The 529,921-nt window shown below is 44.7% G+C and overlaps 10 protein-coding genes and 1 pseudogene across 25 annotated transcripts; 5 read left to right on the plus strand and 6 right to left on the minus strand.

The window, feature by feature from the left end:
• Nucleotides 1-55,329: 55,329 nt before the first annotated feature.
• Nucleotides 55,330-56,834, plus strand: TMEM121 (transmembrane protein 121). Its single transcript, XM_035123751.2, has one exon. The coding sequence runs from the start codon at nt 55,896-55,898 to the stop codon at nt 56,832-56,834; it is 939 nt and encodes a 312-aa protein (XP_034979642.1). The 5' UTR covers nt 55,330-55,895.
• Nucleotides 56,835-92,850: 36,016 nt separating this feature from the next.
• On the plus strand, nt 92,851-142,469 carry NOS1AP (nitric oxide synthase 1 adaptor protein). The gene is made up of 10 exons (XM_035123416.2): nt 92,851-93,115; nt 111,644-111,715; nt 119,455-119,553; nt 120,489-120,547; nt 121,582-121,690; nt 122,866-123,007; nt 123,995-124,149; nt 125,986-126,162; nt 128,026-128,191; nt 130,123-142,469. Exons 1-10 carry the CDS (start codon nt 92,993-92,995, stop codon nt 130,512-130,514), a joined length of 1,494 nt encoding a protein of 497 aa, XP_034979307.2. The 5' UTR covers nt 92,851-92,992; the 3' UTR covers nt 130,515-142,469.
• SPATA46 (spermatogenesis associated 46) lies at nt 138,479-140,032 on the minus strand. Its single transcript, XM_035123563.1, has 2 exons — nt 139,927-140,032; nt 138,479-139,005 (listed from the first exon to the last, which is right to left on the minus strand). Exons 1-2 carry the CDS (start codon nt 140,030-140,032, stop codon nt 138,479-138,481), a joined length of 633 nt encoding a protein of 210 aa, XP_034979454.1.
• Nucleotides 141,398-147,501, plus strand: C7H1orf226 (chromosome 7 C1orf226 homolog). Its single transcript, XM_060277448.1, has 3 exons — nt 141,398-141,563; nt 144,075-144,357; nt 147,027-147,501. The coding sequence occupies exons 1-3, from the start codon at nt 141,398-141,400 to the stop codon at nt 147,499-147,501; spliced, it is 924 nt and encodes a 307-aa protein (XP_060133431.1).
• Nucleotides 147,502-158,697: 11,196 nt separating this feature from the next.
• Nucleotides 158,698-195,116, minus strand: EDEM3 (ER degradation enhancing alpha-mannosidase like protein 3). Of its 2 annotated transcripts, XM_035123414.2 has the most exons (21): nt 194,680-195,116; nt 191,571-191,616; nt 187,882-187,982; nt 185,636-185,675; nt 184,657-184,769; nt 181,814-181,967; nt 180,304-180,438; nt 178,635-178,740; nt 177,631-177,728; nt 175,811-175,936; nt 174,389-174,472; nt 173,273-173,356; nt 172,157-172,281; nt 170,787-170,952; nt 170,244-170,398; nt 169,422-169,575; nt 167,603-167,797; nt 165,625-165,790; nt 164,065-164,250; nt 162,982-163,029; nt 158,698-162,275 (listed from the first exon to the last, which is right to left on the minus strand). In XM_035123414.2, the coding sequence occupies exons 1-21, from the start codon at nt 195,099-195,101 to the stop codon at nt 161,881-161,883; spliced, it is 3,099 nt and encodes a 1,032-aa protein (XP_034979305.2). In that variant the 5' UTR covers nt 195,102-195,116; the 3' UTR covers nt 158,698-161,880. The 2 variants fall into 2 exon arrangements, with proteins under 2 accessions (XP_034979305.2, XP_034979306.2); XM_035123415.2 differs by lacking the exon at nt 162,982-163,029.
• Nucleotides 195,117-195,418: 302 nt separating this feature from the next.
• Nucleotides 195,419-195,558, minus strand: LOC118089602 (U2 spliceosomal RNA; annotated as a pseudogene).
• A 1,067-nt stretch (nt 195,559-196,625) lies between these two features.
• Nucleotides 196,626-285,659, minus strand: NIBAN1 (niban apoptosis regulator 1). The gene is made up of 14 exons (XM_035123412.2): nt 285,326-285,659; nt 242,161-242,291; nt 241,002-241,133; nt 237,768-237,882; nt 235,053-235,220; nt 218,588-218,703; nt 214,668-214,772; nt 214,082-214,244; nt 210,374-210,561; nt 208,966-209,127; nt 208,200-208,310; nt 203,513-203,620; nt 201,836-201,947; nt 196,626-201,045 (listed from the first exon to the last, which is right to left on the minus strand). The coding sequence occupies exons 1-14, from the start codon at nt 285,378-285,380 to the stop codon at nt 199,508-199,510; spliced, it is 3,204 nt and encodes a 1,067-aa protein (XP_034979303.2). The 5' UTR covers nt 285,381-285,659; the 3' UTR covers nt 196,626-199,507.
• Nucleotides 285,660-295,217: 9,558 nt separating this feature from the next.
• Nucleotides 295,218-313,058, plus strand: RNF2 (ring finger protein 2). 3 transcript variants are annotated; one of them, XM_035121343.2, is made up of 7 exons: nt 295,218-295,346; nt 305,717-305,805; nt 306,069-306,229; nt 308,039-308,254; nt 308,888-309,160; nt 309,379-309,550; nt 310,772-313,058. In XM_035121343.2, the coding sequence occupies exons 2-7, from the start codon at nt 305,719-305,721 to the stop codon at nt 310,871-310,873; spliced, it is 1,011 nt and encodes a 336-aa protein (XP_034977234.1). In that variant the 5' UTR covers nt 295,218-295,346; nt 305,717-305,718; the 3' UTR covers nt 310,874-313,058. The 3 variants fall into 3 exon arrangements, with proteins under 3 accessions (XP_034977234.1, XP_060132637.1, XP_034977235.1); XM_060276654.1 differs by lacking the exon at nt 295,218-295,346 and adding an exon at nt 299,263-299,549; XM_035121344.2 differs by lacking the exon at nt 295,218-295,346 and adding an exon at nt 299,589-302,153.
• Nucleotides 311,279-333,981, minus strand: TRMT1L (tRNA methyltransferase 1 like). Of its 5 annotated transcripts, none has more exons than XM_035121339.2 (16): nt 333,429-333,981; nt 331,272-331,415; nt 329,876-329,986; nt 329,345-329,461; nt 328,966-329,030; nt 327,599-327,722; nt 326,165-326,288; nt 324,527-324,606; nt 323,699-323,948; nt 321,647-321,859; nt 320,073-320,263; nt 319,148-319,226; nt 317,542-317,708; nt 317,124-317,183; nt 316,778-316,904; nt 311,279-316,694 (listed from the first exon to the last, which is right to left on the minus strand). In XM_035121339.2, exons 1-16 carry the CDS (start codon nt 333,490-333,492, stop codon nt 316,469-316,471), a joined length of 2,142 nt encoding a protein of 713 aa, XP_034977230.1. In that variant the 5' UTR covers nt 333,493-333,981; the 3' UTR covers nt 311,279-316,468. The 5 variants fall into 5 exon arrangements, with proteins under 5 accessions (XP_034977230.1, XP_034977232.1, XP_060132634.1 ...); XM_035121341.2 differs by having other exon boundaries at nt 331,272-331,411; nt 333,429-333,485; XM_060276651.1 differs by lacking the exon at nt 333,429-333,981 and adding an exon at nt 332,554-332,718 and having other exon boundaries at nt 331,272-331,411.
• A 122-nt stretch (nt 333,982-334,103) lies between these two features.
• On the plus strand, nt 334,104-364,784 carry SWT1 (SWT1 RNA endoribonuclease homolog). Of its 8 annotated transcripts, none has more exons than XR_009557862.1 (19): nt 334,105-334,502; nt 336,221-336,308; nt 338,498-338,557; nt 339,391-339,449; nt 340,091-340,778; nt 342,663-342,728; nt 343,293-343,422; nt 343,537-343,635; nt 345,135-345,323; nt 345,858-345,951; nt 346,594-346,742; nt 348,722-348,864; nt 350,693-350,830; nt 351,569-351,715; nt 354,490-354,692; nt 355,454-355,580; nt 358,667-358,733; nt 362,548-362,612; nt 364,115-364,183. XR_009557862.1 is itself a non-coding variant. In XM_035121337.2 (19 exons), exons 2-19 carry the CDS (start codon nt 336,252-336,254, stop codon nt 364,218-364,220), a joined length of 2,568 nt encoding a protein of 855 aa, XP_034977228.2. In that variant the 5' UTR covers nt 334,105-334,502; nt 336,221-336,251; the 3' UTR covers nt 364,221-364,784. The 8 variants fall into 8 exon arrangements, 7 of the variants coding, with proteins under 7 accessions (XP_060132632.1, XP_060132633.1, XP_034977228.2 ...); XM_035121337.2 differs by having other exon boundaries at nt 350,693-350,831; nt 351,594-351,715; nt 355,449-355,580; nt 364,115-364,784; XM_060276644.1 differs by having other exon boundaries at nt 355,449-355,580; nt 364,115-364,784.
• Nucleotides 364,785-369,962: 5,178 nt separating this feature from the next.
• Nucleotides 369,963-398,258, minus strand: IVNS1ABP (influenza virus NS1A binding protein). 2 transcript variants are annotated; one of them, XM_035122293.2, is made up of 15 exons: nt 397,873-398,258; nt 390,097-390,301; nt 388,853-388,980; nt 387,719-387,888; nt 387,535-387,610; nt 386,498-386,671; nt 383,392-383,517; nt 381,740-381,847; nt 378,802-378,928; nt 378,174-378,398; nt 377,883-378,004; nt 376,913-377,039; nt 376,683-376,814; nt 375,592-375,765; nt 369,963-371,199 (listed from the first exon to the last, which is right to left on the minus strand). In XM_035122293.2, the coding sequence occupies exons 3-15, from the start codon at nt 388,961-388,963 to the stop codon at nt 370,946-370,948; spliced, it is 1,926 nt and encodes a 641-aa protein (XP_034978184.1). In that variant the 5' UTR covers nt 388,964-388,980; nt 390,097-390,301; nt 397,873-398,258; the 3' UTR covers nt 369,963-370,945. The 2 variants fall into 2 exon arrangements, with proteins under 2 accessions (XP_034978184.1, XP_034978185.1); XM_035122294.2 differs by having other exon boundaries at nt 390,078-390,301.
• Nucleotides 398,259-529,921: the final 131,663 nt, after the last annotated feature.

The raw sequence follows: 529,921 nt of genomic DNA on the forward strand, positions 1-529,921 counted from the left end.
TTCATTCCCTTATTCACTTCAGGCATTTATGAATCATCCCTCCCCAACACAGAGTAGCAAACAAAATTCATAGAATGTGGATGTGTAAATTCGACCCTTTAAAAAAACCCAAAAAACTGAAGAGCCAGCTGGAGTTACAATGGTTACAAAATATGCCAGTCAAAAGGAAACAAGTTTTGAAGAGCTTGCTGACACAACAAAGATGGAGCCAAGTGACTCGTGCTTTGCCTAAAGTGAGCCCTACGACTGAAACACGCCCCTCTTGCATGTTTATCAGGAGGGCATGTTTTGCTAACCTAAGAAAACAGGGAGGAAGAAATGACTCTCCAAATCCTACAGGGAGTGTGGAGGTCGGATGGAGAACAGACTATTGCAAAAGAGGCAGGGTCTGAAGTTCTTCTGAATTTAATTTGCACAAAATAAATATTTCACAGAGCTGGCACAGTGGGAAATGTATCTCCATATTGTGCTGGTTTTGATAAGCTCTGGTTAACCAGCCTGCTCTGGTCCTTCTTGCTGCCCAGTTCTGCTGCTTCCGAGGCCTGTTGGGGTAGCCTACATAGTCCAGGGAGGTCATGGGCTTCAAGCATAATCTTTTGCTGGCTGGTACCAGTTCATATTTAGATTTAAACCTATTGGCTTGCATACTAAAAAGGTAAGGTAAAGGGACCCCTGACCATTAGGTCCAGTCGTGACCGACTCTGGGGTTGCGCGCTCATCTCACATTATTGGCTGAGGGAGCCGGCGTATAGCTTCCAGGTCATGTGGCCAGCATGACAAAGCCGCTTCTGGCAAACCAGAGCAGCACACGGAAACACCGTTTACCTTCCCGCTGTAGCGGTTCCTATTTATCTACTTGCATTTTTGACGTGCTTTCGAACTGCTAGGTTGGCAGGAGCTGGGACCGAGCAACGGGAGCTCACCCCGTCGCAGGGATTCGAACCGCTGACCTTCTGATCAGCAATCCCTAGGCTCAGTGGTTTAACCCACAAAGGTACCTTTTAAAGCTAAATTGGCAAGAAGGTATCTCAGTGGTCAGAGAGAGTTGTGGGGGGGGGGGGAGAGAAAGAAGGAAAGAAATTAAGCAGATTGATTTTCAGTGAGGAGCCTTTCATAGACACAAATCAAGAAGCCCATACTGGGATGGAGGTTGTCCCCCATGAGGTTCAGATCTGAGGCTCCACATGTACCTCTGGGGCAAGAATCAGCAGCCAGGGTTGTTCCAAGTCTTGCCTTGTTGTTACCTGTTCCGCCTGGTAACAAATTGCTTTCTTCTCAGGAATCTTCCCTAACAAGGCATCCTGCTTAGGACTAAGAGTTAAAGGATCCCTGGACGGTTAAGTCCAGTCAAAGGTGACTATGGGGTTGCGGCACTCATCTCGCTTTCATTCTGAGGGAGCCGGTGTTTTTCCGCAGACAGCTTTCCAAGTCATGTGGCCAGCAGGACTAAACCGCTTCTGGTGCAACAGGATACCGTGATGGAGACCAGAGTGCATGGGAAAGCCGTTTACCTTCTCGCCATAAGGTAAAGGTAAAGGGACCCCTGACCATTAGGTCCAGTCGTGACCAACTCTGGGGGTGCAGCGTTCATCTCGCATTATTGGCTGAGGGAGCCGGCGTATAGCTTCCAGGTCATGTGGCCAGCATGACAAAGCCCCTTCTGGCAAACCAGAGCAGCACATGGAAACACCGTTTACCTTCCCGCTGTAGTGGTTCCTATTTATCTACTTGCATTTTGACGTGCTTTCGAACTGCTAGTTTGGCAGGAGCTGGGACCAAGCAACGGGAGCTCACCCCATCACAGGGATTCGAACCACCGACCTTCTGATCAGCAAGCCCTAGACTCTGTGGTTTAACCCACAGCGCCACCTGGGTCCCTACCTTCTCGCCATAGCGGTACCTATTTATCTACTTGCACTGGCGTGCTTTCGAACTGCTAGGTTGGCAGGAGCTGGGACAGAGCAACGGGAGCTCACTCCGTCGCAGGGATTTGAACCGCCAACCTGATTGGCAAGCCCAAGAGGCTCAGTGGCTTAGACCACAGCGCCACCCACGTCCCTTGCATACTAAAGTAAGTGAACTGAAAGAAGTTAATGGGAGGAAAGTCTCTCTCCCTAGTGCAGCTGCCTGAGCCCTGCCTGAAAATCCTCTACAGGGAGTTGAGGGCCCTCTGGAAGAGTGTGGGATGGGAGGAGCTGCTGGATGGAAGGAATTCACCCCTGATCAAGTGGGCCCAATTTTGGCTAATCTGCCACACTGTTCAGGATGGCTCCTTACTCTTTGGGGTGGGGGATGGGAAACTTGCCTCCTGCGAACACCCTCCCATTAATTTCGCTTAGGATTTGAGCATGGAAAATGGAAATATTAATAATAAGGTTATTATAGATGTTATTGAAACAAAAAATATAAAATAAACAAAAATAACAAACAGCAATAAATACGAAAAAATAATAATTACAAAATCCAACCAGCATAAAATCAAGCTAGCCGCACAAAATATGAAGCATGGAAACAGAGTACCCCCAAGGAAAAGGAAAACTTCACGACTGAGTACATGACAGGGCAACGCAGTTCAAAATGCCTGTAAAGTGGGGGCTAATGGGTCTCTGGAGAGAGCAAGGGTCAGAATGACTGAAAAGGGCTTGTTCTGTGTCCCAGCCAGCTTCACTTCTGGTGATTAGTGGGACCCAAAGCAGAGCCTCCCAGGGGTGGCCTCTGTGGGAGGGCAGCAGTTTAGGTGGGGAAAGAGAGTCTTAATCTACATTTTACAAGAATTTGCCTTGTGGAGAATGCAGATGAAGCTGTCGGGGTGACCTGTGACTCTCTGATAGATGATGACAAGCCTAGCCATGAGCGCCGGACTCGGAAGACGTTGCTGGGCTCGGAAGATGTGAAGCTCCCTGTGTCCAAAGTACCAGTAGCTGCACCAATCAATCTTGAACCTGACCTCTGCATGCCTCTCCTTGCTTCTAGCATGCATAACACTGGCCGACCTGACTTTGGGGTGTGCTTTGTGCTGCATTGCAGAATGACTGTGCCTGTGAACTCCTCATGTTCAATTCTGCTACCCAACAGGGGTTACATAACATGGTTTGAGTGGTGCTTGGTGTCAGCCAGGAGGTGGAACTAGTGGTCAACAGAAGAGGTTTAAAGACTGTCTCAAGGCAAATCTTTAAAAATGCTGTATAAACACCAACAATTGGGAAACACTTGCCTGCGAGTGCTCCAATTGGAGAACAGCCTTGAGCAAAGGTGTCATGGACTTTGAAGACGCTCGAACTCAATATGAAATGGAGAAACTCACTAAGAGGAAGGCACGCTTGGCAAACCCTCACCATGATCAACTCCTGCCCGGAAACCAATGTCCCCACTGTGGAAGGACGTGTGGATCCAGAATTGGCCTCCACAGTCACTTACGGACTCCTTGTTAAAACCATGTTTATGGAAGACAATCTTTCTCGGCTACGAGTGATCGCCAAAGAAAGAAGAAGGAGGAGGAGGAGGAGGAGGAGGAGGAGGAGGAGGAGGAGGAGGAGGAGGAGGAGGAGGAGGAACTAGTGAAGCAGAGGATCTATTACAAAACCTCACATTTCTTGTTATTCTAGTATTTATTTACTGCACCAGTTCCTAAATTGGGAGCAGATTTACACCAAGACCAAGCGAAACATTGAAGGTGGTGAGGAGAGTACTAAATCAATATAAATAATGGGAAAGGTAAGGAATGGGATAGGAGACTGTATTTAGATTAATGTGCAGCCTTGTAGGTAATTACACCTTCTAGCTGCTGTGCATCTTTAGGAAATGTGTGCCAGGAAACAAAGTTTTTCCATTAAAGTTCAGGTGACTGCACTTACTCAGATTCAATCAGCAAAAAATATAGGGGCCCATCAAAATGAACACAAAAGCAGCACCCCAACAGTGAGACGAAGACCTGATTCATTGAGGTCATCTCGCAGAATTTTTTGTTTCTGGCTTGACCCCTGTACCTACTTAACTAGGACTTACTTCTGAGTATGGGATTGCACTTAGAGTCCATGCTCACTTTTTTTAAAAATGGCAACATTATCAAAATGCATTTAAATTATCAAAATCTAACAAAACAGTAAAACACACACAGTATACTGTATAAAGGACTGATCCATTTGGATAACTGGATAAGCACATCTAAAGATAGCAACCTATTTCCATTATTATTTCAACCTTTATTGATTATTGATGCAGTTGAACGTATGTTTCTAAGGAAATTAACAGCACAGCGCTATATGTGTAAGTCTTATTGAGTTCAAAAGAGCTTGCTCCCAGGGAAGTGAGTAAAAGACTGCCACCTTCTTTGAAAGGCTGTACGTGAACATAAATAGCACAAATGTGTTTTTATTATTGTTTGTGCATATTCGAGTATTCGTGTTTTGCTCAACTCTGCCTGCCTCCTCACTTGCCCAGTTGTTGTTTCCACCAAGTCAGAATAGAAAAACCCAGGGCTCATTTGGGGTTACTCTATTCTGAACACTTAGGACGCATCCTGAGAAATCAGGTCCTCCCTAACAGAAGGGCGCGTGTTGCGGTGCATCCTGGCAACCAGACCCTGTGTTGTGGGTGGGAACGTTTGGATGGCCACAACAGCCTATTGGAGGTCCCTCGAACCTGGTTGCAATCTGACCAATGGGATCACAGCTAAACCGATCAAGGGACTTCTATTTAAGCCTGTGCATGTGTCTCTGAGCTTCCTCTTTTGGGCTCAGTGCATTGGAACACCTGCCCACGTCTCCCTATATTCAGGACTTGCGCTTGACCTTGCTATGCCATTGTGTGTCGTTTGTCGTTGGGACAGGGGCACGGCAGGAATTTTCCCCACTTGGTTCATTGGCTGGTGCAATTTGGGCTTTGCCTGCTGCGTAGCAAATCGTCACAGCTTGTAAGGTTGCGGATAGGCTCTGGTTCAGATGATAGGGAGTGGCAGAACGCTCTAGCCTTCCCTATGCGATGGGTATTCCTCTAAAGGAATCCACGGACTCATTGGTTGGTCTTCCCTGTGAGGGGTTGTGCCCGGAGCCTGAGTCCAGGGGACATCTGGGTAGAGGACTAGAAGACCCCCCTGCTTGCCACTGTCCCAGGTGTTCACCCGAGGCTGACCTATGATTGGTGCCCAGAGTCAGCGCTACCTGCAAGGCTGCAGGGAGCTAGTCGAACCAGAGCCTATGCAACCACTCACTTGATTGAAATCAATAAAGTTGTGGCCTAAATTCTTTCAAAAACCAAACCAAAAATTTGAGTCTCGTCTGAATTTATTTCGAGGGGTGGTTAAAAGGTCTACACACGCAACTGGTATTTACTAACATTGGGTTGCATGGTAATTTTCAAGAGGTTCTCAACTCGGCTGCAGGCATCCATCACTAAAACCATCAATGCAACCAGGGAAAAGAGGTTGCCTGCCAGGGATGACGCAGTGCACATGATAAGGAGAGGATGTCTTTAGAAAACTAGTCCAAGAAAGGTCTGTAATGGTGTCCATGCCCCCAAGCCATCCCAGACAAGAGACCTACTTTAAGACAATGGTCCTACCTGGAGAAGACTTCTCTGTAGGGAAACGGTTCTCTCCCTGCAGCCTTAAGAGCAACTTCCAGGAATGGATCAGACTTTTTCTGATGGCTTCATTATTTTTGTAAGCGAAGAAGCCTTCAGACCATCAAGGTTTGGAAGAATCCGTTAAGTCCTATTGTTGGTTATACTCAACATATATGCCTGGGAATTCCATCACCTCCTGACTCCAGTTCCTTCTTTTTTAAAAAATAATTTTTATATTTGCTTTTCAATTATACCTCGCCGTCAACACATACTACGTTATAATCATACATAAAGTAATAAAGAAATAATATAGATATATGGCATGAACAAAGGATAATACTGTAATAACTACAACAGAACTATATTCCTCCAAATTATTTAAATCCTATATATCTTAACTTTTACTTCCTTTCCACAGTTTCCTTTCTACTGTCCTTTAAACTGTGTTTTCTTAATCCACTAAATTGTTTTCGTTACCGTACATATTCTCATGTATTAACATCTACTGCTGAGTATGTTTTTAGCCTGTTATGCTTATTTTCTTGTTATAATATTTCCCTCATATAATCTGTATGCAATGTCTAATCCTCTTTCAGCCTCTTGTCATCTTTATTTATTAATCTGTTTGTCATACTGACCAGTTCTATATATTCAAATTATATTTTCAGATGCCATCCTTCTCTTGATGGGACTGTATCTGTTCTCCATTTTTGTGCAATTAGGACATATACATCCATATGGGGAAATTGTTTTTTTTTTTTTTGGAGGGGGATTTCTGTCACTATTATTCCCAGAAGAGAAGCTTCTGGATTTTGGGGGCTGCAGTTCCTACCTCAACCCATGCTTTCCCCTTTTCTGGAAAACGCTCCTGGTTTCTAGAATATGGCTTCAAGCTATGAGTTCCATGTTGAAGGTCCACAGAACAGCCTCACATCATACAGAGGGAAAACCACAAGGGTGTTTCTACTGTGGTTAATAGCATCTTTTTCTGCAATGTTTGAAAAGGATTCACATCGCTCAGGAAGGATATCGCGAGGGAGCCAGGTGGCGCTGTGGTTAAACTACTGAGCCTAGGGCTTGCTGATCAGAAGGTCGGCGGTTTGAATCCCTGTGACGGGGTGAGCTCCCGTTGCTTGGTCCCAGCTCCTGCCAACCTAGCAGTTCGAAAGCACGTCAAAATGCAAGTAGATAAATAGGTACCGCTACAGCGGGAAGGTAAACGGCGTTTCCATGTGCTGCTCTGGTTTGCCAGAAGCAGCTTTGTCATGCTGGCCACATGACCTGGAAGCTATACGCCGGCTTCCTCGGCCAATAATGCCGAGATGAGCGCCACAACCCCAGAGTCGGTCACGACTGGACCTAATGGTCAGGGGTCCCTTTACCTTTAATAGCATCTTTTTCTGCAATGTTTGAAAAGGATCCACATCGCTCAGAAAGGATATGGCGAGTGCTTCTTACCACGTGTTTTCAGACACTTTAAACCCTCCAGAAAAGACAGCCAGCCCACAGCGGCAACCTGGCAATTGAGCTTTTACTGTGACAGGCAAAGCGGTGCTTTGATGGTCACGGGAAAACCCAGTCCAGGAGGTGATTTATTTTCCACATACCCTGTGGAAAGGAGAATTAAACAATGAAAAATTGATTTTCCAATTACTATCAATTATCTTTCTCACTAGAATATTAAATTACTCCGAGGCCTTGGGGACCGCTGTGGAATTCAGAAGGAGCCTCACTTTATATGGGCAGACAATTAATTCAGAAATTCATTAAGGCCCTTGTAGTAAATGAGAGTGCATGAAACCAGTAAACATCTTTAATTAGGGGACCTGTGCTTGCTCTCATGAGCTTCGGGTACTCAAGGCACTGTTGACACTGGGTGGGCTTTCATGCCGAGTAGCCTGACAAATTTAATTACTTATTTATTACTTGGGGAAATTGACAGGAAGCTAGAATTATGCAGGATGCTCCACAATGAAGAGCTGGTTTGCTCTCCCATCCTCAGTTAGCTGGGGACACTGTAACTTTTCATTTTTTTAACCTTTTTACAGCCACTTGCACAAAGTACAAGGCGTATTCAGAATGGTCATCATTACAGTGGTACATCGGTTTATGAACACAATTGGTTCCGGAAGTCTGTTCATAAACTGTTCATAAACTGAAGCGTTCATAAACTGAAGCGAACTTTCCCATTGAAAGTAATGGAAAGTGGATTAATCCATTCCAGACGGGTCCGCGGAGTACTCAACCTGAAGCGTACTTAACCCGAAGCATGGTGTGACGACCCTGGTCCCACTCTGCCTTACTATCACTGCGACACAGGAATCCAGAGGGGAAAACACCCACCCTCTGGTCCTGCCGCCTCAAAAATAAACCCCTTTTACTAATGGGTTTCTAAGTAAGGAGAGCCTTCCAGCCTGCGTGACCTGGTACCTTAAGAAACTCTAGGCTGTCCCCCAGGAATAACCTCTTGCCTCCAGTAAAGGGTCTCCCTCAGTTGGATTCCCCCACTGTAGAAGTTTGCCCTATGCACTCTGGCAACTTCTTGGCACCTCAGGTTACCCTTCTAAGCCTCCTCCGTGTAACTTCAGGACACAAACTGCCTGAGGTGAGTTTTGCCCTCTCTTGAGCCACCACGGTCGTGAGTCCTGGTACCTCGCTGGAAAAAATACAGACGGACCTCTTGTTGGCAAAAACAGAGATGAAGTTTTATTGTGTTAAAAACATAAGTGATTCTTTAACGTGTCATTTATTAATTAGCTTTGTTCCAGTTGTACAAAATAAACTCAGTCAAACATTTTACTTTGTTTTCCTAGCCTCTTAACTGTCTTCATACAAGCCACCTCATAACACCACACCACACCTTCCTCCCTCTCCCTCCTAACTGACCAAAACCGACACTCCCTCCTTTCAAACCGGGCACAGTCCCGCCCCCATCAGAGTTCTATGCCAGTCAGGCTGGAGGTGGGTTAACTCTTTGCCAGCCGGGCAGAAATAAACATTTTAAAAGTGCTTCAATTTGTCACATATCTCCCCCCCCCACAAAGACATTGCGTCGGCTTGCTCTTAATTAACTAGAGCAATGCCAAAGCAATGGGCTTGGGGTCCAAAATACTTCAATGCATTCTATAACATTCATATTACAAAGTCAACTAAATTAACATCTCATAAACTTGTACACAGATAAACCATGTTTGGCATGTGTCAGATTATAACGCCTAAGCACAAATGTTCTGCTAGGGTTATCACCGTTTCATATAATAATTTGCACCATCCTATACCTCTCAAAAAATACCTGGATAAGGCGTCCGCTATGATGTTTTCCTTCCCACTTATGTGCTTACCCTGTGTCTATTACATGAGTTGCTAGGCTGGTCCTCCCTGGGATGTTTGAGAAGATCTGGGCAAACTGAGCAAGGACTAATTTTAACTGCTCCTTTTGCTCTGGGGTCAGACTTTCATCGAATGACACCTCTGCTAGAGTTGTGCCATTCCTCAGCTCTCCCCACCCAGTTAAATGAATTCCTTGGGTCATCTTCCCCTTTACTTGTAACACCAACTTATTTCTGTCAAAATAAGGCTTAAGTAAATTTACATGAAAGTTTTTACATCGGTTCCCTTCCCCATCTAACTCTACCAAATAGTTCACCGCTGATATCCTCTCGACCACTTTGAAGGGACCGTCCCACGACATCTCCAACTTCTTTCGACGTCTTGTTCTTAACACGAGCACACTGTCACCGGGCTGGAAAGATCTGTCTCTTGCGTGTGCATCATACCACTGCTTCTGTCGACGCTGTGCCTGCTGCAAGTTGTGAGCAGCTTGCTCCCGTAGCTCTTGAAGGTCGCTCTGCAGCTCCTGTAGATACGTCACAACATCAGGGCTGTCGATCTGCTCTTCCCCCGACCACGCTGCTTTCATCAAGTCTAGGGGTCCTCGTGGCTGTCGTCCAAATAGGAGTTCAAAAGGACTGAACCCTGTGCTCTCCTGCGGCACTTCGCGATAACCGAATAGGAAGTGTTGCAGCCTCTCATCCCAGTCGTTAGGATGATTGATGGAATAGGTTTTCAGCATCCGGCTCAGGGTCGAATTAAATTTCTCCGTCAAGCCATTCGACTGTGGATGATAAGCCATAGTTTTAACATGCTTAATTCCACAAAGAGTTAAAAGCTCTTCCATGGTCTTGGACGTGAAGGATGTCCCTAAATCTGTTATAATTTCTTTGGGGAATCCCAGCCTTAAGAACACCGACATGAGGGCTTTTGCTACAGTCTTTGAGTCAATGTCCTTTAGAGGTATTGCTTCTGGATAGCGCGTAGCATAATCCACGAGGCATAAAATAAATTTATTCCCCCTTTTTGTAACTCTGGAGATAGGCCCGAGGATGTCCACTCCTACTCTGGAAAAGGGCTCAGTAATTACGGGAATAGACTGTAACAAGCCTCGCGTTTTGTCCGCTCTTTTGCCTGCTTTTTGGCAGATCACACAGGACTTGCAATACTCTTTGATGTCTTTGCCCATCCCAGGCCAGTAAAATCTTGCTTGGATTCTATCACTAGTCTTCCTAATGCCTAGATGCGCTGCTGAGGGTGCGTCGTGTGCCATTTGTAGCACTTGCAACCGGTAAGCTCTTGGCAACACTAACTGTTTCTTCCTTTCCCAAACAGCAGCAGTTTTCCTCCTCCTAGAAATTCTATACAGTCTTCCCTCAATGGTGGTAAATAAGCAGGGGTTCTCCACAGTTACTTCTGCAGTAGGACTTTGTGCTTTACCCCACAGCTCTTTTATAGTTTCATCCTCTTTTTGATCACTCAAGAATTGGGCACCGTGCTCCTGGACCACTGGCACGCTAATCAGCCCTTCACCCTCACTAGGATCTATGGGTGACTCTATAACTGCAGGAGGATTACTCTCAGTGACTTGAGACTGTGACCTAGTTATCACTTGAATACGGTGCTTCTGACTAGCTAGGTCATTCCCTATTAAAAAGGGCACCTCCAATTCATTTAGGATTCCTACTCTCCATTTGCCACAAAATCCTTTGTAGGTAATATCCACTTCAGCTAATGGTACTTCAAAATGTGGGCCCCATATGCCTTTTAAACTATAGGACTGACCCTTGAGGTACTGCTCCTTTGGAACAAATTGTGATTTGACAAGTGAGACTTCTGCTCCTGTGTCCCTCAAACCTAAAAAAGACTGACCATTTAATTCAATTGGCTCCATGTAATCTTGATTGCACTCCTGCTCAGCCCTCCAGACCTGTAAGACCTTAGAAGTAGTCTCAGCTGGACTGTCTGCTTTCTCTGAGCCTTCTGTCTGAGGCGAGCTATTTTCCTGTGACTGCATTACCAGTTTTACTTGTTTAGCTGCAGTAGGTGTAGTTTGCGACTTAACCAGCAGGGGGCACCTGGCACGTACATGGCCCTCACGATTACAGAAAAAACAAGTGATTTTCTTAGACCCTGTCTTGTCAGAAACTGATTCCCTGACAGGAAAATTTTCTTGCCTGTCTTTATTTTCTCTGTTTCTCCATGGATTACCCTTCTGTGAGTGTTTTGGGAATGCTATTTCATTGAAATCTCCTTGTAGTTCGTCTAAGACCTCGGCAACCCGTGCCACAGTTTTCAGTTTTTTATCCCTCAAGAACCAACGTAAATTGCTAGGGATTTGCTTAAAAAATTGTTCTAAACAAATTAATTGTTTTAACTCATCAAAGTCCTTCACTCCACTCCCTTGAATCCATCTGTCAAGTAATTTATCTAAGCGGCTAGCTAGTTGGGCATAAGGCTCTTTATGTTCCTTTTTTGCCTCACGAAAAGCCTTTCTGCTTTGTTCAGCCGTGAGTCCACATCGAACCCTGACCCTTTGCTTAAATACTTGGTAACTTGACAGCTCTTCTTCCCTCAGGTCAGCATAAATTTCACTTAGTATCCCACAAATTTGAGGTCTTAAATAAAGCATCCAGTTCTCCTCAGGTATTTGAAATTCCACACAAACGCGTTCGAAGGTAAATAGAAACGATTCGACATTATCGTCTTTTCCAAATTTGGGGAACCTTTTTAAATTAATTGCGATACTATCATTATTAACTGGGCTGCTAGTTAATTCCGATCTCAAACGTATCTCTTCAAGCTTCATTCTGTCCTGTTCTAATTGTGCCCTTATCCTCTCTGACTGCATTCTCTCCTCAGCTTCAATTCTAGCTTTTTCCCTCTCACTTTCAGATGCTAACTTTTCCCTCTCAGCTTCAATTCTGGCTTTTTCCCTCTCATTTTCAGCTTCAATCCTAGCTTTTTCTCTCTCACTCTCAATTCTAGCTTTTTCCCTCTCCCTTTCACTTTCAATTCTGGCCATCTCAATTCGTAGTTTCATAAGTTCTACCTGAGAATCTGGGCTTCCCTCAGCCCCTTCCGTTCTTTCATCTCCTTTTGCCTCTCTGGGTTTTCTTACGTGAGTCATTTTCCTCACAGGAAAATCCTGACAGACTCAAACCAAACTAGGCGCGTGAGCTTTTAATTTCGATCACGACGCTGCCACCAAAAATGTGACGACCCTGGTCCCACTCTGCCTTACTATCACTGCGACACAGGAATCCAGAGGGGAAAACACCCACCCTCTGGTCCTGCCGCCTCAAAAATAAACCCCTTTTACTAATGGGTTTCTAAGTAAGGAGAGCCTTCCAGCCTGCGTGACCTGGTACCTTAAGAAACTCTAGGCTGTCCCCCAGGAATAACCTCTTGCCTCCAGTAAAGGGTCTCCCTCAGTTGGATTCCCCCACTGTAGAAGTTTGCCCTATGCACTCTGGCAACTTCTTGGCACCTCAGGTTACCCTTCTAAGCCTCCTCCGTGTAACTTCAGGACACAAACTGCCACCTCCCTGCCTGAGGTGAGTTTTGCCCTCTCTTGAGCCACCACGGTCGTGAGTCCTGGTACCTCGCTGGAAAAAATACAGACGGACCTCTTGTTGGCAAAAACAGAGATGAAGTTTTATTGTGTTAAAAACATAAGTGATTCTTTAACGTGTCATTTATTAATTAGCTTTGTTCCAGTTGTACAAAATAAACTCAGTCAAACATTTTACTTTGTTTTCCTAGCCTCTTAACTGTCTTCATACAAGCCACCTCATAACACCACACCACACCTTCCTCCCTCTCCCTCCTAACTGACCAAAACCGACACTCCCTCCTTTCAAACCGGGCACAGTCCCGCCCCCATCAGAGTTCTATGCCAGTCAGGCTGGAGGTGGGTTAACTCTTTGCCAGCCGGGCAGAAATAAACATTTTAAAAGTGCTTCAATTTGTCACACATGGGTGTAATTGGTTCCGGAAGTCTGTTCATAAAGTGAAGCGTTCATAAACTGAAGCGAACTTTCCCATTGAAAGTAATGGAAAGTGAATTAATCCATTCCAGATGGGTCCGCGGTGTTCATAAACCGAAAATTCGTAAACCGGGGTGTTCATAAACCGAGGTTCCACTGTATATAGTTAAAGAATAAAAGCAGAATTTCCTGAATGCCTAGATTCAGGTCTGAAGCAAGTACACTACTGTGTTGGTGAGGGAGCCCCAGCAGAGATTTTAAATCACAAAAGATGCGGCAAAAGAAAGCATGGAAACATGGGCTGTCAGACCTTTAATATATCACCACCTAAGTTTTTTCGTTTTTGTTATTGTTTTTTTACAAAGCTTCCTTTAGCATAGAAAGATACCACAGGTTTGGTAAGATGATTTACTTACAAACCCATGCATCTCTGGGTTATTTGTGGGGCATAGGAATTTGTTCATATTTTTTTTCAAAATATAGTCCGGCCCCCCACAAGGTCTGAGGGACAGTGGACTGGTCCCCTGCTGAAAAAGTTTGCTGACCCCTGAGTGTAGACCATTTGCAGTCCTTAACGGTCATCAACAGCTATCAGTCTGTCAATCACCCACTCCCTCCACCCTTCTGAGTAATACCCCCCCCCCACCGTCTGACTATATATAAGCGTCTGGGGACTTCTGCTTCAGTGTATCTGAAGAAGTGTGCATGCACACGAAAGCTCATACCCATGACAAACTTAGTTGGTCTCTAAGGTGCTGCTGGAAGGAATTTTTTCATTTTGTTTCTTTGCTATTGGGCGTGTTATTGGTGGCAAGGGCTGGGCTTGATTGGCTGTTGGTGCAGCAATAGGGCAGGCGATTGGCAGCATCTGCCACTGAGGGGACAGTGGATTGGTGGCATTTGTGATGCGTGCGAGTGGCAGCATAGGTCAGGCGGGCGAGCAATTTTTGGCATATACCCCCCTTAAAAAGGCTCAACAACTCTGGGCAATCTTCTCCCAAAAAAACAACAACAACTGTCGGCATTTCCCCCCATTATCTTAATTTGGAGTCCCCCCAAATAGGGGGCATGTTCTACATGGGAAAATACGGTATATACCGATTACTTGACTTTCTCAAGGGGAAGTATGTGAGATTTTAGAGTTACAGCTAGTGACTTGAATGAGAAATTTGATCTGCCAGCATTTCTGTATGAAATATAATGCTATAAGGTCAATTTCCCCCTTGAATTGGTGACATTTGTGTTAAAAACACTGCCTTGCTTTTTATTCATGAATTTTAATGTGCCAGGAAGTCCTTTGGAAAGTGCCAACCTGTGAGAAGCAGGCCCTCGTGCCAGATCCAGGGCCCATTTGGGTGACCATGAAGAGGTGGGTGCCACCTTCAGGAGGGTCATTTTCAAGGTCACACTTTATTGCATCTACTGGCTGAACAACTGTCACAGGACTACATGGAATTCCTCCTTATTTATTTATTGTATTCCAGTTATAAAACAATTTACTACACCAGAATTCAACTTGTACCACATCCACACCATAAAGCACTTTAAACAGTCATGGCTCCCAAGAATCCTGGGAGCTGTAGTTTGCTAAGGATCCTGGGAGTTGTTAGGAGGTCCTAATTCCTCTGGCAGAACTACAATTCCCAGAGTTCCCCATGGAGAGGAATTAGATGCTAGTCACACCGGGAACTGTAGCTCAGTGAGGGGAACAGGGAATCTCCTAAAAGCTCCCAACCCCCTTGGAATTCTTTGGAGAAAGCGGTGATTGTTAAATTGGTTCAACTTTAAATGTGCTGCATGTGGAGCTATGTTTTGAAAAAATTATTAGCACAATTACAAAACACTCAAAGGATGCTATTTAGGGCTCGATGGAGTAAGGAAGAAAAATGAAAGTTCACTTCTTGAACACGAAATGATGATGAGACAGAGATTAATGAAAGCCTGTACAGTACAGAACAATATTTGGGAATGAATTTTTCCGTTTAACAGCATTGATCAGAAATCATTTTAACTGGTATTTGAGTCCTTTAAAAATAAGTAAAACAAATAATTCTGGGAGGCATTTGGGTTGAAGACATGTTGTATTATAAGCAGATGCTGTTCGCATGTGGTAGGATTCTATGGTTTTCGAAGGAGGTAGCTAAAGCTATTAAGAGCCTGAGTTACCATAAACACCATTAAAGCTAAATAAAAAAATTCCTTCAGTAGCACTTTAAAGACCAACTAAGTTTTTATTTTGGTATGAGCTTTCGTGTGCATGCACACTTCTTCAGATACAGTGAAATAGGAGTCCCCAGGCACTTATGTAGAGAAGGGGTGGGGAGGGGGTGGGGATGGGGAGGGGAGGGGAGGGGGGATCACTCAGAAGGGTGGTGGAAATGGGTGATTGACCACCATTTGTATTCCAGTTATAAAACAATTTACTACACCAGAATTCAACTTGTCCATCCACCACCCTTCTGAGTGATCCCCCCTCCCCTCCCCATCCCCACCCCCTCCCCACCCCTTCTCTACATAAGTGCCTGGGGGCTCCTATTTCACTGTATCTGAAGAAGTGTGCATGCACACGAAAGCTCATACCAAAATAAAAACTTAGTTGGTCTTTAAGGTGCTACTGAAGGAATTTTTTTATTTTACTTCGATCCAGACCAACACGGCTACCTACCTGCAACCATTAAAGCTACTACTTGCATATTTGCATGACCGTGTGTGTGTAATTTTCAGGTTTATACACTTCAATAATTTTACAGTCATTTTAACATTTCAAAACTTGACTTCCTCCCCACTCTTTCTGCAGTTCCTTAAATTTATTTTAAATATTTCTTGCATATCCAAATGAACTTAATTTGTTCATTTATTCATCTACTTAATATTTGCATGACTCAATACCCCAACAGAAAGAAGTACTAGTATTAGATTTAATCATGATTGCAGAAGTGATTCCATAAACAGAAGAAATATAGGATTCACAAATTAAAGAAATTTACGGTAATTATAATTTTTGCAGCAGCAAAAAAAAAGCTAATGCTATTCTAGGCTGCATCAACAGAAGTAGAGTGTCCAAATCAAGGGAAGTAATAGTACAGATCTATTCTGCCTTGGTCAGAGCACACCTGGAGTCCTGTGTCCAGTTCTGGGAACCACCATTTAAGAAGGATGTTGACAAGCTGGAATGTGTGCAGAGGAGGGCGACCAAGATGATCAAGGGTCTGGAAACTAAGCCTTATGAGGAACGGTTGAAGGAGCTGGGTATGTTTAGCCTGGAAAAGAGGAGACTGAGAGGAGATCTGATAGCCCTCCTCACATATTGAAAGGGTTGTCACATGGAAGATGGAAAAATGTTTATTTTCTCCTTCTCTGGAGGGTAGGATCCAAACCAATGAATTCAAGTTGTGAGAAAGGAGTTTCTGAATAAAGATTGGGGGGAACTTTCTGATAGTAAAAACTGTTTGGCAATGGAACGGAGTCCTCTGGGAGGTGGTAGACCAGGCTTCCTCAACCTCGACCCTCCAGATCAGGCATCCCCAAACTGCAGCCCTCCAGATGTTTTGGCCTACAACTCCCATGATCCCTAGCTAACAGGACCAGTGGTTGGGGAAGATGGGAATTGTAGTCCAAAACATCTGGAGGGCCGAAGTTTGGGGATGCCTGCTCCAGATGTTTTTGGCCTACAACTCCCATGATCCCTAGCTAGCAGCACTAGTGGTCAGAGATGATGGGAATTGTAGTCTCAATACATCTGGAGGGCCGAGGTTGAGGAAGCCTGTGATAGCCTCTCTTTCCTTGGAGGTTTTCAAGCAGCAGTTGGATGGTCATATGTCATGGTTGCAGGAGGTTGGACTAGATGACCCTGGGGTACCTTCCAGCTGCACAATTCTATAATTCTATGAATGCAATGGAGGACTGGAGATAGAAAGTGAGCTGAAGCAGATGTGACCCAGTGAGCATGTCAATAAAGGACTAATAAATCTCCATGTAGTTGCCATGGAGATGCTCTATAAAGGGAAGGAAGGTGTTACAATAATCTCTGTAGCATGTAGTGTGGAAACATTTGCAACCCTCTTAGCCTTGACTCCCAGGAGACAGTCGGAAGCCTGTGGGCACATGCCCTTCCCCTGGGATAATAATACTTCAACTCACAGAAGCTTGCTATTTTTAAAAAAGCTACTGTAAGTATCTTTATGCCCCCCTTCAATCATATCCATAGACAGGTTACAGGAAAAAACTTAAATGGAAGTACGAAAGAAAGCCCATAATAATTTCTAGATCATAAATTCACACAAGCGGTGCAAACACAGTAAGATTGGGGAAATTAAAAAGTGTTCGCCTGAAACCCCAAAGACAATAAAATAGGCGCTAGGTGAATCTCTCTGAAGAGACTAATTCCACAACCGGGATATTAACAAGAGCTCTTTCTTTGGTAGCCTCAACAGGGAACAACAGGGAACCCACAGTAGGCTCTCTACTTAAACAATATGAAGACAGGTATCGTGAAAAGTGTTAGGAAAGCTTGTCGCTTGGGTGAATTAGATTGAAATGATCTCTTACAGTTTCTGGAGTTCAAAGGCTTTATTCATGAAGGAACTACAGTATGTACAGGATGAGTGGGAATAAGAGAGAGTAAGCAGCAGACATCTTGTCTCAACATGTTGGGAGAGAGAGAGAAACAAAAATGGCTCAACTTTTAGAGGTGGAATTAACTTAGACAGATAGGCTACAAGAAAGTGCTCTCATGTGGTTTAAAGTTACATATGCATTGAAGAGAAGGAAATGGATTTTCTTTTTTACAACAGCAAGGATCCCACTCCTAAGCTGTGGAGAGCCCTAAAAGTAAAAAAACAGCACTTGGTTGGGTCTGGAAATGGACTGGAAGCCAGCATGTTTTGTTTACTTTATTTCATAGAATTTATAAAACACTGAAATATACTCGGAGTCGAGAGTGAATTTCATGCTCTTTATTCAGCTCATAGTCATCAAGGAGAAGAAGAGAAGAATGGCTCTTTTCCCAAAACCATCTCATAGCTGCCAAGTTTTCCCTTTTCTCGTGAGGAAGCCTATTCAGCATAAGGGAAAATCCCTTTAAAAAAAGGGATAACTTGGCAGCTATGAACCATCTGCTTATATACATTATTTGCACAATGGGCTTTGCCTGATTGGCTACTTCAGGGCTACACCTGTGGGCCAATCAGGTTGTGGATTGACTTCTGCCTGCAGCCTGATTGGCTGCTCCTACAGGCCAATCAGGTTGCAGATTCACTTCTGCCAGGCCAATCAGGTTGCGGATTCACTTCCACCTGGAGTTGGATTGGGTAGCTCCTGCGGACCAATCAGACTGCTGATTCTGAATCCTATTGTTCTAGGATTCAGCTCAGTACATAACAAACACCAAAGGTGCACAATGATTGTAAAATAATATCATCTATAAGCTACAATCAATTGAAATCAGATTCATACATTACAATGTAAATATAACAGCATCAAAACAACAAAATACAGACAGCATGGACCTAAGCCAGAATTAATCAGTAAAGCTCAACAACTTCCGGGGTGTCCTGGTTTTTACTTTTTGAAATATGGCAACCCCCCCCCCCCAAAAAAAAGCCAATATTTGCTGGCAATCCCCAGTGCAGGTACTCTCAGAGTCCAAACAGCCATGTATATAGAGAGGCAGTAAACACTGAATTGGGCCTGGTCACAAACAGGCAGCCACTGCAAGATGGAAAGACGATGACTCCTCTGTGGCCACTAAAAGTCTTGTGGATGCACCAGCTGACAAAAGACCAACATTTAACGGATGCCATTTTTCAGTGGCACAGAAATGGGGTGTGACAGAATGGTTTCCTCTTTGTCTGTGGTTGCCCCATTGTGAGATGTCCTTAATGCATCCAGTATTGTTACTTATCTTGGAATTTAACTCTTGGAAGGAGACTCGAGATTAAAATTCCAGCAGAAATGTCTGTTATTTGGCTAGGCTCAAATGCTTGTTTGCTTGTTTATTCACTGCATTGACAGCACACGTTTTCTTCAAGGGGCTCCAGATTGTGTACGCCGTTCTCCCTCCCTCCATTAGATCCCGACAACAGCCCTGTAGGGTAGGGTAGGCTGAGAGGCCGTGATTGGTCCGAGGACAGCTCCTTGGCTGAGTGGGGATTTGAACCCTGGTCTTCCAGGGCTAGTCCAGCATTCTAACCACTGCACCAGAAAACAGCAGAAGATACAGATGTAGACAATAAACAGGTTACATACACACATTTGCTATGATATGCATAATCTCTCTGATTTATTCTGGGAGGAGGAGAACGGAACGATAGCTAACTGCGGCACCTAGTTTTGCTCAAGAGAAAGAGGCCAGTGGCAATTTGACCCCAGAAGTTGGCACATCATTCTTCAGCACCAAAAGAGTTTTAGGGGAACTAAATAATCTCAGGAAGGAAGGAAGGAAGGAAGGAAGGAAGGAAGGAAGGAAGGAAGGAAGGAAGGAAGGAAGGAAGGAAGGAAGGAAGGAAGGAAGGAAAAGAAAGAGAGAGAGAGAGAGAATTGCTGCTCAGTCATCTCTTCTTTCCCTCAAGGTTTTCCAAAAGCTGCCTTTGAAGACCTAGGAACATATCCGTAGAATTTCAATGCACGAAAATGGCACAGAGATAAAATGGAAAACAGGCAAACCTGCACTGGCTGGGTTAAAAGCAAACTTGTCAAACAGCTTTCCCTGCTCATGTGGGGGCACCTCTGAGATCTGTGATCTCTCCTCTGGTATGAAGTATCTCTGCTGAAAAAGGAACTTCATGGGATTTATCTGCACAATTCTATTTTATTTTTAAATCTGAAAGCACTGTGGCAAGCTCGATCCACCGAGGTGAGCCCATACCCACGGACGTTTTATGGGCGCAAGGATACCTTGGTGGGGGCAAATGCAGAGTTCTGGCCATGGCCTGGCAGACGAAAACAGGTCCAATAAAATGTGTGTGCGCGCAATACAGATAGCCTCCTAAAGGCTCACCCCCTCCAAAATAAACTCTGTCCTCCCAAAATGTGCCACCTGCGAAGGGCAGCAAATTTAAAGGAAACGTAACAAGTCCAGCGTGTCTCGGCAGAGAGGTAGACTTGTGATCTTTGCAAATATGCAAAAAGTCATCCATGCAGTTTTGGGGGATGCAGTTGCAAGCATAGGCGTACCCGGGGGGCAGGGGGGCAGCTGCCCCCCAAGAAGCAAAAAATTAACGTATTTTACAGACCATAACCAGCACTTTCCCCCTCCAAAAACTGAAGTGGAAAAGGGCAAACGGGAGACGTGCTTTGCTTTAGCGAGAGCCGCTCGGTCTCTGCTTGCTGGGGGGGGGGAACACAGCTGTCATCTAGTACAACCCCCTGCAATGCAGGAATTTTTTCCCAAGGTGGGGCTTGAACCCACGACATGGTTGATATATTATGCTGAAATGCAGCAACGGCTCGGAGCCGTCGTGACTGCGGCCGTGCCGTGCCGTGCCTCGCCCTCGCCCGCCCTGCCACCCCCTCTCGCCTGCCTGACCCTTCTGTCCTCTCCAGCCAAGCAGGGTAGCCGCCAACACTGCCAGCCCCAGAAGCACAAGGTGGCCGCCGCCACCGCAATGTCATCAGGCCCGCTGGCCCTGTAGCCCTGCCCATGTTCCCACTTCGTGGCCCCTCCCCTCCCATGCCTTGGCGCCGCCCCTGAACGACCATGGCTTGCCCCCCCCCCAGTTTTGATCCTGGGTACGCCCCTGGTTGCAAGTGTGAGGCTTGGAGCAGCCGTAAGGTAATGGAACTCTATTGCAGGCCCCGCAGCCTCCTCTGGCAACTGGAACAGCATTCCCAGAAAAGGGTCCTGGTGTTGACAATTAGATTTTGAACATCCAGGAAAATAAAGAAGTTAAGGCATTAGGGAGATAATATAAGATTGAAAGTGAGAGACTATGGTAGATGATATATAAGATGAAATTTTGAAGTGTTAAAGGGATTGTATGATGGGTAAGAAAGATGATTTAGAAACTGCTACAGAAGTCTATAAGAATGGAAATCAGATAGTGGGGAGCTGGGGAAGCCAGAAAACAATGAATATAAAAATGGATTGTGGATGATATATTTTTCTGTTGTATGTTGTTTGAAAATGTTTTGGTATTTTTGTATTTTGATGTTTTTTCTTTTTCTTTTTGTTCGTGTATTTTTGTATTTTGTATTTTTTCCTTGATGTGTGTTGATAAAATGTTTAATAAAAAATATATTCAAAAAAAAAAGGGTCCTGGTGTTCTGGGACTGACAGCTGCTCTCTTGTGAGCACCTGGTATAGCAGAGTAAAAGCAGCACAGATGGAGGTGAGGAGGTATCTGGGCATACCTACTTCATTTCTACTAATTACAGATTAAAGAACATAACAAACACTTGTGAGAGGAGCAGCCCTCATACAGACATCCTGTCTTGTCGCAAGACACAGCAGAAAGAAAAAGTACAATACTGTAGTACCAGAGACGGAAGTCACACAGACTGGTTTCCTTTCTCATAGAAAGAAAGTAAACAAGAATCAGATGATCCTTGCAATGGGAGGAGTGAAATGCTAACATTTTGGGGATGCAGTTGCAAGTGTGAGGCTTTGAGCACCTGTAAGGCAGGACTTGCATCCAGTGCCGGATTTACGTATAAGCTAAACAAGCTATAGCTTAGGGCGCCATTCTCTTGAGGGGCCCCAAAAAATTAAAGGGGGAAAAAACTGGATGTACATTTCCAAAATATAAGATAAAATACAAATAAAATAAAACCTACATACAGCAACAGTGCTTTGTGTTGTGTAGGCTCCTATTTGTTATGTGCAAATGGCTTTAGATACCTATTAGGTCCATAAATTACCATATAGCATATATTCAACACAAAAAAACAGCGACAATTTGTTGTTGACAAAGGGCAGCTGGACATATAAAGGGTCCCATTACCTTCAGCAGCTTAGGGCGTCATCAAACCTTAATCCGGCCCTCCTTACATCTCACCCCCAACCTATGGATGGATTATCCCTGTAGTTTCACATAGAATTTAAATAGCATTGGGGACAAAACAGAGACCCATGGACCACCACCCTCTTTTTATTTATTTACCTAAATGCTTTGACATAAAGCTGAAGTCTCTCAACCCTATCTACTAGAACTGACTCGCCAGATCAGAGCTGAACCACGAAAGATCTTGTCTCCTGACATATAAGCAGGGACCCTTTTGTGCAAACCCTATACCAGTGATGGGCAACCTTTTGAGCTTGGTGTGTCAAAATTCCCTAAATAAACTGAGAATAACTCGGGTGGTGTGTCACTTTGAGAAAAAAACCCATAATTTCGCGATATTTATAGTTTAAATAACAAAAATGTATAATTGTAATACAGTATATAACTGTATTTAATAAACCAAAAACTAATTATTTAACCAAACCAAACCAAAAAACCCTTATTTATCACAAAGTGCCCAGAGTTGTTGAGCTTTTGGGGGGGAGCTGCTGACCCAAGTTTGGAGGTTTTTTGGGGGTGCAAAAGTTGCTTTGCTTTTTTGGGGGGGTGCCCCAAAGCTGCTGCACTTTTTTGTGGGGAAAGAGAACAGAAATAAATGATGAATAATACCTTTGCTGGAACTAACTCGCAGCAATTATGCTCGTGCTGCTTTGAGCACAGAAATTGCCCTATTCCCGTTAGCAAATGCAAGAGCAATGTGTTGCTCCAAAGCAAACAGGCAGGCAGGCAAGTGGTGGAGAGAGAGAGAGAGAGGTTTGAGATAAATTTGAGAAGAGATGAGGGAGCAACAGCCCCAATACACTGGGCTAAAGATTTTGGATGTAATATTCAATTAGAATCATGGGAAAGATTACGGGAGGAAGGTATTTATTTTACTGCATGCAGGGTACTTAAATAAAATGTTATGAAAATGTTGTATACTGTAGATCAGGGTTAGGCAACCTAAGGCCTGTGGGCCGGATGCGGCCCAATCGCCTTCTCAATCTGACCCACGGGTGGTCTGGGAATCAGCGTGTTTTTACATGAGTAGAATGTGTCCTTTTATTTCAAATGCATCTCTGGGTTATTTGTGGGGCCTGCCTGGTTTTTTTTTACATGGGTAGAATGTGTGCTTTTTATTTCAAATGCATCTCTGGGTTATTTGTGGGGCTTAATAATTTGTTCATTCCCCCTCCCCCCCCAAAAAATATAGTCTGGCCCACCACATGGTCTGAGGGACGGTGGACCGGCCCATGGCTGAAAAAGGTTGCTGACCCCTGCTGTAGATGGTATTTAACACCAGCTAAATTTGCCAAAATGTGTAAGACAAGAACTAATGAGTGCTGGAAATGTAAAGAAAAGGAAGGTATCTTTTACCACATGTGGTGGACTTTTAAAGCGGTAAAGGCTTTCTGGGAAATGATATATAATGAGTTAAAGAATATGTTTAAAAATACTTTTGTTAAAAAAACCAGAAGCCTTTTTACTGGGTATAGTGGGTGAAGAGATACCAAGGGGAGATAAAATACTGCTTATGTATGCAACAACTGCGGCAAGAATTCTTTTAGCCCCAAAATGGAACAAGAAGAAGTACCAATGAAAGAAGAGTGGCAGATCAAGATGATGACTTTGCAGAACTGGCGAATCTGAAACCAGCATTGATGAACTGGACTGGAGTAAATTATAATCGATATCTGAAAGACTATTGTAAGCAATTAACATCACTAGCAGGGTTGGTTGAAGACTTGTAATGAGAAACTTTCTACCTTTCTATATTTATTTAAATTTTGAGTTACTTTGTAATGTGTTTAACTAGAATTGGAAAATGTGCAAAATGCAATTATATAAAGGTTAATTTTGAAAGCCACTAGGCAGGAGGGAAGGAAGTTGACAGGCTCTAAAGAGCCAGAGACTGTAAAGTGGAGTGTTATGATGTGATATTATACAGTATATATATATATACCGGTACACACACACACACACACACACACACACACACGTGTGTGTGTGTGTGTGTGTGTGTGTGTGTGTGTGTGTGTAGGAGGAGCAGCCCTGTGGAATTTGCTGAAAGTATAGAATGCAAGACAGTAATTTACTTACACACACACAAAAATATATATATTTGCTCCCCATAACCTTTAAAAGCAACAACAAAACCCCACTCGCTTCCCACCCTCTGCTTTGGAAACTAAAGACACTAAATGAAAACCTAGTGATTACAACTGCTGCAAACCTTTACTTACAGCTGATAATGAGGCTCAGAATAAAGCAGGCACAAGTCAGCAGTGAGCAGGCATCTAATTTCCTTTGTAATAATGCGGTCTGGGTGTGTCTGAGGCCTGCCAGATGACAGGCACAAAGGAGAGCAGCCCAGCTGCAGAGCCATGGAAGAGGTAGACAAATTACAGAGCCCATGGAGGTTCCTACCAACCTCCTGGCATGCTGCAGCCTCCAAATGTCACTCCGCAGAACATATCTTGGAAAAGCATTTGATGCATCCCAGGGGCAGACTAGATGTCACCGGGAGATCAATGGTCCAGATCACCCACATTTCAAGCAGCTGTGGGAGCGGGGTGTTCTTTCCCTTACACATTAAATATTTGTTCTCTGCTTGGCAAAACACTCAGCAGCTATTTGGTACCTAACACCTTGGTTTTCAAACAGCTTAGTTCTCCCAAACGTTGCAAACCCAGAAGTGACTGTTCCAGTTTGCGAACTATTTTCGGAAGCCAAACATCCAATGGGGCTTCCACATATTCCTGCAGGTAATCAGAAGCCCGATTTGGTTTTCTAACGTTTTGGAAGTTGAACGGACTTCCGGAACAGATTCCGTTCGACTTCCAAGGTACGACTGTTTACGGAAGTGATATATCAATGGTACCTTACATCGAGTAAACTGGCAAAAATGTTCAGGTAGGTAGCCATATTGGTCTGACGCAGTCTCTCTCTCTCTCTCTCTCTCTCTCTCTCTCTCTCTCTCTCTCTATATATATATATATATATATATATATATATATATATATATAATGTCCAGTAGCACCTTAGAGACCAACTAAGTTTGTTCTTGGTATAAGCTTTCGTGTGCATGCACACTTCTTCAGATACGTATAAATGTATAAATCTAAATCAAATAAGTGTTGGAAATGTAAAGAGAAAGAAGGTTCTTTTTATCATATGTAGTAAGGTAGTAAGGTTAAAGCTTACTGTGAAATTATATATAATGTTTAAAAGGATTTAAAAGGATGTTTAAAATAACCTTTGTAAAGAAGAAGAAGAAGAAGAAGAAGAAGAAGAAGAAGAAGAAGAAGAAGAAGAAGAAGAAGAAGAAGAAGAAGAAGAAGAAGAAGAAGAAGAAGAAGAAGAAGAAGAAGAAGAAGCAGCAGCAGCAGCAGCAGCAGCTTTGGGGACTTATAGGGACAGAACTACAAAAACTGTATAGAAATGTATTCATGTATGCTTATATAGTGGCAAGAATGTTACTCGCCCCAAAATGGAAAGAAGCAGAAGTCCCAGCAAAGGAAGAATGGATACAAAAACTTATGGAATATGTAGCAATGGCGAAACTTACCAGAAGAATAGCCATCCACAGGTTTACCACTCCCATCAGCCCATCACCCATTCCCACCCACCCCCACCACCCTCTGTATATATATAAGGGTCTGACACTTCTGTTTCCAGTGTATCTGAAGAAGTGTGCATGCACATGAAAGCTCATACCAAAATAAAAACTTAGTTGGTCTTTAAGGTGCTACTGAAGGAATTTTTTTATTTTGCTTCGACTCAGACCAACACGGCGACCTACCTGTAACTAAAACTTTTTTATATAAAAGAATGGAAATGGTTTATTGAAGATTTGCAGAAAAATTGTAAACAGATAAGAACATTGGCAGGATTATTATTGTAATTACGTGCAGTTTTATAAGCGTATATATTTAAAGTAGATGAATAAATGAGCAAATTAAGTTAAATAGGATATGCAGAAGATATTAAAAATAAGTTTGAAGAACCGCAGAAAGAGGGGGAAGAAAGTCAAGTTTTGAAATGTTAAAAGGACTGCAAAATTAGTGAAATGTATAAGCCTGAAAAGCATAAATAAAATTTAAAGAAATGAAATAAAATGGGGCACTTGGAATAAGACTTCTCCCTCCTGGCCACAACTTCACATCTAGCACAGGCAAACAAAAGGAGCAATTAGGGAGTGGAAAAAAGCCCTCAAATGGTCATCTCGGCCAATGCTAAACTGAAGTGTGGCTGCAGCTGCTCTGGGGAAACTGTCTGGCTTGCAGTCCTTAATTAACTGCAGAAAGGAGTTTTTTGCTCAGGAAAAGGCCAGTGGAGCCGAGCTCTTAGCCACCACATCTCTGCATGGCCAGGTTCACTTATGCACAGCTTGAAATGGCACAGCCCTGGTCCAGCGACAAACTTGACTGCTTCTCAGATGGACGAGATGAAGTCTCCAGAGAGCTGGCTAATTAAGGAAAGCGATACTTGCAATCCAGACACTGATTGGCCAAGTGCAAAACACTCAGCGGTGCCAATCTGTTGAGCTTTTTTCTCCCCTTGCAGCTAAGCATCGTGAAAGGCAACTAGGCAATTTTAATTAACATGCAAATAAGCAGTGACATGAGCATAGCAGAGGCATAGAGCACGTGACTCGGGGAACCAAAAGAGGCTGCGAGGCGATACAGTAAAACATTTTCAGCTATAAGCGTAAGAAAGAGAGAGGGAAAAGGACGCCCTTTGTAATTGAAAGGTCACATCGCCAACTGCGCTCTTTATGGCTATTGTCAGTGCTGCCTTGCTTTTCGGGGCGTGAGGGTGCACAAAGATTGGGCCCGAGTTCAACTGAACACTTGCACTAGTGCAGTGACGGCGAACCTTTCAGAGACCGAGTGCCCGAACCGCAACCCAAAACCCACTTATTTATCGCAAAGTGCCAACATGGCAATTTAAACCTGTATATCTCATTGTTTTCTGTGTGTCTCACGTTTCTTCTTTATGATTGCTGTTGTAATAAATCATGCTTCATAAAAGTTATTGCATTACATTCTTCATTAAATTATCTTTCCATTGATATATAAGGTAATTTTATGGTATAACTCAGTGCTTCCCCCCCCCCAAAAAAAATGTTTAGGGGTACTCTCATTTTGACACAAGAAAATCAGCACCGGGGAAAAATAAATACAGTTCAAATCAGGAAAAATAAATTTCTTCTTCCGTTAAATTCAGAAAATGTTTAGGGGTATGCTTCCCCCCGCGTCCCCGCAGGAAAAAAGCACTGGTATTATTACTCCAAAACAAAGTGGTGTTATGAGCCATCAAACCTCGGAAATACATTTTCCCCAGAAGGTTCCAAAATTTTGGCCACTAGTGTACACTGGAGGGCTGTAGTAAGAGCCACCCTCTCCCAATTTTTAATATGAGATAATAATGATTGTCTGCGTGCATACATACAGGGAGGGTGGGGTATAAATAAAAATTATTATTATTATTATTATTATTATTATTATTATTATTATTATGTAAAAACACGCTGATTCCCAGACCATCTGCGGGCCAGATTTAGAAGGTGATTGGGCCGGATCCGGCCCCCGGGCCTTAGTTTGCCTACCCATGATCTTAATGCTGCCAGCGTTTTCAGCTGTACACAGTTATTTCCCATATATTCAATAAAGGTCTTCCAATTGTCTTTAAACGTATGTTCTTCTTGTTCTCTTATTCTATATGTTAAGTCTGCAAGCTGCACATATTCTGTCAACTTAAGTTGCCATTCTTCTTTGGTTGGGACCAGGCCCGGCTCTAGGTGCAGTCCCGGTGGTGCGGGGCGCCAGGGCGCCGGGCCGGCAGGGGGAGCGCTCGCGACAAAGCCGCGCTGTGCACTGCAAGGACGGGGGCGCCGGAGCGATCTCGTGCCTCAGCGCCAGGGCGCCCGACCTGCTTGAGACGGCCCTGGTTGGGACCTCACTCGTTTTCCATTTTGGGGCTAACAAAATACGGGCCGCAGTAGTGGCATACATAAATAACCTTTTTTTGATACCTGGGGATTTCAGTCTGAATTATCCCCAACCTGATCCTAGTCATGGACTCATCGGAAGCTGCTTTCCCAAAACCACTTGCCTGCCAGGCCCCTAGCAATACCAATGCTGGGAAGGCCCAACCCTGGCAGGGCAGAAACTGTGGGTCGCCAGGCAGAGGCAGGCCAGGATGAAGGCTGCAATCAAGGAAGGAAGCCAGAAATGGGCCTGTTTTTTTTTTTAGAGATTATCCATTTCTCTGCCAGCAGACACATGTTCCATTTAAGGAGAGCAGAGATCACAAAACGGTAACCAGAATTCTGGTTCAGTGCTGGAAGCTACAACCAGATGGTCCAATTGGTGTGCCATGCTAGGATGAGCAGATTCTTCCTTCTGCAAGTAAGGAGGTTTTGCCCTAATCTCAAGAAATTCTATTAACTATCTTCCTGGGACTGGAAGGCACTTGGTCTTCGTGCATTATTGCAATGTGGCCAAAGTCATCTCGGGGGCTCCGCGCTGGCTATTCTGAACAACTGTAGAAAAAGGAACTCTACAAGCGATTGGCAGTGGAATTAATCGGACACGAGCATAATCTGCCTAAATGATGATCGAGGGCAAGAGAAATACAAAAAATGCAAAGAGAAGGATGGTGAATTTTATCATATGTGGTGGACATGCGAAAAAATTAAAAGATTTTGGGAAATGATATATAATGAATTGAAAAAGATTTTAAAATATACTTTCCAAAAAAAAACCGGAGGCTTTTTTATTGGGTCATATAGGACAAGAGATTGTAAAAGGAGATCAAGAATTATTTATGTATGCGACAACCGCGACAAGGACTTTGTTAGCCCAAAAATGGAAAACAGAGTGGCAGACGAAAATGATAGACTATGCGGAACTAGCAAGACTGACTAGCAGGATCCGAAAACCAGGGAGAGGCAAAGTTCCAAAAAGACTGGAGTAAATTTTGTGGACTATATGGAGAGGAATTTTAGAAGTTTGAAGACACTTGCAGGATTGAAATAAATCCTACGAAATGACTTTAAGTAGAAGGAGTAAAGGAACTGCGAGATAAGAGTTGATAAGAAAACCAAATGAGGGGAGGGAGGGGAGTCAAAGCTCGGCAGAGCATTGGGAATTTGAGATAGGGGTATAGATGTTAAAAAGAGAAAATTTGTGTGTGTTGTGTTTGTTGTTGGATGTTTTGTTATTGTTTATTGTGTTTAATGTGTTTATTTGAAAAATTTAATAAATTGCTTTTTTTAAAAAAAAGAGAAATACTAACAATGCTTCCAAGAGAAACAAGAGATGGAACTCCTCACTGCCACAATCTGGTGCCTTTTCACTCTTAAAAAGCTGCATTTTGATGTTGAAAGCTGACTTAAGATTTCGAAACTTGAAGTTCATAATTTGACAACATGATACTGTTCTACTGCTGAGGTTGAGGAGTTTTGGGGAACTGCCCAGGGAAGCCCATGGTAAGCTGTTCCGAGTTCTTTGTGTGTGCGGAGGCAGAGGGGCATCTCTGTGTGCAATCAATGAAATAAATTACAAATAAGCAGTGCTTTTTCTGGTGGCACTCAACTGTATGTGTAATAACGAGTTTTCCCCAGAGTTTAAAATCTATATTGTGTCCTATTTTGTGGGAATGTTCAGGGAGGCAGGAGAGGATATATAGTTTATTAATATCCTTCCTAACTTGCGCTAGGAAGTTCCTTTACTTACCAGAGTTTCACATTCCCCCTTTAAATGCACAGTGGATAACTGCTTGCAGGCTTGTGTAAGCCTCTCACTATTAGGTTCTTGGTAAGTTCCCTTATAATCCTCAAAAGAATAAACACGCCACAATCTTGAGTAAAGTATATAAAAGTAGTTTACTCACATTCAGTTCACAGATGGATCCCTGAAGGCAGACTTAATTACAAAGTATATACATGTGGAGCTATCCCATATGGGGATAATCCCAGTGCCAACAGAGCATTTCTAGCTAAAAAGCTGCTCCAACGACAGAGGAAGTAAACGTGAGAGAGAGTGCTGTGTGCCTTGTCCTTATTGTTACCTGGACAGGTAAGGTCACGTCCACCTCTTAGTCACATGCAAAGGAAGTATGTCCCAGCCAGGAGGAAACAGGAAGTTTTCAACTGGCTGGACCAAACATTCCCCTGCATGTCCACTCTAGGAAAACAAGGAATTTTGTACTTGACTGCTACTTATGTATCACATCCCACATATATCTATTGCCCAGTGTGTCAAAGAGGCTTTAACAAGCTCGTCTTTTGTTTCCCTAAACATGCAGCTCTTAGGAGATGGCACTGGGTCCTCATTCTGGCAGTGCTCAGGACCAAACCTGCTGATCCAAGGCTGTCCATTCCAAGTGCCACAGTCCATATGTCTACAACTAACTAAGCTGTACTTTATTGATTCATCTCTGTTCTGGTTGTCTGTGGCTTTACTCTTCCTACTGCAAGACCACGTCAGCTGAAGAAGTTCATCAAGTGTCCAAGCGTACCTCTCTTTCCAACATACTTAAATGGCACCCACCCACATCCCATTATTCGAACCATTTTCCTATATTGTTCCTCTCCTTTCCCCCGGCCACACTTTCCTTTTTTTATTAAGTTTTTATTTCTTTTTCTTTTTCAATTATTACAAATGTCACATATCCGTAACATTCATATTACCTTTCCTCTTCCCACCCCTCCTGGGCTTCCCCCAACTTCCACTTCTGATTTATTTTCCCCTATTACACACTGCTATCTCTAAAAAATACATTGTATTATTTCCTTGTTTTCTACATACTGTATTTCTTTACTGAAGATGTGAGTGTTTATTTAAATCCTGCCATCAAGTCAATAGTTTTTCTTTGTTTCTGCAATGAATGATTCTCATTCTCTTTCAAAGTCACGGTTGTCTTTTTCCCGTAGTCTGTCCTTCAGTTTCACCATTTCTGAATGTTGTTGTTTAGTTGTTTAGTCGTGTCCAACTCTTTGTGACCCCATGGACCAGAGCACGCCAGGCACTCCTGTCCTCCACTGCCTCCCGCAGTTTGATCAAACTCATGTTTGTAGCTTCAAGAACACTGTCCAGCCATCTCGTCGTCTGTCGTCCCCTTCTCCTTGTGCCCTCCATCTTTCCCAACATCAGGGTCTGTTCCAGGGAGTCTTCTCTTCTCATGAGGTGGCTAGAGTATTGTAGCATCAGCTTCAGGATCTGTCCTTCCGGTGAGCACTCGGGGCTGATTTCCTTCAGAATGGAGAGGTTTGATCTTCTTGCAGTCCATGGGACTCTCAAGAGCCTCCTCCAGCACCAAAAGCATCAATTCTTCGGCGATCAGCCTTCTTTATGGTCCAGCTCTCACTTCCATACATCACTACTGGGGAAACCATAGATTTAACTATACGGACCTTTGTTGGCAAGGTGATGTCTCTGCTTTTTAAGATGTTGTCTAGGTTTGTATATTTCTGCATAGCTCATCAGTTTTTCTTGCCATTGCTCTTTAGTTGGTACTTCCCCAGCCTTCCAATTTTGTGCTATCAACATGCTCGCCGCTGTAGTGGCGTACATAAAGCACGGCCACACTTTCCAATGTTTCTGTAAAGGCGTTTCCTTCAACGATGAGCAGCATAATTTAGTGATAGCATCCTGTGGCAGGCTCCCTACATGGTGAGGCTGAGCATATGGTGGTTAATTAGAGCCTCTTTAAAATGATTAATTAACAGGGGAGCATCTCGTTTTTCCACAGGAGAACCTTAAGGATGGGCCAAATCCTCACATTTGTGCTCTCTCTCAGGAGTTCTCTCCTAGGGCACAGTCACTAGGTGACCTGCTAATTTTTCCTCTGTTCCAGTGCTGCTGCTGCTACCACTGTCGAGATACTTTCATCTCTCATGATCTTGACTGATTTTATTTTTATTTTTTAATGCTCAGCCACATAGTTCTGCAGAAATACTTCACCTTTCCTCTCCATGCTTGACAAGCAGCGCAGAACAGAGAGCTCTCCGTTCAGTTTATCAGAAGAGGAGGATTACACAATCCAAACCTAGGTCTGTTTATTCTGAATTAAAGGTAAAGGTAAAGCGACCCCTGACCATTAGGTCCAGTCGTGACCGACTCTGGGGTTGCAGCGCTCATCTCACATTATTGGCCGAGGGAGCCGGCGTACAGCTTCCAGGTCATGTGGCCAGCATGACAAAGCCGCTTCTGGCAAACCAGAGCAGCACATGTAAACACTGTTTACCTTCCCGCAGTAGGCAAATGTGTTCCTTTTTAAAAAGGCCTTTGGTTGACCTAATTGATATCCTAAAGGTAAAGGTAAAGGGGCCCCTGACCATCAGGTCCAGTCGTGTCCGACTCTGGGGTTGCGGCGCTCATCTCACTCTATAGGCCGAGGGAGCTGGCGTTTGTCCTCAGACAGCTTCCAGGTCATGTGGCCAGCATGACAAAGCCACTTCTGGCGAACCAGAGCAGCGCACGGAAATGCCGTTTACCTTCCCGCCGGAGCAGTACCTATTTATCTACTTGCATTTTGACATGCTTTCAAACTGCTAGGTTGGCAGGAGCTGGGACCAAGCAACGGGAGCTCACCCCATCACAGGGATTCGAACTGCCGACCTTCTGATCAGCAAGCCCTAGGCTCAGTGGTTTAACCCACAGCGCAAGCCTCACCAAATTTAGAGTGTCAGGCAGGAAGCAAAAGCAAGCAGAGTTTTGAACGGGAAACGTCTATTAGGGGGGGGTCAGAAAGAAAATGAATCGATATTGATCTATATAAATTAGTAACTTTGCACTATTTTTATACGTAGCTGTGTATGGAACTGGGTTTTTGTTACTGCATTTGAAACTGTGGGATGCCGTGCCACTATTTTGGGCCTTTGCATCTGATTTGGCTTAGTCAGGGAGTACATGTTTTCTTTGGGGGGGAGGGGAGAGATTTAATCCTGCCAGCAAACCAGTCTTGCTAGCCATTAGGACTCAACCTTAAATGAGTCCCTTTTGTTTACACATCAGGAGTGTGTGGCTGGGAAGCTTCATACTTTCAGAACCAACTGACTGTGGCCTCATGGTCAGGAGGAGGCTGGGCTAGAACCCTGCAGGGAACTCAGAAGGGAGTTCCGTCCCTGAAGGATCGCTGGCGAAAAGAACTCCTTTGGGATGCCTCTGAGCCCATGCATAAGACCCAGGGCAGGTGTTCCAGAGAATTATGTATTCCATACAGCTGAAAACGCTGGCAGCATTAAGATAAATTCAGCAGTGAAAGTAAGTTATGATGGATGTAATAATGGAATACTGAATGGTTTAGTTTCTGTAAAATATGCAGGGATTTATGTTATGTAAAATGAACCATGGAAAGAGAAGAAGGGAAGTCGTTGATATTTTAAGGATGTAAAAAAATGAGTACTTTAAATTGTAAAATAGAAAAATTAATAAAAATTATATTTAAAAAAGAGAATTATGTATTCCAGGCTGCCCGTTGTATTCGGAGGTATACGGGCCCCCCAGTGCGAAGGCTCCACATAGTGACTGTGGGGCTGGGATGGGCTCCCATGGGGAGAGCTGGATGGGACTGTCCTGGGTGAACTTGCAAAACAGAAAGGCTGTATGCAAATTGAAAGTGAAATGAACTAGTCGGTGGGAGGAGCTCTGAGTTAGGGACATTGTTTGGGGATCTAAGACCCGGATTTTTCGAACCAAGGCTTGAATCCCCTTCCCCCCCCCCCGCCCCGCCTTTGCAAAGCACGGGGAGTTGCCAGGCAGCCACCATCTCAATTTGCACAGCCCTCTCAATGCACACATGCCTGTTTGCGTGGCGTGCCTGGCTCCTCCCGAGCCCTGAAGGTAAAAGAGGCGGGGGCGGCACGTTGGGGAAGCAACCTGTCAGCATTCGCTTGTGGATAACAGACACACCAAGCTTACTGGGAGATGATATATAATGAATTGAAAAGGATGTTTAAAATGAAATATTAAAATTAAAAATAAAAATAAAAAGAACTAGAAGCTTTTCTTTTGGGATCTATAGGGACAGAATTTACCTAAATTGTATAGAAACTTATTCATGCATGCAGCTACAGCAAGAATTTTTTGTTGTTGTTTAGTCGTTTAGTTGTGTCCGACTCTTTGTGACCCCCTGGACCATAGCACGCCAGGCATGTTACTTGCCCCCAAATGGATAGAAGCAGAAGTCCCAGCAAAGGAAGAATGGATACAAAAACTTGCAGAAAATGAAGAAGTGGCAAAACTTACCGGAAGAATAAGAAATAAAGATAAAAAACTTTTTATAAAAGAATGGAAATGGTTCCTTGAATACTTACAAATAAACTGTAAGCAGATAAGAACAGGGGCAGGGTTATTGTAATAGCCTGCAGTTTTACAACAGTATATATTTAAAGTAGAGGAATAAATGAGCAAATTAAGTTAATTTGGATACACAGAAGATATTAAAAATAAATTTAAGGAACCGCAGAAAGGGGGAAGTCAAGCTTTGAAATGTTAAAATGATTGTAAAATTAGTGAAATGTATAGACCTGAAAAGCATAAATAATTATTTTTTTTAAGAGAAACACCAAGGGGGGTGGGACGCAAGTGGCTCCGCCACGTCAGGCATCCTATGGTGCGTCCATCCCCTGGGAAATGAGGGCACCGTGCAGCCGCAGGCAGGCGCTCGGTGTCCTTTGGGCGCCCCCATATCTGTGCCTGTCAGATGGGCACCTGCGCCTGGCTGCATCACCTTGGGCATCCTATGGCGCGTCCATCCCCGGGGAAATGAGGGCGTCACCAAATCTGCTTCCTCCTGCCAGATGGGCGCCTGGCGCAGAGGCGGCGGCTGTCGGCCAAGGCGCCCCTCGGAGGATTCCGGCGAGGCTCCTCTGGGGCGCTTCAGCGCCGGGCATCCCTGCGCCCGCCCGCCCCATCGGAGGCAGCTGGTTGGCTGGCTGGCGACGGGGACAGGGGTCCTCCTGCGACGGGGGGGGGGGGGGGGCAGGCCGATCCGCGGAGCCGCGCCCCCGGCCGCGTCATCGCAAGCGGCGCGCCCGCGCCCGCGCCCGCGCTCCCGCCGCTGCTCCGCTCGTCCCGTCGCGCAGCAGCCCCGCCGGCAAAGCTCGCCTCGGCCAGCCCGGCGCCCGCGCCGAGAGGCGGGTCGGCGGCCGGGGACGCGCCCGGCCACGACGGGCTCGAAGCGGCCGTCGGAGCCCGCTCGGCCGATGCCAGGTAAGGAGAGCGCAGAGCCTGCCGGGCGCCCCCCTCCCCGCCATCCCGGTGCCAGGGGGGCTCCAGCCACAGGCCCTTCGTGCCTCGTTCGCCGGGATCGTGGCCAGGTGCCTCGGGGAGGAGGGCATCTCGGCGCGCCCCCCCCCCCCAACCGCCCAGGAAGCCGAGGATGCCGGGGCGCCTGCACGTCAGGGGGGTGTTGGTGGCGGGTAGGGGTCGCCCCTCGCCCTCTCCCTCGGCGATGCCCTCTTCCTCCGGGCATCTCCGCGGGGGTTCCGGGCCTGCCGGGCCCCATCCGCAGTCCCGCAGCCCGTCGGGGAGCGCGCAAGGTGGGCCAGGCGGCCGCAGCTGGATGCTCTTCCGACCGAGCGTCCCGCTTTCATCCCTCCCCCGGGCCCTACGGGTGGGGCGGCTTTCGGGTGGGGTGGGGCCCTCTCCTCTCTCTGCTGGGTCGCCCCCAGTTAGAGGGAAGGGGAGCAGCCGGCCCTGGAGGTGGGGGGGGGGCTTGAGCACACACGCCAGGCCCTACGCTAGCCCCACGGCTCGGAGGGCAAGCGCAGGTGAGCCTGGGGAGTGGGGGGCGGCTATGGTCCCGGGGGTTGCAAAGCTTCTCCAGGCGACTCTTGGCTCTCAGCTGCTCCGAGGAGGTGGCGACAGAGAGGAGCAGCATGCATGCAAAGGGAGCAGATTCCCCGTGCTTCTACTCACAGATGCAGAGACAAGGCTCGCATCCTCTCGCCGCCGTGAATTGCATCTTCGCAACGCAACTCTTGGACAAAGTCCCACTTCATCTTGACGAAGTAGGGCTCGCCAGGCTGGTGTTCCTGGGCGGATGTGGATTTGGGGCAGGGGGTGGGGAGAGATGGTGGCTATTCTGAGAATCGGGAGCTGTTCTCAAAATGCTCTGACTCCACTACTTGTAGCATGCCCCCATCCGGATGCAAGTGAGAATCCCACCCCCAGCAGCAAAAGGCCGTACAGAGGCTCTCCTGTCGCTCTCCATGGTGCCTGGGTCGGGGAAGCCCTGGAGCAGAATAACCCTCTGCTTCCCAGGGCCAGCCTGCTTCCAAGATCCGTTGGCTATAAGATGGCTGAGAGGCTGGTCGAGAGAGGAAAGGAAGCTTCTTTTCCATACGTTTCATCCTGCAGACTGTGTCGGCGGGATATTTTGCTGCTGCCATTCCGAGTGTGCAGAATGTTGCTTTTCTGAATGTTTCTAGATTGAGACGTCGTAGGAGCTTGTTAGCCACAAATGGATTTTCGTTCTGCTTAGAACAGGCTGGGATTTCCCTGGAAAGCTGTTCGATACGTTCACTGAATAACCAGCTCCCCCCCCCCAAAAAAAAGAAACACCCTGTGAATGAGAGGGTAAGGGATGAACCTTTGGGGAAAGGGCTGGCCTCCAGACAGGCTGCAGCAGTACTCATTTGAGAAATGAACTGGGTGGGGTGTGGGGGTTTGTCCGTGTAAACCAGCCCTAGAAACTCCTATCTATCTATCTATCTATCATCTATCTATCTATCTATCTATCTATCTATCTATCTATCTATCTATCTATCATCTATCTATCCATCCATCTCTGTCTATCATCTATCTATCTATCTATCTATCTATCTATCTATCTATCTATCTATCTATCTATCCATCTATCTATCCATCTCTCTCTCTCTCTCTCTCTCTCTCTCTCTCTCTCTCTCTCTCTGTGTGTGTGTGTGTGTGTGTGTGTGTGTGTGTGTGTGTGTGTGTGTGTGCTGGGCCTTTTTCTATGTGCTTATGAGCACACTCTGTGTGTTGCCTCTCTTTGGGTCAAACATTGCTAGGGCATTGACTGTCTTGGAGGTTTCTAATGCTGCTAATCTGAAACAGATGTGCTATAGAATCACAGAACTGGAAGGGATCCAAAGGTCATCTTGTCCAACTCATGGCCAATGCAGGAAATCCATCACGACAGCATCCCTGACAGTTGGTTCAAAGGAGAGTCCCCGGGTCTGTTTTGCTGTCAAACAGCTCATGCAGTCAACAAGTTTTCTGTAATGTTAGTTCTACAATCTACATCCTTTTACTTGCGATTTGAACCCATGGCTTCAGGTCCTTCCCTCTAAAATAGCAAGATGAATCTGTTCCATCATCTCTATGATAGCCCTTCAGATATCTGAAGATGGCTCTCATCTTGCCTCCAGGCTATGCCTCTCCTTCAGCCTTTCCTCCCAGGACTTGGTCAATGGACCTCACTGCTTTTGTTAACCTTCTGTGGGCATTTTCTAGTTCGGCAGTTTCCTTCTCAAACTGCAATGCCCAGGACTGAACGTAATACTCTGGGTGAACTGACAAAGTAGAGTAGAGCAGCACCGTTACACCTTACTGAAATGTCAATTTCCTTTTCATACTATAGCATTTCGATAGCCTGTGGAAACATTAAGCTTGTTTGCTTATCCAGTATTTAAGTGCTGGCATCTGTGAGTGCATTAAATGAGGCAGTGGTGAAATGAATATTACATTCATCTGCCAAGCTAGGTATCTTAAATGGCCTGGACATTTTTAGAGACCGTAGGGCTGCTCTGGCGGACTCCGAGTGAACATAGCAAGCTGCCTCAAACCAAGTGAGTCCCTCTAGACCAGTATTGTCCAGGCAGCCCCTCTTTGGGGATTCAGGCAGGGGTCTTTCCCCAGTCATTCCAGAGACTGAAACTGGGAGCTTTTGCATGCAAAGCAGATCTGCCATGGAGGTATAGGCTGCTGCTTAATACACAATTCAAGATGATTCTTGCCTGCGCTACAGCATGCTATGTTAACACATTTCTAGGAGAAGATGCTTGGTTACTACAAATTAACGCTGATGTGAAATCTGTGTATCTTTTCCTTACATCTTTTCCTTTCCACTCTTGCAACATAGAAAGAAGCAGCTGTGTAGTTTCATTTGTCCATAGGGCTATCCAGTTGTTGGCCAATGGTCAGGGGCAGAGGCATTGCGTCCTTTGCTGGTGCCCGGGGCGTGCACACCCGCGCACCAGCAGGACCGGGGGCTCGGTGTGGAGGGTAAACAAAACCCACACCAGCCCAACCCTCACCACCACCACCACCAGGTGGGCATGGGGCACGGAGGCTGGCTGACGTGGCCCTTGGCAGGCTCATCCACACCAACTCTGGCAGGCCGACATTCAGTGAGGACTGGAGGCAAAGCCAGGCCAGGCTATGTGGCCCAGAGAACCCCAGCGGCAGGCAGGGCAGGGATCCCTGTATGGGGGCGCCTGGCTCGCACCCCCTCAGAATCATGTGCCCAGGGCTACGGCCCTCCCGGCCCTCCCCATGCTACACCCCAGTTCACAGGTTCCCCACCTTTAGGTTTGGGTAGGAACAGCACGAGGTGCATATTTTATTTACTCAGAAGTAAGTGCCACTCAAGGTTGCAGTCCCCAAATAGGGGCTGCTTCCCACTCCACAAAAGGAACACATGGAACAGTTGTATTGTGCTAAATAAAGACTTGTGGTGGTATCTTAAAGATTTAAGAAATTTATCGTGGCAGAAGTCCTTGGGAACTGCAAAAAATCCACTGAACGTGTGGTGTTTCACAGCAGCAAAAACATTTCGGGAACCTTGATAAAGAAAATACTCTGAGCATTTTAAGTTCACTTAACTCGCCCTTGCTTTTGCTGACTTCCTGTCTTGGGCCTGTCACCTATTCTCAGCCGCAACTCTAATGAATATAGAGAATGGCTGCAAAAGGGGGATGAGTGCTTTTTTCAGTGGTATCAAGTTTGGATCACTTTGACTAGGTGATGTGTTTTTGTATGTAAAGATTCCTTTTTCTCCAGGTATGTTACCCCTGCAAATTAGAACAGCTCCAAGGCTGCAAGCCAATCTTAACCTGGCCTGATTATTACTGGGTACATGTTTTAGATGGAGAGTCCACTACTCTCAGGTTTGTGTGCTGATGTAAGAATTGGGGTTTGGCTTTTGCTGCCCAGCTCCCCATGGGACACTGAGCCCCCCGAGTCTATGAAGAAAAGATGGAGGCAGGATCCAGTGGAAAGCAAGGCAGATATTTATTTGTTCTGTTGCAACAGAGTCCCCCCCCCTCCTTCCAAAGAGGGAGAGACCCTGAACAAAAGTGTGCAGGAACCTTTAAAGACTTTGGACATTTCCCTAAAGTCATCAGACATACAGCATAGGAGGCGGGTCTACAGCAGAAATCCTGCCTGCCAAGATACCTAATAATGGTCACTGGCCATTCTTTGGTGATGGTTAATACTTTAGTTCCTGAATCCAGGTCACAAGCTCACCCTATTCATACACAAATTGGGCACAAGGAGGAAGAGGAGGGGAGGGGTTTGGACTTGATATCCCACCTTTCACTCCCCCTAAGGAGTCTCAAAGTGGCTAACAACCTCCTTTCCCTTCCTCCCCCACAACAAACACTCTGTGAGGTGAGTGGGGCTGAGAGACTTCAGAGAAGTGTGACTAGCCCAAGGTCACCCAGCAGCTGCATGTGGAGGAGCAGGGAAGCGAACCCGGTTCACCAGATTCACAAGTCCACCGCTCTTAACCACTATACCATGCTGGCTGCAAGAGTTTCCGGAAGGAGGTGTGTAAGGTGCCCTCCAACCATCTTAGGAACTCCTAAGGTATAGGTACAGTATATTTCAGGAATGGCCAACTCCCAAGAGACTGTGATCTGCTCCCAGTATTAAAAAAAAACTGGCAGTGATCTACCCCTTGTCATTGGAGGCAGGAGGAGCATGCGTGGGGTGGGTGGATTGCCCAGACTTGTCGAGTTTTTTTTTAGGAGGGAAGTGCCCAAAGTTGTTGAGCTTTTTGGGGAGAGGATTACACAGATTTTTTTTAGTTTTTCCCCCTTGGCATTTTGGACACGCTAAGGATCTACCAGGATCAGCTGGGGATCTACGGGTAGATCGCGATCTACTGGTTGGACATCCCTGGTATATTGGTTCATTTAAAATATGAATTTTAAAATAAATAAAACTATTTCAAGGTGAGGACATAATGTATTGCCATCTAATGTACTGGATGCTAGTAGACTTGTGACATGACTCGGAGCTTTCTGTAGTGGCCCCCCCTTGTCTCTGGAACTTGCCCCTTTCAGACGTCTATTAAGCTCTTAAGACGTCCAGTTAGCAAGCATTTTAGCACAGAATGAGTATTATTTATAAAGAAACACATGCTATTATTACAAAAATCCACCAGGCATGAAATGAAGCATACAAGTAAATACACACAAGAGTTTTGAACCCTGTTGAGATTCAGAAGGGGGGGGGAGAGACAGAGAGGAGCCTTTTCAGCACTGAAAAGCCCCCAGCAACACCTCTTTCGAGGACCACTTCCCTGGTACCCGCTTGAGATAATATTTTCCGTAGCAGACAAATACCTTTCTTTTCTTCCCGGACTTTCATTGGCTTGCAGCCATTTTTAACAATCTTAGCATCTTTTATCAACCCTCCTTTTAATATTGTTTATTGGGGCTGTTTAATCTGATGTAGATTTGTGTATCTATGCTTGCAGAGGAGATATTGTTGCAGTTGGCTTCTGTAGCCATGCTGCTTTAAGCTTTGCGCATGAGAGCATGAGGCTCTTAATCGCAGGGCCATGGGTTCAAGCCCGCGGTTGGGCAAAAGATTCCTGCATTGCAGGGGGTTGGACTAGATAATTCCCATGGATCCTTCCAGCTCTACACTTCTATGATATATTGTATGCTGCTTTAAATTGTCTACAGTAGGGTTGCCATGTTTCAAACCATTTCAAGCTATTTTAAGGGGGAAACAGCACTGACAACATGGCCTGCCTTAGTTAGTTCAAGTTACGTAGATTTTGGACCAATATCAAAGCAGTTGAATTACATTTCGGGATGGACAAAAAAACAACACCCACCTGTAGATCTGAGAGCCAGGAGAAAAAAATATATGGATGCAATCCACCAGATTTTCATAGCACAACAGCTGCGTACATTTTACCAGCTTAAAATGCAGCCGGTTTGTTTTGGGGTCGGTTTGGTTTGAGGGGGAATGCATCAAAAAGCAGGATTTTATACGAAAAGGCAGAATATGTACAGGATGGATATTTGATTGTGGCAAATGTTGCATGCCAAACCAGCAGTGCGAGCGTGTTGGAGGCAGAGTAACGGGGACTGTGATCACAAACACTTCCCTCACATGTGGGCGGGTGTGGAGGACTCCCTGGTCCTGAATGGGGTAACTGAAGAACCACATGCGCAGCCTGGGAGTCATTCTGGACTCACAGCTGTCCATGGAGGTGCAGGTCAATTCTGTGTCCAGGACTCCATCTGGCTCCAATTCTGTCTTACCATCTCCTTTGAAGGTGACTCGGAAGCTACAAGTAATCCAGCTAGCCTGGTGACCGGGAATGGCCACAGAGACCATATAACACTGGTCCTGAAAGACCTACATTGGCTCCCAGTACAATTCCGAGCACAATTCAAAGTGTTGTTGCTGACCTTTAAAGCCCTAAATGGCCTCAGCCCAGTATACCTGAAGGAGCGTCTCCACCCCTATTGTTCTGCCCGGACACTGAGGTCCAGCTCTGAGGGCCTTCTGGCAGTTCCCTCATTGCGAGAAGTGAGGTTACAAGGGAACCAGGCAGAGGGCCTTCTTGGCAGTGGTGCACGCCCTGTGGAACAGCTTCCCATCCGATGTCAAGGAAATAAACAACTATCTGACTTTTAGAAGACATCTGAAGGAAAACCTGTTTGGGGAAGTTTTCAATGCTTGATGTTTTATCCTGTTTTAACATTCTGTTGGGAGCCGCCCAGAGTGGCTGGGGAAACCCAGCCAGATGGGCAGGGTATAAATAAAAAAAATACAGTATTATTATTACTTTAGCTCAAATAGGCTCAGTGTTGCAAAAAGAGCTGCGCTTTGCAGGGGGTCAGCAAACTTTTTCAGCAGGGGGCCGGTCCACTGTCCCTCAGACCTTGTGGGGGGCCAGACAATATTTTTTGGGGGGGAAATAGGAATGAATTCCTATGCCCCACAAATAACCCAGAGATGCATTTTAAATAAAAGGACACATTCTACTCATGTAAAAGCATGCTGATTCCCAGACCGTCCGTGGGCCGGATTTAGAAGGCAATTGGGCTGCATCCGGCCCCCGGGCCTTAGTTTGGGAACCCCTGCTCTATAGAATCAACATATTGTATCTGCTAAGAATCCTCATACAGCCCTCTTCCAGAACCATTTCAATATTGGTCTGCCATGGCAGAAACAACAGAGAATCCCGTGTTTCTTAAATGCATAGTGCAATGTTCTCTCAGATGCTCCAGTAAAGGTCAGGGTAACATCTCTTACGTCTTGTATCGTTTCATTTGTCGGACAATTGGAGGGTTTGATATTTGCTTTGGTAAATGGTCCTGTCGTGTGCTAGCTGCCTTGCACACAACTTCCACTGGCCGAAGGCACCACCCTCCTTCATAACACCAAGTCCCAAATGTGACATCGCTACATTTATTGTGGATGAGCAGCTTCATGAGGCTGGAGCCGAACTTCCTCGTAGGCTGTGTGAGCCATGAAGATAGCAGGGGAGCTTGTTGTGCATACAAAGTGAGATTACAAGATAACACCGACTATTCTGAAAGCTAAACAACATATGTATATCAAATTGTATGTATATCAGATGATTTTGGCTCTCCGACAGTTGCAAGGCAAGCAGAACTATAACGCATGTTTAGTGTGAAATGGTTGGATAGATGTTATAAGAAGCTGTTAGACAAGTAGGTTGTCTTCAGCATCCTGCACAAATTGAACTTGATCACAGTTTCTAGAACCCGCAATAGAAACATACACAGGGGCTTTCCCACAGTTCCGATTGTGCAGCACATTGACATTCTCAATATAGTAACTTCAGTCTGAAAAGTCTGATGTGATCAAGATGGTGAGGGGATCTGCTTGCCTCCCTTTTATAGTGCTTTGCCAGGGACATTACACTCAAGGTGATTTGCAGCAAAGCATGAAAAACCGAATCAATATAAATACACCAAAAGAACATTCTTATGCCTAGCATGTTAACGAGAGAACTCAGAATAGTTTCATAGTAAATCTGGTTGATGAAAACCAATGCATACTGTGAAGAGCTCCCCAAAGATCTCTCCAAACTAGGAGATGGGGAGCAAAACGGGCAAAAGAGGTTCTTGTGCACAGAGTGACCACAAAGATGGAGTTGGGCTAGGTCACCTGGCCCAACTCCCAGCCAACCCAATACTGCAGCATCCTTGGTACATGGGGGATGTGAGTGGCGCTGTCATCTAAACCACTGAGCCTCTTGGGCCTGCCGATCAGAAGGTTGGCGGTTCGAATCCTCGTGACGGGGTGAGCTCCCATTGCTCTGTCCCAGCTCCTGCCAACCTAGCAGTTCGAAAGCATGCCAGTGCAAGTAGATAAATAGGTATCACTGTGGCGGGAACACAAACAGCATTTTTGTGTGCTCTGGTTTCTGTCACGGTGTGCCGTTGCGCCAGAAGCTATTTAGTCATGCTGGCCACATGACCTGGAAAGCTGTCTGTGGACAAACGCCGGCTCCCTCGGCCTGAAAGCGAGATGAGTGCCGCAACCCCATAGTTGCTTTTGACTGGACTTAATCACCCAAGGGTCTTTTACCTTTTTGTTTTACCTTTACATGGTCAACATTTCCAATTTGTTAGCTAAAGAGAGTCTACCACCTTCTGAGGCAACCTGTTTCATGGCCAAACAACAGCTCTTATAGTCAGGAAGAGCTTCCTAATGTTTAGTCTAAACCTGCTTTTTTGTAATGTGAATCTATTGCATCCATAGGGGGAATGGAAAACAAATCTGGTTGTGCGGCAGCCTTTCATATCTTTGACAATGGCTCTCCTCTCACCTATCAATGGTCCTGTCTCCAGACCAAACACACCCTAACTCTTTCAACCTTCTTAGGAGTTGGGTTTCCAAGTCCTTCATCATCTTTGTCACCTTCCTCTGGGCTTGTTCCACCTTCTTCTGCTGAGGTGCCCAGAACTAGGCACAGTAATCCTCACGAGGTCCAATCAAAGCAGACTAGAACAGTTCCATTATTTCTAATGATCTGAACTCTCTACTTCTCTTGATCCAGCTTAGAATTGTGTTAACCTTTCTTAGCTTGTCACCTAGGTATTTATCACACGTTATCCACCCTCTCTTTGTGGATCCAATTTGTCCTACCTGTAGAAAGAGCTTTATATTTATCTGTTAACATGCATGTTGTTTGTTTGGGCCCATCCTATCCTCTTGGATCCTGTTTCTGTCTCCTAAGGCATTGGCTTTCCCTCTCGTCTTGGTGTCACCTGAGAATTTGATTAGCGTCCCGGCTATTCCTTTCGCCAAGCCATTTATAAATGTGTGGAACAACTCTGCACCCGGGACAGAGCCCTCTGGCACTTTGCTTGTCACTTCTTCTCAGAACAAGGAGATATTGATGAGCACGGTTTGGTCCAGCAAGCATCCCTCTGTCAGCATTGTCTAGCCCACATTCTGACAATAACATCACGGCACACCTTGTTGAAAGCCTTGCTGAAATGAAGGTATACTAAATCCACACAAAAAAAATCCCCTGATCTATCAGGCTAGTAGAGCTATCAAAAAGGAGATAAGTTTAGTCTGGCATGACTTCTTTGTTTATGGGTTGCAGGTGTTTGCCCTGGTAGCAGCGGTGGCAGCTCCCCGCCCTCCTCAAGTCACCTTCACCATAGGCAGTTTGTAAATAAAAAAACGGGGGGGGGGGATTCTGTTACAGCATATAGGAAACAAAGGGGGAGTGGACTATGAGAAAACTAAATAATAATAATAATAATAATAATAATAATATTTATACCCCGCCCATCTGGCCGGGTTCCCCCAGCCACTCTGGGCGGCTTCCAACAGAATATTACCGGTAAATTACAGAAATCCATCAAACATTAAACGCTTCCCTAAACAGGGCTGCCTTGAGATGCCTTCTAAAGGTCTGGTAGTTGTTGTTCTCTTTGACCTCTGGTGGGAGGGCATTCCACAGGGTGGGTGCCACTACCGAGAACATAGCTGCCAAGTTTTCCCTTTTCTCACGAGGAAGCCTATTCAGCATAAGGGAATTGCCCTTAAAAAAAGGGATAACTTGGCAGCTATGACCGAGAAGGCCCTCTGCCTGGTTCCCCGTAGCTTTGCTTCTCGTAGTGAAGGAACCACCAGAAGGCCCTCGGCGCTGGACCTCAGTGTCTGGGCAGAACGATGGGGGAGGAGACGCTCCTTCAGGTATACTGGACCGAGGCCGTTTAGGGCTTTAAAGGTCGGCACCAACACTTTGAATTGTGCTCGGAAACGTACTGAATCAATAGGATTTTTTAAAAAAACAAAACAAAACACTGCCCCCTAGTTTAACTATATGCAGAATATCACCTGAACTAAGACATATTTAATTTTAAAGGGCAGTTGAATACATTAAACAATTGGTTGTTAATTTACTTAGACTGCAATCCTACACCCAGTCTAAGGCCACTGGAGGAGACAAACTGCTGGAAAGATCCAGAAAACATGCTAGGGGTATCCACCAACGCTGGTGGGAGGAGAAATGAAGGGAAACTCCTCGAAACGAAATGGGGGGGGGCGGACGGACCTAGAAAAGCCCCTCTTCCTACTCGGTCAAAAGGGCTCTGCCACAGACCCTCCTCACTGCCTTGAAGATTGCTCAATAATAATTCTGAACCAGAAATCACAGGCACAGGATTTTAAGAGCTCTTCTGTAATAACTGTGAGAACCAAAAATCTGATGAGGACAAGAAACTGGAAACCTCGTGGAAGCAGCTTAACAAAATAAATGACCTTGGGCTCAGGTGGAGGTAATTGTGAATCCATGTCCCTTCTTTTGAAAGCATCGCCGCACTGTTTGTCCTGTATTAATGAATCCAAACAAAAACGAATCTGAAAGTGTGCCCTTTTTGTGAATTAGGGGAAATGAAGATGAAAGTGTGCCCTTTTTGTGAATTGCCATGAATTAATCTATACATAATGCACATCTTGCATTAGGACAAGTGGGTACATTCCAGTCCTGTGATTCCATCATTCATCTAAATCATTCATGAAATGAAATTACCATGGTTCGTTTGATATGATTTGTTCTTAATAAATCCATGTTGATTGCAAATATATCATTCCTGTTCCTTCTAGATGTTAAAGTCTCTGTTTCAATCACTTTCGGGAGTGCAATTTGTCAGGTCTTTCTGACTTGTAGTTAAAGACGCTGTTTGTGGAAGTCTTCTGCCGTCCTGCCTTTCTGCCATATTTTTCTCTGTTGCTACTTTCCCTTCATTGAAATGAAGCAGAGGGTGATAAATAGGGCAGTGCTGTGCTGGGGAAGGTGGGGGGGGGGAGCTAAATATGGACAGGAAGGGTGTGCAGAATGGAAGGCATTGCAGCTTTTAATGCTCTCCAACCGGTAGCATCACTGGGAGAGCGTTTAGATGTTTGGAGATACAGAAAGAAGCTCCTTGCTGCAGCTTGGTTTGGAATTGGGCTCGGTAAAACTGAGAGCCTTCTCTTTCAATAGATCATAGCTTGATTTATTAGGAATCAGCTCCATTCTGAAATTCAGTCCCCATCACACCTTGAAAACATGATTAGAAGCATGAATGAATCTTTATTTGCGTCAGACATCAGCAATAAAACAACAATACAATATACAAAGAATAGAAATAAAAAGTCAATTATATACACGGGTACCTCCGGTTACGAACTTAATTCGTTCCAGAGGTCCGTTCTTATCCTGAAACTGTTCTTAACATGAGGCACCATTAGCAAAAGCACGCCTCCCGCTTCGCACACACCTCCAGCGCACGATTTCCGCTCGCATCCCGGGGCAAAGTTCACATCCGGGAGCAACTGCTTCCGGGTTAGTGCAGCTCGGAACCCGACGCGTGCGCAACCAGAAGCGTTCATATCCAGAGGTACCACTATAAAATACATTTTAGGGTTTTGAATCAATAGTCAAATACTGTGGATCTTATTCTGATTGCCCCAGCTAAAAACAGGGCCGTCTTTAGCAGATGGGGTGCCGGGATGCAAATATCCACCCAGCGCCCCCAAATTACCATGGATAGTGTTGGGGTGGCCGTAGCTGCACACTGCCAGCCATCCAGGGAGGCGCAACTCTCCATGCCGCTGCCGGACAGCGATCCCCGCAGAGGCTTGGGAGTGAAGTTGCGCCCTCCCAAGCCTCATCGGGAGGAGAGTGATCCTCACAGAGGCTTGGGAGAGAAGCTGCACGCCCGCCAGCCTTATGGTCAGCATGGCGCAGTTGTCGGGCGTGCAGGGAGAGGGGAGGCCGCTGGCAAAACCGCACAGCTCCCCCACTTGCTGGGGCGTCCCTGAGAGGCTGGCGCCTTGGCGCAATGCACCGCTAAGCCCTATGAGAAAGATGGCTCTGGCTAAAAACCTTGCAACCTTAATGATTAGAAGCATGAAAATGACCTTACTGCCTTCCCGATCTTCCTACAAAATCTTGCACCCTGCTCCCTAGAGCAATTTAAGATGTTGTTGATACTGACATACACAACCCTAGCTATCTGAATAAATGTCTCGTTCGTCTTCAACCTGCCTAGATCAAAAAGGTAGGCTTTTTTAGTGATAGGGTTGCCTTGCATGGGTTGTAGAATGTTTGCTTTTTCTGTGAGGGCCGTCAGGTTATGGAACCCTTCAGAGGTGCCTCTTGTGCCATCAGGTCAAGAAACTTGGGGACAAGGAGCTGCTTCGCCTCCTGTTGCATTGTTGCATGCCTAGTGTGCTGCTCCTGTGATTTTGTGTTGTTTTGTGGTTTTAATTTAACATTTTCAATGAATTTTATGTAACCGTATGGTGAAGGGAGGGCGGCAAGCAGTGCTTTTTTTCCTGGGGGTACGTAGGGGTACGCATACCCCTAAACATTTTGTGAATCTTTGTACTTTTGTATTTATTTTTCCTGATTTGAACTATAAAATGGTGATTTTCTTGAGTCGAAATGAGAGTACCCCTAAACATTTTTTTTCATAGAAAAAAAGCACTGGCTACAAGTACAAAGAAACCATTCCTCTACCCATGGATACCAAATTGCAGTCCTCTTTCAAATCCCACCTACTCCATCTTGGCTTGTCACTCAAATTTTCTGCAATGCAGACTCTTTTATTTCCCCTTCTATTGCTGTCCAGGCTGCTAATATTCTAAAGTATCTTTCAGATGGGAATGTGGCAGCCACTGCCTGTTTAGAGAGATTGCTCTCCCAGTCTGAGCTGAAGGGGAATCTGGCAGGGGGAATGAGAGGAGATGCTCAGAGCTCTCACAGTAGGAAACTCCTGGTGACCAAATTGCAGAAGGAATCTGGCTCTGTGTGTGCACAGGGAGGGAGGGGGGGGGGCAGAAGGATTTCCTGCCTTTGATATTTAAAAGCTAATTGATCAGCAACTTGTACACATGGTGTAAAAGGAGGTGCTGAGTAGAGTTGCTTAGATTCTCACAGATATATGTATAAATATTTAAATTTTCTGTTTTACAATTGAGAATATTCATTTAAACAACCTTAAAATATCAAAAAAAATCCCTTCTTCTCTTTCCATGGTTCATTTTGCATATCGTAAATCCCTGCATATTTTACATAAACCAAACCATTTAGCATTCCATAATTACACCCACCATAGCTTTTTTACAGTGTTGAATTTATCTTAATGCTGCCCACGTTTTCAATTGCATACAATTCCCCTCCCCCATATATTCAATAAACATTTTCCAATCTTCTCTGAGCGTATGTTCTTCTTGGTCTCTTATTCTATATGTTATGGTAAGTCCGCAAGCTGCGGATATTCCATCAGTTTAAGTTGCCATTCTTCTTTGGTTGGGACCTCGCTCGTTTTCCATTTTGGGGGTAACAAAACACGGGCCGCAGTAGTGGCATACATAAATAACCCTTTTTGACATCTGGGAATTTCAATCTCAATTATCCCCAACAAAAAAGGACTCTGGTTTTTTTTGGGGGAAAGCACTTTTAAACTTTTTTTTTCAAAATAAAAAAATTCCTTCAGTAGCACCTTAAAGACCAACTAAGTTTCTATTTTGGTATGAGCTTTCGTGTGCATGCACACTTCTTCAGATACACACTTTTTCAATTCATTATAAATCATTTCCCAGTACTCAAGTCCACCACATATGAAATAACCGTCCCTCAACTTCATTGCATCTCCAGCACTTATCTGATTCAGTCTTACACATCTTAGCAAGCCTACTTGGAGTTAGGTACCATCTGTAAATCATTTTCAAGTAGTTCTCCTTCCAGGAATAACATGCAGAGTTGCTTAGATTCTCAGGAACCCATCTTCCACCTCCCTAAATTGTCAGTGAAGTCCACAGAAGTTCCAGCCATCACTCCATGTCTCTTGCAGCACTTGAGATGGAGCTAGGAGAGCAGCGACTCTCCTCCATTCTCCTCCTTGCTCTCTCACACCACTGTTGTTATTCTCACAATTAATGTTACTCGTTTAATACAATTCTAGCTGCTTGGGAGGTGTCACTCTCAGTGCCCTGATCTCACCAGGTGTTGTTGTTTTCCCCCCCCTCGCCTCACTGGCAATACTGTCTGATCCACCCTGGAATTAGCTGCTGAGCTTTTAAATTAAAATAAATGCCAGTCTTTGCTCATGGATAATGCCTAGAAATTGGATTTGATTAACATTATTGACCATATATATTGTTTAATTAAGCGCATGCCCGCACAGTGCAGGATGCTGGCATTTGCAGGCGAGCAGAGAAGGCAAATTCAGGATTGGGATGGAGAGGGAGTCCTCTCTGGAGTGTGATCCAGGTGCTCATATATGAGTTATGGAAAAGAGACCGCAGGTGGGCTTGCAGCCTGGCAGGCAGCAAAGAATAGATTGACGAACCTCCTCAGCAGCAAATAGTGGAAAGTTCGTGCAGCAGGCAGTGAGACAGGATTGGGTCCCTGGCACCAGGTCATTCCTATGAGCAGAAGGATTGTGCTTTGTGCTGTGAGAGCCCCAGCTTGAGCTGTCTGTGGGTCTTTCTCCTGACCAGTGGCCAGAGGCTAGAGAATCGGGGCCTTCCTTGCAGCCCACTTCCCCCCTCTGTTGGTGTTACTTGTTCCAAAATGAACCGAGGGCTAAACAAGAGGTGTTAATAAATGTAGATCTGCCCCCAAAACTTGGGGTGGGGGTCTGGGATCAAGAGCAAACGTGGATGAAGTACCCTCTGCCCATTGCTTTCCACCATGTATCTTGTGTTCCCTCTTACATTATGTTTGAAAAATAGTATTTCATATTTATAAGCTGCACAACTATGCCTAAAGTTCCTCGAAATTGTGATGATGGGAGACAAGAGTTGTCCTCTGGAACTGTTACCAGAATGTCTATATGAGCATTTTTATTTTTTAAAGTTGTAAAGTCACCAGTTTCGAGCAGAGTAATGCTAGATTTATGGCAGATTTTACTTCCTACTCCCCACCCCACCCCACCCCCCACCCCAGGCTGTTCTACCTTCATTTTCTGTTGCTAACTCAAGTAGAGATTTTTCAGCTGGGATCAGATTGGGACATAAGAACATCAAACATTGCTGATTCTGGCTGAACTCAGACTGGAGCTCATTTTATAGCTTACCTGAGCAAGGAAGGAATACTTTTATGCCATGATTCTGTTAGCACAACTGTCAACCAGTGAAAGTGCTAAGGAGTAATTAACAGCAACTGACTTCCAGGTTCCTTAGAGGAGAGCCCAGGGCTGTCTATTGTTTGCAAATATTTCATCTTGGCCTCCTGTACGCCCACTCCAGCATATCTCCTCCTTAGCTTAGAATATCTACAATAATACAGCCGTACCTTGAATCTCAAATGCCTTGGCTCCCAAACAAATCGGCTCCCAAATGATTGAAACCTGGAAGTGACTGTTCCGGTTTTTGAATGTTCTTTTGGAAGCCAAACGTCCAACGGGGCTTCCGCGGCTTTTGATTGGCTGCAGGAGCTTAAAGGAAAAAACAACAACCTGGATGTACATTTCCAAAATATAAGATAAAAAACAAACTACATACAGCCACAGTGTTTTGTGTTGTCTAGGCTCTATGATGTAAGTAATGGGCCCCGCCTGCTAGCCTGCTCCCTAAAATATCACTGTTTGCTCATTTCTATATATAGGGTGCCTACATTCTGCATGTGCAAATGGCTCTAGATTCCTATTAGGTCCATAAATTACCATATAGCATGCATTCAACACAAAAAAACAGCGACAATTTGTTGTTGACAAAGGACAGCTGGACTTATAAAGGACCCTATGACCTTCAGTAGCTGAGGGCCTCATCAAACCGAAATCCGGCCCTGACCACCACCAAAACCACTCTGAAGGGCTTGGGTCTGCCTGCATACTAGGGCTTGAGTTCAATGCTCCCCAATGTTTAGTTTTCCTAAAAAGGACCCAAAACGTGGGTCACAAAAGCTGCAGCCCTAACTGCACTTACCTGAGAATAAGCTCTGCTGAACCTAATAGGACCTTAAAACCCGCCCCCATCTTTAAAAGACTTTTTGTTGGCGTTTGTTTGTTTTTAACCACTAACTGCATGGAGAGCATGCTCTCAAGTCCATCCTTACCTCCAAACTGAGTCCTAATGGTAGTGCACTCTCCCCCAGCTTTCCCCTCCCATCACCCCAAATCTGAATGAATCCCTCCTCCACCTTTTTCCTCGATGGAAGGGGCGGGGGGGGGACGTTCTCAGTGCTCCTCCCCCTCTCCGTCCTCCCTGCCCCCTGCGCTGGGCAGCTCGAGGCTCGCTTGCCGCGTGGGCTTCCTCAGCAGTCCCGCTACTGCCGCGGGGCGGGCAGGAGGGAGAAGGGTGCTGCCGCTGCCTCCTCTCCCAGGCAGGAAGCAAAAGAGCATGCCCTTGCAGCTGTTCCCTGTCGGTCCTGGACTCCCGCTGCTGGGCGCCTCTGATGGGCGGGCGCCTTGGCACAGGGCGCCACTAACCCTAATGGGTAAGACGGCCCTGAAACTTGCCTTTGGTACCTTGCCACAGGCTGTTCTGCTGTGTTCATTCTGGGAGTTTCACTTTTTGCCGGCCCATGTCTTGCTCTTGCCAGGCAGATTCATGAGGAAAGCAAATATGCAAATTGGGTGTCTTTGCGGACTCATCTGGGATTCGAAACAACAAACAAACACTTTCTTTTTTTTTTTTAAATATATTTTATTGATTTTACACACAAGGACAACATATATAACAAATTAATTCCCTCCCTCCACCACCCCCCACGGGCCCTCTTCTGCCACTAGAGCCACCCATGCGCGGCGAATCGACGGAGACAATCCATTTTATAGTTGGGTTTATCCCCACCCCCCTCTCCACCCCTCAGACCCCTCCCCTGCCACCAGAGAGCCCCAAGAGCCTGGGGAGGGTAAGGGAGGGTACCCTCCCAACTATTTTCCGTGCCTGTCCTGTAGGAAAAAAAAAATGAAAAATAGAAAAAAGAGAAAAAGAAAGAAGAAAAAAGGAAAAAGAAAAAATACCTTATTAAATCTTTATCCATAATCATTGTTTTTCTGGCTTCCCCTACCTCCCCCCTACCCCGGTCTTCATATTAATTCTCCTTTACCAGTTTTCTAATATTTTACTATATTAATCTTTTTTTTTTAATTCCTCTCAAAACTTCCTTCCTTACTAATCATTTCATGCCGTCTTGCTTTTACCTATTCCAAATCTAATTTCCTCCCTAGCCTAATTTTTCCCTCCAAAAACCTCCATAAATTTTAGACCAATTTTCCTACTAATTTTCAATTCCATAATTAACTATCCTCAATACGCCTTCCCCTCCTCTTTTCCCAGCTACCCCCTCCATCACAGCAAGCTTCGTAGTCTTCAGACCAATTTTCAATCCTGTTAATCAATCCTATTAATCAAATGTCCAATTTTCCTTCAACCCACCCCCTTTTTCCAGTGTTTTACAGTCCAATCATCCTTGTACCCCCCCTGGGTTTTTCCTCTTCTTTGACTGATCTTTTCCTTGTGTTTATTCTGTAAATCCACCATATCCTGTCTTTCCCCCCACAAAGGAGGGGTGTTCCTCCAACCGTCTTCCAATACCAAATTGTCTTTTCCTTCGCGTTGTACTTCCTTTTCATTTGTGCTGTTCCTGTCACAGTCGCTATCATTGTCCTTCAGTTCAATTTCCGTGTTGTCTCCGACAGAAAAGTCGCTATTTCTATCCACCATCTGCGGTTGTTGCATTGTCTCCTGCGATTGTGCTTCTTCATAGTGCCTTCCAGTAGTCATTTCCCACAAGATTCTCAAAACATTTTGTTGGAACCCAGCTGAGTACTCTTTTGTTGACATTTTTTCAATCCTTCCAAGGTCAGTGTCCGTTTTGGGGGAGCGGGAAATGGTCGCTGTTTATTTTTCCAACCCCATTTTAACAAACTGGCTGCAATATAAGTTCTCAAAATCAAACAGATGTTTTAAATATAAGTTCCAAAAAGTTTATAATAAGTTCTTTTCTTTCTTTCTTTCTTTTCCTCTAAATACTTGATATACTTGCTGATCTGTCAGGCTGCTGGCTCCGAGGAAGGGATAGGTTTTCCCAGCTTTATTTCCACATTTTGCAGGGAATTTTAATCCACACACTGTTTCTCCCCCTTTGCCCTGCTTTCGGGGGGGAACTCTCCTTTCTCTTAAAGTCTTTGAAGGAATCTTTATAAATAAATCTTCAAATCAAGGCTTGGGACCCTTTTTAACTGGGTCATGTAGATACCGGTGGGAGGAGGTGGCTTCCGTTTCTTTTTTTTCCTTCCTCCCAATGCCGAAATAAAATCAAATAATATATTTTCGAATTCTTACTTACAGTCTTTATTTTAAATTTCTTCTTTGGAAGAATCCAGCGCTCTCCGCCTCCGGCTCGGAGCTTCCCTCCGCCAGGGTGACGCTGACACTCAAAATGGCCCCCGCGACTTCCACCCTCCTCGCTCCGGGGCTCTTACTAGAGCTTACCGGAGAGTTGGGGAGTCCGAATTTGGGGCACTGCTGAGTAAATTCGCCCCAGGGACGCTCGACCCTGGGTTCAAAGGGGCGCAGAGTCGCTCTCTCTGCCCTCCCCCCCCTAGCGAAAGCGGGCCGTCTCGGACGCGAGACAAAACCCCGCCGATCGGCGCTGGCGCTGGACCGGAAGCCTCAACAAACAAACACTTTCATGCAAAACCAGAATGGAACCCCTGTAGTAATGAGCCCGACTGCCTTTGAATCTCCATTCCTTTGATCACAACAATTGCCAATTGCCACAGCTCTGATTTCCATAGAGATCTTTGCTTGCTGCTGGGAAACGAATAAGAGCACAGGGGACTGCACACAGAGAAAGGAATGGCTCAGCATTCTGACAGTGGTCGGCCAGATGCCACAGGGAAAGTCTCAGGCGTGGAAAGGTGGCAAACCTTCCCGTTTGCTGGTTCCCGCATCTGAATGCTCATCTTCTCTGCCCTGGGAGTGCCAAGCAGCCTTCCCCAATATGATATCCTCCATATATTTTAAACCAGCTGCCCTCCGGAGCTGTGCTTGCTGGGAAAGATGGAGGTTATAGTCCAAAACATCTGGAGGGCACCAAGTTGGAGAAGGCCGGTTTGGAGCCTCTGATGCATCTGTTATCCAACACTCATTAGATCTAGATTCAGGTAGGTAGCCGTGTTGGTCTGACACAGTAGAAATAAATTTAAAAAATTATAAAATGTCCAGTAGCACCTTAGGGACCAACTAAGTTTGTTCTGGGTATAAGCTTTTGTGTGCATGGTATCTGAAGAAGTGTGCATGCACACGAAAGCTTATACCCAGAACAAACTTAGCTGGTCTCTAAGGTGCTACTGGACTTTTAAAAAAAAATTCATTGGATCTAGTAAACCCCACCAAGTGACTCTGTGAGCACATTGGCAGTGCTAGCTGGCAGCCAGCATCCCAGAAGTTTTCAGGATGCTAACAGGATTGGCAAAAGCTTCTGTGATCTACCAGCTTTGCCTAAATGAATGAAAAATGTGATGTTTACTGGTGAGGGATTAGATACAATATACCCTCTCATGTCTTTTCTTTGGTTTATTTCAGATCTGAATGGATGTCTCCCGGAAAGCGATGGCTGAGCAGAACCCTTGCTTGGAAATGCAAGTCTTGTCCACCATGGATCCTGCTCAAAATAGGTTTGGGTCAGGAGGAGCAGAACGAGTCACAGGAGAAAGGAGGATACCCTGGGAAATGTCTGTGCTGGTCCTGTCTGCGGCTCTGGAAGAGCCTGAGCCTCTTGAGGAGTAACATTTCCCCCTTTTACGCTGATACGGCTGTCCGATAGTTTCTCTAATTGTTGAGGATCTGAACAAGTTGCTGTCAGGAGGCCCATAAGAAAGATTGCCCACCGGCCTGTGCGGGACTGCTCTTACTCCCAAGAAGGAAATTAGTAGTGAAAAGCGGGAGAGAATCAGGAGTGGGAAGGAACGGAAGGGGGAGAAAGGAAACGGTTGGTGTTTTCAGGGGTACTGAGAACAGAAGGCAATTCCAGTGAGCGGGCAGCGAAAGATTTGCTTGAGGTCATTCCATGCAGGAACCTCCATCCATACGTTGCAAAGCCTTTAGGAGCAATGATTGTGTCGAGGGTGCTGTGATTCTGGGCTACTGGAGCTTGAGGACATCACATGAAGTCCCTGGTCATTGCTTTGCTGGAGCTTCTTTTGCGACAGAGGACTTCTGCTGCCCGCCTGGTGACACTCCATCAGAGATGAACGCAGGCCTGCCTTTGTAGCAAGGAGGCCCGAGGAAAGAGTGAGCGCTTCCACCGCCTCACCATGGTGCTTCCACCCCCGGACAAGCGGCATGTGTGTCTCACCACTATTGTTATAATGACCAGCATGGCATTCATGGATGCTTATCTGGTGGAGCAGAACCAGGGGCCCCGTAAGATTGGCGTCTGCATCATCGTCCTGGTAGGAGACATCTGCTTTCTGATTGTGCTGCGCTATGTGGCTGTCTGGGTGGGGGCTGAGGTCAAAACGGCCAAGCGTGGCTATGCTATGATTCTGTGGTTCCTCTACATCTTTGTACTGGAAATCAAACTCTACTTTATATTCCAGAACTACAAGGCTGATAAGAGAAACCTGGAGACAGTGGCCAGGAAGGCCCTGACCTTGCTGCTCTCCATCTGCGTGCCAGGACTATACTTGGTGCTCGTGGCTTTGGACAGCATGGAATACATCCGCACTTTCCGGAAGAAGGAGGACTTGCGAGGAAGGCTCTTCTGGGTAGCCTTGGACCTCCTGGATATCTTGGACATTCAAGCCAACCTGTGGGAGCCGCACAAGACGGGGCTGCCCATCTGGGCAGAAGGACTCATGTTCTTCTACTGCTACATCCTTCTCTTGATCCTCCCTTGCGTTTCGCTCAGCGAAATCAGCATGCAAGGGGAGCACATTGCTCCGCAGAAAATGATGCTCTACCCTGTCCTGAGCCTGGTGACCATCAACGTCGTCACCATCTTCATCCGCGCCATCAACATGGTCTTGTTCCAAGACAGCAGAGTCTCCACCATCTTCATCGGCAAGAACATCATCGCCATCGCCACCAAAGCCTGCACTTTCCTCGAGTACAAGAAGCAGGTGAAGGAGTTCCCGCAGAACGCCATTGCGCTTGAGCTGCAGCAGAACTCGGTGCCCCACAACCAGACGGTCCACAGTTCACAGGGCATTACTCATGAGCAGTCGCCCGCCAGGGAGATCTTGGACACATGACGGGGCCCCTCGGGCATCGGCGCTTGCTCACCTTCACTTGGTGGGGGGGGGGAGAGGGGATTGTGCTCTCACCCCAGCACCTAGAGCTGCCCCCCAACCCCCCCGGCACAAGGTTCTGATCAAAGTGGTGGGACACCCCTTGCATCTCAGGTATTTCCTTGGGGCCCTCTAGAAAGAAAACAAAACCAAATGGACCTCCGGAGAAGAACTTTGCCCCAGTCAGCATCTGATCTTTTCTAGCTGTTTGTTACCTGTGCATCACAACACGATGGGAATGAGGATCTTTTTGTTATCACAGTCTTTTCTAAGGAAGGGGATGGGAGGGCAGGGAGAATCGGGCCTTGCACTTTTACCAGTGTCCCTGTAAACATGGGTGTCTTATTTAAAATGGCTGTGTTTACAGTTTCTTATTTTTAAAGACGAAAAAAGCCACCCGTTTGATCCTTGCTGGGAACTCCAGCAGAGTTCTGGACGGTTTTATAATCTCTGGCAGCAGCTCCTGGTTCTGTACAGCTGCCATGCCGTTCTCTTCAAGCGTAGGTGCAAAAGCTGAGGCGTGGAGAAGAGGACCTCCAACATGGCCAAAATGCTACTGGTAAGGCAGTGGCGCCAGGAACAGCGGTTTGACAGCCAACGGAATGCTTTGTAAGAGCCATTCTGATGCTTTGTCAAATAATTCAGCACAAGGTTCCTGGGTTTATTTGGGGGAGGGGGTATAGGATGATTTTCTCATTTTCCAACTCTCAGTCCTGATGGCTTGATTTTTCCGGTGGGGGGGGGGTTGCCAGAGGGGGTCAGGGTGAGGAGAGCGGCCAGATGGGGCTACAAGTGGAAGCTGCAACCCTAAGGATGATGCAGGTCCATTTTTATTCCAGCAGCAGCACCAGCAGCTGAATTTAAAACAGGGCTGCTTTTGTATAAACCACACAGTCTTTCTCTAGGCGAGAGCAGGAGCCAATCCTCTGTGCAGGTCAGAGGGGCAGCAGTCGGATCCAGCAGAGGATGGGCAGCAGTTGGATCCAAGCACCATGAAAACGCTACCGAGAATGGAGGCCGAAAGAGGTCTTGCAGTGTCTAGCAGCAAAGAAGGCTGACACCCAAGCAGGGGCTTCTCCCGGTGGCCCCTTCCTTATCAGTGATCTTTTCTCCCCTTTCCACACCAAGCTCTGGCTTCTCCTGGGCAGCCTCACAGTGTCTGGGGGCCGCTGCTCCCATTGCATGTGCCATGCGCCATGTGCCGTGCACCTCCCTATCCCCTTCAGCCACGAGGCCCCTTGCTCACTTGCCCCATTCAGCTGCACGGGAGAAGGGGTCCCATTTGGCGGCCTGCTGCCATAGCCCAAGCAGTCAAGTTCCAAATTGCGGTGAGGTTTCCGCCGGCCCGTGTTTTCATTGTATGTTTTTAAAAGCTCGGCCTCAGTGTCGGGCATCTGGAACAGAATACATCAATTCCCTTATGCAAACTAACAATGGGATGCCACTCTGAGGAGTGCAAAAGGAAGAGGGCTGGCAAATCCCAGGGGCTGCCATTTCTTCCTCTACACCTCCCCCCCCCCCCGAGCTGAGCAAGCAATACCCAGCCATTGTGTTCCATGCCTCCATGCGGATGGCAGAGGAGGAGAGGGACGCCAAAGCTCAGTGGCAGAGGCATAGCTGCCAAGTCTCCCGTTTCCCCCGGGAAATCCCCATTTTTCCAGCTGTTCCTAGCTGAAAAAACAGATTTTTTGTTTTTTCCCGGTTTATTCTGGAGCAGCAGCCATTTTGGAACTGGGAGGAGCATGCTCAGAAGCGACTTTTGATGCTGCTCTGCCCAGTTCCAAAATGGCTGCAATGCGACTTTTGGCGCGGTGGCCATTTTAGAACTGGGCAAAGCAGCATCAAAAGTCACTTCTGAGCATGCTCCGCCCAGTTCCAAAATGGCGGCAGCGCTACTTCTGGTCTGCTATTTCCGCCCGGTCCCTTATTTCTCTGACAGCAACTTGGCAGGTATGGGCAGAGGAAAGGTTTGAGCTTTCTGACCCATAGAATTGTCACTCCACCAAGTAATGGTGGGAAGAAATACGAGGAGATGGAAACAGCGGGTGAGCAGAGGAGGGGTGTGTCTGGAAAAATGTGGGTGACTCAAGGGGGCCTGTGCTGTGGAGTCTTGCTTTGCGAGGTGCTGTGCCTGGGAGCAGCAGCCTCTTGGGCCCTGAAACCCTCCAGGGGGGCCTTCACTGCATCTCCACCACTCCTACGAATCCGCTACTCTCAGGCCATAACAGCAGGGTGTGTGTTTTGGAGTCATCCAGCTGCAGCCGTCCTCCGAAAAGGAAGTATAGAAAGGTGCTGGGCTCGCTCAACAAGAGGGCACTATCAGATCATGTCACTTGCCTGGGGAGCGACACAACTCCGAAGAAGAGTTTGGTCCCTGCACAGGACTCTGTTTTTATTTTGTTTGAAGACAGTTCTGTTTTTATGTAATAAAGGGTTCTGGACACCCAGCGGGCAGCTGCTTTCACTATCTGTGTGTCTTATTTGCCAACCCTTCGATTTCATCCCTGCTCTTCTCCAGAAGTCCACATGGTATCTGCAAACTGTACAGGAAGTCCATCTCTGTAGGATCCTCCTCCCGGTCTATCTCAGGAGGCCAGCTACCCAGTTTCATGCAGTCAAGTTATGGCAGAGAACCCCTCCAGCTGATATTCTTTCCCAAACCCATCCTACTACCTTGCAGCCCCCGTTGCAGAACTAGGACCAGCTGGTTTTGTGCCTCCACATGTATGCAGGAAGGTAAGGTTAAGGGGGAAAGGAGCCCACTTCCTAGGAGCGGACCGGCACATCCCCAAGCAGTCCGCCAGGAAGACTGACAGCCGCTCTTGCCGTCACCTGATGGGTTTTCGCTTCTGTGACTGGACATGGATCCTTATTACGTTGTGGTTGCTTGTTATAGGGATGCGGGTGGCGCTGTGGTCCAAACCACTGAGCCTCTGGGGCTTGCCGATTGGAAGGTCGGCGGTTCGAATCCCCGCGACGGGGTGAGCGCCCGTTGCTCTGTCCCAGCTCCTGCTAACCTAGCAGTTCGAAAGCACACCAGTGCAAGTAGATAAATAGGTACCGCTCCAGCGGGAAGGTACATGGCATTTCCATGCACTCTGGTTTCCGTCCTGGTGTCCCGTTGCGCCAGAAGCGGTTCAGTCATGCTGGCCACATGACCTGCAAAACTGTCTGTGGACAAACACCAGCTCCCTGGGCCTGAAAGCGAGATGAGCACCGCAATCCCATAGTCGCCTTTGTCTGGACTTAACCATCCAGGGGTCCTTTACCTTTACTTTTAGTGGTTGTTTGTAAAAGAATATTCTGGCGTACTGGTTCACTTCCCCTTTTCTTGAATGGTGGGGAGATCAGAGCAGCATTTATGAAGCCAATAACATCCTCTGGAGAAGAAAGCAACATGAACCAAAGTCATGGACAGGTCCATTGTTGCCCCACCCCAAATCATGCTGGGAATGTGTGGAGTCTCTGCTGAGCTGTTGGCCAGGAGAAGTTCAGTTCATTTGAGTGGAGGCTCTTTGGACAGTTCTCAGTCGTGGCAAGGACAGGTGTTTGGTGTTGCTTTTTTCTTAGCACCCCACACAGGGCTGTCTAGAGTATATCTGGCGCCGTGGTGCGAAGATCCCTCCGGTGCGCCCCCCCCCCCCGGTTTCCAGCACAGCGGGCGCAGCGCGCAACACGGCACCCCCCTGGTGGCCCGGCACCCTGGCGCATTGCACCACCCAGCCTTGCCTTAGGGCCGGCCCTGTCCCCACAATACACTTAATCAGAAAGGTAAAGAACCCCTGGACAGTTACGTCCAGCCAAAGGTGACTATAGGGTTCTGGCGCTCAACTCGCTTTCAGGCCAAGGGAGCCGACGTTTGTACACAGTTTTCCAAGTCATGTGGCCAGCATGACTAAACTGCTTCTGGCACAATGGGACACTGTGACAGAGTGCACGGAAACGCCGTTTACCTTCCCGTCGCAGCAGTACCTATTTATCTACTTGCACTAGCGTGTTTTCGAACTGCTAGGTGGGCAGGAGCTGGGACCAAGCAACGGGAGCTCACCCTGTCGCGGGGATTCGAACCGCTGACCTTCTGATTGGCAAGCCCAAGAGGCTCAGTGGTTTGGACCACAGCGCCACCCTTGTCCCTTTTAGGAGGCATGTGCAGGGCGTCTCCTGGCCGGGAAATTTAGGGCTGTGCCAGAACATTGCCCTTAATTTGGCAGCCCCTTTTAAGTTGCAACATCAGGGCCCTTTGGGGCAGTTTTCCCAGATGGGGCTTCATTGCAGGGCTACAGTGGTAGAAACATTGCCTGCCTTCCCCTGGCTTGCCCAGCATGCAGAGGTGTGAAGGAACCAAGATGAAGGCCACTCCAGGGGGCCGCCCCGAATTCAAAGGATGCTGTGGCCTACCTCTTAGCTAGGTGCTGTTGCTGCAGCTCTTTCCCTCCCCTGCCCCAGGTAGAGAGTGTCAGCTTTTAACGGCTGTATGACACTCAATGATTCAGTCCCAGACTCGGAGCGTCATGCTAAGCTTCCTGCACGCTCGGCATGCTCTACGCCGTTAGAAAAGATGCTACTGCCGAAGGGAGCAGTGGGGCAGGCATGGAGAGGGAGGCTTCCATTGGATGAAAGCCAGAAGGAAATGGGAGATGACCTATTTTCTTCCAAAGAATAAGCAATCCATTCGGAAGTGATGCTATGTAGTTCCTTGGCAGCAAATCCTTATACTCAACTAGGGAAGAGACCACAGAATCACAGTGGGAGGATAAGAATTGGGGGGGGGGGGAGCAGAGCGAGGAGTAACCAAAAGAGGCAGCTGAAAAAAGCCACCAGCATGACTTGATGGAGGCTCCCTCCCCCATCATTTTAGGGAGCATTTTGTGTCACCCCCATCTGATTTAGATTCTAATACAGTACTCAAGTTCCTGGTTGAACTAATCCTGCAACTCATGGCGGGCAGGCTTAATGCAACCACTGGCTCAGCCTGTGGCAGCTGTGAAAAGGGCAAATGTCATGTTAAGAGATCGTGGCACTGGCAGTTCTTAGCGTCGTGGGAATGTTCAGGGAGCCAGGAGACTAGGATATATTGTTTAATGATATCCTTCCTAACTTGCATTAGCAAGCTCTATATATTGGATGTGGGCCAATCGCTTTCTCAATCCGGCCCACGGACGGTCTGGGAATCAGCGTGTTTTTACATGAGTAGAATGTGTGCTTTTATTTAAAATGCATCTCTGGGATATTAGGGGGCATAGGAATTCGTTCATTCCCCCCCCCCAAAAAAATATAGTCCGGTGCACTATACGGTCTGAGGGACAGTGGACCGGCCCACGGCTGAAAAAGGTTCCTGACCCCTACTCTATATTGTAGCAGAGTTTAGACATTCCCCTTAAACGCACAGTGGTTTGCTTGTTGCAGGCTCGTCTGAGCCTCTTTATATAAGATTCCTGGTAAGATCCTGTCTTGTCCCTCTTAAAAAGAATAGACACGGCAATCTTATTAAAGTCTATATAAAAGTAATTTAATCACATTCATTGAGTTCACAGTTGGATCCCTGAAGGCAGACTTAGGTTACAAAAGTACAAAAGTGCATGTATATATATGTGGCACTATCCCATAAGAGAGTTGGTCCCAGGTGACTGCCGACAGTCACTTCTGCTAATACGTGGAAAAACAAAATGGAGAAGAAGCACATGTGCTCCCCTACCCAGATTAGGCCACGCCCACATCTAGTCACATGCAGAGGAAGTTTGTCCCAGCTCAGGAGGAAACAGGAAGTTTTCTCCGCCCTGGTACAAAGCATCCCCTAGCATGACCACTCTAGGAATGTTGTACTTGACTGCTTTGTGTTTCACATCCCACAAGCTTGGGATTCACCTTGATCACAGCTGCCCTTTCTACAAATCTGTGGTCCAGCCACACCTGGATCTCTTGTTCAGCTCTGGGCAGGCTTGTCTTCAAAGGGAAAAAGTCAAAAAGGAGACCACTAAATGACCGGGCTGCTGAAGCAGTGACCACTTAGGGGAGAGGGTCACTGGCAGAAGAAGAAGAGTGCGGGGGGAGCGCACTGCCCCCGGGAGCATGATGCTGGCGGGGCGCCAACACGGCTGCAGGCACCACATCCATGCAGGCAGCGTGCCACGCCCCCAGGATGCATGCCACGCCCCTGTGGGTGCCGCGCCATGCCCCTTGATGTACACCAGCCCTGCCCCGCCTGCTCTCCTCCCCCGCCCCCGGTGCCGGAGCATGAAGCTCCGCCACTGGAGAGGCTGGCTTAGCAATGACAGAGGTTTATACAATTATGCACGGCATGGAGGGAGCAGGTTCTTTTCTCTCCCTCTCATAGTACTAGAACTGAACTGGGAAGAGGGAAACTTCTTATGCCACCTTCAGCTCCTTGCATGGGACGCGGGTGGCACTGTGGTCCAAACCACTGAGCCTCTTGGGCTTGCCGATCGAAAGGTCAGCGGTTCAAATACCTGTGATGGGGTGAGCTCCCGTTGCTCTGCCCCAGCTCCTGCCAACTTAGCAGTTCGAAAGCAAGTAGATAAATAGGTACCGCTGTGGCGGGAAGGTAAACGGCATTTCTGTGCGCTCTGGTTTCCATCACGGTGTCCTGTTGTGCCAGAAGCGGTTCAGTCCTGCTGGCACATGACCTGGAAATCTGTCTGTGGACAAACACCGGCTCCCTCGGCCTGAAAGTGAGATGAGCACTGCAATCCCATAGTCACCTTTGTCTGGGCTTAACCATCCAGGGGTCCTTTGCCTTTTACCTTTACCTTGGAGGAAAAGGGAGATCGGGGGTTGAAGTGAAATAGTCACCAGGGAGGGCCGGCTCACTCATGAGACAGACTGAAGCAGCCACTTTGGGCAGCTGAATCCTGCGGGACAGTCCCCCAAAGGAGCCTTCCTTGTCTGCACGGCTGCAGCAGCTAGTTGCTGGATCTTGTGACAACTCGGGCGGGGGGCGGGGGAGCTTCAGTTGCATCACTGAAACTGTTTTGGATGCTTATCGTGGCAACAGCTGCTGCTTTCCTTCCCTTCTTAGGAGCCCCACTGGACCTGACAAAAGGCTTGTTTAAGGCAGCTTCTCCCTCTTCCCCCAGGGACCAAGCAGATGCCTCTGGAAAGGCTGCCTGCAGGAACCGAGGGCAAAAGCTCCCTACCTCCCCACGATTCCCCAAATCTGCCTCCGAGAGGCTGCCTCTGTGCCGGGAGGCAGTAACAAGCGCTCTCGCGATTAATCGCCATTGGCATAGCTGCCAAGTCTCCCGTATTCCCCGGGAAACCCCCGTTTTTCCAGCGACCGTTTTTCCAGCACGGCGGCCATTTTTGGAACTGGGCAGAGCAGCATCAAAAGTAGCTTCTGAGCATGCTCCACCCAGTTCCAAAATGGCGACAGCGCTAATTTCGGTCTTCTACTTCCGGTCCGGTCCCTTATTTCTCCGGCAGGAACTTGGCAGGTATGGCCATTGGTGGTCTTTTGCTCCACAATTCTGTCTGTGGAAAGAATATTATTAATTAATTACCTGTTATTGAATTTATATACCACCATATACCCGGATGTCTCAGGGCTGTTCACAGAACCAGATCAACATAAAACACCACAACAAATAATCAAAATAGAAACAACAACCCAATAACACTGCCCCCCCAGCCACTTTTTAAAAGGGTATAGGGTGTCAATCAGATCAACCAAAGGCCTGGTTAAAAAGGAACGTTTTTGCCTCGCGCCTAAAGGTGTATAATGAAGGCATCAGGCGAACGTCCCTGGGGAGAGCGTTCCACAGGCGGGGAGCCACTGCCGAGAAGGCCCCGTTTTCATGTTGCTACCCTCTGGACCTCTCCAGGAGACACATGAAGGAGGGCCTCAGAAGATGATCTCAGGGTCCGGGTAGGTTCATATGGAAAGAGGTGGTCCTTGAGGTGTTGCGGTCCTCAGCCATTTAAGTCTTGATAGCTCAAAACCAGCACTTTGAATTGGGTCTGGAAACAAAACTAGGAGAAGGTGTTGGAAGCTGGAGAAGCCACAGGGTTTAGTGAGCAGGAAGTGGATGGGGCAGAGGGCAGTCCAGACTCAGAGGCAGGAGAGGAAGGGGACCAGGAGACAGATATCAGGCAGGCTGCTGAAGAATCCAGGGAGTCTTCCCCTCCTGCTGCGACCAGCTCCCCTGCCCCTGGTCTCCCAGAACATGCAGATAAATGTAGAAGACAAAACAAAGGAGCCTTAGGCTGCTGGGGAAGGAGCCTTAGAGAGTGGTGGGGAGGTGCGGACCTTCAGTCCTTGCAACACCTTCAATGGGGCAAGACTGGGAAGAGTGGCTGTGATCACCAGGCATGAGCTATTTTGGTGTTGGGGGGGGGGGGTTGAAGAAAGAGTTCACTGTCAGCGGGTGTTTTATTGCTGATATGCACCAGCCTCCAGCCGCTGACACTCTCTCAAGGCATGAGAAGGCTAGGAATGTCCCACCAACAAAAATGTTAAGTGCGGCTTAAATTTGCGGCCTTACAAAAATTGGCTTTCACGATATCGTTGCTGAAACAGACATACGGCAAAACGGAGCGGCTTATATTCGGGTATTGTCTTTTTTTTCCTCCCCCCCCCTTGAATTTTAAAGGTGTGGCTTATATTCTGGTGCGGCTTATATTTGGTCCAATACGGTATGTTGTGATCTTTTCTTCCCCTGGGGGTTCCCCAGCTTGTGCCTCCCAACACTCCTTTGCATCCAGCCAGTTCAAGGAAAGTAAATCTGGAAGCCTTAGGGCTTGGTGTCAAGACAGGTGGCTGTAGCAAAATACATGCAAATTGCACAGGATCCAGCTTTTCGGGTGTACATTTAAAGCAGTGGTGCTTCGCAGTAAGTCAGGTGGTACACCTGAAAAGCAGGGCCTTGAGACATTGCGCTGGGGGGGGGGGGGGAGGACCCTGCAAAACTTGTTCAGCCAGAGACCATGGAAACCCTGACAAACCCAGATGTGTCTTGCCAGCTCCTCAGTCCTGCCGCTCCCGGTCTATGAAAAGCCTATGGATCCGTGCTATAAATAGCTTTGCTTGTTAGAGATCTGCGCTGCTCCCACACCTGCATTTTCATGTAAATTAATTCTTGAGGAGGAAACTGAAGCTCTCGGAGGAGTTTCCATGGCTACTTTGTGCGCGGAGGTCCAGTTGCACGCACTTAATGACTGCCCCTTCTCGCTGTTTATGGAAATAAAACAAATACCTCTGGGCAGCATATTCCCCAAATGGCAGGAAAAAAGGCAGAGTTTGGGGCAGAAGCATAACAGACAGGTGAACTGTGAGAATTGCAGCCTGTGATCAGCTGCTCGGCTAGATTAGCACATTAGTTAAATGCTCGCTTGGGAGCAGCCAAGTTGGAGAGCATCCCTTGTTCCCCACTGCCTTTGCAGCCACCGTCTCATCGCTTTTGGATAACGCAGAGGACGAGATGGTTGGACAGTGTTCCCGAAGCGACCAACATGAGTTTGACCAAACTGCGGGAGGCAGGGGAAGACAGGAGTGCCTGGTGTGCTCTGGTCCATGGGGTCATGAAGAGTCGGACACGACTAAACGACTAAACAAACAAAAACAAACGATGAATCACTGAGCAATCTGCCTGCACGCAATGAACCTGGCAAGCTTTACCATTCCTAACCTGGAAAAATGTGAGTAGGGGATTCAAGTGTAGAGAAAAGAGGGGCTCAGAACATCTGGCCCAGCTCCCAATGTTCTTTGATATGTGGTGGACATGTAAAAGGGTAAAAGAGTATTGGGAAATGATCCATGATGAATTGAAAAGCATGTTTAAAAGTACTCCCTCCCCCCAATAAAAACAGAGTCCTTTCTGTTGGGGATAATTCAGACTGAAATTCCCAGGTATATATAAAAAAAAGGTTATTTATGTATGCTACAACTGCGGTCCGCGTTTTGTTACCACCAAAATGGGAAACGAGTGAGGTCCCAACCAAAGAAGAATGGCAACTTAAGTTGACAGAATATGCACAACCTAACATATAGAATAAGAGACTTAACATATAGAATAAGAGAACAAGAAGAACATACGTTTAAAGAGGATTGGAAAAGGTTTATTGAATATATTGAATTGCATACAGCTGAAAACACTGGCAGCATTAAGATAAATTCAAGAATGAAAATAAGTTTTGATGGATGCAATAATGGAAAACTGATTGGTATAGTTTTTGTAAAATATGCAGGGATTTATGATACGTAAAATGAACCATGGAAAGAGAAGAAGGGAAGTCATTGATATCTTGAGGATGTAAAATTATTTTAAATTGTTACGCATACTTTTTTTTGGTCATAGTTGTCACATAATATGGCTAAAAAAAGACAATGATTGTCCAGAGGATCTGAGCTTAAAATATGAGCTTAAAATAAGCAGAAGAACTACAGAACCAGATGCTGACAAAACTGAAAATAGATGTCTATAAAAGTCAGTGCTTTATATGATTCAGCCACAAGGTGGAGCAATACGCAAAGATTAAAGAAGCCACAATAGCCAGTTCTGAAAATCTGGGCTTGTTTGAGTTTTCAGAGCATGGCCATGAGGCTTGGAGTTAATGACTTGCAACAGCTCACAGTCATGTTGACCCCATGAACTGAAAAGTCCCTGTGTTACTCTGAGCCCCGGTCACAAGAAATGTGCAGCAGCAGAAAATGGCAATGCTTTTTCTAGGCTGCATCAACAGGGTCCTGATCAAGGGAAGTCATAGTCCTGCTCTCTCCTGCCTTGGTCAGACCACACCTGGAATACTATGTCCAGTTCTGGGCACCACCATTTAAGGAGGATGTTGACAAGCTGGAATGTGTGCAGAGGAGGGCGACCAAGATGATCAAGGGTCTTGGAAACTAAGCCTTACGAGGAACGCTTGAAGGAGCTGGGTATGTTTAGCCTGCAAAGGAGGAGACCGAGAGGAGATCTGATAGCCATCTTCAAATATCTTAAGGGCTGTCACATGGAAGAGGGAACAAGCTTGTTTTCTCCTGCTCTGGATGGCAGGACTCAAACCCATGGCCTCAAGTTACAAGAAAGGAGATTCCGACGAAACATTCATAAAAACTTTCTGACAGTAAGGGCTGTTTGGCAGTGGAACAGACTCCTATGAGAGATGCTGGACTATCCTTCCATGCAGCTTTTCAAACAGAGCTTGGATGGCCATCTGCCATGGATGCTTTCTCTGAGATTCCTGCATTGCAGGGGGTTGAACTAGATGACCCTTGAGGTCCCTTCCAACTCTATGATTCTATGAAATTGATCTGGATTAATGACAGCCATCCACCAGTTTCATATTCAAAACTGCTTCCCACCCCACCTCCTTTTTGATTACTATAAGAATACCCTAAAGTAGACAAATAACAACTTACAAAAAGGATCAATAAATGTGTCACCTTTATTATATAAACCTTTATCATAATCACGTCAGATTTTCTTTTGTGAATGAAATAAAATGCTTTCATTCAGTTTTTATAACTAACAATCAAATGAAAAGCTTAGGGAACATTCAGTGCTTCCCCCCCCCTAAAAAAATGTTTAGTGGTACTCTCATTTTGACTGGAGGAAATCACAATTTTACAGTTCAAATCGAGGAAAATAAAAACAGTAAATGGACAAAAGTACAAAGAACATGCATTACCTCATATTAGACAACACCATTGTCCCATCTTTTGTTTTTACAGAGTCTTCATTAACTTTACACTTCTTTTCTGGCTGTGTTGATGAAAAATAGTTCGTAATTTTCCTGCTAATATTGAAATACTGCCCCTCAATGAGGCCAAACTTTCATCAGTAAAACATCCACATTCCACACTGCTTCACACATTAAACGCTCACTTCCGTTTGAGACTCTGGAAACACCGGTAATGGAAATGAGGCTACCATCGGGGGTAGTATCAGAACTGACGATTCACCGTGATAGAGAAGAAACTAAGAAATTTAAAAATCTTTGTTTCTTCTCCTGTCAGATTCACAAAATGTTTAGGGATATGCATACCCCTGAAACCCCCCCCCCCCAAAAAAAGCACTGGGTAAATTTAAACAAGGCTTAGATCAACTCCCCAGATGTTCAGTGTCCAGGGGTTCAGTGCCTGGCACCCAGAAACTCATAACACAGGGGAGTCAGGCACCCACAAGCTCATAACATTTCACTTCCTTGCAACCTAAGGAAAGCTTCCTGTTCCGTCCGCCGACCGGGAAGGAGCGTGGGGAAGACTCTCCGGAGAAACCCCAAGCATTGTGGAGGCAAAAAGAGGTATTGCTAGGGCTAAGCAAACCTCGTAACTCAGGGATAAAATCCCTGGGGTCTAAGGATCTGTCAGCGCTCAAGCGACTCTCCGGCTCGGAGACCAGGCTTGGGGAAAAAAAGCCTGGAGGGAGCGGGATTGAAGACGCGAATGCTAAGATCCACTCTGCCTCCCAAAGCGCAGCCTCGGTGCTCCACAGAACAGCGGACAGGCATCCCGTAACTTCAAGCCCTCCGGAAGAAGTAGGAATAAAGTAGGAAAAACATATTGCCAGAAGGATTGAAGATAAGATCCTAAGGGAACTTACCTGAAACCGCCAGTCAAAATGGCGCAGAACGCGGAGTTATGCGAGTAAACGAGAAGGAGAGAGACCAATTCTGCTGAGTAATTGCACCAGTGGCGAAACCAGCTGGGGCACAAAATACGCTTCGTTTCTTTTTTGGGGAGAGAGAGGTGGAAAAGAAGAAGTCCAGCGCACCCAAGTGAGAAATAGACATCAGGTACGAACTTTTAAACTTTCGGAAATATACAAATCCAACGGGAGCATACTTAACTGGACTTTACAAACGTGAGACTTTTATTGTTACTGTTACTGGAATGGGGAGAGAGTCTACTGCAACAAAGTAACGACATTAATCATAAGGAACCATTTAACTATGCCAAGTGAGGGAAGTATTGTTAAAAGTTGGATAAAAAAGACTATGATTTGGGACGGTTACAAAGAAGACAAGTCTTAATAACAATTCAACTACATAAGAACATTACTGGGAGAGGGACAAGGGCGGATCCGCTTCCTCAAACATTGGATTTAAGACTGTAACAAGGGGACAAGAAAGAGAAGCAATATAACATCGCGATTAGGAGTATATAAAATAAAACTGCTGCTCTAAACTGTCGACTGGAGTCCCTTGCGGGGTGAACTGCTGTGAGATTCGCCGGCCGGAGAAGTGGAACCGCTACTGTGTATTATCGAGGGCGACTACCCCAAGAGGAGAAGATAAAACAATTGTACTGATGACTGTTGGGGGAAGTTGCACGAAAGACGTGGGGGTCTCCCAGTAATCCTGGGTGTTAAGAATAAGGGGAAGTGATAATTGCAGAGAGAATCTAGAACGTGCATGAATTTAGAAAGGATACTCGGTTAGAGTGTTAAGTGTTTTGGAAGGAAGCTTCATAAGAGCTACGCGCGTGGGGCCACCTAGTGGCAGAGGAAGGGAATTGCACATATATAATTAATTAATAGCTTATTAGACTGGAGACAAACAGAAACAGAGTCCCAAATAGAGGAAAAATATAAAAACATAAAAATGGCTCACAAAGGTCCAAAAACAACAGGATTAAGTGAAAGAAGAGCTTCAAGATCGGAGGTGGAAGGGGAAGGTGATTTAGCCAAGATTCTGGCAGAGCTAAGGGAAATACGAAAGGACATGAAAGAGACGGAAAAAAACTTGGAAGGGAAATTAGAAGGGATAGTATCAGAAATATCAGAAATATCGGGCCAAATGAAAGAAATGAATAACAAGATTAATACGGTGGAAGAACAAACAAAACGGGTTCAAAAGGAGGTGAGGGAAAATAAAAAGGAGGGGGAGAAAATGAAAGACAAGTTCGAGCAGATGGAGAAAAAACAGGAAGCTTTGCTAGACCATCTGGCAATGTTAGAACTAGCGCAGAAATCACATAATCTGAAAATAAGGGGTATGGTGGAGGTTAAAGGAGAAAACTTAAGAGAAAAATTGACTAAGGAAATAGCTATGCTGCTAGATTCTAAAGAAGAAGAGGAAATAGACTATTTAATAACAAATGCCTTCAGGATTAAAGTTAAACGAATTCCAGGAAAGCCAAAAAAAAATACCCGGGCGATTGTTTAATCACCTTAAATTCAATAGAGGCCAGAGATGAAATAATGAGGAAAAGCAGAGAGAAAAATTGGAATATAGAAGGAAAACCAGTAATAGTCTTTAGAGACATTCCGAACCGTTTGTTGCGAAAACAAAATGCTCTGAAAGAATTGACAAGGAACCTGACAGAAAATAACATCAGATTTAGGTGGGAGTACCCAGTGGGAGTGACGTTTTACTATAAGGAAAAGAAATTTACAATTGAAACTTCACAACAAATGTTGATATTTGGAAGGAAGTACAAGGAGCTAGGAAAGATTACAGGTGTGGAGGAAGACTCGGAGGATGAAACCCAGATACAAGAACAGGAACAGGAGGTAGCTCAAGAAGAGGATTAAATTGAAGTTATTTAATAAAGATATTTAATAAAAATAAACAAAATGACTCTAAAATTAATTTCTTGGAACATAAATGGTATGAATGAGAAATCAAAACGAAATAAGACTGCCCATATACTGGAGAAACAGAATGCAGACATAATCTGTCTGCAAGAAACTCACGTAATTAAAAGACATAATAGGGTTCTAAAAAATAATAAGTTAGGGAAAGAATTCATATCCTCTAATACCCAGAAAAAGAGGGGAGTGGTTATAAATGTGAAGAATAAATATCAAGCTAAACAAGTATTCAAAGACAAGGAGGGTAGAATTTTAGGAGTGCAGATAGAAATCGAAGGGGACCCTAACTATGATAGTTGTGGGTGTATATGCCCCAAATGATGCCAAAGTGGAGTTTTACAAGAAATTAGGGGAAATCCTGTCGGAATATATGGAATACAAAATTATAATGGTAGGAGACTTTAATGGGGTGCCATCCATTGAGATGGACAAGTCGGCCAGGAAGAACTCAAAAGTTAAACAGGGGAAATTACCGACATCTTTTGAGACATTGATAACAAATAATGAATTGGTAGATATATGGAGATGGAAGAATCCAACAACAAAAGATTTCACTTATTTTTCACAGCAATTTCAGAGTTGGGGTAGGATAGATCATATCTGGCTTTCAAAGGAAATGACAACTAAAGTAACTAAATCTGTAATACTACCCAAAATGATATCAGACCATAGAGCAACAGTAATAGAATGGAAAATCAAAGAAAGTAAAATAATTAGATGGAGAATGAACGACAGTTTACTAAATGATGGTAAAATTTTAGAAAAAATAAATGAAGAATTGAAAATATATTTTGAGTTGAACTCCAATAAAGGCACAGAAACTAAGATCGTATGGGACGCAAGTAAGGTGGTCATACGAGGACATTTAATACAACAAAATTCTATTCGTAAGAGAAACAAAGCAAGATATAAGGAAAATATTTTAACAAAAATTAAGGAGATAGAAAAACAACTAACAAAAAAACCGGATGACCAAGATCTAAAGCAAGGATATAAAATGTTACAAATACAATTGGATGGATTAATCTCCCAGGAAATAGAGTGGAAGATTAACCTTTTAAAACAGAAGAGCTTTGAATTTGGCAATAAGACCGGAAAGTGGCTTGCTTGGCAATTAAAAAATAGAAGGGCACAAAATATGATAAATAAAATTATTGAAAAAGATAAAATAATAGACAATCAGAAAGAGATTTAAAAGCATTTCTAAATTACTACAAAGAATTGTACAAGGCGTCAAAATTTAATAAGGAAAAGATTATGCTATATCTAGAGGAAAATAAGCTAAATAAATTTCCACCGGACCTAACAGATCAACTAGAAAAACCAATAACAGAAGAGGAAATTTTAGAAATCATCAAGAAAGGTAAGGATGGGAAGGCCCCAGGGCCGGACGGCCTCACTATAAAATACTATAAAAAATTTAATCAAACACTATTACTCCCTATGAAGGAAGTGATGAATAACATAATGAAAGAAGGGCAACTTCCCAAATCATGGGAAGAAGCTTATATTACCTTGATTCATAAAGAGGGATCTGATCCAACAAATGTAAAAAATTATAGACCAATATCTCTGTTAAACACAGATTATAAAATATTTACAGACATTTTGGCGCAAAGGCTTAAGAGAATACTGGTCCAGCAGATCCACTTAGACCAACAAGGTTTTCTTCAAGGACAGCAACTCAGACACAATATAAGAAACATCCTAAATATAATTGAGTACTTAGATGTCAAGATCAACAAACAGGCAGCCTTAGTTTTTATCGACGCCGAGAAGGCATTCGATAACGTGTCTTGGTACTTCATGAAAAGGAATTTAGAGATAATGGGAGTGGGAAAGATCTTTATGAACGGGGTAAACGCCATATATAGAGAACAACAGGCAAAAATCATTATAAATAATGATTTAACTGAATCTTTCAGAATATCAAAAGGTACGAGGCAGGGCTGTCCACTTTCGTCCCTGTTGTTCATCCTAACACTTGAAGTTCTTTTACAGAAGATAAGGAAGACAAAGACAATAACAGGAATAAGTCTTGGCACAAGGGAATATAAATTAAAGGCTTATGCCGATGACATAGTCATAACATTGCAAGACCCGCAAACATCATTAAAAGAGGCCTTGAAAACTATTGAGGAATATGGGGAGTTGGCGGGGCTAAAACTTAATAAGGACAAGACAAAAATGATGGTGAAAAACTTAAATCCAGCACAAATAGATCAACTACAACTGGAAACAGGAATAGCAGTAGCCAAAAAAATAAAATACCTAGGGGTGTGGTTATCACAAAAAAACTCAAATCTGTATAAAGATAATTACTTACCAACATGGAAGGAGGTGAAATACAACTTGGAGACATGGAGTAAGTTAAATTTATCTTGGTGGGGGAAAATGGCAGCTGTAAAGATGTCTGTATTACCGAAACTACTCTTCTTATTTCAAGCAATACCAATTATTATAGGCACAACACAGTTCAAGGAGTGGCAAAGGGAAATCTCTCGGTTTATATGGCAGGGGAAGAAGCCGAGGATAAAATTTAAAATATTGACGGACAAAAAAGAAAGAGGCGGCTTCTCCCTGCCTGACCTTGGATTGTACTATGAATCAGCTTGTATATTATGGATATTGGACTGGTTGAAATTGGAAAAGACAGAATTATTAGACCTAGAAGGTTTCCAGAACCGATTTGGTTGGCACTCGTACCTATGCTACGACAAGGTACGAGTGCACAAGGAATTTTTACAACATGCTATTAGGAAACCTCTATTGGAAGTGTGGTTGAGGTATAGGGAGTGGTTTGAAAGAAAGACTCCGGGATGGATTTCACCCCAAGAAGCCCTGTCGATTAAGAAACTTAACACAAAAGGAAATTGGTTGTCTTATAGAGATATAATAATCGTGGAAAATAATGTGGTCAAAATACGAACTTATGATGAGTTAAAACACAAACTGCAAGGTTGGTGGGAATACCAGCAAATCCACAGTATATTTGAAAAAGACAAGAGAGCAAAAGGATTTGACCAGGCTAAGACAGTACTGGAGGAATTGGTTACAGATAATAAGACTAAAAAACTATTCAAAATTTATGACTATCTTTTGGAGTGGAAATTAATGGATGAGCAAACCAAATCCGTGATGATTAAATGGGCCATAGACCTGGGCCATAATATTGACTACGCGGAATGGCTTAAGTTGTGGAATATAAGAACTAAATTTACAGCCTGTACATCATTAAAGGAAAACATCTATAAGATGATGTACAGGTGGTATATCACACCGGTGAGATTATTTAAAATGTTTAGGATGGGGGACAAAAAGTGTTGGAAATGTGGAAAGAAAGAGGGAGACTTCATTCACATGTGGTGGTACTGTGAAAAGGTGAAAGGCTACTGGGAGTGTTATATAATGAAATCAAAAAGATCCTAAGATACACAATAAAGAAAAAACCAGAAGCTTTTCTGTTAGGAATGGTGGGGGAGGATGTGGAAAAAAACGATGTAAAATTATTCTTATACGCAACAACAGGAGCAAGAATAACTTTAGCCCAGGTTTGGAAACAGGATCAAATACCAACTTTAACGGACTGGCGGAAGAGGATGGTGGAATACATGGGGATAGCTAGACTTACATCCAAAATTAGACAACAAGATAACGAAACGTATGAGAAAGAATGGGGGAAATTTGCAAAGTATTTGGAGAAGGTTATCAAAACATAAATAATCCAGCAGAACAAAAACAACCGCATAATTAAACATAAATTTCTTTATTGGTTGTTCAGGAAGAATAATAAATACAATGTATGACATAATAAGAAAAGTGGAAAAATTTATAGAATTCATGAGAAATGGCAGAATTCTGAACATAGTAATTTGAAATAAGGTTGAAGCTATCGCTAATAGTAGTACTATGGCTTTAAACGTAAAGAAAGATAAACTGCATAAGCATAAACCAGAACTAAATAAGACGGTTAAAGGTAGAGTGGAAGTCAATTTTTAAAAAAAACAAAGAGTGTAATGATGAATGATACGAATTTTCTATTTTTTCTTCTTCTTTTCTTTTCTTTTTTATTTATTGGACCCTTATGTAGCGGTCCTTGATCTGTTCTCTCTCTCTCTCTCTCTTTTTTCTATATGTATAATGTGAATGAAAATGCAATGTATATAAAATGTAAAGGAAACACTGTTTATTAGATACTAATATTGGAAACTGAATAAAAAATATTGGAAAAAGAAAAAAGAAAGCTGTTTATTGGCAGAACACACTGGGCAGAAACTGAAAGAAACAGGGGGGTGAGGAGGTCTAAGGGTGAAGTCTTGCTCCTGTCCATCATAATACTGGACAGATCACTACAGGCTGTTGAGAGAGGTTGTTTTTAACTATTAAGTGAGAAACAGCAGCCGTTGTCTAGGCCAAAAGTGTTTTCCCTTGGTGACCGTGCCTTGTTGAAAAGTGTGTTGCAAGGTGTTTCTTGTCCTGTCCAGAAATGCACAGTGCTGGATGAAGCCAGCTCTAGATCTTTTCTAAATAAATTGAATAAAACCACTTAGCCCACTGGAAGATATATTTGAAAAATGAATATTAAGGGGAACAATGCCCATTGTTAAACAAGGTAGCTGTGTCATGTCCTCCATTGTGACACGTCCCCTGCTGAGTGACTTGGCTGAGTGACTTTGGGAAGAGCAACTATCTGAAGATAGCGACTGATCAAAGAGGTGGTTTTTGTGAATTGCTGATTCTGAAAAATGAAAATACATTCATCTCGCCTGTAAGTAGGATCTCATATTCTTTCTGCAGTCTGCTTTCTTCTGCTATCCCTTAAGATTTTGAAACATAGGGAACCAGGTCATGGTCCATTCATTCAAACCTTTATTGCGTTAGCATACAGCCATAGCAAAATAAAAAACAATACAAAATGCCAGAGACAAGCAACAAAGCATAATTCAAGGCGATATTGCTGGTGTAATAACATTTAAATTACCCTAAGACAATAACGCAAAGATTTAGGTGCCAGCACCAAAAATCTAATATGCAGATATATGTAAAGCATAAAATAGCCCAAAATAGGCTCGACACATTCAGTTAAAAATGAAATAGAGAGAATTAAAACAGGTCCAAGTCTAGGACACACTACCCTGTTAGGGTAGCCCTGAGTTTCAGAGCCTGCCCGAAAAAACACCAAAAACAGCAGAAGCACAGGAGGCAGCAGAGAGAGTCTACCGCCTGGGTGTCTGCAGATGGTCAAGAAAATGAAGAGCTGTGGGTTCTGGACAGTGGAGCTTCTCAAACTTTTTGTAAAAGAAAAGCATTGCTGACTGATGCTAGGGCTTCAAACAAAAAACATGTAAGTCTTGCTACAGGCCAGAAAGCTAATGTGGTTTGTGAGGGGGAGGTTGTGTTCCCACAACTGGGACACACATTCAGGAATGTGTTGTGTGTGCCTAGTTTGCAAAACAATCTCCTAAGCATTCCTGACTTGGCAAAAGCAGGCTTTGAAGTAAACTTTGTGGGAGACCAGTGCCAGATAAAGCAAAATGGGGCAGTGTTGGCAAATGCTGACCTTAGAACTAATATGTATGTATTACGGAGTGAGTCTAAGGTTGCAAATGTGCAAAATGTCCCAACCCACAATATGTGTATTCATCTCCTGCATAGACGCATGGCTCATGCTAGCTTTAAGGTGCTGAACAAAACGTTGGAGTTGTGTGGGGGGATGAAAAACATTAAGAGTTGTAGTAAGTACTTGGACTGCAATATTTGCAAGGAGGTCAAGAGTAGGGCTTGCCCAGTAGCAAGAGCAAGCCAGAGAGAAACCAAAAGACCACTGGAGTTGATTCATGCCGATGTAACAGGTCCTTTTCCACCAAGTGTCTCCCGTAATAAGTATTGTTTAATTCTGGTGGATGACTACTCTAGGTTTGGCTGGGTCTACCCATTAAAGCAAAAGTCTGAAGTGCCCCAAACTTTGAAGTTCTGGGTAAGAAGGGTAGAAAGGCAATTTGGCCAAAAGGTGTTTTCTATTCAGACAGACAGGGGAGGTGAATTTATGGCAAACTCTCTAAGAGACTGGTTGCGAACCCAAGGGATTAAACATAGGCTTGCCAATGTGGCAACTCCTCAAGAGAATGGTGTAGCAGAGCGTAGGGGAGGAGTTTTGCAGACACAAATGAAAGCATTGTTAGCAGATGCAGATCTTCCAATTAAATATTGGGCTGAGAGTATTAAAACAGCTAATTATATTGGGAATCGCCTATGGTCAAGTGTATTAGATGATATACCCTACAAGGTTCTCTATAACAAAAGTCCCAGTTTGCAACATTTGAGAATCTTTGGAACAAAGGCATGGGTGGATATACCTGTGAAAAATCGAAGAAAAGGTGGGAAAAGAGCACAGCAGTTGTTATTTCTTGGGTATGAAAGTGGAACAAAAGCTTACCGGTTTGAAAACGATAAAAACCTTTTGAGTTTTAGTCGGTCAGCCAGTTTTAATGAGCAAAGAAATTGGCCCAAGATACATGCAAACCAATTGCCAGAAAGTGTTTTACTGCCGAGTGTATCTGATAAGGCAGTTGAAACAAAGCTAAGAATTGGCAGCTCTCCCAGTAAAGTTGAAAGGGAGGAGGTAAAGACTGAGCAACTTTCTCCAACTACTCGAGTGGAGCAAGGGGAAAAAGAAAGTGTAACCAGGACAGGAGGAGGTAAATCTCCAGTGTCAATCCACCCCCAAAGCAGTCCTGAAAGTAGCCCAGGGGGTGAGATTAATGAACCTAGGAGGTCTGAGAGAAGTAATAAAGGTCAACCTCCAGTCCGTTATGGGTTCACAGACAGCATAAATCAGGTGTGTGTAATTGAGCCAGAAAACTTTGAAGAACTGCAAGAGTTACCTACTCTAGAGAAAGAGGCGTGGTTAAAGGCAATGCAGGCAGAGTATCACTCTTTGCTAAACAACAGTGTGTTTGTACCTGCAGAATTGCCTAAAGGTAAAAAGCCCATAAGCTGTAGATGGGTTTTTAAAGTGAAAACGCTGGCTGATGGTAGTTGCCAAAGGAAAGCCAGGCTAGTTGCCAGAGGCTTTACGCAAAAGAAACTGATTCACTATGATGAAGTCTTTGCCCCAACAACAAAATCTGAAACAGTAAAATCAGTTTTAGCAATGGCAAGCCTGAGGGGGTTAAAAGTTAATCATTTTGATGTTGCCTCAGCATATTTAAATGCTCCCATTGATGCAGAGGTGTATTTGCAGCAAATACCAGGTTATGAGCTGGAAAGAGACAGCATGGTCTTAAAGCTGCAGAGGGCACTATATGGTTTACACCAAAGTGCACGTCTATGGCATGAATGCATAGACACAACTTTGAAAAAGATAGGATTCAAACAAAGCCTGGCTGATTCCTGTTTATATTCAGCAACAGTACAAGGAAGCGTTTGTTATTTACTTTTGTATGTTGATGATATTTGTCTAATAACAACTGCACAAAAGCAAGTGTCTTGGTTCATGAACAACCTAGGTAACAAGTACAAACTGAAGCATTTGGGAGAAATCCAAAATTACTTAGGAGTAGAGGTTCAGAGGAATGAAGAGGGTGTCTACTCCCTAAGTCAGAAGGAAAAGATTGAAAAATTACTGAAGACATATGGAATGGAAAGGGCAAATGAGGCTGACACTCCCATAACTACACAGTATAAAAATGAACCAGAGGGGCAGAAATGTGAGAATGCAACAGCATTTCATTCTTTGTTGGGTTCTCTGTTATATTTAAGTTGCTGGACGAGACCTGACATAACATTGGCAGTGCACATGTTAAGCCAAAGAAGTGCAGACCCAGCTCAGAGAGATTGGGTAGCACTTAAAAGAATCCTGAGGTATCTGAAAGGCACAAAAGATTACAAACTGGTGCTAGATACAGGGTGTGATCAACAAGTATATGCATATGCTGATGCCAGCTGGGGAGACAGAGAAAATGGAAAGTCTACCACTGGCTATGCCATATATATTGGAAATGCCCTGGTTCAATGGAAAAGCCTCAAGCAAACGTTTGTTGCCACAAGTACTTGTGAAGCAGAGTACTCAGCCATAAGCGAATGTGTGTCACAAATAGAGTGGTTTGCTTGCCTAACAAAAGAACTAGGAATACCTTCAGAAATGCCAATCACTGTGCTCAGTGATAACATGGCAGCACAGCAGCTTGCCAACCAACAGAACTTTAAGAGCAAAAGTAAACATATTGCAATAAGATATGGCAATGTTAAAAATGCTTTGGAAAGAAATGTGTTAAAAGTACAACATTGTAACACAAAATGTAATGTGGCAGACTTATATACAAAATGTTTGGATGCTTCTAAATTTCGAGACTTAAGAGAATTGTTAGGTCTCAAGCCTTTGACTTAAGGAGGAGTGTTGGGATCCACAGAATGCTGTGTGAAATAGTAAGTCTGCAGGCCTGAGTGCACTAGTAAAGTGAAACTGGCTGATGCAATACTTTCTGTAGAAGTGCTGGGTCAGAATGACTCAGCAGTAATGTGCTGTCAGTTGATTGGCTGTCAGTGGTTTAAAAGGGAAACCTATCCAGCAGTGGTGTGGTGGTGTTGTAGAAGAGTGTGGTCAGTGAGAGGTTTAGAGAGTGTATGAACTGCTTGTGTATGAACTGCCTGTGGATATTTGTATATAGCTCACAATAAATATACTGCACTAAAGAAACTGGAACTCTTAACATCCTGCTCAAAGCGCCGTGAAGAAATTCGCGACAGATTGCCACCCCACGTGAAGTTTGGCGATTTGCGTCCACAAGAAGCAATTTCAAACAGTCTTCCTTAGATGTAATGGTGGACGGGATCAAGAGGAGGAGCTTAGATCTTATTGGCTCATAAATGGGGCAGTAGAAAAAGAAATGTAGAAAATCCTCTATTTCATTCATTGTGCATGGGCATAGGCGCTGAGTAATAGGGGTCTTAGAGTAAATCCCCTGCAGGAAGGCTGTGGGTATAGAATGGAAACGGGCCATAGTGAACGCTCTTCTCAAATTGGGCTCCGTCAGGTCTTTCAAGTAGTTGGCAAGTGATCTTACCACTTTCACTTTAGGAAACCACATAGAGAGGCGGGCTGTGGTGGACCGTGCCCGGTCCATGGCCTTGTCCCTTAAGAATCCAGGCCCGGATTTTATGTTGGTCCCAGGATGACAGCGTGTCGAATTCTGGGAGGGAGTAGCGTGTAATAATAGTCTCCATGCCCTTAGACCATTTGTTGCTTTGGGAACAAGTTAAAAAGGCTTGCCTGGCTAATAGGGAACCTGAGGCAGTTATTAATTTACAGTAAAAACAGATAATTCTAATGTGGGCTCTCGCAACAATGGAGGGGAAGCCCAGTTCTGTTCTTAACTGTGCAGCAACCGAGCCCTTGGGGAGACCCAGTATCTTTTGTGCAAATAAGTTTTGTAGAATCTCCAGCCCTTGTAGTATTTTTAAATTCCACCCCCAAATTGCAACCCCATACAGTAACATCGGGAGGACTTTGCTGATAAATGCTTTTCTAATTGGTGGAACCAACTGGCCGCCTTTTGCATAGAAGAATTTCTCCAAGGCTTTGATGGTTCTACGGGCGGCCAGGATGGTCATATTTAGGTGAGCTCAGGTCATGGTTAAATTAACTTTTAAAGATTGTCCTCAGGGCCCCCTTAGCTGCTTTGAGGGAAATGGCTTGCCTTCCCCCTTGTGGCCATCACCACAAGAAGGGGCATCTCCCAGTTTTGGAGGGTCTTTTAACAAGATGCCCTCCTCCGTGGGTTCAACCGCTTGCTGTACTCTCCACTAGAGGTTTCTGGAAGCAAGTTCAGCTGTCAGCTGCCCCAAATTTAGCACAGAGATAGAGAGTATCAAGAAAGATAGCAACCCATTTCCTGACTATTTCCCCTCTTCTTCCCTAGATTCTGCAGTCTGAGAAGGCTGGGTGAGCTGCTGGTCTCCTGCTGTCATGCCACTAAGGTCCATCCCCTGGTCTGTGAGAAGGAGGAGACTGTGATGGGGGATGGAGAAGGGAAAGGAAAAATAGAGAGATAGTCTCAAGGAAGTATCTAGAACCCGTTTCCCGATTATTTCTCCTCCACTTCCCTAGGTTTCAAAGTCTCTGAAGGTTCCACGGACTGCTGGCCTCCTGCTGTCGCATGCCGAAGATCCATCCCCTGGTCTGTGAGGAGGATGAATGGGAGGAGGTGAACGTAAGAAAGAACGAGAAGGTGGAGAAAGTGAAAATCAGAAGAATGTTTTCTAGTGCAAGGAAGAGACTTTCTTCATCTAAAGTGCAAGTAGGACCCCTAATTCTTTCTGCATTCTGCTTCTTATGCTATCCCTCAAGATTTAGAAACACAGGGAACCAAATTTAGCACAAGTATCAAGACAGTATCTAGAACCCATTTCCTGACTATTTTCCCTCTTCTTCCCTAGGTTTTAACGGCTCCGTGGACTGCTGGTCTCCTGCTGTCGCATGCCGAAGATCCACCGCCTGGTCTGCGAGGAGGATCGATGGGGTGAGGAGGTGAATGTAATTAAAAATGAGAAGGTGGAGTTGATGGAAATCAGAAGAATCTTTGGAAGACCGTGCGACCAGGGGTTGGATGCCACCGATACCAACATGGATGGTGAGTGTTGATCTTTGTTCATCAGGAACAGGGAGGCCAGAGAGAATCTGGGTCACTGGGGGGGGGGGTAGAGGCAGCTCCCTGATTCAAGAAGAGTTCAGGGATGGGGTGAGGACTTTGGGAAGAGCAACTATTTGCTCTCCAATAGAGGTTTCTGAAAGCAAGTTTAGCTGTTAGATAGAGAGTATCGAGAAAGTGTCTACAACCCATTTCCCGACTATTTCCCCTCTTCTTCCCCAGATTCCGCAGTCGGCGCAGGCTGGCTAAGCTGCTGGTTTCATGCTGTCGTGCCATTAAGATCCATCCTCTGGCCTGCGAGGAGGAAGAGACTGTTATGGTGAATGGAAGGATGGTGAACATTAGAACAATATATGTACGGCTGAGAGACCAGGGGATGGATGCCACCATTGCTGCTACCGATGGTGAGTGTTGATCTTAATAAATGAAAATATTAAGAATCTTTTTTCTTCTGTTCTTTTCTAGGGAGCTACAGAAGGAAGGCCTTTTTTCCCATTACCCTTAATTTATACCTTCTTTATCCCTCTTCACAGGTCTAACAGCCCCCCGAGATCCATCCCACCCCAGGATCCAGCCCGCCCAGGGAGACAGTCCGCATCCACTGTCCAGGTAAAATACGACATATTGGACACCGAAACCCCATCAACGGCAACTCCATCTTTACTACCATGCCTACAAAAGACAAAAATAAATACCAGACTTCAAAACGTTAACTAACTTCTTCCTTTCGTCAAAACTTCACAATCAAGGGACCCAGGTGGCGCTGTGGGTTAAACCACTGTGCCTAGGGCTTGCTGATCAGAAGGTCGGCGGTTCGAATCCCTGTGACGGGGTGAGCTCCCGTTGCTTGGTCCCAGCTCCTGCCAACCTAGCAGTTCGAAAGCACGTCAAAATGCAAGTAGATAAATAGGAAGGTTTATCCCTCTTCACAGGTCTAACAGCGGGAAGGTAAATGGCGTTTCCATGTGCTGCTCTGGTTTGCCAGAAGCGGCTTTGTCATGCTGGCCACATGACCTGGAAGCTATACGCCGGCTCCCTCGGCCAATAATGTGAGATGAGCGCGCAACCCCAGAGTTTGTCACAACTGGACCTAATGGTCAGGGGTCCCTTTACCTTTACTTTATGAACATGCTAGTCTGTGATCATCCTTTTATCCTAGGGGGGGGGCTTTTTCCTGCATTTGTGAGTATGAGTGGTAACCCCGAGTCTCGCTGCAGGAGTCGACAGTTTGGCTCCTCCCTTTCTTGTTGCTCCTAGATGGAACTGCGCATGTGCGAAGACAAGGCAGAGGCTTCCAAACTGGATCAAGAAATGTGTTACCCGTTGTCTGAAAATCTTTATCCTAATCACATGCCAGATTTTCTTTTGCGAATGAAATAAAATGGTTCCAGATAGCCTTGAATGTTGGCATTTGTCTGTCTCGTGAAGCAGTGGAATGCACCTCTGGGGGTGAGGTCAAAAGTCAAGCAATGGTGTTAGCAGTCCCAATGTGACCTCTCCAGGGAGCAGTGTGTCTGGAGGTCACGGGCTGCCCAGATGACAAGACTCCCTCTCTTGGCCTTGCAGATGTGGCTCCAAGGAAAGCAGAGTTAGGCATCAGTTGGGCTGCAGGAGTTGTCAGAAGGGGTTGTAAATGGTGCCATCCAACCGCCTGAGGGACTCCACTCCAGATTTGTGTAGTGTTTACTCCTTAGCCTTTTATGCTCCTGAAGATATCGGACAAGGCAAATTAGGATCAGATATTTCCTTCTCCTCGGTGGGCTACCTTTCTAGGTTGATGAGCCCCATCTGCCCCTCACTTCCCTCCACAGCATGTGCAGAAACCAACTTCTTGACCACCGGGCCCACTCTTGGTCTTGTCCGCTCAATCTGCTGGAGCCGGTCTTTGCACAGGGGAGGTTCCAAACTCACTGACCATTTGAGACTCCTTGGCCGCCCTCACCTGGTTTAGGTGGCTAGTCAAAGCCATTCCCAGGATGTGGCCGCTGTCGTATGTGGACCATTTCTAGGAGCAAGAGAACAAACTTTTTATAAAAGAATGGAAATGGTTTATTGAGTAATTGCAGACAAATTGTAAACAGATAATAACGTTGGCAGGATTATTGTAATGACATGAAGTTTCATAAAAGTATATATGTAAAGTAGATGGACAAATGAACAAATGAATTTAATTTGAAATGTATAACCCTGAAAATCATAAATAAAATTCAGGAGGGGGGGGGAGAGATTCCGCCAAAAATCCGATGTCATCTGATTCACTCCAAACCGGAGCCAAAGCACGCAGGCCTGGACGGCTTTCCTGTTATAGCTTCTGGAGTTGACAAGGCAGTGAGCCACACCTGCCCTGAGTCTACTGCAGCTGAGGATTCAGACAACTCAACCCCAAGCTAGCGAGTCCCACCTGGGCTCTGGGTCCTTGCCTTCCTTCCCTCCCAAGTTCCAACTGACAACTGTTAGTTCTGGAATCCTGAGCTCAGAGGTTCTGTGTCCCATTTCGCCCCTTGAGGCCAAACAGGAAGTGCCCCCCTGCTCTGCCACCCCACCCCACCACACATGGGACACTCACCACCCCTTAGCCACCTGCCCGTGGCGCTGCAGGAGTGCTGGTATTGGTCCCTGAATGAGCATGCAAGATCTCTCCCAAATCTCAATAGATATTTTGCTCTCCTAGACATCTTGCAAGACTTCGATGAGCTCTCGCAAGATTTTGCAGATCACCTGCCTGTTTACCTTTATTTTATTTTTTTCTTATTTAATACAAGTTTCTCAACCTACCAGATTTGCACATAGGATTCTGTATCGTACGAAATAACACATCATGTTTTGTTCTATTGTTAAATTACTTGTGGCCTTCTAACACTTTGGGAGAAGCCTTCTCTCCCTTTTGCCTTTAAAAATGAGGATCTGTGCTTTACACTCAGGAAACGTGTAGTTCAGGCAGCCTCAAACTTCAGCCCTCCAGATATTTTGGACTACAATTCCCATCTTCCCCGACCACTGGTCCTGTTAGCTAGGGATCATGGGAGTTGTAGGCCAAAACATCTGGAGGACCACAGTTTGGGGGTGCCTGGTGTAGTTGTTTTGCTGCTGCTTTTTGTGTTCTCAGGTGCCCAAGATAGCCTCCTGGCCCTGCTCCTGTAGTATACCACAGCAACATTCCCCACTAGGAATCCCTGCTTGGCCTTTCCTTGACCACAAGCAATATAATAAATTATTATTATTATTATTATTATTATTATTATTATTATTATTATTATTATTATTATTCCCCCATGGAGCCAGGTGGGGGCACTCCCTGGAGAAATGCCCCATCTTGCCCTTTACTCTGGCTTTGGTCTTGAGTTCAAGGGGTATAGCTTCTGTGCATGTACAGAGTTCATGATCCAGCAAATCTATTAGACCAGGCATCCCCAAACTGCGGCCCTCCAGATGTTTTGGCCTCCCATGATCCCTAGCTAAGAGGACCAGTGGTCAGGGATGATGGGAATTGTAGTCCAAAACATCTGGAGGGCCGAGGTTTGGGATGCCTGTATTAGACCATTGAAAGAGTTGTGCATCCCCTGATTAAATTACCAAAGGAAGAAAGCCAGGATTGGCTTTTCTCACCAGGGACACAAGGAAGGGGAAGGTGTACGTTTAAGACATTAAATTCCCCAAGGGCTGAAACTCTAATTGTTCAGCCAATTAAAAAAACCCCATAATTTCCCAGTAGAGTGCTTGGTATCTGGTGGGCAGGGCTTGTGTGCTTTGCTCTGGATGAGTCAGGATCCCTTGGTTGTCCCAAGGCTGTTGTGCAGCAGCCGTAAGTATTCAGACATTGTCCTCAGAAGGCAAAGAGTAACTGAGGTTCCTTTTTCTCTCCCTTGGAGGCCCTGAACAAGGAACTGCCCAGCTTGTGATTTTCCATTCAGAGTCTAGTGCCAGCCAAGGTATGTTCTCTTGCCAGCCAAGAGTGGGGAGAGAGGTAGGGAAAGGGGGCCAGCGCTTGTGCTAAAATGAGCTTTCATACGCAGTCAACCTGCCCCAAAATATCTGCATGCTCACCTATCCAAGAGATAGTTGGTGTTGGGCTGGGGGGTCCCAGAAGGCAGAATAAGTTGAGAAGCAAAGCCCAAGAAGTTTGAGGCATCCTTCTTGCATCCACCCAAACCCAGTCCAAACAGCTTTGCTCCAGAACCAGCCCCTCCCTTCAGTTCCGTTCAGTTAAGAATGTCAGTTAAGAGGGACCAACTGTATTTTCTTGTTTCTTGCCTGAGGTCATAAGGGGCATGCACACTGGTATCTGTTTACCTGTAAGCACACATCTTTACTTTATTTTTTTTTAAATAAAAACAAAACACAACTTTCTCAATCTACCAGCTTTACACAAAACAGCAGCCATGTGTGTGTGTGTGTGTGTGTGTGTTGCTCCAAGCCAGGAAACCTGAGATCCATGGGCATTTGTTCACATGTGCATACACCTCTTGGGATCTACCATGCTTGCACAAAATTGCAGTCCAAAAATAAAAATAAGTGATGCCTCACTCCACATTTCATAATAATTTGGAGTTGCTACCAGCGCAAAACAAGTGCAAAAGGCTCCCTGCATCATTTGGCAGTGAAAACTCCATCTTTCATGGTAGTAAAACCCCCATGTATTCTGCAAACTACTCCACCTTCCTGCCAGTGAGTCTAAAATTATATCCAGGCATTATACCCAGGCGAAATTTATCTTTGAGGGGTTGCAAGCATTTTGTGGCCTTTTTTACACGTTCTTCAGGCAGGAACGAAACAAATTACATGAGGGCTAGAGACAACCTGGGGATTTTACTGAAGAGAGCGACATTCATTATTTAAACGAAGGAAATGTAATTAATATTTATGAGGGACAGATATATTCCTAAAATTAATTACTCATTCTGTAGCCACACCTGATTTCATCCAAACTCCTCCTCTTCTCCTCTTCATCAAGGCTTCCCCATGCTAGCTGATGCTGCTTCAACAAATTTCCACTTGTGACACGTGGAAATTCAAATCTGCATAACAGACAACATTTTAATGTGCATTGGTGATTTCAATGTTGTTTTCTTTTCCCATGATGGTCGTTAGTCTCCCTGGGCTCTTAGGAGAAGAAGGGCAGGATACGAGAAAAACAACTTCAATTAATTAATTCAAAGAAATCTCATCCAAAGCAATAGACTATATAAGGCTGCGCTGACATTTCTGAGTCAAATCCTGCAATAATTATCGTATAGTGATATACATAACATCCAACACACCCAAACCTCTTCTGCAATCCCTCGACAAGATTTCGCCTAAGAGCAACCCCTCTGGGCTCCAGTGCTTTCATATTGCTTGGCATTTTGTAGTAGGGGAGGAATTATAGGACAGTAAGTCACATTTTCCTAACTTTCTAGCTACAGAGATAGCAATAAATGTGGCCAAGGCTGAGGTGGAAGGAAAGCTAGGTAGGTAAAAGGTAAAGGTAAAGGACTGCTGCTTAGGTCCAGTCTGAGGCGACTATGGGGTGTGGCGCTCATCTCGCTTTCAGGCTGAGAGAGCCGGTGTTTGTCCACAGACAGCTTTCTGGGTCATGTGGCCAGCAGGACTAAACTGCTTCTGGTGCAACAGAACACCATGATGGAAGCCAGAGCGTATGGAAACGCCATTTACCTTCCTGCTGCAGTGGTACCTATTTATCTACTTGCACTGGCATGCTTTCAAACTGCTAGGTTGGCAGGAGCTGGGCAGAGCAACAGGAGCTCACCACGTCACGGGGATTCGAACCGCCGGCAGCACTGTGTCCCTTCCACTTGCTGCACGGAGGCACGGGCTGACTGTTGCCTCTGGCGAGGCCTGCAGAGAAACGTTCTTTGCTCAGCGGGTTCGATTTCAACCTTTGCTTCCTTTGCCCGTGCAGCTGGATTTCAAACTGTGCCAGCGAAGGAAGCCCAAACCGCTCGGGCAAAGGAAAATGCCATACCAGACACCATGGAGACATTGGGCAGCCTGTCCAGTGGGTCCAGTTTCCAGCACATGGAGGCCCAAGCTGCTGCCTGGCCGTGAATCTCCTCTCCCCATTTTTATTCCAATTTCCACAGCGGTTGTGTGGCTCAAGGGCTTTTGCTCACTTTTGGTTGCCTTGTTCCCTCACTGCTCGAGCGCACATGATTTTCACAGTGTGCAGTCAGGCTTCTCTTGTGTCTCTTCCAAGGGAGATTCTCCTTATGTATTAAGTTAACTGCAGTATTCCTTCTGGCCACCGTGACTGCAGTTCTTACCCTGCCCACTGTGGCTGCAGTTCTCACTCAGGTCCACAACATGCAAATGAAGGATTGAGAGTGCTGTTCACGGATTGGGTAGCTAGGGGAAGTTTGTTACTGTTGCAAGTTTGTTGTTGTTGTTGTTTAGTCGTTTAGTCGTGTCCGACTCTTCGTGACCCCATGGACCATAGCACGCCAGGCACTCCTGTCTCGCACTGCCTCCCGCAGTTTGGTCAAACTCATGTTCGTAGCTTCGAGAACACTGTCCAACCATCTTGTCCTCTGTCGTCCCCTTCTCCTAGTGCCCTCAATCTTTCCCAACATCAGGGTCTTTTCCAGGGATTCTTCTCTTCTCATGAGGTGGCCAAAGTATTGGAGCCTCAGCTTCACGATCTGTCCTTCCAGGGAGCACTCAGGGCTGATTTCCTTCAGAATGGATAGGTTTGATCTTCTTGCAGTCCATGGGACTCTCAAGAGTCTCCTCCAGCACCATAATTCAAAAGCATCAATTCTTCGGCGATCAGCCTTCTTTATGGTCCAGCTCTCACTTCCATACATCACTACTGATGTAAGTTACTGAGTACTATATAAGCCAGTTGGCTAAGCTGCTGTTCAGTCTGGACTCAGAGCTAGGAGCTGGTTGTTTTGAGAGCTGTGTCTTCATCCTTCTTACCCACTATTTTACACTCCTATTCTTATACCCAAGGTGAGGGTTCCCTAGGAATCCAGGGGACCAAACAGACTGGGATTGTGGTCAGCTATTGGGCTGAATGACCAGCTACCTCAAATGGTGCCCTTTTGACAGGTGAGAGACTATTTGAACCTCTCCGAAACATCTCATCCTGCCACAGAGCACAGGCAAGATACTAAAGGAGGCCTCCTAGAACAATGGCTATTGCACACTTCTTCCCCACCTCCAGCATTCATGGCAGATACAGTGCGCATTTCTGGTCCTGTCTCTTTTTACATCGCAGAGTCCTGCAATCTTTCCCATTCCCCGCTCTCATGAGGTTGGTTTTCCTATCGCTTGACATATGAGCTTCTCCAGGAAAGATCCCAGGTTAAGATGCTCATATGCAAAGCGAAAGGACAACAGCCACCATAAAAGGAATATTAATTTTAGTCTGAGAGCTCCTACTACTGGATAATACAAAGTTAGGCCTCAGCCACCACCGAAAGGTACAAAAACGCAGCTCTGGTATATTTCCATTTCTGCAAAAGGCATTTCCTTTTCAGGAAAACGAGAAAAAGCTCTCTCAATGGCAAAACGTTGTTCTTAGTGGATCTGAAAACAGCCAGAAATCTTTCTCAGTTCCTCAGCAGTTCCTTTGGTGTGAGAAGCAGGAGATACTTTAGCAAAGCCATCTTTGGGGAGCCGCTGGAAATCTCTCTTACCAATTTCCCCCAAATGCTCGACAGGGGGCACCAGAGCTTGCCTTTCATGGGAGGCCAGTACTGTATAGCTGATTCGGCCTTTAGAAAGGAATTTGGAAGCAGGAGAACTCTAGGTCCCTGTCAACAGTCCCCCACATTTACCTGGTTTCAGGGAGGCAGCACAAGGGCTGTGGGTGCAGGGGGGGCTGTCAAATGTTGCCGAGAGTTGCCAAAAAAGGTGCCGTGCGTTGAACTGCCCTGGACTAGGAAATTTTTTACACGACATACACTCATGGATTTACATCTGATGAAGTGTGTTGCATTCAAAGCTTATGCCATAATCATCTGGTATTCTTTAAGGTGCCATAAAATTCTTTGCCCTGTCTCTACTGATTAGAGGATGCTGAGGTGAATTATAATTATTACTTGGGTGTCTTGGGTGTATTATTGGGTTGTTGTGTTTATTCTGATTATATATGTTGTGATCTTTTCTGTGAACCGCCCTGAGACCTCCGGGGACTGTAAGGAAAACAATGCAAATCTCATTCAGGAGAAGACGGCTGTCTATGCCTGTTGATCACTCAGCATCAGTCTGCAAAGCAGGCAGGGCATTATTAAGACTCGTATAAGCAATGAAAAACCTAGACAGCATCTTTAAAAGCAGAGACAAAGGTCCGTATAGTTAAAGCTATGGTTTTCCCAGTAGTGATCTATGGAAGTGAGAGCTGGACCATAAAGAAGGCTGATCGCTGAAGAATGGATGCTTTTGAATTATGGTGCTGGAGGAGACTCTTGAGAGTCCCATGGACTGCAAGAAGATCAAACCTATCCATTCTGAAGGAAATCAGCCCTGAGTGCTCCCTGGAAGGACAGATCGTGAAGCTGAGGCTCCAATACTTTGGCCACCTCATGAGAAGAGAAGAATCCTTGGAAAAGACCCTGATGCTGGGAAAGATTGAGGGCACAAGGAGAAGGGGACCGCAGAGGATGAGATGGTTGGACAGTGTTCTCGAAGCTACGAACATGAGTCTGACCAAACTGCGGGAGGCAATGGAAGACAGGAGTGCCTGGCGTGCTCTGGTCCATGGGGTCACCAAGAGTTGGACATGACTAAACAACAATAAATGTTCTTCCTGCCCTTCCTTATTAGTGATGCTGTATACCTCTATATTCTAGGAGCCTCATTGTTGGGTAGAGCATCTTGCTAATGGGGCATAATAATATTTCAAGTCCCATAATAAAGTGTTGGGATTCTTGTGTGGCATGCATTGCCACCCAAAAGTCAAGAATGGCAGCTTTGAAGTGCAATGGAGCAGTTGCATACATCGATTAATGAATCAGGGCAGAACTGGGAGTGCAGAAAAAGAAATCCTGCTGGCAGAAATTAAACTTGTAACGGACAACCAGCTTTGCTTGCAGAAGGCACCGAGAGCAAGGTCACATTTCAGCACAACCACCCACTGCAATGAAATAATAAATGTATTATTTTTTTCCAGCTAAAAATTTTACAGTCACATATCCAACTGAAATGGGATTTAAAATTCACAGCATGTTATACGTTGAAAGAAAATTTTATGAAAATGATGTACTGTTGGCGGTGCTTTTCTTCTGGGAATACGCAGGGGTACGCATACCACTAAACATTTTGTGAGTCTAAGTCTGGCCTCATTGAGGGGCAGTATTTCAATAGGGGTGGGAAAAGAGAGTACCTTTAAACATTTTTTTAGGGGGGGAAAGCACTGACCATGGGTATTTAACTCCTAGTCAATTAGCGAAAATGTATAAAACAGGGTCAAATGTACGCTGGAAATGTAAGGGGAAAAAAAGGCACCTTTTTATCATATGTGGTGGAAGTGTAAGGTAGTAAAAGAATTTTGGGAAATAATATATAATGAGTTGAAAAAATGTTTAACATAATCTTTGCTTTTTTAAAAAAGCCTTCCTTTTAGGAATTCTAGGTGCCAAAATCACAAGAGAGAAGAAAAGACTATTTATGTATGCAACCAACCACAGCTATGTGGGTGTTATTGACCAGAGATTTTTTTTTGGGGGGGGGACTTCTCTTGTTTTTTCTCTCTCAGACATTTTATACTGTATAGTTTGGGGCCATCCACTCCACCTGCCAAAAATGAGGACATCGCATTGCATTTGATGCGAAGCATATGTAGATATGTGCAAATTGTGTCCTCTTCTGCAAGGGGACCAGAGGGCCCAATCCACGCAGCGTGCCGGGCTCAGAAAACCCTGCCAGCACCCCTTGAGAGGGGCACCCGCCTGTCCTGTGCCCTTGATCACCTGCCCCAGGAAGGGGCTCCGCTGCTCCAGGAATGAAGGCTCCCCCCCTTCTTCTTCCTTAAAAAGTTCCTTAAAAAAGTTTTTATTTATACTTTTCAAATTTATACATCCCATTAGCTTTACAATCAATTTAGCATTTCAAAGTTTGACTTCCTTGCCTCTCTTTCTGCGGTTCCTTCACTTATTTTTTTTAATAACTCCTCTCCTGCATATCCAAATTTACTCATTTAATTATCTACTTTAAATATATACTCTGCTGGCTGTTACAATAATCCTGCCAATGTTTTTATCTGCTTGCAATTGATTCAACAAACCATTTCCATCCTTTCATAAAAAGTTAAACACTGATTTCTTATTCTTCCGGTAAGTTTCGCCATTTCTGTATATCCCAGAAGTTTTTCTATCCATTCTTCCTTCGCTGGGACTTCTTCCCATTTGGGGGGCAAGCAGTATTCCTGCCGGTGCAGTCGCATACATGAATAAATTTCTATACAATTTAGGCTATAATTCCCAGCCCAGTTTCAAGCGGGCGCCCCCCCCCCCCGTACCGCCCGGCTGCTCCCTTCGCAGCGGAGCCGCCGACTCGACGGCTTTTCCTGCTACACGGAAGCCGCCGGGAGGGGGGGGGGTGATCGCTTTTCCGACCCCCGGGACGGAGAGAGAGGATCGTCCGGACAGATAGGAAGCGCGTCCGACGGGGCTCCTTGGCCAGGACGGCGCGGGCGGGTGTCGCGGGCGGCGCCGTCTCTGCTCCCGCCCCGGCGGCTGCTTCGGCCGGCCGCGCGGCTCCTCCTTCCCGGGCGGCGCATGCCCGGCAGCTGCGCGGCGGCGGCGGCGGCGGCGGCGGCGTGCGCTTTCCCGGCGGAGCTTCCTCGGGGCGGTGCCGGCACGGGGCCCGCCTCCCCGGGTTCAGGCCGAGGGGCCGCCGCCGGACCAAGGGAGCGCCAAGGGAAGGGGAGCGCGATCGCCCGCCTGCGTGCCGGCGCCTTGCCGCCGCCGCCGCCGCCTTCCCCGCGATGCCCGTCGGGGCCTCCCCGTCGGCCAAGACCCGCTACAGCCTGGTGGACGACCGGCACGACCTGCGCGTCCCGCTGCACAACGACGACGCCTTCCAGCACGGCATCGCCTTCGAGGCCAAGGTAGGCTCCCAGCGGACGGACTAGAGGTCGAGAGGGCTCCCGAGCGCGTGCAGAAGAAAGCCTCTCCCTTCCGAGGCGCGCGGAGGCGTTTCTCCCAGCGGTGCTTGGTGGGGCAATTGGCTCTGTTCCCTGGGATGAGGCTGTGCACTCTGCACGTGCTCGAAAGCACCCTTGCTGGCTGCCTCCGCACGCTTCGCATCTGGATCCCAGCTTCAACGGGGGGAGGGAGTGTAGGGGCGAGCCCGGGTTCGAGTCGAAGGAAAGTGGGAGGGGGGCCCCGGCTCTGGCGGTCCTGGAGCAGTTTTGGACGGGGGTCCTGTTGTCTCGCAAGGGTCGCCCGTGCCAAGGTGAGGAGGTGGTTCCGAGTCTGCTTGGAGGGCTCCTGCTTGTGCCCCCAGCCCAGGGAGGCAGCCTCCGAGTGGGCATTGAGCGAACTGGCTTTCCTGGGCGCCCCTTCCTGGTAGCCTTTGCTGGGATCTCCAATAATAGCCTCAATAGAACAATACTGTACCATTTTATAATACGGTTATTAATAGCAATAACCTGCTGGGATCTCCGAGTCCCGGAGTGGCACCTTGCTCCTTTGGCTCGGCTTGGGAGCAGGTGCCCTTTGTCTCTTGTTTGCCAAGCAGACACAGGTGTGCCCTCTTCTTTCCCTCCCTGCCTGGAAAGAAACAGGGCAGCGCTTACCCACTTGCCCTCTCCGCTCTTGGCTTGCTCTGAATCAGGAGGGGAGGCCCTGGGCAAAGGCTGCTGGGAATCTCAGGTAGCTGGTGCCACCTGCCCTGCCATGGCTAGGGTTGCCAGGCTCAATAGAGGACAGGGCTTCTGCGCCTTTAATTGCCCTGCTCTCTTTTGAGTCTGGAAACCTTAAAGAGAAACCAGCAGACCCTTTGTTTGATTTCCAAGCAAAGGGTCTGCTGGTTTCTCTTTAAGGTTTCCAGACTCAAAAGAGAGCAGGGCAATTAAAGGCACAGAAGTCCTGTCCTCTATTGAGCCTGGCAACCCTAGCCATGGCACCTCCAGGCGCTGCCCCCTTCATCGCGAGGGGCAACATCGCGAGGGGCTTTTGCTTCCCCCCTCCCCTTAAAAGGGCAAAGAGTTGAAGGACAAAGTTGAAATTTGCTTTGCCTTCCAGTCCTCGGTGGGTTGTCTTCCAGGCTCAGCTTGTCACCCGAGCAGCTTAAACAGAAAGCAGTGCAATAGAGAGAAAGGGTGTGTGTGTGTGGTTTTTTGGGGGCAGGGAGATGGTGCGGGGGGAATGTGAGGTGCCACCGGAGCCGAGAGAGGGAGGGGTGACATAGTGCTAGAGAAAGGAGGCTGGATCCAATAAAATGAGTAGCTATTGAAATTGCATTTTAAAAATGTGTTTGCGTCCCTCCCCCCCCCCAGCAACCCCCTTTCTGCTCCATCCTTCACCTCAGCCAGAAGGCTTTCTCTCTGCCACATTCTTTGGCACAACCTCATAATGTACCCAGACTGTGTTATACTGTACCGATCAGCCATTGCTTAAAACAATGACAACAACCTAAATGACAACAAAAACAATGACAACAACCAATTGCTCATTCCGCCTCTAAAGCATGCAGCAACTGACCTTATTATTATTATTATTTATTAATTTTATATACCGCCCTATACTCAGGGCTCTCTGGGCGGTTCACAGAATAAAATCCAGATATAAAACCACAAAATACGTAATAAAAAACAACCACCCAAAAGCCCCCCCCCCCATTTTTTAAAAGGGCATTTTAAAAGGTCATAAGGGACCCAGGTGGCGCTGTGGGTTAAACCACAGAGTCTAGGGCTTGCTGATCAGAAGATCAGCGGTTCGAATCCCTGCAACGGGGTGAGCTCCCGTTGTTCAGTCCCAGCTCCTGCCCACCTAGCAGTTCGAAAGCACATCAAAGTGCAAGTAGATAAATAGGGACCGCTCCGGCGGGAAGGTAAACGGCGTTTCCGTGCGCTGCTCTGGTTTGCCAGAAGCGGCTTTGTCATGCTGGCCACATGACCTGGAAGCTGTCTGCGGACAAACACCGGCTCCCTCGGCCTATAGAGCGAGATGAGCGCCACAACCCTAGAGTCGGACACGACTGGACCTGATGGTCAGCGGCCCCTTTACATTTAGGATGTCAATTAGGTCAACCAAAGGCCTGTTTAAAAAGGAACACATTTGCCTACTGCCTAAAGGTGTCTAATGAAGGCGCCAGGCGAACTTCCCTGGGGAGAGCATTTCAGACGGGGAGCCACTGCAGAGAAGGCCCCGTTCTCGTGTTGCCACCCTCTGGACCTCTCAAGGAGGAGGCGCACAAAGGAGGGCCTCAGAAGATGATCTCAGGGTCCGGGTAGGTTCATATGGAAAGAGGCAGTCCTTGGAGTATTGCAGTCCTGAGCCATTTCAGGCTTTATAGGTCAAAACCAGCACTTGGAATTGGGCCCGGAAACTAATTGGTAGCCAGTGCTGTCGGACCAGGATCGGTGTAATATGCTCAAACCGTCCAAGCTCCACTGGCCGCTGAATTCTGCCTTATCATAAGGCAAGCAAGGGCAGGAAGGAACGGAAGACAGAAGCAGGCATTGCATCTTAGCTGTGCCAAGGAGGGGAGTGGGGGAATAGGTTGGAGTCATGGATGAGTATCGTATAGCAGCAGGCCATCTGGTGTGGGGCTCAGTATGGAGACAACTTACCCATGTGAGTAAGTGTAGGAGCGGAACAAAATGGGCAAGTAAGAGGAAATTCAAGCGTCCCGGGAGGGAATATTGGGGATCTGCTTTGGAAAGTCTTTTGGGTTTTGCAAAGCAGCATGCAAGTTCCATTAAATAAATGAAATAAAATAAATTAGGCGGACTTATTGCGGCAAACAAACTCTGGCAGTTTGGTAACCTGCACAAACACCAAAAAAAAGTCCACGCCAGTTGTATCTTGTCCATTTGGTATCCAGATGTCCGTTCATGTTTATGTATGTTCCATCCTATGTGTTATCCAACTTAGTGCTACATTTCCATGTTGGATAGAAGTAAGTAATATTCATGAACGATGCCTTATTATGCATTTGGACAGGTATTCTATTGCCCACTAATCACTAGACTGCTGTTTGTCTCCCATAATCATTTCCCCCCCTCTTAAATTGCATGCAGTGGTTATTTTCTTCTTTTTTTTTAAAAAAAAAGCATCAGGTTTGGCACATTTCCACCTGTTCACAAATCCCTGTTCATTCTTTTTGTAGTTGTGAGGCAGGGTTCTGACATCGCCCAGCCCTGACTAGTTCTGAATGTCGTCGCTGTTTTATTAATTTATTCATTTTACATGTGCATCAAAGCAATTCACGAACATGCCACTTAAACCTTACAGAATGTCATTATTGCTCTCTGCTATCATCATGAATTTGCACATGTGACCCAGTCACTTCTGGCTACGCGGAGCCTTGTCTTCCTTTTTTTTTTTTTTACCGTAAGCTGGCAACATGGGTTATGATGAACTTTAAAGCACTAGCAGGCTTGCAAATAGTTACTTTCCTGGTTGCTTAGGACAAATAAGAATTGCCTAGGTAACCAGGGAAGAACTTAGCTCTTTCTTGAGCACAAATGAATCACATAGATATATATGTAGGAGTGGGCAGACTAGGGTTTTTATTTTTGTTTATGATGGATTTGTAGTTAGAGTTAAATACTGTAGGGGTGCGGTATTATTTTTGTTTGCTACTATGTTACGCAAATTTGTGTTTTTATATTGTAAACTGCCCTGTGAGCCTTGGATAAAAGGTGAAATAAAATGAATGAATCAATCAATAAAATACCGGTAAGAGTTGGGCAGATTTTCAAATGTTGATTATTGTTAAAGAATTAACTTCACTGGAACAACAAAATGGTTTTGACTTTTCCCAGCTCTCCATAATGTAATGTCTCAATTGCAGCAGTATTTCATGTTTACTTCGGTCGGCGCCTCTCACCTTCCTTGGGGCAAGCAGAATTTGGTTCCACGCATCTCGTTGCATCGTTTCCTGAGCTTGGAATTGTAATGGGGCCCACTTCTGACTAGACTGCATTCAGACAACACTTTTCTGATGTTTCCTTACCTGGTTTTTTAAAATACGTTTTATGCGATCTTACACATGACATGAAAGCCACTTCTAGAAATCTAGTGGGAGTTTAGCACTCATTTCCATGTTAAATTGCTTCCGGGGAGGAAAAATCAGTTAGCAGTGTGGTTAACCTGGAAAATCACAGGAGTTTTGCACTGCAATTTGGCAAGGTTTTTGTGGCTCAAGCCATGTGATGAATTTTGGGGCGATATTCCAGCATGCAGTTATTTCCTGCCAATTTAATGAGTGAAATATTGGGGGGGGGGAGGAACGGACGGACCGGGGACAGAAGCCCTGCTATAGAATCAAGATCACCGAAATGCTGAATCTTCTTGTCAGCTTGGGAGATGGTTGTCCCAGCAGCTGGCCTTATTTGAGGACTAGCGCTGTCCTCAAATTTTTGGGACGCAGGTGGTGCTGTGGGTTAAACCACAGAGCCTAGAGCTTGCCGATCAGAAGGTCGGCGGTTCGAATCCCTGCAACGGGGTGAGCTCCCGTTGCTCGGTCCCAGCTCCTGCCAACCTAGCAGTTCGAAAGCACGTCAAAGTGCAAGTAGATAAATAGAAACCGCTACAGCGGGAAGGTAAACGGCGTTTCCGTGTGCTGCTCTGGTTCGCCAGAAGCGGCTTTGTCATGCTGGCCACATAGCCTGGAAGCTGTACGCCGGCTCCCTCGGCCAATAATGCGAGATGAGCGCCACAACCCCAGAGTCGGTCACGACTGGACCTAATGGTCAGGGGTCCCTTTACCTTTACCTAGCCATCAATTAAGAAATTGCTTCCCATTGATAGAATAAAGCGGGCAGGCCAGTGGTGGGTGCAAAACATGACCAGGTCCATGCGCTTTCTGGGTGATATGAGTGTCTGGTTGATGGACACCATAAAAGAAACATCAGAGATGTTGCTCTGCTCTGTGTGTGTGTGTGTGCGCGCGTTCATGCTCAGGCCGCATGACGTCAAGTGTGTGGCCTGGAGATGCTGAGCTGTACTGAAAAATGTAAAGTGTAAATGGTCTTTTAAGGGTTTTTGCAACTCTTAAGATGGGCAGTGCCAATGTGCTTTAGGGATCTGCTATCCCTCGGTGGGGTTGCCTCAGGGCTGTTGTTTTTTAAAATCTAGTGGGAAATGCTGGCATTTTAGGCCATCTTCTGAATTTGCAGGGCTTGTCTTTGAATTTCTTTGGAAGGCTCAGAAATGGCAGGTCCAGCTCTTCCGCCTCTCCACGGTAACACACATTACCCTCACTGACATATTTAGCATTCAGTATTTCCATAGCTTCATATACAAGGTTCCTCTGACATCAATATAATATATATAATATAATTCATTATTTATACCCCGCCCATCTGGCTGGGTTTCTCCAGCCACTCTGGGCGGCTTCCAACAGAATATTAAAATACAATATTCTATTAAACATTAAAAGCTTCCCTAAACAGGGCTGCCTTCAGATGTCTTCTAAAAGTCTGGTAGTTGTTTTTCTCTTTGACATCTGGTGGGAGGGCGTTCCACAGGGCGGGTGCCACTACCGAGAAGGCCCTCTGCCTGGTTCCCTGTAACTTGGCTTCTCGCAGCAAGGGAACCGCCAGAAAGCCCTTGGCACTGGACCTCAGTGTCCGGGCAGAATGATGGGGGTGGAGATGCTCCTTCAGCTATATGGGACCAAGGCCGATGTTTCCAAATGGTGGATTTTCCCAGAAATGTTTGAGTACTCTTTCTGCATCCTTCTGATAACCTTCGTTGGTGCTTTAGCAATGCGCTGTGGTCTAAACCACTGAGCGTCTTGGGCTTGCCGATCAGAAGGTCGGCGGTTCAAATCCTCGCAACGGGGTGAGCTCCCGTTGCACTGTCCCAGCTCCTGCCAACCTACCAGTTTGAAAGCACGCCAGCGCAAGTAGTTAAATAGGTACCACTGCGGCGGGAAGGTGAATGGCGTTTCCGTGTGCTCTGGTTTCCGTCACGGTGTTCCACTGCGCCAGAAGCGGTTTAGTCCTGCCGGCCACATGACCCGGAAAGCTGTCTGTGGACAAACGCTGGCTCCCTCCGCCTGAAAGCGAGATGAGCGCCGCAATCCCACAGTCGCCTTTGACTGGACATAACCGTCCAGGGGTCCTTTACCTTTTTTAAAAAAAACCTATGAAAGGAGCCATGGTGGGAATATGAAACAACAGTGCAAATTTACTGTCAGATATCAACTACTGAAGTAAAATATTACTGAGCATGAACTATGCACATCAGATATTTAAAGACTATTCTCTAATAAGATTTGTAAATAATAATTATGAGAATTTTTTGGAAGCAACACTCTTAGGACAGGCAGAAATTCAGCAGATGATGTTTTTCCCATCATTGCTACTGCAGGGCTGAATTCTTACCTAGCTCTTAAGACATAGTGCCTCTTTTAAGAAACAAAAAACCCAAAACCTATTCACGTGAAGAGTTGGACACAACTAAACCCAGTGGAAGGGACCCAGGTGGCGCTGTGGGTTAAACCGCAGAGCCTAGGGCTTGCTGATCAGAAGGTTGGCGGTTCGAATCCCTGCGGCGGCGTGAGCTCCCGTTGCTCGGTCCCAGCTCCTGCCAACCTAGCAGTTCGAAAGCACGTCAAAATGCAAGTAGATAAATAGGAACCGCTACAGCGGGAAGGTAAACGGCATTTCCATGTGCTGCTCTGGTTTGCCAGAAGCAGCTTTGTCATGCTGGCCACATGACCTGGAAGATGTACGCCGGCTCCCTCGGCCAATAATGCGAGGTGATCGCGCAACCCCAGAGTCAGTCACGACTGGACCTAATGGCCAGGGTTACCTTTAAACCCAGTGGAATCATTGCGCTGAAGCACACTAACTCTTTATAGGACTGGACTGTGAGCCATCCAGCTCCTCTGAGCGAATTGTAATTCTGGGTAACAGGTCTACTCAGATTGAAGTTTGCGTGTGAGACGATGAACTGTTTGGACATGTATGTGTTTAGGTACAGTTAAAGAAAGATGGTTAAACATTGTGTGGTGTTGCCTTGTTATTTTCTCAGCCATTCCATCCCATAACTGTCCCCCCCCCCCTATGCATGTGCCTTTTCTCCATGCAGGAGCCCTGATCAAGATATTCCAAAAGTTAAAGAGTAGGCAATTTAGGGTGTTGGCACAGCAGTTAGTGGCTGGCAAGGAGAGAGTTCAAGGAGCCTGCTTTGGTTGAGATGGAGATAAGATAAGATTAGGGTGACGACAATTCCCTTGTGCGCCTCCTTGCCTCTTTCAGGGTGTTTAGCACTGGACCCAAATACCTCCCAGTCTGTCCCTTCGGGTACTCAGTGCAATACTGGTGCTAATTTGCATCTGGGACTATAATTGAAAAGCATTCCTGTTTTTCAAATTGCAGGGAGTACGATTTTGAATTAAGTACTAGGAACCTGAAAGGTGAGTTCATTCAGCACCGGAACTGGCTCCCCAGGAGGTTGTGAAATCGTCTGCCTTGAGAAAGTTTTACAGAAAGGAGAAGTTACTGGGGTGGTTTAGACATAGGTGGTCACAGGGGCTTGGAAACGCTGTGAAAGGATGGGGGAAAGATTCCCCCCAACCATGAAACCCTTTTCTCCCCAAGCAAGTGCGGGAGAGGGTGAAAGTGGACTACAAGGGCCCAGTACAGACACTCCAAGTGTCTCTATTTTCCAGGGACAGTCCCAGATTTACAGAAGCCATCCCGGTTTCTGGTTTGATCCTGGAATGTCCTGCTTTTCCTTAGGACGTCTCAATTTTCATTGGTGAAATGTTGGAGGGTCTGGAGATATGTGACCCGTGAGTCAAGGAGATAAGATACAGCCTTTAGGAGACATCTGAAGGCAGCCCTGTATAGCGTAGGTTTTTTTTAATGCTTAATGTTTCATTACGTTTATATATTCGGTTTTTCAGATTACAATTTTACAACCACATATCCAACATACAACATAAAAAACAAGATTCCGAAGAATCTCCTGGACTGCTCCCCTTTGTGGGTCCTATTGTTAATCATTTCCTCCTGCATCTTTTATAATAATCCAAATCTTTTATCTCTCCCTTGTATCCAAAATTCACCATTAAACTACAAGTCATATTCCAACCCTACTAATGATTTTAACTCTTTACAATGGTCTTTAAGATAAATTATGAATTTCCCCCATTTCGGCACAATCCATTAACTTGATCTGCCTCTCTTCTCTGATCGGGACTTTTATCTTCTTTCCATCTCTGGGCCAATAACATCCGTGCAGCTGTGGTCGCATACATAAATAGTCTTTTCTGCTCCCTCAGGGTTTTTTTGTCGGTCAGGATTCTCTTCCCATATTAAAGGGGTTTAACAGGTGGGCAATGTCTCTGAAACACTCTTTGCCGGGGCTACATTACCTGCTTAGGTAAAGGTAAAGGGACCCCTGACCATTAGGTCCAGTCGTGACCGACTCTGGGGTTGTGCGCTCATCTCGCATTATTGGCCGAGGGAGGCGGCGTATAGCTTCCAGGTCATGTGGCCAGCATGACAAAGCCGCTTCTGGCAAACCAGAGCAGCACATGGAAACACCGTTTACCTTCCCGCTGTAGCGGTTCCTATTTATCTACTTGCATTTTGACGTGCTTTCAAACTGCTAGGTTGGCAGGAGCTGGGACCAAGCAACGGGAGCTCACCCCATCACAGGGATTCGAACCGCCGACCTTCTGATCAGCAAGCCCTAGGCTCAGTGGTTTAACCACAGCGCCACCTTGCTTACGTGTTGCTTATATGGGAAAGAAAAGGAGTGAAGAGAAGGGATAGCTTTGTTGCTTAGCCTAACACACAGCATGCGTTCCTTGATTTCTTAATGGTTCATTTTACATATCAAAAATCCCTGCATTTTTTTTTACAAAAACTATACCATTCAGTATTCCATTATTGCATCCATCGAAACTTGTTTACACTGTTGAATTTATCTCAATACTGCCAGCGTTTTCAGCTGTACACAGTTACTTCCCATATATTCAACAAACCTTTTCCAATATTCTCTAAACGCATGTTCTTCTTCTCTTATTCTATAAATTTAAGTCTGCAAGCTATGCATATTCAGTCAACTTAAGTTGCCATTCTTCTTTGGTTAGGGGCCATGCTCGTTTTCCATTTTGGGGCTAACAAAACATAGGCCCCAGTAGTGGCATACATAAGTAACCTTCTTTGACACCTGGGAATTTCTGTCTGAATTATCCCCAACAGAAAGGACTCTAGATTTTTTTGGGGGGAGTACTTTAAACATTTTTTTCAATTCATTACAGATCATTTCCTAATACTCTTTTACCCTTTTACGTGTCCACCACATATGAAAGAACATTCCCTCCACCTCTTTGCATCTCCAGCACTTATCTGATTCAGTCTTATACATCTTAGCAAGCCTACTCGGAGTAGGCAGAAGGTGCACTTCCTGAAAAGCTAGGCGGAGTCATCGCATGAATCAGACGGTCCCTTGAGGCTTCCTCTTAGCTGGCTGGCTTCTGTTCCCGCATCTTTCCGATTGTACACCCTACTGTTCCTTTTTTTGATGTCCCCTTCGGTCATGTGCATCTGCTCCACATCTTGACCACATCACCTCGGCTTGTGTGATTCAGAAACCATGGAAAGAGAGCTGGCTTGCTCAGTGCCACAGGGTAAATGGGCTCCCATTCATGAATGAGTCCTTCCTTCCTATATGGAGGAGCAGGCAGACGGACACCCAACCTGGAGAGTTTGGGATAAGGAGAGAGAGAGAGAGACAAAGAAATTAGAATTCATTAATTCTGAGTCTTTCTCATCCAGCAATGGTATCACCAATGTAGGGGAGCTTTTGCCAGTTCTTTATTTTACTGATAGATATATAGATGGACAGGGACACGGGTGGCGCTGTGGTCTAAACCACTGAGCCTCTTGGGCTTGCCAGTCAGAAGGCCGGGGGTTTGAATCCCTGCGATGGGGTGAGCTCCCGTTGCTCGGCCCCAGCTTTTGCCAACCTAGCAGTTCGAAAGCACGCCAGTGCAAGTAGATAAATAGGTACCGCTCCGGCGGGAAGGTAAATGGCGTTTCCATGAGCTGCTCTGGTTTCGGTGTTCCGTTGCGCCAGAAGCGGCTTAGTCCTGCTGGCCACATGACCCGGAAAAATTGCGGACAAATGCCGGCTCCCTCGGCCTGTAAAGTGAGATGAGCGCCGCAACCCCAGAGTCATCTGCAACTGGACTTAACTGTCAGGGGTCCTTTACCTTTTTTTATATAGATGGACAGAAAAACATGTAACTAGATAGATGATAGATGCAGCACATAACTATTAAATTGAATTAATACATATTAAATTAATAAATTAAATGCATGCACACACATTTTGACAGCAGAGCAAAAGCCCCGTAGGGATATCTTCTTCTTGAAAGTTATCATTCCGTGTCCAGGAAATAACATCTTATCATTCTAAGCATCCTGCTTACTTGATCTTTTGTAATACATTAAATGCATAACTAGTATGCCCCAGGTTATTTCAAACCATTCTGAGATCAATGGAGTTTGTGCTTTTCTCCCAAGACAAGCACAGAGTCCCACCCCACCCCCAGGAATAATAAATTGAACACAACTTTCAGATCTACCTCTCATGTTATATGTTTCAAATTGCCTAATGGTATCCCTGCGGTAATAAGTATTTAGTCATTTCGTTGGTAAAAGTTATTGACTGTAGTCCGAAAAATCTTGATTACTGGACAGTGCCAGAATATAGGTATTGGATTTGCTTGAGAAGTATTACATTTCCAGCAGTTACTTTGGACACTACATTAAGAACCCCGTTTTAATTCTGTTTCCAGTAGGAAAGTAATGCCTCAATGGTGCAAGAGAGTCTTAAGAGAAAGCAGTCTTATCTAGCTATTTTCTATACAGTGGTACCTCTACTTACGAGCACCTCTAGTTACGTATCTTTCGGGATAAGCACCCGGCAAACTTGGAAGTACTTTTCCGGGTTTCAACCCCGCGCACATGTGCAGAAGTGCTCTACCGTGCCGCGCACATGCGCGGGACAGGCACCTCCGGTTGTGAAAACCTCGGGATCCAACCAGAGCTCCAGAACGGATCCTGTCCGGAACCAGAGGTACCAGTGTACTGTCCTTCATCTGAGGACCACAGGTGGTATACAACGTAAAAACAGAAACACACAGACCACCTCTTTTGCATGAAGTGGACACCCTGACATCTCCAGCTGCCTGGTGAACAGAAGAGTTGCTGCCAGTCAGAGCAGGAAATACTGAGTCAGGTGAAGCCATGGCCTGATTCATAATAAGGCAGCTTTCTGCGCTGTGGGAGGCAGGGTTTATTCCTTTATTCATTCATTCATTCATTCATTCATTCGGTTGGTTGGTTTTCAGATTGAAGTTTTACATTCACATACCCAACATACAACATAAAGACAAGATTCCAAGGAATCTCCTGGACTTCCCTCCTTCCCTTTGTGGGTCCTATTGTTAATCATTTCCTCCTGCATCTTTTATGATAATCCAAATCTCCATTATGTCCATAATTCACCATTAAACAACAAGTGTCATTCCAATCTTACTAACGGTTTCAGCTGTTTGCAATGGTTTTTAAGATAAATTTTAAAAAATTCCCCATTCCTTATTACAATTTTGGGCTTCCCGGTTTCTGATTCTTCCCGTCATTTTTGCCATTTCGGCATAGTCCGTCAACTTGATCTGCCATTCTTCTCTGGTAGGGACTTTTATCTTCTTTCCATCTCTGGGCCAATAACATTTGCGCAGCCGTGGTCACATACATAAATAGTCTTTTCTGCTCCCTTGGGATTTTGAGACCTAGGATTCTGAAATGAAAGGCTTTGGGGGGGGGGGGTTAGAAAAAGTTATTTTAAACCTTTTTTCAACTCATTATATATCATTTCCCAAAATTCTTTTACTTCCTTACATTTCCACCATATACGATAAAAGGTGCCTTCTTTTTCCTTACTTTTCCAGCATACATTTGACCCTGTTTTATACATTTTTGCTAATTTACTGGGAGTTAAATACCAGCGGTACATAATTTTCATATAATTCTCTTTCCGCATGTAACATGCTGTGAATCCCAATTTCATAACTTCTCCCATGCTGTAAGTTGTATATTATACCCAAAATCTCTCGTCCCACGTTTTAGAATGGTGCTTGCCATCTGCACTTTTTGGCTGCATTTGCATTAAAAACAACACATTCAATATATGTGCATTAGAATTCTGCTGCCTGATTTAATCAGGGACCTTTTTAGCTGATTAAAAGCTTTTCATCCAAGGGGATCAGCTCTAGTGCTAATGATGTCTTGAGCTTACTGAGGCCGGGCATCTCTTCCATTTTGGTCCTCTCTGCCCAATTTGCTTAGGCACTTAGAGTTGTAGTAACGTAACCCAACTCATTTCAGTGAGTTTACTCTGAATGGGGATGGAAAGAGGCAGCTGTTTCCCTTCTGAGCACAGGCGAACCATAGCAGTTCCCAATCCCTTTTCCCTGGAATCTCCTGACATCCCTGACTGAAATTGTGTCTCAGTTTCAATCTCTCACCCAAAGACAAGATCCATGGCATCTGGTGAAGAGATATGAGGATTTTAAAGGTAATGGGTAACTTAGATAGTAGAAATTCCTGCAACTGCAACATATCTTGAACTACTCCAAACTAATCCCCAAAACTTAACCTCCATGAGAGGGGACGCTACGATTTTGCTGAGCAAATAGTTTTTCCTGGTATATAGCCCCAATCTGATGTCTTACAATGTGACTTCTCTTGCTGTTTATCCTTTCCTGGGACTTGGTAAATGGTTCATTTTAAAGGTAAAGGGACCCCTGACCATTAGGTCCAGTCGTGGCCGACTCTGGGGTTGCGCGCTCATCTCGCATTATTGGCCGAGGGAGCCGGCGTATAGCTTCCAGGTCATGTGGCCAGCATGACAAAGCCGCTTCTGGCAAACCAGAGCAGCACATGGAAACGCCGTTTACCTTCCCGCTGTAGCGGTTCCTATTTATCTACTTGCATTTTGACGTGCTTTCGAACTGCTAGGTTGGCAGGAGCTGGGACCAAGCAATGGGAGCTCACCCCGTCACAGGGATTCGAACCGCCGACCTTCTGATCAGCAAGCCCTAGGCTCAGTGGTTTAACCACAGTGTGGGTAACTTAGATAGTAGAAATTCCTGCAACTGCAACATATCTTGAACTCCAAACTAATCCCCAAAACTTAACCTCCATGAGAGGGGATGCTACGATTTTGCTGAGCAAATAGTTTTTCCTGGTATATAGCCCCAATCTGATGTCTTACAATGTGACTTCTCTTGCTGTTTATCCTTTCCTGGGACTTGGTAAATGGTTCATTTTACGTATCATAAATCCCTGCATACAGTCGTACCTCTACTTAAATATCCCTCTGGATACGAAATCTTTGGGTTATGGCCACGGCAAACCCAGAAGTGTATACTTCCAGGTTTCGCCGTGCGTGCATGCGCAGGAGCACTCAATTGCGCCATGTGCGCGCGCCTATATTTTCGGGGTGTGAACGGACACTTGGAACGAATTAAGTGTGTATCCGGAGGGTCCACTGTATTTTATAAAACTATACCATTTAGTCTTCCGTTATTGCATCCATGAAAGCTTGTTTACACTGTTGAATTTATCTTAATGCTGTCAGTGACACTTTCCCCCATTCACCTGTTGGGGGTACGGTTAGTGAGCAGAAAACAAGCTCTGTGGTCCAGGTGAGAACCAGGTGCTGTAGGGGATTTCTGATCCTTCCGGCCATTTTTGCCATTTCGGCATAATCCATCAATTTAATCTGCCATTCTTCTCTGGTAGGGACTTTTATCTTCCCTACCAGAGCCACACTTCACCTCACATGGAATATCTGTTCGAGGATCAGGATCACTGGTGTTTTGGGTTTTGCTTTTGTTTTCAAAGCACCACCTGAAGCTCAGCTGTTTAACATCACTTGGGGAAACAAAGTTGGCACAAGTGGTGGGACATAAACCCTTTCCTACCCCTAATCTAAACCACTCCAATAAACACTTGAAACTGCTATTAGATCTCTGGGAGAGAAAAAGACAGGTATACAACAGCCATAAGGGAGGTAGAGAGAGAGATAACTGTTTTTAAACTAAGGCAAATGGAAATGTGCACAGAAAGTTTGCAATTAAAGGCAAATGGTTTGACTAACAGGGTTATATTTTTGTGAGGTGTGGGGCCAGAAAGTCGGAAGCCTTTGTGTGTGTGAGAAGCAGACCTTCCTGTATTCTGAATAGAACTATGCTGGCTTTCCCAGAAGATATCTAGAAAATTAATAGGGGGTACTTGATTAGTAAAAAAAAGAGAGCCTTTGCAGTAAAACGAAGCCATCTGGATATAAACTAGCTGGGTTTACACATCCCTTTCCCCCCTTTGAAAGCTCAGCTAAGGATGTCCTGCAAGTGGAATGGTGCTTCAATATTTTATTACGGGCCTTTGCACATTGTTCACAATATTTACATGCCATTCATTCCAGCCCCTTCCCCAAAAAGAAGACCTCCCTGTTTGTTTGAGATAAATATAAATAATAATTCATGTGTACTAAAACTCAGTCTAAGTTGTTTGTTGTTGTTGTTGTTTTTAAAAAAACTTTAACCACATCAGTTAACAAACATGGATACATATGCTATAACGCTATTGCTTTAGTTAAATAAATTGTTTAAATTGTTATTAAGGAAATGATTATTTTTCTCCTTCCAATAAAGTACAGCAGAAAAGTTGTCCATATGTAAACAGTTAACTTATTAAACCTCACAATAATTTCATAATTATCTGTTTATTTCTAATAGTATAACCAAATCAGTAATTTTTGATATAGCTGTAAAAACTACTCTGAAAATTTATTATTCCAAAAATGAAACCTTCATCTGGTTGTAAATATTAAGAGTATACCAGCAAGAATGAGTCTTTCTGTAAAAGGATGATTTAAATCATGTCTTACTGATTTAAATTGTGGTTTAAATCGATTTGATTTAAATCAAATCCATCCTGATTAGCAGGATTTTAATCTCACTTGTAATGCAAGAAATCCTATGGATAATATGGATAGATACAAAATATAGATTCTGAAATAATATGCCATTGAAAACACTGACAACAGGAGGGAGTCTTGGGAGTCAGAGAAATCTCTCTATATGGATATGTATTTGGTTTTGTTATAAATTGATATTTTGTAAAAAAATCAAATAAAAATGATTTCAAAAATACCCAAAACATTCAAATCAATCAGATCCTAAAAACAGAACACCCCCTCCTCCCAGTGGGATAGCTTTGATGAAATACCGCCCCGTAGTAGAAAGTCTCACGCCTGCTCAGAGGAATTAAATGTTGTGCATTTTGCTGGCATTGTAGCGTTGAAAGAATGAGAATGCCCATCCCATCTGAAGACTAAGCCTCGTTTGCCCTCTGTGAACTGCCAAAATCATCAAAACCATAGAGTTTCTGAAGTTTGCGAAGACGTCAGATAGGCAAACCAAATTACAGCCCTCTTTGTCACCTGGTTCTGTATGCTAAAACCAAGTTCAGATAATATCTTTCATAGTTCTTGGCATCCTCCTCTCCTAGCCCCCAACCAACATAGCTCTGAAGTTGGCCAGTGGTTGCATCTTGGGGAAGCATTCAGCTAAAGAATGGTGCAAGCAGAACAATTTCTGTTTGTGCAACAAGACTTCCCCCCCCTCTCCATGTGCCCCCTTTGCCATCCCCACATGTACTGGGGGGGAGGGGTTGGGGTGATATGATAGCCATGTTCAAATATATAAAAGGATGCCATATAGAAGAGGGTGAAAGGTTGCTTTCTGCTGCTCCAGAGAAGCAGACCCGGAGCAATGGATTCAAGCTACAAGAAAGAAGATTCCACCTAAACATTAGGAAGAGCTGTTCGACAGTGGAATTTGCTGCCAAGGAGTGTGGTGGAGTCTCCTTCTTTGGAGGTCTTTAAGCGGAGGCTTGACAGCCATCTGTCAGGAGTGCTTTGATGGTGTTTCCTGCTTGGCAGGGGGTTGGACTGGATGGCCCTTGTGGTCTCTTCCAACTCTAGGATTCTAGGATTCTACCTCAGAACAATGGCAAGTCCCATTATGCAAGTAAAAGTAATTCCACTTGTACAATAACATACTGTATTTGAATGCCACCCTTTGCTTAGTATTATAAAAAAGGAAAATCAACAAAAGCTACACGCTTAAAACTTCAAATTCAAAACATGGTTAATACCTATTTTCAAACCCAGGCTTTCCTCCTCTAGTTTGAACGTTAGTCCTGTCAAAGGCGGTCAACCATTTACTGCCGGGGGGGGGGGGTGTTTGCTTATTGAGATAATCCCACTTGCAAGATTTTGACTTGCAGAGAGCAATTTGGCAAAGTGGTTCTGTCTCTGGAAGAGTTTTCCAGAAAATTCTGGCATGGGATTCGCTGTGCTTTATCTGTCTCCCAAATCCTTACAGGCAGATGGTGGAGGGGGGACTGTTTTTATCACAGTGAGTGGTCTGAGTGGTCTTTCAGCCAAAGGACCTGAGTGAGGAAGAATGTGTCCGAAAGCTGCAGGCCTTGTGACCTCTGCTCAAGATATAATGCTTAGGGAAATGGCCTCCCTGTGAACCTAGAGCCCTTTTTTCACCACACTTACATTCTCCCTATGAAGGGACGCGGGTGGCACTGTGGTCTAAACCACGGAGCCTCTTGGGCTTGCTGATCGGAAGGTCGGCGGTTCGAATCCCCGCGACGGGGTGATTTCCCATTGCTGTGTCCCAGCTCCTGCCAACCTAGCGCAGTGTTTCTCAACCAGTGTGCCTCCAGATGTTTTGGGACTACAACTCCCATCATTCCTGACCACTGGTCTTGCTAGCTAGGGATGATGGGAGTTGTAGTCCCAAAACATCTGGAGGCACACTGGTTGAGAAACACTGACCTAGCAGTTCGAAAGCACACAAGTTCAAGTAGATAAATAGGTACCGCTGCAGCAGGAAGGTAAACGGTGTTTCCGTGCGCTCTGGTTTCCGTCACAGTGTCCCGTTGCGCCGGAAGCGGTTTAGTTCTGCTGGCCACATGACCTGGAAAACTTGTCTGCGGACAAACGCCGGCTTCCTCGGCCTGAAAGCGAGATGAGCGCTGCCACCCCACAGGGCTTGTGCTGGTCCCTGCAGCTTTCTTTCTGTTCCCCCTCCCACCCACCTCCAAAAATCTTAGAGCCAAGAGACAGCCAGAGAGGCATAATAAAATGCTTGTTTTATTGTGTGTGTGTTTTTTTTAAAAAAAAGTTTTAAAGATAATATCCCTTTCGGCAGCAGTGTGCTTAATCCCAAGCAAGCGTGTTTGGCATCAGGGCAGGCAGAAGCAAGCTCCATTTGTTTCCCTGTAATCGTAAAGATGCTGTGATTTCAGTGAGATTAAATGCAAAGCTGCACTTACTCAAAAGTGTTTGTTCTTATCAGGGTTGGCAAATTTATTTATTATTATTTTTGTTCCGAAATGCCAGACAAGTAGAAGCAGTTGTAAAGCATCAAATCAAATCAAATCAAATTTTATTAAACGGTCACAGACCAAATCGAGTTGTAAAGCATGGAACGGCAGTGGAGCAGAAAAGAGATACATTAATTGTGTGCTACTGAAGCCTTACTCACAGAGCCATCAAAAGGGACACACACCCCACACACAGAAGACCATTAAGCCCAAAGTCTAAAATCAGCTGCACCATTGAGATCGTGCATAACTTTCCTTGGACTGTGCTCACACTCCTGTTTATAGGACGCTCATCCTGTTTCCAGAGCTGGATTTTCAATACAAAACATATATGTATGCCATGCCTCATTATACGATACTCCTGTTTGATATGTTCTTTCTCAAACCACATTAAGACTGATTGGAATTCTTAAGCTGCTCCTACTTGGTCTCTAGCCAAGGCATGAACCCCCTAAAAAAAGGTAAAGGACCCCTGGACAGTTAAGTCCAGTCAAAGGCGACTATGGGGTTGCGGCGCTCATCTCGCTTTCAGTCGAGGGAGCCGGCGTTTGTCCACAGACAGCTTTCTGGACCATATGGCCAGCAGGACTAAACCACTTCTGGCACAATGGAACACGTGATGGAAACCAGAGTGCCCAGAAACGCTGTTTACCTTCCCGCCGCAGCGGTACCTATTTATCTACTTGCACTGGTGTGCTTTCGAACTGCTAGGTTGGCAGGAGCTGGGACAGAGCAACGGGCGCTCACCCCGTCGTGGGGAATCAAACCGCCAACCTTCCAATCGGCAAGCTGAAGAGACTCAGTGGTTTAGACCACAGCACCACCCGTGTCCCTAACGCAGGGTAAAGACACCCCCAGCCCAACAAGGCCCCCTTGATGCATACAGAACAGAAGCAAAGTGAAGCCATGAAGGAAAGTTTGACTCTTGCCTTTTTGTTGCCTAACTCTTCTCTCTTTTCCTTCTAGTATATTGGCAGCCTAGATGTACCCCGGCCAAACAGCAGGGTGGAGATTGTCACAGCCATGAGACGCATTAGGGTAAGTGATTCCAGCACGCTTATAGATGTCTGCTGTATCCGAACAAGATTCATGTGAACGAGAGAGAGATATCCTAATTCTAGATGGTCGGGAGAGGTAACGCGCGAATGTCGCGATCCTTATTAAGCCCCTTGTAAGCTGGTGCTGGTAAACATGGTCCCTTCCGCAACGGCAGTGGCTCATGCTCTGTTTCTGCTCATAATAATTTTAGCAATATGAATTTTCATAGCACTACCAGTGCGCCTAGTTCTTTAGGAAGTAATAACAACAGCAGGAGGAAGTGTCCCTGCCCCAGAGAGCTTGCGATGTAAAATTCAACCCAGGAAGGCAGCTGCAGAAGAAAAATTGCGGGTTCAGTTCAGTTGCACCCTCACCTGTGTGCTAATCATTTCTGGCCTGAGGGCTCTAGTTACTCTTGGCCCATGGCAACAATTAGTTTGCCTGCCCTACCTCCCTCTGCCTCCTCACTGAATGTTTTTGGATTCTATATTAGCTGATAACATGGAGTACAGTGGATTTCATCGATAAGCTCATTCTAGAAACTTTGAATACAGTGGTACCTTGGTCGTCAAACTTAATCCGTTCGAAAACTAAGGCGTGGCTTCCGATTGGCTGCAGGATTGGCCAATCAGAAGCTGTGGAAGCCACGGCCGACATTTGGCTTCCAAAAAACATTCGCAAACTGGAACACTCAATTCTCCTTTGCCCAGCAAGTAACTGTGGTGCTGGAAGTGAAGCTAAGTCCTCAACTTGCAAATATAATTGCATAATGATAAAGTGGGGAATCATACATTTGCCACTGGTTTTTTTTTTAAAAAAAACATTCATTCATTTGCACAGAAGCAGCCATGTTATGCTACCCGCAACACACACACAAACACCCCCAGAGGTTTTTAATCCCCTCTCCTGATCTGCTGGGCCCAGGACTGGATTGCATGACCGAAGCCAATCTAGTGGTTACTGAAAGCCAAGGGGGATCCCCAAATGACCCTTTGTACAGGCAAGGAGTGGGGCGCGGGTGGCACTGTGGGTTAAACAACAGAACCTAGGGCTTGCGGATCAGAAGGTCGGCGGTTCAAATCCCCGCGACGGGGTGAGCTCCCGTTGCTCGGTCCCAGCTCCTGCCAACCTAGCAGTTCGAAAGCACACCAGTGCAAGTAGATAAATAGGTACCGCTACAGCGGGAAGGTAAAAGGCGTTTCCGTGCGCTGCTTTGGTTTGCCAGAAGCGACTTAGTCATGCTGGCCACAAGACCCGGAAGCTGTACGCTGGCTCCCTCGGCCAATAAAGCGAGATGAGCACCGCAACCCCAGAGTCATCCGCGACTGCACCTAATGGTCAGGGGTCCCTTTACCTTCTACAGGCAAGGAAGGGCTCTGGTTATCCCTGGGGTGTCTGCAGGGAGATGGAAACAGAATACCTTCCCAAGGGTTCTGGCAGGAGAGCAGACAAGAGGGATCCGTTCTGAGCCTGTGGGTGGGCAGCTAGAGAGGGAGAGGCGAGTGTGGGCTGCCCTGCTTCTGGCCCTCTTGCCAAGCAGGAGAGCCCATTCGCCTGCTGGGTCTGGTGGGGAAGGGGAGGAGGATCCAGCAGAAGGTGTGTGGCTTTGGTCTCTCTCTTCAGGGTGTCTTTAAGAGAGAAGCTAATGGGAGAAGATGCTTTCCTTTCTTTGGTGCTTCTTCACCCTGTCGGGAGCCTCCTGTCACAGTGGGAGAGCCTAGATGGCTCCCAGTGTTCAAGAAGCTGTTGAATTTGCCCCAGGAGGACCAGCGCTTCTTCGCTGCTCTCCGTTTCTGCGCAGCGATGAGCACAAGACTGTTATTGGAACAGGAAATTCTTGGCCAGTAGGCACGTCCCCGAGGTCTTCAACCTCTGTTCCCCTATCCCTGCTCAGCCGTGTGCTAATGAAGGGGGGGAGCAGAGTAATGGGAATTCCTCAGATTCCAGCCTTAATCTGTCGCTCTGGATTCCATCTCAAGCTCAGCAGACAGGGAGGGAGGGAGCTGCCTGCCAGACGTCTTGGAAGAGGGGGGGGCAGTCTAGCTTTTCCGGGAACTTAGAACTGCAAGGCCAACATAACCCAGGCAAAGGTGTGATGGGGCAGCAGCTGCCTTGTATTGAAGCCGAAGAACGAGAGAAACCCTGGCAAGGAGTACAACTTCCAAGCACTTAGCTAAGAAGTGTTTAAAATCCAGAATAGGACCTCGTTGCGGGGGGGGGGGGGAGTGTGTCAAAGCCCTAGGTCAGGCATAGGCAACCTTGGCTCCTCAGATGTTTTGGAACTACAACTCCCATGATCCATAGCTAACAGGGCCAGTGATCAGGGATCATGGGAGTTGTAGTTCCAAAACATCTGGAGAGCCAAGGTTGCCTATGCCTGCCCTAGGTCAATATAGATGCTTGGGATTTTAATGGACAGGTGTGCTTATGTTAGGACCAGTTGATGTTGTCGTGATTGGTGGGATTTTTATTAGTGTTTTATCAACTGACCCTTATTATGGTCAGCGGGGTGTGTGTGTGTAAGCGACGCTAGCATTTTCATGAATTTTTGAGACTTACTCTTTAAAGAGAGGGTTGAATTCCCCAATGTATATCCTATAGAGAAGAGCAGGGCAGACTTCAGCACATTAGCTCCTGCAGCATCCCTTGCCGCACCCCCATCCCATGGCTGCCAGGAATTTCTGCAGCACCCTGTTCCCTCCGTCGGGCTCTCTTGGAGAAACCACCTAGGCAGGACAGAGACACAGCGGTTGGACGGTGACCTTCGTAAACGCAGAAGGAAGGCCGGCCGGCCAATTGCTGCTGCTCATTTTGGAAGCCGCAGCCGCCTACCTTTTCCCTGCTCTTGCCAGGCACAACTCCATGCTTAAAAGCTCCCTGTCTGAGCAATGCTGCTGTCTCTCTGCCACAGCTGCTGCTGTTACCCCGAGCTTTCCCCATGCAAACCCGCTCTTTAGCGCTCCATCGGAGCAAACATCAAGTTGTGTTTCGAGCGGATTGTTGTTGGCTCCGATGGAGCTTTAAAGAGCGGGTTTCCATGGGGAAAGCCCCAGAGCAAAAATGACAAGCGGAAGAAATTGTGGGGCGGAGGGAACCAAGAGGAGCCCTCCGTGGCCCAGAGATGGAAGGAAAATAAAGTCCCTACCAGAGAAGAATGGCAGATCAAGATGATGGATTATGCCGAAATGCCAAAAATGACCAGAAGAATCACAAACCAGGAAGACCAAAATGTTCATAAGGAATTGGGTGTGTGTGTGTGTTATAATTTACAGTATCTTAAGAACCATTGTAAACAGCTAAAATTGTTGGTAGGATTGGAATGACACTTGTAGTTAAATGGTGAATTTTGGATAGAATGGAGATGTAAAAGATTTGGATTATCATAAAAGATGCAGGAGGAAATGATTAACAATAGGACCCACAAAAGGGGAGGAGGGAGGTCCTGGAGATTCTCTGGAATCTTGTCTTAATGTTGTATGTTGGGTATGTGATTGTAAAACTTTAATCTGAAATACCAAAAAATGAAGAAGAGGAAGAGGAAGAGGGAAGAAGAAGAAGGAGGAGGAGGAGGAGCCCTTCGTGGCTGCAGCACAAGAGTTTGCTCTGCCAGGGCCATTCAGGACAGCCTTTGCGGAAAGATCTAAGGAAGAAAGCCTGGGTTCTGGTGGCGCTTCTTTCCCGGGGGGGGGGGGGGGTCAGGTGATGGTTGGAGCCCTTCCCAATGTCTCCTTCCATGGATTTGCTGTCTGATATGCCACCCCCCCTTCCCGGCCGCTTCTTGTTTCTCTCTCCTCCCATGGACGGTGAGGAAGTGCAGCCCCCTTGCAGAGGAGTGTGGTAGCCTCTGGCATTTGTCAGGAATGCCTGGAATTGCTGTTGCATGTGGTCATTCTTCACCTTGGGCCTTTCCTAATCTGGAGGCAAGAGACTGGATAGAATGTGCTGAGTTTTAATATATTTTCCAGACCAACTAGAGTTTAATTAGCAGAACGCCCCCATATTCTATCAAAACAGAGTTCATTGCAAATGTTTATTTTTGCGTTCATTTGTTTGTTTGTGTTTGTCAAATTGTAATTTTAAATAAGAAAGAATCATGGGGGGGGGGGACAGTGTTGGGAAATCAAGTTCGCTTATGCCAATGTGACTTTTAGTCTAGCTTCTCTCCCTCTCTCTCTTTTTTAATTTAAAGTTTAACGTATAATTTCCACGTATAATTCTTGGTCATTATTGCAAACCATACAATTCAGTTCGTATAATCCTACACAACTACAAATTTCAGATTACAATGCTTTTAAAAAAAGAAGAAGAATCGGACCCATCTCAAAGAGCTAAATGTGACAGCAACATGCGAGTTTGTGTGATTGAGAATAACTGTATAAATGTCTGTCTTCCCATAAGGAGAAGCCCAGGGTTCCTGATCACATGGAGGAGCCCTTCATGTGTTTTCACTTGCACTGAACAGTGATTTCAAAGGCGCACTTGGTGCGTGGCCAGATGGCACGTCAAATGAATTATTGCTGGCAGCACATTCCTGCGCTCTCCTCATGCTTCCAATGAACTTTTTCCTTTTCTTTCTTTGGGGGCGCATGTGTCTAGAACTGATGAGGGACCTTCTCCTTGGGAAATATGGGAAGATGGTGAGCAGTTTGTCCCCCTGCCCCCCCCCAAAAAAAAATTCCTGGCAAGAACAAATGGTTCTGCCAGCCCTAGAGTTACTTTGCCAGCCTCTCTGCTCTGCAATCCCAGGTGGGTAAGTAAGACTGGCAAAGATCCGACCATGTGCCTAAAGCGATGGAGTAATCGGCTACCCAGGACGCGGGTGGCGCTGTGGTCTAAACGCCTGAGCCTCTTGGGCTTGCCAATCAGAAGGTCGGCGGTTTGAATCCCCGCAACAGGGTGAGCTCCCGTTGCTCTGTCCCAGCTTCGGCCAACCTAGCAGTTTGAAAGCATGTCAAAAGTGGAAGTAGATAAATAGGTACCTCTCCAGCGGGAAGGTAAACGGCGTTGCCGTGCGCTACTCTGGTTCCGCCAGAAGCGGCTTAGTCATGATACTGGCCACATGACCTGGAAAAACTGTCTGCGGACAAACGCCGGCTCCCTCGGCCTGTAAAGCGAGATGAGCGCCGCAACCCCAGAGTCGTCTGCGACTGGACCTAACTGTCAGGGGTCTTCTACCTTTTAAAAAAATGGCTACCCACGTTTCTCACGAGGAAAAAAGAAATCAGAAACGGGCCAGGGAAATCTGTATTGCCTTGCTTTTGTGGTGGCCTTTTTAAGCTGCAGAAACCTAGGTTAGATATGAGACCCCATGGGCACTTCGGCTGTTCTCCACAAGCCACCGTCCTAATAGATGCATTCTCTGTGGAGAGATTCTCATGGTTTCGCATCCCAAAAGTGTTCAGTAAAGAGGATGGAAGATTACCCACCCACTCAGTGAAAACTGATCTTGGGGAAAGGTCTCTAGGAATGGCATAGTTTATTCCTGAGCGGCCCGTTTTTTCTTTTGTCTGTTGCACCTCATACCTTGGTAAATTTTCCCCCTTTTGAACTCCCAAGGGCTTTGAAGCCTGGAGGATGTTAGATGGGAAGATCTTGTTGTTCCGTGCATTTGGACCGCTGGATTCAAGGATTTAAATATTTAGCAGGATCCTGAATAGCTGAATAGGATCCCAAGCATACTTTTCTACCTTTTTCCTGTTTATTTTTCTTTACTCCCCTTCCAACTCTTGCCTCTTCTGGAGGACAAAAAGGTTCCCACCGTTTTGTGACATGTTTGGTTGGTCCTAATAAAACTCTCCCTGGCCCGAATTTTATATGAATATTATGTAACCGCCCTGAATGTGTGTACGAGTTGGTTTTGCTTATGTAAACTCTTGAGAGGTGGAAGCAGTGTGCATTAATCTGACGAATTCTGTCACATGTGACCTTTTGAAAACAGGATCTTCCTGATTCTATGATATGATATTGGCACCAGGCCTATGCCCTTCTGTGACATTGTTGACGAGGAAATCCAGCTTTCTATCATGTTGCCATTCCCTGTTCCTGCCCCTGAATGATCGATATATGCCCCTCTTTTGGTGGTTTGCAAATGCAGAATTCCATGCTGGTCACCTGCCTGGAGCGAGTCTGACCCATGGAGCGATTCTGTGGACAAATAAGGGTTGTAGAGATGACATGAAGCAGCTTCCCATAGGAGAAGCTTCCTTTAGGAGATAGTTACACTCGGACAAGTCTTTGTAAATGTGCTTCTCAGCAGCCCAATGGTCAGTTAAGGCCGGTATCTGGCTTGAGGACATGCCGGTGGCTAACCAAGCCAGAAAACAGATCTGTCGACTCAGGATTTTACCGGGAGGCATTGATGTTTTTATTAAAGATAAGATACAACATTTAAGAGTTTGCATGTGGTTACAGAAGTGGATTTTTTAATATATTTTTTACAAATGGTACAGATCTGTAACTAGTATATTCCGGCGTATTATAAGACGACCCCCAACTTTTCCAGTTAAAATATAGAGTTTGGGATGTACTCGCCGTATAAATAAGACAACCCGGCGTATAAGACGACCCCCAACTTTTGAGAAGATTTTCTTGGGTTAAAAAGTAGTCTTATACGCAGGAATATACAGTAATAAAGAAAGTGGAGGGCTACTTGAGCCCATGGGAATGAAATGAAATACATATGTGGTGGACCTGTAAAAGGGTAAAAAAGTGATGGGAAATAATTCATAATGAACTGAATTTTTTTTATTAAAAAAACACACTCCCCCCCCCACCAAAAAAAAGCCAGAGTCCTTTCTGTTGGGGATAATTCAGACTGAAATTCCCAGATGTCAAAAAAAAGGTTATGCCACTACTGCGGCCCATGTTTTGTTACCCCCAAAATGGAAAACGAGTGAGGTTCCAACTAAAGAAGATTGGCAAATTAAACTGATGGAATATGCGCAGCTTGCGGACCTAACATATAGAATAAGAATAACATATAGACCAGGCATCCCCAAACTTTGGCCCTCCAGATGTTTTGGACTACAATTCCCATCTTCCCTGACCTCTGGTCCTGTTAGCTAGGGATCATGGGAGTTGTAGGCCAAAACATCTGGAGGGCCGCAGTTTGGGGGTGCCTGATATAGAATAAGAAGATTGGGGGAAAATTTATTGAATATATGGAGGGAAATTGTGTATATTTGAAAACGTGGGCAGCATTAAGAGAAATCCAGCAGTGTAAATAAGTTTTGGTGGATGCAATAATAGAATACTGAATGGTTTAGTTTATGTAAAATATTCAGCGGTTTATGTTGTGCAAAATGAACCATGGAAAGAGAGGAAAGGAAGTCATTGATATTTTAAGGTTGTTTAAGTGGATATTCTAAAATGTAAAACAGGAATTTAATAAAAATTATTTTTTAAAAAGAAAAGGTTTCTTCCTCAACAGGCAGGCAGCTGGCCAGGCCTGCGGAAGCCGCTCTGAGGGGGCATCTCCTCCAAGCACATCGCATCTTCTGCTGTTGCTGCCCTTGTCTTCTGCCCACCTGTCTGGCCCCCTTATGAGGCTGCTTGCGCATACCAGGGTGCACACAAAGTGCCCTTAGGAAACTTGGGGGCTATGACGTGGGGGCTGTCTTGCGCATGAAATGGGCCTCTGGGGGTGGCAGACCGAAGGGTACACTCATTTGCGGCACAAATAGCTTGGAGACGCTGCTGAGGGGGGGCCTTCCTTCCCGTTCTGCTTTTGCTCCCCACAGTACGAGTTCAAAGCCAAAAGTATAAAGAAGAAGAAGGTCACTCTCATGGTGTCTGTGGACGGCGTGAAGGTGCTGCTGAAGAAAAAGAAGAAGAAGAAGGTGAGCTCCCAATTTCTCGGGCTGCAATAAGCTCTGGGCCCCTTTTGTGTAATTCCTCCCTTAGATTGGATGGGAGAAGATTTCCGTGCAGGAAACCATTGACTTTCATGAGGTGTCCACTGTCCTATCGGGCTCTGTGAGGTAAAAGAGAGTCGACTCTTTTCCCCCATATTTGCTCGGGACACTTTTCTGCTCAGCAGGACACAACCTGGGTGGCAAACTTCCTTTTGTCTCTGCCGGTCAGACCCTTACCATAATTGGTCAAATCAGATGTTCCAGATGGGCAAGGCCCAGTATTACAGGCAGCAGTGGCAATGGTGGGGGGGGGCGAGGGCGGACGGACAGAAAGACAAATAGGCAGACACTTCTTTCTCCCCTTAGCGGTCCCTGTCGCTGCTGCTGTTGCCGTGTGAAGAATGAGCAGTGAGTCTGCCTTTTCAAATGTACAGCAGCATTTCTTATTGCATTGAGGGGGCATGAAGGGGAGAACGAATCTTGTGGGTGCTTTGAAACACAGTCTTCTTGTGCTTCCTGCAGGGCGGTGGGGGAGACCCAGGGGAGAAAGAAGCTTCCTTCTTCTCTTTGCTCCCCTTCCACCCCCCTGCCACTGCTTCAGGGTGCACAAAAAAGGGGGCCCCTCCAGCCCCCTTGTTTGACTGTGCGCTCCTGTTTCCCGAGTAGAACCCAAGCCTTGCCCATCAGCTGGCTAGCGCGGGCCATATCCTGCTGCATTGTCTGCAGGTGCCTCTTCCTTCCGGGCAAAAGGCACCTGCAGCCAGTGCAGAGTCAAACCTCAGCCAGTTGCAGGTGACATCAGCCTGATGCCAGGTCACCTGAAGGATGGTCGATGCACAAAACCTTCCTTGTGAGCTTTGTAATATCTCTTGCCACTCAGTGAGGCATCTGTCTTGCTTATGCGCAGCTCTCTTTTGCAGAAGAAAGAGTGGGACTGGGACGAGAGCAAACTGCTGGTGATGCACGACCCGATCTACAGGTGAGATTTCGGGAGCAGGGAAGGAGTGTCGGCTCATAGCGCACTTAACGTGGGTCGGTCTGCCTCTGGCCAAAGGAAATCTACAGTTGGGCCTCTGGCCGCTGCTGGCAGGTTAATGAAAGGGGAAGCAGAGGGAACCTCGCACTGCAGACGAGGCACAAGGGGAGGGTGGGCTCGGTCGCTTTAAAAGCATAAGAAAAAACCCACATAAAATGGAAAGGGACATGGCCTTGCTTGTCACTATTCACAAGAGCCAGTTGATGCCTCCTGCAAGTTAACAGCAGGTGGACTTTTCTGGGTCAGGGATTCCCCCCCCCCCCGCCACTCTGAGCGTTGCCACATGGAGCCTGGTATCCTTCATTAGTACCGGATACCCTGTATGCAAAGGGTGGCACTGGGGTCTACACCACTGAGCCTCTTGGGCTTGCCGTTCAGAAGGTTGGCAGTTCGAATCCCTGCGACGGAGTGAGTTCCCGTTGCTCTGTCCCAGCTCCTGCCAACCTAGCAGTTCGAAAACACGCCAGTGCAAGTAGATAAATAGGTACCACTGGGGTGGGGAGGTAAACGGCGTTTCCGTGCGCTGCTCTGGTTTCCGTCACAGTGTCCCGTTGCGCCAGAAGCGGTTTAGTCCTGCTGGCCACATGACCCAGAAAGCTGTCTGTGGACAAACGCCGGCTCCCTCGGCCTGAAAGCGAGATGAGCGCTGCAACCCCATAGTTGCCCTGGACTGGACTTAACTGTCTAGGAGTCCTTTACCTTTACCTTTTAATGTTTTTGCAGAGTCCACCCCAAATAGCCATTCCAACACAGGAGTTCCCTACTTGCCCTTGTCTTGATTTCCTCTTGTGCCCAGGTGGGAAGCTGTTATTGGACTCCCACCCATGGCAACCAGCATGGCCAATGACCAAGGGGTGATGGGAATCATGAGTCCGACCACACCTGGCGGGTCCACAGGCTCCCATCCCTGCCAAAGAGCATGGGAGCCTCTTTTGCACACCTTGGGCATCTGTACAATTATTGTGCCGTTCCTGCAGGATATTCTACGTGTCCCACGATTCCCAGGACCTGAAGATCTTCAGCTACATTGCCAGGGATGGCTCCAGCAACGTCTTCCGTTGCAATGTCTTCAAGTCGAAGAAGAAGGTGAGCTCCAAGCTGGTCTGGTCTGGCCAGCAGCAGGCAAACCTTGGGGAGGGGGGGCCTCTGAGTATCTCTCTTTGCAGGGCAGGATCATGGTGTAAATGTGGAGTTAGCGCCTCTGGCCGAGCTTGCAGCTGGAGACACAGTGTGGAACCTGAGACCTACTTAGATGGGGATTGTGAGCAGGTTACAAGGAATGCAATTTTCTCCCCCAGATTGAAGGAGGGAAGCTAGCATGAGAAATGACCACTTCGGGTGCCAAAGGTTTTTTCCCTTCTTCAACTCCTTTCTGTTTTTACATGCTATGGAAGACTGAAACATCTGGTGGGGCCCCCTCTGGACTTAAGAATTGGCTTCCCATGGAGATCCAAAGAGGTGGAGGGAATTTTCTTGCATATGTGGTGGACTTGTAAAAGGATAGAAGAGTATTGGGAAATGATCCATAACGAATTGGGGGGGGGATTATAAGTACTCCCCCCCCAAAAAAAAACCCAGAGTCCTTTCTGTTTGGGATAATTCAGACTGAAATTCCCAGGTCTCAAAAAAGGTTATTTCTGTATGCCACTACTGCCACTACTGCGGCCAAAAATGGAAAACAAGCGAGGTTCCAACCAAAGAAGAATAGCAACTTAACTTGACAGAATATGCGCAGCTTGCAGACTTAACAAAGAATAAGAGAACAAGAAGAACAAACGTTTAGAGAAAATTGGAAAACGTTTATTGAATATATGGGAAATAATTGTGTACAGCTGAAAACCCTGGCAGCATTAAGATAAATTCAACAAGTTTTGACGGATGTCATAAAGGAATACCGAATGGTTTAGTTTATGTAAAATATGCAGGGATATATGATATGCAAAATGAACCATGGAAAGAGAAGTGGGAAAGTCATTGATATCTTAAGGATGTTTAATGAGTATTTTAAATTATAAAACGGAATTTTTTATTAAAATTATATAAAAGAGAGAGGGGATGGGGGAGCTGGGGGCAGTTACATGCCTTGCCTGGACTGCTTGAATGGTCAGGATCCTGTGTGGCGCTACCCGCTGTTGGAGTTGAATCCTTGGGGTTTCTCTCCAGTTCGCATCAGGGCAGAGGTGGCAGGAGGCTCTTGATTTGGCAAAGGGTCCGTGGTTCTTTGTGTCCCGGGAGAAACCTCTTTCCTTCCCTCTCTGCAGAGTCAGGCCATGCGCATTGTCCGAACTGTGGGGCAAGCGTTTGAGGTCTGCCACAAGCTGAGCCTGCAGCATACTCACCAGAACGCGGACGGCCAAGAGGACAGCCAGAGCGAGAAGGGCAGAGAAGACCCGGAGGCGCCAGGTACGTGGGCAAGGGCAAGGGCAAAGATCTTCTCCTGGATGTGCCCCCTCCTCGGACTAAGTCCTGAAGAGAATCACTCTCTTCCCAGAGCAACAGGGCTGGCAGAAACCACCGGGGGGGGGATCTTTCATAGATGCTTCAGTTGAGATTCCTGCAAGGGTCCCTTCCAACACCACAGTTCTATGGCTCTATGATTCCATAACCGCCCCAGGGTGGGGAAGAAGCCCCAACGGCGCTGTGGCAGCCTGCAGCAACGTGACGAGGAACATTGCACTTGGCAAAGTTTGAGAAACTCCCTCTCCCTCTTGACGCAGAGTTGAAAGGGTGTGCAAAGCAAACATCCGGGTCCATTCTGTCAAGGACTGGGCAGAGGATGAATGGTGGAGACCACCTCCCCGGCCTGACCCTTCCAGAGAAGGAGGAGACAGTTCAGGTTTGAGGGAGGTCACAGGTCAGGGGAAGATGAAGGGAAAAGCTGGGAAATAATGGGAGAGGAGGAGGAGGAGGAAGCAGCAGGAGGGCAATAGCTGACAGACACAGTGTCTTTAGAAAGCATTCCAGATCACCCTCTCCCAGAACCTGGCAAGCCTTGAAAGTAGGAGAGCAAAGAGCTCAAAGGCAAAGGGCACTTGCCAACACCCGTAGCTGTGACGTATGAGAGAGGACAGGGGTGGAGACTCACATGGGGCAACGCCATTATTCCAAGCGGCTGCATTTCCAAGCCTCTCTCTGTGAATATTGAATAAAAAGCAGTTGGTAAGAACTTTGTCTTATCTGTTCCTGGCGTCCTGCCATTGGGGTTGGATCCTCTGCTGCCACACACACCACTGCCTGCCTCTTGGCACGCAGGCCACACAGAGCCTCTACCAGCCCCCTTGACCCTTAGAGGAGAAGCTTGCGGAATTCCTGCCATTTTCTACCAAGAGTTTTTGGGGATAATTCCCTCTACCACCACCCGCCCTCACGGTACCCTTTGTTTTCTCCTAGCCTTGCCTGAAGCCGAGCCGGTTGTTGTCGCTGAGGAAACGGACATTGATGCTGTGGACTCTAGTTTGCCGGGGAGGCACCACTTGGAGTTCAACAGAGGAGTGACAGACCTTGATGCTGTCGGGGGAGAGCTGCCTGGCTTGCTTTGCACCAAGGTACATTCATCGGGGGGGGGGGGGGGAGGCGGACTGCACCCTACGGAAATCTATTGGCTCCCATCCCGTAGAACCAGGAGTCTGCAAAAGAGCAGGCTGCAGCCACAGCACAGAAGCAGAAGAGAGGCCTGCAGAGCAAATTTACCAAGCCTTAGAGTCATCTTGGGGGGTGGGAGATGACCCACATTTCTGTGGATCTAATCTGGGTGTGTGTGTGATCTTTCTTGCCTTAGATATGGCAAATCAAAGCAACTCTGTGGTGTCTTCCCCCAGTGGGATTTGATTGGGATGCTTGTTGATCTGTTGTCTTCCCACCAGCAAACAGCCTCTAGCACCGATGGCCACTGGCAGGGGAAAGCCGTGTTCTTTATAAGCCCCACCTCCCTGAGGCGAAGGGCTCCATCGCCTCCCTTCTAGATCCCAGGCCTGCTTTTCTTCCAGGTTCGATACTAGCCAGAAGTAGTTTATGCAGTTAAGGAAAAAAATTCTAAATGAAATAATGGTGATAAATCTCATGTAACGTTCACAAAACTTTATGAAACCATTATCAAGAATACAAAGGAAGCTGGGAAATTTTAAAAGCAAATAGGAAATTATATGTCTCAATAGGTAAAGGGTAAAGGGACCCCTGACCATTAGGTCCAGTCGTGACTGACTCTGGGGTTGCGCGCTCATCTCGCATTATTGGCCGAGGGAGCCGGCGTATAGCTTCCAGGTCATGTGTCCAGCATGACAAAGCTGCTTCTGGTGAACCAGAGCAGCACACGGAAACGCCGTTTACTTTCCCGCTGGAGCGGTCCCTATTTATCTACTTGCACTTTGATGTGCTTTCGAACTGCTAGGTTGGCAGGAGCTGGGACCGAGCAATGAGAGCTCATTCCGTCGCAGGGATTCGAACCACCGACCTTCTGATCAGCAAGCCCTAGACTCTGTGGTTTAACCCACAGCGCCACCTGGGTCCTTATATGTCTCAACAGGTTGTGTTACATAAAAGCGTTTCTAGAAGGAGTCTGAAAGTGCACAGTGAAGGTACCTGCTTTAACATTAATAGGCTTATTTGGAGACTGTGCCTGGCAGATTCCTTTAGGGAATTCGCATCCTAGCTAGAAAAAGCGGCACCCTCCCTGCCCAGCCATGGCTGGCCTTGTTGGGTGCTGCTCCAGGTCCGATGAGGCAAGAGAGGGCAGGAGCAAGAAGGGACAGGACCAGCTTCCCAGGTGCCACAGGGTGGGGGCAGCCTTGTTCCCCTCTGCCCCCCTCGTTCCAATTTTGACACTGTGAAAACAGCCGCGTCACTTTTTGCCATGTGGCCGTGGGGCATGAATGGGGCCGTAGGAAGCCGTGGGCTCTCCTTGCCTGTGCTGGGCTGTGCCTGCACAGGGCTCTTCCTCCAGATCCCTGCCGCGGGTGGCGCTGTGGTCTAAACGACCGGGCCTCTTGGGCTTGCCGATCAGAAGGTCGGCGGTTCGAATCCCCGCAGCGGAGTGAGCTCCCGTTGCTCTGTCCCAGTTTCTGCCAACCTAGCAGTTTGAAAGCACACCAGTGCGAGTAGATAAATAGGTACCGGTGCGGCGGGAAGGTGAATGGCGTTTCCATGCACTCTAGTTTCTGTCACAGTGTCTCATTGCGCCAGAAGCGGTTTAGTCCTGCTGTGTTATCAGAAGATCCATCGGCTGTCATGACTTCACCTCTGTGATTTCTACCCTGGCCATCTTGTTGTTTTGTGAAGCCCATAGTCTGTGCAGACTGTGTTTGCTTCCACCAGTGGGGAGCCTGGAGGGGTGAGGTGTTGGGGTGGACCCTTCTGATCCCCTGCAGCTTCTTTGTCTTTTTCAGGGCTTGCTCCACAATGAGGACATCCTGGCGGCTTCCCCCGAGATGCTGCTCCCTTCTTCTTCTTCTTCTGCCCAGCTGCCTGAGCCAGGGACCCCTCTCTCTGCTCACCACCAAAGGGAGCTTCTGCATCGGCTCTTGCAGCAGCAGACACAGCAGACGCAAGTGGCCGTGTCCCAGGTTTGTTATCTCTGTTCTGCGGGAGGGAAGAACACAAAGGGATCTCCTGTCTGAGAAATGCTCCAGAGCAAAGGAGGCCCGGCCTCTGCCTTTTCGCTGAGACCAGATGCCTTAAAGGGGCAGAGGCTGGTGTCATGGGAGAGGTGCCCTATTGGGTCCCCGTGACTCTGTTGTAGTCATTTTTTTATTTTATTTTATTTCTCGTTCAGTGTTTCCACGGAATGTTGCTCAGGAGTCTGTTCCTCATTCCTAGATCTTTTTAAATCTGCCTGCTACCCCAGCCCGGCTGCCGACAGTTACCTTGGCTTTCAATATCGCCAGAATGCTGCTGTCACCTGGTTCTCCCTCTTTGCTGGGCGCATTTTCTAGCTACTCTTTAGGAACCTGTAACTGCATTCTCACACAGTTTGTCCCCAGTTACCTTCACGCTTCCTTCCCTCTGTTGGTTTCCCCCTCTTTCAAAATATGTTTAAGGACCTGCCGTTCTTTGCTTCTGTTGCTCTACAACAGGCATCCCCAAACTGCGGCCCTCCAGATGTTTTGGCCTACAACTCCCACAATCCCTAGCTAACAGGACCAGTGGTCAGGGAAGATGGGAATTGGAGTCCAAAACGTCTGGAGGGCCGAAGTTTGGGGATGCCTGCTCTACAAAGTGTTAGATATGTTTAGAAGGAAGCTGACGATGCTTCAGCCCATATCTAGTTTCCTGGCTTTTTACAATTTTGTGATACTTTCTGACTATCAGTCAAATAAAGTGTATTGTATTGTATTGTAATTTTGTGATACATGGTAGGTTTGTATTTGATCATTGATTTTTTTAAAAAAATCTGTTGCTGTTTATCATTAGAGCCCTGTCACATTATCTTCTGTGAGTAGGGCTATTTTTTTTATAGCCATGACAGTGGTTACCTGATGTTTAGTCCTGATTCGTGAATTCTGAATACTTTGAGGCGATGCATTTTTGACAGGTCCTTTAGGGAATCACCAACTACAGCAAGAGTGATTTGAAACAGAGCCATGCCTCCATTTTGTTTGTTTTTGTTTAATTTATATCACTTTTAAGCAATACTTTATATACAGTGGGGGAAACATGACTAGGCCAAATGCAATGTTGAAAACAGCATTTTTCATAACAAAAAACTCAAACACTACGTTAATACCATGTACATGAATTCAAGAAGGACCACCCTTTTGTCTGTTGCAGTTTAACAATATGCTATAGAAGTAAGAAATGAGTTTTGTTTCCCCCTCCCATTCTATACCGTGATTGAATCTTCTTGCAATTTTCCATACTTATAGTAATTCTAGAACTTGCATGATTTACACTATAATTGCGCTTCCTCATTTCAAGTTTCACTTCGATGAATTAAAGAAAAGAATATGCTTCTTCCGTTTTAAAATTAGCATGGCCTAAGAAGTGATCGTCCCTATTTTATTTTTATTTCTTTGTAAATCCGAAACCAGTTTTTATCCATTTGGTTTCTGTCTCTGAGATAGTGGCAAAGATGCTTGGCCAGAAGGCATGTTGCCAGGGGGCAAAAAAATGTGGGTGTGCCCACAGTTCGTATGTGTGCATAATGTACACCCCCAAAATGTCCTCATGGGGGAGGGAGGAGTACTGTAAAAAGAAGAGAGGAAGCCACACCACTGGGTGCCTTCTCCATGAAACAATTTGCAATGTTTCAGGACCCCCACCCCTTATAATGCCCCCTCCCCAATTTGGGGAATCTAGTAGTTTTGTGACAGCCCCAGCAGGCACATGGCTGCATAGGTGCAGAGTATCTTCCGAGAAGATTTTCCTTTGCTTCCTTCCCTGCTTCCTCTCTGCCACTCATCTCACCTGAGTCTTCCTTTATCCTGCAGGTGCACCTGCTGAAGGACCAGCTGGCAACAGAGGCCGCTGCCCGCCTTGAGGCCCAAGCCCGAGTGCACCAGCTCCTGCTGCAGAATAAGGACCTCCTGCAACATATTTCGCTTCTGGTGAAGCAGGTGCAAGAACTAGAGGCAAAGCTGTTGGGATCCAACCCCAGTAAGAGCTCTTCCTCCACTCTCCTCCCCCCTTTCTTTTAATTCTGCTGCTTCTCCTAAACGCCTTAGAGCAAGCTTTTTAATTGACAGTTGCTCTTCCAGCTTTGTGCTTACCGTCACAGTGACACTGCGAGGCAGGGAATTCCCCCCGATCTACTCATTGAAATGTTCATATTTTTGTTTTCCCGATTGCTAAAAGCAGTTTGCAAGGCAAGCAGAGTGAAGCCAAACGGAATGCGTTCGCAAAATCCCATAAACGGCCACAGACAGATGTCACCCGGAACCCAACCTAAAGAAACATGTATTTTCAGCCCATATAAAATGAAAATTGGGGGAGGGGGTTTAACCTGTCTGAAAGTGGAGAGAGTCTGAAAAGCACCAAGGAGGCTGGTGTTCTCAAATATTCTTAAACCTAAAAAAAGGTATTGAGAATTGTTGTCCTCCCACTTGCTCTTCAATTTTTGCAAGAAGCCGATTCCAATGGTGGTGTTTAAACTCATGCACAAACTGTTTTGAGACCACCCACCTCCTCATTTGATTTGTAATATTTCTCTGCTGCTTTTCATTCAAATAAATCCCAAAGCGGCTTACAAACAATCAATAATAATAACGTGATAGAACATCACAAATACAAGATATATCATGTAGGATAATTAACAAATAATCAGTGAAACAATTAGAATGTATCTTCTTCTCTGGCAAATCCCCGTAGCTGAGTAAGACTGTCTTCTATAAACACGGTTTTAACAGTGAGTTCTGGATCCACACGTCCAGCCACAGCGGGGACGTAGGTTTCCGGGTGGGAGTTGATCATGGTGTGGATTTGCCAAGCGTGCCTTCCTCTTAGCACGTTTCTCCCTTTTGTCCTGAGTTCAAGCGTCTTCAAAGCCCATGACACCTTTGGTAAAGGCTGTTCTCCAATTGGGGCGCTCGCAGGCCAGTGTTTCCCAATTGTCAGTGTTTATACTCCTTTTTTTTAGAGTTGCCTTGAGAGAGTCTTTCAATCTCTTCTGTTGCCTTATGCTTTCCATTTTTAAGTTTGGAACAGAGTGGTTGCTTTGGAAGACGATAATCAGGCATCTGTACAACATGACCAGTCCATTAGAATGTATAAAACACTGCTAACAAAACAACAAATACAAATAAGCTAAACATCACAAATAAAGCAAAACTCCTATTATATGTGATTAAGAAATCAATTGTTGTTGGCATCAGACTGTCTCAAAAGAAACTGGGTTGTGCCTCCAGGGGAAAAGGCAAACCACAGTGGTACCTCTACTTATGAATTTAATGCGTTCCGAACACACATTTGTAAGTCGAAAAAAATTGTAAGTCGAATCCCATAGGAATGCATTGGGAGAAAAAAATTCGTAAGTAGAAGCAACCCTATCTAAAAATTCGTAAGTAGAAAAAATCCTATCTAAACCGCATCCAAGATGGCGGACGGAGCTCTGTTCGTAAGTAGAAAAATTCGTAAGTAGAGTTATTCATAAGCAGAGGTACCACCGCACTGGAGAATCACAGCGCCTGCTGTGGCTGCAGAGACCGGTAATGTATCACTGCTGCCTCCTGCGTTGCTTTTGTTTGGTTAGCAGCACCAGAATGACCTCCCTGGGGCACAAGCCTGGGCAGTGTGTCTGGAGGTCTTGGGCTGCCCAGGCCGCAAGATCCCCCTCGGCCTTGTTTAGTCTGGCCACGTGACCCGGAAAGCTGTCTGTGGACAAACGCGGGCTCCCTCGGCCTGAAAGCGAGACGAACGCCGCAACCCCAGAGTCGCCTTTGACTGGACTTAACCGCCATGGGGCCCTTTACCTTTTTTTACACGGCATTTGCTGCCAACCTAGAGGATCTGAGGCCTGAGCCTCCCTCTCTCACATCAGGCAGACTGGATAAAGGACATGACACTCCTCCTTCTCTCTTTTTGTCTTTCAGGAGGCTCTCAGGACAGCTTGCTGGAAATCACCTTCCGCCCCGGCGGGCTGCCCGTTCTGTGCGACCCCAGCACCCCTATGCCCGAGGACACTCGCCCGCTCCAGCTCCACCCCAGCTTCTCCAACGCTGCCGATCCCCTGGCCAGTCCTTTAGGTAGGAGCAACTGCCTGGCGAAGCTGGAATGTTTCTGCTTCCTCCCCAGCGACGGCCCTCCCTTGGGCAGCTTGGAGCTCCTCAAGTTCCGTGAGTCGGGGATCGCCTCAGAGTACGAGTCCAACACGGACGACAGCGAGGAGTGGGACTCGTGGGGCCAGGAGGAAGCGCTTCGCCTGCTCAGTGTCCTCAACAAGCAGGGCCTGGGAGATAGCTTGGATGAAGAGGTTGCCATTTAAGAGGAGGCAGAGATCTCAGGCCCGTGGCAAGCGACAGGGGAGGAGAGGGGGGGGGCTCAGGCCTCCTTGCAAACAGGCCGGGGAAAGCCTGCTTCTCTGTTTTTCTGTGTCTTGGTACCTGAAAGTCGGGAGGAGGGTGACGGTTTTCCTCCTGAAGGCAATAGCCGCTTTCCGGGATGCCCAAAGGTCTCAGGAATTGTTTTCATTTGTTTAAGTGCCGCATTGCACCACCCAAAAGCGGTACTGGGTGCAAATGACAGCATCTTGAGGATCCTTATCTTCCTTTTAGAAAAGCTGAAAAGGTGGTTGTGAAAGAGTGTCGGCAGTTCCTGGGGAAACCTTAAAAAGCCAGCAGTGAGTGTGTGCAGTGTCCAGGTGTTGCTTCATAACACTTCCCCCCCTCTCCCCAAAAGACGTATTAGAAGCTGGATAAATTATGCAAATCTAGCAAGGACCTGCAAGTTTGCCTCTTTTGCATCATGCATACAGATGGCAGAATTCAGAAGGGCCTTTTTTTGTACCTAGTGGGTTAGCTTCGGCTACTAAGTCGCATCTGCAATAGCCCTGCAGGGGGATTTCCTCTCCTCCTCCCTTGCTGCCTTCCTTCCATATTTAGGATTATCCCTAGTCAGCTTCCAGACAGGACCAATAGCCTTATGTTTCTGCGAACCTCTGAAAGAAACAGTTCAATTAATTCATGGGTTGTCTGTGGATAAATGATCGAACCTTGGTTGGAATTTGTGTTAGAACTGGCGGACCTGAGAACTTCCACAGTTTTTGAATCCCGTAGAAATTATTGACGCGGCAGCCTCAGTTCCAGAAGCATAAGTCGTACTCTTTGGTCGTAACTCTGGCACCTTAGTCCTCTGAGCGTATAACTGCAGGAACACAGGGGCTGGTTCCTTATGGAAGCAACTCCACAAAGGAGGCCTATATGTCTGAAAGCTCAGGCTGCCTCTGCGTTCGTCCCAAAAATCTCTTTGGCGAGTCAGAGCTACAGTTGTGCTTGGAACTGGGCACCGGAAAAGTTAGAGTTTCTTTGTCTAAACTCAGAAAGTGGCTCAGTTCTTTCTAAGTAAATTCCAAGGGTGCGGAATGGGTGGGTGAGAGGCAGAGGAAAGACTACATATGTTCCTCTCTAGCTTGGATTTGAACCTGAGCCAGAGAAGAACTTTTGGGGGGTTGCAATGCATGTTTTGTATGGAGGCAAGCGTTATTATTTGTTCTCTGAGATGCACTCGGGCAACGTTTGGAGTCATCAGTAGTTAAGCATTCCATTGGCTCCGTGTTCTGACCGTCCTTTGGGAAGCAGCATCTCAGCCCTGGCCTTCCGTTACCCAGGTTGTCTTCCCCACGTGGGACATGGCCTTTCCTGTCCCGCTTTCTCTTTTGTGGCTTTTTGAGGGATAGGGTGAGCGGCATACCGCAAGCGAGAGAGGTCCAGGTTTTTTAGTTTTAACTTAAGACACAAAAGAATCCTAAAGGAGCTTCTGTGTTCAGAATACGTTTTGCAAAACGGACTTCTCACTTTCAGGGAGCTGTTGAGTAAAATAACAGGGCGGCTTCTTAAGGGTCCCTGCGCAGCATAAACTGAACTAGAACTCGGTTGTGCGAGACAGCAGATGCATTCAAAGTGTTGGTGCTGACCTTTAAAGCCCTAAATGGCCTCGGTCCAGTATACCAGAAAGAGCGTCTCCACCTCCATCATTCTGCCGGGACACTGAGGTCCAGCACCGAGGGCCTTCTGGCGGTTCCCTCGTTGCGAGAAGCCAAGTTGCAGGGGACCAGGCAGAGGGCCTTCTCGGTGGTGGCGCCTGCCCTGTGGAACGCCCTCCCAACAGATGTCAAAAAGGAAAACAACTACCAGACTTTTAGAAGACATCTGAAGGCAGCCCTGTTCAGGGAGGCTTTTAATGTTTAATAGATTGTTGTGTTTTATTCTTCTGTTGGAAGCCGCCCAGAGTGGCTGGGGAGACCCGGCCAGATGGGCAGGGTATAAATATATTATTATTATTATTATTATTATTATTATTATTATTATTATTATTATTATTTCAATCTCTGAGGACTGGCCCATATTATGACTGGCAGCTAGAAGAAGCATCAGTGCCCCCTCTTCCTTCTAGCTCTTACCCAGACCAGAAGCTACAGCAAGGGTCTGCTGCCCTCTTAATACTGCCTTGAAGAAGCATCATGTGCTCAGAAACATTCTGGGATTGTTGGGCTTTTGCTCAGTTTTGACCATTTCCATAGCTCGAATTTTGTGCTATTCTCCTGCTGCCGCTGCAGACTTTTGCCGTTATTTAATTTGCAGGCCATTCCCTAGGCTTGTGAGGAACGATCGCTTCTGGCCTTCCCTGTTGGGGAGCATAAGGCAGGCACCAAAGGAAGATTTCCTATTAATATTTGCCAGGGCGTTCTGCAAATCCTCCCAAGGATCTGCTTGCAAACAAGGGTCATGGGATGTAGTTGGAGGAATGAACAGGGAGAGAGGGGAGAGGGACGGCTGCACAGGGAGGCATGTTGCGTTTAACTGATGTGCAGTTCTTTCTCATTAAGCAAATTGGATTATTTGTTTTTGTTTTTATTCCGTGGGTGATTGTTATGCAAAACTACTGAAAATAGAATTGGGGAAGGCAGTTTTCACATAACGTCCACAGGATTCCACCTGCGTCTGCAAGGCGAGACCTTTCTTTTGTGGCTGCTCTCCACCCTTTCTTTCCACCCCTGGTTCAGATGAAGCAATGCAAATGCGACAAAAGCCATTGAACAAGCTGCGTCCCTTCCCCTCTCTTGCGCAACTTCAGCAAAGCTTTCTTGGTTTCCTGTGGCATATCCAGGTTTGGAGGGAGGGGGGCCCTTAAGCTACTGTTTCCTGCAAGAGGGAAACGGCACATGGCTCGGTCTTAGGTTGAGAAGCCACGGTTTATCTGACCAGGATTGTTACATCTGGAGCTAGTTTATGTCTGCCACTTAAGAGCCAGTGTGTTGTAGGGGTTAAAAGCGGTAATCTGGTGAACCGGGTTTGCTTCCCCACTCCTCCACATGCAGCTGCTGGGTGACCTTGGGCTAGTCACACTTCTCTGAAGTCTCTCAGCCTCACTCACCTCACAGAGTGTTTGTTGTGGGGGAGGAAGGGAAAGGAGATTGTTAGCCGCTTTGAAACTCCTTAGGGTAAAGCGGGATATCAAATCCAAACTCTTCTTCTCTTCTTAACCCAGCGAGTTTGAAGTCAAATTATCTCCCCTGAAGAAGTCAGGCCCATTGGTTGCCCAGCAGCTTGGGCTTTCAGGGACGCAGCTCAGGGAGAAAGTGCCTTTGGGGTGAACTGGGAGGGAGGCCGTAATCCTGCTAGTATTGTTCAGGAAGAGGAAGGGAGCATCCGAGATACTTCTGTGTTTTGGCAAGAGCAGTGAAGGGGCTGGGCTGCTGCTCTCCTGACCTAGGTCAGGCCCTGATATCCCAAGGCCTTGCTGAAGACGGGAGGGAGGCATGAAAGTGGGGGTGGGGTGAGCTGGACTGTGCCAAATGAATGCTTTAGAGGCGGAATGGGTGTGTGTCGGTTGTAAGGGCAGGAAAGCGCCTGCTATGGAGCAGCCACAGCCAGAAGTGCCAGCATGCCCAGCAACATTGGCAGGTGCCTCAGGCAAGAAAATGCCATTGGAAAAGGAAGGCACCTGCTCGCCTTGGCAGTGCCCCTTTGGCTAGGTCATGGGGTAGATCTCTCTCCCAGCAGCCCAGACTGCTTCGAGGGCACTCTCCGGAGGAAGGCCTTTCTGAATCTCCTGGCGTTCCACAGATGGTTCCTTCATAAAGCCTGTTTTCCTCTGCATTTTTCCTTCTCTCCTTTTGCAAAAGCAGTGGTGGATGTTATGGAATTTCTTTCTCTGTAAGTGCACTTAAACCCCGGGCAGTGGTGTTAGAGCTTCTTGGCTTTTGCTAAATAAATCATCTTTATTTCTAAAGCTGAACTGTCGTTTCTGCTTCCTTTGCTTTCCTCGTATCTTTTCGCACTTCCCTCCTTTCTTCTCCATCACCTCTCCAGTGTTATACAAAAAGATGGCTGGTTTGTTCAGGGTTTCCTTACGAGGAGTAGCACAGCAACCTTCAGCTGGAGAACAGCGACCCAAATTTAACAGCCCGAGTTTGGAAAAGAGAAAAGGTCATGTGAAAATCTGTGGCTAACACTGGCAGGTCCCAAGGCAGGTTGTGTACAACCAAAGGCTGAAGAGACCAAATCCTGTATCTTCCCCCCCCCCCAAAAAAAGAGCAGCGGTTTGCAGAGAACAGCTGTGCCAGGCAGGCATTGCACCGGTGCTGCCAGACGGTCAGACCTAATGGGGCAGAAGGTTAGGGTGGAAAGAATTGCCCCGGTGGCATCTTAGCAGTCTAAACCTACTGGCACTTCCAAGTCTCTTGCTGCTTCGTCAGCCAAGGAAAAAGAGCCATAAACCTTTCGACTAGTGAGTCAGGGCTTTCCGCCCCACACTTTCTAGGAGCAGGTCTGTGCTTTCCAGGTCCAAGTCTGAGCACTCCCCCTCCCCAACACCACCGCAAAAACCCACTTTTTAGTGCTGAATTGGAACAAACAGAAAATTGAGGTTTCCCTGGATTGCTGTTTGCTCCAATTTAGCAGTAAAGAGCAGATTTTTGCAAGGCAAGTGCTGAGGCTAAAAAGTGGGTGAGGGCTCTCGGACACAGTGCAGGCCTGTACCTAGAAATGCGGCATAAAAGGAAGTCTAGATGAGCCCTCGGGCAGCTGTGCCTTGAGGCGTGCAGTAATGTCCGGAATTATGGTGCTTGGGCTGTTCCCAACATCCTCACCAAATGCGGCTGGGGAGCTGTACTGATTGTTCTTCTTTTATTAGCAAAATGCACACCCGCCTCTACGACTATACACTCCTAGGTGGGGGAACCCTGTGAAAAGGCCAGACTTGTAAGTAGCCGGAATGCTGTGCCTTGGAGACGCTGACTGACCAGTGAAAATTCAGCACAATGATCCAAGAGTTTTAGTAAAAGCTGCTGTCGAAGGACGTCACTTGACCCATTTGCCTTCCCGCAGTAGGTATTAGGCGCTTTGCATGTGTCCGAGGAGTAGCTGCGGGAGAGCGGTTGCGACTGGCACTCCTCCAGAGGCTCTGAGGAATAGCAAAGGGAGAGAGACACTGGGAGGAAAAAGCAGGAACCAAAGCAGCCTTTTAAATGATGGCACGAGGGGGTCAGGCCACCCTACTTAGCCCAGCTGCCGGAACAACATGGTCTTCGCCAGCTGACAGAAGGACAACAAGGGGGGCTCCTCTAGACAGGGAGTTCCGAAGTTGACACCACCGAGAAGGCCCTTCTCTCCCGCAGCCCCAGCAAGCAGGCCTGCAAAGGTCTAGGGGCAGAAAGAACGGCCTTCCCCAAAGATCTCAGAGCTCAGGAAGGTCCATGTGGAAGATGCAAGTCCTTCACACAACCTGGGCCCAAGCCAGTCTCTACGCAGACATTGCTCCTTCACACTGGGAGCAGGGGCGGGGGGGACAGACCTGGCTGGGCCGTGTTCCCCCTCGTGTGGAAGAACTCTGCCCCATCCCTCGGGATAGGCACAGAATCCATTCCCCCACACCTGCTAAATGTGAGGGTGGTAAGGTAAAGGTAAAGGGACCCCTGGCCGTTAGGTCCAGTCGCAGATGACACTGGGGTTGCGGCGCTCATCTCGCTTTACTGGCCGAGGGAGCCAGTACTGGCTGAGGGGGCATCTTTGATACATTGGCTTATAATTATTATTTTAATAAACTTTTCTGGCAGAACTGGATGGAATTTCCAGGCCTAGTATAGTCCCTTCCGAGAAGATAAGAAGGTAAAGGGACCCCTAACCATTAGGTCCAGTCGTGACCGACTCTGGGGTTGTGTGCTCATCTCGCGTTATTGGCCGAGGGAGCCGGCGTACAGCTTCCAGGTTATGTAGCCAGCATGACAAAGCCGCTTCTGGAAAACCAGAGCAGCACACGGAAACGGCATTTACCTTCCCACTTGGAGTGGTACCTATTTATCTACTTGCGCTTTGACGTGCTTTCTAACTGCTAGGTTGGCAGGAGCTGGGACCAAGCAACGGGAGCTCACCCCGTCACAGGGATTCGAACCGCCGACCTTCTGATCGGCAAGCCCAAAACCCTCAGTGGTTTAGATCACAGCACCACCCGCGCCCCTGTGTGAGGGTGGTAGCAAGGTGTTTTCCCCCTGCACTAAATGGTCCCTGTCCCCCTTTAGTCCTTCTCCATAGGTAAACTGCTCCTGTCCCCCGATCATTGTAATTGCCCCCTTGCTACACATTTTTTCCAAAACACCAAAATCCTTTGCAGATGCTGCAACCACGACAGGACCAGGACTGAACTGGAAGGGACCCCATACCTTCCCTCTCTTGGAGAACCCCGGACCAGGCTGGCTGGGGCAGATGGGAGTTGGGGGCCCAAGAATGTGGGTGGAAGCACCAGATTGGCTACCCCTGATTTATAGATCTCCCACCTCCACCCCCCCCATTTTACCACCTCAGTATACAGTCAACAGACTCATTGAGCATTCCTCTAGGACTTTTTTCCCTAGCCGCTTGCAAAGCTTCCATTTGAAGCTAGGGGGTGAAGCCCCAATGTATGGGTCCTGCCACTGGATCTCAATTTTCATTTTGTTTTCCGTCGTACACAATGTTTGTAGCAGCTCTGAAAGGACCTCTCTAATCTGTTTGAATTTTCACCATTTTAGTAAATAATCCAGTGTCCTCTTCAAACATGGCCATCTTGCTGCTCACCCCATTTCTAGGTCCTTTAAGAATAAATCAAATAGCATCACTCTCAGGACAGATCCTTCTTCTATTGTGGAAACTTACCCATTTATAACTGCTGTCTCTGTCTTCTTTCTTAACCATTTAAGGATCATTAATGGCGGCCCAATACAGGGAACATTTCCAAAACGATACCTTGGAGGTTCCATCCTATAGCCAGCAACCCAGAATTTTCTTCCAAACCCTCCACAGCCACTGACTTCTGGGCGCTGCCTGCCCAGCATATGATTTCTGCACTTTCTGTGCCCCTGCATTGTTCCTCGCTAAGTGCCCGTCCTCCTTCCTATTGCCATTCCTATTCCTGTTTAGACTAGACACGTTCTAAATAAAGTGCTCTGTGCACTTTACCCTAAGGGAACCAGCCAGGTGCACAAGAAATTATGCAGCTGGCCCAGTTTATTTTTCTGCTACCTTCCCACTTCTCTTGCCTGAAATTTCCTTTCTAAAACGTGTTTCAGAAGCCGGAGATGAGGGCACTTCTCCGATTGCCAGCCTTAAACACTTGGCGTCTGCTCCGAGCCTCTTCCAGAGCTATTGATGGTACGGGGCTGGGGTTGAAGCATGCATGTGCCGCATGTAACTGGCAGGACTGCAGCCTCTACTGCCATGCAGGGCCAGGCCTACTCTAGTCCCACAATGAGGGCAGGCAAAGGGCCAGTTGAAGGCCAAAGCCCTTGCTGTGTCTCCAGCTGGAGCGACTGCCTGCCCTTCCATAGCAGCCAGGCACCCTGAAGGTGCCAGGAAGAGGCTCCTGGCATGATTCTAGCCAGCCTTGCCATCCTCGCTTGTCTTGGTGACCGTGCAAGAGAAACACAGGAGCCTTAGTAAACAGTTACCATCCGGGCAGCGGTGGGGATGTTTCAGGGCAGGGAGAGACGAGTTGCAGACAGGCCTCTGCTAGCACCAAAGTTTGAGCAGCATCAGCTGTGGAAATAACCGTGAGGGGCAAGCTCCGGGAGGAGGAGGAGGTCTTGAAAGAGCCTTCTCCCTTTTGGGAACAGACACCCCAGGCGAGGAAGGGAGTGGAGCTGTGGCGGAACAGCGAGCTTGCTCTTAAGTCGCATCAATAACTTGCTTTATTATTTGGCTTTGGGGGAGAGGACGGGCGGCCGGTGGCCGCGGCGCCTCTCGCAGACGGACATTGCTATTTGAGCATTTTGCGGATGCCCGGCGGGCGGCGACAGGGGCGCCACTTGCGCTCCTTCCCCCACAGGGCTTTGAGTTTGTGGTAATAGACCCGGCAGCTGAAGCCCTCCTGGGCTCCGCGTTTGATGTGGGCTTTGAGCGAGCGCAAAGTGGGGAACATTCGGCAGCAGGCCACGCATTGGCACCCATGCTGCTGCGGGGGCCGCCACTCGGAAGCCAAGAGGATGTCCTGGGAAGTGATGCAGTCCGTGGTCTTGCTGCTGCTGCTGCCGCTGCTCTCTTGGGGATATGTTTCCTCCAGGGAGCCGGAGGAAGAGGAGCCACTGTCCACGTTGTCTCCGGCAGGCCCAGTGTCCGCTGGGACTTCTTGGCTACTGCATCTCAGTGTCCCTGGGAAACCACAAGCTTCAGTTTGGCTGTCTTGGTCCATACACACAAAGTAGCTGTACGGGGAATACCAGGGGCGGTAGATGGTGCAGCTCTGCTGTGGAGGCTCCCCGCTCTGCAGTTCCGCGAGGAGGCAGTCTGGCAAAAGGAAAGGGGGAGTGAGCAGCCAAGGGGCTCCTTGTGCCTTTCTCAGACCTGGCCAGCACTGTGTGCTGGTTGTCGTGGTAAGCTAAAAGGTTAAAGGCAGCGGCGGAGCAAGCCAATCAGGTGCCTGGGGCGGCGTGCTTGCCCTGCGCCCAGGGGCGGGGCCAGCCACCCGTGGGGCAGGGCCAGCTGGGGCAGGATGCTCCGCAAGGCCTCCGAGGAGTCTGCCTGCCTCCTCCCTCCCACTCAGCCGCCCTACAGCGGGACCGTTTGGGGCAGCATGGAGCCTGTGGGCGCACTGCAGGCCCCGTGGTGAGTGTCGCCTGGCATTTTGTCACACCCCCCCTCAGTGGTGACACCTGGGTTGGACCGCCCCCTCTTCTTCCGCCCCTGGTGAAAGGACCCCTGGACGGTTAAGTCCAGCAAAAGGCAACTATGAGGTTGCGGTGCTCATCTTGCTTTCAGGCCAAGGTAGCTGGGGTTTGTCCGCAGACAGCTTTCCGGGTCGTGTGGCCAGCAGGCCTAAACCACTTCCAGTGCAACAGCACGTTGTGACAGAAGCCAGAGTGCACAGAAACGCCGTTTACTTTCCCACCACAGCAATACCTATTTATCTACTTGTACTGGTGTGCTTTCAAACTGCTAGTTGGGCAGGAGCTGGGACAGAGCAATGGGAGCTCACCCTGTTGTGCGGATTCAAACCGCCCACCTTCCGTTCGGCAAGCCCAAGAGGCTTGGTGGTTTAGACCACAGCGCCACCCACGTCCCAAGCATTCCTATACTACCCCAGGGTACGTTACTCCTCATCCTTCTACCCCTACAGTATTTCACATTTCATTCAGAAAACATTTGCTTCTATTCACACTGTTCTGGGGGTACCTTTTCCCAGCACTCCCCCCTCCCCCTCCAGCTCACCTGGCAAGCTGCTTTTGTGCACGGGGCATGTTAAGTCAGGTACACTCTTCAGGGCAAAGCTGGGGAGACGTGGCCCAGAGATTGTCAAGAGGGAAAAATTTTCCATGTCCCCTCAGACACTCCTTAACTAAAAGGACCCATTCATGGTGCAAAGCTTTCTCCGGGCAAAGGACCAGGTAGCCAGCTGGCCTTGTGACATCATCTCCTGACCTAACAAACAGCGGCTTCTGGCACCTTGGCTTGACTTTGTAGAGGCTGTTGGCTGGCAAGCGCAAGTTGTGGGGGGAGCCTTTCTATGTGGGTCTGGTGCTGAATCCTCCTCGAGGGGAGAGATGCGTAGGACACACAGATGCAAACATCGTCCTAATTTATCGCCTCTCATGAGAAAGGCCGCAGTTGGTGGATTAAAATGAGACACAGGCTCTGAGCTCAGGCTCAGGAAACACAAGCAGAAGAGGATAAGGCAGGATGATTTGCCAGGAAAATCTCAGCTAAAGAGATGCCTTGCAATAATTTTTTTAATGAAGTTATTGAAGTGGCTTAATTGCGGATGAGAAGAGTATTACAAAAACAATACGGTATAACCAGGGAGAAGGGGGAGGAGGCAAAAACTGAGGTGAAAATATTTGGCTTGACAAGTAGATTTAAGTCAGAATGTGGGAGAAGAGAGGAAAAAATGGAGAAGAGACATTTAAAAGATAATGAGAGCTTGAAGCGAATCTGAAAGGAAAATGGGGAGTCGAAGGAAAGAGGGGAAATGTGGTCACAATGACATGCGCTCTCAAGGAGATCGTTGGCCAAATTTTGAATAGGAGTAAGCAAAAGAGGGAAATGGCCAAGACGAGGTGTGAAAAAGTTCAAGAGAGGTTGAGAATACTCATGAAGAGGGGAAAGAAACGATGGAAGAAGGGTAATGGGAAATATAACATCCGGAGAAATTGAAACCAACATGCAGAAATGGAATGAGAGGTAAAATAAGCGCCAAAAAGCAACCAGCCAAGTGAGCTGAAAAGGGAAGGGGAAATGAACCAGGCGGAAAGAGAAAAAGGGCGAGTAAACGAATCGCTAGCGAAGTGTCGAAATGGAGTAAATTGTCGTTGGCATCCATTTGTCTTGAGAGACAATGGAGTGCGCCTCGGGGGGGGGGGGTGAAGTGGCCTCTCCAGGGCGCAAGCCTGGGCAGAGGTATGTGAAGAGGTATGGGCTGCCCAGAGGACAAGACCCACCTCTCGGCCTCACCAATGGGGTCCAAAGGAAAGCAGATATTTATTAGCCTGCTTCCTAAGGAAGCAGGAAAGCCTATGTACCAGAAGTGTCCTAGGACATAAAACTGAGAAAGTTTGAGTTTTTTAATTGGCTGAACAGAGTCTCTGCCCTTTGGGGAACTTGATTTATTAAATGTACACCTTTCCTTGTGTCCCTGGTGAGGAAAGCCAATCCTGGCTTTCTTCCTTTGGCAATTGAGTCAGCGATGGCCATTTCTAGACTGGGAGAGCCTCGCCATGGACATCCACGCAGTGATAATCTCCATGTTGAATCGCTGCAGTCTGCTCTACCTGGGGCCCAGAAGCTGCAGTTGCTGCAAAATTCAATGATGTGGCTGCTCACTGGGGCAGAATATTATGACGACGTTATATGTCTTGCTGAAAAAATTGCAGCGGCTTTCAATTAGCTTCCGGCTAGGTTCGGAGGGCTGGTGTTAGTGTTACAGGCTCTGTGTGGCTTGAGACCAGTATAGCTTAAAGTTGTCTCACCCCTGATACCCATGTTCCTCAAGAAAAGGCCTCCTGCAGATACCAATTTACTAGGAGCTCCATGCCGAAGTAGAAATGGGCTTCTATCTTATGCCACATTTCAGGCAACCACCATCTCGGTTATCATTTCGGTGTCTGTTGAAGAACTCGCTTTCCCTTTCTTACATATTATTTTTGTTCGTTTTCAATTACAATCCAATAATAGCCTCATTATAACAATGCCAAATTGTAATACAATTACTAATACCAATCATTCAGATACCAAATTATATCATTTAGGTCTTTTTCTTCTTTGGCAATCACTCGTAGCCGAGTAAGATTGTCTTCCATAAACATGATTTTAACAATGGGTCCGTAAGTGACTGTGGAGGCCAATTCTGGATCCACACGTCCTTCCACAGTGGGGACATTGGTTTCCAGGCGGGAGTTGATCACAGTGTGGATTTGCCAAGCGTGCCTTCCTCTTAGCACATTTCTTCCTTTCATCCTGAGTTCGAGTTTCTTCAAAGCCCATGACACCTTTGGTAAAGGCTGTTCTCCAACTGGAGCGCTTGCAGGCCAGTGTTTCCCATTTATCAGTGTTTATACTACATTTTTTAAGATTTGCCTTGAGAGAGTCTTTGAACCTCTTTTGTTGACCACCAGCATTACACTTTCCATTTTTAAGTTCGGTATAGAGTAGTTGCTTTGGAAGATGATAATCAGGCATCCGAACAACATGATCAGTCCAACGAAGTTGATGTTGAAGAATCATTGCTTCAACACTGGTGATCTTTGCTTCTTCCAGTACACTAATATTAGTTCGCCTGTCTTCCCAAGTGATGTGTAAAAATTTTCGGAGACACCGTTGATGGAATCTTTCGAGGAGTTGGAGATGGCGTTTATAAGTTTCACAAGCATATAGTAAGGTTGGTAGTACAATAGCTTTGTAAACAAGCATTTTGTTTTCCCTGCGAATGTTGCGGTCCTCAAACACTCTGCACTTTAATCGGGAGAAAGCCGCACTCGCAGAGCTCAGGCGATGCTGGATTTCAGCATCAATGTCGGCCCTCGTGGAAAGAGAACTGTCGAGGTAGAAGTGATGGACATTTTCAAATGCTACACCATTGAGTTGGATTTGTGGTGCTGCAGAAGCCCATTGAGCTGAAGTGGGCTTCAGCACACTGCTCTCCTTGTTAGGTGGTGGCTGCATCAATGTTGGCCCTTGTGGAAAGGTAACTGCCTAGGTAGGCAATCATTTAGGTAACCCCCGCATGCTAGATTTGATGATTTGATGATTTATTTCTGCATTCCAAAATCTTATTAATTTCAATTACACTCCGGTCAAAATAATCCCTTATACAACAACTATGATACTGTATTAACATCATCCATTCATATTGACACATTAAATGGTTTATAAAAACTACAAGTGAGGCACTCAAAGTATATCCTTGTTCTTCCTGTGTGTGGCAATTATTCTGTCTGTGGTGTTTCTTCCTGTCCTTGTAAAATATGTCTATCTTTTCCCGGTTGTTGCTGCTCCCCATCATGCCTTGGGCGGAGCTAATATCCCATTGTTGTTTCAGAAATTCTCCATTTCTCCACCCCGTGCAACTTTTAACACTGTCTCAATAAATAACCTGTTTTTGCCTCTCAGCCTGGGAAGGAGAGTGATCTGAAGAACTCGCTTTTCCAAGAAGCATCTTAATGGAAGATTTTCACCCCATCTTGTGTTTATATTGGACTTGAAGTTGTTTTAAAATATGCTTTGGTTATTGATGCACATGGATTGTTAATTCGCTTTGTGTTTTATGGGAAGAAATTCATTCATTTAATAGATAACAAATGCACATGGAAATAATAATAATAATAATAATAATAATAATAATAATAATAATAATAATAATAATAATTTATTTATACCCCGCCCATCTGGCCGGGTTCCCCCAGTCACTCTGGGCGGCTTCCAACAAAACACTAAAATACAGAAATCCATCAAACATTAAAAGCTTCCCTAAACAGGGCTGCCTTGAGATGCCTTCTAAAGGTCTGGTAATTGTTGTTCTCTTTGACCTCTAGTGGGAGGACATTCCACAGGGTGGGTGCCACTACCGAGAAGGCCCTCTGCCTGGTTCCCTGTAACTTGGCTTCTCGTAGCGAGGGAACCGCCAGAAGACCCTCGGCGCTGGACCTCAGTGTCCGGGCAGACCGATGGGGATGGAGACGCTCCTTCAGGTATACTGGACCGAGGCCATTTAGGGCTTTAAAGGTCAACACCAACACTTTGAATTGTGCTTGGAAACGTACTGGGAGCCAATGTAGGAAAAACAATTGGTCAGGCTAGGTTGGGTGAAGAGGGCTTTTCCTGGCGCCTGTCCCACTCACACGAGTGCCATTTTCTTTCTTTTCTAGTTAACCAAAATACGTTTGAGAATTCCAACACTACCGCTGCAACAAAGCTGCCGGCAGCCAAATCGGTCTCCCTTCACCCCAGATCCTCCCCCCGAGGCCCCCCCGAGTGGGTCGGGGGCAGCCAGCACCTCAAGAACCTGAGCAAGACGGTGGGTGCAAAAGTCAACGACTTGCTACGCAGGAAAGAGACCAGCAACCACAGTAGCTTTGGGGTAACCGAAGTGAATGAGCGTGCCGGGGCGGCCCTCTCCTGTGGGCAAGGCACACTGGACCAGGAGGAATGGTAAGTGGGCTCCATAGGCATTCGTGGTCACCACTGTTTGCAGCTTCCGCAGGTCACGGATATAGGAATGGGACTTTACCTGAGCCCTCTGCCGGTGGACGTGGGTGGCGCTGTGGTCTAAACCAGGGGGCCCCAAACTTACCCGGCTTCGGGCTGGTGCCCGCAGCTCCGATTGCGGGGGAGCGCCGGTGCGCATGCGCACACGCTATTTCTGGCGCACGTCCGGGCTGGAAAAGCAACGGAAATAGCTTGTGCGCATGCGCACGGGCCTCTTCCGACCCGGAAGTGCGCCGGAAATGACGTTTGTGCAAGCTATTTCCGGCGCTTTTCCGACCCGGAAGTGGGCAGCCGTGCTGCGCCGGTAAGAGCGGGCGGCTGCAGCAGGCGGCGGGGGTTGTCACTGGCTGCATAAATGAGCCCCGCAGGCCGCATCCGGCCCCCGGGCTGTAGTTTGGGGAAGCCTGGTCTAAACCACCTGAACTCAGAGCCTGTGTCTCATTTTAATCTACCGATTGCTGCCTTTCTCACGAGAGGCGATAAATTAGGACAATGGGGCTGAGATACCTTATGAAGGACACAGAACCACTTTCGTTTGCATCTGTGTAGCCTGTCCTACGCATCTCCCCTCGAGGAGGATTCAGCACCAGACCCACATAGAAAGGCTCCCCCCACAACTTGCGCTTGCCAGCCAACAGCCTCTACAAAGTCAGGCCAAGGTGCCAGAAGCCGCTGTTTGTTAGGTCAGGAGATGATGTCACAAGGCCAGCTGGCTACCTGGTCCTTTGCCCGGAGAAAGCTTTGCACCATGAATGGGTCCTTTTAGTTAAGGAGTGTCTGAGAGGACATGGAAAATTTTTCCCTCTTGACAATCTCTGGGCCACGTCTCCCCAGCTTTGCCCTGAAGAGTGTACCTGACTTAACATGCCCTGTGCACAAAAGCGGCTTGCTAGGTGAGCTGGGGGGAGGGGGGAGTGCTGGGAAAAGGTACCCCCAGAACAGTTTGAACAGAAGCAAATGTTTTCTGAATGAAATGTGAAATAGGGGTAGAAGGATGAGGAGTAATGTAGCCTGGGGTAGTATAGGAGTGCATGGGATGTGGGTGGCGCTGTGGTCTAAACCACCAAGCCTCTTGGGCTTGCCGAATGGAAGGTGGGTGGTTTGAATCTGCACAATGGGTTGAGCTCTCGTTGCTCTGCCCCAGCTCCTGCCAACCTAGCAGTTTGAAAGCACGCCAGTGCAAGTAGATAAATGGGTACCATTCCGGCGGGAAGGTAAACGGCATTTCCGGGCGTTCTGGTTTCCATCACGGTGTTCCATTGCGCCAGAAGTGATTTAGTCACGCTGGCTGCATGACCCAGAAAGCTGTCTGCAGAAAAACGTTGGCTCCCTCGGCCTGAAAGCAAGATGAGTGCTGCAACCCCATAGTCGCCTTTGACTAGACTTAACCGTCCAAGGCAGGCTTAGGCAAACTCGGCCCTCCAGATGCTTTGGGACTACAACTCCCATGATCCCTAGCTAACAGGACCAGTGGTCAGGGATGATGGGAATTGTAGTCTCAAATCATCTGGAGGGCCAAGTTTGCCTATGCCTGGTCCAGGGGTACCTTTACCTTTTTGCTGCCAGAGGACTCTTGGCTGTGCTGCGCTGGGATCGTGACAACATCTGAACTCCCAAAGCTCACAACCCCCAGGGGCTCACACCTTTCAGAGGTGTGAGCTAACACAGGATTCAACCATCTTTTTCAACCGCGGGCTTTTTCAGACCTTGTGAGGGGCCAGACTATATTTTTTTATATATAAAAAATGAATGAATTCCTATGCCCCACAAATAGCCCAGAGATGCATTTTAAATAAAAGACGCATTCTACTCATGTAAAAACACACTGATTCCCAGACCGTCTGCTGGCCGGATTGAGAAGGTGATTGGGCCCCATCCGGCCTCCAGGCCTTACGTTGCCTACCTCTGAGCTAACAGAAGGTCGAGAAAGTGGTACTAGGCCATTTTGCCCATCGCTGGTCAGGGGGTCCTTTACCTTTACCGTGGTGTGTCGCTTAACGAATGCCCTGCTTAACGAAATTTCCACTTAACGAAAGGTTTTTTCTAGTGGAGGTTGCCTCGCTAGACGAATTCGTTTTACGAAAAATTCGTCTAGAGAATCGCGGTTTCCCATAGGAATGCATTGAAATTCAATTAATGCGTTCCTATGGGCAAAAAAAAAATCAAAAAAATTTCAATGCATTCCTATGGGATTCGTCTAGCGAGGCACCACTGTACCTTTACACTTGATTTACTTGTGCACCAGAAGGCAGTGCCCCACAACAGGTAGGCAGAAGATGGGATTGGACTCCCCACCATCAGCCCTGGGGTGAAAGAAGAACCAAGGGCCTTGCGCTCTTAGGAGGTGTATTCCTTCGAAGAGCTGGGAGAAGTTGTGCCACTTTTCAAGCTGTGCTGCCCTGGTAGGTGAAGTGCTGGCTTCACTTTGCTACGCGTTCTAGCTTTGGTCGAAACGGAAGCCATTAGCGGTTGCCATCTTGTTTCTCAGAAAGAAGCTGGCGACACGAAGAGCTGTGAGCCGCGATTGGTTTCAAGCCACGCTTTTCAAAGGATTCGGTAATGCACGGTTCTCACTGAGTGCCCCTCTTAACCGTTTCTTCTTGTGCTTGTAGGCAGGCTCCCGTCGGTGCCATTCCCCGGCTCAACCCACCCCCGGAGATTGCCAAGAAGCGCACCCCAAGAGCTCTGAAGACCACCCAAGATATGCTGATTGCCTCCCAGCCGTCGGTAGGTAGCATCGAGGCTTCTTTTCCAGAGGGAAGAAGTCAGGATCATGCATTCCAGAGGGAAGCCAGGAAAGAGGCAGCTCGGAGCGAAATTGGTTTGTTGACGCTGGAGGAGGTTGGGACCAGCCACAGCAGGGCCCGTGGGGTGCCTGATCTCATCTATAAGGAGAATTTGGAGCCTAAGCTAAACACTGCTTACAGAATACCCCCCTCCCCAGAAAATGTGGCACTCCAACTCAGCTTGAGTGCAGGCAAGAGCCCTCCCGAATGCCAGTTCGAGAGCAGCGTGGCCCCCTCAACAGCAGAGACATCCACACTGGAAGCTGAAGGTCACAGTCCGGATTTGCTGTCCTTTGAGTAGAATCATCTCAGCTGCTCCTGTTTCATAGCAAGACCGCCCCTGCTTCTGTTCTTCCTTTCTAAACATTCCTTGAGCCTGACGACGGAACGGACCCCACATCCCCAGAGGGCAGCTCCAGTTGGGTGAAGTTGTGGGCAGGAGAACACTGTGAGGTTCAAGAAAGGCAGGATTCCTTTCCAGCACCCGGAAATGCTTGCATGCGGCATGGGAAGCCAGCCATTGGGGGCTCTGGGCTGCCTGTTAACCAATGGAGCTGCTGTGGACCCTCCTGAGCAAACATCACCTGCCCAACCTCCCTGTGGGGAGTTGGGAATGCTGAAACTGCACAGCCAGAATGAGAATCGCTTCCCTCCAGAGCAGAGCTGGAAAGTGTGCTGCTGTTTAGCTGTTGTCTGGCTGCTTTACCATAGCGCTGTGCCTTCTTCATGCCAATTCTGCCATCCGGGACTCTGCTTCATTTTCGTCAGAGCTTCACAGTGGCTGGTGAGCAATTCAGAGTCAAAGCACGAGAGGCGAGAGATCACCGCTGTGCCAGTAACCTCGCCAATCGCTAGCCTTGCCACTTAGGAGTTCGCTGTATTTCTCCTGGCCTGCGGGGCTGAAGGTCGTGAAGCTGGAGCGCCTGCCTCTCGTGCTGAACTTCTGCATAAGGAAGCACTTTAAACCAGCTTCATAGACGAATCCCTTAATACCTCGCGGTGAGAAGCAAAAGGATCTTCTGCTTACAGCCACTCTCACAGTCTTTTCCCTGTTACTCCTCTGCTCGGACCAAGACCTACCTACCTTCTTCCATTTGAGCTGCGTTTGGCTCCAACAGGCCTTCTAATAAAACTCTCCTTTTTTAAAAAATTCCTGGCAGAGTCCTATTTATTCAGGTGACCAGGGACCTTAATCTCTCTTGCCAAGTTGATGTTCTCATTAAGCACACAAGATTCCTAGACCTTGATCAAGTGTGGGTGAAATCTTGAGGATTCTGCTCAAGAGCCCCCCGTCCCGTCAGTGTCTTCCAGAGATACAGTCTTTGCTGCTTCTGTCTCCCTTATGTGTATACCTCATCGTCTTTCTAGAAGTCTTCAGTCCTGGTCTTAACTTTTTTTTCCTCCCATTTGTTGTCCAGACTCAGCACTGGGTGTTTTCAAGCCAAAGAGGGAGCAATGAGCAGGTTGTCCTGAAATGTGCTCTCTGTCATCTGCTGACGTTGCCTTTACTCTTCCACTCACTCGACCTCAGGATATGAAGATGGCAAAAGCCCCCTTCCATCTGACCTGCACTACAGATGCCTGGCAAGCATAGTCAGCAATACTATTTGCAATACTATTGGCATTAACTTTGTTGTGCATGAAGAGCTGGCGAAACTCTACAGCTGCATGGTCACCACAGATGCTCATATGATTTACAAATAGTCTCAGGCCACCAGACACTCTGGACAAGGGAGTTCCACCTCACTGGTGAATTTTCACATACCTGGTTACATAATTTGTCTTTCAGACAAGCATTTGAAATTCAGCGAATCTTCTCCTATTTATCGCCAAAGTGTTTATGTTACTTAGCAAGTTTTAGATGCCACTTAATCGGAAAAAGCAATCTCTCGACAGTTTACATAAAAGGGTACAAAATGCTAAATGAAATACTTGGATTTCAACGTGCAATTTTTTAATTAACATTGGTAAGGCTGCTTTTTTTTCCATCTCTCAATTTTGCTGGGTTTGAAGTGAGAAATTCCACAAATTGTCAGTTACTGAAAAGTACGATTGCATGATACCTATCAAATGCTGTAAGAAGAATTATACACACAGAGACACACACACACAGAGAGAGAGAGTAGACAAATTCCTGATCTGAATCAAGCTGATTGGGAGAAATTCGGGAGATGTCTGAGCCAAACTGGGCTCCCTCCAAATTGTTGCAAACCAAATTAGATCCCCCTCAAAGCCTTGTGCATATTAATTCAGAGATTTGGAGGCAGAGAGAGAGAGAGAGCGGCAGGCAGTGTATCTGCAAAAACTGCAACATTTATTCCCAAGTTTGCTTTTATCAGGAAAACACAAGGGTGGGGAATGTGGAGCCGTAGTTTTGTGATGGACAGCTTTCGCTTTTAACTGGGGAATCTTTCCCAGGGTTCTTACTTCCTTCCCATCGCAGTGCTTTTGGGAGGGATGCTGAAGCGACTTGACAGAGGCTGATCCTGTGCTTTCAGTGCATTTTGCGGCTACGTGTCTCCCAAGGATGCTCAAGGCCCCTCACAAATGGGGAGCTGCCTGTCTCCACTGCTGCGCTTCCACGGGGTCCCCACAAATTGAATCAAGCTGTGCCAGCTCTTTCTCCCCGGTTGCCTGGCAGCGAAGGGCACAGCGCCCCTTCCTGCTAAAGGCAGCTTAATAATAGCCTGGCTTGCCACTCTACTGCCTCCTCTCCTTTATGCTCAGTATAAAGGCCAGGAAAGAGCTCAGCATCTTGCTCTAAAACGGAGCGTGGGTTGGATACCTGCTCTCTGGCTGAAAGGATATAGTGTGTGGGGGGGGTGCTCTGGGGGCAAGCAGGGTTTTATGATTGCACTAAGCACTAATATAACACTGTGCGGGTGTATATGTGTGTGTAGCACAGCCACAAAACACAGCAAAGTGCCTACAAAACAGGGAGGGGGGATCCCTTTTATAAACACCCCAACTTTAAAGCGCAGTCTACGCTTTAATATATTTTATTCTACCAGGGATGAAACACTTTCAAGTTTCTTTCTGCGGTGTTTTCAGCTGAGCAGGAACACTAAAAGCACCCTACCAGTGTTTTTCATTCATCTTTACAGCCATTCGCCTTAAATTTTGCTGCCTTCTTTACTGTATATGGATATAAATTGCCCACAAAACCACAGAAGGGAGAAGGAAATAAATCCCTTTGTAGTGCTCACCCCACTAAACATACCTAGCGCGAAAAAATCCCTGCACCTGTCCATCTGAAATTTTCCAAGTTTCTTACCAAGAAGCACCTCTATGTTTTCATAAAACTGACCCCCAGAATAGGGGAGGTTAGTAAAAGGTAAAGGGACCCCTGACCATTAGGTCCAGTTGTGACCGACTCTGGGGTTGCGCACTCATCTCGCATTATAGGGGAGGTTAAGGTACACCTTTAAAAAACTACCCTCAAACTTGCAGAAAAAGCCATCTTTCTCAAATTTGGTGGCAATTATGTGGGACGCAGGTGGCGCTGTCGGTTAAACCACAGAGCCTAGGACTTGCTGATCAGAAGGTCGGAGGTTCGAATCCCCACTGTGGGAGGAGCTCCTGTTGTTCGGTCCCAGCTTCTGCCAACCTAGCAGTTTGAAAGTACATCAAAGTGCAAGTAGATAAATAGGGAAGGTAAACAGCGGGAAGGTAAACGGCGTTTCCATGTGCTGCTCTGGTTTGCCAGAAGCGGCTTAGTCATGCTGGCCACATGACCCGGAAGCTATACGCCGGCTCCCTCGGCCAGTAACGCGAGATGAGCGCCGCAACCCCAGAGTCGGTCACAACTGGACCTAATGGTCAGGGGTCCCTTTACCTTTTTATCTTCTCGGAACGCTTTTTATCTTCCAGTTCTGCCAGAAAAGTTTATTAAAATAATAATTATAAGCCAATGTATCAAAGATGCCCAACACACACAAAAAAATTCAAGTTATTTATCTGGAATTTGACAGGCTTCATCCTCTCAGAAAGAAAGGATATCATTCAATTCTGCCAAAAAAAAAGAGGGGGGAGGAAGGTCGACTAACACAGGGAAATCAATCAATGTCTATAACCTTTCCCCCTCTTTTTGGAGGGTAGTAAAAAATGGATTTACTTAGTCTTCCCTATTCTGTAGTCCATTTGTATGAAAAGAGGGGTTCTTCTAGGTACGAAAGCAGTCTGAAGCAATATGAGCTGAATTCCTCTACTTTCCAAAGCACCCAATCTGCGGACCAGCCAAATCTTGCAGACTATGCAGGCTCCAAATTAGATGGAACTGTCAGATAGTTCTATCGATCATCAGTTCTATCAATCAAATACAATTAAATAACCTGCGAACTATCAAATATTATTAAATGGCAAGCCATGCCAGCTTTCTCGACATACCATGTGGTTTTCAAACTTTTTTCCCAAGTTGTTTGGAATCTTATGTCCTGTTCTGCACTGAGAACAGATCCACAATGGCCTTCCTTGAAAGGCTGCCGCTGATCTTCCTTTGCACTGTGCAGCCACAAGGGAACATTGGGTGAGCACAACTCCCAGTCCTTGGTGTGCAAGAGAGAATCCCAAGAGTGCCCTTGCATCACCGACTCTGCCCTCACTCTAAGGCATGCCCCAGAATCCTTTGTTTGGAGTCCTTGGCCCAACAGCTGATGCCGCAATGTTCCCTGAAGGTTATGAAAGGTTATGGGACGCGGGTGGCGCTGTGGTCTAAACCACTGAGCCTCTTGGGCTTGCTGATCAAAAGGTCGGCGAATCCCCACAACGGGGCGAGCTCCCCATCCCAGCTCCTGCCAACCTAGCAGTTTGAAAGCACACCAGTGCGAGTAGATAAATAGGTACCACTGCGGCAGGAAGGTAAACGGCGTGTCTGTACGCTCTGGTTTCCGTCACGGTTCTGTTGCGCCAGAAGCAGTTTAGTCATGCTGGCCATATGACCTGGAAATCTGTCTGTGGAAAAAGGGCGGCTCCCTCGCCCTGCAAGTGAGATGAATGCCACAACCCCACAGTCACCTTGGACATTGGACTGGACTTAACCGTCCACGGGTCCTTTACCTTTTTTTTTAACCTATGAAAGGAGCAATGGTGGGCATAGGAAGCAACAATGCAAATTTACTGTCAGATATCAACTACTGAAGTAAAATATTACTGAGCATGAACTATGCACATCAGATATTTAGATAATATTTTCTATTAACATTTGCAAATAATTATTATGAGAATTTTTGGAAGCAACACTCCTAGGACAGGCAGAAATTCAGCCGAGGATGTTTTCCCCATCGTTGCTACTGCAGGGCTGAATTCTTATTACCTAGCTCTTAAGACATAGTGCCTCTTTTAAGAAACAAAAAAACCCAAAACCTATTCACGTGAAGAGTTAGACACAACTAAACCCAGTGGAATCATTGCGCTGAAGCACACTAACTCTTTATAGGACTGGACTGTGATCCATCGAGCTCCTCTGAGCGAATTGTAATTCTGGGTAACAGGTCTACTCAGATTGCAGCTTGCATATGAGATGATGAACTGTTTGGACATGTATGTGTTTGTTGTAGTTGTTGTTTAGTCGTGTCCGACTCTTCATGACCCCAGGGACCAGACCAACTGCAGCCTCATTTTCCTGAGAAAAGAATTACCTGGGGAAAGTATGAAAGTCGAATCAACTCCTTTTGAAGTGTATTCATTCTTCAGATGTCTAACGTTGTCACTCAGATACCTGTTTTGGATATGTATGTGTTTATACGTATGTCCTATATAAAATTATAATGTATTTTGTACTGATATGTAGAAATTGAAGGGGAAAAAATCTTCATCACTTTTTAATGAAGGAGAATCTGCAAGAGCACTAGTATTTGAAAATCACAGGTTTTGAAAGAAAAATGATAGAGCTTTTAAACTCTGTAATCTAAAGGTGTTCTGGTGTGGGCAGTTCACATTGCACAATAAACTCTTTTCACCTTATGAGATGCGGCGGTTTCCCCCACCTCTCTGTAAACTGAAACACCACAAAAACAGGTTGCCTAAAGCTGAGTTTCTCTTGCTGTAAAAGTCGGCCTGACCTTGTTGCACACACCTTATGCCAGGCAACCCCCAAACTTCGGCCCTCCAGATGTTTTGGACTACAATTCCCATCTCCCCCGACCACTGGTCTTGTTAGCTAGAGATCATGGGAGTTGTAGGCCAAAACATCTGGAGGGCCGCAGTTTGGGGATGCCTGTGCTTATACCTTAAGATCTTAAGCATGGTGCAAAAAATGTTCCTTTTCTGTTGCATTTCTTATGTGGAGAAAGGATCCCAAGAGAAGGCACGGCTGGCTGCAACACTTGAACACCAAAAGAAATCCTTGCAGGTACTCTGTTTTATGTGTACTGTATAAAAAGAAACACAACCATTAGCATCCCCTCAAACTGCACCCCTGAAAATATTTTCTCTCCACCCGAAGTCTTTTCAGTGCAACTCTGGCTTCATCCAAATGTTGGACTCTCCATAGAGAATTTTCAAGCCTTGTCTACAGAGGCACCTATGTAGATGGTCACAATTTGAAAAACAAGCACAGAATAGGGGTGGTTTTGCTGCTTCAAGGTAGTTCTTGCACTTTAAAGCAGACTTCCCCAAACTTCGGCCCTCCAGATGTTTTGGACTACAATTCCCATCTTCCCCGACCACTGGTCCTGTTAGCTAGGGATCATGGGAGTTGTAGGCCAAAACATCTGGAGGGCCGCAGTTTGGGGATGCCTGCTTTAAAGTCTTGACTGCCATCTTCTGGCAGTTTTCTGTAACTCTTCACACAATAAAGGCAAGTGCCAGAAAACACTGTCTGGGGAATCCCTCTACTGTATATCAGGCATCCCCAAACTGCGGCCCTCCAGATGTTTTGGCCTACAACTCCCATGATCGCTAGCTAACAGGACCAGTGGTCAGGGATGATGGGAATTGTAGTCCAAAACATCTGGAGGGCCAAAGTTTGGGGATGCCTGCTCTATATCTTAAGAGGCAAAATACTTGTGATTTAAAACACAGTGATAGATAGTACCACTATCATGCTGTCCTTTGAAAGGAAGCAGGTGCTGATTTTTGTATGATTTATAGTGCAGCTTTTTTTAATCATTAATTTTTGCCATCACCTACACCAGCTCAAAGGAATTTGCCACAGAACATTAAGCATTAATCTTGAATATTGTGCTGTCTTATAAATATTATGGGAAATGCAATGTACAGTCATGTGCTATTCCCTGAGCATTCACACATCTCTTCCGGAGGAAACATCTCATTAACAGAGTCTCCATGTTGGAGAATGTTAGCCGTATCAGATTTTGATGCAGATGCTAAAAGCTCCAGCATGCTTGCTGCAACTTCAATAATATCCTTTTCTTAAATTGACTTAATTCCCTGCAGTGTGCCTATTACTCCTTAGCCTATAGTGCACATTCAAGTGAGCTTATTTCAGAATTGAGGCCCAAATGCTGTTGTTTGTTTGTTTGTTTGTTTGTTTGTTTGTAGGAGCAAAAGTGATTTCTTGATCCTGGCTCCTTTTCTTCTTCTTCTTCTTCTTGCAGAACCCAACACAGTATATTGCTGCCATCTGTTGGACAGGTTAGAGTTCTTTATTCAACCTAGAGTTATTAACTGAAAACGACAAATCCCTAGTCCCCCCCCCCCCACACACACACATCCACAAACAGCCCAGGAGGACATCTAACAACGTTAGCTCACAATACTGCCAGGGTTGTGGATGAAACCCCTTAGGGAAACCCAAGAGGGGCCTCTCAAGTTCCCTTGCCACATCTCAGAATCGTAGAGCTGGGAGGGACCCCCAAGGGTCTTCTAGCCCAACCCCTTGCGACGCAGGAGTCGCAACGAAGGAATTCCAGATTCTGGTTCCATCCAGATGATTCTGACTACCATCCCCATCGCCCTCTGCTGTTGGCTGTGCTGGCTGGGGGCTGATGGGATCTGCGGAGTCGAGGAGCATCCTGAGGGCACCACATTGGGGAAGTCTGGACTGCGCTGGCCATACACATCTTGAGCAATTGAAAGGTACTTAAATTGTTGGATAAAAGCTTGAAATTAGGGCTACAGGAGGATTCCGTTGTAGGATTAAGGTAAAACTGCATTGCACCCTTTCCCCATCACAGTCTGCTCTAAACTTTTCTTAAGGCCAGGAGATTTAAAAGAGAAAACATATTGCTGAGCGAAACCAGATATTCAGGTACTTGATAAGGCATACCTTCCCCAAAACATCATGCTAGCCCATCTATTAATAGCATCTTTGAATCAGTCCCAGGGAGATGCAGCTATTCAATGTGTCACGGAGAGTAGCTTCCTAAAATAGCAGCTCAGTAATCTTTTATGATTCTCTAATAGGAGGGTACATCACACACATGCTTATGTTCAGGTAGCAATGTCCAATAAAGCAGGACCAATGCCAAAATTAAATTAGGGGGTAAATAGTATTACCCGTGATGAGACCATCCTCGCTTCGCTTCTAATTGTTCCTTTTCTGACTATATTTCCCACTTAACCATATATATATATATAGAAAGCGGCTTCACACTTTTACTGTAGCAGCTAGTTACATAACCAGAAAAGCCAGGAGAGAAATGATTCATTTCCTTTCAAAGCAATTTAAACATTTAAACCTTTAAACATTTCTGAACCCAGCTTTCGATGTGTCATTTGAACGGGAACAACAGGGGAGGAAGCCTACAAGTCTTTGATTTCCAACACATTTGCAAGAGAGTTGATTGCATCTGGGTGTTTGTGCCAATCAGATACTTAAGAGACCATCTTACTATATCTCTATTCTATATCTTTGGCGATCACTCATAGCCGAGTTTTTATTATTATTATTTTATTTTTATTTTTATTATTTGTACCCCGCTCATCTGGCTGGGTCTCCCCAGTTACTCTGGGCAGCTTCCAACAAAGATTAAAATACATTAAAATGTTACACATTAAAAACTTCCCTAAACAGTAAGATTGTCTTCCACGAACACAGTCTTAACAGTGAGTCCATAAGTGACTGTGGAGGACAATTCCTGATCCACACGTCCTCCCACAGTGGGGACATAGGTTTCCAGGCGGGAGTTGATCATGGTGAGGGTTTGCCAAGCGTGCCTTCCTCTTAGCATGTTTCTCCCCTTTGTCCTGAGTTCGAGCGTCTTCAAAGTCCATGACGCCTTTGGTAAAGGCTGTTCTCCAACTGGAGTGCTCACAGGCCAGTGTTTCCCAGTTGTCCCTACTTTTCTTTAGATTTGCCATGAGAGAGTCTTTAAACCTCTTTTGTTGACCACCAGCATTACACTTTCCATTTTTTAAGTTCAGAAAGAGTAGTTGCTTTGGAAGACTATCGTCAGGCATCAGAACAACGTAACCAGTCCAACAAAGTTGATGTTTGTTTTTTTAAAAAAACTTTTTAATTGTTTTACAATTTTATAGTCATTACAATGACGTTATCTCAAAGAAAATAAAAAACACAATTCCCATATTCTCCCACCCCACCCTCCACAACTCCCCCTTCTGGTTGTTTACATATTAACTTCTCCTGCTTGTTTTATTATACCTTAACATTACATTCTTTAGATTAAATATTGTTCGATTCTTATCCTTTTTATACCATAATTGTTTTCAAATTGCCTCTTACACTTCATTATTTCCCAATTTTTACACCTTAATCTCTGTTCATTTTGTTAATTGTTTTTACTCAAACCCTGCTAGTGAGTTCACTTCCTTACAATGTTTTTGTAAGTTCAACATAAATGGTTCCCAGTCTTTTTTAAATTCTCTATTGTCTTTGACTCTAAGTTTCCCAGTTGGCTTCACCATTTCCGCGTAGTTCATCAGTTTGTTTGTTTGTTTTTTGCCATTCTTCTTTAGTTGGTAACTTGTCTTTCCATTTTTGGGCTAGTAGTATTCTAGCCGCTGTTGTGGCGTACATAAATAGTTTCTTCTGTTCCTTTCTTGACTTATAATGCCTAACAAAAAGGCTTCTGGTCTTTTAACATTCATTTAATTCAACAAAGTTCATGTTGAAGAATCATGGCTTTGACACTGCAGATCTTTGCTTCTTCCAGTACACTGGCATTAGTTCGCCTGTCTTCCCAAGTGAATTTTTGGAGACACCTTGATGGAATCTTTCGAAGAATCATCCAAGTGTTTGGTGCTAATCAGATATTTAAGAGACCACCTTATTCTATATGCTCAGTAGCTTATTGCGGTCTGCAGGAGAGTTTTTCCTGTAACTTTCAAAGATCTCAGAAGCCCACTCCACAGTACAGTAGCTCAGAGCCAGGCTTTTGGTGTAGCTTTCCATTCTGTGCAATAGCATTTCTGTTGCGGTGCAACAAGTTCCTACTAATACGCACGCTCTGGAAACAACGGAATACATTTTTGTTCTGATTTCCCAGCTGGACTAACAGGTTTCTGTCATGAGTGACTCCTAGGTATTGTTTCTGAATTCATTTGTTGCTTTTCAGCTGCTTTTAATTGTGGTTTGAGCGTTGGGTGGAAAGATGGGTGGGGTTTTTTTTTTAACAAAAAAAATAAAGTTATGAACTTTGGTAGATACTTCTAGGGCAGTTCACATAAATACAAAAAAAGACATAGACTCTACCAAGCCACTCCATCATCAGTGTAACCGCACATCTTTTGTTATCATCCTCTGGACACGCCCCAGAATTGTCCTTAAATAAATGTGGGGCCCAGACCAGACCGCTTGTTTTGCTGTTCTGGCACATTTGCTGTAAACTGAAACCCATCTAATATTCTTCTATTAAACAAATGCATACCAATAAGGGACACGGGTGGCGCTGTGGGTTAAACCACTGAGCCTAGGGCTTGCTGATCAGAAGGTCGGCGGTTCGAATCCCCGCGACGGAGTGAGCTCCCGTTGCTCGGTCCCAGCTCCTGCCAACCTAGCAGTTCGAAAGCACGTCAAAGTGCAAGTAGATAAATAGGGACCGCTACAGCGGGAAGGTAAACGGCGTTTCCATGTGCTGCTCTGGTTCGCCAGAAGAGGCTTTGTCATGCTGGCCACATGACCTGGAAGTTGTACGCCGGCTCCCTCGGCCAATAATGCAATATGAGTGCCGTAACCCCAGAGTCGGTCACAACTGGACCTAATGGTCAGGGGCACCTTTACCTTTACGGTCTTGGCAGCTTACGGAGCTTTGAGAGGTCTTTTAGTGTGTGTTTTTTTCTGGGAGAGGGGGAGCATCTCCTCTCTTTACATGGCATATGAGAATTTTATAGAGCTGTAAAAAAAACCTCTATATTTCTTCCACACCTTTTGGATAATGTCATGTATGACCCCGAAAGGGCACCAATTCCTTCCCCATGCCTGAGATTACATCTATGCTAAATTTTGAAGGGAGCATATGTTAGATTTGGCATTGGTGTTTATATTTGAAGATGGGGGAGGGAAACAAGGAATATTTGTGCAACTGGGAGACACTTGTTTGCTTGTCACCCGATATACAAAGCAAAACACTTTGACCAGAATATTTACATATTTTATTAAATCTTTACAATCAGCAATTATAATTAGGTACACAATTTTATATACAAGGATTATATATACACACTTTGAGCTCAGACTTCTACATCACAGTACACAGTTGCCCTTAGGAATATTGTACACACTTAAAATTACCAGACAGTAAAACCCAACAACCGTCGTGTTGCAGCACCCCTTATTACCCTTTTCATAAATTACATCATAAGAAAATATATGGCTGTAAATTGGGCTGGTAAAAAGTCTTATAAAATCTGGATGTACGGTTATGCATTCATAGAATGTTTCCCCTGTTGTCCTAACTATACGGCTTCTCTGGGATCTCTATGAACCTGCTATAAATAACTACGCTGAAAGAAGCGTAAGACAGCAGGTTTAGGAAGATCCTGATTAGAAATTAACCCTGTTATTGTGCCAGCTCATTTGATACCTTCTCCTCAAGGAACGCCTCAACCACATACAAGAATGCTTGTCCAAAAAAAGGGCTTCTGTTGTGATGGGAAGATATTAACTCATAATTGGTAAGCTCTCTCCAAAAGACAGTCTCCAAATTTAGCTACTAACATGTAAACCATTTTTGCTATTGTCCAACAGGCTTATGGCTATGATGAAGAACAAAATTTTAAAAATAAAGGGCAACCTATATCTGAGGTAGACTCTACCACCATTCAGATGCTCCTCTCTAATGGCAAGGGAATCTTTCAATAATCCCTGAATTAATGAGGAAAACTCAAAACGTTTGCAGATACTTCGATGTCAATACATCAACTTAAAATCCACATTATGGACTATGTACAAATAAGTAGCAGGTAGCTCACACTCTTAATAAATTATCTGTAGGAAGAAATGAAATTTAGCAGCTGCTGTTTTGTCTAACACACTTGGTGAAGATATAATGACTAAGGAATCAGTTCACCAGAAACACCAGTTCACCAGAAAACACCAAATGAGCCGTTACTATTGAAGACCTAATGAAAATAGCAGTTTGATGGGGTAAGTTATAGCCTAGGACAGAGTTAATATTGAGAGGTTTTTACGAGTGGCACTATTACTCAGACATGCAGAACACCCCACTTGCTTTTTACAGTTCTAACTTAAAATTAAGTGCATTTGGCCCCAAACGCACACGCTCTCCTCTAAGTTACTAAAGGACACTTTAGAGAAGCCTCTATTCAAATTCCCTGAAGGAACAGTCCATGTACAAAAAAATAATAATAATTAAAAAAATAAAGCCTCCAGTTTAAACATAATTCCACAAAAATGCTGAAGGCCCCACATCTAACACTTACATGTGCAAATGGGAAAAAGAATTGAAAAAAGTTGAAGGACACTTTATTCATTTGTCCACTAAGGTTTTGCCCCACTGTTTCATCCATATTCTGCAGAATAAGGTATTTCCACCTGGCTGATATGTTTTTTTTAGAAAGATGCCTTTGCACCTTTTTGTGCTAGGAACTATCCTCGGGTTCAGAATGGAAACGAACCTAACTTATATAGCCAGTCTCTAAGGATTTGTGTTGCACACGACATGACACAATCTGGGACAGGACGGAGAAAGGTATACCAGCAGGATCCCAACAAATACAGCTTTACTTTCTCCCTATATGTATGTTTAAGTCAACGGTTGATATTCATTCCTATGGGGAATATAAAGTGCTGCCTTACGAAACAGTTTGTGCACTCCAAAAACGCCCAGCACCGAATGAATTTCGCCTCCAGTGAGAGCACTGGGGTACAAGCCCTCCTCTCCCCGCATACAGCCCAGCACTCTTAACAGGGATTCTGCTAGTTCTCAATTAAAAACAAAACAAAACACATTTATACATAAAGTGGCAGAACAGGGCACAGCACATACTGTGCCGTGTCCAATCGGTTTTCTACAGCCCCCAAAACCCGAGAATAAAAACAAAAGTAATCAAGACTGGATATAAATAAGCAACGTCTGGCAGTCTTGCGTAGATGCAACTGTATTATTTTTCTTTGTCTTTTAGCTACATGTGGGTTTGTAAAAAAAAGAAGAATCTCACTTTAAGACATTTGTGAAACATGATTGCTGTCAAACACACTGGGATTTCTACGTTGTTGTTTTTTTAAAAAAAATCTACACATGATACCAGTCTTTCATTGACGTCATACTATCCTATGGACATACTGGCCTTTTTGTGTACAGAAATTTAAGCTGTATACAGGAATAGAGAGATGTTACTGATGTAAGGCTGATTTAAAGTTGCAAAAAAAAAAAGAAAGAAAGAAAGAAAGAAAGAAAGAAAGAAAGAAAGAAAGAAAGAAATTCTATCCCAGCACTATCTGATTTGGTACCTTTCCCAGAAAATCGGCAAGGAAGCAAATTTGGCTTATTTTAGCTTACGATTTACTGTGCAAGGTTCAAAATCAAAGTAATGGGAGTGCAGAGAAGAGGCTATGCCCCATTACTCAGATTCAAGTTTCAGAATTAACTGGTTTTATTTTATTTTTTTGCTAATCGAGCACATAGTCTATAAATCAAAGGCAATCTTGACTTGAACTAGGAACTTAAAAAAATAAAATCCAAGTTATCTTGGTCATTCTTCAAAATAATAAATGGAAGAAGTGATAAAGGAAGTACAGCACACTCGCTATATATTAAGTGGCACAGGACAAGTCAGAGCTGCCTGTTGGTCTGCCCTCACTATAAAGGCCACCACAGCCTGAAGTACCTTCTGCCATGTCTCCATAAAAGGCTTCTGAGATACGGTATAGACCCTTGAAAAAGCATCATTGCCAACAGCCAGCCTATAGCCTTCATGTGCCAAGATGCCGTGCCCCAACTAGCCATCCAGACTCGGTGGTGCATTTAAATCTCGGTTTCATTCATTCTCTGCTTCCTAAGGCTTAGACAAAGCTAACTTAACAGCAATGTGGAACGCAGGAGGAAACCAAATCATTCCCTGAACGAACCTCCTGTGCTACAGCACCATGCAAAGGAACCCTGCAAATGGGTCAATTGCACATTCCCATTTTCCATAAAACAGGGAAAACAAAAACAATACAAATTTTAACACATGCTGGCTTTTGCCAATGGAACCTGGCTGCTCATCACAATACTGAACAATTCTTTTTTTATTATTTTCAGATGCTAGGGTCTTTACTATCCTCCTCTTTGTAGTCCCACAAGCACTTTATTAGAAGTTATAGTTCGTCCTTTTCCATCATTTCAAAAGCTTCTATGTCTTCATTCCAATCAGCTAATATTGATTCCATAGACTGTCCTTTATTATTATTATCCCAGCTATCAGTGGGATTGGAGTCAGTTTCAATCTCTGATTGTTCCTCAGGGTGACTTTGCAAGTCTGATGCTTGACTACTAGTTTCCTGGAGTTTATTAGTTTCCTGGAGTTTAGGGATACAAGATTCCTGGTCCTTAAGAGAAACACTATTGCTGCCCAACTCTGCAGGCGACTCCAACCCACCTTCTCCTTCTGGGTCTTGACTGACCAAGTTCAAATCTGCTGAAATCTCTTCTGGCCTCTGGTTATGAGACTCATTATCAGATGACTTCTGATCCATGCTTTCCATTTCCAAATCTTAGGGGAGAAAGGAACACAATGATTCTTTTTAAAAAACTGTAGTTTATGACTCTTGAGTACAATCGTACCTTAGAAGTCGAACGGAATCTGTTCCGAAGTCCGTTCGACTTCCAAAACATTCGAAAACCAAAGTGTGGCTTCTGATTGGCTGCAGGAAGCTCCTGCAGCCAATCGGAAGCCGTGGAAGCCCCATCGAACATTCGGCTTCCAAAAATAGTTTGCAAACCGGAACAGTCACTTCCAGGTTTGCAACGTTCAGGAGCCAAAACGTTTGGGAACTAAGCTGTTTGACTTCCAAGGCACGACTGTATCTGTTTTCAAGCTTTTATCAAATAAACACAGCTATTAATAATATCATAAATAACCTTCTTTAAGAAAATATATGCATGATTTCCAAGGTCTCTAAAAATCAATTACTATAATCTGCCCAAAGGATCCTTTCGGTCTGAAATAACCCAACGGCTGGTCTTTCAAGTGGTTTATCTGCCCCAAAGTTCCTAGGGATTATTAGTGTCCATATGTCACCTATGGGACCAACATGCAAACAGCACCTCGATGACTTGAAACATACACTACTCATTAATCAAGGATTAGTCAATTCTGGTTCGTCTTGCAACACAATTCAGCAGTGTTAAAGCAAACATACCAAAGGAGAAATGCTTTCAGAATTTTGGGCAAAAACATACAGATGTTTGATACTTACTGCTATCAATAATGTAGTTTGGAATCATTTTATCTTTAAATATAGTTGCTGACAATCCAAGGGTAGCACAGGAAGAAGGGGAAAAGCACATATACATTTTAAATTCAGAATTTTCCTAACTTACAATGGCAATTCATTGATTGACATAGCAGCTGCTTTAAAAAAATGGTTTGAGGGGACCACACACCAACACAAGAACACAGTTGACATGCCCTCCCTGCGTATAAAGGCATCCTCGCTTTTGACTTTCAGACATCTCTGGAAGATTATTTTTATGCTATGGGGTCTACGGCAGCCAATCATTTTAATTATTGCTTTGTATTGCTTTTAAATGTCTTTATGTTGTTGTACACCAACAGGCTGTTTTGTGATAGGGCAGTTCCTAAATGCTTTTATAAGTAAAATGTGATACAGCGGTCAGAAAGTTGCCACCTGAAGAGAAATATTCTAGGAACATAAAAGGCAGGAGAAATCCATAGAGTTTTAAGGAGAATGCTAACTTGGCCCTAATCGAGAAGAACCAACTTGAAAGCCATCTTAAGTCAGCCTTTTAAATTAAGTTCATGCTAAAACACACCAATGGGAATCAACAGGAACTTCAAGGTGGGATTCATCATGCCCAAGGCATATTCACTTACAGTATTTATATGTTTAACTACTGTAGCCTTAAAACTTTCTACCAATTACCTGAAAGCCTGAAAAGTTAGACTGAAGTGTATAATTTCTTGGATTTTTACTTAAGTTGGTGTTCTATTGGCTACCTTCCTTTGGGAAGACTGACTTTAGTGCTGTTATGCCAGGCATAGGCAAACTCGGCCCTCCAGATGTTTTGGGACTACAACTCCCATCATCCCTAGCTAACAGGACCAGTGGTCAGGGATGATGGGAATTGTAGTCCCAAAACATCTGGAGGGCCGAGTTTGCCTATGCCTGTGTTATGCATTTGCTGATCTTCCTGAGACTCGCATTCATTCTGTTATTTTGGCCTCTCTCCTCTTTCTATATTCTCCCGTGCTGGAATTTGGACTGAATTAACTGACTCAGGGGCCACCTTTAACACGCTAACATGGTTTTCGCTCTTACCTCTGTCTTTTGCTTTGTCAGAAAGCAGCACTTCTACAGCTTCATACTCCTGGATGGCATCAAGGATAATACTGCCTTCCTTGTTGAACAGAAACAGCATTGGCACAGTGATGTCATCTGTATTCTTGCCATCACCTGCCATCTGGAAGAGAGGGGCTGTGTCGCTGCTGCTTCCTTCATTGTCATCTAGGTGGAACGAGCAGGGTTTCCATTAATATTAACTTTCACCCACTGAATTCTCAGTGGAACTTGAAACATTACTTGGGACCTTCAATCAGTATAAAACCTGGTTAGCAGAATTCAGACCAATACAACCAGATTCACTTATAAAGGTAAAGGGACCCCTGACCGTTAAGTCCAGTCGCGGACAACTCTGGGGTTGAGGCGCTCATCTCACTTTACTGGCCGAGAGAGCCAGCATTTGTCGGGTCATGTGGGGCCAGCATGACTAAGCCGCTTCTGGCGAACCAGAACAGCGCATGGAAACACTGTTTACCTTCCCGTCGGAGTGGTACCTATTTATCTACTTGCACTTTGACATGCTTTCGAACTGCTAGGTTGGCAGGAGCTGGGACTAAGCAACGGGAGCTCACCCCGTCGCAGGGATTCAAACCGCCGACCTTCCGATCGGCAAGCCCTAGGCTCAGTGGTTTAGACCACAGTGCCTTCCGATCGGCAAGCCGTAGGCTCAGTGGTTTAGACCACAGTGCCACCTGCGTCACTTATAATACTTCAACAGCTGCCTCTTTGTCTACAGGCAAGGTGCTGGTACTTATCTTTAAAAATCCTAAATGGCTTGGAACCCAAATACTTGAAGGCATGCCTCTTCTCATACAACCCACTGTGAGCTCCTCAGGAAAGGTGGGATATGAATGCAATACAGGCAACCAGACCATCTTGAGGTCTTCAGCGGCCCTTAATCAACCACCTACTCTATCAGAAATGCATTATTCTACCACAAGGGCTTTTTCACCAGTGAGGCACCCTAATTTTTGGAATAAACTCAGTAAGCGGCACCCACACTGTGATCCTTTAAATCAGGGGTCGGCAAACTTTTTCAGCAGGGGGCCGGTCCACTGTCCCTCAGACCTTGTGGGGGGCCGAACTATATTTTTTTTGGGGGGGGATGAATGAATTCCTATGCCCCACAAATAACCCAGAGATGCATTTTAAGTAAAAGGACACATTCTACTCATGCAATAACATGCTGATTCCTGGACCATCCGCGGGCCGGATATAGAAGGCGATTGGGCCGCATCCGGCCCCCGGGCCTTAGTTTGGGGACCCCTGCTTTAAATGCTAAGGTATTTTTTTATTTATTTAATGAGACAATTTGCATTGCCCAAGCCCTTAACCTGGGTAATAGTTTGAATTATTTCACACCATACACTGAATTAGAAGAAGGGTAGTATATAAAGGTTTTAAATAAATAAATACTATAGATAGGCTGGGGTACACATCGAAATTGTTCACATTAAAATTATTAAAGTACACGAGTCACACTTCAAGTGTCTCACTGTTAACCAAAAACACTTGGTATAAGTTTTCTGTTTCACTTACCAATAACAATGCCACCTATAGCCCCAGCTTTTTGGATATTCCGTGCCTTTTCAGCAAACATGCACTGCCCTCTTTGCATCAAAGCAATTTTATCCTTCAGCGCTTCAGGGTTGGTGATCTCAGAGCATCCATTATATGGTTTACTGACTGCAACAAATCCTCTTGCCTGTTGAAGAGATGAGAGGCTTTAGTATACGGTATTCAAGTATATAAACATTTGCATTTTTCACATTAAAATATATGAAGAGCATACTAGGAAATATAGCCATCATCATCAGGGCCCGATTTAGGTTTGATGAGGCCCTAAGCTACTGAAGGTAATGGGGGCCCTTTATATGTCCAGCTGTCCTTTGTTAACAACGAATTGTCGCTGTTTTTTTCTGTTGAATACTGTATATGCTATATGGTAATTTATGGACCTCATTGGTATCTAAAGTCATTTGCACATGCAGAATGTAGGCCCCCAATGTATAGAAATAAGCAAACCAGTAATATTTTAGGGAGCAGGCTAGCAGGCGGGGCCCATGACTTACATCATAGGAGCCTACACAACACAAAACACTGTTGCTGTACGTAGGTTTTATTTTAGTTGTTTTTTATCTTATATTTTGGAAATGTACTTCCAGGGTTTTTTTCTTTAATTTTTTGGGGGGCCCCCAAGAGAATGGGGCCCTAAGCTATAGCTTCTTTAGCTTATACAGTGGTGCCTTGCAAAACAAAATTAATTTGTGCCGCGAGTCGTTTCATCTAGCGATAATTCCGTCTTGCGAAGCGCGGGTTACCGCAGCAACAACAAAAAACGCCGAAAAATTTCATTTTGCAAGTCACCAAAAACATCGCAAGACGCTTTCATCTAGCGAGTTTTTTGTTGCGCGAGGCATTCGTCTTGCGAGGTACCACTGTATGTAAACCCGGCACTGATCATCATCCAAGCCAGGGTTAGCGCTCTTAAACCCAGTGAAATCTAACAGCTTCAGCACACTGCACTGGATTGTGCCCAATAACTGCAGTGAAGGCAGATTATTACAGAATAGGGACCCGGAGGGTCATCTAGTCCAACCCCCCACCCCCCGTGATGCAGGAATCTACTGCCCAACATGGGGCTCGAATCCACAACCCTGAGATTAAGAGTCTCATGCTCTACTGACTGAGCTATCCGAGTAGGATAATTCATTGCATGCTAAATCAGAATAGTGGCATTTGAAGCCAATGCACTTTATAAAGATTTGCTGCCTGCAACAAATCACGCATTAGTTCAATTACGCTTTCCAGCCAGATCCAGCTGCATTTCTATCTGCCCCACACCTGACATCACATACACTGTCAGGTATGAGGTGGGTGGGTGGGTGTGGTTTGGGCAAATGGCCTGGTGGGCAAAATGGGGAGCCTCAAGTGGCTCACCCCTGCTTCATACATAAAACAACCTTGCCCAGCACCTATTCCGACCATTCCCCTCCACTCCATTTCCTGACGAATGAGTTAGCCATCTGCTTTTGGCCTTTGAATAACTAAGTTCCTTTGTTTTCTTGACTTAGGGGGCTTCTGGAACTGCTCTTCCTGTTTTGTTTTGTTTTAAAGACTTAACATATAGAATAAGAGAACAATGAGAACAGACATTTAAAGAAGATTGGAAAACGTTTATGGAATATATGGGAAATAATTGTGTACAGCTGAAAACGCTGGCAGCATTAAGATAAATTCAACAGGGTAAACAAGTTTTGATGGATGTCATAATGGAATACTGAATGGTATAGTTTCTGTAAAATATGCAGGGATTTATATATGTAAAATGAAGAATGGAAAGAGAAGAAGGGAAATCATTGATATCTTAAGGATGTAAAATGAGTATTTTAAATTGTAAAACAGAAAACTTAATAAAATTATATAGAACTCTTTGTTTTAGATACATTAAATTTCTGTATGTTAACAATTTCCCACGTTCTGTTTCTAATCACAAGGCTGTAAAGACAGAACGCACCCCTGATTTGTGTTTGGAGAGATCCATTCCAAACTGCGCAGGCCCAGCTGTCAAAACCACTCTGCCAAAGAATGGGTGGGAAACAATTTGAATGGCACGAGGAGGTAGCTGCTGCTCTTTTTGTTGTTGACTGGATAGCTCAATCATTTCTTGCATGAACCGTAGACCATCCTCCGCATCGAGTGAACTCGCTGCCTAATGAAAAAGTAAGCAATATCTAACATTTTTTCATTCTAGCCCTGCAGACAAATCATGCAACTGTATTTCCTCGAGGAAACTTGTTAATTAGCTGTTCTGAACTTCTAGACATCCAGTGTTAGCCAAAATATTTTAGAATTAGTTTTTGGTTTTTTTTAAGAAAGTAAATAAACAGTTATTTGTATCTGACAACACTTCCAAGAGTATTTTCAGTATAAAATTCCACATGCATACTAAAAATATAAAAACACAGGCAAAAGAACCACTACACTGCCAGGAGCAGGACACAAAACTCCTCAATAAAACAAACAGTTCAGAGAACTCAAGATGCCCTCTGGAATAATGCAGTTCTACTAAGTACCAGAAAGTCCTCAGCACAGGTGAGGTGAAAGGCTAACCTGGAAAAGTTCTAGAACCTCGGTGTCACCACTGAAGAGGCCCTATCATGGTAATGACCTCAACATTTGAAACATATTCAATTCAACTTCACAGCTTACCACTAACAAATATTTTGAAAAACCTGTCTCCCACTAAACATTCAAACATGATTGAATGGACTACTAGACAGGACAACTGTGTTACTTACAGTCTGTATAACACCAGGAAAAAGGACTTGTTGTGCAACAGATTCACAGAACTTAGGGAGAGTATTTCAAGAATACTTTCTTGTGCGCCTAAATTTAAAAGTGCCAAATTCTACAAATATCTGTAGTATTTGTAGAATTTGTACTGTTAAAACAGAAAGGGATCAAACCATCGCAAGAGGTGTTGAAATTTTGGGAGGCTGGATAGTTAAAATGGTATCGGGGTGGGGTGCACATTATTATTTAAATAAATGATGTGAGTGTATAGGGAATAGTAAACAAACTCAATGACTTCATTAAGGGTAATACCCTTATAGGTCAGTTCGACTGAAATATAAACTTATTAAGTTTTTTCCTGCCATGAGTTCAGATGAGCTATTGGCAAGGTCTGGAGCAAAATGATTATAAATTATAAATAATTGTAATTATAATAATAATTATAAATCAGTATTTTATATGCAGGTAGTTTGTTCAAGGGACGCGGGTGGCACTACGGTCCAAAACACTGAGGCTCTTGGGCTTGCCGATCAAAAGGTCAGCGGTTCGAATCCCCGCGACAGGGTGAGCTCCCGTTGCTCTGTCCGAGCTCCTGCCAAACTAGCAGTTCGAAAGCACGCCAAAAAGTGCGAACAGATAAATAGGTACCACTGCAGTGGGAAGGTAAATGCAGTTTCCGTGCGCTGCTCTGGTTCGCTAGAAGCGGCTTAGTCATGCTGGCCACATGACCCGGAAGCTGTCTGAGAACAAACGCCAGCTCCCTTGACCTATAGAGCGAGATGAGTGTCGAAACCCCATAGCCGCATTTGACTGTACTTAACCATCCAGGGGTCCTTTACCTTTACTTTCGTTTGTTCACAAAGGAAAGCCTTAATTTATTCCAATGTATTATATCCATATTTATACTTCTCCAACCTGTACTATAATTAAACTGAAACTTGTTCCAAATAAAATAAAATAAAATGCCTGGATGTCAACTTCCTACTACTGCATAAATGAAGACAACTACACTGAGGGACCTTGACAGGGCAAGATCTTACTTGAATAGCATGTTGCACCAGCTGGACTCTTCCATCTTTGAGGTGAATCAAGCTGACTCCCATCTTCTTTAGGATCTCTAAATGCTCAGGATTACTGGCCATGAAATCCCTGGCTCTTAGCGGGGGCTTTGGTCCGGTGCCCAAACTCTCTTCCCTGCAAGAGAAAGCATGCCAACTACATTTTGAGAACTGAATTGATGGTACCTGAATAATATACATGAGGTGCGTTAAGACTAAAACATGCTATGCATAGTGATCAGAGGCCACTGAACGGATAATAAAATGCATGAAAAGGCTTCTGGAAGCTGGCAAGATGCCACCATCTTGGTCCGCCACCGCCGCCTCCTGACAACCCTACCTGGCCCGTGGGAGGAGTGGCGGGGCCGCGGCCTTCCCTCCCTCTCTGCGCTCGGCCGCGGGACACGGTGGGAGAGCACTTTGTTTAATTGCGTTCCTGGCGCGCCCCGCGGCCGAGCGCAGAAATCTTTGGAATATTTACTGTTTTTAATTAGGTTTTGAAATTTTGGATTATGCGGAATGCTTTATCTGAGTGGATGTAGCAACCGAGTAATTTCGTTGTTCCCGCAAGGGGACAATGACAATAAAGATATCTTATCTATCTTATCGAAAGGGAGGGAAGGCTGCGGCCCCGTCGCACCTCTAGCGCCCGTTTTCTTAACGGGCTGAATGAGACTAGTTCTGATATAAGAACCTTAGGCATATTCCATTGCAAGAAGCCATCCAAACCAAGATGTATCACATATCAGCTGGATATAAACAGCTGTATCACCTAGTTATGAAAGGTATAAACAATGATCTTACGCTCTGGAAACACCCCTAGGACAACTCTTGTCCACCACATTTTTCAGAGGTTCCCTGATGCTCTGAGCATACATTGGGTCGTTTGGAAAGAGGATCTGAGTATTGGGGCATGTCCAGTCAAAGTTGCTATCATCCAACTCTGTGTATTCTGTAGTCTGTAAAGGAGAAAAGAGGTAGAATTTAAGCGCTGTTTTCTCTCTTTTTCTTTAACCATGCGCAGTCACAATATCCAAATGTGTTTGCAACGAAAGCACAATTACAAACCTTCCAACCACAGAAAGGAATATGCAGAGTTAAAATGTCAATCAATATATTGTTACAACTGTACCATTCTATGATGCTATGTAAGGAATCTGTAAAAAAAGACCAAATTTTCATTTAGAAACTCATAACCTGATTTACGTTTGCATAAACAGCAAAGCATGGCACAGTTTGTGCAACAATGGAAGAATAATCTAAAAATACTCTAAGAGTTACTTCTACTGAGGAAGATAAAAGCTAGCCGACAATTAAATCAATTCAAAAATATGAAGCAACACTCACAATGTTTTTCCTAGGGGCCGTTTGATTTGCAGTAGATAGCCAGAGAGGTAGCAAATGAGCTTCTGTGGTAAAGATATAGTCTTCTATGTCGAAAGTCAGGTCTTCCTTATCAGCAAAGAGCAGGTACAAATATTTAAACATTTCAGCTAGGAAGAAAGAATCCATCCTAGAAAGAGGAAATAAATAGACTAAATATCATTTTTCCTTCTTGATACACAGTCGTACCTTGGAAGTCGAACGGAATCCGTTCCGGAAGTCTGCTCGACTTCCAAAGTGTTTGGAAACCAAAGTGCGGCTTCCGATTGGCTGCAGGAAGCTCCTGCAGCCAACTGGAAGCCCCAGCGGACGTTCGGCTTCCAAAAACAGTTGCAAACCGGAACACTCACTTCCGGGTTTGTGGCAATCGGAAGCCAAAACGTTTGAGAACTAAGGTGTTTGAAAACCAAGGTACGACTGTATCACTAACAACAAAATGAAAAACAAGATGTACTTTTGAGTAAAGTCAAAATGACAACTATTGGGAAGAACTTCGCTAAGCTTTTCCAAAGAACGCATACATGGCTAAAGACTAAATAGTAAGAATTTCACGTAAAGGATCCCTTAGTCTCACTTGATCCTGCCCACCCACTTAGGTCACTGAGATGCTCTGTGTCAGCATCTTAAGGGCCTTCTCAGATGCTGCACCTAGTGGCAGAACTTCTTCCTCCAAGGGCCTAGTCTGGCCATTTTGCAGCCACTCAGTCCAGTCAGTCCAGTTTGGATGTGCCTTCAATTATTTGTATGCTGTTTTGATGTTGTCACCTTATTTTCTGCTTCTGACGAGGGCTTGGACCCCCCCAAAAAAGTACCTTTTCACTAGCAGACAGCAATTTTTTCACCTGACATCATTATGAGGCAGGAAGTTCCCCATGCCTGTGCTACTACATTATGTACCTTCAATATTCTCCATGTATTTCATCCTGTTAACACACACACCCCAATACATTGTATAGCACAATTAGTCTTCTGTTAGGGTTGCACAAACAGCACTATTCTCCCACTTGCGGTTGTTTGGATCTAAGCCCTTGTTTTCATGCTATTTAAATGTCTATTGTTAAATACATTAATAAGTTAAATACTTAAGTTAGGTGCCTTGAGAAGGATCCACTATATATATATATATATATATATATACATATATATATATATATATATATATATATATATATATATATATATATATTAGTAAAATAAAAATCATGAAGCACTTGTTAACTTTAACTAAAGTATTAAACCAGTGAAGATTTAATGTACAAAGAAATCCTACCAGCAAGAATGCACGGTTGCAAGATTAAATTAGCAAAACCTAGCAACACTTTTCAGCCAATTACCTGTCTTCATGGCTTCCAGTACGAACATCCTTCATAGCAGCAAATCCACAAGGTACACGAGCGTATTTATTTAAGTTTTCAATTAGTGTTTTTCCTACTTCTAGGTAGTAAGGATCTCCAGTAGCCTGTTTTTAAAGGAAGATTTTTTGCACTTACTCCTAGAGATACGCTATACAGACATTTACATTCTTATCTGTTATTATACTTTGATATTTGACTTCTGCACACATTTTAAAGCCTTGGATTTAAAGTCAAATTGCACTGCTAAATACATACTAGCCTGGATGGAAGAACATTCTCAGAGGGAGAACAGAGCTGAGAAACTGTCAGCAATTCAAGGGGCTTCCCAGCCTCGATAGAAAGCTCCTTCATCTTGCAACAAGTTAGAAAGTCTCAAGCTCATCTTATTGTTAAAAAATACTTGCTCTGCATAACTATTGCTCTTGACCATGCATAAGAAGGTGTCAACCCTCTGAGACTTGAGGTCCCAGAAGTACAGCCAACCCGTACCACAAACAGGGACAAATCAGAAGCCCAGGGAGGAAGTATAGATGGAAATTGCCATTCTCTGCTGCTTGCCCTCAGCATCTGGTAACAATCCTACTTATATTACCCTTTCAGTGTGGAAGCTGCACTTAGCTATCCCAGTTCATAATCATCAATAGGCCTCCTTTTTCAAAGCCATCTAAGGTTAGAGGCTGTGTGAAGTAGTACTAGGCCTTTTTTGTCATGTCTTCTGGCAGTCAATTTCATTCAATGACATAATTTCAGAGCAAGTGAAAAAGAAAAATCTCTTCCCACTATTCATGATTTTGAAATACTTTCATATCCTGCCCCCAAGCCCCAAATAATTCATTCATTCTAAGCTAAGAAACCTAATTCTCTTTAGTCTTTCTTTATGAGGAAGTTGCTGCATATTCTTAACCATTATAGATTCCTCTTTTTATACCTTATTTGTGCCTATAATATTCTTCTTGAGATAAAGCAGCCACTTCAGTACAAAGTATTTTAGTGCAACTGCATCACAGTGTCATAAAAAGGTGTTAACATTTTCAATTCCTTTCCTAAGATTATCAAGGATATAAGACACATTGAACTGGAAGAACAAAATCTTACTTTATACAAGAAATATGTACTCTCTGCAAATTCTGGCCTTAAAGGATGTTGAGCCCAATGAACCCGGAAGTCTGTTGTGAAAGCCTGAAGGAGAAAAGAAGAAAGACATAGGTAAATACTAAACTGTACAGTACTTTGGTCACAAATGCAATTATTATTATTATTAATAATAATTGTTATTATTAATTGTATACCGCACTTCATCCGAAGATTGCAGGGCAGTTCACAACATAAAAATACAAAATGAGAACACAAAATACATAATAAAAACAAGAACAGAACAAAAGCAACAACCCCACTACCACCCACAAACACATTTAAAAGGAATATGTTAAGTGCTATTTTATTATTCCCCTGTTACAGATTAGCTATCAATAGGAGTTTGCAAAGTTCACTCAAACATGACAACTCTATGCTAGGCCAAGGTCTCCCAGGCTCTCTCATCTAACATTAGCCACTGGGTCGCATAATCTCAGATACAGGGAAAGGAAATAGCACCAAGATATAGGATAGCATCCAGTTAGTCCTATTTGGAGTAGATCTACTAAAATTGATGGATTTTACATATGTCCAATGATTTCAAAGGAAATACTCAGTATGACTTAGTTGGGAACCACTCATAAAACTAGATTTGAAAGTAAATGAGTTGTGAACATATGGCAAAGCTTTTCACTGTATGAGTGTGATGTAGTGGATAAAATGGTTAAGAGTTGAATATCTGGGTTTGAATCACTGTAACACTGACACATTAGCCAAACCCTGGCTTCCACATTGCATTTTGTTTGGAAAGAACCAGGAGCGCTGGTTTGGATGAGACACTAAACCAGTCTCTCCCCATTCATGTGCAACCACTGTGTGAACAAGGGAGCACAAATATGAAAAAAAGGAATTGTAGGCAGATGTAGTGATGCATGGAAAGCTTAAAGTCAACCACATAAGAAAAAAATGCACTAGCCTCCAGTTCCTACAGGAGGAACATAAAGATAAAAAAGATAAAAAATAAAAATATGCTGATTAGTGCATGAATGACTAATCAGTAATTAGAAATCAACACCCCCCCTTTCCCAGTATTATTATTATCCCAACAATGATAATAATACAAGCCTATCGCCTTACCTCTGGAAGAAAGTTATGCTTTTTTATCACCTGATACAGCATCTCGTGAGTTTCTATAGCTGGTCTGATATCACCTTTCAAGACCTATAATCCAACCAGATAGTACCAATGTAAGGCCATTTAGATATGCCACTTTCCTATCAGATAATGACCAACTCCCTATCTCCCACCACCTGCCCCCAAGCCCATGGCGATTTCTTTTTCTCACACAGGCCACAGCATAAGACAATGAAACATGAGAGCGCAAAATGGCACTTGGTTAATTAAGCAAAAGGCATGTACACATGTGCTGAAACCAGTGATTAACATATATTTGGCTTGGTCTGTCAGGTTGGCCATATGTTTATAGTCTTAGCGTTAAAGTTATTAGCTCAAATTTAGGTACTGCTTTGATTAAGTTGCTTTCTGGAAATCTTAAGTGCCAAACCAGATATTTCCAAGAGTACTCAGGTGTATAGAGGAACCTATGAGTTAAACAATGTTTATGTAATGATATTCCTTGTACATTCCCAGCCACAGAAATTTCTATTCCAAAAAAAGGGGGGGGGAGAGACAGGAAAACTCTCTGAAATCTTGCAAAAGGAAAATAAGGAAAGGAAAATGTGCTCTCTTATTTGTGCAATCTTTCCTTCCTCTTCCCCCTCCAACCATGGTTTTTGGCAAAATGGCTGCCGCGGACCAGCAAAACACAAAAAAGTAAGGCTTGTTTAAGGCTGCTTATTTGTCTGCAGTACCACAAGCTGGTCCAAATTTGGAAGCTACCGTTTATAGAGGAAGGAAAGGAAGATTTCCCAATAAAGATTGAAATATTGAGAGAATATTCTAGTCAAGAGAAAAATGATTTTGGAACACTGTGTATTAGAGGCAAGAGAATGAAGTAGCAGGTAATAACATAAAAGTAAGAATTTAAGGATAGATAATAAAATATCAACAAAACTCCTTAAAAATGTGGCAGTAGGGCATTTGTTGGGCTATTAGCAAGTAAGCTTTATTGTACCAGCCAAAGGCCATGACAAAACCATTAGAGCTACTGCTCTAACACTATGAGCCTATTTTACATGTTTGATATGCTTTATATAATATAAAAAGGAGAAAGGTTAGTGGGATACAAAAGAAATTTAATTTTCCAAAAATCTGATTTTATTTGCAGAACACTGCCACCAAGTGTTGACTGCACAATGCTAACACGGCTAGAGACAGCAATTGTAAAATATTGTTCCCTACCGAATGACTTCCTTTCCATGGCATCGTATTTCAAGTTCAAAAGCTTACACCAACCATTCTTTGCTATGTTTTTTCAATTACAGCATCCTGAACATTTGCAGATGTTTGAAAACAAATACTTCTCACACTCAACCCCACAACTAAATATTCATCACTGGACTGAAAAGTTAAATGCTTCTGCACCTCTGATAAACTTACCTGCAAGCCAGGGAAAAACGCTAGTAGGGAGTCCATCCAGGTCCGAGCATTAAGCATTGGTTTGTGTATGTGCACGTCAAGCAGGAGAGGTGGCTGGCTAATGTATCTCATTATGGCATCATAATGCTGCAAAACATCAAGACACTTGTGAGCCCATTTTTCATACCAAATTCATTTGCAAAGTTAAGATCTAAACACACTAAATTGTATGTTGCACTTGCCTCTCCTTAAAAAGGTAAAGGACCCCTGACAGTTAAGTCCAGTTGCGAACGACTCTGGAGTTGCAGCAGTCATTTCGCTTTACAGGCCAAGGGAGCCGACATTTGTACACAGACAGTTTTTCCAGGTCATGTGGCCAGCAGGACTAAGGCGCTTCTGGCAAAACCAGAGCAGCGCACGGAAACGCCGTTTACCTTCCCACCGGAGCGGTACCTATTTATCTACTTGCATTTTTTGTGTGCTTTCGAACTGCTACATTGGCGGGAGCTGTAAGTCATAGAGCCTTCCTAATCAACCAGAGTCCAGCTGAGAAAGGAGGGTGGGAAGGACTCATGCAACTGGCCACAACAGCAAGGGATGAAATTTCTGCCACGCTAGGCTTAACATTGGATAATTTTAGTGAAGTGCATTCATTAAATGAAATTAAACAGGCAGGAAGGCTGGAGGGGAGGGGTGTCATTCCAGGAATTTCTCGTTCCTCTTTGAATGATTTAAAACTTGAGCTCCCGCAGCCCTGCCATTTAACAAAATTGCTAAATATCACACAGATTGTTTTACCCTCCCTTCGTGTTTGAGCCGGATTGAGACACATAAGCTGCTCTGCCTCTAGCACATCACTGCTCAGTAAATTCCCTCAATCTTTTAGTCAGGGTGACATCCAGATTTAAGCTATACATCTGATGCTGGAATTTGTTTAAGTATTTTAAAGTTGATGCATCAAGAGTTCATGTAAGGAGGCTAGCAGCCTTTCACCTGAAAAGGGTTTTACCCAGAGAGATTAGCTTTAATAAAAAGCAACAAAGTCCAGTCTTCACGTTTCACAAATATATTGCATCTTGTTTGTTTATAAAATTTACATTTCAAACTCACAAATGTAGCCAATATTTCACTACTAAGCCACTTTGAATAGGGATACTCAATTAAATTCAAGGGGAATCCTTTTACAAGCCGTTCCTGTAGAGCACAGTTCAAAGTGTTGATGCTGACCTATAAAGCCCTAAATGGCCTCGGTCCGGTATACCTGAAGGAGCGTCTCCACCCCCATCGTTCTGCCCGGACACTGAGGTTCAGCACCGAGGGCCTTCTGGCGGTTCCCTCGTTGCGAGAAGCCAAGTTGCAGGGAACCAGGCAGAGGGCCTTCTCGGTGGTGGCGCCCGCCCTGTGGAACGCCCTCCCAACAGATGTCAAAGAGAAAAACTACCACCAGATTTTTAGAAGACATCTGAAGGCAGCCCTGTTTAGGGAGGCTTTTAATGTTTAATAGATTATTTTATTTCATTTTTCTGTTGTAAGCCGCCCAGAGTGGCTGGGGAAACCCAGCCAGATGGGCGGGGTATAAATAATAAATTATTATCATTATTATTATCATTATTATCATTATTATTATTTGTGTCTGGAGCCAGATGGACTTTTATGGCAAGCAGATACATTGACCAATGGTCACTTCTTAGGATATGCCATGGTACCATGGCAAAAAATATTTTCTGGTTCTGCAATGATGCATTACTGAGGGAAGAAGTACAACAGATGCTGCAAGGAGCCAAACAACTCATTATACCTCATGGATTGCACAGCCCCGGAGTCTCATGCAAGAAACTTACCGTGTTAAATCTTTCCAGAAAACTGTCATCTCCAAGCAAGACGTAAGCCTTTAATAAATATTCGTAATATGAATCTATACCTGCTCCAACACCACTATCTAGAAAAAAGATGAAAAACCTGTTATATATTTAAGATTGACCTTACAACTAGTTTACATTGCTGCATAAGAAGCCCCTGTTTTGGCCGGAGTACAGCCAAGAAACAAACAAAGAAGCTGTGAGAAGCTGCACTCAGCACAATACAATATTTTCTGTTTTATTTTTAAAAATCCACATGGATCAGGGGTGGGTAGTCTTTGCCACCCTGATGGGCACCTTCCAGCTTGCCAACTCTTTGAGGACTACGTACCAGCAAACACACACAGGTAGGTGTAGCTAAAATGGTTCTGCCCTGGTTCTACCACACATGCACAGGCATGAATAGAACACATTCATCCATTCATTCATTCAGACCCCACATTCATTCCCATCACTGTGCTGGACTAAGAGCAAAGGTTTAGCCCTCTCCAGGGCTGTAGTGGGACTAGTTCCCCACCATTGCCGGATGTGGAGAAGCCGGCCAGCACTCCGTCAGGGAAGAAGATGGGGACTGGCAGTCCACTTCACACAGCTTCACGGGCCTGATCCAGGCCACAGTGTAGTTTAAGGAAATACTTTTCTAGCATTCTGTTCATCTGCATAAAACGCTTCCATCAATGTGCAGTCACCATTCCTTTATTTGCTCTTCTACTTGCAGGAGTGTTTGCCCTTCTTTAGGTAAAGATGGTTGAACAAGAAAGACTAAGGGGAGCAGCCACAAGTAGCTCATATTATTTATAGCCCATACATTTAAATGGTTAACCACTCATTCATTAGGTTGCAGCCTGACAAATCCTAGCTCTCTCATGTCAGGGTCAAGTATACAGGCCTCCCCAGCATGAAAGTGGTTCCAGGTTGCATAGATGCGTTACAAATTCCCATTTCTGCATGAGCCACAGAGGGCACACAGTTGCAAAGTGCCATACCTTTGCGGACCCAGTCACCCGTATGAATATTTATAGTGACTCCCACCAAGTTGCTGCTGCGTTGCCTTTTCTCCCAAAGAAAATCAAGTGCTTTCCGTGCATATTCCTGCAGCAAACAAAGTCAACATTTCCGGTTAAATGCTGTTTAAATACAATGGCTAAAATGAAGGGGGGGAACCTGATGCAAACAACTGGCGTATCAATTCATTCCACATTTATAGTTAGAGCTCTGAAGTATTTTGCATAGCTAAATTAAGGTAGAAAAGAGTAAGTTGGACCCGCTGTAATCATGGAATTAGGTAATTTACCAATTGATTCCAATGTGTCTACGGAGAGCATAGATTAACATAATCCATGTTAATCACCCAAAAGCAATTCTCTGCTTTCAGAATTATTCCACTCTTTGCTGCCAATAATGGCTATTCATTCCTGTTTCCACATACGTCAATAGAGATTCTATCCATCAGCTGGAACGGCAGCCCTTCCAGTTTAAGAACCAGTCATTCTTCAAGACTGGAAGGAAATTTTTTTAAGTGCCAAATGCACAGCCTTTAGATATTACCCTGTGTAAATTGCTACTGTCACAAGCAACTAGAAAAATGCCAAATTACAAGGCCACCCTAAGCCTCACAGAATACCCAGATGGTAATAGAGAGCAAACAATTCCACAAGCAAAGTTATTAATAATGTAAGGGGGGGGGAGAGGGAGACTGAATAGCTTAAGGCAATTTGGATATTATTTAGGAGAAATCTGAACTGGGGATTTTTGGTCCAGCATTCAGTCTATTTTGGTACAGTCTCTCTTTCTCTTTGGTGATCACTCGTGGCCGAGTAAGATTGTCTTCCATAAACGCGGTTTTAACAATGAGTCCGTAAGTGACCGTGGAGGCCAATTCTGGATCCACATGTCCTTCCACAGCGGGGACATTGGTTTCCAGGCGGGAGTTGATCACGGTGTGGATTTGCCAAGCGTGCCTTCCTCTTAGCACGTTTCTCCCTTGTGTCCTCAGATGTCTTCAAAGCCCATGACACCTTTGGGTGGCCAACTCCCAAGAGACTGCGATCTACTCATAGAGTTAAAAACTGGCAGTGATCTACCCACTTGTGGGAGGGTTTAGGTCAAAGTTGTTGAGCTTGTTTTTTAGGAAGGGAAGCCCCACTTTTGGGGGTGAACGTGCCTGCAGTAGAGCAAAGCTACAAGATTATCAGGGTTGCTATTGTTGGGAATCAATATCAACATAATCAGCACACTGTGAGAGAGAGAAAAATTGGTTTCTTCCTTGATGTGAGGGCAATGCGCACCATAAATACAAACACATGCCAATAAATAGCAGCTTACAGTAGACGAAGGTTAACAATTAAAACATCACAGCGGGCTGCTGCTTATACCATCAAGTTTATGCTAAGATGTTTACAATACTGATTAGAGTCCAACATACAGGACACTGGTATGAAAATATACATTACAGAGCAATCCAAGTACAGAATTTCTGGAATATTTATCACAAAGCCTCCAAATAGAAACAGAAACCATTTACTAAACTCCTTTATCACAGATTTAGTTACCAATTCAGCAATAGATATACTGACAATGAAATGCTATCAAACACCACACTAACAGAAGTTATAAATTAAACAAGGAATGATGAATTATAACCCGTATTCAAACCTCAAATATTGATGCTCCTGTGAAGCGGCTCAGAGCAGCAAACTCCAAGATCAAGGTACCTGCACAAGCTGTACAAGTGTCAGTCTCTGTTCCTGTTCGAGCTTCTGGACTCCTTACACCAAATTTTAAGTTAACCTAGAAGAAAAGGCACCAAAACCTTTTACCACTACAGTAGTAAATTAAGCAGATAAAACACAACTTATGAAAACTACAAGAAAAACACGTTCCTTGAGTTCTGGATAGAGTTTAAAAGCAAAGTACCTGAGGCACCAGGAACAGTTGGAAAACTGGCTTTCAGACTAATGTCAGAATTTGGTGCCATACATACACAAACTGACTTTATACAAACTACGGTACCAAAGTTGACATTATTCCTTAAGGTTTCCATTACCTGACAATATGGACCAAGACATCTTGACAAACACAAAAGTGCAACGTTCAAAACATTTGTATTTGTTGGCATCGTGTAAAGTGCATTAGGCTTTAGAAACAAGAATGCTTGCACATATTTTATGTCATCTAGACTAAAATAGGAATGCTAACAGTAGACTTCCAGATGACTATTTTAAAGCAGCTTTCATGGCTAAGCATGTAGCTCACCACCTATAGACTATGGCAGGCACCCCCAAACTGCGGCCCTCCAGATGTTTTGGCCTACAACTCTCATGATCCCTAGCTAAGAGGACCAGTGGTCAGGGATGATGGGAATTGTAGTCCAAAACATCTGGAGGGCCGAAGTTTGGGGATGCCTGGACTATGTCCATAACTTAGGGTTGCCATATTTCAAACAGTGAAAATCTGGACAAGACAGTTGTTGAGCTTGCGGGGGGTGGGGGGGACAAAGTTGTTGACCTTTCTTTGAGCTATTTTTATGGAAAATAAGCAAAAAAAACCACGACACTGACAACATGGGTTGCCATACTTCTGTATTTTCCCAGACATTTTGCCAATTTCCACCCAGACACTGCTGCCACCTGCATGTAGCTATAATCGTCTCTGAACTTTGCAGCAGCAGTTGCCAACACTGAAATCTCTGGGTGCTTTGAGTTCAAGAACAGCTTGCCATTTAGAGAGGAGAGAACAGCAACTTCACAGTAAACTCTGGCAGTATTCCTGGCTTTCATGCATACAGCATGCTTGGAACAGAGCACTTGAAAATTATTTAATAAAGGGCACAAGAGAGAAATGGTGGCAATTGTTTTAAATACGAAATAAGCTACAAACAGAATTAGCTGGTATTGTATGCTTCTTAACAGATTGACATCTTGCAATCAAGAGATATGAAAATATACCATGCGATAGTTCAGCCAGTAGAGCGTGAGTCTCTTACTCTTAGGGTCGTGGGTTCAAACCCCACATCGGGCAAAAGATTCCTACATTGCAGGAGGTTGGGCTAGATGGTTCTTTGGATCCCTTCCAACACTACAATTCTAGGATTCTATGAGAATTTACATCTAAATCAGCAAGAAACAAAATGATCAACTGCCCTCACAATACATTATATACTTACTCGTGGATATGGGAGACCGCTGGTGGTGTTAAAAGCTGGCAAAAGCTTGTAGCCCAGCTGTTTTGCCATATGCAGAAGTTCTCCGTTGTACCATTGCATGTCTTCGCCCTTCTCTTTCAGCATGATTGCTACTGAGTGCCCACCTAGAAGACCTCTAAATGCAAAGAAAGGACAACAATAACATTCAGCACATAAAAAGGTCGAGCTCAAACGTGGAAAAGCTTAAGGGATGGTGCAAAAACATTTAAACATTAGCACTTCATCAACTGGGGCTGGCATTGACCCTAGACATCACTGCAGCAGGGCAGAACAGCAGGGTGGGGGGGAGGGATGGTATCTCCCTGCAAACCCTTCCCTTAAACTGTGGTTAGCACATTTATTTCACATATTTATTACGTTTCCCTTTCCCTTCCAGGAGCTCAAGATGGTTGCCCACCTCCATTTTATCTTCACTACAACCCTGTGAGGTAGATTCGGCTGAGAGACAGTGATTGACCCAAGATCACCCAATGAACTTCATGGCCGAGTGGGGATTCGAACCCGTCTCCTAGCTCATAGACCAACACCCTAACGATTACACAACACGATCTGCATCAGTTCCAAATGTATGTAAGCTGAGTAGCAGAGAATAACGTCAACAGATCTAAATGCTCTTCACTTCTGGAGAAGACGTTTAAAATGGGGCTAGATATATACTGCCATTCCACTAGAATGTAGAAATCCTGCAAAATATGTAGTATAGAATGCAGCTTCCTGAGAAGTTAAAAAGAGCTGTGCCAGGTTAGACTAAAAGCCTAGATTAGTCCAGGATCCGGTTTCCTACCGCAATTGGCAAGGTATCTGTAAGAAAGCAGGGCAGAACGGCAAAAGCTCTTTCTCGCTGTTGTACTCAAGCAACTTGCATTCAGAATGCCGTTGCTTCTGAGTATAGAGGCAACATTTATCCATTGCTAGTTTTATCCTCCATGAATTTGTCTAATCCCCCTTCAAAGCCATCCAAATCTTGGGCCATCTCAGCTTTTAGGTCTTTTTTTTTATAATCTATTTTTATTAATTTTCCAATTAAAACACGATTATATCACATTCATTATTTCGAATTATACAAATACATATCAATTAAACCGAATATTATGCCAAATCATATAATATTTTCTGGAGTTCCCATGCTTCAAAAATTTGGGGATTCCTCGCACCCGTCTACTGCCGTCTTTTTCTAAAGTCCAAATCTTCTCTCAAAATCCAAAATAAGCCCGATCATTCCCCACCAGTCACTAAAATATTTTCTTCTTTCATCCGATTTTTTCACAGCTGCTGAAATAAGTATCAAACGAGAGTTCACATATATTCTTTCTCCTGTGTGAGTTTTAATCGTCCTGGCCCCCCCTCCATATATCTTCTGCCTGGAATGTCCTGTTGCGCCAGCCTTTCAACACAGAGCAGCGCCATCTTAAAAAGCTTAGATCACTTTCGTTTTCTTAAGCTTTTTATTTTTTAAACCACCGATCTTTGTAAAATTTACAGCTTTTTCAGGCAAAGAAACAGCAGTCACTTTATGCATAGACTCTTGATAAGTTTGTAGCTCTCCTTGCCCTGTAGCTGAACTTAGCTTCTGATCGCTGTTCAATTTCAAAGTGCGTCACAACCATAAATCCACCGAACGCATTCCAGGGACTCTGACCATCCAGTTAAAGGGGGGCTTCTCTCTTCAGTAGTTTTCCAACTTCAAAGGATATGCTCAATAAAATAGTTTATAAAGTTCATTACTCACTCAGGTATTCTTTATCTCTCATTTGTTCCAAACAAACAAGGACGTCCCGTCCGGGAAGGTATGGAGTAACTCGTAGAGTATATGAAAAAAAATAAAAAAGTTCGCTTCCCTTCTCGTTACGTCCCCATCAATCTTTCTTCCAGATAAAATACAGCTTTGACTTCTCACCCTCAGCAGCACAAATTCCTTGGCAGTAAACAGAGCTTCTTCCCCTCCTTCCGAAGCATGTCCATGAATACGCCTAATTATCTTCTTTAATCATGGAGATCCCGCCATGCAGGTTAGCGTCCGGGAGTGCCGACATTTCATGAGTGCTCTCAGCCCAAGCCCCCCCCCACTCCTTAAACAGTCGGAGTGGGTTTGGGGGCATCGCGGGCCCGCGGGCCCTCTCCGTAACCCCCGGAGAGGTAGGGGGGTTGCCTTTAACTCCCCTGGCAACCGCCGAATTCCTCATGAAGGTCGGAGAGATGGAACAAGGGTCAGCCATTCCTGCAGGCGGAACCGGAACCAGGATGTGAGGGCGATCTGGCTGCGACATCTGTCACCCCATTGATCGCCAGGGTTGATTCGGCTGATCTGGCTGGCTAGGCGGGTGTCCCCTTCCTCCCTCACCGCTCCATGTGCGTCCCTCCCGAAGCTGCGCGCTCGGTGGAAGAGGACGACCTTCCCAGATAGAAGGAGTGTACCGTTCTTCGGTCAAGGGTATACGATAGCTGCGCTCCCCTGCTAGAACCTCCAAACAAGCTCAAGCTTTTAGGTCTTTAACTTATCTAGTCCTTATGCACAAGTATGTGGGAAATGCCCACGGTATATATTATTTCAGCTATCAAACTTTCACCAAAGGACACTTCTAAGGATTTGAGCATGCAAGGTTGCAGCTAAGTGGAGATGAATGCAGGAAAAGCTAGAACTAAAACTTTTGCTGCATGTTTCTTAAGGTAACAGACACACCATTTCTATTATTCTTAAACACTTATGGAATAGGCATATTCACCTCCGACTAAAAAGCAACACAGAAAGTACCACAACTCAACAAACTGAAATGTGGTTTATTTTCTTCTGGCATCAAACTTACCCAAGGACTCTTATGTTTGTTTCAAACACTGATACTACAATGTCGTTGTCTAAATTAACATCTCTGATCACTTTTTTGACAGCCTCTTCAAACTCTTTGGTTTTATTTAACACCTGCAAAACAAAAATTAGCTGTAAACAATTTGACCCCCCCTGCCGTGAACCTTATTAATAAAGAGGTAATTACAGATATCCTCCCAAACCAGACAACTGACTTTTTGGCAGGTTTCAAACTTCCAGTATATTACACAAGACCTGTAGGATTGCTTGGATCTGGGGAAACTGTACTCGTGGGAAATTGACCCTTACCTCCAGAGGTCAACTTATGTGGCTAAATAAACATATCAGGAATGTGGATGTTGGGCACATGATCAATTCTTCATCCGATACATTCCACATACCGAGCTGGCAGCTCCACTCATATTTACCATGCCACTCACTGCTAAACCCCCTTTCAGAAGTTTTGTAATGCCGCAATTAAGTGTGGGCTGAATTGCAAGACGGGTGTAGGGAGAAGGGAAATTAACCACACATATTTCAAAAGTGCCCACAGTTCCAGCTGAGTCATCCAAGTCTGTGAGGGCAAAAAGAAATAGAATGTGCAAAAGAAGCAAGGAGGTGATGCAAGCAGGAAGAGATCAAGTACAAGTTGACAGGAGAGGGATGAGTTCTAGCTCAGTAGAGTTCCTGGTATGGAAGCGGAGAAGGCAATATAGAGCAAGCAGGCTGGCCGGGTCTCACAGACTCACTTAAGAAATACTCTTGTATTCTCCAAGGCTGGTCCTAACTCTGAGACTATCAAGGAACCACTTTTTATTGGCAATACAATGCGGAAACCGTTTTTCTTCATAATAATAAAGGTCTCTAAAGCCATCTGATTAAAGTAGACTTAAACCATAAGTTACACACACACACGTGTCAAAGAGTTTACTTCCAAAAAATGACGTGCAAGTATAACATTCAGAAGTGACCCAACTTACCACAAGCGTGTCCAAAGTATCAATTAGTGTCAGTGAAAACCTGAGTGGGGGAGAAGCAAGCACAAGAACACATTAGAACCCAGTACATTTTATCTGTAGTGACAGCAAAACATCCAAAAAAACAGTATGACACGTTATTACTAACAGAGAAGACATCAGTTTGAATGGAGAAGTTCTGGCGCAAAGGAGCCAGAACTTCATTGTGCATGTTTTGAGTGTGCAAGGGGAACAAAGGCAGCACTCTCTTCATAGTCCTCACAGCTAGTGAAATAAGATGCTGTCTGCAATTCTGGTATTTTCTGTGTAACTTCAAGGCCATTACACATCGGTACCTGCCCACTCCCAGACAAATGCTGCCACAGATTTCAGAAATCCACAATTTTTAGTATCCACCTTTTAGGCCAAATGTGCAGAAGTTGACCACATATTTGGTGTATGCAATTCTATCCAAATATGTACTACAAAGGAAGTAAGGTAAAAAGGTAAAGGACCCCTGGACGGTTAAGTCCAGTCAAAGGCGACTATGGGCTTGCAGCACTCATCTCGCTTTCATGCCGAGGGAGCCGGCGTTTGTCCACAGACAGCTTTCTGGGTCATGCGGCCAGCTTGTCTAAACTGCTTCTGGCGCAACGGGACACCATGACGGAAACCAGAACACACAGAAACGCCGTTCACCTTCCTGCCGCACTGGTACCTGCACTGGCATGCTTTTGAACTGCTAGGTTGGCAGGAGTTGGGACAGACCAACGGGAGCTCACTCCATCGCGGGGATTCGAACCGCCAACCTTCCAGTCGGCAAGCCCAAGAGGCTCAGTGGTTTAGACCATAAAGGAAGTAACCAACTCCAACTTATTCCAGCCATGAAGCAATATAGCTAGAAGGAAGGAGGAAGTGGCATTCACTTATGACTCCACAATACAAACTTTGCAAGCTGTGTGGCATGGGAGGAGAGCTTTGCTCTACCTTCCATAAAACCCTTAGTGTAAACTAGAGCTTTTATGAACAAAAGCCTTCCCAAACAGATCCTGCTTATGCAACCTTTTGTGGCAAAAAAAGACTGCATGGGCAGGGCCCACTTCTCAATGAAGATTCCACAAAGTGCTTGGGTACAGGGGTTATTTCCACATTATTATAGCCAAAGACTGTGGAAATGAATGCATTTCCCAGTGCATTTCTTTATAAGGCACGCAGCAGGGTGGATAAAAATCAATGATTTTTTTAAAAAAATCAAAAAAATCGGATTTTTTTGATTTAAATCGATTTTTTTGATTTAAATTGGATTTTTTTAAATAAAATGCTTTTTGAGGAAAACATATTACCATCCAAAGGTTATTCCATCATGAAATAAAGATTAGTTTTTTTAATTATGTAGTATAAGGTTGTATATGTTTAATTTTTGGGGTAAATAAATTCCATTAATCCATTCACCTCTTCCAGAGGTTTTTGTAAGATTATTGGGCAGTTTCTCTGCCTACAAGATATTATCACAGGTGCTTGGTTTACTTTTGCAGTTCTCAAAACTGAATTTGACTCAACAGAGATCACATGCCTCTTCTTCACAGCAAAAATGTTATAACATGAACAGAGTTGAGAAACAGACCTTAATCCTATTGTTCTACAAACCTATGAATACAGAAGCAACCCCTTCAGTGCTAAGTTTCAAGAAGTTCAGTGAATAGAATAGAAACAATATTTTTCTGATTGTTTGGAGTGGACAGTATTTAAGTTTTTCATGTGTAGGCTGGGCTGACAGTCTAAGTTTCTTAAAATATATATATTTTGTTTTTGTTTAGCCAAATTAGTTAACAAACATGGATGTTTGTTTAAGCAAATAACATTTGCTGAAATGTTATTGTTTCAGTTGAATAAATCTATTTAAATTGTTATTATTAAGGTAATATTATTTTTCTCCTTCCTAAGTACAACAGTAAAGTTGTCCAAATATGAATGATTAACCTATTAAACTGGGGATAAAAAAACTAATATGAAAAGTTGTTATTCTAAAAATCTTCATCTACTTGCATAATAAAGTTATACCAGCAAGAATTAGTCTTTATGATTTAAATCAACTATGATTTAAATCAAGCCTTACTGAGTAGTGATTTAAATCATGATTTAAATCGTGATTTAAATCAGTTTGATTTAAATCAAATCCACCCTGGCACGCAGGGCTGTGTTTCTACAGCACCACACCTGAAACAAGGTTTTGCTGTTTCATAAAACTGGAATTATTTCGAAGTACTAACTTTCCCAAGGCATCATCCACATCTCCACGACTTGGTTCTTGACCACGAACTCTTCCACGGCAAGTTAAAGGCATGAGCTCGTCGGCTGGGTAGGCATGTTCCTGTTTAAGGCAAAAAAGTGGAAAGAGTATGCTGAAATTTGGGGTACATTGGTGGTTAGGGAACAACAAAACAGACGTGATTGCTGAAACATACACATATAAACACATGCAAGTATATGTGTATTGAATACAAAATATGTTACCCAAGCTGTGGCCACTCTATTAACAATGAAGTTCTCCAAATAATACAGATACTGACGGTTGAGATCTCCAAGTTTGTATCTCATTTCATATTTCTTTGGAAGCTAATAGAAGTATTTGCACCTCCTTAGCATCGCCCCATAAAAGTGTGGAAAATTCAACATTGGTGCAAGGTTACGAGCCCTGTGCAATTCTTTATAAAACCCCAATGGAAAACAGCTATTTTTAGGCTGCAATCCTAACCTGGAACAAGCCCCATAGAACTCAATGAAACATATATTTAACTAGACATGTATGGGATTGCACTACTAACTACAGGCAGAAAGCTTCCTGTTATATACTGTGTTTAATAATGGGAACATCGGTTATAGTTTGCTATGTAGCAGATATACCCTCAAAACAAAACAAAATTAAAGCAGCAGTAAAAATCAGCACTTTATGGCAGCCTGCAGAACACATCACAATCATACCGTCTGATAAAGTTCAAATCCATAATCTCGCTTGCCAGGTTCGCAAACACAATAAATACAATTTGTTTATTTAATACCCTAATATACGTGGCAAATACATATCCTTTTGACTTTAAAGCTTCCAGGATATGCCAAGTCATGCTTCCACATAACCCAAACATTTCATGCTACAAATGTAGAACACAAAGCCATGGTTTCCCTGCAAAAAGAACAATCCCAGCTCACTATGGCGTTACCGTCCCACAACAGAGGTTCAGTTTTAAAGTCTACTGAACGACATTTCCTAACACCTTATACACAATTGACTTTGTTTGTTTGTTTGTTGTGTTTCTATACTACACTTCATTAGAGGATCACAAAGTGGTTTACAATATAAAAAACACAAAAATACATAACATACTAACAAACAAAAACAACAACCTTTCAACACACAGTTTAAAAGGCCATAGATTGTTCAATAGTTAGGGTTCAAATCCGCACCATTGTCTCAAAGACTGCATTTTATTCATAAACACATAACCACAGAGCATCATTTATGTAAACTGTACATGAGCAAAAAGCACTGCCTGTGTCTACAAGTATGCACAAGTAGGTCAGTAAGCGAGACAGCATAAAGCCAATACACACAACCACAAACAATGAATAAGCTGCTATATGCACTTGTATTTCACACCAAGCAGTGTAAATTTGAATTCCATAGCTCCTTCTTAACAATAATCCCACACTCTAATTCAGATTCAGTACTTTGACCACTGTTGCTTATTGCCAAACCGGAGTGAACTATGTACAAGGAGATGGTATCAGCAGATTTAGGGAAACTCTGAGGTTTGCAAAAATATTTAGTAAAAAACATAGTTAGTCAAATCAGTGCCCACATAAAATTGACTGTTCAGAGCATAAACTGGACAACCAGAGGGTTGGGTTTTTTTTTGGAGGGGTAGTGGAATGGAGAGACTGGAAATCGAAGCCTGAGAAAGAGAAAGACAGGTCTATAAACACCATCTAAATGTCTAGAGACAATTTTCTGGTTTACACAGAGGAATTATTTTTATGTGTCCCCAAGAACAGAAGCGAAAATTATCCACATAAATAAAACGACAGAGCCATGATTTTAAAGTAGCTGGGACGGGGCACCGGTGTGTGCATTCTATGCTCAGCAGACATGGTGTGGCTGGAAACCTGAACCGTAGCAATCATCACTGCAACATTTTGTTGTTGCAGAGGCCCACTTGAACTAACTACATGCTCCAAGTGCTTTTCATACACTGGGTCAATAATGTTTACCATACCCCTGTAAGAAGATTACTATTGCCCTCACTGAACAGAGGCGTAATAAAAAGAAGGGGGGCTTGCCCTAGCAACAGATGGAGAATTTGTGGGAGGAGTGAGATTTCAACCAGGAACTTGCTGGATCACAGAGCTTGCAGTCCCAGGTACCTGTGACATGCTAGTTGTTATCAAAACATAAGGTAAAAAAGTTATCAGAACATAACTTAAGGTAACCTTATCAGAACATCTTATCAAACTGCCCTTGTTAGCTAGGCAGACAGGTGTTTTCCCTTTGCCATAGTTCTCACCTGTAAAATGAGGATCATCTACATCACAAGGCTCTTGAGGGGATAAAAATAGCATTCCTAATATGTTAAGTGCTCTGCTAGGTTTTAAAAAACTACTATTGGCATTATTTATAAGTTTTATGTAGATTAGTCAATTCTCACATCTATTAACTGTAGAACAGTTAATAGATGTGAGACTTAGGTGTGTACAAGTAACTCTCAAGAGATAGCTATTTAAGCAGGTGCAAGTTGCCCCAAGGGATAACTCAGTTGGCAGAGCATCACTCTTAATCTCAGGCCTGTGGGTTCAAGCACCACATTGGGCAAAGGATTCCTGCATTGCAAGACTAGATGATCCGCATGGTCCCTTCCAACAAGATGATTCTACGATCTATGATCTAAGTGGCGTCAAAAAGCAAATATAAAAAACCCTGTAGTAATCACACTATGACAAATTCACAGATTTTTGGCTGAATTTTGATAGCACACTAAATCATGGTTAATGCAAACCATAGTCCATCATTTGAGCTTCCTAATATTTACAAGCTAAGGTTTAAATCAGTTTCGCTGTATTTATTTTTATTCCAGCTGGGGAGCAACAGTCACAACTACAATTTAATTCAGGTATCACGTCAAACTGTAAGGACATGCTGATCCATCTCAAATCATGTTTCCAATTTTAGTCTGCTAGCTAGTCTGTGAATACTGTACAGACATTACACCAAACCACAACTATGCTTTCTCAACCATGGTTTAGTGTAACAACTAAATCAGGTGCATAAGTACTTATAGCTGCAACATTACAGACCAAACTCAGAAGTAAATCCTATTAAGACTATGCAGTACCGCAACCATATCCTCATTGCAGTCTAGGAGTGTCACTTAACAGCAACTGAACTTGGCTTCCAATATAGGATTAGAACACAAGATTATAATCCTAAAAAATAATCAAGTTCATCACCTGTTGACCATTATGTTTATACCTTATGTATGTATTTCTCTCTCAGAATGGCCTGGTTCACACGTCACATTAAACCGTAGTGTAAAACAAACTATGGTTCAATATGAACAAACAATATGTGGCTGCAAGATGCTGGCTGCGAGTCTGACTTGTTGTGACATCTGAACCTAGGCTTGTACTTTATTTCCCCAGAACAAACCACAATCAGTGAGTGAAGAGCAAATTGTGGTTCTCTTCAAACATGCCACAAAGATGGGTTTCGACTCTGGATTATTTGTCGATGTCACAGTGGCAGTAGGAGCAAAGTGGGAACTTTGGAGCACCATGGACCAGAACACTGCTCAGCCACAGATATCATAGTTTGTTTTAAGATATGGCTTAACGTGATTTGTGAAGTGGGACACTGAGTCAAGGCAGAAAGAAGCAATTATTTAGAAGTACATATAGTCATTTTACTCACCATGTAATTACTATAGGCATGATCAAACATTTCCACTACTTGATTCCTGCAGAAGAGACAAAGCGAAAATGATTTAGCTAGTCAAGTAAAACCTTCTCTGACCATGAGGTTTAAACAGAAACAATTCGTCACATTATGTCAAGCAGAGCACTGTTGCACTAAGCTCAGTCCACCCTTATCTGCCTGCCTTTCTTACTTTCAACCATACCAGGTTTGTGGCACTGCCTGTCGCTTTCTGCCTCCTGAACTGTTGCTCCTATAGACCTCAGTAGGGAGGATGATGGAGGCAAACCTGGAATCCATTTGCTCTGCCTGTCATTGGCTCCGGCTCCATGTACTGATCGGCCTCCCTGACTTCCACCCTACCAGTCTCAGTGGGCCTCAGCGGCCACTGCTCCAAGAGAATTTAAAAGACTATCAACATGTAGTAAAAAAGTTCAGGATATAAAGGAAAACAATACTACCTAAAGCTGCAATGTATTGTAAAAGACAAAGTATATTCAGTTAAAACCCAGCAAAGCAAATTATAGGGATGACAGCAGTTGTAGTTCAGAATATCTAAACTTCTAAAGGGAACAAGGTTGGTGGAACTGAAATTATGGCTTACAAAATGTAGGAAAAGATCCTTGCTTATTTCCTCTAATTACTGAAGAAGGCATGAGTGAAAGGGTAAGTCTGAAAATGGGATGGTGCAGTCCCACTTGGACTGATTAACATAGCTCCCTGGGCCCTCCAGGGACTCAGCTAGATTGGTCAAGAAAAAGCATTTATATGTGCTGTATATGTGATATAACACTGTGACACCAGATGGCGCTGTGGAGTCCTGTCTTTCCCTACTGGATTTCCCTGTATGAGCTTACAAGGCATTTAACTGACTCACTTCTTTGACGTGTCTAGATTCAGCCCAGCTTATTCACATGGCTTTTATTCCCTAGCCACAAGAATTTCAATGCATGCCTATAATCTACTGGGCCATTTTAATCTATTTCATCTTTCTATACCCTGTATCTAAGAATAAGTACTAGAAGCTCACCCATTTTGCGCTATTTTTCAGAACAGCACATGTTGGGAAAGTCTGTTGCCAACAGTTGCCACAAATAATGAACCAACACTGAATATTTGCATAACTTGTCCAAGGTAGGAAGTGTGATAGATGGCATATTTCACACTGACAGTCGCAGAAAAATCCCACAGGTTATTGTCAGTGCTTCCACCTTTACCTCCTTTGCTTTCACAGCAGGTTTTAAAGAAAATGCATAAAACAAAACATTCGTGGCTCTGCTCTTTGTGTGTGTCTCTTCGCAATTCTGACATGATCACATGCATTATCACATGCCCTTTCTTTAAGTATCTGTCCTGCCCCTTCCTCACCTTGAACAACAAATTTAAAAATATAAACACCAAATAAAACATAAAAACAATTTGGAGCAAGAAATTTCATATATGAGCTTTTAATCCTTTATTTTAATAATCCACCTTGTCAGCAATCATTGTTCAATTTACGGACAATTCATTACTTCAATAGGGCACTGCTGCTGTTTATTTAACTAAGCATCATTTTAACCAATTCTATACCCTGATCATATGCATGTTTACTCAGAAGGAAGTCCCGTGAATTCAATGAGATGCACTCCCAAATTGGTGTAAGATTATACCTTTAGGCTGCTGTCTTATGTACTTACTTCAGAGCAAGTTTCATTGAAGCATGAGGTTTACTTCCAAGTAAACATACAAAGAATTGCATTTACAGAAGCAAGAAATGCTTTTTTATCTCTATCACCTGGATGAATACAGAGGCACTTTTCATACCAGCTGCCAACTTGGCTGCTTTGCCAGCTGTACTGCTCTAGCAAACCAGCCTACGAAACAGGAAACCCCCAGTTCATGGGGTTCATGATTTGCTAAATCAGACCAAAGGTCCATAAACTTTTATTTCCCACAGTAACAGGATGAGCCTCAAATAGCTAACAACAGATACATAAGATTAGACCTTCACTCCCCTTTGAAATGCTAACTTATTTTTCACGAACTTTCAGCTCAAGCATGTGTAGCTGTCTACTGTAAGCGAAGCCTCAACTCTCATACAGTATATGCCTATGTAGATATGTAGACAAATGAGCAAGTGCTCACTCCTCCAAACAAAAAACGAAGCAAAGTAGCAAATTCACCTCTGGAGAATTTTGCATGATGAAATAGAAAAGTTGTAAGAGGAAAACTTACTTGCACCACTACCCAACTCTGAGTTGTACCTGAAGTATAACATTTATTTATAAAATGGGTGGTTTTGGTGTAGACACACACACACACTTGCCACTCTATATCTCAGACTTCTGAATACTTACTGGCCAAGTCACCTATAACAAACAGGAACTCCCTCCTGGCGACCAGGCAGGGAGAGGAGAGAGGCTGAGAGGAGGAAGAGAAGTGACCAAAGACTAATAAAACACGTTTACAGGCTACCAAGCCGAGGGGGGCTTTATTTGCAACGCTTGCTGAGCCCTCTTCTCAACACACGTTGCTTTATCTTGCAGCCTGCTTTCTTAGTGACACACATTATTTATTTGTCGGTAAAGGGTGGAGACTCTTCAACCTCAGGTTCGTGGGTTCGAGTCCCACGCTGGGTGAAACATCCCTGCGTTGCAGGGGGTTGGGCTAGATGACCCTCGGAACCCCTTCCTTCCCAACTCTATGATTCTAAGAACGAAAGCGAACCGTGTCAGGTTATGTGTCCCCCCGTCCCCCTTTCGCGGACTACGAGACCCATGAATACGGAGACTCGTTTGACGCAGGTTCTCTCCTTCCTCGGAGGTTTTTTAGCAAGGGTTGGATGGCCGCCTGCCAGGAACGACTTGAGATTCCTGCGTTGCAGGGGGGGGTTGGGCTAGATGACCCTGGGGTCCCTTCCCAACCCTAATAGCTTCTGAAAGAACCATAAGGAGAAGTCGGGCTCGGGCTTCGCCTTTCCTCCCAACCTCGGCAGGAAGGGTTTGGTGACAGGCAAAGAAAGCACCGCCACTTCCCTGACAGGGCGACCTGCCCGGGGGCGGAACAAGGCCGGCGACCAGGTGGGCCCACCGCTCCCTCCCGCCCCTGATGCCGCCGCTCTTACCCGAGGCGCCGCTTCTCCTCCCTGCCCATGGCCTGCACGGCCGGGGCTGCCGCCAGCACCGAGGACGCGGAGAGGAGGCCCAAGGCCAGCAGTTTCCAGCCAGCCCAGCGGCCTGCAGAGGAGTCGCCGCCGCCTCCTCCGCCGTCGCTCCTTCCCTCGCCGCCAACCGCTAATCCGCTCATGGCGGCAGCTGCCTCGCTAGGCCCGGCTTTGTGCCATCCCTTCAGCGGTGGTGCTACTGCTGCCGCCGCTACCGCCGCCGCGACATAAGAAGGGACCAGCCCTTTTTTCCTCCCCCTCCCGCCCTTCTCCGTCGTAGCCAAGGAAACCGAGATCCGGCCTCTAGGCCGCTTCCGGGTTTTCCTTTCCGGCCACGTGACCCTCGCGCCGCTCGCCAGCCAGTGGGGAAGAAAGGTTCGCATCACGTGGCGGCGGAGCCAACGCGCTCCCGGATGCAGAGACGTGGCCCGAACGCGCGTTGCGCGCGCAACGGACGCAGTCGCCTCTTTTCAGGCCCCGCCCCCAGCTTGAACGTGACATGTCACGTACCGAGATTTTTTTTAAAAAGGAAAGAGTAGCCCATCCTTCTTGTCCCTGCGAGGCGCGTTTGCAGCGTTTCCCTCGGGGCGGAAATCATAGAATGAAAGAATTTGTAGAGTTGAAAACGACCCTAGTGGTCATCTAGTCCAACCCCCTGCATTGCAGGAATCCCATGCCCAACGTGGAGCTCCCACGATCCTGAGATTAAGAGCCCCTATTCCATCTCCCAGCTCCAAAAAAACCATTTAATATATAGTCCTCAAATACAGGACATATCAGATATTAAACTGATAAGAACAGATAGGGCACTTGATCTTAGCCAAAAGGCTGAGACAATATCTCTGATACTAGTTCTCAGCACTACACTATTTTGTTTTCATGATATCGCAAGGTTTGGGTGTAAATATCACAAAGTTTGGGTGACTGAGAGGGTGACTTGCAGCAGCCTTGGGATGTAGTCTGTTGTTGATATTGCAGGCTAAGGTTCAGAACAAGGCCGGTTTGCTAAAATTAAAATATATATCTGCCCCCACCCCATGCAAATCCACCATCAAGCTGCAGCAAATGCTCAGTTTTGCAATGTTCCTTCTTCAGCGGCGCTCAGAGCACCAATCCAGGATTCAGTTGCAAATAGGGTTGCCAGACTCAATAGAGGACAGGATTTCTGTGCCTTTAATTGCCCTGCTCTCTTTTGAGTCTGGAAACCAGCAGACCCTTTGCTTGGAAATTAAACAAAGGGTCTGCTGGTTTCTCTTTAAGGTTTCCAGACTCAAAAGAGAGCAGAGCAATTAAAGGCACAGAAATCCTGTCCTCTATTGAGTCTGGAAACCCTAGTTGCAAACTACTGCTCTACTCACATTCATGAAAACCAAGTGCATTCTTAAATGCTTTTTTTAACACAAGTAAGATTAGTTAGAATGTCTAAAAACTTGCATTTATTATTTACTCGATCACAACTCTGGTAGTTTTGCAAATTGAGGTTGGAAGTCTACATCGATCAATTCCAGCAGCTGCGTTTGTAAAGTGATCTTCAAATACACAAATTTTAGTATCTGTGACAACAGTTTGAATGTCTTGATCGCATTGGGTAGACATTATGAATTATTAGGTGCAAATTTTATGATATCTTTCTCCAAAGAAGAGAACACCAGGATATGAGAGAAGCGCCTTCTAGCATAGTAAGGCAGGAATGGGATTGTGGGTGAGCAATTTGTAGATTGCTGTGGGCGGTTCAAACTCAATTTTGACCATGACTCAGGGCAAACATTATTTAATTTTCACCCATAAATATTAGGACTTTTGGAGCACAACCTTTATAGAAAGTACATGACGGTATGAATAAATTATGTGATAGATCTAACATTCCTCATATGTACCAAATCACCTTTTAAAGAAAAGACACAATGGAAGAGATAATAATATTTTATTTTGGCTTAAGTACTTGAAGAAAGTTAAAAACATTACACTGTGTTTCATAATTTATCTGTTCAGAACAGTTAATCAGATGAAATGAAGAACCCGCATAAAAACCCTGCCCATGGGAAAACAATTCTTTACACATGAAGCTATTACATATTAGCTGTTGGTTTGAATTTTTCTTAGAAAGTCAACTTTTGAATTAGCAAAACTGGGAGGGGGGCACAACTTAAAATACGAGTTGGTTAGTCCAATAACAAACCTCCAATGAGAAAGATTAAACAGAAGAATTAAGGATTTGCCTTTTTAACACTGCAGTGATATGCTTCATTAGAAGGTGGAAGCATTCCCAACCAAAACAAGTGGGACTCGTTTCCAAAGAAACAGGGTTAGGATTTGATTACAAAATAAGCTTTATAGAGCTCCAGTTCCTGAAGCCAAACAGGGAAAGCAGAATGACAGCATGTATTGTACACATCGTCGTAAGCCAGAAACCAAAGCTTACTGTGAACAAGCAGTATTCTGGTGCGTAACTGCAAGGCCACTCCCGATTCCCTCCTCCTCCTCTACTGTAAGCTACAAGGCATGTTCTTTGGAGTATTGTGATTCCCAAACCTGGAACTGTGACTTGTTTAGGGAGGGGGGGGAAACCATGATCCCAGGCGTTACCTTCTGAAAGAGGACACTCCAAATGTGGGGAAATGGAATAATAGACATAAAATATCTCCAAAAATCCTTTCATTTGTTAACACTTTTTGAATAGTAAACAATGGTTTGTGACTGCAGAAACAAAATTACAGGTGTATGCAATTCAAGCATATTTAGGCAGACATCCACTAAGACATCAAGGGTTCCTAATATTTAAGGCTGCAATCCTACGCACACTTGCCTGAAAAGAAATCTGGCTGAAATTGCTTCTCAGAGGACAACTGTAAAAGTTTCTAGTTCTCAGGATAAAAGTGATAAACTGAGATGTATGAGTAACAGGTTACCAAATAACTTGCGTCCCTTGTTTTAAACCCGCACTGAAATGCTGAACTTTCATCATTTTAAAATCCAAATATAAAGGTTCTCCAAGACAATGGCTTTTCAGATTTCTCATATGTGATGTGAATGTCAAGTATACTGTACACTAACTTATATTTTCACCAATGATAGCTTTCATCTCTGCCATGTTCAAGATACGCAAAATCAATTAAATGCTATTAAAATATACAAATTAACTCCAGTCCGTCTTATGACACATTTGCAATATGGTTCTTGGGGTTGTTGTTTTTTGTAAGTTGCCAACTCTCTGCACCCGTGGGTCTACCGCTCTTCAACTGAAGTAACTTTTTAATTAATCTACAGCCAATTCAGAGCTAGTTCCATCAGGTCCAGTTATTTTATTTTATTTATTTTTATTTATTTATTCTTGCATCATGGTAGCGATGCCAAACTTTCCAGTGGGTGTATCAAAAACTAAGAGAGTACCACACATCCGATCACATCCGATACAAGTTTTCTGTGCTGCTCCGACTCTGCCCTTGCCAGGCCCTCCTAAATCCTCTCCAGGCATGTCTCAAAATCCCATTGCTTATGCCACTTGAGGCGACACCCCCCCCCCCTGAACCAGCATATTTAACCACAAACCCATAAAAAAGAGTCTCAGAGACAACTGTAACCTGTCCCTGCTTCTAGGATGTCCCAGGACCCCTCCCTGGATTTTCAACTTGACATTTAAAAAAGAAAAGAAAAGGTAAATCTCTAGACCTTTTATTTCTAGAGGTACAAGAGAAAATGTGCAGGCCATTTTCTACTCAATTTGCTCATTTAAGAAAGAGGTCTGCTTCTGGCTTCCAGCTTTCTAACCAATAAGTGCAAAGGCACCGGGGTGATCTGACATCGTGCACATTTCCCATGACTAAAAGGATCGGAATAAATTATGTAATGTAACAAATATGCAAATCTCCTTATTTTGCACAATATATGCATTTTTGCATAATGCTGCTCTTCTTGGTATAGAACGTAGGCTGTTGAGACAGAAATTGGTTTATTTTTGTTTTGTTTTTTATGGCCCTGGCTAAAGCACCTAGCTGTAGACATGGGTTACAAGTTGCTGTAAACATCTGTCATTTTCTTTGGAGAGAAGGTATAAAGTGCTCTGCAAAAGGTGCAGAAGAATAGGATAGAGAACCCCCGCCCCAACTATTCTAGCAGTTTTAAATATAGCAACCACAACTATGAGGAATGGAATCAGACCATTCCACTGTCAAAATATCTTCCAAATGTGGGGTGGGAAATCTGCCAAAGCTTTTAAATACAGAAGCAATCGTTCAGCTATATCAAAGGTCAAAACTATATGCACAACTATGTTGTGCAAGACTCCAATAAGCAAATTGTTTCACCCCATCATTTAAGATTTCCCAGCATTTTCTTCTTAGCATGTTTCATGCAGATTTTTACTCTCCCCTTAATGGTTACTTGATTTTATCAGGTCCTTGTAAGTTCTACTGACCCCTTGCTACAAGTCTCATTCACATGAGTGGGTCATCGGCCTCAATGAATATATTCTCAGTTTTAAAGCTATTTCAAATGTTTAATGAGTTCTGTCGCTGACAGGTCACTCAAGTCTTCACCACTTTGGCGAGAGCAAGTAGTCTTTGGAGGCCAGCTTCCAAGATGTGGGAATGAATGATGAACGAGAAGTAGTTAAGTGGCAGCGGAAAGATGATTCAAACTATCAACATTCTCAAGGAAATGGAGATTCAGCATGTACGAGTGCTCTTGAATAGGATTTGAGAGTTTGAATAGGCCTCTCTTTTCTAATTTTAAGGGTACTCTGATCATAAAACCTGCAAGAATGGGCTTTATATATCCAAGATAACCTTTTTCATTTCTCAGACTGCGGCTCAGGACAGTTGTCCCCAGCATCTCCCCTTCTGTCTTCCCCCCCTTCGACTGCATCTTCAGCATCTGCACTTGGCAAAGCCACCCTTGCTTGCTTCAAATCTTCCTCCTGAGCAGAGCCGGAGCCTTTGGAGTCTAAATTCATTGGCACCTCCGCATCGCTACCTTCAGTCTCTTTGGCTTCCGGAGAAACTGGCAGATTTATTGACGCTATTGCAAACTTTGCAATATTCAAAATGGTCTCTTGTGCTTGGGCAGAGCAGCCGGGGAAGGAGAGAGCATCCACTTCGGTCAGAACAGAATGAAGAGAGGAGACTTCTGTTTCCGGCAAGCCAGATCTTGGATCTTCAACATAATGCCCTGTTTGGAAATGGTCATCCACTGGCACTGACTGAAGAGAAGGGAGCTCTTCTCTTTCCTGCACATGCTTTCTACTTTCAGCATCTTGTTCTACCTGTGACTTCTCTTCTATAGGGACACGAGGAAGAGGGGAAGGGTCTCCTTCCCTCCGGTCAGATTTTCCACTTTCAGCACCTGGCTTTGTTTGAGATTGGTGATCAGGGCTGTCACTCTTCACATCTGTGTACCATACGCTGATCTTTGTCTCAGACTCTGCCCCTGGGTTTTGCCAAAGACCTAGTTCTTCACACACCTTGGAAGGATCCGGGTGAGTAATATAGCGTGCTTCCCCAGAGACACTTGTCACATTTATATGGTCCCCTTCCTCACTGGGTGGAAGGGAAATTCTTGTCACGTTTATATAATCTCCTTCTTCACTGGATGGAAGAGAAATTCGTGCCACGTTTATATAATCTCCTTCTTCACTGGGTGGAAGAGAAATTCGTGCCACATTTATATGACCACTTTCTTCACTGGGTGGAAGAGAAATAGCTGTTGTGTTTGTATCGGCAGCTTCTATGCTGGGTGGGATACACACTTCAGAAGGTTCATGCATCTCAGCTGTTTGACATTCCTCTACGTTCTTTTCCTCTTCCTTATCCTTCGCTTCTGCAGGTTCTTGTGGCGTTAGAAGCCCACTTTCATGAACTTGTTCCTTCTTCTCAGATGGAGGATCTGCCGGCAGTTCGACAGTCACAGTCAGCAATCTTCTTATTTCATCCACACCTCCAAGAACCGGAAGCTTTTCCTCTTCCACAGGTACCTTATTTTCACTTTCTGTGCTTCCACCCAAACTTGTTTCTATTGCATTGGAAAGCTGCGGGTCCACCTTCTCTTCCCTTCCTCCAGTAGGAATGCTAGATAGAGTACTGGAATTCTCTTCATTTTTGTTCCTAGCCTCGTGGCATCGATCCTGATCCAATTTTTCTGGGGCAAACACTTCATTACTCTGAGTGTCAGTAGCCAGTGGTTCTATCAAGCTGGCGGAAGACTTCCTAGCTGGGCTGGCTTGTGCTGATCCCGAAGGGGTCTTTAGATCACTCAGACTGGAAACACTTTCACAAGTCAAGTGCACTTCCTCATAAAGGTTATGTTTCTTCAAGTGGGCAGCCTCTTTTATCACTAAGCAGGAAATAAACAAAAACAAAAAACAAGTGTGGATAAAAGAAATTCAGCCAAAGGATGTGTAAGGGTGGAGAGGACAGCAGGAAAATGACACACAATCCTAGAAAACCCAGGAGGTGGGGATTGTCCCTTCCCAAATAAATTGTTGGTCTTGCTGGGTTTTCTGTCCTTGAATCCCACTCTTGAATAAGCTTGGCTAAGTCTAGAGGGCAGAGGGGACTGGCAAGAGCTTGGCTGGAGGTAAAGGGGGACACACAAAGGCTAGGGTCCTGCTTGATGTGGTTGTGAGAAGTAGGTCAGGAACGTGGGCTTGGTGGCATCAAGAGCTTGGTGTGTGAAACAAGGGGGCAGGTATTGGCTGGGTGATAAGGCATGGCTTCAGGAGCCTAGACTGTCTCCAGCCCCACCCCCTGAAAAGTTCAGCCTGCTAGGGGGAAGATTAAGGGTCAGGAAGACATCTTAGAAGACGGAGCAGAGTCGATCTGTGTTGCTCCAGAGGGCAGGAGTAGAACCAATGGGTAAAAATGGCAGGAAACAAGATTCTAGCTAAAGATTAGGATAAACTTTATAATGGCGAGAACTGCTCAGCAGTAGGGCAGACCATCCAACCCTGTAAAAATTTTGAGGTTTCTTTTGGGGGGGGTGGAACCTGTAGAGACAGGGGCCATCTAAGGAGGCCCACCCAGAAGAAACTAAATGGATAAAGTCAAACATCCTAACTCGAGAGCCGCTGCCAGTTTCTTACTTCGCGGGATTATTATCATTTTGTCACAGAAAGCGAAATTACCTTTGAGGGCTTCGTCGAGCAAAGTCTGCAGCAAAATCTCTTCGTAGACGTTTTCGACTTGGATCACGTTGTTGTGCTCGGCAAAAATGAACTGCTCGTATTTCTGAAGCTCCTGTGTGGTGAGACACAATGTCAAGAGGATTAAAAGGACCACGTCCCGACTATAGCTAATCGGAGAAAGACCCAGCATGTGTGAAAGACCCAGCTCTGTGCCAAAAGAAATTTCACAGGGAGCAGGGGGGGGATTTGCAGGAAACAGTTATCAAGCCAAGGGAGCAGAGTTCCTTCCAACGAGGCGAGAAACCCAGAGCACTGGTTCGAGTTTGAGAGAAAAGGGGGGAAAGGGCTGGTATCATTTGGCAAATACAGCAAACCAAACGGACAGAATCCCTAGACTAGCTCAATAACATAGTGAGCCTGGAGATAGGTCTGTACTAATAACTACTCTCTCCATCTCTCTTATCGGCTGCTTTCATGCCTCCTTTGTAAAGACAGCTACACCACCTGCATCTATTTCTTACCATTTTTGCTGTAAGGACCAATACTGGCAGAATTCAGCTGAAGGCCCCACAAGGGGAAACAACAGGCGTTCCCCCCCCCCAAAAAAGCCGTGTACTTGCTGCAAACTAGACACAGCCACTGTGCACACATTCTGCCTGATCACCTCATCTGTCTCCTGAGAAATCTTTATGTGGGACAAGAAGCTACAGTTAGAACTGGATATGGAACAACTGATTGGTTCAAAATTGGGAAAGGAGTACGACAAGGTTGTATATTGTCTCCCTGCTTATTTAACTTATATGCAGAATTCATCATGCGAAAGGCTGGACTAGATGAATCCCAAGCCGGAAGAAATATCAACAACCTCAGATATGCAGATGACACAACCTTGATGGCAGAAAGTGAGGAGGAATTAAAGAACCTTTTAATGAGGGTGAAAGAGGAGAGCGCAAAATATGGTCTGAAGCTCAACATCAAAAAAACAAAGATCATGGCCACTGGTCCCATCACCTCCTGGCAAATAGAAGGGGAAGAAATAGAGGCAGTGAGAGATTTTACTTTCTTGGGCTCCTTGATCACTGCAGATGGTGACAGCAGTCACGAAATTAAAAGACGCCTGCTTCTTGGGAGAAAAGCAATGATAAACCTAGACAGCATCTTAAAAAGCAGAGACATCACCTTGCCGACAAAGGTCCATATAGTTAAAGCTATGGTTTTCCCAGTAGTGATGTATGGAAGTGAGAGCTGGACCATCAAGAAGGCTGATCGCCGAAGAATTGATGCTTTTGAATTCTGGTGCTGGAGGAGACTCTTGAGAGTCCCATGGACTGCAAGAAGATCAAACCTATCCATTCTGAAGGAAATCAGCCCCGAGTGCTCACTGGAAGGACAGATCGTGAAGCTGAGGCTCCAATACTTTAGCCACCTCATGAGAAGAGAAGACTCCCTGGAAAAGACCCTGATGTTGGGAAAGATTGAAGGCACAAGAAGGGGACAACAGAGGACGAGATGGTTGGACAGTGTTCCTGAAACCACGGACATGAGTTTGACCAAACTGCGGGAGGCAGTGGAAGACAGGAGTGCCTGGCATGCTATGGTCCATGGGGTCACGAAGAGTCGGACACGACTAAATAACAACAACAACAACAACAACAACAACAACAACAACAAACTTACCGGCTTACACATTGAAGCCAATGTCCTCTGAAGTGTGGGCAACGAGATTTGGACCAAGGCATCCTGAAATATCTTTTTCCGGGCGGTACTGCTGTCATAGTCATATTGCTGTCAATTTAAAAATAAACAAACAAAAAGAATCAGCTGAATGTGCTGGCAAACATCTCCCACCTTCCTACACAAAATCAACGTAAATCCCATCCAAAATCAGTGCACAGACGCAATCAGGGTTTCTCTTCAAACTATCTCTGGAAGCCTTTGGGAACAGCTGCTTTAACCAAGTCCCTTCTTTTGTTCTTGCAAAGTATAATGCACACAACCAATAAAAACCACATGTTAAATATAAATGTGTGTGTTTGTGTGCGGAGTGAACACACACACACCTCCTCAAAAAATTCCTTGTTCTATCACTCATGACCACTTATCATAAGTGTTATTAATAAAACAAGAAGCATCTGACGCATTTTTATTACATTTACTCTACCTTGAGATTGTTTCTAATCTTGTAGATTAGAAAACCTAAGATTAATTTTTGCTTTCATTCCAATCAACAACAGGATACAGTACACATTTACAAAATGGCTACAGCAGGGTGAAAGGGGCAAAGGAGGACGGGGCTTCGGGACCTTTTAATAACTGTGGGGGGAAAGGGAAGGCACAATTTATCATGCACTATTAAAACAACAGAAATTGTGTTTTCTTTTGCAACCGAGCTAGAGCTGTTGCATGATTATATTAATGAGACACCCAATAATAGCAGGAGTGACCAGTATGATGGGGCGGCATTGCAGAGTCCTTCAGATCCACTGAAGATATTTCTTCCCCGAATATCTATTAATATGTATTATGAACACTTATTTCCATTTCTTAGCATTGGGCAGGAGTGCCTGGTATGGTGGGGCACTGCTGCTGAGCTGCCCTCCCCAACACTTGCGTCGCTACAGCTCGCCTGGCCAGGGGCAGAGCAGCATTGAAGTGGCAACTGTGTGAACACACTGGCAAAGCCGCTCCACTTCCTTGTGGGGCGGTGTTGCGGGCAGGCCACATGGCCTCCTGCACATAAGGAGCCCCCGGTCGCGTCACGGACCCCAGCCAGTCAATCCAGTTGGCCAAGGGGCATGGCTTAGCGCAGTGTTTCTCAACCAGTGTGCCTCCAGATGTTTTGGGACTACAACTCCCATCATTCCTGACCACTGGTCTTGCTAGCTAGGGATGATGGGAGTTGTAGTCCCAAAACATCTGGAGGCACACTGGTTGAGAAACACTGGCTTAGCGCATTTAAGCAGCTGCCAGAGGATCTCCCTCCTTGTTCCTGCTCCTGCAGATCTCCCGCCCTCTTTTCATGTGTTCGACATCTTGGCCTTGCTATGGACCTCGGTTGGTCGCCTGTTGAGGGGGCCTGGTAGGAATTTTCCCACTTAGCAAATTGGCACCAGCCATGTGGTTTTAGCCTGCCTCATAGCAATCGTCACAACTTTGTAAGGTTTGGTGGTTTGGCATTGGGAAAATCTGGTTTATGTGAGGGGAGGTTGTGGCCTTCACGTGCCCCTCCTCTTTGAGGGTATTCCGTTAAAGGGATCTGGGGGTGTGGATCCTGCCCAAAGCCCGGCTAGGGGCTAGGGCCATGCCACAACCCCTTCGGTGACCCCGGGGGAGCTCTTAGTTGATGCACATCAACAGGGCTCCCCCTATTGGTGGTTGACCCTTACTGGACTACTTGCATGGTGGGCAGGAGTCAGATATAGTTGGTTTGATTCCAGTGCCTAAGCCACGGGTGTCAAACACAAGGCCCGGGGGCCTAATCCGGCCCGCCAGACCTCGTCATGTGGCCCGCGTAGCTGCCGCCGACAGTAGCCGCTGACAGTAGTTCTGGAGCCTGCGATTGGCCGAGGGTCAAAACCGGGGGCGGGGCTGCAGGCGGAGGCCGGGGCGCTGGAGCCGTGCCAGGGAATTTCAATTTCGAATGAGGCTGAGGGAGGCGGTGGCACAGCGGCCAGACGGGAAAGTGAGATGCAGGAGGAGGAGGAGGAAGCCCGCCGAGGAGGTAGGAAAGCCCTACAGGCGCCGCCGGCAAAGTTGGTGCCGGGACGGAGCAGCGCTGGATTTTTTTTTGGCAGGCTTTGCTGTTGTCTCCGAGAGCGAGTGAGGCTGCACTGGGGAGCTGCCGCCCGCCGCTTCCCTTCCTCTCCTTGGCTGCATCCAGGAGGTGGGCGAGCGAGAGGGCGAAAGGGACGCGGAGTGAGCCTGAGGGGGAAGTAGGCGAAGCGCAACAGCCGCTCTCTTGATGGAGCCGGGTTTCTCTTCCCTCTTCACCCGTTTTCTCCTCATAGACACTTGGGATGCCTGGCTTTTGCTCAGTTCCGGCGGAGCTGCTCCCCGGGGGGCGGCCGGGAGGGAGGCGACGGCGGCGGCACGGATTCCTGCTCTTCCCGCTCTGCCGCCGCCTCCTCTCAGCCCCTCGTGATGTAGGGCTCCAGATGGAGTCGCCTCGCGGTTTGAGTAGGTGGGAGGGGAAATTTTTTTTGGGGGGGAGGTTTTCAAGCCTCCTCTGCCTGCAGTCCCGGTAGGGAGAGGCGGCGGCGAAGACGACAACAGCGCGGGTGGGGGGGGAAGAGCAGCTCTGAGGTGAAGATGCACGTCCGCTGGGGCTGCCGCCGCCTTCCTCCTCGGGAAATCCGCTGCCCTCCCTCAGCGCGAGGGGAAGGGACTCTGGCGCTGAGGAGGGAGGATGCAAAAGCAAAGCAGGGAGTTGGCGCTGCACCGCATGTTCCTGCCCCTCTCCAAAGCATGGGGTGGGTTGCAGCATGTGGCATCCTGCCTAGCGGGGTTTGGGTGTGCGCAGGGCAGGAGAGGGAAGCCCTCTTTCCATCTGCAGGTTTTTAATCCCAGCAGTGGCTTTCTCCTTCCTGCCGAAGGTTTAGTTGAGCCCCCCCCCCCCGGAAGCCGTCGATCCCCACCTTTTGTTCAAATTTCCCTTGTTTACATCCCCTCCCACACACGCGCCACGACGCAGGAATGTGATCCGTGTGGGGGCGGGAATGAGCTTACATTATTACAAAAAACAGTAATAATTGAATGCAGTGACAATAATTTATGATAATAAAGAGTGGACACATAGTCCTACAGACGCAACCGGCCCTTTGAGGGTGACCAAACTGCTGATGCGGCCCCCGATGAATTTGAGTTTGACACCCCTGGCCTAAGCCAATACCACTCACATTCTGTAACCAATAAAGTTGTAGCCTTTATTTGCCCATTAACCTAAAATATACTGTGTTTCACCGAAAATAAGACACTTACATTTATTTTTCATTTTAAAAAACCCACAGTGGTTTATTTTCAGGGAATGTCTTATTTTTTATTACGCATCCAGCCTCGCCTCTTCCTTGGGGCCCTCCAGAACTGCGCCTATCACTATGTCTTATTTTCTGGGTATGGCTTATATTGCAGAAATGCCTAGAAATCCTGCTATGGCTTATTTTAAGGGTACTGTGACCAGGTGTTATTATTCAGTATTGTCTTAAGGTCATCGGGCGCCCTGGTGCAGATCCCTCGGGCGCCGCGCCCCCCCCACTCTTTTTTTAAAAAAAGGAAAGCTCCGCTGCAGAGCGGAACAGGGTCCTAGTGCCCCTGCTCCGCTCGTTTACCTCTCTCCTCCGAGCGGTGCAGCTGGCGGGTGTCCAGGAGGAGGGACAGGGAGGCCGCCGCGCAGCTCCCCCACTTGCTGGGGTGCCCCTCAGCGCCCCAGCGCCCCGCGCCACTGGGTGAGCCGCCCCTGTTATTATTCAACATAAGGGGGAGGCCTCGGGGTCTTGACACGCAAGAGAGTCAGTCTTGTTTTGCTGGGGCATCTTCACAGCCCTCACCTCACAACCCCCGCACCATTTGGTAGCTGCAGGAGTGCTGGTACTGGGAGTGTGGTTCAGTGGCAGTGTCCCTTCACACAGCAGCTCCTTAACAATGCTAGGAAATAGAAACATGTCCAGGCTATACATTAATTTTGCCTTTTCTCCTAGGCTTCTGATAGACCAAGATTATAATTTATTTTGTAAGTGTGTTGTCATATCTTCCTGAGGCCATTACTAGGGGGTTGGGGGATTGTTCTGTGTGTGTGTGTGTGTGTGTGTGTGTGTGTGTGTGTGTGTTTGCATGGATGTGTTTATTTTTTAGTGTTTTGAAAAACATATGTTTGAAGATGCTTGGAGACCTCTGGGTAACAAGCATTGTAACACAGTGGTTCTCAACCTTTTTCCCTCTGGGCCACAATAAAAATTGGTTTGCACCATGCCAAATTTTTAAGTGTTAACAAATACAATAGAAAACAAAAAGAAACAACTCCCAGCAGTGCTTGATTTTTAACATAGAACACAACTACTTTATAAAATATGAGCATGTTTATAATATGAGCAGTGTCTGTTCCTAAGAGGGAGCACTGAAAGTATGAAACAATGAGACTACATAAGAACATGATTCATTCCCAAAATTTATTAGAAACAAGCCTGAAATGTTTAAATGTCTCTTTGATTGTCGTTGTGTCTTCCAACCCCACTTGCCGTCCTCTCCTGCCATACCCTTTCAGAACCACTGGTCTAACCAGTCTAAATGTAGTAATATATATAATTATAATAGACACTACACCACTAGATTTCCCCTGCAGAGGACAGGAATAAGTAAATAAACAGCATACCTTAAGAACACGAAGTTTGACTTTCTCAATGGCTGTTGATACTTTGGCCGCATCCCTATGATGGCTTAGACTCAGCAGGTGATCAAAGGTATATACAGCATTTTCCATAAGCTATAAACACATTGAGAGATAGATGCCATATTTATTTGCCTACAAAATTCCGAGAGTCACCAAGATGAACCTATCTGTCGACAAGAACCTTAAGGCACTCCTGGCAATAGTAGTACATCATCATTTTGGTTCTGTCAGAGACTCTACTGCTTAAATCAAGAACCTCGTGGTCTGGGGATGGGATCTAGCCTAGTGATTATCTGAATCCTCTGTGAATCCTCTTCAGGCACAGAAGGAAACAGTGACATCACCTCCTGCGATGGGCAGGCAACATGAAGTCTTTGCATCAATCTGGTCTGATATAGATTCCAGTAGCTTGACTTCCTTCCCTAGCCTGATACAACAGTGACTTCTATAATCTTCACTTCCTGCTCCAGTAACTGAACTAAGAATTTAGGGACCTTGGCTTAGAAGGCACAAACTTCAGATCTGGATTTTCTGAGACAGCTGGTCAGAATACTGGCTTGGCTCTGATGGGGCAAACAGTTTTCCAGATAGCATCTGGGAGTGCTTAACACCTCAGAAATCAATACTACCCCACTGGAAACTGGCCAGTAATCTGAATGTGTGTCGAGCCACTGACAACACTAAGGAGTGCATGCACCGAGACCAAAATCTAGGCTGACTGTCAAAATAAATGTGAATTTTACAGTACCTCCTGCATGACATTTTGGGTCATCTGAATAACCAAGCCAATATCATAGAATTTGAAGCGGCTCTTGAGGTCCTGGAGATGCTCTTGAAGGAAGTCGACTTTCAGATAGCAAGGTTCCATTTTCACAGAGTCGTATGGCAGGCTTGTCAGGTGCTTCACGTTCTGTCAGGAAGACAGTATCCATAAGTTTTCAGTAATGTTTATGCAACTACTTTGCATTGGTGAAACGCAGTGGCTAAGAGTGTTATCCCAGGCAAAGAACTGATGCCTCAGGAGCCCTGAAGATCCAGTGGTAATGACTGACCTAGCAGCCAACAGACGGCAGAGTTGGGCTTCTGAGGATGTCAGCCCCATAGAATAGGTCAACCAATAATGTGACTCATCCATTATTGGCCTAGTTGGCATTGGGCTAGTTGTCTTAATGCCATAAGGAGAGTGCAAATGAGCTAAGTAGTGTGAGTGACAAGGGGCTCATAGCATCAAACTAAACTTCAAATTTGCCACCACAGGGAACTTTCTTCCCAATGTGAACAGCAGGCAGATGGTGACGGCAAGTCTGATCAAAACAAAAGCCGAGGCAAAGGGCAAAAGGTCCTCTACCCAGATGCCACTATCTTAATCTGGCCCAGTATACCCGGGAGTCTCCACCCCCATCGTTCAGCCCAGACACTGAGGTCCAGTGCCGAGGGACTTCTGGCGGTTCCCTCACTGCGAGAGGTGAGGTTACAGGGAACCAGGCAGAGGGCCTTCTCGGTGGTGGCACCCACCCTGTGGAACGCCCTCCCATCAGATGTCAAGGAAATAAACAACGATCTGACTTTTAGAAGACATCTGAAGGCAGCCCTGTTTAGGGAAGTTTTTAATGTCTGATGTTTTATCGCATTTTTAATATTCTGTTGGGAGCCGCCCAGAGTGTCTGGGGAAACCCAGCTAGATGGGCAGGGTATAAATATATTATTATTATTATTATTATTATTATTATTATTATTATTATTATTACTACTACTACTACTACTACTACTCCCAACTAGCTACTTGCTTTCTGTAAATGTAAACTGGAAAGGGCAAGCAACAGGACAAATGCCACATACAGTATGACCCTGAGATGATCTAAGAATTGTAATTCTAAGGTAAGTAATCCATATATACTGCCACAGCCTTTACAATTATGTAGTTTGGCTCTTTCTGAGCCTTTGAGTAGGAAGTTAATGGCTGTAGACAAACAGATGACAATTACGGCTTATGGAAAGTAGCTTAGCATTTGTAACCTTGTACATTGGCTTCTCGACAGGCAGCACTATTTCCTTATCCCATTCTTCCTTAAAAGAATCCTGTGAGACAGGTTACTGTTATTTTTGGGTGAACAGGTGGGGACTGAACCAAAGGTCACATCATGTGGCTATCATACCTCTTTCAGCTTTGCAGTGTCATTTGTCTCTTGGAAGTTTTGGCTGATCTCATCGACCTCTTTTTCAAAGAGAAGACGGACTTCACTGAACCCAGAACTCACTGGGCCCATGAGCTCCTCCAGGATGGAAGCCAGAAAGGGCTGGATGCTCTCACCGCAACATATCTGGATGGGCTCAGATATACTCTCTGAAAGTTTAAGGCAGGCCGGAGTTAGGATCACCAAAAGAGAGGCTCCAAGGACAAGGCAAGACTATCAAAATCCAAAGGACACCTAAAGTCATTTATCAGTGAGGTCCCAACTTAAGAAGAATGGCAACTTAAGTTGGCAGAATATGCGCAGCTTTTGGACTTAACATATAGAATAAGAGAACAAGAAGAATATACGTTTATTGAATATATGTAAAATAACTGTGTACAGCTGAAAACGCTGGCAGCATTAAGGTAAATTCAACAGTGTAAATAAGTTATGATGGATGTAATAATAGTATAGTTTCTGAAAATATGCAAGGATTTATGATATGTAAAATGAACCATGGAAAGAGAAGAAGAGAAGTAATTGATATCTTTAGGATGTAAAAATAGTATTTTAAATTGTAAAACAGAAATTTCACACACACACACACACTCACACACACACACACACACACACACACACACACACAGTCGTACCTTGAAAGTTGAACAGAATCCATTCTGGAAGTCCATTCAACTTCCAAAATGTTCGGAAACCAAAGCGCGGCTTCCGATTGGCTGCAGGAAGCTCCTGTAGCCAATCGGAAGCTGCGGAAGCCCCGTCAGACATTCGGCTTCCAAAAATAGTTTGCAAACCAGAACGGTCACTTCCGGGTTAGCGGCATTCGGGAGCCAAAACGTTCGAGAACTAAGCTGTTCCAAAATCAAGATACGACTGTATATAGACAGATTAATTGATACACAGACATTATTCTATATCCTGCACGTTGTGAGAATATGCAGATGGTGTCTGGCTTAGTTATCAGTGTCTCCCATTGAGTTCTATGGATCAAAGTAATAGGACGGTATTATGAAGTACAGTTCTAACTCTTGACTCTCAATCCAGACATTGGAGTCACTGGAAACAAGGGCAGCTCTTGTTCCATGGGTCTGGAACAGTGCCTCTCTCTAGGCACTCTGCATTAATCTACTACGCAAGCCAAGTGGTATGCAGTATGCAGACCCTCACACAAACAAGCATACTTGCGCACTTGTGCACAAGCATTTTACTAGCGTAATATGTTACAATATCCTTGTTCAACATGACCAGGGCAGGAATGAGAAGAGTTTGCGATAACTACCAGATCTTTTCACCTAGACTGACACTCTTGATTGAGTTTCTTAGCCATGATGTAAAGAGAAGGGGGTAACAACAGGAGAATTATACATGTAGTTTTGCAAAACCTGCTAGTTGGTTGGCTACCGGCAAAATAGCAATGTAGGCGAGATGCGACTTGATAATTAAACTGGAAACTTCATACTGTAATCAAAATTTCTTAATGTTTCTTTTACTGGATGTGAAAGTCTGGATTTCTTAGCTCAGTGTGCTATCACTGTAATATCAGTTCCACAGAGCATTAACACTTAGAAAAGGTCTATAATTATGGTAACCCTTGGGCATATTTAGGCTTGTTCAGCTCCCTTTGATGAGCAAGAATGTAGCTTTTATCTCTGACTGGCCAGCCCAATTTAAAATAAGTTGCAAGCTTTAAAACTATGGATTAGTTTATTATTAAGTACAGGGAATCAAGGCAAAACAAGACGTCCAAGATACAGAGGCTGTTCTGTTCCTATTAAGCCTTGGTGACTTATTGCTGTGAAAACAAAGGATACTTCTAGACCACACCATGTAAACTGTACTCCAGTTTGAATTGAAACTGTACTTCAATTCAACTGAAATCTCCCAACAAGGAAATGGCTAATGGTTATGGAAAGAACTGAAGGATGGGGTTACTAATATATTTTTAGTATCAACAGTAACATAGGCAACACCATCACCAACTGGGAATTCTGACTGGGAATTCTAAGTGAAGTTTGTGCCCTCACACACAATATATGATGGAAATGAATGTGTAGTATATTCAACATGCCGGACAAAACTGGAGAAGGGCCCCCTTTCACTAAAAGGCACAAAGGTGGGCCTACTTCATCTTTCCATAATACACAAAAGAAACCACCAATTTGGATTCAACCAACACAATGAGGATTTCATAACTATCTAACTAAAGTTTAAGGGGAAGAAAACATTATAAGCAGAAAGTAAAAGACATGTTTTCTTGGAGTTAGTTCATCAAGTGAGCACGAGATCCATTGTCCTTTATTGATCTGGTCACCTGAATGGAACACCCCCCCAATAATAATAATAATAATAATAATAATAATAATAATAATAATAATATGTGCCCTGTCTTGTAGGCTTATCATGTCGCTTTCCTGCCAGCTTGCAATAGAGTAACATACTTTCCAGAAGGCAAAGGAAAAAGATTTTACATGTGAACCTACCCTATTGTCAAGCAGTTTTCTGATAAGCCTCTGAATCGTGCTGTCAACTCCCATGTCTCCAAAGTATGATGATGGAGCAATTATTAACCAGTTCCTGGATTGGAAATTTGTGGTGAAGCTTTGCCCAGAGCATAAATCTTAGGTTTGCAAACTAGTTTTACTAGTTTTGCTCCTGTGACCTTTGCAGTAACTTCACACGTAACAATTTAGCAGGCAATTTTTTCCTTATCACAGTTTCATCCAAGCCAAGAAAAGGTTTCACATGCTAATTTTCCTCTAGTGGTCAAAGGAGACGTAGAAAAATACTGATTTTTAAACAAAATCCTGACTATTTAAGATTAGAGCAGGCTTTCTAGGGCAGGCTGAAGCCCCCACCCACACTGGCGGAGGAAGGCGGTGCAGTGGGTGCGGTCCGCCCCGGTTGTCATCCCTTAGGGGGGTGACATTGCCGCGCCACCCCCTGGGATGCTCGCCGTGCCCTCCTGAGATGTTTGCCCCGCCCCTGAGAGTGGCTAGCTCCACCCCTGGGTGCACAGCATATGCGCCGCTCCGGGTGCTGGAACTGCTAGCTCCGCCTCTGCCCACCCAACCAGTACTCTGTTCTCACAGTGGCCAACCAGGTGCCCATGTGTCACGGGGGGGGGGGGCTCCCCAGCCAAAGGAATGCAGATGGCAGAGAGTTAACTCTTTAATGTCAAAGTTCTGAATACCCCCACACACCAGTCTACCGTCTAAGCGGCTATTCCCAGATCTGTGCTCTGCGGAGCAGTTGCAGCGACAGAAGGTCACTCCCTCTCCACCAGTTTATGTACCTCACCTCAAAGGGACTGCATGCATACAGGCGGAGACTATGCCTGAGTGGAAGCTTCCCCTGCTCACCCCTCTTCAGTCCCCTCCTGGTTCTGGGAGACAGTGTGGGGAAGCACCTGGCCCTTTGCTTGCCTGACCTGCCTCCTCCTCCTCCAACCCATCCTGTGTTCCACCCTTCAGCTCTGATGCTTCCCGTCTCTGACTCCTGGATGGTACAGTTCCCCACAAATCATGGGCCCCCTCTCCCAAGTCAGGCTCCAGCCCATTTCCCCCTCCTGCCTTCAATGTCCCCAGTCCCTGACACACCAGGGGAAGCCCAGAAGCACAGCAGGAATCCTCTCCCCACCCCTGATTCCCAGCAACCAGTATTAACACCGCCAACCTTTTATTTTTCCAGCTAAGTGATTCTTGGAGGTCAGAATTTCATCCATATTTGACCGAATAGTTCCTTCAAGGCCTGCGGCGACTTCTTTACATTCGTCCTTCAGGGAATGTAAGCCTTCGGAAACCTGATTTTGGACCAAATGGTAGGTTTCTTCTAGTATCTAGGATATGGGAAAGCACAAAAGGAGCTGATCATCAATGGCAACGAAGACCAGCTAGCTACTCTGCAAATTAACCATACAGTTGTAAACGTGTTCTCTGGATCAAAAAGATCGCTTTCACTGAAGTATTTTGTATATAGCTGGAAAGCTGAGTGAGCTTGCTTTAATATCCTTTGATCGTCGGTAGCTAGTGCAAGCATTATATAGCATTATAATATAAGATGCTGCTTTGGGTATCCTTTTACCTTTGAAGGACTGATTTCAATACTAGCATTGTCTGTCACACTGAACGACTGTTTGCTTCCCTCTGCTCAGCCTATAGAATTTTTTACAAAAGGCACTATAAGTCTCCAAACTATTCATCCTGTAAAAGGCTGCCCAGAAACTTCCTACTGCTCAGGAAATAGGGAAAACAATACTTACACCAAACCATGCCCGCTTTCGATCATGTCGCTTCCCTTTCATTTTAGGAAGCACCATAGTCTGAAGGCTAGGTAAAACGTCCTCCATCACAAGGTTGCTGAGAATCTACAAGGGAGTAAAATGAAACTATTATATTCTCAGCCTCAAAAGCATATACCTGAACGCTGTGAATGAAGCTACCTTGGCAGAAACTCAGAGGCTAAGGAGCTGGTTCATGGGGGAGATTGCTGTCAAGCATAACTGTGCATGAAGAGCTTAAGGACCACAGAGCTGCATGGCTAGATAGATTCAATGACATCACACACCATCTACAGAGGAAGCAGAGCTTTCCCTCCCATGCATCATGTAACAAAGGGTGAGTGTAAGCTTGCTCCCAAGCTTAAAGCACATGTTTGGAACTATATTCTATACTTTCTGCCCAAGAATATTATGCCTGTGCTTCTCCTTGCAGTTGCATGGAACGACACATGTATCAGACCTATGAATCTGTAAGTAAAGCATTTTTAACATACTTAGCAGTATGCGGCCTGTTCCTTGCGAGAGGGGTAGAAAGAGGGGAGCATTGTAAATGGGATAATAAAGTTCTGACAACCTATATTCCTAATGCTACACTGTTGTTCAGAGTCAGATGGGGCACAATAAAAAAATATTATTATTGTTATTTTGCCAAATCATTTTTATTGATTTTCCAAATTCTAATGAATCAACCACAAATTAAAACTAATACAATTTTTCCAAAAATGGTTCCCCTCACTCTGTTGTCAATGTGTCCATAATTTCCAGTTGTTGTTGCACAGTTTTCCCAATTATTTCTAATTCACATTTCATTTCAGATAATTATCCTTACATTACAATAGTTTTTTTTGTTATTTTTTACTTATTATCCATCAGCTATCCATTTGCCAATTCCTGCATGTACAATATGGTGATGATTATGGTTTTAATACTCTGTTTTTAATACACTTTGCACAAAAAGAGCAGGCACTAGCAAACCGCATGACTCATGACAAAGGAGATAATAATGTAATCTTACTAAGCTCTGTTAAAATAGGGCTCAAGGGGGATATGGGCTGTGAGTAATTCCCACAGCTCGCCAAATCAGCTAATGAGATGCTATAAGCTTGCCAGGTGAATGTGAAGCTGTGCAAGTTTCAAATAATACTTTAATCCCCTCGGGTACATCAAAATGTCCTGATGTTATCATGTATGAGGTTAGTGGAAGCACTTTGTAGGAACATTTAACCTGCAGCATAGAAGTATGGATATGGGGCTGAAGCGTGGCCTTTAAACTCTATGAGAAGCTAAACTTTTAACAAATATGACTGGACTCACTTTTGCGTATGATTAATTTTTTTAAACAATAGTTGAACACACACCCGAGTATCACCTAACATCCAAATTGCAGCCTAGTCTTATTCTGGTATTCCATTTTCCTGTTATGAAAATGGAAGCGTCATAGTGGCAGAAAGGATGTGAGGGGAGAGAGTCTGTGCTGACCACCTCCATCGCAAGGATCCTTCAGAAGGGAATTGCTGCCAAGAGCGTTATGTACAGGTGTATTTTGATGCCTTGAACAGAATGGAAGTTTATGAGTTATGGCGGAGGGGAGAGCACGTATACAATCTCAACAGGGCTTTATTTGTTTTGTTGCTATTTTGTTAATGTTGTTTTATAGCAGGAAGGTCCAACAGGTCGATCGCGATCGACCGGCCGATCCCTTGGTGGTTCTGGTCGATCGCGGGCTCCTTTTCCTTTGCGGTGGCATAAGAGCATCTAGCCCCAACCCCTCACCCCATCCTCCATTCGCACTTGATCGCTAGAACGGAAGACGGAGTTATCCCTCAGCGGCAGTTTGCTTCCTTAGCCATCTTTTGGTGAGCAACTTTTCCCGTCCCCTTTAATAAATTTTGACATTTACTCTCCAAAAAAAGCTCAACCACTTTGACATGAACCCCCCCCAAAAAAGCGGGACTTTCCTCCCTAAAAATAGCTTAACAACGTTGACCTGAACCCCCCCATAAAGGGGCAGATCACTGCCAGTTTTTTATTCTGTGAGTAGATCGCAGTCTTTTGGGAGTTGGACGTCCTTGTTTTATAGATTTGAATGCTGTCGTACTTTGTGAATCCTATAATATGAATTTGGTGGAACTGTGATGTTTACCCTATTTTTTAGTTGTATTGTTAATAGTGTTACATAGATGTTAATTGTTTTATTTGGGATTGTTTAACTGATGATTTATGCTATATGATTTATGCTATATGCGTGACGTTCCATTATGTTATTTTAATCTTTTGTTTGTAAGCCGCTTTGGGATTTATTTGAATAAAAAGTGGCATAGAAATAAAATCAATCAATCATTTCTGGTTAAACCTGCCCTGCCCCCTCAGGGTAATCATTCCTACATTCTAATACTGGTATCATAAAAGATAACAATCAGTGCTGTTCATGTAGTATTTAAAGTCATTCACATACATTCTTATCTCTATAAGCCTTTGGGCAAGGCTGGTCAGCCTAATTATCCCCATATTTCACGTAAAAGAGAGGCTGAGGCTGAACCAGGCATCACCCATAGGGCACCCGAGGCTTTTTGAGTGTGTTCTTTTTGCTTTTGCCTTTCTCACAAACCCATAAATAAGCATCTGTGAACAAAATTAAAAATACCCCCCCTCAAAGACACCTAATGTCATTTTAAAAATTCTATAACCATGTTGACCACTTGTCATTCTATGCAACAACTCAGATCCATTCTTGGAGGTAAAACTATTCCCATAGCAGGTATCATTTGCTAGAAAAGCTGAAGAAGAAAATCAAGGGGGAGAAAAAATGTCAAGAGCTCCCCTGAAATCAGGCTTCTTGAACCTGTTGCCCTCCAGATGTGCTGCGCTACAATAATAATAATAATAATAATAATAATAATAATTTATACCCTGCCCATCTGGCCGGGTTCCCCCAGCCACTCTGGGCGGCTTCCAACAAAATATTAAAATACAGAAGTTCATCAAACATTAAAAGCTTCCCTAAACAGGGCTGCCTTGAGATGCCTTCTAAAGGTCTGGTAATTGTTGTTCTCTTTGACCTCCATAAGCCCCATCCAACACAGACATGCAACATATCAGGAAGACACCAGATTAGGGAAAGGTTGCCTGAAATTATTCGTGACTAATAATAATAGCAGATCTAAATGAATTTATTGACTTATGTTCAGCACTTTGCATTTACAGGACACACACTTTGCAATGGAATTCTACTCTTACTGATCCAGAGCAGAACTCCAATGTATAGTTAGCGGAGTAAAAAACTTACAACATCTTGCATGATTCAAAAAAAAAATAGACCAGACGCAATTAATATTTCATCCAGCAGAGCTTTACTGCTAATGAAGGCAAATGAGCATCATGGTCACAAATCCAATACATTCAGGACTGGCACTGTCCATAAGAAATCCAGTTGCAGGAGACTTAACTTAAACTTATAATAACTTTTAATAAGACTAAAACTTACCGTAATACTACATACAGAAGAGAGATAGAAAGAAAATGTGAAACCAAGCTCCTTTTGGCCTTATGATTATAGTCAGCTTGACCATGAAGGAATAACCCAAACATCATGAACCTTCTGCTTGTTTCTTTCACACAGAGAAGATTCTTGAATTAAATAGAATAGGAAAGATCTCTACACATCAGACCAACACTTTCTGTACTAAGAAATGCAAACTGACAAACTTTACTTTGTCTTTTATTATTTGTTGTCCTGGGGTGGAAAGGCATGTCATTTGGAGGGGAAAGCAATATGTCAAAGTGTTTGGTGCATGGCTCAACAGCAATGGCATTTGACCCAATTTGGGTTGTTGTTTTTTCCTTGATCCAAACTTTCTGTACAGTTCTTCCTTTATTGTTACCACAAGTATCCTGGCTAGTACCTGAATTTCGTTGCCAGTTATCATTTCCGAAGACCCATAGTGGCCTTTCTCCTGACGGAAAAACTGAACAGCTTCCAAAAATGCTTGAGCGTCAAATGATGCCTGCTTGAAATAATCTGAAAGAAACAAAGAATAGGAATTGTTGATTTGGATTAGCAAATGCTGATATTTTTCTCATTACAATAACCGAGTGGATTCCACTGATCACTGGGTTTCTTCTACAAAGAGAGAAAGAGAGAGAAAACCTTGATGTTTGCTCATTTACTTCTTTGGGTGGCTTATTGCAATTACTTTCCCCCAATATCTTCTGTAAGCCCAAGTCAATCATGGAATGAAGAACAATAATAATTAATGCAACCATCATCCCAAGAACATTTCTAAAAGTTATTTGCTGAATACGTTACCTAAACATATTCAAGATTCTGTGGATTTATGGAAAACTCAATCTACAGATAATCTGTAACACACTAAAACCATATACCATATACTTGAGTATATACTCATTATTAGGTACTGTCACAGTGGCCGGAGCGGACTACTTCAGAGTAACGACGCTACGCAGCTCTGCATTTTATTCTTTTATTGGTGCTGCGTATTTACAGTGCTGAAGTCATGCTATTTACACGGAGTGATGTGATCAGTCGGTTTCAGAACCTCCTAATGGCTTTTGGCGCGTCTTTCTCCAACACAAAAGCTTTGGCAGACCCATCCTCTTTCCCCTCCTCTTTCTGCGTAGTTCTGGCGTTGGGGGGATGGGTCTCCCTCCCTTATTCGCCCCTTCCTGTCCCGCCTGGGACCCTGGCTCCTCTACCTTGCCTGAGCCTCGGACCCGACTTCCTGCTTCCCTACTGGAATCGGAACTCTCTCTGCTTTCCCCTGTGCTCGGTGATTGGCTTGAACTCAGGAGGGGAGGGACTTCGCGATATCCCCTGTCCCTCACAGATACCTTATTGGATCTTATCGTCCCATCATAGAGAAAGCTCACAATAACAAAGGACAGTCCCACCTGCTTCTCCAGTTGGTTCAACATCTACTTAAAAGTTTGTGCTCCAGGCTATTTGTTTGTTTTAGTTCTTGTGTTTATTATGTATTTTGTGTTCTCATTTTGTATATTTATGTTGTGAACTGCTCTATGATCTTCAAATGGAGGGAAGTACACAGATTTTAATAATAATAATAATAATAATAATAATAATAATAATAATAATAAAGTTAAATAAAATAAAATAAAAGACAGATGCAAAAGGCAATGTCACACTTGGAGAACTATGACTTCAGCTCAACCACCAAGCAAACCCCATTTTTAAGTGATATGATATTGTGCTAGCATAGCAATCACTAGGTGCAGCCACAAGACGTGGTGAGGTTGTTAAAACATCCACTTTTCTGCAGGCAAGAGCACTTGTAAAAACCATTTTTTGCCACCAGAGGGACCAGCTGCTTGGAAGTTCCCAGCCTGTGCAAGGTTTCGGGCAGAAGAAGACTCAAAAGCTGTAATTATTGCCGTGGTGCTGGGGACTCTGAGTCATGTGTTTTCATATTTAAGAGCTGTGCTCATCCCTATCCAGGCAATGACAACGAGACTGTCAAGAAGCCTGGCATTTGGACGTAAACAAAGATGTCTCCATCCCAGCTAGCGATGATAGAGCTTCTCTCATGTCCACGAGCTTTTAGATGTAATGATAGAATTAGTCCTTAAATCCCTCAACAGTTTCTATTGTCTGACTGTGGGAAGGAAGGAGGTATCTTATAAAAGCTGCAAGGGAGTCAGTGGCAACTGGCTCCTTCAAAAAAATGGGGGTGGCTACATGTCCCCTCATTCTGCTAAACCAAGCCCCTGCCATCAATCATGATGGCTAAATGGAGCTTCCATGTTCAGAGGCAGTATACCAGATGCTAGAGACAAGCAACAGGGGGAGACTGCCGCCCTCAGTCCCACCTTTTAGGCTCCCCAGAGACGTTTGGCTGGCCACCATCAGAAAGGCTGGACTAGATGGAGACAGGTAAGCTGCCCAATTACAGAAACTGAGCACAAGGCAGAGGTGAGATCCGTACCCAAAACACCCAACTATACCTCGAAGATGACATTTCGCTGGGTCAGCATCCATTCTACTGAAGGCAAACCAGTGAGAATCAGAGGCAAATGACTTGCTTTAAGACCAGGAAATGACTATTAATGTCAGTTTGCATTTCTTGGTATTGCAAGAAAGTATTGATCTGATGTGTAGAGAGATCTTTCCTATTCTAATTAATTCAAGAGGGTTCTGCGAGCTTCTCTGTGTGAAAGAAACCAGCAGAAGGTTGGTGATGTTTGGGTTATTCCTTCAGAGAAGGTGAGTGAAGCTGGGTTAAACTGGTTCTCTTATCTCTTTTTGTCATGTTGACTATAAAAGTAAAGCCAGGAGGAGCCTGGGTTTCACTCTCTTTCTGTCTCTCATCTGGTGTGGTGTTCTGTATAATATAGCGTTAAGTTTTAGTCTTATTATAAGTTATTGTAAGTTTAAGTTACCATAAGTCTGCGGCAACTGCATTTCTAATGGACAGTGCCCATCCTGAATGTGACCAGGATGCTCATTTGCCTTCAGTAGCAGTAAAACTCTTCTGGATGAAATACAATTGGCTCTGGTCTATATTTGGGGGGGGGGGAAATCCCGCAACATGTTTTTTTTACTCTATACGTTGGACCCAGGTGGTGCTGTGGGTTAAACCACAGAATCTAGGGCTTGCTGATCAGAAGGTCGGCGGTTCGAATCCCTGCAATGGGGTGAGCTCCCGTTGCTCGGTCCCAGCTCCTGCCCACCTAGCAGTTCGAAAGCACATCAAAGTGCAAGTAGATAAATAGGGACCGCTCCGGCGGGAAGGTAAACGGCATCTCCGTGCATGGTCTGGTTCGCCAGAAGCAGCTTTGTCATGCTGGCTACATGACCCGGAAGCTGTCTGCGGACAAACGCCGGCTCCCTCGGCCTATAGAGCGAGATGAGCGCCGCAACCCCAGAGTCGGACACGACTGGACCTGATAGTCAGGGGCCCCTTTACCTTTACCTATACGTTGGAATCTGTTCTGGATCAACATTGAGCAGAATTTCTTGACAATCAGATGGAGACGGTGAATGGATCTTTTTTTTTATTTAAAAAAAACCCCAGCCATCAATTGTACTCTTCTGCAATTATGACATGAGCATTTTATTTTTAATGATGTTTTGGTGCTCATAATTATGAACTAATTTCTTTGAGCCCCAACTGGGGCTCAGCGGTTCTTGCTTCTCCATGGTGTGCACAAAACTGGTCCCAAACTCTCATGCACAAATTAGATGTATGTAGCATGTGAATCGGGTCTGGTAACAGTGTGTGTTTGTGTTTGTGTGTGTGTGTGTGTGTGTTCTTCTAAAACCACTCCTTTTTTGCCAAGCTTTTGGTGTGAGTTTTGGGTTGTTTGTTTTAACACCTGCTACTATGAATTGTGGGGTGTGTTTTTTTATAGCTTACTTTGATTTTTAGCTCTTGCTCTGTTATACTGTTGTTTCTGCTGTATTGTACTGTAGTTTTACTTTCTGATTGTGAGCTGCCTTGGGGACCTTGTGGGATAGGAAGGTTTTCTTTCAAATATAAACAAGCAAATAAATGATATTCATTTAAGCTGGACTCACAGGATCTCAGCTCAACCAGAGAGCAGATCCTTCTAAAACGGATTAATTTGCATAGTGCATATCATTTCCTTAAGTAGCTGAATAGTTCAATTCACTATGCTTCTTTGACAGCAAAACAGGTTCAACCGCAGTTTGGGGCTATTAGTCATTTTTCAGGGCAGATGCTAGGAACATGGGATCATCAATTTACCCAAAGGTTATTTTCCCCCTTAAAGGCCACGAAGGAGACTGATGGAACTGTTTGGCCTGAAATATTATGGGACACATAGCAACACTGCACAAAATGTCTAGGGCAAGAACAAATTACACATCAGTCGCATTCAATTGATGATGTCTCTCAGAGTAATCAGAATGAATAAAGACATTCAAAACACCCATTACTACACTACTAAAGACTTTTGAAATACTGGAAAAAAGCAGTCAAAGCAACACTGCATGCGATAAATATTTGGCAATATAGCATTATTTGACATAATCCTGACCGAGCATTCATTCTATCACCACTGAACTTAAATACGGATTTGTCCAATCTTGCTTTTTCTAACTCTTCAGCAGATGGCAGGGGGGTGGGATTCATGTTTATAAAGATGACTGATTCCTAAGAGAAGTCCTGCAAAATAATTATGTAATCTTTGGACGGTTCATTACTGAGATCCAAAAACTAGACTGCTACCAAAATTTATGAGGTAGATTTGCCTGCTCTGTAGCACAACACAATTACATCTTGATTCATTCCACAGGGCTGAGGCACAATGACTCACTTTTTGGAAGCAAAGTTATTAGCTTGATATGTTAGCTAGAAGAAAAAGAAATGAATTTATTTTGTGAGATGTGGAAGCTGAGCACAGCTAAACTAAAAGCACTATCCCTAGCGGAGTGGTAAATGCTATTTTCCCAGCCTAAACATGACGGTAATGTGCTAATAAAAATATTTTTCATTAAGATCCTATTTTCTTCATATATTCTGTTAATTTACATCTGGCCTGTTTTGGTTCAGCAGAGAGAGAGAGAGAGAATATGAGAATAAATGTGTGCATGGAGGTTGGGATAGTACAGCACCAATTTAAAATACTACTGAGCTACTGAGAGAATATTAAGAAAGGCTGAGAAATTAAGATCGCAGTAATATGGACTACTACTGAGATTTGGTCTTGGCATATCAAACAGTATGAAGTGCCCCCATAATCAGTGTTAGAAACTGAGATTTGAAAGCTAGGAGCTGAATGGCACCTTATACCTACCTTATGGACACCGCAACTGAATGCCTAGGTGCACTTTTTTTATAACAAGAACACAAAGCTGAAAATGAATGAACTGCAGCTATAAATTCTAATGTTCATTTTTCACATGGTCTAGTCCTCATCTGAAGTCTAGCAAAAAACAAAGCCATGCATCCCCTGCCTGCCCCCCCCTTAATATTTTTTTATGAGGGTCCCTTCTCCAATCTTGAGGGAGTGGCTGGAAGTGGGGAGGCAGAAAAAGGTCCTCCAGCAGTGGCAGTTTTAATCTGAAATCTTAGGCGCAGTATTGCGCCCAGAGCTCAGCAACGGCTCGCATTCATGGAATTCCCTGTCGCAAAAATGTGCCTAGAACAATAGAAGTTTCGAACAATGCCCACAATTGCATATTATAGAAGTATACTCGATTTTTACTGTGGTACCTCGGGTTATACAAGCACTTCGGGTTACAGACTCCGCTAACCCAGAAATAGTACTTCGGGCTAAGAACTTTACCTCAGGATGAGAACAGAAATCGCGCGGCGGCAGTGGGATGCCCCATTAGCTAAAGTGGTACCTCAGGTTAAGAATGGTTTCAGGTTAAGAACAGACCTCTGGAACGAATTAAGTTCGTAAGCAGAGATACCACTGTATTTTATTTTTTGTGTGCACCGCCTCCACTGAGAAACATGACAAATGAGGTGATATCAAAGTTCTCTCTACCATTTTGGGTTTTTTTATTCCTCATGTCTTCACCTCTGTGGTGATGGCTCATCTGTGATGTCTCATTTGCAAATAATTATCCATTTGATGGGTGAACTGTCTCTCGCTTAGTCACTATGCAGCACTTTCAAACACCCTATCTTGTTGTTTTATTGCATTGGCAATTTGATGTAATTTCATCATATTCTCTTTTAAATCACAGAATCATACAGCTTGGTATGTTTTAAGTAAAAAGCAGCATGTAAATCTTTTATTAAATAAACGGAAGTGCAATGTCTTTTGTGTCATGTGTCGTTTTTTGAGCCTCAGACAGTAAAATCTGAATGCAATTCAGAGGTGGTGAATTTTGGACCCCCACCCCAAGAGATAGACTGCTCCTGGGTCCCTCCACCCTATAAGAAATGCTTTAGAAAGTCTGTTCACAATGCACGAGTCCGGCACCATCTTGGAATTAATTCCATACCCTCAGATTTATAAAGCCAGTCAGGTGCAGGTTATGTGTGTGAGGTGAAAGATGAGGCAGGCCTCAGGAAGCAGTGCCAGAGGTAACCAAACAGAAGACATGCAAGCTAAGGTGATGTTAATTCCCTTTTTTTCTGATCAGCAGTAAGACCAGCAACTGCTGATCTTCCTTTATCTTGGTTCCATTTTAGTTTTACATGAAGAGGCTCATGACATTCCAAGTCTTTAGAGCCAAGTCACTGGAAGGCAATGAAATCCACAAGGTTTTTCTCTTCAGACGGTTTGCTATGTTACAGTTGAGCAAAGAGCAGAAACCTGTCAAGCAATTTGCAAGCAGAAAAGTAAGGCTTTGATCCATGTTTGTGCAAGGTAAAATCCAAGTGCATAAAAATGAATGTCAGACTTCGGGTATGCTCACATTACCACAGTAAGAGAGTGCAGTGAAATTACAACCCCTCGTGCATTTCACAGCTCTTTCCTATCTAGTTGTGAGCATCAGCAAACAGCTTTTATTTGTGTACACACCAGGGAGTGCTGACAGGGCCAACGGATGCCTTTACTCTATGCAAAGGTGTTCGTACCTTAGCTTGAGACAATTTAGGAATGTCTTAAGGACTTCAATCAGTGGGAAGCTGGTTTGAGAAACAACTGCATCAGACGGTAGTATGTTATAACAAAGTACAGGATACATATGGATTTTGGATAACATCAGGTGAACATGGACTGACAGGAGGAGGCACTAAGGGCAGTTTTGTGGCAGGTAAAAAAAGGGTAAAAGGTAAAGGACTCCTGGACGGTGAAGTCCAGTCAAAGGTGACTATGGGGTTGCTGCGCTCATCTCGCTTTCAGGCCGAGGGAGCCGACGTTTGTCCACAGACAGCTTTCCGGGTCATGTGGCCAGTAAGACTAAACCGCTTCTGGCGCAATGGGACACCGTGACGGAAACCAGAGCACACAAAAATGCCATTTACCTTCCCGCCACAGTGGTACCTATTTATCTACTGGCACTGGTGTGCTTCCGAACTGCTAGGTTGGCAGGAGCTGGGACATAGCAATGGGAGCTCACCCCGTCGTGGGGATTTGAACAACAGTTTGAATCAATAGTGCAGGCAGGCAGACTATGTGTTTCTCTGATCACTCTGCCTGCAATGGGATGAGCCAGCTTCAACCCCGCTGCTCTTTAAGAATGCTCAGTTATGACCGAAAACTCCATGCTAGCAAGGCGAGCGATGCATACGATCCCCGAGTTTTCCCTGAATGCTGACAAAGCATGCGGCGAGAATGGGAAGACAGACCCGTCCTGGTGTTACACTTCCTAAAGCAGTCTTCCTCAATCAGCCACATCACTGCCAGGCATGAAGAACTGAAACTCCCAGCTTGGTTTCTGCCAAAGACTTTAAAGCTTAAATCAGAGCACTAGACAAGCTAGGCACCATTGCAAATTATAGCAGGTGCGCAAGAGGTGGAAGCTAAGAGGTTGATCAAGCGGAAGCTAAGAGGTTGATCAAGCACACAACATGCTCCGGGGGGGGGGGGGGACATTGAGCGCAGCAAACAGCCAAAGTTTATGTGAATGGGCAAGCAAACAGGCACTCCTCTGGGTGGGTTTACAAGGTCTGTTCATACCGGTGCTGTTGTTTCCAAAGTCCTAGGTCACAGTGGCAGACCTTGGTGCCAGCTCAGCATTCAATTTACTCTGAGGAGTCTACTTGTCACTGACAGGAGGAGGCACCGAGGACAGTTTTGTGGCAGGTTAAAAAAAAAGGGGGTAAAGGACTCCTGGACGGTTAAGTCCAGTCAAAGGTGACTATGGGGTTGCGGCGCTCATCTCGCTTTCAGGCCGAGGGAGCCGGCGTTTGTCCACAGACAGCTTTCTGGGTCATGTGGCCAGTAAGACTAAACCGCTTCTGGCGCAATGGGACACCGTGACGGAAACCAGAGCACACAAAAATGCCATTTACCTTCCCGCCATAGTGGTACCTATTTATCTACTGGCACTGGTGTGCTTTCGAACTGCTAGGTTGGCAGGAGCTGGGACATAGCAATGGGAGCTCACCCCATCGCAGGGATTCGAACCGCTGACCTTCCTATCAGCAAGCCCAAGAGGCTCAGTGGTTTAAGACCACAGTGCCACCCACGTTCCATAGAGTTTTGTAGCAGGAAGGATCTGACTTGGGGTGTCTGTTGTTACCAGAGCAGAACACTCCTCTGCTGGCCTGCTTGCTCCCTCCCAGTATCCAGGCCACTGTCCTCCATGCTCTTTGCCCCTTCCCTGGACTCTGACATCTTTTGAAGTCCCATCAACAGTTCCCCCATTACGCTAGGATCTTCTCTAGGGTCATCCAGTTTCAAATTTTTGAGCTCCTCACATTCCTTCTTCGTATCAGACCATCTCCTCCACGATGGGAGTTATAGTCTAAAGTGTCCCCCACCTGTTTGGGAGCAGCATTGTCTTCAAGCTACTTCCACGGGCCAACAAAGGTCCTAAGTTTTGTCATCCTGCATTATTGTGGGAATTGGCAAGCCTTGGGATCCTATCGGATGGGGTGTTTGCTCTCTTCTTGTCAATCAATGCTCCTCCCAGGTAGGGATGGGCAAATCTGTCATTTCTGGTTTATTCCTCTATTCCAGGTTTCTTCTGACACCCCCCCCCCGAGCCTTTTTTGGAGGGGAGATACAGGGGTCATAAAGGAGGGGAGGAGAAGTGGCAAAGCCTCACTGCACTAGCAGAAGTGCTGCGGACAGGGCTCTTTAGCAAATCCTGCTCCACTTCTCTACATTTCCACAATAATTTGTAATAGCCCCCCCAAAAAAAACAAAGTCCTCGTGAATATTGATAACATTTCAGTTCAGATTTCTCCAGATATACACGTTTCAAATGCAATCTGATATACACATTTTTGCAAAGCATATTTTCCCTAATATAATGCATTTTACTAAGTTATTTCCAACGGTACATACATTTTCATGCACACTTTACCTTAGCACACGCATTTTTTGCACATATTTGCTGGAGAGCTGCACTCCAAAATTGTTCAAACGTGCAAATTTCAAACCTATAGCTGTGTTTTGGTTTGTATATTATTTCCGAAGGGGTAAAATGGTAAGTTCGCCTTTAAATGTGAACTGAGTCAAATTTTCCCCTTAGCCCTACTCCTAGGGTGGCTTAGTATTTTATTAGTCTGTGCTTGCCTGAAAAGTCCTTGTTCACCTTGACTGAAAAATGGGTCCCTGTGCAACATGAATGCAAGGGATGCTGAATGTAACTTATGACTATACCATGCGTGGTGCTTAGAAATCACTGCTTATTTTCTTTTGATGCAGTTTCTAATTCCATCTTATTTACTTGCTTACTTGCTTATCTTGAATCCTTTTCCTTTAACCAAAGTCTGGAGTTGACTGAGTACTTGCTAGCTCGCAGAATTGGTTTCCACCCACAGGCTGGCTGCTCATGTTTAAAAGCTAGTGGGTTAACAGAAGGAAACTGGCCCAGATTCGCCTATCTGCTTAGAATTATCACATGGCTGAATTCCCACATGTTCAGAATATGATAAAATAAATTGGGTAGCAATAGTTACCGATAACTGCAAGCAAGATTGGAGCGCTTGCCTTTCTCATCCTGGTGCCTAAAGGGTTTGCTGCTCTTAAGGCAAAGAGAAGCCGAGATGCAAAGCAAGCAGGCTTTTCATCAGAGAATCCTAGATTTAATGAGTCACAAAACATATCCACATTCCAAATGTGTTCCAGGCTATCAGATGTAGCTACATGCAAACATTCAGCCTGGCATCTCCGTCGTAAATGAAAAACACACCACTCCTAAATGAGAAACGTCCAACATTGGGGAATAAAGGGCCAGATTCAACTACCCCAGTGCAGTAGGGGAAGCTAGCAAAATAACTCCTGTTAGTGTAACAGGGCTTTCCCCCCTCTTCTCCCCCTGTAACCTCCCACAAATCTGCTGTGGAGGATTGGGAGAACCCCCAGAACATTTGGCGGGGGTAGAAGAGAGATCATCCTGTCAGGCAAGCAGAAATGGTTGTGTTGACGGAACCATTTTCCCAGCAGTATGTTGAATACCACCCAGCACTGTGATTCAATAAGTCTTCTGTGTGCCTCTAATAGTCCACTTTGATCCAGTGGTTGCTGCCATAGGTAAAAGGTAAAGGGGGGGGAACCTGGATGGTTAAGTCCAAGTCAAAGGCAACTATGGGGTACAGCGCTCATCTCGCTTTTAGGCCGAGGGAGCCGCCGTTTGTCTACAGACAGCTTTCCGGGCCATGTGGCCAGCAGGACTAAAGCGCTTCTGGTGCATCAGGACAATGAGTGCCAGAGCGCACAGAAACACCATTTACCTTCCCGCTACAGCGGTAGCTCTTTATCTACTTGCACTGGTGTGCTTTCGAACTGCTAGGTTGGCAGGAGCTGGGACAGAGCAACGGGAGTTCACCCCATCACGGGGATTTGAACTGCCAAGCTTCTGATCGGCAAGCCCAAGAGGTTCAATGGTTAGGGCAAGGAAGGCACATGGCTGGTGTGAGTGCTTTGTCTAAATAGAAAGGATTAGAACCGTGTCTTATATTGTATTCTGCACTTGTTTTCAAGCTTACCGCTGCAAGGTAAACAATTTATTTGTTTTTAAATTTTTGAAACCCTGAGAGCCATTTTATTTTTTAGGTGATAGTAGTTGTGGATACAGTCACATTGTATGAATTGTTGGGTAGAAGTGGGAAACTGTTCCCACTTCTTGGGGGGGGGGATGAGGAGAATCCTGTATGAACTGGATTTTCAATTTCATGCCATCACAGCTTTATGATTCAGCATTTGACTGTAGTCTGCAAACCCAGAAGAATAAGTAAGAGCTGATATTTGCAGAGCAGGAATTAAAAAAAAAAAACCTTGAGGCTTCACTCTGTGCCATCCATTGTAATGAGAGCTGAATTGCCTGGTACACAAAGAAACAGGACTGTGAGGCTTCCTTAGCCAGATCATGCGGTGCAAGAGCTGCTAACCACCAACAGAAACTAGATGAGGTCACTTCCAAACAGGATGTGGGCCTGCAATCATGTGCTGTTTTTATAGCAACAGAAAACTTGCAAGCTTCATGTACCTATAGGATTCAGCTGTCCTCATCTTGCAGGATCCTAATGATTTGCAAAAAGTGTTGCTTGGTTGCAAAACTACAGCTTCTAAAAGCATGGAGAGCATGGGGTAGGGGTTGAAAAGGCACCTCTTCATTTATTCTTTCTACCTTGCTCTATCACAAAGGCTCAAGGATGGCAACAACCTGAGCTGCCACAGAAATTTTGCCTAAAGCAAAATGTGGAGTGAGTGTTCAGTTTCCTCTTCCAGCGAAACATCTGAGGAATCCCAGAGTAGTTGAAAATGTGGTCTGATAGGGCGAGTGAAATGTCTTAGGGGGGAAAATATATCCCTGGTAACAACTTTTCTAAAAGAGAACAGGGTGGTTTTAAAAATATGTATATACTGTATATATGCAGAAATCTATTAGAGATATCTTCAAAACTCTAGGCTAACTGTATTGTGCGAAAACAAAGAATGAAAATAAGCAAATGTTCATTTGCACAGCCAGGACTGCTTCAGCCCTGAGCGATCTGAATTCAGCAGGGAAGCAGAAACTCAGTGCTAAAGGAACACATATTTGCCAAACATATAAATTAAATAGTGAGTGGCTTTTTTTTGCAGAAGAGGAGAGTTGAGACAAGCAGCAGTGTGGTGACAAGTGGATTAACATCTAGGGCTGATAGCAGAATTATCAGCATGTGCAATGTGACCAGCCACCATAAAGGAGAACGATAAAGGGCATGGCAGTTCTAAATTTCCAGAGTTGGCTCTACAGTTCTGTAATCCTAAATGGAGACATCTATAAAGTTTTCAAATGCAACTCCACAATCATGAAGGTTAGAACCTTTATCAAATGTGAAAACTATGAGTTGTTTCCAACGTTAATTCGACTCAGAGTAAACACTTGGAAATTAATGACTAACTTGGGTTCATTAATTTTAATGGGTCTATTCTTACTTGGATACAACCCATTGGTTTTGGACTCCCAGAGGCTGAGGGGGAGGGTGTGTCAGAAGGAAAATGAACTGATATCGATTTATATATATTACTAACTTTGTATTAATGTAACATTTTATATGTAACTGTGTATTTTTTGCAATATTTTGTTTAAGTTTGTTGTATCTTCAGCTTTTTGTACACCACTTTAGAGATATTTTTAATACGCTAAAAATTCTGTCGTTGATGTTAACTTCTTGTACCTTTATTTTGCATCTTATGATTTCTGTGTAAATTGTTCAATTTGGTTGTGAACTTCCTAGTGTTTTGTTTATTGTTTAGGGCTACTTTTGTCACATTTGTAGCTATGTCATATATATATATATATATATATATATATATATATATATATATATATATATATATATATATAGTAAGCCGCCTAGAGCATGGTTTTAACCTTGGAAAAGCGGCATACATATAAAACGGGGGGGGGGGAGTTAAGTGGTATAGAAGTTAAACAATCAATTAATTGGTAGGAGCCTAAATTCTATGCAAAATGACCGGTTCCATAAAGATGGACGCAGTCAGAAAATTACAGCCACGCTTACCAGGCAGCACACTGCAACAACACTCGCACAAATTGCTGTCTACACACAATGGGAAAGTGCAATTCTACTGAGTCCAGGCAGGGTCTGTTCACACTATTCCATCACTTCCTCCTGGTGTTCCAGGATATGTTTTTTTTTACAGATTGTGGCTGTGTGCATAAGCCATATCCAACAGTAAGCCCAACACACCAAAAAGAGGCAAGCTTGAGGAGGGGTGCATCCTTCTCCTCCCCCCCCCACTGTGTGCACACAGCATATATGGGGGTGGCGGGGGGTCTGTGTGAAGTATGATTCACTCACCAAGAGAAATCTTTAGTCCTTCCATTCCTGCTTTACACTTCCTATAGGCTTAATAAATTCCGCCTTGCCTTTAATACAGTACAGTGGAACCTCAGTTTATGAACACCTCGGATTACGAATTTTCGGTTTACGAATTTTTGGTTTAACGAACGCCACGGACCCATCTGAAACGGATTAATTAACTTTCCATTACTTTCATTGGGAAGGTTCGCTTCAGTTTATGAACGCTTCACTTTATGAACAGACTTCCGGAACCAATTACACCCATGCTTCGGGTTAAGTACGCTTCGGGTTGAGTACTCCGCGGACCCGTCTGGAACAGATTAATCCAGTTTCCATTACTTTCAATGGGAAAGTTCGCTTCAGTTTATGAACAGACTTCCGGAACCAATTGTGTTCATAAACCGAGGTACCACTGTACTGCAAACAAGGTCATAATCACAAATCTAACATGCTTGGAATTAACAAACGGACACATAAAAACAAGGTCAGGAACATAGTGCATAATGGAAGTAGCCTTGTTATTCTTTAACAGTGTAGTTCTGACTCGATTTGCTGGTGTTGTGGGTTTGCGCTTTTAACTAACTAGTGTTTAGGATTTCAATGTTGTTCGTTATTTCACTGGGGCAGCCACCCAACGGTTGGGAAGGACAAGGCAGAAGCTGGTGAAATCTATAAGGGTGCTGCTTTCTTGTTACCAAAATTTCTCTACCAGCCTTTCGTTTAACATGTGTTGCGTTGTCTCTCATTCCTTCCCCTAAAAAGAGCATAATGAAGTCAGCCACACGGAAATCTCAGTTTGTGCAACGACTCCACCCCTCCCCAAAAGCAACTCTGGTCTCGTAAGTTTCCAGTCAAACATCCAGATATTTAATATGTGAAAGATCCTTCTACAGCATGGTAATTTCATGTGACAGAAATAAATAAAAAACAAAGGCGCAAGCACGGAGAGAGCAGGAAATAAATCCAGAATGTTAAAGATAGAAAATACTTATTAGGTCATTGACTCCACACTTTGCTAGCACATCACTGAGCAATGGGCTGAAATTCAGCTAGGAGCAGAGACAGCCAAGGGAACCGCGAGTCAGCTAACATTTCTGCAGAAAGATATCGACCAAGCTAAACCCACTGTGCAGGTTTTGAGTCAGAGAATAATATTTGCAGCGTGCCAGGAAAAGTTGATCCGCTCTATTACTGGCCCAGTACAGAACAAAAGAGATTATATTTCACCCAGATCACTGTATGACCAAAGTTTCAAAAGATGAATAATGGGGATTACAAACCATGCAAAATAAATGCTTTCCCTTTAAGTATGCATCAGAGGAAATTGACTTCAGCTGGCTGTTTTACAGGGCGCATTCATGGAAGGCTTATAGAGATTCAGGACTCTCTGCCAAGCCAAAAATGTGTGTTCCTCCCAAAAGCAGAAGCTTCACCATATATAGATGCTTCACCACATATAGATCTTGCCTCAATACTGAGTACATTGTCTGCCCAAGTACAGATCTATGATTTAAAGGAAGTGGGGTCCCTTGCTCATGAAGGATCAGAAAGGTATAGGAAATGATTCCTTTGGGTCCTCCTGAATCAGGATGAGCTTGTGGTTGCTAGAAAATGGTTGGACCAGCAGAGACCACTTCCAGTCTTAAAACTGGCCAGGCAGCATTGCCCTTTACTCATCTATAATTAAGTTGGCATTTTGAAAAAACATTCAAAAATTGCGTGGGGGAAATACACACTCCAGTTTTGCACCTGGAATTCAAACGCTGGAATTCTGGATGTGGAATTTGTACCTCCAAACTGAAACTCAAGTGCTTTTGACATATTTTGATTGGTTGTTTAGCCAGTTAAAAAAAGGAAAGGAAAAGCATTAGCTGTGATAAGAAAGCTGCCAGATTCATTTAATCAGGAGCTAATCGTCCATCTGGGCAAACCAAGCCTGAGGTGCCTGCCTCAGTTAATTCTCTATATTCAAGAGCTTGTATTTTCCTGCATTCCCTTTCTTTCTGACCTCGCTCTCTGCCATTCCTCCTCCTCCTCCACGTACAAATTTGTGTGCAACTCAAGGTAACATTTCATACATCTTATGAAGTGGTCTGTAACCTACGAAAGCATTTGGCATCACAATTTTGTTAGTATTTAAATGGCGCCTTGTACACCTCCTTCTGGCAACTCCTGCAGCCCAACTGGTGCCAGATGTCTTGCTCTGCTTTCCTTTGGACCACATCCGCAAGGCCAGGGGAGGGGTCATCTGGGCAGCCCAGGAGCTCCACAAACACTGCCCAGGCTTGCACCCTGGGGAGGTCACTTTGGTGCTGTTAACACAGCATTTTGACTTCACCCCTGGAGGCGCACTCCATTGTCTCTCAAGACAGACAAATACCAACAATTTAAAAGTGTCACAAGATTCTCTATTGCTGTTGTTTTCTCGAAGAGACTAGCACAGCTAACCCTCTGCTTGGAACAATGTTTAGCTCAGATTAAACTCAGTAAGCACAGAGCACTTCTTTTAAAGGAACTCCCTACGAAGTCAGTCCTCACCATCTAAGTGTTTTGGGTTAGGATCCTGACGAAGTCCCACAGCCAAACCCAGACAACCACAGTACTTTTCTGTCACCATGAAACTCAAGATGGCAGGTGTAGGGTTTGTGGGCAGTTAGTCTGCCACTGAAGAACTGACCAGGCCTAGGCCTGCTCAGCTTCAACAAGGTGTAACAGATGCCTTCTGACCACAGCCTTGGCAGTACCCCCATTCAGGGACGGAGGAAGGGGGGTGGGGGCAGATCTCCCCAGGTGTCACCACTACTGGGGGTGACAAAACGCCAGCCGGCACTCATCGCGGGGCCTGCAGCGCGTCCGAGCCACGCATCTCTCCTGGGAGTGACGCGGTGGCTTGGACGCCTGCAAGCTCCATGCTGCCCCATGTGGTCCGCCCGCCGCCTCCCCCTCAGCTGTAGGGCAGCTGAGAGGGAGGAGGCAGGCAGACGCTTCGGAGGCCCCACGGAGCATCCTACCCCGGCTGGCCCTGCCCTGCGGGCGGCTGGCCCCGCCCCTGGGTGCACGGCACACGCGCCGCCCCAGGCACCCAATCGGCTTGCTCCGCCACTGCCCTCATTTGCAATGCTACGCAAAACCACACAGCCAGACAACAAATCATGGGATTGCAAACCCAATGCCCACCTTCCTTCCCCAAGCCTGACAAAATAGACAACTGAGATCTCCCCTACAAAATGTAAGATCACTTCCTTAATGTCATTCTGTCATTGCACTTTCTTTCTCTACCCACCCTAGACTGCAGCTGTGGCTGGAAAGAGCAGAGAAATGCCTAACATGGCATCGCCATCCCACCCACAATTTGTAGTTCCCTCCGTTTCCATACAAGGGAGTGACGTAGTAATTTTGCGAAAGAATATTAGCCGGCTAGCTGGTGACAATCAAATATGTAGACGCAATAGCAAAGGTGTTGAATGTAGCCTTTTGCACCTACCATGGTTTAAGTGTCTGATGCAGTCGTTCAATACCGTGCTGAATTTCTTCTGTGACTCCAGATCCGAAAAACAGAAGCAACTGTGTCGGAGGAAAGGTTGCCACAGATAGACCGGAAATTCCTTTGGAAGGCCAACAAAAGCTGGTGCATTTTCCTTTTCATTGGAACCTTTAAGGAAAAAATTGACGTTTAAAAAACTAGTACAGTGGTACCGTGGTTCTCAAACTTAATCCATTCCGGAAGTCCGTTCCAAAACCAAAGCGTTCCAAAACCAAGGTGCACTTTCCCATAGAAAGGAATGCAAAGCGAATTAATCCATGAATTTCACTAGCTAACGAGACCATTGATCCATAAAATGAAAACAATAAACAATGTACAGTGGTACCTCGACTTACGAAGACGATCCGTTACGCGGCCGTCTTCGTAAGTCGAGGTTTTCGGTTCTCGAAACGCTGCTACGGTGCCTGCGTGAAGCGCAATTTTGCGCTTCTGCGCAGGCACAGAATGTGCACGCCGGGCACGTGCGGCAAAAGGACTTCTGGGGGTTATTGACTTCGGAAGTCGAAACCTTCAGAAGTCGAAGCGTTCGGATGTCGAGGTATGATGTACTGCAGTCAATCCATCAGTAGCTGAACTGGGTTCCACACAGCCACAAAAACAAAAGAGCTGCAAAAACGCGAAATAAATAGCAAAACAGACAGACCTCAGCGTAACACTCAAAACGGTAGCGTGGCACTAAAAAAGGAAGCATAACACTCAAAACGGAGCGTGTTCGGCTTCCAAAAAAAGTTTGCAAACCGAAACACTTACTTCCGGGTTTGCAGTGTTTGGGTTCCAAGTTGTTTGAGTACCAAGGCGCTTGAGAACCAAGGTACCACTGTATATTGCAGGACTTGCCCCCTTGTTATACAAACATTTATCTATAAATGGTGTAAGCTGCCAGGGAGGGGAATTTTTAACTCAGCATGCATTACGAGCATTCGGTGTTTGCAGATGCTGCGGGAGGACATTTTTAATAGTGTGCTACATTCCCAGTAAGGTTCACCTCACATGCCGTTTGGCCCTCAGACTTTAGGCAAGGCTTATGAGATTCCAAGCTCATCTCCCATCAGTTAAACAGCATCAGGAGACTCAGGCCCCATTTGCATTTCAGTTTGTCCTGAGATTTCAAGTGATTTCAAGTCATGGGTCTGAGCAGTGCCAGATTGACGTTTAAACTAAACAAGCTATAGCTTAGGGCCCCACTCTCTTGGGGGCCCGAAAAAAATTTAAAGGAAAAAACACCTGACTGTACATTTCCAAAATATAAGATTAAAAAAAACTAAAATAAAACCTACATACAGCAACAGTGTTTTGTGTTGTGTAGGCACCTATGATGTAAGTAATGGGCCCCGCCTGCTAGCCTGCTCCCTAAAATATCACTGGTTTGCTCATTTCTATATACAGGGTGCCTACATTCTGCATGGACTCGTTACAATTACTTTGATAAAACACATATTTTGTTATGTGCAAATGGCTTTAGATATCTATTAGGTCCATAAATTACCATATTCAACACAAGAAACGGCGACAAATGTTGACAAAGTGTTGTAAGCCAAAAATGGCTTATCTTCTGAGTTAGCCAATAAAACTCAGAGACAAGAGGAGTTAGGAGTCCATTATGTTTATTGCAAAGCAATAAGGTTACAGTCGAATCTTTTCGGAATACTGGAACCCCGCCCAAAGGCCAGGCAGGGGTATTTATAACATTTCAGACAAAGGATTTCAATTTAACCAATCATTTGGACAGCTGGACATATAAAAGGCCCCATTACCTTCAGTAGCTGAGGGCCTCATCAAACCTAAATCCGGCCCTGGGTCTGAGAGTTTTGTGTCCCACTACCTTCCCCAGGAAACCCTGCTGTTTACTGCTGAATCAGAACAAACCAGGGTGGATAAAAATCAAGGATTTTAAATATATATATCGGATTTTTAAAAATTTAAATCGGATTTCTTTAAAATTTAAATTGGATTTTTAAAATAAAATGCTTTTGGAGGGAAAATCTTTCTAAATATAGTGATCTATTTAAGTAACCGGTACATTATAGTCCAAAGGCTATTCATCAGGAAATAAAGATTTGTTTTCAATTTTTCATGTGTGCTAATACTCAGTCTAAGTTGCTTTTTTTTTAATAAAAAAATTTTTTTTAACCACTCCTGTTAACAAACATGGATACATATGCTATAATGTTATTGTTTTAGTTACGTAAATTCTTTAAATTGTTATAAAGGAAATGATTATTTTTCTCCTTCCAATAAAGTACAGCAGAAAAGTTGTCCAAATATGAACAGTTAACTTATTCAACCTCACAGTAATTTCATAATTATCGATCTATGTATTTCTAATAGTATAACCAAATCAGTAATTTTTGATATACAACTGTAAAAACTACTCTGATAATTTATTATTCCAAAAATGAAACCTCCATCTGGTTGTAAATGTTAAGATTATACCAGCAAGAGTCTTTCTGTAAAAAAAAGACGAAGATTTAAATCAAGTCTTACTGTCTAGTGACTTAAATCAAATCCACTCTGGAACAAACCCTATTGATGTGAAGACACCCACAAAAGATTCTTGACTCATATACCAGTCCTCCCTTTCTAAGTCTTGCCAATAATCAAAAGGGGCGGTTGGGGTGGAGATTGGCCATTCCACTTTAATTTGACATGCCTTACCACTCGGGTCTGGAAAATGTTTATCAGATAACAAGTTATACTCCTCTTCTGTTATCAGTACTTTGCCTCCAACAGGGAGAATGCAGGTTTTAGGACTAACGCCCTTCTGGAACGCCTGGGTTTGAGGGAGAAAAATAAGGTTAAGAAAACAAGCTTATGGTATTTCTTCAACTTACTTATGTTAAAATGGCTGTACAGGTATGAGAGAAGGATTGTGTTTTTTAAGGGGGTGCACAGAAACCACAGCTGGGGGTGTCCGTCTTTTCTGGGGATGTCTGCTTTTTCTATTTAAAAAAAGGAGGGGGAAAACCCAAGTTTCCAGTCCCTGTGGGCTATGCCTCCTGAAAGCTCAGAAGTGATGAGAGTAGGGGCCGAGTAGGATTTAGAGGAACCCAAATATTTCATTGACCTGCTTAATGACTTGCAAAATTAAACGCCAGCATTTAATTTATTTGACTTGCAGCTCCCCTTTGATTTCAACAAGCTCCCAGCACAGCTTGCAAAAACTCAGCACTTAACACAGAATAAATAAAAACAGTATCAAATTAATTAGGCAAACATTCTCCACATGCATATTCTGTGCAGCTCATGTATTTCAGCTTTCCCTGGCACAGTATTCAGACTGCCTGACGTGAGAATTTAATATAGTTTTTGAGCACAGCCAACACGCTTGCCCTGACCACGGGCAGCTTCTGATGTTACTTTTTTCGTGGAGGTTTGCTCCACAAATGATGTGGCATGGCATATCCATGACAATAGTTCCATTCCTAACTTCAGGACTAAGGTCAGAGAGTAGCATTGAGAGAGGGCCTTTCAGCCCCTGGGCTATTTAATATATACATGAAGCCATGTGGAGTGGTCATTAGGAGTTTCGGGGCAAGGTGCCATCGGTATGCTGATGATGCTTAGCTCTATTTCTCCATAACATATGAATCAGAAGCAGATTTGTTGGACACAGTGGTGAAATGGACGAGGAAAAACAAGCTGAGCTTGAACCCTGGCAAGATGGAGGCACTGTGTCTGAGCAGTTCCCAGGTTTGAGAAAATGGTCAGTTGCTTATCCTTGATGGGGTTATAATAATAATAATAAAATAATAATAATTTATTATTATATTTATTGATTTTTTTACAATAACACAACCTAAAAAACAAAGCATAAAACGCAACAAAAACATAATAGAACAAAACAAACAATACAATACAACAAAACAACAATATTTTCAAACTATCTTATATTCCGTATCTTTGTCAACTTCCTCGATTCCCTCCCGACTACGTTTCTATATATCACTTCCTTAGCACTTTCCAAATTTTAATTCCAATCTTTTTAATAATTATCTAAACCTAATAATACTCTTAATCCCTTAACAATTCAATAAATCTCTTATACTCATCTCAAAATATAATTCTATTCTAATTACTGTAAATCTTTAAAATACAATAACATAACACCACTAAATCTTAATACATAATATACTTATCTAACTCTCTTCTACAACCTCCTTTTACTTCCAAATCCAATAATTTATTATTTATACCCCGCCCATCTGGCTGGGTTTCCCCAGCCACTCTGGGCGGCTCCCAACAGAATCCTTAAAACATGATAAAACATCAAACATTTAAAACTTCCCTAAAGAGGGCTGCCTTCAGATGTCTTCTAAAAGTCAGAGAGTTGTTTATCTCCTTGACATCAGATGGGAGGGCGTTCCACAGGGCGGGCGCCACTACTGATAAGGCCCTCTGCCTGGTTCCCTGCAACCTCACTTCTCGCAGTGAGGGAACCACCAGAAGTCCCTCAGCACTGGACCTGAACGATGGGGGTGGAGACGCTCCTTCAGGTATCCTGGGCCGAGGCCATTTAGGGCTTTAAAGGTCAGCACCAACACTTTGAATTGTGTTCAGAAACATACTGGGAGCCAATGTAGGTCTTTCAGGACCGGTGTTATATGGTCTCAGCAGCCGCTCCCAGTCACCAGTCTAGCTGCCACATTCTGGATTAATTGTAGTTTCTGGGTCACCTTCAAAGGTAGCCCCACATGGAGCGCATTGCAGTAGTCCAAGCGGGAGATAACCAGTGCATGCACCACTCTGGCGAGACAGTCTGTGGGCAGATAGGGCCTCAGTCTGTGTACCAGATGGAGCTGGTAGACAGCTGCCCTGGACACAGAACTGACCTGCGCCTCCATGGACATGTGTTACATAGGAGCAGATTCACAGTTTGGGGGGTGCTTCTGGATCCTACTCTGGCACTGAAAGCTCAGGTAGCCTCCGTGGCTACAAGTGCCTTTTACCAACTCTGTTTGATAGCTACAGCCATTCCTGGACCAGGAAAGCCTAGCCACAGTAGTTCATATGTTAGTTACTTCAAGGCTGCCTTGCGGCGATGCACTCTTAGTGCAGTTAGTGCAGAATGCTGTAGCACAACTGCTGACAGGAGTGAGGCCTTGTCTACTGGGCCAAATCATTGTCTGCCGGGCCAAATCAAGGTGTTACTAGTAGCATCAAAAGCCCTTAACAACTTGGGACCAGTTTACCTGCAAGATCGCCTAACCTATATGTGCCCATTTGACTGCTTTGATCGGCAGAACAGGTGCCACCTAATACCTGTTTCCACATCTGTAAGAACTCAATCGTTTCGTGTGGCACTTTGGAACTCCCTGCCTATTGAGATCAAGCAGAGCCTACACCGTACTCTTTTTGGCCCCTGATAAAATGTTCCTGCTTAGACAAGCCTACCCAGATGCTTAGAAAGTCGAGGCAATCCGCTTTAGTATTTTAACTTTGGTATGTTTTAAAGCAGGGTTGTAAATCTTTCTTGATTTTACTGTTTTATCTTTTGTAAACCGCTTTGAGGTTGTTGTTGTTTTTTTAAAACAAAAAACAAATAACCAAGCTGTGTATAAATTATACGAAATAAATAAATAACAATGGAAACGAGCAAAGGAAAAATGCAGGGAAGTAGGGAGCAGGGGGGGGGGGGGAGAGTGGATTTCACGGTGCCATAAAGTAAAGGATACTTGGGAGGTCAATATTCAGATGTGATCCCTTGTAGCAGCAAGTAGGAATCACTCAGTAGCAAAAAATCACCAGTAACACTGGATAAAAGTGTTTTGCATTTATTCTGTTGCCACTATCCACTAGTCAGTGAAGCAGCAGTAAGGATCTGAAAACTGAACATCACAAATCAACACACCATAACATCAAGCCTCAACATTTGGTAAACTGACAATTTACCTCTTTGTTTTCAAAGCTCTCCACGGCATATTTACTATTAACCACTATATATCTGTCTTTCCATTTCTTCAAGTCTTCAGCAAAATGGGACACTTCTCCTTCATAAAAGACCATGCTGGATTCTGCAGGGGGCTACAGAAAAGACAAGTTACTGAGAAATAGAAATAGCTTCTTTCGGCTTCTTCGTTTGTAAAAAGAAAGGGGTGTGGTTTTTTTTGGTGTGTGTGTGTGTGTCCAAAACCTGAGTAGAATATGTTTTATGGAAATTGAAAGCTTCTGGCATATAGCTTCTGTTGTTTGGGAGCTGGCATTGACAGCACAGTGCGAAGTTACACTGGCTAATGAAATGTTTGCTTGAACTCTGCATGTCTCAGGTATATGAGCCCATCTATACAGTAGTTTTATGCTGTTGCTTTAGTTTAGTTTTTTTAAAAATTAGCTTTAAGGATTTGTTCCAAGCTGCCTCAAAGAGTGAAAACGTACTATTAAACATCTAATAAATCAACAAACAAACTTTAATGCTCTCTGTACTTGCTCAGAGACACTATATCCCGTTATCAGCCCCCAATCTGAGGCCTCAGCCTCTCCCAGTCCAGTTTCAAATTAAAGCCCGAGCTTCCAATTTAAAAACATCTCCAGGAGGTCTTTTAGCAAAGGTGATGGTGTTCTTTGCCCTCTATATAAAGCTGATGGATGGGAATAGGAAGGAAGGAGACTGACTGCATTACATTTTTTCACACTGCTACCTGCCTGTGGGTGCACTAGATTTCCCCCTCCCCACCTGCTACCCCTGATAAAGAGACATCGTAGCTAAAAATATGTTGTGGCACTGAAAAAATGTGTTATGGCACTGAATACAGGGAACAGGGCCGTTGCACTTTTTGTGGTTTCCCTGGGATACTTGGGAAGGGTAAAATGGGAAGAGAAAGGGGTAGGAAAGTTTTGCCAAATAAATAAATAGACAAACAAACTTCATTTCTGGGTGAGGACTTGCAGCTAACATTAACAGCTATTGTGGTTTGCCAAAACCAGGAAATGCTAAGGAGAACCGGCCCATGTGAGCAGGGGGTAAACAACCAAACCTGCGATCAATGAAAAGGGTTTCGGATTGTGTAGGGCACATTCAGCCGGTACAATAGCAAACACTTTTTGTTGTTACCTTTGTTTTCAAGAAGTGGGACTGCAGGTCCCTGTTTTGTTCCAGCTCATTCTGGATGTGCTTGCAGAAGGACACTGCGTATTGGCGTTTATAGTGCGGACTGAAGTTCTTGATCAAAGCCTCCGTCTTTCCTGAAATGGAACATTAAAATTTATTATACATTCAGGAGCTCACTCACTCTCTTTTTCCAGGCTTCACAACAGTGAAGTTCTCAAAACTGCATTTAATACCATACTCTGCAAAAGACCTGCATAATGGCATGTACTGGGTGATGTTGCAAGACGAGGGAAGTTTCTAAGTGACACCTTTGGAACAACAAAAACATTACCTGAACTAATAGCCTTTTGTTATATCTGACACAGCACTGTTTCTAGCACTTCCTGGAAAGCTTAGTGAGATAAAAGGTAAAGGGACCCCTGACCATTAGGTCCAGTCGCGGACAACTCTGGGGTTGCGCCGCTCATCTCGCTTTATTGGCCGAGGGAGCTGGCGTACAGCTTCCAGGTCATGTGGCCAGCATGACTAAGCCACTTCAGGATCTTCTAAAGCAGGGGATTCGAACCGCCAACCTTCCGATAGGCAAGCCCTAGGCTCAGTGGTTTAAACCACAGCACCACCCGCGTCTAAGACTACAGGAAGTAGTCTTAGGCAAATCCTCTCCCACCCAGGCACCAGGGAATCTGGAAGACTGCAAAAATCTACCATTCAGGATTGTGAAGGTTACAGGTAGGTAGCCGTGTTGGTCTGCCGTAGTCGAAACAAAATAAAAAAAATCCTTCCAGTAGCACTTTAGAGACCAACTAAGTTTGTCATTGGTATGAGCTTTCGTGTGCATGCACACTTCTTCAGACAGTTCAGGCACTGTAAATTGCCATATAAAATGCTACACATGATTTCTATTGAAAAGTAATCATTCGTATTAATAAATATTTCTGTGCAATCAGAGGGTAAAATTTTAGAAGTAACATTTTGGGGTTTTATTATTAGCAAGTTCTCCACAGTTTCTGAAAGCCGCACGCACAAAGCAATAATATCCATGCTATATTCTATATTCTAAAACTTTGAAGGTGTATCTTCCTTGGTGTTCAGTTTGTTAATACAGTTGCCCCTCTCACCGAAACTCCTCCATAGGCTCTCTCACTTGCACACATTTGTCAGCCCTTCTGAAAGAGTTCTCGGCCTTTTTACATATGGAAAACATGAAGCTGCATAGTTTATTGGGTTTTTTTTAAAAAAAAAGAGAGAGAGAGAGACATTACTACATCTGGCCGCTGTTTACAGTATTTCTTCCTTGCAGCTGTTTCATATTGTTTAAACACTTCCATTGTGCGCTCTCCTCTCGGTATTGGGTAGGCTCCACATCCTTGCATTTTACGGCAGAGATAACCGAAGGTCTCAAAGACATTCGTGGTGCTTTCTGCATCTCGAGTCTCTCTCTCCCTATCTGTGGCTCAGCGGTATGAAAATATCCCCATCTGTTTTTGGTTGCAAGCCATTCCTATGGTAACCTCAGCATTTTAGCACATAAGGAAGTAGCATGATTAAATGAATGCATTTTCATTTATCAGTCTCTTTAGTAACCTTATAAGGAGCTCTTTACTATTATAGGGTTACCAAGCGTCCTCATTTCCCGGGGACAGTCCCCGGATTTGTGAATAAGTCCCCAGACAAATTCCATCCCCGGATTTCATCTAATGTCCCTGGGAAACGCAGCAGCGGCAGTCTCAGCAGCCCAGAGCAGTTGGCTCTGGCTGGCTTCAGGAGCTGCTCAGAAGTCCCCATATGATGGTGGTGCAGGGGCTCTAAGATGCAGCTTCCGGGCTGCCTCCACCTTCCCTGACTCCAGCAACTAAATAAAAAAATTCCTTCAGTAGCACCTTAAAGACCAACTAAGTTTTTATTTTGGTATGAGCTTTCGTGTGCATGCACACTTCATCAGATACCGAAGTATCTGATGAAGTGTGTATGTACACGAAAGCTCATACCAATGACAAACTTAGTTGGTCTCTAAAGTGTTACTGGAAGGATTTTTTTTATTTTGTTTCGACTCAGACCAACACGGCTACCTACCTGTATCCAGCAACTAAGCCAGGGATCCCCAAACTAAGGCCCGGGGGCCGGATGGCCCGGGAATCAGCATGTTTTTACATGAGTAGAATGTGTGTTTTTTATTTTAAAATGCATCTCTGGGTTATTTGTGGGGCACAGGAATTCATTCATATATTTTTTTCAAAATATAGTCCGGCCCCCCACAAAGTCTGAGGGACACTGGACCGGCCCCCTGCTGAAAAAGTTTGCTGACCCCTGAACTAAGCTGTGAAGGGAGGCTTCATGCTGCCTATTGGAGCAGCCTCCCAACTCCTACTTGCGTGCAAGCAGGATCGGGGCGGGGATCTCTCAGTTAGGCAATGGGAAGCCTCCCTTCCCAGCTGAGGGATCCCCACCCCCTCCTGCTTGCACACAAGTAGGAATGGGATTGGGGCAGCTCCGATGGGAAGGGAGGCATTGTGCTGCCTGAGAGACCCCTGCCCCCTACTGCTTGCACACAAATAGGAGTTGAGATGGATGCAGCTGCTCCGAAAGGCAGTGTGGCAACACTTCCCCACCACCACCGAAGAACCAACAACTCAGGGGCTGCCCAGGCTCATGGAGAAAGGAGATAGAAGCCTCGGAGGAAGGGGAAACGTGGAGGTTGAGGTCAAGGCGGCGGCCGCCCCTCTGCCACCGCCATCGCTGCAGCATCAATGTCCCGAACGTGTAGTAATTAATTAAATAATTAATTGAAGTGTCCCAGGGTTCATTGGGAAAAAATCTGGTAACCTTATACTATTAGTAATTATTCATTATTACTGATTTTTCTTTTTATCCCCAACCTCCAACAAGAAGCTCCATTAGGACTGGATTAGCTTTGCCACAATGGGCACTGCATTGCTAGTCCACTTAAGACAAGGAGATTATACGCGCAGCCTAATGTTTTCGCCTTCCATTCTGTGAATTAAAGGCCTCAAGTCACTCTGAATCTCATTTCCACGCTTTGTGTTTGTCCTTTCCTGAGCAGTGGGAAGTTCAGAACAGCCACTATGGTTTCCTTTGCAGCAGAGAACACTTGGGAAATTTATGATCTGTGCAATCATCTTGTTTATTCCCAAATGTGCAGGAAGAGATGGCAGAAGGGATTTGCAGGCAGCCAGTCGGTCTCAAAGCAACACGAGTCCAACACTGTGAAATTCTAAACAAACATCCCGGCTGCCATATTAAATATGCTTCTTCATGAACAAATTTCCCTCCCACACTGCAGGTGAGTGTCTTTCAAGATACATTTCAAGGGGGCTTTAGATAAAAATATTAGACAGGTTCCTCAATCGCCAAATATCTATCATTCACCATCAGCAAACAGGTTATTAAAAAAACATAAGAAAGGGCCATGTCTCTCTGCAGAACAGAACAACATGGCTGAAACAGATCTACTCTAAGTAATACTTTGCTGAATACTACCCCTTGTACTTAAAATGTCACTGTCTCAATGGGCAGCCTGTGGAACTACTTTCCACTGCATCAGATGCTCTTGACAAGAATACAGTGGTGCCTTGGTTTACAAACCTAATCCATTCCGGAAGTCTGTTCTTAAACCAAAGCATTCTTAAACCAAGGCATGCTCTCCCATAGCAGTGGTGGGACTCAATTTACAAATGGAACACACTCAACAGGAAGCGGAACGTGTTCTTATTCCAAGGCAAAGAAATGTTATAAACCATTTAACCAAAGAAATCTCTAAGTGGTGTGCAATAAACAATAACATAATTATCAATAAATCACTCAACAGAAAGGAGATGGGGAAACCCCAATTTGCTATGCATGTTAAATGCAACATGCAGTGCTACAAAGATTCAGATGTTCACAATGTCCTGGTGGTTCTCACTGCCTGTTTTTGCTGAGTAAGGGCTGTGCAGTGCATAGACTTAATAAGATCCTTGCCATGTGATATTGGAGTAAGTATACCTTGATACTGAGACTATTTATTATATTTCATTTTTTTAAAAAAAATTTTTTAAAAGGTAAAGGACCCCTGACAGTCAAGTCCAGTCGCAGACGACTCTGGGGTTGCGGTGCTCATCTCTCTTTACAGGCCAAGGGAGCCGGCATTTGTCCGCAGACAGTTTTTCCGGGTCGTGTGGCCAGCAGGACTAAGCCGCTTCTGGCAAAACCAGAGCAGCGCACGGAAACACCGTTTACCTTCCTGCTGGAGCAGTACCTATTTATCTCCTTGGATTTTGACGTGCTTTAGAACTGCTAGGTTGGCAGGAGCTGGGACTGAGCAACAGGAGCTCACCCTGTCGCGGGGATTCGAACCACCAACCTTCTGATTGGCAAGCCTAAGAGGCTCAGTGGTTTAGACCACAGCGCCACCCTTATAAAAAAATAAAATTTATACACTAGTGTAAAAACAAAAACTCAAAGCGGTTTACAGTAGATAAAACAGATAAAATCAATAAAAATGTACAACCCTACTTTAAACCATGACTAAAGTACTGTCATGGAGGAGACTCTTGAGAGTCCCATGGACTGCAAGAAGATCAAACCTATCCATTCTGAAGGAAATCAGCCCTGAGCGCTCACTGGAAGGACAGATCGTGAAGCTGAGGCTCCAATACTCTGGCCACCTCATGAGAAGAGAAGAATCCTTGGAAAAGACACTGATGTTGGGAAAGATTGAGGGCACAAGGAGAAGGGGACGACAGAGGACGAGGTGGTTGGACAGTGTTCTCGAAGCTACGAACATGAGTTTGACCAAACTGTGGGAGGCAGTGCAAGACAGGAGTGCCTGGCGTGCTATGGTCCATGGGGTCACGAAGAGTCGGACACGACTAAATGACTAAACAACAACAAAGTACTGTCAGAAAGTGATCCTGTCAGGTTGTGGCACTGGCAGGGTCGGGTAAGGAAGAACCAGTCAAGAGTTTCCCTGCTACTGAAGCAAATGAGCAAGCTTGACCCTGAAAGCTTTGACAGGGATCAGGGAATACCATGTTATCCATTTGTAGTTAGGACACTCTGTCAACTTCCTGATGGCACACGGGCCAAATTCCTTCTTGATATGTATCCTTTAATTTTGAGGTTTGGAATTATATGTTGCGTTCAACAAACACCGATGAGCCACACCAAAGGGAGGAGACAGCAATGCCCCTCCGTGTATTGGGAATGTGTTCAAGGCATGAAGTCCTTCACCAGTGAGAAAAGTAAAGGATTCGCAGCCCATGAAATTGTTTATTAAACCAAAGTAACTTTGCAAAAGAATATGGCCCGGGAAACTTTGCTAATTCTTGCTCATGCTTGTTTTTCCTTCAGACTTCCAAAAACTTGACAAACAAGCTTCCTCCTTAGCCCATTTCCAAATTTAGTCCTGATTCTTTGGTATGGATGTTAAGAGTTGTTTGAGGTGAAGCTAAGCCAAGTTTTTTTTTCCATTAGTCTGCTTGGCTGGATTGATTGTAGCTAGCCTGGGGAGGGAAAAGCAACGCCAAGAGCTCAAGGAGGCGAAAATCTCCTCTGGGGGAACGAGGGTCTGAGTCCAAGGGGGAAGAACTATGGTTCCATAGCAGAGCACATGCTTTGCATGAATAGAAGTTTGAGGCTCAATCATCAGCATCTCAAGATAGGCCTGGGAAATGACTGTCTGAGATTCCGGAGAGCCCATTGCTAGTCGCTCGGTAGAAGACTGCTGCTTCCTATGAAGGGGTTCCCAGAAAAGGAAGCTGTACCTTTAAAGGGTCTCAGCACCGGCACAATGTGCAACTGATGCGCTTCCCACTATCTCTGGATCAGAAGTTCCCGATGTGACGGCAGAAGATTTTCAAAAATGTTTACCGCTTTGGGAACCCTCTTCCCCACATTGGCTAGCCTGCCAAGGAATTTCCCACACACAGAATCTCTGCACATTGCAGAGGATCCTGGGACAAGTTCTTTCTTTCTTGGTCCCCAAGAATTTGATTCTTAGGTTTGGAGGACTGCGTAGCCCAAGCAGAACCTTTTTTTAGCCTTTGCAAAGCTCAGGACTTCTCCACAGAGAACACCCCACGCTCCTTCTTGGTCCGCAGAAGAAACAGGAAGTCTCTCGACTTCCCTCCCTTTCAACTGGTTTCCAATTTCCTAATAAATTATATTAGTGATGTATGGAAGTGAGAGCTGGACCATAAAGAAGGCTGATCGCCGAAGAATTGATGCTTTTGAATTATGGTGCTGGAGGAGACTCTTGAGAGCCCCATGGACTGCAAGATCAAACCTATCCATTCTGAAGGAAATCAGCCCTGAGTGCTCACTGGAAGGACCACTCTGGCGAGACAGTCCGCAGGCAGGTAGGGTCTCAGCCTGCGTACCAGATGGAGCTGATAAGCAGCTGCCCTGGACACAGAATTGACCTGCGCCTCCATGGACAGCTGTGAGTCCCAAAATGACTCCCAGGCTGCGCACCTGGTCCTTCAGGGGCATAGGTACCCCATTCAGGACCAGGAAGTCCCCCACACCTGCCCGCCTCCTGTCTCCCACAAACAGTACTTCTGTCTTGTCAGGATTCAACCTCAATCTGTTAGCCGCCATCCAATCTGTTAGCCATTCTCTTTTAAAATCGGTCTTCATTTGAAACAAACCATCTTAATTTAAAACAAATTTAAACACACACACAAACACCTCACCATGGAAAAGAAGCTCTGAAAAACAGCCACACCAACTGGCTCATTTTTGACGGCTGAAAGCATGTGATACACCCATCAAAGCAAGATTCATATGAGCAGAAAATCCCGTGGGTGGGATTAAATATCCATTGCTTTATTAATAATTCAGAGGATTTGGTCCTGTGGTGATATTCTTAACTAAGTTTTTTTCTTCCTCCAAACCAGGCATGGGCAAACTCTGCCCTCCATATGTTTTGGGACTACAATTCCCATCATCCCTGACCACTGTTCCTGCTAGCTAGGGATCATGGGAGTTGTAGGCCAAAAAACACCTGGAGGGCCAAGTTTGCCTATGCCTGCTCCAAATGCACACAAATATTGATCTCCCCTATCGCATGTGCAGAACATAGCTGCCAAGTCTCCCGTTTTCCCCGGGAAATCCCCGTTTTTCCAGCTGTTCCTAGCTGAAAAAAACGGATTTTTTTGTTTTCCCCCGGTTTATTCTGGTGCGGCGGCCATTTTGGAACTGGGCGGAGCATGCTCAGAAGTGACTTTTGATGCTGCTCTGCCCAGTTCCAAAATGGCTGCAGTGCGACTTCTGGCGCGGCAGCCATTTTGGAACTGGGCAAAGCAGCATCAAAAGTCACTTCTGAGCATGCTCCGCCCAGTTCCAAAAGGGCGGCAGCGCTACTTCTGGTCTGCTATTTCTGGCCCGGTCCCTTATTTCTCTGACAGCAACTTGGCAGGTATGGTGCAGAATAGTGTTATTGCTATACTGGGCTGAGGTTTTTACAGCCTTCCTTCCTCTTTATTCTGATTTGTCAGCCTCTTCCACCTTGCTACTTAAAACAAAACAAAAACAAGTAAAACATGGCTGAGTCATGAGTCGCATGGGCTGATTGCCTGCATCAATCATCTACAATACAAAACTGGGGCAGTTGCTGCATTCATGGAATTCTTCCCCCTCCCTGAGTGAAAGCATGAGTAAGGTTGACAGTTTCTTTTCTGCTTCGACTCCCCAGCCTTTAACAGCAGCCGGACACAGGAAACAGCCAAAGCTTCTTCTGTCACTTTCATCTCTTCCCTTGGTACCTCCATTGCTTAAAGAGGAGTCCAAAGCAAAAAGCACAATCCCATCACTACCGCCATTTTTTAATGTATGTATATTTGGTTGGAAAACAGCAACACGTTGTTTGTGGCGTGTGTGTACTTGCTTCACATGGCTGAACAACTACAACCTGAAATTCGAGACAGACTCATTTTCTGCCATTCATTTGAAAATGTACAGTATGCCTCATTTTCACAAGTGTCGGCGGTAAGTCCCTATTTCCTAGCAGAAAATGTGAAGTCATAAAGGCGGCGGCAGGGGGTGGGGAGAGCTGCCCACCACTGCCGTAAGCAAACTGCATTGTAAGATTTTGGCGTTTTGTAAATCTATTTTATCCACGCTCAAACAGTCAAATCTATCCAGATTAAATCTATATATGAGTAATCAGCAGCTTTGCATAATAGGAGAACCAAGTGGATCAGATTCCACGGGCTAAGAGCCTTTTGGCTCTTACTAAAAGCACACTAAGGGACCCAGGTGGCGCTGTGGGTTAAACCACAGAGTCTAGGGCTTGCTGGTCAGAAGGGCGGCGGTTCGAATCCCTGCAACGGGGTGAGCTCCCGTTGCTCAGTCCCAGCTCCTGCCCACCTAGCAGTTCAAAAGCACATCAAAGTGCAAGTAGATAAATAGGGACCGCTCCGGCGGGAAGGTAAACGGCGTTTCCGTGCGCTGCTCTGGTTCGCCAGAAGCAGCTTTGTCATGCTGGCCACATGACCCGGAAGCTGTCTGCGGACAAACGCCGGCTCCCTCAGCCTATAGAGCGAGATAAGCGCCGCAACCCCAGAGTCGGACACGACTGGACCTGATGTCAGGGGCCCCTTTACCTTTACCTTTAAAAGGACACTGGAAGGACAGATCGTGAAGCTGAGGCTCCAATACTTTGGCCACCTCATGAGAAGAGAAGACTCCCTGGAAAAGACCCTGATGTTGGGAAAGATGGAGGGCAGTAGGAGAAGGGGGCGACAGAGGACGAGATGGTTGAACAGTGTTCTCGAAGCTACGAACATGAGTTTGACCAAACTGCGGGAGGCAGTGGAAGACAGGAGTACCTGGCGTGCTATGGTCCATGGGGTCACGAAGAGTCGGACACGACTAAACAACAACAACAACAACAACAAAAGCTCACATCTTTGTCCTGGCACTGGAAGGAAGGGGAGATCCCCTCTCCTAAGAACTTCATTAGGAGTCCCAAGTGAAACAGCATTTCCTGCTAGCCACTTTTGCGCTCACCCTCACACCCGAATATACTGTAGTGACCTTGCTGGCTGCTTTTGCAGGCGACAACAAGCCATACTTTTATCTGGAATGAGCCATGGGCTTGTGCATGCTTCAAGCTCACTTCCGCTTTGCTCCTCCAACAACATGGAAAGAAACCAACGAGGAGGAAGGTGCCATAGTTTGTTGCTTCCTAACAAGCCACAGTCTGTAAGTGAATAACAAACCACTGCCTACGGCTGGCTAGCAGTCATGGCTTGTTGGGGACAAACAACCCATAATCTGTAGTTTGGATGTAACCCGATTGCAAGGCTTCCTGATTTATTGATCATGATAATTTTCTTAATTTTTGGTTCCACACTGATCCCATTAAATGACAATGGAGGAGTGAAGTAGGAGTGATGGGGCAGTGTCCATTAGCACATTGCTTGCTCTACGATCTACATAAGCCATGATAAGCTAGAAAGTCTGGCTAACCCTCACATGCGAGTTCTGCCTCTCTCTTACCACTACGGGGGCCTTTGCTGTGGTTTGCATCTGAATACTTCCACTCATGTGGAAAATCCATCAGGATAACGAAAGCCACGTCCAAATTTTATCCCCTCTCCCGCTATTACAGAGAAATTCTTGAACCAATCTTAAGCCTGTGTGCATAAATCAGAGGAACAAGATGAGTTTTCTTTTCCAGTACTCAACGAAATCCAACAGCTTTTCTGCCACAAAAGGTTCTGCTCGCTGAAAGCAAAGCTATTTGGTTGCCTCTTCCAACAATGTGAAGTTAAGTATGAACAAACAGCAGCCCCATAGAGGTCTAGCATCTTTAATATGTGCCTTTATAAATGAAGGGCTCTACAAGTCTTGATTCGCTGTCAATGGGCAGATTTCAGATTCTTGCTGAGTTTCTAGCAAGGTGCTTAAAAATGTCTTTAAAATGACATTCTAAATCGACTTGCTCTCCTCCTCCTCCTCCACTTACTCACTAGGGTGTCATAGAATGTGAGTCTGGGCTCTAATTCATGCTACTGTACAGTCTCATCACCTTTTCATTTTTGTTATGCATGCTAGATTGGAAACTCCCCAGCCTTAGGAATGTCCCACAAGGGTGAGAATCGCTGCTTTACCCTGGGCAAAAAGCCAAGCAAAGTTTTTTGCTATAATTAGAGAACAAGTCTTGCAGATATGGTTTAAGTGAAAATAGACCAAAATTGGTCGTACTCCAAACCTCCTCACTCCTTTCAAGTCAAGAGCAAAGTTGCAGTCTTTAGAAGCACATGCATGCCACTCCAAGGAACCAAAACCAAAAGGGCAAAGGGGTTCCCTGGATGACTAGGGAAGTAGTAAACAAGCATCATATTGGCCACATTCACACACGGTGCCAAGGCGTGTTTCAGTGCTACATGGAATGAGCCCAAGCAAAGCATCAAGTTTGTATACTTCCCCTCATTCCACATGATCAGGAGAAAGTCTCTGGCATGGTTTCACTTTTACTTAACCTTGGCTTAGTGTTGCATTGAAACCAAGGATTCTGGTTCAAAACAAATTCTGGTTAGTTTAATAAGCCAGCTTCCTAACCTATGGTTTGAGTTTGGTTTACAGTGGTACCTCAGTTTACGAACACAATTGGTTCCGGAAGTCTGTTCATAAACTGAAGCATTCATAAACTTAAGCGAACTTTCCCACTGAAAGTAATGGAAAGTGGATTAATCCATTCCAGATGGGTCCACGGAGTACTCAACCTGAAGTGTACTTTACCCGAAGCATGGGTGTAATTGGTTCTGGAAGTCTGTTCATAAACTGAAGCGTTCATAAACTGAAGCGAACTTTCCCATTGAAAGTAATGGAAAGTGAATTTATCCGTTCCAGATGGGTCCGCGGCGTTCATAAACCAAAAATTCGTAAACCGAGGTGTTCATAAACAGAGGTTCCACTGTATTATGAACAGATGCTACACACACACACACACACACACACACACACACACACACACACACCTTTATTGCTGTCTATAGACCCAAAATACACAGTACAACAATAATAAATAATAATCAACAGTTATTAAGGTGTAAAATGGGTTTACTAGCCAACTGAGAAGCTTTAGCTTGTACATACAGTGGAACCTCAGTTTTCGAATGTAATCCGTTCCAGAAGACTGTTCGACTTCCAAAACATTCGAAAACCGAAAGCTGAAAGCAGAAGCCTCAATTCAATAGGGAAACTAAAATTGGACTTGGTCTCAGCCAAGAGAATTGTTATTCAAAAACTAGAGGAGAAAGACCTCCAACATAATATCACTATGGGCAGTGGTACCTGCTCACCGATAAACCTTGGCTTAACACCATCACTGAAATTACCATCTTTCATAACTACTCTATCCGTTGCAACATACAGGTATGCTTTCATAAAGGCCAGATTCAATGCTTTCCCGTCAAATGTCATGAGTAATAGACTCTCCAACGGCCTGATTTCACTTCTATGCGACTGTAACAGTGGTTCTATAGAATCTTTGAACCATATAATCTTTCGTTGCCCATTACATCTGGCTGCACGGACCAGGTTTCTGTCTCCATTTTTATCGTGAATTGTGGACAAATTAACATACTTATTGAACGATGAAGAGTCGAGCAGATCCCTCATGGTCGCCAGATTCTTGACTAATGTTTTATTTTATAAGAAGAGAAATGGATCACTTTATGATTTCGATAGCTCAACTAAACCAAATAACCATTAGCAGGAATCAGAATTTAGTTGTAAAATTACCATTTTATTTGATAGAGCTTAAATTATGTTTTAGATGGATGAATGAATTTTATTGAATAAAACTGCCTTAATTAATTGGAAATATGTATATATATAGAGGCCGTTTTAAATCGGAAGATTGTTCAAATAGTATCGGTAAATGATTACACGATGTATTGTTATTGTTGTTTTGATATGGGCCAATGGCCGTAATAAAAACTACTACTACTGTCAATAGGGAAACTCAAAACGGAAGCCGCATTGGATGTTCGGGTTCCAAAAAACATTCGAAAACCAGAACATTTAGTTCTGGGTTTTTGGCGTTCGGGAGCCAAAACATTTGAAAACGGAGCCGTTTGAGAACCAAGGTTTGACTGTACTGATTTCTGATTTTTACTGCCCCTCAGAGGAATTTTGCTACAGCCAGTGTAATAGCATCAAACTTATCCTCAAGGAGAACCTTGACATGAAATGAGTCAGCAATTCCAGGATAAATCAGATGCTGTCTAACCTTTATGCAGACTACAATGCAATAAAATGTGTTCCATACATTCAACATCCTAGGAGCATGGGCACAGCCTATCATGGTATGGGACACCAGCCAATCTTCCTCTCAGCACTTCAGAAGGGAAAACATTTAACGCCGGCTCCCTCAGCCTGAAAGCGAGATGAGTGTGGCAACCCCATAGTCGCCTTTGGCTGGACTTAACCACCCAGGGATCCTTTACCTTTTTAATTGTTGTAAGGGTGCAAATCAACTTGAAGGCCAGAGCACATGTGATCACCCTGATGTTGTTAAATACACAAAGCAACCCGAATGCACAATAAAAAGGAAGTCTAGAGGGAACGTGGCTTAGACTGGATTTCTCATTCTTTTGTGTTGTCTGTAAACCTCTCACATGTGTGCAAAAAAACAAAAAACCCTGTACAGAATCTAGATGCAATCTGGCTGGCCATTGAAAGAACACACTGTGGGACTAGAGTCCAGGAGGACTCTTCTTATGTAGTACTGCTATGTTTGCACTTCCCTTTTAAGAGACTGAGCCAAGACGACACCCCTTTCAATGTCAAGCCCTCTCCAGATGGATTCTCCCCATCTGAATTTGTCTGAATGAATCGGACAGTGCCAAATTCCTCCTCTCCACTACAGCTCCTTATGCATGCAAAATTCATCTCAGGCCATCTGTATTTCCTTGTCTTGTGGAAGAAAGATTGGTCACCTATTTGCCAAATAACGAGAGTTGCACACACAGAGGAGAATTGCATAAATAGAGCTCTGGAACAGAAACAATAGCACAGCTTCAGCTGGAGCAAAGGGAGCCAAACAAACAACAGCGAATTTGGCTCTGCTGCCATGTTTTTTTTTTGTTTCAAAAAAAGTCACGTACAGTCAAAGCACAGAAAAGCAAACAACTATTAAACACTCTGAGACAGAAACTGGGGAAAGGGGAAGCAGGATCCAAAAAGTAGGTTGCCAATGTCCAGTCCCACATCAGCGACAGCGCAAGAGGCCAACCTGGTTTTCGAACCCTTGAGATTGTTCAATATATAAAATAACCCATAAAGTTTTCATTAAAGGAATAGAGAAGGACACATAGAATCATAGATTTGGAAGAGACCACAAGGGCCTTCCAGTCCAACCCCCTGCCGAGCAGGAAACACCATCAAAGCATTCTTGACATATGCCTGTCAAGCCTCTGCTTAAAGACCTCCAAAGAAGGAGACTCCACCACACTCCTTGGTAGCAAATTCCACTGCCGAACAGCTCTTACTGTCAGGAAGTTCAGTGGCAGAGCACATGTCTTGAAAATATTAAGTTCAGTTCCTGGTGTCACTAGCTCAAGAATTCAGTTTTCCCAGGAGAAAGACCTCTACCCACGAGTTTGTACTGCTTTTGCCAATAAGAATGGACCTTATTCTGAACCTGATGCACCAATAATCAGGCTCCAATATTACAGTAGTGGTCAGAAAAGAGGAATGTGATATATGGGATGTCAAACAGGGAAGTTCAGCTGAAGAGCAGGGTGTATAAAAACTAATGAGTTGTCCATCAAGCACATTTCGAAATCCTTTTGTCATCCAGATTGAAATAAATCTGTTTATGTTCGGAACACTGTTTCCAGAGCAAATAATGTTTGCCACAACAAATATCTTAGCATCAGGCCAGTTTAGTTCTCTTGAGTTTCCTTCCCTTTTTTTCTCAGATGCTCTTTGTGGTACAGTGGTTTTAGCAGGGCAGTAGTTGCGGCAGTATTGCCACAACAGTGTTTCCTAAAGTGGGGTGTGTGAGTGACATTCAGCCGCAGTGGAAGGAAGGAGGGCTGTTAGTCATATTTTATGGAACTGCCGCTAATTCGCACATCATTGTCCCCTGGCGCATACCCTATACACATCCCATGTACATAATACAATTTATAGCATTCCTGTGCACAATGGGAACGGCATATTGCTAGGGGCTGACCCCTTTCCCCTTATAAGAGCACTCGGAAACAGTTAACTTTAAGGGACAGTTCACACATGCCAAATCATCGCCTGATGCCTACAGCATCAAATGATGATTTATGATTTTAAAAATGTAAGCAGAAGTCCTATTTCAGGGTCAGGTCTTGGGTTAAAATGGGAGTCTCTTAGGTCGCTGCCCGAACTCACAGCATAACACAAGGCTAGGTAGCCCATGGTACTTCAGATATTGTCATATTACAGCTCCTAGCCAGCATGGCAAAATACCGGTACAGTAGTACCTTGGTTCTCAAACACCTTGGTTCTCAAACTCCGACAACCTGGAAGTAAGTGTTCTGGTTTTCAAACGTTTTTCGGAAGCCAAACATCTGAACATCCAATGCAGCTGTCAGCTACTGTTTCCGGGGCACTTGCGCCAATCAGAAGCTGTGCCTTGGTTTCTGAACATTTCAGAAGTCAAAGGGACTTCCGGAACTGATTAAGTTTGGCGCTTTTCTTTTTGCTACTTATTTTGCGTTTTTGAGGCTTTCTGGATTGATTTGTTTTTGTGACTGTGTGGAACTCAGTTCAGCTACTGATTGATTGATTGTGTGACTGTGGAAATGGATAAAAGCCCCTCATCCAAACAATGCAGGTAAGAAAAAACATTAATTTTAATTTTCATCATCTACAATACTGTCTTATTTATTTTATAGTACAGTACATTGATTATTGCTTTCATTTTATGGATCAATGGTCTCGTTAAGATAGTGAAATTCATGTTAAATTGCTGTTTTAGGGGTTGTTTTTAAAAGTCTGGAACGGATTAATTCGCTTTGCATTACTTTCTATGGGAAAGTGTGCCTTGGTTTTGGAACGCTTTGGTTTTGGAACAGACTTCCGGAACGGATTAAGTTTGAGAACCAAGGTACCACTGTATTAGGGAGTTGTAGTCCAACAACATTTGGCAGGTTGCAGGTTGACCAAGGGATATGGGGAAGAAACTACAAGTGGGAACCTTTGGCCATAATTGGCTTTCCCAACTGGCTGGTAGCAGTGCCATTTCCCAGGCTCTCTAAAAATTCAGTCTGTGAGTTTGGCTTGCCCTGTGGGCAAGTTGAATGGTTTGGGGGCATGGAAGTTCACACCCGGGAAAGGGGTAGTTGGAGTTAGGTTGCCTAATGTTTACTTGGCAAATTCAGGATAGGGTTTGAGGATAAGGTAGCCAAGAGAAAAGTCCTGAGAAATCTATAGCACATTCTGGCTCCCAGTGAGCCACCAAAAACCACAGGAGAAGCGATGTTTCATGAGATTATTATTTTTTACTCAGTAATAATCATAAATAAATGAGAATAAAAATGTGTGCCCCACCACTGAGACCATTCCATTGTTAACTATCCAACCTCCCAAAATGTCGACACCTCTTGCGGTGGTTTGACTCCTTTCCGTTTTTACAGTAAAAAATTCTACAAACACCCGCCATAACTCCTCAAAATCATTTCTCCTGCGTATTCCCCGTCTTACTTTAATGGCACATGTTAATTTATCATTAATAGCTATATCCCACACCTCTTTATACCATTCTTCCATTTTATATTCTGCTTGCCCCTTCCACATCCTACCGGTAGCTATCATAATTCGTGCAGCTGTCAAGAAATCTATGAGCAAGTCCTTCATAGCCTGCAAACCTTCCACCCCATCGTAAATTGATAATAATGCTACCTCTGTACTTTTGGTCAGCTTTAACCCAGTGATTTTTGTTATCTCCTTAAACACCCTTTGCCAAAAAAATGTAAATATTTACATCCCCACCCTTACCTTCCAAGTCCCGGACTGCAGAATCCGGGACTGGCAGCCGTGTGACACCGGAAGTTGTGCCGATGTAACTTCCGGTGGCGTTTTGCCCTTCTATGGGCACCAAAAATGGCCGCCGCTGGCTTCGAAAGTCGCTTCTACGCATGTCAGGAAGTGCATCGACGCAACTTCCTGTGTCACTCTGCCCATCTATGGGCACCAAAATGGCCGCTGCCGACACCGGAAGTCGCGTCTATGCACTTCCGGACATGCGTAGATGTGACTTTTGAAGCCAGCGGCAGCCATTTTTGGTGCCCATAGAAGGACAAATCAGAAAAAAAAAAGGCCGTCGGCAGGAGAAAATAACGGGGAAAAACGGGAGACCAAGTGATACGGGGGGACCACCAGGAAAAGGTAAGTAAAAATGGGGGTTTCCCGGGGAAAACGGGGTACTTGGCAGCTATGACCCCCACCACATGTGAACATAATTCCCTGTTTCCTGGCATCCCCTCCAGCATAACACTGAATATTCCTTGTTTATTTGATTTAATCCGACTTGTTTCACGAGATTTCAAAAGCGTAACAACAACTTTGTACTTGTTTCAGGAGATTTCAAGATGCTCAGAAAAAAACTCACATTTGTAGTGTTCACCAAAAGACAACAATATTGAAATGCTAAAATCTATTATCAACAAGCCCAGGGATTGAGTTTAGTAGGCCTCAACCAACATAAATTTAAGATTATATTGCATACTGCTCTAGGGGCCTAAATTGCCGCTCGCTCTCCCAAGTCATTTCCCCTGAATTGTAGATCTCTATTTGGCATAAGAAAATACCCTATAGGAAAAATATTTCTAATCGCCATAATGATAGTTTTAGACTTTTAACATTCCACAGTTATTGTAACAGGAAAATGGTCTTAGCCAACAGCTGGAAAAGTAATAGGAGGAAAACTATATTGGTTTTACAGATGTCACCATTCCCATCTTTCTAAGTGGATTAAATTGCTGATTGCAGATGGAACCTCAAGTTACAAAACTGGATTTTTCAACCTTAGCACTGGAAATATTTAAAGCATGGCAAAGTCACAATTTTGATCCAGGTCCATATTTTGCATAAAACCAAAGCCCATTTCAACCTAGCATTACTTCACATCCTTTACAGTGTGTTTGTTTCTCCAACAGGGTCACAGCCCAGTGCCTGGACCAATGCTAGCACTGGGAACGTCTTGCATGCTGTGTGAAGGTGGTTGGAAGGCAGGGCCCATCTGCCTCGTCTGAGGAGGAAGGGACAGAAGATGCGCCAATGGAGATAAAACGCTGCTCATATCATATCATATTGGGATATGATTTATAAGCCTTTTTATTAGGCATTTCAGGCCAAGATCTGCCAAGAAACCTTTCATGTATACTACGACTGCAGTATGTGGACCGAGAACTCCCAGAAGTGCAAGCTGGATTTCGAAGGAGCAGAGGAACCAGAGACCAAATTGCAAACTTGCGCTGGATTATGGAGAAAGCTAGAGAGTTCCAGAAAAACATCTACTTCTGCTTCATTGACTATGCAAAAGCCTTTGACTGTGTCGACCACAGCAAACTATGGCAAGTTCTTAAAGAAATGGGAGTGCCTGATCACCTCATCTGTCTCCTGAGAAATCTCTATGTGGGACAAGAAGCTACAGTTAGAACTGGATATGGAACAACTGATTGGTTCAAAATTGGGAAAGGAGTACAACAAGGCTGTATATTGTCTCCCTGCTTATTTAACTTGTATGCAGAATTCATCATGCGGAAGGCTGGGCTGGATGAATCCCAAACTGGAATTAAGATTGCCGGAATAAATATCAACAACCTCAGATATGCAGATGACACAACCTTGATGGCAGAAAGTGAGGAGGAATTAAAGAACCTTTTAATGAGGGTGAAAGAGGAGAGCGCAAAATATGGTCTGAAGCTCAACATCAAAAAAACCAAGATCACGGCCACTGGTCCCATCAGCTCCTGGCACATAGAAGGGGAAGAAATGGAGGCAGTGAGAGATTTTACTTTCTTGGGTTCCATGATCACTGCAGATGGTGACAGCAGTCACGAAATTAAGACGCCTGCTTCTTGGGAGAAAAGCAATGACAAACCTAGACAGCATCTTAAAAAGCAGAGACATAACCTTGCCAACAAAGGTCCGTATAGTTAAAGCTATGGTTCTCCCAGTAATGATGTATGGAAGTGAGAGCTGGACCATAAAGAAGGCTGATCGCCAAAGAATTGATGCTTTTGAATTATGGTGCTGCAGGAGACTCTTGAGAGTCCCATGGACTGCAAGAAGATCAAACCTATCCATTCTTAAGGAAATCAGCCCTGAGCGCTCACTGGAAGGACAGATCCTGAAGCTGAGGCTCCAATACTTTGGCCACCTCATGAGAAGAGAAGACTCCCTGGAAAAGACCCTGATGTTGGGAAAGATTGAGGGCACAAGGAGAAGGGGACGACAGAGGACGAGATGGTTGGACAGTGTTCTTGAAACCACGAACATGAGTTTGACCAAACTGCGGGAGGCAGTGGAAGACAGGAGTGCCTGGCATGCTCTGGTCCATGGGGTCACGAAAAGTCAGACACAACTAAACGACTGAACAACAACAACAACGGCCAGGATGCTTCTAGCGCAAAGATGGAAAACCGATGAAATCGACTTAAAGAAGAATTGCTACAAAAACTGATGGAATATACAGTAGAACCTCTACTTATGTCCCACTCTACTTAGGCCCATTCCAAGTCGCGACCGCGGCAAACCCAGAAGTAAACACTGGGTTTGCCATGATTCGCACATGCGCAGAAGGGGCTGCCTCCATCTGCACATGCGCAGTAGCGGGCTGCTGCCAAATGCGCCTGCGCACTACAGCGCTTCTACCAGCGACCCGTTTCGCCATAAGGACGGGTCTCCGGAACGGATTGTGGTCGTGAGTAAAGGTTCCACTCTACTGAAATGGCAAAGCTAACAAAAAGACTTAGAGACAAAGACAACAGAGAATGTTTAAAAGATTGGGAACCATTTATGTTGCACCTACAGAAACAATGTAAAGAATTGGACTCACTAGCAGGGTTTGAGTAAACACTTACAACTAACAAAAACCAATACAGAAACTGTAGACGATATGAAAATGATAAGAGATAACAATAATTAATATAAAGAACTCAATATGAAGATATAATAAAGCAAGCAGGGGAGTTAATATGTAAAAAAAGGGGGGGAATGGAATTTTTTTCATTTTTGTGATTTGATATGTTGTTAGTATGATAAAAATGTGGAAATTATTTTTAAAATTATTTTAAAAAGAGATAAAACGCTGCTGCTGTTCAATGTTGCTAATAAATAAATTTGGACAGAAAGGAAGGGGATGAGAGAAGAAGGCTGTTGTAGGGGAAGTGAAAGTAAAAGGATCAGGGAGGAGGGAAGGAAGAAACTGTCAGTTTGGGTATGGGGGAACAAGGCACAGGTTGAGTGTGAAAGGAAATTAGGGAAAGAAATTACAGGAGGCGGGTAAAAATAGTCTGAGAAGCACATGAGGGGTGGGAAGGAGAAAATATTAAAAAGAAAACCTTCTCCACTGAGAGACTGCATATATACCATACATGTAAAGCACATCAAAAGCACATTGCTTCTCCCAAAGAAGCCTGAAAGATACACTTCTCGCCACCTTTAACAAACTACAGTTCCCAGGATTCTTCGGACAGGATGTGAGCTTTAAATGTCTGGCGCCTGGGCAGTCAGGGTACCTAGATCAGCAAATCTTACCTAAAATCAGGAAGCTTAACGACGACTCCAGAACTGCTGTCTATACTTTTCAGGAAGGCTGAGCTACGGAACTCTTTCCCACAAGGAAAACGCCGTGGAAAAAGTATATAGCAATTTCCAGAGAGGGATTAGCTAATTACTGACTTAATTAAGGGCCAGTTAATTATGCCATCTATTCTGTCTCCCTCCACCATATTTTGTGACCGGTTCTGCCCCAGGACCAATGTTTTGCGAAAGGCGAGCCTCAGTCATTCCCAACTGCCTCATGTAGTGCCTGGGAGCAGAATGCTTGAGAACCGTTTGTTCGTTTGTTAAGAGCAGCAGACCTTCGTGTGCCAGAAGTGAACAGTAGCTTAGCCAACTGGCTTATATAGTAAACTTTATATAGTACTTTATATAGTAAAGTTCTCCCACCTGCTGCGTTTGGAATGGTTCTCAGCAAAGTACCTTCAGCCCCTAAGGTAAAGGACTCCTGGACAGTTAAGTCCAGTCAAAGGCGACTATGGGGTTGCAGCGCACATCTCACTTTTCAGGCCGAGGGAGCCGGTGTTTGTCTGCAGACAGCTTTCAGGGTCATGAAGCCAGCATGACTAAACCGCTTCTGGCGCAACGGAACACAGTGATAGAAACCAGAGCGCCTGGAAATGCCATTTACCTTCCCGTCGCAGCGGTACCTATTTATCTATTTGCCCTGGCAGCGTGCTTTCAAACTGGTAGGTTGGCAGGAGCTGGGACAAAGCAAACGGGGAGCTCACCCCGTCACGGGGATTCGAACCACCAACCTTCTGATCAGCAAGCCCAAGAGGCTCCGGCTCCATGGTTTAGACCACAGGGCCACCCAGCCTGTACTGACTCCAACCACTCAAGTCTGGTTATTGGGACACTTCCTGGAGGGAAGGAATATAATATGGCATCCCATACCAGTTGAACCCTTTTGATCAACAACAGCTTTCTGAACTTCGGTGCATCCTCTGTTCCTGACTTGCTCCTTTATCCTGCCTCTTGGTTCGTCCTTCAGCCCTGACTTGTTCCTTGGGAGCCAGCATGGTGTAGTGGTTAAGAACGGTGCACTCATAATCTGGTGTCACACATTAAAAACTTCCCTAAACAAGGCTGCCTTCAGATGTTTTCTAAATGTCAGGTAGTTGTTTATCTCTTTGACTTCTTATGGGAGGGCATTCCACAGGACGGGTGCCGCTACCAAGAAGGCCCTCTGCCTGGTCCCCTGTAGCTTTGCTACAGAGAGCCAGTGTGGTGTAGTGGTTAAGAGCGGTAGACTGGTAATTTGGGGAACTGGGTTCACATCTCCACTCCTCCACACACAGCTGCTGGGTGACCTTGGGCTAGTCACACTTCTTTGAAGTCTCTCAGCGTCACTCACCTCACAGAGTGTTTGTTGTGGGGGAGGAAGGGAAAGGAGAAGGGGAGTGAAAGGCGGGATATTAAGGGGAGTGAAAGGCGGGATATCAAGTCCAAACTCTTCTTCTTACTCTTCTTCTTCAATAGCCCTGACTTCTGACTTGCTCTTCTGTCCCGATTACTGGTTTGTCCTTTATCCTGCCTCCTGGCTCACCTCTGCCTGTTGCCCATGGCCCAGTCCTGACACTTTCAGGTGTGGCTGGCAAGGAAGGGATGCTGTGAATATGCCACTGCCCTGCCTCTCCTCAGCCTACACATGCCAGTGGCAACAGTGCTCAGAGTCCAGGTCCACAGTACCCCACCCTCTCACCCAACCACTTCTGGGTGCTTGGTCTCTTCTTCTCCATACGTACTTGCAGTACAGAACCATTATCTTGTTTCTGAGGAACAAAGAAAATGTCACAAGAGAAAGAATGGGGATACCAGCTTCTTCTTTTCTTGCTTTGCAACGTTCACGAGGCGGCTTCCACAAAGGAGAATGAGAGGGTGGTCCACTGATTTTCCTACCCCCCTGAAAATGTTCCCTTTTGATCAGATTTTTATTTTCCCACTTCTAGGACCCACCCTAAAAAATGTGGATTGTAAGACAGCACAATTCAAAGGGTTGGTGTTGACCTTTAAAGCCCTAAACAACCTCGGCCCAGTATACCTGAAGGAGTATACTCCACCCCCATTGTTCTGCCAGGACACTGAGGTCCAGCTCCGAGGGCCTCCTGGCGGTTCCCTCACTGCGAGAAGTGAGGTTACAGGGCCTTCTCGGTAGTGGCACCCGCCCTGTGGAACGCCCTCCCATCAGATGTCAAAGAGATAAATAACTACCTGACATTTAGAAGACATCTGAAGGCAGCCCTGTTCAGGGAAGTTTTTAATGTGTGACATTTGAATGTATTTTAAATTTTTGTTGGGAAATGCCCAGAGTGGCTTGGGAAACCCAGCCAGATGGGCAGGGTACAAATAAATAAATAATGTCCTCCCCTGTATTGTTCCCCCACCCCATCACTTTCCTCTTGTACTGGCAAACTGGGATTACCCGGGGGGGGGGGTTGCACATTTGCTGAGATAATCTCTTCAGCTACCTGATTATATAGAATGCATTTATATTTGCTTGCATTCCAGCCAATCTTACTGCAGAAGGCAAGGTTCAGCGGGACTTAAGATCCTTTAGATCAGGCATCCCCAAACTTCAGCCCTCCAGATGTTTTGGACTACAATTCCCATCATCCCTGACCACTGGTCCTGTTAGCTAGGGATCATGGGAGTTGTAGGCCAAAACATCTGGAGGGCCGTAGTTTGGGGATGCCTGCTTTAGATCCTTGAAGATTTTAATCTGATTAACACTATTCCTTAGGGTATGGCCCTCTGCTAAACCGTCAGCTGCTCTTGTGTTAATGAAACTAACACCTGCTAGAGCCGACTCTGACAGGAAAAGTAGAATATTTCAGTTGACCACATTTCCTGTTGCTAAAATATCAGGCATGCAATGTGGGGAGGGTAAAAGCTTAATAACTCTCAAGCCACAAGCTCTTACTCAAGTTACCGCACAGAATTATAACTCGTGCAAGATATGCTTTGGAGTATTTGTTTACGCTGAGGAGCCCACTTGTATCCAAGTGCGACTTATGTGAGGATGAATTATGCTCAGTTTGGTGCAGCATTCATGACGGAGCTTAGCATTTTCCTTTCTGCAACCAGGCAACAAGTAACAGAAACAAAACAAGATGCCTCATCAAGGACTCCTTAGCATGGGTCAGTACAACCCGAGACCACGTAACACCGGTCTTGAAAGACCTACATTGGCTCCCAATACGCTTCCGAGCACAATTCAAAGTGTTGGCACTGAACTTTAAAGCCCTAAGTGGCCTTGGCCCAGTATACCTGAAGGAGCGTCTCCACCCCCATCATTCTGCCCAGACACTGAGGTCCAGCACCGAGGGCCTTCTGGTGGTTCCCTCACTGAGAGAAGTGAGGTTACAGGGAACCAGGCAGAGGGCCTTCTCAGTAGTGGCACCTGCCCTGTGGAAAGCCCTCCCATCAGATGTCAAATAAATAAACAACTATCTGATGTGTAAGGGCGACTCCCTACAGGGAGCCAGCCCCCATCATCCTAATGTCCACCTTGCCAAGCACAGGAAGCAGCAGTGGGTCTGAAGCAGCCAGGTGGGAAGGGAGAGACTCAGAGGGAGAGATCAGCCAGCGTGCGGAACGATGGGAAAGCTCAGGGGAGGAGAGATGTAGGCAAGGGCTCCAGAAAGCTGGAGAGCCATTACACTGCTTTGACCAGTAGGAGGCTGAGAGGGCATCGCTCCTTCCGATGCAAGAGTTAAGGAGAGCACCGCGACGCAGGTCAAGGGGGAGGCGTTTTGGGGTGCCCCGACTACTTTGCTGCCATAGGAACAGACGTACGCCATTGCCGGATTCTGGTTCGGACTGAGAGGTCATGTTTTAAGCCATCCCTGCACTGTAAATACCATGCACAATAAAAGTTTTTAAAGACAAACTGAACTCAAGCGGAGTTACTTTAGAGTAGCCACGACGACCCTCTTACATGACGTTTAGAAGACATCTGAAGGCAGCCCTGTTTAAAAATGCCCCCTTGCCCCTGCTGTTCCTCCACTCAAAACAATCTCTTGAGGCATTATTATTGTTTTTAAGAAGTCAGGATTTCATGAAATGAATCTGCCGGTAACCCATAGTGGGCTCCTAAGTGTGAATAGCCTATCAATCCATTAATGCAATTCATGCAGTTAAGACCAAAAGCAAAAAGGAGGAACATGTGTTTTCCAGTGCGCTCCTATTCAGGAGACAACTTTCTTCCCAGAGAGACTCAAACTTGGATAAGCCCACAGGAAATATATTCAGCCAAACTTGGACTTGCATCCAGAGCTTTGGCACAGGAAACAACATGGGAGAAGAGAAGGCTAGAGCAAAGTCACATCAACCAAACGAAAACCTTGAGATCGTTGCAAACTTCTAGGAGGCAAGAATCCTAAACAGAGAAAGCGAGGCCATACACCTGAAAATATAACAATTACTGTAGCCTCCTGTCCTCCTGTCCCAATCAAAATATGTTCCAGTGAGAATTGGAAAGGAGACAGAGTTTATTTCCTTTCCTGCATCAATATGTGGAGCACTCCTTACTTTCTTCTGTCTCACTTTGAAGATGATGGTGCAAAAGAAATCAGACTGCTACACTGCACCTAAAATTCTGGCATAGGATTCTAGGATAATAGCAGCATGCAGGGCCGGCCCAACCATGAGGCAAGATGAGGCAGCCACCTCGGGTGGCAGGATCCACGGGGCAGTAGTTCTCAATTTATATCTTTATCCCTGCCATCCACCCATGTTCCCAATGCAGGTTTTCACTCGCCCCTTCTTCCCTGGCACAGAGGGGAGTGCCATTTTGTGGCTCGCCTCGGGGGACAAAATGTATTGGGCGAGCCCTGGCGGCACAGAATGTGCAGGCAGCACAAAAGGTGCAATATTAAACCTTCCCAGCAGCCTCAAAAATGGGATGCCACTCGAAATGGCCTATCCAGTCTTCAGCCATAACAATTATAGATGGATCACTACCATCCCACTGAAAGTCTCTTTGCCCCAATGAGGATCAGCAGAGACACAGAGAAAATGATGGTGATGATAATTTATACCCCGTCCATCTGGCTGGGTTTCCCCAGCCACTCTGGGTTGCTCCCAACAGAATATTTTAAAAAAGATAAAACATCAAACATTAAAAACTTCCCTAAGCAGGGCTCCCTTCAGATGTCTTCTAAAAGTCAGATAGTTGTTTATTTCCTTGACATCTGATGGGAGGGCTTTCCACAGGGCAGGTGCCACCACCGAGAAGGCCCTCTGCCTGGTTCCCTGTAACCTCCCTTCTCACAGTGAGAGAACTGCCAGAAGGCCCTCGGTGTTGGACCTCAGTGTCTGGGCTGAACGATGGGGGTGGAGACACTCCTTCAGGTAGAGAAGATTCCCAAGGCAATGGTAGAAGCCTAACAGTAACCAACTCTGAATATAACAGCCCTACCAGGCAGGGGTTCAATACCCACAAAGGGGCCACTTTTTGCAACATCACTGCAGTGATCACATTCTGCACACCAGCCATGGTTGTGCATATTCAGACATGTTCTGCACTTCCCATTATGTAATGCCCAGGGCAATACCCGTCTTTGGAACAGGATGTAAGGATTAGCTTTTATGAAGCGCCGTGAAGATTAATCTGAGGCTTAATCATTAGCCCTTTTCATCTTCAGGTATAAATATTTTTAATCCACCCACAGATCTGAATAAGTTTTTTTAAAAATAATAATAATTGGGAATTCCCTTTTAGATGTCTTAATAAACTAGATGAGTAGCAGGAAAATAATATGCTTGAGGAGCTGTAAACCGTTGCTGCATCTCCTTTCCTTCAACACGGTGCCAACAAATGATTCTTAAAGCAATTTCACCCATCTTTCAGCATCCCCGATCAGAAAATTCAAATGTAACACCGAGTGCAATAATGTCCTCCAGTTGAACCTAATAAAACAGAGTTGCATATGAACTAGGGCAAATGTATTCTGTGACTTAGGCACAAAATTACATGCCATGAGTTGGATCCGGATTAAAGCTGTAATGCTAAACACGCTGACTAGTGTAAGAAGAGAGCTTTATTTTTACAAAGTGGGACTTGCCTTTGAGTAAGAGTACAGAGAACCCCACACTCTTAGGTCCCATGGAAATTGCCCCATTGATTTCAGGGGAGCTAAATGGGTGGTGCCGAGGGTTAAACCACAGAGCCTAGGGCTTGCTGATCAGGAGGTCGGTGGTTCGAATCCCTGCGACGGGGTGAGCTCCCGTTACTTGGTCCCAGCTCCTGCCAACCTAGCAGTTCGAAAGCACACCAGTGCAAGTAGATAAACAGGTACTGCTCTGGCTGGAAGGTAAACAGTGTTTCCATGTGCTGCTCTGGTTCACCAGAAGCAGCTTTGTCATGCTGGCCACATGACCTGGAAGCTGTACGCCGGCTCCCTCGGCCAATAACGCGAGATGAGTGCCGCAACCCCAGAGTTGGTCACGACTGGACCTAATGGTCAGGGCCCCCTTTACCTTTAAGTTCAATAAACTCAGGCTTAACTATGAGCAGGCAGGGCCTGGTAAAATCTCAAGAGGCCAGTTTGAGTCTAAGGAGGATTTCCAGTCAGCGTAGAGCGCTGGGTGGCACATTTACGACCCCCTGAGGTCGAGTTTAAAAGATCTGCATGGAGTTTTCCCAAAAGCTGCATTTAAATGTAGCACAAAACCATAGTTCAGTACTACAGAAATGAGTGTGGGTAAGACCTAGGGCCATGTCCTCCAGCACAGCCACAGGCATTGTCCAGGGGCCCCCAAGTCCCCCACCCCCTTTTTTGTGCAGAGCCCTGGATCCCCTCCCTCATTTTAAACTGAATATTTAAGACCTTTGTTTGCAGGGCAACTGGGTCCATGGCAAAGGGGACGGTTGGTGAGAGCCCAGTGTAGAAACCTGCACATAAAGGGTAAAGGTAAAAAGGTAAAGGACCCCTGGATGGTTAAGTCCAGTAAAGGCGACTATGGGGTTGTAGCACTCATATCGCTTTCAGGCCGAGGGAGCCGGCGTTTGTCCGCAGACAGCTTTTCCGGGTCATGTGGCCAGCAGGACTAAACCGCTTCTGGCGCAACAGAACACCATGATGGAAACCAGAGCGCATGGAAACGCCATTTGCCTTCCCTCTGCAACGGTCCCTATTTATCTACTTGCACTTTGACATGCTTTCGAACTGCTAGGTTGGCAGGAGCTGGGACCGAGCAACGGGAGCTCACCCCGTCTCAGGGATTAAACTGCCAACCTTCCTATCAGCAAGCCCAAGAGGCTCAGTGGTTTGGACCACAACGCCACCCACGTACCATATAATTTTGGGGACAGTTGTTTTTTCATCACAGAGCTGCACGTCTCTGTAACCTTAACAAACTATAGTTCCGAGGGTTCTTGCCGGGGGTGTGCTTTAAATGCATGCTGTTCATTTGCCTAGAGGCATCTGTAAATATAAATTAGCCTATGCAAATCTTATGCAGAGTTTTCTCAAGGACTTGTGGTTTAAGTCCTTTAGCTACCTTGTAAACACCCCGGGGCGGAGCCACAAATGAAATGGAAGATATTGCTTCTGTTTTCAAGTAAACACAATTACTTGTTATGTTGATATGGCTGCATACCATAGCTGCCAAGTCTCCCGTTTTCCCCGGGAAATCCCAGTTTTTCCAGCTGTTCCTAGCTGAAAAAACAGATTTTTTTTGTTTTTCCCCGGTTTATTCTGGCGCGGCGGCCATTTTGGAAATGGGCAAAGCAGCATCAAAAGTCACTTCTGAGCATGCTCCGCCCAGTTCCAAAATGGCGGCAGCGCTACTTCCGGCCTGCTATTTCCGCCCGGTCCCTTATTTCTCTGACAGCAACTTGGCAGGTATGCTGCATACACACCATAAACTTAAAGCTTAAGAATCCCTGGAGACTGTAATTTACACCTTACAGACCTACAATTCCCCGCACCCATAATAAACTGCACTCTCCAGTATTCTTTGCAGAAAGCCATATGCTTTAAACGTATGCAAAGCCAGCCAGAATAATTAAACATGGTTTGAAGTTGCCTTGTTTCTAAACCATAGTTAACACGGACCATACTTTGTCTGGGTTCAAACACCACAAGAAAGGTCTTTTCGAATCACCCCCTTGTTGCCACATCAGAGGAGACAGGAGTATGGAAGCCGAGGAACCTGTGTACAGTATGCTAAACCATCATTTCTTGTCATGTGTAAACCAGGCAAATGACTAGCAAAGTTAAGCGAAATGGATGCAAAATTGCTTACATTGCACAATTTATATTGGATGCAGAATTCAGCTTTCCTTGGAACGGAAGTTTGATTACTCTAACACATGCTTCCTAGAAATAGCCCTAAACTGCCATTCACAAAAAAAAAGAGCTGAGGTTGTTGAAAATCTTATTTTCAGATACAAAATTTACAACTAAGGCACACACACACACACACACACACACACACACGGATCTCACAAACAGTGAGAAGGTACCGTAAATCAGTTTCTCAGCTGTTTCCCTACAATTATGATCACTCCTGCACACAGAAAACAAGCACTTCAGGGAGAAGGCTATAATAGAACCATTCTCCATGCTGGCAAGTTAGTTTTCTATGCACATGGATTTTTTTTTATTTTTTAATGGTACAGTAGTCATGAGCATCCCTTCTTTCATAGTTCTCCAAGAAAGCTATGTCTAAACTTCAGTAAAGGAATTTATGAAGGCTCTCTTCTGGAACAACCCCCAAAAAAACCAAATAGGGGAATTTGATATTTAGGTCTAGGCCTATTTAAAACATATTGTGATCTGATGTTCAGGCAGATATTCAGAACTAGTTTTTCCGCAGAAAGAAATCCAAGACCTCAGAACTATTCTCTATTTTAGGACTCCACACCGAGGACACTCCAACCAACTTCGGAGCAGTAAAGGCTTCATGAGAAGACTACAATGTTTGCAATCATCTTGCCATGTGCACCAGATAAACTACACAGGAAGTTTTATGGAGGCTATCCACACAATCATGCAGTAATATATTTCTAACATTGCAGCCCCGTCCTGGAAGACTACCAGAGAGAAATTATCTCTTTCCTCCTAGAGGAATCATATCACAACAACAGCTTGAATCAGCTTTCGCTGAGATTTCTGCATTGCAGGGGGGTTGGACTAGATGACCCATGGGTCCCTTCCAACTCGAAGATTCTATGCTTCATAAAAAGGAAGAGTTTGCTTTGGTGAAATCTCAGGTCTGGATGACGTATTGCCCTATATCTGGGTTAAGAAACTGGAACCTCCAGGAAAGCTGTTTTAATTACACACCTTTGTGTCTTTCTCCTTTGGGACACTAGGCAAAGGGCTGTTCCAGACTGTCGCTGTTTTTGGCTGGGATTCAATAACCACCTACCAGCAAATTCAGGTTGTGCAATTATAGAAGGCATACTTCTTCAGCACCTGTATATGATTACCAAGTTTAACCAATCCAATTAACGCAATAAATTTTGGATCACCAAGAAAACAAACAGCCAGAATCCTACTCATCCGTTGCACCTTTTTACCCACGTTTTGCTGAGCAAAAAGCACTGATTTCAGAATTTTGCATGCAAGCCAACTGTGAAAGGGCATTTGATTCCAACGGACGTTCTTGATAGATGGCGCAATGCAAAGAGAGGATCGTAATTTTAAGTGGAATTTAGTTTCAACTCTCAAGGGTCACATCAAATCAGATGCTCATGCAATTTACTTAGGGGAGGGCTCTTCCTAAATTATGGCTGCACACTGAAGCTTCCACTAAAACCTGTGGAGTTTATTGCCACATAATTTGTTTATAAGTCAGGAAGCAACTTTAAATAGCAGTCAGGCTATTGGTCCATCCAGCTCTGACTCTCTGTCCAGAGACATGGGTGGCGCTGGGGTCTAAACCACTACTGAGCAACTTGGGCTTGCCAATCGGAAGGTCGGCAGTTCAAATCCCTGCGATGGAAGAGACGGTGGAAGAAGATTGGAATATTTTATTTCCTTTGTGAAGATTATATAAGCTATAAGCGTTAAAATAGGATTTTGAAGTTGTGTTAGCAAATGTGGAATTTAAATAATTGGTTAATAGATAAAGGAATAATTAAATTAAAATTTAATTTTTTAGATGATGAGGAATAAACCGCTCAAGATGTATTACAATGAAATTCAGAAAGAAGGGAATGAGCGAAGTCATTTGATGATGTGAATGAAAATAAGGTTTATATAAGAAATGCTTTTATGTATTTTTGTTTTTAGTTTTGTTTTTCATTAGTTTGTTCTATTTTGTTCATTGTTTGTCAGAAATGTTATTTGTTTGTTGTTGTTTCTTATAAAATGAATAAATACGATTACAAGTCCCTGCGATGGAGTGAGCTCCTGTTGCTCTGTCTCAGCTCCTGCCAAACCAGCAGTTCAAAAGCACGCCAGTGCAAGTAGATAAATAGGTACCACTGCGGCGGGAAGGTAAATGGCATTTCTGTACGCTCTGGTTTCCATCACTGTGTCCCAATGCGCCAGAAGCGGTTTAGTCCTGCTGGCCACATGACCTAGAAAGCTGTTTGCGGACAAACACGGGCTCCCTCGACCTGAAAGCGAGTTGAGTGCTGCAACCCCATAGTCACCTTTGACTGGACTTAACCATCCAGGGGTCCTCTACCTTTACCTTTACCAGGGTACGTTCCCTACCTAACGATACCAGAGATTGAACCATTGAACATTCTGAACGGAAAGCAGTCAGCTCTACTGCCAAGATACGATCCTTCCCCGAAGTTTCAATAAAATACGAATTGAAATCAGTAAAGTGGTAAAGGAACATTGCACTCAAGCAGCTGTTGAGATTTCATTTTTCGACATTGTCCCCCTTTCCCCCCCCCAAAAAAAATCCACTTCCAACATTTCCCTATGATTTGTTGCAATGCCACTTCCATTTCCAACATTTCCTTCACAGCTTTTTGTGTCAGTCTTCAAGAATATAATAAATAATAATAATAACATCTGGTGGGAGGGCGTTCCACAGGTCAGGTGCCACTACCGAGAAGGCCCTCTGCCTGGTTCCCTGTAACCTCACTTCTCGCAGGGAGGGAACCGCCAGGAGCCCCTCGGCGTTGGACCTCAGTGTCTGGGCAGAACGATGGGGGGGGGGTGGAGACACTCCTTCAGGTATACTGGACCGAGGCCGTTTAGGGCTTTAAAGGTCAGCACCAACAGTTGGAATTGTGTCCGGAAACATACTGTGTTGACAACCAACCTGACCCTGTTCGCTGTGGCATCCAGACAGGCTTTCCTCGCATTTGATGACAAACAGTAAATCTGCTTCACAGAAATGGCACACCGAGGTCCCTCAGGGATGAGATTGACATAAGCATTGAGTTGAGCCATCCTTGAGATGGATCACATTATTAGAGACTGACTGGATGCACAGACAGACCACTTGCCCAGTCATGGGGGCACCCTGGCTCTATAAAAGCAGGGCAGTCAGCCCAAGGAACTAGATGGCACAGATGCATATTGAGGTGTCTTGTAGGCCACAGTGCACTCTTCAATTTTCTCAGTGCCCCTTCAAAACTTCCTCTCTTTTGGTTTTGTCCATCTGCCTTCCCTTCCTCACTTCTCCGAATTCAGATACATCCTCCCACAGCCGCAGCCCAACCAAAGTTTGGGTGGTCTGGCAAAATAATCACTGAATGGACAATAGGGGGACTCAGAAGACAAAGACAATGGCCATCCCTAATCTCTCTCTCTCTCTCTCTCTCTATATATATATATATAGTTAGTTAGTTAGTTTTTCAGATTACAATTTTACAATCACAAATCCAACACAGAAACAAGATTCCAAAGAATCTCCTGGACTTCCCTGCTCCCCTTTGTGTGCCCTATTGTTAATCATTTCCTCCTGCATCTTTTATGATAATCCAAATCTTTTAACTCTCCCTTGTGTCCCAAATTCACCATTAAACTCCATTGTGTCCCAAATTCACCATTAAACTACAAGTGTCATTCCAATCCTACTAATGGTTTTAACTGTTTACAATGATTTTGAAGATAAATTATAAATTTCCCCCATTCTTTATTTTTTTAAAAAAAAATTATTGGCCATCCCTAACCTCAATACGAAACTGAGCAGCAACGTTCTTGGGAGGTATCTTGTAGGGTTATGAGGCTAAATTATATCGGCCGAGCCTTCAAACCACAACGTATGGCAAAAATTCACATTAATCACTTTTGCTAGCTCTGCCCTATCATTTTCCCACTCTCCTATGTGCACAGAAGGAACAAGGTTCAATTATTATTATTGCTTTGATATGGCATGTCTCATGCGGCAAGGAGTCATTTCCGCTGAAGAATTTAAGATCTAATTGCCAAGGCTGTTTTTCTTGACATTCAACCTTTTTTGTTGTTGATAATTTTGCCCTGTTCTCTCAGTCTAGCACTGCCCCACCCTAAACTGTTTGTACACTTGTTTAGTGCCACACACCCATTTAAATGTCATTGGGGATAAACAAACTTGAAGCCTATACTTAGTCAAGTAGTCTGCAATGGCTGTGTGAAATTTTTCTAGCATAAATCAGCACTTGCAACCTTCTTTGGTGATAATGCCAAATGACCCCAATGTGGCCCAATAGTCAGTTTCTAGAAGAAGAAATCTCAAATCTCCTCAGAAGAAACACTAGTCAGGAAGTAATTCCTCCTGTTCTCGTGTGTGTGTGTGTGTGTGTGTGTGTGTGTGTGTGTGGACTCTTTGTAATTACACAGAATAAAGCTAGGCAATATATTTGTGCTAGACAATTTCTTCCAACAGTAGGCTTTAGGTTCCACAGGTATAAACCTGAAATGGGGTGCCCCCCCCAAGTAATAACAGTTGCTTCTGACCGACCCTAATATTTCATCTGCTGTTATGATTTATGGCTTTGTGGTTTCAAGTGCTTAAACCAAATTACAGTGCAGGGCCATATTAGAGGGCAGCTGTAGCTTTCCCCAGAAATAACAGGCTTCCGTGTATTAATGTGGTACGTAACAGTGCTTTTATTTTAGAAAACAGATTTAAATTGTTTCCCATCTGTACAAAACAGTGGTTCTCAAAGGGTGTGGTGTGCCACACTGGTGTGGCAGAAGAGGATGGCAAGCATGGCCGGAAGATTCACAGACAATAAGAGAAACATTTAAACATTTCAGTAGACTATTTTACACATCATTTGGGGACACAGGTGAACAAATGCCAGTGTACTGGAAGAAGCAAAGATCCCCAATGTCGAAACAATGATTCTTCAAATCAAATCAAAATTTTATTGCATTAGCTGGTTGGCCATAGCACATAAAACATTAAAATAATAATAGCGGTAACCTACCGCTATTATACAGAACATGTATCGAACACTTACAAAACATTGGATATAAAAACATGCGATATAAAACAGAATTTGGTAAAAACTAGGATTCTTCAACATCAACTTCATTGGACTGGTCATGTTGTACGGATGCCTGATTATCATCTTACAAAGCAACTTCTCTATTCCAAACTTAAAAATGGAAAGCGTAATGCTGGTGTAATTCTGTTTCTTGATCATACTGGTACATGACAGAATCTTGGAAATTCTGGCTTTTATTAACCAAAAATCTGCAAAGTACCTCTGATCTGAGTGTAAGGTGAAAGGTCCCTATCCTGAAAACCACAGAATTTAAATTATCTCACAGGCAAGAAGGAGGAAGGAAGAGACAAGGATTGTGCAAAAGCGATGCGTCAGTGCAGTTGCGTGAACAAGGGAAGGAGGCGGAAGCCTTTATGGAAGTAGCTTTGAGATAACACATGAAAGGCGGTTGTTGACAATGTGTTTCTTAAGACAAGCCTCGCCTGCCCTTGAAGCAAGTTCAACAAGTAATCAAACAGGTAGAGCTGATTGAAGAACTTGAAGTTAAGGGAGTGGAAAGGTCCCAAAAGCAAGAATATTGGGCAAGGACGTTGCAAAAAAAAGAAAAAAAGCAGGGCGGGGGAAAGTTCATACAGGGACCTGAAAGAAAGGGTTTTGCATTAGACGCCTGCAAGCCCAACTCAAAAGGTGTCCATGTTGATTTATAAAGCCCTAAACAATTTAGGACCTAAATTCTTGAAGAGCTGTCTCACTCTCTACCAGCCTGCCCATATACATTTATCAGAAGGGAACACCTTTCTGACTTGTTGGGGCCTGAAGCCCATTTCACCATGACACAAAATAGGGTCTTCTCTTCCATTGGAGGGATAGCTGATGCCTTCACAATTTGGCTTCTGATACCTAGCATGATAAGGCCAGCTGTAATAAACCCATGTCCATCTGAGGTATTGTTATTTCATATTTTAAACTATGATGATGATGATGATAATTTATTATTTATTCCCCACCCATCTGGCTGGGTTTCCCCAGCCACTCTGGGCGGCTTCCAACAGAACATTAAAATACAATATTCTATTAAACATTAAAAGCTTCCCTAAACAGAGGTGACTTCAGGTGTCTTCTAAAAGTCTGGTAGTTGTTTTTCTCTTTGACATCTGGTGGGAGGGCGTTCCACAAGGCGGGTGCCACTACCGAGAAGGCCCTCTGCCTGGTTCCCTGTAACTTCGCTTCTCGCAGCGAGGGAACCGCCAGAAGGCCCTTGGCGCTGGACCTCAGTGTCCAGGCAGAACGATGGGGGTGGAGACACTCCTTCAGGTGTACTACTAAACTAGTAGTTGAATGTTGTTATTTTGAGGTTTGGGATTGCAAACCACCTTGGGATCACAACTGACATACCGTTTAAAGATCAAATAATAAACAGATAAGAAGGGGTTTTTTATGTTTAAAAAACCCTGTATTTCCACCAACATGTTTGTGGACATCTTCTGGTTTTGCTTATTTATTTATAGAATGGAATTGAGCTGCATGAAGTCTAAAGATTCCAAGATACTCCTGCCTGTATATGTACTCATATCTGAAACTCACATAGGTAAAGATTTCTTTTAAGGTAAAAAAAAAAGTAAAGGTAAAGGACCCCTGGACTGTTCAGTCCAGTCAAAGGCGACTATGGGGTTACGGCGCTCATCTCGCCGGCATTTGTCCACAGACAGCTTTACTTTTTTCTTTTAAACAGGTCCCTAGTCCTTAAAACAAATTCAGAGAGCATAGCCGGTACCTAAAAGATATCAGCAGGCAGAAAAGACCCTAAATATTCAAAATGCCTTCATTGGAAAAACTTTGCCTCTGAGAGTTAGGATGCATTTGGGTAAATTGTATGTGGATTATCACCATGAGAATGGTTGAAGAAATCTTACACAAATCAACAGGTGTTATTTCACAGACCAGGTGACCGTGTGAATGAATGGATTGTCACACACACCCTGACCCTAATTCAAAATTAGCATGCTGATTTCAGCTGAAGTTCTTTGTGTTTACTTAAGAGTGATTCCGCCTGAATCCGCTGGAGTTTACTTCTGAGTTTACGCATAACATCATGCAGTAAGGCCAACTTACCTAAGGGTGAGCCCTGCTGAGTTAAATAGTACTTACTTCTAAGTAGACTTGATTCAGATTGCATATGAAATCTGGAGAAGCTGTCTAACTCTCGTTCTACAACCTTTTGTTACAATTGGGTTGCAATACAGTACAATGAAAGTTTACACCTGGTGGCTGTTGCAAAGTTGCTGACATTTTTGTTTCAGCTGGTTCAACAAGGATCAACTTTGTATTTTTGCAATGCAAGATCTTTGCTGAAGGGCAAAATTAACCAGTAACACATCTTATCTTGATTTTTTTTTATTTTGTGTAACTTCTTCCCTTTCTCCCAGACTTTCCTTCCACCTGAAACTGTGTTCTCACCGCCTCCTGAATCTCTTGCATAAGCCTCACATATACTGTATCGGTATGTAAGCTTTTTAGGTTGCAGGGATGGAGCCCAATTTGTTAAAAGCAGCCCCACGGCAGTGTGTACAAAGGAAGGGTAAGAAAAAGGGCTGGTAGGAAATATGCCATTTGCATCGTTTCCTGGCACTGCAGGTATTTTAAAGAAACAGACACCACAACTGGGCATGTAACAACCTGGTAACCCTAAATAAAATGTGTAATTCAGGTATCCTTTATATTTCAAGCCATATCATTCAAAGCTGAGATGACTATTTGAGGTTCAGCTATTTGCACTGAGGACAACCTGATTCTCATGAACAACCATCCTATTTACTGAGGCTAAATCACACATGCTAGGATCTTTATGCACCGGGAAAAAGTCTTATGGCCATACTGTATATTTTTGTCCATTGAGTTAATAAAACCCTGCAAATATCAAGATGCAGCCAAAGTTAAGCATTTTTAAGCCTCATTGATTTCAAAGGCAAAGGTTTAAGCGTGTGCTTAATTCTGCCATTCAAACTAACAGCAGCTGGATTGTGACCACGCGACTTCACTCTTTAAGGCTGATTCCAACTTATCCTAAGAATTATTCCACAGCCCTTGCACTTCTTTAGAGCTGCAATGATGCACTTGCTGAAACAGATCTACTTGCAAACAAGTGCAAGTAGCATAAATGTGTGCCTTCCCAATCCCCCCCCCCTCTCTGTGTGTGACGTGTATACTGCAAACAGCAACACAGGAACAAAATGAGGAACTAAAAGCAAGACTCCAATGAGGTATTGAAAGTCCTCCGTTTGCCCACCTAGAGTAGTACGGTACGTACCCATTGAACCAGTCTTTGTCTAGGACAGAGCCTTCCAAACTATGTGTCGCGACACATTAGTGTGTGGGTCGCAGTGTGTAGGTGTGTTGCGGGAACGCTCCCCACGGGGCTAAAAAGGGAGCGAGCAGCTCACCGGTTTGCTAGTAAAACTGAATTACTGTGTCACGAAATGATGCATGTCTAAAAAGTCTGTCACCGACATGAAAAATTTGGAAAGCTCCGGTCTAGGGGCAAATGAATGTTTTCCTCTACAATTCCATGGGCACATTTGTGGTATTTAATAGAAAATTCAGGTTTCCAAGAGCAGCTTTCTTTTCTTTAAAAGCAAGTTTCTAGTCCTTATGGTAACATGGGATATAACTGCAATAAATAACTAAGTAAATAATATAAACAGCTGCTTACTTCTCCAAAAGACTACCAGAAGCAGTAGATATCTAAATCATAAAAATCTGCAGAACTAGACAGAATAAGAAATTATGCAACTGGTATATTCAGTAGAGGTGAGAGTTTCTATGTGGCTATAGTTAAGGCTCTTATTTTCAATTCCATTATTTACACTCTCTAGTGTGGAAATTGCCTTAGTCACCTATATATACAGAGTTGATGTTCTATTGAGTTATCCACCACAGAGACAATATCTCCTTTTTGCTTAGCCTCTGTCAGTTCAGACCCCATCAGTTTATAAGTAAAAATCTTCCCCCATCGCAACCTGCGTCATGTCACACTTACACGAACACTGAACCTCATTTGCTATTGTTTCCCATTCACCCAGGTTCGGAGAGATCCTTTCAGAGCTCTTCTCAATCTGCATAGGTTTTCACTGCTCTTGTTGTCCACAAAACTGGCCACTTCACTATTCATCCTCGACGCCAGATTATTGGTTGAAAAATAAAAGACTATCAGTCTTAACAGAGATCTTTTAGTAGAGGAGGACTACTCTCTGTTTTGAGAACTGTCTGCTTACTCCTATCCTCAGCTTTCCATTACTTTTTAACCACTTACTGGCCCGTAAGAGCACCCATTCTTGTACCCCAAGACAGCCAATGCTCAGGGATTCTCTGGTGAGGCACTTTGTAAAAAGGAATTTCAAAAGTCCGAGTATATGACCCCTTTGAGATTGTCTCTATTGACACACTTGTTGACACTCTCAACAACCGCACTGGTGACATAACACTTCCCTTTGCATAAACCATGCTCATTCTTCCTTGGCAAGACTTGTTTCTCTATATACTTAATCAGTGTTTCTCAACCTTTTTTGGGCCACGGCACACTTGTTCCGTGAAAAAAATCACGAGGCACACCACCATTAAAAAGGTTAAAAAATTTAACTCTGTGCCGCCCTATATTATAATTATGACTGTAAGAAACACTTGCCAAATATTGCTTTCCGGCGGGTTAGTGTTGTGTATTGGCGGCCGCCAGGCTCGTTTGCATTGAGCTTTGGGAAAGAGGAGGAGAAATATTGCTTTCTGGCGGGTCAGCGTCGTATATTGGCGGCCGCCAGGCACGTGACAATGCAAATCGCCCTTCTCGTAGCCGCACATCGCGGCACACCAGCCAGCGTCTCGCGGCACACTAGTGTGCCGCGGAACAGTGGTTGAGAAACACTGTACTTAATGATTCACCTACAGTATGTATCTAGATCAGGCATTAAGGTACACTGTATTGTAATTTCCTCGGTACCCTCTTTTAAAAAAATGAGCATCATGCTGGCTACATTCTAATCCTCCAGTAAGGAGCCCAGCATTACTGATAATTACATGTTATCTGTAGGAGATCAGCAATGTCCCATTTCCGTTCTCAAAGAGCTATCAGGACTATGCCACCTGGAATGTGGCTTGTGCACTTTTAATCTGTCACAGAGTTCTAGAACCTTCCTTCTTTCCACCTCCATTTGACTCAAACACACCCTGTAAAAGCAGCTCAGGCATGAGTATCTATGATCCAACACCTTTCACAGCAAAGACTTAGGCAAAGAATTTTTCTGAAATTTCCTTGTTCTCCTTTAACCATTATTTCACTCCTTCCTTGTTTAAAGGTCCAACCACCTCCACACGGTGGTCTCTTGCTTCAGATGCATTTAAAGAGTTTTGTTATCAGCTTTAATGTTTTTCTTCAGTAATATGCTCCTCAAGTTCACCTTTTCCCTATTTATGCTCTTGTCAATTTACCATTTAGGCTCCTTTCTGTTTTCCTATGAGCGAAAAGATTTCCACTTCTAAAAAGCAGTGACCTTGCCTTTGATAACTTCCGCTATTCTGCTTATTAGCCAGGCTGGCATCGTTCTGGATTAATTCGCTCGTTTCCTAATCTGCGGTGTAAATTCACCTAAGCCTCTATTATTGTGGTTTCAAATCACCTCCCGGCATCCTCCGCCAACATCCTTTTAACTAATATGCTCATTTTAAATACATTTCCTCTTTGACCGATCTAAGCTTCTACAGCACGCTCCCTTTTGGTTATATATTTAAAGAAATATTTATACTGTTGTTTTCAGCCATAAACTATTTAAATTATTATTCCCACCCCCACCCCTCCATCAGCTTTATTGTCAGTGTGTTTTGGTTTTGGCTCCTTTGGGGTCAAAATACAGTTTCCTTTGGTGCAGAATACAAGTTGCATTATTTCCGTAATGGCAGTGGGTAGCACAAGCTGTGATCTAAAGCAAAACAGGAGAGAGCCCTCATCCCTTTACTAATTTGGTAGGAAAAGGAATTTGGACAGAAGGAATATCATCCCTGCATGTTAAACTACATCTCTATCTTACCTTTGCATTTGTCCATCTCTGCTTTCAATGGAAGCTATAAGCAACACTTTTTGCACACCAGAGTGATCAACCTGCAATGTCCTATTAGAGCATGGGTGTCAAACACAAGGCCCGGGGGCCAAATCCGGCCCGCCAGACCTCGTCATGTGGCCCGCCGAGCGCCCCAGCCAGCGGGACCCAGCAGCGGGACCTTGCTGCTGAAGCGCCGCGCCGACAAAGCGCCGACAAACAGCTGGGGTCGGGGGGGGGTCGGGTCCCTTCGCGCTCTTTTCTGGCCCTGAATTAAGGCGGCGACCCCCCCTTCCCTTTCTTTCTTCCTCTCTCTCGTTCTTATTCTTTCTTTCCCTCTCCTTCCTTCCTTCTTTATCTCTGTCTTATCTCCCTCTTTCTTTTTCTTTCCTTCTTTATTCCTTCTTTCCTACTCTTCTTTCTCTCACCTCTTTCCTTCCTCTCTCCCTCCTGCTCCCTTTTCTTTCTTTCTTTCTTCCTTCCTTACTTCCTTCCTTTCTTCCTTCTGTCCTTCCCATCTTTCTTCCTCTCCCTCATTCTTATTCTTTCTTTCCCTCTACTTCCTTCCTTCTTTCTCCCTTTCCGTCTTCTCTCCCTCTTTCTTTTTCTTTCCTTCTTTATTCCCTTCCTTATTTCCTACTCTTCTTTCTCTCCCCTCTTTCCTTCCTTCCTCTCTCCCTCCCACTCCCTCTTTTCTTCCTTCCTTCCTTCCTTCCTTCCTTCCTCCCTCCCTCCCTCCCTCTCTCCCTCCCCTCCCTCTCTCCCTCCCCTCCCTCTCCCTCTCCTCAGAAACATAGGATGCTGCTTTATACTTCTGGCCCTTAAACCCTGGAACCAGGAGAGCAGCTTCAGTGAGTCAACCTCAGCCAGTCCCTTTGGTGAAGGGTGGTGGCTCACTGGCAGAACATCTGTCCTGCATGCAGAAGGACCCCAGCATCTCCAGGTACTAGTAGCTCTGCAAAGGTCCTGCATGAAACCCTAGCGAGCCTCCACCACCCAGTGCAGTTACCAAAAATCATTTTTCAATAAATTGTACAATAATTGTACATTTGAATATCTACTTGCCATTATTCTGACTATGTTTCTGCTTTCAGAGCTATTTATTACTTACATTATTACAAAAAACAGTAATAATTGAATGCAGTGACAATAATTTATGATAATAAAGAGTGGACACATAGTCCTACAGATACAACCGGCCCTTTGAGGGTGACCAAACTGCTGATGCGGCCCCCGATGAATTTGGGTTTGACACCCCTGCATTAGAGGATGATGCAGTTCTCTGGATAAATTTTGGGTTTAACTAGGCATTTCTAGAGACATTAACCTACAGCCAGTCTGCATACCCTCCTTCATTTTTATATGTCTTTAAATAATTATATATTATCATTCTGTTTGTTCTTAAATGGAGCCATCGTGGGCTCTCATCCAAAGACTGGCCAAATCCATACCTGCTTTGCTTCAGCCTGGCCTACCTCAAAGGGATGTCATGAGCAAAGTTTGTCAGAGTTGTAAGGCACTAGGTTATGTACTCAATGTTGTTACAGAAAGGAGTGAAAGGGATGTATCCTCTCCTATGCATCCCCACCTGCTCAGAGATCTTACAGTTAGGCAGGTGGCAAAAATGCAGCTGGGGTTTCTTTCACTTGGTGGCAACAACTGCTTTGTGAAATGCCCTTGCCCAGGGAGGAACTCCCACCTTAATCACTGATTATGTCTTTTAAAAAGCTAGTTAAGGCATATCTATTCAGAAGGGTTTTTGCAATAGTTTTGTTGGCATCCGACTGTCTCGAGAGACAATGGAGTGCACCTCTGGGGGTGAAATCACACTGTTTAGGGAACTTTTTAATGTTTGATGTTTTATTGTGCTTTTAATTCTGTTGGGAGCTGCCCAGAGTGGCTGGGGAAACCCAGCCGGATGGTCAGGGTATTAAAAAATTATATTATTATTATTATTATTATTATTATTATTATATTAGCAGCAGCACCCAAGCAGCCACCCTGGGGCACAAGCCTGGGTGGTCTGTAAGAAGGTCCTGGGCTGCCCAGAAGACAAGACCTCCCTGTAGTCCAAAGGAAAGCGGAGCAAGATGTTTGGCACCAGCTTGGCTACTGGAATTGCCAGGAAGTGTACCACCCTCGTCTTAGCGACTCTGGATTTGTGTAGGGTTTACTCCTTAGCATTTTCTTCTCCCAAAGATATCCCACAAGGCTGCAAAGATTTCGGATCAGAGCTTTCCTTCTCCTTGGTGCGCTACCATTCGAGGTCAACGAGCCCCATCTGTCCCCAACTTCCCTTTACAGCAAATGCAGAAACTGCCTTCTTGACCACCGGACCCACGATTGGTTTCGCCCACACAATCTACCAGAGCCTGTCTTCACATGCAGGTTGAAGAACCTAACTCACCAAGGGTTTGAAACCTGTTGGCTACCCTCACCTGATTTAGCCGACCAATCAAAACTGTTCCCAGGGTGTGGCTGCTGTTGCACACTGACAGCACTTCGGAGCACAGGTGAGGGCCGAGTGCAGGATGAAGACCAAAGGTGGACAAACTATTCCAAGTAGGAGCACGATGTGTCCTCACCAGAGGTACCTCCTCTCTCCTAACACCCCATACAGTAGCTCACTGTTAATTGGCTTTTTGAGCTTAGTAGGTGTCTGGTTTCCTTTCTTGTGAATGAAATGATTTTATTGATGTTTTGGTGCGCGATGAAATACCCTGCAAGCGTCTGCTTAGGGGCAACCTCAATGGGATGCATATTTTGGTGGCATGGTCATGCAATTAAAGAAATCTGCATCTAAGAAGAAAAGAAAAAGAAGGCAGCGGGCATTATCCTACAGCAAGCATTCCCCCTTCTGTCTTGTATAGGATGGAATCCCTATTTTGCTTCCCTAGAGATGATTATAACAGGTAAGTGTTATATATTCCACCAAGTATCAGAATTCCACCGTTGCACAGCTGCCACAAATCTACCATTCCTTTTCCATTTGCAGACTGTAAATAGCAAAGTAACACCTCTTTGTCCAATTCCTACACTCACCACTTTCTTCTATGTACTGTACTGTATATACCGTGTTTCTAGCTCCTTTGCGCCATGATCCGCCACCCCGGCCGCTGGACCCAGAATTGACCGTGCGGAACTAAGGGCGCAACAGGGGGGCAATCCTAGGCCACGGTCCGGGTCTACTCAGAAGTAAGTCCTGCTTAGTTCAATGGGACTCACGCCCAATTTAAAGTTAACACAGACTCAGGGGCAGCAAGCCCTGCTTCGCTCGAGCAAAACGCATAGGATCGCGCTGCACGCGTATGCATAGCTGCCAAGTTTTCCCTTTTCTCGCGAGGAAGCCTATTCAGCATAAGGGGAAATCCCTTTAAAAAAGGGATAACTTGGCAGCTATGCGCGTATGTTCAGGCGGCGAGCAAAACAAACTGCCTGGAGACCGATCCCCTCTCCGCAAGGTCTCCTTCCCACGTGCAGGGCGACGGGTCGTGTGCGTGTCATCTTTTTCAGGCGCAGACCTCGCGTTGGAGACCGTGCCAAACCACTAAAAGAGCCCGGAATCGGCCCCGAAATAGCACGCATGCAACGCAACAACCACACAACCCTCTCCTTCATCCTTGGAGATGTTCATCAGGGACATCTCCAGAGTCGACGCTCCTCCTTTCGGCAGGATGCCGCTTTAGCACGTCTTCCAAGCTCTCGGGAAGCTGGCAGCCGAGCCGAGCGCGTGGCAGCGCCGTGGGGGCTCCCCTTTCCAAACGCGAGTTTTAAAAAGTTCCTCGCTGCCTAGCGCAAGGCTTTCACACGACCACCCGCGTCCCAAGCGCGCGCACAAGCACACTTCTTTCCCCAAAGGCCGGATTCTACCCACCCACCCAACCCGCTTGCAAAGTTCCTTTTTGCCCATTTCCCGAGCCCGGCCAGTCCCGGCTGCGCTCTCGGCTCTTACCTCGGATGTAGGTGCACTTGCTCTCGTCGAGCAAACTGGATCCCGATCCGCCCATGGCTGGCCGGTGCTCGAAGGGGCGGCGGAGGCAGTGAAGGAGAGCGGCAAGCGCAACAACAACCCCGGGAGGAGGTGGCGATCTCGGCGACCTCTTCCTCGCCGCGCTCGCTCTGTCGGGCAGCGGTTGCAGCCCAGGCGCTTTTCTCCTCTCGATCTCCACCTCCGCAGCCCCAGCGCTTAAACTTCCTCCCGCCCGAGGGCGCCGCCCTCGCAGGCGCCTCCTTCCCGCAGCGCCTCCGGGCAAGAGGGTCGCCAGGCAAGGCGGCGCGCTCGGCCAGCGGGAGAAGCGCTCGAAGCTGCTGCTGCTTCTCTCCTCCTCCTCCTCCTTCTTCTATCTTTGGCGATCACTCGTAGCCGAGTAAGATTGTCTTCCACGAACACGGTCTTAATCCAGCGCGGGCGGGGTGGGTGGGTGCCGGATTTACGTATAAGCTAAACAAGCTATAGTTTAAGGCCCCACTCTCTTGGGGGCCCCCAAAAAAAATAAAGGGGGGGAACCCTGGATGTACATTTTCAAAATATAAGATAAGTTCAACAATGACTTTGATAAAATACATATTTTCTTATGCAGACTGTAAGAGCTGTTCGTCAGTGGAATTTGCTGCCAAGGAGTGTGGTGGAGTCTCCTTCTTTGGAGGTCTTTAAGCAGAGGCTTGACAGGCATATGTCAAGAATGCTTTGATGGTGTTTCCTGCTTGGCAGGGGGTTGGACTGGATGGCCCTTGTGGTCTCTTCCAACTCTATGATTCTATGTGCAAATGGCTTTAGATACCTATTAGGTCCATAAATTACCATAGGTTGGTAGGTAGGTATCTGAAGAAGTGTGCATGCACACGAAAGCTCATACCAATGACAAACTTAGTTGGTCTCTAAGGTGCTACTGGAAGGAATTTTTTTTATTTTTATTTAAATTTGCAATTTGGTATAACAAACAGTACAGATATACCGTAGCAGCAATTAAAATATATAAATTAGATCTCACTAAAATATAACACCTGTGCGTGAATTTGTTTTTATGTGTGTAGATCAGTGCACACTGACCCAATGCACAGTTTTCGCAGTAAGGCTCTATTTTGATGGCATAAGTATATTATCTTATCTTATCGAGTCTTATCTGCTGCAGCCTTTGTCCACCTTCACAGCTGTTGCAACATCCCGCTTGTTATCTTCCTGTTCTGCCATTGAGGACTTCTTGGATCATTCTTTGTCTAGCTCCTCCCTTTTGACCTTACCGCCTTGGGTGACCCTGCTGGGAGTACGAGATTCCCGAGGGTTTCGCTCACAAGGGTTATAGGAACGTGCAATTGGTGCATCTTTCGCAGATGCCTGAGTTATAAAAAGTCTTTGCTGCAGTGGGGGCTCCCCACTCCTACTGGGAAATGGGTCGTTCAGATACTGGTTCAGATACCGCAAAGGGGTGTTCCCCCCCCCATAAAACTTTCCCAATTTTCCCCAGAACAGGTAAATCCGGATCAGGGGTGGCAACTTCAATAAAATATTGGTGGGCCAGCATGGGCATGGCTGGAAAAATGGTTTATAAGTGGTTCTGTCATAGCAATGGAGACAGCACAGTCTGGCGTGCATGAAGCACATGTTTTGATTTTCCCCCCACTTCCCCCCCCTTCTTCTTTGGATCATGGCCATAGAGTGCAACCTGGACATACTAACCAGCTTTCAAAAGCCTTTGTAGTGATGTCACGTCAAAGGTATGGTTGTGGAGATATAGTGGCAGAATGGTGTAGTAGATATGTGAGTTTAAATCATACTTCGACCTTGAAGCAAAGCTTCAGGCAAGGTGCTCTATCTGGGGTGCTGCAAGGAGGACCCACAGCTGAGTGGCAGAGGGCATGCGTCTCTGTTTAAAAGGGTCAAGTAGCAGGTGATGTGAAAGATGTGGGATGTGATACGTAAGTAGCAGTCAAGTACAACATTCCTTGTTTTCCTAGAGTGGACATGCGGGGGAATGTTTGGTCCAGCCAGTTGAAAACTTCCTGTTTCCTCCTGGCTGTGACATACTTCATTTGCATGTCACTAGAGGTGGGTGTGACCTTATCTGTCCAGGTAACATAAGGGACAAGGCATGCAGCACACTCTCTCTTTTCGACTTCCTCCATCGTTGGAGCAGCTTTTAGCCAACAGAGGAGACTGCAATTATCCCCATATGGGATAGCTCCACATGTATATATTTTGTAACTAAGTCTGCCTTCAGGGATCCATCTGTGAACTGAATGTGAGTAAACTACTTTTGTATACAGTGGTACCTCGGGTTACAAACGCTTCAGGTTACAAACTCCGCTAACCCAGAAATAGTACCTCAGGTTAAGAACTTTGCTTCAGGATGAGAACAGAAATCTTGCTCCGGTGGTGCGGCAGCAGCAGGAGACCCCCCATTGGCTAAAGTGGTGCTTCAGGTTAAGAACAGTTTCAGGTTAAGAACAGACCTCTGGAACGAATTAAGTTATTAACCAGAGGTACCACTGTACTTTACACAAGATCGTGGCGTGTTTATTCTTTTAAGAGGGATATAAGGGAATTTACCAGGAACCTGATAGTAAGAGGCTTACACAAGTCTGCAACCAGCGTTGAAAGGTGGAATGTGAAACTCTGCTAAGTAAAGGAACTTGCTAGGGCAAGTTCGGAAGGATATTAATAAACAATATATCCTCTCCTGCCTCCCTGAACATTCCCACAAAAGATCTCTGTCCTGAGATTTTGGAGAGCTACCACCAGGCAGAATAAACAAGACTGAGCCACAGGGATAAATACCTTATACAGGTAGCTTACAACTTTCATTCTATCACTCAGCCTAACCTACATACCACAGTTATTGTGGGGACAAAATTGTATGCTGCCCTGAATTCCTTTTATTCAAGAAATAAAAATATATGTTTTCTTTGCCAAAACATGACCTGTTAAAGGTGCAGGAGCCCCATTCTAATTTCCACCTGGCAATTCTAGAGGGTAATGGAGCTCAGTTTTGAGTGTGCACAGAATCACAGAATTGCAAAGTTGTAAGGGACCCTGAGGATCATTAAAGTCCAACCCGTAGCAATGCAGGAATATGCAGCTGTCCTATATGGGGGTCGAACCTGCAACCTTGCCATTATCAGCACCATGCTCTAACCAACTGCGCTATCCGATATTAGTAGTGTTGTTGTTTTTCTACTGAGCTCTGCCTAGGAAGTAGGTAGCTTTTCGCTCCCAAGCCTTGGAATGCTGTTCTTCTGCAGAACCACCGCTTGCCAATGCCAACCATGTTAGTGCCTCAACCCACAGACTTTTGTCATAAGCAGCCAATTGCATGTGCACAGATGTGTGTAAATAGCTCTGCTGGGAGGTGGCAGTAGCAGGACCTCTTCTGTTACATTTTTATTCTTCATTTTCAATAAAATATACAACACAATAGCCATGTGAACATACAGCATGGGCTTGCAATGTTTTCCAGGTCGGATCCAAACTATGGACGACTGTGAGAAAATGAGCTTATGACAGCATACACATGCCATGGGGGAATCCTTAGGTTTGCAAATACGTTTGGTCCTGATCTCTTAAATATGGCCGTTTCTGTGGCTTTGCAGCACTACTAAAAGAGGCTCTGCTGGGTGCAAATGGTTGGTACCAAGGAGATGGGATGGGATGTTCAGACAGTGGAAAGTTTAGAATCATAGGGGAAGCAAAGCTCAGCACAGTTTGAGAAATGCTGTATTAAACAGGCATTATGTGTGTTTTTTCCTAGATAGCAACTGTTACCAATGTGAAGCTATGTAAATACTGTGGGCGATTATTATCTTAATCATACGCTTCCTCCAAGCCTGAAGACAACAAACAGCCAAAACTAGTTCCGATAAAGAACTGAGCTTACACAAGTAGGTTTATTAATCTTAAAGTGATGGGACTCCTAAAAACACACACACACACACAAAACAAGCCCAATATAATGTATTGCTTTAAAACGCAGTGAATTTGAAATGCTAACACATGGCTTAATTCTTATTTCAGAATTTATTAAATATAGGTAAAGGGACCCTTGACCATTAGGTCCAGTCATGACCGACTCTGGGGTTGTGGCGCTCATCTCACGTTATTGGCCGAGGGAGAAGGCGTACAGCTTCCAGGTCATGTGGCCAGCATGACAAAGCCACTTCTGGCGAACCAGAGCAGCACACGGAAACACTGTTTACCTTCCTGCTGTAGCGGTACCTATTTATCTACTTGTACTCTGACGTTCGAACTGCTAGGTTGGCAGGAGCTGGGACCGAACAACGGGAGCTCAACCCGTCGCGGGGATTCAAACCGCCGACCTTCTGATCGGCAAGTCCTAGGCTCTGTGGTTTAACCCACAACGCCACCTGCATCTATTATTCACCCAGTTTTTATTAAATATAACAACTTGCAATTATAGCGTGTTACAGCCATGCAGAATGTAATGTTTTCATGTTACATATTACCTAACTAAGAAATTCCTCGGTTGATTCACGCATGTGTATTCACTAATTTCCCAATTTTTGGAAGGATTTTTTATTTTTATTTTGACTGCGTCAGACCAACACGGCTACCTACCTGTAACTTCCCATTTTTTTATCATTTATTTATTTCCAATATTTATAAATGGCATTTTCAATTACATTTACCCAATGGAGAGGGAAAGTTTGGTCCCCTTTATCCTGGATGGGGGATCTGCTATCCTACATAAATTTATTACGAAGCAAGTTCCATTTAATTCACTAGGATTTATTTCTGAGTAGACGGGCATAGGATTGCAACTTGCTGCACCCCCTCTTGTCATACAGTACTGTATCTGGAAGAACTTGCAGTCTCTCCTGCCACACAATCCTCATGGAAAATCTCCACAAGGTGGCAGACAAGAGCTGTCTTGAGAGGATTTGAAGTGAGCTCAACAGAGGGTTTGTTTTCATAGGTATAGATATGCACTATAATTGCAATGGGACGCAACTGGGATGTCTAGGTGAATAAAAGGATAGGGCTGATGCACCTGTCATGCAGGCTACGCCCCCTGACGTTTCCTCTTCTAGTCAACTAGAACCATCAGCACCTGGTGTGTGGGCAAAGATAAAAGGATGGGGGGGGGCTGCTTGTGTGCCACTGCCCCGCTGCATAGCAGCCTCAGTGACTGAGCTGGCAAAGGCAGTCTCTGGCATTAAGTTGGAGAAATCCATAACTGCTGTCCTGGGGAACAAATGTCCACACTAAGGTTGTTGTTCAGGACTTCCTGATCTCCAGCTCCATGGGGTTCTCTCAAGAGGTCATTGGTCATTGTTCAGGCACGTCCTTAGGTGGGACTCGGGTGGCAGCACTGTGGTCTAACCCACTGAACCTCTTGGGCTTGCCGATCGGAAGGTCGCCGGTTTGGATCCCTGCGACGGAATGAGCTCCCATTGCTCTGTCCCAGCTCCTGCCAACCTAGCAGTTCGAAAGCACGCCAGTGCAAGTAGATAAATAGGTACCGCTGTGGTGGGAAAGTAAATGGCGTTTCCATGTGCTCTGGTTTCTGTCACGATGTCCTGTTGCGACAGAAGCGGTTTAGCCCTGCTGGCCACATGACCTGGAAAGCTGTCTGTGGACAAACGCCAACTCCCTCGGCCTGAAAGCGAGATGACCACCGCAACCCCATAATTGCCTTTGAGTGGACTTAACCATCCAGGGGTCCTTTACCTTTTTTTATTTTTAACATTGGCCCAATGCATATGGGATACACCCCTTCTGGTAAGATTGGTGGTCTCAAAATAAGGGTGGGTTCTATTACCTCCATTTTCATGGCCAGACCACTCCTTAGGGTGGTCCACCCGAGACGTATGGCTACCTGAAAGTTTTGGGGGATTTTTTGGTAGGTAGAGCTGGCGATATTGCTGAGGCCCTTGTCTCACAGGGGAATGGTGAGATATAGAGGGCTATCCATAAGGTCGCTCCCAAGGTCGCTCTCCCACAATGCCGAGCACTCTCTGGTCCCTAGCAAACTAAGGAGCTGCATGCCATGAAACAGGCCAGAGAATGGCTAGAATGCAGAAGGCAGAATTCTTGCAGCAAATCCAACTGAGGATGCTTTTGGAGCACATTATCATGCTTACTGAACGGCAGTAAAAGCAGTGAAGAGGGCCAGCTTTGCTGCTCCCATCACATTCTCAAGAAGTTGCCCCAAAGAGGATGGCCCATAGGCTTTCTCACACCTATTTCAGTGGACAGAGATCAGGAAACCTCAGGCCCACTGTGAATGGTTTGCTAGGCACTTTGAGGATAAAGTTGCTCACCTCTGTAGAGAGCTTGTAGCTACAGATGATGCAGTTCTGAGTTATGGTAGGTTTCCAATGTTCAATCAAACTTTGTTTTGTGGGTTCAGCTTCAAAGCATTGGTGCTGACCTTTAAAGCCCTAAACAGCCTCGGCCCAGTATACCTGAAGGAGCGTCTCCACCCCCACCATTCAGGCTGGGCACTGAGGTCGAGCTCCAAGGGCCTCCTGGAGGTTTCTTCCCTGTGAGAAGTGAGGTTACAGGGAACCATGCAGAGGGCCTTCTCAGTAGTGGCGCTCGCCCTGTGGAACGCCTTCCCATCAGATGTCAACAACTATCTGACTATTAGAAGACATCTGAAGGCAGCCCTGTTTAGGGCAGCTTTTAATGTTTGCTGTTTTATCGTGTTTTTTTAAATTGTGTTTGGGAGCCGCCCAGAGTGGCTTGGGAAACCCAGCCAGATGGGCAGGGTATAAATAATAAATTAATATTAATATTCGGTTTTTGTGGCCTGGCAACACAGATGAGGTTATTGTAAGCATGTAACCACTCAATCTTCCTTGTTCTTCATAGCTGATTAAAGTTTGCTGTCAGAAGCGGCACCCTGGACCCAATGTTATTTAACATCCAAGTTGCAAACATCCAAGTTGCAAGGTATTCGAGAGGGTTGTAGCAGTGTAGTTGCACACATTAAAAAAACAAACTTTATTTTGTATCACAACAATTACAATCGATCACAATCAATAAAAACAAATTACAGCCATGACAATGTTGCAGTTGTCTTATTTTTTCCCCTCGACAACCCCCTCCCACCCTCCCCTTCCCTATGACTTCTCAACCTGGTCTGAACTAATCCCTTTTATCTTCCTTTTTCTTTTTGATCTACATACTGTACCTTACTTTAATAGTGTAGTTGCATACATTATTGGAGGAACCTGATTATCTTCTAGACCTGTTCCAGTCTGGGTTGGCGACTGAATCAGCTATGGTTGCCCACCCTTTTTCAGAAGAGGGAAGGGTGCATTTAGTGCAGAAAGTATTGGCTCTGATGTGTAGAGATCTTTCCTATTCTACTTAATTCAAGAGGGTTCTGGAAGCTTATCTGTGTGAAACAAGCAGAAGGTTTGTGGTGTTTGGGTTATTCCTTCATAGAAGCTGAGTACAGCTGGCTTAAACTAACTGTTATCTCCTCAAGGTCATGCTGACTATGATAACAAGGCCAGAAGGAGCCTGGATTTCCTTTTTCTTTCTATCTCTCTTCTTTCTGGTGTGGTGTTCTGTACATAGTGTTAAGGTTTAGACTTATTATAAGTTATTGTCAGTTTGTTCTGTTTGGGAAAGGGGCTCACCTCCCCACCTCCTGTATTGGAGGTGATGTCATCAAGGTGTGTCTGTGAAGGGGGAGAAAGTCGTTCACTGAGGCTTGTGTGTAGGGTTGCCAGACTCACTAGAGGACAGGACTTCTGTGCCTTTAATTGCCCTGCTCTCTTTTGAGTCTGGAAACCTTGAAGAGAAACCAGCAGACCCTTTGTTTAATTTCCAAGCAAAGGGTCTGCTGGTTTCTCTTTAAGGTTTCCAGACTCAAAAGAGAACAGGGCAATTAAAGGCACAGAAGTCCTGTCCTCTAGTGAGCCTGGCAACCCTACATGCGTGCCCTGATTGCAAAGCCAGCCGATGCCACTAGTTGCCAGGGGTTTGAGAACCCGTTTCTGCTAACCAGGGATTCACTCCTGCTTGCTTCGCTCCTCTATCAGAGAGTGTTGAAAGTATCTTTTTGCACCTGTCCGCCAGTTCTTAACTGTACAGAGAACCTATTTCAGCACTGCCACTTTGGTTAGCACTTTCCCCTTGGCCATTACTATTCAGCTGCATAGAACATAATTGGGTTTACTGTCTAACTATCGCTGACAGGCAATCACCTCACCTCCCAGCATCCACTAATCCCTCAAACCCACCAGCTGCACAGGGCACAACAATGGTCCTACAGAGGGGAAAAAAGATTCTATATAAAAAAAAGTACTGCAAACCAGTCCATAACTGAGCAGGAAAAAGGTTCTAAAATCCTGTTCCACATTCTGTTTCCCAAGGGGGCAGTAGCTACCCCCTCTGTGAAACAGGTAAAAAAGATCTAACATCAGTTTCAAAAACTGTAGCACCAACTCCATGCACATTCATTAACAGTGGTTAATGCCCACAGTTATGGGCTACTTGCCCACTTCCAGAAATGAGGGGCGGGGGCGGGGAATAGCTTAGAAAATGCAAATGAATTGTCCAGCTTTGGCTGAACACAGGAGGAAGCTTCAAAAGCATGCAAGATTTTTTAACAACTTGCTGGTCCAAAACCATTTGGATAATCACCCCAAAATGGAAAATGAGTGAGGTCCCAACCAAAGAAGAGTGGCAGATTAAGTTGGCAGAATATGCGCAGCTTGCAGACTTAACATATAGAATAAGAGAACATGAAGAACATACGTTTAAAGAAGATTGGGAAACGTTTATTGAGAATATATGGGAAATAATTGTGCACAGCTGAAAACGCTGGCAGCATTAAGATAAATTCAACAGTGTGAACAAGTTTTGATGGATGTAATAACGGAATACTGAATGCTATAGTTTTTGTAAAATATGCAGGGATTTATGATATGTAAAATGAACCATGGAAAGAGAAGTCATTGATATCTTAAGGATATAAAGATGAGCATTTTAAATTGTAAAACAGAAAATTCAATAAAAATTATATAGAAAATCATATATACTTGAGTGCAATGCACTCAAGGTGACTATACAGTATTCAGAGGCAGCAATTTTACAGGACATTTTTAAGTGGTTGCAGAAGAGAAAGTGTTAGACTTGGGCCTTGGCTACAGCAGAGTTTAAGATTGTTTTGCAGGTGTTTCTGTTACCAGGGGCGTGGCATGCCGCTACCTCAAGGCCCTTTCCACTGGCCTAGGGGGCGAGGCCCAGACTCGCCCAGCCCTACAAAAGAGGCTCCTCCTGAAGTCGGAGTAACATTGCTTTAATATGCTGTAAACCGCTTTGAGATTTTTATTAAAAATATAAAGTGGTATAGAAATTAAAAATTAAATAAAATTGTGTTATATGTATGTGTGTGTGTGTGTGTGTATATATATATATATCTATGCATGCACACGAAAGCTCATACCAAAATAAAAACTTAGTTGGTCTTTAAGGTGCTACTGAAGGAATTTTTATATTTTATATCTATGCATGTTGTCAAAGTTCAGCACTGCACCCCTCTGTGGTTGCCCAATTAGCCGAATGACAGCGCAGCCTTCCTACCCCCCCCCCCCCGCCCAAAGCTACGCGACTCAGGCTACCTCGGCGCGCGGAGGGGACGGAGGAAGGCGGGGCTTGGTGGGCGGGGCCCCGCCGGAGCCGCCCCGCCCCCGCCTTCGCGAGCCTGCGAAGAAAGTCATTCGCTCGCTTGCCCTCTTTTTTCTTTTTTTTCCCAGAGTCCTTTGCGGCGGCGGCGGCGGCTCGCCATATTGTGTCGCTCGCTGAGGCGGAGAGGAGGAGGAGGCGGTGGTGGTGGTGGGAAAAGCGGGCTGGGGCGGCCGCTGTCGACTCGCCTCAGCCCTGGCTGCCGGGAGAGGAGGCGGCGGCGGCGCCGACGGCGGCGGCAACGACGACGGGCGAGAGAGCCGAGCCACGGGGAGAGAGCGGGCCAGCCACCGAGAGGCGGCGATCAGCGGGGCCGGTGAGGAGAAGGCGGAGGCGGAGGAGGGAAGCGGGGGGCAGCTGTTTTAATGGGGGGTCTCTCCCTCCCACATGGAGCTGGAGAAGCCTCCGTTTTTTGGGGGGGGGTTGCGGATCCTGTGCACGTTTACTCGGGTGTAAAGGGGTGGGGGTGCTTGCTCCTCGCCTCACCACATCTTTCTTCTTCTTCACCCCCCCCCACCCACCCCCCAATAGTAACAATTAAGGAAGAGAGAGAGAAAGAAAAAGGTTGGGGCGCCTTTCTTCCTGCTGTCCCTGGCACGGTTGTCCCTCCCCGCCCCCTTTCGCTTTTATTTCATTATTGTTGTTGTTGTTGTTATTATTATTATTATTATTATTATTATTATTATTATTATTTTCATTTCGCTTTCAATTTGTATACCGCCTTTCTGTGTTAACAATACACAAGTCGGTTTTCCTCTTCTTCTTTAGCCATTAACCCGCCCACTCCTCCAAAATAATAACAATTAAAGGGAAGAAAAAGGGCTGGGGCGATTTTCTTCCTGCCGTCCCTGGCACGGTTGTCCCTCCCCGCCCCACTTCGATTTTGTTTCTTCATTTTATTTATTTATTGTTGCACTTTCAATTTGTATACCGCCTTTCTGTGTTAACAATACACAAGTCGGTTTTCCTCTTCTTATTTAGCCATTAACCCACCCACTCCCCCAAATTAATAACAATTAAGGGTGAGGAAAAGGGCTGGGGCGATTTTTTTTCCTGCCGTCCCTGGTTGTGCCTCCCTTCCACTCTCGATTTTGTTTATTCATTATTATTATTATTATTATTATTATTATTATTATTATTTTCTATTTCACTTTTAATTCATATGCCACATTTCCGTGTTAACAATACACAAGGCAGTTTAGAAGCCACAGAAACAACAAAAGGATTGTGCACACCTTACAACAGTCTGGTCCGATGCAAATCATAATTGGGGAAGGTGGTGATCTCGTTTTTTAAAAATTATTTTTTAAAATTGTATTGATTAAATTCATACGCCAAACGTTTCACCTGAAGATTTCCTGGCAGTTTGCAAGCATAAGAATATGGAATAAAAAACACAAAAATGCACAATACAATGGCGTTTTAGGAAAGGTGCCCCCAAATGTCGGCACCGCTCTCCTATTGCCCTCCCTGCCACAGTTCCCCTGGTTGCATTAATGGGAAGATCTCTAGGAATTATTTACTTATCATGCTGTATTTGCAGCTAACAGTAGAACATTGGCTCTCAGGTGGACAGAGGGCATGTAGGAGTACACTATCTCTTTAAAAGAGAGATAAGAGGAAAAGGTGTGCTTTAGGGTGGCATCTTGCTTGGCACCCATCTTGTTTGTGATCAGTGGGTGTTAGAGGGTGCCTTTGGAGTATCTGTTGGTGGAAACTCCCCTGAGTCAAGAGTTTTAACTGTTGTAAGTTGTTTGCAGAACATTGCTTGGCTGATTTCTTGTTTCCCTTGGGAGGTTAGAACTACAGTATGCTTGCTAGAGAGAGGTCTGTAAATTTAAAGGGATTTCTCCTGTGAGTTCTCGCAGAATTCCCAAGGATGATGTGGGATGTCCCAGCTCAGAGCACCTAGACTAAAAGAAGCGCTAAAAGTATTTCAGTCTGACAAGGATGCCATTTCATTTATGTGTCGCTAGGCTTATCAGAAGAGTAAAAATGGCTTTGTGATAATGTGTTCATTTAAAGTGGTGCTGGTGTGTTTTTCTTTACAATACCAAAGCTTGTTCCATTTGTAGTTGAACCAGAGATAGGAGATTTGTGATGGGATGTCCTGCAAGTTTTTTTTTTGTAATATAAAAAACCCTATTTACATGATTAAATGTTTGACTGTTCAAAAAAGGATTTGCTCAACTGAACAGTCAAATAATGGTCAAAAAGCACTAGCACATAGAAAATATGTTGTACCTCTGCCCATACCAATCAATAGCCTGCCTATACCAATCAATCAACAGGTTGTTTAATACATTATGCTAATTACAAAACCATGAAATTAAAATGTTACGGTTAATGCATTATTATAATCGTTAACAAATTTTACCTTTTATAAATGTTAATGTTTTGCTGAATTTCTCTTTGAAATTTACCCTGGAACAACAGTGTCAACTTACAGTTCAATTTAAAAAAAGCGGTCAGGGTGAAATTCAACACTGCACAAGTAGAATACAAGCTCATGTAATGAATCCTTACCATCCCACCGAAGCCCCCAGTAAAATACCTATTTATCTACTTGCACTGGCGTGCTTTTGAACTGCTAGGTTGGCAGGAGCTGGGACAGAACAATGGGAGCTCACCCCGTCTTGTGGATTTGAACCTCAGAGCTTCTGAGGCTCTGCACCACCCGCTCCCTCTGAAGCCCCCAATACCCCCTTTCAAAAAAACAAAACCTACTCCAGAGGACTGCTAGGGACTTATCAAACACTGGGTTGCAGGAGTGGAGGAATCTTCCAAAATTGGAAGGTAGAGTTTTGTACTCTGCTAGCACAGGATTATTCCATCAGATTTTTGGGCATTCTCTCACTGCAGTGCTATACAGCTCATCCCACATCCTGCTAAGTCTCTCCCCTGACTCTCTATGGAGGCTTTCATGGGGGTAGTGGTGGCTGAAAGGTGAGGAAAAGAATCCATGTGTGAGCTTGTCCTCCATGTGCACAATGTTGAATATTGTTGAATCTTTAAAGCCCTAAACGGCCTCCCTCGGTCCAGTATACCCGAAGGAGAGTCTTCACCTCCATCGTTCTGAGGTCCAGTGCTGAGGGCCTTCTGGCGGTTCCCTCGCTGTGAGAAGCCAAGTTACAGGGAACCAGGCAGAGGGCCTTCTTGGTAGTGGCACCCACCCTGTGGAACGCCCTCCCACCAGATGTCAAAGAGAAAAACAACTACTAGACTTTTAGAGGACATCTGAAGGCAGCCCTGTTTAGGGAAGCTTTTAATGTTTAATAAATTATTGCATTTTAATATTTTTGTTGGAAACTGCCCAGAATGGCTGGGGAAACCCAGCCAGATGGGCAGGGTATAAATAATAAATTATTATTATTGCCCAATGTAATTAAAACAGAAATAAAGCAAAGTAACAGTGACTACAAAGAAAGGGCAAGTGTCACTTTAAAAGTGATCTGCTAAGTAGACAGAAAGCCCATTCTTCAGGCATAATTAACTTAATGAAGTATTTGACTATGGTCAAATAATAGTGCCCAACTGACAATATCTGACCAACGTCTGTCCAAAGGCAAGGTGGTTCTTTTAAAATGAGATTCAGAAGCAATACAAAATACACAAGTGAGTGAGAAGATAAAAGATTTTGTTCTAAAACAGCAAGCAATTATATATATACCAAGCAAGCACTTCAATCTGCCACTTGGAAACCCTCAAGAAGCCTCAAAGCGACTCCCCCAGATAGCCTCAGTTTGCACAGCCCTGCAGCTGATCAGTCTGTGCACGAGCTTCAGAGAAACTCTGCCCAAACCGTCAGATTTTATAGACAGCCTGTGTGGCTTCCAAGACTTGACTACATGCAGATCATCCATTAGCCACTCCCTCCCAATGCCTCACTTTCTCAAAACATGAGAGAATGTACCCAGCACTATCCTCCCAAACTGATTAGGCAGCTGGGGGAGGGGGGGCTTCACCTCTTTCCAACGTTCCCAGAACATCTAAGACTGTTCTCAAAACATTCATCATCAGAAACCTAACAGGAGAAGGAGGGGGAAGGGATAGAGGCAGGGAGGGCTCCGTGTCAGGCCACTAACTCCTCATACATTTTGTCTTCCAGATGCATTTTCCATACAACCAGTCAGCGCTAGCAAACATGCAATCCCTATTTAAAAAATGTGTGGGGAAGAATGAGGATGGAGATGGGGTAAACCTCCGCATGGCTCACCATTTTCCCTAACAACTCTCTCCCAAGTCTTCTGTTTGTCTTAAGGGGAAAACATTCTCAGGATGCAAAAAGGCAAAAGAATTAACTACCCACGCACCCTACTTTTCAGTGCCTCTGGGAAACCCACCAGCAGGACATGAAAGCAAGAATCCTAAAAACTTAAGAACATCAGAAGTGCCCTGCAACTGGGTCTGGCCAAAGCTGGCCCATGTAGTCAAGCAGCTGTTCTCACAGTGACCAACCCTCTGTTTCTTTCCAGTAGCTGGTATTCAGAGATATACTGCTTGTGAACATGGAAGCTCAGTTAAGTTAATAACTTATGGCTGATTTGCAAATGTATTACAGAGGAGCTCTGCTGGATTTGATAAAATGGGCCATCTTTTCCAGCATTCTCTGGGGAGCCCACAAGGGCAGCACAGCCCCTGTTGCTCATGATGCCAAAAATGCAAAAGGATTAATTACTTTCCACAGTGCCTATGGGACACCGTCCTCACCCCAAGCCATTTCCCCTAATCTAAATCTCCTCTCAAAGGTCTTATTTCTCCCAAGGGGAAAACATGCTCATGATGCAAGAGAATTAACCATATTCTTCAAAGCATCTTGTCGGTTGTCTCGTTATATCAGGCACCAGTTTGAACCTGAGGGTGGCATTCCATCATGTACAGTTGGCTATGTTCCAGCTGTGCAAAAATCAGAGGTTTGGACACATCTGACCCTACATCCAGACAAACTAGGTATTATGACAGTTCCAGGACACATTAGAGCCAGATGAGCACTTGAGGAGAGTGTGGAACCAGACCAGTGAGGGGTGTAGTCTAAGGAGGAGGCATGGCCTGTAAAGGGTCACAAAAGCAGGCACAGAAATTTGGAGGGCCATATTTGGTTCCCAAGCCTGAGGTTCCCCACTCCTGCTTTACATGAAACTCTACTTCCCCTCGGTTAAGTGAGTTATGGGGAAAACAGCATGTGAGATTCTTGGGGCGGAGTATTCTTTCTTAAAAGAGTAGAGGTGTAAGATGAAGTGTGCCTCCACTACAGTCGTAGTTGAAGTGCCTCAACTACAGTCGTACCTTGGCTCCCAAACACCTTTGGAGTCGTTTCGGCTCCTGAGCAATCGAAAACCAGAAGTGAGTGTTCCGGTTTTCGAACGTTCTTTTAGATGCTGAACGTCCCACGGGGCTTCTGCGGCTTCCAATTGGCTGCAGGAGCTTCCTGCAGCCAATCAGAAGCCGCGCTTTGGAAGTAGAGTGTTTTGGAAGTCGAACGGACTTCTGGAAAGGATTCTGTTCGACTTCCAAGGTACAACTGTATTGGAAATGAGAGACTGTTTAAAACAAATCGTGACTGATCAATGCTTCATTCTTGCCCTTGCTTCTAAAGAAAACAATTATCAGCTACAATTTTTTCATCCAGTAAGGTGCTTCCAAAACAAAATGCAGAAAGATTCAGTGTGGTCTCAAAACAGTATAATTTTGCTATTAAGAACAGGATAGCACTATCCTGTGGTCCATTTTACTGTCATTTAAATTGGTACAATGGTGTTTGTTCTCTTTTTCTGGATTTTTTAAGATTAGTTTTTTTTTATTGTTCACATCCTTTTAAAAATAGAAAGGTGATTTAAACATTCAAAGCACTTTTGTTACATTCATCATACAACAGCTTGTTGAAATCAATGGGTATGATTTAACTCTCCCTTTTAATGAACTCTTCTGTAAAAAATTATGAATTATAACATAATGGGGAAATATTTGCTGCTGCATTGAATCCAGAATATGTAGTCTTGTCTGAAAAGTTTCACAATCTTCTCTTGCTTTCATCCTCCTGAATCACATAATTCTAGGATGTAGACACATTTCCTTTACTTGTGTGTGTTAAACAGCAAAAATACAGTAGCTGCCTATCTACCTGTTCAACCATTATGAACTAATTGGGAGAAATAAGTGGATCAGTCTTGAATGGTTTACTACTGTTCACATTTGGCTTTGACAATCAATGGAAAAAAGAGAAGTTGGTGTTTGTTTGAGTAGGTCAGGTCAGTAGGACAGTTGCTTAAGCTCAGGCAAATTGATCATGACTGAAGGTAGAGGAGAATTCAAATAAACTGGGCATGGGTAACGAGTTGCCACCATAGATTGTTTAATTAGCCCAGTGTTTCTTTAGGCGCTAGGCAAAAATGTTTCTCTATAACCAGGCCTTTGGCAGATTAAACAATCTATGGCCTTTTAAAAGCGGTTGTGGAAGCTGGGGTTATTGGCTTGCTTTCGTTTTGTTTTGTTGCACATTTTGTGTTCTTATTTTGCACTTTTATGTTGTGCACCACCCTGTGATCTTCAAATTAAGAGTGGTATACAAATTTGCTTAATAATAATAATAAAGTGTAATAAATAAAAGCTTAAGGGTCACTTCATACAAAAAGAGCATTAACTGTGGTTTCCATAATATAAATTGCACCTTCCCTCCCCTCCTCTTCAAAATGTACAAAACCAAAGGCATCTCAATCACTGTTTATATTTGAAAGCAAAGAGCACAACTTGCGTATGTGGATGTTCTTAATAAAGACCGCTGTGTGCATATTTTTATACTGGGAATTGATCTTAGAGCCCCATACGGTATATAAATCGGTCCTAACAAAGCAAATACAGTTTCTCTCTCCAGGCATGGGGCTAACTAGGCAAATGGAAAATGAAGAGGCCATTCTTTATTTTACTTAAGCCATTTATACCCTACCCTACAATGTTTCCACTTGCAGGGCAGCTTACACGAAATAATAAAATTAACAACAGTTCAGAATATAATCAGAATGTGTGTGCTTCATGAGCTTTGGGACGAGGAATGGGGAAGGAAACAGAAGCTCTGCAGCACCATAGCATTTCTCCCTTGGTCCCTAGCAGCAATCAGTACAGTGAGGTGTGTATCTGCAGCGGACTTTTTCAGACCCAATCAGAGGCATTCAGCTTATCCCCCCCCCCCAATCCATCATGTGTTGCTTTGAGTAGTTGCTAAACTAACTGCTACAGCAGCATAATGTTCTAGTTGTGGTAATTTACATCTGCTTGTGTCCTTGGGGTGCTGGACATGTTCTGTCAAGGAGATTGCTGATTATTAGCCATGATGCACTCTTAACATTCAGAGACTGTGTGCCCTAATGCTTACAAGCTTTCTGGAGGCACAAGTCATCATGTTCAGTGCTTTTGAAACTTGATACAGCGTGGATTTATTGAAGGAGTTGCATTCCTCCAATCTTGCTGTACTCCACTTGTCAGTAGTAAAAGGTTTTTAGAAGAATTTGGAACAAGAGAAAGTTCTTAGAGAGCTGGTCAGTCTGTATCAAATCACAAAAAGTGTGCATTTGCTACAGTCTTAACCACAGCCAAGATATATGTTGTGTGGCAAATGGAATTTAAAACGTTCTTGACTGAGTGCTAGGTCAGGTATTTGCTTAACAGATTTCACAGAAATTTTCTTTATGGTTGGGTTTTTTTTTAAAAAAGTTGAGAATTATTAATTTTTTTCCTATGTAATGCTTCCATGTTTATTTTTTAAAAATATATCACACTGTATTTTTTTAAAAAAACACACCATTCTGTACCTGTTGAAAACCTCCCTTCAGAAGCTAAATGCATTTGAAGTAATGAGGTAGCCCAGCTAATGTAGGCTCCCACCCTTAGAAGTGGAATGTACAATTTCTTCCACCATCCAAGTTCCCTTTGGCCCTTCTGCATATATTTTAACGGCATCCACCTTGAATATATTGGCATCCATTTCATGTTCCATTTTTTCCAGATTCCTAACCCTGTTTTCCTTGGGCCTATTTTCTTCTTCCAAGCCGTGTTGATGTCTCTATTAAATATCCCTTCCCTTCCTATTCCTTCGTTTATTTCATTTTCCAGCCTTATCCATTTAATCCCATCTTTATATCCAATATCTCTTAGATTTTTTTAATTGGAATGTTTCATAATAGAATTCTAAATTCGGTATTCCCCATCCCATCTCTTCTTGCGGTGCGTACTTTACTGTGTCTGGGGTTCTCACTCTTTTGCTCCCAAAAATCCAATTTTTGAATGCGTTATTCCATGTTTTAAACCATATTTTCCTAATGGGTAGTGGAATTACTTGAAATAAGTATAGGAGTTTTGGTACCAGAAACATTTTGGCCACTCTTACCCTGCCTAGAATAGATAGATTCTTATTTTCCCATGATTTTTTATTCTTCTTAATCTTCCTCCAAACTTTTATTTATTTATTTATTTACTTTACTAGGTTTACATAACAAAAGCATAAGTTCATTCCACGTATCTCTACAATTTGCCTTTTTTTCCCTTTCCCCCCAGTCCTCCCCCCTCCCCCCTGATCGGGACTACCTTCTTCATACCTTTAACCATGTACACAGTCTGTTCATTCGTGCTTGTATATTCGGGTTGGCTTCTCTTCTCATGAGGTGCCCAAAGTATTGGAGCCTCAGCTTCAGGATCTGTCCTTCCAGTGAGCACTCAGGGCTGATTTCCTTCAGAATGGATAGGTTTGATCTTCTTGCAGTCCATGGGACTCTCAAGAGTCTCCTCCAGCACCATAATTCAAAAGCATCAATTCTTCGGGGATCAGCCTTCTATATGGTCCAGCTCTCACTTCCATACATCACTACTGGGAAAACCATAGCTTTAACTATACAGACCTTTGTCGGCAAGGTGATGTCTCTGCTTTTTAAGATGTTGTCTAGGTTTGTCATTGCTTTTCTCCCAAGAAGCAGGCGTCTTATAATTTCGTGACTGCTGTCACTATCTGCAGTGATCATGGAGCCCAAGAAAGTAAAATCTCTCACTGCCTCCATTTCTTTCCATTCTACTTGCCAGGAGGTGATGGGACCAGTGGCCATGATCTTGGTTTTTTTGATGTTGAGCTTCAGACCATATTTTGTGCTCTCCTCTTTCACCCGCATTAAAAGGTTCTTTAATTCCTCCTCACTTTCTGCCATCAAGGTTGTGTCATCTGCATATCTGAGGTTGCTGATATTTCTTCTGGTAATTTTAATTCCAGTTTGGAATTCATCCAGTTCAGCCTTTCGCATGATGAATTCTGCATACAAGTTAAATAAGCAGGGAGACAATATACAGCCTTGTTGTACTCCTTTCCCAATTTTGAACCAATCAGTTCCATATCCAGTTCTAACTGTAGCTTCTTGTCCCACATAGAGATTTCTCAGGAGACAGATGAGGTGATCAGGCACTCCCATTTCTTTAAGAACTTGCCATAGTTTGCTGTGGTCGACACAATATAGTGGCAGTGTATTGCAATAGGATTTGGGGATCTGCTGGAATTCTGGGCACATACAAATAATTTAAAATTAATGATGTTCAAAAACTGAATCTTATTTCAACAATGTAGCTTAAGGGATATTTATATTTTTATAAAATTCATCAGCTGATAAGTTTTTATACATTAAGCACGGCTTCATGGAAGATGTTTTTATATTTGTGTGATAGAAAATGTGTAGCTCTAATGACCTTATTAAAACTTATTAGTTTCTGCTGACAAATATAATAACCTTCTTATGGCTTAGTGACACTTAATGTCATAAACATGTTCTTAATTTTCTGCCTTCACATAAGAAATTCTGCTGTGCCTATTAGTTATAATATTGGAGACAGCTGCAGTAGTATATTAGTATTTTCTGTAGATAATCAGTGTTCAACATTGGTACAAAAGATGAGCTGATAAAGAACGAAATGGAATCTGAAATGGAAACAATATGCAGTGCTTTGGACTCTAAACCCTTTTAATTGAACTGGAAATTAAAGAGGAACAAAAACTGCAGTGTTACTACTTTGTAGAAGTTGCTTGTCGGCTGGTATATGTCTTCCTAATAAAAGAGGCAATCCTACTATCGCTTCAATTGCAAAATGGGAACAAGATATTGGCCCATTGGTTCACCTAGGAATATTGACTTCTTGCTCACTTGGAGGCCCACAGTTTTGGCTGGACTTTGTAGGCAGCCACAAGTCATCTAACTTCTGCAGAAGAATGTGAGGAAGGCAGATAGCTGCCGATTGCAACACATATTCTCAGCTACTATTTACTACTAAGACTAGCTAAAACTTGATTTCTGCTTCCATTGGACCTGAGGGAAGAATGGGTCATTATTCCACTTCACACTGCCTCATGAGTTGTCAAAAGTGTCATGAAGGCCTGGCATGATTGCTGTTGCTTCTTATGAGAAGTGATGAGAGACATGCTGCTTCTGACAGGGCCTGGCTTTGAGGAGGAAGTGAGACAATGATCCCAGACCTTCCAAAGTCCTCTGGAACAGAGCAAAGGGGCTGGGTTGGTCACTTACTCCACACAGTGCTGTGCAGTCCCCCGGAAGCAATGAGAATCACATTGTGTGTGTCTTGTGAAATAAGTCCACCTGTGAAAATGCCCAATCTGCATGACCTCTTAAAATGCTTGATTTTCATGTTTCTCTTTTCTTCTAGCCATGTCTCAGGCTGTGCAGACAAATGGAACGCAGCCTTTGAGCAAAACATGGGAGCTCAGCTTGTATGAACTTCAAAGAACACCTCAGGTACTAAAGAGATGTTGTGTGTGTGTGTGTTTTTTTTTTTATAAAAAAACATCTTTGCTTAAGTTACAGATGTGAATGCACACTGCCCCCCCAAATGCTAATTTATCAGCTAGAGTATTGCAACAAAACTCAAATCTTACTTGCATTTGCCAGAAATAAAGAGGAAATGTTTTCCATGATTATTATGAGGCATTTTAAAAAATAGCAACTTCAGCTTGGCCAGGAAACAATTGCCTGAAACTCTATATAACTTTTATCATTAGGAAGCAATAACAGATGGCTTGGAAATAGTGGTGTCACCACGAAGCCTCCACAGTGAGCTGATGTGTCCCATTTGTTTGGATATGTTGAAGAACACCATGACTACTAAGGAATGTCTGCATCGTTTTTGTGCTGATTGTATAATCACAGCCCTGAGAAGTGGGTAAGTATGGTGATACAAGCATCTTTAAAAAACTCTCTACAGTGGTACCTCGGTTTACAAACAGTCCCATTTACAAACGCCTCTGTTTACGAACGCCGTGGACCTGGAAGTGTTTACATCCGAGTTCCGCAGCGTCGGATGCGCAGATGCGATCTGCGCAGCGTGCACAGAAGCGCTCTATCGGCGCTTCGCACACGCTCAGAAGCATGCTTTCGGCGAGCGAACGCCTCCGTGGAATGGATCACGTTCGTAAACCGATGTTCCACTATCTGGATTGGTTACAGAACTTGAGAAGTACCTTGGGATTCTGGGTAAAATGTAAAGAACCTCCCCAAAAATTTTTTTAGTATTCAAGTAAGCTTTATTCAGAGTAGACCCATTGAAATTAACAGCCTTCTGTCATGAATGCTTTAGTTGAGATTCCTGCATTGCAGGGCGTTGGTCCCTTCCAACTCTATGATTCTATGTTCATTAATTTCAGTGTGTCTGCTCTGAGTAAAGCTTAGTTGAAGATCACCCTTTTACTTTACTCCCCCCCCCTCCCTCCCCAAAGTTGACAGCCAGCCAGGGCCACAATTCCCAAATCTTAATTGTTTAGCATTAGAGGATAGAGAAGCATTTGCAGTTACTTTATTTTTATTCTGTCCTTCCTCCAAGGAGTTTACATGGTATGGCTCCCCCTGATGGATTAGATCCTAACATTCCTAGGCACTCTGTGTCCTGATGAATGGTAGAGTCCCAGAAGCGTGTATTTGGAGTGGATGCGTCGTGTAGTAATAAAACACGCTGAGTAAAAGAAAAACTTTTACTAAAGGCAAAAGGCCTTCGTTACAAAAAAAAATTCAGAGAAAAAACTGCAAACATGAGGTACAAATGAAGGTGACAGAGAGAATGATCAGCTCACTGAGTGCACAAATTTATCTCTCATAGCTCAGCGTGACCTTCAGATAGTCAAAACCATGGGTAGGCAAACTAAGGCCCATGAGATGGATCAGGCCCAACTGCCTTCTGGATCTGGCCCGCAGACGGTCTGGAAATTGCCACATGGATCGCCAGCGCGTGCGTTGCTCTTGCATCATGGTGCTCTTGCATCATTCCCCCCCCAAAAAAAGTCTGACCCCCCCACAACGTCTGAGGGACAGTGGACTGGCCCCCTGCTGAAGAAGTTTGTTGACCCCTGGTCAAAACAATATTTGCAACAGAAATGAACCTTCCAGAATTAACTAGAATCTTCCAGCATTTTCCAGTTTTTGCCCTCAAAGACTTTAGCCATGACGCCCCATCCCAATTTACCATCACAACCAACTTGTAGAATAGAGACTTGACTCAGTGTCACCCAGATAACTTCATATCAAGGTTTTGAACCTAGGACTCGCTGGTTCAAGTCAGGTACTGCACTGGCAGCAAGAAACTTCTTGGTGTCTTTTTCTGACTTAAGAAGGGGACGTGTAAGGAATTGTGTCTCTCGATTCTCATTCCCCACCTAATGAGTGATTAGCTGTAATACCTCAACAGCTAGGTTAAGGAACTGAAGTGAAATACCTCAAAATAAGCTTAGCCTTTACCAACTAGTCTAGAAACCTGTAATGTCTAACTGAAGAGTAGTAACTGAAAATAAGCAACTGTGAAGTGAGTATAACAAATCTGTTTGCATCAGGTGCTTGAATTGTGTGATGTGCAAAATGTGACTATATCCAATACGACAGGGTTTGGCAAGCCATATTTCAATAAGAAGGGACCAATTAAGACTGTTACAAAGCATGATATGAAGAGCATACTTGTGGAACTGTTTTTCTCCTTTTCTCTTAGAAACAAAGAATGCCCTACTTGCCGTAAAAAACTCGTTTCTAAGAGGTCACTGAGACCAGACCCAAACTTTGATGCCCTTATCAGTAAAATTTATCCAAGTCGTGATGAATATGAAGCCCATCAGGAGAGAGTTCTAGCAAGGATCAGTAAGCACAATAACCAGCAGGCTCTGAGCCATAGCATTGAGGAGGGTCTGAAAATCCAGGCCCTGAACAGGTAAGGGACTCCAAGTACTTGGGAATTAGAAATTGGAGGGTGTGGGGAAGTGCAGCTTAGTGCTAAAAAACATGATTGGGTGCAAAAGGACTTACGCTCAAACCCAGGATTTCAGTTTAAAAATTATGCTACCAGAGTTGTGAGAGGTATTTGTTTAGGTTTTGAGAACTGCTGTTACAGATAGACAGAAGTGGGCTAAATGGTTCCTATTCTGCAAGGCAGATTAATATGTGTTATGTATGATCCTGCCCATTTTTGTCCATACAGTAATTGGAAGATGACTAAGCTTAGTAAGCTTGTTTCATTTAATGAGCTTTTGCAGGAAAACAGAAACCTGTTTTAATGATATCTGGGGTTCTAGAGTCCACCTCTGCAACAGTCATGCCTTTCTACATTTGGCATTCTTGCACCGTGCTTCAGTCCTATATGAATGTTTCTTGGGATCTGAGAAACTTAACCCTTCAATAGTGGAACATGCTAAACAGTGGTTCTGCATTGATTGTGTCAGCTGGCAGTTTGTTTTGAGATCATGGGAGTCTTACTAATATATTTGATAGCTTGTGTGAGGTCTTTGAAAATGACTTGCTGAAGAGGTTGCATGACTTACTTGAACATGTTATCTATGCTTCTTAGGTTACAGAGAGGCAAGAAGCAACAGATAGAGAATGGCAGTGGAGCAGAAGACAACGGTGACAGCTCGCATTGTAGCAATGCTTCAACTCACAGTAATCAAGAAGCTGGGCCAAGTAACAAAAGGACAAAAACCTCCGATGATTCTGGGCTAGAATTGGATAATAATAATACAACAGTTGCCATAGACCCAGTATTGGATGGTGCAAGTGAAATAGAACTAGTTTTCCGACCCCATCCTACACTAATGGAAAATGATGACAGTGCACAGACAAGGTAAGCCGTGGTTTTCGTCCCTTTTTTCAGAAGGTGTTGTGTACATGTTAGTGATCTAGTCTTTTGTGAAGGGATGTGTGCGCTATTCAGGACAAGCTCTTGGAAGTGCTCAGTTGCTGCCCTTTACCTATATTTCGGATCATTTTGCTTGTGGATGTTTTTTTAATTGCAGTCATTTATTTATTTTTGTACATGGGTTGTCTTTGTTCTTGCTGCAGGTACATAAAGACCTCTGGCAATGCCACAGTTGATCACTTGTCCAAGTACCTAGCTGTGAGATTGGCCTTGGAAGAACTCCGAAGCAAAGGAGAGTCAAATCAGATGAATCTTGAAACAGCCAGTGAGAAGCAGTACACAATTTATATTGCTACAGCTAATGGCCAGTTTACTGTGAGTAGCTGATTCAGCTAAAACCATAATTGGGAGAAAATAAAGTGCCACAGCTTTAAGATACTGCTTTAAGTCCTATTGAGAAATTCTTCTCCATGCACAGGGCTAAATGCATGGAAAGGAAGCAAGACCACATCTCTTGGCTCTGCTGCCAGAGCCCTGCATCCTCTCCAGAACATCCACAAAGGGGCACCTACTTGTGTTCAGGTGAGCATGCCTAGGCACCCCTTTGCAGATGTCCATACTTGCCCTGTTGATGCCAGAGATGGATCTGCTATGGCAAATGACTTAAAGGGAGAATGTGTGGAATTTCTGAATAGGATTTTTATGTACTTCTGTTCCTCTTGAGGCTGATCATGCAACTTGTATGAAGTGGGCCTGTGAACTAGGAAACATAAGCACAACATTGGTATAAAATCAGTGTAAATAATTACATGGTCAAGCTGCTTAAAGAGAGAGCGTGGTATATAGCAGCTGGGGTGTTGAGCTTGGATTTGAAGAAATCCCAGATTCAAATCTCTGCTCATCTGGAAAGCTTTCTGAATGGTCACTAACAAGTGCTCATCTTTGAGCCTATCCTACTTGTGTAGTTATGTTTAAACCAGGGGTGCAGAACCTTTTTGAGAGCAAGGTCTGCATCCCCTCTTGGGATTTGGAAGTGGCCAAAGTGTGGTCACCACCACAGATTTACACCATGCTGTTTTTAACCTATTGAAGGAAGGACAAATGAAATGGGTCTATGTTAGAAAAGGATTGTGATGCAATTTCTCTGCATTCGGGCTGCTATTGAGCCAGGAGAGCTTTGGGGCGGTTTCCCACCCCATGTTTAACAAAGCTTAGCATCAATCCTAAGTGCTGTAGTTATTTAACTGCTTTCCACAGGTAAACGGGTACCTAATTACTGTAGTAGTATATGCCCTATTCTGCTAGCAAGAATCATTTTGTAAAAGAACTGTAGACGTGTCAAAATACAGCAAAGCATCTTAACTGTATTTGTAGCTGCTTCTTGCTTTAGAATTGGGAGTTGAATTGACATCTGGATTATATTAGACTATTTATAGATTGCTGTGCCTAAACACTCTGTCTCTTTAATGCTGTTTGCAAGCTGTGATTTGTCAAATGTTTTGTTATTTTCCTAGCTATGTCTTCTGTTCATTTTCAAGTGGCAGCAACACTGGCTTAGTTTCTGATTTTTGGCACTAATTCTGACTTTGTCTTTAGGTTTTAAATGGCTCCTTTTCCTTGGAGCTGGTCAGTGAAAAGTACTGGAAAGTGAATAAGCCCATGGAGCTGTACTATGCACCAACAAAGGAACACAAATAAGACTGACAAAGGCTTTGAGTTGGAACTGTAATGGCTTTTATAGCTTTGGTTTACTTTAAATAAGCGAAACACCATCTTCTGCATCGTGGAGAACTGCTTCAAGACTTGGATTCCTTGATGAAATACCCTTATTATTAGGCAGTATTTGGTGTGATACTTGTATATATTTTCCCTGCCCCCTGGAGGACTGAATGATCGGTACATTCCACCATTGCTGTCCAATCTGCTTTTTTTATTTGGTAGCTCTTGTTCTATGTGCACGATCTTAGGTGCAGCAAAGATTCCCTAGGGGGTATGTGTTCATGGTGGCGGGCTTCCATCTTGGCAGACATGTACTAGCACCTTGAGAAGTGTTGATAAGAGGCAACAGAGTTGGTTGTAACATACTCTTTTTTCCTACAGCAATGTTAAAGCACATATGGCCAGAGTAGGCTTGCTGATAAACTGGCTACCTGTGATGCTAAAGGAACTGCTGATGCTGGGGGCCAGAAGGGATATTCATGGCAGTAAGCAAACTCTTACACATTGTTCGTGTAACGAGTTCTTCCATTTGTTAAATTTAAAATAGCTACTTGTAACACCAGCTGTTCCCACACAGGCAGCAACCCAGAGAATGGGTACTTTCCCACCAGCCCTAGTGCAATTCCTCTTTCTCAAGTTATAGAGTAGCCAGGGTTCTCTTGGCTAAGAACCTGAAACACACTTTGCATTAAGAGAACCATAGTTAACTTTAGCACAGGTTAATTTTTGTGTTAATGTACTGATTAACAGTTCAGGAGTGAGAGGGGAGGGACTGCAAGGAGGGAATGTATGTTTCTGAGGCTGGCTCACAATTCCACTGTGCTGTGTGGAGCTAGTGTTATAATATATGCATTGGCCCGTTAAGGGGGAAACCATGAATACTGATACATTTTAGAACTAATAACCCCTCAGGTGGTTTCAATATAAAGTACAGTAACTAAAGTAAGGCAAACATCCCTCTATACCTGCACATCTTATAAATTTGTGGGATTATTGATGTGGAATCTTCAGTGTTTTGAAGTAAAAGGCACAGAAAGTGCTGGCACCATATCTTTTGCAGAGCAATGAGAGAGTTTTCTTCAAAAATATTTATTAGCCATATTAACAACACTTGGCACTTAGAGTCTTAATAAATAAAATGTATTTGCATTTTTTAATTTCACATGGGCATGCTTTCAGTTGTTGGTTGCTGTGGGCATCAGTAGTGTATCATTTTGAGCATAATTATAATATACAGTGGTACCTCCGGTTACGAATTAAATTCGTTCTGGAGGTCTGTTCTCAACCCGAAACCGCTCGTAACATGAGGCACGCTTTCGCTAATGGTGCCTGCCGTGCTGCTGCCGTGCGACTTGCGCTCGCATTCTGGGGCAAAAGTAGCAACCGGGAGCATCTACGTCCGGGTTAGCGGAGCTCATAACACGCAGCGTTTGCAAGGGAGATGGTACATAACACTGTAGTGAAGAGTGCCACCATTCTATAAGGACGAAGATCACTTTATTCCACTGTAATCCTTTCATTCCCACTGCAGTATATAGATATCTGCCTTTTGTATTGGGAAAGGGAATGTTCCTAATTAGGGTTGAGCTTCAAAATTGCGCACTCAAGTGTCTTGCTTTCCCTTAATATCCTGGCCTTTTAGGAAGACCTTCAGAGGAAACATGGCTTTCTGCTCTTAACTTTCTTTTAGCACTGTCGTAAAATGCTCCCATTATGAATATCTCTTCAATATCAGACATTCCAAAATTATGCTAGCAGTATGTGCCATGAAATTTACAATTACAGTACTAGAAGTCGGGGTGGGAAGGGAAGTTGTACCATGCCTGTTTTGGTTTTGTTCAGTATATTTGGTGTAATGTACAATTTATATAGATTTCTAGTGCATGTCCACTAAATATAATCAGGTTTGTTTTTATGTGAAAAAAATGCTTTTGTATGGGCAAATACCTGCAGAGAAACAAATTTGCATTGTGATTTACCCAAGATAATGTTTAGCCCTGTAAGCAGATGAAATGTCTGTAAAATTCTGAAAGCTTATCTACCTAGGGGATGTGTGGTGGTCCCAGCTTAGTGTGGGAGAATGTGAATTTTTACTTCCATGTTACAGTGAATTCACTAAGTATTTATATTTACTTTAATACATAAAGTAGCTGTTTTGATCAAACCATTGCTCTGTGACTTTAGTACTGTGACTAAATTACACATATCAGAACATGTTGCATCTTCATGTCTGCTACTGCCACTCTTTCACAAGCAGAGCCTTTGGAATGGCTGTGATTCTCGGACTTCAAGGCACACACACACACCCTGAACACCTCAAGGGAGGTGGGAGAAATTGTAAAGAGGAATAAGATGTAGAGTAGGTGGTATCTACTCCCTGGCCAGCCAAGAACTGACCCCTTAGATTTGTGAGGCTGTCTGCACCCTTTTATAATCCCATCATTCCAGTGTTAATGTAATTTAAGAAGAAGAGTGTTTAGAGCTGCTGCTCTTGTGTGTGCCTTTAGGAGAGGGTCAGAGAACTTGTTTTTATTCCAATTCTACTACCAGTGTGACTCCATTCTGGAGCAGTTGCCTGTAGGGATGGACACACAAGTACATGCAAGGGTCCTCTGCCATTTCATATAAGGAAGAGATGGTTGTCTCTTTAAAATAAAATCTACTTTCAAAAACACAAAATGGGTACCTCTTCAAAAAGGGAAGCCATGAATAATTGCACATTAACATCTGCTTATATTGGTGTACCGTGTTTCTCATAAGACACGTCTTATATTTATTTTTTCCTCCTCCTCCTGCGGCCGGCATTGCTGCTGCGCCTATCACTATGTCTTATTTTCGGGGTATGCCTTATATGCCTTGAATGCTTAAAAATCCTGCTATGGCTTATTTTATGGGTATGTCTTAAAATATGAGAAACAGGGTATTTGCAAGTACAGTTGTACCTTGGTTCACAAATGCCTTGCAAGTCGAACGTTTTGGCTCCCGAATGCCACAAATTTGGAAGTGAGTGTTCCAGTTTGCGAATGTTATTTGGAACCCTAACGTCAGACACCGCTTCTAATTGGCTGCATGAGCTTCCTGCAGCCAAGCCATGCATTGGTTTCTGAATGTTTTGGAAGTCAAACAGACTTCCGGAACAGATTCCGTCTGACTTCTGAGGTACCACTGTAGTCTGCTGCTATATTAGCATGCACCCTCAATTAGAATTAGTCATAATTTACCCAGTCTTGGACTTTCTGGAATGACACTTTACTAAAATCAGTAACCTCAGTAAATGTATAGCTGTGCCCTGTGGTGGTAATCTTGTAATATCATTGTATAATATAAGAAAAGTTAGAACACTAAAAAACAACCAAATGAAGCAGTCCATGAAAAGTGCTGCAGTACTAAATGTAAAAATGGAGAGGAAATCCTGATCTGAGTATTTACACACAAAGAGAAAAGGGGGGCAGTACCAAACACAGGCAAAGCCTCAAAATGGTACTGAAAATATGATTTTTATAAAATATGTTCAACACATTTTGGTGATGTCAAGAGTACTTACTGAAAGAACCATATAAATAAAACCATAATACAAATTATATACATCACACTTAAAAAACAAGATTATGCCTTATTAGTACAAACCTCAAATACAAATCAACATCAGTCACATCTTGACATACTTTTCAGTATAAAACTTCCTAATGTCATAGACAATGCTTTTACAGTGGAACCTCGGTTTACGAACACCTGGGTTTACGAACACCGCGGACCCATCTGGAACGGATTAATTCACTTTCCATTACTTTCAATGGGAAAGTTCGCTTCAGTTTATGAACAGACTTCCGGAATGAATTGCACCCATGCTTCGGGTTAAGTACGCTTCAGGTTGAGTACTCCGCGGACCCGTCTGGAACGGATTAATCCACTTTCCATTACTTTCAATGGGAAAGTTCACTTCAGTTTATGAACGCTTCAGTTTAAGTACTCCGCGGACCGTCTGGAACAGATTAATCCACTTTCCATTACTTTCAATGGGAAAGTTCGCTTCAGTTTATGAACGCTTCAGTTTATGAACAGACTTCCAGAACCAATTGTGTTCGTAAACCGAGGTACCACTGTATATGCATAAAATCTCTAAAAATTGGAATTGCAAACAAATATAATCTATTGATTTTCTTGGTAAATATACAAAAGTGAGGAAATTTGAAAGTCGAAGGAATAGCTTTTTTTTAAATTGTAGTTTAATTTCAGTACCTTAAGTGTTACTGGTAGGTTGCTTTCAGGTTGCTGGCCTAAAACTAGTCTTAGTAACTATAAAATATTTTAGTTTTTGACTAGTTGTTTATATATACTAAAATGGCTAGTCTTAGTTGTAGTAAACTTTTTGTTCCTTCCTCTTCTTCAGCACCCCTTTTTATAAACCTAAAAGGTCAACAGATTATTAGAAGAGTGTGCAAGACAATAAATCAATAGCTAATACTTGGAGCTGGTACACCACCACCAGTGGGTGGGGAGCTTTGGTGTTGTGAGACAAAAGGCAAGGAGAAAGAAGCTCACTGTCTAGATCTCTGGTTTCTTGGGGTGGGGAGTGAGAAAGGAAGCAGCCGCTTGGTGACAGTCCCACAACATGAAAACTTGTGGGGTGGGAAGAAGAGATGAGAGTGCTGCAAATGGGTTAAGAAGAAAATGGTCAGGAATGGGAAGCACCAGTTGTCAGGGTGGAGCTGTCCCCCTTAATTCATGGGTTTGGAGATAAATTATGTTTTTAAAAATCCAGCATGTCTTAAGTGGAGGCCCAATACTAGAATGGCAAGTATGAGGAAAGCGGAGATTCCTAGCAGGAGGAAAAAGGAGTTGCCACAGATGCACAGAGAAGATGGGGTAAGCTACTGCAAAACAACCTCCAATTTATGCCCCCCTCCCATTCTGGCAGGGAGTGAGCAGTGGGGCACAGTCACCCTACTCAATTATACTTTTAAAGGGAGTTATTCATATGAACTATAAAATAGATTGACAATTTAACATGGATGGTCTTGTGACGAGTAAGTTGGAGTTTGGTAGTGAAAAGTGTTTAGATGTGATGTTGTGGTTTGTATGGTTATTAGCTTGAGTTGGATATTCAATATCTGCCTCTTTAGGAATATAGCCAATCTTGGCTTGTTCAGCTACCTTTCCTTTGTTACCTTTAAGCTTCTCAAAGGCGTATCAAATGAGGGGCTTTCAGTCACAGCTGAACAGCAGAACACTTTATTAACAGGTGCTGGTAATGCTTGCACCCACACCCTCAGCCCCCCTCAGCTCCCAGCTCCCTTTGGAAATATTATAGATCTGAAGAAGGAATTAAAAGAAGAGGGAAGTTTGTGGTCACTGTAGAATAACCTTAAAGGATGCATGAACATATAAATAACAGTTTGTAGCTGAACTGTGATATTAATCTGAGCACAGGTGCTCTTCAATAGTCTTCTAAAAGTGTCCTGAAACAGGTAAAAAAAAGCTGAAGGGTCACAAACAAAATACTACATCTTAAGGAGACTGTTGGTTCATTTATAACACAAATCTTCAAATAGGACCATTTTTGCAGAGGTTACTTTATGTGCTTTCTTCAGCAAAGTCACCATCAGCTCCTACCTGAGACTCGTCAGAAGCCTGCAAAGAGCCCTCGGATTGCCCTCCCATATATGTGGGTGTACTGTACTTCACAAGGATAGATTTCAACTGCACCAGGGGGGCATTAGTTCGAACACCCATCGGATCAAAGTGAGTCCGGCTTACTCGATAGCCAGCTTGAGAGAGATAATGCAAGAACTTATTTAACCTGGGGAGAAAAATGAATGCACAAAATCAATGCCTTTTTCCTCCTTTCAATCGGTTACATTTAAAACACAACAGGTTGCTTACTTTGGCATGTTCATTCCTTTAATGCTGTGCCTGTGAATATTGTAATAAAAGGCAGGATGCTCAGCACTGCTTTCTAATTTCTGGCGCTTTGTTCCATTTTGGGTGTTTTCATTATTTTTTCTTTTTCCTGGAATATAAGAGTAACTTAAGGATAAGAAACACACACAAAAGCCTCTAAAATCCAGCTAATCTGAACAGTGTGACTTAGCTTTATCTTACAGTGGAAAATCTTCACATTTCATAAATTTACATTTAAGAACTAGTTTGCTGCATGAATGACTATAGTAATAACTCCTGCCCACCTCTCTTTGGTTCCACATACTATGCTAGATTGACAGGGACCTACCATGTACAACGTAGTAATCTGCTGCGGTATCTGGTGTCTTAATAATCACACCACATTCTTCTAAAACGAAAAGAAATCAGATTTACACTGAAGTCATTAAAGGAAAAAAGTTGATTTGTGAGCAAATGGCTATCAAAGGGGAAATGAGTGGAATTTTACTGCTGTAGCAAAAAGGTTTATTTTATATTACTGATGGTTACCATGGCTTTGATGCCTTCATCTGAGTAGTATGGCACATGTTGAAATCTCAAGGTCATATCTGTTTTTTGATGGCTTTCACACTTTTCTGACACTGAGTTAGCAATCCCATTTTAAATTTACTTACTAAAAAAGTAAGTCACCACTACAATTCACAATTGCTGCCTGGAGTGCCCCTTTTACCTAGCAAGGTTTGTAAAACCTTTCATTGTCTTCTTACCTTGTTTGGTCTGGCTGGTAGGACCATGAATTGAAAACTGCTTGAGAATTGTGCACTCTGCTTCACATATTAGTGTTTTTAGAAGAGGCTGGATGTCTTCCAAACCATACTGAACTGCTTCAAACAACATTCTTCTGAGAAATCCAGTGTTGAAGAGGGATCCTGACCTGCAGGATAACAGAATTACAATATCTACCTAGATGAATTTATTTGAAAAGTAGAACTTCTGTTCCTTTAAATGTAGGAGAGCAACATCACAGTGGAAGAAAAACACAGCCCTGTTAGCTGATTTTGTTCCTGTTTTAAAATCTGTTCCATGTCTGCATAGCCACTAGCCCAGAGCCCCAGTAGGGCAGGATTCAGGCCGAAGATCAGCTGTACTTTTGGGACTTCTGGTGCCATTCCATTAATAATAAAATATTGAGAAAGCATTTAAATCAGTACAGAATTTACTTAAGTATGTGTGTCATGTGCACAAGTCTTTTCTCCAGGCTGCAAATGGGCCTGTGGGGCCCCAAGAGGCTGGCAACTCTTCAGCTCAAATAATAACTGGCAGTAACTTGCCCAATGCTTTTGGTGAAAACCTGCTTTCGGGCGCTGAAAGAATAACCACCTATAATTCAAACAATGTAATTCCTAATGCAAATTGAATGTAAGAGTTCTGTCTCATTAAAACTACTATGTCTATTTCATATACAGTGGTACCTTGGTACTTGAACAGCTTGGCTCCCGAGCAAATCGGCTTCCGAACGCTGCAAACCTGGGAGTGTGTGTTCCGGTTTGCGAACGTTTTTCGGAAGCTGAACATCCAACACGGCTTCCGCGGCTTCCAATTGAGTGCAGGAAGCTCCTGCAGCCAATCAGAAGCCGCACCTTGGTTTTCAAACCGTTTCGGGAGTCGAACGGACTCCCGGAACGGATTAAGTTCAAGAACCAAGGTACCATTGTAATTAGTTCTGAATGTTTTTATATTGTTTGAATAATAAAGTTGTCAAATTTCAGTGTCCTCAGAGAAGATTTCTGCAAATACATTGGGCAGTTAATTTTATTAAATGTTTCCTATTATACATCAGTACCACTGAGTTTCGCCTTTCTCCTTCTTTTGTATTTGGTGCTGCCATTCCCCCTCCCCTTAGCCTTTTCTAAAAGTGCTTTGGTGAATCACATCTAGATAGTGGCAAGCATGTGTTAGTCATAACATATTACATGGGCTCCCTCCCCTCAAGATTCCATCCCATACCTGCCTATTCAGAAGTAAGCCCTACTAAATTCAGTGAGATTTACTCCCAGATCGGTGGGAATAGGAATGCAAGCCAAGTTGCAATAAACACAGAAATTAGATGGTTTGTTCATTTCCTACCCTTCTCAATATTTGTCACAGTGAACTGTCCTAAAAGTGAAGAAAGAACAGTATGTCCCTGGTCTGTCATTAGGGGAGAGGTCCTGTAGCCACATCACAGGACAGTGATCACAGCCACCTGCTCTGCACTGATTTTTGAGAGTGTCTTCCCCCTGCCAAGACATGGGCGGCCAGAGAGTGTGTCATAGCTGTTGATGCTTCCGTAGGAATGCCACCACCCAAATGAGGATCTAGGAAAATACATACCACAAAGGACCAAGTTCCACTGCTGTCTTGCCAGTCATGCGGCTGTGGCAGTCACATGGGAGCTGCCGGTAAGGGTTCTCTGTATAAAACAATATTGGCATTTATTATCTAAACAAATGTTGGGAGACTTGTATGTATAGAAAACAATGAACACGGTGGAAACCTGGTAATAGGGTATGTCCATTAAAAAATAAAGCTTGAAAACTGTTTTTCACAGTGATTTAAATATAGCTCACATGGTAGCTATTATTAGGCCCAGGAGGAGTCAGGACACTGTGCAATGAAAATGCAATTTCAGAACTGTGTGGAGTGGCTCAGAATATGGGGTTAATTTTTTTGGGGAGGGGGATAATTATGTGTTACACCTCACAAAATTTAATAAGTTCAGGAAGTTGATTTCTAGGCAGAGTGTGAGTGTAATGTGGTGGATAGTTTTGGACTTGAACAGAGATTTTGGCTTGACTCCCAAAAAAGCTCAGTGGATTATTTAGGCTAGATGAGAATGATAAATCACACAGGCTATTTTGGAGGGTAAAATTGTCCCAAATGAGCCTCCCAGTGCATTAAGATCATTCACAGAAGCCCTCTGGCCAGTTTTGAATACACATTTAGTTGTTTGTTTTTACTCAGAGCAGCCCCACTGAAATTAATAGACACACCACACTTAGGATCATTGATTTCAGAAAGTCTACTCTCTACAAAACTCTTTATTGGTGGCCTTGGACTGTAGAAGCAAAGGCAGGGTAAAAATATTTGAAATAAATTAAGCTTATGCTGGACCAATTATCTTTTTTAAAAAAATTCACAGCAAAGAAATTAAGCAGAGAAAAGTTTAGCTTTTTAAAAAATAACCACTGGGTTGTGTAGGTTTTGTTTTCACCAGCTGAACAGCACCGGTACATGAAGTTACAGCATATATGATTACCTTCTATCATGTTGCCATCTTTCTTGAATACCCTTTCCTCACACCACTGACAGTGGAGCAGGTACCGGATTTTCTTCACAGTATCATCTGCAGGAGACGGCCCCCTCAATATTCTCACCTCCACTAGGACAAAGTGTTCGAGAGCCACAGCGAGCAAAACTTCAATGCCTTTGTTGCATCGAGCAGCAGCTCTGCAAAAAAAGACTCACCATAACTAACACAGTTCATGAAAGACTAAAGCAGTGTTCAGGCAGGTGCCCCAACATCCCTGGCCATGCAGGCTGCTCTTCAGACCCTTGTGGAATTAGTGTGAAGGTCTGAATAGAAGGGTTTTTAAGTGTGTTCGATTAGCCACACTTGGGGATCTCACTCACGAAAGGGTATCTATCTTACATCAAGTAAGTTTGTTATTGGTATGAGCTTTCGTGTGCATGCACACTTCTTCAGATACCTTTCAGATAGGTGTTACTGGAAGGATTTTTTAAATTTTGTTTAGACTACAGCAGACCAACACGGAACTATCTTATCAAGATTCCTGTCACACAGAGAGATTAAGTACATTCACTTGGGCACAATTAAAACCACCTTCAGATCTCTGGGGTTGGGAGGGTAGGGACTTCCATGTCCCCAACCCCATTTTACAACTCACATTCTCACACACTCACACTCACACACATATATGAATGATTGAATGTATCAAGTCTTCCTACTTAACACACAAGTTTGATATCACTGGAAGGTCTTCTAACTTCTGAGTACCTCCTGCACCCTGTGAAATTTTACAGTCCCAGCACAGTGGGATTTCCAGACATGGCTTCTACCCTTCAATGTCTTATTTCAATGCCAATAGACTTTGCTAACAAAATGCTATGGATATACACAAAACAAACACGCTAAAGTGTTCACGTTCCTTTTAAATCATGCAATGACCTTCATGGAATTGCACACATGACTAAAAATCTATCATAACGATGTAGTTCTAGGACCCGCTTCTGAAGAATTTAAGATTTCCAAATTAGTTCCAGTCAGAGGTGATTGCAGTTACTTGCTTCAGTTCCTGCTTAGCAGTGGAATAAATCCCCTAATGAGGTTTATTTTTACTAACACTTTTGAGTAAGACGTGTTCTGGAAGATGTGCACACAAATCATCCTAAGGAAGTCAAGTCAAAGGAGATATATTGTGCACAGTTGTACTCTAGGTCGACACAACTTGCAATTCACTGCTCAGGTCAAGAGCCATTTATGGTGGTTATGAGGAGTTCAATGTACCTCTTTTTCTTGCGCATTGGGGAGTGTAAAAACAAGGAGACCACAAAACATCTGGCAGACCACAATATAAGGCATTCAGCAGGGTGAGTTACAAGGCTTGCAATTCTGCTTTGGGCCGTTTATAATCTGCTTTACAGTATTCATCCTTCCACATATAATTTCTGAAGGCTGTCAGAAAGCAAGATGCAGAGAACCAATTTTCCCCAGCTGCTACTAAAAGTTTCAATTAGCAACTTTAGGTGGGAGAGAATACAGCCCCCTTATACTTAAATGTGAGATGACCACAATTCAGAAACTAATTGTACCTTGCCACAGCAGCAACTACCATCCTAGCAGCCAGTTCCTTGAAATACTCCGTCCTGACAATGTTGCAGCCATAGTGACGCTGGGCCACATGCTGTGCCTTTGAATAGAGAGAACTGATATCTGTTGATGTCACTGACACTATTCCAAGGTTTCTTACATTTCTGAAAGCTGCATCTAGATAGTTCACTGATGACCCAAATGGGTCCAGATGTCTGTAGAGTGGAGTAGGAGAGAGATAAAAACAAATTAAAGAGAGATTCCTAATCTTGTTTACTCAGAAAAAGGGTTTCACTGTGTTCAGTAGAACTAGTTTCCAAGTAAGCCTGCTTAGGGCTGCAACTTAGCTACTACACTTTAAATATTTCTGATTTTCAAAAGCCATATCCATGCTCAAGTCAGAAATAAAACAGAATATAGGTTATGCTTTGACCACGTTTTACATATGTAGTTTCAGTCAAGACTATAAATCTAAAGAAATACTAATACCTTAATAAGGTTTGTTAGTGAATAGCATATTTGCCCAGTGATGCACTTTATTATCATTATTTATTTGTAAGACTTAGGAACTAGCCATATCTTCTGGGAAAGGAGGAAAGGATAGAGGTCAAAGAGCACTGTTGAAAAGAGGAATAACAGTGTCTCTGGCTTCTTGCCTGCCTGCCTATCTCACCTTCCCTCTAGGACCAGGGATGGAGAATTTGTGGCCCTCCAGATGTTGCTGAACTCCAATTCGTATCAGCCACAGCCAGCATGACTAATATTCTGGAATGAGGGGAGTTGGAGTCCACGTTCCCCATCCATATCTAGACAAGGCTTTAACTAAAAGGTGCCAGAGTTGGAGTCTACCAGGCAGTTGTAGCACCAGCTTGGAATCCTTTCTCTTATGAGTGGCTGTTGATTGCAGTTATTCAGTAGTGAGGGAGGCACTCTGTGTGTGCTCAAGGTTGCTCTTTCTTCTCCCTATCTCCTGACCTCTTCAGCAGTCCAGATGCCTATTTTTAAGGTGCAAGTGGCTTCTGGGCACTGGAATTATTGCAACCGTGTTCATGCCTGATAAGCAAGGGAGATGGGAGTTTTATAGGAAAGTTGCAATAATGTATGTTACAAGACTGGCACGTGAACCTTGCTAAATATTCTACATAATAGTCTCCAGCACAAGGGTGTAGCTTTGGTGACTTAGAACACTCTGCTGAAGCATTGGTACGATTTTACTCACCACTTTGTGTTATCCAGTGATAACAGGATTGGAAAGGGTAGAGTTTCTTGAGAAAAACATATGAACATGGAGCTGAGCAAAAACCACTCTGCAAATGGCTCACAAATAGAAACTGAAAGGCTGAGGATGGTTCTGCAAGCCTAAAGTTGCAAGTAAACATTAATATATCTTAAGCAAAGGAATGACAGCTGCTCAGCACTGTGAACTAATATTTCCTAGCCAGTAGCTCTTGTAAGAATCCCCCCTTATTTTGACTAAAACCACAGGTGTGTATGGACAGGCAGAAGGTAGACTGGGATAAATAATAATGGTATAAATGAAACAAAACCCTAGTTGCACTAGAATTCTATTAGGGATTAGGCCCAGCTTTAATAGTTTGGACAACAAAGTTGCTTTCATTTTTAAATATTAAGAAGGCTCATAAAGTTTTGCTTAATTAATTTTACAATGCTTAAAATATATCTGAATACTCCATTACATGGAGCAACATGGTGTTGAAGCTGCTACAGCTGAGATTATTTCATTGGTCTGGAAGCAGCTGAGGCCACCACCTTATGGAAGCTAAGCAGGTCGGGGTCAGTGCTTTGACTTCCATGAGGAAAGAAAAGCGGAATGTAAATATTTGAAAATATATAATGGCATATACAAAGTTTCATCAGGGCTGAAGAGTAAAAAGGAGATGCCATGAAACATCAATTTAGGTTGATTTTATATTGAAAAGTCTTGTACTTTGCACAGCGTTATTGTTTTGATTGTGCCACACTTGATCTCGTCTCCACCTACCAAACCCTAGGTGTTAGGGGTGGGTTCTGATCCAACAGCAAATGCCACTTACATAAAATCAAATGCTCTCAAGTGCATGATGACATTGGCATCCATTTTTGTCACCTCAATGGCAGGCAAGTTTTCCTCCCCTTCTTCTATTGTTTCATCACAGTCTTCCTCCTCTTTGAAGTTCATCACCACTTTCATTTTATTTAAGTGACAGTTCTCCTGTATCATTCTTACAGAATTTTCATTGTAGTCATTAATTGTGACCTTCACGGAATTTCCAAGGTGCTTTGCCCACTGTAATCCCATTATACCTGGAAGCAAGAGATGTACAGGCAATGACTGATTTACATCTGTCTAATTGACTCACGACCATGACCATGCACATCATGGCAACCCAGAAGTGGCCAGAAAAGGGGGATAATGGGGCAGGGGGAGTAATGGGCTTATGCACGCTCTACTGTCATGCATGATGACCTGGAACACAACCCCTGTGTAGATGGGCGGTTGCCTGTGTACAGTTAGATGCATGCAATAAAGTAAGACTTTGCTCCTGTGGAGCATGCTGCATAGAAACATGCTAATGTTCTCAATACACACAATGCACATTAAATTATCATCCCTAACTGAAAAATATGTATATAATTGCCTTCACTAAGGCTATCAAATCAACAGGATTGTTTGCTAATTCTATTCCAAAAAAGTATTTATTTCTAAAATTGACAACCTCCCTTTTCTTTTCCTGGAATGCCAGAGCAACTAACAGAACAAATGGTGTAATCCTAAACATGTTTTTCGCATAGTATATCCCAGACCTCAGTAGGATTTACTCTCCAGCAATTTCCCTTTACAAGGAACACAAAGTGAACCAAAGCACAGAACAGCACCCTACCAGTGGCTCCAAATGCATCCAGACATTCCAAAGGTTTCCGTTCCTCTGCTAGAACAGCTAGAGCACAGACTACGAGTTGCCTAAAAGAATAAAAAGTCATCTTAATAAAAAAAAAGTAAACTCCAACTTGCATAATAATAATAATAATAATAATAATAATAATAAGTAGTAGTAATAATGTTTATACCCTGCCCATCTGGCGAGGTTTCTCCAGCCACTCTGGACGGCTTCCAGCAAAATTTTAAAAATTATAAAATGTCAGACATAAAAAACTTCCCTGATGTTTTAGAAAACTTCAGATGTTTTCTAAAGGTTGTGTAATACTTTATCTCCCCGACATCTGATGGGAGGGCATTCCGCGGGGAGGGTGCCACTGCTGAGAAGGACCTCTGCCTGGTTCCCTGTAACTTTACTTCTCACATTGAGGGAACTGTCAGAAGACCCCTGGAAGTGGACCTCAGTGTCCAGGCTGAATGATGGAGGTGGTGACGCTCCTCCAGGTATACTGGGCTGAGGCCAGAAACATACTGGGAGCCAGTGAAGATCCTTTAGGACTGGTGCTATATGGCAGGCACGTCCAACAGGTCCAGGTAGATTACTAGTAGATCATGGTCTCCCCCCCAAAGAAGCCCAACAACTTTGGCTCCCCTAAAAAAAGGTCAACATTTTTGCCCTGCACTCCCCAAAATTGGGGCTTTCCCCCTTCCTAAAAAAAAGCTCAACAGCTTAGACCTGAACCCCCAAAAACAGGTTTTAACTCTGACAGTAGATCACAGTCTCTTGGGAGTTGGCCACCCCTGCTATATGGTCTCAATAGCTGCTCCTAGTCACCAGTCTAGCTGCAGCAATTTGGATTAGTTGTAGTTTCCGAGTCACCTTCAAGGATAGCCCCATGTAGAGCACATTGCAGTAATCCAAGTAGGAGATATGCAGAGCATGTACTACTCCGGCGAGACAAGTCTGCAGGCAGGTAGAGTCTCAGCTGGTGTACCAGATGGAGCTGGTAGACAGCTGCTCTGGACACAGAAATTGACCTGTGCCTCCATGGACAGCTGCGAGTCCAAAATGACTCCCAGGCTCCACACCTGGTCCTTCAGGGGCACAGTTACCCCATTCAGGACCAGGGAGTCCCTCACACCCGCCTGCCCCCTGTCCCCCAAGAAAAGTACTTCTGTCTTGTCCGGATTCAACCTCAACCTGTTAGCCACCATCCATTCTCCAACCACCTCCAGACACTCACACAGGACATTCACTGCCTTCACTGGTTCCAATCTAGAGGAGAGGTAGAGCTGGGTATCATCCGCAATACTGGTGGACACCCAGCTCAAACAATAGGTAAGATCAAACTATTACCCACCCCCCTGAAATTTACATTCTTATTGACAAATTTGGAAACTGCACAATCATGATATTTTGGGTAGGACTTCTCAGTCCTACCCAAGTCCAATGAATCACACTCAATTTCTGTCTTTGTTCAAATCACATCACAGCCATGGGCTTCACTTACTTGGCTTGGCTAATCCAAATATTTCACCTGTACAACAGAAATATCCACCATGTACTTGTTTCTGTTAATATGAAAAAATATAAATGAAAATATTTTAAAATCCCTTCCATAATAACCCTCAAAATTCTTACCTGTTAAGTTTCATTTTAGGATTAAAATAAGAATCAGTTTTCTGTGGTGTGGAATAATTAGGAAGGACTTGCACATCTGTATCGGCTTCTTTTAGTATTTTATATGTAGATTTGGGAGCAGGGGCTAAAAATAATTTTCAGAATGAAAGAGAGTGTTAGAGAGACTATAGCTTAATTTAGACCATCACTCAAGGCTTCATAAACTATGGATCAGATGCTGGTTTATTAACTTGACATTAAGTAAGTTTTCCCATTTGGATGTAAAGGGGAGCTCTGACTTAATAACAAGCCAGAATCTAGGCTTTAAACCAGAACCCAAAGAGAGGAATGTTTTTCTCAGCTTCGTAAGGTTTGTGAAGCCTCAAACAATGTTTGAACTGCGCCTCTATATGTCTGCCTGGTCTGTAATGTTCAGGAAACACCAAAATTAGATCTACAGTACTGTTAACACAAAATATGATAGTTATTGAATAAAATACATCTTAACAATAATAATTAATTTTCAGAACACTTGGGAAGTCTAATTTATGCTGAGAAACTGCCTCAGTGCTGTTGTATTAAAGAGCTCACAAAGCATTTTGTGCAGTATAGTGGTACCTTGGTTCTCGAACAGAATGCGTTCCGGGAGTCCGTTTGACTCTCAGAACCGTTCGAAAACCAAGGCGCAGCTTCCAATTGGCTGCAGAAGCATTCAGGCAGCCAATCGGAAGCCGCGTCGGACATTTGGCTTTCGAAAATCATTCGAAAACTCACATCCGGGTTTTGATTGTACGGGAGCCAAGGCGTTTGAGATCCAAGGTCTGACTGTACTTCCCAAGAGCCTGGCAGCCAGTTGTTCCACTAATCTGTTAAAGTTGGCCAGCAGGGTATAAAGTCAGATAAGGATCTGCCTCTCTGGGCCAAAAGGTTCCCCACCACTAACCTAGGGACATAAGCTTTGTCGGCAGACAGGAAATTGGCTATGAACTATGTATAATATTTCTTTTGTCATGACTAATAAAGCCAAATATATGTTTTCTTGTTTTATATTTAGGGGTTTGTTTTGTTTTGTTTTTGCTCTGTTCTACTGTGCCTTACAAATTTTATTGAATACAAACTGTACTACAATAAAATACAATACAAAAGAAACAAAACAAGCAATTTGTGCACCATTTGGAAAAAAATACATGCACCCATGTCAAAGATTCAGGACAGTTTATCCAGTTTAGATTAATACAGGAAGTTCTGTAAAAAAAATAAATCCCTTTAAATGGTACTGGCAATAAATCTGGGTTCTTTAAAGTAGCTTTAATTCCTTGTGGGATAGAAAGGAACACAAATTCAAACAAATACACTGTCACCTATTCTAATTTCAGCATTTATTCCATCTATAATATCCAATGATAAAAATACAATATCTTCATGCAGCGAAAACAAAGATGTTTAAATACTTACCTGGCATAAATCTTGATTCAGTTTCTCCTTTATTCACATGACGTTTAATATGCCCTATCATATCTGTCCTTCGGGTAATAGTTGCCGAACAGATAATGCAGTGATAATGGGCTTCCATTTTTATCTATAACACACATTGCATGCATAGTTAAAGTAGATTAGAAAAACCATTTTAATATTAATTATTATACCATATCTTATAATACTTAAGACAACAATAGTAAAAACCCATATAAACAAATTATAGTTGATACCACGAAGGATGCAGTTTACAATTCAGCAACAAAGCTTAATGTTCAAATGCAGCCTTTATGTAACGTATTAAATTTTAGCTTCCTCTTATAAAATCATTTATGTATAATAAATAATAAATAAGCATGCTACCAGACCAAAAAGAAATACACTATAAATATTATATTTAAGATTGCGCAGATTCAGTGCATTCTTTCCCTACCCCATTTCCTAGCTAAGAATGGATGGGAAGATGGGTAAGAAAGGTCTGAAATGAGATATCACAACTGTTGGTTTACTACTAAGTTTAAAAATCAAAAAGAGTAAAATGCATCATATAGAAGACAAAAAGGATGATTGGTCTTACCTAAAGCGTAGTTTTGATAGGTCCAGAGGACACAAATGGGTTGGGTTATACATCCTTTCATTCAGCAGGTATTGGGGGAGAAGTATCTTCCTCCATCTATGCAAGGTGGATTGGGTCGGCATTTCTCGGATGCTTGATACCCTCAAAGGGGCCAAGCCAACAAAAATATTGGCTCACTCCATTATGTCACCATCGACAGCTGTTATTGTGCCTAATGCTCCTTTACCAAGTATATACACCAGGGACTACAGAATGGCCGTTGGCTTCACCTGATACTGACCTTGGATGCATAGTTCGTAAACAGGTATTTTAGTCTCAATAAATGCAGTTGGAACCCCCCAGGTTGGGAATGCTGTGCTATGTCCCAATTCGGGTCCTCAATAACCATATCAAATAGGACAATTGGTCTTACCTGAAGTGTAGATTTGATAGGTTCTGAGGACACGAATGGGGCTCATCCCTAGTACTGGGGTCTGCAGTTCCTTCTCTGCTTCAGTTCTATGATGAGTTATTATTGTTAATTCTTCCTTTGGGGTAGTTGCGTAGAGTTTTTATTTACAGATATGTTCAATGTCTGATGCTGCTTGGTGAATCCAAAAGAACTGAAGGGAACTGTGCCTGCCTCCCATAGTTCTTTGCTCTCCTGCATCCGTCATGTGACAAGGGTTATAACTCAACCCATTTGGATCCTCAGTAACCGTATCAGATATGGAACAATTGATAACTTTTTCTGCTTTTCAAAATAATAGCCATTTTATATAGCAATTACCTGGTCTGCAGGAACATTTAGTTTCACGGGGCGGCAAGGTAAGTGACAGATGCACATTCTGTAGCCTAGAATACAGAGAGGGCATTGGTAGTCTCACAATTTGATATATAAACCAAACAAGTAAGCCAAAGACAGCCAGTTCTACTGGTGCACCCTCATTGTAAACTATCCACAGCTACTTCTGCAAACAAGTATTTTTTGCAACATCAATCAGATTGATCCGTTAAGCTTGAACTTTAAATATGGCATAATTTATAATGAATTTCCCTGTGGCTGTAAGCTTTCTCGTAGAACTTGAAGTGCTGGGCAAGGCCTAAATGAAGAACTAAAAGACACTGAATTGTGTTGGCATCAACAATGGCATTTTAGCCATTTTTACCTTCAAATTCAACAGACACTTTCCAGTGGAGATTCTGTAGGTGGCGATGGAGCTTGTGACTATAACAAGCTTTGAACTTCTCTTCAGGGCACAGTGGACAGGACTTCTTGCCAGCTCCTAATTCAAATTAGAACAAAATAAATAGAGACACAATAACCCACCCATTGATTTAAAAACATGATAGCAAATAGACACCACTATTGACCATTCAAAGACACTGCCAAGTAACTGCCTGGAATAAAAGGATTTACTCTACCACACCGCTCAGCACTGTTGCAAACAATTTAAGACTACAAAGGAACTGAAATTAGTTGGGGACTCCTGCACTACTGTCACTTGCTTCCCTCCCACTTTCCTTTGTGAAGTTAGCTGGAGTGCATCTCTTGGCTTGGATAGCCAATAGCAAGGATAGAGCTACAGATGTAATCCCACCCCCAAGTTCATTGGTTGGTTGGCATCCCTCTCTCTTGGGAGACAATGCCCATTATCTTTAAGTCATGCAATGCCTAGTTCTGGAGTTAGTTTAAATACCTGCCACAGAGTGATCTGCATTCTGGGTAGCAGCTGAGATTAGACAACCTTCCTGCAGGTCAGCCAGTTTCTCTAAATCGGCAAGTGTTCTTTGAATTGAAATATGCTTCTCTGGAACAAAACAAGTACATGGATTTGTCAGCAAATATCCTTTGTTGTATAGAAATTTACAACCAAATGCCACCATAAAAGTTCTTTCTCAAAACTTTGTGTCCCACATCACTATAGCCAGCACTTTTTTTCTGGGGGACACACAGTGGTACGCATACCCCTAAACTTTTTGTGAATCTTTGTGCTTTTGTCCATTTACTGTATTTATTTTCCCTGATTTGAACTATAAAATGGTGATTTTTGAGAGTCAAAATGAGAGTACCCCCAAACATTTTTTAAAGAAAAAAAGCACTGACTACCTCCATCCTCTGCGTTGGGAGTGCGGGGCAGATTTTGGCATTGCATGGGGTGCCACAGAAATATGAAAGCCCAAAGTGTATTTCTTATAGAAAGAAAAACACTCAGAAACGCCAAAAACAAATAATTAGCCTCTTTTTGCACTGAACTATGCTGTCCTTTCTTAGGGAATCCGGAATCTTTGGTACTGAACACATCACTTCTACTGTGGAATCCTATACATGTTTAGTTAGGGGAAAGTCCCACAGTGTTCATAACCGAACCCCTCTTTGATGCTTTGGCTTTAAGTCTTGAAAGTGACGTAAAAAAAAACTTGCAAAAGAGAATGTGGCACTTTTGATTAGAAGTATAACATCTCTGACTATTCCCATCTGGAGGGTGTACCCAAAGAATCCAAGGAGAGAAGGAATAGCTATTTATTTTTATTTAGTTGCAGGGAGGTAGCTGTGTTCGTCTGACGTAGTCAAAACAAAATAAAAAAAATCCTTCCAGCAGCACCTTAGAGACCAACTAAGTTTGTCATTGATATGAGCTTTCGTGTGCATGCATGTATCTGAAGAAGTGTGCATTCACACGAAAGCTCATACCAATGACAAACTTAGTTGGTCTCTAAGGTGCTGCTGGAAGGAATTTATTTATTTATCTTTGAGGGAATTATTGGAAGGATGGAGCTGCAGACTGATTTTCTAGAGCATGTACACATCCCCTACATACCACAGTCATACCTTGGATCTCAAACGCTTTGGCTCCTCAACAAATCGGCTCCTGAACGATCGAAACCTGAGAGTGAGTGTTCCAGTTTTCGAACAATTTTCAGAAGCCGAACATCTGGCACGGCTTCCGATTGGCTGCAGGACGCTTCTGCAGCCAATCAGAAACTGCGCCTTGGTTTTCGAACAGTTCCGGGAGTCCATTTGACTCCCAGAACGCATTCTGTTCGAGAACCACAGTACGACTCTACAAGGATTCCAGTATTATGTTAGCAAACCTCTTGGAGAGTCAGATGATGCATCCAATAGGTTACTGTTGTTAGGGTCTTTTATAGACGCTTGCTCTGTTTCTTCCTTTTTGCCTTTTACTTCTTCCTCAGATATTTCCACATGTGCCCTGAGGCTTTCCATTTCAATGCTATCTAGAGAAAGGCGAAAAACTATAGTTACAATGCATTTTAATTAGCGGCATTAATAGCTGTTTCAAAGGCATTATTAAAGGTATATACAATGAAAAAACTAATCTTTGACAAAATAAAGTAGGATTTTCTACGCCAGGCCTATGGGAACTCAACAGATTTGTGCTGACATTACACTTTATGCTTCTAACCAAATTTAAGAAAGCAGGAAGAGGAAAATGTACTTCTACCTCCTACCCCAGCTTCTCCCTACTTGGATGCAAATGTCCCCCACTATTACATTAGCACTGACTAGTAGCAAAGTTACCATTAAGCAGGGTTCTATTTGCCATTGTAACTGCAGTGTGAAACTGGTTGCAAAACCTATTCTGTTTAGACCAGGCATGGCCAAATTTGGCCCTCCAAATGTTTGGGGACTACAATTCCCATCATCCCTGACCAGTGGTTCTGTTAGTTAGGGATGATGGGAGTTGTAGTCCCAAAACATCTGGAGGGCCCAGTTTGGCCATGCCTGGGTTAGACTAATGAAGTCATAAAAGAAGTTCTGTAAAAAATAATCCATTTTAAATGGGATTACAATACAATACAAAAGAAACAAAACAAGCAACCTGGGCACCATTTGGAAAAGAAGATTGTTTCCAACCCTGGAGGATGCCTTCTGCTCGGAAGTAAATCCCAACCAGGTTCAAATGGGCTTCCTCCCATGTAAAAAATTGCATGGATCAGGGACCTGAATGGCTAAAGTCATGTGTGTGTGATTATGGCAAGCGAACTTCTAGGCTATTGCTATAAAAGTTAGTATTTTTTATATTAAAAAGTGTCTCCCCCCCTCACTCAAGAACCAGGAAGGTGACCAGTTTTGCTCCCTCCTCCTCCTCCTCTCAGTTTTGCCCCCTCCCAAGTACTACACTTGGGCAAAAAAAATGAAAGGCACAAATACAGGATGGGTTACACCTGGCTTGAGAGCATTACATGTGAAAAGGATCTAGGAGTCTTGGTAGACCACAAACTTGACATGAGTCAGCAGTGTGATGCAGCAGCTAAAAAAGCCAATGCAATTCTGGGCTGCATCAATAGGAGTATAGCATCTAGATCAAGGGAAGTAATAGTACCACTGTATTCTGTTCTGGTCAGACCTCACCTGGAGTACTGTGTCCAGTTCTGGGCACCACAGTTCAAGAAGGATACTGACAAGCTGGAACGTGTCCAGAAGAGGGCAACCAAAATGGTCAAAGGCCTGGAAATGATGCCTTATGAGGAACGGCTTAGGGAGCTGGGTATGTTTAGCCTGGAGAAGAGAAGGTTAAGGGGTGATATGATAGCCATGTTCAAATATATGAAAGGATGTCATATGGAGGAGGGAGAAAGATTGTTTTCTGCTGCTCCAGAGAAGCGGACACGGAGCAATGGATTCAAACTACAAGAAAGAAGATTCCACCTAAACATTAGGAAGAACTTCCTGACAGTAAGAGCTGTTCGGCAGTGGAATTTGCTACCAAGGAGTGTGGTGGAGTCTCCTTCTTTGGAGGTCTTTAAGCAGAGGCTTGACAGGCATGTCAAGAATGCTTTGATGGTGTTTCCTGCTTGGCAGGGGTTTGGACTGGATGGCCCTTGTGGTCTCTTCCAACTCTACGATTCTATGATTCTATGACTCTGTCATGCATGGAAGGTCTCCTGCAAAGCGGAGATTTTCTCTCTCTCTTTTAAATGTGTTCCACTATTGTGTGTGTTAGCACACGTGGATATGCTGAAGGAGCATTTGGCGAGCGGCTGATGAATATTGGGAGTTTCTAACACCAGGCGTCACCTCAGGCGTGAGGGTGAAACGCCGACCAAAGCACGTAACGTCTGAACGCGCCCCTCTGAGATGAGAAGCTTCTCTCAAAACGGGCCGGAGGAGGGAGAACCCACCACAAGTACAATCCGCCTCCCGCAGGCCCAACTTCAAGACGACGACAACAACCACCACCACAACCCCTCGCACATCTGACAGTTACGAACCGTCCCCTTCCTTACTGAGCGCCTCTGGTTCTCCCTCCTTGGCGGGCGGCGGAGGCAACACCGCTCCCTCGGCCGCCATTTTCCACACAGCAGCGATGAGGGGGTGTGTGGAGAGCAAACCCACTTCACTCGGCGGCTCCCTCGGCGTTTTCCTCTGGCAAGCACGGGCCGCGCCTTAGTCACGGGACGTCTCCCCTCAGCTGACTCTTATTTTCGGGTCAGCATGCTGTGCACAAGCTCGTCTCCCCCAAGGGCCTTCAGGTACTAAGAACTACGTTACCCAAGAGGCCCCGCGGCTAATCCCGCGCCTCAGAGCTTCGTTACCCAAGATGCACAACGGGCAGCAATAGACCCGAAGTAAATACAGTACAGCATGTGTAAACCGATACGCGCTCTCTCTCTCTCTTTCTCTCTTTCTTTCTCTCTCTCTCTCTCTCTCTTCAGGTGCCTACCGTAAGAACTACGTTACCCAAGTTGCCCCGCGGCTAATCCTATGCCTCAAGCGCCTCAGAAATACGTTTACCTAAGAAGCACCGCGGCAACGCTATACCCGAAATAAATATGTAAATACTTGCGCGCCCTCTCTCGCGCGTACTCCTCAGATCATACGAACTACGTTACCCGAGATGCCCTGCGGCAGGACTTTACAGTACAGTACTGTACTTACATTTTTCTTGAGAAGGAAGGACTCCATAGGGGCGTGGACCGGATACCGCGGCTAAAAAGCTGGGTGGGGCTGACTGACGTCTGTGCTTACAAACTCCCTGTTAATACCGGCGTCGCGTTTCGAAAGGGAGGCCCTTTTGCTGTGGGATTCCGTTTCCAAGTAATCCCCCCTCGGGTTCAACGGGGTTTATTTGCTCCCAGGTAATCGGGAGGTGCCGCTTCGGAGCGAGGTCGGTGCAACCTAGGCAGGGAAAGATGACTTCCTCGTGTCTGAAAACACGCACAGACGTTTTAATTAGCTAAAGCAATAAGCTTTGCCCACCTGCAGGTCAAGACTTCCTGCCTGGCTATTATTTCTCTCTCTCCGGTTAGAGGGCCAAAGGAGACAATTGCCAACAGGGAAAGCCACGACTTCACCAAACTGTGAGTTGGCAAGGAGCGCGTTGTCGCCTTTCCCACCCCCCACCCCCCCAAAAAAGTCGAAGCAAAGAGGGGAATTTAGGCTCTAACTCAGCTTTTCTCAACGTTGGGGAACCTTAGAGGTTGCTGGACTACAACTCCCATCAACACTAGTGAGGAGGGCCGACAGTCAGGGATGATGGGAGCTGTAGTCCCAACAGTGTGGCGACCCAGTGACGACTAGCTGTATCGTGTGTAGGAAAGGTGGCAGTTCTCTCTCTAATTAATGCCTTCCTAATGGTCTCTGTTCTAGGAAAAGAGAAATACGGTAAGCCGACTGCTGTCATTGCAGATGCGAGGGAGGAGGTTGGGGTGTTCGGGTATATTCGGAGCATGCCAAGTCTTTTACAGCCTTTCTCAAATTTAAGTCCCCCGATATTAGTGGCTGGGGAAACCTAGCCAGATGAGCGGGGTATAAATAATCAGCATTAGTATTGAACTACAGCTCCCATCGTCCCTAACTACTGGTCTTGTAGCTAGGAATGATGGGAGTTGTAGTCCAACGACAACTGGGGGCCTAAGCTTAAGAGAGGCAGGACTACATCTCTATGGCGCAAGCGAAACGGGAAAACTACAGTACCCAACATGCTTCGCAGCAAATTGCCCCCTAGTTTTGTTTGGTTTTAAAAGCAAAAGCAACAAGAACGCCGCGCTGTTCATTGTGATGCTGTTCATTGTGATGCGACGAAAGGAACATCCCAAGAGGGGGTAGATCACTGCCAGTTTTTAACTCTGTGAGTAGATCGCAGTCTCTTGGAAGTTGGCTACCCCTGCTCTTGAGGAAGTGCCGTTTGGAGTTCACAGTTGGTCATTAAGCCCATAAAAGTACTGGCCGGCTGTGGATTTGGGTGTTTTCTTTACTTGTCTCACATTCATAGATCAGTAGTTCTCAAACGGTGTGGTGCGTGGGAAAGATTCAAGGGCAATCAAATTTTTAAACATTTCAGTGATGTATAGTGTATGCAGTGCTTTTTTTCTTTAAAAAATGTTTAGGGGTACTCTCATTTTGACTCAAGAAAATCACCATTTTATAGTTCAAATCGGGAAAAATAAATACATTAAATGGACAAAAGTACAAAGATTCACAAAATATTTAGGGGTATGCATACACCCTGCTGAGTGTATGTATGTGTGTGTGTGCATACACTATACATCAGTGAAATCATCACTGATATACTGTATATATGTTATTTGCAGAACAGGGATAGATAGCTTTTCAAAATGTGTTGATGAGATGAGAGTTTGCTTGCTTCAAATTAGTCCCAATATAAATGAGATTACACGCCAAAAGCCTCTCATAGAGTTTGTGTTCATACTTAAAGTACTGTATATACGGAAGAGGCTTGTTTATAATTAGGGAATGATTCATGTTCTTACGTGGCTGCATTGTTTTATACTTTCTGGATGCCCCATGATCATGCTATAAAGTAGTTGTGTTCTGTGTTATAAATCAAGCACTGCCAGGAATTACTTCTTTTTGTTTTCCAACGTATTTCTTATCAATAAAAAATCCAATGTGGCACAAGCAATTTTTTATTCTGAAAGTATGGCCCAGAGAAAACCCCAGACTCCAGAAACAAGGGGAAGTAAAACCCAGGCCTCATCTACTAGCCAAAGCAACAAGAGGGAGAACTATAAAATGCATTTGGAAATAAGATAATACTGCCTTTCTCTCTTTTTAGATTTTGAAACTTGAACATTTGAAACTTGAACATGTACATAAAACGCAAAAAGGAATCTAGCAAAAAGGAGGATATTTCAGATACCAAGGTAGGAAAATCTGTGGAGGCGCAAATGTGGAGTGGAAATAAGTTTGTATTCACATAATGGCCTTTTTTGCACAAAATGGTAAGCTAGAGCAGCGTTTCTCAACCGCTGTTCCGCGGCACACTAGTGTGCCGCGAGACGCTGGCTGGTGTGCTGCGACGTGCACACCACGTTGTTAAGGTTTGTATGGCTGGGTGTGAGAGACAGGAAAGGAAAGGAAGCACTGTATGTCCTAGCGGAACTTAAATTTTTTTATATATATAAAATAATTTTTATTAATTTTACATAATAAAGAAAGACATACAGAACATATTCTACCTTCTTCTCTCCCTCCCTCCATGAGCCCCCTTCTGCCACAAGAGAGACTCATGCACAGTGAACAGTCGAAGGCAGTCCATTTTGTAGTTGAGTTTCTCCCCACCTCACTCCTCCCCCCCAGAGCTCCCCCTGCCACCAGAGGCTCCAGGATGGTAAGGAAAGGTAAAGGCGGGTATCCACCCAGCTAGTTTTCCATAATTACATTAAAAACTAAAAAGAAAGAAAGAAAAAGAAGGAAAGAAAAAGAGAAAAAGAAAGAAAAAGAAAATAAAGAAAAAACCAAACATCTTATTTTATATCCCTTAACATTGTCTTAGTGACTTCCTCATATCTCCTCTTCCTGGTTTTCATAATTTCTATTTACTAATCATAGCAGATTTCTTCATTCCACTTTCAATTCTTATTCTTAGAGCACACATTCCAATATCTATATCTAATACCAAAACTTATCTCTTTCCTTTCTTAACATATTTCCCACTTTCCTCCTGTCCACTCCCCACAGGCCCCCTCCTGCCACGAGAGAGTCCCATGAGAGGTGGACAGCCAGAAGCGGTCCATTTTATAGTTGAGTTTCTCTCCACCCCACCCTCCCCCCCAGAGCCCCCCCTGCCACAGGAGGCTCCAGGATGACAAGGGGAGGCGGAGGTGGTTGTCCACCCAACCAGCTATCTAAACATACAATTTCTATTTTATTAACCTAAAAACAATTTTTTTTGCACTTCATAAATCTAATTCCACACAATAATCATATTTTGTATTCCCAAACCATTTCCCCCCCCACCCCAACAAGAAATATCAAATACTTATTCAAATCTCTGAACTCAAATATCTTCACCTTATTTTTCTAAATACCTCCTCCTCTCCCCTGGATTCTTTCCCCCATTCGGTACAGCAATTCCATTATCCAGCCAAGATTTCAAAACCGTTTTTCAACCTACTTTTAATACATTTAACATTTTTCTCATCCCACCCCCATTCTTTCCCATTTTAAAAACCAAGCCTTTGTCCTCCCCTCCTTCTGCCTCTCCCACCCCTCCATCTCACTCCCTTGCCCAATTGCATTTTCCCAATCTTTCCAGCTTCCTTCTAGAGTCAGTTCCCTTTCTTGATGATCCATTTCCACAGTAATCAGTTTCCAAAATGTTTCTTGATAGTTCTTTTCTTCATGATGAGGTCTTTCTTCATGTTGAAATCTTTCTTCTTCTTTTTCTTTATTTTGTTGGACCTCATCTGAAGCTTGTTTTTCAGATTCATTTTCATTTGGAAAAGTGTCATTTGTTTCCTGTACTTGGTCCAAAGTGCTTGCAAACAGTCTATTGATCTGTTGCTGCCCCTTTAAAAGATCTTCCAGTAAATTCAACACCGTCTGTTGGAAAGCAGATGTTCCGGATGTTGACATTCTTTCCAAGTCAAGGGCCGAGTTGAGATTAGAGGACAAAGAACAATGGAGTTTCAATCCTCAAAAACAGTAGAATCCATCTTGGCTAAAACCATTCTATAGTCCTTAACCAATTCAGTTTTAGCGGAACTTAAATTTTTTGGCTCAGATTCTTCTCCACCCTACATGTTCCCAGGAGTTGGGTGGTGGAAAAACAAGACCTGTAGGATGATGTGCCCTCTTGATGCGCATAATTAATTCAGTATGTGTGTTTATGGGGTTTCTAAAAGAAGTGTCCTTTCAAAACCTCATTAATTCAGTGTATGTGTGATTTAGAAGAGATTTTAAAAAAATCAAAAAGAAAATGTTAAATCATAAATAGTTACATAAAACAACACAAATTTGTCACGGCATCTTTCTGTTTGTTCGCGTAGACAAGGTAGATTTCCAGGGGGCCTCAGTATTATTTTTTCCCTATTTCATTTCTTATTCCAAGGCTTCCAGTGAAAAGCGATCGCACCACCCATCTAGCTCATCTTCGCATAGAAGTGAAAAGGTGAGACGTGTGTTCAGTTCGTAAGAACAAACAGCAAGTAAAATAGCATATGGAGAAGAAAGCATTTATTAGAGTGGTGTACTAGAAGTTTGTCTGTTGCCTTTAGATTTGCTTAAATCAGGGGTCCCCAAACTACGGCCCCCGGGCCGGATGCGGCCCAATCGGCCTTCCAATCCGGCCCGCGACGACCCCCGCCGCCCGCTGCCGCCGCCCGCTCTCACGGCGCACGGCGCAGCGACGATCTAAAAAATCGGCAAAAAAAATCGCCGAAAATCCTTTGTGCGCATGCGTATGGGCCTCTCCCGACCCGGAAGAGTTCATTTCTGGTGCACTTCCGGGTCGGGGGAGGCCCATACGCATGCGCACAAGCGATTTTCGGTGATTTTTTTCCTGTGCGTGTGCGCATGCGCACGGGCGCGCACTCCCCCGCCCTCCGGCCCGCTGCGCGCGCACTCCCCTGCCCTCTGGCCCACCGTGCGGTCGGCGCGGCGGGCACCGGCCCGCCGCGCGGTAAGTCTGGGGACCCCTGGCTTAAATTATCCTTGGCTTAAGTATTTCAATTGCTTTATGACTATAGACTCTGTTCAGCTGTATTTATAATGTTAAATATAAGCTGGGTTGATGCATGCTTTAATTCAACCCTGATAGTTTAATAAATTTCTTTAATCAGAAAATGCTCATGCATTGTAGCTGCTCTGCTGCCTTGTGAAAGTCTGGGACACTACTCTGTATTTAATTGGAGGCTAATTACCAACCTGAGCTTCTCTTGGAGGAAGGGTGGGATATCAATTTAATGTATGAATAATAATGCAGATTTTTAAAAAAACTTTCAGAGTCACGAAAAGACAGAAATTAGGAGTCATCATGCAAAAGAGCAGCCAACGAGTAAAGGGTAAATTGTTACTTGGAATTAAAGGCACTCATTTAAAAATATTTATGCTTATTCTGACAAAATAATTGCCATTTCTTGTGGATTCATAGTGCAATCCTATAATGTACTCAGAAGAAAGCCCCATTAAGTTCAGTGGGACTTATTTCCAGATACGTTTGTATTGAACTGCAGATTCAGAAAGTAAAATAGTCTGTGTGGGTGGTGGGGAACAACACTCTGTGAAATCTGTTCATTTATTTGAGGTCTCAGTAAATTAAAAATGAAAGCGTATTGTCTGGCTTTTCACCAATTAAATTTATACCCTTATTGCTAAAGGTAGCTTTTAAAAAAGATAAAACATATGAACATCAAATTTAAAGATTATTTTAAAAGCTGCCACTCAGTCTAGAGAATGGAAAACATTGCTGTTCGTTTTGCTCAAGGTGGAGAAGGATCAGCTTCTCTATTTTAACCTGGTGTAAAAATAAGTTTATATTGTCTGCCACATTTTCTAGTACACAAGTAATAATCTAATTCTCTTTCAACATTTTTCCATTGAGTTTAACCCTAAGTTAGTTCTGTAAGAAACTGCACTGTTTCTGTACGAAACTTCCACTGTCAAATTTCTTTGTAATAGTTTTCTCTTGCTGATCCTTCTGTAGGTCAGATGATAGTGCTGGATACACGAAAAGAAAAAGGAGTCTGGATCTCAAAGATACTACTAAAATTATCCAAAAAGAGGCTTCCAAAGCTATCAATCTTGTCTGTGGTACTCTAAGGCCTATTGAAGAGCGTGAAAAGGTCACTATGCATTTTAAAAAGAAAGCTGAATGTGAAGGAAAGACAAACAGTCTGGATTCTGCAGCAGCCTTTCCTCGGAAGGAGGGCTCCAACAAAGGGATGTGCAGTGATCCTGATGTGAAAAGAGGGAAAAGGGAATTGCAGGATTTGAGGATTCTTAATAGCCAAAAGAAGAAGAAAAAGAAGGTTGAGGCGGAATGTGCCAAATTAAAACAAACTGTAAAACGTGTGCTGGAGTTGAAGGAAACTTCACAGAACACTTCAAAAAAGTCACATCCCATCTTTTCATCCTATAGCTTATCAGGTACTAAACTACCGTCTTGGCAATCCTCTGTGCGCCCTCCTGAAGGAGCTCAACATGCTTCATTAGAACTACCGCGCAAAACTGACAAAGGGATGAAATGTGCACCCTTGCACCACTTGCATGAACTATATCACCAGAGAGAGCATAAACAGAAAGAACAATTTCATCATGAATCTCGCAAGAATATTGGTAATGCAAGGACCCAAGGGGATAGATTTGAGCCCGCAGCATTTCAGATGAGTCAGGTAAAGCTGTTAAAAGTGTGCTATGAGAATTGAGGTGGTAGTTTTGCTTTGTGTAGCAACAATAGCAGTGGCTTTTATAACTTCCCCGTGCTTGTTATGCAGGAATGGTTGCAAATAGCTTATTTAGTTTAGACACTGGAATGATTCTGAGATAACTCTTAAAGACTTAAACCATATTTTAGCATTAGAAGAGTGAGCCACTTGAATTTGCACCTCTCTGCTTCAGAGCAGCCATAAATAAGGGTTCAGATGCTTTTGCTTAATCACAACTTGCTATGCCATCCAAACCTGCACATATGGCCAATCAAACCATAGCTTATGAAATGGCTTTTGCTTTCATGAACTATAATTAATATTATGCGCAGATTAGGGTTTGGACAGAACCCTAAACTCAGATTTAAATCACAACTGAAGCAAAAGCTTTGATTGGATCTGAAAACTGTCATTGCCATCAATGTATGTGGTGTGTTGCTTCACTTCATAAACAGAAAAGGCAGCTCTTGATATAAAGACACTGAAGGATCTTAAATCTTACAGTGTTAAAAACAATAGTGTTAAAGGATGATTGTGGAAATTGCATGTACTTGTGCATTGTTGTAGTCTGGTGATGAGAATTAAATAGTTAACCCAAAGACCTCTCAGAAAAGGTGGACTTTGAGGATATAGACTGTGGGCTACTCCAGATACCAAGAAGTAAGCAGTGTGCAGAACGTGCAATCAAAGTGATGCAGGAACCTTACGATGCTTGCAGCAGAAACAAAGGCAAACTGCAACTTCAATTTATTTTAAGCAATAAGAAGTGATGTACAATGTACAAAACATGATACAGGTATTAGAAAATTTGCAAGCTATTTTCCTGTGTTGTGATACACGCTATGCCTATTACATAATACATTATACAGTTACATATACAAAAATTGGATTTATTGATTTTTGGGGGGACCTTTTTCAAAAGATTTGGAAATGACAGTTCATTCTTTTGCTTTTAGGCAAAAGTTCATCTAAGTAAGCTTCAGGAACATGAGGCTGTAAAATAGTTATAACCCTTGATCTTTACTAGACCATTCCATGAAGATCATTTTGAATTCCAAGGGCCGCCTCATGGCATTTGTTTGCTGGGTTTGCTCTCACCTTACAACCATGCCAACTCCAGCCTCCCTGGAGCCTCTGTGACAAGGACATTGTGCCAGTTCTCATGTGTCAGTGCAGTTTTATGCCCCCATCAAGGGGTCCCAAATTTATAATCTTATGACTGTGGCATCTGTTACCTAACCTTTTGGGGATATGCGCTCTCCCACCTCCTGGTTTGCTGGCTTGTTACTCTCCCGTGTGCGTGACTGTACCATGAAGAAGAGCTGATCGCTCACGTGCAGCCATAGTCCTTCGAGTGGGACATCTGTGCAGCCACAAAACTTGCCCTTCCTCACTGCAGACTAGCTCATAGTTTGCACTTGCAGTGTCTCTAACTGAGGCGAGGGTCTTTGCCTTGACCCTGAGCAAGGGGCAGGGGCCACAGGTTCAGCTAAACCCAAGAAGTTTTCGAAATAGTGTTCTGCATAGGCAAATTCAGTATATGTTGCTGCTCAGATAACCACTCAAAGAACTATGGTTACAAGGAAGTCACCTGCTCATGTCTAAGCCTCATGAAATTTTCCTTAGCCTTTTTTGTGTTCTCTAGAAAGAGTGTGTGTGTGTGTGTGTGCGCACACATCCGTTGTGGTGAATGGCCGTCTTGCACTCTCCCTCGCTTCTCCTTCCCTCTTGAAATTGCTTCCATCTCCCAATGAACTTCCAACCCTGCAAATAATAGTTACTCAGGCTTTCTCTTTAGCGCAAAGCTTTTGATACAGTACAGATACTTGAAGTGATTAATTTTTGTTACAGAGCTCTGAAGCCTCGTGCCACTCTTCTTCCTGTGAAGCTATTGAAAGTACCGACACAGACCAAGAGGTTAGTGGTTATGTAACCTAGCAGGTGGACTTTAGCATTCCCTAGCTGCAATTCTTGCACCACACACATTGCCTTTCGCTTTACTATTGGCTCCATAGCTTGTCAAGAAGCATAAGCAGGTCTGTGTTATACACTAATCGCAAAACTCAGTTGGTAGAGCATGAGACTCTTAATCCCAGGGTTGTGGGTTTCATGCCCCATGTTGGGCAAAAAGATTCCCGCATTGCAGGGGGTTGGACTACATAACCCTCGTGGTCCCTTCCAACGTTACAGTTCTGTGATTCACTCTCTAAGCACGAATCCTCATGCAGCCAAAATGGCCCCATCCAAAAATGCAGGATCATCAGACTTGGGGAAACCCCATGTTAAAAGAAAGCCCCAGGAACAACAAGAACCAAGAGAAGGAACCCAAACATAGCCCTCAAGGACTGAGCATGCTCAGTGGCCAAGGAATATGCAAGAGGGTATCATTCTGGGAGTGGGGTGTGAGCCTTAGTTGGTGCCCAGTGATGTGAACTCCCAGTGCCAGCCTTGATTTCAAGTTTACATGGCTATTTTCCATAGATGCAGATTGTTGAAGAACTGCATGCTGCTCGCATTGATAAAACAATGGCTTTGCCTGTGGTTCAGACTTGTGGAGAGCTGACCAACATGGAGATAGATCTTCCAGATGATGAATCAAATATGTCTGCTAGTAAGTTTATATGCATCAAGTATTTTTGATTTCTCTTCCGTAACAAGGGAATAAATCAATACAGAATCCAAATAACAGAATTTCTCTCTGTGTGTGTTTCTTCTTTTGTAACAGGAACTCTTTCTGGCCTGAATAGTTTGATTGTGATTGATACTAATATAATGATCAGCCATCTAGAATTCATCAAGTCTTTGAAGAACACAGATATCCCAGGTGTGTGTGGATTTATTAATTCCGTTTTCATTTCCATTTATAAACTGCTTACTATCTGAAGATCTTGACGTGGTTTAGAATACATAAATGTATATAAACATAATAAGTACATGCCAAATGATTCCCACAAAAATGAAACATGCATAAACAAAATCAACATATGAAGCACAATATCCTCATAAAGGCAGAGTGCATTACGAGGCACTATAGTGCAAACTTTCAGCCAAAGTAACACACGTTGTGCCACTCACCCAGACTCACTAACCATCCTTTCTGTATGACCATGACAGTAATCAATTGCCTCAAACATCTCTGTCAACCAACCACTTGCATAAATCACATAAAATTATACACAACAATATTACAGCCCACATGAGGATCACAGCCAAACATACACATGTAAGATACTATTGCCATCTCTGAAGCACTAATGGTATCATGCCCCACACCCACTAGACCACGAGTGGCCAACTTCCAGGAGACTGCGATCTACTCGCAAAGTTATAAACTGGAGGTGATCTACCCCCGTTTTATTGGGGTTCAAGTCAAAGTTGTTGAGCTTTTTTAGAGAGGGGTGCAGGGTAAAAACTTCAGTTGGGGGGGCTGGCTAACTTTCAGGGGCAAGGGGATTACTCGCTCACCAAAATATTGCTGCAAAAACTCCGTTCTTTGTTCCACAGAACAGGATAAAATGCAGGGAGGGGAGAGGGGCCAGGGCCGGGTGCTCTTAGACAAAAACAAAGTAAAAGGAGCCCACGGTCAACAGTGATTGCCTGCAGCCTCCCGGGGATCGACCAGTCGATCCCGATCGACCTGTTGGACATCCCTGCACTAGTCTATCAAATACTCATCTCTCTCACCTGAGAAGGATCTGCTTTTAAATCTGAATAGGCTCTCACCTTGGTGGAGTAGAAAACTTACTTTCGTCCACTCAGTCACAACCACATAAATGTAGCATGCACAGTATTGCACAACCTCAGCTCCTGATAAATGACCAGTTAGCATTGGTGGCAGATACAAACATCAACCACACACTCAAGGTATCTCTGAAGGTCTTCACAGACTCAGGTGCTCTCCTTTTCTACCAGAACATTGGCCCACTCCGTCACACAACAAATTGACACAATATTGGCCAACATCTTGTGCTCTGGCTGTTCATCTTTGACTGAGAGTTACAGGATGAACCTTTTGGCTCATGCCTTTGCCAGGCACAAGATTTATGTACAATACCAGAGGAGGTGGGAAAGAGAAAAAGCAATCTCATCAGGAGCCCCAGCTGTGGAAAATACAGATCACATTTTACCTTGCCCAAAGGCTACATTTTCCCTATCAGATGCTTACGTCCTGATTCTGCTAAATGTGGTCAGTGCTATGCAGATCCAGTGGCAGAATATCCAATAGTGAGCTGAATTAGTTTTTTAATCACAGTGAAAAGATGTACAGCGTTTTGAAGAACTACCATAAATTAATAACACGTAAGCTATGTTTTTCCTGTTTAGGAGTTGGCAGATTTGTGCTTGTCATTCCTTGGGTCGTTTTGCAAGAACTGGATAACTTAAAAAGAGGGAAAATATTGGCAAAGGTTGGGCAAAAAGCAATCCCTGCAGTTCACTTCATCTACACTTGCCTGAAGAACCAAGATCCAAGGTTGTGGGGTCAATCTATGCAACTTGCTTCTCAGCAAACACGTAAGTTGTGACAGAGCTGGTGGATTGTAGTAGAATTTGCCTTGTAGCCTGGTTAAGAAGGCAGTTGACATCTTTTGTGGATGGAAGAACCTTTTAACAAAAAAAAAATTCAGGCCTTTGAAAATACTGTGGTGATACTGTTTGGAACTACTATTTATATGTTGCCTATTTTTTAATCACTTGGTTTTATTTTCTCCTTGAAATCTTTGGGCTGCAAGTTGCTTAATGTGATTGGATGACATAACGGTTTGTGTCCAATGCTCCATGCAAGTAGTTTCACTGGTGCAACGGGACTGTTATTTCCTCCTCTCACAGACCCAATAATCTTCTGTGGAGGGAATTGTGTAGCATTTGAACATAGCCTGCATTTCCAGAGCAAGTTAAATATATTGCCTGTGCTTCAAAAGCAAGTAAGTGAGAGCTGCCAGGTGTCATTTTTGCCTGCTTTAACAATGATGTGTAAACGCTATTCATTCAAGTTCAAGTTATTTGAAAGCATGATATGCTGCTAACTCGCTTTTGCCAAATTTACAGGTAGTTTCTGTGTTGAGAACAATGATGATCGCGTGTTGCAATGCTGCCTGCAATATCAGAACCTCTTTCCTCAAGCTGAAATTGTACTAATGACGTAAGTTCTGTCCAACTAGAGAGCTAAATTTGATAAGAACCATTATGCTGTAGTTTTAAAAACAAAAATGGCAGGAAAGATATTCCCAGCTACATACCATTGTTTTAAAAAAAGTGTTTGTGATTATGTAAATCAGAGCCCTTTAGGTTCTCCCTAAGGCCTCATTTCTTCCTTCTGTCCTATTTAATTTTGTATTCCCTGCTTAACTGAAAATGATGCTTCTTTTCATAACACGAATCCAAGAAGTTTCCATCCTGTTTTTAGAAAGGATTGGTGAGGACATTAGTAATATCAAATGAGGGAAGAAGCAGTCAAGTCATACAAATGAAAGGTATTCAGAACAGAGCCTGGCTATAGCTGAGATCTGCTCATGTATGAATTCTGTGGAATCAGTACAAAAATAGGTGGCCTCTGTCTAGAAAGCCAAGTCTCTCCACTAGAGTGTAAAAAAAATGCCTATCTTTGAAAACAAGATTTTTGCTCTGCTAGTTTTGTAGCAGTTATATTTTAAAATAGCTCTAAACAGACATAGATAAACGAATTGGACCAGATGTTGGCTCTTTTGCCATGGAAGAAGGCATAATAACCCTGTTCTACTTACCACTCAAGTAATGCAAAATGAAAATAATTTTATTTTCACAGGGATGATAAAAACCTGTGCAGCAAAGCCCTTGTCAGTGAAGTTAAGGCACTTAGCAAAGCAGACTTTGTTACTGCGCTCCAGAAGCTGACTATAGACACCATAATGCTGACTCAAGATGCTTCTAGTGGCCAGTCCCAATCGGAAAGAGGTTTGTTTTCCTTAATGCATTAGGATTACCATAGTGGCCACACAAGTTAAATAATGCTGCAACCCTATACATATCTTCTCAGAAACAAGACCCACTGAATTGAACAGAGCTTACTCTCAGAAAACTGGGGTGGTAGTCAACTAGGTTTTACTCACAGTAGACCTGTTGAAATAATTGACCTAACTTGGTTGTGTTCATTTTTTTTCAGTGGGTCTATCCTGAGTAAAACTTAGTTGAATGCCACCCAGCCTAAAGCTGACAAATAGTAGTTTGCAAACATTTTTATTCTCTTTGAGAACCTGACTGACAATGATAAACATTTCCAGTAACTTCCAATATTTCACGTAGTTCTAATAATCTTCTAACAGTTGATATATGAAGGACTGAAATACTGAACTTCATTGGCATAAGATCCTTCCCAGTAGTGGCTCCTACCCTGTGGAATGCCCTCTCATCAGATGTCAAGAAAATAAACATCTATCTGACTTTTGTAAGATATCTGAAGGCAGCCTTGTTTTTAATATTTGAGGGGTTTTTGTGTTTTAATATTTTGTTGGAAGCGGCGCAGAGTGGGTGGGCTGACCCAGACAGATGAGTGGCATATAAATAATAAAATAATAATAATAATTACTGTTATTACTGTGCCACATAGAAACTTTTATAAGATTAAAGGAGAGGATATGTTGGTAGTTCTCAACTATAGAACTACATAGAAAGGAGCCAACAGTTTTTTATCGGGCCAGTTAAAATGAGCAGGTAGATACTGGATGAAATAAGATTCTGATTAAACTCTTCAGGGAACTTGGGGAATTTCCTTTTGAGGTGACTGCCAATAGTCGATTGGGTGAGCATCAGAGATTGCTTAAGTGTAGTGAATTCTAACACTTTCCCAACCTTGAGGCCCCAGGTGTTAGATTATAACTCCCATCATCCCTACCTAGCAGGACCAGTGGGGGATTATGGGAGTTGTAGACCCAATGTTAAGAAAGGCTGCTATAGAGGCTGGACCATGTGACCCTCTCTAGGTGCTCTCCGCGTTGTGGCAGTGCTTCATTTGTAGTAGTAGAAGCCATTTTAATTCCACTAGTGCACTTGAAATACAGCCCCAAGAGAACCGAAAATGAGCCATTTCTCTCAGTGGCAGAGGTTGCCCTGAGATGGGTGATTCCTCCTCCTCCTTGCCTCATGGTCAGGGCCATGATCTTCAGTGCAGACTGTTTAGCTTTGGTTGGGGGAGATTCCACCCAGATATGATCCTGCCTTCTTCATAGTAGCAATACTTGCCCAACACATTAGAAACTGTATGCACCTGCAATTCAAAATACCTGTGCTTAATATGCTATACAGGCGTCGGTGGCACTGTGGCCTAATCCACTGAGCCTAGGGCTTGCCAATCGGAAGGTCGGCGGTTCGAATCCCCGCGACGGGGTGAGCTCCCGTTGCTCGGTCCAGGCTTCTGCCAATCTAGCAGTTCAAAAGCACTCCGGCGGGAAGCTAAATAGCATTTCCGTGCACTGCTCTGGTTTCACCAGAAGCGGCTTAGTCATGCTGACCACATGACCCGGAAAAACTGTCTGAGGACAAACGTCGGCTCCCTCGGCCAGTAAAGCGAGATGAGCGCCACAACCCCAGAGTCTTCTGCAACTAGACTTAATTGTCAGGGGTCCCTTTACCCTTTACCTTTACCTTTAATATGCTATATGTTGAGTGGGATAGAGTTTCATGCATTTGATGAAATGGACCATAGTCCATGAAAACATATGCCATTTTTTTAATTAAAAAGTTAGTTTTTAAGATGCCACAATACTCTTCATTGTTTTATTCCTGCAAGAGACTGACATAGCTACCCCTCTGGAAATGGATACAGTTTCTAAAATAGGAAAGGGGGGGACTATTAATGGGACTTAATTGTTAATGTTTTGATCTTTTATAGCCTCAAGTGAACAAGGAATTTAAGATCCATTGTGCTTGCTTAACAGATACGATAACCAAGAAGGCTGGGGATAAATTTGCTGATCCTGTTCCAAGGATTATTGTTGACATTAAAGAAAGCTTGCAAGAAGTTTTATCCTGTATACTGGAAACTGAAATGAAGAATGCTTTTGGAGACCTTTGGGAAGAGGTGATTACCTTCAAGTATTCTTTCATGCTTTTAAAGCAGGGATGCGGAGCCTCTAGTCTGTGGGCCAGATTAGGCCTGTCAAATATCTGCTTAAGAAGAAACTTTGCAAATTTGAGCAAGTTTCGGAATACACTCTTCATAAATGTTTGTAGAATGTCTGAGCCCACTTTGAAGTCCGTTGGTTCAGAGTTTGCACAGTCACAGTGAATGTGCTGTTGCTTAAACCTATCCACTTGTCTTATGCTGTAATCTCATTGCTTACTACCATGCCAGTGGCTGCCTCACACAATGAATTTCTTACATAGATTCTACAGTTGTGTCAGAAATTGTACATATTTTATTATTATTATTATTATTATTATTATTATTAATTTATTATTTATTATTTATACCCCGCCCATCTGGCTGGGCTTCCCCAGCCACTCTGGGTGGCTTCCAACCAAATATTAAAAACAGTACAGCATCAAACATTAAAAACTTCCCTAAACAGGGCTGCCTTCAGTTGTCTTCTAAAAGTAAAATAATTGCTTATTGTCTTGACATTATGTATTTTGGTACAAGAAAGATAAAAATCAGTTAAAACTATAAAACCAGAATTCATTAAAAATGCCCGCAGTAATAAAATAGTATTCCGCCGGTGCTGGACCTCAACCAGAAGGGAGTTCCGTAAAATTGAGACCACAGTACGTACTGAATATTTGGCTCTTGGTAGATAAAGAGCCATGCAACTGAGCTCTGGAGGACCACTAACAGTGGCTTCCCAGAAGATCTGATTGATCAGGCAGGGATGCAATAAACAAGGCAGTCCTCAAGCTTTTGTCGGACCCAAGTTGTTAAAGGCCTTGAAAATTAGTACAAGAACCTTGAACTTGGCCCAGTAGTGTATGGGCAGTCAGTGCCAGCTTTTGACCACTGAAGTTATGTGCTGGTAATAGTCTGCTCCTATCAGCAGTCTAGCCCTAGTATTTGTCACCAACCAGAGCCTCTGCGCCAGGCCCGAGTATAGTCCCATATAGGGTGCATTGCAGTGATCCAGTCTTGAGGTCACCAGTGCACTGTGGACAGACTTTCTAGCCACTGAGGTTACCTGAGCCTCCAGTGACCCAGGAGCACCTACAAACTCCGAACCTGTTATTTCAGAGGGAGTGCAGCCTCATTCAGAACAGGCAACTGGCCAGTCTCCCAGACACAGGAACCACCTACCCACAGCGCCTCTGTTTTCTGATGGTTTAAGCTCAGTTTATTGGCCCTCAGCCAACCTACCACTGCATCCAGACAGCATTCCAGACCATACTCTGCTTTCCCTGACTCTGACGTTATGGAAAAGTAGAGCTGCGTATCATCAGTGAACTGATAACACTTCACCCCAAAACTAATGAACACTCACAGTGGTTTCGTATAGCTGTTAAACAGCATTGGTGAGAGGATCATGCCCTGTGACACAGTAAACTACAAGGATCATGGGGCTGAGACCTCATTCCTTAGTTCTTTTTTCTGGACACAGCCCTATAGGTAGGAGTAGAATCACTGTAAAACAGTGCCCCTAGTACCCATCCCAAAGATCCAGTCCAGCAAGACACATTGATAGTTTCAAAAGCCACCAAGTGATTGAGAAGGAGAAAATACAGGAGACCACATTAATGGGTCATTGTCGGTGAAGCTGAGCAGAAATCAAATATGTATCATCTTGATGCACCAGTTCTCCCATCCTTGCAGAAACTCTGTGATCAGCAATAAGGTCTGACATAATTCGTACTTCAAGAAATGGAAACCTGACCACTAAATTATCTCAAAAGAGATTAAAATTTAAACTCCCCCCCCTTTTTAGATGGTGTATCATCACCCCCCTTGGACATTAACAAAGGTGTTGGAGTGCTACAAAAGACACTGGATGGCTGTTTTTGGAATGGTTATATCAAGAAACTTTCTTTCAACCATTGAATATCTACATGAACATCTCTGTAAAGGTAAGAAAATGTTAACCCTTGAAACTATTTGAAATCCCAAAACCTGCGCCAGAGGGCATATCAGTACTGAAAACCTCAAATGTGTTTATCATGGCTTCCTCCAAGGAACCTTCAGAGCTATGATACAGGTTTCTAGCAATCCCAAGCACTCCCAAATTACTAAAATATAATAGGATTCATTTGTATAAGCCATAGAACAGGAGTGTAATCTTAAACATGTTTATTCAAAACTCAAGTCTCTTGAGTTCAGTGTATACAAGAGTTTTTGTGCACCTGTATGATGCCAAAAGTATTTTGAGGTTCCCGAAAGCACCCTGTAGTTGGTCCATTAAAAATATGTACATATTGACCACCAGCATATTCCCTTCTGTGGTTCTGTGATGCTAGAAGGTTTTTGTGACCTCCCAAGTCATGCAGAATGGTAGTGAGTCTCTGCTACATCCAAGATCTTCAGGAGATGTGGGTCAGTGGTAGATGGTAGAAGATGATAGCACCCTTTGAATGCACTGCTTATCAGTTGTTTGCCCTGAATAGTTCAAATTGCAAATATACTGGGTTGTATTCGAGGATTACTTATGGTATGGTTGTATTTTGTTTCCTGTTCACTTCTCTTTCAACTTTTTCCTCCTTAACAACTCTCTCTCTCTCTCTCTCTCTCTCTCTCTCTCTCTCTCTCTCTCTCTCTCTCTCTCTCTCTCTCTCTCTCTCTCTCTCTCTCTCTCTCTCTCTCTCTCTCTGATTCTGTGCTTAAACCCTCAACAGTGAATGAGGTGCTTCAGATATCTAAAACACTGCTGGAGGAGTTCAGCTCAAGATCAGAATATGATGGTATCCTTCCCAAGGCTTTAGCTCAGGTGAATAAACTGCTCAAGACGCTTGAGAAGGTAAGAGCTGCTTAGTTTTGACAGAAGTCCTTCCTTTTACATGCACATGCATGTATCCCATTGCAATAGCAATTTTGCTGGTGCTCATTTATCATCATCATCATCCGGGGTTAAAAGCTACTTGTGTCAGAAAACGTATTTTTAATGGCAACTTGAAATGCACTTTCAATGTCATCTGTGGAACAGGTGGTCAAAATAAATCCCAGGTGTAACTTTTGAACAAAATGTGTTTGGTTTTATCCTTTTCTTGCAGGGAAATGGATGAGGGTGGGTGAGTTTGCCAGACTCTTGGGTCAGCCCCCTGCCTGGGAGGAGTTGAAAGCCAGGAGTGAGGATAGGAGAAAATGCTGCTTGCTTTTTTGTGTTGTTTAGTCGTTTAGTCGTGTCCGACTCTTCGTGACCCTATGGACCATAGCACGCCAGGCACTCCTGTCTTCCACTGCCTCCCGCAGTTTGGTCAAACTCATGTTCGCAGCTTCGAGAACACTGTCCAACCACCTCATCCTCTGTCGTCCCCTTCTCCTAGTGCCCTCCATCTTTCCCAACATCAAGGTCTTTTCCAAGGATTCTTCTCTTCTCATGAGGTGGCCAAAGTATTGGAGCCTCAGCTTCACAATCTGTCCTTCCAGTGAGCACTCAGGGCTGATTTCCTTAAGAATGGATAGGTTTGATCTTCTTGCAGTCCATGGGACTCTCAAGAGTCTCCTCCAGCACCATAATTCAAAAGCATCAATTCTTCGGCGATCAGCCTTCTTGATGGTCCAGCTCTCACTTCCATACATCACTACTGGGAAAACCATAGCTTTAACTATACGGACCTTTGTCGGCAAGGTGATGTCTCTGCTTTTTAAGATGCTGTCTAGGTTTGTCATTGCTTTTCTCCCAAGAAGCAGGCGTCTTTTAATTTCGTGACTGCTGTCACCATCTGCAGTGATCAAGGAGCCCAAGAAAGTAAAATCTCTCACTGCCTCCATTTCTTCCCCTTCTATTTGCCAGGAGGTGATGGGACCAGTGGCCATGATCTTGGTTTTTTTGTTGTTGAGCTTCAGACCATATTTTGCGCTCTCCTCTTTCACCCTCATTAAAAGGTTCTTTAATTCCTCCTCACTTTCTGCCATCAAGGTTGTGTCATCTGCATTTCTGAGGTTGTTGATATTTCTTCCAGCAATCTTAATTCCGGCTTGGGATTCATCTAGGCCAGCCTTTCACATGATGAATTCTGCATATAAGTTAAATAAGCAGGGAGACAATATACATCCTTGTCGTATTCTTTTCCCAATTTTGAACCAATCAGTTGTTCCATATCCAGTTCTAACTGTAGCTTCTTGTCCCACATAGAGATTTCTCAGGAGACAGATGAGGTGATCAGGCACTCCCATTTCTTTAAGAACTTGCCATAGTTTGCTGTGGTCGACACAGTCAAAGGCTTTTGCATAGTCAATGAAGCAGAAGTAGACGTTTTTCTGGAACTCTCTAGCTTTCTCCATAATCCAGCGCATGTTTGCTATTTGGTCTCTGGTTCCTCTGCCCCTTCGAAATCCAGCTTGCACTTCTGGGAGTTCTCGGTCCACATACTGCCTAAGCCTGCCTTGTAGAATTTTAAGCATAACCTTGCTAGCGTGTGAAATGAGCGCAATTGTGCGGTAGTTGGAGCATTCTTTGGCACTGCCCTTCTTTGGAATTGGGATGTAGACTGATCTTCTCCAATCCTCTGGCCATTGCTGAGTTTTCCAAACTTGCTGGCATATTGGGTGTAGCACCTTAACAGCATCATCTTTTAAAATTTTAAATAGTTCAGCTGGAATATCATCACTTCCACTGGCCTTGTTATTAGCAATGCATTCTAAGGCCCATTTGACTTCACTCTCCAAGATGTCTGGCTCAAGGTCAGCAACCACACTACCTGAGGTGTACAAGACCTCCATATCTTTCTGGTATAATTCCTCTGTGTATTCTTGCCACCTCTTCTTGATGTCTTCTGCTTCTGTTAGGTCCTTACCACTTTTGTCCTTTATTATGGTAATCTTTGTACAAAATGTTCCTTTCATATCTCCAATTTTCTTGAACAGATCTCTGGTTTTCCCCATTCTATTGGAGTGGCTTGCCAATTCCTTCTCCACTTGCTTTTTTATTAAGCTTATTATTAACTGCATCGTTATAAACCACTTGAGGTTTTTTACAGGGGACAGCGAGATTAAAAAGTTTAGATACCGTATTTTCCCATGTATAAGACTAGTTTTCCCCCCACTAATAATGTCAAAAATTAGGGGGCATCTTATACTCTGAGCCATCAACCCCCATTTTCTTAAATCTGAGTCCCTAAAAATAGGGGGCATCTTATACATGGGGGTGTCTTACAGACAGAAAAATACAGTAAATAAAACAGCACCCTTGGGTCTTGGTTAGGATTAGGTCTTCCAACACTTTATCTAAAGGAGTAAGGAAAGAGGAACTTTTAGCTATGAGTTCTTTCTGGGCTTCAGCTCCTATCTCCAAGGAGCTCTGATCTGCTCTTCTTTGCATTAGCTAAAGGTGACATAGAGCCAAACAGCCCCCCCTGCACTAATGTTCTTGTGAAATATTTTGGGTCAAAGTAGGAAGGGTGGTATATAAATGTCTTTAAGTCAGTAAAATGATTTGAAGTAAATCTCATTTTTACTGTGGTTATATCAATCTTAGTGTGTCATTCCTTTAAAAAACCAGGTAGCTTGCAGCTTTAGCAAATCAGATAGCGTATATTTACTGTTTGTTTGCTATATTTTCATAATATTCAGCCTGGTGCTAGACCAAATCCTCCAGATACCCTCAAATCTACTTCAGGAACTATTGCTTGTGAACAAATGGAAGATGTAGCCTTGACCCAGCACACTCAGGATGTAGATACGTCCTTGTCGCCTAAGCCTTTAGCCCAAGGAAACAGGCATGTGGAAATCTGGTCTGTCCTTGAAAGCGTCTGGAGCACAATAAACCTATTCAGGTAATAAAAGCTGAAAGAGAATGTTCTTCTTGAAATCAATGTTGTCTTATTTTTAGGCGAAATGTAGTAAAGCATCCTAGGCTTAGTGCAGATGTGCTTGTATGCTGCTTGATGACTGGCAGCCAAATTTCTGAATTTGATCCACTGTCAAGAACATTATGTTCAGAGAAGAGAAGAGATTATTTGGAAGTTCTGCCTGTACTGGTTCATCAGTGATGGCTCCTTCATATATGCATGTCATCACCTGATGATACAGTCACTGCAAATACATATGTGAACAAGCCCTTAATGAAAACTGTAAAAACATAATTTGTGAAGTGGGCTTCAGTCTACCACAAGGTTTGAGGGCAAAAAGTTTTTTTTTTATAAAAAAAAGTCAGTGCAAACTGGAAGATGGCAATGCATACATTTAAAGGAGAATTTTAAACAGTTCAGTAGTTGTTTAAAAAACTTCTGCAATGGAAACCTAATGCAAAAGGTAATGTTTCTTTAGCCCTATTATCACTGCAGCTATACCCCTTTTCACTATGAATTTATGAATTGGATTAGACAGAATGCCTTTGCTTCAGTGAGTTCCTTTGGATATATACGGATATATACAGTACATGAAATAGGATTTCTTGCCTATGATTCTCCCTTCCTCCCTCTCTCTCTCTCTCTCTCTCTCTCTCCATCCTTGCCTCCCCACCCCATTCCTGTCTAGGACAATAGGTAGTTCATTGCCTGTTTTAAAATTCATTCTTTTATTTTTATTAGTCTAGAACTTTTCCAGAAGTTGGACCTCAATACGGCTACCACCACTCAGAATATGCACTCATTCAAAGACGCTTTTGTAGGTCTGCAGAAGTTAATGGCGGCAGTGAGCGAAATCCTAGCAGGAATTCGGCAGTAAGTTTATGTGAGCAGAATGGGGTACAGGTGACTCCCACTTACGTGGGGGTTACGTTCCCAGATAACCGTGAAATTGTGTATAGTGGGGAACACCATCTAAAAACCTGTGAACACCATCTAAACCAGTGTTTCCCAACCTTTGGTCTTCAGCTGTCTTCAGACTACAATTCCCACCATCCATGACCACTGGGCCTCGCTAGCTAGGGATGATGGGAGTTGTAGTCCAAAAACAGCCAGAGACCCAGGGTTGGGAAACACTGCTCTAAACCTTTGCAAACCCTCGAAAAACTTTTAAAAACCAGGAGCACTTACAAGCCATGTCCCCTCCACCCCGCTCTTTTTGTATCATTTTTACAGTTTTTGTGCTCTTTTTCAGGTTGTTTTTGCCCTTTGCGCACCTTTTCACAGTTTAAATTGAAATATTTATTTATTTATTTCCCGGCACTGCAGGTATACACAGTTGCACACGAGTCAAAAGTGCCTAAGTGGGAAATTGCCTGTATGTTACTCTGATGTGTAATCTCATGTGTTCACAGCTGTTTGTAGGAGCCACTGTGTTGAAATAAGTTTCTTGGTACTTTTAGCTTGTGATTATGTATTGATCCCAGGCATCTGAAATAGTACCCATTGGCCTTCATAGTTGCCTGTTAGCAACTACCTGTTAGCTAGTTCCAAAAACTGAACCTCCACTTTCATCTATTGGTACTAGTATTTCACAAGGCAATGTGCCTGTATTTCAATTGTTTTATCATGCTCATGGTTTTTATGATTTTAGTGATGTGAACTTTATTGTATTTGAAGTACTTTGTTATGTGTTGTGGCTTTTATGATTTTTAATTAAAAATCATAAAAGCCACATTGAGTTTGTTTTGTAAAGGAAAGCCAGTTCTAAAGTTAGGTTTATTTTTTTATTCTAAATTAATCCACACACACACACACACACACACAAGATCTTAGCAGATGACCTGCTAAGAGGTGGGACCAACCAAGGATGGTACGGAAGCACTTCTATTAAAAAAAACTTTTTTTTATTGCATACAAATAGATATAGGATCTCAGTCCTTCCCATTAACTGCTTTGGAAGGTTGGCAATCTAACTCCAATCTTTGGTATGTGATTTTTTCCTCAACTTTTTATAAAAAACTAGCTTTTCCCAGCCACGCGTTGCTGTGGCTCATCCCTGTGACTCCCCCCACCCCGTCCTGGCCCCACCCCCAGTCCAGGCGAGCCCTTACCTCCATTCAGCCCAGTCTGCTGTTTCGTTCTTCCCTGCAAACCCGAGCTGAGCTGTTTTGGAGAGGGAAGCTTTTCTAGCTGCAATAGCAGTGGAGTTGCCACTAGAGGGCAGTGTTTTGCAACCTCTCGTGTTCCTGTTTTTCTGGTTTTTCCAAAAAAACATGTTTTTACCTGTCAGAGGTGTGACATGTGTGCAGTCTAAGGTTATGTTGGCACTCGCGTATTGGTACTGAACGCTGTGGCCAAATTTGAACACAATCGGTCAAATGGTTTCGGAGAAAAGTGGAAGCCTACAAACTTGGACCCTTCACATTTTTCTATACAGTCATACCTTGACAACCAAACGCTTCGACTTCCGAATGTTTCGACTTCCAAAGTCGACAACCGGGCATGCGCGTTCTGTGCCTGTGCAGAGCGGCGCGGGTGGTCGACGCATGTGCCGAAGCAGCGCTTCGACATCCAAAAACCTCGACTTACGAAGACGGCCGCGGAACAGATCGTCTTCATAAGTCGAGGTACCACTGTATATAAATAAACACTAGAAAACTTGGGTCTGCTCCTACGAATTTATGGACATGTATATTTAGGTGCCACAAAACATTCCTCCTCAAAAATGCTACCATTGTCCAACTGGCAGTGACATATATGAAATTCAGTAAATAAGTAAAAACTTCGGTAAACAAATCACTATGCATAATATGTTGTTCTTGGGTCAGTACTTAGCACTGTGGTCAGTCTGCTGTGTGGGCCTACTTTTTGCTTCCACAGGGCTTGATGCCATGTATTCCGGTCAGTACTAGGGCTGTGCATTGGTTCTGTGTGCAGTTTGAATTACAAAATGAATATGGGTAATCTGAATGAGGCTTTCACATTCTGGAGTCAGATTGCACCATTGACAAGGCGTTTTTTAATAGCTAAAGTCCTGAATCACACACACATTTTGCATTTTAGTGCAGGTGTTCTCAAACATCTCTGCTCTCAGAGCCCACTTGAGATGGTTGAAAATTACTGATGCCAATCACCTACCAGAAAAAGTTGATGTAGGGGCAGAATCACAAAATGTAGCAGTTCGAAAGCTCTTCAAGTGCAAGTAGATAAATAGGTACCGCTCCGGTGGGAAGGTAAACGGTGTTTCCATGCGCTGCTCTGGTTCGCCAGAAGCGGCTTTGCTATGCTGGCCGCATGGCCTGGAAGCTGTCTGTGGACAAACGCCGGCTCCCTCAGCCAGTAAAGCGAGATGAGCGCCGCAACCCCAGAGTCGTTCGTGACTGGCCTTAACTGTCAGGGGTCCCTTTACCTTTAAGTATGGATGAGACCACAGGGCCCACCTGAAAGTAGCCTGAGGGTTGAACTGATAGAAACTGCTCTAGACTACAGTGGCACTGCAGCTACAAAACCTTCCACGCCTCGAGGCCAGGCTGGGCCCAACAGCTGCAACTGCCAAAGGAACCGAGCCCCAAGAGGCAGCCCACCCCGGAGGCCAAGTCGGCTTACGGCCCAAAAAATGCACCGCTGGACCAGCCCACGAACGACTGGGGTTGCGGCACTCATCTCGCTTTACAGGCCGAGGGAGCCGGCGTTTGTGTGCAGACAGCTTCCGAGTCATGTGGCCAGCATGACTAAGCCGCTTCTGGCGAACCAGAGCAGTGCACGGAAACGCCGTTTACCTTCCCGCTGGAGCAGTACCTATTTATCTACTTGCACTTAACGAGCTTTCGAACTGCTACATTTTGTGATTCATTCATGATAATCAGTATAAGCAGTGATGTGAACTTCTTGTGTCATTGGGTCATCCATGTTTAAAATCCTTTAATGAGTTTTCCACTGTTTGTTCTTATCTTTTTCAGGGTTTTAGTGCCAAACAGTAGCTTTCAAGATGTCTGGGCTCTCTATAGCTTTTTAACTAATAATAAGGTAGGTTTGATTTCCCCTTTAATGTATTTTGTAGGTGTTAGAGTACTTTATAAACCCTGAATTTTTGTGTGCAGATAGTCCAGGGGAGACTGATTACTAGGCCAGTCTAATATGGTAATTTCCTCCTCGAAAGGGGAAACATGAAGTGTCCCCCAAATGCTTAAGGTATAGTCACACGATTTGGGAAGCAAAATCCTTCTAAGTTTACCTTGTGACCATAGCTCACATCACATCAACCCGTAGAGCTGTCTAAATCAAGTCAGCTCCTATGGGGATGGCGGGTTAAACTGGCAGCCAAGAAAAATATCCCTCCACATTCTTCAGACAACTTTCACGTCATCTGACAATGACTGTTGCCTATCCAAAGAGGTCCATGTGGGATGGCATGTTGAGCCTGCCGCTGCTTCACATACATTCGTCAGCCGGCCTGGAAGCACAGTAGATTTGCTCCCTGCAAGTCTAGAAACATGTTTCTGGCTGCCTCTGCATTTCCACATCCTATATAATAAAGTGCAAGTGTCTCTGCGTCCAGATTCCCTGTGTCCTGTTTTCCGCGCTAATGCGCATGTGCCCCAGGGACACAGGGATTGGACGAAGAGACTGCACGCACGCACTCTGCCCCCCCTCTGCCTCCTCCAATCGCCGCTTCCGGCCGGACACCGCCTCACTGCAGGGCACGTCAGGGAAGCGAGGGTGGAGGCCGGTGGAGGCCTCCTCCTCACAACCCTCCCTGGCCCGTGAGAGGAGCGGCGGGAGGCCGCAAAGCAGCGGCGGCGAGGTAGGCGTTTGTGTCCCGCGTCCTTCCTGTCGGCGGCTGGGGGAGAGGAAGGAAGGAGGAGAAAGCAGCGCTTTCTCCTCCTCCGTTCCTGTCCCCCTGCCGCCGACAGCAAGGACAGGTCCCAGGGTTCGGAGAAGCGCTTGGATGTCTCCTTCCTGTTGGCGGCTGGGGGAGAGGAACGGAGGAGGAGAAAGCAGCGCTTTCTCCTCCTCCGTTCCTGTCCTCCTGCCCCCGACAGCAAGGACAGGTCCCAGGGTTCGGAGAAGCGCTGTGCAAGTGCTTCTCCGAACTCCGGGATGTCTCCTTCCTGTCGGCGGCTGGGGGAGAGGAACGGAGGAGGAGAAAGCAGCGCTTTCTCCTCCTCCGTTCCTGTCCCCTTGCCGCCGACAGCAAGGACAGGTCCCAGGGTTCGGAGAAGCGCTGCGCAAGCGCTTCTCCGAACCCCAGGATGTTCTAGCGCCCGTTATTGAACGGGCTGAAATACACTAGTTCTAGTATATATTGTTAGTCCGTAATAACTAAGTCAAGCAACTCAATTCTTATTTCTGGATACTCGCAGAGCTTTCTAAAGCCAATAAGAAACCTGAGAGTTGTTGCTAACCAGGAATGAGAATGCTGCACTGTGGCTCTTTTCTTTGCCACTCTATAATGTTGGAAGACCAAGGTCACATGGGACTTTTGCTTATGTGACCTCATACATCCAGTGTTTACTGAGCAGCATAGGAAGAAACCACCATAGAATTATTGGGCCAGCTCACACAGCCCACAGTGGCCCAGCACATTCCCAGAAACCATCACTTGGAGCTGCTGGCTGTTTGAACCAGCCTACTATTTTAGCAGCCAATGAACCTAAGATGGAATGTCCTTGGCAGAAGACTCCAAGTTCGGATTGAGAGCAAAGCGCTCTGTTAGTAGAACTTAATGCCACCTGGATACTATGGCAGCCCGTGAGCTGGTTTGCTAAGGGGAACCAGCAAGTGCCATGGGGACGTGATGAAGGAGACGGGGTATGCTTTCTCACCCTTACCTTTTGCTGTGTGAAGGTGGATGTGGCAACAATTGGCGTCATGCGCAGTTGCTGAGTGTGGGCGATTGTCCTGGCAAAGGTATTGGCTGCTGATGTTGTCGTGGGTGACCCTCCACTCAGCAGCTGGGCTTTTGCTTGGCATCCAATGCTATGCTTACCTCTGCTTTTTATGGTAAGGAGAAATAAGAGTGGAAAGGTTCCTCCATGGCCACTCATGGTTTTGCTTAGCAGACTCTCTCACTGGCATGAACAACCAACGCAACAGATTGCATTTATGTTGCCCGTAACATAGCTTTGTTTTAGAAGTTGTTTCCTTTTAGAGGACTCGTGTAGTTCCATGATTTCAGTGATTCAGTTCACCAAGACAGAAGCACATTTTCATTTGAGTCAAACAAGGGAGACTTCCATTTCCAGGGTGGTTGATATTTCACTGCCTGATTAATCATTGCATGCTGTTCCCCGGAGATCGAACCAGAACTGTAACCATAGAAAAGTGGCTTAGAGCCTCTTAGGAATATGTGAGAACACCACTTCTTTCCTCTTAGCTGGGTTTTCTCTAAACTATCTTCACAGCTTCATTCTAGAGTGAATCTGACACCACCACATTACTGAATACACAGCTCCATTTGCTGCCTGAGTCCACAGTTATTAAGCCACAGGAATACACCATATATTTTCTTTCTTGTCTCATATTGATTGATTGGTTAGAGCTAGGATAAAGAGATGTACCGGTAATTCAGGGCAGCTTCTTATGAGTAAGGTGATCAAAATATTTGCAGGAGAAAACAAATGCAGACTGCCAAGTTATTAGTCGGCCACCAAATTTCAGCTTTGTGGTATTGGATGCAGATAATGCAATTGGGCAAATAACCTCACGAACAGACTTTACTAGCCTTTAAATTATGGGAATATAGACTCTACAGAGACCAATAGAAGTTTGCTTTGGAAGAGTTGCCTTGTGTGTATTGAATTAATGGCTGGTTGTGCTGCTCTGCATCAATAAGTATCTTTCAACTGCCATTTCTTTCACCCATGAGCTTGTTACCCTTTCTCTAGTCAATCATAAATGGTACCATACTGCTCAGTAAGTGCTCTGGAGTAATGGGTTAGTATCTCATACCCTGTAAAGTAGACTGCCAGCAAATTATTTTGCCAAAGATGCCACTTTTTCACACTTGTTTTGCATACCAGGCTGGCAAAGTGCAGGGACTGTGGCTTGACTTGGCAAAGAGGCTAGGTGAACATCAGATAGGCAGAATCCCACACTTTCACCTTGCTGGGGTTCCAGACCACCCAAAAGAGGGGACAGCACATGTTGACGAAGCGTATTATACAATGGACAATGAAAGAGAATATGCTCTACAGTGTCCGGGACATTCATAGAACATCTGCAGAATCTCTTGTTTCTAGGAATGTTTTGATATCTTCCCCTGACAAATGCCAAGGGAAAAACATTTAGACGGACCAACATAAAAGCCCTACGTTGAGCTGGGATTATTAACTTAGTGATGTAATTGGCTCTGCTATCTAGGATATTTAAATGATAGAATATAGGGGATATATAGGGAATATACAGCTGCCACAATATTTTGTCTCTCGACATCCTTTAGTCTAGTTTGGATATTATGGAAAATGTATTGCTCGCTAGAATTGTACAAGGGCTCCAACTCGATGCCTATAGATTCATTCTTTTTTTCAAGGTACTGATACCACCTTGATTTATAGGAGTCCTTGAGCAAATCAGCGAGCAGACTTGATGGGGAATAGCGAAAATGGCAGCGTAAACAGTATTTTATTGAGGTGGTCCAAGCCCAATATTCCATTGTGTGTATGCCTATTTCTGCACACATTGTTTCATATTTGATAACAGTTGGGAATCCAGGAATATGTCTCAGAAAGCTGGAGTGAATCTTTTTAAAGTCACTGTTATATGCTTGGACCCATAGCGGGATTCCATATTACCAACAGGTAATATCCACATTTCAGTGTGGTTTTTTCCTCCTTCATAGATACACAATAATACGAAATTTACTGCTGAGGAACTTTATGACTGCATTTCCCAAGAGGTGTACAGGTAAGCTACTTTTTATATCTGTAATTACTATCCGCAATCCTTTTTTGCTTGTTTTTTCGTCATGTTGAAAGAACAGAGTAATTTTAGTTTGCAAAATAGTGATATTGGGATCTCTTGACAGCAGAAGTCGGAATCCTATCTTCAGTATACCTGTGTACTTAATAGAGTAAATGTACAAAATATTGTCTGAAACAGATGTATTATTTTAAGATCTTTCAGTGAAACATATCTTGTGTTGAACCTTGTTTTTTATCCTGTAATCAAGCAGATATTTGAAAGAGGGCATAATTAAGGCATTAAATGTCCATGCCCTAATATGCTGCCTTTATGTTCCCTGAGGTTTTTCAAAGAGACAGTCTTGTTAAGTTTTGTTATCAAACAGTCTTGATTGCTTTCCAAGATCATAATTTACATTAGCATCAAACAATGAACAGTTTTTTCTTTTCAGCACAGCTGCTGTGGAGTAGAATGTTTGGATACTAATAAATGCAAAACTGGGGAAAACAATACAATTGTAACCTGAGCAAAACATAGACATTAGGGAGAATGCTTATGTAAACCAAAACCTTTATGCTTCTGTGTCTCTTCAATTAAATTATTGTATAGAAATAAAATCATGCAGCTTATTAACATGAGCTTGATTGGCAGAATTGCCCTGTTTCATCTAATTCAGGACAATAAAATTTCGTCCTTGTGGGGGTGGGCATGTGTTATTAGTTGCCAGTACTTTCTCCATTACAATTAAAAGAAAACAAAACCCAAGGGATAAAAAGTAGGAACTGAAGTGTAATAAACTGAGTAGCACATTGAAAAGAGAGCACCAAAGCTTGATTAAAATAAAGCCAGTAAGTAAAAGTATCTCCCTTAGAGCCTGGGTGCAGCCACCAAAAAGACCCTCTCCTTCCTCCTCACCAGCTGTACTATGGAAATTGAGAATGCAGAGGAGAGACTGACCTGATTTCAATATATGGGGCAGACTTGGGTAGGAGAAGACAGTCTTTTTAGTAGTCTGGTCTTCAGCAGTTTTGGGTTTTCAAAGCCATAACCAGCACTCTTATGAATTGGACCCAGAAATGAGCTGGAAGCCAATACAGTGGTGCCTCGCTTAACGAATGCCCTGCTTAACGAAATTTCCGCTTAACGAAAGGATTTTTCGAGCGGAGGTTGCCTCACTAGACAAATTCATTTCACGAAAAATTCGTCTAGCGAATTGCGGTTTCCCATAGGAATGCATTGAAATTCAATTAATGCGTTCCTATGGGCAAAAAAAAATTCAAAAAAATTCAATGCGTTCCTATGGGATTCGCTAGACGAATTTTTCGTTATAAGAAAAGACCCGTGGAACGAATTAAATTCATCTAGCGAGGAACCACTGTATTGCTGTTGTAACAAAGCAGTTGAAAGTTTGTTAAAAGGTAATAAATGATCGCATTGGGACAGGTTTTAGTAATTAAATTTATGCATTTTCTTCTCTCATCCCTCATTCCCCTCCCTTCTCCCAGGGACCGTTTATCGGTTGGATGCTGCCAACTAGCTCAACTGGACAACAATATTAAACAGTGCTATGAATCTGTCTGTCTGGAGATAAAGAACAGGGGTTGGCTCTAATTGTGCAATCAGCTGCAGCTTTTGAATTGTAGAGTTGGAAGGGACCCTGTGGGTCATCTAGCCCAACTCTCTGCAGTGAAGGAACACGTCAGTTTGATGGCCCAGCCAAAGATGGACCTTAGAGCAGCAGTGTTACTAAATGGCATTATTTGTGCTCTCGGCAGCTATGCTTAAGGTCCCAAACTATACATTACATCAATTGCGTAGTTTGGTGCTGTTCTTCCCCACCCACCCCTTATCTATATAGCAGCTGCTGAGGGGCAGGGGGTGAGGGTTAGGACTGGGACCCACAGCAGGGGGTGGGGGATTTTTAAAATCTCCCCAAAGCTCGTATTTGTATTAGGCATGTGTTGCCGTTGGTGCCAGCAGAGTGAGGGAGACCGTTTTAGTCAGGATAACTCAGCACGAGACTTTTAAACTCGGGACTGTAGTGTGGGGATAAAGAGCAAACCCCCTTTCCCCCCAATCCTGATTTTTTTGTACATTAAAAAATAATAATAATAACTTGCAAGGCCCAGACAGTTGTTAAGGTAAAATGCAATTTGTCTAAAGAAGTAGTAGTAGGGGAAAAAAAGAGTCCACATTTCAGTGATGATAGCTTAGCTCAGCAGAGTCCCTGCCAACACAGCGGTCTTCCATCAGTCACAACCTTTCTTACAATGAGGCCCCCACATCACTTAGGTATGTAAGGTACCAGTCAGCAACTGTGGAAATCACTTAAAATCCCTCTGAGCTCCCTCTGAGACACAAAGCATAGCCCCACCCCATGAGCCGCTTTGGCAGATGAGTGGGATCCCTCGCCTGTGAATCCCGATTGGTGCTCACAGCAAGCCCCGCTTTGGGCATGGATTGACTGCGCCAGCGAGGCTCACTTGTAAGCACCGATCAGCTGCCATGCGCCGACAGCAAGCCTTGCTTACCAAGGAGTAATTAGGAGCGCACACTAAGGCTCCCAGTTGTGCCTTTGCAACCATGTCATTCCTCCGCGGATGCAGCATTTGACATCGGGTGAAGCGTAGGGGGTTGTGGTTAGGGGAAAACAGACTGGTGGGTCAGAGGTCCTAAGCACAGTAGGTGGTTAGGCCAGAAGCCTGCTAGGCCCGCAGGCAGAATTTCAAATCCTCCGGCATCCTGAGCAAGGGCAATAGCACTGCAGCATTTTTGCTAGTGCAAAAGCAAAGGTAGCTCATCGGTGGAGTGGCAGAGGCAGGATCAGGCCCTGGTGACAGACTCCTACCGGTAGAAGGCTTGGCAGAAACCACCAAAGACCTCCAGGAAGCACCCATGTGATCAACTTTGGAAAATTTGGCTGGGCCTGATTGGCACTGTAGTCCAAAACATCTAGTGGGCACTAGGTTGGTGAAGAATGCTGTATATCTTCATCCCATTATTGAATTTATGGCATTTTATCCTTTCTAGCCTCTCTTAATTAAAACAATATTTTCCCCACTTTATTATTTCCCCCCCTATTGTTTACCTCTTGTCTTCTTCACTCCCTTCTTCCTCGCCCCCTTTCCTGCTCAGCCATGGGTTCTGGCAGGAGAAGCCATTACCTGGGAGACAAAAGTAGAAGCAAGGCTAAAATCCCACTACCTTGTGTGAGGTGTGTATCAATGCCTTGAGCACAGCTGCCGCACCTTGATGACTACAGTGGGTCCGAAAGGAAGCTTGCCCCAGAAGCACTATGCAATGGAATTTGGAGATCCAGCCAACTGTTCCTGCCCCCCCCCCCTTGGAGTGGATGCTCCTAGAGGCGCAATTGGTGATGAGAAATGTAGCTTGGGATTTGCTCAAGTAGTACGATAGGCAAACGTATTGCCAAGGTGGAAGGGGGCTCATCGGGGCTTTTTGCCGCCTAAGGCAGGGACCATTTTGAACTGGTTGGATTATTTTCTGACCACTTGCCACTGGACTGTGCTCCACACCTCTGCCTTGAGCTTCTGAAGCAAAATTGAGTGCCTTTATTTAATTTGTATACGCCTCTATACTTTTATTCCCGCCCCCCCCCCCCAATATTTACTGATTTTCAAACATTTCAACACAAAAACAAAAAAGCAAAAATAATAAAAAAAGAAAGAAAGAAACATATCAATTCTTACATTAACTTGCCATTGTGGACTTCCTCGATTCCCCCCACACTGGGTCCATTTATTAAATCTAAATTAAGCAATTTTCCTTTATCATCTTAAATCATTCTAACACAATTTTTCCATTATTTCACAACCAATTCTGATCTACACAAAGAAAAAAAAACATTGACTATCAACCTATAATTCATTAATTAATCCAAATCTAAATTTATTTTCCCATCCATCTCTAATTCTTCCTTTAGCCTCACAATTTATACCCCAAAATTTTTCCTTGCATTCAAATATTGTTTCTTCTATCATAATAACATTTAACCTTCTTCTATCATAATAATCTTTAACCACATTTATCTAATTCTACCCCCTTCCCCTGGACTCCGGATCTCCCAGATGTATCAACCAGCTCCATAAATCGTTCCAGTTTTAGACCATCTTAATCAGAAAATAACCCATTGTTACTCCTCACCCCACTCCCACTCTTTCGCCACCTATCCACCACTTGCCCTTCTTTCTCCCCTGCTCCCCCCCAATTTTCTAACTGTAGCACAGTACCATCCAGCTATGTTTCCACTTTTCAGCTCTATCTCAATTGCCCCCCCCCCAGTTAAGCTCAGGCCTCAGCATGGATCCTGCCCTCCCTCTCTCACTGGGAGGACATTATTCCATGCTGGTTCTTCTTTGAGGACTCCTTGAATCGAACATAAGTCATGTTCCCCCTCTCCCACTGGGGGGACAATATTCCATACTTCCTCCTCCTCTTTTTTAAGTTCAGTTATATTGTCCAGGACTGATGAATCTTCCTCTTCTTTAAAGTCATTTACAATGTCCCCGACTGATGCTTGTTTGTCTTGCTTCGCTTCATTCTCTACTGAGACCAATCATCGAAAATCAGTTCCAGGAGTTTTTGATAATCCACAAAGTCTAAAGAGCCAGATGATGTTGTGTCTACTAACATCCTGTTTGTCTCAAATTCCATGGGAGCTGCACAGATTACAATGCAGGAAGTGGCACTGTTTGTATTTCCAAACCTCAGAAACAAAGTTTACGTCCGATCTGGTTATCAACTCTCATTTTTAATTCTTGTTCATGTTTTAAAAATCTTATGTCCATTTCTGAAAAGAGCATTATCAAACTTATGTACACAGCCTTATATTTGCTCTCTCTTCAAAGTTAACAGTTCTCAGCCTCAAAGAGGAAAACAAATTCCTTCCTATTGTGATGTCATAATGGCAGCTGGCTGATCCCTCCAGGTACCCGACTCCACTTCCCGGGGGGCTTTCCCCAGTCCAACTTAAATAATTTTGCAGGGATTTTAATGTAGGCAATCCTCCCCTTTATCCTGCCTCAGGGGGAAGGTTTTAAGTCCAATCCTTGGAGGTTATTAAAGTCCTGTCAAACTCTCCGGCTGCAGGCAAGTTAACTGCATCACCAAATGGAGGAGATTGACTTCCTGTTTAAATCTCCCATGGCCAATTCTTTTCAATTGATTTTTTTTAAAATTCTTTCTGTTACGGTGTCCAATATCTTCAAATCCTTTTTTTAAAAAATCCACCGCTCCTCCGCTGCCAGCACCGAGCTTTGCTCTGTGAGGGTAGCGGTATACTCGAAAATGGCACCCTTGACTCACACCCCGCTCGCTCCAGACCTCTTAAAAAGAGCTTGCCGGGGAGCAGGAGTCACTTTGGGGTGCAGCCGAGTTCTCACGCCCCCAGAAAGCTCAATCTGGGGTTCTTCTGGGCGGCCGCGTTGCTCTCGCGGCTCCCCCCTCCCTCACAGAGCCAGGAACCTCGGAGCTCGAGGATTCCTTGCCAATCAGCGCTGGTGGTAGACTGGAAGTCACCCCCCTATACTTTATGCCATAGCTTACTCCTGCCCCCTCCAGCCCAGATTCTGCCTGTGGACGCATTCCCCCTAGTTAAGCCAAAGTAGCCAGAAACAAGGACAAAAAAAGGCTAGTCATTCTAAAACCACTGAGCAAGTTTGTGAAAGCAATGTGGACCTCCCACCCCTCTCCTGAAACAGGCATCTTTGACACACAGCGTGCTGCTAACTCCTCCGAGGAATGACTTCCCATCCCCCAGGACTTTGACAGAAGTTCCAGATACGATGTCTTTCCTTCTCTCAAAGAAAGAAGATGAGAAGTGGAGAGACGCCATTTGCAGTAAGTAACGAATGTTCCCATTTTTCTGCTTGCTTTTGGCCTAGTACACAAGACTTGTGAACTGTTAGTGTATTGTGAGTTCCCCATGGTGGCACAATATGGAATTACCTTGGCAAACTTGACTTTCACCCAGTCAATATTACTCAAGTCTATGATTGCAGTCCTATGCATATTTGTTTGGGAGTAAGTCTAAAGTAAATGGATGATTTACTTTTGAGTGAAGGAACCTAGGATTCATTTGTTTAGAAGGATTCTACAGAAGCATTTTTGCGTCACTGCCTGTTTTGGAAGGCTTGCTTTGGGAAAAATCATGAGGAATTTGCTCAAATAATTTCTGCAAGCAGCTCTTTTGACAAACAAAAGGTTGCATAAGGTGTGTCCAGTCTTTCTCCATACTGGCACATGGAGGAGGACCACAACCCCCAACATGCTCGTGCAAATGCAACTTTGTCATTGCAGCGATGGGCGAAAGATTCCTGAAGTGGGTTCGGCTAGATGACCCTCGTGGGCCCTTCCATCTCTACAAGTCTCTGATTCCAAGTCGATTATGGCTAGATGCAAACAGTAAAAGGCTAATTTTAGGGCCGGTATCTGTGACTTTGCCAGAAGCGGCTGTCATGCTGGCCACATGATCCAGAAACTGTACGCCAGCTCCCTCGGCCAATAAAGTGAGATGAGCACCGCAACCCCAGAGTCATCCCTGACTGGGTCAGGGGTCCCTTACCTTTTTATCTGTGTCTTTGAGGGGCCGGGAGCAGCAAACCAGAGACTTAGAGAAGTTTCACTAAACTGAAAGGGACGTCACTATATAGATACTGACTGTGGCTATGCACATTTTGGGGTTCAGAAGAATATAGTGTTATCTTGAATGACACATGGAACCACTGCTTTTGTTTTGCTTCTAGCCGATTATGGATAAGCAATGTCTCAGCTGCAGTCAAGAGGAGGGTTGTTGTTTTTTAATTTTTTGTCAATAAATACTGTATTTTGTCTTAACTACCTGTGCTGGTCACATGGTTAGTTTCTGCTGAATGTTGGCAAAAAAAAGAGGGACTTTGGGGGGAGGGAATGGAATTGGTGAGAGCCAAAATTGTTTTATATTGATGTCCAAAGCTCATAAATTGGCAATATTCTCCCATACCTAAACCTTATTTTTTCAGCCCAGTTTATAGCTGTTACCTAAACAGCGGCCAACTTTTCATTGTATTAACATGTATTGAAAGACATTTTGATATTATTTTTATTCTGATGTTATTATTTTAAAAATTGTTAAGATCTTAATAATTTGAGCTATTCTTTTATTAAATAGCAGTTCTCTGCTGAATTGTCTTCTCTTTGTTACTTGTACATTTGTCAGTCAACTAAACCTTACCACTGAGCTACACAGCCCTTCTCAAATAAGACCAATGTTTGTAGCTGACACAAAAAGAATTAGCCCAAACACTACTAGCCAACCATTAGGAGAAAACACGATGCAAGGATATTAAACAGCCATTGTTAAACAAATGAAGCACAGTTTTTAATTATAGCATGTTTTTTAGGTTGCAGTAGAAAGATACAAACTCATACAATAATCTTCAGATAGGTAACTTTGCTAACACACCACACAATTTTAGCATTTTGCAGCTTTGCATGTTTATTACCACTGCTTAACCTAACAACCATACAGAAAAGCACCCTCTCTAAATCAGTTGAATTTCAGAGCCAGATTCCCGCCCCCCTTCCCCTTCCTTACACTATGGCCACGTTCAGAAACTCCACTCAAAGGCAATGAAAATCAATATTGCATACTTGGATTTCATACAATGTAGCAGGAAAAACAAAAATGAAAGGCTCTCACACATGAAGAAACGACGTTTCACTTCAGTTTATGAACTTTTTGAGACTTTACTCACTGTTTTTTGTTTCAACACATTATCTCATGTCACTTCAGAATATAGCAACTGGCTATGACTATATTTATATATAAAAAGTTATAAAAGGCAGTCAAATTGGCAGGTGTGTCAGCTTTCTTTTATATAAAGCCAAAATCTATTTAAATAAGGCTTATTAGATTTTTCCAGTTAAGATAAAACAAAAAAACCGAACAAGGCCTAAAAAGCATTGCTCACATTGAAGACTCATTATATTTTCTGCCTGTACCAAAAACAAATTCTAAGGTTAAAGTATCTGTGTGTGCAAATTGGCAAAACAAACATTGGGGGAAGCTCTTGAAATGATATGCCATCAGCTTTCATTCTAATTCTCTCAGAATTATCAACTTCCAGCCTAAAGTAACAAATCCTAAAACACAGAACACCCTGCATGTTTTCTAAAATAAAAATATGTACAGCATATTAATAGTATGCAATATGCAAAAAGCTTTTTGTGTTGCTGATGGCAACTTAACTCCCCCCGCCCCCGCCCCCTATTCACATGTGTACCTCTACTGACAATTACATCACTAAGCCTGTTAGTTTTAAAGACACTCCTGTCCGTCAGAATTTGTAGATCTTTGTGTACGGGCTCCACTCATTTGACTCTGGGTTGTAGACTTCGACTGTGTTCAGAAATTCATTGCCATCAAAGCCGCCCACTGCATAGATGGTGTTGGCCACGGTTGCAAAGCCAGCATTGCTTCTTGGAATGGTCATGCTGCCCATCATCTTCCACTCATTCTTAGCAGGGTCATACATCTCCACGCAGCTGACGGCACGCGAACCATCGAAGCCACCACCTACGAAGAGTTTCCCTGTGGAGTGAATAGCAGTCAATCTTCAGTTAAAAAAAAAAACCACGTTCCGGGTACAAAAGCTATACCGCAACTGAAAGGTTAACTGGGTACAGAGCAGGGTTAAATATACTGCTTGAGCTTTCTTTCAAAAAAATTAATGAATTGAGACGGCAATAACATTCTATCTACTTCAACACTTTACAGCTCTTCTGAATACAGTGGTACACCTCCAGTTATGAAAACTTCAGGATGCGTAACCGGCAAACCCGGAAGTATTTTTCTGAGCTTTTGCCATGCGTGTGTGCACATAAGCGGTCTCTCCGGTTGTGAAAACCTCGGGATCTGGCCAAACCTCCGGAACAGATCCAGTCCGCAATTGGCGGTACCACTGTACCTCCATTCTAGAACTCTCAGACAGGTTTTTTTGTACATACTGGACTTGGTAGTCAACCGAAAAGTTACATTTTTATTATATTATGTTGATTTTTTGACATTATGAGTAGTATCTAATTTTTGAGAAGTAGTTCTACCGTGTTTCTCATATTTTAAGGCATCCCCAAAAAATAAGCCATGACAGGATTTCTAAGGGTTGGTGAAAAATAAGACATACCCCGAAAATAAGCCATGTCGTGTAGCCCCGACCGAGCGAGAGGCGAAGGCGCGGGACCCAGCAGGAGCTCCCTGCCTGCTTCCCCGAGCCGTCGCGCATCGGGGGACAGAGCCGAAGATCGGAGGGCGCTCCTTGCTGGGCTTGACAAGCCCGGCAAACAGCGCCCGCCGATCTTCGGACCTGTGCTGTGTGACAGGCAGGGGTGGGGGGAAGCGGAGATCGTTCTCCGCTCTCCCCCCACCCCCGCCTGTCACCAAAGATCGGCGGGCGCTCCTTGCTGGGCTTGACAAGCCCGGCAAACAGCGCCCGCCGATCTTCGGACCTGTCCTGTGTGACAGGCGGGGGTGGGGGGGGAAGCGGAGATCGTTCTCCGCTCTCCCCCCACCCCCGCCTGTCACCAAAGATCGGCGGGCGCTGTTTGCTGGGCTTGACAAGCCCGGCAAACAGCGCCCGCCGATCTTCGGACCTGTCCTGTGTGACAGGCGGGGGTGGGGGGGAAGCGGAGATCGTTCTCCGCTCTCCCCCCACCCCCGCCTGTCACCAAAGATCGGCGGGCACTGTTTGCTGGGCTTGACAAGCCCGGCAAACAGCGCCCGCCGATCTTCGGACCTGTCCTGTGTGACAGGTGGGGGTGGGGGGGGAAGCGGAGATCGTTCTCTGCTCTCCGCCCACCCCCGCCTGTCACCGAAGATCGGCGGGCGCTCCTAGCTGGGCTTGACAAGCCCGGCAAACAGCGCCCGCCGATCTTCGGCCCTGTGCTGTGTGACAGGCGGGGGTGGGCGAGAAGCGGAGATCGTTCTCCGCTCTCCCCCCACCCCCGCCTGTCACCAAAGATCGGCGGGCGCTCCTTGCTGGGCTTGACAAGCCCGGCAAACAGCGCCCGCCGACCTGTGCTGTGTGACAGGCGGGGGTGGGGGAGAAGCGGAGATCGTTCTCCGCTCTCCGCCCACCCCCGCCTGTCACCAAAGATCGGCGGGCGCTCCTTGCTGGGCTTGACAAGCCCGGCAAACAGCACCCGCCGACCTGTGCTGTGTGACAGGCGGGGGTGGGGGAGAAGCGGAGATCGTTCTCCGCTCTCCCCCCACCCCCGCCTGTCACCAAAGATCGGCGGGCACTGTTTGCTGGGCTTGACAAGCCCGGCAAACAGCGCCCGCCGATCTTCGGACCTGTCCTGTGTGACAGGTGGGGGTGGGGGGGGAAGCGGAGATCGTTCTCTGCTCTCCGCCCACCCCCGCCTGTCACCGAAGATCGGCGGGCGCTCCTAGCTGGGCTTGACAAGCCCGGCAAACAGCGCCCGCCGATCTTCGGCCCTGTGCTGTGTGACAGGCGGGGGTGGGCGAGAAGCGGAGATCGTTCTCCGCTCTCCCCCCACCCCCGCCTGTCACCAAAGATCGGCGGGCGCTCCTTGCTGGGCTTGACAAGCCCGGCAAACAGCGCCCGCCGACCTGTGCTGTGTGACAGGCGGGGGTGGGGGAGAAGCGGAGATCGTTCTCCGCTCTCCGCCCACCCCCGCCTGTCACCAAAGATCGGCGGGCGCTCCTTGCTGGGCTTGACAAGCCCGGCAAACAGCACCCGCCGACCTGTGCTGTGTGACAGGCGGGGGTGGGGGGGGAAGCGGAGATCGTTCTCCGCTCTCCCCCCACCCCCGCCTGTCACCAAAGATCGGCGGGCGCTCCTTGCTGGGCTTGACAAGCCCGGCAAACAGCGCCCGCCGATCTTCGGACCTGTCCTGTGTGACAGGCGGGGGTGGGCGAGAAGCGGAGATCGTTCTCCGCTCTCCCCCCACCCCCGCCTGTCACCAAAGATCGGCGGGCGCTCCTTGCTGGGCTTGACAAGCCCGGCAAACAGCGCCCGCCGATCTTCGGACCTGTCCTGTGTGACAGGCGGGGGTGGGGGGGAAGCGGAGATCGTGCTCCGCTCTCCCCCCACCCCCGCCTGTCACCAAAGATCGGCGGGCGCTCCTTGCTGGGCTTGACAAGCCCGGCAAACAGCGCCCGCCGATCTTCGGACCTGTCCTGTGTGACAGGCGGGGGTGGGGGGGGAAGCGGAGATCGTTCTCCGCTCTCCCCCCACCCCCGCCTGTCACCAAAGATCGGCGGGCGCTCCTTGCTGGGCTTGACAAGCCCGGCAAACAGCGCCCGCCGATCTTCGGACCTGTCCTGTGTGACAGGCGGGGGTGGGGGGGAAGCGGAGATCGTTCTCCGCTCTCCCCCCACCCCCGCCTGTCACCAAAGATCGGCGGGCGCTCCTAGCTGGGCTTGACAAGCCCGGCAAACAGCGCCCGCCGACCTGTGCTGTGTGACAGGCGGGGGTGGGGGGGAAGCGGAGATCGTTCTCCGCTCTCCGCCCACCCCCGCCTGTCACCGAAGATCGGCGGGCGCTGTTTGCTGGGCTTGACAAGCCCGGCAAACAGCGCCTGCCGATCTTCGGACCTGTCCTGTGTGACAGGCGGGGGTGGGGGGGAAGCGGAGATCGTTCTCCGCTCTCCCCCCACCCCCGCCTGTCACCAAAGATCGGCGGGCGCTCCTTGCTGGGCTTGACAAGCCCGGCAAACAGCGCCCGCCGACCTTCGGACCTGTCCTGTGTGACAGGCGGGGGTGGGGGGGGAAGCGGAGATCGTTCTCCGCTCTCCCCCCACCCCCACCTGTCACCAAAGATCGGCGGGCGCTCCTTGCTGGGCTTGACAAGCCCGGCAAACAGCGCCTGCCGATCTTCGGACCTGTCCTGTGTGACAGGCGGGGGTGGGGGAGAAGCGGAGATCGTTCTCCGCTCTCCGCCCACCCCCGCCTGTCACCGAAGATCGGCGGGCGCTCCTAGCTGGGCTTGACAAGCCCGGCAAACAGCGCCCGCCGACCTGTGCTGTGTGGCAGGCGGGGTGGGGGGGAAGCGGAGATCGTTCTCCGCTCTCCGCCCACCCCCGCCTGTCACCGAAGATCGGCGGGCGCTGTTTGCTGGGCTTGACAAGCCCGGCAAACAGCGCCCGCCGATCTTCGGACCTGTCCTGTGTGACAGGCGGGGGTGGGGGGGAAGCGGAGATCGTTCTCCGCTCTCCCCCCACCCCCGCCTGTCACCAAAGATCGGCGGGCGCTCCTTGCTGGGCTTGACAAGCCCGGCAAACAGCGCCCGCCGATCTTCGGACCTGTCCTGTGTGACAGGGGGGGTGGGGGGGAAGCGGAGATCGTGCTCCGCTCTCCCCCCACCCCCGCCTGTCACCAAAGATCGGCGGGCGCTGTTTGCTGGGCTTGACAAGCCCGGCAAACAGCGCCCGCCGATCTTCGGCCCTGTGCTGTGTGACAGGCGGGGGTGGGGGGAAGCGGAGATCGTTCTCCGCTCTCCCCCCATCCCCGCCTGTCACCGAAGATCGGCGGGCGCTCCTTGCTGGGCTTGACAAGCCCGGCAAACAGCGCCCGCGTGCACTTTATTAAAAAATAAGACATCCCTCAAAAATAAGCCATGTCGTGTTTTTTTGAAGAAAAAATTAATATAAGACATGACTTATAATATGAGAAACACGGTAGTAAATAACTTTGTGATTGTTACCATACGGCCTATTACGTTTACGTGTGTCTTCAATTGGATTTGCGTAATATAGGCATTCTGGTGGTTTACGGTTCACAATCTTTATCTTCAGCCAGTGTGAACTGGGTCTGCAAACATCGAGAGAGCCATTTCCCCAATTGCTCTGTCATGTATTCTGATTTGCTGTGCCCCATTTCTAGGCCACAAGGTCTATATCCTCCCCACCACCACCCCAAAAAGGCATCACTCTGAATTGCAGAGCTCCACTCACACAAACTTACCATCAAGTACGGCAACCCCTGCACCACGCCTAGCCACGTTCATGGGTGCAATCAGGGTCCAGGTATTGTTTTCTGGGTTGTATCGCTCCACGCTGTTAAGGCAGTTCCAAGATTCGGCTCCTCCGATGATGTACAAATGTCCACCGAGCTCACATACAGCAGACTGGTGTCTTCCTATAAATGAAAAGCCAACAGAAGCTTGCAAATTGGGGAGAGTGTTTTAAGCTGCTCTCTAAAAGCAGCAGCATCACAAAAACTGCAGGGGACATTTTTCACGCCAGCCAGGAGTCAACTGCCAATAAGTCAGTCTAAAAGGTCTCAGAAAGCGATTCCACTTGTTGCCACTCTCACTAATGCAGTCTGTGGGGAAAAAACCAACCCTCAATACTAAATACTGCTCCAGCAAAGGATGCAGCTTCTCTCTGAGAATCATAGAATTGTAGAGATGGAAGAGACCACAAGGGCCATCTAGTCCAACCCCTTGCAATGCAGGAATCTTTTGCCCAACGTGGGACTCAAACCCACAACTCTGAGATTAACGAGTCTCATGCTCTACCAACTATCAGGGAGTTGGTTCTCGCCAAATTTCATTTAAAAACTAGCAGTAGCAGACCTCTAAAAGTGGCACACTGCAGCTGAAGCTACTCTAAGACATTTCCGTCTCCTAAAGAGCTTGAATTCTTAAAGCCATCCCAACTTGAAAACGGTAAAGGCAAAGGACCCCTGGACGGTTAAGTCCAGTCAAAGGCAACTGGGGTTGTGGCACTCGTCTCGCTTTCAGGCCGAGGAGGCCGGCATTCGTCCACAGACAGCTTTCCGGGTCATGTGGCCAGCAGGACTAAACTGCTTCGGGCGCAATGGGATACAGTGACAGAAACCAGAGCGCACGGAAACGCTGTTTATCTTCCCACCGAAGCAGTACTTATTTATCTACTTGCACTGGTGTGCTTTCGAACTTGCTAGGTTGGCAGGAGCTGGGACGGAGCAACGAGAGCTTTCCCCGCCTTGCAGATTTGAACTGCCAACCTGTGGTTTAGACCGCAGCGCCACCCGCGTCCCTTCCAACTTGAAAAATGAAAGCGCAGACTTACGGATGTTAAGTGAAGCACAGCTTGTCCAGGATTTTGCTATGGGATCGAAGACATCACAGTTTTTCAATCCTTTCTGACCGTAAGGATCTGAGCCGCCAACAATATACAACTTTCCATTCAGGGCACAAACACCTGTTAATCCATGGTGGGGAGAGAAGGGAACAAAACAACTTAATGCCTGAATGCTTAGAAAGAAATAATAACCTTCATAGGGCATTGTAAAGTCTTACCTGCATTGCAACGGTTGGTTCTCAGCTCCGGAACGGGAGTCCAATCATCAATCTCCGGATCATACATTTCTCCGCAGCTCAAGTCATCCGAATGGCCGTTAGATCCACCGACAACATACAGCTGCCCCTAAGTTGAAGAAGCAATAAATATTTCAACAAAGATCCATTACATTGTTTTGGTTAAACATGCACGCCTGGGCCTGGTGTGTTAGTAGTGAACAGTTTCTAAATCAGACAAGGAAAGCCTCCTAGAAAAGGAATTGTCCTGTCACTACAGGCAACTATGAACCTAGGTGTGTCCTTTCAGAAAGTGCAGAGGAACACATGACCATACCTTTGTGCTGAACTGCTACAAATTTAAGTCAGGGAATCAGATTCTTGGGTTGCTCTGTACGATGACAGGAAGTGTGTGGGGCCCTGTTGATTCTCCTTGATCTCTCAGCAGCTTTTGATACCCTCTACCATAGTATCCCACACAGCAGCTGTCCAATCAGGGATTGGGTGTCTCTGCTTTGCAATGGTTCTGATCCTCCTTGGGAGGGCTGTCGTCAAGAGAGTGGCGCTTTGGGGGTGCTGTTTGGCCTTGCGGAACCTTCAAGGTGGAGTTCCACACGGGTCAATTTTTTCTCTTGTGTGCCTCACTTGTGCTCTGCAGGGAAACACACTGGAATCGTCACGGCCCATGTTATCAGGTGCCAGAAATACATTTTTATTTATCCTTGCTTTTGGCACTTAAGTTTTTGAGACCATACTGCAGCATTACAGTGGAGGCTAACATCAGACTAATCTATTAGTGTTTGTGTGTGTAGGATTTGTTCTTTTTATTATATTGTTGGGTGAGCACTTCGGCAAATGTTGAACTTTGTGCACTTCTTTTAAAAATCTGGTTTTTAACTTAATTTACTTGGATTTAGCACGTAATTCAAGTGCTTCTGGTGCCGGAGGGCAAAGCTATTCACCCCACACATACCATTAAAACCGCCATCTGGAACCGAGCTCTTGGTGTCCTCATCGGTGCAATGAAAGTCCAGCAATCCTTTCGGGGGTCGTAACATTCTACGGTGCGTAAACATTCTTCTCTGTTATAGCCACCTAGCGGGAAGGCAAAGCGTGCAACAGGTATTTAAGGCAACAGAATCTCCTCGTGAAAACCAATTTTAGCAAGCAATTACTCTGCAAAATACTTCACGTGGCAGTTTGCCCAAGCATGAGAAAACGCAGAGACCCCGCGTAGCTTGAAGCGCCAGTAGCTTTTCCTTACCTGCGGCTATGAGCTTGTTGCCAAGCTCTGCTGTTCCCAATCCAGATCGAGCATATTGCATCGGAGACATGGACTTTTCAATGAGGTCACCTGGCTGGATCTCAAAACTCAAGCTTTTCATCAGCCGTGGAGTGCTGGTTGGAGAACTCTGGGGACTGTTCCGTCCATGGAGGAAAATCACACAAAACACGCCATCCAGAACAGCGAGACACAGGTAGGTATTATCTGGGGGGGGGGAAGCAAGGGGAGGGAAAGAGTACATTTAATTCCAAAATACGAACGTTTTCTTCCACTAAAGCAGGCTTCTTCTACCTCGGCCCTCCAGATGCTTTGAGACTACAATTCCCATCATCCCTGACCAATGGTCCTGCTAGCTAGGGATCATGGGAGTTGTAGGCCAAAAGCATCTGGAGGGCCAAGGTTGAGGAAGCCTGCACTAAAGCTATACCAATACCCTCTAGGCAGGCTGGAATTTCAGCTCCCCCCCCCAATATTTGAAGGAGAGAAAAGAACACTGCATTTATTAATGTAATTACAAAAAATGGCACTGCCTCCCGCAACTTCCATATTTAAGCATGGTTACACAGTGGTTTAAAAATAATATCCCCGGAAACAAAGTTCTGCTTACTCGAGGTCTTCTCTGAAGCAACAATTTTCCACTCGTGTTTAGGACTCTGCACTGCTGCGTTTGGAGAAAGACTTCCAGAGGAACTGCTACTTATCTGCTTGAGATCATTCTCACGGGGTGTCTTTTTCTGCAAAATCAAAAGGCAGCTACAGAAACCCGGCCACAGAGCGTACTGTGATCTGCCTTTGTTTCAGAACTATTTTTTCTTCTATTTTTACCTCTGTGCAGCCTCATTTATAAGAACATCTGCACAGGGAACTTGACGAATCAAAATCTCAGCAACGTGACGGAGCACGTAATGCAGCCCTCACTCGCAAAAACCGCTTCATCCCAATACTCAACTCACAGTCCCTAGCTTCTGAATCAAATGAATGACTTAGCTTCACGTAAGCTATGATTTCTAATGGGACGATCTTCACTTTGTTTGCAAGTACCTGCGACAACTATTATTACTACACAAGTTTCAAGGGTGCATGCATAGCCTACACAGCAAAATTCTGAAGACTTATTGTATAAATCCAATATATTACATAAGGTTTTCTACCAAATTGCATATATTTTGTCTACTACTTTCACCACCTTTCTTCCTTTCTGTACCACACCATCGTCTTTCATTTTCAAGTGCCTTATAGTCTAAGGAGTGGGGTGGATGTAATTCAAGCTTGCTGGAGTTTTTTTTTTACTAGAACCCCAAAATCTACTGACCAGAGCTAGATGCCCAGGACATACAGCTAGTTGTTTGTTTTTTAAAAAAATGTTGCCTAGTCGGAGGACATCCTGAGCCTAGTAAACAAAGCCATATCCTTTCACACAAAAATCCACTTCCGCTTAAGCTTTCTTCATTTGAACTTCCTTATTCCTTATTCAAGGGGAATGAAGGGTTTTGTTGTTGCTATTGTTAAAACAATGGGGAGACAGAAAGCTTTGCCAATCTCCTGCAGATCACCCAGAGATCTATGAGATCCCCATCTACCTTCTGCCCACCTCGGCTCTATGAAACCCATCTCAGCTCTTTCAGAATTATTACACCGGGTTCCTCTATTGGAGCCACTTCCCCTTTTGTCCCGAATACTTCATTTCCACTCTCTCTCCCTTCCAAATGGGCTTTAGACACCTCCCTTGGTGCCCCTGCTCCTCTGAATGTTTTAATTCATTTGTTTTTAACCTTTGGGAGACAAGCCTTTGCCATCTTTTCTTCTTCTTCCCAGAATGTCTCTGGATCCCACATGGTCCCAGAGGCATTCTCGGAGAAGGAAAGTGTGACTACTTTGCAGCTGGCATTTTGCTTTCCAGTGAACCCAGTCAAACGGCCTGCTTTTTTAAACAAAAATGGGGAGAGAAAAGAAGACTGATTGCTGCCCGATAAGCTTGTGGGGTTTGGGGGGGGGGGAGGCAGTGAGTTACATCTGAGAAAGGATCCCCATTCCCCCCCCCCCAGGATGTGATTTTGTAATTTTTAAGTAGGGTGTGAGTTCTGTCTGTAACACAGGTTTGGAGGTGTCTGGAAAATGGGTATTTTATAGTTATTCAGGAATCAAGGAAGTGGTTTGGCATTTGGGTTTAGGCTCAGCCTCTGCCTTGCACTTAAGCAACCTACTTGTCTATTTCAACTAGCCAGACCCCCCCCCCATGGCTGCTTTTGAACACTTTGGTTTTAAAGGGACCAGTCATTTAATGGAAGTCTGAGAATTCTTGCTCACCCCTGAAAGACTGAATGTGCCTGTAGGTTTTACCGACACCTGTACAGATTTTTTTAAACAAGTATTAGGTGATTTAAACTTCTTCAAATCTCAACTCCTGCTAACACACCTATTAAATTAGCAGCTGAGAGAAGGCTAATATTATCACCTCTCTGGTTCTTGTAACTCCAGATACCACCACCTAATTACATTTAAGTTGCAAAATGAACTGAACTCTGCTTCATCACAGATTCGTTTCTAGTTCAAATCAATTCTCTCGACTCATTTAGGCTGCTGAAACTCAAAGCTCCCAATTGAAAATGTACTTTGAAATTGAGTTATGGCAACAGTGGGAATTATTACAACCAGAAAGTGAATAAGATTTTCACAAAGTTACCAGTGCGCAGTGCGCTACAGTTCTCAAAATGTTCCCACTGTTTGCATGAATGGCAGGCTACCTGAAGTATGCCATTATTCTTGCAATGACAAATTGGTTCTACTCAGTTCAACCTGTGCCCCCTCTATGGCAGGTTTCCCAAAGGAAATCTCCAGAGCTACTTCATGACGTGCTGCTCCTAGTCACGTGCTGGATAAACTGCTGCAACTGAAAGTCTGCACTTCTAGCTACGAAGCTCTGCTTCCAGAAACTTATTCAGCGCTTCTTGTTTGCCTCGGATCGCTTAAACTCTATCTGCAATCTCCTGCAATCTTTAGCACTGCACTCCCTTCTCAACATTCCAGAAGCTTAAGATGAAACTCCACTAACTGCTCTTGTTCATTAAGTCGTGCTTTCGGTACTAAGGCACATTTACAGTCGTACTGTGGAAGCTGAACGGAATCCGTTCGACTTCCAAAACGTTCGGGAAACCAAAGCGTGGCTTCCGATTGGCTGCAGGAGCGTTCGGTTTCCTAAAATCGTCCGGAAACCGGAACGCTCACTTCCAGGTTTCGATCGTTTGGGAGCCGATTTGTTCGGGAGCCAAGGTACGACTGTATCACGTTACAGCTTGAAGGAACTAAATCGGGGGTGGCTGACCTGTGACCCTACAGATGTTGCTGCGCTATAACTCCCACCGTCCCTGCCCACTGCCCATGCCAGCATGGGCTGAGGGCAGCTGCATCTGGCAACATCTGGAAGCCCACATTTGCCACCCCTGAACTAGGCCGCACGAACCGTCTAAGGCAGCTATGTTGTTTCTTCCTTTCACTACTCTAACCAGTTTTACCTGAGGTTACCTCAGACCATGTGCAATTTGTACCTGCACAAACTGAATGTGGTCATCATCACTGCCATACACCTCAGCCTGTCCTTCTAGCAGGTTTCCATCAAGCAGCTTGTGATCGGCTGAGTAGTACAACGTTTGAACCTGAAAAACAACAGAACAGCCATGTGGCTACAGTCTCCATTGCCTATTTAACTATTGGTACATAGAACACAAGACTCCATAGGGGCTCCAGTGTCATTCAGGTTCTCTTCTTTCCATCTAGCAGAATGGCAAAAAAATAAAAAAAAAATTAAGTTGCTCTCATGATGACAGATCTTCCAGTTATGGCATGACGGATCCTCGCTTTCGCAGCTCAAAAGAAATCTTCAGTTGCCTTGACTTCCCTGCGCCGTAACATCAATATGTGTGACAATGTACATTATCTTGCAGAATAAACTTACAGGTTGACAATCTCAAACACACACACAAAATACTGTTGCCGGAACCCACAATTTTCTTATTTGCAAAATACAACATTTTCTCCTTTTCCAGTATGTGAATAAAGCATGTAAACCAAGCACAATTGGATTATAAAAGGCGTCACGCTAAATATGAGTTGTATCCAGCTAAGTCGTACTTTTTGAGTAGCCCTGCTCACGTCACTTAGCTGTGTACAACCCAGTGGGGCTGATTTTTCCATTTAGGAAAGTCTACTGCCCATTACTAGACACGATATGAAACTCATCGGAACTGCAAGGAGAATCTGACTACAGTGGAACCTCGGTTTATGAACACCTCGGTTTATGAATTTTCGGTTTATGAATGCCGCGGACCCATCTGGAACGGATTAATCCACTTTCCATTACTTTCAATGGGAAAGTTCGCTTCAGTTTATGAACGCTTCAGTTTATGAACAGACTTCCGGAACCAATTGTGTTCATAAACCGAGGTACCACTGTATTTGACTAGGCTTCTGAGAAAGGGCAGAATATAGCAAACATAACCATTCTCAAAGGCTGCTAGTTTGATGGCAAGCTAGGTTACGTCTTTGCAAACAATTCAAAATTTATATTATCTCCACTGCGATTCTCAAGACGCTGGCATTTCTGATTGAGACTACACTGACTGTTGGGTATGAGAGAGAGGCTATTTAATTACATAAGTTTTGTCAAAAGTTAAGATATCCTGTAAAGAAGTAAACACCATATTAATCATCATCATCGTTTTTTGCCCACAGCGGATTTTCTTAGGAGAACTGGGGCAGGGCTGCTGCTTCTTTACACTCGAAGTCTCTTCTATGGTTCTTCATCGCTGAGTATCCTAGTTTTGTTAATAAACCTATGGGGAGATAAATCAATGGGGAGGAACAACCATTAGAACCTTTTACCTACTGTCTCTCTTTAAGCAAAAACCCTGCAAAAAGGAACACATTAAGCACACACAGTGAGCCTTAAAAACCACCTCCCCGTTTTCAGAGTGAAGTTGTTAAAAGAGTAAAAAACAGAAACGGAAAAACCAGACTGAACAGTTTATGCAGCTCACCTGGGAAACCCCCCTAAGTTTCTCAGCTTAGGGATACCTACAGTAAGATTTAAATTTTTCACATAGGTTGTTTTTTTTAAAGAAAAAAAGAAAAAGGATCATCCTTAATTTCAGAAAAAGCTTAATTGTTAAAGGCTGCCGAAGCTCATTTTTAAAAGACTAACCTCTTCCATCAGATCTCCTAGACTGTCTCCATTCTCCCAGATGCTGCGCTGCACCCAGTTGATTACCTTTGTGTACAATTTGCCATTGCTGGGCAAGCTAACATTGTCTTCAAGCATGACCTCCAGCTGGAATTAAAAAACAAAACAAAAAGGGTTTGGTGGCTAAGAGAGAGAAAAGACCTAACAGGCTTGCCTACACAAGATTAAATAAAATCTCAAACATCATTATACCAACATAGAACTTTCTAGAGGTATAATGAATGCAAACTGCATTGACAGTTTTTGCTTTATGAGTAACATTATTTAAAATAATAATAATAATAAGTAGTAGTAGTAGTAGTAGTAGTAGTAGTAGTAGTAAATCCAGAACGGAGAATGTAAAATACCAAGGTTTGCTCACATTCTGGTGTAACAAAGAAACAGAATCTCCTGCTTAGGGCTGTGCAAATAGGAGCAGGCTTGATTGTCAGTGGTTCCCATTAAGTTCTATGGCAGTATTTCTCAAACAGTGGGTTTCAAGGTTCACTTCAAGGTGCATCTCAGTGCCACAAGCTGCCCAGTATCTCCTCCTCACCTGCCTGCCTCACCCTCTAGCTCAGGCATAGGCAAACTCCGGCCCTCCAGATGTTTGGGACTTCAATTCCCATCATGCCTAACTAGCAGGACCAGTGGTCAGGGATGATGGGAATTGTAGTCTCAAAACATCTGGCAGGCTGGAATTTGCCTATGCCTGCTCTAGCTGCCCATGGCATTTTGGCTGGACCCATGCCAGCACCAGCAACTCCATTCGTGTTAAGTTAAAGTGGCCAGGAGACAGAGGTCTTTGGGGGGGGGGGAGCGCAGGATAGGTCAAAGCGCCAAGGGTGGTATTGAAGGAAACTAGAAAGTGAAATGAAAGGTTCGTGATAATTCATTGGGAATAGAAAGGAAGAGAGAGGAAAGCTGTTATAGGAGGGGAAAGTGGGTAAAACTAAGGTGGAGGGATGGGGGGAGTGGAGTGTAAATTTAGGGGCAGGGGGTGGGAATTAATCATGGTGAGTTTTTTTCCAAACGTGCTTTCCTCTTAGCTCGTTTCTCCTTTTTGCCCTGAGTTCGTGCTTCTTTAAAGTCCACAACACCTTTTGTAAAGGCCGTCTCCAATTGGAGCACTCACAGGCCAGTATTTCCCTGTTATCAGTGCTTATACTACATTTTTTAAAGATTAGCCTTGAGAGCGTCTTTAAACCTCTTTTGTTGACCACCAGCATTTCACTTTCCATTCTTAAGATGGGAATAGAGAAGTTGCTTTGGAAGACGATCATCGGGCATCCGAACATCATGACCAGTCCAATGAAGTTGATGTTGAAGAATCATTGCTTCGACCCGGATCTTTGCTTCTTCCAGTACACTGGCATTAGTTCGCCTGACCTCCCAAATGATGTGTACAATTTTTCAGAGACACTATTGATGGCGTTTATAAGTGGCCCATGTTTTGCAAGCATACGGTAAAGTTGGTAGTATAATAGTTTTGTAAACAAGGATTTTGGTTTCCCTGTGACTCTCCCAGTCCTCAAACACTTCAAGTGATGCTGGATTTTCAGAAGACAGTCCACAGGGCAGTGCAATTTACAGTGTCAAAGACCTCAGGTCAATAAATGCCATATAGAGGTTGGTTTTGCTCTCTGCATTTTTCTTAAAGCTGTCGAGCAGTGAAAATCATATCCACTGTCCCCCAGAAAGTCGAAAAACCTTTTGGGATTCAGGAAGGATAGCCTCCGATATAATTAGGAGAAGGTTTGCTAAGATCCTTGCAAGAATTTTGCCGGCTACAGATAATAAAGAGATGCCTCGATAATTTCTGCAGTCCGTTCTATCACCTTAAAAAAAAATTTTCCCATGATTTTGGCATCCCTGAAGTCTGCTGGGATCTCCTCTCTCTCCCAGATTTTTTAAAGAGCTTGTGACGTCGTTGTGTATGTTCAATTCTGCCCACTTTGAAGACTTCAGCTGGTATCCCATCAGGTCCGCTGGCTTCCTTGGTTTTTTATTTGGTCACAAGGATCACAGGAATGTGCAAGCCCACTCACCACGACAAGGGGATGATCCAGCAAATGAGGGTAGAGAATATGGTACAAGCTAAGTGTGGAAGAATGGGAGGTGGGAAGGGGAAAATGTAACAGAAAAAGCCTTCTCCACTTTTAAGAGCTGCCAGGTCAACTAATTCTGTCACAGGACCTTCAGAGCAAACATCTACACCAGGGGTAGGCAACCTAAGGCCCGGGGGCCAGATGCGGCTCAATCACCTTCTAAATCCGGCCCGCGGACAATCCAGGAATCAGTGTGTTTTTACATGAGTAGAATGTGCCCTTTTATTTAAAATGCATCTCTGGGTTATTTGTGGGGCCTTACTAGTGTTTTTACATGAGCAGAATGTGTGCTTTTGTTCCCCCCCCAAATACAGTCCAGTCCACCACATGGTCTGAGGGACGGTGGACCAGCCCGTGGCTGGAAAAAGGTTACTGAGCCCTGGTCTACACTTTGCTTTGGGAAAGCTGAGCTAAGGAACTCCTTGCCATAAGGAAAACGCTGTGGTAAAAGAACGCAGCAATTCCCCAAGATTGATTGGGTATCTCTAGATGCCAGTGTTTGCCAGCTGATTGGAACAAACACTGCCTCCACCCCCTGACATTTTTTGACTGGTGGGCTTTGATCATTTCCAGCCATCTCAAGTGGGTGCTGGGAGTAGAAAACTTGAGAACCCCTCTTCTATGGAACAAAGTAAAAGGGCTGCAATTCTGGACACAACTGAGAGGGAGCTTGGAATGGGTGTGTGTGTGTTAAATACTGCACATTTGAGATAGCTGTAGTGACAAGACAACTCTTCATGCTGGATTGGCCCTCTTGTGAGGTCCAATATGTGCACGTAAAATCACTCAGCTATTGTGAAAAAGGTGATGGAAGGAGTGACGATTCCAAACCGAGCAACTCAAAATCTGCGAGACAGTTTGCCCTAATGTTTTAAGAAACGCAGTTTCGTTTAATTATTTCCTGGTGGCATCAAAACGTGAAAAGGACTAACTTCCATTTTTTTTACTGTGAAATTAGAAAGCAGCATGAGATTGCTCACCTTTAAACGTGGCAGTTTGAGAAATTCCTCCTGGTCAGAGATCTGTAACAAGTGCTCCTGAAGGTAACTATCAATCTTGCTCAGTAAACGTGAATCGCCCATGGTGCTTGCAAAGTTCCGATAGGAGATGCAGCTTTCAACGCTCATTCTGGAGAGCAAATAATCTCCACAAACCTTTTAGAAAGGCATACAATTATGTTATTTTTTTAAAAAAAAACAGAGGTTTGGGACACTTTTGGGGCACTTTCTATTTCTCACTTCTTATAGCCCACCAACCTACTATGGCACCCATTTCAGCAAATCAATTTTACATCTTCTCTTGGCTGCTCTTAATTTAAATTTTACATCTTAATTTAAATTTTACATCTTCTCTTGGCTGCTCTTAATTTAAAACCAACGGCATTACTGTTAATCAAACTTTTCTGAGACATCGCTCTCAAATGCCTTTGCTGGTACTATTTAGCAGTGATAAAGCTAAATTAAGCTGCAGGAATGGGCGTGGCGCTGCCTGTTTTTCTTCTAGGAAAACGGGACCAAATATAATCAACCTTTTGTTTTATATTTTGCTGCAAACATTTTTAAATAAGCCAGGATATCTGCATTATCTGCAAGCATCACCGCTTTGCTGCCGCTTCTGCAAAAGCAGCACACGGCTCATGTGTATACAGTCACTATCTGCTACAATTAAAGGAACTGGTGCCGTCTATATTTGATTGCCCGGTTCATACATTAATCTGTGCAAGTGCACTCCCAGAACTGCTGACATCAGCAACAAATGTATTTTACGAAACTGTCCCCAAACTGTTCTGAAATCCATAGAGCAGACTAACAATTACTGTAATCAAATGAAATCCTTAGGCTATATTTCATCATCATCGCTGATCCTAATCTATAAATGAAATGCTCTTTTTCGTGGTAAAATTGCAGGCGGATTAATCAATATGCCTATTCACATGCTTGAGTTGCTCATTAAGATTAGTTTTTCCTTCAACTAGGGTCACAGAAACTTTGGTTCCTTAAGTGTCCAAAATTTATACCTGCTTGACTCTCTCCATCTTCAGTTTCTTTGCTGCAGAGTACACATCTTTGACCAGTTCTTTATCAGCTTTCAATCTATTAAAGTTATATGGTTATTTTAGAATTTGTTCTTAATAGATAGCATAAGATAAAGTGCCTATCGTATGTAAATAACAAAAAAAAAAAAAACCCCAAGTCACTTACTGAGCAGTATAGGCATAGTTTAACAGGACTTCAACAGCTTCTGGATGAAGATCGTCAAACTTTACATGGGAAACTCCGTGAGAGTCGCTGTCATTATTGAAGATTTCAAACAGATAAGGACTGCAGCATGCTAGGACTGCTCTGTGTGCCAGCATCTCATATCCACAGACCTGTATTAAAATAAGAGAAAGACTTGTGTTAAACCTAAATAGTTCAGCCTAACAGATGACATGCAATGTTATGTCTTGCAGAATAGAAAACTACTGAAAATCAATGGATTTATTGCAGTGGTTCCCAATTAGCTAAGTACTTCACACCCCTTTTTTTAAAAAAAACAACAACAAGCCATGGACCACCTATTTTTGAATTTTTTTTATGTGAATGGTGCCACAAACCCCTTAAGGTCTGCAGACTATCAATTGGGAACCAATGACTGAATGGATTTCAGAGCTGTAAGATTAACTAAGGGACCCAGGTGGCGCTGTGGGTTAAATCACAGAGTCTAGGGCTTGCTGATCAGAAGGTCGGCGGTTCGAATCCCTGCAACGGGGTGAGCTCCCGTTGCTTGGTCTCAGGCTCCTGCCCACCTAGCAGTTCGAAAGCACATCAAAGTGCAAGTAGATAAACAGGGGCCGCTCCGGCGGGAAGGTAAACGGTGTTTCCATGCGCTGCCCTGGTTCGCCAGAAGGAGCTTTGTCATGCTGGCCACATGACCCGGAAGCTGTCTGCGGACAAACGCCGGCTCCCTCGGCCTATAGAGCGAGATGAGCACCACAACCCCAGAGTCGGACACGACACGACTGGACCTGATGGTCAGGGACCCCTTTACCCTTTACCTAAGATTAACTACAGGTGATCTCGTTTTACCAACCGCTTTCGTTCACGATCCAGTTTCTAATCTCGTTGATTTAAATAAGGTAAGCACATTTCTACCACTGATTTCAGTTAGAATACTTAATAGTTTTGGCTGGATCAGGCTCATAATTTTAAAAGGAAAGGAGACTTCAAAAGAATTCCATCTAATGGTGTATAGAGTTTTCAGAACACGTGGGGCCGAGAACTTAATTGAAAAATTAATTGACACGAAATTCCAAACTCAAAACGTAACACCCAGTTGTCACTCTGTTAAGTTACCTGGAGTCTAACATCACAGAATTGGCCGCTTTTTCGCAAAGCATTTAGCTTGGCAACAGACGACTCAATGAAGTTTTCATCTTCGAACATCAAATAGCCATTAGGAATCATTTTTGCTGTTTCTGTGGCTGAAGAGGAGAATTTGCAGTTGTAAATAGAGCCAAGTGTAATGTTACTTGATGCAAAGCCTTTTTGAGGTTGTAATCCTAGACAAACTACAATCCCATACTATCTGCGAGTAAGCATCTGTAAAAGCAGACAAACATGCACAAGACTGCCAATAAACTGGAGGAATTCAATGTGTTATTATGATCATCCAGTCAGTTCAGTAAGTCTCCCTTCCAGACAGAACCATCTCCCCTCTCCTCCCCACTTGCAGCAATGGGGGTGTTCTCTGGAGACACACACACACACTGGGCCAATCTGCAGGGGACGTGGGGTTTAACTGTTAACAATTACGGTGGACCCTCCGGATATGAATTAAATTCGTTCCAGGGGTCCGTACTTAACCTGAAAAGTCTGTAACTGGTATACACTTCCGGGTTTGCCGCATTCGCAACCCAAAAGTTACGTATCCAGAGCGGTATGTAATTCGAGGGTCCACTGTATTAATTTCACTTGCTACTGAAATGGAAAAGTTTAATGCCCAAGGCATGGTGCCCTCTCCACCATGAGCAGTGCTGGCATAAAGACTACCAGAGTTATCAGTCACTGTCACACTGCAGGTCTGTAATAATAATAATAATAATAATAATAATAATAATAATAATTTATTTATACCCCACCCTTCCCAGTTTAAAAACCGGGCTCAGGGCGGCTAACAGAAAATATAAAACATTGATTAAAATGCAACTTAAAAACAGCCTAAAACATAACATAAAATGCAGCATCAATATCAATAAAATACAAAAATTCAGGGGTCGTTTTGGGGAAAAGAAAAAAAGAAAAGAAAAAGGCAAGAGGGGAGTCACCAGTTTGTTTGAAGGCAATTTTAAATCAGTTTTCCAATTAAGCAGCTTATATCAAAAAGTGATTATGTAATTGCTATCGGGTGCCTGCCAGTTTGCACGACTCTCCGTTTTTTATTTTGTGCCCTGGGTTTACAGTATCAGAATCAGATCAAAGTCAACTGTACTGTACAACTGACTAATCAATACACTCCACGTCACAAGAAATGACATTATATATGCGTTGACTTGAGTAAAAATGGATCAAATAAATTTACGTTGTGGAAACTAGGAGACCTTGAATAATCCGAAGTCTTCTTGTGTGTTAATATGAGAGCACGTCAATTTATATTCCTCCTAAGATAAACAGCAGCGTGGAAAAATGCAGGCAGTTGCGTCTTCTAAACGGATGACTCCAAAACTACCAGGCTTTAAAACGATGTAATCAAGTCCTTAAAAGCTATAGATACGAATTTCTTCTGTGGTAGTTGTGCATCATACTCTGCAACAGAAAACAAAAAAATAAACGGATTAATTTGGGATTTCTGCATGTTTAGAATCCGTTTAGGACTTCTTTCTATGCCAACTGTGAACTGCCTGAAAAGGCTATTAAAACACAAGACCAACATTTTCAAAAATTAAAAGGTGTTAATGGAAGCCTGTCGCTATTTAGTTTTTAACTTAAGGAAATCAGGACAATTTTGCATGAAATATTATTTACCCCCAAAATCAGTAAACGGTACATAAAAAGAGTGCATCTTCTTTAGATCTGTTTCAATCACTCAGCTATATCCTTACAGTAATTCAGTTACAGCACATCTGTATTACTGTAGTTGACCCAGCAAACAGAGATTAGTCTGGGCAAAGTCTACATATGGCAGCTCTTATTGGATAGACCTACATCTAAAAGCAATTCTTCTTTAAAAAGTCTCAGAGCCCTTAAGCAACCTCTAACACCCACACTGTAATATAACAACCGGGGGGGGGGGTGTTAACTCCACTATGATTCAGGATCTATTTTATTCTCAGAACCTTATCTCTTAGAACTGTTTGCAAATATTCCTCACTGATGGCCTTGAAGGTTTTTACTATTTTGGACTTACTGTATTTTTCCATCTATAGGATGCCCCCATGTATAAGACACCGCCTAATTTTTGACGCTGTGGGTTAAACCACAGAGCCCAGGGCTTGCCGATCAGGTCAGCGGTTCGAATCCCCGCAAAAAGGGTGAGCTCCCGTTGCTCGGTCCCTGCTCCTGCCAACCTAGCAGTTTGAAAGCACGTCAAAGTGCAAGTAGATAAATAGGTACCGCTCTGGTGGGAAGGTAAACGCCGTTTCCGTGCGCTGCTCTGGTTCGCCAGAAGCGGCTTAGTCATGCTGGCCACATGACCTGGAAGCTGTCTGCGGACAAACGCCGGCTCCCTCGGCCAGTAAAGCGAGATGAGCACCGCAACCCCAGAGTCGGTCACGACTGGACCTAATGGTACCTTTACCTTTAATTTTTGACATTATTTTTTAGGGGGGGACACACACCGAGTCTTATACATGAAAAAATACGGGAATTACTTTTTATATAATATGTAAATATGCAACCAGGTTTTAACCCCTGGGTGGTACCACATTTTTAAAACAATCTGGGAAACTACTTATTTTCTACTCACTCGTAAACAGCAGTATTTCCCCCACCCGGTATTCCTAATATAAGTGAGCACGATCACATAAGTTTCGTGTGAATGTGTCTCATGCTGTAACTACACACCTAGCAAACCAAGCAGAGCAAATTGATGGAAGGTGGGAAATGACGGAATCTTTTGACTATAAAATTTAATGTAAGCAAACACATGTATCTGTACATGTGTAATATGGCTAAAGGGTTGGGATTAACAAAAATGGAGAGACGTGAATGGGGCTGGAAGCTGGACAGGTGAGACACGGAAGGCATGGAAGCAGGAAGAAGTATTTGCTAGATAGATCAACTAAATCCTTCCACAAATGCTGTTTCCAAACCGGTTTTGGAACTAAATCTGTCTTAGTTTTACGATCCTGCTCAGTAGCCAAACTGGAAACGACACTAAATTGTGCCAGTATTATTTAAAAGGAGAAGTTTTGATTTCAACTTTACTAATTGTTTTGATTTTTTTTTGGGGGGGGTGTAATAATTTATTTAGGTGGCCACTGTAAGCAGATGAAAACATTAGCGGGGTTTTAATAATACTTGTAATGCAGAAAATAATATTGATAATATGGAGAGATTCATAAAATGGATTATGAAATAATACGCAGTTGAAAAGGTTGACAAGAGGACCCACGGAGGGGGTGGCGGGAAGTCTTGAGATTCAGAAAAATCTCTAAATTTGGGTATCTATTTTGTATTGTTATAACGCTACATTTGTTAAATCGAGTAAAAATTGTTTCCAAATTAACAATAATTGTTCTGATTTTTCTGTGTGGAAAAGCTTAATTTGCATCTCCCCCCCCCAGTAGAAGACCATTTACAGAGTCCTGCCTCCGTAGGAGGTTTGAATATACTTTAAGGTGTCCTGCTGTCCATAAAGTACACTGCTTGTTTTAACTCTAGCTTTTCAAGGGTTACAACACAAAAAGTAAAAGTCACATCCTGTTGCTCAAGAAAAGTCAGGGAGGCTGAGAGGGACATCTTGTGTCTGGGCAGCCCAGGACCACCACATACATTGCCCTTGCTTGTTCCCCTGGGAGGTCACTTCAGTGCTGCTACTGCAAAGTGGCTTGACTTCAACCCCAGAGGCGCATACTCCATTTTCTCTCAAGACAGATGGATAGCAACAGGAAGGACGCGGCCCAAGAAAGTTGCTCCCAAGGCAAGGCAGGCTTTAGGCAGAAAAGATTCTAGACCAGGCATCGGCAACCTCCGGCCCACGGGCCACCCACCCATGAACTGAGCCGCCCGCTCGGCAAGCCCCCCTTGTGCTGCGGTAAACCGGTGCAGAGTGGCGTGGGGACTCGTTGAGCGACGCCAGAAATCGGGTCTACGCAGCCGCAGAAGCGTTGTCTGGCGCTGCAGACATTTTGGAAATGGGTGGCCAGCACCAGAAATGGCTTCTGTGCAGCCGCGGACATGCACAGAAGCCATTTCTGGTGTTCCGCGGCACCGGAAATCGCTTTGGTGCCTGTCCGGCCCACGGACGATAATCCGTGGAAATCCCCCGGCCCACAGGCAGAAAACATTGCCGAATCTGAATTCTATTCAATCTCTTGGCTGAGGACCATCCACCTCCATCTAATTTCAGAGTGGCTAGATTTCACATTTTGGATAACTTTATTTTCTCCTCACCTTTCTAAAGAAGCTCAGCTGAAACTTCACCAAAAACCACCCCAACAGGATTCAATACAGTTGGTTCAGGATTCAATAGTTGGTTTAAGAACAGCTTAGTTTATGAATAACTTGGATTAAGAACGCTGCAAACCCGGAAGTAGGTGTTTTGGTTTGTGAACTTTGCCTTGGAAGCAGAACATGTTTCGCTTCCTGTTAAGTGTGTTCCATTTGTAAACTGACTCCCCTACTGCTATGGGAAAGCACGCTTTGGTTTAAGAACGCTTTGGTTTAAGAACGGACTTCTGGAACAGATTAAGTTCATAAACCAAGCTACCACTGTACTGTGAAATTAAGCAGATTTCTCTCCACAGAAATTCTTGGTAAAACTTCTGAAGGTTGGGCCACATGAGACTGAAATTAAAAGTTCCATAGTACATGCATAACTTCCTTTAAAAATTATGTTTTATTGGTTTCATATGAACACACTTACTAGCACTACAATACAAACACTGTTTGCAGAGATAACTGGGCACATCATTAATTAAAATATTCTGCCTATCATCATTTGGATTTCTTCCTAAATCTATTTCCACTATTTCTGACTCAGCTGAATGCTCTGCTCCTACTTCAACAGGTTCTGAAGATTAGCTTTGTCATCATAGGGAGTTTTGTCACTGTTAACAAACATGATAAAAATCAAACTACAGTAAGTACTCTGAATAAATCCGTCCTTTATAATTCCCCCCACCTCTCCTCTGTTGGTATGTTTCTCCACTAGTGCAACACTTCCATTTTGGAGGAGTTTTAGTGAGGTGTAGCATCATCTATATGTCGCCTTTAATATATAGGTGGTGCTCAACGTCTGTGGGGGTTACATTCCAGGGATAGCATATAAAGCCAAAACATATATGGCCAAAACATTTTGGGTTCAATGGGGGGTGGGGTTGCCAAAGTCTTTTCACCCCAAACACCTGCCCCTGCCTTTCCAATTAAAAAAAGAAAGGAAAGCCAAGTGCATAAAGCTTGAATAAGTGCAAGGTAAATGTGCAATTACTCATTCGAACTCATGTTCGAAGCTACGAACATGAGTTTGACCAAACTGCAGGAGGCAGTGCAAGACAGGAGTGCCTGGCGTGCTATGGTCCATGGGGTCACGAAGAGTCGGACACGACTAAACGACTAAACAACAACAAATGTGCAATAAGTTGCTAGTTACCTGTGGTTTCTTTAAACTGTGTGGAAACTTATTTAACGCCAGCCATTCCTACCGCGAGTTGCAGGCGGCCTCTTCTATTTCTCTGCCTCAATCCATTTCCCATTCTTTCCTGGGACTCTCTTGTACCCCTATCTAGATCTAACAACACACCATCCGTGAGACCAAACTCATTTCACTAAATTCACAGCTGTGCAACGAACAGCCAGGAAGCAGTTAAAGGACATAGGGGGATGGCTCTTTCATCTTTTGTCTGAAAAGATTGAATATGGAGTTTTTGCATCCAGGACATGTTAGTTCTCCACATTCCTTTTCTGTTAAGGAGCAATGTACTGTTGCAAAAGGCATTTAAGCTTAGGCTATTCCTTTCTCCATAATGCCCCCAAATTGCAATGCCTGGCGTCTCACCCGCGATTCCACTGGTCTCCCTCCAGTGAGTTCAAGTTTTCTTTCCTGCTTTTCAAAATTTTCAGCACAGACATAAACTGACTGACAAGCAGATCTACATTAGTTGATTTGTTTTATATAGGACACTCCCATACCCAAGACCTGCTTTATTTGAGTAAGGTTCCAGAGTGAGTCATTGTTTCTTCAGCGCAAGTACAAGTCAAGTCTTAATTGCTTGGCCTCCTATAACTTTAACTTTTTTTAAAAAAAAAATGCTTACGATGATGCATACCTTTCAAAGAGTGTCAGGCTAGACGTAGATTTAAAAAGCTGGAAACCCAGAAAGCTGTTGCCCCAAACCATACTGATGTTCAAAGTGCTTGTTCTACAGCTTAAACACAAAGTCATTCTTAGTGACAGGCACATAAGAAACAGCAATACCTCCATCGAGAAGAGGGGCAAAGAAAAACAGCGTGCAAAGTCCACAGCACAAACTAAACTCAATTACATCCAGACACAGGTTAACTACAGCAATTCTCTTGTACCCTTCCTGGAACGCAGCTCATCTACCTTGCCCCATACATGAATAAAAGTTTAGCCATCATGACCTCATGAGGCATCAGACCCAAAACAATACATGACGCATGAGAGAGATTGCTCTACAATCTTTGAAGCAGATTTTGATCAAAGGCAACACTACGGGAGGGCTGCTTACCCTCCTTTCCAACCTTGCACAATGTTTTCCAGTACCGTACCTTTTTAAAAAAAATAACCGTACAGGTACTGTACCTGCATTTCCCCCTTCCAAGGTGAACAGCAGAGTTGTCCGCAGACTCACATGAGATTTAAGATGGGAAACATTGTGGGTGAGGCTTATCTCCAAATCAAGAGTCCCTCACAGCTGGTAGCTGCTTTAAAATATGAATAAAAAAGTGTATACAGTATAGACCTCAGACCTCCCACGTCACATCCTAGTTTGAGTCTCAGGAAAATGTTCTGCATGTTTGTACTACTAACTAAACATGATACTGTACTGCTAAGTGTGTCGGGGTTTTTTGGGGGGGGGGGGACGACTGCATAGTGCATGCTAATCGGTGCTACAAACTTTCACGAGAGACTGCAATTTTAAGTAAAACTGGCTGGGTCTTTTGTCTTTTCCCACTGGCTACTTTCTCACTTAAGATTCCCACAAACACAGTTCCAGTAATTTACTTTTACGGACAATGCATCAGGAATCTCAAAGGATGGGGGAAAGCAGCTGGCAGCGGCCCCGGAGGATTCTGAGCACAAAAAAGGCAGGTGGATTAGAAGTTAAGCTTGTTTCTCTCACTCCTACCCCACAACATAGCCTAAAGGGGCTTCCAAGCACACATTTACATGCAATGTGTAATTTGCCCCCCCTAGTATGATTCTGCTACTGTTTTAACTTGAGCAGGTCCATTTGGAGTAGATGTTGTATGTAGAGGCTTAGGCTAAACCCTTCACCACCACCCCCATGCAACCAAACGCTTATTGTACACCACTAGAACTTCACATCCTGACATCACAGCACAATATGATTTTTATATATAGCTATAAATGATCGTCTAAATGAAGGGCTGGACTAGAAGACATTATTGCCCTTGACATATGGCTGACTGCCTTTGTAGGCAGGCAAAGAGCAAAATCCCAGACATTTATTTTAATATTTGATGCAAAATATGGGTTTCTTCCACTGAAGCAAATGGAAAAAACAGAAACATAATCTATAGAGAACTGCTCAGGCCTTGCCTAATTATAACACAGAGAAACCATATCTGCCTGTGGATTGGCCAGCGTGTCTTTTCCTTCCCACCCAATCACGCCTTCAACTGCAAATAGCATTTCGGAGCAGATGCTTTTCAGTTCCATGTGCTTGGCAACAGGATGGGGCAACGTGGGGGAAAGAACAAAGGCAAAGGAGGGGAAAGAAAAACCTCTCCTCAAATAACAAAAACCATTCAAGACTCGCGGTGATCTCCTAGCTGCTTCTTAGTGACTGTAGCAATGTAATAAATAGGCAAAATGCTTCCTCGCCCCAGACAAAAGCAAAAGAGGAACATGCACTGGCTTCCTGTCAGCTCATCCTTTTCAGAAACAGTCAAAATGGGGGTGGGAGGAAATGTACCTTTGAAGCTGCTGAGATTAGTTAGAACTCTCCAACCTCTCTTTCAAGGCTGCCCCGCCTGGCAGACCATCCATAATCATTTAACAAGGAGAATCTAGCTTATTTTCTTTTACACGTGTTCTCACCTTTTAAATCCCTGCATTGCAGGGGGTTGGACTAGATGAGCCTCAGACACCTTTCCCAACTCTATTAGCGGCTCCATCACACAATACACCACACCAAAATGAAGGGGGTGCAACCCATAACCAACATGAAGCATACATCTACTTCCCGGTGTCGTTTATCCATGACGCCACGAAACATCGTCACCCACTACTGCGAATAGGGTCACGCCCACCACTGCAATAACCCACCTAAAAAAAATCGCGGGCAGCATGGCACCGCTACAGCTCCCTTTCTCTCTGGGGGGGGAAAAGTACGCAAGCCTGCGCACACCTCAAAATAAAACAAGGGATAACCTCGTTTCTAACGCACCTGGATGGTGGGGGAGAATCACCAGTCTGCGGAAATGAGAGCAGAAATTAACAATAACGAGAGAGAGAGAGAGCGCGCAAACCTTCCTTCCCCAGACATCCTTATTCTCCCTTCCGCCATTTGCGGGGAAAAACGGGTTGCTTCTAAAAGCACATTTGCACACACTACAATGGGTCTATGGACCGCTCCTCCCACCCCAAAGTATTCCTCCATTAAGTGACACCACCCAATATTTCAAGTCAGCACCCCACGCGATCCGAGCTACCCGAAAGAAGCCCTTGAAAGGAAAAGAGGTCTCGCTCCTCTTTTGGTTCCCCCCCCCGCCTTAAATCGCCTCGCCGCGCGGCAAGATCCTCCCGCCCCCGCTTACTCGGAGGTAAGCTCCATCGCGAGCAAGGAATGGGACCGGCGCTTTCGGAAGGCAGGCGGGGAAGCGGGGCAGAAAAATCCCGCGCGCGCCGTGCGCCTTTACGCACAAGGAAACCCGATTCGAGTTCGACTGCGCCACGCGGTTCCTCGCTTGAAAGAGATGCTCCGGTGGGCCTCGCAGCCCCTGCTTACCTGGTGTCTCTCGACGCAGGCGATGCCGCTCATATTGAGAACGTCCAGGCCGCTCAGGGGGAGAAGAAGAAGCTTTGCGCTCCGGCTGTGCGCGCAGCGCGTCGAAGGCGGGGACGGTTGGGGAGGCGGCGGCCACCAAGGGCGCGACGACGCCAGCCGCGGCGAAGGGAAGGGCGCTTTTCTGGAGAAGCTCGGCTGGCTCCGAGCCTGGGTGGAGAGAAGGAAAAAAAAGAAAAGGAACCGCTTGGCGCGCAGGAAACAATAGCCAGGAAGGGCGCCGAGTGGAACGGATAAGACAGACGCAGAGACCTCCACGCCCTCCTACTCCAGCGACGACTACCCGCCTTCTGCGGCTACTGCAGCTCGGGCTGGAAGGAGGCGGGTGGGGAAGGACGTTACTGCCGCCGCCACTCCTCCCTCCCTCCCTCCCTCCCCCTCGAGGGGACTCTTCGAGAACCAGTAGCCTTTCGCGTCTCCAAAACTAAGCGCGTTTGGAGAGAGGGGGAGCTGCGAGAGGAGAACGCGGATTGCTCCGCTGGCCGCGGGGGAGGGAGGGCGGAAAAGGAGTCCCGCCGCGGGACAGGCCGTGTGCGAAGCTGCAGAAGCTCCTCTTGCGCCTCCCCCTCTTTTTTCTTCTTCCTTGCATCTCCTCCCGGTTGCTGCAAAGTGGGTCAGGAGAAGAAGGTGATGATGGGGAGAAGGGAGTTGCTGTTCCTTGCTGCTAAGGATTATTGTTATATTTCTTGGCGTCCTATTTTCAGGGGGGTGGGGAAGAGAGGGCGTCGCTGCCAACCTGTTGTGCGTTTTCTTGCGCAGCAACCGGAGGAATTCGTCGTTTGCAATAGTCGAGTATTTTTTGCTCCCCTTCGGTAAAGAGGAGGAAAAGAAACCGATATAACCATTTATTATTATTATTATTATTATTATTAATCTTACTCTATTTTTCTGCAATTGCTAAATCTGCCCTGCTGCGTGCTTGTTCGGTTGCAGAGTGTGGGCTGTTTACATTATGTCCAAGTTGAGTGGCGAGTCTGTACGCAGCTTACTCGGGAGTAACAACCCCCGGTGCAAGCGGCGCATAAACACCCGTGCATTGGGGCAGTGCGCAAAAGTGCACTTCATTTTGCAGGGACGCAAGGTGTTTTGCAGCGCTTATAAGCACGCTTAACCTTCGAAACAACCTTGTCAGGCTGGCGTGACAGGCGTCCTTTGTGACTTTAGCAGTAGTTACGCGGCGATTTAAAAAAAACCCAACAAAAACCTATATCTCCAGCACCACAGTACAGTAAATAAACCTCCGTCCTTTTCTAGACTCTAGACACGCCATGGCCGCCCTACGTACATATGGGAGCGCCAGGCCAATTGGACTTGCTTGGGAATAAACAAAATGAACGTTTAAAGAGTAACGCATTTATTATGGCATGTGCTTTCCGTCTTCTCCTTGTTATTGACCATGCCTGGTAGCCATCGTTGAACAAAGGAGCTTAAAAGGAAGACTGAAAGGTGAAACTGCTGAAGAAGTCCAGTATTGATTGGTTTACCAATGCTGGGATGTCTCTGTTTATCAGCTCAACACTAGTTTTTATTTCTTGTGAATGGCCACTGCTAAATACATAATTCTCACCCCTGGTGCTTTTCTGTATTTTCTTTCCTCCTCTGCATTTTCTATATGCAACTCTGGGTGTATCTGATGAAGCAGACTGTAATCCTTGAAAGCTTATGCCATAAACTTATGCCATAATAAATTAGTTAGTCTTTTGGATGCCACAAGACTCTTTGTTGTTTTTACTACAAGAGACTAACAGAGTTACGCCTCTGAAAGAGATTAGCAGTGTATACAAATTAAAATCCTGTGATTTTCTGTCTTTTCTTCCCTCCTTCCCTCCCTGCCTCCAGGCAGTAGGTACCTAGTAAGTCGAATGTCAGATAGGAGCCACTAAATTGCCAGACCTCGTGATACCAGTTTTTTTAATTCCAGTGAAATCTGGGCTGTTTTATCTACTGGATCAGGAACAATTCCCTTTGACAGAATTTGTTTTAGACTTATTTGCACTCTCATCTTGCAACAGCTTCTTGCTGATAGACATGGAAATATGCCCATAACATTTTTTCTTTCTTTGGAAATGTCAGCCTTTAATGATTAGAAACTAAAGCTATAGGTACCGCTCAGCATAACAAGCACTATAATCCAGTTGACCAGCCAGTGTCCTTTGTCCCTAGAGCAAAAAGGTAATGATAGATGCAAGAGAATTGAATGTGTAACCAGACAATCTATTTATTTCTGTTTGGCCATTAGCAGAAATGGCTGACAAAGAATCTCTGAACATTTTATAACCTGCAAAAATTAGGAGGTCGCTTAAACTATGCGATAGTTTTCGCTTTAGAGATAAAAAATATTTGCTTTGCTACTAACTGGGTGCTTTCCTCACAAACACATGCACGGTCATGATTAGGGATAAGAAGAGAAGAATTCACAAAACATAGTTGGGACTCCAGCTTTCCTCACAGGTTAGAGCACAGATCAGAGTAGGCGAACTGCAGGATTTCAAAGAAGTTGCTTTTAAAATAACCACATGAATATTGCCCACAACAAAGCTAGCTCCCCCTCAAGACGCTCATACACCTTCCACCCTCCTTCCCAATGTTTAGATGATGCCGCCACGCCTTAGTTTGTGCAATTTGTCTCCCTTTCTCCCGCTCTGATGTTCTTCTTTTGAAGTTTCAAAAGAAATGAAATAAGAAGAGACTGGGAATATCAAGATAGCGGGGGGGGGGATGCTGAGTGCTAGGCGTTGGTTAGCAATTTCAAGGTGGTAGTTGCATGACACTTTCCCAGTGCCAAATTTACGTATAAGCTAAACAAGCTATAGCTAAGGGCCCCACTCTCTTGGGGGCCCCCAATTTTTTTTTATAAAAAATATAGATGTACATTTCCAAAAATATAAGAGAAAAGACAAAACCTACATACAGCAACAGTGTTTTGTGTTGTGTAGGCTCCTGTGATGTAAGTAATTGGCCCCGCCTGCTAGCCTGCTCCCCAAAATATCACTAGTTTGCTCATTTCTATATATAGGGTGCCTCCATTCTGCATGGACTGGTTGCATGGCTTTAGATACCTATTAGGTCCATAAATTACTATGTAGCATATATTCAACACAAAAAGCAGCAACAATTTGTTGTTGACAAAGGACAGCTGGACATATAAAGGACCTCATTGCCTTCAGTAGGTTAGGGCCTCATCAAACCGAAATCCGGCCCTGCACTTTCCTCTGTTTCAGCATAGTACCTAATACTAAGGTACTATGTTAGTTCTTGGTTGTCAGGCCAGATTCATACTTCATGGTAATCCACTCTTAAGGAGCAGGCGTGGGGGCCTGTCACACATTTTTCCTCTCTAAGGGGGCATCCAGTAAAACCAGTTCCTGAGGTCTTCTCCTTTTTCTTTTTCTTTTAAATAGTTTTTATTTGGTTTTACAAGTACAGTGGTACCTTGGTTTACAACCATATTCTGTTCCGCAGGTCCGGTTGCAAACCGTTGTAACTCAAGGTGCGCTTTCGCCAATGGAGCCTAAAAAGGGGTGGGGTTATAATAATAATAATAAATGGGTTGTAATCCCAAATAAGGGACCCGTACTTCCGGGTTTCATGTAGTTGTAATCCAAAACGGTTGTAATCCAAAACGGTTGCAAACCAAGGTACCACTGTATAGAGTTTTCCCAATACAGTGGTACCTCTGTTATTTACTTAATTCGCTCCGGAGGTCTGTTCTTCACCTGAAACCGTTCTTAACCTGAGGTACCACTTTAGCTAATGGGGCCTCCCGCTGCCACTGCGCGATTTCTGTTCTCATCCTGAGGTAAAGTTCTTAACCCAAGGTACTACTTCTGGGTTAGTGGAGTCTGTAACCCAAAGTGCAGGGGTTGGCAAACTACGGCCCGAGGGCCAGATCCGGCCCAGTTGCTATCAGGATCCGCCCACAAACGGTCCATGGATCGGCGCTGGTTCCCCCCCCGGCTGCCATTTTTTTCTGTGCCGCCATATTTCCCCCCCTTCCACCAGGGCGGCGCCTCGTCCCTCCTGCGAGCAAAGGCAGGCGCCAGTCACGGCCAATCGCCTGCAAAGCTGTTTGAGGCCCTGGCCAATGGGCAGGCGGCGGATGCGCATGATCAGCGGCTGCCCAGTCATCTGGCCTCCGCTGCTGGCGGGAGGGCCCCCATCCTACCCCCAAAGCGCGGAAGAGGTGCTGGAAGCAGGAGGCCAAGCAGGCCGCAACACAGCACCAAACCCAGGCAAGGACCCCACCCCCACCCAAACAGTGACTATCATCGGTGCAGGTAAGAAAAAAAAAAGATTTTTATTTTTATCATCTACAAGACACTGTGGCCTGAATGGAATGTGTCCTTTTAAAATGCACCTGTGGGTTATTTGCGGGACCTGCCGAGTGTGCATAGGAATTTATTCATTTTTAAAATTTTATTTTTAAATATAGTCAGGTCTGAGGGGCAGTGGACCTGCCCCCGGCTGAAAAAGTTTGCTGACCCCGGCCGAAGTGTTTGTAACCCGAGGTGTTTGTAACCCAAGGTACCACTGTACAAAGTACATATCCATATTTAGAGATGTCTCTGAAATTCTGGACTTCCCACCTGAGTCCTATTGTCGACCTTGTCGACTGCATATTATTCCATAGTCCATATTTTATGTCATCCATTTTGTCCATAGTGTGTGTTACATTACAGGTGTTATTGCAGTCCTGCTAATGTTTTCATCCACTTTCAGTGAGTGGTCTCCCAAGTAAGATATAATTTCCCCCCATTCTTTATTAAAGTTTTGGACTTCTTGGTTCCTGAGCTTTCCGGTCAGTTTTGCCATTTCGGCATAATCCAACAGTTTAATTTGCCATTCCTCTCTGGTCGAGACTCTTTCTTCTTCCCGTCTCTGGGCTAGTAACATCCATGCGGCTGTTGTCACATACGTAAAAAGTCTTTTCTGCTCCTTTGGAATATCAGTACCTAAAATTCCCAATAAAAAAGCTTCTGGGTTTTTTTTTGAATAAAAATTAAACCTTTATTCAGTTTATTATATATCATTTCCCAGAATGCTTTTATTATTTTGCATATCCACCACATGTGATAAATGGTACCTTCTTTTTCTTTACATTTTGAGCAGGTATTTGTACTTATCCTATACATTTTTGCTAACTTACTACCTTAGGAGTCAAATGCCACCAGTACATCATTTTCATATAATTTTCTTTCTGCGTACGACATGCTGAAAATTTCAAATTCCATAACCTTGCCCCGTCTGAAAATTGGATATTATGTCCCAAATTACCCTGCGGTCTACTCCTATACCATTACTTGCCTGTCATTGTTAGATTGCTGTGTGTGTTAAAACCTTCGCCGGTCCTTTTCACCGAACCACTTTGGGGCTTTCCAAGGTCCAGGTATATAGATTTTCTCTTGGCACTGCTTTTTCATCAGAAGAAAAAACCCAGATTGGCTCAATATGCTGCTTGACTGCAGACTTAAGCATTCAGATTGTCAGTGGGAAAATGCCGCCAGTGAGCCAGGTCTTTCAATACCCAGTAGGGAAAGCTATTTTTTAATGAAAGTTATCTCACAATTCAGTAGTGTTTACCTGCTACATCCGCTGATGCAAAACTCATACATGGGGGAAATCACTGGTGAGGGGTGGATGTGGCAGTACATGTTTCCAAATTTAACAGACTGTAGGCATTGCTATGCAAGAGGTGCTGGCATGTTTGCCCAGCTGGCAGGGAGAGGAACAGCTCACATATATCCCGTTTTCTCTTTACCTGCATTCTAGGTGGGGATACCTTGAGGTCAGGATCAGTCTGGGGTGGCTGTATTAGGACACTGCCCCACAGGCTTTTTCCCATGCCTCCTTGCACTATTTCCACAATGGTGACACAATCAGGGTTTGGCTCTCCAAGCCAGCTTCACCCTACTTAGAACCGTAGAATTGTAGAGTTTGGAAGGGACCCTGGGGGTCATCCAATCCAACCCCCTGCAGTGCAGGAATCTCAACTAAAGCATCCATGACAGATGGCCATCCAAGCTCTGTTTACAAACCTCCAAGGAAGGAGAGTCCACTGTTTCCCTAGGGGGAACAGTGTCCTATTGTCAAACAGCTCTCTCGACATCAGAAAGTTCTTCCTGGTGTTTAGTTGGAATCTCCTTTCTTGTAACTTGAAGCCATGGGTTCGAGTCCTACCCTACACACGGAGCACTGAGCCCGGGAGGCCCTCTCTCTGGCACTGAGGACTTTCCTGGGCTGGCCTGAATGCACCATTTGGAAAAGTGGACCTTGAAGTGCCACCAGCCTCCTGGCCTGGCTTATCCCATGCAATAGCATGCTTTTTTATTCTTGCCAGTTTGCTGCCACATTGGTCTGCTGTAGGATGCAAAGTGGACCAAGGAATGTATTTTAGGGAGTTGCCACATTTAGATAGGGGCCGGACTTTCATGGATGCTTAAAAGGGAGACGTTTTGACAGGTGCAATGTTGCTTGTCGTGATGCAGCCACAGTCAAAGAAGATACAAGCCCCTGGAGTTCTTGTTTCAATTATTATTTTAAAGCATTAGAAAACGGGTGTATAAGCATGATATTGTAACACACCTCGACGCTTGTGCAGCAAATAATAACAAATATCCGTCATCCATCTAATGGAACTCTGGTTTTGAGTGATGTATCGCAATGCTATTTTCAATTTTTTTCATCCTATACTTACTGTAATTTGCATAAGACAGTGTGTTTGTGAACTTTCTTTCCATTTAAAAGCATAGGGAACTCACAGTACCTTCCAACATTTGGCACGGCAAGAAATCATGATATTATCTCGCAATATTGAGTTGATGCGTAACAACTCATTTGTTAACATTAATTACTATGATTAATGTTGGTGTCCTATCCTCCCCTCCCCCCATTAACCACATTACTGTCTTTGTTTTCTTTTGAGTCCGGTCTGATGATACAACAAGAAAATACATCTTTCTTACCATATATTGTTCAATTCTAATAATGGGACTGTTAGGTATAGATGGAGATACACTTCCAGAAATTAGATCAGGGGTGGGCAAGGTTTACCTTGCCTGGGCCGGTTCACTCCAGCGGAGATCCCTCCATGGATTGCAAGGTGCGCGTGAGTGTGTGCAGACACGATTTTCGGCGTCTGAGCATGTGCAGACGCAATTTCTGGCACCGCGGAAACAAGTCCCCGCACCGCACTGCACCAGTTTAGCGTAGCGCACGGGGACTCGCCAATTGGGCGGCTCGGTTCAGGGGCGGGCCTTAGGTTTCCTACCCCTGAATTAGATACAGACTTATACCCCACACCATTCTCCTCTCCAGTTGAAAGGGAAAGATGTTTCAGAAGTACTGTATAGAGAAAGGCTGTTGAACAAGCTGCTTTTTATTGTTTTGACCATTTGCACAACCGATTCCTCTCTGAAATTAAATGCAAAATGCTGTACAGGAGAATAGCATGAATAAATGCACCCTGTCACGGTCACGGGCTTAAAAAGCAACAACAACTCTGTAGCAATGAAGGAATAAGCAAGAACAGGAGGCATATTTTGGTCATAGCTTGTTACCTGCTTCCCCACCTGTCTACGGTCATATTATAAAAGTTTCTCAACGTGCTTCAGGAGGCACCGCTCAAGTTTTAATCTTAATGACTGCAAACCTAAGCATATACTTGGAGTCAGGCCACGTTGAACTTATTGACACTGACTTCCAAGTAAAAACACGAGGAGGATTAGCCTCTAAGGTATACTTTCATTTTATTTATTTTTAAGGTCATATGAGATTACTTAACAGAGCCGGTTCCCAGAATTAGCAGGCCGCAGCCTACAGATAACAGAGGCCTTGTTAACCTTAGATACTGGCAAGTATTTCAGTGGTAAGGAGTAGAAGAGGCCCGGTGGCCAACTGCCAATGAAACAAGTAAATCACAATGCTAGAGAAATGTTTACAATATTCTGTAATTCAGGGCTGTTCATCTGTGTAACTTAAAGCAGCCTCTTGGTCTGTCTAACTTCTTTGCAATCTAACAAACAATTCAGACGGTTGCGGGAGCAGGCAAAATTGTGGTGCAAATAGTTTGGCCGTTTTGCAAATAGGCTGCAATGCTCAGGGGGCAGACTTGATATCGCTTGTGGTTCTGCCTGTAGGGCTGACTCAATTCCATGACGTGTTCCGATTACCACTCGGCACAATGCACTGAAATAACCCTGTTCGCCAACACTTCCAATGGCCACATCTGTGTGTTGGGCTGGTATGTGAAAGAAATCTACAGTGGTACCTTGCTTCTCAAACAATCCATTCCGGAAGTCTGTTCCAAAACCAAAGCATTCCAAAACCAAGGCGCACTTTCCCATAGAACGTAATGCAAAACGGATTAATCCGTTCCAGACTTTTGAAAACAACCCCTAAAACAGCATTTTAACATGAATTTTACCATCTAACGAGACCATTGATCCATAAAATGAAAGCAATAAACAATGTACTGCAGTCACACAGTCAGTCAGTAGCTGAACTGGGTTCCACACAGTCACAAAAACAAAAAAACCCTGCAAAAACACAAAATAAATAGCAAAAACAGACAGACCTCAGCATAACACTCAAAACAGAAGTGTGGCACTGCAAACAGAAGCGTTTAACACTCAAAACTCAGCACGTTCAGCTTCCGAAAAATATTCGCAAACCAGAACACTTCCGAGTTTGCAGGGTTTAGGTTCCAAGTTGTTTAAGTACGAAAGTGTTTGAGAACCAAGGTACCACTATACACACAAACCAATGAACCAGCACGCAACTTCTCAGCATGAGGACCACATTTGTACACAGAACGCATTCACATGCATTCATTCCCTTCCTTGCATTATTCAGCAGAACTGCATGCTTAGCTACAGCTTGAGTTTCCTGTTTTGTATTTGAGTTAGGAAATGCCACTCCAGGTGTTCGTGGGTAACATCATAAAACCAATACCTTTACCCCACCGTTTTCCTGAGGCAATGCAATCTACAAAGCTTACAGTGATGTAGACTTGTAGACAGATGGTCTGGATAATGTGCATCAAAAGTTTGGTTAGGAAACCTGTCTTGAGATCCTGTCCCCACAAACCGGACTTCGCCTCGCAGAAACAAAACAGGTGCTTTCAACTTTGCAGTGTTTTAAAAAACCATTTCCTGCCCTCACAGAATATTTATCCTGCGACATTTGTTTCTCCAAAAAAACCCACAGAAAAAAGACTACACTTTCCAATGTGAAGTCAGAGATTGTTTTTGGCAGCTGTTTTCTGTTTCGCTGAATATTTTTAGCTACCTTGTTTACCGTATCTTGAAAGTCTGAAAACAACTTGCCACCCTCTTCGTCAAAGATAACGTGCATTTTATTTACTATAGTGCTGCACTGTTTTTCCCTACGAGCTGAGTGCACCACATAAAAAACAAGACTTAATAGCAAATTATAAAACCAAGCTGGAACAGGGAGAACTGATAGTTCAAAGTGCTTCGTGCAGATGCTCATTAGCACGTAGCACAAGGCTGATAGGTTGGTGCTTTTTATTGCCATTTTGCAGACGTGCCAGGCCAAGCCTGCACTATGCCTTCCTTGTTTCAAGGCCACCAAGCTCTCTTATGCTGGACACAATATTTGAAGCAGAGCTTTCCTGGGCCTCTCATACACTACACTACTGTTTGCACTGCATCTTCCCTTGCTTGTAGATTTTATGTTTATTTCAGTGTGGGTTTATATTTGCTCTCTGTCCTTTCTTGGGCTCTGCAACAGACTGACATTCTGTCTACAGCACGTTAGAAATATCTGGGCATAATCTGAATATGAGAAACATAGGAGCTAACTCCTAGGGGCATTTTCATTCAAATGCTGCCCATGCACTGTGTCATGCGATTGATTATGCGGTGCAGGACTTACCTGCCCGCCCGCCCCCTCGAAAAAAATATTTTATTCAATATCAATTAGAAATATCTGGGCATGATTTGAATGTTGTCATCCTCCCAGGTCCTTTCCTTCTTTTTGTTCCTATTTCTCATGAGTAGAAGCAATGTGGTTTGCATGTATAAGGTCCCAGGTTCAGTCTCCACCATTTCCACATCACATGCTCCCATGAAAATAAAGCTAAAGGGACCCCTGACCATTAGGTCCAGTCGTGACAGACTCTGGGGTTGTGGTGCTCATCTCGCCTTATTGGCCGAGAGAGCCGGCGTACAGCTTCCAGGTCATGTGGCCAGCATGACAAAGCTGCTTCTGGTGAACCAGAGCAACACACACGGAAACGCCGTTTACCTTCCTGCTGTAACGGTTCCTATTTATCTACTTGCACTTTGACGTGCTTTCGAACTGCTAGGTTGGCAGGAGCAGGGACCGAGCAACGGGAGCTCACCCGTCGCAGGGATTCGAACCGCTGACCTTCTGATCGGCAAGCCCTAGGCTCAGTGGTTTAACCACAGTGCCACCCGTGTCCCTCCCATGAAAGTAAAGGTAAAGGGACCCCTGACCATTAGGTCCAGTCGTGACCGACTCTGGGGTTGTGCACTCATCTCGCATTATTGGCCGAGGGAGCCGGCGTATAGCTTCCAGGTCATGTGGCCAGCATGACAAAGCCGCTTCTGGCAAACTAGAGCAGCACATGGAAACGTCGTTTACCTTCCCGCTGTAACGGTTCCTATTTATCTACTTGCACTTTGACGTGCTTTCGAACTGCTAGGTTGGCAGGAGCAGGGACCGAGCAACGGGAGCTCACCCCGTCACAGGGATTCGAACCGCCGACCTTCTGATCGGCAAGCCCTAGGCTCAGTGGTTTAACCACAGCGCCACCTGGGTCCTATTCCATAATAATATAATTTTTATTATTATTTATACCCTGCCCATCTGACTGGGTTGCCCCAACCACTCTGAGCAGCTTCCAACATATATAAAAACATAATAAAACATTAAACTTTTTTTTAAAAAAAAATCCCTATACAGGGCTGCCTTCAGATGTCTTCTTCACCCCAGCTGTTCCTTCACATGCCCAGGTTCAGCATTCCCATAATGTCTCAACCAGGAAGTTGTGGTTAAGGACTCCCCTCAAACTAGGATATGACCTAATATGAAAGCAGGATCTGATATTAAAATAGCTTCACTGAAGCTGAGTACACAAGGAGAGGCACAAGGAGAGGAACACGACCCACCGTTTCTTCCTGTGCCAGTAAACCATGTTTTGTTGCAGGAATGGGGAGCCAGTGGCCCTCCATCTATTGCTAAGCTCCAGCTCAAGCCCTGGAGAGCTAAAAGTTCCCTAGACCAGTCCTACAATATATAGAATGCTATAGATTCCCAGTTCCTGGCTTATCGGATAAAGATTATCAAGTCTGAACTGCAGGGCCGGCCCAAGACATTTTGGTACCTGAGGCAAACCACAAAATGGCGCCCCCAACCCAGCCAGGGAAGAAGGGCTGAGCCAGGCATAGGCAAACTCCAGATGTTTGGGACTACAATTCCCATCATCCCTGACCACTGGTCCTGTTAGCTAGGGATGATGGGAACTGTAGTCCCAAACATCTGGAGGGCCGGAGTTTGCCGCCTATGCCTGGTCTGAGTGAATAACTACATTGGGAGCAAGGGTGGGAGGAGACCAACAGCAGCTCCTGTTTGCAGAAAAGTCGCTGTAGAGGCAGTCTTGGAGTAGGGAGTTGTTGAGGAGACCCCAGATCCAGCCTCCAAGGAGCATTCCGCAGCTGTTTCAGCAGGCGCAGCAGCTGGCAATACATTCCTTGGAGGGCAGATCTGCCACTGTGGATCTTGCTGCCTGAGGCGGCCACCTCACCTTGCCTTATGGTTGGGCCAGGCCTGCTGAACTAGACCCTAGACTTGGACCAGAAACACCTGAGACTGAATTCCAGCTCAGCCGTGAAGTTCACTATACTAGATGAAACCTGGGCAAGTCTGTCTCTTGGTGTTACCTACCATTATTCGGATAATAATAGTATTTAGGAGTTCAGGTATTTTTTATTTTATTTTATTTTTTGGAAAAAAAAGTTTTATAATTTGTGTGTCCTTGTTTCTCAACTTGATCCTTTTACATGTTTTTTATGTTTTCTGTGTATTTTATGCATTGTGATTTGCTGTTATTTTTATTGATTATAGATTGGTAATTCTTTACTGTGGTTGATAAGTGTAAATTGTTTAGTTATTATTTGCTGATGTTTAATTTTACTCTTTACTATTAGATTCTGATGGATTGTTGAATGTTGCTTTGTTTGATATAAGTTCTTTATTGTAAAGTTATTGTGACTTTTTCTGTTAGATCAGATTGTTAGTACATATTAATGTTTGGTCTTTTATTATGTTTTTATATGTGTTGGAAGCTGCCCAGAGTGGCCACCTAGACAAAATGTAACTTGAAAAAAGAGACATTGTACATACAGTACTTCTGTAAACAAAAAACTCTATAATAAAAATATGGGGTTTTTTTTAAAAAAAAAAATAGGATAAAAGTGGATAACCTTATGTGTTCTGCCCAAATCTCCTAAGAAGGAAGGACAGAACAGAAACATGATAAATTAAAAAAACCCTAGTCTTTTATAATACAATAGTCATACTTTCTCCTTGTTGGGGCCTCTGTTTTGCAAGAGCCTCAGATGGGCACGCTATCAGTATTGACCAGGTTGGCCTAAAAACCACCCAAACGGAGTGTTTTCTCCACCCACTCCCATTTGTTCTGCAAGTGTCATCTCTTGATAAATCTTTGCCTAGTTCATAACATTTAAGCGAAGCTGACAAAATGCTGGTGTTTTTATTTACTCTTCCCCTTGCATTGCGCAAGGTGTTTAAGCTGAGATTGTTCAGCAGGCTAAAGTGGCATTTAGCAAAGAGTGAGAAAGGAAGAAAGGAATTTGAAATCCCCATTTCGATCAGCTACTATTCCTGGTGTGTGTGTTTTCTAGTCATGAGAGAAAACACCAGGGAAAACTGGTTTGAGGGAGTGGAGGGGCTGGAGCCTGAAGCACATCTCTCCGCCTGATTCCAATTCCTTAACTGTGCACCAGATCTCTCTCTGCATGAGCCCCTTCCTGTGATAAGGAAAATGTACATGTCTGCTTTGGAGGGCTGTTGGGATGATAACAATAGTTAATGTGAAGGGGTTTGAGAACTTGAAATGTGATATAAGTGCTTAGTATTTTATCTTCACTACAGACAGAAGCTGCCTTCCCAGCACCATTACTACCAGCAACAGTGCTGTTGTCTCAGTTTGCTCAACATCTAAACGACAAAACTCTCTCTCTCACACACACACACACATATATAAATCTTCTGTTTTACAATTTAGAATATTAATTTAAACAACCTTGAGATATCAATGACTTCCCTTCTCCTCCTTCCATGGTTCATTTTTGCATAACATAAGTCCCTGCATATTTTATATAAACCAAACCATTCATTATTCCATTATTACATCCATCAAAACTTATTTACACTGCTGAATTTATCTGAATGCTGCCAACCTTTTCAAGTGTACACAACCCCCCCCCCCTATATTCAATAAACATTTTCCAATTTTCTCCAAACCTATGTTCTTCTTGTTTTCTTATTCTATATGTTAGGTCCACAAGCTGTGCATATTCCATCAGTTCAAGCTGCCATTCTTCTTTAGTTGGGAACCCGCTCGTTTTCCATTTGGGGGCTAACAAAACACGGGCTGCGCAGTAGTGGCATACATAAAGAACCTTTTTTGACACCTGGGAATTTCAGTCTGAATTATACCCAACAAAAAAAGGACTCTGGTTTCTTTGGAAAAGTGCTTTTAAGCATTCCCCCCCAATTCATTATAAATTATTTCCCAATACTCTTTTACCCTTTTACAGGTCCAGCACATATGAAAGAACGTGCCCTCGACCACATTGCATCTCCAGCACTTATCTGATCCAGTCCTACGCTGAGTTAGGTACCATCTGTAAAGCATTTTCAGGTAGCCGAGCTACAACTCTTGATGCCTGATTCTTCTCTGTAGCTTTATATTCCTCAAATCTAAGCTGCTGCCTGGGGACTTCCATCTGCCTGGACAAGCAGTTGCTGAGAGCAGTGCCAGGGACTTAGGACCCTTGGCAGGCAGGCAGGCAGGCAGGATTGGAAACACCTGCTCCCCAGCTAGGTATGCACTAGCTAATGGGGCAGCTCTATCAAGCGTGCCTGCCTTGGGGGTGAGACTGCCCCTGGCGGGATGACACCCCTTGGGGGTAGAACAAGGGCTTGGGCCACCCCCACCCCCACCCAGTGGTAAGAAGTATGCATGCACATGAAAACCTATACCCAGAATAAACTTAGTTGGTCTCTAAGGTGCTACTGGACAATTTTTATTTATTTATTTCAACTGCATCAGACCAACACGGCTACCTACCTGAATCTAGACTCTCAGATGACCTGCTAAACTTAAGACCTGAGCAGAGATTTAAATGCATGTCCTCCTAGTTCGAGCCCAAAGCTCTATCTGCTGTATCAAATGGCTATTTCGGGTAACTTTTGTAACAGTTCACATGAATACATTAATATGCCTTTTTGGTGAGCAGCCTTGCAGCTTAGCAACAAGCATTCCCACAGCCCCAAAATTGTCCCTATGGCACTGGCAGGCAGGCATATGCCACACTGAGATCCTTTGTTAACAAGTTGCTGGAAAGACTCAAAGGTCAGTGCCAACTAACTCCCTACCCTTAAACTGGACTCTCTTACACATCATATCCATGCATATTAGCCCGCATAATCCAATTGATGGTGAGCTACAAGCAGAGAATGGATGTGAGTCTCTTTCCAGCCTCCAATGAGGCTGGGCATTCTCTCAGCTGGTTAAAAAGAAAAAATTTCCATGGGAGCAGGCCACAGGAAATAAATACTGACTCACAGAAAATCCTAAGCCACCATGGAAAAAAACAATAATAAAAGCAACGTCTCTGGAATATATGAAAATGAATCCATTCAAGCACCACCTAGCATTTTGAAAACCTTTTCTTTACAGAAAGTAGCCCTAGTGCTGAGCGCGGACGGATGTTTTTAAAGACTTTTTAATTGGATCATGCCACGAACTGGGATGCTGAAACGATAATGAAGTTTCAGGTTTATTTAAGATGAAAACAGCATGACGCAGCACTGAAAAGCATATTGGAACATAAGCCCTGCATGGTTTATTTGTTTGTTTGTTAGGTGGTGTGCTTTTCTGTTTTGTTTTTTACATCTGTGCATCAGCTTACAGAGGCAACATGCAACAAATAGGTTTCAAGCAAAAGAGAAACATAATAACATGGGGCAAAAGGCTCCTGCATTCCAAGAGGATAGACTACAGGACCCTCGTGGTCCCTTCCAACTTTATAATTCTATAATTCTAAGTAATGTATTGATTGGAAATGCTATTTTAGAAGACATCTGTTTAGGGAAGTTTTTAATGTTTGATATCTTATCATGTTTATAATATTCTTTTGGGAGCCGCCCAGATGGGTGGGGTATAAATAAATAAATATATTATTATTATTATTATTATTATTATTATTACAGGGAGCAAGTGGGGGATCAAATGTTTGAAAGCTCCCCCAAGGTAGATGAGTTATTGCTTTATCAGAACAAAGACACTGTGGCTAACATTATGCCTGTAGGCCAGTGATTCCCCAAATTCCACCAACACCATTTGAAATTTCCTGATGGTCTTGGTGGAGAACTGTGCTAGAAGCTATTGGATTTTTTAAATTGCATTTTTAATCACTTGTTTTATTTCTTATATTGCATTTTATTGCATTACAGCAGGCATCCCCAAACTGTGGCCCTCCAGATGTTTTGGCCTACAACTCCCATGATCCCTAGCTAACAGGACCAGTGGTCGGGGAAGATGGGAATTGTAGTCCAAAACATCTGGAGGGCTGAAGTTTGGGGATGCCTGCATTACAGTTTGCATTCCGTACATCATTTACGTCATCCCAACAAGGGAGGCAAATATTTTCATCCTTGTGTTGCAAATGGCAGCTGAGGCTGAAAGAATAGTGTCTAGGTTTGGAGGGATGTGGGTGGCGCCGTGGTCTAAACCACTGGACCTCTTGGGCTTGAAAAGGTTCGGAAGGTCGGCGGTTCGTATCCCCGCAACAGAGCGAGCTCCCGTTGCTCTGTCCCAGCTCCTGCCACCCTAGCAGTTTGATAGCACACCAGGGCAAGTAGATAAATAGGTATCACTGCCACAGGAAGGTAAACAGTGTTTCTGCACTCTGGTTTCTGTCACGGTGTTCTGTTGAGCCAGAAGCGGTTTAGTCCTGCTGGCCACATGACCTGGAAAGCTGTCTGTGGACAAACGCCGACTCCCTTGTCCTGAAAGCAAGATGAGCGCTGCAACCCCATAGTCGCCTTTGATTGGACTTAACCTTTTTTTTCTTTTTTCTTTACCTTTTTAGTGTCTGGGTTTAGATCACCCAGTGAGGTCACGACTAAAGCAATGAACTATGGATGTCCCAGCTATTAAATTCCTCCAGCTTTCACCAGCAACATTGTTCCTCACTCTTTCCTCAAGCCTTGCAGTCTCCCCAGAAAGCATCCTTTTACCCCGCCCCAATTTAGAGGACCTTCCTTCAGCTATAACCTTGCTAAGGAGCCTTACCCCTTGAGAAACCAACATTAGCATAAACTGACATGCCATTTCATTTTCCTTGCGTTTATTTTTAGTGAAGGATTATTAAACTGCACAGGCTTAACGGTTTGGCATCAGCAGCTGTCTTTTGCATAAGCTGATGTTGCCATGTTTGCGAAGCCTTGGGAAAACTCTGGGAGAAGAAATGGCCCCATGGAAAAAAGTAGGGTTGGAGCCTCCGTTTTTAAATGTGGGCAATGCATAGGCTGTCAGCGCAGTGTCTAGGGAAAAAATAATTGCACTACCTCCAAGTGCATTTGCAAGTTTCTGAGGAAATTTAGGCTTGAATGTTGGTGCTTAGGAGAAGAAAGCTTTCAAGCTAAGGGTGTAGACTTATCTACCATCATCTTCAGTACTCTTTATAGTCAGAGCCGTCTTTCCCATAGGGAAAGTGCATCGTGCCAGGGCGCCGGCCTCTCAGGGGCGCCCCAGCAAGTGGGGGAGTTGTGCGGTTTTGCCAGCGGCCTCCCCTTTCCCTGCACACCTGCCAGCTGCGCCCCACCAACCATAAGGCTGGTGGGCATGCAGCTTCCCTCCCAGGCCTCTGTGGGGATCACTCTCCTCCTGAGGAGGCTTGGGAGGGAAGTTGCGCAGCTACGGCCACCCCAACACTATCCATGGTAATTTTGGGGCACTGGGCGGATGCTTGCACCCCGGTGCAGCATCTGCTAAAGACGGCCCTGTTTATAGTGCTATCAGTGTGCATGATGCAGAAAAGCATTAACTGAAATGGAAAAGCTTAAACAAAAAGACAGACCCCTGCCCCAAGGATCTTACAATCTAAACAAAATGTTGACAGTGGAAAGACAATAGAGGAGAGAGAAGCAAGGGTAACAAGGCATCACAGTTCACATTAATCCCTTGTTACTCCTCTTTTTTCCCCACGTGCAGATTTGTTCCAGCCACTAAATCCCTATAAAAGTGGGAGGATGGGGCGCTATTTCAAGCCCGTCATGAGTTTGAGAGCAGAGCCTAATCTTTGGTGCGCCTCCCAGAACCAGCATTCCAGCAGTTTTCATTCCTCTGGGAGAAAAAGGTGGATTGAGGTGGAAAAGCACAAGGGCTGGAACGCTTCCGTTCGTACCTGCCCATCCTGCACTTTAAACGAATCCCACCCCATTTTATGAGGAATCTGTGAAGCAGGATCAGGGTTGGGTCATGCATGCCGTGTCACATCCAGATTTATGGCCTTATGTGTTGTTTCAGTTGGGAATAGATTTAAGGTAGTGGTTTTCAACCAGTGTGCCGTGGCACCCTGGGGTGCCTTGAAGGATGGTCGGGGTGCTGGCGGGCAGCACTGGCCTCTGTCCCTCTTTCCTTCCTTCCCTCCCTCCTCTGATGCCCTCTCGCGTCTCTGCCTCCCAAAGGTTTGCACAGCTATTTGCATAGCTGCCAAGTCTCCCGTTTTTCACGGGAAACCCCCCCGGATTTTAATCCGTTTCCCGCTGTTATCCCGAATAGAAAAAAAATCCTGGAAATCCCCCTGATTTCCTACCTGTCAGGGAGGCTCCATTTCGGGTGCCGCTCTGCCCATGTCTGGACACTGGAAATCGGGCAGCGCCGGCACTGGAATTCGCTTCTACGCTTGTCCGGACATGCGTAGAAGCGACTTCCGGTGCCGCGCCACTGCTGATCCCGCATTTTTCAGCGGGAGACTTGGCAGCTATGGCTGCTTGTTGCAGCAGCCCTGGCTACAAGCTCCTCAGGCGAATGGAGCCTCTGGGAGGCACCTCTCTTTGGGGCGGTGGGGGGTAGCTCAGAGACCAGGGATTGCAGCAGCTGCTTCCCAGAGGACTCCCAAGGAGAGAGGAGAGGAAAGGAGGCTGAGGGAACACTTCACAAGGGAGGGTGTTGGAAAAAGGGCGAGAGGCTGCCAGCTCTGCAGGCAAGGGGGGCCATAACTGGGCTCCTGAGCCCCACAGGGGTGCTGCAGAAAGAATATAGTTGGTCAAGGGAGCCGTGGACTCAAAAAGGTTGAAACCCAATGGTTTAAGGAGTTAAGTCAGTGAAGTGTGCTTTGAAAGGAGAGGTGATAGGATGTGGATGTTCTGAAAGGAAGGAGCTTCTGGCAAAGGAGAAAGGGCAGAGTCTTTTAAGAGAGCAGGAGAACTTTGAACCACTGGGGATGATAAGTGCAATTGCATATGTTGTCTGTGGGATTAAAAATGCTATAGGAAGTTAGACAGTTTGCATAATAAGAGACTGAGAGCTCAGAAGGCAGGTTTCGCTGACATAACATTTCCTTATTTGGGGCATAGTATGAATACATAATCAACGGGGTTGTTTTTCAGACTTAAAATGTCCTTGATTCTCCCGCTCGAGACATACTGATGTCATGTTGTGTATTGATTCCCTATCCTTACATATTGAAGCATAGGAATGCAGCTTTGCATGACTAAAGCACTGTGCCTTGTAATGGACTGGGACAACAAAGCAAGTCCTGTCCCCCATTGTTGTAGCAATACCAGTATATAGCACTAAGCAACTGTGGGCTTTTGCAAATGTGCAGAGAAGTCCAGAACAAGCAGGGCAACGCAATGTTGTGCTCATATGCAGAAGACAGTGCATTAAGAAGCACAACAATTACATTCTGTACTTCAAGACAGTGCAGTCACATGTGAGCAGGACCTTTTGATTCCAACAAGAAATGGGGGGCAGTTTGCAGGAATCACTCAGGTGAATCTTTTTTCCTGGGCTGCACTATTTTTTGGCTAGAGGAAGAATGGAGAAGAATCATCATCTTGTGCAGTGTAGCATCAGTGGCGAGCATGAATTTGCTACCCTATGTAATAGATAATCGATTACCCACCTCCCCACAGTATTTGCTGATGGGCTGCTCCTTTGACATTCCTCAATAGGCCAATGTGGACCATCATGTATTTAAAAACTGGATTTTGGCAGTTCTGTGTAAGCAGCCTGCTGCGAGCCAAATATGCTGTGGAAGCCCTGTTGATGTTTTGTAACTTTAACACTTCATCTACGTGCATGAAAGGTTTCTCTGCCCCGCTCCCAACAATTTAACATTAGGCTGCTACTTGCACGGAATTCAGTGACTCGATACAACAATGCATTAAAATTGGGATTAAGAATTTAGTACTTTCAGTTCGTGAAAGAACATATTCCCAGCATGGACCACTGCATTTTGCCACTGGGAAAATGCAATTAACACATTTATTCCTACTACAGGTATTGCTTTGAATATGGTTGAATTTATGTCTTAGTACTGCCCAGCAAATCTGGGACGCGGGTGGCGCTGTGGGTTAAACCACAGAGCCTAGGGCTTGCCGATCAGAAGGTTGGCGGGTCGAATCCCCATGATGGGGTGAGCTCCCGTTGTTCGGTCCCTGCTCCTGCCAACCTAGCAGTTCGAAAGCATGTCAAAGTGCAAGTAGATAAATAGGTACCGCTCCAGCGGGAAGGTAAACAGCGTTTCCGTGCACTGCTCTGGTTCGCCAGAAGCGGCTTAGTCATGCTGGCCACATGACCCGGAAGCTGTACGCCGGCCCCCTCGGCCAGTAAAGTGAGATGAGCACCACAACCCCAGAGTCGTCTGCGACTGGACCTAATGGTCAGGGGTCCCTTTACCTTTATTGCCCAGCAAACGAGACTACAGTTCTCAGCAAAACTGTACCCCAAGTGAGGATGGCGTATGGGCCTAGATCAGGGGTCAGCAAACTTTTTCAGCAGGGGGCTGGTCCACTGTCCCTCAGACCTTGTGCGGGGCCGGACTATATATTTTTTTGGGAGGGGGAAATGAATGAATTCCTATGCCCCACAAATAACCTAGATGCATTTTAAATAAAAGCACACATTCTACTCATGTAAAAACACCAGGCAGGCCCCACAAATAACCCAGAGATGCATTTTAAATAAAATCACACATTCTACTCATGCAAAAACAGGCAGATTCCTGGACCGTCCGCAGGCCAGATTTAGAAGGCGATTGGGTCGGATCTGGCCCCGGGCCTTAGTTTGCCTATCCATGCCCTAGATTCTCCAGATTTTAGGAACTCTGCACCTAAACTTAAGAACAGAATGGTCCATCTGGAGGCACATTCAGTCAGAAACCATGTCCAAATTGTGGCGTTTGTTCACGGGAGACTGCAGCAGGGATGGAAGGCAAAGAATGGCAGGCAAAGAAAGAGACCGGGGAGCCGCATAGATAAATCCACAATCTGCCTGTTGCATAAGCAAGGATCCTAGGCTAACCTGGAAACACTTACAACTTGTCCTCGTCAGGGAAATGCAACAGGCTGTTTGGAGGTGGAGTCACGCTGATGTCTAGGAAGGTTCTTTCTATTGTGCAGCCTTGAATGACTCATTAGAGTGAACTGGAGGGCAGAAACTGAAGGTACGTAGTTCAAGTTGTAGCAAATCCTGACATAATATTGTAATATCAATGGGCCTATGGACCATTTCTACTGACATACACACTAACTCCTTTCATTGTGTCTATTTCCCCACCATGCTTGCAGCCTTTTAACATACATGCACTTTAAAAAGAATAAAAATAGTTTTGCTGCATGAACATATCTTCATCTTTTCTCCCCCCTCCCATGACATTTAAACTTGACCACCTTCCAAAACAATGCGGTCTCATCTCACTAATTAAGCTTTATTTCCTATTCTCCTTTGCTCCCTTGACTTCTTACCCAGACAGCACAACATGGACGCCAGACTATATTGTTTTGATATAGTCTAGGGTGGGTATTATCCCACTCATACTACAGCGTCCGAAGCCAGACAACTTCAATTATGTAGCGATGTCTGTAAATCTAGACAGAGCGGAAAACTTTAGAGACCAAGGGAGAAAGTTTTATGCCACAATCTTGTGGTACACATAATGACTGCAACCGACAAGTGTTGACATGACTGAAGGGAGAACATTATGTAAGTGGGATAATTAAATATTCCATCAAAACAAACTAGGATAGTCTGAAAGTCATTCAAATTTGACTCCCAAGTAAAGAGACAAGACAGTGCAACTCTATGCGCTTTTATCCAGAATTTTTACAGGAATGCAACCTTACTTATTAAAAAAACCATAAAAAGGTAAAGGACCCCTGGACGGTTAAGTCAAAGGCGACTATGGGGTTGCAGCGCTCATCTCGCTTTCAGGCCAAGGAAGCCAGTATTTGTCCACAGACAGCTTTCCGGGTCATGTGGCCAGTAGGACTAAACCACTTCTGGGACACCGTGACCGAAACCAGAGCGCATGGAAACACCGTTTACCTTCCCGCCGCAGCGGTACCTATTTATCTACTTGCACTGGTGTGCTTTCGAACTGCTAAGTTGGCAGGAGCTGGGACAGAACAATGGGAGCTCACCCCGTTGCGGGGATTCGAACCACTGACCTTCTGATCGGCAAGCCCAAGAGGCTCAGTGGTTTAGACCACAGCACCACACACATCCCATATCTTAAACACCTATGGCAAAGGAACCAACACAATAAGGAGAAATGCATAAAAGCAGCCATTTTTATGCCACTTAGAGTAAGGCTGTGCATACAGCCAAAACTGTGTGCACATTAAAATTTACTCTGGTTATAGTATAATGGTGTTTGAAGATGAGTACGCATGACGTTAGCCACAATCCACATGCATCCTTTAGTTTCGTGATACTGCTTCCGGATGCATTTTCCCTCAAACTAGTTCCATTTTATTTGAAAATGTAAGTAGTGGTTGAGCCGAGGTGTGTACAGTATATTCCACACATCTGTTGCATATGCACAGGTGATGGCTTAATTGAATAGGACTTGGGGAGGCTGCAGGTACAGGCAAACAGATCAGGTAATGCGCAGGAAAGTAAATCAGGGTAATGGTGTGTAAAGCAACATAAAATGTCACTTGCAATGCAGTGGGGCAAAAGGACCTCGCTGCATTTTCAGCTGCGTACATGCCTCATGGCCTTTCTTTTTCTCAATTCAGGTTGAAGCTGGTGTGGGGGGGGGTACATCAAAATGTGTTATTGCATAAGAAAAAAAATAGGATATACATGGATTGTGGCTCGTGCTGTGGGAACACTTCTTCCCAAACTAGTGGTGGGATCACGGTGCATGCAGAGTAAAGAAGAGTGTGTACACAGCCAGACGTTCAGTGGGAAATTCCTTGCGCATCATTTTACCAAGTTTTCTACTCTAATAAAACTAAAACAGACATAAAATCAAAAGAACAACTGAGGAATAATAGCTATGCTAATACCGGCAGGAAATACATACGGCATTGGTTTTCAGCTCTCGTTTGTTAATAGCAGCTCATGCCCCCCAAATTCCAAAAAAAGGAAGTTAACATTCCATTTCTGTCTCCGATTCGCTCAGCCATGCTCAACCTTTGGAAATAACTTTATTCCTCTTACAAGTTAAAACTACAGATCAACATCTCTGATTGCAATTTGATTAGCTAGTTGGTGTGTCAGATGCCAGCTGGCTGCCCCTGATGCCGAATTATCCTTTTCAAGAGATGCATGAAAGAAACCTAAAGGCCCAGTGTTTGCTGGAGGGGGCACCAGCCATACTTCAAGGCTCATAACTGTTCGTCATCCGCATCCTCCCACTTACTCACCCAAACAAGGCTCACAAAATATTTATCCAGCAACACTATTAAATATATTCCCGTAACATGCTGTCAAAGCCTTCTGCCGGATAAAAAAAGAAACGGAGATCAGGCAGAAACTCAGCCGCTTAGTAGGTTTGAAAACACCCACAATCTTGTATGCACAACCCACACAGTGCAGCCTCAAAACAAAATAAAAATGCAGCGTACGGATGAATGCCACCCTCCATTCTTTATCCTACAAACATCTTTTCAAAGGAGGGTACATCTTGCACTTTTATGGATGGCCGAAGTTCAGTCCGAGACAGGTTTTGAACTGTCTCAAAACAATCATTTACCAAGGGCAGCTTGAAAATTAACCACCGATACAAATGTACGGAATTAATTTTGTGTTGCTTTCGGAAGGGATAGCTCAAGCCCAAACTAATTTCATAGTTTGAGAGTTTAATAATAATTGATACTAGTCTGGCCTGCAGCAAAATGTGGCTGTATTCCACCCTCCTAACAGCAGGCTTAGGATTCCAGCCAACCGTGTTTCCCAAGTACAGCATTCTGCACACTTTGTTTTCTTTTCCAACTGATACTCAATATGCCATAGCTCCATAAGCAAGTCACATCCCCTTTTCTTCTTGGAGTTTCTTGGAGTGTATTGTTTTATTCAAGGTGTTGGTGGGGAGCCACAGGTTTGAATACTCGTGAAAATGAAATTTTTTTTAAAAAAAGATTCATATCTGGGAAAAGACTTAGAAGAACTCTACCCCCATGAAATGTTTTTTTTTTACATACAGATGAATCTTTTTTTCCCACAGAAGTGGAAGCTTTTCCACAGAGGAATCTCCAAACATCCAATTCTCCATGTTCAGCCTGAACAAAATGAAACAAGCAACCAGTTTGCTTGTGAAATGCCTTTCAGATCCTGCTTGAAAGCATTTAAACTAGTGATGTCGTATTTGCCTTTCCCATATGCATAACCATCTCTCTCTCTCTCTCTCTCTCTCTCTCTCTCTCTCTCTCTCTCTCTCTCTCTCTCTCTCTCTTTTCCTGTACAATAAAGTCAGCTTACATACTGGTAACCAATGCATGATAAATATCTTAACACAAAACTGACTTTTTCTTCAAGCTAAACACTTCTGAAACATGTTTGAATCAGTCCATTTCAGCAGAGGGAAAAAGTGATGGCCAGGATAGCAATTAATAATGGAATCAGAACATACGCCTCAGGATAGTGTTTGGTCCATCCAGTGTCTCTGGCACGTGTTCTTCTAGCTAACTCCAAGACTGGTTACATTCCTAAACGTGCCTCTCCCTCACATCTTGCTGAACTGGTTAAATTCAAGCATAGGTGCCCTGGATAGCTCAGTTGGTTAGACTCTGAGCATGGTGCTGATAACACCAAGGTTGCGGGTTCAGTCCCCATCTGGGACATCTGCCTATCCCTGCATTGCAGGGGGTTGGACTTAGATGATCCTCAAGGTCCCTTTCAACTCTATGATTCTATGTCCAAGTGTTTGGCTGGAAGAAAACTTCAGTTGTAGTAAGGGATGTATAGCCATTAGCATGTAAGTAGACATTAGTTTACAGCAAATGTTTAAAAACAGAGAATTATGCATCAAGAAAAGGCAAGTACTGCAACATCACAGCAAGAGGAATTGTGGTTCGATTATGTTATCAGAAGCCTTTTTTTGCTCAAAGCCAATGGAATTAGCTTCTGCAGACTGTTCAGAAGTACCTTGCCTTAAACTTGTCTTGTCTGTTCTTGTCTTGCTGGGCCTCTCCTTTTGTTCTTTGGCCTTGCCAATTCTGTTTCCTCCTCTGCCCTGCCCTGCCCACTCAGCTTGCTTTCTTAGAACTTACCTTGGCTTGGCTTCCTGATTATACCTCCATCTCTCAACCCTGACTTAGATGCCTCAGTTTGGTGCCTTCTTTTGGAAAGATTCACACAGCCAGTGCCGCCTACCCTACAACCTCATTTCATGAGCCCCTATTTATATATTTGCTTCATCAGATTTCCTTCCACATATTTAGAAATCCTCTTTCTAGAACAAAATTTCCCTTCAGATACACATTACATAAGATTATTTGGAAGTACCTTTTTATTTTTATTTTTAAGAAACTTTGCTTTCTTTTTTCCTTTTCTCCTTTATGTTCATTCCTCACCCTTAGCAGAAAATCCCAAGCCAGAAATCTATGCCTTCTCGGTAGTGGCGCCCGCCCTGTGGAACGCCCTCCCATCTGATGTCAAAGAGAACAACAACTACCAGACTTTTAGAAGACACCTGAAGGCAGCCCTGTTTAGGGAGGTGCGACGAAAATGTCCTCCCTCTGTATTACTAAAAATGCGACACAGGAATCCGGGGTGAAACCACCCTCCCTCCTCTCCTGCCGCCTTAAAATAAACCCCTTTTACTTGTGGGTTTCTTAGTAAAGAGAGTCTTCCAGCTTACGTGGCCTGGTATCTTGAGAAACTCTAGGCTGTTTGACGGAATAACCTCTTGCCTACAGTAAAGGGTCTCACTCAGTTTGATTCCCCACTGCAAAAGTTTGCCCTTTCCACTCTGGCAACTTTGTGGCACCCCAGGTTATCCTCCTAAGCCTCCTCAGTGTAACTCTAAGACACAAACTGTCGCCTCTATTCCCGAGGTAAGTTTTGTCCTCTATTGAGCCACCACTTCTGTGAGTTTTGATACCCAGCTGGAATAACTAGGAACATCCACTCTTAATATAACATTTAAGAAAGCTTTATTTAAACTAGACGACTTTTAAATGCGTAATGGTTTCATGTGTACAGGCTCTTAGATAATATTCTTAGTTTCATTTAACAATGGCTAGATAATATAATTCAATTAAACTCCTCAGAACACTTTAAGATCTCCTACTCCTACACGCTCCCTCGCTCCCTCTTCACTCCCACAACCCTCTCACAAACCCCTCAAATTAACTGCCTCCCGTTCCTTTTAAACTCCTGGCAGTCCCGTCCCTCCGGAATCGAATGCGTCATTTATCCAGGAGGTTGGTGTTTAACTCTTCGCACCCTGGAGTTCTTTTGCCCACCAGGCCAATCCGTCACAGGAGGCCTTTAATGTTTAATAGATTACTGTATTTTATTTTTCTGTTCTAAGCCGCCCAGAGTGGCTGGGGAAACCCAGCCAGATGGGTGGAGTATAAATAAATAAATAAATAAATAAATTATTATTATTATTATTATTATTATTATTATTATTATTATTATTAATGCCATCTTGCTCAAGGGAAAATGAAATACACTGTGGCTGTAAGTCATAAAAGTAAAAAAAAAGAAAAAGGTAAAGGACCCCTGGACGGTTAAGTTCAGTCAAAGGCGACTATGGGGTTGCGGTGCTCCTCTCGCTTTTCAGGCCAAGGGACCTGCCGTTTGTCCAAAGACAGCCAACATGACTAAACCGCTTCTGGTGCAACAGGACACCGCAACGAGTGCCATAGCACACGGAAACACCGTTTACCTTCCCGCCGGAGTGGTACCTATTTATCTACTTGCACTGGCGTGCTTTTGAACTGCTAGGTTGGCAGGAGCTGGGACAGAGCAACGGGAGCTCACCCCGTCATGGGGATTTGAACCGCCGACCTTCCGATCGGCAAACCGAAGAGGCTCAGTGGTTTAGACCATAGCACCACCCGCGTCCCATATGTCATAAATATTATGCGGCTATGCAACATTATATGGCACTAGAAAAATGACCATCTAAAGTTATGAAACAGTTGTGCTAATCTCTCTCTATGTGCACATACAGCCTATATTGACCTTTTGTTTCCAGATCTGTTAAGCATAGCAGTCTTAGCTCCTTACTGTAGCACGAGGTGTGCTGTTGCTAAGCAGCTAACCAATTCTGAAATAAGTGTAAATGGGACTGGAGTAATTGCTGCTGAGGTCCTGATGTTTTCCTGAGGGGGGAAGCATTGCTGTTTCCAGAAACTCATAGGGGGACATATCAGGGTGGGGGGGTCTGCCTCTCATCTCAAGCTCCCAGAGTGCAGTCCCTTTTTCTCTCAACTTTCAGAGGGCATCTTTCGCACCCACACAGGTTCAGGGGGACAGACAGGCCACACAGCATGTCATTAAATCACATTATTCCCCCCCCCCAAATAATAATCCTGGGAACTGTAGCTTTGTGGGGTGGGAAGTCATGAGCTTTAAATGTATGGTGTGTTATAATAAAATAATAATAATAATAATAATAATAATAATAATAATAATAATAATTTATTATTTATACCCCGCCCATCTGGCCGGGTTCCCCCAGCCACTCTGGGCGGCTTCCAACAAAACAGTAAAATACAGAAATCCATCAAACATTAAAAGCTTCCCTAAACAGGGCTGCCTTGAGATGCCTTCTAAAGGTCTGGTAATTGTTGTTCTCTTTGACCTATAGTGGGAGGGCATTCCACAGGGTGGGTGCCACTACCGAGAAGGCCCTCTGCCCCAGACTCACAGCCCCAGACTCACTGTCGTCATGATGCAAGATTCCATTTTTCAACATAGTACTGGATATGAGGGAAATATAGGGAAGGCAGCAATAGAGCAAGCCACAGCCTACTGAAAGGGTAAACAAAGGCTTTCATTTGTTAATACTGTATCTTCTTCCGGGAGTTTTGCCTAAAGCAAGTTGGCACTTTGCCCTCATACCCTCCACCAGTTAACTGGCCCTTGTAGTCAGTGCCACTTGCCAAAGTTTCTAAGTAAAGAAGAACTTGCTTGCAGGTCAAAGAAGGTTGTGCCTATATTCACTTCATATACCACGGCTGAATGATTCATCAGCTTATTCAAATAAATACCGGTGAGAACTGGAATACCGTGTGTGTTGCATAACCGGACAAGTACTGTAAATCAAAAGGACATACAAGGCAACCATATGTCGTCATGCTACCTAGCAATCGCAGCAGTAATAATGTGTCACCGCACCTAGGTGGTTTTCTTAGTACAGGCACGGCATATTACCACACAAATTATGCCAGTCCTATGGGGTGTGCACACACTGGAAGTACATTAACAGAAGGAGAAGAAGGGTTATTTGCCTATTATTTGCCTATCAAATGAAATTTTCCCAGCCACTCTGGGAGGCTCCCAACAGAATATTAATATTATTAACAATAAAAGCGATAAAACTTTTAAACCTTAAAAAACTTCCCTAAACAGGGCTGCCTTCAGATGTCTTCTAAAAGTCAGGTAGATGTTTATTTCCTTGACATCTGATGGGAGGGCGTTCCACAGGGCAGGCACCATTACCGAGAAGGCTGTCTGCCTGGTTCCCTGTAACTTTGCTTCTTGCAGTGAGGGAACCACCAGAAGGCCCTCGGAGCTGGACCTCAGCGTCTGGGCTGAACGATGGGGGTGGAGACGCTCCTTCAGGTATACTAGATAGGATAGGATGAAGAACTCAAGTCCTGAGCAATTTTAGGCACCCTGGCCCTGAACCAATTCTTGTCCCAGTCAAGAAGCCATAAGAACATCTAATTCCACATACACACCCTGAGTCCCAGGATGGGTCTGGTGTTTTCGTAAGAAGAGATCTGGCCCTTTACTGGAAAGCTGTCCACGTGAGTAATGTGCGAAAGGCTTCGCTCTCGCTCTACTAGCAGTCTGCTGCTCTTCCTAGCGTTTCCCGTACAAATACACATTCTCTATTCTAGAGAGTCTAAGCTCGTACCTCATTGTTCAGAATATTGCTTGTTTTGATCAATCACTGCTTCTTACTGGTCCCAGGAAATCTCATAGGAACTCATGAACAGAACCTGTGAACCTCAGAACTTCAGCCTTCAATTTTCCTCATGGAAAAGGATTTGGAGCCCCGACTAGGCAGCCATGTTTCTCCATGTACAGTAAAGGTATAAAGGCAAAGGACCCCTGGACGGTTAAGTCCAGTCAAAGGGGACTATGGAGTTGCGGCGCTCATCTTGCTTTCAGGCCAAGGGAGCTGGCGTTTGTCCACAGACAGCTTTCCGGGTCATGTGGCCAGCAGGACTAAAGTGCTTCTGGCACAACGAGACACTGTGACGGAAACCAGAGCGCACGGAAATGCCATTTACCTTCCTGCCACAGCGGTACCTGTTTATCTACTTGCACTGGTGTGCTTTCGAACTGCTAGGTTGGCAGGAGCTGTGACAGAGCAACGGGAGCTCACTCCGTCGTGAGGATTCGCCTGCTTCCTGTAAGCCCAGAGATGCCTCCATGGGATAGTAGCAAAGGGTAACAGCCATTCTCTCCCCATCCCATATTTTCCCCCCTTTTTTGAAATCATTTTTATTGATTTTACAAATAGAAAGTACAAATAAACAAAGTATAGAAAAATATATACATCTATATAAAGAGATTATCCAAATCATGGAACTTCCCCCCCATCCCCTTCATGGAGTCTTGTTTTAAACATCTACTACTGCATATTCATCCATTCTCCAATTTTTATATCAAACCATATTATCCATGGTAATTTTTACACTACCAGTGAAATCAAAATCCTGCTTTTGTTTCCTACTGCTTACAGTGGTCTTCCAAGTAACTTATAAATTTTTCCCATTCTTTTATCGTTTTTATCCTCTTGGTTTCTGAGTTTTCCCAGTCAGTTTTGCCATCTCAGCATAGTCCATCAGCTTGGTTTGCCATTCTTCTCTGGTAGGGACTCTCCATCCCATATTTTTCACTAACCCATGTTCCCCGTGATTTTTAAGTCACAAGTGTATTCAGGTTCTGTGTAGCTACCTTCAGGCACCAGGCCTGTCGGCAAGCCAACTCTCTTAGAAAGATGTCTGCAACTGCAAGCGTCACACGAAGGCTGGCAACATCAACCCAACCATGTGGGAATTCCTTGCAGATGATGGTTGTGCCTGGAGAAAATCAGATTGTGCACCCATAGCAGTGACCAGAGAAGGAATGACCACTGGGAGGAGTGCAAAGATGGATAGATGACTTCATCTGCCCCGGCTGCAACAAAACATGTATTTCCTGTATCAGTCTCAACAGCCACACCAGCCACTGCAACCTTCCAACAGTTTGAGTTTTGACTTCACCCCCAAAGGCACACTCTTCCATCGTCTCCCGAGACGGATGGATTCCAACAACAGTTTGCATGGGTTACATTTTGTACTTGTGCGATCCTGGGTTAGTTGTACTTTACTGGCTCAATAAGCAATTTCATCAGTTTTAAATTTTGCGATAAGCAATTTCATTCGATAACTGACGAGCCAAAGGGTGAGGAACAGACAGGTTATCTATATTTTGTTAATTTTATTTAGTCAATTTGTTTCTCAAGTCTGTTGATTTTGTCGGTATAGTCTTAGGTATTTTATAGCACTTTATGCAAGCTGCTTTGAGGGTGTGTGTGTGTGTATGTTTACTAAGCAGTCTACACATTTTTATAAACAGAACATACTTATGCTATTGGTTAATTCCAAAAGGTGGTTTTTAGAATTGGAATTTGACACTTTTGAGGATGAGGCCAGCAACAGCTCCGAGCCCAAGAGGAAAGCAAAGCCATTTGAGGATGACAGCAGTAGAGGAACAAAAAACAAAGGACGTGTATTGCAACATGTTTGTTGGATAAATACATTTGTTTCCCCTTTATATTCTTGCTTCAGAGCTGTACAGCATTCCCATTAGAACTGCTCAAATCTGGCTTATACTTGCACATTTATTTTGTGTAGAACCACACATCTGAAAAAAACCAAACAAAAGCAAAAACAGGACCGAGTAAGGGAGCACTTATGGGCTTAACTGAGGAACTTCCTCCTTGTTTCAGTGCCTTATTTACCGGGTAGAACTTCCTCTCTTTCCAGACGTTTTGTGGATTTTAATGGGTTACATGCAAAGTTTGTAAGGTGCTGCCGTAGAGCCCCTGCCTGCAGACAGGTGTTTTATTGCGGACATACTCTGCCATATTTTCTTAACGCAGTAATAGCGCAACAGTGGTGGATTTATTCTGCAATCCTTCCCCAGTGAGACTGGCTGCAGTGCAAGAAGAGGACACAAATAAACCCGAGCGTTTGTGTTGTAAAAAGTTATGGGGTTACAGGAAGAAGTAACAGGACATGCACTGGTTGGAAGTGAAGCAGTGTGACCGCTCCCAAACCTTTGCAGGCACAAACAGTTCTGAAAGCAGGATCATGCGTGACTGCACCAAGTACCTCAATAATGAAAATGCAATAAAAAAATATGCCTGGAGGGGCCATGCAGACTATTTTTGTATTAGGCAATGTCTAAAACAAATCATTGCTATTAAAAATAACAACAAAATCTAAGATGTGAAGCAATATAGAAGACAAAACCTACCTACCTACCTACCTACCTATCATCTATCTATCTATCTATCTATTTATCTATCTATCTGTAGCAGGGGTGGCCAACTCCCAAGAGACTGCGATCTACTCACAGAGTTCAGGTTGTTGAGCTTTTTTTAGGGAGGAAAGCCCGTTTTTAGGGGTTCAGGTCAAAGTTGTTGAGCTTTTTTAGGGGAGTCAAAGTTGTTGAGCTTCTTTGAGGGGAGCCAGTGATCTACCATAGACGTCCAGTGATCTACTGGTAGATCACGATCTACCTGTTGGACGTGCCTGATCTATAGCATCTATCTATCTATCTATCTATCTATCTATCTATCTATCTATCTATCTATCTATCATCTAAATATCTATATCATATCTCTCTCTCTCTCTCTCTCTCTCTCTCTCTCTCTCTCTCTCTCTCTCTCTCTCTCTACCTATCATCTAGTTATCTATTTATCTATATCATCTATCCATCGCATATATCTATCACTTAGGCAGGATCATTAATATTCAGCCAATTTTTATATCTACTCCCATTTTTAGAACACAGTTTTTAAATACAGTATATACAGTCTGGTTTATTTATTTATAAACATTTTAAGTAAGCCTTCTTTTACAATCATAGCATTAGCTAGATTTATGGCAAGCCGTGTCTGACACAGCCTTTTACACTAGCCCTCCTGCCTCATTCATTCAACCTCCTCACCATTTCCAGCTCAGGAAGTGACCTTCCCAATTCCTCACAAGGTATCCATTGCAACCAACACTTCCGATCTACCACTCACATGCATCCTTACCTACATAAGGGACACGTAGCAGTGGCCCATGGCGCAATATTGCAGGAGAGTGACACGGACTCATTTATAGATGCTCTGGAAAATCAAAATGTTTTGTGAAATTGTGTCTTACAGCTCAGTGCTTTGTAGTGTGCCCAGACACCCTATAAGCACAATAATAGGAATAGCAATGTTTCAGGGGGGGGGGGGAGAAGAAGGAAGGAAGGAAGGAAGGAAGGAAGGAAGGAAGGAAGGAAGGAAGGGGCAGGAGATAAGGGGCTCACCTTAAAAGAGGTGAGCCTCAGGGTCCTTAGTCAACCCTGTAATGGGTGCTATTTTTCTAGAAAAAGCGATGCCGGAGCTCACCAGGAATGCCTCCCTCGTTTTCTTACAATGGCGATGGTGCCCATTTGAGAGGACCTGGAACCAAGTTCCAGATGGAAAAAGAAGAAGCTTATGCCAGTAACAACCCCTCTACAGTTAGTGGCTCTGCTCCCTTTCAGCCCAGTTAAGCCCTTCGAAAGCAGCAATCCTCGCAAATTCCCACCCCTGCATTAGTGCCATGATATCATTCCAACCTAGGCTAGTATGACCTAGTTTCACCTCGCAGATTATTAAAATTAAGCTGATGAGAGCAGCAAAGTGATCGGCGACTGAAGCCAGATTATTTTATTTTTTTTACAGTCAGGCCGAACCCTCGTCAGCAGGTCATCATTTTGCTCCCTCACCCGACGGCCGCCACAGAAGCTCCTTGCTCTGAGGAGATGGGAGATGTAGTGGTTGTAGCATGGTGAACCATGCCACTTTCTGGCTCCCAGTGGCGGCCAACCGTCCTCCTCCATCTTCAGCATAAACAGCTGCTAGTCTTTTTTTCTGATGAGCTGCATGCTTTTCAATGGCGCTTAACGTTTTAACTTTGTGAGGTCACGTTAAAAAAGCAGTATGGAAAGAAGATAAAAAGGCCTAACCAGGGAAGAATGTCAGATCAAGTGGATGGATTGTGCTGAAATGGCTAAAATGACAGGAAGAATCAGAAATCAGGAAGATCAAAATAGTAAGAAGGAAAGAGGGAAATTTATAACTTATCTTAAAGACCATTGTAAACAGTTAAAATCGTTAGTAGGATTGGAATATCACTTGTGGTTCAATGGTGAATTTTGGAGAATTGTAAATAATGGAGAGATGAAAGATTTGGATTATTATAAAAAGTTGCAGGAGGAAATGATTAACAATAGGACCCACAAAGGGAAGGAGGGAGGTCTAAGAGATTCCTTGGAATCTTGTTTTTATGTTGTACGTTGGACATGTGACTAAAATTTAATCTGAAAAACCAATAAATAAATAAATAAATAAAAATAATAAGCAGTATATGAAAGTGTTCAAAAAATTGAAAGTATCAGCTTTTCAAAGGCACTGTGGGAGTGAAATTTGGTGGGCATCCCAGTCGTATGGATATGACTTGGAAGTAATCTGTCTTGCTATATTAAATGGACCTTATGCATATACAAATGTGTGACTGTGAGACTGCAGCTTTTGATCTTCCTAGTAATAGAACAATGTTTGAAAGTCAAAACTTAAGCTTCCCACATCTTCAGTCAATCCTATCTCTCAGCGTCACTGACAGCTGTCAGAACTTCATTATTTTAGGCTGCAATCGTATATACACCCATCTGAAAGTAACTCCCATTGAGTTCAGTGGCATTTACTGTTGCATAGGATTGCACTTTAGGCTCCCTATAGGATAGGATAATATACCCTCAACCATGTCTTATCCTTCTCTGCAACCTTTTTAAAATATCCTAAACCACAGCAATAACAACTCACTGGTTAGCCATAAAAAGGTAAAGGGGCCCCTGACCATCAGGTCCAGTCGTGTCCGACTCTGGGGTTGCGGCGCTCATCTCGCTCTATAGGCCAAGGGAGCTGGCGTTTGTCCGCAGACAGCTTCCGGGTCATGTGGCCAGCATGACAAAGCTGCTTCTGGCGAACCAGAGTAGCACACGGAAACGCCGATACTACAACCTAAACCTCTCCTCCCACATGCCCCCAAGATGACTCCATGCTGGTTTAAACTGTCCTGTCTTCTCGATAATATCGCAAGGCAAAAAATTAGTTGTGGTTGGAATTTATGCACCAAATGAGAACAAAGCAGAATTTTACAAGAGTCTGGAGGAAAGATTGTTAGAATTTATGGATCAAAATATGGTATTAATGGGAGATTTCATTGGAATGGTGATACCTGAATTGGACAGAATGACGAAGACGAAGAATGAAGGTAAATTACCGAAGACGTTCTTTGATTTAGTGGAAAACCTGGATCTAGTGGACATTTGGGGATTAAAACATCCAACGACAAAACAGTTCACATTCTTCCCGGAACCAAGTCAGAGTTCGGGAAGAATAGATTATATGTGGATCTCCAAAGAGCTGGTACCTAGGGTAATAAGAAATGAAATTACACCACGAACATTATCAGATCATAATTCGATATCCATGGAATTGAGATGAAAATAACAAAATTCCTTCAGATGGAGGATGAATGACGACCTGTTTGATGACAAGACAATAGTGGAAAAAATGAAGGAGATATTAAAGGACTATTTTTACTGGAATCTACATAAAGAAACCGGACTTGACATGGGCGTAAATACGATGAGTAGGAGAGAAAGTTGCACAGAATTCCAGTCCATAATAGTAAGGAAAGAACTATGCTGCAAAATATTTATTATACAAGGTCGTTTTTACTGTGTACAGGACACATAGTCATTTGAATGTCTGCCTCATCCTTTGGTATAGAAAGCTCTCTCATCTATCTATTTTTATCCTCGGAGAGCATTCAGGGCTCATGACTGGTTTAGCACACAGGTCAGTCAGCTGAGAGCTGAAACATCTTTAATGGATATCCTGGTATCTAACTACTTGAAGTCTACACAATGAGGTCACTACCAAATGTCACTCCAGGAAGCAAGAGGAAGAGGAAGACAGGCCCTGCAAGTGGAAGCACAGTATGGTTTGAGGATCATTAGTGCTCTGATTTAAATAGTGAAGTTCTAGAAGCTTCCGGAAAGCTCCTGGAGAGTTCTATAGGAACCCATATCAGTTCAAGTCAAATCATAATGCTCTGAGGAGAGGCAAATGATTTAGCTAGGATGCAAATTATGACAGGTGTCCCTGGTTAATTTTGGAAAACCTTTCGAAAAATTATTGGATTTAGGCCTAGTCTGCATGCGCAGCAGAATGTAGAGGTGGCAGCATAAACTGTACCACTTTGGACTACAGGGGGTGATGCAAATTTTAGTAGGCGGTATTCAATTAAATAGTTGTGCTAGTGCACAGATTAGCGCTAGCACAACAGAGCTTGCCACCACACCGCACCCTCAGCAAATCCTGTGCTAACCCCCAAATCTGCTCTGGAGGGTGGAGGGAACCACCAGAACAGATTTAGGGGCCAGGAGAGAAGACGACAGGGGGAGAATGTTCCACTGTGCAAAGACAGAATTCCTTGTGCTGATGAAACATTGGGTTAAACACAAACAAAGCCTGAAAAGTAGCTTTATCTGCAAAATGTAATGTTTAAATTCTACAGGTGGGACCTGCAACAAAAATGTCGCACTACAAAGTGCAACTATTCAAGTTTCCCACTCCCCTGCCAACCAGCATTCACCGGCGACTAAGAACGCTCAGCCCTTATTTTGGGATTCCCCATTAGAAAAATGACTGTAATAATAATAATAATAATAATAATAATAATAATAATAATAATAATAATAATACCCCGCCCATCTGGCTGGGTTTCTCCAGCCACTCTGGGCGGCTTCCAACAGAATATTAAAATACAATAGTCTTACTAAACATTAAAAGCTTCCCTAAACAGGGCTGCCTTCAGATGTCTTCTAAAAGTCTGGTAGTTGTTTTTCTCTTTGACATCTGGTGGGAGGGCGTTCCACAAGGCGGGTGCCACTACCGAGAAGGCCCTCTGCCTGGTTCCCTGTAACCTCACTTCTCGCAGCGAGGGAACCGCCAGAAGGCCCTCGGCGCTGAACCTCAGAGTCCGGGCAGAACAATGGGGTGGAGACGCTCCTTCAGGTATACTGGACCGAGGCCATTTAGGGCTTTAAAGTTCACCACCAACACTTTGAATTGTGCTCGGAAACGTACTGGGAGTCAATGTAGGTCTTTCAAGACCGGTGTTATGTGGTCTCGGCGGCCGCTCCCAGTCACCAGTCTAGCTGCCGCATTAGTTGTAGTTTCCTTGTCACCTTCAAAGGTAGCCCCACATAGAGAGCATTGCAGTAGTCCAAGCGAGAGATAACTAGAGCATGCACCACTCTGGAGAGACAGTCAGTGGGCAGGTAGGGACTCAGCCTGCGTACCAGATGGAGCTGATAAACAGCTGCCCTGGACACAGAATTGACCGTGCCTCCATGGACAGCTGTGAGTCCCAAAATGACTCCCAGGCTGCGCACCTGGTCTTTCAGGGGCATAGTTACCCCATTCAGGACCAGGGAGTCCTCCACACCTGCCCGCCTTCTGTCCCCCCAAAACAGTACTTCTGTCTTGTCAGGATTCAACCTGACAAGGATTCAATGCCATCCATCCTCTGTACTTCTCCAAATCTTGCGGTTCCTTCAAGTTGCTGATACGTAAGTTACATTTGCTGTTGTTTACAGGGTGGGTCAGATTGGCATTGCCTAGCTGGCCAATTTTCAACAACGAAAACTGCAGTGGGTGGCATACCTGCCAAGTTCCTGTGGGTGAAATAAAGGACGGACCGGAAGTAGCAGACCGGAAGTAGCGCTGCCGCCATTTTTGAACTGGGCGGAGCATGCTCAGAAGTGGCTTTTGATGCTGCTTTGCCTAGTTCCAAAATGGACACCACGCCAGAAGTCGCACTGCAGCCATTTTGGAACTGGGCAGAGGTGCATCAAAAGTCACTTCTGAGCATGCTCCGCCCAGTTCCAAAATGGCCGTCGCGCCAGAATAAACCGGGGGGGAAACAAAAAACCCTGTTCTTTCAGCTGGGAACAGCTAGAAAAATGGGGGTTTCCCAGGGAATACGGGAGACTTGGCAGCTATGGTGGGTGGATTGTGTGGTTTCGAGGTTGCCAGCATGGAGGCCGTCATTGGTGCCCATGAGCCTGGGGGCTAGAGACTCTGAGCACTAAAGAAAAAAATAAAAATAAAACAAGTCTTTAGCCTATCTAGAAAGCAAGTTACAATTTTTAATGTGCAGTTAAGCAATTTCTGTTGAATCATCCCACCTGTTAAGTGTTTTAAAGCCAATGAGAGAAGTCACAGCTGTGATTGGTAAAAGCCCTCTCCTGGCTGTGCGGAGACAGCATAAAAACTGACATATGCAAACACTGTGGAAAAATAAAATGCATTAATGCAAATATGGGAACAGGAAGAGAGCAGGCGGCAAAATGCAAACACACCCCGTGCCGAAAGGTCAGCAGAGTCCAGCAATGTAACCCTGGGGAGAAGAGGTTGCCTTTCATTTGCAGATTTGCCCCACCCTCCAGGTACGCTGAGGATCATGGTGCAGTTCTCTATCAGATTACACATGCAAAGGACACCCAGAGCAGAAACAAACCTACAGGGGAGACATGAATCGTGGAGCATTTGAGCAATGCTGGGCTGCTAATGCTTAGCCAATGACAATTGTAGGGATTTGAGTCAAATCTGTTTAAGCCTTCCTTAGTTAGACTATAAGCCATCTGGTGGGGGTGGGGGGGGGTGGAGAAGTGGGATATATCTCACTAAGCAGAAATACTATCTAAAGTAGGAAAGTGGCCAAAATAAACCTCTTTCCTCCAATTTGAAGGAATTCTAACTAGATATAATAGGTACCATTACAGTAGAATGGTGGGTTTGTGCATGCAACCAGGGGAAAATATATATATATATATTTGTTGCATTTTTATACCACCTTTTTCCTCCCTTGTGCGCCAGAGCCAAGCTCCAATGAGGGAGCTTGGGGGGGGGGGACGCCTGGTCATGCTGCCTCTCAAAAATGCACCTGGTTCCATGCCCCCCCCTCCATACCGCTGGCTGCTGCTGTTTGGGGTTTCCCCCCCTCTAAGCTTCCTGTTCTCCATTCTGTCCCATTTTCGAATAATCTTTTGGCAGACCCGGGCTCAGTTCTCCCATTGCATCCATCAACTGCAACATCGAGTGTTGAGAGTAGTGCGCATGAGCCCCCGCATGCACGGCGGATACCGTCTACCACCAAAAACAGCAGCTCCATGCAAAATGGCTGTGCAAAATGTGTGATGTGATTTCAGCACAGGCTCTGAGTTTCCTCACCCCCACAAGCACCGTCAACTGATGCAAAGTAGGTTTGTAGAAAGTTGTGAGGTGGTGATATCAGCCTGTGTGTTTTGGTGGCATTAGACTGATCTTTTCTGCGGCAGCCGCGTGCCTCGCTTCTATTGCCAGGCTCCTTAGTCACTCCCGGTGTTTCTGAGTGTTTCATGTTCTGTGTTGCTCCCAGCACAAAATAGTGGTCCATGTTTTTGCAAGGATATCTGGAACCTATTGCTCCCTTCTCTGCCCTCCCCACTTAGAAGAGAAGGGACTGTGAATTGCCATTCTGAGGACACTTCTTGTCTAGCGAATTATCCCTGAGAGAACAGCTGGTGTCTAGCTGACAGGATGAGTAATGCCGATGACTCATGAGGTTGAGACTGTACCGTGTTTCTCATATTATAAGACATGTCTTATATTTATTTTTTCCTCAAAAAAACACACTATGGCTTATTTTCAAGGGATGTCTTATTTTTTCCCTTCTCCTCCTGCCGCGGCCGGCATTGCTGCTGCACCTATCACTATGTCTTATTTTCGGGGTATGTCTTATATTCCTTGAATGCTTAAAAATCCTGCTATGGCTTATTTTATGGGTATGTCTTAAAATATGAGAAACAGGGTAGGTCTGCAGCAATTGTGGTTTTTTTAAGCATTTGGAAAATGAAAGAATGAAGGAATAGGAGGGAAAGAAACAAGTGATGATATTGCACTTCACCCATTCACAAAGCTTCGTCAGTGCTGTAGTGAACCATGAGGAAGCAGGGGATTAGGAGTAAAGTTATCGTATGTCAGCAGATATCTTCTGCTGCTAAAAAGGTTTATTCTGTAACTTAAAATGCTTATTTCACCGTAGGCAAACCAAGCAGAGAGTGTCTGTTGTTCAGCAGGAGACAACCAGGGCTGGCCCTGCTTGAGGCAAAAAGGCAGACTGCAGGCATAGGCAAACCCGGCCCTCCAGATGTTTGGGACTACAACTCCCATCATCCCTAGCTAACAGGACCAGTGGTCAGGGATGATGGGAATTGTAGTCCCAAAACATCTGGAGGGCTGGAGTTGGCCTATGCCCGGGCCAGAGGCTGTCTGCCAAAGCCAGACTTCCCATTAGCCATCCTTGCCTCAGGTAGTGTTAGAAACTGACAAATGAAAGCTAGGAGCTAAATGGCACTTTAAACCTTGGTTACGGGTGCAACAATGGAATGTCTAGGCGCTTTCTTTTTTATAACAAGAATAGAAAGCTGAAAATGAATGATGAAAATGCAGCTAAAATATTATGTTTATTTTTCACATGGTCTAGTCCTTTCCCTGCCCAGCCCCCTAATATTATTAAGAGGGTCTCTTCTCCAGTCTTCAGAGAGTAGCTGGAAGTGGGGAGGCAGAAAAAGGTCCTCTTTTCCTTCTAGCAGTGGCAGTTTTAATCAGAAATTTTCGGCGCAGTACTGCGCCCAGAGCTCAGATACGGCTCGTGCTAATGAATTTCCCTGTCGCAAAATGTGCTTAGAACAATGGGAGCTTCCAGCGCCGTCTTAAGCGCCCCTGTCGCCATGGTGCGCCGGATCTCTCCGGCGCCCTTCCGCCCCGTTTCCCAGCGCGGTGGGCGGGCGGGTGGGCGCGGGGCTGCTGCGCTGCTGCGCGGCGGGCAGGCACAGCGCGATCTCTCCGGCGCCCTCCCGCCCCGTTTCCCAGCGCGGCGGGCAGGCGGGCGCCGCGCACAGCTGCGCAGCGGACCGGCGGACCGGCCGGCGGGCGGGCGCAGCTTGCGGCGCCCTCCTGGCGGGCCGGCGCCATGGTGCCCTGCGCCACCGGGGGTCTACGACGAGCCGGCCCTGGGAGCTTCGAATACTGGCCTCAGGTGGTCAAATGGGGGGGGGGCAGAATGGGGCTCCAAAGGCTGTCCCCCATTGTCTCCAGACTCCCACAGAGACCCCAACCACTGTTCTGCTCATTCCCCCTCTATCTATCTGCACACTGCTATTTTTCTAGAAAAAGAGGTGCTGGAGCTCACCATGAACGCCACCCTTGTTCTCTTAGAATGGCAATGGCGCCCACCTGAGAGTTGCCAGAACTAAGTTACGGTGACTTCCGGCCAGTGTTCCCCCCCCCGGGGGGGACACACGCAGCGGTACGCATATGCCTAAACATTTTGTGAATCTAAGTTTGGCCTCATTGAGGGGCAGTATTTCATTATGAATAGGAAAATGAGAGTACCCCTAAATATTTTTTGAGGGGGGTGGAAGCACTGGTTCCGGCTGAAAAAAAGCCCTGTATACATGACCTGCCATATTCTTCTGTCTAATTTCCTTTAAGCTGTTTTTAATCTTGTATTTTTAAACTGCTGTAACCCTCCACCGGACCTTATGGTGAAAGGTGGGTAAGAAATTGAAATAATAACCATAATAAATGATGGCTTCTCATAAAGGGGGGTGACAGGGGATCTATGTGTTGAGAGGACAAATGTTACTTCCAGCTGTTATAGAAAATTATAGGGGGGGGAGAATCAGGACACCATTATTAATGAACAGAGAGGGGTGACCGAATTTGACAACTGCAATACCCAGAATCCTGTTCGACGCCATCTTCCCCGTCTCCGCTCCGCTTCAAAGACCCTCACCCCTCCCGCTTGGACTCAACCCTGCCTTAAGGAAGGCTTAAGGATCAGCATATGCACACATTTCCACATGACTAGCAACTTGGGAGCCATAATTCCCCATCAATGGTATCTCATTCACAATGGAAGACTCCTCTGAACAAAAGACAGTGATCAACCCTTACGAAAATGTTAATTTCTCTTTGTGTTTAGGAATTCACACCTGGGAGGGATGATAGGAGGACTAGGAGAGGTGTCAAAAGTGCTCAGATTTCTACCTTGAACCCTCCTTTTTTGTGAGGTATTGATTACATAGCTGTGATGTAGGAATGATGTATTGGGAGCGTTTCTTGGTGATGGGAAAACTGATAAAAGTGGAGGTTCTCTTTTGTTCTGGGTTCCTTCCTTGTTCTCCTGCGTGAGGGGAAGGACCCTGTTGCAACAGCAAATAAAGGCTTTGCTTCTCAAACTTCTCTGGTTGGCCTCTGTTATATATTCTCCGACTGATGGAGAACCCAATAAGGCTCTTGTGTACCCCATGAGGGAATAAGAGCAGATTTTTGCTTAGAGCACAGCCAACCTGCTTTTTAAGCGTTCATGAGGTATTGGCGCAGAGTTTATGGGCATGACGCTGTCTGTTTACTGAGCAATCGGCCACACACACTTTGCAGTGCATTGCACCACCACTTTCTTTCATTGCAAAAAGTCTGTTTTTTGGGGGGAAGTGGGTTAGTTGTGCAAGAGAGCCGATTCAGTTTTCATTGTGCAACCTGAATTTGCGGGTGGTGATTCAATCCCAGAGGAAAATAGCAATAGTCTGAATGCCCCATTGACCTCACTGCAGCCCTACACAGTGATAAGAGTGATTGGGCAACCTTTTGTTAAGGAGAACTGGTTTTTTTATTGTCCAGGATGGCCAGAGGAATGTTGAGAGCTCATTTGTTTGAAAATGGCTTTGATACAGAGCTTCCATTGGGATGTTTGGAATTTCGGCAGCCCTGTTTAGGGAGGCTTTTAATGTTTAATAGATTATTTTATTTCATTTTTCTGCTGGAAGCCGCCCAGAGTGGCTGGGGAAACCCAGCCAGATGGGCGGGGTATAAATAATATATTATTATTATTATTATTATTATTATTATTATTATTATTATTATTATTATCAGGTTCTGATGAAGATGTGTGCATATGTACAGTATGTGAAGAAAGTGGCCATTTTTGAGATAGAGGCAGAAGGTTAGCAAAAAAAAAAAAGGTTTGGAACATCTTTGGTGCATAATGTGTCTCTGGGGATATGTGAGAGATAGCAGGCCTCTGCTTGGTTGAAGTGCGTGTTTTGCTGGCCTTCATCGTCACCTGTGTTGTACTAAACCAAATACAGTCGTACCTTGGAAGTCAAACGGAATCTGTTCCGGAAGTCTGTTCGACTTCCAAAACGTTAAAAAACCAAAGTGTGGCTTCTGATTGGCTGCAAGAAGCTGAAGTATGCCCTGGGCAGGATTCCTGAGAACCATGTGGTTTCTATGTCTATTATCCCAACCATTGATTGGACCCCCAAATCTGGGTGGGGTTTACTTAGGCGCCTAGGATAAGACTAGACACCAATAATGTTTATGCTCAGAGAGACCTGGGTTACTCACCTCACCCAGAGTGGCTAGCCCAGTCAGATGGGTGGGGTACAAATAATAAAATTATTGTTGTTATTACTCCTAAAGAGTGCCACCCACTGCTTTGTTCTCGAGTGATGTTTGCTGTACTTAACAAAGGGGGTTATCTTATTTGCCTTCTTTGCTGAAATTACATAACCACCCTTGCCCAGGAACAAGTCTCTTTGAGAGATTTTTTTAATGATACCTTAGTCCTAGAAGGCATAATGTCCTAACCATAATCAGTACCTTTCTCTGCTCTTCTCAGTCCACCAAATGTAATAATGCTCACAAATAATTATGTCACCACATGACTTCTGTCCTCGTTATTTATATAATATTTTTGTATTCTATAATACAATTGTATTATTACATAATACAATCTTCTGTTGCAGATGCTACTTTCACCTGAATTCCGTGCTTCACAAGTCAGTATCAGATTGGATTGCAGAAAGCTTTGCCTTCAGCTACTTCTACCCATTTGCGATGAAGACTAGCCTGAGAGACCAATGAAGGAAACACTCACCCCTCAATTAGCAAGATTATATAGGAATTTGGGACTCTTCTGTAGGTTAGAAATCTTGAAGCACTGCCGCATTAAAGTGCTACTGGTAAGTTGGCAGGGTTCTTCAGCCTAACTCAGCTCTTTCAGTATTCGGGCTTATCCATATTTCCTCTTGTACCACTGCTTTCCCCCAGGGAAAAACCACTCTTTAGCGCTCATTCGGAGCAAACAGCAATTCAGGTTTCCCACAGATTGCTGTTTGCACCGATTCAGAGGCAAAGGCAATGTTTCCCCTGGGAAAGAAGGAGAGCAAGGGGAAGACACTGAGATATGGGAATGATATTTGATAACATGTGCTTAGGACGCGATTTTGCATTTCAGCTTCAACCACCAGCTCAGCCTCCACATCTGGTTTCAGAGTGGCAGGGGACAGTGAAAAAAAAATGCACAATCTCTCGTCTGAGACGGTGCATGTTCAGAATAATGCTCTGCCAATAACTGCCACCTGCGATGCTCCGTTCCTTTTAATGCTAAGCACTGCTTTCAAGTTGCAGGACCTAATGGCTGCACTTCACATGAACAACTGGCTGATTAAACTAATTGTATGGAAATTATTGTGTTCCAGCCAGTAGGGGCACCATGATATGGCGCTGCTGAAGCTGACTTGTGGTGAGTTGCAACGTTTTGCCTCATTAGGGTACGTGTCCTGCCTCTGCTGAGTTTTATTGCAGCGTTTGCTCCCTGAACCACAACGGTGACTTCTCTTTGATTGCTTGGCTAAGTATTAAACCCATCGGGCAGCATAAACACAGGTTCCATATCTGCGCATTACTGCTTTGCCATTAGATTTCCATTACCCTTGAGATGCAAGGATATCTTGACGAGTGGCAATCATGTTTGAAATACGTATTTGCTAATGCTTTGGTGCAGCCCCATTACAGATAAACTGATGTGATCAAATTTCAGGGTGGTTTCCCCCCCCCCCCCCGGTCCTATGTAATACTTTAAAAAAGAAAGAAAGAAGTGGGCTTAGAAAGCCAGGTGGATCCGAGTTCTAAAATATGGGCAAAAACTGAAGGATGCCTCTGATTGTCAAGACGTGGTAGGGCATGGAATGCCCAGAGTGAGGAATTAAGTCTTTCCTTTCCTTCCCTTTCCTTTTGAAATCAATTTTATTTGATTTTACAAATATAAAATTATAACAACCCCAATGCGTATCCATCCATATATAGAGATTATAAGTTCCTGCATATTTTACAAAAACTATACCATTCAGTATTCCATTACTGCATCCATCAAAACTTGTTTACACTGTTGAATTTATCTTAATGCTGACAGCGTTTTCAGCTGTATACAAATATTTCCCATCTATTAAATCTTCTTTAAATGTATGTTCTTCTTGTTCTCTTATTCTATATGTTAAGTCTGCAAGCTACACATATTCTGTCAACTTAAGTTGCCATTCTTCTTTGGTTGGGACCTCGCTCATTTTCCATTTGGGGGCTAACAAAACCCCGGGCGCAGTAGTGGCATACGTAAATAACCATTTTTTTACACTTGGGAATTTCAGTCTGAATTATCCCCTACAGAAAGGACTCTGTTTTTTTGTGGGGGGGGATACTTTTAAACATCCCCCCCCCCAATTCATTAAGGATAATTTCCCAATACTCTTTTACAAGTCCACCACATATGAAAGAGACTGGGTTTCCTATCCCTCGTGTAAGCAATGTAACAGCAAAAACACCTTTTGAAAGGGGAGGGAAAGGGAAAAGGAGATTGGAATCTGGCCCAAAAGCCTGGTGACAAGGACCTGGGGCTCAGGCCTGCTGTCCCATCCTCTAACAACACTCCCTGTACTTCTACAGTCAGGTGCCCTGGCTCAGGGTCAACAGAGCATGTTATGTGAAGTACATTGTGTTAAGGGGAATGGAAGAGAGGCTGCTATTTGCTGTTGGATCGTCTCTCCTCTCTAGCAGCAGCTGCTTTCTGCACCTGATAAGAGTGGCAGTGTGAAGAGCAGCTTCTAAAAGGCGTAACTTAGCACGCAATTCAAGTCCCATTCCTATCCTAAGTAATCTTGTTCCACCGCTGTTAGGGCAAAATTCTGGGTGCGAGAATGCTCAGCCACCCAGCTCATCAGGCAAGGGCCTGTGGTCGTTGCGGAGTATAAAAGGAAGGAGTCCAGCCACGATCCGGAGCAAACAGCAAGGTTTATTACTGCGCAGCAGGTTCAATGCCAGACTGAACACCGTGAACAGGGCTGCAATAACTTTTAAAAGTTCCCACCACCATCCCATAATGCACATCGAAGGCATCATACATACCATCACTTGTGACAGGGTAAAACGTCAGAAAAGGGGAAGGTGCAAGGGGCATTAGCATACAGGTAAACAGGAGGTAAACAGGATTAACATAAGGTAACAATGCGCGATGTCCCAGGACATTGATAAGCAAGTACCAGTAAGTATCTGGGAGGGGGTCCTTGAGTACCTGGCGAGGAAAAACAATGGGTCCAGGTGTGTGTATTGCCTCTGGCTTCGGAGGGTCGGGAATGGCAGGAGATGGTACCTGAATGCATTATGGACATGCAGAGGAGCACCACCCTGGCTACCTGACCTCTTGCTTAAAGGATTATGGCTGTTCCCTGCATCCCTGAGAGCCTTTGGCCAGAGTAGCAAAAGGGATTTTCATTTAGAAATAAAGATACACGGTACTCATTCATAAAGAAATATGGTTACATAGAGTCTCAGGCAACATAGAAAGGGTAGGAAAGGGAGCCTTTATTACACAGGGCTTGATCTTGAGGGGTTCGTGTTGGTGCGAGACTAGAGTGGTGTTGTAGGATCAGACAGGGTCCCCTTGAGGGCATTTGTGCCAATCTTGATTCCCAAATGAAGCCTTGTTTGGGTGCCCCCCCCTATAAAATTCCCTAACAACCGCTGAGCAGCCGATGGCCCTTTTCCTGGGATAGCTGCTTTGTTTGGTGCACTGCCTTGCTCACTAGCCTGGGCTCAATGTTGTGCCACAGGGTGGGAGGGAAAAGCCACAGGAAGGACTACCCAGGCATAGGTTGCTGCTAGTTTTATTAGAAGCCATGCTTATGGACACATTGCAGCAATTCTTGTGCGACTTCCTGAAAGTCATTCTGCATTCAGATAACTGCTGTGGTTAATCCGTGTTTCTGCTCTCTCCCCCCCCCCCCCCCGGTCGAAATATTTTGTATGCCTGCAGAGCAAGAAGAATTCTAGCACATTTTCCGCCACCCCCAGCCCCACCTCCTGGTTACTTCTGGTTATTTTCCATAGAAGAAACTTGTGTACTGAGGGACTTAGCAGCAAGGATGACTTAAAACTTCCTTTCTGAGTCAATAATGCATTCATAAAATGTTCCACCTCCGGAATGTTTCTTCTTCTTTCGGTGGTTGAATTTTGTGACTTTGTAGAGGAAAGCAAAGCAAAAAATAAACAGCCTGGCCTTGGTTCACGCGATTTGTTAAGAGTATCGAAAACAACGGAGAAACAAATGTACTTAGGTGAGATTTGCTCTCTGAGATTTGCTTTATACTTCCTGAGTGAGGTAGGTGAGTGTTAAGGATGGTGGCTTGCTGTTAATTCACTTTAGTAAACTGTAGCACACTTTCCATTTTCTCTTACTGCTCCTTTTCCTAAAGCGAAGCTAATAGTTTTATTCCCGATTCCTGTTCTGCTTGTTGGCTGTTGCTGCTGGAATGTGGTGGCTCTTGCCTAAGGCCATGTAGTGAGTTATTGGGATAGGTGACATTTGAACTGCAGGGATAGCTCATGCTCTCAGTCACAACACCACACCAGTGTGCCCTGTAAGAAACCTCTCAATGGTGGTGCGTTCCTCCAAGGATTGGAGAGTACCAGTGCTATTTTTCTAGAAAAAAAGAGGTGCCAGAATTCACCATGAATGCCTCCCTTGTTTTCTTATAATGGCAGTGGTGCCCACCTGAGAGTTGCTGGAACTGAGTTCCAGTGATTTATTCTATTTATTTATTTATTGAATTTATATACTGCCCTATACCCAGAGGTCTCAGGGCAGTTCACAGAACAAAATAAAAATACAAAGCCACAATATATATAATCAAAATACGAACAGCAACCCAATACCCCCCCCCAAAGAACCACATTTTAAAAGCTCCAGGGGGAGAACATCAATTTAGTTCACTTTTATTTTTATTTTTAATGTTTTATTTATAATTTTCATTTTACAATAAACAAACATAACATTTCCTACAATATCTTATTTTGACCTCCTTCCCCCTCGTTCTGCGGTTGCTTATGTTTATAATACTTTAACTGCATTTCCAAGTTAAACCTATTTATTATTTATCTCCTTTAATTCAATATTTATTATGTTCCTGCACGTCTTTACATCAGTCCTGCTAATTATTTAATCTGTATAATACAATAATTCTGAAAATATACAACAAATGATTTCCACTCTGTATTAAAGACTTTATCGTCTTAATTATTTAGTTCACATTTAAAAGCCATTTGGTTTGCACTTTCCCAAACAGTATGCTAACTGAAACAAGGCCATTCTTCAAAATTTGTCCTTCCCCCGAGTTTTGCAATTCAGCAGCATGCACACAAAAAATGCACATACAAAGTGAAAATTAGTGAAAACAACATAGAAAAAACGCATGAGGGAAAATTGATTTGCAGTGTGCATATTAGGCAACATTACACACACAGTAGAAAATTGCACTAAAATGCAGATATTCACAAGGATTTTTTTAAAAAGTAGAATCACAATCTTATGTGGAGAACTGAGCTTCAGATTGGAAAAATGAGAGCAACCAAAATGGACAGATTGATCCACCCTGAATTCCTGTCTCCCTTGTCTTTTGCTGCAGGAGTACATAGCCTTGTTTCTGGACATATAATGTGAGTTTTGCTGTCTGATTACAGTGAGTGGATTGGAGCCAGGAACTTGGCAAAGGTACTGTTCCTTTTATGGCTGTGGAAGTATCCCGCATGGGTAATTCCACCAGCTGGGGGCAAGTATTGGTAACTAGTGCTCTGCAGGAGGTGAGGAAAACAGTAATTATTTGTTAGGTTGAGTGGAGAGTTTCTGGCTGGAGTTAGATGGAACTGGGGGACCTGCGTAAGGCTGCTTTGGAATCCATTGTAAAGGCCGTGGGATCTGCTGCCGGCAAGAGGGCCTGTTTACGTGTGCTTCTGCTTGTGCTATTTGTAAAGCAAACATGGTAAAGAACACCCTTAAACTCCAGTGCTCTCTCATCTAAAGACAGGGGTCAGCAACCTTTTTCAGCTGTGGGCCGGTCCACCGTCTCTCAGACCATGTGGTGGGCTGGACTATATTTTGAAAGAAAAAAGAAAAAAAGAACAAATTCCTATGCCCCACAAATAGGGTTGCCAGACTCAATAGAGGACAGGACTTCTGTGCCTTTAATTGCTCTGCTCTCTTTTGAGTCTGGAAACCTTAAAGAGAAACCAGCAGACCCTTTACTTGGAAATTAAACAAAGGGTCTGCTGGTTTCTCTTTAAGGTTTCCAGACTCAAAAGAGAGCAGGGCAATTAAAGGCACAGATTGAGTCTGGCAACCCTACCCACAAATAACCCAGAGATGCATTTTAAATAAAAAGCACACATTCTACTCATGTAAAAACATGCTGATTCCTGAACTGTTTGCGGGCCAGATTGAGAAGGCGATTGGGCCGCATCCGGCCCACGGGCCTTAGGTTGCCTACCCCTGTCTAAAGGGAACTAAACCTGAGCTGTGGCTCAGTTGTCAGAGCAGCCGTCTTAACAGTTTCGCCGCAGCAGAAAAGTTTCATGGACTAGAGTCTACTTTATCGGATGCAACATAATTTGTTGTGTGGCAGGGCTGAGGTTCGGTGGCTGGCCCCACATCTGGGATGGGATGTCAGATGCTTGCAATCCACGGAAAAAAATCAGAGACAGTTCCAGCAGAACAGGAAGAAAGCTTTTCTGTCTGAAATGTACTCGGAGTCGAGAGTGAATTTCATGCTCTTTATTCAGCTCATAGTCATCAAGGAGAAGAGGAGAAGAAGAATGGCTCTTTTCCCCAAACCATCTGCTTATATACATTATTTACACAATGGGCCTTGTGTGATTGGCTACTTCAGGGCTACACCTGTGGGCCAATTATATTGTGGATTGACTTCTGCCTGCAGCCTGATTGGCTGCTCCTACAGGCCAATCAGGTAGCAGATTCGCTTCTGCCAGCCGCCTGATTGGCTGCTCCAGCAGGCCAATCAGGTTGCGGATTCACTTCCACCTGGAGTTGGATTGGGTAGCTCCCGCTGATTCTGAATCCTATTGTTCTAGGATTCAGCTCAGTACATAACACCCCTCCCCTCTAAGTTCCAGTCCTGCCCGGGAAGTTGCATTCGTAGTCCCCAAGGTCTGCTGGCCGCCTCCGTGTGCGTTGTGGCCTGGGGTGTTCCTTGGTCAGGGGTTCTGGTTCTGGCTCGTGTTCCGAGGCTGCTGGCTGTGCCGGGGCTGTCTGGTCTGGCGCCACTGAACCACTAGGTTGTGGCTCTGGTTCCGGTGTCCTTCCAGCCTCGGGGCGCCCCTCTGTGCCTACTGCTTCTGCTTCCCCTGCCCACCCCTCTCGCTCTACAGGCCTCACTGCCCTGCTGTCCCCTTGGGACCCCTCTGTCCCGCTCTCCTCCCGGGTTCCTCCTGGGAATCGTCGCCGTAGCTGGTCGCAGTGGCGGCGCCAACATTGCCCCCCTTCCGTTAGTACCTCGTACGACACGGGACCGGTCACCTTGGTGACTGTGGCGGGTACCCATGCTGGGGCTGCCCCAAAATTCTTTGCGTACACTGCGTCCTGGGCCACAAATGTCCGGGGGTTCCTGCCTTTCCCCACCACTACCTCATCCTGAGCTCTGTCGGGGTGAAGTCGGTCCAGTCTAGTTGCAAGGCGCCGGCCCATTAGTAGTTCAGCTGGGCTCCGGCCCGTCGTTGTGCTTGGGGTGCTGTGCTGTGCTAGAAGAAATGCGGCAAGGCGGTATTCCCAGTCCCCTTGTGTCATGCGGCGGAGGCTGTCCTTGGTGGTCCGCACCATGCGCTCCGCTTGGCCATTGGTGGCAGGGTGGAATGGTGCTGAGCGGATGTGGCGGATGGCGTTCTGCGCTGTGAAGGTCTGGAACTCCTCTGACGTGAATGCGGTTCCATTGTCCGAGACGAGGGTGTCAGGGAGCCCGTGGGTTGCAAAAAGCTTACGTACCCTGTTTCTCATATTTTAAGACATACCCATAAAATAAGCCATAGCAGGATTTTTAAGCATTCAAGGAATATAAGCCATACCCGAAAATAAGACATAGTGATAGGCGCAGCAGCAATGCTGGCCGCGGCAGGAGGAGGAGGAAAAAAATAAGACATCCCTTGAAAATAAGCCATAGTGTGTTTTTTTGAGGAAAAAATAAATATAAGACATGTCTTATAATATGAGAAACACGGTAGTACCCGGATGGCTGCCGCCGTAGAAGTGGACGGTACCAGTGCGACCTCCAGCCATTTGGTGTAGGAATCCACCACTATGAAGAATGTTTTTCCCTGGAAGGGGCCAGCGAAGTCCACGTGCAAGCATGACCATGGATGTCGGGCGGACTCCCAGGGCTGGACTGGGGCCCTTGGGGGATCTGGGCGGGATTCTTGGCAGGTCTTGCAGTGTTGGACCCAGGCCTCTATCTCTCTGTCAATCCCCGGCCACCACACATAACTCCTGGCAAGGGCCTTCATCCTCACTACCCCTGGGTGTGTCTCGTGTAGGGCTGTAAGGACCCTTTTGCGGAGGGGCTGGGGAACAACAACCCTGCTTCCCCATAACAGGCACCCCTTGTGGGCCGACAGTTCATGTTTGCGGTTTATGTAGCCGGCGAATTCTGGCCCGGGGCTGCTGCTGGGCCATCCTCGCCACACCCAGTCCAGGACCCGGGAGATGACCCTATCTTTTGTGGAATGGTGCGCAACTTCTTGTGCCTGAATGGGTCGGTCGGGAAGCAGCTCCAGGGTCATAACCTCTTGCGCAGGCGCTGGGTCGGGGCCTGTTTCTGGTAGTGGTAGCCTGCTGAGGGCGTCTGCGTGGCCCATCGCCTTCCCAGGGCGGTGGATTAGTGCATACTGGTAGCCGGCAAGGAAAATTGACCACCTGAGGACACGTGGAGACAACACTTGGGGGGTCTGCTTCTCGGGGGCAAACAGGCCAAGCAACGGCTTGTGGTCAGTCACTATGGTAAAGGGCCGCCCGTACAAGAAATCATGGAATTTTTTTACGCCCTTCACGATTGCCAGACAGTCCTTGTCAATCTGTGAGTAGTTTCGTTCGGCTGCAGCAAGAGTCTGGGAGAAGTATGCCACCGGCACCTCTCTTCCATCCGGGAGTTGGTGTCCCAGGACAGCGCCGATGCCATAGGGAGAGGCGTCGCATGCCAGCACCACTGGCAGCCTCTCGTCGAAGTGTGCCAAGACCGAGTTCGAGACGAGCAAGTCCTTGACTGCCTGGAATGCGGCCCTTTGTCGCTGGCCCCACACCCAAGGGGCCCTTTTATCTAGGAGTCTGTGTAGGGGCTCCGCTACCGCTGCCTTATGGGGAAGGAAGGCATGGTAAAAGTTCAATAGTCCCAAGAATGACTGAAGTTCGGGCTTGCTCTTGGGTGCTGGGGCCTCACAAATGGCCCGTACCTTGTCACCGGTTGGATGGACCCCTTCTGCGTCCACCTTAAATCCCAGAAAGTCCACCTGCGGCACTCCCAGTAAACACTTTTCCCGCTTCACCTTGAGGCCCGCCGTCTGGAAACGGTGCAGGACGGAGCGGAGGCGGTCCTCAAATTCCTCTGGTGTGGGCCCGGCGATCAGTACATCATCGAAGAAAGGGGTGACGCCAGGAATCCCTTTAAGGAGAGAGTCCATTAAATTCTGGAATATGCCTGGTGCCACGCTAACGCCAAATTGCAGCCGCTTTACTCTGAATGCCCCTCTGTGCGTCACAATCGTCTGAGCCTCTGCTGTGGCTTCGTCCACAGGCAACTGTTGATACGCTTGGGCCAAGTCCAGTTTGCCAAAGATTTTTGACCCAGCCAGGGTGGCGAGGACATGGCTGACCACTGGCACTGGGTATGCATGGGCCGTGAGAGCCTTGTTTATGGTGCATTTGTAGTCTGCACAGATGCGGACCGAACCGTTAGGCTTGACGGGTGTGACAATTGGAGTTTCCCAGGGGGCGTTGGGCACCGGCTCCAGCACTCCTTGCTCCACGAGCCGGTCCAATTCCTCGTCTATGCGGGGTTTCAGGGCGAACGGGACCCGGCGGGCCTTGTGCCTGATGGGTCGTACAGCGGGGTCTAGCTGTAGGGCAATGGGGGGTCCTGTATATCGTCCCAATGCCCCATCAAAAACCCCTGGAAACTCTTTGCATATGGCGTCCACGTCCACTTGTAAGCTAGTGCGGTTCACCCCGGTAACGGCTAGCCCCAGAGGTCCAAACCATGCCAGTCCCAGTAAGCTAACGTAGGGGCCCTTAACTACCAGCAAGTCCAATTGTTGCTTTCGCCCTCGATATTGCACCCTGAAGGTCCCCACCCCCATTGTAGGGACCTTACGTTTCTGGAAGTCCCGGAGGGTGAATGGGGCCGGCCTTAGTTTGGGACCCCCATTAGGGCACAGTTCCCTTAATGTTCGGGCCGAGATTATGGATAGAGTTGAACCCGTGTCCAGCTCCATGCGGCATGGGGCTCCCTCTATCTGTACCTCTATATAAATTTTCTCTGTGATGGGATGGGGCAACTGGAATACATGGTAGTCCGTGATCTCCGTCGAGTTGCCTTGGTGCATGGTGCCGTGTGACCTGGGGCTCCTGGGTCGGTCATCTGATGCTTGTCGACGGGTGAGTCGAGCCCGACACACCCGGGCGATGTGTCCCAATTTTCTGCACTGCCTGCACTCTGCGTTGCGGAAACGACAGGTCCTCCTCTCGTGGTTCTTCCCGCAGCTTGCACAGTTCCCTCCTTCTCGTCGAGGCTGCTGTGGTGTGTGTGCTGCTTGAGTGCGCCGCTGTACTCGGTGTACTTCCTCCCTGTCAGATTCGGATTCGTCGGTGAGGTCTTCGTGGTAGACCCTCGGTTGGGATGGCGGGGCCGGTCGTGCCTCTTGCGTTGACCTCTCGGCGGCTTCGGTTGCCAGGGCTTCCTCCAGAGCAATCTGGAACGTGAGGTCTTTTTTGGCGTAGAGGCGTCGTTGCAACATCTCGTCCCTCAGGCCACCGACGAGGCGGTCACGAAGCATGTTCTCCAACTCTGAGAAGTTGCATAGCCGGGCGGCTTGGCGGAGGGAGGTCACAAACCCAGTTATGGTTTCCCCCGGGGCTTGCCGCTTTGCGTAGAAGGCATTTCGGCAAGCTACCACCGAGGGCTGTGGTGAGAAGTGCTCCTTCAGCCGTTCCATTATTGTTTTGTAAGAGACGGTAGCGACATCTCTAGGTGCAAGGAGAGCCCGGGCGATTTCAAACGTCTCCTCTCCACAGACGCTGAAGAATGTCGCCCTCTTCATGGCATCGTTGGTGACTTCTTTCGCTTGCAGGAGGAAGTTGAAACGGGCGGCGTACCCTTCCCAGTCTCCTGATGCTGGTTTGAATGGCGAGAAGCTGCTGTCGGTTGCCATTCTGGGTTCCTTGGGTCCTGGAGCTGAAGCCTGGATGCACAGTGCGATGCAGCGGTGCAGCAGGTGGCGGTGCTGCGGTGCAGTGCGTGGTGGCGGTCAGCTCAGCAGGATCCCATCTTCGTCGCCAGTGAAATGTACTCGGAGTCGAGAGTGAATTTCATGCTCTTTATTCAGCTCATAGTCATCAAGGAGAAGAGGAGAAGAAGAATGGCTCTTTTCCCCAAACCATCTGCTTATATACATTATTTACACAATGGGCCTTGTGTGATTGGCTACTTCAGGGCTACACCTGTGGGCCAATTATATTGTGGATTGACTTCTGCCTGCAGCCTGATTGGCTGCTCCTACAGGCCAATCAGGTAGCAGATTCGCTTCTGCCAGCCGCCTGATTGGCTGCTCCAGCAGGCCAATCAGGTTGCGGATTCACTTCCACCTGGAGTTGGATTGGGTAGCTCCCGCTGATTCTGAATCCTATTGTTCTAGGATTCAGCTCAGTACATAACACTGTCCATCGATAGAAGGCCAGTTTCTTTGAAAATGCATAAAACTCCCATCGCCTATATATAGCCAGTCTCATTTGTGCCCCTTGATTCTAGCAACGTAGCAAATGGAGTGGTTTCAATGGAGCCACGTGGGAAGGAACGGATAGGGATTATTTATATGCGTTCTTTTGTTGGGCTGCCCAAGTTGGCATTGAGTGAAAGCGATCTCTGCTGACAGCAGGAGGGTGGAAGACCTCAGCCAAAGCCACTGTTCACTTGGGGTTGTAGAAACATTCGTTTCCACAAGAAAGGGCTAACTTGTTTTCACATGTGGGCGACCTGATGGCTAGCTTTGGTATGAATTAAAGCCAGAGCTAAGTGTTCTTCTTCTTTTTTTAAAAAAGAACAAATCAACATTCTTGCAAAGACTAACTGAAATTCTATGATCTCTATAAATTATACACATTTGCATATTTTGTATATATTTTTTCTGCAATTAACTCTAGTTCTGAGCTATGAAAAGCTGTTGGGGCACCACAGGCAACAACACTGGAAGTGGCTGGAAAAGAAAGTGGAACAGGGTGGAACACGGGTCAGAAACACAACATGCACTCTAAATGGTCATTGCTCCATGCCACCCCTATCTCCACGAGCGATGCAAGATTCCAGGGGTTGCAGGTGAACTTACCAGGGTCTTTGTTCCTTTGGGGAAGAATGAGGCACAGTGGAGACTGTGGTGTCTTTATGATATATGGTTCATTTACACACATATATAACCTGAACCTAGATGAAGGAGTTGCAGAGCATTCACACTCCAAGCAGGCCTAGCTACCTCCATAAACACAGCATTGGATTCAAAGGACAGCAAAAATCCATGTTCTATGTCTCTCTTTGTTACATCTGTTCCCAGTGACGTAGCGTGGGAGGGATGGGACACAGGGGACGGCCGCCCAAAGTGCAAAATTGTTAGGGGCGCAAAATTTCAACATCCAGTTCCATACTACCTCCATACAGCTGTGTGCTTCCATTGCTGGGCTCTACGCGAACCAGGAATTGACCTCTCTAAAAAACGCAATGGCTCTTCTTATCACTGCAGCTGTGATCTCCTGGGTGACACAGACACCATTAGACAGTTGAATGTGCATGCGCATTCTATTCATTCCCCCCCCCCCATTCCAGCCATCCATGCAGCCCCGGGCACTGGCAACCTGCACTATGCCACTGGCTGTTCCCAGCCAGCCCACATCATGGTCTGCCCCCTATTATCTGCTTGCCAAACTGACACCTTTTTCCTGTTCGCTTATGTCAACCCCCCCCCCTGAAATCCTACACCCCTTTGGTCTCTGTCCACGAATGCACAATTAATCAAACCTTTATTATTTGTAACTGTTACTAATTCTAAGAATTGTGGGTGACTTGCACCCACAAACCACAGCACCCATTGATCTCTCTCTCTCTCTCTCTCTCTCTCTCTCTCTCTCTCTCTCTCTCTCTCTCTCTCTCTCTCTCTCTCTCTCACACACACACACACACACACACACACACACACACACCCCACACACCAAAACCAGGACTGGGACACCTCATTAGTAATTCTGTGAACTGGTCTTATCCATCCACTAGATACAAAACAAATGGGGAGGGAATGCTTGTATGCTTCAACTGGCTTTGAAGAGAATATCCAGAGTGCAGATTGCCAGCCAACATTTGAAGCAATGTGCTCTGACAGTCAGGAAGTGAAAAGGAATGGAAAGAAAGGAATAGAAGCATTGTAAGAATTGTTCCCACCTTATTTGTGAGCAGCTGGGAATGCTTTGCATGTGCGATGAGATGTTTAAAAAGCCGCAATTAAGTCGGGTGGACTCAGTTGGACCTTACAGCAAGCTGAACAAAGGCCTAATTACCACAAGCTTGTTTTGTACCCAAGGGAGAAATATTACAGTCTGGAGGAGTTGCTATGGGAGCAGAAGCAGTTGTGTTTTAAGTGCCACAGTGAGTGTGAGGCCGTTCTGTCTCCCCCCTTCTCCAAGGAAATCGTTCTCTGTGTTTTTCCATTTGCAGAGGGGGAAAGGTATTTAGAATTGCTTTAGCAGGCCATGTTAACTGAAGTTTGTAAATTGCCTCTTACCACGGGAGTATAGAGTATTATTCCGATCTAAAGTAGATAATTTTAAACAGTCCACAAATTATTCTGGTTCCTCAATGTCAGTAAGTTTTGGGGTCAAACAAGGGGCAGACATCACAATTTGCAAAGCCCCCATCCCAAGTTGCACTCCCTCATAGATCAGTTTGAGAAGCTCATTCATAGGAGAGCAAAGTAATTTCCCCTTCTGTGGCTGCTCAGTGACCACCCACACTTGGCTAAACCCACCTTGCTGACTGACAGGAACATGAGGGCTAGTCTTCTAGTGTCAGGACCATCTTACCTATAGAGGCTAGTGGTGCGGGGCGCCAGGGCGGCAAGTTCTGGAGGGCGCCAGGCGAGAGGCTGGGGAACACCAAACGAGTGCACTGAGTGAGTGAGGGTGCATGTGCTGCTCCCGCCGAGCGTCGGCTTGGTTTTTTTCCCTTTTAGCCTTCAGGTGCCAAATTCTGTGGGGCGCCAGAAGGCTAAAAGGGGGAAAACTGAGCTGATGCTCGGTGGGAGCGGCGAACACGCCCTCGCTCACTCGGCACAGGCCCGCTTGCTCGGTGTGCTGCCTGCCGTGGCCACCGTGGCATGAGGCGTCCAGCTGAGCCGGGAGGTGCTGCGTCCAGCCTCCGCCTCTTCCCCGCCAGAGGAGCCGCCCTCCAGCCGCTGCCCGCCTCCTCCAGCCCTAAAAAAAAGGCCGGCAACTCTGGGAAAGGGGGGGCGCCGGAGGGATCTTTGCACCACGGCGCCAGATATGCTTAAGACGGCCCTGTCTATTGTCCTGGAAATACTCAACAGAAGTATCCAACAGCAAAAAAAAAAAAAAATCCTCCAATGGTCTTTCTTTGGCAGGGAGCAACCTTGTTTTTTGTTATCTTAATCTAGGAAGCCACTGTCACTGTTTGGACTCTGTTTTGCTTGTTAGGCAGATAAAGTTAGGGTCTTTTGTGGGGAAATGTGTCACCAAAAAAGAGAGAGAGGAATTGGCATAAAAATGTGCATATGTATACAATACAGTGGTACCTTTACTTACGAATAACTCTACTTACAAATGTTTCTACTTACGAATGGAGCTCCGTCCGCCATCTTGGATGCGGTTTAGATAGGATTTTTTCTACTTACGAATTTTTAGATAGGGTTGCTTCGACTTACGAATTTTTTCTCCCAATGTTCTCCCAATTTTTTCTCCTATGGGATTCGACTTACAATTTTTTTCGACTTACGAACGTGCGTTCGGAACACATTAAATTCATAAGTAGAGGTACCACTGTACATGCAAATTTAGAAATAATTAGTATGGGATAAATTGGAATACAGTTCATTTCTCCACAGTGTGGGAACACTGAGACTGCTTAGTCTGCTGCCCCTGGAGCGAAGTGTGGATGGGCAGCTTCCAAGCTCCCCCCCCCCCGATCTCCCTGCATATGGTATGGTCCTTAATCTTTAAGCTAGACTTGGACTAGGCAGCCTTTCGGGCGGAGGACTGCCCTCTGCCAAGCAGCACCACACGGGCCCCACACTGTTTGAGACCATGCAGACACTTTCATTAAAGCCATAATTTGGCCATAATTCAGGAGGAAGCGACTGGTTTATAAGCGGCAGAAGGAAAACACTGCATTGAGCAGGTGGCAAGAGGAAAAGGCAGCTTGGAGGAGGCGTTTCTTGTGACCCAGAAAAGAGATGATCAGCAAACATAGACGAGCTTTTTGTCAGCACGGAGAGAGAAGGGGGCATATATAAAGTGGGATGCAGGAGCTACTGAAGAAGTAGTTGTCTTCGCATGCTCCCTTCCTCTGTGGAACAAAGAAGCCAAAGACTCTGGAGAGGACCTGAAGCTTATGATCCTGTGGGAGACAGCTGTCTTTCCAACTATGGCAGGGCTGGGAGACAGAGACTATAAGAACTGGCTTCATGGATCAGATTGGCCAACATTTTTTTTTCAATAGCAGTCAGCCAGATGCCTCCAGAAGCTAGAGAATGAAGATGAGAGCCTTCCTCTTCTAGTGTGCATAGGGAAGGTCCCATTTAGCTCCCATGCCTAAGAGTTGTTGATAGAACAACTCTTAATGAATTTGCTTCGTTCATGTCTTAGAGCAGGAAGCTGAGAAACACAGTCTTTGACATCTCAAATCCTAGGCAGTAGGCTATCCAGGAGGAAATGACAGTGAGGCTATCGGAGGGGGCCTATCAACTGCTGCCAGTAACATGGAGCAGCATTTATTTGCTAAGTGATGGCTTGTAATTTTTATGGTGGGGCAGCAGGGTGTATGGGGTGTTAAGGAAGGGGTAGTACCTCTGGTGGGAGACACGTCGTGCTCCTTCTGGGGTACCTTGTCCACCTTTGATCCCCACCCTGCAGTCAGCTCTCACCTGTGGCTCTTAGAAGCTACAGTATACAGTGGTGTCTCGCTAGACGATTTTAATTCATTCCACGGGTCAATTCGCACAACGAAAAATTTGTCTAGTGAATCCCATAGGAATGCATTGAATTTTTATTTTTATTTTTGCCCACAGGAATGCATTCATTGAATTTCAATGCATTCCTATGGGAAACCACGATTCGCTAGACGAATTTTTCACAAAACGAATTCGTCTTGCAAGGCAACTTCCACTCGAAAAATCTCTTCCTTAAGCAAAAAATGCGTGAGGCACCACTGTACCTGTATACCTGAAGGAGCATCTCCACCCCCATCATTCAATCCAGACACTGAGGTTCAGCTCTGAGGGCCTTCTGGCAGTTCCCTCACTGCAAGAAGCGAAGTTACAGGGAACCAGCAATAGTGGGTCCAACTTCAATGGTCAAGAAGGCAGTTTCTGCATGTGCTGTAGAGGGAAGCGAGGGACAGATGGGGCACGCCAACCTGGGAAGGTAGCCCATCTAGGAGAAGGAAAACTCTGATTCTAAATCTCTGTGGCCTTGCAGGATATATTTGGGAGAGGAAAAGGCTAAGGAGTAAACCCTACACAAGGTGGAGTCCCTAAGACGGTTTGATGGTGCCTTGTATGCCTCCTTCTGGCAACTCCTGAAGCCAAGCCGGTGCCAAACATTTTGCTCTGCTTTCCTTTGGACCACATCAGTGAGGCTGATGGGGGGTGGGGTGGGTCTTGTCATCTGGGCAGCCCAGAACCTCTATACACACGGCCCAGGCTTGCATCCCAGGGAGGTAACTTCGGTACTGCTAATGCAGCAGTTTTACTTTGCCCTCAGAGGCGCACTCCATTGTCTCTCGAGACAGATGGATGCCAACGGCAAGGTGACCCCAACCGGGGGGGGGGTGCCATTTTTTGCAGCCTCACTATGGCATGAGTAATATCGGTATGTTTGTTGTTGCCCATTGCCAATACAGTGGTACCTCTACTTACAAATAACTCTACTTACGAATTTTTCTACTTACAAATGGAGCTCCATCCGCCATCTTGGATGCAGTTTAGATAGGATTTTTTCTACTTACGAATTTTTAGATAGGGTTGCTTCGACTTACGAATTTTTTCTCCCAATGCATTCCTATGGGATTCGACTTACAATTTTTTTCGAATTACAAATGTGTGTTCGGAACGCATTACATTCGTAAGTAGAGGTACCACTGTAGTAATAATAATAATAATAATAATAATAATAATAATAATAATAATAATAATATATTATTTATACCCCGCCCATCTGGCCGGGTTCCCCCAGCCACTCTGGGCGGCTTCCAACAAAACATTAAAATACAGAAATCCATCAAACATTAAAAGCTTCCCTAAACAGGGCTGCCTTGAGATGCCTTCTGAAGGTCTGGTAATTGTTGTTCTCTTTGAACTCTCTCTGGTGTGAGGGCATTCCACAGGGTGGGTGCCACTACCGAGAAGGCCCTCTGCCTGGTTCCCTGTAACTTGGCTTCTCGTAGCAAGGGAACAGCCAGAAGACCCTCGGCGCTGTATGCCTCTTGGACCTAAAGAACTGAACAGTGAGAAGCTGGGTAGATAAATAGACTTGAAAGTCATTTAGCATATCCACTAGTGAGTCTTCTGCATTGTTTCCCATTTGAAAAGCTTTGGCTTGCTTGCTTAATGTGATTTAATTCTGAATCAGTTGTTGGCAGCAGTGTTGGAATTTACATTGACAAAGGTTAAACAGTATATTTCTGTTCTCATGCTGAACGGAGCCTATTAATAAATAAACCGAGCTGTGACCGGACTGCAAACATGCCAGAGGAAGTCAGCAATAAAGCAGCCGATAATGTGCTTTTGTCATGCTGCCCAGTATGTTATATAGGTCACATGTCTTGGGCTAGATAAGACACTGAAACTAATTGTACAAGGCAGGCTTGGAAACCTGATTGGAGCCTCTTGTACTTGGGGAGACCATAAGGGAGACTAAATTGAACTGGAGAGCAAGGAATATAAATAAGATTTGGTGGAAACTGCATATCCCAGACCCAGTAACAACCGCTGAAACAGAAAGTAATTGCCCCACCTCTGTATCTCTTGTGTGAATTGCCCATTTCTGGTGGAAGGTGACTGAGGGGAGTTGTGGCTAGCACTGAAAATCATGATGAGATGCAGCAGGCAGCTGGGTCCTGTGGGTGTCTACTTTGCAGAAGTTTCTAATTAAAGAAGTCTCACGGCATGCTAACGTTTTTCTCAAAGCACATTGTTGTGTCTTGAAATTTGTACAGCATGGGAATTACAGGTCGGGGCTAAAAGTATGTGAAAGTGAATGAATTAAACCTTCATATAATAATTGCTTTAAAACTGATTAAGATTTTTTTAAAAAATATGATTCATATTATTATTATTATTTTGTGGTAATTTGAAACCGCCTCCCAGACTTAAGGTAGTTTTTAAATAAAGTACGCAGCAAATTTGAGAGAGAGCAGGCCAGATATGGAACAGGTTGGTTTCATTCCTCTATGCAATAAAAATACTACAGATAATTGCCTCCGTGTAGGAAGTCCTCGCTGTTGTGTTTCTTTTTTGTTTTGCCTCTTGTGATGTCCTTGAGGAAGGAACAAATAGTCCGAGTTCATACGGAAGCTAAGTAATATGTTTGTAACTTTAAGAAGGGGGGGGGGGAATAGCCCATGCATCCACATTCCAAAGCTATATCAACAGCAGTAAAAGCTTTCATAAAAGCAAACGTTTCCTTTGTTATGCTAATGCGGATGTTTGTCAGAAGCAAAAAACACACTTTGCTTGAACTGCTGCGGCATTCCTTCTAGAATAAAGCAAGGCTCAAGGCGCTGGTGGGGTTTTGAATGACATGTTTTTGCAGTGTTTTGGAGGAATCTGGCTTCTACTTTTCCTCACATGAAAGGAGTCAGATCTGCTTGTTGCAGTGGAGGTGGCATTAGGGATGGGGAATAAATTTGGTTCTGCCGGCAAGTGAACCTACTTAATTCTCATTTCCGGGACGGGGGGGGGGGGAATGCATGATGCAAAACACAGCTATCCTTCAAAATTAAGACAAGTACTGTTCTCCAAACAAAGCACATGAAAATGCATATGAGGAGGACGTTTTCATAAAAAACACACAGGGAGGGAGCCAGTGTTTGTCCACAGACAGCTTTCCGGGTCATGTGGCCAGCAGGACTAAACCGCTTCTGGCGCAACGGAAACACCACGACGGAAACCAGAGTGCAAGGAAACGCTGTTTACCTTTCCGCTGCAGCAATACCTATTTATCTATTTGCACTGGCAGGAGCTGGGACAGAGCAACGGGAGCTCACCCCGTCGCAGGGATTCGAACCGGTGACCTTCTGATCAGCAAGCCCAAAAGGCTCAGTGGTTTGACCACAGCACCACCTTTTATGCACCATATACAACTGTGGTTGTTCCTGCCATGCCTAGCTTGGTGCTGAACAGCTTCACTGTTAATATGTTTTGTACTTGGCATTAAATGTACAACTGGGACTAATCTAATAAATGAGAGTTCTTTGATTGACGACGCTTATCAGGACAGAAGAACTAAACTGCTGGCAGTCGGAGTCAAAGGGTTTCAAGAGAGGTTGCTTCATTTTAATTACAGGCTCATGCATTCTTTCCCCTGCCTTTCCACAGAACTCAAACCCCTGTTTTCAATGTTTTCTATTTACAGGGCAAAGATCCTAACCTTTTAGTCAGTGTAGTGAAGGTCAAATAGCTACCAACAGCCCACATGGCTCAAGGATGCTGTGTAGGCCTGAAAAGGCACCACAAAAATATCTCTGTTGGCAGAGATGTCAACAGCAATTCTGCGCAACGTTTATATATGAGCACCACACAAGACTGAGCCTCAGAGCTGCATCAACAAAGCTTTAATTTTTTAAAAATCCCATCTGTTTAGTAGCATGAGGGGGTAGTTAGTCTCAGTTGCTTTGAAGCCAGTCTCCTTCAAATATATTATGATTTTAAACTGCTTCCCAGCCATGCTTGTTGGCTGTACAAAATGAGGCATTTGGTTTAACTACATTTCTGTCTGTTTGTAGTTCATGGACATTGGACATGAGAGGTGAGAAAGTCATGGTAACAGCGAAACCAGATGCCTTCATCTGCCCCAGCTGCAATAAAACATGTCTCTCCCATATTGGTCTCTACAGCCACAGCAGGCACTGTAACTCTCCAATGGTTTGACTTTACAGAGTCAAATTTTCTGTGCCATTTTTAACAACTTGCGTTGCTGCAAAGGTCAGTAAAAATGGCACAAAAAAATTGACTCTCTTCCAATCAAATGTGATATGTTCTTCCACCAAAATAGGAAGAGGTAACTTTTCAAATATGTTAATACTTGTGCCATTTTTATGCTTTTATAGAATGGGTATATTGATGGTGAATGCATTTTTCCCTTGTTAATCTCAGTAGCCTTAAATGTGTTCTATTGGACATTATCTCCCTCTTCTTAGCTGCCTTCTAGAGCTTTAACAAGGGCAAAGTAATAGTTATCAAACTATTACAGCAAGCATTTAGGGAAATGGGGGTAGGTTGGTTTGCTTTTAATCCAGTTTGAAGAACTTGACACATGCTCTTTATATTTCACAAGAATGAGATAACTGGATATATGCTATGGATTTGTATCATGAGCTATATAGGACCCACCAGCCCATTAATACAGTAACTATTGTGCGCTGATACCTTGGTTAGAATGTGATCAAACAATGAATGAGCAGAATGAGTGACTGATAGCAGCATTTTAGTTATGTTTCAGATTTGTAGAAAGAGAGCAACAACCCCATTGTTCCAGAGAAAGAATGGCTCAAGCCATTTTTGTTTGTTTCAAAGCAGCAATCCTTTTTTTTTGGTATATAATTTTTATTACATTTTCTGTTTTACAATTTAAAGTACTTATTTTTACATCCTTAAGATATAAGTGATTTCCCTTCTTCTCTTTCTATGGCTCATTTTGCAATCATAAATTCCTGCATATTTTACAAAAACTATACCGTTTAGTATTCCATTATTGCATCCATCAAAACTTATTTACACTGTTGAATTTATCTTAGTGCTGCCAGCGTTTTCAGCTGTACACAATTATTTTCCATATATTCACTCAATGTTTTCCAATCTTCTCTAAACCTATGGTCTTCTTGTTCTCTTATTCTATATGTTATGTCAGCAAGCTTATGTTTAAAAGTACTTCCCCCCCCCCAAAAAAAACCCCAGAGTCCTTTCTGTTGGGGATTAATTCAGACAGAAATTCCCAGGTGTCAAAAAAGGTTATTTATGTATGCCACTACGGCAGCCCGTGTTTTGTTAGCCCCCAAATGGAAAACAAGCGAGGTCCCAACCAAAGAAGAATGGCAACTTAAGTTGGCAGAATACACTATGCGCAGCTTGCAGACTCAAGCCATTTTTAATGAGTGTGCAATGTAGATGCTACAGACTAATTACAACAAACAGGGATGTATCTTGAAGACTTTCTAAAATAGGTTAATCTAATCATGAAAAGAGTTTTGCTGAACAGGTAATCCTTACTCGAACCATTCATACCGCTGACGTCAATGGAACTGTTTTCAGGAGATGGGATTATTTGTGTGACGAAAAGTTTGTGTCAGGCTGTAGCCTTTGTGCTGACCTTAATCTGTTATATCTGTGACATTCTGCGTCCTCGGTCTACCTACTTCTTCCCTGTTCTCGAACTAGGAGTTAGGTGTGTTAGTCATAAGCAACGGTCGTGATCATGCTTAGCATTTAGAAAGAGATAGTACCGGTATTTCATATAGCATGCATTATCTCAGTAAGCCTTCAAGCTGCTGTATGGAATAGCTCTTACTTACCCTCATATTGCAAATCCCCATACTGCAAACTGAGACTAAAAGATAAAATAGTCGCTCAAGTGAGTTCATGGTTGGTGTGAGATTTATTAATTAGCCAATTAATTTATTAGTTCATGCTCCAACCTGCCATGCTATATTTAGCTGATATGGTAAGAAGCCTTGCAAAAGTTTCCCCATGAGTTTGAAAGGTAATATGAGAAATGGCCCTGAATGGCTTGTTCAAAACACATCTAGCTGGAGATTTAAAAGCATGGAAAGTCAGGGGTAGTGGTCCTGATTTGTTTTGTCTTTGGTTCAGAGAACAATACTGCAAAGTCACAACGTGCTCCATAAGAACTGTTTGTCCCTAACTCTGTGTTTCTCAAATACAAAATAGAATTACCCCTCTTATTTACTAAACTTGCTGCACGTTCTGGGTCCCCTCCAAGGGTACAGGCTCAGTTTACATTGTGATCTGAGCAAGACCTCAAGGGACTGGTGCTAGATTAGCATGCAGCTGGGCGCCATGAGCTGGGGGAAACGTGCATTTTTAATCAAATAAATATTAATGTAAATCTATTTATTTTGGGTTGAAAAATAGTCAGGGCATCCAAGTGTAAATGTGTTGCTCGTCTGAAAGGCAGTTCTTTGGAAATTTTAATCCACAGGAGGAAAGAGCCATCATTTGTTCTGAAAATGCTATCTTTAGCATTAAATTCCCAATTCTTAAATAAGGCTTGGTGTAAAAGCTTAGCAGCCAAATGCAGAATCGGAAAGCTCATGTGGCTAGGAATAAAGTCTTACAGCTCAACGCTGACGGCTAAGATGGCACAGGGATAAAGCTTTGCCAAATGGATACAATGGATTTTTATCGGTTTGGAAATTCATAAACTGCACCTGGAAATTCTGCTAAAGAGAAGACGGACTGTTTCTAAAAAGAGCCCCCTGCAAACAGACCCCCACCCAGATTGGCAAGCTGCTCTCTGGAGTGCCTCCCACTCTTTTTAAAGAGCTGTTTGGGTTTGGACAAGCTGAGAGAAGGAAAGGAACTCCATGCCAGCTGTGGGGATAGGCGAGGCAGGGGCAAACGAAGGCTAAACAACACCCGGGCGGGGCAAACTGCATGGCTGCGCAATGCGCATGCGTTGCGCGGCTACGTACGTCACATGCGTGGCATCACTACTTAGGGCGCATGTGCAGCGTCGCTACATACAGCGCATGCGCACAACACTGTGCATGCGTTGTACGTAGCGGTTTGCCGCTGGCACCGCCCGAGCACCGTACGGACGGTGGACGGATCCTCTGCTCACGGCTGCAGCCACAAACAGAGGATCCTCCACATGTGGCTGTGGCGGGGTGAGCACCCTGTGGGATGCCTTCTTGTCACCCCCCCCCAGACATGACACCTGGGCCTCACCGCCCCCCGTCTCCCCTTGAGACGCCACTGAGATGAGGAAGTGGTTATGAGGTTGTCCAGGAGTTGGAAAAAGGAGGGTTGCCTAAGGGTAGGTGGGCAGCTGGAGAGTAGGGCTGATATCAATATATCATGCCAAACCAGTTTGAAGTCCATATCATGATACTGGTTCCATAATTTTGGACCTGGCAATATATCACAAATTATGATGTGTCTGTGTGTGTGCTATGCAAAAATCACAATGTGGGGCAACCAGCGAAGCCAGCTAATGCTTCTTTCGCTTCCTGCAGCCCCTGTTAAATTTGCTGGATGTATAGAAATAACAAAAACCGTGAAAGCACTAAATTATATATATATATATATATATATATATATCAACCGGAGGGGATGGAATACATAACACATATGCAAATGTCTCTGAAGAGGCAGACAAGGCTCAAAAAGTGCAACGTTCAATGTGCAAAAAGTCCAATGTAATAAGGTGCTAAAGTCTATCAGGCGTCCTCGTCTGTCCTCCGACGGGCGTCTAGCTTGTGTTATCCCCGTTTCACTGGTACAGTTTCTTCAAGGGACGGACTTAATCTTAAGTAATAATTACAATGCATTCTGTAAGCATTTACATATCCCTTTTTAAATCAATAAGCATAATAATGTCTAAAAGTTACTTACCAACATGTTCATACACTAGAACTTAACAAGGCTGAAATGCTCACAAACCTCAACGGTTCCTGGTTGGCAAAGCCCACCAAAGTCCAACAGTAAATTACAAGGTTAAATACAATTTTTCTAAAACCATCAATCATGACAGGGCAATACATTAACATACACCAATATGGGCTTTTAAAGGTACAAACATCCAAACATATAATCGGTCTTACAAGTACAGTGGTGCCTCGCTAGACGAATGCCCTGCTAGACGAAAATTCCGCTTAACGAAAAGATTTTCTGATCGGAGGTTGCCTCGCTATACGACAAGGTTTTCTATGGCCACCGCTTCGTCTTGCAGAAGTGGCCATAAAAACCTCCGATCAGAAAATCGGGGCATTCATCTAGCGAAAGGGGAACACCGCCGCCTCCCGCCTGCCTCCCCCGACACGGAAGGCAACTTCGGAGACGTCCGGAACGCAAGCGGGCGGGCTAGGTGTCCCCCGCTTGCGTTCCCTGAGAAGGCACCCGGCTTTCTCAGCGAAGGCAAGTGGGGGAAACCTATCCCGCCCGCTTGTCTTCGCCGAGAAAGCGCCCGGCTTTCTCAGGGAATGCAAGCGGGCGGGCTAGGTGTCCCCCGCTTGCGTTCCCTAAGAAGGCACCCGGCTTTCTCAGCGAAGGCAAGCGGGGGACACCTATCCCGCCCGCTTGTCTTCGCCGAGAAAGCACCCGGCTTTCTCAGGGGACGCAAGCGGGGGACACCTAGCCCGCCCGCTTGCGTTCCCTGAGAAAGCCGAGTGTCGGGGGAGGCAGGCGGGAGGCGGCGGGAGAAGGTGTTCCCCCCCTGCCTCCCACCCCGCACCCCCGGCACAGAGCGCAACTTCGGGCATCTCCAAAGTTGCGTTCCGTGTCGGGGGAGGCAGGTGCTGCGGGTGGCTTTTTGCCATTTGCCTTCCCCGAGCCAAGGGGGAGGCAAACTGCGAAAAGCCTCCGGCCACAGTGCCACACTTCGGCTCTGGCACTGGCTTGGCGGCGGTGGGGGAAAGGCTCAGGATCGTTCCTTTGCCTTTCCCCCACCCCTCCCGACAGAGCCGGATCCGACGAAGTTTCGCCCGATCCGGCTCTGTCGTTGGCAGCAGCGGCGCTTGCTCTCTTGGCTCGGGGAAGCGCCTGCCTGCCTTCCCCAAGCCAGGAGAGCAAGCGCCGCCGCCGCCACCAGTTCCCCCGGAGCCCATAGGAACACATTAATTGACTTTTAATGCATTCCTATGGGAAACGGTGCCTTGCTATACGAAATTTTCGTAGGACGAATTGAGTCCTGGAACGAATTAATTTCGTCTAGCGAGGCACCACTGTATCCTGAAGATATCTCCCACCAAGCCTTCGAAATGAATGGTATATCTATATCTATATCTATATAGCTCAATTTGCTGGCTCAGCTCTTCCCGGCCTCATCCGGGGGGGGGGGGAGCGAATCACAAGAGCAGGCGCCAGGAAAAAACCACAATGCAGGAGAAACTATGTAGAGGCAATGTCTCTGTATAGCCCAGGCATAGGCAAACTCGGCCCTCCTGATGTTTTGGGACTACAACTCCCATCATCCCTGACCACTGGTCCTGTTAGTTAGGGATGATGGGAGTTGTAGTCCCAAAACATCTGGAGGGCCGAGTTTGCCTATGCCTGATATAGCCCCATTCTTATTGCAGACATTGTGATATATTGGTATGTTGAAATGTTTAGCTGGTGATATATCACAATGTTGAAAACCAGATATCACCCAGCCGTACTGGAGAGCTGGAGTTGGCAAGGTTGGCAAGCAGGGGCAGTAGCACCGTGTTTGTGTGTGTGTGTGTGTGAGAGAGAGAGAGAGAGAGAGAGAGCAACTGAGTGTAAAATTGTGTATGGTGTGGAGAAAGTGGACAGAGGTTCTTCGCCCTTACTCATAATGCTAGAACCCAGGGGGAAACTATTATACTGATGTTGTTTTTGTGGATCTTCCCATCAGCATCTGGTGAACTGCAGGATGCAGGACTAAATAAGGTTCTGTTCTGATCCAGCCAGGCTGCTCTTGTCTGTGATAGCTTAAAGCACAATAAAGTCATTAATAAACACTCAGGTCCAGCGCCCATATGAAGGAGTGTCTCCACCCCCATCATCAATCAAGGTCCAGCTGCGAGGGCCTTCTGGCGGTTCCCTCACCGCAAGAAGTGAGGTTACAGGGAACCAGGCAGAGGGCCTTATCGGTGGTGGCGACACCTGCCCTATGAACGCCCTCCTATCAGATGTCAGGGAAAGAAACAACTACCTGACTTTAAGAAGACATCTGAAGGCAGCCCGGTTTAGGGAAGTTTTTAAGGTTTGATGTTTTAGCGTGTTTTTAATATTCTGTTGGGAGCCGCCCAGAGTGGTTGGGGAAACCCATCCAGATGGGCGGGATATAAATAATAAATAGTTGTTGTTGTCGTCATTTTATAGTACCAAAGAGAGCGTTGAGTGTTGTTTTATTAAGAAGAAAACTGAAATGTCCCCTACCACTGAGTTGCACCCACCTCAAGGCTTTGGAATGTTTTTGGCCCTTCGTAAAGCGAGTCCTGGTTCACCTGTTAACAAGGCTCCACCTGGTGATAGAGGCTTCCAGGTGATTCCAATGATTGCAGCTGCTTGATTTCTACTACAGTTTTCCAACACTCATTGTTGCTGCTTGCCCATCTTGGCTGTGAGTCCCGGAAGACCTTCTTCCTGGCTTGCAGGCTTCCTGCCCCCCAACCTGGCCTTGGAGGGTGGGAGCCTGACTTAACCCCCCCCCCCCCCACAAAAGCTGAAACTGCTGAAGAGGCCAGGGACCGTATTGACGGTAAGTGCTAAAACCCTGCTCCCTGCCTTGCAGGCCTTTCCCAAAAGCTGAAGCTCTTAGGCTAGCTAGGGTGGTGGTGTTGTTTTTAGGGGGAGGGTGTTGTTGCTGTTGGTTTTTTGAATATTTATTTTAGACCTTGTGGTTTATATGGAAATGGTTCAGCTTGGTTGTGTATTTTTAAAATGTTTTATTTACTGCTTATGACTACTTTTGTTACGTTGCGGGGCTTTTTCGTGTTATAAGCTGCCTTGAGCATGGTTTGAACGGTGGAAAGCTGGCCTACAAATTAAATTATGTATTTAGGCACGCATGTACGGTACTTGCTTGCTCACCTTTCCTCCAACTGCACTTGTCCTCTTCTCCTCTGATTACCCAGAAAATGCAAGGGATTATGGGAGGCAAGTGACTGAGTTGGAGTAGCAATAAGAGAAGGTTGGTTAAACTGCTACCTGGAAAAGGCTTCTCATCTCATTTACAGGCTCTGATGCAGAGAATATGCCTATGCATAAGAACCTTGGTGTGGATGTGCAAGAGTCCATTTGGGGGAAGATAGATTCTGTAATGGTCTGATTCAACATTCCCAACAATGTGTGATTTTTGCTATGAGATCATTTACAAGTAACTGCTTAATAGGGTTTCCTGGCATTTTGTTTTTGCGATTTTATTATTATTATTTGCTATACAAGTTACCACCAGCCATGAATTTTACTGCACAATTTCTGGGCATGCTTTTAATCCTTGTCCAGCATCAATCTCTTGTACTCTCAGCAAATAGTTTCGGACCATGTTCTTGTTTGCATGCTTTGAGGCTGTGCTTTACGGAGACTCCTCTTGGCCCGTGTGCCATTTGAACAGCTGCCCAGAAAACGCAGAAGGAAATTCACCCTGGTAAAGTTTTTGTTACTACTGTCACCATCTTAGAACATCTTCTCTTGCACTCTGTTCTCTTTGGAGGCAGAGCCATCAGAAAGTAAGAGTCCTGCATGACCAGGCAAAGGAGCCATTTGTTTATCCCCCCCCCCCGTAAAATTTATATGCTGCTTGACTGTAAAAGAAAAAGGGAAAACAACCACCTCAAAGTGATTTAGAAACTACAACAACAATAAAAATAAAGAAAAAATCACAGCACTTTAGAACATAAAAAGTTAAAATGCTAAAAACAGATTAAAATTCACACCAGCTTTCGGCTGTGTGATAGTGTTTGATGCCTTTCCCCCATTATCATTATTTGGAGTGGCAAGAACAGCAACAAACAAAGCAAAACTGATAAGAAAAAACTGAATATTTTGTAAAACCATAGTAATTATTTTTTTCTGTTGACGATGCCAACACTAAAGTTCCAACCGTTATCAGTTCATTTCCTGGGGGCCAAGAAAACAGCAAATGTCAATTATATTTTCACTAGCAGGATAGGGCAGAACTAGAATTGCTTGCAGAGGTGCATCTAGGGGTACAATTTTCAGAGGAGCGTCTTAACCCTTTCCATGCCTTCCATTCCCTCCATGATTTATTGAACATGTGCCTGAGAACCCCAGCTAAGGAAGATGGGCTGCAGAAAGCGAAAGGGTAAATAAACACTCCTTCGCTACAAACCTCAGCTACCCACACCCACTTCGAATAGTTCAGTGGGGAGAGTTCCCAGATTTCTGCATGCTGCCAGTATCTAGTTTGATCCGAAACCTTCAGTCAGATATAGTCTGTTCCACATGGTCCATATTTACCATAAGCTGTCTGGCATCCATCCCTATGAAATCACTGTCCATGTTCTGGAGAGATTTGCAGGGTTACTTTTTGAAAGTGCTATAACCGCCTTCTATTTAAGCTGTCATTTTTCCACTTCAACCTCCCTTTCCCACTTCTTTAGAAATTAAATCTGTGGACAGACAGGGAGTTGGATCTTGCGTCTAGTAGAGATGTGTGTAAATCTGTGCATTTGACAACTGTGGCTCCATCTTAGTGCAATGCCATTTCACATGCTGGTGGTGGTGGTGAAGTTTATTTTGAAGTGTCAGTAACCTATTATAGCAGGTATCTTCTGTTGGTTGCAAGGAAAAAATAGGTATAAGATGGAGAATTCCCTGGATGCCAAGATCCGGGATTGGAGCAAGTACCCCAGCAAATATTTAAAATCACAAAATATGCAGCAAAGTGTGGAAATATAGACTAGTTACAGGTAGGTAGCCGTGTTGGTCTCACATAGTCGAAAAAATATATAAAAAAATCCTTCCAGCAGCACCTTAAAGACCAACTAAAAAAAACAAAAAACTAAATTAGTTGGTCTTCAAGGTGCTGCTGGAAGGAATTTTTTTATTTTGTTTCAAAATATAGACTGTTAGACCTTTAAAATATGCCTTTGTGAGTTCCAAAACTTCCCTCTTCCTCCAGCATAGGTAAAGACCGCACATTTGGCAAGTTTAAAATTGGTTTATTTACAACATCTTCAAAGGTCTGGTTCATGTGCTTTTCCATACAGCATTCAGAAAAAAGTTGCACAGGCAGTAGAACTTGGCTTAGTTCCAGTGGTGAAAGTTCCTAAACTATTGATATACGAACTTAAGAGAGAGCCATGTGGTCTGAACAGCAACAACCAGCTCAGACCTCCTCACACACTTTGAGATTCTCAGGTAGACTGAAGGGCATGTGTGTGAAGAGGCTTTTTTTAAAAAAACCATATAGGAAGTGAGGAACAGGTTTAAGGATTTAGATTTGGTGGACAGAATGCCTGAAGAACTATGGATGGAGGCTCGTAACATTATACAGGAGGCAGCAACGAAAACCATCCCAAGGAAAAGGAAATGCAAGAAAGCAAAATGGCTGTCCAACGAGGCCTTACAAATAGCGGAGGAGAGGAGGCAAGCAAAATGCAAGGGAGATAGGGAAAGATACAGGAAACTGAATGCAGATTTCCAAAAAATAGCAAGGAGAGACAAGAGGGTCTTCTTAAATGAGCAATGCAAAGAAATAGAGGAAAACAATAGAATGGGGAAAACCAGAGATCTGTTCAAGAAAATTGGAGATATGAAAGGAACATTTCGTACAAAGATTACCATAATAAAGGACAAAAGTGGTAAGGACCTAACAGAAGCAGGAGACATCAAGAAGAGGTGGCAAGAATACACAGAGGAATTATACCAGAAAGATATGGAGGTCTCGTACACCTCAGGTAGTGTGGTTGCTGACCTTGAGCCAGACATCTTGGAGAGTGAAGTCAAATGGGCCTTAGAAAGCATTGCTAATAACAAGGCCAGTGGAAGTGATGATATTCCAGCTGAACTATTTAAAATTTTAAAAGATGATGCTGTTAAGGTGCTACACCCAATATGCCAGCAAGTTTGGAAAACTCAGCAATGGCCAGAGGATTGGAGAAGATCAGTCTACATCCCAATTCCAAAGAAGGGCAGTGCCAAAGAATGCTCCAACTACCGCACAATTGTGCTCATTTCACACGCTAGCAAGGTTATGCTTAAAATTCTACAAGGCAGGCTTAGGCAGTATGTGGACCGAGAACTCCCAGAAGTGCAAGCTGGATTTCGAAAAGGCAGAGGAACCAGAGACCAAATAGCAAACATGCGCTGGATTATGGAGAAAGCTAGAGTGTTCCAGAAAAACATCTACTTCTGCTTCATTGACTATGCAAAAGCCTTTGACTGTGTCGACCACAGCAAACTATGGCAAGTTCTTAAAGAAATGGGAGTGCCTGATCACCTCATCTGTCTCCTGAGAAATCTCTATGTGGGACAAGAAGCTACAGTTAGAACTGGATATGGAACAACTGATTTGTTTAAAATTGGGAAAGGAGTACGACAAGGTTGTATATTGTCTCCCTGCTTCTTTAACTTATATGCAGAATTCATCATGCGAAAGGCTGGACTGGATGAATCCCAAGCCGGAATTAAGATTGCTGGAAGAAATATCAACAACCTCAGATATGCAGATGACACAACCTTGATGGCAGAAAGCGAGGAGGAATTAAAGAACCTTTTAATGAGGGTGAAAGAGGAGAGCGCAAAATATGGTCTGAAGCTCAACATCAAAAAAACCAAGATCATGGCCACTGGTCCCATCACCTCCTGGCAAATAGAAGGGGAAGAAATGGAGGCAGTGAGAGATTTTACTTTCTTGGGCTCCTTGATCACTGCAGATGGTGACAGCAGTCACGAAATTAAAAGACGCCTGCTTCTTGGGAGAAAAGCAATGACAAACCTAGACAGCATCTTAAAAAGCAGAGACATCACCTTGCCTACAAAGGTCCATATAGTTAAAGCTATGGTTTTCCCAGTAGTGATGTATGGAAGTGAGAGCTGGACCATCAAGAAGGCTGATCGCCAAAGAATGGATGCTTTTGAATTATGGTGCTGGAGGAGACTCTTGAGAGTCCCATGGACTGCAAGAAGATCAAACCTATCCATTCTTAAGGAAATCATCCCTGAGTGCTCACTGGAAGGACAGATTGTGAAGCTGAGGCTCCAATACTTTGGCCACCTCATGAGAAGAGAAGAATCCTTGGAAAAGACCTTGATGTTGGGAAAGATGGAGGGCACTAGGAGAAGGGGACGACAGAGGACGAGATGGTTGGACAGTGTTCTTGAAGCTACGAACATGAGTTTGACCAAACTGCGGGAGGCAGTGGAAGACAGGAGTGCCTGGCGTGCTATGGTCCATGGGGTCACGAAGAGTCGGACACGACTAAACGACTAAACAACAACAAGTGCGCCTGTTGCAACCTACCCACCAGTTGAACACCAGTGTTTTATAGGATGCAGGTGTATGTTGGCTGCATACTTTTAAACAGGGGACACATTCCTTTGTTGACTTTTCCTAAAGCTTAGCCTCCGGCGCAGCCCTTAGATCTGGAGTGAACAATAGGGGTCCACCTGGGGCATCAGGCTTGCAGTTGTTGGAGATGGAATGCAGGGCTTGGAGAACAGGCTACCGCCGGTATATACTCCACAGCAAGGAACATGCAGCAACTGGTCCATTCATAGGCCCAAATACAGATTTCCAGGTCTTAGTGTGCTTCTTACATGATAAGGAAAATACCACGCATGCAGATTGTGCATCAAAGTTGTTGTGAAATGTGCTATAAATGCAACAACAATTAAGGCGTGGAAATGTTGAACAAATGGATCAGGGTACCAAAAAATGCTCCTTGCTTGGGAGCCTTTGGGTGTTGGGCTGATCATATTCTGAATTGTAGAATCCACTATTGACATCCCGGGTCATGGCAGATAACCCTTTCGGGTCCTGCCCAGCCAGCTGTTTTTTGTTTCGAAATATAGACTGTTAGACCTTTAAAATATGCCTTTGTTAGTTCCAAAACTTCCCTCTTCCTCCAGCATAGGTAAAGACCACACATTTGGCAAGTTTAAAATTGGTTTATTTACAAGCTCTTCAAAGGTCTGGTTCATGTGCTTTTCCATACAGCATTCAGAAAAAGTTGCACAGGCAGTAGAACTTGGCTTAGTTCCAGTGGTGAAAGTTCCTAAACTATTGATATACGAATTTAAGAGAGAGCCATGTGGTCTGAACAGCAACATCCAGCTCAGACCTCCTCACACTTTGAGATTCTCAGGTAGACTGAAGGGCGTGTGTGTGTGAAGAGGCTTAAAAAAACCCCATATATGCAGTAGTGCGCCTGTTGCAACCTACCCACCAGTTGAGCACCAGTGTATATTATAGGATGCAGGTGTATGTTGGCTGCATACTTTTAAACAGGGGACACATTCCTTTGCTGACTTTTTCTAAAGCTTAGCCTCCGGCGCAGCCCTTAGATCAATAGGGGTCCACCTGGGGCATCAGGCTTGCGGTTGTTGGGGATGGAATGCAGGGCTTGGAGAACATTTAATCACAGGCTACCGGTATATACTCCACAGCAAGGAACATGCAGCAACTGGTCCATTCATAGATCCATCATTCTGCCCGGACACTGAGGTCCAGCACCGAGGGCCTTCTGGCAGTTCCCTCGTTGCAAGAAGCTAAGTTGCAGGGAACTAGGCAGAGGGCCTTCTCGGTGGTGGCGCCTGCCCTGTGGAACGCCCTCCCAACAGATATCAAAGAGGAAAACAACTACCAGACTTTTAGAAGACATCTGAAGGCAGCCCTGTTCAGGGAGGCTTTTAATGTTTAATAGATTACTGTGTTCTATTTTTCTGTTGGAACCCGCCCAGAGTGGCTGGGGAAACCCAGCCAGATGGGCGGGGTATAAATAATAAATTATTATTATTATTATTATTATTATTATTATTATTATTACATGATAAGGAAAATACCATGCATGCGTATTGTGCATCAAATGAAACAACAATTAAGGCGTGGAAATGTTGAACAAATGGATCAGGGTACCAAAAAATGCTCCTTGCTTGGGAGCCTTTGGGTGTTGGGCTGATCATATTCTGAATTGTAGAATCCACTATTGACATCCCGGGTCATGGCAGATAACCCTTTCGGGTCCTGCCCAGCCAGCTGTCTCACAAAATCTGGAAATAAAAGCAGGGTTGAGGCCCTAACACAGGGGTCCCCAGACTTACCGCGCGGCGGGCCGGAGGGTAGGGGAGTGCGCGCGCAGCGGGCCGGAGGGCGGGGGAGTGCGCGCCCGTGCGCATGCGCACACGCACACGGTCGGGGAAAAATCACCGAAAATCGCTTGTGCGTATGGGCCTCCCCCGACCCGGAAGTGCATCGGAAATGACCTCTTCTGGGTCGGGAGAGGCCCATACGCATGCGCACAAAGGATTTTCGGCGATTTTTTTGCCGATTTTGAATATTGTCGCCGCGCCGCGCGCCGTAAGAGCGGGCGGCAGCAGCGGGCGGCGGGGGTCGTCGCGGGCCGGATTGGGAGGCCAATTGGGCCGCATCCGGCCCGGGGGCCGTAGTTTGGGGACCCCTGCCCTAACACCTCTCATTGTGGAAACCTCGCTGGACTTTGACCTTTTCCCGCTTTTGGAGTTGCAGACATCTGTTAAGGGCTTTTACGTTCTGGACGCATTTCAAATTAATACGAGCAGGAAGGCAGATAGGAATGCCTTTGGATCACATGGTGGGTGGAATGGCATCATGTGGGAAGATAGGAAGTCTCTTCCCTCTCTGGAATTCACAAGCTGGATTCCAGTAGAGATCAGCCCATAAGATCTGGAATGTGCTATCTAAGCAGCCTTCCAGGCAATGAATTTCCCTCCAGGTTTCAATAGTTCAGCAAAACAAGGGAAAGGGGGTGTGTGGTTACTGATGGAGCATTTGAAAATAGATGTGTTCACCCGTCCTTCAGTTGTGTGCAGTATGGTAATCCTATAAATCCCAAATCTGGCACTAGATCCATTATTGCTTAGCGCTTCAGTTGTCTTATTTCTGTGGATGGATTCAGTCAATGGAAGTTCTTTAAATCTTCTGTTAGTAAAATACCATTGTGAACTCAACTTATCCATTGTTTGATTTTAAACCCCCACCCCACCCCAATATCTGTCTTATTATCCTAATTGGTCAAGTGAGGTTTCTTTAGGAATCATTGTCCAAGCCCTCAGTTATTCCTGCTATTGATATGAGGCAGTTTCTGAAGCTTGGCCAGCTGCATAAATAACACTTTGGGTCAGCCACAGCATTTTCACTGCCCGAGAAAAAAGTTACTTCACCTTTGTCCCTTTGCACATGCACAACTTGTTGGTGACTTTTCTTTTTCAAAAAAATTATTTTTATTGGATTTTACAAATATAGATTTATAACAATCCAAATTACATATCCATACTTGGGGATTTCTCAGAATCTCTGGACTTCCCCCCTTCCCCCCCTATGGGTCCTATTGTACACCTTCTCAACTGCATAATCCATATTTTATCTCTCAATATTGTCCATAATACTTGCTATTTGTTATTAGAATCCTGCTAATGTTTTCATCTGCTTACAGTGGTCTCCTAGGTGAATTATAATTTTCCCCCATTCTTTGTTGAAGTTTTGATCATCTTGGTTAGTGAGCTTTCTGTTTTCTGCCATTTCGGCATAATCCATCAGCTTGGTTTGCCATTCCTCTCTGGTAGAGAGACTCTTTCTTCTTTCCATCTCTGGGCTAGTAGCATCCATGCAGCTGTCACCGCATACATAAAAAGTCTTTTCTGCTCCCTTGGGATATCTGCACCTACAATTCCTAATAGAAAAGCCTCTGGTTTTGTTTTTTTTAAAATAAAAGTTAATTTAAACATTTTCCCCCAATTAATTATACAGTGGTACCTCGGTTTAAGAACAGTCGGGTTTAAGAACGATTTGGTTTCCAAACTCTGCAAAACCGCAAGTAGTGTCCTGATTTGAGAAATGTACCTTGGTCTAAGAACAGGATCCGAATGGTGGAAGGGCACCGACGGTGGGAGGCCTCATTAGGGAAAGCGCACCTCGGTTTAAGTACGGTTTTGGTTTAAGAACGGACTTCCGGAATGGATTACGTTTTTAAACTGAGGTACCACTGTATATCATTTCCCAGAATGCTTTTATTACCTTTCGAGACAACCACATATGATAAAAGTTGCCTCCTTTGCATTTCCAGCCGTGCATTGGACTTCCACTTACTGGAATCTGTGCTGGTGCAAAATGATTCTGATGAAGGGCCTGGCCTGCTTATGATGTCATGCAGAGTGATGTCACTTCTATGTGCATAGGGTAATAAAGGCCCTAGCAGGGTCAAGACGGAACAGTAGGGATCATGCACCCCTTGCATGACCTTGCAGGCAACAAGGAGTTCCTCAAGCCTGCTGTTTAGGCAGGCTGCAGCCTGCTTCAATCCTTCAGGTATGCTTTTGGGCATTGGTCAAGATCTTGGCATCATTGCAGATGGGAAGTGTGCTCTGGTCTAAACAACAGTAATGGCTGCTGCCTCCCCCATTATGTGTTCTGGTACTGTGGTGGAAAAGAATGGTAGCAAAGACCCAATCCCTATTGGACATCGGAGCTCGGACTCTTTCTGGCATCCCCTCTGATCTTGAATGATGAGTAAGTACAGTGGTGGAGGGGACCAAGGCTGTGTACTAGGAACAGGTACCCAAAAATAGGGACCATTTCTGATAAGTAGGGAAAATAGGAGCTTCCCCCCCAAGTTCAGGCGAAGATTTCCGGCTGTTGTAGGAGATAGGATTAAAATAACTTGTGTTCTGGTGCTGAGCCAGAATCCTGAATTAGATTTTCTAAAAACAGATGCCATGATTTATTGCCTGTTTTCTCTCAAAGGGTGGTTATCTTTATTCTTTTACTTAGTACCTTGGCAAATTTAATTTTATCCACATAAGTCTTAGGAGAAATTCAACAGAGCGTAGCACAGTCCAAGTTGAATAGTGTGCTCTATATGTAGCAATTTTCAAACCCACTCACTTTAGCTTTATCATTCAAATAAACTTAGATAATAAGTTGTAAAAACAAATAAATACAATAACCAACAGCAGCTGGCTGAGGCTGCAGTCCTAACCACACTTTGGCTGTTAGTAGACTCCATATGTTTAAAGTATGGTATAGCAACTCAAGAGCGGCTTGTGGTTGCCATATGGTCTGAGCTGGAATAACCAGCTCAAATCTCTTTACGCACTGAGCTTCTCAGGTATACTGGGGGTTGAACAATAGGCTTGATTTCCTATTTCTTCCCAAGGTAAGGGAAGTGGACATAGTTAAGGCTGGCAGGACAGCTTACTCTATGGTCTTAACCCCTTAGTGCATGTTAGTTATATAAGGCTGGCTATCCTACAAATCCAAATTCAAACGTCATGTCCTTGGGGATTCTAGACCAGGCATGTCCAACCCCCAAGAGACTGCTCCTACTATGGTTACAAAGGTTTTTTTTCCTTTTTAATTATTTTTATTAAAGATTTTCTTAGGTTACAAAGGTGATCTGCTCCTACTATAAACTGGCAGTGAACTACCCATTGGATTGACCAAAGTTTTTGAGCTTTTTTTTGGGGGGGGGCGATCGGCCAGGATCACACGATCCACCAGGGTCGACCACGGATGCCCCGTGATCGACCTGTTGCACATCCTAGTTTTAGACTATTAATGCTAGAATATAATAGAACTCACTTTGTGCCCAAATTTCAACGCTATCGGTCAAGCGGTTTGGTTGAACATTGGAGACGAAGGAACATACCCGGTGTACATTTTTATATACATATAGATGATTCTGTCCCTCATGAGTCATACTCTGCTTCTTGAATCTTCATTTCTTATCAGTTCCTTGATGCAATGTAATTGATTACTTAGTATATCTCTGGGCAACAGCTGTAACAATGGCATCAGATTCTGAAAAAGGTGACACCCTCATCCCACTGTTTTAGACTGCAATTATGACCCATTAAAATTAATGGGGATGTTGTGAATGGCATTAAGAGAAATCTTCATTCAGTAGAATTCAGCCACATTAAAGTTCATTAATTTACACTGAGAAAAGTGTGAACATCTCAAGAAAGGGTTCTGCCAGCCCACTCTGTGTCTATTATTAAATTGCCTTGCTACCATCTTAAAGAACAGCACTGAATCAAAACAATTTACAACTATTTAAATGCACAAGAGAAGAAAATATACAATGCCCATCATTATAAGACCCTGCTGCAACAGCCAGTTTATGGCCAAAGGCGTGTCTCAGCAACAACAAAAAGTCTTTGCCTGCTGGTGAAAGGAAATAAAAAGAGGAGGCTGGCCTAGTCTCCTGTGGAAGGGTGTTCCACAGTCACAGACCCTCCAAGTGCCCCTATTTTCCAGGGGCAATCTTGGATTTACAGAAGCTGTCCCAGTTTCTGATAGGACATCCCTATTTTCATTGTAGATATATTGGAGTGTATGGTAAAGGTAAAGGGACCCCTGACCATTAGGTCCAGACGTGACAAACTCTTGGGTTGCGGCGCTCATCTCGCGTTATTGGCTGAGGGAGCCGGCGTACAGCTTCCAGGTCATGTGGTCAGCATGACAAAGCCGCTTCTGGTGAACCAGAGCAGCACACAGAAATGCCATTTACCTACCCGCTATAGCGGTACCAATTAACTACTTGAATTTTGTCATGCTTTCGAACTGCTAGGTTGGCAGGAGATGAGACCGAGCAACGGGAGCTCACCCCATCACGGGGATTTGAACCGCCAACCTTCTGGTCGGCAAGCCCTAGGCGCCACCTGCATCCCGGAGTGTATGGTAGAAAGTCCCTATTTTCATCCAAGACTTGTTGGAGAGTATGCAGGCATGGCCAAACTTGGTCCTCCAGCTGTTTTGGGACTACAACTCCCATCATCCCTAGCTAACAGGACCAGTGGTCAGGGTTGATGGGAATTGTAGTCCCAAAACAGCTGGAGGGCCATGCCTGAATGGAGTTATCTTACCCCTTAGCCAACTGAAGGCAGCCCTGTATAGGGAAGTTTTTTAAATGTTTAATGTTTTAATATATGTTGGAAGCTGCCCAGGGAGACTAGGGAAACCCAGTCAAATGGGTGGGGTATTAATAATAATAAGTGAATAGGATGTTCCTATTTTCATCGGAGAAATATTGGAGGGTATGCAATCAAGGATCAATCACCGAGGAGGCCCTCTCTTAAATCTTCACCAAACTTGCCTGTGGGGGTGGCAAGATCTGTTCAGATCTGTTAAGCTGTAGCAAAACTAACACAGCTGCCACTCTGAAAATAGACATTTCTGCAAAATACTTATTCGTCTGTCTCTACTGTAGCTGGGTCTGTTATGAGCCAGCTCACGGTGCAGAATGTTGCCTGAGCCTAATAGCCTCCAGCAGGGCTTACAAACATCCATGGCAATGGGCTTTGCAGCCCAGGTCAGACTCACTTTGGATCTCTCAGCCCAGGGAAAACTGTCCCCTTCTTCTCCACCCCAACACGTTTCGATGTTGGCTGCACACCAGTTTGTATCCTTTTGCGCAGTGCTTTTTTGCCTTTTGTTTTTTTTATAACGTTTAGGGGTATGTGTCCCCCTAGAAAAGCTTTTACACCCACCCACTTCCTTCACCCTCTGCTCTATATTTTTGCCTTGTTTCTCCTCCACCCCAATATATTTCCATTTTCTGTTCCTTATCTCACATGCCTTCCTCTTTCTGCTTCCCCTTTGCAATGTTTCTTGCCTTTTCAGAGTATTCAAGTCTTGTCTCTTCGTAAGTGAAATGCAGAAGGGGGGTGGGGATGGGATGTGAAACCTAGCGTGTTTATGCAACTTCAGCCGAGCTTGCCAAGCCAGTTCCCATCTTCAGAAGCAAGTGACCGATTTCAGCGGGGTTTTTTTTTAATTTTATTTTCCCCAAGTTCTGAGAAAAGTGCGACAAAACAAATGAATACTGAAGCATCGAGGGGGGGCGGTGATGGACAGTTTGGAAAGGCAAGATCTATATACACACCACAAACTTACTTTTATCTAGAGCAGAGGTGGGGAATCATAGAAGGTCCTGCTTTTTTATGTCCCTATTTTCACCTAAGAAATGTTGGAGGGTATGAAATGTGGACCTCCAGGCCTCTCATCACCCTTAGCTCCCTGAGACGTTTGCCTTGTCGCATTCCAATTTAGTACACATACAATGTACAGTGGTATCTTGGTTCTCAAACTTAATCCGTTCCGGAAGTCCGTTCCCAAACCAAAACGTTCCAAAACCAAGGCGCACTTTCCCATAGAAAGGAATGCAAAATGGATTAATCCGTTCCAGACTTTTAAAACAACCCCTAAAACAGCAATTTAACATGAATTCCGCTAACGAGACCATTGATCCATAAAAGGAAAGCAATAATCAATGTACTCTACTATAAAATAAGTAAGACAGTATTGTAGATGATAAAAAATAAAATTAATTTTTTTCCTTACACCTGCACTGATGATAGTCATTGTTTGGATGGGGGCCTTTTATCCATTTCCGCAGTCCCACAGTCAGTCAATCAGTAGCTGAACTGGGTTCCACACAGTCACAAAAACAAATTAACCAAAAAAGCCTCAAAAACAAAAATGCAAAATAAATAGCAAAAACAAAAGCGCAAAACTTAATCCGTTCCAGAAGTCCGTTTGACTTCCGAAATGTTCGAAAACCAAGGCACAGCTTCTGATTGACGCAGGCGTCCCGGAAACAATAGTCGACAGCTGCATCGGATGTTTGGCTCCCAAAAAACGTTCGAAAACTGGAACACTTACTTCCAGGTTTTCGACGTTTTGGAACCAAGGTGTTTGAGAACCAAGGTACCACTGTAAATGATACGGTCAAGCATCATGTAAGTTTGTACAATAATTGATTATAGGAACTGGAATGTGTTATTGACCCATAACTATGCCACTTGTATCCTTGGGTAGAAGGTGGGAGAGTTTTACAGTTAGAAACCTCTGATTTCTTTCGTGGCTGGAATGTAGCCTACTGCAGAAAGGCAAGAATAAAATTTGTTGCTCCGCCCATGTTTTCCACTTACATGTGGCCCCCAGAAGCTTGCTCACGAGGCAATGTGGCCCCCAGACTGAAAAATTTTGTGAACTACAAAATTATTTTGGCAGGTCTAGTTTTTTTTAGCACATGCATAAATATGTATAGAATGTGTACATTTGTACAAATGTTTGCGAGGGTACATATATTAAATATGTGTCTTTTTAAATACATATTTAATATTTGTCCTTGAAGCTAAGCAAACCGAATTTCTCCTGATAATTCCTGCTTGTGACTGCCTCTGGCTGTTTTCACTGTTGTGGCAGCTTTTGGCAGTATCTACGCCACGGGCATCTTCTGCAAAGTAAAAAGGCAACACACGGAAGGCCAAGGATTCCTGGCTGTTGTCCAGTGGAAGAACACCAGTTATTCATGTGGACCTGTAGCCTTGCTTTTTATTATCAATGCATACTTTTCACCGCCTGCATTTCTACAGTGACAGAGACACAAAAAGGCAAATACAGCAATAGATAAATGTAAGCAGATGCAGTTTTACAGATTTAGCGTCAAACTAGATGATGCATGAAACGTGAACTAATTTCATGTATCTCTTTCTATACAAATAAATAGCTGTTGCTGGAGAGAATTGCAGTTGGGGCTGTGCCGCACAAAGAAGGCAGTTTTAACTCCTTCCTCTTCTGCCCGTGGAATTGTTCCTTCTGGGGCAAATAGCAGCTGGGGAGGCACAATTTTAATCAGGGCTGCAGCAAAGGATGCAAGCACTTAACATGAAGCAGTCCAAAATCCTGATCGCCACTCATCCATGGTTGCTATTAAAAAAATTATTTAAAAGGTGAAATGCATGAAATGAATGCATTTATTGTATTGTCTAGTGTTTCGTCCTTTGTTTCACTTGGAGATGATGACTTCTGGTGGGATGACCTACACAATGGGCCGACTCCAGCATCTTGAAGGGCCACTGATTCCCAAGGGTTAAATGCAAACTGGTTTGTTTTTGTTTCATTGTGTATTTTGTGTTTTCCTTTGGCAATTTCACGTTGTGAACTGCCCTGTGATCTTCGGATGAAGAGCGGTATACAAATTTAATTAATAAATAAGTAAAGTGTGGCCAAATAAAACCGAGACGAGGCTTAAACAAAAAAACAACATGTGAGCTGCAGGCAGCGGTCGGTTTACAATGCCACTTGCAGCCTTTGAAAAGCATGTGGCCTCATTCCTGCCCACCCCCACCCCCACCTGCATGCTGAGAGCAAGTTTGAGAGTTGCTCCAACTGGGAACCAAGGAGACTTGCCCTCCTCCTCCTCCTCCTCCTCCCCCCCCCCCACTCTCAACTTGCTGCCATGGTAGCTGTTTGCTACAGATGCTTGCAACAGACCTGACACCCATTTGTTTGGGTTGGTTTTGGGGGGGGGTTGGGGGGTTGGGCGGACAGCCATTTAAGAACGAGAGAAAGAAAATCCTTTTCGGCAATAGATTACATTGAGGCAGAGAATCGGCAGCCAGGGTAGTGATGGTGTTGTTGTTGTTGGAATAGAAGATGCCCTCCCTTTTTCTGCCCATAGTTTCTCTCCTCCGAACTTCCTGTTCCCAAGGGCTTTTCTTTCTGCTGGGTTCCAAAAGTGTGCTTCCCTTTACAAACACTTACTTGGAATTGTGTGTGTGCAACATGAAAGTTTAAACACCCCCTCCCTACACAGATTCTCCACTCCACTCTGTTTCCTCCCAAACAAACAGCCGTGTGCTTGTCCATTCAGCCATCGCCTTATTAATTGCCAGAAGAGGGGGAAGCTTTAAAGAAAAGAAAGCATCAAATTTCTCTAGGGATTGAATCAAGGTTTCTTGTTGACATCACCGAAAGGTAGTTATGCATAGTCAGTCACGTTCTGTTGTGAGCTTGCAGGTCCCCTTACGCACTACCCTGACTTCAGTTCTGGAAAGGAACAGGTATGTTTGGACCAAATCCCCCGAGGGTGTTTCTAAATCAGCTTCCGTGATCTATGCACGTTTTGCTTCCCTTCTCCCTTAAGTGTGCATACTGGAGCATTGGAGTGCAGCCAGTGTCACGAGAACAATAGATCATAGCGTGCCCTTTTTACACATGTGCAGGGACTTCATAACTTTTGCTAGAGCTTTGTTTTCATCAGAGCAGGAAATAATTTCCCAGTATATATTTACACGTTGTTATTTGCAGCCTGCTAGGAACGGGAAGTGACTCTTTCACTTCCTTTTGGCAGAGTGGTGAGAACGATTGGGAAGCTGCTGTTGCCCAGCCAGAATGGCCACTGCACTGGAGGAATTTAGCTGCCGTGGCTTGTTGCAGCCAGCCCCTCAGAAAGAGGTGCAGCAGGAACAATTCTGCAGCGTTCGCTAGCATGTTGCTTGTTCGTGGCCAGCCAAGATTTCCAACTCGCAGCGGCATGAGTGTGACTACTGCTTAGTGGTCTAAACCACTGAGCCTCTTGGGCTTGCCAATCAAAAGGTTGGCGGTTTGAATCCCCGCGACTGGGTGAGTTCCCGTTGCTCTGTCCCAGCTCCTACCAACCTAGCAGTTCGAAAGCACGGCAGTGGGAGTAGATAAATAGGTGCCACTGTGATGGGAAGGTAAATGGCATTTCCATGTGCTCTGGTTTCCGTCACGGTGTCCCGTTGCGCCAGAAGGGGTTTAGTCCTGCTGGCCACATGACCCGGAAAGCTTTCTGTGGACAAATGCCAGCTCCTTCGGTCTGAAAGCGAGATGAGCGCCGCAACCCCATAGTCGCCTTTGACTGGACTTAACCGTCCGGGGTCCTTTACTGCTTAGACAGGTCTGTCCACCAGTACATAAAGAATGCTACCCTATGTGCATACTGGTGTGACTGAACAAACAAGGCAATGCTTATGTTGACTAGGGAAAAAGCTCCTAATATGTAATTATTTGAGTGCTTTAGATCCTTTCATCTCGTCTCAGTTTAGCCCTGGGCCAGGGTGATGGTCTGAAAGTGACACAATTGACTAATCCCGCTGAAGCTCTGGGCTAGAAGGAGAGCTAGAAATGTAATAATTAATAACATGTCCCAGGCTCCACGGGTTGAACTGGGAACATCACAGCCCAAATCTGGGACTTAGAGTTACCTGGAACAGCGTGTGTTCAAATCACAGAGCCCATTGCAAGATCAGAAGGAACGGGAGTAGGAAGCTTCAACCCCCTTATTACTGACAGGCCATATGAAGCCTTTGGATATATGGTATATCTCTTTCTTCGGGAAACCTTAAGAGATGCAACCGGTTTCTCTCTTAACAGAACAGTCTGTGCAACTCAAAAGCTTCCTGCACACTTAGTCCAGTAAAAGGTATAATCCCAAGTACATGTTTTATCCTCCTTGAATATGTGAGTGCTTTGTTCTGGGAATTTGTACGTGTAGATGAGCGAGCTCCCTATGACTCATGCTAGTATGGCTCAGAAATAAGGTAAGGTGCTTTCTGGAAAAACATAGAATAACTTGAATTATTATTCATGAGCTGACCCAAATTCACTGAAGCCTCCATTGAATTTAATATGGACTTTTAAAGAGCCTACAGCCCCCAAAACAGTTTTTTGGTGGAGACAAGCAGCAGCCCCTACACCAGGCATCCCCAAACTTCGGCCCTCCAGATGTTTTGGGCTACAATTCCCATCTTCCCCTTCCACTGGTCCTGTTAGCTAGGGATCATGGGAGTTGTAGGCCAAAACATCTGGAGGGCCACAGTTTGGGGATGCCTGCCCTCCACATTCCATCCATTCTCTCTAGTTGTATATAAGAGCACTTGGCAATTTCTTAACTTTTGTTAAGTGGAACAGTTAAAAAGAAGGCGTTTGTGGTACCCCTTGGCTGTGGTGGAAACTGGGAGGAGAAATCAAAATCTCAGCAACAGGGAAAAGTAAACTCCAACTTCTTACGTTCATGCAAAATAAATGCCCATTACCTAACATATTGCAGCGCTTGTTGCAGTTTTTACTGAATTTCTCCTCCTGTTTGTCAGTGCAGATGGAGAAGCACCTACAAAGGGCACTTCAGCCTTCTTTGTGGCCTCTGAGATTACAGTATAGTTTTTAAGTATGCCTTCATTCATATGTTATCTATATCTGATCCGTGATTCTCAGGCTCATTGAACACAACGGGACTTGCTTCTAATTAAACATGCATAGTATTGCACGCCTGGTGGTACACTTTTTTTGAGTGTACTTCTGTGAAATTGCAATGCAAATGTGACCTAGTTGAAAAGCATCCTTTAGCCTCTTTTCCTTTGCCACCCATTGCTCCCTATAAGCACCATATTTGTTACATTCAAATGGCTGCAAATAAGACAGGCCCCAAGCTGAATGTTTATGCAGCTCTGTGTCGTCTGTGACTTGGTTTGGGATTTATTCACTCCCAGAACCATTAAAAATAAGGAGAAAGTAATGAAGCCGCTAGCATCTCGCTGCAGACCTGGCTTGTTTGTGTACACTTTTATGGGGCTCAGCAGCCTGTTCGCAAAGTTAATGTTTGTGTATACTAATCAGTCCCCGGGAGAAATGCAATCTCATGAAGAAATGCACCGGTTGTGACCCAGCCAGCTGAAGATACTGCCAGCCAAGCAGCAACCCACAATCGCAGAAATTGCTACAAGCCATGTCTGTTATACCCAGTTCATGCACTGCTCTTTAAGTGAGCAAAATGACATCTTGGGTCTTCCTTCATGGTTTTCACTGTGCATTAGATCATGCCTTCTAGATTAGTCCAGCATCTTGCATCTCCCCAGCATGAGATGAGGGCAATATCCCCCCCCCACTGTTGTTCCCCAGTAGTATTCAGAAGCCGGTTGCATCTGATCTTGGGGGTAACTTTTGTGCTTTCATGATGACTAGAAGCCATTAATAGGCTTATGCCTCATTAATTTGTCTAATTCGAGGCAACCTCAACAAGCCCAAAGGTGCTGTTATTAGGGGATTCCCGTGCTTGGAAAGTGGGGAGGTAGCCAGTTCTAGATGAGACGCATCATTTGGGGTGCTGCTTCCAACTACAGATGGTTCACCAGCAATGTCCATTTTGGGGCTTACAATAGACTTACCATGTTAAAGCTATGGTTTTCCCAGTACTGATGTATGGAAGTGAGAGCTGGACCACAAAGAAGGCTGATCGGTGAAGAATTGATGCTGCAGGAGACTCTTGAGAGCCCCATGGACTTCAAGAAGATCAAACCTATCCATTCTGAAGGAAATCAGCCCTGAGTGCTCACTGGAAGGACAGATCCTGAAGCTGAGGTTCCAATACTCTGGCCATCTCATGAGAAGAGAAGACTCCCTGGAAAAGACCTGGATGTTGGGAAAGATTGAGGGCACAAGGAGAAGGGGACGACAGAGGACGAGATGGTTGGACAGTGTTCTCGAAGCTACGAACATGAGTCTGACCAAACTGCGGGAGCTAGTGGAAGACAGGAGTGCCTGGCGTGCTCTGGTCCATGGGGTCACCAAGAGTCGGACATGACTAAACAAATAAACAACAACAACAAGACTTACCACAATAACTCACACTGAGATCACTGTAAGGTGATCTATGTGGGTCTGTCCTTGAGAACAGGCTGGAGGCTGGAGCCAACAGTGCATCCAACTGGAGCCATATTAGACCTGCGGTGTGTACACATCTTATATATATCACATTTGCACCCACCCCAGGAATCCTGGAAACTGTAGTTTGCTGCTTAACAACCCACACTTTCCAACAATCTTAACAGACTCCCATTCCCAGGATTATTCCCCTCCCTGTGATTCTTTTTTCAAAGATCTGCACAGGTTGCCTATAAGTTTATGGGCTATTGTCACTGAATTAAATGGCTTGGGGCCCAAAGGAAGGCCTCTCCGTGTATCTGCCAAACTGGCCCTTGAGATCCTGCAGGAGACCTTAACATCTTTTCCTGTGTGGTGGCACCCTCCTTGTGGAACTCCCAGGCTCTGGAGGGGTACCGAACACCCCCTCAGCCTCGGACACTTATCATCATCAACTGTGTTTCACACAGGGGAAATCACACAGGGGATTTCTTAAACATATTTTTTTGTTCTTTTGACAAAGTAATAATCATAAATAAGAATAAAATGTGCATCCCACCACCAAGACCATTCCATTGTGACTTTCCGACCTCCCAAAATTTCAACACCTCTTGTGATCGTTTGACTCCTTTCCGTTTTAACAGTACAAATTCTACAAACACCTCCATATCTCCTCAAAAATCATTGCTCCCATCTTACCTTAATGGCACATGTTAATTTATCATTACAGTGGTACCTCGGTTTATGAACACAATTGGTTTCGGAATCTGTTCATAAACTGAAGCGTTCATAAACTGAAGCGAACTTTCCCATTAAAAGTAATGGAAAGTGGATTAATCTGTTCCAGACGGGTCCGTGAAGTACTCAACCTGAAGCGTACTTAACCCGAAGCATGGGTGTAATTGGTTCCGGAAGTCTGTTCATAAACTGAAGCGTTCATAAACTGAAGCGAACTTTCCCATTGAAAGTAATGGAAAGTGGATTAATCTGTTCCAGATGGGTCTGCGGCGTTCGTAAACCGAAAATTCATAAACCGAGGTGTTCATAAACCGAGGTTCCACTGTAATACCGTAGCTATATCCCACACCTCTTTATACCAGTCTTCCATTTTATATTCTTCTTGCCCATTCCACATAGTAGCTATCATAATTCGTGCAGCTGTCAATAAATCTGTGAGCAAGTCCTTCATAGCCTGTGAACCTTCCACCCGGTTGTTTACTCAGCTTGGAACAAAGCTGGGGTTTTTTTGTGTTTTTTTGGGGGGGGATGCATCAAAATGCAGTATTTCATCAGAACAAAAGGAAGAATGTGGAGCATGGCTAATGTCACAAGTACACCGGTTCTCAAACCAGTGGTGGCCAGCTCTGCATTTTGTGACAGTGAATTACAGAGTTCAACGGTACGCTATGCAAAGGTGTGGCTGGCTGGTGGCTACTCAAAGGCCACTACCAGTAGAGTTTATGTCACACATCTGCGACAGAACCAGAATTAACCATGATCCGTTTGAAGGCAGTCAAGAGAAAAACAGCCTGAGTTTGACGTTTGCCCGAAATAGATGCTAGGAAGTTTTGAGGTGCAGAAATAGCTCCTAGGATTTGGGAACGAATGTTGTTTTGGAAATAGTGCTGCTGCTTTTGACAACCATCAGCTCAACACCGGCACATTTGTAAGCGAGTAGTTAATTACATAATGTGCCAGAAGCCTCCAGTTCTCTTTTCTTGCAAGGAAACTGACCTTGAAGAAGAATGCCCCTGGCATTTCCTACTGCCCTGGGAACTAGAGACTGCAAAAACAATAATGTACATTTCTCCATGACTGCCTGACCAGGCAGACTGGATCAAGATAGCTTGTATGCACGCACGCGAAAGAAAGCATCTTGTAAACTCTGTGCGATAAGTGTGTTGATGTACAAAGGATTTATACGCGAGTGCATATGGAAGCAGCAGTCTTTGCAGAAACCGGAGTGAAGAAAATTCCTTCCCAAACCGGCTTGCGTTTTTCCTTGGCTCATATTTAAGGCACCTGATGCCAACAGGAAGAAATAAATACGTCAACTGGCGTGTGAAGCTTAAGCAAGCCAGAACTGTAACCTTCCTTTCTTTGTTCCCAGGCTCATGAGATGATGCTGACTTGAGAAATCTGTCTCAGATGGAGAACAAAAGGACCTTTGAGTCTGTATCTGTTATCACAATGCGCCAACCACTAGCCCATGTCGTCTAACAGATGGTGTTTTCAGATGGGGAATTAAATTTTGTAAGTTACTTGTTCAGATATCACAAAGGGGTGATTTGGTAACAGAGTGGTGGTGGTGTTTTAAAAAAAACACATGATTTTCTTCACCAGAAAAGCTTGGTAAATCTGGGTAAAATGGGGAATATTGTCATGGTGGCTACTACAGCAAAAGTGCATGCTTGAAGCGTTTGGAAGCAAGGTGAGCAGGCTATGCGAGAGAACCTTCTAATCCCTGGATCCAGCAAATGGATCCAGGCTACGGTAGCTTACTGATGAGGTAATCGCCTGGGTGATGGGCCTTTAAAGGGAACAAAGGAAAGGGGCTCTGTGCAAGATGGCAAATGGGTGCCCCCCCTCCCCAACTCATGTGTAGTAAGAAAGAGAAAGCCAAATTTGGAACAGAGTTTGAAGTCTGTAAGCTAGAACCTGGGGAAGAAGCAGGCAGAAGCCAGAAAGAGAAAGACATGCTTGATTTATTTTTTTTAATCCGAGGTTGTGCCTGTGGCCGATGCCTGGTCCCCCTGGGGTCATCTTCTTCTCTTGCCGAGTAAGTAAGATTGTCTTCCATGAACACTGTCTTAACAGTGAGTCCATAAGTGACTGGAGGACAATTCCTAATCCACATGTCCTGCCATGGTGGGGACAATGGTTTCCAGGCGGGAGTTGATCATGGTGAGGGTTTTCCAAGCGTGCCTTCCTCTTACCTCGTTTCTCCCTTTCATTCTGAGTTCGAGTGTCTTCAAAGCCCATGACACCTTTGGTAAAGGCTGTTCTCCAACTGGAGCGCTCGCAGGCCAGTATTTCCCAGTTGTCAGTGTTTATACTACATTTTTAAAAGATTTGCCTTGAGAGAGTCTTAAAACCTCTTTTGTTGACCACCAGCATTACGCTTTCCATTTTTAAGTTCGGAATAGAGTACAGTGGTACCTTGGTTTACGAATTTAATCCGTTCCAGAAGTGCATTCTTAAACCAAAGCATTTTTAAATGTTCTTAAAGCAGTGGGGGACTCAATTTACAAATGGAACACACTCAACAGGAAGTGAAACATGTTCTTATTCCAAGGCAAAGTTCACAAACCAAAACACCTACTTCTGGGTTTGCAGCGTTCTTAATCCAAGTTGTTCATAAACTAAAGGTAAAGGTAAAGGGACCCCTGACCATTAGGTCCAGTCGTGACCGACTCTGGGGTTGCGCGCTCATCTCGCATTATTGGCCGAGGGAGCCAGCATGTGGCCAGCATGACAAAGCTGCTTCTGGCAAACCAGAGCAGCACATGGAAACGCCGTTTACCTTCCCGCTGTAGCGGTTCCTATTTACAGGTATCTAGTTGCATTTTGACGTGCTTTCGAACTGCTAGGTTGGCAGGAGCTGGGACCAAGCAACGGGAGTTCACCCCGTCACAGGGATTCGAACCGCCAACCTTCTGATCAGCAAGCCCTAGACTCTGTGGTTTAACCCACAGCGCCACCTGGGTCCCTGTTCATAAACTAAGCTGTTCTTAAAGCAAGGTACCACTGCAGTTGCTTTGGAAGACGATAATCAGGCATCCGTAAAACATGACCAGTCCAACAAAGCTGATGTTGAAGAATCATTGCTTTGACACTGGTGATCTTTGCTTCTTCCAGTACACTGGTATTAGTTCACCTGTCCTCCCAAGGGATGTGTATAATTTTTCCAGACACCGAGAAATGCTGTGCAGGCTCAGGTTGTATGTATCATAAAGACAGAGTCTCTGCTGTTCTTCTTTCCAAAGGAAACACGAACTCCCTGGGTAAGTGCCAGGAACTCCTGGAATTTGAGGTTCCAAATTCAGAGATTGGGGTAGTGTGCAACACACAAGATAATTGCAGGCACCGACAAATTTAAGGTACATCTGAGAGATTTGTGATCAGTCCAAACCTGGAAGTGACTGAAAACGTCACTAAAGACATCACTAAAAGGGTGCAATGGGGCAGGGTGCACTTTTACACGCTCCGCCGACACGCACAAGGGCCGGGAATAGAACCCCCGCACAAAGTGGTTGTCAACTGAAAAACTTTCAAAAGCTACAAAAGTCACCGTTAAAAATGAGTCCTGTTGATGAATATGTAAAATAAAATAATTTTTTGAGGCTTTTGAAAACATTTTGTAATTTCAGGAACCCTGGAGACTATGAGAAAGTGGGGGATTTTGATCATTATAAATCTTTTGAAAATGTCTAACCTTCTGAAAATTAGTGAAATCCTAACCATTCAAGTTTCATAAAATTGCAAAAGGTTTGTAATTAACTGTTTCCTGCTTGCTATTGTAATGTTCCTTCAACTTTTGGCCGTCTCGGGACTTGGCTACGTTGGTAAAGATAAAGCGCTTTATATGCGTTATAGGTGCATTATAACACTGTGGCACCAGATGGCGCTGTGGAGTTCTGTTTTTGCCACTGGCAGAATGAGTTTGATATCAAAGGCCTTAATGGCATGACAAAAAAATCATTTCCTAATTCCCATTGTTGTAAATTATTAAACATGGGGGAATTTGAGCAATCAGAAGTGAGGGAACTAGCCGAGCTGACAAGTGGCACAAATTAGTGGATGCCTTGTTAGCGCTGGCGTTGAGGTTTTATCAGTCTGTTTGAAAGAGGGAGCAAAGATGTAGGCTTCCCTAATCACCGTGTGGTATGCGAAGAATTAGAATGTTGTGTAATTTGCTTTTTGTAGCTAAGGTGGATTTTGTACCGAATCCAGGAGAGCTTTTATGGATTTAGCAGCCTCTGTGCACAGTGATGTATGGTTCAAATGGCAAAGCAGAGGAAACAAAAGAGAGATTGGAAAGCAGTTGTTAAAGTTGGAACAATGGAGCTGGACATCCTTGATTTCAGCCACGCAGCAGATTTGATATGACGGCGAACTCGAGCATTTGCGTTGCATAAGGGATGTGTTCTGGTAACGTGTACAGGGATTGCATAGCACACTAATTATTTATACATAACTAGCTGGCCCAGCCATGCGTTGCTATGGCTCATCCCTGTGACTGCCCCCACCCTGTCCCGACCCATGACCTATTCTGCCCCCTCCTCCCCCACCCTCGTGGCTCATCCCTGTGACTCCCCCCACTCTGGCCTGACCTATGACCTATTCTGCCCCCTCCTCCCCCCACCCCCTGGCTCATCCCTGTGACTGGCCACACCCTGTCCCGACCTATGACCTATCCCCCCTCCTCCCCCCACCCCCGGCTAATCTATGTGATTGGCCCCACCCTGTCCCGTCCCATGATTTATCCCACCCCCTTGGCCCAGTCTGCAAAGCCGAGCCGAGATGCTGTGGAGAGGGAAGCTTTCCTAGCTGCAGTACCAGTGTGGCCATCACTAGAGGGCACTGTTTTCCAACCTCTCCTGTGCTCCCAGCATCCCTGGCTGTCTGAGTTTTGTGTTCGGGAACAGTGGGCTTTACCTGCCATAGGTGTGACATCTATCTATGCAAACTGTATATGGTCACTCGCATATTTGCTTGGGACATTGTGTCCAAATTTGATCGCAATCGGTCAAGCGGTTTAGGAGAAAAGTGGAGGCACGCCCACATGGCCAGTTTACATTATATATAACATGTTGCTCTGATAGTGGAACACCCCCCCCTTCCCTTCTATCATTGCACTCTGACCATGGCTAGCTTATTTGAGCTGGTGAACCACCTCACCGGTGGCTATCGCTTATATTTTGCTTGTTAGAAATGCTAAAATCTATCTAAAAACAGATAATCCACTGGCAGATCTTGAATTGGTTGTCAGATCAAATGCTTCTGTGCAAAACAAAACACGAACTTCACTCGCGCCAAGAACTAGCTCAGATTTATGTCCCTGATCTTGCATCTGTTTGAGAAAGTGAGCAGAAGAAACCACATTAAGTGCCAATCAACAGTGTATTTATTGACCTATAAAATATACAGCTACAAGTATGCAAAAACTGACTGAAGACGGATGCTCGAGAATAGCAAAGCAAAGCAAACCAAACCACAAAGCCTATGGAAAAATACAAGATGCAGACAATAACCGTGCAACCATCCTGAAACAGGTCGGATGGGGGTTTTTGGCATTTAAAAAAGAATGTTTATTAAAGATTTTCTTGGGTTACAAAAGTGGATGTTTCTGCCATTGAGAAAATGTCCGGGGGGCAGCTGGCTCTATTTCAGCCCCAGTTTTAGCTGCCGGAGGCCTCTTGCATGACTTTTGTGTGCCGAGGCACCAAGAGGATCCCCCAATAACTCACACTGACACCATAATTTTTGTTAAGGTTTTTGGCATTAAAATTTGGCCACAACTTTTTTATTAAAATACAATCAAAATGTGAGTGGTTGCTTAGTCATTGGTTCCTAGCCATCTGTCTCCCGCCTGGGACAGATCTGACTCCCTCTAGCCTAGTAGGGGAGTCAGTAAGTAAGCACCCCCTGAGAGAGGACGGGGCAGGGGGCACAAACCCTTCTTTGTCCTCTCCCCAGATGCTCCCCGAGGCTCATGCGTGGTCCTGACCCCTAGCGGGGATAAACAGACAAACATGTGGAGCCCGGGATTCCTTTATCGGAATACTTCTATATGGCAGCAGCAATCACATGAGGGTCAGGCCCAACCAAAATCCGTACCCCTTGACGAATTATTTGAACCAATGACTAACCGCAACCTTACAAGTTGTGACTAATTGCAGTATGGTAGGCAAAAACCACCTGACACCAGCCAATCAGTCAAATGGCAAAATTCCTACCAGGCCCCTGAATACAGGCGACCACCTAGACAGGCACTGCAAGGTCAAGCAAAGGGGCCTAAATGAAGCGGAGGGTGGGTGGGAGATTTGAAGTGAGCAGCAAAGAGGTAGCACAAACTGCTCCTTCAGCTTAAACCAAGCAAGGGCTGTCAATCCACAAATTGCAACAAGGAAAAAGCCCCAGCAACAATTAAACTACCAATCAAAGCCACATATCAGACCCACCCCCAAGGCCCTGGGTTGTCTTGTTAGCCCAGCCGCAACCCATGCTCTCTCCTATGGAGAGAACCTGCTTTAGTGACACTTATACAGTCCGCAGCCATTCTGAGTGGGGTTTCTGTTCCTGGCCCCTGCAAGTGTTGTCAGAGTGTGTATAAGCACTGCCCCCACTATGCTCCATTAGTGTATAAGAGTGTATAAGTGTTGCGCCCCACTATGCTCCATTAGGCCCCGGCCCCGCCCTTTTAGTGATTTGTTTAGTGACGCTTTCGGGTCATTTCTGGGCTCGGCGTGCGTATGCAACCACACATCGTTTGGACGCGCATTAATCGGTCGTTGCCTGTACACAATCACGGAGGACAAGGTGTGTGAAGGCGTGTTTAGTTTAGCATGTGCACACACTTTGAAATGCCATAATTGGGAGCGGTTTGCAAGGTGTTACTATAGGGTGGCAATGACCAGGGCCAGAATAATCCTGGTCAGGCCATAAGAGCAAGAGGAACTCCATTTTGTATATTCAATTCTAAATCTCTCTGCCTCTGATAGAAAGCAAACAGGCACAGCATGTTTGCACATCTAATGCAAAGATCTAACCACACACAGCACTTCTAAGAAATTCTAGCATAAACCACAAGAGCAAGAGGATGTAGCCCACCGCAAATTATAAGTAGAGCACAACCACAATTGTGCCTGTAAAATTCCACATAGACACGTGTATGAAGGTACCAGGTACATAACGCCACCTAGTAGAGTTGGGCGGGTGACTTTGCATCTTGGGGTACTCTCTCTTGATTGGTTGATGAAGTACTGCAGAAAGGCTGATCTTCACTTCACTCTGTCAAAAAGGTATAAAAGCACTCTGTGTATGCCCATGGGTCGGGCAGAATGAGAAACTCATTCTCACTGCCTCCATTTATTGCAATAAATGTTTTAATAAATCTGTTTTATAATATGTACAACTGCCTGAGATTTCGTCTGGTCAATTTGGGAAGCCAATCATCCATATTACATTTCTGGTGTCCTTACATTTCTGGTGCCATGCGTGACTCGGATGAGGGCTTTTCCCTGAACCAGAGGCAGTCCCCTTTTGCCCCACTGGACAGGGCGCAGATTCCTAACGGCGCCTCTGGTCTGGTGCACACCGGCAGACTTTTTCCGGAGGATCAGAGGTGGCCCTTGAGTTTCCGTGCCCTGAACGAAGAGGCAAAAGGACCGAGGTTGGAAGGGAAGAACAGGAAAAGCCGGCTGGGGTAAGTAGAAAGGGAAAAGGTACCTTGAAGGGAATTGGCCCCCTTTAATGAGGGGAAGGGAGATCCTGATCACATCTCCAGCGTGTTGGTAGTACTCAGTTAATCAGAGGTCAACTGGGGAACCAGGCGCTTTGGGTAAAAGGCAAAGGGAGGAGGAAAATGTATATGTTAGTACTAGTCAGTAGGGAGGAGGTCCCCTGACAAATAGATACTTAGGAAACAAGGAAAAACTGGGAGGTAGAGTGTGGTAAAGTGTCCAATGCATGGTATGTGTGGCAAAGTTTCCAGTGCATGCTCTGGTTGAATGAGAGGATACTTTACAGGGCCATAAATGGGAGGAGTATGGTCAAGAGGAGGGAAAAATGTGATTTCCCTAGAATTCATGATAGATAAATTCAGAATGCCATAAAAGAAATTTAATTTACAAGTCCTGCCAACAACAAGTTCAGAGAAAAAAGGTGGTGCAAACCAGTATTCCCCCAAAGAGAAGAAAGGCATTGTGAGAAAGAAGAGGAAGAGAAAGGCAGTGGTTAAACGGCAACAAATGATGGCTCAAGGACCAGTGAGGAATCAGGAGGGGTTCAAAGGTCACTGGTGAAGGTCAGTTGCTAGGACGGAGATGTCTCGGTCAATGTAAAAGAGGAAGGAAGAGTGTTCGGAGAAAGATGGGACAAGGGGGTCCCAGCAGAAGAGAGTTCGTCGGTTTGGCAGGCATGGCAAGGAGCCATGGTCAAGGTGACTTAAGAGTTACCTGCATCTGGACTTTGTTATAAATATAGGCACCCAGTATTCTGTTTTTAAATATCCTTGAAACAGCCCCAAAAAGCCAAAAGAAGCATCAGACTGATTTTATGCCTAAAAGGGCTGTACAAACAGACAGCGGAGGATTGGTTCAGAAAAAATCATCTCTGCAACCTTTAGAATGCTATTCACCATACTAGAAATGAGGCTACCCCCCCACAGGAAACTGACAAAATGCCAGTAACGGTGCTCAGAAAATGTTTTCATATGCTTCAGCTGGCTTCAAAGGAAAAGAAAAGAAAGAAAAAATCATGTACTTAAGTAGTTCACAACGCAAGAGACAATAGATTTTATTTGAACAATTAACATCTTTTCCCCAAGTCCTGTTGGAACTGTGCAGACTTTAGTTTTTGGGAAAACTTACAAGAATGGGGAAAAAGAGACATTTGAGTCCTTCTAAAAGCAAACTACGTTTAAAGGGTTTAACCCTCCTACCTGCAACCCCATTTCATATGTTTTTGTGACAACAACATGTTGGAAAATTTGTAGAACTGCATATTTTAATGAAATGAATGTCTGTCAACTAAAGAATTCAGGATAAGGTAGAAGGAAGTTATACTGAATTGAGATTTGTGGGTAAAGACATTGTTTGAATCTAACATTACGTTGGAAGACAGGCTGCAACATCTCAATAACTCTCAAACCTCCGGCAGAGATGTGTGGCGTAACCCCCCTTATTTGGTTACACAAGCGATTCTGCATGATTTGTATTTGCACAACTTGTTTTCTCCTGCAACCTGCACTTAGAGACTGTGGTTGTGCCTGGCTGGTGTTGCCATTTCGGACATCCTATTGTGTGACATTGTGTGACCAAAGACCGTTGCTGTGACAGTAGGGAGAAAAGATGTTATGCTTTGGAGATCCACGTTTCAGGTTACAAAAACACTACTGCTCTAAATGCTTTGACTTTAAAAAATTTTATGTCTCACGGAAACAGCCCGTTGCTACAAAGCAGCTGTAAGTTTTTTCTTCTTCTAGAAACCACAAGACTTTGCATAATTTGAAAAACAGGCTTCAGTATCCTAGCAGAACTCAGCCGTCGGCAGCTGGATGGGAGGCAAATACGGATTTAAAGGACCCCTCCTTAACCCTGCACATGCATGAAGTTCTGTGGAAGGAAAGAGAAACCACGGGGAGATCCTGAAAGATGGACCAGACGTGGAATCCTGTTGCAAGCCTTGTGAAATCCGGCAAAGACTGCTGTAAGGCACTGCTGCTATATCCCAGAGATGACTTCTCAACTAACTGCTGCTACATCCCAGAGATGATTTCTGTGTGCCAGACACACCTCAATGTCCAATACGTGGGACGCACTACCTCGGAGAGTTTGGTGGTGCACTAACCAGCAAGAAGTTCTAAAACAGCAGCGGCAGCTACAAGGACAATCTCTCTCTCCCCCCCCCTCCTTTGTTTTTTTATCTACAGGAAATCACTCGAGCGAAGAGCGTGTAGCCTTGCGGAGCCTGACACGATGGTTCCAGCCTGACGCTAGCGAGTCCCTGAGTGAATCCTTGAAGGAAGGGGGACGAGACCCTCTTCATTCCTAGGTGGTGAGGTATCCATTCCATCCGGTGAAAGTGCCTGAGATGACCCCCTGGATCCACACCCTGCTGTACCTAATCAGGAGTGGGTACCCAGCGCACGGTGCACCAGTTTCCCCTTGCAGCGTCTGACCGGCAAAAGACGCCCAGCGCATGGGAAACCGAAGTAGCCCCTGCTGTGACACTCCGGACGCTGTCACTCGACGCACGGGTTGAGGAATGTCCATCTTATGCAGCACCAAACATCAAGGAGACAAGGAGACGCAGTAAATCTTAGACCCTTATATATGTATGTATGAATGTATATTTGTATGGGAGGCATCAATTGAGTGGGACCCACAGTAGAAGTCTACCTGCCCCCAAAGCAGTATCCTTAATTTGGAAGGAAGGGCAGTGTACCTGCCTCACTTGAGCGAACAGACCCAAAACAGTTTCAGAAATTGAACCATGGGGTGGGTTCCAGCAACTCCCTAGGTCATACAGATATGGGGAGGGTTCCAGCAACTCCCTAGGTGATACAGGGCTATAGCTGGGTTGGGGATGTAACTGGAAGAGCTGGCCAGGTGCACCCCTCAGTTCTGGCTTTGGAAATGATGGGAGAAGCTTCTGGTAGCCCACTGATATCTAATGCAAGCCTCTCCTGATTCTGGCAAACTGGAACAATAGCCATTCTTTCTGTAGCCAAATGCTCAGCTAGGACAAACCTCCAATTGTTATATATATATATATATATTCCTGGCCTTTAGAACTGTGTAGGAACTTTTGAAACCCACTGATTTGCATTGAAGCCCAGTACTGAGCTGAGAGAGAACTGTGTATTTTCCTGCTGACATAAAGTTTTGGAAACAGTGGCTAAAGCCCCTTGGCTTTTAGATTTCCAGCAACTATAGTATCCTAGTATCTCTGAAGACTAGTGTGGCCATTATAGATTCATGGCCCACCTGAGAGAAAGAACCCTTTGTTGCCAAAAGTCTGTATTGCGATTTTTTTGTTGTGCCTCAAATGGAAATGCAATGTAGTAGAAAGTGGCACTTGTGCTTCGACAAAAATGATGTTTGTATAATGCAAATATGTGTTCCCAGTTAGGTCTAACACGAAGGCTAAAAACTTCAACAGAAAATGCTTAGGAGTTATGGAAATAGATTAATCAAAAGCTGAACCAGGCTTAAATTCAGCAAGCATTTTTACTCTGCTTTATAGCATCAAGCTGAAGCAGAAAAAAAAAACTTTCATGGTTATTTTACACTGACAGTTCTGCAGACTGAATGCCTTAATCTACAGGCTCTCAGAGTTTGTGTATAGTCCTATGAATTAGCTGATGGTGTCTGTCCTAACAGTGAATTATTCTTCCCCCTTAGGAAAGATTTCCAACCCCATGTGCATGTGTGGTAGCACTTTTAAACTGTTTAGTGATGCACATTATTCACTTGTTTTAGAAACACTAGCTTGTATACCTTAAGTTAAGAAGTTTCAAAATGAAGGTCTGAATGTGCCAGGTAACAAAATGTAGGTCTGTTTGTGAAATATTTTGCTATTTGATTTAAGAAAAGCAATGTACTATGTCTTTAATGACTGCTAGTTCCTGATCACAGCCGGAGGTTCCTGGAACCTTTTTAGTTCTGGTGACACTAAGAAACATTTAACAGCCTTGGTCAGGTATTTTAACTGTTCAGTAGAAAAGGCAGCCCCCACCCCGAAGTTCTCTATCTGCCTTGCACTGTTTCCCTGGAAGTCAAAAACCTAACATTTGAGCAAGCTTCCAGTTAGCCTTCTTCTGCCCTACATACCTCTTTGCAGCCCAGCAATCTTCTGAGGGCTCTGAACTAGCATCTGTATACAACCAGAGTAAACGTGTTGAGAGTGATGTTAAAAACATTAAGAAGCAGGCTGATTTGTACCACAAGGTTAGCCTAGACTGTGCAGGTCTGCCCAGTGTATGGAGTTAGATTAGTTCTTGGCTCCCAGGTTGGTCATAGTTAAAAGAGATTCTGCTCATAATATTAATTTTCTTTCTTATTGTCTTAGCCCTATGCAGAACCTTGGTCTGTATAAAGCTTCTGGTAGCCCTTCTGTGACAAGCTGAATAACAAGCCTGGGAAAAGTCAGCAGAAGCTTCCTCACTTACTTTGCTCTCTGTTGCCCATCCTTTGGCCTAACATTGGAGCATGGGAAGCTGCTGGCTCCTCTGTAGAATCATAGAGTTGGAAGAGACCACAAGGGCCATCCAGTTCAACCCCCTGCCAAGCAGGAAACACCAGGAAACACTGTAGTGCGATGGGTCAATCAAATGGAGATGCAGAAACACACCTGTTCTTCATCTCCATATTGAAGAGGAGGGAATATAGGGTGGCAATGACCAGGGCCAGAATAATCCTGGTCAGGCCATAAGAGCAAGAGGAACTCCATTTTGTATATTCAATTCTAAATCTCTCTGCCTCTGATAGAAAGCAAACAGGCACAGCATGTTTGCACATCTAATGCAAAGATCTAACCACACACAGCACTTCTAAGAAATTCTAGCATAAACCACAAGAGCAAGAGGATGTAGCCCACCGCAAATTATAAGTAGAGCACAACCACAATTGTGCCTGTAAAATTCCACATAGACACGTGTATGAAGGTACCAGGTACATAACGCCACCTAGTAGAGTTGGGCGGGTGACTTTGCATCTTGGGGTACTCTCTCTTGATTGGTTGATGAAGTACTGCAGAAAGGCTGATCTTCACTTCACTCTGTCAAAAAGGTATAAAAGCACTCTGTGTATGCCCATGGGTCGGGCAGAATGAGAAACTCATTCTCACTGCCTCCATTTATTGCAATAAATGTTTTAATAAATCTGTTTTATAATATGTACAACTGCCTGAGATTTCGTCTGGTCAATTTGGGAAGCCAATCATCCATATTACATTTCTGGTGTCCTTACATTACAGAGAATGCCTGTGCGGGGAATTTTAGCACCATTGCAAGCGTCAGGCTTCTCTAAGTAGCTGCAAGCAGTGAGTTCTTTTCTGGGGGGACGCAGGGGGACGCATACCCCTAAACGTTTTGTGAATCTAAGTATGGCCTCATTGAGGGGCTGTATTTCAATAAGAGTAGGAAAATGAGAGCACCCCTAAACGTTTGGGTTTTTTTTAAAGAAAAAATAAAGCACTGGCTGCAAGTGAATCAGAAGTGCAGATCTTCCACAAGCTGGATTCAGAGCCGTGCTCCTTGGACTCAATGCATCTCTTTGGAAAACCATGGGCCTTGCCGTGGCTGAAAAATGATAGATGGCCGGGGGGCAGCATTGTTGCTTTCCTACAGGCTTTTGGTTGGCCACTTTGAGAACAGGATGCTGGAATAGATGGTCCACTGGCCTGATCCACAGACGGCTCTTATGTTCTGAAGGAACTGTACTGGGTCTTTGCCCCATTCTGTCCTTTCCAAAGTATGACAGGTCCTTGCCCTTTTCCGTCCTGCTGTTGGGCATGCAAGAAATCTTGTACGCATGCTAAAGTCACAATCCACCCTACAGCATGTGAAACCTTTTTGCCTTCTGTTGGGGGGGGGGGAAGCAATGTGGGAGGTGGACCCACGGCCTCGCCGTTGCAGTGGCCTTTCTGAAATGCCAGTGGCCAAAAATCAAATGGCGCCAAGAAACGAAAAACACTTCCCTGTGCTTGAAAGAGATACGTCCCGTTTTCAGCTCCGAGTCAGAGAAGGGGATCATTTTGTTCAAATTTAATAGGCATGATTTAGTTTTAAGCCAAGGAAATCCAGTGCTTTGAAATAAATCCGACCTCACTCCTTTCTGATGCAGAAACTGTGAAACGGCTACAGAGCCAAGATGATTCAGCAACTCCACATATAGCACTCCCCTTTCCTGCGTTGTGGGCTGCATTTGTAATAGGAGTCAAAGGCACAGGTTTTGCACAGTAAAGTTGCCAATTAAATTTGTTTGGTATTCTCTAGTTATGCAACTTTATCAGGAGGGCGAATTAAAAATAATCCACCATGCTTGAATGAAGCAGCAACAATATGCCGCAGGGCACAAATTTGATTAAATTAATGTTTGTCCTGTTGGGAGTACAATAATCAATCCTAGTGTTGCAACATTAACATGACCTCTTTTATTTAAATCTGACATTGGGGCTGAGAGGGATTTCCAGTCTACGAAAAAATGTGGCCTACGTGTTTAACTTGGATGAAACATTGCTAGATGTATTTATAGTTATATTTTTATGCTGCCATTCTTCCTGAGGGGGTGTGGTATATTCCATCCATAAGAATCCCGTGGGACTGGTGTGATCAATATTTGAGCCATGGAAGTGGGTCATTTTGTCGCCAGATGGCTTTCTCTCTCTGATTAAGCTCAGTGGAACTGACGGGTGACCATGCTAAAGACACTCTCCACTGCCGCCCCCAAAAAAGTATTACTTCTGATTTTGCCAACCATTAATGGTTTTGCAATGTTTGTTAGATTCGTAGAATTGTAGAAATGTAGAGTTGGAAGAGACCCCATCGGCAGAAAAAGCACCCCCTGGGATAAAAGCATGATCAAATACTATCAGGTTTGAAAATGAACTTTATTAGAATAACAATTAAAAATATTTATTAATTTATTTTTCTATCTGGATTTCTGGATTTTTAAATCTTTAGGGATAGCAAAAGAAGCAGACTGTTGAAAGAATAAGAGATCCTACTTACATGCGAGAAGTTGAGATTTTCATTTTTCAAAAAACGCAATTCACACAAACAATCTTTATTTGAACTATCCTCAAATAGTTGCTCTTCCCAAAGTTCTCAGCCAAGTCACTCAGCAGGGGACGTGTCACAATGGAGGACATGACACCATTACTTTAGCTACCTTGCTTAACAATGGGCATTGTTCCCCTTAATATTCATTTTTCAAATATATCTTTCAGTGGGTTAAGCACGGTTTGGATAGGACAAGTAACACCTTGCAACACACTTTTCAACATGTCTGGTTCACCAAGGGAAAACACTTTTGGCCTAGACTACGGCTTCTGTTTCTCACTTAAGAGTGGGCTTTGGTGGGCTGTAGAGCCCGAGGCCTAGTTTGTAAAGTAGAGGCGAGGCCTAATCTGTCGGCCCTGGCTTGGGCTAGTATTTAAATGCAAGCCGAGGCCTCCGCCCTGTATCTCCATTCCTTAGCCCTGGCCTGACTCTGTGGGTTGTGTGGTAATGGCCGCCTTGGTGGTTTCAGTTGCTCGGTTGATGACATCATTATTTGGTGCCGCCCTTCAGAGCTTTTGTTGGTGACAGCGCGCGACCTGCCTTTCTATTGGATGCTGCTGGAGTCTTCAGAGTTTCTGCTGGTGATGTCTAATTTGCGCACCACTTATTTTTGTGTTTAATCATTATTTTAGGTATGAAAGGTGTGCATTTCTGGAAAAAAAAATTATGCCAGATCCCTCCCTGATGGGCAAGGTACGCTTTGTCCTAATTTGTTGCATTTCGGTTCAGTGGTTACGGAAGAAGAGTGTTATATCCGCGCATGCAGTGGGAACATTTTTATATACAGTATAAAGATAGTATATATAGTTCATAGTAATCAGTAACGGTGGGTGGGTGGGAAGCAGCTTTGATTGTGGAACTAGTGGGTGGGTGCCATGAATATGGATCAGTTTACACAGGTGAAATCTTGTGCATCTGATGGAGAATTATGTTGAGAGGCTGACCTTGTTTTTCTGACAGGGGGAGATGATGGCCCTGCCTCTAAGCCATCACAAAAACAATATACAAGACCAAGTAACCAAGGGGCAAGTTGCCAGGGCAATGTGGGTGTGATGTCACGCTAGAAAAAAAGTCCTTTAACGCAGAGGTATTTGGGCAAGGTGTTATGGGAACAAGGAAGGGGAAATTAGAAGACCTCCGTATGGGGGCTGAAGGTCAGAAGCACCTTGGTAGGCTGGCTAAAGGAAGGCTGGGACAGAGGCATGGAGATGTATTGGAGAGTTCAGTGCTGGTTTGCTGTAGGGAGATGTAATGCCGCCCCACCATACAAGAGCCAAGCTGTATATATGTGTGAAAAAAACCGTACATACAAAGGACACTGCAGTCTCTATTGTGCCTCATTCCAAGGAAGCACAAAGCCTGGCTAAGTGCCAGGCTCCTAGAACCTCGCACCCCTCAACAGATATTGGAGTGATATCACAATATGGTTCTAGAATGTGCCTGTGGGTCCCCTTTAGAATGCACCAACTGAATGGAATTTCTGCCCCACCCTCTCCGGTCTCTGTTTTATCTTCTTCACACATGCACATCTAGGAGCAACAACAAGGAGCCAAACTGTCGACTCCTGCAGCAAGACCTGGGATTTCCACCCATGCTCAGAACTATTGGAAAAAAGCCAGGCATCCCCAAACTTCGGCCCTCCGGATGTTTTGGACTACAATTCCCATCATCCCTCACCACTGGTCCTGTTAGCAAGGGATCATGGGAGTTGTAGCCCAAAACATCTGGAGGGCCGCAGTTTGGGAATGCCTGCCCTAGGCTAAAAGTGTGATCACGTAGCATGTTTGCAAATGAACTTTATTAGAATTAAAGAAAGATACACATGAGGGGCGTCTATTAAAGATATCCCCTGACATATACTTCTCATGGACTGAGACAAACGAAACTGGGCACAGTTATTAGTCCTTTTATTATTAACTACCAGCAAGAGCCAAACACTTCTCCCATCGCTTTATGCAGCTGCGGAGGCCTTGTCTGTAGAAGTCGGCAGGTTGCATGAGCCATGACTTGACCTCAGAAATAAGCATTTCATCGTCTGGAAAAAGCTTGCCCTTGAAAAATAACTTCATGGTTGGAAAGAGGTGGGAGTCCGATGGTACGAGGTCGGGAGAATAAGGGGGGTGAGGAAGGATTTCATAGCCATAGGACCGTGCTTCTGTCTGAGCAAAATGTGAGTTGTGATTCGAGGCGTTATCCTGCTGGAGGCAGACACCTTTGGTCAGCATACCACGCCTCTCTATTTTGATGGCCTTCCATAATTTCTACAGCAGTGAAGCATAGTATGTCCTCGGTAATTGTGGTACCCTTTGCCAGGAAATCCATCATCAATAGTCTGCGCTGATCCCAAAAGACCGTGAGCATGACCTTGCCTGCTGACGGTTGGACATGTGCCTACTTTGGAGGTGGTGAGACAGAGTGCTTCCATTGTTTGGACTGGAATTTAGTCTCTGGGTTATAATGATGGGACACCCATGTTTTGTCCTGAGTAATTAGTCTGGCGAAGAAGTCATCATGGTTTTTGTGACACATGGCCAAAAGAGCCTGTGAGCATGTGACTCGTTCCTGCTTCTGGAAAGGCATCAGCAGCCGGGGAACCCACTGTGTGGACAACTTTCCCATGTGCAAATGGTCATGGATGATTTTTTCTACAGAGTCCACACTAGGGTTGCCAGACTCAAGAGAGGACAGGACTTCTGTGCCTTTAATTGCCCTGCTCTCTCTTGAGTCTGGAAACCTTAAAGAGAAACCAGCAGACCCTTTGTTTAATTTCCAAGCAAAGGGTCTGCTGGTTTCTCTTTAAGGTTTCCAGACTCAAAAGAGAGCAGGGCAATTAAAGGCACAGAAGTCCTGTCCTCTCTTGAGTCCGGCAACCCTAGTCCACACTGATCTTGACATCTGCAGCTAGTTGGCGAACGGTTATGCGGTGATCCTCCAAAATGGCACCCTCAACTTGCCAGATGGTGTCTTCATCAGTGGAGGACTGTGGTCACCCAACAATGGGAGCTGTTCCACCAAAGTCCGACTACACTTGGAACTGACGATGCCAGTGCTTGACTAAGTCACTCAGCAGGGGGACCTGTCACAAAGATCCATGGTCACAGACACCATCCACAGTCGGTGGTGGCATCCATCCCCTGGCCGCTTGGTTGAGCATAAATTGATTGCACCTTCACTAATGATTCCTTCTGATCTTTCATAACCATCACTTCATTATCCCATCGATCTTCCAATATATCTTCCACGTCCTCCTTGCAGATGAGGGGATGGCAGGACAGCAGGAAGCCAGCAGCTCGCACAAGCCTGCCACACTGGCCATTCTCTCTTTCAACAGCCTTTGAGAACAACTGAGTTGGTATCTAGAGCGTCACCTGAACAGGCATGGGGATCAGCTGGTCACTGGGCACAGCCTACTTTTTGGGAGGGGGCTTCCCCCACTTTCCATTTATAAGAAATTTGAAAGGTAGCCTCTTTATAAAGTCTGTTTCCTGGTGACGAGAGACCAAACTGGAGACTCATAGTGCTTTTTAAAAATATATATCTATCTATTTACATAATTAGGGTCCGGGGGGGGGGGGGGTAGCTGTATTGGAGCTGCTGGCCTTACTGCTGTTGCTGCCTGGAAGAGAAAAGAAGAGGAACTGTTCCTTATATTTTCATGTATTATTATGTTGCACCTTTCTGCAACGATCTCAAGGTGCCTTACATTATTCTACCTTCCTCCCTTCCTCATATCATCCCTGAACTCTTCTTGAATCAGGGAGCTGCCTTCCCAGCCCCACAGTGATCCAGATTCTCTCTGGCCTCCCTGTTCTTGATGAACAAAGATCAACACTCACCATCTATGTTGTCATCAGTGGCATCCATCCCCATGTCCTACGGTCTTACAAAGATTCTTCTGATTTTCAGTAATTCAGCCTTCCCATTTTTCATCCCATTAACTTCTTCGTTCCACTTATCCTCCTCCTCCTCACAGACCAGGGGGTTGATTTTCGCCATGCGACAGCAGGAGACCAGCAGCCCATGCAGCCTTCTCAGACTTTGAAACCTAGGGAAGAAGAGGGAAAATAATCAGGAAATGGGTTCTAGATACTTCCTTGAACCCACGGAGGAGGGCATCTTGTCAAAGGACCCTCCAAAACTGGGAGATGCCTTTCTTGTGATGATGGCCACAAGGGGGAAGGCAAGCTGTTTCTCTCAAAGCAGCTAAGGGGGACCTGAGAACAATCTTTAAAAGTTAATCTAACCATGACCTGGTTCCCTATGTTTCGAAATCTTAAGGGATAGCAGAAGAAGCAGACTGCAGAAAGAATAAGAGATCCTACTTACAGGCGAGATGAATGTATTTTCATTTTTCAGAATTGACAATTCACGAAAACCACCTCCTTGATCACTCACTATCTTCAGATAGTTGCTCTTCCCAAAGTTCTCAGCCAAGTCACTCAGCAGGGGACGTGTCACAATGGAGGACATGACACGGATACCTTGCTTAACAATGGGCATGGCTCCCCTTAATATTCATTTTTCAAATGTATCTTTCAGTGGGTTGTGGTTTTATTCAATTTAGAAAAGATCTAGAGCTGGCTTCATCCAGCACTGTGCATTTCTGGACAGGACAAGAAACACCTTGCAACACACTTTTCAACAAGGCACGGTCACCAAGGGAAAACACTTTTGGCCTAGACAACGGCTGCTGTTTCTCACTTAATAGTTAAAAACAACCTCTCTCAACAGCCTGTAGTGATCTGTCCAGTATTATGATGGACAGGAGCAAGACTTCACCCTTAGGCCTCCTCATCCCCCTGTTTCTTTCAGTTTCTGCCCAGTGTGTTCTGCCAATAAACAGCTTTCCTTAGGTTGCAAGGAAGTGAAATGTTATGAGTTTGTGGGTGCCAGACTCCCCTGTGTTATGAGTTTCTGGGTGCCAGGCACTGAACCCCTGGACACTGAACATCTGGGGAGTTGGTCTAAGCCTTGTTTAAATGTACCAGAAGCCCTACATTTGATTTTGGCCATTAAAAACTCGTTGAAAGCATTTTATTTCATTCACAAAAGAAATTCTGACATGTGATTATGATAAAGGTTTATATATTGAAGGTGACACGTTTATTGTTCCTTTTTGTAAGTTGTTATTTGTCTACTTTAATGTATATAGTATATAGTAATCAAAAAGGAGGTGGGGTGGGAAGCAGTTTTGAATATGAAACTGGTGGATGGCTGTCATTAATCCAGATTAATTTCATAGAATCATAGAGTTGGAAGGGACCTCAAGGGTCATCTAGTCCAACCCCCTGCAATGCAGGAATCTCAGTGAAAGCATCCATGGCAGATGGCCATCCAAGCTCTGTTTAAAAAGCTCCATGGAAGGATAGTCTACCACCTCTTGTGAGAGTCTGTTCCACTGCCAAACAGCCCTTACTGTCAGAAAGCTTTTACGAATGTTTCGTCGGAATCTCCTTTCTTGTAACTTGAGGCCATGAGTTTGAGTCCTGCCCTCCAGAGCAGGAGAAAACAAGCTTGTTCCCTCTTCCATGTGACAGCCCTTAAGATATTTGAAGATGGCTATCAGATCTCCTCTCGGTCTCCTTTTTTGCAGGCTAAACATACCCAGCTCCTTCAAGCGTTCTTCGTAAGGCTTGGTTTCCAGACCCTTGATCATCTCGGTTGCCCTCCTCTGCACACATTCCAGCTTGTCAACATCCTCCTTAAATGGTGGTGCCCAGAACTGGACATAGTATTCCAGGTGTGGTCTGACCAAGGCAGGAGAGAGCAGGACTATGACTTCCCTTGATCAGGACCCTGTTGATGCAGCCTAGAAAAAGCATTACCATTTTCTGCTGCTGCACATTTCTTGTGACCGAGGCTCAGAGTAACACAGGGACTCTTCAGTTCATGGGGTCAACATGACTGTGAGGTGTTGCAAGTCATTAACTACGAGCCTCATGGCCATGCCTCCGAAAACACAAACAATCCCAGATGATTTTCAGAGCTGGCTCCCCCCCCCCCACTTAAATCTGAAGAAGTATGCATGCACACGAAAGCTCATACCAAAATAAAAACTTAGTTGGTCTTTAAGGTGCTGCTGGAAGGATTTTTTTAAAATTTCTTTATTAGCAATTCACAAAAGTTTACAGAAATTAAAAAACATTATTGCAAAAATTGCAATTTGCAGTCAATAACCAAATAGTAAACAAAGCATTAAAATAAAATATTCAAACTTAATTGAAGTTAACTGAAATACAAACTTAACTAAAATACAAAATTGGCTTAGATACAAACTTATATTCTCCCTACCACCACCAACCCTCCCCCCACCCTTTAGTGCTCCCAGCCAATCTCATCTTGCGCCTTTTTTCTTACATGTATATACCTAATTTCTGATTTTATCTTAATATGTATTATTGTGAGCCTTCATAATTCTTTGGAGAGGTCGGCGTTTTCTATAAAATTTGCTATATAACCCTGAAATTTTTCCCAATCTTTATTCCCCCCCCTTTATCCCTTTAATTTCTGCTTATTTTGTTGTCAGGTTAATATGAAATCATTTTCAATTGCCATTCGATACCGTTTTGTAGAGCTGGCTATCATGGCTTCAATCTTTGTGTATTGCTCCACCTTGTGGCTGAATCATATAAAGCACTGACTTTTATATATTTAAAAAGGTAAAGAACCCCTGACATTACAGGTAAGTCCAGTTGCATACGACTCTGGGGTTGCGGCGCTCATCTTGCTTTACTGGCCGAGGGAGCCGGCGCTTGTCCGCAGACAGTTTTTCCGGGTCATGTGGCCAGCATGACTAAGCTGCTTCTGGTGGAACCAGAGCAGTGCACGGAAACGCCGTTTACCTTCTCGCTGGAGCAGTACCTATTTATCTACTTGCACTTTGGCGTGCTTTTGAACTGCTGGGTTGGCAAGAGCAGGGACCTAGCAACAGGAACTCACCCCATCGCGGGGATTCGAACCGTCAACCTTCTGATCGACAAGCCCAAGAGGCTCAGTAGTTTAGACCACAGTGCAAGAAGGTTTCATTGACTTGGATTATAATCTTCAGAAAGTAGGTCCTGGGGATGAGGCCCTCTGACATGTTGGATTTCCATGTTGGATGCCATTATTTGTTTCTTATATGTCAATGGAAGAAGGTAATCAGGTTATACTAAGAAGCATCATTTGAGTACCTTATTCTTTTGTTGTACAGACTTAAACAACCCTGTGACTAGCTAATTGACTTCTCTGGAACAGAATATTTATTTTCTTCTGCTGTTTTAGTCATTTTCGCTGGCAAATCAGTTCAATGAGTTCAGCAGGCCTTACTTCCTAGTAATTCATTATTTAGGATTGCAGTGAATGCCTGCCAAACTTACATACACTTACTCAGTCTTCAAAGTATAGATTACCTGAATAATCCTGCATCAAAGTAAATTTGTACAGGATTACAGTTTCAGGATGCTTCCAAAATGTCACTATTTTCAGGTGGGATTCAGGAAATTCAGGTCTCACGAAGCTGATTTGGAGGTTTTGTACTACAACCCCACTTCCCAAAAGATCTGACTTTTTTGGGGATAAAGAAAGTTACAGAAAAATGCACTGCAAAGCATTGGTGCAACAACGGCTAATCTTTCTGCTAACAAATCAGAGTGACTGCGCGTTTAATAGCCAACATAATCTAATCTCTCTGCAAGCAAATCTAACTGAATGTTCAATAAACAAGTAATCTGTAAGCTTTAACATTTTTTTTAAAGGGACATATACAGTACTGCTTTAAGGCTTAGTGGTTTTCATTCCACCTGTCAGTCACAAACAACAGGCCTCCGATTTAGCTAACAACCATTTACACAAATTTCAATTTGGTTCAACTGTCCTTAAACCGTTTGAAACAGTCGAACATCAGGGCAACACTAAGAGCAGCACACTAACTAATTGCATTAACCCTGATTGGTCAAACATCTTCTAAAATGAGCAGGCCTTCACCATTTTCCTAAAAGTTGACAGAGCATAGCCACACAAACTTCTTGTGGGCACATATCTCTGGAGACCCTCTGGAGAAAAGCATCCAACTTCATCAGCCGTCACCCACAGAACTACCTTCGGAAGAGGCGCTGTGAAGTAGGCTTTTAAGAGCATGAGGGTGACTCAGGAAGTGTCATGCAGAAAAAGGTGCCCTCCTTTCATCCTCAAGCTCCTGTGCAACAAACTTCACATTTAGTCTTTTGTAAAGCTAATGTAAAAACCCATCAAAATGATAGTGACATTCAAGCAGTGCTTTTTTTTCCTTAAAAAAATGTTTAGGGGTACTCTCATTTTGACTGAAGAAAACCACCATTTTATAGTTCGAATCGGGGGAAAATAACAACAGTAAATGGACAAAAGTACAAAGATTCACAAAATGTTTAGGGGTATGCATACCCCTGCGTCCCCCCCAGAAAAAATGCACTGCATAGAAGAATCCAGTTCTTCACTTGCAGTTCTGAATTTGCTTAGCATTTCCCTGCACTAATAATTGATCCAATATTATACAGGTGGCGCTGTGGGTTAAACCACAGAGCCTAGGGCTTGCTGATCAGAAGGTCGGAGGTTCAAATCCCTGTGACGGGGTGAGCTCCCGTTGCTCGGTTCCTGCTCCTGCCAACCTAGCAGTTCGAAACCACGTCAAAGTGCAAGTAGATAAATAGGTACTGCTCTGGCGGGAAGGTAAACGGCGTTTCTGTGTGCTGCTCTGGTTCGCCAGAAGCGGCTTTGTCATGCTAGCCACATGACCTGGAAGCTGTACACCGGCTCCCTCGGCTAATAACACGAGATGAGCACCGCAACCCCAGAGTCGGTCACGACTAGACCTAATGGTCAGGGGTCCCTTTACGTTTATTATTATTATACTTTAAAGCAGGAACTTAGAATAGAAGCATTGCATTTCCTTCCTTCTCATTGATTCAGCTGTGCTACAGCTCAGAAGGAACAACATTGACTAATCTGAAGCCTGGAGGAGGGTTGGTTTTTTTTAATGATATGTTTTTGTTGAATAGGGTCTCAACTGCATGCAGACTTGCAACTCCACAAATGTTACTAGGTTTTCAGAAATCTAATCTGTGGAGGGGAAGCTCCCCTTGCCCTCAGCCAACACTCTTTTCTTCTGTGATTCCATATTTTGTTTTTGTTGTGTGACAGAGCAGAGGACTTTGGAGAAGAAAGCAGGTTATCTGTTACACAAATCAAGAAAACTCGCACATGCTGGTTGCACAACTTAACTGTGCTTCAGCAACCCAACGTTGGTGTCATATCTCAATACAATTGTATAAAATACATACACTCAAACAAGATTTCTATCCTGCAAAACAGATGTAGGCAATGAAATTACATAAAAGAGAGCAAGAACAACTTGGCAACAGCAGAATGCAATTACAAGTATAGCCAAGGTGCGCTGAGGTTGTAATTTGTAGAAAAGAAGGCTTGAATATGTTGTTCAGGTGAGATGTGGAGAGATCCTTCTGGAGCTCTTTATAATCTCTTTTTCGTTTTAACTCTTGAATTTGGAATACTGTGTACAGTTAACGCTCACCTCACCTCCAAAAGGATATTGTAGAGTTGGAAAAGGTTATGAAAAGAGGAACCAAAATCAAGGCGATGGAGCAACTACCCTGTGAGGAAAGTTTGCAACACTAAGTACAATTCACGCCTGTCAATATTACGCTACTATTAAAAAAAACAGTGTGAGAAATGAATGTGCGCAGAGGAGGGCAACCAAGATGATAAAGGCTCTAGAAACCCTAAATCACCCAGGATGCTGTAGTTTGAGATTCCTGATGTATTTCCGGCAGGCTGCTTTGGGTGCAGTGGGATTTAAGTTGGGAAGGTGTGCTTTGTTGACAGTGAAGCTACAATAGCTTTGCGCTGTAAAATTAATGCCATTGATTTGTGTGAAATATCTGTACAGGAAGACATTGAAGTTTGGCTATCAGGATTAATGCACTCGCCTGTCACATCCGTGTACTAGTAAGGGTTGTATGTGCTTGATCTCCTTTAGTCTCAAAAAGCAGAGCGGTAATTTGCAGTAACATTTCCCAGCCCCTTGCTGTGCTTATATTATGTAGCACCGCCGTTTTAGTTTGCCCGTCAAATTGCTTAAAGGTCAAAATGATATTTTTTTTCACCAACTGAAAGGACTGAGCAGAAAACAAACTCAAAATATACCTTTACTAAAGCACCCTTTCGTGTATTTCTGAATTGTTAGGTTGGACATATTGTGAAGTGTCCTTCTTGTCAGAGAGGACTGCAGTGGACAGGAATGAGTCCACTTCCTGTTGAAAGGAGTTCTTCAACATCCTGGAGAGGAGGTTCCCTGCTCCAGTCTTATAATTGATGGAGCAAAGATGAGTGAGACCAAAAACTTATACACCAAAAGAACAGTAATAATTAGAGAAAGTCAACGAGTGCAGATAAAGAGTGTTGTTCTGGGGTGTAAAAGGTAAAGGTAAAGGACTCCTAGACGGTTAAGTCCAGTCAAAGGTGACTATGGGGTTGCAGCGCTCATCTCGCTTTCAGGCCGAGGAAGCCAGCGTTTGTCCACAGACAGCTTTCCGGGTCATGTGGCCAGCATGACTAAACCGCTTCTGGCGCAACAGAACACTGTGATGGAAACCAGAACGCACAGAAACGCCATTTACCTTCCCGCCGCAGTGGTACCTATTTATCTACTCGCACTGGCATGCTTTCAAACTGGGACAGAGCAGCAGGAGCTCAGCCCATTTTGGGGATTCGAACCGCTGACCTTCTGATTTTGCAAGCCCAAGAAGCTCAGTGGTTTAGACCACAGTGCCACCCACGTCCCTTTATGTCCTGGGAAACTCTCACTAACTAGCTAAAAGCGACTTGTGCAAATGCCAAAACAGTATAAGACACCTCTCCAGAGTACGCTCCAATCTGCATTAATTAGAAGGATACTTCATGATTAAGTCCAGTATATAATCTTCAGTCTGTGCATGGAGTGGAGAGGAATAGGATGTCAAAAAGCAGGAAAAATGGCCCTTCAGAACTTGCTGAAAAATGTGCTTGCCAAAAGTAGCCTTGGCCAATGCAAACCTGCCAATTTTGTAACTGAACAAAGGTGCTAGAGTTAGCCTATATGGCAGCTTTGCATATACGTTCAGGAGGACTGTTGGAGTGCAGGGCTGTGCAGACCACCGTACCACTGACTGAGTTGGCTGTGGCACCTGAAAGGGGTATTGTGATTCAACTCCAGGGCAACCTTATTCATTCCCCCACTGAGAGTGGAATGAGATACCTCCTTCCTTGGAACCCCAGCTTGCAGGAAACAAAAAGGGCTCAGTACACCTAATAGGTAAAAAGGTAACAGTAAAGGTGGTGACTATGGGGTTGTGGCGCTCATCTCGCTTTCAGGCCAAGGGAGCCGGCGTTTGTCCACAGACAGCTTTCCGGGTCATGTGGCCAGCAGGACTAAACTGCTTCTGGTGCAACAGAACACCATGACGAGTACCAGAGCGCATGGAAACGCTGTTTATCTTCCCGCCACAGCAGTATCTATCTACTTGCACTGGTGTACTTTCAAACTGCAAGGTTGGCAGGAGCTGGGACAGAGCAATGGGAGCTGACCCTGTCACAGAGATTCGAACCGCTGACCTTCTGATCAGCAAGCCCAAGGGGCTCAGTGGTTTAGACCACAGCGCCACCCGCACCCGTACACCTAATATCATCAGTACAACTATGATAAGCTGAAAGGATCCTAAAAGCATCCAGGGTATGTCAACCTTTCTCTCTGGGATGACTGGTGTGGTTTCCTTTGTTCACTTTGGGTATGAAACTCAGATCAGGGCAGAGCACTACTTGGTCACAGTGGAAGTCATTTAGAACTGATGATACCCCAAGCTTGCCAACCGTCTTAGCTGGAATGAGGGTCACCAAGGAGGTCATTTTTCAAGTCAGTTCTCACAAGGGTTCAAATGTGTGTGCGTGGTGGGTGTTCATGAACAAAATGGGGTACTGGGTACAGAAATTTGCTTTCTGAGAACATTAGGAGTTGTTTAGCTCAGTTGGTTAGAGCGTGGTGCTGCGACCACCGAGGTTGCAGGTTTGATCCCCGCATGGGACAGGCTGCATATTCCTGCACTGCAGGGGTTGGACTTGTCAGAACCAGGGATGAAAAGCCAGCTGGCTCGGCCCCAGCCGGAGCGTCTCCCTTCTCAGCCTTGCCGCTGCGGAGATCCATCAGTCCTCCTCCTCCGACGTGCGTCTGTGACTCAAGCTGCTGTGCATGCAAGAGCACACATTACTCAGCAGAGTAAACACACAACAGATCAGGCTCGAGGCGTGGATACTGTACTAAACTAAGCATTTATTCTACATAAATCAGGACAAAGAAAAACATGGCCTCTCTCCTTGTAGTTCTTCTCGGAGAGAGAAAGAAAACAAAAGCAATACAGAGTGGATCTTCCACTCACTGGATTCCAGCAATCTGTGGTGGAATGTAAACAGACATGTGACATGTAACAATCCCACATATCTGCAGCAAAGGGTGGAATGGAATTCCCAACAGGACTAGGGTTCCTTCTCACACTACAGTTCCCTCCCCCCACTTTTATTTTAAGAAGAGTTTGGATTTGATAGCCCGCTTTATCACTACCCGCAGGAGTCTCAAAGCGGCTAACATTCTCCTTTCCCTTCCTCCCCCACAACAAACACTCTGTGAGGTGAGTGGGGCTGAGAGACTTCAAAGAAGTGTGACTAACCCAAGGTCACCCAGCAGCTGCATGTGGAGGAGTGGAGACACGAACCCAGTTCCCCAGATTACGAGTCTACCTCTCTTAACCACTACACCACACTGGCTCTCATTTTAGGCCATTATGGCTTTAAAAATATGTTCCTGAAAGCCTTTGGGCAATGCCTTTTGACACCTCAAGAGCTGAAGGGGCATCTGAATAGGATGGGGCCTTACTCAGAAGCAAAGAATGAGGGAAGCTCGGTCACAAGCATTATAATGTTCTCTGCTGATCGCAAAAAATTCAGGGAAGCCTTTAAGAAAGACAGCACTGTTTTATCAGAGGACGAGATAGTTAGACAGTGTTCTCGAAGCGACCAACATGAGTTTGACCAAACTGCGGGAGGCAGTGGAAGACAAGAGTGCCTGGCGTGCTCTGGTCCATGGGGTCACGAAGAGTCGGACACAACTAAACGACTAAACAATTGTTTTCCTGCTCATCACTTCCGGCACTTCCCTGGTTTGAAAGTAATGGCAGTGGTTAATGGGAAAAGCCCATTAGTAATCTCTTAGTTCAGATTACAAAAAGTTTGCCCCTGTCAGGGCCACTCCTGTTATTGGGCAGAGCAAGGCATTTGCCTCAGGCAGCTGATTTGGTGTATCCTGAAAGGACAACAAATTGTTACGTTACTTAATTTATTATTAATTGAGTTTGATTCCCAGGGAGAAATGCTTGTTGTATTTTCTGCCTCATAAGTTAAAAGAACTTGGTCGGGTTTGATTTTGATGTGCGTGCATGCATGCGTGCCATTTGCTGTTGCATCTCAGGTAGAAAAAATGTTTTGGGCTGGCCCTTGAGCCCTGGAGAGAATTCTTACACACTAAAGGTGGCCAGGCAAGTGGATATTTACTGGCCTGTTTTAAATTTTGTCACCAGGAGGTGGGAAGCGAAACATCTTGAACCTCAATACTGAATAAATAAATAAATAAATAAATAAATAAAAACTAGATCTGTTTCTTAGTCTGCATTGATCCATAAGTATCCTAGTTGAGAGAGGCAGTTCTAAAAAGGTTACAGGGTCAGTGCAGAAAATATTCAGAGGGACGCAGTTCTGTTTTTAGTGCCTCTTCATTAAAGTTAAGAGTGCATATAGCAGAAGGGGTCCTGTGTTGGTAATACAATTTTATTTCTCCACCCAATGTGCCCTTTTTGGAAAATTACATTGGGGCATAAAGTGCTAACTTATAGCCTCACAGAACTTCAAAGCTGACACTGAGGCTTGCTGGAAAATGCATACTTTTAATAGTCCCCTTTTCAAGAAGTCTGTAATATAAGCTCCAAACCTTTTTTTTTTTTAAGGTAGTGAGGAACATTTTAATGTCGGTTATTTAACACTGCACCGGTGAGCAGGTTTAAATAATTTTTTTAAGTGACATTTTTATTTTTATTTTAAATAGCAAAGCCAGCCAATTCCAGAGAGACTTGTAGGAGGTAGGCAAGTTCCTGTGTTCTATTTGAGAGCAGGGCTATAGGCCAAATATTTCAGAGAGACGTTCCATAGTTTCAGTAAAGGCTGCAGGAAATGGCTCCACATGACAAGGATTTGGGGAGCACTGTGTTTTGTTTTATTTTTTTTGTAAGCTTTGGTATGAACTTTGCCAGATCATTTTACAAGAGAGAAAGAAATATCTGGCTTGTTATCCTTTCCAAAATTAAGGGTAGCATATTCTGCTGTGGGAGACGGGAAATAATGGAAGAGGAAGGCGATAGAATAGGTATGTGTGTGTGTGGTGTAAATTTATATAAATAGGAAAGAGTTCTTGTCTGGGAATTAGGTTTTCATGTCAACTGTAACTATAGAAAAGTTGTACTCTTATCTGAGGTTATCTGGTGGTGTCCACTGTTATTTATATGGACTATCAGTGTCCATGGCGTTCTTCACAGTAACCCCCAAAATGGATCCCTCTCTGAAGCAATTCATAATTTCAAGGAAGATGTGCAAAAACGCCAATGGTGTAATTACCAAGAACTGGCGCTAGATGCAGGTTTTAGATCGGGCACCCCCAAACTTTGGCCCTCCAGATGTTTTGGACTACAATTCCCATCTTCCCCAACCACTGGTCCTGTTAGCTAGGGATCATGGGAGTTGTAGGCCAAAACATCTGGAGGGCCGCAGTTTGGGGATGCCTGTTTTAGATGCAGTCCACAAAATCTATGGTTCCTTCATCCAAAAGGAAAACAAACAAACCACTGGCTGAAATAAACAAACGAACCGCTGCCTGCTAACTTGGAGCACAGGGCAGATTGTGTGGTACACAATCTGTCCTCCATCTTGCAATTCCGCCGGGTTTTTCAGAATCTGCCACCTGAGGTGGCCGCCTCACTCTGGCTCATTGTAAGGTTGCCCACTGCTGCCCATTTTAACATCTCATTTTGCAATCAATGAGACTTAAAAGTTCTTACTGTTTGTCCCTGGATTGTGCCCTGTGTGTTAAGAGATTTCGTCTAATATACCAGTAGAGGGTGATAGTGGCTTTTACATCCCTCATTAAACCTACTGGATTTTTGAAATAAAAAATGTAGGCAACCCAGCGTTAAAAAACAGTACATTTTCAAAGTCAGATTAAGAGTATACTGTACTACAGTTTTTTTGTGTTGTCAGATGGCTTGGATGGATAGAATTGAAAGCTACCTTCTGGGTCATCAAAATTCCCATGCTAAGGCAGTGTTTATGGATACCCTGACAACAGATCCTATATACTCGAGCTCTTGAAATAATTCTGTGCCATACGTTGAACAGATGTACATTCTTCAGTGGCACAAATAATAATTTGAGCATCTGCAGTGTAATGCTGATGTTTCAAGGCGAAGAAAAGTCTTTAGACTCTCTTCCCCCTTCCACCAAAACCAGTGTTTTCATGGGGAACTGTCACAGTAAAATACAAATTATTCCTCTTTACCAGAAACAATGCAAAACAGTGAGTGGTGCTTTAAATCTAGTCTGTGAAGCATTCAGAACACGAAAAAAGTGCGCAAGAATTGTTTGAGGGCTATATAACCAAAGACCTTTCCATCCTGTGCCTATTAGGGTTATAACTTTTTGACCTCAAAAAACGAACAAACAAAAATGATTTCCTGTATCCTAAAGGGATGAACTTTTGCTTAGAAATACTGAAAAAAAGGAACTAATTCTTCTCGGTTGTGAAAAAAGGGCAGCCTGAAATGAAGCTGGAATCGCCATATATATATAACGTTTCTACTCATAAGTAGAACCCAGGTGGCGCTGTGGGTTAAACCACAGAGTCTAGGGCTTGCTGATCAGAAGGTTGGCGGTTCGAATCCCTGCGATGGGGTGAGCTCCCTCTGCTCGGTCCCAGCTCCTGCCCACCTAGCAGTTCAAAAGCACATCGAAGTGCAAGTAGATAAATAGGGACCGCTCCGGCGGGAAGGTAAACGGCGTTTCCGTGCACTGCTCTGGTTCGCCAGAAGCAGCTTTGTCATGCTGGCCACATGACCTGGAAGCTGTCTGCGGACAAACGCCGGCTCCCTCGGCCTATAGAGCGAGATGAGCGCCGCAACCCCAGAGTCGGACATGACTGGACCTGATGGTCAGGGGCCCCTCATAAGTAGAAACTTATTTTAAAAAACCTTACCTTTTTTTTAAAAAAAAAACCTTCATGGAACTGTTTAGAACTTTTACAGTTGTCTGGAACTTCCTAAAACTGTATTGGAGAATCACTGGAAGCAGGTACCACTCCAGATACCAAGAAGTAATCGGTGCGCTGAATGCGCAATCAAAGTGATATGGGAACTTCATGGTGCTTGCAGCAGTAATAGAGACAAAGTGCAACCTTGATTTATTCTAAGCAATAAGAAGGGATGTGCATTGTACAATGTACAGTACAAAACATTGTACAAGTACCATATAAGAAAATTTGCAAGCTCTATTTTTCCTGTATTATAATACATGCTGTGCATATTACATATCATACAGTTACATATACAAAAATTGATTTATTGATTTCGGTGTGACGTTTGGAAATGACAGGTCATTCCTTTGTTTTTAGCCAAAAGTTCATCTAACTACAAGCTACAGGAACATGAGGTTGTAAAAAAGTTATAACCCTGGTGCCTAATGTGCTGTAAACTGCTTTGAGATTTTTCCCCCTTAAAAATATAAAGCAGTGTAGAAATGAAATTAATAATAATAATAACCACCACCTATGTACCGCTAGCAAGCTCAGTATCAGAGTGTGAATGGTTATGTGGCTAAAATGGTGCTGCCACCATTTTGTTGTTGAGTTAGCAACCCATCTGTGAACCTTAGCAAAAGGTCGATGGGGCACACGGCAGACAAGCTGAGGCAGGGATCGCCAACTTCTTTTGGTCCCATGGGCACATTTGCAAACTGGAGAAACCTGTGGGTGCCACGCAGACACACTGCAACCAAGCACCGCACGCCACAGTCCATTCCATTTGCCTACAGCAGAATGCTTCGTTTCAATGTGAGAAGGGACCCTATGGGTGCCAGGGAAGGCCTTTATGCGAGTTCATGGGCACCACATTGGGAACCCCTGAGCTAAGGTCATGCTTCCTCTGAGGAACCTTCTTCTCTTCAACCCCCATCTCACTTCAGTTCTCCTCCTCTCTTCCTTCTTCCTTCTCCCACACTCTATTAGTCACCAGGCCCATCTCCTCTCCCTCTCCCAGCTGCTGCTGCTGCTTCTCCTCCTCCTCCTCCTCCTCAAATTTATATACCACCCTATACCTGGAGGTCTCAGGGCAGTTCACAGAGAAGATCAGGCATCCCCAAACTTTGGCCCTCCAGATGTTTTGGACTACAACTCCCATCTTCCCCGACCACTGGTCCTGTTAGCTAGGGATCATGGGAGTTGTAGGCCAAAACATCTGGAGGGCCGCAGTTTGGGGATGCCTGGAGAAGATCAACATAAAAACCACAATATACCAGTATATAATCAAAATAAAAACAACAACCCAACAAAAACCCCTCCTAAAAAAGAGCCACATTTTAAAAGGGTATTGGATGTCAATCGGGTCAACCAAAGGCCTGGTTAAAAAGGAACGTTTTTGCCTGGCGCCTCAAGGTGTTTAATGAAGGTCCTCTCAGTCACCGTGCTGAGTCCTCTTCACATTGCTGAAGGGGAGTGCAAGTCTCCCTCTCACTGCTCTGACCTTCTCAGTTGCCCAGAGCCAAACTAAAATTGGTAGAGCTTGAGACTCTTGATCTCAGGGTCATGGGTCCGAGCCTCACGTTGGGCATGGTCTCTCCCAACTCTGTGATTCTAAACGTCCCTCTCAAGATTCCTGCACATTATGGAGGACTTGGGGAAGATGGTATTTGTGGGAGGCTTCTGGGAAACACCACAAGGTGTTCACCTGCTGCTCTGGCCTTGCCAGAAGCCCAGTGCAAAGTGAGTAATCTGGCCCTGCCGTCACCTGCCCATTACGGGGTTGTGGGGGCAGGGAGACAAGATCCTTTGGGGTCCCTTCCAATTCTACAATTCTATGTTTCTATGATCCTGGGTTGCTTGCTCAGAATTGGAGTTGCAAAAGTCTCTCTGGCTTCTTTGATTGCCCCACAGTGCAGTGAGAGCATCCTTCCCCAGCCTTCATGTTTTACAAATTTCAGCATCCACATTCGGAACAGAAAATAGCCCTGATGTTCTGAGACGCATCAAAGATCTGCGTTCTTTTAGGTGCAAAGGATCAATTCCATCCTGGAAAACGGTAACACACAATTAATCCAAGCCCCATGTGCTGGAAAGCTATGTGCCTATAAAAGGTGGGTTGACATTCAGGATAATCTATTTTGAACCGTGTGCTGCCTTCCTTTTATACCACATGCGGTTATATTTCCCAAGCTCTTCGGCTGTGAATCACAATGACACTTATATGAAATTTCTGTGGGGCAAAGAAGAGAGGAAGTGGAAAACAGTAAAAATAAATCCATGTGATTTTTGGGCCACTGCAGCACGGAATATTTTGCCACGGGAAAAGTCTAATTTTTCTTTTTGCAGCGTACTTCAGAGGATACGGTGATGGTTTTTCAAGATGGGCTTTTAGGAAGCTATTCTGACGGAGGCTCAGCAACTATGTAGTCTTCCTACAATACTAATGCTGTGATGCTCTGACTGCCAAACATGTGAAGTAGTGCCGAGGCCTCTGGCTTTTTTGAACTCATAGTTCAAGCAAGCTCTAGGAAGGAATCACTGTTGTTCCAAACTGCAGGAAGGAGTGATTCAAAGCCCAGAACCACAAAACTGAAAAGCACCCTCAAGAGTCTAATAGTTCAACTTCCTTGTATTGAGGCAAAACACATTACAGTACACCTAAACCACCCCAACAGATGTTTATCAGGTCTCTGAAAAACTGCAGGAATTTCCTTTGATTCCCTCCCTCCCTTTCTTTACTTTTAACATTAAATGTATGAATGCTTTGCTGAGATGTGGCGGTTAACGTTAGACATGCCTTCAGGAACAGCAAGGATTTGGGTAGCTGGGAAAAGTGAAGGCTTTTTTATTTATTTCATGGATCAATTGCTTTTTACAGCAAAAGATTTCAGAGCGGCTTGGCAATAAAATGCAGCATATACAAACAATTTAAGAGCAGGGAAATGCAAAGTAGAAATTTATATGCATATGACAACTTTGCTAAATGAACTATCAGTGCTGATCATAAGGTTTTTAAAGTAAAGCAACAGCTTTAGCTCATCACATCTTTAGTGATTAATGACTTGCAAATTTTTTAAAATCAACTTTCATCCTTGCATTGTGTCCCTGGGTGGGATGGTTGCTAACAACTGGTCTGAAGACATAATGTAAAGATACAAGATGCAGCAACTTGTATCTGGTCGGTACCCGGATGGGACACCACACTGAAGCTTTCGTCATCCTTGGGTCCCAAGATGCTGTAGAACTACCACTGCCCCCCCCCCTGACTATTGTCCATGCTGGCTAGGAGTGATAGAAGTTAAGAGTCCAACAATACCCAGAGGGAAATCTGCCCTATGGAACACCGCCTTGTGTTCTGTGTTGCAAGAAGGCAGGATATAAATTTCATTTCAGAAGAAAATTGGAATTGAACCAAATGGAGGGGGAACCTGTTAAATTTCCACTCATTTCTGAAATGAACGCATTGTAACAAATGGGTATGAATTCGGACTCTCCTTGTTTCAAGCGCAAGGTCCTTTATTAAACATGTCTGCTTCAAAGTTCACACTCCAAGGGCAGAACCAGATTTAAAGAACATGGCGCCCCCCCAAAGAATTATGGGAACTGTAGTTTCCCATGCACATGGCTACAATGCCCAGCACCCATAAGAAACTACAGTTCCCAGGATTCTTCTAGGGAAGCCAGGTGCTTTAAAGGCATACTGCGGATCTGCCCTAAGTTTCTCCTCTGTTCTATCCATGTGCTGTTTTGCTGAGTTACTCCCTGATAGGTATTTTGTGCCTCCTCTGGGTTGCTCACCCTGTCTGCTGTCCTGGCTCTGCTCTTTAGTTCCATTCACTTTGAGACATCTTGCCTTGTATAATTTTAACAAAGAGAACCACTAGACTCATTGGTTGCCCATCAGTGCCGCAGGGGTGTAGCCAGGATCAAAACTAGGGGGGGGGGCAAGCCATGGTCGTTCAGGGGCGGGGCCAAGGCACGGGAGGGGAGGGGCCACGAAGTGGGAATGTGGGCGGGGCTACAGGCCAGCGGGCCTGCTGACACCGTGGCAGTGGCGGAGGCAGCGGCCACCTTGTGCTTCTGGGGCTGGCAGCGTTGGCGGCTACCCTGCTTGGCTGGAGAGGACGGGAGGGTCGGGCAGGCAAGAGGGGGTGGCAGGGCGGGCGAGGGCGAGGCAAGGCATGGCCGCAGCCACGACAGCTCCGAGGCGTTGCTGCATATCAGCATAATATTTTAACCATGGTTCAAGCCCCACCTTAGGAAAAAATTCCTGCATTGCAGGGGGTTGGACTAGATGACCCTTGTGGTCCCTTCTGACTACAATTCTATGATTCTATTGATATATTACCATAGCATATGCATCATTCTGCTTTCTTGAATTGTCCTACTCCTAGGCATAGCAGCCAACTCCTAGAGGCCTAGGTGCCTCTCCCCCCCCAATTACTGGTAAATAACATATTTGAAAGAGTCATCCCCCCATGTTGATGGGCTTTCTATGTGGGGCTTATCTGCCCCCCCGTATTTTATTAAGGATGGAAGAGGGAGTGAAGGAAGGATGGAAGAAATAGAGAGATAACTCATATTTGTGGGTGTCTCTGGATGACGCTGTGATGCTGGAACTCTGCAGCAAGAGGACGGGAGGGTCGGGCAGGCGAGAGGGGGTGGCAGGGCGGGCGAGGCAAGGCATGGCTGCAGCCACGACAGCTCTGAGGCGTTGCTGCATATCAGCATAATATTTCAACCATGGTTCAAGCCCCACCTTAGGAAAAAATTCCTGCATTGCAGGGGGTTGGACTAGATGACCCTTGTGGTCCCTTCCGACTACAATTCTATGATTCTATTGATATATTACCATAGCATATGCATCATTCTGCTTTCTTGAATTGTCCTACTCCTAGGCATAGCAGCCAACTCCTAGAGGCCTAGATGCCTCTCTCCCCCCCCCCAATTACTGGTAAATACCATATTTGAAAGAGTCATCCCCCCCATGTTGATGGGCTTTCTATGTGGGGCTTATCTGCCCCCCTATTTTATTAAGGATGGAAGAGGGAGGGAAGGAAGGAAGAAATAGAGAGAGGGATAACTCATATTTGTGGGTGTCTCTGGATGACACTGTGATGCTGGAACTCTGCATGTACAGGAGCCTTGTAAGCAGCTTTCTCTCTGCTTGATTTACAGCAGGCACGTCCAACAGGTAGATTGTGATCTACCAGTAGATCACTGGATGTCTGTGGTAGATCACTGGTAGGTCACTGGCACCCCTAAAAAAAGCTCACCCAAAATTTTCCTCCTCCCTAAAAAAAGTTGAACTATGACCTGAAGCCCTAAACAAAAATGGGCCTCTCTCCCTCCTAAAAGAAGCTCAACAAGTTTGACCTAAACCCCAAAAAACAGGGCTTCCCTTCCTTAAAAAAACTCAACAGCTTTGACCTGAATCCCCCAAAAGGGGGTAGATCACCCCCAGTTTTAAACTCTGTGAGTAGATCAGAGTCTCTTGGGAGGTGGCCACCCCTGATTTACAGTATACAGATGCAGGAGGAGGGGCAGACTGGAACACCACTGCTTTTTATAAACATCACTGTGTCTGTCAAAGCTACAGCCCCCCCTTTCTTATTCACTTCCTTTTAGCCTTGCAGAGCCACCTTAGTCAAATTGAATCCTCTGAGTCTGCACCCTCATTAAATCGCCAATAGAACTCTTAATGCTCCTGAATGCTCATTAACAACTCCCACTTAAGAACAATAGGGTGAAATGGTCAGCTATCGAATCTTGCCTGGGGATATATGCTCCATTGTCTTAACTGCTTAACTACTGGTAGCCACTTTGCTTTATTTATTTGATGTGTTTTTGTTACAGCTGTGTCCCCCCCCCAGCAAGCGGAGACTTAGCTGCTCTTGCTAAAGCAAAGCCCTTTCCACTTCAGTTTTTGGAGGGGAAAAGTGCTGGTTATGGTCTGTAAAATACATTAATTTTTTGCTTCTAGGGGGGGCAGCTGCCCCCTCCTGCCCCCCTTGCCTACGCCCATGCAGTGCCGTTTGGAGTGGCGTGGAAATCGCCTTTCTCCAGCGGCAGCAGTGAAGTTAATTTCTGTGGCTGTTCCTTGCAAGCCACCGTTCCTGTTTCCAGACGCCTTGGATATTTGCATTGTGTTCTGGGACATTCTAGTCCAAAATCAGTGGACCCCCCCCCCACTTTCTGAAAAGGGTGCTTTATTCAATGAAAGCCCTTTCAACAAAAGGCAAAAAGAGACCAAGGTTGATAGCAAAGCGGGAGAGGCAGATGGAAACATCAACATAGTAAATGGTACGATCAAACAAAGGTTTTTTTTTAAAAAAAAATCTTTTATTTTTAAAAAGGGTGTTGATATTGATCATTCTGTTCAAGAAAGAAGGGGTCGTTGAGGTGTGAGGGAAAAGCTCAGTGTTTATGAGAAGGGAAATGGTTTGAATATCTGTGGTTGCAAATATGTGGTATACGTGCGGAGATTGCGTTACCACAACAGAAGCTTTGTGAGAAAGGAGTGTTTGGGGATGACCCCTGCTGTGCGCTAGCCCATGTAATCTGAAGGAAAGATATCATCATAATACTGTACTTGCAGGGTTGTGGAAAGAAGCTTTTGCATCCCAACCCCCAGCTCCCGTATACTTTCATCCACTGTATTCCTTTAAGCGAACTCCAACTTCTGCCTGACTTTTGTTTTGGGATTTGTTTATTCTTTTGGTTAGGCATGTTGGACCACACTGATTTCCTGGATGCTGAGTTAATTTAGGCCAGGTTTCTGGCCCATCCGATGGGTCTGTTTCAGCAAAGAAGCGCTGGACTTGAGGAAGGAGGGGGGCTGGACATTCTGTTCTCCTGGTACGGGGAACAAAGCTGGCTCTCAACTCTGGAACAAGGACCTTCTGGAAGCCCTATCGCTTTATCCTGGATTCTGTTACCAACCTGTTACAGGACTCTCCAGTTGTTTTGGATGACAGATCGCATTATAGCTGATCACTGGTCATGTGGTTGGGGCTGTGGGGTGGTGGTGCTCTAGAGTGCGCTAGGTTGGCAATGCATCATGGGATTGGGAGTCCGACTCCCCCCCCCCTGCAAAAATGCAAAGAGCCGGCATTGCTGAGGGGATGTGTGAGCATAAACATAGCAATCTTGCAAGAAGAGTGGGCTAACATCCAGAGTCCAAAGATGTACATTCTTGATTTTAAATACAGAGAGGGAGCACGGCCTTGGGGATCTCCACCCCCCAAGTTTATGTGAAGGTTTCGGTGAACCTGAGCTGAATTTTCTAGCGGCAAAGATTTGTAGAGGAGGGTAGTTTTCTATGGTTTGGGGTTTTTACTGTGTACATTTTGCATGGCTCTGGTTAAATACTTGCTTCTCATGATGTCATTGGTGAAACAGGAGGAAAACAGAATGTAAACATCTGTTTTTTATAAACCAATCCCAAGCTTTATAACTTGATCAGAATAAAAGGGAGATTTCTTCATGATTAATTTTCCAGTCACAAAGTGATGAGGCTTGGAGTGCTGGAGCTAATTACTTGTTTTAAGACATGTAAAGCAGAGGACTGAAAATCAATTACTGTATAATGAATTCTTTTTCAGAAAAAGAACACAAACAAACGCCCAACCAGAATCTCACAATGCTATCTGATGAAAGTAATGCCACAGCCCTCTCGCTGCACCCATAATTTGATGGGGAAGCATTTGTGCTTCCTGTCTGACTTCTGAATTCAGCTTTGAAACATGAAAAATGGCTGATTTAAAAACATGAGCTTTAATTTAAAAACATGAGTTTTAAATCAAGCCATGGAGGACCCATGCGACCTCTGTCACATGCGTCCTTAGCTTTAAAGGAGACGAGTTCAAATATGAGCCAGTTCCACTCTAGGATAGACTATAGGACCCCTCCTTGTCTCTGGTCTTCTGAGATTTGGTACATGCAATACTCAGCACTGAAGAGTCAGGGGCTACTCTCTCTGTGGATAAACTGTGGCTCTCCCAGCATCTCTGCCCATTGGCCATGTTGCCTGGGGCTGGTGGGAATTACAATCTGACAACATCTGGAGTGCTATATATTACATCTATATCTATATATATACATCTATATGAGCAAACATCTAGAGGGCTTCTGATTTCCAGAAGCACGTGTGAAACAGAAGATGAATATTGTTCCACACGGTTGTCTTTGCTGCTTCGACAAAGCGTTCTCTTTTGGAATGCCTGTAAAAAAACCAAAAAAACAGGCATCATGGTCTGGGAAGCATCTTAGGGAGACAGCAGCTCCCCTGTCCACTGCTTGCACCTCCTTATGGAAGAGTGTCAAGTCTGAAAACCATAGACAACAAAGTTAGGCACCTTTTACATCCATTAATTTAAGTGGGAGCTTAAACAAATGCTTGTCCTTTTCTTATTGAAAGCATTATAACAACAGTGTTAATGAAGTGTTAGGCGGGTTCCACAAGGCAAGATACAGTGATAACAGCAAGAACCTTTATTGTACTAACAGAATGGGACAACAGGGGCAAAGCAACTGCTTATATACATTTCTGAAGGCCTGGGCCACTCCCACTCCCAACATGACTGGCTGTCTAAACTTCCAAGCTGCGAATCAGAACTCAGAGTTTAAGGGCCAGTGGTGGAGGCCCAAAGCCTGGAATGCTCTGTGATTGGATATCATGAATCAAATCAGAACACAGGGGCTCAGTATCCAGACTCAAGCTCAGGCAAACATAAACCACTGAATACATAACAGTTACTGTACATTTTGGGCTGCAACATGCTCCCTGGTTCATATAGAACAAAACACTAGTATAGACTCCATATAGGTTTTGTCACATGCTTTGCCACGTATCTGTTGCTCATATTTTTACCGCTTGGCAAGATTAATGATGCAATGTTGCTTTATGAAATGCATCAGCCCTATGCACACATTACTTGTGTCGAGGGCAATGCTGTGTCCATCGAGGAGTGGGAGCTTTTAGCGCTGCTCCCTGGTGTCATGGTCTCTGCATCTAGCAACTGCACATTGTGCGTGGCTCTCTGTAAGGTGAGCTTTTGCTTGCCCAGGAGGGTTCTGCTCAGTTGCGACACCTGCACAGGCAACTGCATGCAACTTATGGTTGTTGCATGAGACAAATGTGACATGGAAAGTGTGCTAAAAATGTGGTCTTGCTCCCCAATGCCAGTGAGCCTGGCATTGCCCATGTGTGAGTAATGGGCACAGGGCTATGCTCCTTTCCCATGCTATGTGACAATTCCTGGTCCTGCATTATCTGAGGGGGGCATAAAGGTAAAGGTAAAGGGACCCCTGGTGGTTAGGCCCAGTCGCGGTCGACCCTGGGGTTGCGGTACTCATCTTGCTTTACTGGCCAAGGGAGCTGGTGTACAGCTTCTGGGTCATGTGGCCAGCATGACTAAGCCGCTTCTGGCGAACCAGAGCAGCACACGGAAGCGCCGTTTACCTTTCCACTGGAGCGGTACCTATTTATCTACTTGCACTTTGGCGTGCTTTCGAACTGCTAGGTTAGCAGGAGCTGGGAATGTGCCATGGGAGCTCACCTTGTTACGGGGATTCGAACTGCCAACCTTCTGATTGGCAAGCCCTAGGCTCAGTGGTTTAGACCACAGCACCACCCAACTCCAGAGTTCTTGACAATATTTTGGTGAGAGAATGGTTGTTTAGACAGAGTAATACATTAGGCAGACTCTGAGGTGTTGCCAAGTTTGTTATTGGATGAGATGGGAAGGAGCCTTCCACCTAGGATTGCGTGAGGGAATTGTATAATTCACATATAATTTGGCTATAATTTTTATTTAATTTATTTGAATTTCTCGCTAATTTGACACCTCTGCTTCCAAGGGCTCAGGGCAGCAACCATTACCTTGGTGTAGGCAACAACATTCATATCCAAATTGGATCAAACCCACAAATGTAGTGCCAGAATTGTATCATCCCATTCCTGCTGAATAGCATGGGAATCTAGTTCAAATAAAGATGTCTCCTGCAATATGTTCAGCCTTGAAACCTGGCGGGTTTCCAGGGACATTCTTCACCAGGCAAGTCTGGCATATGAGATACCTTCAACATGGAATTTCATAGACCACAGCCACTTTGCCACCTCAGCCAGTCCTTGGCAGATGCTGGGCTGTGTCAGAATCAACTGAGCAAGCTCTGGATGCAACAGCCAGCTAGCTCTTGGCCACGCTAATAACAAGAAGTTCCATCATTTATCAAAGCATAAATATGTGATGTTTCATTTGCTGCACTTGCAAACCTGACGCACGTTGGAAAAATGCCCCTCGCCGCTTGGCAGATGATACAAATGACTGGCTACCCAAGCTGTTATTACATGTACACTGTGGCATGTTACCACTTTGTAGGTCCTGCACCAAACCACTAAATAGCCTTAGAACAGGAGACAATAAGAGCAGCATCTTTTCCCTGTCATTACACCTCTGAAGTATTGGGTTCTGGTTCATATTGGGTGTAAGAATTGTCATAACTTCATGGTAAGAGGGTTAGAGGCCAATGCTTTCTAGACCAGGGTTGAGGACACTGTAGTAACCCAACAACGTACGTGGGGAAACTCCCATTGTTCCTGATGACTGGTCATGCTGTCTGGGGCGGATGAGAAATAAAGTCCAGCAAGATATTGACAGTCTCAGGTTTACCACCCATGGGGACTATATAATACTGGTCTACATGGATCATTGACTTGATACAAGGAATCTTCCTATGTTCAGCAGCAGGGGAAATGACTCTGGGGTTGTGGCGCTCATCTCGCTTTACTGACCGTGGGAGCCGGCGTACAGCTTCCAGGTCATGTGGCCAGCATGACTAAGCCACTTCTGGCGAACTAGAGCAGCGCACGGAAACACCGTTCACCTTCCCGCCGGAGCAGTCTACTTGCACTGGCGTGCTTTCGAACTGCTAGGTTGGCAGGAGCTGGGACTGAGCAACGGGAGCTCACCCCGTTGCAGGGATTCGAACCACCAACCTTCCGATCGGCAAGCCCCAGGCTCTGTAGTTTAGACCACAGCGCCACCCCCGTTCCAGAGAACACTGTACCTTCTGTTTAAAAAATGGATCTGCCAAAAAAAAAAAAAAACCCCACACAACCCAAAATGGATTTATAAATGGCAAATGCATTTTGCAAAGCGGAAGAAGGCTTGCGGGCTCCAAGCTGCCATTTGTAGCAGCGAGTACAAATGCAATAAATGCTCACCATGACCTCTGATCTCAACCAAAGCTTCCCAATACTTCACAATATAGGCAGCAGCAAGGGAATCCACAATATGAATTTTGGAGTGTGGTTTTCTCTACCAAAGCATCTATGCCTGGTGGTTGAGCTCAAATTACTGGAGGCCGTGGGGGGGGGGAGGGAGACTCTCTAGTGGCGAAAAGGATACCCATTGCTTTAAGTCTATTTAAACAATCTCTGATAAAAGGAAGCGGCAGAAAGGTGCCTCCTCCCCCCTCGCAAATATTTCCTC

Source organism: Zootoca vivipara, chromosome 7 (assembly GCF_963506605.1).
Source record: "Zootoca vivipara chromosome 7, rZooViv1.1, whole genome shotgun sequence".
Classification (NCBI taxonomy): domain Eukaryota; kingdom Metazoa; phylum Chordata; class Lepidosauria; order Squamata; family Lacertidae; genus Zootoca; species Zootoca vivipara.

Excerpts from the sequence above, each read along its gene's own strand:
- TMEM121 (XM_035123751.2), top strand. The coding sequence starts at position 55,896 with ATGGTGCTTCCACCCCCGGACAAGCGGCATGTGTGTCTCACCACTATT.
- NOS1AP (XM_035123416.2), top strand. The coding sequence starts at position 92,993 with ATGCCCGTCGGGGCCTCCCCGTCGGCCAAGACCCGCTACAGCCTGGTG. Across the intron at positions 111,716-119,454 it reads CAGCCATGAGACGCATTAGG|TACGAGTTCAAAGCCAAAAG; the intron begins GTAAGTGATTCC and ends TGCTCCCCACAG. Across the intron at positions 128,192-130,122 it reads GCTGTTGGGATCCAACCCCA|GAGGCTCTCAGGACAGCTTG; the intron begins GTAAGAGCTCTT and ends TTTGTCTTTCAG.
- SPATA46 (XM_035123563.1), bottom strand. The coding sequence starts at position 140,032 with ATGGAAAATTTTTCCCTCTTGACAATCTCTGGGCCACGTCTCCCCAGC. Across the intron at positions 139,006-139,926 it reads GCACAAAAGCAGCTTGCCAG|ACTGCCTCCTCGCGGAACTG; the intron begins GTGAGCTGGAGG and ends TCCTTTTGCCAG.
- C7H1orf226 (XM_060277448.1), top strand. The coding sequence starts at position 141,398 with ATGGCCATTTCTAGACTGGGAGAGCCTCGCCATGGACATCCACGCAGT. Across the intron at positions 141,564-144,074 it reads ATATTATGACGACGTTATAT|TTAACCAAAATACGTTTGAG; the intron begins GTCTTGCTGAAA and ends TTTCTTTTCTAG. Across the intron at positions 144,358-147,026 it reads ACACTGGACCAGGAGGAATG|GCAGGCTCCCGTCGGTGCCA; the intron begins GTAAGTGGGCTC and ends TTGTGCTTGTAG.
- EDEM3 (XM_035123414.2), bottom strand. The coding sequence starts at position 195,101 with ATGCGAACCTTTCTTCCCCACTGGCTGGCGAGCGGCGCGAGGGTCACG. Across the intron at positions 181,968-184,656 it reads ACAAACATAAGAGTCCTTGG|AGGTCTTCTAGGTGGGCACT; the intron begins GTAAGTTTGATG and ends CTTTGCATTTAG. Across the intron at positions 165,791-167,602 it reads TCTCCAAACACAAATCAGGG|GCAAGAGGATTTGTTGCAGT; the intron begins GTGCGTTCTGTC and ends TCTCTTCAACAG.
- NIBAN1 (XM_035123412.2), bottom strand. The coding sequence starts at position 285,380 with ATGGGCGGATCGGGATCCAGTTTGCTCGACGAGAGCAAGTGCACCTAC. Across the intron at positions 242,292-285,325 it reads CAAGTGCACCTACATCCGAG|GAAAGACGGAGGCTTTGATC; the intron begins GTAAGAGCCGAG and ends GTTCCATTTCAG. Across the intron at positions 208,311-208,965 it reads CCCAAAATGTCATGCAGGAG|CTTATGGAAAATGCTGTATA; the intron begins GTACTGTAAAAT and ends ATGTGTTTATAG.
- RNF2 (XM_035121343.2), top strand. The coding sequence starts at position 305,719 with ATGTCTCAGGCTGTGCAGACAAATGGAACGCAGCCTTTGAGCAAAACA. Across the intron at positions 306,230-308,038 it reads ATCACAGCCCTGAGAAGTGG|AAACAAAGAATGCCCTACTT; the intron begins GTAAGTATGGTG and ends CTTTTCTCTTAG. Across the intron at positions 308,255-308,887 it reads AAAATCCAGGCCCTGAACAG|GTTACAGAGAGGCAAGAAGC; the intron begins GTAAGGGACTCC and ends TATGCTTCTTAG.
- TRMT1L (XM_035121339.2), bottom strand. The coding sequence starts at position 333,492 with ATGGCGGCCGAGGGAGCGGTGTTGCCTCCGCCGCCCGCCAAGGAGGGA. Across the intron at positions 327,723-328,965 it reads TAAATGTTCCTGCAGACCAG|ATAAAAATGGAAGCCCATTA; the intron begins GTAATTGCTATA and ends TGTGTGTTATAG. Across the intron at positions 319,227-320,072 it reads AGATGGCAACATGATAGAAG|AGAACCCTTACCGGCAGCTC; the intron begins GTAATCATATAT and ends TGTTTTATACAG.
- SWT1 (XM_060276644.1), top strand. The coding sequence starts at position 336,252 with ATGTACATAAAACGCAAAAAGGAATCTAGCAAAAAGGAGGATATTTCA. Across the intron at positions 346,743-348,721 it reads CCAGTCCCAATCGGAAAGAG|ATACGATAACCAAGAAGGCT; the intron begins GTTTGTTTTCCT and ends CTTGCTTAACAG. Across the intron at positions 351,716-354,489 it reads TGCTCAAGACGCTTGAGAAG|CCTGGTGCTAGACCAAATCC; the intron begins GTAAGAGCTGCT and ends CATAATATTCAG.
- IVNS1ABP (XM_035122293.2), bottom strand. The coding sequence starts at position 388,963 with ATGATTCCTAATGGCTATTTGATGTTCGAAGATGAAAACTTCATTGAG. Across the intron at positions 381,848-383,391 it reads TAGGAGATCTGATGGAAGAG|GTTCAAACGTTGTACTACTC; the intron begins GTTAGTCTTTTA and ends GTTGTTTTTCAG. Across the intron at positions 378,005-378,173 it reads CAACAAGCTCATAGCCGCAG|GTGGCTATAACAGAGAAGAA; the intron begins GTAAGGAAAAGC and ends CCTTCCCGCTAG.